This window comes from Saccopteryx bilineata, chromosome 10, assembly GCF_036850765.1.
Source record: "Saccopteryx bilineata isolate mSacBil1 chromosome 10, mSacBil1_pri_phased_curated, whole genome shotgun sequence".
NCBI lineage: Eukaryota > Metazoa > Chordata > Mammalia > Chiroptera > Emballonuridae > Saccopteryx > Saccopteryx bilineata.
The window spans coordinates 75419697-75996412 of record NC_089499.1 but is presented as its reverse complement, the minus strand read 5'-3'; the positions used below and the strand labels follow the sequence as shown (position 1 = coordinate 75996412).

Genomic DNA, 576716 nt, shown 5'->3' with positions numbered 1-576716 from the left:
TCCATTTCCAAGATGGTGTACTCTCTTGGTTGTTGACGGGTGGACTTTATTTTTTACTGGCTATTAACAGGATTATATGGGTCATGGCCTCAATTGACAGGAAGTCTCAGTTTTTTGCCACATGGACCTTTTCATAGAACTACTCAAGTCCTCACAACATGACAGCTGACTACCCCAAAATGAGCTTTCCAAGAGGGAAAGCAAAGAGGATGCTGCCTTGCCCTTTAAGACCTAGTTTAGAAGTGAGCATCACTGCTGCCATCTTCTGTGTGTTTGCCATGATTCATTAAGTCCAACCCATCTTCAGGAGAAATGGAATTAAGGTCCAGCTCTTTCAAGGAGGCTTGTCAAAGAATTTATGGAGATATGTTAAAACTATCACAATCCTGCAGTTTGATGGCTTAAAAATACCGCAATAAGGGGCAGTGTTGTTTCTCTAGGAAATTTAAACCAGCAGAATGAACCCTAAATTTTATTGCATGAAAAGTTTATTCAGATGTCAAATTAGATGGCAGTGTAATAGCCGTTTATTCCTGAGTCAGAGTTGGTTTCTTAAAAAAAGTCTGACAATACTGTAATAAAAACACAGTGATGACTGACATCTGAAGTTTTTGCCTGTCCAAAATTCATTACTTTTTCTCCTAATTTTACCTTGGAAACCTTAATTCACCTCTCTTTGTCAGGGCAAAACTTGTGATTGAATCTACTTCCTTCAGTTCCAGAAATGGGCATGTGTCCAGGCCTGGTCAATCAACATAGTTCATTACTTTGACTACAGTGATTAGTTTTGGGTAAAAAATTACAGGGGTTCAATGAGAATCAATCTCCAAATTTTATTAGGAGAGTTTTTTTTCTGAAGCATTTGCTAGGCTTCTTCTATACTATAGGAAAAGGTTGTTCAAAAATGAAGTCAACACAGAGGAAAAATGGTGCCAAGACATAGATTTAGAAAGAGGGATTCCCAGAAGTGATATCATGATTTGCATCTAGAAAATCCAGTGTGAATCAGGCCAGCTCTATCCCTGATTTTTTAAGCCACAAGCTAATATAACTCCTATTTCAGTTATCTTAGTTGCAATCAAAAAGTCCTAATTTATTATTAGAATTAACATCATTAAAATGTCCATACTACCCAAAGTAATCTATATATTCAATGCCATTACTATTAAAATACCAATGGGATACTTCATAGTTCTAGAACAAATATTTCAAAAATTTATATGGAGCTAAAACAAACAAACAAACAAACAGCAATCTTGAAAACAAAGAACAAAGTAGGAGGTATTACACTTCCTGATATCAAGCTATACTACAAGACCATTTAATTAAAACAGCCTGGTACTGACATAAGAACAGGCATACAGATCAATGGAACAGAACAGAGAACCCAGAAATAAACCCAGGCCTTTATGGTCAATTGATATTTAATGAAGACGGCAAGAGTATGCAATGGAGTAAAGACAATCTGTTTACAAGTGATGTTGGGACCCTTGCCAGATAGCTCAAATAAGTAGAGCATCATTCCTAATTATAGAGGTTGCATGTTCGATCTCTGGTCAGGGCACATATAAGAAGAGATCAATGTTACTGTCTCTCACTTGCTCCCTTTCTCCCTCTAACCTCAATAAAATAAACACTTAAATAATAAATAAATAAACATTAAATAAATAAATAAACGGTGTTGGGAAAATTGGACAGATGCATACAAAAAGAAAAACAATGAAATTAGACCACCAACTTACACCATTCACAAAAATAAACTCAAAATGGATAAGATTTAATCATAAATTACAAAAATCATAAAAATCCTAGAAGAAAACATGGCAGTAGACTCTCAGATCTCTCTCAAAGCAATATTTTTGCTGATATATCTCCTCAGGCAAGTGAAATAAAGGACAAAATAAACAAATGGTAGTATATCAAACTAAAAAGCTTTTGCATAGCAAAAGATACCATTAACAAAATAAGAAGACAACCCATTCAGTGGGAGAATATATTCTCCAATACATCTTATAAGGGGTTAATAACTAAAATGTATAAAGCACTTATAAAACTCAGTACCAGGAAGGTAAACAATCCAATTAAAAAATAGGCAAAGAACCTGAATAGACACTTCTCCAAAGAGGACACACAGATGGCCAATAGGCATATGGAAAAAAGCTCAACATCACTAATCATTAGAGAAATGCAAATTAAAACCACAATAAGATATCACCTCACACCTGCCAGAATGCTTTTCTTTAATAAATCAACAGCCTGACCAGGCAGTGGCGCAGTGAATAAAGCATCGGCCTGGGATGCTGAGGACCCAGGTTCAAAATCCCATGGTCACTGGCTGGAGCAAGGGCTCACCAGCTTGAGCCCTTGGGTTGCCAGTTTGAGCATGAGATCATAGACATGACCACATAGTCACTGGCTTGAGCTCACGGTAGCTGGCTTAAGCAAGGTGTCACTGGGTCTGCTGGAGTCTCCCGCCCCAGTCAAGGCACATATGAGAAACAATCAATGAACAACTAAGGTGCTGCAACAAGTAATTGATACTTCTCATTTCTCTTCCTTCCTGTCTGTCTGTCCCTATCTCTCTCTCTCTCTCTCTCTCTCTCTCTCTCTCTCTCTCTCAGCAAGAAAAAAAGAAAAAGAAAAAAGAAATCAACAAGTGTTGGCAAAGGTATAGAGAAAACGGAACCTTCCTGCACTATTGCTGGAAATGCAGTATCCTGCAGCCACTACGAGAAATAGTATGGCATTTCTTCAAAAAATTAAAAATGGAACTGCCTTATAAACCAGCTCTCCCACTTCTAGGAATATATCCTAATAATCCCAAAAGGCTAATTCAAAAGAAGATATGCACCCCCATGTTCATTGCAGCATTGTTTGCAATAGTCAAGATCTGGAAATAGCCCAAGGGTCTGTCAGTGGATGAGTGGATAAAAAAGCTGTGGTACAATTACACATTTACTGCACAGACATAAAAAAAAAGGAAATCTTACCTTTTGTGACAGCATGGATGGACTTAGCGATTATTATGCTAATTGAAATAAGCTAGGCAGAGAAGACAAATACCATATGATCTCACTTATATTTGGAATCTAATGAACACAATCAACTGAGGAACCAAATACAAACAGAGGCAGGGTCACCGGGAACAGATGGACAGCTCTTAGAGGAAAGGGGGAAGAGGGGACAGGATCAAAGGAGGTGAAGGGATTAGCCAAATTATATATATGTAACACAGAGATATAGACAACAGGGTAGCAATTCCCAGAGGGAAAGAGGGGTGGAGGCAGGAGGTTGAGGGGCACAAAGGGTGAAACGAGGGTGGGAAGAGGCTTTGCCTGGGGCATCGGGAGCACAGTGCAGTGGGTAGAGGGTGAAAGGTCAAAGGGGGTGAAACAGGGGTGGGAAGAGGCTTTGCCTGGGGCATGAGGAGCACAATGCGGTGGGTAGAGGGTGAAAGGTCAAAGGGGGTGAAATGGGGGTGGAAGAGGCTTTGCCTGGGGCATGGGGAGCACGATGCGGTGGGTAGAGGGTGAAAGGTCAAAGGGGGTGAAATGGGGGTGGAAGAGGCTTTGCCTGGGGCATGGGGAGCACAATGCAGTGGGTAGAGTGTGTTATATTGAGTGGGACACTTGAAACCATGTCAACACAATAATTGAAAATAAAATTTTTTTAAAAATTAATTTTTAAAAAAGTTGACGTAGATGAGACAAAACATTAAATGTGTTTAAAGAAAATACATACAAGGTTTGATTTTATAAGTTTGATATTAAAGTTTTCAAAAAGAAAATAAGAAAATAAAGATAATCTAGCAAGAAATATACATAAAATCTTCATGCGGGCCCTGGCCAGTTGGCTCAGCGGTAGAGTGTCGGCCTGGCGTGCAGGAGTTCCGGGTTCGATTCCCGGCCAGGGCACACAGGAGAGGCGCTCATTTGCTTCTCCACCCCTCCCCCTCTCCTTCCTCTCTGTCTCTCTCTTCCCCTCCCGCAGCGAGGCTCCATTGGAGCAAAGATGGCCCAGGCGCTGGGGATGGCTCTGTGGCCTCTACCTCAGGCACTAGAATGGCTCTGGTCGCAACAGAGCGACGCCCTAGAGGGGCAGAGCATCGCCCCCTGATGGGCATGCCGGGTGGATCCCGGTTGGGCGCATGCGGGAGTCTGTCTGCCTCCCCGTTTCCAGCTTCGGAAAAATGAAAAAAAAAAATCTTCATGCAACTAATCATTGAAAGGTAAGGCATTTTCTGATGTTTTTCTGGGCAGCCTGAGGGTGAGCCTTTTAAAAACTTAGGGCATGATGTTTGATGGCTGTGCTTCCAGCATCTTCAATGGGCTGTAATAATCCACAGCAGTCACAGATGGAGACTTTGGAGGTAAAAGTTGTTAAGAACATCACCAGTGTCACTTCCATGTCTGAGGTTAAATGACAAGGCAGCAGGTGTTTCTTGCAAGTTGGTTTTTAATATGGTATTTTTTCCATTCTCTTGAAGAAGAGGCAGCCTAGCAAAATGGCAAAAGGGCTAAAATTTGCAGTTAGACTGACAGGTTTAAATTGTACCCTTACCACTTACATGCTGTGTGACCTGGTGTAAGTTGCACAATCCCCCCCACATCTGTTTTATCATTGACAAAATTGAGCTGCTAAAAACTTCAAGAACACTTAGGAATGTTAAACAAAATAAGGAAGGTAAACAGTTTGGCATGGTGCCTGCCTCCTGGTGAATTCTCCAGAAATGTTAGCTGTTTTGCCATTGCCCATTTCCAATCTGAAAGAAACAAAGCAGCCCAGCATGCCATGTGTCCTGTGAGTGGTGGGCACAGCAAGGTGACTGGAGGCTGAGGTGTAACCAGAGCACCAAGGAGGCTGGGCAAGCCGTGGCTTGGTGGCTGGCAGATCTGGGTGGTGTGGCTGACTCAGTCCTGATGAAAGGCTGGCTCACTCTGCCACTCCTTCCAGACATCTCAAAACCTGTGTTTAAAGAACAGATCACTAGGTGTTTGTGTACAGGAAGTATTCATTAAAACTCATTTGCAGCCCCTGGTGCTAGTTTACTGGAGCACATCTTACTGAAGGCTTTGATGCAGTTAACAGGAGCCACGTGCTCTAGCCAGTTTCTGTAATTTAGTGGGTGGGGCGAGGGCTTTGCAGTCACACAGCCTCAGCTCTAGTCCTGGCTCTGCCACTTTCCAGCTGCCCCTGGTTCTTCTCTTATGGAAGAGAGATAATGTTACCTTCCTCCCTGGGATGTTCTTGGGGAAAGTAAACTTAATGTGTAGGTAAGAGTAAGAGGCTTGAATGTCCCAAAGTGGTCCTTATCATAGTAGGTATGTACTATATTATCAGTACATGTTATTTGGGTTCAGAAAGCTAGCTTCTAGTACTAGATCTATTACAAATTATGACCTTGGGGAAATTTTAAACCAATTCAAAGGTTGTTCGTTCTTCTGTACAAAGAGAATAATAACAAGTGATACATCCATTTTATGGGGCTATTCTGTATGTCAAATGAGACAGTGCTTGTACAAAACAGTCTTACATTTGGAGTCAACCGGAATGTAAATTTCCATGGTTATACAAAAAAGCCATGGTGACTCCATTTTTTCCCTTATTAACCTGCCTCAGCAGATGGTGCATTCGTCTTTGAGTTATGCTAAGGCTGTGAAATTTTAGCACTTGTTATCTTGTTGATGAGACTCCATGGGGTGGACCTCAGAAGGCACAGGGCAAGGAAGTGATGAGAGAATGCAGTCAGCACACAGTGATGCCCTGCCATGTAACAAGCAGGACTGGATTTTTGGATTACAGCAGCAAAGCACAAGTAACATAAAGACCATCAACCTAAGTTACACAAAGACCTGAACTTACAGGGAACTCAGCAAGAATTAAAACCCTATGCACCAGGTGCTAAGCCACTCACTTGTGAACTAATCATTTATTTCATTTTCTAGCAGAGAAAAGTGAGGCCCAGAGAGGCTTAGGAAGCTGTCCAAAATCACGCAGAGAGCAAAGAACAGACCCACTTGGAAATGCTCACCTTCAACACAGCTCCTTCCTTGTTCAATGCAGTTAACTAAGTGTAAGGATGGACTGAGATGGAGGGGAAAATCCATAAAAGAGGAGCTCTGACCAGGCTCAGGGAATTTCCAAAATGATGGCAAACAGAAAACCTGGGTCCACATTGTGGTAGAGAGGTGAAGGCTGAGATGAAGCAGGACAGTAGGCTCAGGAGCAAAATCTTCAAGAAAATGTGAAAACCAAAGCTTGCAAGCCTGACATTAGAAAAAATGTATTGACAAGTATTTGGAGGAGTTATTAGAAGGTGTGGAAAGAGTTCATTGATTATGAAAAACTGAATGATAAAAAAGGATCCAATTTTAATTCTAGATTAAAAAAATAGCATAAGAAATTAAATGTAATAATGGTATATACCACATCACAGCAGTGAGAAATATATAGTGTATTTCCCCATGTATAAGACACACCTTACTTTTGGGGCCTGAAATTGAAAAAATAAATGTATTACATAAAGTTACTGAACTCAAGTTTTATTTATCATAAAATTTATACAACCTATATAAATTCATCACTGTCAAAACTCCTACCCATTAGCTTGTCCTCATCTGTGTCTGATGATAAATCACTGTCTTCATATATTGCCTCATCCTCAGTTCCATCTATGGCATTTGAAATGCCATAACAACTGTATAAGATGCACCCAATTTTTATACCCCAAATTTTTTTAAAAGGGTGCATCTTATAGATGGGGAAGCTGCACTTATGTACAGTTAATAAAAATTGTAATGCCATTATATCAAAAAATGTAGAGGCAAGGAAAATGGAATGTAATAGAATCAAAATCTTCATCTAAAGAGTAAGTGAGTGAACCAGGGTTCCCAAACTTTTTAGACAGGGGGGCAGTTCATTGTCCCTCAGACCACTGGAGGGCCGGACTATAAAAAAAAACTATGAACAAATCCCTATGCACACTGCACATATCTTATTTTAAAGTAAAAAAAAAAAACCCAAGAACAAATACAATATTTAAAATAAAGAACAAGTAAATTTAAGTCAACAAACTGACCAGTATTTCAATGGGAACTATGCTCCTCTCACTGACCACCAATAAAAGAGGTGCCCCTTCCGGAAGTGGGGCGGGAGCAGGATAAATGGCCACAGAGGGCCACATGCAGCCCACTGTCCGTAGTTTGGGGACCCCTGGAGTGGACAATGGCTATATTTGAGAATTCAAGAAAAAGGCAGTTAGGTATATTTTTTAGAAATATAAGGTGATAACCAGAAGAAACACCTAAAGGATTTAGAGTATTTGCCCCTTAGGAAATCACAGATAATAAGTAAATGTCTCTTGTAGTTGTTGTGTTCTGGTGATTTGGGTTTCTGGTTCTGTTTTTTGAGTCCCAGGATTTTTCAGCTGTTATTTCCACTCCATGATCTGCTCACAGTGTTTTCCTATATCAGGAACCAAAAAGGATTCTCTTTCCCTTAATCCACTTTGGATTGGAATGTCATCACAACTAATAGGCTCCGAGCTACTACAGTGATAGGTGTGGGTCTCATTAATGTATGTGTCTTGATGATTCTTTTTAAAAAATTAGTTCTGCCTGACCAGATGGTACAGTGGAGAGAGTGTTGGCCTGGGACACAGAGGCCCCAGGTTTGAAAATCCAAGGTCACCAGCTTGAGTACGGGGTTACTGGTTTGAGTAAAGAATCATAGACGTGACTGCATGGTTGCTGGCTTGAGCTCAAAAGGTCACTGACTTGCAGCCAAAGGTTGCTGGCTTGAGCAAGGGGTCACTGGCTCAGCTGAAACCCTGCCCTCAGACCCAGTCAAGGCACATATGAGAAAGCAACCAATAAACAACTAAGGTGCTGCAACAAAGAATTGATGCTTCTCATCTCTCTCCCTTCCTGTCTATCTGTCCTTTTTTCTTCCCCCCCCTCACTAAAAAGAAAAGAAAAAAAGGAGTCTGATCCATGCCCAATGTACACTCTTCTTCATACACTACATAGACCCAGCTCCTTATCATGACATGAGCCTAACCATATTCTAGTGTCTACCCCAGGCTTACCTCTCATCATTCCCTGTTCCATGTCACACTCTAGTTATATCAACTTCTTTTCAATTCTTTTATGACCCCTACTGTTTCACCTCTACTTATGGGCACATGCTTCTCTGAATGCTTTCTATAACCTCTGCTCTTTTTGCATCTGTATGATTCTTACTTATTCTTCAAAATTCAGCTCAGTTGTTCCCTCCCTCAGCCTTAATATTCTTAGCTGTAGAGCTCAGTGTTAGCACTTAAAATATAATTTTGTGATTCTGCTTTTATATCTTCCTTTAAACAATTACCTTTTTACCCCTACTACTCAGTAGTCATTCAATAAATGTGTATTGAACTGACCACCTTAGCTATGTCTACATGGAGCAAAAATAATGTGATTGTCTTAGTGTTTCAATGATATATTACTGCATAAAACACCCCTAAATATAGTGGTTTAAATCCTGAACTGTTTCTTTTGTTATGATTCTGAAATCTGAACATGGCCAGTGGGTATAGCATGTCACTACTTCATGTGGTGTTGCCTGAGGTCAAACATGTTGTATCATTGAGCTGAGAATTTAGCAAAAAGTGGAACATCTATGGTTCACTCTTGTGTCTTGTGCCTCACTGGAGTAGCAGCAATGGCTGTGGTTGGCTGACTCTCCCTCTCTCCATATGATCTGTTGTCATTTAGCAGCATCACCTGAGGGCCTTCACATGGGAACTAAATCCCAAGAGGACAAAACCAGAAGCAGCTGAAAGTCTTCAGGCCTTGTTCAGAATTCAGAATGCCACTTCTGGTAGATTCTATTTGGCCAAGCAACTAACAGGGCCAGACTAGATTTAAGAGAAGGAAAGTAGGTTTGACCTCTTGGTAGGAATAGGGACATGTGTACCCAAGGATGGGAAGAATTTTTAGTGTTCATTTTACAGATAATTCACACTTGATAATTCGATCATAATGGAAAGCTAAACCAGCTCATTCCATTCTGACATTTTTTATTTAAAATATTTATTTTTGTGAATTATATTATTTTTGGAAGAGTCAAGAAGTGTAAACAAAGAGGGCACCTTGGTTTACATAAGCTGTTTTAATTTCAAAGAAAAAAATGAATGGGTCAATCAATCGTGATATGTGAATAGCTATGCTCACAATATGGTACCAATGTACTTTCCCACAAATTATAAAGGAATAAGTTGTTTTTGCAGAAAGTTAATAGAAAAATAAGAGAGTAGTGTGGCTCTGTGACAGCAGCAACTTTTCATAAAAAATTATTGACATGATATTCTGAAAATATTAACTGTCCTCACACAAAATTTAAAACAATCTTCATGTTTTAAACAATTCATTATGACTTGGGGCATACTTTTCCACATTAATGTTTAGAGAATATGGACCGCTAACAGAATAATAAATATATTATTTATTATTAATATATACTCCTGCTTTTTAGGCATGTCCATTACACTAATTAAAATCTAGTATGTTGCAGCTTTTTAATTACTTCCATCATTGCTGAAGTCCACGAAGCTAGTTTTATTACCCAGTATAATGCCTCCCTTGTAATAAATCTTCATAAAAACTGAAAAGAGTTGCCAGTTATGAAATTCCGGAGACAGGTTATTCTGTCTAGCTTTATTTGGAGTAGAATGCACAGACAAGCCTGATTTGCTTATTAATCTGAAAGATAAACAATGCAAATAAATAAGACAAAATAGATTTATGTCTTTTCCTATCTCTATTTAAATATCTTTTTCTTGGATCTCCATGTATTTCTAATTCTTTGTTGTAACAATTGACCACTTAGGACAGAAACGTCAAGGCATTGAGTGAGGCCTCCTGAAATCTTGGGCTCTGGTTTCTGTTCTGCTTCACACTGACTGTTCTTAAGCCTTAAGCAAGTCCCTTAAACCACCTGAACCTGTTCCTTGTGATGACTGGGAAGGATGAGCTCAGCTTTTCTGCTGTCTTCACAGATGCAGGAAGGACAGGCTTTGCACACCATCAGTCTCTAAACCAGGGTTCTCAAACTCGCGGCCCGCCGAACAATTTTGTGCGGCCCGCAGACTAATCCACGAAGTTCAAAATATTTTGGATAAAATTAAGTAAGCATAGGGGCCTACTTGTATTTTTCATTTCTCTAGCATCCTAGCTAGATATTAGCTTAGTTAACAGCAGTTGTGATGCAAACTACAGTTTCTGGTCGTTTTGTGACACTGAGTAAACTGCATGTACGATTGTGCTTGTTGTACTGATTTTTTGTTTGTTTGTTTTCAACTGCAGTGAGAAAAGTGTTGCATAACAGTTGCCTTTTGTAGACCTAGTGTGGCCCGCCAAAGGGCTGTGATCTTGCTCTGCGGCCCACATGCTGAGTTGAGTTTGTGACCCCTGCTCTAAACGGATGGGGAAAGGGATTGATAAGGCAACACATATGACAGTAAAATTCACAAAGAATCAGAGGTAGAGGCAGGCATTCCTTATTTACAAACTGAGTGTTTGCTGAGTATCTAGTATATGGCAGGCTCTATGCCCAGAGCTGGAGTTTAGTGAAGAGATGATGAGTGCCCTGTTCTTGTGGAGTGTGCAGCCTGACCAGGACAATGTATACTGAGCTAGTAAGCAGCCAGTTAGGATCTTTGTAATAAGTGTCATACAGGAGAAGAATGGGACACTATGAGCAAGAAACAGGGCAAGCTGACTTGATAAACTTTCTTGGCATGGGAAATTAAGCCTGGAGGGTGGTATGGAGTCACGCCAGCAGGTAGAGGGCACACAGACAGGAAGCAACTCCAGGATGGCATGTAAGCCTAAAGGGTCCTAAAGAAGAAGGAGAGGGCAGGTACGTGAGGTAAGGAACATGCAAACCATGAAGGGGTTTGGCTTTGAGTCTAAGAGCCATGGAGAGTAACTGAAGGCTTTTAAGCAGGAAAGTGATGGGATCTGATATTATACTTTATAAAGGCCACCCTTATTGTTGGCTTGTAAAGGTCACAGATAGAAAAAAGGAAGCTAATGTAGAAGGACAGGGTGGCTTGGGTTAGGGGACTAGCAGAGAAATAGTAGTAATTCCATGGATTCAAGTCTACTTTGGAGATGGAACTGGCAGGGTATGTCATAATTATAATTGGGGAGGGGAAAAGGAGATTCTAAGATGTCCGGCTTATGCAATTAAATGGATGCTGCTGCTATTTACAGAAGCGAGGGAGCTGGAACAAATGGTAAGAGATAAAAATATACCATTATGGCATGTTGAAATTCACATCCAAATGGACAAGAGAAGTAGGAAAGTCATAAGTGTGCAGATTCATGCTTCTACATGCCCTCTGGAGCAAATCAGGTGCAACGCCAGGGGCCCCTGCTACTGATCTACTGCCTAGCTCAGTCATGCCATACCTGTGACTGGCTGGGTTAGAGGCTGTCTTTCAGGCCAGCATCAAGTCTTTCCCATTTCCTCCCAAATATCTCCAACCAGGTTGCCCATTCAACTCATACACCATTGAACTGAGGGTGGGACATAGTTTTCAGATGGATGCAGTGTCGCCCTGTTTGTGGAGGAGGCAACTAATGGAACTTTCTTTCTTCATCCCTTCCTCCTTTCCTCCCTTCTTTCCCTTCTTCTATTCCTCCTTTCCTGCTTTTCTTTCTTTCTTTCTTTCTTTCTTTCTTTCTTTCTTTCTTTCTTTCTTTCTTTCTTTCTCTCTCTCTCTCTCTCTTTCTTTCTTTCTTTCTTCTTCTCTTTCCTTCCTTCCTCCTTTCCTTCCTTTCCTTTTCTTTTCTTCCTTTCTTTCTTCCTCCCTCCCTCCCTCCCTCCCTTCCTTCCTCCCTTCCTTCCTTTTTTCCTTCATTCCTTCTTTCCTTCCTTCCTTCTTCCCTCCCTTCCTTCCTTCCTTCCTTCCTTCCTTCCTTCCTTCCTTCCTTCCTTCCTTCCTTCTTTTTTTCTTTCTTCCTTCTTTCTTTTCTCTCTTCAGAACCCAAAAACACTGTGTTAAGAAGTGGTTAAAATAGTGGCTAGTTAGTCAGGGCTGAAGTAAATTTTACTGAACACCTACCTAGCCTAAAGCAGAGACGTGCAACACAGGTTTCAGAAGTGCTTCATCCACTCGACCTGCTGAGTCTACATGCTGGGGGGCAAATCATTATAATTTCAGCAGGTGTCTAGCCACAGGTGGTGCCAGCTGGTGATGATCTGCATTCTTCATTCCCATCTTATTTTATGATTGAGTTAAAGGTAATTGATTTGAATTAGAACACTTTTTTGTTTTCTATATTTATCTTTACCCTGATCTACATAACATTAGTGTTCTCCTTTTATTTGATGCTGCTGATGACTTAGATGATGAAGACTGTGCCTAAGAGGACCCCTGTATGAGCCAGTCTGGATTTGAATCCAAGTGGCAGCACTTACAAGCTCTGTGGCCTTGATGTTTAATTTCTCCTTGTCTTAGTTCTCACATTTGTGAAATGGTGCTAAGCACCTTGTACCAAGTTAATAAAATATGTATATGTATGTATGTATTATATGTGTATACATATAATACATACATACATACATACCCACAGTCTAACAGGATACTTGACACAGTGTTAAGGGTTTGTGGTTGTTTATTACCATTAAATGAAGTCCAAAGCACTGATTAGTTTGGGGGCTGCATATCCCAGGGTCTTTGGAGTTCTGGTGATGAACAAAATGATCAGATTAACAACCATCACTGAGTAATGTGAAAATGGGTTGCTATGATGATGAGAGTAATGCTGACCTGGGCACGCATAGTGAAGAAGGTGGCGATATGCAGAGGTGTCTAGCCTATAGGAACTTTTGTGAAAAGTTTCTCCAATGAACTGAACTTTAGGTGCTGTCAACTCCCAAGAAAGCACTAGGCATCATGAAGTCAGTATTATTTTCTAGAATCTTATAACTTGGATTGTTGTTCAAGTTTACTGTGTTACTCTGGTGACCACATCCAGCAGAGATGAGAATAGCATTGAGGGGAGGGAGAAAAAGAAGTCTTACTACTTGTAGGCTGTAGAAGAAAATGATCCACAAGCAAAGAACTTCTTGTAAACTGTAACACATTGTATTTATAGGCAGTCAAACCCTGCTACAAGTAACTTGCTTTGGATTTTTAATTATGCCTTCCTTTTGTCTAATGATGGTCCATATTTACTGCCCTTCTATTCATATGAGATCTTCAAGCATTTTATAAATATTTAAGGCATACCAATTTTATTCTTGACTCAAAACCTCACCACAGTTCGGCTAGGTAGTTTGGGAAGGTTGGGGAAGCTGAGTCTCAGTGAGGTGACAGGATTTGCTTATCAAGTCAAGCCTGTTCAGTGCTGTTGCGTTGGTGTTACCCTCGTGGCTCTTTCTAATGCCTTTAGGACAAGGAGAAATGGAATATAGCAAACTCTGGGAATTCAAAGTCATTGTTTCTATTTTTGACTATTTGTAAACAACCTGAGGCTCCGTAACTTGTAGCAGATGTGTATGTATTTTAATATCCCTGAAGCGTGAGTCTGAATCTGCTGCAGGCTGCTGTGTGGGAGCCTGACACCTGCTGATTCTGCCCACTGGGCCCTCATCTCCACTCCTCAGTAACAGCCCCGGAGTTTCTCTGGGCTCTGGGCTTCACGGGCAAATGCCGCCTCAGTGGGAACAGGAGTCAAAGAACCCAACCGCCCCTGAAAAGGAATTTCTCTCAAATTCCCTTCTCTTCAAGGAATTGGAATCTTGAAATAAGAGTTGTAAGGATTGAAAGTGATTAGGGAAGATCTAGCCCCACCATGATATCCTGAAAATACTGTCCATTTATTCTCATTATTTTGAGTAGAGATCGTCAAATTTGTTCTGTAAAAGGCCATCAAGTAAGTGTTTTAAGGACTTGTGGGCTTGTCTCAACTACTTGACTGACAGCTTTTCCTTTTTATTCTGTGATCTCCCTACTTATTCTTCTAAGTAAATTTCTCTTACTATTTCATGTTGTCAGAATTAGTTTATGTTGCCTGCCACCAAAGAAATCTATTGATGCCAAGTTAGACAAAAGGAAGGCATGATTAAAAATCTTGGCTAATGAATGAATCTAGTTAACTGCCCAACATCCACATTCCCATGGGCCTTTCTTTTTATTTCTTCTGCAAGCATATGGAATGATCATTGAGAAACAGCTGACAAAAAAAGTGTCTTAGTGAGAAAGCGCGAGGCCTGAGGATAGAGGCAAAGAAGAAGGGAAGAGCCCACCAAGGAGAAGACGGTGCTGAGTCAGATGTTTAGGATAAATAAAAAAAAGAGAATGCTAAACTTTTTAGTGGCTCAATCCAATGGCTTGAATTAGCCCTTCATAAGGAAATGACAAATGGTGGTTTTATTAACTTCGTTTTAGTAAGTGTTCCAAAAAGATTATTTTTTTTAATGATTGAGATTTAAAATGTTTACGCAAATTAAAATATTTTTTAAAAATATTAAGATGCAGTTTACTTGTGATATAGGTTAATTCTAGGAATCCTGAGCTTTCTGTGTTAGAGGATCCTAAATCTATACAAACCTTTTCATATTGTGAACCTGGGTTATGTGAGGAGCCTCAAAGTGGACTGACCACTTTCATCGAGGTCTTTTACTGATTTTATATTTTAGGTGCTTACTGTGTGTGAAATACTCTGCTAGGTGTTTTGCAGACATTATATTTGATTGTTGTAGCAATACTGCACAGTATTATTTCTTCTTTTTTCAGAAAAGGAACCTGGGATTGATTTGTCCAAGAACACCTTAATATTACATTTCAAAATAGAAATTCAAACCAATCTCTAACTAGTCCCTGTGCCCCTACTTACTGAGCATTTTCTGTACCTCTGTCTTTAGGCCTGCAAGCAGAAATGAGTTGAATATTTTTGCTCAATTAAATGAATCCTATTTCAGCCTAGTAATTCAGCCCCTCAAGATTCCCCATAGCTAAATTAACTAGTATTTGGAGCAGAAGTCAGACAACAAATTCCAGTGCACTGTATTGAACACTATAGCTTAGCTGGGTTGGTGGCTGAAAACATAATGTGAGACACATGTATACTAAACAGCAGATCTTGGACAGAAAGTGTGTCATTGAATAATCGAAGCCAGTGAAAGTGGAATGTGGGGTCAAGTCTACACGCTATTTATTAAACTGAGACATGGAGTATTGATGTTTGGTACCAGTACTGAAAGCTTTCTGGTTAATTACATTTCTGGGTGAAGGAAAATATAATATATTTTTCAGGGAACAAAATAATTTTCAGTCATTCACTAGGAAACTGGTTAACTCTCTAGCTCACCTACTGTCTATAAAACCTGGGACAGCATGGTGTTGACTGTGAAACACTGAATTAGTGGTCTTAATATGTCCTAACTATATTACGAATGTATGGAGCACTTGCTATATGCCAGGTAAAATGCCCACGCAGAGCTTGTTGGCTGGGAAGACATAGGGACAACACAGGTAACTTACTGGAATGAGGCCCCATCTCTCCTCCAGCAATCAGTACGTTATACAGCTTCATTTTTTTTCAAAGCATTCATCAGTACTAAAAATTGTATGCTTATTTGACTATTTGCCTACTGTCTTTTTCCCAAAGTAGAATGTAAGCCCCAGGGAAGCAAGGGCTTTGCTTATTGCTCTATTCCCAGGTGCCCAGCATATAATCATGTTAAATGCAGGTGAGGCAACAGAGGTGATCAGATTTGTCCAGGGTGGCTGGGAAAGGCTGCAGAGGGGTCGTTTCAAAAAGTATACACAGGGGTGTGTCTATGCTGGAGTTAGGTAGGAGCATTGCAGGCAAAAGGTAAAGTAGAAACAGATGGAGGGATGCATGAAAATGGATGATGTGTTTGAGCAGTGATGGTGCAAAGGGTAAGTCCCAGGAAATGACTGGACAATATATAGCACGGCCTAGTGATGCTATACATACTGTACAGCTCTGATCCAATGTGTTCCTCTCCGTGCATCTGCCCCCACTGGGCTGGGTCCCGCCAACGTCCCCCACTCCCACTTTAGTTTTCGAGAAAGCCTTCAGCACCCTTTGCTGGGCTCTGACACGTTAACTAAGCATGCAGTTCTCTTTGTCAATCTCCAGTCTAGTCCTGCAAACTGGGACATATTCACTTGCTCCACCCATGACATGATTATATCAAAAGAATTCTTAGTTGATGTTCTGATTTTCAGAGCTGAATTAAATTGTTTTAGATGGTGAAGGCTTTATTAATCTCAGATAACTAGATGTTTGAATAAATACAGAGAAGCATAAGAAATCTCTAAATATGCCACAAACCATAGTGTGGTACTTTTTGGCTTGGACACTTTCTTTTTGCTTTTTCACCAGCACTGCCTTTTGAATGAGTGCCAAGCTGTTTAGAGTTAAAACTCTTAGAGGCAATTAACAGAAAACAACCACAGCTCAAATGGTAGAAGGGGGAATTATTGAGAGAACACTGTGTTATCCCTGGAAACCCAAAGCAGCTGGGCCTCTCTAGTGACTGGAAAGAGAAATCTGAAATTCGGGCAGTTTTTAATTTCTTACCCTCTCTCTCTGTTTTCTGTCTCTCTTCCTGACAAGTGCCCTTTCTGGATTTCTGACTCTGTCTGGCTCTGTTTCTTCCTGTTTCACTTTGTTTCTTTCTCTGTTACTCCCTCCTTCCCTCTTCTCAGTTTCTCCCTCCACAGGCCTGCCTCTCTTTCACTCTCTTTATCATTATCTCCTTCTTTCATGTTCCGTTCAACAGGCTTTCTTTGCTTTTCCATATCTATTGCAAAGTCTTCCCCACTGACTAATTCCCTAAATCTCTCAGATTTCAAAATCCATAGATAGAGATCTTACTGGTCCAGCTTGAGACCAGTTCAGCTTGAGACCCTGGTCTAATAAACAGTGAGCAGGGAACAAGCCACATGACTGAAATATTTGGGCTTAGAGAGTATATGTGTGTGGGGGGGTTACTGCTGTGGAGTATGGGTAGAATTATTTCTTTTTTTTTTTTTTTTTTTTTTTTTTTTTTGTATTTTTCTGAAGCTAGAAACGGGGAGAGACAGTCAGACAGACTCCCGCATGCGCCCGACTGGGATCCACCCGGCACGCCCACCAGGGGCGCCACTCTGCCCACCAGGGGGTGATGCTCTGCCCCTCCGGGGCGTTGCTCTGCTGCGACCAGAGCCACTCTAGTGCCTGGGGCAGAGGCCAAGGAGCCATCCCCAGCGCCCGGGCCATCTTTCCTCCAATGGAGCCTTGGCTGCGGGAGGGGAAGAGAGAGATAGAGAGGAAGGAGGGGGGGGTGGAGAAGCAAATGGGTGCTTCTCCTATGTGCCCTGGCCGGGAATCGAACCCGGGTCCCCCGCACGCCAGGCCGACGCTCTACCACTGAGCCAACCGGCCAGGGCCAGGATTATTTCTTAGAGAAAGAGTATCTGTGAATTGAACATATAAGCTAAAAGCTGTCTACCACCTCCAGGCAGCAGTGTGAATGAATATCGGTAGATGAATTAATATTCTTTTTAAACTAATGCTAGCTGATCAAAAAAGCTTGATGAGAGATACTGTGAGGAAATTCAGCACTTCATGTAGAAAGATTTTCCTTGGAAAAGTCCGTCAGACCATTTTTGTATAAATGCATAGATTTCAAATTCTTTGGTCAACAGCCTCTCAATAGCACCAAAAGCCAGCAAAGGAGCCTAGTGCAACCTGGTGTTATTTTAAGGGGAACAAAAGTACCCACTAACTGATAGGTAAATGTTCATGTTCAACAGTGTGTCTTTGCTGTGTCTTCTTGGAGAAGTGATTTTTTCCTCATCCTTATCTCGCTCACCTGTGAAATGAGAGGATTGGATGTGAACCTCTGAGTTCCCTTTAGTTCTGATTCGCTGTGATTCCCAGCAAAGGCAAAAGATGCCCCTCAAGGTCTGGGCTGCTTGGGGAAGGCCCTGCCTGCTGGGGAACACACAAACTCTGTGCTCCCCAGCGCCTCTGAATTCTCATCAAAGCCAGTGCAGCTACACTTGAGGTCCTATTTTTATTTTCTAGGCACAATAGTCACCCTCTTATCTGTGGTTTTGCTTTTGCACTTTTGGTTACCCATGGTTAACTGAAGTCTGACAATATTCAATGGAAAATTCCAGAAACAAACAATTCAATAAGTAATTTGTAAGTTTTAAATCAGGTACCTTTCTGAGTAGCGTGATGAAATGTTGCACTATTTTGCAGGGGACATGAATCAGCCCTTTGTCCAGAATCTCCACACTGTAGACACCCCCAGCCTGTTCGTCACTTGGTGGCTGTCTGGCTGATCAGATCAACTGTCATTTTCGGATACCTTTGGGAAAACTCTGAAGCAAGGTAATTTCCCCCAGTCAGAAAAATGGATTTTAGGTGCTTTGCAACCAAAAAAAAAGAAAGAAAGAAAGAAAGAAAGAAAGAAAGAAAGAAAGAAAGAAAGAAAGGAAGAAAGAAAGAAAGAAAGAAAGAAAGAAAGAAAGAAAGAAGAAAGAAAGAAAGAAAGAAAGAAAGAAAGAAAGAAAGAAAGAAAGAAAGAAAGGAAGAGAGAAAGAAATGACAAATGTTTACTATACCCCTGTTTCGGGTAATGCTGTGGCCTGCCTACTCCTCCAGACTGCCTTTTCTCTCTGTGTGAACTGAGTCACACCCCTGCAGACACAGACCTGTCGCATGGGAAGCTCACAAACTGCTTCACCCCCACAAACATATTTTGCTTAACTTACATAGTTCTTTTTTCTGTTTGTTCATTTTTTTAAATTTGTGCAGTATTTTTATGTAATATTTTTACATAAAGACCCAAATTTCTCTGTGGCCACATGGCTTTCTGCAGTTTTGGTTACCTTTTTATCTGGCAACAGCTACCTGGAAATGAGCAACAGCTATCTCTTGACTTTTCCACTTCCCTCGTGCCTCTCCATTACGGCCATTCAGTCTGCTGTCACTCCTCTGCAGAGCCGCCTGTCCTGTGCGCACTGGAATGAAACTGCTGCATTATTCATAACATTGTGCAACTTGGTGTTTTTACTTAATAATAGATTTTTACTCTTTCCAAGCCAGAACAAATTAAGCTACTTGACTGTATGATGTGGTTATATAGTGTTCTATAATTTAGTAAACTGAATATTTTAACTTTTTAGAGACATTACACTGAGATCTGAGTGTCTGGAGACCAAAGTTCCAAGGTAGGCTTTTTTGTTACCTACTTATTGGTCCTTAAACACAGAACTTTGCCTCTTTGGACCTACTCTTTCCTCTGTGAGACGGTGTGTTAGAATTAGGTGAACACAAGGACTTCTCTGGTTTTATCAGTCCAATGAGAAATTTTTTTGGTCCCTGAGACCTATAGAGAGGGAATTTACTAAAGAATTGGTTAAATTAATCATGGTATAGCCATATAATGGAAAAGTAGGCAGCCATTCAAAATCATACTATACCTAGCATTAGCAGTGTAGAGAGTACTTTCACTGTCCTAAACAAGATGATAAATATATATTATCAGGCATTTGTCCAAACCCATGGAACGTATAACACTGAGGGTGAGCCCTAATGTAAGGGTGATGATGTGTTAATGGAGGTCCATCTGCTCTAACAAAGGCACTGTTCTGGTGGCAGATGTTAGTAATGGGGAAGGCTATACATGTGTGGGGGCAGGGACTATTTGGAAATCTCTACCTTCTCAATTATGCTACGAACCTAAAAGTGTTCTAAAGATAAAGTCTGTTTTCTAAAAATGATACAGTACTATAAAAATGTAAAAAAACCAAGATATTGTGTAACAATGCTTGTTGATAAAGAAGGTGTTATGAAGGCTTCTTATCCACTGCGCTACCACTGGTCAAGCTAAGTTATTTTTAAAGTTGTAAATCTTGAGATAATTGTATTTTTACATATAGTTATAAGACATAATACAGAGAGGTCCAGTATATCCATTCCCCTGTTTTTGCCAATGGTACCATTTTGTGTAGCTATAGTACAATGTCACAGTCCAGAAATTGACATTGATACAACCCACTAGCTTTACTCAGATTTCTCCATTTTTACATGCACTCCTGTGAGTGTGTGTGTATGTGTGTAATTCTAGGCAATATTATCACATGTGCAGATTTGTGTGACAATCATCATAGTCAAGGCTAGAACAGTTTTATCACAAAGTACTCATAAATTTAAGTTAAAAAATAAAAAACAGTATAATATATATTTTAAAAAACAAACAGAATATTTATTTTGTTTTGTTTTGTTTTGTTTTTTTCTGAAGTTGGAAACGAGGAGGCAGTCAGACAGACTCCCGCATGTGCCTGACCAGGATCCACCCGGCATGCCCACTAGGGGGCAATGCTCTGCCCATCTGGGGTGTTGCTCTGCCACAATCAGAGCCATTCTAGCACCTGAGGCAGAGGCCACAGAGCCATCCTCAGCACCCGGGCCAACTTTGCTCCAATGGAGCCTCGGCTGCAAGAGGGGAAGAGAGAGATGGAGAGGAAGGAGAGGGGGAGGGGTGGAGAAGCAGATGGGTGCTTCTCCTGTGTGCCCTGGTTGGGAATTGAACCCAGGACTCCTGCACGCCAAGCTGATGCTCTACCACTGAGCCAACCAGCCAGGGCCGCAAACAGGATATTTAAACACCAAGAAATTAATCATGTTTAACTCTGAGTAATAGGACAGTAGCTGATTAAAATTTTTCTATTTGCACTTTTATTTATTTTCTGTTTTCTTCATTGCATGTGTGCATGTATGAGATGTTTAATGAGAAAACTGTGACAACTGTTTTTCTTCAGAAATGGAGATACTGCTGTAGAATATTAAATTTCAAAATGTACACATCAACATATGATCTGTGTTATCACTTTACTGGTTTATTTAAATCTATTTTTACATTTAAATCTTTAAGACATTTTCAGTTGATTTTTATGTATGATGTAAGGTAAGGGTTCAATTTCTTTTTTTTTTTAATGTGAATGTATAATTTTTGCAACACCATCTATAGAAAAGACTAACCTTTCCTCATTATGTTGTTGGCACCCTTATTGAAGATCAAGTTTGACTATATAGTCTGGGTTTATTTCTGGGCTTTCTATTCTGTATCATTGGTCTATGGGTCTATTTTTATGGCAATACTACACTGCTTTCTTAAAGTTTATCTGACTTGTTTTTCCCAATTACAGTTTACATTCAAGATTGCTTTGGATTAGTTTCAGGTGTACAGCATAACAGATAATCACATACCTTACAAAGTATTTCTCCCAGTATTTCTAGTACCTAGCTGGCACTGTACATAGTTATTACAATATTGACTATATTCCGTATGCTGTACTTCACATTCCCATCCATGACTATTTTGTAACTACAAAGTTTTACTTTTTAATCTCTTCACCTTTTTTACCCAATTCTAGAACAGCCTCTCCTCTGGCTACCATCATTCTGTTCTTTAGATTCCACATATAACTGAGATCATACGGTATTTTTCTTTCTCTGACTGACTTATTTCACTTGGCAAAATATCCTCTAGCCCACCTATGCTGTTACAAATGGTAAGATTTTATTCTTTTTATGGTCAAGTAATATTCCATTGTGTAAATGTACAACAGCTTTTTTATCCACTTGTTGATGGGCACTTGGTTTGCATCCATATCTTGCCTATTGTAAATAATGCTACAATGAACATAGGAATGCATATATTAGTGTTTTGGATTCCTTCAGATATATACCCAGAAGTGGAATTGCTGGGTTATAACACAATTCAATTTTTAATTATTTTGGGAAAGCTTCATACTATTTTCTGTAGGGGCTGCACCAATCTGCATTTCTTTTTTTTTTTCTTTTTTTTTCTTTTTTTTTTCTTTGTACCCCTCCCCTCCCCCAACCTCTCTCTCCTTCTTCACCCTCTCCCCCCTCCCCCTACTCCCCACCCCTGTTGCCATCACATTCTTGTTCATGTCTCTGAGTCTCATTTTTATGTCCCTTCTATGTATGGAATCATACAGTTCTTAATTTTTTTTCTGATTTACTTATTTCATTCAGTATAATGTTATCAAGGTCCATCCATGTTATTGTAAATGATCCGATGTCATCATTTCTTATGGCTGACTAGTATTTCATAGTATATATGTACCAAAGCTTTTTAATCCACTCGTCCTCTGACGGACACTTGGGCTGTTTCCAGATCTTCACTATTGTGAACAATGCCGCCACAAACATGGGGGTGCATTTCTCCTTTTGGAGCCGTTCTATGGTGTCTTTGGGTATATTCCTAAAAGTGGGATGGCTGGGTCAAAAGGCAGTTCAATTTTCAGTTTTTTGAGGAATCTCCATACTGTTTATCACAGTGGCTGCACCAGTCTGCATTCCCACCAGCAGTGTAAGAGGGTTCCCTTTTCTCCACATCCTCACCAGCACTTATTCTGTGTTGTTTTGTTGATGAGTGCCATTCTGACTGGTGTGAGAAGATATCTCATTGTGGTTTTAATTTGCATTTCTCTGATGATTAGTGATGTTGAGCATTTTTTCATATGCCTATTGGCCACCTGTATGTCCTCTTTGGAGAAGTGTCTATTCATCTCTTTTGCCCATTTTTGGATTGGATTGTTTGTCTTCCTGGTGTTGAGATTTACGAGTTCTTTATAAATTTTGGTTATTAACCCCTTATCAGATGCTATGTCAAATATATTCTCCCATTGTGTAGTTTGTCTTTTTATTCTGTTCTTGTTGTCTTTAGCTGTGCAAAAGCTTTTTAGTTTGATATAGTCCCATTTGTTTATCCTGTCTTTTATTTCACTTCCCCGTGGAGATAAATCAGCAAATATATTGCTCCAAGAGATGTCCGAGAGCTTACTGCCTATGTTTTCTTCTAAGATGCCTATGGTTTCACGGCCTACATTTAAGTCTTTTATCCATTTTGAGTTTAATTTTTGTGAGTGGTGTAAGCTGGTGATCTAGTTTCATTTTTTTGCAGGTAGCTGTCCAATTTTCCCAACACAATTTGTTAAAGAGGCTGTCTTTACTCCATTGTATTTCCTTACCTCCTTTGTCAAATATCAGTTGTCCATAGAACTGTGGGTTTATTTCTGGGTTCTCTGTTCTGTTCCATTGATCTATATGCCTGTTCTTATGCCAGTACCAGGCTGTTTTGAGTACAATGGCCTTGTAGTATAACTTGATATCTGGAAGTGTGATACCTCCCACTTTATTCTTCTTTTTTAAGATTGCTGAGGCTATTTGTGTTCTCTTTTGGTTCCATATAAATTTTTGGAATATGTGTTCTATATCTTTGAAGTATGTCATTGGTATTTTAATTGGTATTGCATTGAATTTATAGATTGCTTTGGGTAATATAGACATTTTAATGATGTTTATTCTTCCTAACCATGAGCACGGTATATGCTTCCACTTGTTTGTATCTTCATTGATTTCTTTTATCAATGCTTTGTAATTTTCTGAGTAAAAGTCTTTAGTCTCCTTGGATAAGTTTATTCCTAGGTACTTTATTTTTTTGGTTAAATAATTGTGAAGGGGATTGTTTCCTTAATTTCTCTTTCTGACTGTTCATTGTTGGTGTATAAAAATGCCTCTGATTTCTGAGTATTGATTTTATATCCTGCCACTTTGCTGAATTCATTTATCAGGTCCAGTAGCTTTTTGACTGAGACTTTACGGTTTTCTATATACAATATCATATCATCTGCAAATAATGATAGTTTTACTTTTTCTTTTCCAACTTGAATGCCTTTTATTTCTTCTTCTTGTCTGATTGCTGTGGCTAGGACTTCCAGGACCATGTTAAATAAGAGTGGTAAAAGGGGGCACCCCTGCCTTGTTCCTGATTTTAAGGGGATTGCTTTTAATTTTTGCCCATTGAGTATGATGTTGGCTGTGGGTTTCTCATGTTGAGATGACTTTTATCATGTTGAGGTATGTTCCCTGTATTCCCACTTTGCTGAGAGTCTTGATCATGAATGGGTGCTGGATTTTATCAAATGCTTTTTCTGCATCTATTGAAATTATCATATGGTTTTTCTCCTTCTTTTTGTTTATGTGATGAATCACATTGATTGATTTACGAATATTGTACCAGCCTTGCCTCCCCAGAATAAATCCCACTTGATCATGTTGTATGATTTTTTCCATATATTGTTGGATCCGGTTTGCTAATATTTTGTTGAGGATTTTACCATCTATATTCATCAGAGATATTGGCCTATAATTTTCTTTCTTTGTGTTGTCTTTGCCTGGTTTTGGAATCAGAATTATGCTCACCTCATAAAAGGAGCTTGGAAGTCTTCCTTCCTCTTGAATTTTTTGAAATAGTTTGAGAAGGATAGGAGTTAGTTCTTCTTTGAATATTTTGTAGAATTCCGTTGTGAAGCCATCGGGCCCTGGACTTTTCTTTGTTGGGAGTTTTTTGATAACTGTTTTGATCTCCTTTGTTGTAATCGGTCTGTTTAGGTTTTCTGATTCTTCCAAATTGATTTTTAGAAGATTGTATGTTTCAAGGAATTTGTCTATTTCATCTAGGTTGTCTAGTTTTTTGGCATACAGTTCTTCATAGTATTTTCTTACAATATTTTGTATTTCTGTTGTGTCAGTTGTTATTTCTCCTCTCTCATTTCTAATTTTATTTATTTGAGTCTTCTCTCTCTTTTTCTTGGTGAGTCTACTTAAAGGTTCATCAACCTTGTTTACCTTTTCAAAGAACCAGCTCCTAGTTTCATTGATCCTCTGTATTGTTTCTTTAGCCTCTATGTCATTTATTTCTGCTCTGACCTTTATTATTTCCTTCCTTCTACTACATTTGGGCTTTACTTGCTGTTCTTTTTCTAATTCTTTTAGATGCAGGGTTAAGTTGTTTATTTGAGCTTTTTCTAGCTTCTAAAAGTGTGCCTGTAGTGCTATGAACTTCCCTTTCAGCACTGCTTTTGCTGTGTCCCATAAATTTTGAGTTGTTGTGTGCTCATTGTTATTCGTTTCTAGGAATTTTTTTATTTCTTCTTTGATCTCATTCTTAATCCATTCATTATTTAACAACCTGCTATTTAGTTTCCATGTGTTTGAGAATTTTTGAGCTTTTCCGTTGTGATTCATTTCTAGTTTCATGCCGTTGTGATCGGAGAAAGTGCTTGATATGATTTCAGTCTTCTTAAATTTGTTGAGAGCACTTTTGTGCCCTAACATGTGGTCTATCCGAGAGAATGTACCATGAGCACTTGAAAAGAATGTATATTCTGCTGCTTTAGGATGAAAGGTTCTGAAGATATCTATTAAATCGAGTTGATTTAGTGTTTCCAATAAGTCTGCTGTTTCTTTGTTGATTTTCTTTCTTGAGGATCTATCTAGTGATGTTAGTGGGGCATTGAAATTCTCTACTATTATAGTATTGCTGTTGATCTCGCCCTTTAAATCCATCAAAGTCTGCTTTATATATTTGGGTGCTCCTATATTAGGTGCATAGATATTTATAATAGTTATATCTTCCTGTTGGATTACTCCCTTTATTATTATGTAGTGGCCTTCCTTATCTCTTACTATATCCTTTGTTTTAAAGTTCAATTTGTCTGATATAAGTATTGCTACCCCAGCTTTTTTTTCATTTCTGTTTGCATGAAATGTTTTTTTCCATCCTTTTACCTTCAATCTATGTGTGTCTTTTGTTCTAAGGTGTTTGTCTTGTAGACAGCATATATATGGGTCTTGTTTTCTTATCCACACAGCTACCCTATTTCTTTTGATTGGATCATTTAATCCATTTACATTTAAGGTTATTATTGATATGTAGTTGTTTATTGCCATTTTCTTCTTTAAAGGCATATTCCTTTTTTAGCTATATTCTTTTCCCACTTTGATCTGTTTACAACAGGCCCCTTAACATTTCCTGCAGCATTGGTTTGGTTGTAATGAATTCCTTGAGTTGTTTTTTGTCTGGGATGCATTTTATTTCTCCTTCGATTTTAAACGATAGCCTTGCTGGATAAAGTAGTCTTGGTTGTAGGTTCTTGTTCTGCATTACTTTGAATATTTCTTGCCATTCCCTTCTGGCCTCAAGTGTTTCTGTTGAGAAGTCAGATGTCATCCTTATGGGGGCTCCTTTGTAGGTGATAACTTTTTTTTTTTCTCTTGCAGCTTTTAATACTTTCTCTTTATCGCTTAGCTTTGGTATTTTAATTATGATGTGTCTTGGTGTAGGTTTCTTTGGGTTTCTCTTTAATGGAGTCCTCTGTGCTTCTTGGACTTGTGAGAGTTTCTCTTGCATTAATTTAGGGAAGTTTTCAGCTATGATATGATTGAACAAAGTCTCTATCCCTTGTTCTTTTTGTTCTTCTTCAGGAACCCCTATGATCCAGATGTTATTTCTCTTCATATTGTCACAGAGCTCTCTAAGAATTTCCTGACTTTTTGAGTCTCTTTTCTCTTTTCTTCTCTGCTTTCATGCCTTCATTCCAGTTGTCCTCTAACTCGCTGATTCGATCCTCTGCTCTATGTATCCTGTTTTTAATTCCTTCCATTGTGGTCTTTATTTCTGATATTGTATTTGTCATCTCTGACTGATTCTTTTTTATGCTTGCTATTTCTTTATTTAGGTTTTCATAATGACCATCTATTGTTGTTCTAAGATCCCTAAGCATCCTTACAATCATTATTTTGAACTCTGCATCTGGAAGTTTGATTATTTCCATATCACTCAGTTCATCTCTCGAAGGTGTCTCTTGTGGTTTCATTTGGATTGCACTCCTTTGTCTTCTCATCATCTGTTTTTTGGTGTTTTATTTGTAGAGTTGGTTGAGTCTAGGCTTGGTGTTGTCTGCCTCCAGTTTTCAGTTGTGTTCCCAATCTGCATTTCTACCAACAGTGCACAATGATTCTTTTTTCTCCACATCTTTGCCAGCACTTGTTTGTTGATTTATTGATGATAACCATTCTGACAGATGTGAGGTGATATCTCATTGTGCTTTTAATTTTTATTTCTCTGATGATTAGTGTTGTTGGAAATCTTTTCATATGTCTGTTTGCCATCTGTATGTCCTCTTTGGAGAGGTGTTTATTCAGGTCCTGTGCTCACTTTTTTAATTGGGGTATTTGTTTTCTTGGTATTGAATTGTATTAGTTCTGCATAAATTTGGGGTATTAACCCTTTATTAGGTGTATCATTGACATATATGTTCTTCCATTCAGTAGTTGTCTTTCTATTTTGTTGATGGTTTCCTTTGCTGAACATTATATCGTTTTAATTATTGTAGCTTTGTAATGTTTTAAAAGCAGGAAGTGTGATGCTTTCAGCATTTTTCTTTTTTAAGATTGCTCTATTTGTTTAAAATCTTTTATGGTTTTATATTAATTTTAGAATTTTTTTTTTAATTTCTGTAAAAAATACCATTGGAATTTTAAAAGAGATTGCATTGAATCTGTAGTTCATTTTGGGCAGTATGGACATTTTAACAAGAGTAAGTCTTATAATCCATGAGCACAGATTTATTTGTATAAGCCATCCATTTATTTGTATCTTCATTAATTTCTTTCATTAGTGTTTTATAGTTTTCATGGTATAAGACTTTCACCTCCTTGGTTAAACTTATTCATAAGAATTTTATTTCTTTATGTTTTTAATATATTTTTCTGATAGTTTGTTGTTAGTAGATAATGCAACTGATTCTTGTATAGTAACTGTGCCTTCTGATTTTACAGAATTCAATTATTAGTTTTAAATTTTTTGGTGGAGCTGTTAATGTTTTGTAAATGTAAGATTATGTCCTCTGTGAACAGAGAAAATTTCACTTCTTTCTTCTTGATTTGTATGCTTTTTTGAGTGTAATTTCCCTGACTAGGATGTCTGGTATTATGTTGAATAGAAGTGGTGAAAATGAGTATCGTTGCCTTGTTTCTGATCTTAGTGGAAAAGCTTTCATATTTCAACATGATACTCTGGGCTTCTCATATATGGCTTTTATTTTGTTGAGATAAAGTCCTTCCATACCTAGTTTGTTGAGAGCTTTTATCATGAAAGGGTTTTGAATTTTGTCAAATGCCTTTTCTGCCTCTACTGAGATGATTATGTGATTTGTATCCTTTATTCTGTGAATGTGGTGTATCACATTAATTGGTTTGTGTATTTGAATCATCCTTGCACTCCAGAGATAAATCCCATTTGGTCATGGTATGTGATTCTATTAATGTGCTTTTAAATTTGGTTTGCTAGTATTTTGTTGAAGAAGAAAATTAATTCCAATATACCTGGTGAAGATGTTGGCATTGGTTTTCTTTCCTGATAGTGTTTTAGTCTGATTTTGCTGTAAGCGTAATGCTGGTCTCATAGAACAAGTTTGAAAGTGTTCTCTCTTTTCATTTTTGGGGGAAGGATTTGGAAGGATTGATGTTCATTCTTCTTTAAATGTTTGGTAGAATTCACCCAATGAAACCATCTGGCACTGGACTTATGTTGTTGGGGGGTTTTGATTACTAATCCAATCTCCTTGTTCATCATTGGTGTACTTATATAGTTTATTTCTTCATGATGTAATCTCGATAGGATGGATGTTTCTAGGCATTTGTCCATTTCTTCTAAGTTAATCAATTTATTAGTGTATAAATGTTCATAATCAATTCTCATAAACCTTTTTTTTTTTTTTGTATTTTTCTGAAGCTGGAAACGGGGAGAGACAGTCAGACAGACTCCCGCATACGCCTGACCGGGATCCACCTGGCACGCCCACCAGGGGACGATGCTCTGCCCACCAGGGGGCGATGCTCTGCCCATCCTGGGTGTCGCTCTTTTGCAACCAGAGCCACTCTAGTGCCTGGGGCAGAGGCCAAGAAGCCATCGGCAGAGCCCGGGCCATCTTTGCTCCAATGGAGCCTTGCTGCAGGAGGGGAAGAGAGAGACAGAGAGGAAGGAGAGGGGGAGAAGTGGAGAAGCAGATGGGCGCTTCTCCTGTGTGCCCTGGCCGGGAATCGAACCCGGGACTTCTGCACGCCAGGCTGACGCTCTACCACTAAGCCAACTGGCCAGGGCCTTATAAACCTTTTTATTTCTTTGGCATCTGTTGTAATGTCTCCTCTTAAATTTTTATTTTTATTTGAATCCTAATTATTCTTAGTTAACTAAATATGTATCAGTTTTATCTTTCAAACACTCCTCCTTTTCTTGATTCTCATTGTTTTTTAATTCTCTATTTTATTTATTTGTGTTCTAATCTTTATTATTTTTTTCTTCTGCTAACTGTGAACTTAATTTCTTCTTCTTTCTCTCATTTCTTCATGTACAAAGTTTTTTATTTCACTTCTTTCTTCTTTCTTGATGTAGGCACTTATCACTATAAACCTGTTAGCACTGCTTTTGCTGTATTCCTAAATTCTAATATATTGTTTTCATTTTAAATAAAATTACTAGAATAAACCACTGGGAAAAGCTTTATGATGATAATTCAGACAATGATTTCTTGAATGTGATGCCAAAAGCATAAACAAGGAAAGAAAACCAGGCAAAAGGGACTACATCAAACTGTAAAGCTCTGCACAGCAAAGGAAACAATCAATGGAGTGAAAACACTACCAATGTAATGGGAGAAAATTTTTCTAGCCACATAGTTGATAGGCATTAATATCCAAAATATAAAAGGAACTCTTATAACTGAACAGCATAAAACAATAACTCAATTTAAAAATAAGCAAGGGTCTTGAACATACATTCTCTAAAGAAGACATACAAATGGCCAACAGGTATTTTAAAAATGTTCACTAATTATTAGAAAAATCTAAATCAAAACCACAATGAGATAGCATCTTATATACCTTTTAGTATTGCAATTATCAAATAAATAAAAGATAAGCATTGGTGATGAAATAAATTAGAACTCTAGTACAGTGTTAGCAAGAAAGTAAAATGGTGTGTTTGCTATCATAGTATAAAAAATTTAAAAAAATAGTACTACCATGTGATCCAGCAAGGTTTCTCCTAGATATATACTGAAAAGAATTGAAATCATGATCTAGAAGAGGTAACACCCCATGTTTCTTAGAGAATTATTCACAATAGCCAATATGTAGAAACAATATAAATGTTCATCAACAGATGAACAGATAAAGACAATGTGATGTATATAATAAAGAAGGACATACTTCTATATGTGACAACATGGATGAATCCGGGGGACACAATCCTAAGTGAAATTAGCAAGTCCAAGAAGGACAAATACTGCATGATTCCACTTACATGAAGTATCTAAAATAGTAACATTGATAGAAACTATGTGAGTAAAATACTGTTTGCCGGAGGCTGTGGGGTAGGTAAATTGTGCATTACTTTTCAATGGTATGAAGTCTTAGCTATATAAGATGAAGCTCTAGAGATTTTCTGTATTACACCATTAACCTTACAGTTAACAATATTGTACTACACCTTTAAAATTGTTAGGACAGTAGAGCTCATGTTAAGGTTCTAATCACAATAAAAATAAATAAATAAAGTAAATCAATTTTCCTCAAGAAAGTAAAAAAAGGATTTATTGTGCCTTTTTATCCACTCTTAGGAATTCGCAGAAGTCAAAGGTCTCACAGAATTATGAATGTTATTCTTCCAAGAAATGAAGGTTTTCTTTTGGGAGACACAGGGCTTACTATCTTTGACATGAAACAAATTTTTCTGCATATTCTATGTGTTTCAAAGGCCCAGGAAGAAGCAACGACCTAAGCTCAGTCTCCTGAGAGGTCTGCTGGTAGTTTTTGAAGACAAGCCAGTGGCCTTACCCCTTTGGCCTGCCTGTCATAGAGCCACTTAACCCTGTGGTATCTTTAGAGTCTGAGTGCTGGATAATCCTTGGGTCTGCTCCAGGCTATTCTCCCAATAGATTGTGTCTTTAGGAAATGCAAAGGCTGCTCAGAAGTTTCCATTGCTTCTGCAAGGTGGTTTGCAAATGGTTTTTTTAGCAGGGAGAGGCATCTGGTTAGAATGGAAGAAGCCCCTGGAGTTAGGAGACCTGGAGCCAACCCTGCTCTGACACTGTAACTGTTGCCAAGTCAACGTAGCCAATCCTAGTTTTAGTCCCTCACCCAGTACGGGAAGTAAAAGTAGCTGATTAGCTCATCTCCTGGGCTTTAAGCATTGTTAGGCTTCAATTTCAAACAGACTTCAGTTTAAATTTTTGCTCCAACACCTATGTGACTTTGGACACCTACTTTACCTGTTTGTGTTTCATTTTTTTAATCTGCAGGATAAAAATCATAATATTAAGTCACAGCATTGATATAAAAATTCCATCTGAACAAATTGTTTTATCTATTTGCTATTGCAGGTTAAGATAGTTGTGCGGATTTTCCATCAAATTTGAAGAAAAATCCAAATTTGATTAAATTTTCAGTCAGATCACATGATCATATGAGTACCTCTACATAGCTACATGGTAAGAAATGTACCTCTACATTTCCAAGGTAAGAAATCACAATGAAGGCAAACAATTACTGCTGTATTATTATGCTCCAGCTACTATACTAACCATTAGCACTGCATGTTAGACCTTGGTTTTTGAGTTTGAATAAGAAAGAATTTAAAGCCAAGAACTCTAACACAAGAGGCTTATTTAGAGAGTCACAGAGGTGAGCCAGCTGGGCTGCATAGAGTCAGGAAACAAGCTATAGAGGCAAAAGAAGTACTCTGGAGCTTAGTATTGGATCCACTGGTACGAGAACAAACGTCGGAGACTTTCAGAAGCTTAGATCGTACTTTATTGGCCAAGTTTAACCTGCACAGGAGCGAACTCCCCAGATGTCCTGAGACACCGTACTCACAGGGAGATGCAAATGGGAGTCGCCCCTGGCGCTTACAGCCAGGTCCTTATATATCCTAAGTAAGCAAGCATTTACAGAAGTAGATGTGGCAGTTACCTATTTGCTAAGGGGTCCGCACGCAGCATAGCAACAGGGGCTGGGTTTAGCCTAGTGGTGAATTTCAAACATAAACTTGTGATAAGGGTCTCTGACCAATGGAATGCAAACGTTTTTCCTCCTTTGTGCTGATCTTCTTTGTTCTCAGCCTCACAGGGGCTCTATCAGCACCTCCTTGTTCTGGCTCCTTTAATAATTACACTCTGGCAATCTCAGCACCCCTTCCTGAATCTAACACTTAGGAGAAAGAAAGCAAATAATATGCACCTAAGGAAAGAAGGGGAAGAAAGATACAGGCATGAGAGAGAGAGGGAGAGAGAGAGAGAGAGAGATCCCTTTCCTTAAGGGTTTTTATCTGTTTTCTAAAGGCATGAATTTTAGGGGAGGTCTTAGAGAAGGATCTCATTAGAATATTCATCAGCTTTCCAGGTGTGTCCTTTCAAGGCTGTGGCTTCTACTGATTGGTTGGTGCCAGGGTAGGGGGTCATTAGTCATTGTATCTGGTCAGCCATGTCATCACTTCACCTGGTTTGCTGCTTTTCTGGGCCTGGAGCTGAGAACCGACACACAACTGAGACCTCTGTGTTATCTCTAGTTTAACCAAAATACTGTCTCCATGGTCAACAGACATAAGGCTTTGTTCCTAAGATTATTTGATGTGGGTCAGAACCTCATTTTTCTGAGGGCTTAACATTTAAGGGAGTGAGTGGTTGTGCAAGGGCTTATATAGGAGTCCTATGAGGCTATTCTTTGGCCTTGTTCCTCCTCTAAGAGAGTCTAAACCATGTGATTAGACGTGCAGATATGCTATAGGAGGAAAGTCATCCTGGGGGTTAGGTCTTAGTCCATAAGTGTTGTTTTCTCTAGTTTGGCCTATTGCTGACACCCAGAACTTTCCCTGGTGATATTCTATACTGGCCTACTGTTCCTGCTCTGCCTATGCCTTTCTAAATGCCTACTCCATCATAAGCACTTGACATGCAATATCTCTTTCATTCTTCATTACTACCATTCATTGCCCACCCTCTACAGAGAAGGAAGTAGCAGCAGAGACTCATTTAATCTTGGAAGGAATAGGCAATAAATTACTATATTTTTCATTCCATAAGGCGCACTTTTTTCCCCCAAAAGTGGAGGAGAAAATGCCCGTGCATCTTATGGAGTGAATGTTCATTTTTTCAGCTGCTGTGGGGCACTGGGCCGGTAAACATATGAAGAATGAGCGCTGGTGGGAGTGAAATCACACCCCCTATGGCAGCGTGTGAACCGGGCATCTGCCTAGTGATCTCCTGGTTCCAGTTTCCACAGTTGCATGCAGTGCAGGAGGGAAGGCGAGTGATGTTCTGTGGGCGCATCATCTGGCCTCATCCAGGGCAGGTGTGAGAGGTGCACTGCAGCATTGGAGGGATGTGTTGCAGCTGCTGCAGCTCTGTGTGAAGTGCTGACGTCATTTGCTGCCCTATTAGTGCTTGACCAGTTTAGAGCACATATTAGTGAAACCACACAAAAAGAAAAACTTTAAAGAAGTGAATACTCATTTAGCTGTAATTCCTGGGGGTCTTACCAGCCAGGTGCAACCTCTCGAAGTTTCCATCAACAAACAGTTTAAAATCTTTATGCGAGAAGAGTGGAACAAATGGATGACTGCTGGCAATCATGATCTGACACCAACTGGACAAATGAAGAGACCCACTATCACTCAAGTTTGTGAGTGGGTGAAAACATCATGGCCATCAGTAAAGAATGAAACTGTGGTATGTTCATTCAAACAATGTGGCATGGCACTGAAGATGGTGTCATATATGAAAATAGCAAAGAAAGTGATACCAGTGATTGTGAGCAACTGAACCTCTTACATTCTGACACTAGCAATGATGAGTTCCTGGGGTTCCCAGACAATTAAAAGATTATTTGAATATTAAAGTCTCTTCTCATTTGTTAATAACAGTGCTAATGGTTGTTAATACTGCTGTTGAGTTTACATTGTTGAAATATTATTGTGGTATATTTTATTAAATATTTTAACATACCATTTGCTCTTATTTTCCTCCTTAAAACCCTAGGTGCATCTTATGGTCAGATGTGTCTTATGGAGCAAAAAATACGGTATGTAGGTCCCTTAGTGCAGTTAAGTTGTGCAAGTCACCAAGCACAGTGCTTAGAAACTGGCAGCAATCATTACTAAAGCTTGTTGGTAAGCAACTTAATCTAATATCATATAAGAAATAAAACAGTAGCTGTCTGTGTAATAGGCGATGTTAGAACTTTGCTTTTGTGCAGATTCAGAGAAGACTTTATAGAAGAAAAGACTTAAGAATAAATGAAGACAAGGGGGTTGAGAAATGCTTGTGTGTGTGGGGGGGTGTTGTAGAAGCAATGACAATGGCAGAAAGAAAGACTCAAGGTGTAGAAGTACAGATGTGTTTGGGGCAACTGCATGTGGTCCCAGGTCACTAGAGCAGAGGACACTGTGACAGAACAGCAAGTGACCAGCCTGGGATGTCAACAGCCCCTCTGGATGGGACGAACTTGAACTTTATCTTGTGAGTCACAGACCTCTAACTGGTAGCCCTCCAACTACATCTGGCTAACATCTGTCTTTTATGTGTGCAACCCAGAGCTATTTTCTTTTAATTTTGAATTAACTACCAACACTTAAAAATATGTTTTCAGCTATATGTTCCATTTTCAGATTCTCTTCGGGGGGGGGGGGAATTGAGAATATTTGGTCATATTGGATCTCCCTGCAATGTGGCAATATTGTCTTGGGCTGAAAAACCCCTGCGCACTTCAGAAACCACTTACAGTGTCCACCTTTTCCCACTGTTGCACTTAGAAATCTTCTTTCCTCTACATTCCTATCCATTTCCTGTAGAAGATGGATGAGCAGGTACGGCTGTGAGCAATGTGGAGTAATTAACAGTTGCCTAAGAATGATTTATTATGTACCCCTTGCTAGAGGCAAAAAAAAAAAAATCATTATTGTTTTCTTTAAAGCACTGTCATTTTAGTATGAGCTGACCAAGATAGTAGCCCCTTGCCACAGGTAGCTATTGAAAATGAAATTAAATAAAATTAAAGTTCATTCCTCAGTTGCACTAGACACATTTCAAGTGTTCAATGGCCATGTGTGACTAGTGTCTATTATACTGGGCTACACAGATACAGAAATGTCCCTCATGGCAATGTTGGGAAGGGGAGAATCTCCCCCCTTTGACACTTTTTTAGTTCTTACAACTGAACTTATTTAAAAATAATAATAATAAAATTTACACAAGACTAGATTAACAAAAGAAAAAAACCAATTTAATACCCAGATACAAAACAATCACAATATGATTCTCAGACCATAAAATGAATCTCAAAGAAATAAATGATCTAGGCAACTTTTTAGACCTTTAGACAAAGAAGCACTAAGTCTGTGAGAAATTGACAGGACAAAGAAGGCAGTGCTCTCCGCAGAGGAATCGAAGCACGATTCAGGTTTAGGTAGTGAAGGAGCACGGGCATCACGAGGTTTGTCTGGACAGGCTTCTTCTACCGTGGGCTTTATAACTTATAATAAGGTTTCTCTCAGCCCTTCAGGAGCAGGGAGGGTACCATCCTGAAGATTAGTTTCCTGCTTACAGGGGAACCGAGTAGAATCAGAGAGCTCCTCCCATTCCTGGTGCTTCTCAAGTGATTTTAATTTGAAATAATCAACATGCCATTGTGGGACCCCTGGGGGCAGCCTGCCTTTGGCCCCAGCAGCAGAAAGCTCCACTGGGTAGCATCGTTCTGGAGAGCTGCCAGGCTGACACCCTCAAAGCAGCGAGAGGGAAATACTAAATAAAATACTGATCAATGGGCTTGGATGGTACTGGAGAGGTTGGGAGGAGGAGGAGAGTCCCACGAACTATAGCAGCAAAGGGAGCTGGATGAGGGAGGTGGAGCAGGGTGGATAGGGTTCTATTAGCAGAGAGACAGGGCAGGTACAACTAAGGATGGAGAGGAATTCTACTTGTTAGGAATACTCTGGCAACAAATTATGGAATAATTTAACAACTTAAAAAATAGTGAGTTTTTTTGCATATCAAGATATCTAATATTGGTTCAGTGACTCAATAATGTCAAGGCCAGTGTCTCTGCCATTCCCATACTCTTCCTGGTTATTAGAAGTTGAACATTTGGAGATATAGCCTTCATGTCATCAATAAAGGTAGAAAAAAGAGGAAAGAGAGTGTGCTAGCCAACGTGCATTTATTTGCCAGAACTGGGCCACATACCATGTCACATGCAAGGGAGCATAGAGGCTTTTACAGCTCTTAGTGCCAATGGCAAAAACAGAGGGTGTTGTTACTGGCCATTTAGCAAAGTCATCTACAGTCTGTCAGAGCTGGGAGACTGGGAGACAGAATGGGGTAAAAGGCAGTGGGCTGAAACCCAGAGAAAGGGTTAAGGTATCACTATCCACTTACTGTGCAAAACTCGGAAAAATCATAATATTTATGAGCCTCCCAAATAGCATCTGTCTGTGCTGTTGAGAGCCCCTTTTGATGTGACTAACACTCCAGGATATAATGAGATCCCTGAGACCATCCTTTCACCCTACAGGGGAACACAAAATAAAAACCAGTTGAGAAAGGATGCTGACCCTGAATCTATTAATCTGGAGTACACTGCACTAGCTTTCCATTGTTCCTGTAACAGATTACCATGCACTCCCTCTCCTAATGCAAATCAAATCTGACACAGAACTCCCTGGGCTATGATCAAGACAGCAGCAGGGCTGCGTTCTTCTCCAGAGATTCAGGGTCTATGATGTGCCACTTGGGTGCATGGCAGCCAGGCTTCGTCCTCAGTTGAGACTTGTTGAGAGATCCATGAAGCCTGACCTGGGTGGCGCAGTGGATAAAGCATCAACCTGGAATGTTGAGGTTGAAGGTTTGAAACCCGAGGCTTGCCTGGTCAAGGCTCATACGGGAGTTGACACTTCCTGCTTCTCTCTCTCCCCTTTTTAAAATTAATAAGTAAATTTTTTTTTTCAAAAAAAAAGTGAAGTGAGCAAATTTTTGTATATTAAGGAAGGCAGATGTGAGATCCTCACACATAGTGGGTAGTGACTATGAGGCCTGCTGAAGCCTTGCTGTCATTTCAGCACTGGTTATTGTGAGAGGTTCTTGTCTTTTTCTCTGTAAACTCTGTTACAAGAGGAGTCAGTTGGAATGTACTTCCATTTGCAGCAGTATATGCCTTAACTGAGACACCCAGCTTTCCCCAAATTGCATTTCCCAGTACGGATGCTCTCTGTAGTGTATACAGGTTTTCTACAGAAAGATATCAACATTGATTTCTTTTTCTCTAAAGTTTCTCTAATAGATGTGCATACACACAGCCATACACAGGAATTTGTATACTATATTATAACAAACAGAGGAACTGGCTTGGGCAGGGTGTGCATTCCTAAGAACAAAAGGAACCTGAGAGGCTGCATCTAATTCATCAACATGTGATGTATTAATCAGTAAATTGATGCTGGAGAGCCTTACCAGCTCACTCTAGAGTGGTAATTATCCTATTGATAATCCCTGGTCTCTGCTATGTACCTTATGCCTTATAATTCTGACATATTTGTGATCTTATTTAATTTTTATTATATATTAAACAAAATAGTCAAATATTAATTTTTTTCTTGCCACAATTAGTTCATCTGCAATATTTTACTTTAATCATATCATTGATTTTAATTCACAAGCATTAATGCTTCAGCAATCCATTGCAATTTCAAAAGGAGTACTATGGTCAAATAATTCTTAAATTATTGGCTACAAATAAGAGGTGTAAAGTTTAAGAAGAATGGTGATATATATGAGCATCATGAAGACATTCTCACAATAACACATTACTAAGGTGCCCAAGCCTAAGCATGGACTGGTCACATGGGCAGCCTCTTCTAAAATATAGATTCTAAGATTCTAGATTAAATCTAATAAATGTGAGTTATCTCTGGAAGGAATCCAGGAACCCGTTTTGTTGGAAATTTGTCTAGATGATTCTTCTGCAGTATGTCCACAGACCTGGTTTATAATTCATGGGCATGTATATTCCATTTTGTTACAATTATACAGGAAATTACTCAAGATGAAAATAAATTGAAGCCTTTACTGGTTTGAAGGGCATTAATTAATGAAGTTTTGCAGGGGAATAAAATGTAGCTCTCTTTGAAATGTACAATAAATATTAATATTACAGCATGTTTAATACTTGTTATTGAATGTACAGCCTATAACACGGGCCTTAATAAAATTTTCTTTAAATTATGCCAGGCAATTGAAACGCACCCATCTCAGCAAGAAAGAATTAATTATAGAATATACTCTGGTTTCTCTTCAGATTGTATAAGTCTTTCATCTTTTTTAGAATATCATCTCAATTGGTTTCATAAATCAGTATAGCCCCTCTGAAAAGTGGTTTGGCTATGCATACCAAGAGCCTTAAAAATGTTTTGTTATCTTTGCACCAATAATTTTCACTGCTGAAAAGTTCCCCAAAGGAGGTAATCACAGAAGCGAACAAATATTTATATTTCATAAAGTGACTTCATTTACAAAATAAAAAAAATGGAAAATAATCAAAGTGTATAACTGCAGGGATTGTTTTAGTAAATGATCATGTATATAGATGACAGCATACTAGCAGCCATTACAATGACATTTAGGAAATGTTTAGTGGCAAGGGAGAAAACATTACATAACCCAATACTGAAACAAAGCTTTAGCATTCAAGGGATGCCTAAGGAGGCTACCAAATATGTGGACATAAGAAAAGAAGTCTAAAAAGGAGGCTGGATTTTGTTTATTTATGTACTAAAAGGGGACAGGAACTAGAGATAAAATGCAAAGAAATTAAAGGAACACAGTGGGAAGTGAGGAATGAAAGGCATTATTGGGTGACAGATGAAGCATGCACAGGGGCCACCCTCCACACCCTTTGCACCACACACAATTAAAAGTCTAGTGCTTGGGTCAGGAACCTATGGCTCATGAGCCAGATGTGGCTCTTTTGATGGCTACATCTGGCTCACAGATAAATCTTTAATAAAAAAATAACGTTAAAAATATAAAACATTCTTATGTATTACAATCCATTCATTTCCTACTGCTCATGTTCATGGTTGCGGGTGGCTGGAGCCAATCACAGCTGTCCTCCGGGACAACACCAAATTTTTACTGGATAATGAGTAAGGTACACGGGTTGTTGTATGGCTCTCATGGAATTACATTTTAAAATATGTGGCATTCATGGCTCTCTCAGCCAAAAAGTTTCCCGACCCCTGGTCTAGTCCTCAACCTTGGCTGCACATTGGAATCATTTTAAAAATCCTGATGCTTCTGCTTTATCAAGCACATCAAATTAGAATCTCTAGGAGTTAGGACCCAACTATGGGTATGTTTTTTAAGCAAACTGGCACTCCTAGGTATTAAACACACGTGTTTAAAAAAAACTTGAATTTGAATCCCTTTAAAATGAGTATATGCAATCTCCATTCTGCAGCTCATCCCATTACAGTCCTCCCTGCAACCTCGAGGCCACTTGAAGCATTTGTGTCACATGCCTGGTCTCAGCAGGACTTGAGTGTTTGAGTCATGACCACTATACTATCTGTTCCTTGGCATTTTAAATTCTGGATGCTCTACAAAGATAGGCATATAACGCTAATCAGTGTGATACAGGCTCCATCCAAGAACCACTTTCTCTATCTTCTTCTTGAAGGGTCCTGGACACAAGCTTGGAGAAACAGTTTTCCAATTCTGCAGAAACTAACCCAAACAAATTGTGGGATTCACCAGGGACAGGGCCTGTAATTTCAGCTGACACCACTTCTTCAGAGCACCAGCTGTCAAGTTCTGTTTTTTGGCCACAGAGAAGCTGGCCAATACATTATCAACCACCATTAGTAATGGGAGGAGTGAAGTGAGAGGCAGCCAGTGTGCTGGTCACCTGCACGGGACACCAGCCTCTCTCAGCAAAACTTCCCCTTTCTTAACAGAGGTCCACAGTGAAAAGTAATAAATCGCCCCTTATTAAAGTGACACAAAAATCTGTTTTTCCTTTGTTCAATAAATAGAATTCAATATAGATATTGATTACAGAGACAACTATCTCCCCACTGGCCCTAGAGCACTAATTCATATATAAAAGGAGTTCAACAAATATTAAGCTGAATGAGTGAGTGAATGAGAACTCTATAGTACCTACCCTCAACTTAGCTTACATACTCAGCAGCATTTTCTCAAGGGAGTGTCTGAAATGTTTCTAGAGTTGCTACAAATAAAATCTATTTAGAGTTTGGAGAAAGAAGATTCCTTTTTATTAGAGGAGGTTAGGAATATTTTTTAGAGAAAGTGATATTTTAGCTGTCCTAGGAAGGATGAGGAGAGTCTCAACAGGAAAGTGTGAAAATCAGCAGGAATGATACTCATTAAAGGGAATCTGCTTAAAGTAGAAACCAAAATTTCATAAGTGATGCAAGAAAGTTTGATTGGAAATTGACCTCAGAAATAAGAATTTACAAACAAAAGTGTAATTTCACAATTTTTGAATTATAATTAAAGAAATATGCTGTCTTAAAACAATGGATCAAGGGTTGTATATGTGTGTTTTAACTTTTGACACAATTGTATGATAATCTGAGCTAACTTCACTTTATACTTGACTTTCACAGATTGGTCATGAAAAGATCATATTGGCAAAAATATTTGAGAGTTTAATTAATTTCTTCTACATCATCTTTATCAACCTCATAAAATGTTTCGTTGTTCATAATGTTTACAATTCCATCTGCAATCAGTTCATACATTGCATTTATCTTGACAGTGTCTGACAATCATTGAGAAACCAAGAGATTGACTCATAGGCCAGAGATGTTAGAGGAGGTCCTAAGATTATAAACGCTCTCTTCATTGGAAAATCTTTTTTCTTGTAGTTGTAACTTCCTTCTGGAATTTCATCACTATGGAGACTCTATTAAATTCTCAGGTAATAAGGATCTCTTGTAGTAGCCTTTGGCCAGAATGTAACATGTACATTGAGAAGTTGTAGGTAATAAGAATGACAAGATTGATTGGGACCTTAAACACTGGAATGAAAATGTGGGGCTTTTTTTATTTTCTTAATGGACAATAAGGAACCATTGATGGTATCTGAGTGAATGCTCTGTCTCTCTCTCTCTCTCTCTCTCTCTCTCTCTCTCTCCCTCTCTCTCTCTTTTACATTAAGTTGGAGCAGGGAGGCAGAGAGACTCCTGCATGCACCTCAATTGATATCTACCTGGCAAGCCCCTATGGGATGATGCGTTGCTGAGTTGCTCAGCAACAGAGCCATTTTTAGCACCTGAGGAAGAGGCCACAGAGCCATCCTCAGTGCCTGGTGCCAACTTGCTTGAGCTAATTGAGCCATGGCTATGGGAGAGTTGGAGAAGCAGATAATCACTTCTTCTGTGTTCCCTGACTGGGAATGAACCCAGGACATCCACATACCACATGCCCAGACAACACTCTACCACTGAGCCAACTGGTCAGGGCCATAAATACTCTCTTTTAAGAAGATTTGTCTAAAAATACTGGGAAGGCTAGCTTGCGGTGGAGTTTACAGTATGTATCCAGTCAGGAGGCTGATTCAATCCATCAACCCTGATATCTGCTTACAAAATGTTATTCTGTGGAGAAAGGCAAAGAGTCCTCGTTTATCAACTCTTTCTGTCCTCCTTTGACTTCCATTGCAACTGATGGTGATGCACACTTTCATTTATCTTTGTAGGATGAGAAACATTTTTCAGAGCCATTTGCATGTTTTAAGCAGCCTACACAGAGACTAATGTGATTGGCAATTTGGAACATATTGTCTTTATTCAGCTTCAGAATCATTCCTGAGGGAAGAAGGGTTAAGTAAGAAGGAAAACAGCTCCCTTTGTATCCTTTCCTACCTCTATGAAACTTGAAATTAATTTTTCATCTTATGTTGTTTACTTTACAAGGTAAAATAAATGAAGGCTGAAACTTTTTTTAGGCTAAATACTCAATATAGTACCTGAGGTGAAAAACAACTGAAGTTATATTTAAAATCTTCTTTCTAAAGCCATGTAGTTACTGTAAGTTATCCTTTTAGAGTCTCAAATGAAGTGACACAGGTGATACAATTTTTCCAGAATGTTGCATAAAAATGTTTTAACTATGGTACTTAAAAAAATCTGACTACATCTGCATTTCCCTTTATTCTTCTTTTCACAGCTCCCTCACCCTTAAACACACACACACACATGCACAAATGCATGCACACATGTACACAGACATGCACGCACACATATGCATGAGCTCACATGCATGTACACATACTAACCAAAGAATATGTTCTTGTAGAAGGTGCATAAATAAATATTTTACAGAAGAAAATTAATGCCATCCAAATAAGGATTTGGGAAGTTAAGCTCTCGTTCATTCAGTTAAAGGTTCTAAAAAATCTGTGATGGGTTTCTCTATTTCTTAAACAAAAGTTAACAATACCAAAAAATGGGGCAGGGGAGAACAGGGTAATTGCCCCCTTGAAAAAAAGAAATGTTTCAATGAGTGTTGTTAGCAGGTCATAGGGTCTTAAGGCTGTTGGTCCACCTCTCACTTTCAGAAACTTCTGGAGCTAAAGAATTTGCCATGTGTTTTGCAACGCCTTGTTGGTTTCCATTGAAAGCTTCTATTAATATCAGCCCTGAATTCTGTGAACCTCCAACCCCGCCCCCAATATCCTAAATTGAACATAAAGATGATTTATCACCTGCTGGCGATACTCTCGCCATCAAAAGGCAGAGACATCCCTGCTTTCTTTCTTGAGAAAGTAGAAAAGACAAAAATGAATGCAATAAACTCCATTACTGTTAAATGCAATGAATTGAGGACAGCAGGAATGTGGCTTGAGGTGGAGTGGAGGGAGCTGCTTCACCCAGGCTTCTAGGGCACATCTCCCTGAGGAGGTGGCAGTTGAGTAGGACTAGGCACACACATTTAGAACTTGAGTACTTACTCGAACTCAAAATCAGGTTGAGCACATTGATCTAGGTTCAGTCTTCCCAAGACTAGGACCCCATTTCAAAAACTGCTATTTAATTTCTGCCATCCCTCAGAGGCACTTCCTTTCCACAGAACGGAGCAGACAGGGAGCTTGTCCATTCACAGATGACTTTGTGGAGTAAGAGACTCTCTTGTAAGTTTTATAGCAAATGTTAAGTAAATGAAAAGTTTTGTGGGGTTGCAGGGTTTATAGCCCCATGTTATGGATAAGGAAATGGAAGTCAGAAAAGTTAAGTGAGGTAACTGCCAAAGCTTACATGCACAAAGGTTGAGGAATCTTGGTAGCTTAGTTCAGGGCTTCTTGAATGTTCATAAGAATTTTTAAATGTTGGTGATGTATTACTTCTCTGTTGCTGTATAATATATTACCTCAAAATTTAGCAGCTTAAAACAGCAAGCATTATCTCACAGTTTACACGAAGCTCAGCCTCTGACTCAGGGTCTCTCACAGGCTGTACTGGGGTGTCAGCTGGGCTAAAGCTACAGGCTTACCTGGAGCAGAACCCACTACCACCATCACTCACGAAGCACTTGACAGGTCTTACCTTCATATGCAATTCACCAGAGATATCCATTCCTCCCAGGTGAGCCTCTCTATAGTGCTATTCATGACATGCAGCTCACTTCCTCCAGATCAAGGAGAGAGAGAGAGAGAGAGAGAGAGAGAGAGAGAGCAGAATCTTTGTAACCTAATCATGGAAGTGCTATCCCATCACTTTTCCCACATTCCATTCATTAGATCTGAGTCACTGAGTCCAGGCCATACCCAAGGGGAAGGGATGGCACAAAGGCATGGGTACAAGGAGGGGTGACTGGGAACCACTTTAGAGGCTGCCTAGAGAAAAAGCTATTTTTAAAGTAGTATATAAGTCAAAATCAATTTTTTATTAGACAGCTATTTAAAAATTTAACATTGTATTTTGAAGTACATAATTAAATTGAATTGTTCATCAAACTAATTATTTGAGAATAAAAATAACTTCATGGTTAAAATGGAAACTAATTACAGAATTGATAATAATGCTAACCTGAAATTGAAAGATTCAAACTGACAAGTTAAACTTTAAACATATATCTTTTCATTTTATCATGCTCAATATCATTAATTTAATTCTAGAAAAAAATAAAAAACACAACAAAATCATTCATCAATTAATGGCAATTCAGATTAACTGGTTGAACATTTTGGCTGCTTATATTTGTTAACTTCATAGCAACTGCACAGGTTCTGTGATTGAACTTATTCTACAACTAAGAGGACTTAGGCAGTGAGACGGAAGGCAAATTGCCCAAGGTCAACAGCAAGTAAAAACTAAAATTTAGTATGGGAAATCTGACTCCAGAGCCTATACTCTTAACAATTTTGGTGCAATTCTGAGAACATAAGGAAAATAAATATGTAAATTAACATAGATTGACAGCTCACTTGTGAATAGATTGCTCCACACTTATTCAGTGCCATGCCCCGGTTGAGAACCAGATTGACTCATTTCTACTTCCATTTCCCTTCAGTCCAATAACATCCACTCTGCACTAGCAAATAATTAAGCTAAGAAAACATCTTAAGAGCATGCTCCTGATTTATCATGCATTCAATCATCCAATTGTCCAACAATCCATTCATCCATCTATCTATCCACTCTTTCAATTTCCTGGTTCATCTGCCCTAAATCCATGTTTCTCAAACTTCAGTCACTAACACTCTAGCTTTAGTGTTTATAGTCATAATTCACACACTGCTTGCCCTATTATAATTTATTAAAAATATTATTGCCAAAGCCTAATAATAAGTCGTGTGTGCTAGCAAAAAGATTTTTTAAAAAGCAGGGCTTGCAGTACAGAAAGGGACTAGTTTATTGAATAAGTTTATGAGAATCAGCCAAACCAAAGATGCGCGACCTTGTGATCTAAAAGCCCAGACTCCTCCATGGCATGTAGGTTACAGATTATATAGGGCATAATCACAGGCACTGTAGTTAGGAGGTTGGGTCCTGTCAGGTGCTGATTGGTCAGAGATAAGGTTAATAAATCATTTCTTCAGGTCTTGAGGACAATACTGGGGTCAGCGCCAGCAGGATTTTTCTAAAAACTACAATTTAAATAAAATCAGAATCTAGGAAGACCCTCAGTTTCAATATCAACTTGACTTTATGACATGTATATGCCTCTTTTGGCTTTACTCTGGTATTTGTGAAATCGAGAGCTTTATGTGCAATTTTATTTTTCTTTAACTACACTTTAAAATAAATTCATGCGAGTTAATTAAAAATAAAAAGAATTTTATCTACCACAGTTATCAAAATTGGGATTTAATTTGTCCCTGTCCTAAAGTGTTTATAAAGAGGTTAGGAACAGGTGTACTCCTTTGTCTTTATTGCAGGACCTTCCCTACCTGATTGGGGGGAAGAAGCTGGGTCCAAGGATCCTCCTCAGCCTAAGACTCTGGGAAGCAAAGGCCTAGGGAAGGGACTGTCCCTTCCCCCACCCTCCCATCCTCAGGCTCTGAGCTATTGCAGTTGACTGGTTTGAAATGAGGTTGTTTTCCTGAACACCTGTGGGGCCACCTTCCGTCAATATTTCATATTCATTAACTAATGAACAGCTGGAGACTGGCAAAGCCTTTCTGGGAAGGCTGCTTTGCCAGCTTGCTGAGTCAACACCGCTCCCTTGATTGTTCTCCCTTAAAGAAGCCGCTTCTGGCTGCTTTTCAGCATTAACTCCCAGACGTGGACATTGTAACCTATGTTGACATTGTTTGACACCATCTTGGGGCCTCTGAAACATGTATATTTGGGCTGTTTGTGTGTTCAGAAATAAAGGGAAGGTTCATGATTCAGATCCATGAAGTGGTTTTGAAGACTCAGCAGCTTTATTTCCAAGCTTGATCCTCCTCCCTCTTCCTCCCTGTTGCTCTGCTGTCTCCTTTCCTCCTCCCACCTTCCTTTCTTTCACCCTGCCCCCACCCCCGTCCTATCTTACCTTCTTTTTATTTTCATCTCTATCCTTTCTCTTTCTTTCCCAATCTCCTTAATTCAGTATAGATTTCTTAAGTAACCTACCAGTTTATTTCAGGTCTGTCATACAGGGAAGACCATTTGGATCAATTGAAAGAGATGCTAGTCACAAGGATTGGAACAGGAGGTCCCTTAGGGCAGTGGTTCTCAAACTTTTTGAAGGTGGGGCGCATTTAAAATCCTACAAATAATTGTAGGCACACTATATGAAAATTTCTGAGAAATATGTTATAATAATTAAGTCAAATATTAAAGAAAAAATATAAAGTCCAAGCATGCTTTTATGGTAATTAAATAAAATAAATATGACAAAATTAAATTTATTCTAACATTAAAAAACATTTTTATGTTACATATTTTGAGTTATGCTTTTTAGAATTTGTAAAAAAGAGGGATTAAAAATTAAAAAACAACAAAAAAGTTATCTTTTTATATGTATATATAGATACATTCTTCGTAAGATTTAGTAAATTTGGCTGGTCCTGGCACGAATGTGTTAAGTTTTTTCATTCTTGTGTTTATAAGTAATATGAGCTTGACCTGTGGTAGTTCAGTGGATAAAGTGTTGACCTGGAATGCTGAGGTTGCCAGTACAAAACCTGCACTTGTCTGGTCAAGGCACATATGGGAGTTGACACTTCCTGCTCCTCCCCCCCTTTCTCTCTCTCTCTCTCTCTCTCTCTCTCTCTCACACACACACACACACACACACACACACACACACTCTCCCTCCTCTCTAAAAAATGTATAAAAAAATAGATAAAGAAACATGAGCCTGATGTGTCCTAGCGATTTCTTCAATGTTTGGGCATATATATTTGAAAGGCAAATTCTCATTTCCTCGTCAATACATTGAAAAATTCCTCTTTTTACTCTTAATTGTGTTGAGGGTAGAAAATCCGAATTCACATAAATAGGATATTGAAAATTGTAGTAGAATGTTCAAAGCTTTTTAAGCTATAGTCGTATATTCCTTTTTTATAGAAATCCAAAAGTCTTCAAGAGACAATTCCTTATGTTTAATCATCAATCCATGATCAGTAGATATAGCTCCCAGTTCTTTTTCTTCTATTAATGTTAAACCAAAATCACTTAAAGCTTCCATGAATGGGTTTCTAATCCAATCGTATTGTTCAGTGTTAAGTGATGGAAAATGCTATAAATTTAATTCTGCCCATCAAGTCCTATTTTATTTACACTTAACTTTTGTTCACTTCCAGAATTGGATTCTTCAATATCATGCTTCTTTTTGAGAAATCTATCCATTTTATTTGGGTGTATTTATCTAAAAATAATATAATGACGTGTTAATAATAAATATAATAATGATGTGTTAACAAAAAGAGTGGTATTTCTATAATGAAATGGTATAATAGAGTAACTATATTTATTTTTATATCTGGGCACATGCCGTGAACCAGTGCAGCTAGTAATTCCAGGTCCTGAGTGAGAACAGTGCAGAATTAAGAAAATATGTGGAATTAGAAAAATACAGGGTCAGGAGGGCCCTGTAATTGCTGCTGGCAAGAACAAAGTGTGCCCCAAAACTGCATCTTGCCTTATTTATGGGGTAAAGTGGGCCATTAGCAAATCAATGAGATCTTTGATCATGTTTCCAAGGCAACCCAAGAATTTTATCAAGTGCAGAAAACCCCCACCATACATATCATCTTAACTTTACACCAAAAAAAGGATAGAAGAAACTTACCTCCAGTCTTTCTGGGGAACATGGGAGATAGTGTAAACAATCCAGCACCACAGCTTAACAGCCTTTTGCAACCTAATCAGGCAAGTTAGGTGGGGGGTTGGGCAGACTGTCAGTTTACAGCCAATTCCTCACACCTCTGTCTCCCAAAAGTCTAAACTCCAAAAACCCTGTTGGTTTTTTGGTCCCCAACAAGCACATATTTCTCTGGAATACCATAAGTTACACACTTTAAGAACCATTGCCTTAGGGACTAGAGATTGGGGGAGGGGTTGTGTACCTTCCTTTTAGTGTTGATATTAAATAATGCTCATAAACATGTTGGGCTTATAGAAATTACTCTACAAAAGTTACTTTTATTATTTTCTTCTCTGAATTACTTTTAATATTAATCAAATAGAAATAATAAATTCTGACCATCCTTTCAAAAAGAACTATTGCGACAATCAAATTAGATGATTATTTAAAAATATAGCATGTTTGACAGGGTAGGGAAGTAGGATGTGCCCTCCCCCAAATATGTCTCTATGGCAGACTGGTTATTTTGAGCTAGTTATTTTTAAAAACCAGCATATTCAGTTGAAGCTCTAAAAACTAACTAACAGTTATCCTTTTGTAGGAGACATGAACATTTATAAGGGAAATCTGCATTGGTAAGGGTATCTCCCTCTCTGTACCAGGAGGAAAAAGAGGACCGACTCTAAATTTCTGGAAACTCTTATCAATGGGAGAGGGCAAGAATTTCAATCTGCCTGGCAACCTGACCCATATTTATTGTGCTTTGTCTGATTACCTACCATTATTGCTCCCCCACCCCGAACATCATCTTTTGTCTTCAGCTACAGGCAGTGTTTAAGGTGATGGCTTGGTCCAGTCCCAGAAGTTACTCAGTTTTCTTGAGTATCTCCTGTGCACACAAAGGCATGCATATTATTAAATTTCTGTTTGATTTTCTTTAGTAATTCTGCTTTTCAATACAGAGAGGAGGGAAATTTTTCCTCTCCCACAACAGATAATAAGTTTTAATATAGGCCTTGCTTTTTCTCAAACACTGACTTAAGCACTCTTGCTCTTTCTACCTCAATCACGTAGCTCCATAGATTAATTGTAAATGCAAAATTGGCCATGTTTTGCTTTCCTATGCTCGAGAGAAATCATTCATTGTAGTATTTAAAAAGTATGTTAGTTACTGATTACCAATACCTAGGTATTCTTAGAGTGCCCTCTTCTGTTTGTTAATGGCAATAGTTCAAATTATTATTTTATTTTAAGCTGAAAGTCTGTGTAAGATTTGTATGAGGTAAGGTAGTGTTAGCATCAACTCTAGCTGGCAGTAGGCCTATAGGATGTTGAAATGGGCAAGATGGTCTACATGGGGTTGTCAGAACATTGTGACAATCTTACTGCTTGTCACATTTTTCTAGCAAGTATCTTTGGCCTTTTCTATAACTTCATAATTTAGCAGGGAAGAAAAGTATTATGATTTCTTATTACAGGTTAGAAGACATTTTTTCCTATTTATGGATCCATAACTAATGACAAAAACCAGTGTGTATGTTGTTTCCTTCCTTCCTTCTTTCCTTCCTTCCTTCCTTCCTTCCTTCCTTCCTTCCTTCCTTCCTTCCTTCCTTTCCTTCCTTCCTTCCTTTCCTTCCTTCCTTCCTTCTTTCCTTCCTTCCTTCCTTCCATCCATCCTTCCTTCCTTTCTTAGGACCCTTTGATTGTGTTAAAGAAAATCAAGTGAGTGAATATGAAGATCTAATTGGCTTTATTAAGTGTTTCATGAATCGGGCAACATTCCATCTAGCAACTAGAAGGGGTTTCCAGGAGCTATATAAAATGGAAGGACTTTTATATGGACAAGGTTGAGGTAAGGGAGCTATTAAGAGAAGAAAATAAAAAATTATTTTAGGACAGGGACATCTTTCCTTTGGGGCAATCATACAGAGTACCTCTTGTTTCTATAGGAGATGAGAGGGTCCACGTGAAAGATTACCTTACTGATGTTAGACCAGAAAATTCCATACTGGATGATTAAAATTATGTTTTTAGGAGACGCTGAAACTCCAACTTAATCAGGTATTAAGTTTGTGGAGTGGGAGAGGCATAAAGAGAAACAAATAAAAGGTGACAGAGGATGATTTGACTTTAGGTGATGAGTATACAATATAATCGACTGTCCAAATGATGTGGAGATGTTTTCTCTAAATCTATGTATGCTAGTTGACCAATGTTACCCAGTCAAATTTAATTGTCTAAATAAAAATAATTAAATTTTTAAAAATCTAAGTTTGTTATGGGCTTTTAGCAAGAGTGATGCCATAATGGGCTTGTGATTATTTTTTTCTTTAACAGCTAAAACTAACAAAATTTAATTTGAGCATATGAGTGAAAAAGGGGTCATATACTAAAACCTGACAAACTCAGGGTTTGGGGCAGCAAGACAGGGCTTGCAAACATGGTGACCAAAAGTAACCCCACAGGATGATCAGAACATAAACATTTCTAACTGAGCAGCCCATGTAGATGGTCGTGTCCCAGTCCTATATCTTCCTTAGCAAAGCTCAATATTTACCTTAAGTGATCCCTGTCCACTGCTCTTCTGCATCTAGAATAACATACCTTTCAAATGAGTAACTTTTAGATCCCTCAAAGATGTAGTAGCCTGCAACAGAGCACAGAACACTGGAGTAGGAGACCAGAGATCCCCTCACTATTGTCTTGCTTCCTGTGGACCACTTGTATTTACTGTAAATGTTCAATGTCAACTATCCTGTGTCTACCAATGTAAAAGAAACATTTCTTCATTTTACTTTTTATCCAATCCTAGAGATTTCCCTGCCATGCTTGCTCCCACCTCCTCAATATACCACCAATAGAGTTCATGTTCCTTCTTGACTTTTTCTTCTTTGATTTTAAAATGCATTAAGAACAATGGCAAAAGTGCCATTCTTTGGAGCATTTTCTCAATCTGTTGAGATTTTGCTTCTGGCATGTCCTCAAATTTTGGCTCAAATAAACTATTGTATAACTTTACTGCAGGCTAGATGTTTTTAAGTCAACAAGCAAGGGAAGGAAATTATTTTAAGGTTCAGGAGTGATTCACAGACACCAAAGACCATAGGCCCTGAGGAAAGACCAGAACCATACAGATGGGTCATCAGGGCCAACATTCCAGTCTCTGCCACTTCTTATTGAGCTTCCATCTGCCCATCCTGCCCTTCTGCTTTCTAGTTTTCCCTGCTGCCTCCAAGTTCCAAGTTCACATGTCTGAGAACCTGGGGCTCTCTGGGACCAACACTCTTTTCCTGTCACTAATCACTGAAAGATAGACAATCACAAGGCTCTCTTTCGAGTCAAGTGTCTGGGCCAGACCCAATGTGCAGGATGACACAGCAGAGACATGGAATTCTCTCTGGCTGGCCATTTCTAAAACGAGTTCCTGGGCATATGGCCGACTATTTCTAAAACCAGTTCCTGGGCATATGATTGATGCCTGAGCTACCTGAAGAGCTGACTGACAGCCAGTGCTGGGTGCAGGAGCCTTCTTCCTCTAGGGGAGAAACTTCTGATGCCAGTGGGCCACCATTCATGTTCCAGACCAGCTGCTGCCCTATCAGTGGGGACACTCATGCTGGGGCCAGAGATGGGGATGTCTTAGCAGCTATAGATCAAATATCTGAGGACACACTCCTAGCACTCTCAGGGGAAAAACAAAAAAAAATGTTTTACATCTGGGAAGGTGGTTGAAGCATTTACTGGCTATTCAAATAGAAAGGTTTGTTTCTGTGGGCTTATCATTTTTTCCCAGATGATGATAAAATAATACTTGAAGATATATCATTCCAAAATCTTTTCCCATGAGTATACAAAATTGTGTAAAAAATCCAGCACGGATATATAATATAGAACTTGAAGTGCAGGAAATATCACATTCTTTTGTTTTTCTGAACTAATTCAGTCACTAGCCAGAGTTGATAAAATGTCTCAGGCATTTTGATGTCGTGTGTGTGTGTGTGTGTGTGTGTGTGTGTGTATGTGTGTGTGTGTGTCAGGGGAGACTTCCTTTTCTACCTTGAAGTCATACAGAAATTTTTGGATTTATTTAATCCAAAAACATGAGGAATAATCCCTGGTCCTCGGTCCACCAAAACACCTTGCCTTGTGGCCTTGTGTTCTCAGACTGATCTCTACACCTTCTGTGCCAAGCTCAGGGACAAAGTTCCCAAAGAGTCTAAGCTCCATGCCCCAGGCCCAAATCCCTGGGGCCTCACTTTATGCAGACTTCCTGTTTCAGAGTTCTGTGACCTATGGGTGGTTCACAGAGAAGGATGCAGTCCCTACCATTCCTAGAACTACTTAATTTTCCAGTTCTTCCAAACTGCAGAGAACTGACTTTCTTCTTCAAAGAGAGACATTTCATATTTCTATACAACCTTACTACCAGCACCACTCCCTTTGGATGACATCTCCAACTTGCCTATGGCTTTTTAAAAGACTGCTTTTGGGGAACCTTCCTACAATACTGGTAAGAATGCACACCATGAAGCTACTGTGAAAAACAGTCTGGTGGCTCCTCAAAAAATTTAAAATGGAACTGCCTTAAACCCAGCTATACCACTTTTAGGAATTCATCCTAAGAATCCCAAAACACTAATTCAGAAGAAGATATGCACCCCCATGTTTATGGCAGCATTGTTTACAATAGCCAAGGTCTGGAAAAAGCCCAAGTGTCCATCCATGGACGAGTGGATAAAAAAGCTGTGGTATATTTACACAACGGAATTCTATGCAGTCACGAAAAAGAAGGAAAGCTTACCTTTTGCAATGGCATAGATGGACCTGGAGATTATTTTACCAAGTGAAATAAACCAGGCAGAGAAAGATAAATAGTATGGGATCTCACTTATATATAGAATCTAATGAACACAATAAACTGAGGCACAAAATAGAAACAGAAGCAGGGTCACAGGGAACAGATGGACAGCTGTCAGAGGGCAGGGGGAAGAGGAGACAGGATCACAGAAGGTGAAGAGATTAGTCAAATTATATATATGTAACACAGAGATACAGACAACAGGGTAGCAATTCCCAGAGGGAAATGGGTGGAAGTAGAGGGAAGGGGTAAAAGGGTGTGAAACGGGTGGGAAGAGGTTTTGCCTGGGGCATGGGGAGCATGATGCAGTGGGTAGAGGGTGAAAGGTCAAAGGGGGTGAAATGGGGGTGGAAGAGGCTTTGCCTGGGGCATTGGGAGCATGATGTGGTAGGTAGAGGGTGAAAGGTCAAAAGGGGTGAAATGGGGGTGGAAGAGGCTTTGCCTGGGGCATGAGGAGCACAATGTGGTGGGTAGAGGGTGAAAGGTCAAAGGGGGTGAAATGGGGATGGAAGAGGCTTTACCTGGGGCATTGGGAGCATGATGTGGTGGGTAGAGGGTGCTATATTGAGTGGGACACTTGAAACTATGCCAACACAGTAAATTAAAATAAAAATTTTAAATTAAAAAAGACTTTGCTTTTAAGAGAATTATAAAGGCAGATAACTAAACTATAATCTGTCTCTTATTCTACCTTGAATTTATTTTTTATATTATGGTCTAATAAATTGACATTTCTTGAATGCCTTGTATAATTACTTAAACCTATAGTTTTATGTTAATTATGGCAACCACTTTTTAAAGTCAACTATGATTCAGATATATTGTTAAATTCTCAACTTTCATTAATTTTTATCTTTACAAGAATTTACAAGTGAGAAAACTGAATTCAGTCATTTACCACGGTTTAGAGAGCTATGCTATTAGATAGAACTATATGCAAGTCACATAGGTAATTAAAATTTTTCTAGAGCCACTATAAAAAGTATAAAAAGAAACAGGTGAAATTAATTTTAAGGTATATTTTATTTAATTCGTTTGATCTAAAATATAACCATTTTAACATAAAAGTCGATATAAAAATTAATGCAATATTTTATATTTTCTTAACTGATTCTTCAAAATATGTGATGTGATTTTTCACAGATAGCACATCTCAATTTTGACTAGCTACTATGAAAGATAAACCCATGCATGTACATAGTTCTGCTTCATGCTTGTGGCAATGGCATTTTCCAGTCTTTAGGGGTTTTTTTGTATGGATTAGGAGAGGGCAAACAACGGCCTTGGCATTCAGGAAAAGGAAGGCTATATAGCGAAAGCAGATACTAATATGTTGAGATAAAATATCACTCTACCTCAAGGTGAGTCCACTTACTTAACATTGATTCCTAATTCATGCACCTGTCAGTGGGAGGCTTTGGCAATTCACCTTTCTCATGTACCTGATCCTTAATTCTGACATTTTTTTTTTTATTCTGGAAAGCTTCCAGCAAAGAGGCTGATCTTTTGAAATAGTTTTTTTCTGCTGAACAAGAGGCATTTGCAAGGCGAAGGCTTGTCAGGGGCCTGGAGGTATGGGTGGTGGTGGGACATTGGTTTCCCCTGCCTGTACTTTTGATATACAAAGACAAAGAGAAGTCTCAGGAAAGAAAGTGCCCAAGAATCTGAACTACTTCACTAACCTGATGGAGCTTGAAAGAAGCGTGTCATGGAGACCAGTTGGGACACGGGCAGTGGGGTAGTCTCATAGAAGGCAGGAAAAAGTCAGCATCTCTGATGGGCAGTTGTTGCTGCCTATCACTGGGGCTCACGGCTGTGCAGGAAGTGGAACACTCTAAGGCCTGGTCCACCAGCAGTTAACTGCAACTCAGTAAGGCCTTGCCTGTTCAGTTCAGTTGCCTCTAGAAAGGGCCTCAGCTATTGATGGCAATGTCTGAGAAGCTGTAGTCCTCCATGGGATTTTGTGAAACACAGCATTATTTTTTTTCTTTTATTTGTATTGAGATATAATTACATACAGTGAAATTCACTCAGTGTAGTGCATGGTTTTACTAGTTTTGATAACCAGTACCACAATCAAGATATATAACATCTCCTCTCCAATTCTCATGCCAGTCTGTGAGTAATCGCTATGCTACCCTGCCACGGACAATCACTGACCAGCCTGTGAGTAATCGCTATGCTACCCCTGCCACGGACAATCACTGACCAGTCTGTGAGTAATCGCTATGCTACCCCTGCCACGGACAATCACTGACCAGTCTGTGAGTAATCGCTATGCTACCCCTGCCACGGACAATCACTGACCAGTCTGTGAGTAATCGCTATGCTACCCCTGCCACGGACAATCACTGACCAGTCTGTGAGTAATCGCTATGCTACCCCTGCCACGGACAATCACTGATCAGCCTGTGAGTAATCGCTATGCTACCCCTGCCACGGACAATCACTGACCAGTCTGTGAGTAATCGCTATGCTACCCCTGCCACGGACAATCACTGACCAGTCTGTGAGTAATCGCTATGCTACCCCTGCCACGGACAATCACTGACCAGTCTGTGAGTAATCACTATGCTACCCCTGCCACGGACAATCACTGATCAGCCTGTGAGTAATCGCTATGCTACCCCTGCCACGGACAATCACTGACCAGCCTGTGAGTAATCGCTATGCTACCCCTGCCACGGACAATCACTGACCAGTCTGTGAGTAATCGCTATGCTACCCCTGCCACGGACAATCACTGACCAGTCTGTGAGTAATCGCTATGCTACCCTTGCCACGGACAATCACTGACCAGTTTTTTGCACCTGAGGTTTTGCTGATTCCAGAAAGTTATGTAAGTAGATTTATAGAGTAAGTAGCCTTTTTATTTTGGCTTCTTTCACTCAGAATAATGCTTTTGAGATTCATCTATGTTGCTGTGTATATTACCAATTTGTTCCTTTTTATTATGGTGTAGTATTCCCTTGTATGAATATGCTAAATTTTGATGATCTATTTATCAGCTGAAAGACACTTGGGTTGTTTCCATCTTTAGTCAATTACAAATAAAACTTCTATGAACACTTGTGTACAAAACCCAGAGGTACTCTAATTTGAATTTTATAAATCCCATAATTTCACAATACTCAGTTACATGCTATGTTGGCCTCTTCAATATTACAAATTATATGCATACACAATACATAACATATAAACACACACACACACACCCATGACCATACTATATTTAAATAACATGAATATCCATATATACCTGTTGCTTTAAGTAATGTGAAATTATTAAAATGTTTCAGCTGTTGATTCCTGAAACATCCAGTCCAGGATCAGCAAGAGCTAACCACTAGAGATTTTGACCTCATTCAGTGTATTCCTCCCTCCCCCACCAATGTTCTTTTCCCAACTGGTATTCACGCAAAGCAGTAATATCATAATTACATTCCTTTGATTTTGTTCCATATCACACTTATCTTTTTTTTTTTTAAACAATTCTTTTTTTTTAATTTTTATTTATTTATTTTTTTAATTTTTATTTTATTTATTCATTTTAGAGAGGAGAGAGAGAGGGAGAGAGAGACAGAGAGAGAGAGAGATAGGGGGGAGGAGCTGGAAGCATCATCTCCCATATGTGCCTTGACCAGGCAAGCCCAGGGTTTCGAACCGGCGACCTCAGCATTTCCAGGTCGATGCTTTATCCACTGCGCCACCACAGATCAGGCTCTTTTTTTTTTTTTTTTTTATCACACTAATCTTATTTGCTAACCTCTGCACTGCTCTGGACTGAGGCTGACATGTCAATCTTTGGTAAAATAATGATTTGAAGTTTCTTTCAATGGTCCCATGAAATAAAGAAAAACTGGAATCCTTCTGAAAATATTATATTTACCCAGAAAACTATTGGTCCATCTTTTGAATTTCACCTTGAATATCTGCTATTTAACACAGAGACCTAGGTTTTTCTGCCTTTTCTAGTTATCTAAAAAAATGGCATTGCAAAGTGCTTTTGTTTCACCCTTGCTGGGCGGCTCAGTTGGTTAGAGCATCATCCCAATATGCCAAGGTTTCCCGTTCCGGTTCAATTTCCAGTCAGGATACATACAGGAATCAACCAATGAATGCATAAATAAGTGGAACAATGAACCGATCTATCTCTCTCTTCCTTCCTTTTTTTCTAAAATAAAAAAGTGCTATTATTTCAGGTTACACGCCATACAATTGTCTTGAATAAAAACAAAAGCATCCCCACTGATTATAAGGCTAAGTATTTTAGCTTTGATCTAGAAGAAAAACTGGCAGTTGAGCTGAAATGGAAAACTCTATAAAATTCACAATTTGTGTGTGATGGCTGTAGAGCATGAACTTCAAGTCACTGTAAATTTCCTGATGCCTAGAAATAGTTCTTAGACTTGTCTGTTCCTAGTGATACCCATTAGAGGAGAATACATCAGAAAGAAGCATTTTCTTCTTTTTAGTTTCTGTACCAAACTTTGGGTTCCTGTTATGCATTTTGGAGCACTTGGAAGACTGAAGTGCTATGATTACAAGTGGATCAGATTTTACCTTGTCTTGAAAAAAGAAAAAAAATGAACAGTAATAATTATACCATTTATTGAATATTTGCTACTTGGCTGATATTGTGCCACTCACTATATATTCATTACAATATTTGCTATTCAAAAAACAACCCTATAAATTAAATATTATGATATCACCCCCTTTTTGCAGTTGAAAAACCTGAAGCTCACAGAGGTTAATATACTTGGCTTAAGACAGCATGTCTAGGTTGTGGCAGAGCTGGTATTGGAATAAAGTTGTATTTGATGCTGCACTTATGCTGTTAGCCACTGCATTTCATAGCCTTCAAGGTCTGTCCTATTCTCTCATGACTCTTATTTGTAGGCAAAAGTGGGATTGATATGATTTATATACTGGTTTAGCCATTTTTACTTTCTTGAGCTCTTATTCATGGAGCCATGACACCATTCTGTGGAGGCCTTTGTGGTCTATTCTATAATTTTTCCACATTGCATTACTTTTGTGGTATTTTATTCAACTCTAGATATTAGACATAGTCTGTATGGGAAATTCTTTTAGGTTAAACTTTGACAAAGAAACTTTTAGGTACACAGTTGGCATGTGATTTCTGAAGCTGCCTTGGGTTGAATGATGAAGTTCAAAGGGAGCAGAGAAAGGCAGGTAGAGGTACAGACTAAAAATTTGATGTGCCAGCAGCCATAAAAGTACTCTGAAAACCTCAGTTGCTTTCCCAATATTTTGAGTAAATATTATGATTTTTATTGTATGGATTAGAAAACACAAGCTCAGAAAGATGAAGAAACTTGCCCAAGGTCCCTCAACAAATTAGTAGTGAGACCATGATTTCTCTTCTCTGTCTTTTTAATTTTTCAGTCTTTCCCTATAGTGAACTGCTGCTTAAATTAGAGACTCTTTCTTGTGGCATTTATTGTCAGGGGAGTGATGCCATTTGGAAGGCATTCTGCAAGATTTATCTGCTTTCTGATATGAGGAAACTTTAGGAATCAGATGTGCTTTTGGTTTGGTTCGAGTAGGATGGTATCAATGTGTTGTCCAACAGAAGCAGCTAAATAGACCAGGTGAAAATTGGCAAATCCAGATGTGTCCAAGGGGGAGCATTTCTGTATAATCCTGATGAAATTACATCCAAAAGTGTATGTATGTTTCATGTGTAAATTTGGTTCTAAAGCTAGCTAGTAAGAAGAAAATTACTTCAAACAAAATGTATCCTTAAGAATTCTTGAGACTGGAGAAATGGGGATTGAGCAACTGTCTGTGGGGCTCACTTAACCTGGTCTTGCTCCAGGATCAGAACAGACTGTTTTATCAGCTGAGTACAAGGTGGAGGATCTGGCTCCTTTGAAGAAACCATGTTGCGTGAGCTCTACTCTGTCAGTGTGCGCGAGACGTGTGCACCAAGAGAAACACTGTGTGCATGGCTCCCAGCCCCGGCTCACTCTGCAGCAGAGCTGTCTGCCCTGTTGGCATCATCCTGCTGCTGTGCACCATCACCTTGTCTGAAGGGCTCTTGGCTCAGGTGCAGACCAATGTCTGTGAAAATCGTGTCTGTGTGCAGCAGCCATGACAGCGCAAACTGAATCTACTGTCATAAAGGCGCTCATAAGGCTGATTGTCCCCCTGAATGTAGAAAGAGTAGAGCTAGCAAAACATGACTCTTCTTTCTTAAGGGGGTGAGACTGACTGTGAGATATCTCTCCAGCTGCAGCCAGAGGCCATGGAAGGAAGGAGAAAGAATTTATAGGTAAAAGAGCCAAAGAAGATATTTTTCAGTCATTTTCTTAACATTTCATTGTTTAAATGAAAAAATACATATATATTTCTCCACCATGAATGGAGAACATAAAATAATATATAAAAGTATCAAAAGGTCTTATTTTGAGTAACTTAAAGGAAGTCATTTATGTAGTACATGAATATCTAAAACATAAACCTTTATGGATTATTATTTTTATTATTCACAAATTTTCCTTTCCTGTTTCATTGATTGGTTAGTTTTACTCTCAGGGCAGGTATGTGCTGTTAAGATTCTTGAATTGGTTAGACTGCCTTTTTGGTGACCTTTTTTTAATATTAGCTATTAATGCCTGGATTCAGAGGCTGTCAGAAGTTTATGTGCAATTTTAAAAAGCCACAGGTAACACATTTCAGTGGAAGGTGGGCTGGAATGAACACTGATCCCGTCTGGCTCTCTTATCCACTATGTGGCTTTGGTACTGTTTCTGGCTATTTTGGTCTTAGTTTATTTAGGATAAAAAAGAACATTTTATACCAAATGACTCCAAGATTCCTTTCCACACATAGCATTCTCTGTCTTAGTAATGATGGCCAACATTTTGAAGTTTGGGGCTATGAGCATGCCATTTGAAAAAGCATTACAAATCCTTTTGCTCAGAAATATTCTTTCCACATTGTGCTTATAGGATTGCATGAAGAAAGATCTCCCACGGGAAACTCAGATGGGGGTAAAAGAAAGGAAGGGGAGAGTTAAGCTTCAAAGATTATAGGCAGCTGTTCCCCCAGGGGGCCAGGAACACAAGAAAGAAAAAAATTTGAGAGCAATATTTAATTTGAGTACTGGGTAGGGTTTCCTGGTTATAAAAGTGGGCTGAGAGTATGAAAAGATTATGTTTTAAAACTTCTCTGCACCTTCAAACACGAAATCCTTAAAATGTTAACAGATACTCCCACCTATTTCTGGTTTCAATGTAACCCAAAGATATTTTATAGTTGAGCACATTTGGGAATTTCTATTAAACTCTCTTTACTGCAGAACTTCCCAGAGACCTCAATATGTTAACACACATTATAACTCTGCAATAAAAAAGAAACTTAGAATTTCCAAAACTAACTTGACCATGCAACATTTTCTAAAATGTTGTTCAGAATTGATATTTCTGCCTGACCAGGCAGTGGTGCAATGGACAGAGCTTCAGATTGGGACACAGAGGACCCAGGTTCAAAACCCTAAGGTTGGCAGCTTGAGCGCGGGTTCATCTGGTTTGAGCATAGTTCACCAGCTTGAACCCAAGGTCGCTGGCTTGAGCAAGGGGTCACTCGGTCTGCTATAGACCCTGGTCAAGGCACATATGAGAAAGCAATCAATGAGCAACTAAGGTGCCACAATGAAGAATTGATGCCTCTTTTCTCTCTCCCTTCCTGTCTGTCTGTTCCTATCAGGACCCCTCTCTGTCTCTGACACAAAAAGCAAAAAACAAACCCAAAAAAGCTGGTATTCCTTGGTATACAGTTGGGAATATTTGTTTCAGCTGCCCAGTATTAATGAGTACAGAATATTTGGTTCCCATATCTAGGATAGTTGGAAAAAAAACTATGATCACACAGGGGAGCTGCTATAAAATCAGTGATTTAGAATGTTGTTACTTTAATTCTTGCCTCCTCCAATTCATTTACTGAATGATCCAAAGACCAAGAAGCAAACCTGAGGACTATCACATGGTACCCAGTTATACTGTCGCATTGCTTTAAAACACTTATTTGGCTTCCATCACTTTTAAGAGAAAGACCTTTAACAATATCTTCAAGGCCATGTGTGGTCTGGCCTACTGTACTTTCCAACTTGGTTTCACACCAGTCTTACTTCTTCCTGGTGCTGTCATAACAAATTACCACACACTATATGGCTTTTTATTCTCTTAGAATTTTGGAAGCTATAACTCTGAAGCCTAAGTGTTGTCAGGGTCATGCTCCCTCCAAAGGCCTAAGAGGAGGATCCTTCCTCACCCCGTCCAGCTTCTGGTGGCTCAGGGTCTTCCTAGCCTCATAGCAGCATCACTCCAACCTCTGCCCCCATCTTTACCTGGCCACCTTCTCTCCATGTGTCAGTATCCTCTTCTTATAAAGACACCAGTCATATGTGTTAAGAGGCCATTGCACTCTGGTATGACCTCATCTTAACCAATTATGTAGGCAATGACTTTATTTTCAAATATGGTCACAGTTTGAAATACTGGGGTTAGAACTTCAACATATATTTTAAGGGACATGGTTCAACACAAAACAATGAACAGCCTTGCTGACTCCTCTCTATCTGGATCCATCACCATTTTTAATTACTCTGATCTCTCTTCTACATCCCTCATTGCGAAGCCTTTATAAAGATTTGATTTATTGATTTTACAGAGTGAGGAGAGGGGGTGAGGAGCAAGAAGTATCAACTCACAGTTGCTTCACTTTAGTTGTTCATTGTTTGCTTGATGTATGTGCTTTGACCAAGCAAGCCCAGGGTTTTAAACTGTTGACATCAGCATTCCAGATTGACACTCCATCCACTGTGCCACCTCAGACCAAGCCCCCATTGCAAGACCTTTACAAATCTTTTCCGTTCTGGGGAATTCCCCCTTCACTCAGTTGCTACTCTTACCTCTCTGTTTCATCATCCTCCGTCCTGTGTGACAGAGTAATTTCCTCACAATATACACTACCTAACAAACAGTGATGTCTGTAGCCCTTGCCACACTTGTAACTTATATTATGTATGTGACTATGTCTTACCATCTGTCTTCCGTGCCTTCCTTTCTCATAGATGGGAGCCATATCAGTTTTGCATTCAGTTATATCCCTAGTACTTTGCATAGTTCCTGGAACAACTTTGTTAAAACTGTGCCTTAGTATCTTTACAATAAGATTTTTGAATAGACAAATGAATCACTAAATGAATCAATGAAATTACGAGCATTTCTGCACAGATATTCCAGGAAAATTCTCCTCTGCCGTCTGATAGTAACACCAAAAGACACGTGGCCTGGTGCCTAAAGTGGGAAAAACACCCTCTTCACACATGGTGGGTGGGCTGTTCCTCTGAAATTTTGGAGTTGCTGTTAAACTCCTGTCATTGTTAAAGTTGACTTTTACAAAACAGAATGAAATGATTGCCACATTGCTGTCTCTAAGTGCAAGCTCATTGATGTTGCCCCTTTGTGGAATGTCTGTATTCTTCCCTTGACAGGTGCTTGAAAAGAGACTCTATCAATTTCAGTCAGCCGTTATCAAAGATCTGAGCTCAGTCTGATTGGGAAGCTGGCTTCCAAATATCACCTGCATGAATAATAGCTGTCTCTATGACCAGCCTGGCAGTTGTAGGTAATGCATTACCTTCTTGATTAGAAAATGTTCTCATCTGAAATGAGTTGTTGCACATGATTTTATGAGAATGACTGGGTATTTCTGGCCACAGATCTCAGGAGAATAATACAAATACAATACTGAAAACCAGTATCACCCCAATAAATTCAACTTTAAAACTCCTCTGGGGAAGTCTGGTTCAGAAATAAGGGTTTGGCAGTTCTCTTGGGGGTCAAGATAGTTTGTAACAAAGAAAGGACTTCCAGAAACAATAAATGACCAGTTTTCTTTCTTTTTTATTAAGTGAGAAGAAGGGAGATAGAGACAGTCTCCCACATGCACCCTGACCAGAATCCACCTGGCAACTCCCATCTGGGGCTGATGCTTGAATCAACAGAGCTATCCCCAGTGCACAGGGCCAAAACTCAGAGCAACAGAGTCACTGCCTGCAAGAGGGGAGGAGAGAGAGAAGGGGGAGAGAGTAGGGAAGAGAATCAGATAGTCACTTCTCATGTGTGCCCTGACTGGGGATCTAACCTGGGATGTCTGCATGCTGAGCTAATGCTCTATCCACTAAGCAACCCGGCCAGGGCCAATGACCAGTTTTCTGATGTTCTTCCTCTATAGACAACCTTTCTCTCACATTCTTAGCCCTGGTTTCTATTTTTTTCCTTTTATTTAATCTTAGACCAATGTTTTTCACACTATGGGTCAATTACAACTGGATCACTTAAAAGAAGTGTGTACATATCTTTATTTCTCCCCAGATTTACTTATATTTTTTGAGGTAGGGCAGAGGAATCCACCTGTTTTACAGAATCTATAGGAGATTCTTTTGTGCCCTAAAATTTAAGAACCACATGCTTAGAATGACCAGTTTAGGATAAAAACTATGGAAAGATTTCTCCAATGAACATTTATAAACATAACCCCAAAGAAAAATTATACAAGCTTTATGTGATTTATTTTAACCATTTAAATTCTGTGAATTTTTTCAGTTTATTATTTCATGCATTTAACACTTAAATAAAAACAATAAAAGAGGTACACAAAACTAGATTATGCTGTAAGAGTTTTAAAATATTAATGAAAAAATATTAAGTAATACCTGACAAAAAAAAACAATAAAACTGTTAAGATATTTCCATATTGCCTCTTTTTAAAAAATAAAACTTTTTTATTAATTTTAATTTATTGTGTTATCATGAATTCAAGTGTCCCACTCAATATAACACCCTCACCCCCTCCCCCATACCCCCATTACACCCTTTTGTTCCCCTCCCCCTAACTCCCTCCCCCCTTCCCTCTGAGATTTGCTGTCCTGTTATCTATATCTCTGTGTTACATATATATAATTTCATTAATCCCTTCACCTTCTCTGATCCCATCCCCTCATCCTCCTTCCCTCTGACAGCTGTCCCTCTGCTCTCTGTGACCCCGCCTCTGCTTTTATTTCATTCCTTAGTTCACTTTGTTCATTAGATTCCACATATAAGAGAGATCATATGATATTTGTCTTTCTCTGCCTGGCTTACTTCACTTAACATAATAATCTCCAGGTCTATCCACACTATCGCAAAAGGTAAGATTTCCTTCTTTTTCATGGCTGAGCCAAAACTTTTTGAATGTAATAAAGAGATGTATTTAAATTTAAATTCAAAAAGGCATAAAAAGAGGAATGGTTGGGCCAATCAGTCTGCATACCATGCCCCTTCTTGTGTGAACAGCAGAACACACAGCCATGGGTCCTGGCCACAGTTGATGGGCCAAATCAAAGTCTTTCTTCTAGAACAGGGGTCAAGAACCTTTTTGGCTGAAAGAGCCATGAACACCACTATTTTAAAATGTAATTCTGTGAGAGCCATACAATATGTTTAACACTAAATACAAGTAAATGTGTGCATTTTATGTAAGACTAACACTTTTAAAGTACAATAAGTCTCTGAATTCTTTTTAATAACGTTGTTATGCTAACCAATGATGAATAAAGTACTTCTTACCATTAATGTGACTTCTGGTGCTGCATGGTTTTGCTGATGGCTTTGTAGTCTGGTTGACACATGGTGAGGTTAAGCTTCATGCAGGCGTTGAGACTTCCATCCATTAAACGTGATCGTAGGTTGGTCTTAATGTTCTTTTGATGTGAGAAAGACTGCTCACATGCATATGTAGAGCCAAACATTGTCAGTATAGCAATACTTATACGCTGCAGTGTGTGGTATGTGATGGGAAGCACATTCCAAGTTTTGATAATCAGCTGGTCTGCGGGTTGAAGTTTTTTCATTTCTCCCCACTTGTGTTTGCTCACCAACTCTGCTTGCTGTCATGCAAGTTTTTCCAAATCTTCATTCAGTGACTTGAATTTATTCACCCACATGTCTGAGGCCTTCAGGTTAGCATCTGGTTGGCTCAGCGGTAGAGCGTCGGCCTGGCGTGTGGGGGACCCGGGTTTGATTCCCAGCCAGGGCACATAGGAGAGGCGCCCATTTGCTTCTCCACCCCCCACTCCTTCCTCTGTGTCTCTCTCTTCCCCTCCCGCAGCCAAGGCTCCATTAGAGCAAAGATGGCCCGGGCGCTGGGGATGGCTCCTTGGCCTCTGCCCCAGGTGCTAGAGTGACTCTGGTCTCGGCAGAGCAACGCCCCGGAGGGGCAGAGCATCGCCCCCTGGTGGGCAGATTGTTGCCCCTGGTGGGCATGCCGGGTGGATCCCAGTCAGGCACATGTCTGACTGTCTCTCCCCGTTTCCAGCTTCAGAGGGATACAAAAAAAATAATAAAAAATAAAAATTAAAAAAAAAACAAACAAAATCTCTGACGGAGATACTGGGGATGTAACTCAGGTCGGCGCTGTCCACTGCACACTTGTGTGGATTGGTGATGAACTTAAAAAGATGTGTGCGCTCACAAAATTCTCCAAAGCACCCTTTGAATGACTGCAGGAGATTAGATGTGAAGTCCGCTAGCTGCTGTAGATCCAGATGTTGAGCAGGGTCACTTGCTGTGCATGCATCTTTAAACTCTCCCAGTTTTTCAAAGTGTAGTAAATGACCTATTTCAATATCAGCTATAAAGAGTTCCAGCTTGTTTTCAAATGCAAACACTGCTTGTTGAAGGGATAAGACTATATTTCCAACATCTTGCATTTTCACATTGAGCTGGTTCAGAAGTTCAGTCATGTCCACAAGAGAGTAGAACTTCAGGAGCCACTCAGTGTTAGCTAACTCAGGATGCTCGACATTTTTCATTTCAAGAAAAGTCCAGGTTTCACTCAGACAAACCGTGAAACAGCTGAGCACCTTCCCTCTTGACAACCAACACACACTACTGTGCAGAAGCAGACCAGGATAATTATTCCAAATTCATCCAGTACTGTTTTAATATTTAAAGATTGGTCTGGCAATCATTTGAAGCTCAGGCAACAATAAAGTTGACCACTCAAATGACCAGCAACATCACCTCACCAAGCTGCTCACCACACATCTGAGCACAAAGCGCCTCCTGATGTAGGATGCAGTGAAAACTTAGGATGGGTCTCTTTTCATGTTCATGAAGAAGCACTACAAATCCCTGTTTTTCCCCACCATGCACGGAGCACCATCAGTACACATCAAGATAAGTTTATCCATCGGTAGATTTTTTTCTTTAGCAAACTCAGTGAAAGACTTGAATAAATCTTCCCCTCTTGTTATCTCTTTCATAGGCAAAACAGCAAGACTTTCCTCATGTAGTGTGTCACTGACAGCATACCTTGCAATCACGCTGAACTGGGATAAATGGCTTATGTCTGTTGACTCATCCAAAGTGAGAGAAAAGAATGGTGCTGCATTTGTGTCCTTCACTTGTGTTGTCTCAATTTGATTTGCCATCATGATGGTACAATCATGAACAGTTCTTGCCAACAGAGGCACATCTTTTATTTGTTTGATTATCTTGTCTTTATCCAAAAAATTGTCAGAAAGTTCATTGGCAACATCAGGCATGAATGTTTTGGCATATTCCCCATCTGTGAATGGCTTTCCATTTCTCACAATTGCTAAAGCATCAGCAAAGCTAGCCAAATTCCAGTCACCTTGTTGGATCCAAACACGGAGTTGCTGCTGACTAGTTTGCACTCCGCACAGTAGCTCTTGACATGCTTTCTTCCTGCTGTCCCCCACTGGATATTTTGATGCAAATGTAGTATGGCGTGTGTCAAAGTGCCACTTTATATTTGACCATTTCATCGATGCAATTTTATCATTGCATATTAGACACACTGCAGAACCTGCTCTCTCCACAAAGGCAAATTCCTCTGTCCTTTCCTGCTGAAAAGTACAATAGTCCTCATCTTTTTTCCTTTTAGCCATCTTCTTCATCAAAAGGGTTTGTGTAGTTAGCTAGCTGACTACTTGATTAAAAGGAGGGAAGTTTACTTCCTGACCTCACAACAACCTGTATACATTAGGCATTATCCAATAAAAATTTGGTGTTGGCCCGGAGGACAGCTGTGATTGGCTCTAGCCACTTGCAATCATGAACATGAGCAATAGGAAATGAATGGATTATAATACATGAGAATGTTTTATATTTTTAACCTTTTTTTTATTAAAGATTTGTCTGTGAGCTAGATGCAGTCATCAAAAGAGCCACATCTGGCTTGTGAGCCATAAGGTTCCTGACCCCTGCTCTAGAACACTGAAACAGGAATTAGGAGACTATGCAGATCTGGGGCTGTAGCTAGAGCTGGAGTTATGGCTGTCTTCTTACTCTAACTGTGTGGAAAGGTAGAGAAAACTGGTCCTCAAAAGGATAAGAAAATGCAGTTGGCAGACATGTGTAAAGAGAAGCATAGGCTTTCCAGGAATAGGGGAAAGATTAGTTCCTGATGTTCCAGGTCCAGGTACCAGTTCCTAATGACAGTGAACAATAGTTTCTGGTAAAGGAATGACATTTATTTTTGTATTCTTGTCATCCTTGTAACCAAGGTTATTGTTAATAAAAGTTCAGAGTTTACTGAGTGTGGGATGACACAGGGAGGATGGAGGCACAGCACAGATCAGTGGGTTTTCACAGTGACACGGGCCAGGCACACGTCAGCATGTCATGTATTAAATGTGTGACTCAACATTAGTTTTGCTCTATAATGTGTCCTGGTCTGGTTTCTTCTTTCATAGTATCTGAAAGTGCTACTTTTCTTAAAAGTAGATTTAAAATCAGGAGCCAGGGCAGGTAGATTTATCTTTAACTTCACTTATTGTTGGCATTGTCACCAAAGGGTCAGTGACTCATAGGAAGCATTTGTCACTAACAATATTAAATAATTGCATAGTAATTCTTGAGTATTTTTTAAGTACCAAGACAGCATCATTGTATGAATTTGTCTAAAATAAGTCATCTTTTGTGTCCTTTTAAACTGCATCACAACACAATACCCACAACTCAATATAATATAAATCATGAGGATCTACAAGAAATAGAATTCTTGAGGAAAAAGAAAAGTTCATCAAAAAGAAAAACTGAGATGCTAGACTTAAAAGACAAGTTGCTGTTCTCTCCAGATCCTGATATAAGCAAATCTCTTGTCTAATTACTATTTGCAGTATTAAAAAAAAATAAAAGAAAAATTTCTATCTAAATCCTAACATCAAACATGATGAATTTAATGAACTTAAAATAATATGAAACCAAAGGCCTTTTCCACTGTTTTACTCCAGCAAATATCCGTTGTTCCCAAGGATCTAGGCATTGCCATTGGTGTCTGTTTTCCCATAAGAGCACTTCCAAGAAGATCTGGTGCTCAAGATGGTCAGAAGATAAAAGAAATTTCTCATTAGTCACACACACACACACACACACAGTCACCAACTTCCAGAGTATACATTTGTTTTCCAAGTGAAGAGATGGATGTATTAATTAGCCTCACAGCCTAGAGTGATACCCTTCTTTGAATTAAAATTGCATCAAAATAGACACCACCACAAGACCCAATGATTGCTTAACTGACATGAGGTTTAAATTGCTTAGAAAAGATGAAGTGATCTGTCTGCAGTCAGTGTGAGGAAAGATGTGGGTTTCTGATACTAATCATGAGAACTCCCTGATGTGGCTGTCAGATCCTGCACAGAAGGAGTTAGCATTTCTCATTCTGTGGCACATATGGTCTTCTAATGCTGCTGCTTTCTCATTATTTTAAAAGGGCATTCTACCACATGTCATCTGCTTTGTCCTCCAGGAAACAAAGTCTTGCCTGGCATTACTAAAACTACATTTTCATAGAACTTAATCTAAGTGTTTTGGAGATGCCTAGTACTGATTCTTCCAGATAGGACTAGCAAGCATTTTTCAAATATTGTCCTATGAGATGCTCTGCTGAAAAGAATACTGTGTTCAAATACGTTTGGAAAGTCCTATAAACTCTTTTTCCCTCTCAGAGGATCACAGCCATATTGCATAGACTGTAAGTTTCATGAAGTCAGGCTCTATGTGTTCTCAGTTACGCTATATCCTTGTGTTTAGTATGAGATTGGCACATGTTTGGTAAGAAAATGGTTAACTAGAATAGTAAAGGCTCTGAGAAATACCTCAGTAAGAAAATCTACTTGCCTTAATTTAACCTACTATTGTCCTCCAAAAGTTTGACCACAGAACTCAAAAGTTTTTAAGGTAACACTATAGCACACCCACACAACATGACTTGTCAAATGGTGGCCTAAATCATTGTCACTCCATTCTCTTCTAAGCCTTATCTTATCCCTTCAATAAAAAGAATTTTAAAAAGCATAAACTCAGCCATTATTTTAAAATATGTGTCTGGTCTGGAAATCATATCATTTTATATTTTGAAGGTCAGGAAAAGGTAAACAATAAGAGAAAATATTTGGAATGGATAAGCCCTTGTACCTCAGAATCAGCTATGATACAAGTTCAAGAAAGACTATGACAATTTTCACATATAATCCAGGGTTTACCACAGAAGCTACTGTGAGCAATTTGAGAGTCTAGCTTACACACAGCAAATCCAGCCATGAACAGCTTCTCATTATCTTGCCGCCTTTGTCACCCTCTTGGACTCCCTGGTGCAACATCTCCCTTTCTGTGGGGTTTTGCCACACTGCCTCCTTTGGGTCTGTCTGCATGTTCTTTCTGACTTTAGGGTTTTCAGTCAAGCTGCCTGAAAAACTGTTCTTCCTTTCCCTATTCACCTAGTTAACTTTTTCTGAGCCTTCATATATGGGTTCAAGCATAATTTATTACCCAGGAAAGAATTCTTGAGTCTCTAACTTCTTAGCATCCTAAATTTCCCTATTGTAGAATTAATCATGATTTTAATCAAATAATTAATTAAGTGATTAGCTGCATACTACCTGTCCCCTCTGAGGATTGGAAGCTGGAGGGGACCTGGATGATGTTGGGTCTCGTTCAGTGCTGCCAAAAACTGGGTGTTGGCTGGATGTTCAATAAATATTTCATGAATGAATGTAGATCTTATTTTGTAATTAAATAGGTTTTACAACCATTATGAAAGAAAGTATGGTAGTTCTCAGAAAACTAAGACTAGAACTACCACATGACCCAGCAATCCTTCTACTGGGTATCTACCCCCAAAACTCAAAAATATTGGTACATAAAGACACATGCACCCCCATGTTCATTGCAGCATTGTTCACAGTGGCCAAGACATGGAAACAACCAAAGTGTCCCTTGACAGAGGATTGGATAAAGAAGACGTGGTACATATATGCAATGGGATACTACTCAGTCATAAGAAATGATGACATAGTGCCATTTATGATAATATGGATGGACCTTGAGAACATTATATTGAGTGAAATAAGTAAATCAGAAAAAGCTAAGAACTGTATAATTTCACACATAAGTGGGATATAAAACTGAGGCTTATGGACTTAGATAAAAGTGAAGTGGTTACCAGGGGGAAGAGAATGTGGGGGAGAAGGAAGGGGATGTAGGGGAATGGGGAAGTGGTGAGGGGAAGGGTGTAAAGAGAGACAAATATAAGGGGACAGAAAATGATTTGACTTTGGGTGATGGGTATACAACATAATCAACAGTGCAAATGCTATAGAAGTGTTCATCTGAAAACTATGTACTCTTATTGATCAATGTCACCCCGTTAATTTTCTAAATAAAAATTTAAAATTTAAAATTTTTTTCACAGCTCCTATATTAGCTAATGACTTTTTCCTCCTGACAGAACACTGTCCTTACTAAGAGAAGCACAGTCTTCATATAATTGTGAACACCATTTGAGCATTTAGTGAAATAATAGTATTAGTTTTGTAGAATCAAAATACAGATTTAGTTCACTTGAAACTCTTATTCACTAATGAAAATGATTCTTTTCCGCACTTATATATCTCTGGCTGGTAAATACTTTAATTCAGCTACAAGGCCTAGTATGTACTGGGTGCTGAGAATAATGAAAAGGCTAATGTTAACATCTCCAATTTCCTCAAGGAGTAAGTAACCTGGCCACAGGCTGGAGTCCTCTTGAAAATTAGGATTGATCAGAGCCTAAAAGAAATTTCATTCAATCTAAGTGAAATAGATTGTGGACAAATGTGGTTTTCTACAAAACCTCTCCTTTTAATTCTCTTTTTTTCTCTTTATCTCAAGATCACCCGAGTTTGTGAGGTTGCTCTAAATCATATTTGCTGCAGGCAGAGTAGATTTGGTTGGCCTGGCTTTCTACAAACCTTATTTTTCATTCTCTTTTCCTTTCCTTTTTAGCCATTTTTGCAAGCAACTCCTGCATTTTGAGTCCTGTGAGGCAACCGAGTAATAGGAGAATGGCTGACGAAAGCAATGAAGAGGAGATAAAACCACTGATGTTAGTAAAAAACTATGCTGCTCATATTGATTTTCTTTAAACTGGTTTAACCTTTCTTTTACCCTCCTTTTTTCTTGTTGCTTCCTTTCTCCCCCCTTTCCTCCCTCCTTCCCTGCCTCCTTTCTTTCCTTTCTCCCTTCCTTTCCTCCCCCTTCCTTTCTTCCTTTCTTTTTTCCTTTCCTCCTTCCTTCCTCTTACTTTCTTTTTCTCCTTGCCCTTTTTTCCTTTCTTTCCATCTTACCATATCCTTCCTTTTGATCCTCTTAGCAAATACCTGAAGTGTGTTTTAGTTGTTGTCTATCTCACCAACAACATTAATATTGTTTTGCAGATTCTCAAGTGCTTGTGTTCCCAAGATGTGTTCCTACTAAGCACTGAACAAGAAAGATGATTATTAAAAAACATTAAATTAGGATCTTCTTTATATGTCATCTGTCAAATCGCATGTGAAATTTTCTCTTTGTTAAAACTGTCTTTTTAATTTCAATCTTCTGCCTTTCAATATTGGAAGCAATAACTAAGTCAGTAGGTCATAGGGAGATTAACAAATGCAGTGGGGAGAAATGGCGCTTCACAGAAGGAGAGCCTTAACTCTAGGAGGCAGCCATTTTTAAGGAAACCTTCGTTTTGCATTGGTTTGTTTTGCATTGGAAACTCTCAATTCCACAGATTCACAATTAGAATCACATAGATTCACAATGGAGAATCCTCATAAATTGCCTAGTACTATGGCTTGTAGTCTTTTTATTTTTTTTATTTTATTATTATTATTTTGCTTTTAGTCTTTTTAAAAGCAGCAAAACCCATTTTTCAGAATCAAAGTCAAAATATTATATTGACAGATTGAGTGGCTTGAGCTGACTGAGGGGTGCAGGACATATGATCTGCCCCCTCTCCTTCTCCTTTGTCCCCTCAATAAACTATAAAGCTCAGAAAAACGTATTTTAAAAATTACTGGTTTAATATTATATTAATTGTATTATGTTTTATAAATACATATTTGACATCTTCATACATGTTTTACTGATAAATTACTGATTTAATATTATATTAATTGTATTATGTTTTATAAATATATATTTGACATCTTCATGCATGTTTCACGGACACTTCAAACTCAGGATGTAACAAATAAACCATTACTGTTTCAGATTAGCCTGTTCCTATGACTCTGCTAACTTAATTAGAGTTATTTTCACAAATTAGGCTGCTGGGAAAGATATTGCCATGTCTTCCTGCAAATCTTCCTTCATCCTGTAGGATGATGGCAGGTATACTACAGCAAGGAGACCCACGGTCATGGTCTTCTGCAACAACAGTTATTTTATTGAATCCCTTTCAGTTCTCACTATCTCTCCATAGGTTAATCTTGCTGTTATTTTGTTATAAACTTGTTTTCTTCTTTAGTTTCCATCTGCCTTGGTAGATGACAAAGACTTTAGAGAGCTCAAGCTGTTTTCAATTTGGAGGAAAAAAAAATTAGCTTGCCATTTAAACCTCCCAGGGTCTGCAATGCAGTCCTGCTGAGAATTCAAGTTGAAGCAAGTAGCTTAGTCCTTTCTTGAGCTGAGGATTTACTAGGACAGGCTCTTTAAAATGTGCTGTGGTTTTGGGAATGTTAAATCAAAATTTCGTTTTAGCTGGGATGGATTTCCCCAACTCTTCCCAAGAGCATGTGTTAAACTGCTCAGTTATGGGAGGCTGCCTAGGAGGAGTTATACATCCACCCCACTCCCCTTTGTGAGAGAAACCTCTGACACTTCCATCCTTATGCCTCCTTTCTTACAACTCTGGTTGCTAATTAGCATACTTTTCTCTAGTTATTTCCTTTGGGTTGGTTGTTTTTTCACAATTAGTTTTAAATTTTTTAAGGGCAGGACCATTTAGTGGAGGACTGAGCAAACAGTGAAGATGAAAAATTATAAATATTGTATATTAGTTACTATAACCCATCCAGGGTTATGTTTACTATATTTCTCCATTATTGTCTGCAGATTGATAGCAATTTATTTCTCTAATAGTTGGACAAGGTGAGTGAGTGAAAACATAGGAGATAATGTTTATTGTGAACCTATGTGCTGCATATTAATGCTTCTTACAGTTATTCATTATCTTCTGCCAACAATCCTAAAATGTCAGAAATTGTAACCTTCATTTTACATGAAGGTGATGAGAGTTAGCATTGAACTCTCTTTACAACTCAAAGACCATACCTGTAGGGTTGCTGCTGAACATGGCCCTTCCCCAGGCCTGGCCCCTGGCATGTGGTACAGATCCTGACCATGGGCCATGAGCTAGAGGGTAGCAGAACTGTAACTAAGGTTTTACTAAGAGTCACCAGATGGGACTGAGTCACTAGATGTCATCAAGGAGAAACATCGCACAGCAACACATTAACTTTCCCTGAATGCCTCCTCACCTGCTCACGCGTTTGCTTGCCTGTGGACAAAGGGTTTTGCTTGAGCAATTGCCTAGGGTTTAGCTATAAAAACCATGGTTCCCTCAATGGAGTGCAAAACTTTCACCAACCTGCCACCATCGATGCTGCCACTGTATGTCAGCAATAAAGGCGATGTCCATTCCATCCGGTCCTCCTTGTGGTCTCTTCGGGATCCCGTAACTACACCAGACTGATTTTCCTGGGCTGGATCTCCTGTGTTATAATACCTTTGCCTCTAACCTTAGATGCCTTTTGGGGTCTCATAAAATGTACCTGGAAATCTCTTGCTTTTTAGCTCTTAAGAGAGTAAAAGTTGACTCTGTGTATCTTCTGCTGGAAGGTGTTTTCCTTGTAGTTAATTTAAACAAGGAGCAAGAGCAGTCCGTGAAAGCCTGTGTTTCCCAATGTGTGTTAAGAGAATACGAGTTTCTTTCGTGCAGAGATGACTGTCCAAGAGCCACATGCCTATGACTGAAATGAACAATCTATTGTTAACCTCTGAGTCGTGTACCAGGGAAAACGTTATTCAGCAGATCACTCAGGAGTAATTCTATTTTTAGCTTTTCATTTCTCAACTGTCCATTTCTTCTTGTTGATTTTTAAGAGCAACAAAAAACGGGGTTATATAAAGACTGCCTGCTAAAATGAACAGAAATGCACTTGTAATTCATGGAAATAAAAGTACAACTATCTTCATACTCATGTTTAAATTCGCCGTTGATTTCCTCCAGGTCAGTGTGTCCGAACAGACAGTCTGATTCAATTTGTGCTTGGAACGAAAATGGTGAGAGGTCTTCTCTTCCCGCCCAGGCACTGCTCCAACACTTTGGTTTAAATGAAATGAATTAAAAAGCATTTCCCTCCCCATTTTTCTTTCTTGCACAGCTGAGAAATCAATTTTGACCTATTTCTTTATTCAAATCATAGTTCTAAAATATTATGTCAAACTCTGAAGAAGTCCTAACAGCTCAGATTGGATTATCTGGTTCTTTCTAAAGACGGCTTGCCTGTGTGCTCTAGAGCCGCTGTGGGCCGTGCTGCTCAGATCCCTCTGCCACCCCGCGGTGCTGAGGCCCACACCTCACTGGCTAATGAAGGACAGCCAACTCATCCTCGGACACCGGAACTACATCTAGGTTCTTGCTCTAAAATACATGACCTTCATCTCCATCTCCGTGCTCAGAGCTGCTGTGTCAGGGTCTGCACAGTGTTGACAGGATACAGATTTGACTGTTACTTGATATATTGTTAAGTCAATTTTCGTTTTAAAAGGGGGATAGACAGTTTATTACTCTTCTTTCTTTGTACTTGTTAAATAGTAGAATGCCAGCATTATTATGAAGTTAATCTGCAGTCCTCAAGAGAAAGCCATGGCCTTGGTTACTAATCCCTGCGGCTCTTTTCCATCCTTCTTGCTGGTACCCTGGAGTCAGGTTGGCATGAAACCACCAACTGCATTCTAGAATCACTGTAGCCATATGTGGTGCCATTTTTTTTTTTTAACAATTATGACAAACTTGGTTTAGTAGGTCAGAGAATTGTCGTAACCAGGGTGCCCGGGGAAAATACTAGCTGTTACATGTGAGAGACCCATCACTTGGATAGTCCTGCATCTCTATAAATGTATAGATCAGGCCAGTAAGGTGATACCAAACACCTCCAGTATTAGTATGCTTGCATAAGCTTTCAGACTAATGGCTTTCTTTGGTATCTAAAATGTAAGCAGAAAATCCCTGCTGAAATACTCCAATTCTTTTATTTAGTGTGAAATAAAATGCCTAATAAGCCAGTGGGATGGATTTGCGAGAACTCATGACGACTCTGTGCTGACACAGATCTTTGGAGCTGACAGAGACATGCAGACCATTTTGATCCATGGGTTGAAGAGTATCATTGTGCTGTGTGCAGTACACAGTGCTGAGTGTGTTTACAGTGATTCCTTCTGCTGCAGGCATAGGTGATGGGTGTGGAGGCACCTGTTAGCTTTCAAGAGCCACAACATGGTTCATTGGTGATTGTCTCTAAGAAGTAACAAGCATACTGCCCATGCCACGTGCCACATAATATTCAAACCAATCAAAGGTTACTCATTGACTATTATTTGCTTATATGTAAATAGGGTTTTTAAATTGGTAACTTTTATATGGTATAGTAACAGTATGTTAATACACATACATATAATGCACACATGCTTTGGGGCCTTCCATAGTACTTTTATATTTGTAAATCAATTTTTGAAGCAATCCCAAGTTTAAGAGAAATATTTTTGTAAATGTAGTGGTTTTGAAAAGCTGAGCAATCCTTCTGCTTATATGTTTTTAAAGCATTTTTGCTTTAAACTTATTATGTAGATGTTTGAAATATGATACTCTGATAGTGCAGATGAGAAGCACGTACCAGGAGAGTAAATCTGGTTCTCCTGCTGTCACACAGCTCGGTGGGCAGGTCAGAGATGACCGAGAAGCCGAGAGAGCCTCCAGGGTTGCAGCAGGTCACCTGGAGCTCGTTGCCTCTCCTGCGCTGTTTACCATGTGGAGCACTCAAGGACGTTCTGAACCTGTTTTGTGTCTACGTTGTACTGTTGATGCCTTCTTGGTATTTTACCCCAAAACTCTGCATAAATTATTTAGTAATGGTCAACTTAATGGTAAGTTTAAAAAAATGTTAAAGGAAGATTTTATCAAGAATCTGAATGTTATTTCATTATATTGTTACAATTTACCACTTATTTTTGGTATCTGTGATTTGGTTCATCTTAAAAATTGTAAGTAGAAAGGTTAAATTTCATCTTAATTATTTTATGTTGTAAACATATTTTTAAAGATAGATTATTTGAATGTTATGACACCTGACTTTTAAAAAAAATACAAAAAGATTAGAGTCATTAAATTGTGTTACCAATATTCAAAAAGAGAGAGAACAAGAGAATATGAGGTCTACATGAAGATTGAGAAGTATTATGGTAAGGATAGTTCTGTGACCAAATAGATTTGAATGTTGTTATATCTAAAGTGACTCCTTGGACCTTTTCATTGATTAGTTCATTCTACAAATATTTATGGAGCTCCCAGCCCTACACTCTCTGTTGGAATAGAAACACAGTCAGATCCCTGCTTTTGTGAAACTGACAGTCTAGTGAGAGAGCCATATGTTCAACAAGGAAATAATCAAATAAGATATTTATTTAAAATTAGAAATTCTCTGAAGGAACTGAAGAGAAAGAAGTGGTAAGCAATTAAAAGGTTAATGAGGTAGGGGCTTCATACATATGTATTAGTCAGAACCTGGCATTGCTATTTTAGCAGACTGACAGTGGCGGGACGGAGACAGGCAGATGAGTTGAAGACCTTCCTAGCTAAAGAAGAGTGAATGTGTGGAGGCCCTGAGCAGAAAAAGATTTTGACATGTCCAAGAAACTGAAATTTGGTCAACAAATCAGAGCCCAGACGAGAGAGAGAAGAGCACTACTGATTTTGGAGAGCTGATAAGTTATCAGATCATACCAGATATTGTACATCATAGAGTTTGGCTTTTGTTCTGTTTGGAAAAGGAGAGCCTTTAAAGGATTTAAAACAGTTACACAATTTAAAGCATTTTTTAATAAGGGAATCTGTGTTGAAGTGAATGACTAAAATTGAAGCTCCACAAGTCTAGGACTTCATCTGTTTTGCTCACTATTGTAAACTCAAGTTTCTGGATCAGTGCGTGGCACATAGTAGGTGCTCAATAAACATTAATTAAATAAATTTGGAAGGGAGCAAAAGTGAAATTTGGAAATCCAGGAAGACAAATATTGCCATAATTCAAGTTAGAGATGATGAAGCTTTGGGTCATGTTTATGATAGGAAAGAAAAAAAATTCGAAATGAAGAACAAAGAGCAATAATAGAAGTTTCTGATAGAATTGATGCTGGAGTTAAACAGAATGAGAAAACTAAGAGTAATTCAGTTATCAAGTGGTTAATAACTGATGGGTTGATAATTGAACATCATCTTCCTGCTTCAAGTCTACTTGAGCAACTCAGCTTTCCCAGTGGCTCCGTGAGTGGCTCTACCAATAAGGGGCACAGTGGACTGATCGGTGGGAAGAGAGGGCGCTTGGTACTCCCTGGTCACTTCTGTGGGTTTTCCGCTCCCACATGAGTCGCCCCAGCCAAGTGAGCTCTTCCCCCCCTCAGCAGAGACCAAATTCAGTTTGCAGTTTTCCAGTGATCACAACGGCAGTGTTGTTGCATTCCTGTCACAGACAGCAGCCTCAGCTGGGCCCCTTCTTAGACCCCGAGTCTCAGCACACCAGGTCCTGCCTGTCCTTTCTGCTTTCAGCTCTACTGAACCCTAAGAGTTCCTTATTCTCTAGGCCAACTGCTGGTGGCTGTTCCTTCAAGTGCTACTTCTGTTATAATTAAGTGTATTTTGGTCTATTAAGAGACCAATTGTGTTCACGAAAAAAATCCAGAAGTAATTAAAGGAGGGTTTTATTCATAATGATCTGCAAATCCAAGAATGTGGCCGTTAGTATGAACCGAAGACACATTCGGAGGTGGGAAGGGGGAGAACAGGATTTTAAAAAAATAATTTATTTTATTTTTCAACTACAATTGACATACAATATTATATTAGTTTCAGGTGCACAACACAGTGATGAGACATTTGTATAATAAGTTACAAAGTGATCCCCATGCTAAATCTAGTACTCATCTGATACTCTAACATAGTTATTACAATATTATTGACTATATTTCTGAGAACAGAGTGTTTTAAAGGCTTAAGTTGCAAGGAACTGATCATTAAAGAGAAGAGTTCGGTTGCTAGGGAAACAAGGTTATAACCTTATATTATTCGTTTTCTGATTGGTGGGGCAACTGGGCTTTCAGTGGTCAGCTGACTCAGCAGTCAAGCAGATAGGATGGTGAGATAAGAACAACAAGTAATATTTGATTAAGCATTTATCAGTGCCCTAGTTTCATCCCAGGCTGCTGTAAAACAAAATGGCTGCTTTTTTAATCGCACAATTACAGCACAGGGAGTATTAGTTATCAGCAATGTAAAGAGCATAGTTTATCGAACTGTTAGCACAGGGGCTGCTTGTTCCAAAAGGGCAAAGCTTATCCTGGCCAGTTGGCTCAGTCGTAGAGTGTTGGCCTGGTGTGTGGGTGTCTCAAGTTCGATTCCCAGTTGGGGCATACAGGGGAAATGCCCATCTGCTTCTCCATCCCTCACCTTTTCACCCCACTCACCTCACTCTCTTCCCCTCCTGCAGCTATAGCTCAATTGGAGTGAGTTGGTCCTGGGTGCTGAGCATGGCTTCATGGCCTCCACTTCAGATGCTAAGAAGAGGTTAGTTGCTGAGCAGTGGAGCGGTACACCAGATGGGCAAAGCATCATCCCCTAGTGAGCTTGCCAGTGGATCCCGGTCCGGGGCATGCAGAAGTCTTTGCCTCCCCTCCTCTCACTGTATAAAAAAAAAGGGGCAGGCGGCAAAGCTATGCCTAGTGAGCAGCAGCGTCAAAGCTGAAACTGCAGAAATCTAAATGTTGGACCACACGTTATGATAGTAAAGGTCTTATACATCTTCACTAGTTAACAACTTCACCTGTAGTTAATAATTCTTTACATTTAAACAATTCATTGTTCAAATAGCTGGTCTGGTTTTTGTCTCCTGATGGGACCCTGATCAATGCTCTAGGGTTTGATTTGATGATAGAAGGATGAAAAGGACTGGGAGAGTCTCAGGCTGAATGCAGAAGGAGGAGAGGAAGTTTGCATGTGAATATCTTGGGTTTGAGATGCCTGTGATAGCTAAAAGTGATGTCAAGCAGACACTTGGGTAACTAAGTTTAATAGGAGAAGGTTAAACTTTAAAAGTTAATTTGGAAATTTAAGAAGTTTGAAGGTATTTGGAGCGACAGGGTTTGATGATTTCACCGAGGGAAAGAATGTAAAGAGATTTCCAGGAGAGAAGAAAGGGGGCCCAGGGATTAAGCAGCTGTTCACTGAGTTTATATTCATTACTGATCAACATTGCTGAGAAGGAATCTAATACGTTTTAGGAAACATTGGTCCAGTCCTGCACTTCTTTGTTTCTGCAAGGGCCTATTCACTATGGTACACACCCAGGCCCTGGAAGGTCCCCCCTGGGTGGCAGAGAACATGCTTCTCCTTAGGGTCCAGGTTGGACCGACAGGCATTCTCAGATCCCAGTGCCGATGGGCAGCCTCTCAGGAAAGGAGAGCAGGAAAAAGAATGGGAATCCTATGTGTCAGCCTGTACTTCTTGCACAGCATGGGGACATAATCAGTGATGTCATAATAGTGACGGCTCATTACTAGACTTGTAGTGATCACTTTATAAGGTATAGTAATGTCAAATCGCTGTGTTGTACACCTGAAACTGATATAACATTGAATGTCAACTCTGATAAAGATTTAAAAGTAAATAAAAAATTAAAAGCAATTTTCAAAAAGAACTGCTCATGGCATGTGTGAAGACGCCCGGCTGACTGTGGAGATGTTACCCTCCATTTGGCCACCCAAGTCCCTTCTGGCAGCCTTCAAGTCTTCTCTGCAGCTTTGCCAACAGCTTAATAAGGCAAAGGTGAGTACCAGGCCCATCAGAGCGTGTCTATAGAAAGGCGAGATTCCTCTTCAGGTCCACTGGATAAAGCCCCAGTGTTAAGGGGTGTCCTGGAGTGAACTTGGCAGCCCAGCAGATCCCCTGTGTACTTGAAGCCTCTCTGGACATGCCGGCTGGCTGCACCCTCCTCCCTGACCCTGACAACACACCAACGGAATGAGAGGGTTAGCCTGGCATCTTCTCAGGCAGAAATGCCATCTGTTAGTCAAAACCTGGCTGGCAGGGAAAACAATTGCAAGAAATTCTTGCAGGAACCATTTAACACTGAAATCAAGGGGAAATTGAACTCTTATGAATTAGCTTTAAAATGCCTTTCTCTTCCCTAACCTAAAGACTTTAGAGTTACTGTTTTTTTATTTAAAATAGATCCTTTCAAACTAAAAACAAACAAACAAATAATAAAACCCACATGTCCTATGCTGTACCACCTATGACAAGACGCTAAGCAGAAGACTAAGCATTCAGGAGATACTCGGACAGGCAGAGGGAGGGACTGTCTCGGGCTTCCTCTGTGACTCTCCTGTTTTCCCAACCGAAAGTCAGCGGAGTTCTGTGGTTAAAACACATGGGTTCTTTAGTCAGCAAAACCAATTTTGAATCCTGCCATTAACACCATCTAACTGTAATTTTAGAAAAGTTCACTTGTTCTGAGTTTTAGTTTCCTTGCTTGTAAAATAGGTATAAGAATTTATACCACAAAATGCTATAGGGATAACCAAATTAAATAATATCTCTAGAGGCTCAGCACAAGGCCAAGCATATAGCTGATGATCAGACAATGGTAGCAGTGGAAGCAGTAATCTAGCAGTAGAAGAATATTTTAGATGCCTCCAAATGAGACCATATCCAGTTGTTTCTTGCAAAGTGCTGAATGGAAACTGGATGTTTAATATTTACATAAAGTTCTTGTTTAATGGTAAGTTATGTGCCAAGCTTCTGCCATTTTAGAGAAGACTCTTTGAACAAAATATTCTTCTTAATGAAGAGAATAGCAATGAACAGCTGTGAGCATGGCTTTGACCTCCTAGAGGTCAACTCATAATGCGGTATACTGCAGTGCTTCCAGATGATTCACGACTCAACCAAACCCGAAAGGAAGGTGATAAATGACAGAACCTAAGAATAAAATAATATCGTGAGAATTTAGAAAGACTGATCTAGAGGAGATAAGAATTGGTGTTATGCCTTGAGCTTTAGTGAAAAAAGAATCTCATAGGTACGCTGCTAATAGAAGACTATTCAACAAAAAGGACTATCTCATCTTCTGTTTCTACAGAATCTTATTTTCTAACTCTGCCACTTTCTTTTATTTCTATGGTAGTATTTCATGCATACGCCGATGCTCCTCCATTAGGCATGAAGTTACATTTCTTGAGAGCACAATTCGTGTGTGCATTAGTTGTTTTGCACACTCCATGATACTTGCCACGGTCTCTTGCCAATGGTAGGTGCTGACCATGTTTTTATTGAGTAGATGAATTTTTTTCCTTCAAAAAATAAATCATAGTCCTTGAACTCCAAGAGTCTGTTAGGGAAGCTAGATATGGAAATAAATTATGGTTTAAACTGAAACAAGTGTCCTTTATTGCAGGGTTGTGGTAGAAGATGTGACTAATTTTTAAAAATTTGTATTTCTTTATTTTTTAATTGAATTTATTTGGGTGATACTGAGTAACATAATTATACAGGATTCAGGTACCCAATTTAAATTGTGACTGGTTTTTATTAGAAGAGAAAGATTAGGAAAAATAAGTTCAATAAATAGATGATAATTAACCAAGTAATATTTTATTAGGAAGAAAACTGGTGGAATAAAGGAATAGCCTGAATTTTAAAATGGAAGCATGAAAGTTTTTTGAAATGTTTAAAAAACTTCAGGTTGTTGCCTGACCAGGCGGCAAAACCAGTTTTGAATCCTGCCACAAAATGCTATAGGGATAACCAAATTAAATAATATCTCTAGAGGCTTTGAATCCTGCCACAAAATGCTATAGGGATAACCAAATTAAATAATATCTCTAGAGGCTTTGAATCCTGCCACAAAATGCTATAGGGATAACCAAATTAAATAATAATGCAGCCCTGGCCAGTTGGCTCAGCGGTAGAGCGTCGGCCTGGCGTGTGGGGGACCCGGGTTCGATTCCCGGCCAGGGCACATAGGAGAAGCGCCCATTTGCTTCCCCATCCCCCACCCCCCCTCTTTCCTCTCTGTCTCTCTTCCCCTCCCGCAGCCAAGGCTCCATTGGAGGAAAGATGGCCCGGGCGCTGGGGATGGCTCCTTGGCCTCTGCCCCAGGCGCTAGAGTGGCTCTGGTCGCGGCAGAGCAACGCCCCGGAGGGGCAGAGCATCACCCCCTGGTGGGCAGAGAGTTGCCCCTGGTGGGCGTGCCGGGTGGATCCCGGTCGGGCGCATGCGGGAGTCTGTCTGACTGTCTCTCCCCGTTTCCAGCTTCAGAAAAATACAAATAAATAAATAAATAAATAAAAATAATAATAATGCAGTGGATAGAGCATCAGACTGGAACACAGAGGACCCAGATTTGAAACCTTGTGGTCACCACCTTGAGCCCAGGCTCATCTGGTTTGAGCAAGGCTCACCAGCTTGAGCCCATGGTCACGGGCTTGAGCAAGGGGTCACTCGGTCTGCTGTAGGCCCTCAGTCAAGGCACATATGAGAAAGCAATCAATGAACAACTAAGGTACCGCAACAAAGAATTGATGCTTCTCTTCTCTCTCCCTTCCTGTCTGTCTGTCCCTATCTGTCTCTCTCTCTGTCTCTGTCACAAAAAATAAAATTAAATAAAAAAATTAAAAAAAAATTTAAAACTTCAGGTTGTCCTGTGTGGCCACAGCAGAGTCTAGTACACTTGGACAGAGCATGTGGCCTGAGATACAATCAGGACAACATATCCACAGCGTGTGGGGTGCGTAAGGGGAAATTGTGAAAGATAGAATCAGAGAGGTAGGATAGTACATAAAATTATTTTGGCAATTTGGAACCAAAACCAGACAACAGTCATTGAACTAAATATAGGTGTTTTGTTTTTTGTGTTTGTTTTTTTCTTTTTATCACGCTAGCAAAAATCTAGTGGTAGTCATTCCAAGATGGCATCACATTCCACACCACGGAATCAAATGCTTTTATCTTTTGTGTCACAGCATGCAGGCTTTATCTTCATGGTCATGAAATAGTCACTCTACTTATGAGTATTACATTTGTATTCAAAGCAGGAAAAGACAGATAAAGTCTGTCCTGCCCTTCTCTTTAAAAAAAATAAATAAATAAAAGCCTTCCAGAAAGACCCCACAAGAAGGATTCTACTGATATTTCATTTGCCAGAATGGATCACGTGGCTACTCCTAGCTCCGAAGGAGTCCAGAAAATTGAAAGTTTGTAACTATGCTTACACCATCACACACAAGACTGGAATTCTGTTCACAATAAAGAAGGAAATGGATATGATATCGGATAGTGACAGCAGGAACAGAGTATATCCTACAGGACCTGGTCACCTGCAGGAAGGAGTTTGGGTTTTATTCTAAATGCAATGAATGTCTGTTGAAGGGTTTTAAGGAGGAGACTGATAAGATTAAATTTATTCAGGCAGTTGGAAGGACTATAGGGAAGAAGAGAGGAAAAGAGAGATGGGGTGGCTTAGATGAGAGAGGTCTAGGGGAGCACGTTGGGTTTATGAAGACTCCACACTGTGACGTGTAACTACCATCATGGCTGACAAATCTATTCTCCTTAGAATTTTTCTGCCATGGGGAGTAAGGAATATCCCAATATGTAAATAAGGCATCAATTGGATTAGTCCCTTTAACAGCTTTGTGACCTTTAGTTTGAGAAACCAGCCTAAGGGACCATGTTGTTCTTAACTGCAGGCAGGTGAGGAATCATTCATTATTTTTATTTTACAGATGAAACAGTTGAAACTGCAAGTCACTAACCATCTTATTGACTTATAAAACTAAGAACAATTAATTGAATTTGTTTCTGAATCTGACAATTGTGAGACTTTGCTGGTATTACAATAATTTTCTTTCTCTATCCAATAGTCTCTAACTTTCTCCTTTATTTACAGGGTGTGGCAAAAGTAAATTTACAGTTGGACTAAAACACAGTTTATTCTTGTATTATTTATTTATTAATTATAGTATTATTTTTCATAAAAACAACTGTAAACCTAATTTTGCCACACCCTCTATTTTCTCACTTAATACACTCTTAAGATTTCCAGATCCTCCACACCAAACTTTTTAGGGTTTAAATCCATACTGAAAATATTTATTAATAGCAAAGAGGAGAGAATTCCCTGGTAGCCTTATATAGAAAAAATATATTTTTGGAAGTTTATTCCTGCATGTAAATAAAAACAGTCTGTGTGGCACCACCAAGTGGCTATTTCAGAAATTGCAAAGTGAAGAAGAAAGTAAAACCTGTTTTTGCTTCCTGTCCACTGGAAGACAATCAGGTAATAACCTGATTCTTGCCATCTTGAAGTGATGTTATTTCATGAGCTTCTCTAAACACTGAAATTCTTTTGTGTATATAGAAGAAGAAGTAGTTTTTACACAACGAAGGAAAGAATCATTGCTTTAAGTATTTCTTTGATTTGATAAATTCTTAACCTCATATATACTGAATCTCAGATAGTTTCCATGACTTATCCAAGGTCCTACAGCAATAAGCATGGAAATTTGCACATGTTCACTTCTTCCTGGCTCTTTGTTCGATGTGTTTACAACTATGAGATTATAAATTACTGTTATATGTAGGCAACAGTAGCCAGAAGAAATGCATCAAGTCAGTCTTTATGATGGGCAACAATAAAGTCTAAAATAGTATTTAGGAATTCACTGACCCTTATTCCTGTATCACTTATTGACATTCTCAAGCAATTATTAACTTTTAGAAGATTGGAATTCATCAAATGTATTTTCAATGAATGGATGAGTAAGCTTTTTTCTTTGCCAATTCTAGTGGCTGAAGTGAAAATAAATCATTGTCCCGAGCTATTCTGTCTAAATGGTTTTCATCTGGGAATCACGTAGATGATCGTGAGCTCAGAGTATCATTTAACTCTGTTCCCACTGGGCTTGTCTCAGGTATTCCTTTGACAGAGAAGAACAGTTAAAGAAACATGCTGGTTCTGTTTGAGTCAAGCCACTAGCCACAGGCTATCTACATCGGCTGAGCCTGCCACGTTGCTGAGTGGCTGGATGGTGCCAATGGATGCTGCAGAGAATATAAGTCCGGATGATCTATAAGTATGGTGACAGCCACTAAAATCCTGTGATTATCCCAGTAGCTTAACTTTTTTATTTTTTTCTTGTGGGAGAGACAGAGAGAGTCAGAGAGAGGGACAGATAGGGACAAACAGACAGGAAGGGAGATGAGAAACATCAATTCTTCATTGTGGCTTTCTAGTTGTTCATTGATTGCTTTCTCATACATTCCTTGATGGAGTGGGGGGGGGGGGCTACAGCAGACCGAGTGACCCTTGCTTGAGCCAGTGACCTTGGGCTCAAGCTGGTGAGCCTTGCTCAAACCAGATGAGCTCGTGCTCAAGCTGGCAACCTCCAGGTCCCAGTCCGACGCTTTATCCACTGCACCACCACCTGGTCAGGCCCCAGTAGCTTAACTTCTGAGAAAACCTTTGTCAGTTGTTGGCAGCTGATGTGGTGATGGGACCTCAGCTGTAAAAATTTAATACATCTCTCAGTCCTGGCCTAATGTTAACAGTGATCCAATGGGTTTTATGTTATTGTATCATCATTTCTTTTAACCTCAGAGCCTTTATTCCAATTAAATAAAATTCTTCTGAACATATACTTACAGCTTTTCTCTTATACCTATTTCTGTTTCGAATTCTCTCTTTTTATTACATCAGAAAACAAGGTAGCACAGTAGAAATAATTGGCACTTTGGAACCAAAGAGTACTGGATTTGAATACTAGTATGGCCACCTATGGATTTGTGGCCTCAGGCAAAACCTCACCCTCCCTGACCTTCAGTTTCATTACCTACAAATTAGGGGCATTCATACATTGTTTCCAGAGACATTGAAGGGTTAGAGAGACACCAAGTGCTGAGCACAGCATTCACGCGCGCTCATACACGCACATGCACACAAATATGCCCGCGCGCGCGCACACACACATAACACACATCCCATACTGTGTGCTAAATAATGAGAGTGAGTCGCATCATCATTACCATTGTTATGCTCACTATATTTTCCATCATAAACAGTTGTCTACAAACCTACTTGTTTGAAACTGGCCTGGCTATGGAAGGCCATTTAGGGGGAGTATGGCTTTTCTGTGTGCAGAAATTCTAGACCAGGGAGGAGATGAAGGGAGGGAGTGTTCCCCTCAGGACTGCTATGTAACAGGAGAACTGATTAGCTTCTCCATTCCTGGTCCCTTGGGCCACCTGCTGTGATGCACACAGTTGCAGTTTTTCCATGGTGTGGACATTTCATCTGTGTTAGTAGAGAAAATCTGCGTGGATGTTTGCCGAAATCTAAAGTATCAGTCGTTGTTATACCTTCGCAATTGTTTTTTGGAAGACGAACATTTAGTTCAACTACCTATACATTTAATAGAGCTTTCACTTGACTTAGTTCAAATTAATAAAGTTTATAATTCATCATGAGAGCATATGTGCTTGGTAAAAGAGTCCTATGTTTACTGGTAAGAGATGTTCATTCAACCCTCAGCTAATGCTTGGCAAGTGTATGGGTTCTCAGATGCTTTGTGATACTTCAAGTTCTTCTAGGGGTTCACTGTTCCCAGAGGAGTCCCTGGTCTGCTTGAAAGCTCTCATTTCATAGTCAAAGCTGCTCTGGGTCGGAGGTATGAAATGGCTTACCCAAGGTCATATGGCTGGTCCATTTCAGAACCAGAAATTGGACTCAAGTGTTCGGAGCCTTTATGATACACTGATTCTGTTATCTGGAAGTTTCCCAAATGCCAATCCTTCTTATATAAACACCTTCGAAATTTGTATATATCTGTTTACCACTATTAATACCATTCCCTTAATACTTTTGTTCAAATCAAATTTAAATTTGCTCATTTCTTAAAACATAGCTTTGCCTTAAGAAATAATATCCGTAAAATCACTGGTTTTAGATGTTAGGTTCCCTCCTACACCCATTAAATTAATATACAACTATTAAAATGCATTCATGTACCTTCTAGAATCATTTCAGATCCCACCAGTTTTACATGGATCACTCAGTTCGCACCCAGCGTGATGCCTCCCTGGAGTAGAAATTCACTGTTTCTTTTCTCTTGTGTACATTTCAGTGATGCTCAGCATAACCATTAAAGATGAAGCTTTAAACTATCATGAATTGAGGCACACACCTTTATGTTTCAGAAACGTAACTTGATATGTATCTGAAATAACATTTGTCTCCAAAGTGAATATGCACAGCATGCCTAGGTTCTGATCCTTATAATGTATTTGCTATTTATTCTTTCTATTTCCAGAGATTCTGAAGGAAAGATTCTGGTCTGAAACAGTAAATAGAGCATGAAAATCAGGTCTGGCTCTAGTTTTATCCTAGACATTAACCCTTTCTTAGCTTTTGTAGGCTTATCCTTGCTAGCTAAGGTATAGGTAAGAATTAACCTTTAGTTTTTCCTTCTAAGAATACCTGAACCTTAAAGATAATATAAGTAAACATCATGTTTCAATTTTCAAAGGGGTTACCCACTAATCATTCCCAGGAAACGTTTCTGTCTGTGTTGCCTTGCTAGGGGCTGTATATCAATTAAGCATGGGATAGCAAAGTGGTTAGGAGCAGGCACTTGTTTTCCCACCACTAGTCTTTTATATTAGCTCCTGATTTGAGTCTCAGTTGCATCATCTGTAAAATGGGGATAAAAATAGCAACTGGCTCCTAACATTGTTATGGGGGATAAAGAAGGGCTTACAGTTAAACCTCTTAGCCCAGTGCATTGCACTTCATAGGAGCTTGGCAAGTTTGGATTTTATTATAACAGTCGGGCTGGTTTGCACCTTGGGAATTTGGAGTTTCATGGCCCATGTCACATATAAGTGGGATGCTTAAGAAATAGATACCATTTTAAAGGGCATGGAATGAATGGTGGTTTCCCATTAAAAAGAGGGAAATGTAAGACTACTGCGTATGACTTTTTCTTATATCCCCATTAAATCAAGTCTTCCAGATCAGGAAAGTACTTCCATCACAAGAAAGAGGTAATACTATTGTTACTTCCTCATAGGAATAAAATACTATTATCGGGCTTGCCGAACATGGCCCTAGATCAAAAGTGGCCAGCATCCTTCCAGGAAAAGGCTGTTTTCCTTTTTTTAGCAGCTCTCCAGGGAGAGAACCAAGCCATGGGAGCACATGGCTTTGCCAGATGCTGAGACGTCTAGTGAAGCAAGTGCCACATGTCAGAGAGAAAAACAGAAAGTTCAACCCATTCATACAATTCTTTTTAATCAAAGCTAAGGTTGCATAAAGTATAAACTGGCTTATTTGCTGCAAACTGATACCTGTTTCTCTTATTTGAACAAGATGAACAAATTAGGCTTATTCTGCTGTTCTCCTCAATCTTAATGTATTTTTTCCTTTTGGGGCAGCTATATAGCTACCATTTAAAAACAACAACAACAAAAACATGAGCACAAGATGAAAGGCAGAAATGAAGGAGTTATAACTCAGAACTAGTATAATCTAGTGGTAAAAAGAACCTGGGAACTTTATCTACAGAGGATATAGCAGATTCTAAAGTCATTATAATGGTTCCTCCACATGGTTCTCAATACTGTTTCTAATAAAAGTTTCAGACCTGCCTGACCAGGGAGTGGCGCAGTGGATAGAGCGTCAGATGGGATGCCGAGGACCCAGGTTCGAGACCCTGAGGTCACCTGCTCGAGTGCGGGCTCATCTGGTTTGAGCAAAGCTCACCAGCTTGGGCCCAAGGTCGCTGGCTTGAGCAATGGGTTACTCAGTCTGCTGAAGGCCCACGGTCAAGGCACATATGAGAAAGCAATCAATGAACAACTAAGGTCTCGCAACTAAAAACTGATGCTTGATGCTTCTTATCTCTCTCCGTTCCTGTCTGTCTGTCCCTGTCTATCCCTCTCTCTGACTCTCTCTCTCTGTCCATGTAAAAAAATAATAAAAGAAAATAAAAAAAAAAAATTTTCAGACCTGGCTTTAATGGGACTGTAGCAAATGGAACTAAGCTTTGATAGTGCAGTATTCCTTTCTTTATCCCCAACTTCACCAAAATTATATAACCTTTTATACAATAACTTATTGGAAATAATGTTAGATTGATGGGTAGGCCACCTGGGATCTAGTCCCGACCTGCTACTAACTGTGAAGACCTTGAGCTGGTTGCCCTTTCGGCTCATGTCCCTCATCTGTAAAACACAGAAGGTGGACTAACGACCTGGTTGCATCACCCAGAATGACAACGTGTTAGCAATTAAGAAAATATTTAAATTTGATATAGGCCCTGGTCAGTTGGCTCAGTGGTAGAACATCAGGCTGGCATGTGGATGTCCCTCATTCAATTGCCAGTCAGGGCACTCAGAAGAAGTGACCATCTGCTTCTCTATGCCTCCCGTTCCCCTTCTCTCTCTCTCTCTCTCTCTCTCTATGCCCCCCATGGCTCAATTGTTTTTAGTGCATCAGCCCTGGGTGCTGAGGATGGCTCCATGGAGCTTCCACCTTAGGCACTAAAAATAGCTTCATTGCGAGCATGGCTCCAGATGGGCAGAGCATCAGCCCCAGATGGAGATTACCAGGTGGATCCCAGTCAGGGCTCATGTGGGAGTCTGTCTCTCTATCTACCCTCCTCTCACTTGGAAAAGAAAAGAAGAAAAAAAAGTAAATCTGATATAGTCATTCAATTAAACAACAAAAAAAGGTAAATACTAGTTTTCCAACAATGTTTAACATCTTCATGTAAAAGAAACTTTACTAAAAATGTTTTATACTCACTGATTTTTTTTAAAAATTACACAATTTAAAGAAGTTTTGTACAAAACTTTAAATATTGATCTGCTACCCTCTAGTGGAGACTAGAACCTACTTTTGCTAATTCCATCTGAAAGTGCATTCAGATCTCTTGTTCTTAGAACAGGAAGGAGTAAGGGAGGTTTTGTTTAAATTGTAATCCTTTATAATTAAGTTTAATTCACACCTGGGCCATTAGATTTATGTGGTTAAACACACAGCTTTCTAGAGCCCACCAAAACCAAATAAACCAGGCTCTGTGAGTGTTGGATCCAGGAATCTGTATAGTTAACAGAGAACACTGCTGTACAGAAATTTTGAAGCTGCTCCTCTGTAGAACTGTTTGATAAGAGAAGTAAACTTTCTAAGCTCCAGAATTTTTTTTTAAAAATATCTGTTCATATGATGGCTTGCTGACTAGAGGGCGACAAGAAGGCAATGGGGTAGGCAGGGCAGATGTTCCAACTTCCACCTCCCAGAACCAAAGTGGATTACAACTTAATTTTAAGAACCATCATCTGGAGAAATAAACTTTGGACTAAACTAAGAGGAATCTTCAACCAAGGAACACCGAAGAAGCCACATTGAGACTGGTAGAAAAAGTAGGAACATGGAGAGGGCTGCCCAGCTCCTGGGAGCGAACAGCAATCAGGAGGGACTCGCATGGCAGGAAGTGAGTTTAGTGGAGAGGGGAGAGTCCTGAGCCACAGGAACAAAGCCCCAGCCTGCAGCTCCAGAGCCTAGAAGAGGTGTATGGACAATACTTAGCTGTGAAACAAGCCAGGATACTGTTTGTGAGAAAGAGACAGATTTCTCAGACCCAGGATTCTTCTTAAAGGGACCATGCAGAAAACCTTTCACAACCACTCACCTGGGGATCTGGAGGGTGGGGAGAAAGGAGAGGACCAGAGTAGCAGGAAGAGAGTATACTATAGGAGGCACAGGGAGAAACACATTGAGGGACAGCCACCTAACTCCTGGGCTGAGTCACCCTCCCAAATGTAAAATAAATATTTCACCTGGAAACAGCAATACCAGCAAAGGGAGGAGGACACCAGTCAAACAAGCTCTCCCCTGGAACTCAGAGCAGAGTCGCTTAGAAGGAGAGATACTTCAGTAATACAGTATTGAGTGTTGAGGTCTGAGCAGCAGCGCCCCCTCCCACACTGCTGAGGGCTCACTGGAGGACCAACAGCTGTGGGATGTGGAAGCACAGTCCCATCAATTGAAGCCAGGCTGGCCATGACTGAGGTCTGGTGTGAGCTCAGCCTCACCCAGCAAAAGCAGAAGGAGTGCACAAAAGTGGTCCAACCCAGCTGTCAGCTGGGTGAGCAAGAGTGGTCCTGCCTGCAATCCTGCCCACAGGGGAAAAGCAAAAGCTGGGGAACAGGCAGAGACCCACAGGCTAAGAATAGGCGTGCAGCCCTGCCTACAATGCCCAGGCTTGCAGTCCCGAGTGGCAAACAGCCCCACACACAAGGTTGGGCCTAAGTCCAAGGCCAGCTGAGGCTTGTAGACCAGGCACGTGAACACAGCCTCACCCATAGAGGAGAGGTAGAAACAACAATGACTGCCACAGCAGGCCAGCACCGGGGACGCCCATACCCAAACGCCCAAAGCTGCAGTAGAGGGGGTGGCAGACCTGCAAACAGACCACACCTAGGGGACACAGAGGCCACACCCATTGCACTCCAGTGGCCACACACTTCTTAAACATAGACAGAATGGGAAGGCAGAGAAATGCAACCCAAATGAATCAAGAGAAATCCCCAGAAAAGGACCCAAATGAGTCAGATATAAACAAATTACTGGATGCAGAGTTGAAAATAATGATTGTTAGGATGCTCAAAGATCTTCAAACAACAATAGATGGACATAAACACCTAAATAAAGAGATAGCAAGTATAATAAAGGATATTGAAATAATAAAAAAGAATCAGTCAGAAATGACAAATACAATATCAGAAATGAAGATCACAATGGAAGGAATTAAAAGCACAGAAGCAGAGCAGCAAAAAGAAAAGAGACTCAATAAGTCTGAGGAAACTCTAAGAGAGCTCTGTGATAACATGAAGAAAAATAACATCCACATCATAGAGGTTCCTGAAGAAGAAGAGAAAGAACAAGGGATACATACTTTGTTCAATCATATCATAGTTAAAAACTTTCCTAAATTAATGCAGGAAAATGACTCACAAGTTCAAGAAGCACAGAGAATTACATTGAAGAGAAACCCAAAGAAATTTACACCAAGACACATCATAATTAAAATACCAAAGCTAAGAGATAAATAAAAATATTAAAAGCTGCTAGAGAAAAAAAGGCTATCACCTACAAAAGAGCACTCATAAGGATGACATCTGACTTCTCAACAGAAACACTTGAGGCCAGAAGGGAAAGGCAAGAAATATTCAAAGTAATGCAGAACAATAGCCTACAACCAAGACTACTTTATCCAGCAAGGTTATTGTTTAAAATTGAAGGAAATATAAAAAGCTTCCCAGACAAAAAAAGAACTCAAGGAAGTCATTATAACCAAACCAATGCTGCAAGAAATGTTAAGGGGCCTGTTGTAAACAGATCAAAGTAGAAAAAGAATATAGCAAAAGAGGAATACAGCTTTAAAGGATAAAATGGCAAGAAATAACCACATATCAATAATAACCTTAAATGTAAATGGATTAAATGATTCAATCAAAATACATAGGATAGCTGCGTGGATAAGAAAACAAGACCCATACATATGCTGTCTACAAGATACACACTTCAAAACAAAAGATGCACATAAACTGAAGGTAAAAGGATAGAAAAAAATATTTCATGCTAATGAAAATGAAAAAAAAGCCTGGGTAGCAACACTTATATGAGACAAAATGGACTTTAAAACAAAGGCTATAGTAAGAGATAAAGAAGACCACTACATAATGATAAAGGGAGCACTCCAACAGGGAGATATAACCATTATAAATATCTACACACCTAATATAGGAGCACCTAAATGTATAAAGCAGACTTTGATAGATATAAAGGGCGATATCAACAGCAATACTACAATAGTAGGGGATTTTAATATCCCACTAACATCACTAGATAGATTCTCAAGAAAGAAAATTAACAAAGAAACAGTAGACTTAAAGGACACACTAGATCAACTGGATTTAATAGATATGTTCAGAACCTTTCACCCTAAAGCAGCAGAAAGTACATTCTTTTCAAGTGCTCATGATACATTCTCAAGGATAGACCACATGATAGGGCACAAAAGTGGCCTCAACAAATTTAAAAAGATTGAAATCATATCAAGCATTTTTTTATCACAATGGCATGAAACTAGAAATCAACCACAACAGGAAACCTGAAAAATACTCAAACACTTGGAAACTAAATAGCACGTTATTAAATAATGGATGGGTTAACAATGAGATCAAAGAAAAAATAAAAGAATTCCTAGAAATGAATGATAATGAGCATACAACAACTCAAAATTTATGGGACATAGCAAAAGCAGTACTGAGAGGGAAGTTCATAGCATTACAGGCATACCTTAAGAAGCAAGAAAAAGCTCAAATAAACAACTTAACCCTGCATCTAAAAGAACTAGGAAAAGAACAGTAAATAAAGCCCAGAGATAATAGAAGGAAGAAAATAATAAAGACCAGAGTGGAAATAAATGACATAGAGGCTAAAAAAAAATACAGAGGATCAATGAAACCATGAGCTGGTTCTTTGAAAATTAAACAAGATCAATGAACTTTTAGCCAGACCCACCAAGAAAAAAAGAAAGAGGACTCAAATAAATAAAATTAGAAATGAGAGTGAAGAAATAACAACTGACACAACAGAAATACAAAGGATTGTAAGAAAATACTATGAAGAACTCTATGCCAAAAAATTAGACAACCTAGATGAAATGGACAACTTTCCTGAAACATGTAATCTTTTAAAAATCAATCAGGAGAAATCAGAAAACCTAAACAGAAAAATTACAACAAATGGGATCAAAACAGTTATCAAAAAACTCCCAATAAACAAAAGTCCTGGGCCAGATGGCTTCACAGGCAAATTCTACCAAATATTCAAAGGAGAACTAACTCCTATCCTTCTCAAGCTATTTCAAAAAATTCAAGAGGAGGGGAGACATCCAAGCTTCTTTTATGAGGTGAGTATTCCAAAACCAAGCAAAGACAACACAAAGAAAGAAAATTATAGGCCAATATCTCTGATGAATAGAGATACTAAAATTCTCAACAAAATATGAGCAATCTGGATCCAGCAATATATGAAAAAAATCATACACCAGGATCAAGTGGGATTTAATCTGGGGAGGCAAGGCTGGTACAATATTCACAAATCAATCCATGTGATTCATCACATAAACAAAAGGAAGGAGAAAAACAAAAGGAAGGAAGAATAATGATAATTTCAATAGATGCAGAAAAAGCATTTGATAAAATCCAGCACCCATTCATGATCAAACTCTCAGCAAAGTGGGGATAGAGAGAACCTACCTCAACTTGATAAAGGCCATCTATGACAAACCCACAGCCAACATTATACTCAATGGGCAAAAATGAAAAGCAATACCCTTAAGATTAGGAACAAGGCAGGAGTGCCCCCTTTCACCACTCTTATTCAACATAGTTCTGGAAGCCTTAGCCACAGCAATCAGAAAACAAGAAATAAAACATATCCAAAATGGAAAAGAAGAAATAAAACTATCATTATTTGCAGATGATATAATATTGTATATAGAAAACCCTAAAGTCTCAGTGAAAAAATTACTGCACTTGATAAATGAATTCAGCAAAGTGACAAGATACAAAATTAATACTCAGAATCAGAGGCATTTTTATACAGCAACAATGAACTGTCAGAAAGAGAAATTAAGGAAACAATCCCCTTCCCTATTGCAACCAAAAAAATAAAGTACCTAGCAGTAAATTTAACCAAGGAGATTAAAGACTTGTACTAGGAAAATTATAAAACATCGATAAAAGAAATCAAGGGAGATACAAACAAGTGGAAGCATATACCATGCTCATGGTTAGGAAATATAAACATCATTAAAATGTCTATATTACCCAAAGCAATCTATTAATTCAATGCAATACCAATTAAAATACTAATGACATACTTCACAGATATAGAACACATATTCCAAAAATTTATATGGCACCAAAAAAGAACACGAATAGCTCTGCAATCTTGAAAAGGAAGAATAAAGCAGGAGGTATCACACTTCCAGATATCAAGTTATACTACAAGGCCATTGTACTCAAAACAGCCTGGTACTGGCATAAGAACAGGCATATAGATCAATGGAACAGAACTGAGAACCCAGAAATAAACCCACACTTTTTTGGACAACCGATACTTGACAAAGGAGGTAAGAGCATACAATGGAGTAAAGACAGGCTCTTCAACAAATGATGTTGGGAAAATTGGAAAGCTACATGCAAAAAAATGAAACTAGACTACCAATTTACACCATTCACAAAAATAAACTCAAAATGAATAAAAGACTTAAATGGAAGCTGTGAAACCATAAGCATCTTAGAAGAAAACATAGGCAGTAAGCTCTCGGACATCTCTCGGAGCAATATATTTGCTAATTTATGTCCACAGGCAAGGGAAATAAAAGACAGGATAAACAAATGGAACTATATCAAACTAAAAAGATTTTGCCCAGCTAAAGACAATAAGAACGGAATAAAAAGACAAACTACACAATGGGAGAACATATTCAAAAATACATCTGATAAGGGGTTAATAACCAAAATTTATTAAAAAAAACTTGTAAAAGTCAATAACAGGAAGACAAACAATCCAATCAAAAAATGGGCACAAGAAATTAATATACACTTCTTTAAAGAGGACACACAGATGACCAATAGGCATATGAAAAATGCTCAACATCACTAATCATTAGAGAAATGTAAATGAAAACCACAATGAGATATCTCCTCACACCTGTCAGAATGGCTCTCATCAACAAAACAACACAGAATAAGTGCTGGAGAGAATGTGGAGCAAAGGGAACCCTCCTCCACTGCTGGTAGGAATGCAGATTGGTGCAGCCACTGTAGAAAACAGTACGGAGATTCCTCAAGAAATTAAAAATTGAACTGCCTTTTGACCCAGCTATCCCACTTTTAGGAATATACCCCAAGAACACCGTAGCACTTTTTGGAAAGAAGAAATGCACCTCCATGTTTATGGCAGCATTGTTCACAATAGCTAAAATCTGGAAACAGCCCTAGTGTTCATCCAGTGGGTGAGTGGATTAAAAAGCTTTGGTACATATATACAATGGAATACTATGGGGCCATGAAAAAGAAGGAAATCTTACCTTTTGTGACAAGATGGATGGATCTGGAAACTATTGTTAAATGAAATAAACCAGGCAGAAAAAAAAATATCATATGAGGCCCTGGCCGGTTGGCTCAGTGGTAGAGCGTCGGCCTGGCGTGCGGAAGTCCCAGGTTTGATTCCCAGCCAGGGCACACAGGAGAAGCGCCCATCTGCTTCTCCACCCCTCCCTCTCTCCTTCCTCTCTGTCTCCCTCTTCCCCTCCCGCAGCCGAGGCTCTTTGGAGCAAAGATGGCCCGGGCGCTGGGGATGGCCCCTTGGCCTCTGCCCCAGGCGCTAGAGTGGCTCTGGTCGCAATGAGCGACGCCCCAGAGGGGCAGAGCATCGCCCCCTGGTGGGCAGAGCATCGCCCCCAGGTGGGCCTGCCGGGTGAATTCCGGTCGGGCGCATGCGGGAATCTGTCTGTCTCTCCCCGTTTCCAGCTTCAGAAAAATACAAAATATATATATATATGTGTGTGTGTGTGTGTGTGTGTGTGTGCGTATATATATATCATATGACCTCACTCATTTGAGGAATCTAGTGAACAATGAGAACTGAGGAAAGGAATTGAGACAGAGGAGAGATCAAAGGGACCAGAGGAAAAGAGGACAGAGGGAAAGGGAATGATAGAATAGGATAAACCTGAAGGGAAGGAAGGAGGGCACTATGAGGAGGGGGGCAAAGAGATGTTGAGGGGAATATATTGGAGAGGGGGGATGCTTTTAGGGCAACACTAGAATCTATGTAAACACAATAAATTAAAATCAATTTAAAAAATGATGACTTGCTTGTTAATAGAACAGAGCCTGTTCTATGGGCCAGTTGGCCTGTGAGCATGTGCTCGGTTCCAGTAAACCATGCTGTCTTGTACATGGTACAAGAGATGGTTAAATGCAGTATTAAAATGGCAATTATTTGTTTTTTGTTTGTTTAATTTTAGTGAAAGAGAGAGAAACAGACACAGACAGACAGCCAGAAAAGGAGAGAAATGAGAAGCATCAACTCATAGTTGCAGCACCTTAGTTGTTCATTGATTGCTTTATCATATGAGTCTTGATTGGGGGGGGCTCAAAGTGAGCTAGTGACCCCTTTTTAAAGCCAGCAATCTGGGGCTCAAGCCAGTGACCATGGGGTCATGTCTATGAGCCCATGCTCAAACCAGTGACCCCACACTCAAGCTAGTGAGCCAGCACTCACTCAAGCCTGTGACCTCAGGGTTTTGAACCTAAGTCCTCAGCATTCCAGGCTGATGTCCTTGTACACTTTGCCTAGTTTCTTTCAATGGACAAAGTTTCCAAACTATAGAATAATATCACAGCCAGGATATTGACATTGATATAGCCCACTGATCTTACTCAGACATCTCCAGGTTCACCTGTACTCATTTTTGTGTTTGTAGATGTGTATGCAGCTAGCTAGTCAATGTTGGCTTGAAAGTGTGTATGCCTGACCTGTGGTGGCGCAGTGGATAAAACATTGACCTGGAACACTGAGGTTGCCAGTTCAAAACCCCAGGCTTGCCTGGTCAAGGCACATATGAGAGTTGATGTTTCCTGCTCCTACTCTTTTTTCTCTCTCTCCTCTCTCTCTAAAACTGAATAAAATATAAAAACAAAATCTAAAAATAAATTTAAAAAGAAAGTGTGTGGATGAAAAACTGACTTTTGTTTCATGTGAAGGTTGCGTCTTTTCCAATGTCAGTTCTGTTCCACAAGCTCTACAAATGGGACCTTCATTTAAGACCATCCATCTATTGAGCCTTTGGTAATGATGGGTATATCCTCCAAAGCTGTGACATCTAGAAGCTAATGGCAAAATGTAAACATAGTTTTTGTTGTGGGCATGCTTTTTTATTTGTATTCTAAGTACCTCATTTAGGCAGACAGAGAAAGTTTATTTATTTGCATTTATTTTGCCCAGAGAGTATTTATGTTTCACATGACTGCTCTGCTTCAAAGAAATAATCAAACTACAAATTGCTTCACTATAAAGACAGGAGCTCAGAAAACCTAGGTTAAGAAAGATAAGTTAGAGCACATTTTAAATGCAAAACAAAGATGTTTTCACCATGGCTATCTTTAATTTATATTTCCAACACAGAGGTACACGGGAATTTTGAGAATTATTTAGTTCATAAAAACTTCATCTTTTTGAAATTTTCTTATTATGATTTTTCTTGAGTCATAGTTATGCAGTAACTGGTAGTCATGTTAACTAACCTTAAAAAAAAACATTTTTAATGAAGATTATGCTATTAATCAAATGAAAGGAGTGTTAATTTTCATTTAAAATATATCATTGCCGCCTGACCAGGTGGTGGCGCAGTGGATAGAGCATCGGATTGGGTCTTAGAGGACTCGGGTTCCAAACTCAAGGTCGCTAGCTTGAGCGTGGGCTCATCTGGCTCAAGCACGAGCTCACTAGCTTGAGTGCAGGGTTGCTGGCTTGCACGTGGGATCATAGACATGACCTCATGGTCACTGGCTTGAAGTCAAGGTTGTTGGCTTGAGCCTAAAGTCGCTGGCTTGAGCAAGGGGTCACTTGCTCTGCTGTAGCCCCTCAGTCAAGGCACATATGAGAAAGCAATCAATGAACAACTAGGATGTCACAATAAAGAACTGATGCTTCTCATCTCTCTCCCTTCCTGTCTGTATGCCCTTATCTGCTCCTTGCTCTGTCGCTCTCTCTCTCTCTGTTTCTGTAAATAAATAAATAAATACATTATTGCTTATAATATTAAATTTTAGATAAAATATATATTTATCTTTTTAAAAAAATTTTCTCTTAGCTTTGCTAAAGATTAGTGGTTTAATGAAATATCAGTGTTAACTCTGATGGGCATTTTTGGTGAGGAAAACACTATTCTTGGTGGTGATGTGAATATTAACTAACCTGTCCAGAACTGAAGTAGATTTTATAAACTGACCCAATTTTAATGTTACATGTATACAATTAGTATCACTTGATTGGTTCTGTAGGAAAGCTTTGCTGTGTGTGTGGGTGTGTCTGTGTGTGTATCTTTATGTATATTTCATAAAGAACATTAGCCCCAACTTTTGGATGGCTTTTGAGGTAGTAATAAAAATATTCTGACAATCTTTTCTCATTTTCTAACAATGAACAGCTTGAATATTTATTAAATTTGATTCTGATTAAAGTAAAACCTCTAAGTAATTTAATTAATCTGCATATTTCAGAAACACGGATAAATGCTTAAGTCAAAACCACTTCCTTGCTAAATGTTACCCACTGGGAATAAGCATTTAGCTTATGAAAAGGAAAAAATGCTGCTTCTACATTTCTCACAGTGAGTCTCCAATGACTCAAATCTATGGAGCTATGCAAGACGGAAGGGAAGGCAGATCGCCCAGGAGAGCAGACGTCTACTTTCTTTCCAGCTGTCAGTGCTGACAAAAACTTTCTGCTGTCAGTACTTTCATATCACCCACTGCCACATCAAACACTTCTTTATTCCACTGGATTTTTTTTTTAAAAATCAGATACCTTTAAAATCAGACTTTCTTGGGCCCTGGAATCAGAAACCTCATCTATTTCTCATAAAGCTTCTTTTCTCTTTGTTTGAAAAATTGTCTGAAGGTTACATAACACAGACTGCCTTCCCCATCCTTAAAACCTTTCAATGGGATTAAACAGAACTAGTCAGAGCACCAAAGGGACAGCAAACTGCCCAGAGGCAGAGTGATATACAGACAGCCTTGGCATTGTTGGCTATGAAGTAACAAGTAGCAGTTTCTGCAAAATCTATTCCAAGAAATGCCACAGCTCATATTAAAAACCTCCTTCTTTTTAACTTAAGGAATATATCAGACCCTTAGAACCTGCTAATGCTGATTTTGCAGCTTATTGCATGCTGACTTTGGGCAAGTGTTTCAACCTCTCTTAGTATCTGCCTGTATTGATAAAATGGCAGTGCTGATAATTACCCAGTAGGGCAGTCTAGCACATAGTACAGTTTCATGACATGATAGCAGTGATCATCAAGATAAAGGGAAAGTATGGTGGTTGTAAGGGGTCACTTGGATTTTAAGCTGCTTTCTAAATGAAAGACAGCACCTTAATTTAGGTAAGATATAGGTAAGTATAAAATAGAAAATAGAAAAAATGGACATGGAGAAGATCTGAAGAAAGAGAAGTCAGGTATTTTAGATGTCACATAATTAAGATGTTAAAAAGTTAATCACGTGGATCCGAGATGACTGTGGGTATGTGGAAGCTACACACATTTCTTTTCCATGCTAATACAGTTTTTAGAGCTTAAGTATATAGCAATCCACCTGAATGACCAACTGAAGGACAGGTGAACAGGATTATTATATCCAAGAATTTACAGAAGAAGCCACAGAGACTGGAAAGAAGGGCAGAGATGCAAGTAGGGCTGGCCTCTGCCCCCAGGTGTAGTGACTGGGAAGTTGAGGATATCTCAGCTGCAAAAGACCCCCTTAGGAGCATGGAGTCTCATTCTCACACTGGGGCCTCCAAACCAGAGCACCAGAGCTGGTGTCATCCCCAATGGAGGGCTGTCTTGATCTATATGCCCAAGTCCCTCTGACCTCATCCTGCTGGGCTCAGATCTGTGTGTCTGGGGTGGGGGGGATGGAGCACAGGTCAGAACTGGGAACTTGGGAGTACAGCTCTGTCAGGTCTCTGATGAAAGTGGCTGCAGAGCTAGGAGGAAGTGTGCAGATCATTCTCCTTCCGTAGGCCAGTGCCACCCCCAGTGAAAGACTGTTTTGATTTGTTTGCCCAAGTCTGGGTGAACCCACTGCTCAGAGCTTGCTCCTGCAGTGGGGACCACTGGTTGCACCCACCTTGAGACTGTGATGTGCTCCTCCTGAGGGAGCTAGAGTTGGAGACTCTAGCAGAAATGAAGTGGTGGGACTCTGGAGTAGGTGTCACATTCTCCCTATTGAGGGCCTAACCATACTGCACACAAGTAGAGGACCCACTAGCCCTGTCCTGTCAATCTGGCCACCCCTCCCTACAGAGCTTGAGCCATGTGCAAGGGCCAGTGGGACACGGCTATTTTGGGTGTACTCTGCAGCTTTTGCTCATAAGACTATGGAGGAAGTTCAAGTAACTTCTTGGGATGGGGGGGGGGTGCCAAGTAGCTGATATGTAGATGCCAACCCCAGGGATCTTTGGACTTCTGTTGATCTGAAACCAGCTCACAGTTGCAGGAAGCCAATCTCTGAGACAACATCAAATGTGACAATATCTACATGATAGAGTTACCAGAAGGAAAAGTGTAAGCAAGGGATTGAGAATCTGTTTAAAGAAATAATGACTGAAAACTTTCCTAATCTAGTGAAGGAATAAGTCACAAAAGGTCAGGAAGCTCAGAGAGTCCCAATCAAGATAAACCCAAAGAGGCCCACACCAAGACACATCATAATTAAAACGTCAAAGGTTAAAGAATAGAAGAGAATCTTAAAAGCAGCAAAGAGAAATAGTTATGCTTGATGTTGTCTCAGAGGTCCCTTAGACTTTTCTCATTTTTTTTTTGACAGAGAGTAACTGCATGGATCTAAAAAATCAAGAAATGTGTATATGCTGTCTACAAGAGACCCACCTCAAAACAAAAGATACACACAGACTAAAAGTGAATGGATGGAAACAAATATTCCATCCAAATGGAAATGAAAGAAACGCTTGGTTATCAATACTTATATCAGACAAAGTAGACTTCAAAACAAAGGACATAGCAAGAGATATAGTAGGATACTACTTAATGATAAAAGGAGCAATCCAACAAGAGGATATAGCACTTATAAACATTTATGTACCCAATATAGGAGTACCCAAATATATAAAACAGATCTTGATGGACATAAAGGAGTGATCCACAGTAATAGTAGGGGATTTTGATAGCCCGTTGCCGTCCATTGAAGATGACTTCCAGATAGAAAATCAACAAGAAAACAGCAGCCTTGAATGACACACTAGATCAACTGGATTTTATTGATATCTTCAGAGCATTTTGCTCCAAGCATCAGAATATATATTCTTTTGAAGTGCACATGGAACATGTTCTAGGATAGACTATATCAGGACAAAACAAAACAAAAAAACAAGTTTCAAGAAATTTAAGAAAATTGTAATTATATAAAATATCTTCTCTGACTATAATGTTATAAAACTAGAAATAAATCACAAGAAAATATACACAAAGACATGAACACTAAATAACATTGTTAAACAATAAATGGGCTAACAATGAGATCAAAGAAGAAATCAAAAACTACCTAGAAACAAATAAAAATGAGAATACAGCAACCCAAAATCCACAGAACGCAGCAAAAGCAGTCCTGAAAGGGGAGTTCATAGCATTACATTACATGTCTATCTCCAAAAATAAGAAATATCTCAAATAAATAGTCTAATCTTACACTTAAAAGAACTAGAAAAAGAACAAGCAAAGCCCAGAGTAAGTAGAAGGAACAAAAGAATTAAGATTAGAACAAAAAATAAATGACATAGAAACTAAAAAACAATACAAAAGATAAATGAGACCAAGAACTGGTTCTTTGAAAAGATAAATAATATTGACAAAACTTTAACCAGACTCAATTAGAAAAAAAGAGAGAAGACCCAAATAAATAAAATCTGAAATAAAAGCAGAGGATTAACAAATAATACTACAGAAATACAAAGAATTCTAAGAAAATACTATGAACTATATGCCAACAAATTTGAAAATCTGGGCTAAATAGATAAAGTCTTAAAAATATACAATCTTCCAAAACTGAATCAGGAAGAATCAGAAAATCTGAATCAATCAAATTACAACTAATGAAATCGAAGAAGTAATTAAAAACCTCCCAGCAAATAAAAGTCCTGGACCAGAAGCCTTCACAAGTGAATTTACTAAACATTCAAAGAAGAACTAACACCTATGCTTCTCAAATATTTTTTAAAAATCCAAGAGGAAGGAAGACTTCTAAGCTTACTTTATAAGGCAGCATTATCCTAATTCCAAAACCAGATAAAGACACCACACACAAAAAAAAAAGATAAAAAGAAAATTGTGGGCTAATATTTATGATGAATGCCAAAATTCTCAACAAAATATTGCAAATTGGATCAAGCAATACATTAAGAAGGTCATACACCATGACCAATTGGGATTTATTCTGGGGATGCAAGATTGGTACATTTGCAAATCAATAAGTGTGATACATCACATAAACAAAATAAATGATAAAAATCACATGATCATAATAATAGATGCAGAAGATGCATATGATAAAATCCAGCACACATTTTAATAAAAAATATGATAAATAGGAATAAAAGGATCATACCTCAACATAATAAAGGCCATATACGGCAAACTGACAGTCAACATCATAGTCAATGGGCAAAACTAAACATCTTTCCTCTAAGATCAGGAATAAGGCAGGGATATCTGTTTTCATCACTTTTATTCAGTGTAGTACTGGAAGTTCTATCCACAGCAATCAGACAAGAACAAATACAAGGCACCCAAATTGGAAAAGACAAAGTAAAACTGTTATCACAGATGACATAATACTGTATATAAAAAACTCTAGTCTGACAGGGTAGTGGCATAGTGGAGAGAACATTGAACTGGGACACAGAGGACCTAGGTTCAAAACCCCAAGGTCACTGGCTCGAGCATGGGCTCATCCGGCATGAGCATAGGGTCACTGGCTTGAGCTTGGGATCATAGATATGACTCCATAGTCACTGACTTGAACCCAAAGGTTGCTGGCTTAAGCCCAAGGTCTCTGGCTTGAGCAAGGGGTTACACATTCTGCTGTAGCCCCCTGGTTAAGGCACATATGAGAAAGCAATGTGCTGCAATGAAGAACTGATGCTTCTCATCTCTCTCCCTTCCTGTCTGTCTGTCCCTATCTGTTCCTCTCTCTGTCTCTGTCACACACAAAAAAAAAACCCTAAAGACTTCACCAGAAAAACTACTAGAACTGATAAAAGAATTCAGTAAAGTAGCAGGATACAAAATTAATATTCAGAAATCAGTGGCATTCTTATATAGTAATAATAAACTATTAGAAAGAAAAATTAAGGAAGCAATCCCATTTATTATTGCAGCAAAAAAGTAAAGTACCTAGAAATAAATTCAACCAAGGAGGTAAAACATCTATACTCAGAAAATTATAGGATACTAAAGAAAGAAATTGAGGAAGATATAAATAAGTGGAAGCATATACCGTGTTTATGGATTGAAAGAATTAACATCATTAAAATGTTCCCAGTATCCAAAGCAATCTATAGATTCAACACAATTCCTCTTAAATTACTAATGGCATATTTCACAGATATAGAACAAATATTGCAAAAATATTTATTGAACCACAAAAGACCCTGAATAGCTTCAGCAATCTTGAAAAAGAAGAACAAAGTTGAAAGCAGCATACTACATGATATCACACTATACTAAAAGGCCACTGTAATAAAAATAGCCTTGTACTGGTGTAAGAACAGGTCTATAGTCAATGAAACAGAACAGAGAGCCCAGAAATAATCCCACACCTTTATGATCAATTAATATTTGGTAAAGAAAGCAAGAACATATAATGGACTAATGACAGTCTCTTTAATAAATGGTGTTGGGAAATTGAACAGGTACATGTGAAATTAAAACTAGACCATCAGCTTATATCATACACAATAATAAACTCAAAATAAATAAAAGACTTATATTTAAGTCTTAAAATGATAAAAATCTTAGAAGGAAACATAGACAGTAAAATCTCAGACATCTCACAGTAGTACTTTTGCCAATATATCTTCTTGGGCAAGGGAAACAAAGGAAAAAATAAACAAATAGGACTACATGAAACTAAAAAGCTTTTGCACAGCAAAAGAAAAAATCATCAACAAAATGAAAAGGCAACTTGCTGCATGAAAGAACATATTCGCCAATGATGCATCTGACAAGGGGTTAATTTTCAAAATATATAAAGAACTTATACAACTCAACACCAAAAAGACAAACAACCCAATTTACTAATGGGCAAGGAAACTGAATAAATACTTCTCCAAAGAGGACATTCAGATGGCCAGCAGACATGAAAAAATGTTCAACATCACTAATCATCAGAGAGATGCAAATTAAAACAGCAATGAGATATAAATTCACCCTCTCAGGATGGTTATCATCAATACATCAACAAAGAAGTGTTGGCAAGGTGAGGAAGAAAAGAAATCCACGTGCGCTGTTGATGGAAATGCAAATTGGTGTAAGCACTGTGGAAAACAGTATGGAATTTCCTCAAAAACTAAAAAGGGAACTGCCTTTTAGAACTCAGCAATCCCAGTTCTAAAATATCTCTGAAAAAGCCAAAACACTGATTTGAAAGAATGTATGCACCCTCTATGTTCACTGCAGTTCTATTTACAATAGCCAAGATATGGAAGCAACCCAAGTGCCCATCAGCAGATGAGAGGATAAAAACCTGTGGTACATTTACACAATGGAAAACTACTGGCTGTGAAAATGAAGAAAATTTTGCCTTTTATGACAGCATGAATGGATGGAAAGTTATTGTGCTAAGTGAAATAAGCTGGTCAGAGAAAGACAATTACCCTATGATTTCACTTATATGTGAAATCTAATCAACAAAATAATTTAACAAACAAAATATAAAGAGAAGTATAGCTACATAGAACAGACTGACAGCCATCAGAGGGGAAGGGGGTTGAGGGTCTGGGTGAACAAGGTGAAGACATTAAGCAAATATATATATATGACACAAAGACATGGACAACAGGGTGGTAATAGTCACAGGGAAAGAGGGATGTGGGGGGTGACCATGGACAAAGGGGGGATAAAAACGAGAACAACAGGAGACTTGACTTTGGGTGGTGAGTGCACAGTGCAGTATTCAGTGATGTTTTATTGAGTTGTACACTTGAAACGTGTATGATTTTATAAAATAATGTCACCTCAATAAATTCAATTTAATAAAAAAAATCAGAGTTGGCAATCAGTCCTTGTTTATTCCTCCTAAAGATCTTTAGTTTCCTTGTTTAGTTTCTCTTTGTGGAATTTCTACTGAGGGCAAATCTGCTGTTGTAGAAACCTTTTGAGGCAGTGACAACATTGGTCATGCAAAATGGATGCTCTGCAACACTTGAATGGAGACCAAAATCCATTGTGCTAATTAGTCATTGAAATCTTTGCATAATTATACATGTTCCAGGGACATCACTGATTTTGTTAGCTGTCTCTCATGTGACATTGGGACAAATGCCATTTTGATGAGAACTAGCTCTGTATTTACAAAGATAGTATAACATTCTTAAAGCATAACTATTAACTCTACATTGGTGACTTAGTTTTTTATCTTCAATTTTTGCTTTGTTCCAAACCCTATATTAAAGTTTCTGTAAAATAGAGACTCAGCTATAGTTGCCTTAAATTCTATATCTTCTGCCTCAAAAAAATGCATAACTTTTGAAAAACATTTTATTTATTTATTTATTTTTATGACAAACAGAGAGAGACATAGGGACAGACAGACAGGAAGAGAGAGATGAGAAGCATCAATTATTTATTGCGGCACCTTAGTTGTTCATTGATATCTTTCTCATATGTGCCTTGACTGGGGGGATAGAGTAGAGTGAGTAAACCCTGCTCAAGCCAGCGACCTTGGACTCAAACCAGTGACCATGGATTCAGATCAAGTCAGCGAACCTGCTCTCAAGCCAGCGACCTCAGGGTTTCAATCCTGGGTCCTCCGCATCCCTGTTCAACACTATATCCACTTTGCCACTGCCTGGTCAGGTTGAAAAAAATTCTATTTAAACAAGTGTTTCTCGACCACTGGTCTGTGGACTGGTTAACTCTTTTAGGGACTGGTGCTTGAAAAATATTGATTTAAACCACTTCATGATTATTTAACACAAACTTTTAATTGATATATGTCATTAGGCAATTTAGGGAACACAAGATGCAAAAGCCTAGAACATCTGTGAGACTATATTTACTCTCTCTTTTAACTAAAGACATGGAAAATCAGAAAACCAAGAAATAATAATGCAGCTATCAGGTTAAGAAAACTTTAAATATGCGATAAAACCCTAGTGAATGAAGCTAATGGAGAAATAGGCACTTCTGTACAAGATTGTGGTAGTAACTATTTTGGAGGTAAAATGTGGTGATATCCATAAATATTTAACACACCCCTGTCCTTACCCTTTGTCCTGGAAATTCCAATGTCTGAGCTCTTCTTGTCAATATTCTTACATAAATTTCTAAGTTATATAAGCCAGGATGTTTTTTGCAGCTTTGTAGTAACAACAAAAATGGAAACAACGTAAATTAATACTTATAAAGAATCATAAGTGAGACATACACATGTGATAATATTTTGTGATATTAGATTTTTTGAGGGGGATGCTGCTAGAATTTCTTATTCACCTGGTATATCACATGCCTTATTTCAGGGGACAAATGGCACAGCAGAATGCAAATGACAAATTAGTAGAGACTGTTTGGCTTTTGAGTTTCAAAAGCCTAGACCCTGATATTTAGAAGCTTGTGCACTGAATGAGAGAAATGTACCTTTCTCTTTCTATTAGATAAAAATGTCTTGTGTTGGGGTAAGGGAAGGATCCATGAGGGTACTGTGCACCTGCACCAAAAAGCAGCCTTGCTTTTAAGGCTGAATCCAGAAATGGGAAGTAACAAACACTACATAATGCATGTTATTTTATTTTGCTGAGTGTAAGAGAAATCTCTTGCTCCTTAGGTAGATGAACGTCAATGACCCTCCCCTCAATTTTTTTTAATAAATAAATTTTTATTAATTTTAATGGGGTGACATCAATAAATCAGGGTACATATATTCAAAGAAAACATGTCCAGGTTATCTTGTCATTCAATTATGTTGCATACCCATCAACCAAAGTCAGATCGTCCTCTGTCACCTTCTATCTAGTTTTCTTTGTGTTCCTCCCCCTCTCGCTCCCCCTCCCCGCCTGTAACCACCACACTCTTGTCCATGTCTCTTAGTTTCATTTTTATGTCCCACCAATGTATGGAATCATGCAGTTCTTGTTTTTTATCTGATTTACTTATTTCACTCTGTATAATGTTATTAAGATCCCACCATTTTGTTGTAAGTGATCCGATGTCATCATTTCTTATGGCTGAATAGTATACCATGGTGTATATGTGCCACATCTTCTTTATACAGTCTTCTATTTTTTTTTACAGTGATTAAAGCTTTTAAGCAAACCCTTGGCCAATACAGGAAGAATCCATAAAAGAATAGTGTCCTTAACATGTTCACCAAGTCCAAGTTGGCACCAACACCATTCCAAATCCCTACGAATGCAACCCAACCACAGTTCAGTCCGTTAGGAGCTGTCACAAGGAGCAGGAGTCCAGGAAAAGTCCACATCCCGGAAAAGTCCGCATGGCACTGGAATTGTTGTCACAATTCTATACTTTGCAGCTCACATCCAAGTCCCAATGACCGCTGCTCCTAGCTGGTAGTGATTCAGGTAGACTTGAAAAGCCATCTATAGCATGTGTGGAAATGGAGCTTCTGTTCTCCTCTGCCTGGAGAGATGAGACCAGGTTGCTTTTCCCTGGAGCTCTGCGACTGTGGCGTGGAAAACAGAACCTTGAGATACACTAAGCTGGGTGGCAGAGGTAAATTCATAATACAAGTTGGCAAAAGGGGGAAAGAGAGCTCTAAATTAGGAGTAGGTCCCAGCCTGAAATATGAGTGGGGCATTGAGGTAGGAGGAATAAAGGAAACACTATATATTAAACAAAGCAGCAGAAAATAGGACTATCAACACCCACAACAGAGATCTTCGAGGGAAGAATAAAAAACCTGACTATTCAGTCAAGTCATAGTTAAGTGGCCCTTGTGCAAATGAGATCAGTTTACCTGCTTCTTGGAAGAAATACCTAGGCTCATCCACAGTGTCGTAGATGCCTCCCCTCAATTTTGCCAGTGCCTGACATAGCACTAAAGGAGTTGAGGAGTAGTAGCTATGAGATGGAATGAAAAATATATAGTACTGAGAGAGCTTATAAGATTTCTCCCAAACCCCCAAACACCATCAAGGCAGGTAATCCCTGTATCTGAGAGCCACATAGATACATCAGGGAAAAACAAAAGACTTGCAGGGGCTGGAGTGGGAGCTCCATGGAGCAGTGACTGAGGACCAGAAGGTTCAAAACACATCTCAGCGCCTGGAAATGTGAAAAGACACCCAAGGACAAGATGCCACACCCAGGCCCCATAACCTCTGTTCTACATAAGCCTCATGGAATTCAGATAAATTCCATGCAGTAAAATCCTGAACTGGAAAAGATTAAGTTTTGACCACCCAAGAAAATAGAATTCTAAGCTGAATTAAGGAAAATAAAATTGATTAAACGTCTTCCTTACCTAAGTTAGCGGAATGGTCTCTCAGCACACATTCCATGGAGTAATATGTATCTATTGAAAGTAATGAGGCAAGTTAGTACACTCCCATGTGAAAGATGTGCAAGACAAAGTTTAAATTAGAAAAGCAAGGGAAATAATCTGAATAGTGTGCCTTCTATTTACATAAGAACGTTATATGTTCTAAATGTTCCAAAGATAGAGAAGAAACATTTAACTATGATTTCCTCCAGAGACAAAGACCTTTTATTTTATATCATTTTAGTAAGATGTATTAAAACAGAGAGCATGTATTAATTCTATAATACATAATAAAATATGCTTTTCATCCTTATGCCATTTAGTGATCCATTACATTGAATTAGAATTACATTTAGGTAGTATTTATTTTGATAATTTTATTATAAAGGATGAAAATGTGTCATGATCTTTTGAGTTTAGCATAAAACTGCCAAAGAGAATTTATTTGGTTTCTTTTCTCACTGACAAAGGGTGTTGCAATGAGCCTTTAAGGAACACTCCCCTCTCCACATCATTTCAGTGAAAGTGGACATATAAATTTTCTCACCACAAAGCTACAAAAAACATTTCTAAAGATTTATTGATAAAATAAGGACATATGATTTGAAGAACTGGACAAAGTCATACATTTTCATATGCCCTAGCATTTGGTCATACATGTAGGTGATGTCACTGAACATGTCCACAGAACTTACATACACAGATAAGAATGGCTCCCTTCAAAGTCATCTTACAGTTATTCTAAGACACTGAAATATGTAGCAAGCAATTTTGAGGGAATTGCTCTCAGAGTTTATACTATATTCTTTTGAATGTCCTAGATGTCAATAATCTTTATTTGAGTGTGAATTTACATTTGAATTGCAGCCGAAGTCCCTTTACAATCAGGTATGGTAAATAAGGCAATTGCTCTATTTAGGTAATAAATTTATAGTAAAAAATGTGATGTAACTATAAAATAACATGATTGTTCTACAAACTCTGAAGGAAACAATGTCTATCTCTCGCAAGTAAACTCTTCACTCTTTTCAAAACTACAGTATCATTTGAACAACTACATTGTCTTCCTAATAGGTACTTTAAAACAATACTTTTATATTTTTGAGATTTTTTTTAATTCAATGAGAGGAGGGGAGGCAGAGACAGACTCCCACATGCACCCTGACTGGGATCTACCTGGCAAGCCCACTGGGAGGCAATGCCCTGCCCATCTGAAGCACTGTTCTGTTGCTCAGCAACTGAGCTCTTCCTAGTGCCTAGGGCAGAGCCATGGAGCCATCCTCAGCATCTAGGACCAACTCACTCCAATTGGGTCATGGCTGCAGGAGGAGGAAAGAGAGAGAGAGAAGAGAGAGAAAAGTAAGAGAAGCTAAAGGGGGAGTGGTGGAGAAGCAGATGAGCTCTTCTCCTGTGTGCCCTGACCGGGAATCAAACCCAGGACATCCACATGCCAGGCCATGCTGAGCCAAAACTCTACCACTGAGCCAACTGGCCAGGGCCTGAAATATAGGGAGTTATGAGAGTTCTTGACAGGGGCAAACAGACACTAAATTAAAATCTCTGTGACAAAACCAGAGGATTATAAGTGTTGAAAAAAATTTTTTTTTCAAAATACAGAGAACACTGGGATAAGAATGACCAATTCTGATTGACATATGGTTTAAGGAGGCAGAAGTCTGGAAGCCTTCCCAAAATAAATGTCATTTAAATTGAGTTCTGAGGGGCACTGCTTTAGGGTACAGTCTAAGGCATTCTAATAAATCCTAAAAAAACCCTCTAAAACATAATGGCATGAGCAAACTCCTACCTTGTGATAGATCAAAGGTCATGTGACTGTCCTCCTCCTGTTGCCACTTTCATTTTTGGGTTCAAGGTCTCTGCTCCTGCTCCTGTCATCACATCTGAATCCCAGCGGCAGGAGCACACTCAGAAACGAGGTCGAGTTGCAGAATGACAAGAAAAAGTAACTGGTAAAATACAAAACGAAAAAAAGCAGGTTGTATAAAAATCTATATGGTATTATGTATTTCATTCCTATAAGAAAAGGAGTATATGCTTTTTGAAATATATAATAATATGCGTGTTATGTTTTGGGGGTATATATGTATACACATATATCTCTGTACAGGAAATTATAAATTCTCCTGATCAATGAAAGTAGGAGATGGAGAAAAAGGAGTTCTACTTTATATAGTTCTACATTATTTGAAATGTTTTATGTGTTTCTCTTATAAATATTTGTAAATAAAGAGAAGAAAGGATTCCAGAATGTTAATGTGCTGATATTTTCTCTTCATAAACTCTGCACAAATACATACAACATGCACATTAAACCAAAAAAAAATTACCTTTAATTTTTATTTACAGATAAGAGCAATACAGAGAAAATTATATTTTTCTCTTGGTTAATTTATAGATTATGCTACAGAAAAAGTAATTTAACATTCATTTTACTAGAGGAACTTCATAAACATATTCCCTTTCTTATTCTACCAGTGAACATAATGAGTCCCTGACTAGGGAAATGATAACACTAAGTAGTGATTAACTTTTTTTTAATTTAAGCATGTCAACATAGGGTTGCTAGATTAATCATTTTTAAACAACACTTTTCTTTTTAGATTATTTTTAGATTCACGGCAAAATTGAGCTGAAGGTACAGAGATCTCCAGTAAGCTCCCTGCCCCAACACATGCATAACTTCCTCCATATCAACGTCCACCACCTCAGTGGTACAAATTACAACTAATGAAGCTATGTTGATATATCATAATTACTCCAAGTCCACAAGTCCATAGTTTACATTATAGTCATTCTTGTGGTTAATATTATATGGGTTTGAACAAATATATAAAGTACAATGGCATGTACCTATTATTATGATATTATACAGAGTATTTCATTGCCTTAAAAATCCTGTGTACCACCTATTCCCCCTTCCTCTACTCTACCCCCTGCAACCACTGCTATTTTCACCATCAGCATTGTTTTGCCATTTCCAGAATGTCATATTGTTGAAATGAAACACTATTAAGCCTTTTAAGACTGGCTTCCAATGTTTAAATATGCATTTAAGTGTCCTCCACGTCTTTTCATGACTTAATGGCTTGATTAAGCAATCTGTTTCCTGTCACCTCATTACTTTTTAATATCCCATAACACTGAGATAAAATAAGATATCCAGTAGATGTCTTGAAAACAAATGAAAAGAGTGCTTTACTTAAGAACAAAAGGTGTTCAGTCAGAATGGTGCTCACTGACAAAACAACACAGAATAAGTGCTGGTGAGGATGTGGATAAAGGGGAACCCTCCTGCACTGCTGGTGGGAATGCAGACTGGTGCAGCCACTGTGGAAAACAGTATGGAGATTCCTCAAAAAATTAGAAATGGAACTGCCCTTTGACCCAGCCATCCCACTTATAGGAATATATTCCAAGGACATCATATCACCGACTTAAAAAAAAGAAATGCACCCCCATGTTTATGGCAGCACTGTTCACAATAGCGAAGATCTGGAAACAGCCCAAGTGTCCGTCAGTGGACGAGCGGATTAAAAAGCAATGGTACATATATACAATGGAATACCATGGGACTATGAAAAAGAAGGAAATATTACCTTTTGCAACAATATGGAGGGACCTGGACACTATTATGTTGAGTGAAATAAACCAGGCAGAGAAAGAAAAATATCATTTGACCTCACTCATATGAGGAATCCAAGGAATAATGAGAACTGAGGAATGAAATTGAGACAGAGGAGGGATCAAAGGGACCAGAGGAAAAGAGGACAGAGGGAAAGGGGATGATAGGATGAGATAAACCTGAAGGGAAGGGGGGAGGGCACTGTAAGGAGGGGGGCAAGGGAGATGTTGAGGGGAATAGGAGGGAGGGGGGATGCATTTGAGGTGACCCTAGAATCTATGTAAACACAATTAATTAAATAAAAATATTTAAAAAAGGAAAAAAAGGGAAAAAAATAAAATACAAAAAAAATTTAAAAAGATGAAAAAAAAGAACAAAAGGTGTTTCAAAAATCATCAGTGGTAAGTCTGAAATTAAAAGGGCATATATTGATGGTAATCTGGATTACTTTGGAATAAATTGAATTAAGGTAAATGTCTTATATTGAGAACTATAAAACATTGATGAAATAAATTAATGGAATCACAAATATGGGTTGGAATATTTAATCATGTTAAAAAATGTCCATAGTACCCAAATCAATAGACTCAATGCAATCTCTTTCAAATTTCCAATAGTGTTTTTTACAGAAACAGAAAAAAATAATCCTAATAGCCACATGGAACCACAAAGACCTAAAAAATCCGAAAGAATCTTGAGAAAGGAAGAGAAAATCTGGAAGAATTACACTTCCTGATTTTAAGTTAAAATAGAGATAGACAAATGGAACACAATTGAGAGCCCAGAAATAAGCCCAGGTGTATATGATCAACTGATCTTTGACAAGATGGATAATAATACACAATGAGGAAAGAATAAGAGCTTCATAAAATGGTGTTGAGAAAACTGGATATTCACGTGTTCTTACCAGACATCCCCCCCCCAAAAAAATCATGCTGTAAAATTTGAATTACATACTTTTATTAGAGATATGGGAGAATTTCATCCTATCTGTCCTATTTTCATCATCTGTTTTTATAGTATATAAACATTTTCCCTAAAATAAGAATAAAATTATTACAGATTGCAAATATTGCCAAGTAATAGTATTTTAAAGAAAATCATAAAAATCCTTGCCATAGCTCTACTTATAAACATCAAAGAAATAAAAAAAACTTTTTATATTGAATTGCATTTTCTTAGGAAGTGTACGTATATCTGGATGCCCTGCTAAAGAATGATGTAATTTTCCAAGGAAAATTCTCAAGATCAGCTGACAGGCTTAGAGTTGAAGGAGAGAGGAGTAAGATAAAAGAATTAGGGGGGGGGGGGGGGGGGAGAATGAGCACTTTGCAAAGAAAGAAGAGAAATAGAAGAAAATACATGATTTTTTAAAAAGTACGTATTATAAGTAGTGTGACAAGACAACCTCTTGAAATACTAAAAACATAGACCATTTCCCTACCATTGTTGTAGGTCATATTTCTTGGCCTTTTAGTAGCTTTCTATATTAGATTCTCTAGTGCCAGATACTCTTCTGGGTGCTTTACTCATGTTAACTCATTAATTCCTTCTTATAAAGTGACGTGGATGGTACAGGTATTATCCCCGTTTTACAGATAGGGAAATTGAGTCAAAAAAGTTTGAGTTGTTCAAGTCACACAACTAGGAAGTGATAGAACCAGGATATGATGAATCCAGTCAACCTGATTCCAGAACTTAGGTTACCACCTCTTAGGCTAGAATTTTCCCTGGGGAAGGAGACTTCAAGCCAGCTGCTTCCATTCCTTGGGCTTCTTTTACCTCATTCAAAAATTTCAGTGGGTGATGTCAGATGAACTTGAAGCTGTTAAAAAGGATGAGCTTTTAGAAACCACAACTAATGATGACAAAGAAAAATATTTAGAATGAGCATTTGGGAAGGGAATGCATTTTGTTAATTATGTTCTAGTATGTTCATGGAGTAGGAGAAGTCGGAGCAGGAGTAGATACTGGTGCCTTTATTTTATTTCTCTAGAAAAATTGTGTTTTAAGTTTCAGCAAGAAAAAATATTTTTGCCTAAAGCCTGTGACATTTTCAAACCTGCAATGGAAACTGTGCACATTATCATTTTTTTCTTGCAAAGTTATCAGGGTAGGAAAAAAATCATGACTCTGCTGTTTACTATCCATAAAAACTTAGCTGAGATCTTAAATTTCTTTGAGCCTTGTTTTCTCATCTGCACAAGGGGAGAAACAGTAGTGCATACAGATGAGGTTGATGTGGGTATTAAATGAGTTATGCATGTTGGAGCACTCAGCATTCTGTCCAGCATCTACTTACTACTCAATACATTGCAAGAATCATTCTTGTAATTACTGTTATGATTGTTATTCCCTAGGGTCAATCGTGAATCTTTTGACATTGGTTTTGGCCTCTAATTTGCATGTACTCAAGCCTGGCCAAATTTACATGGATACCTTTTGTTTAAAACAAAGATGGAAAAATAGAAATAGTAAAAGTATTGTATAATGTGAGTTGGCCATCTACATTTGAATTTTATATCAGTTATGATTGTTAATTAAGAATAATCTTATTTGAATGCTAGGAATCCTACCGGAAGCCTGTGAAATCTTACTTTGTGGTGAAGTTTTATAACAAACACACACACACATGCTTGTATATTTTATGACAGCCATTTAAGTTGAAACACAAGTAAGTAAAGATGGCTTTATTTGATCTTTAGGTTGAGAGACAAATCTAAATTTATTATAGAATGAGAATTAGTGAAAGTATTTCTGCACTATCTCCTGTTCTGTGTATCAGTGGTCCCATGCAAACCAAACAAGCAAACAAATAATTACAAAGACATGCCATTGGCCTCTGCTTGATACTCACTAATTAAGGAAAGATTTAGAAAGCCTAGTTTAACAGCAAGAGCAGAGTTAAATACATAATATTTTGAATGATTTTAATATTTATTTCCAGTATCTTATTTTGTTTTTTTTAAGTATTACTTGTTGATTTTATAGAGAGGAAGGAGAGAGAGATGGGGTTGAGGGAAGAGCAGGAAGCATCACATAGTTGTTGCTTCTCATATGTACTTGACCAGACAAGCCCTAGGTTTTAAACCACCAACCTCAGTGTTCCAGGTTAATGCACCATCCACTGTGCAAACACAGCTCAGGCTATTTCCAGTATTTTAAATAATTAAACATATGAGTAGCATTTCTTCCTGTATTAAGTTTTTACAGATAAAATTTTAACTTAATTTTTTTCTCTTTGCCATAAGAGACAGGATGAAGAAACCCAGATATGTCCCCCCCCCCAAAAAAAAACCATTTAATTTGCCTGAATAACACAAGTCTATCTACTGCAGCTTAGTACTTTGGTTTCTATAGTTTTGATGAAAGATTAACACTCTTTAAGATTCAAAATGGTTGTTTTTGTAACTTGAATATTGTTTATTTGCTCATTTTAATAAATATTGAGCTTGAACAAATTGGTTTTATTACCCCACTGCAATGTAATGTCTGTGAAAGCAGGAATTTTGTAAAGCTGCTTATAGGATCTGGAGCACTAGCAACATATAATAGGCATGCAGTCCTTGTTGAATGAGTAAGTCAGGGTTTCTTAAGCTTGGCACTATTGACACTTTCCAGATGATTCTTTGTTTAGGCAGCTGTCCTCCACATTATAGGAGTTTGAGCAGCATCCCTGGCCTCTCTTCTCTAGATGCCAATAGGGGCCAGAAGCACCAACCCCAGCTGTGACAATTAAAAATGTTTCCTGAGCCTGACCAGGTGGTGGCGCAGTGGATAGAGTGTCGGACTGGGATGCGGAAGGACCCAGGTTCGAGACCCCGAGGTCGCCAGCTTGAGCGCGGGCTCATCTGGCTTGAGCAAAGAGCTCACCAGCTTGGACCCAAGGTCGCTGGCTCCAGCAGGGGGTTACTCAGTCTGCTGAAGGCCCATGGTCAAGGCACATGTGAGAAAGCAATCAATAAACAACTAAGAAGTCGCAACGCGCAACGAGAAACTGATGATTGATGCTTCTCATCTCTCTCCGTTCCTGTCTGTCTGTCCCTGTCTATCTCTGCCTCTGTAAAAAAACAAAACAAAACAAAACAAAAAATAAATAAAAAATAAAAATGTTTCCTGACATTGCCAAATGACTCCTGGTTAAGGGTCGGGCCCTAAACACCATATATGATATTAAGACCAGTGCAGTAAATGACTGGATTGCCTTGGCATGTCAAAGGAACTCTTCATAATTGTAAGTCCCTGGCCAAAAAAGAAAGAAAGAAAGGAAGTAAGAAAGAGAAAATAATAATAATAATAAGGGAAACTATTTAATGTACATAATCAGCAGAGGCCATTAAAATGGATTATTCATACCCCACAAAAGCTATCATGACTGTTGAGTCATTGTAATAGATATGTCATAAGGAGAATCATCTTTTGTCATCTGGGGCAGAAGAGAAAGGGTCACCCCTCAGCCACTAAGCATAACATTGTTGCAGTATTTACATCAGCCCTCCTTCTTATCTCAACTTACTTCTTTCAGAAACCTAGTGTTATTTCCAGGTCTGAATATAAAAGTTATAATCCCGAAGTCTACAAAGTATTTAACATTGCAAATGTGATAAGGAACTCCGGGTTATTTTGGTGATGCAGCTGTTGCAGTCATGCATTTCTGGAACGTGAAGAGCATCTTTTGACAATTTGCAATTGTCTAAGCTATCACATTGCCATTTGTCACAATTCTGGCTTCCTTCACACAGTGTTTGTAGGACTGGAAAAATTTGCCACCATATTAGCAAGGAGGAATGTTGGATGTGAAGACAGACCTGAGGGAATAGTCTCAGCAATCACACTTCCTCTGTGCCAAGTTCGCAGCTCAAACAAAATGCAAATAGGAAATATTTTAGGTAAATCACTCTCTGTCTAAAAAGATACAAATGTCGAGATGACCTTGGGCAAATTACTTTGCCTTTCTGAGTCTTTATATAGTATCCATAAAATGGAGGTGGGTTGTGGCGATGCCTAAATGATGCATGTAAAGCACTTAGCACAATACCTGGCGTGGACTAGAAACTGAACTACTGGTGCTACAATAATTGTCGTCACTATTAAACATGTAGGAGACGCTATTCTCCATAAGGTAGTTGACTATAATGGGAAAAGCAAGGATACAAGGTCAATGAGGTGATATGGATCCAGGGTACAATGTTGATTCAGCTACTTACTAGCTCTTACTAACTGTGCTATAGTAACAAAAAACAAAAATTTCAGTTGCTTAAAAAATAATTAGTTGCTTACAACCCTAAATGCATTTCTTGCTCAGCTCATGTCCATCAAGGTCTAGTTGCTGCTCTTCTCTACATAAACCTTAAGCAGGGATCCAGGTTGTCAGAGTAGCCACTATGTAAGACATTGTATTCAACATGGTAGAAGGAAATAAACAAGAGACCAAATTACAGAGAGATTCTTAAAACTTCTGCCCAGAAATGCCTGTAACACCTTTGTCCACATTTCATTGGCCAAAGCAAGTCACATCTATACAGAAATTGAAGACCACATACTAAGTACTTGATATAAGTTCTCTCCCCCTCCCCTGTAGTTGCATGATGCCTTAATTTTGAAACAACTGTTTCTGATTGTTTCAGACTCTATCTGCATGTAGGAAATGTGGTAGGGATAAAACTGGCTGACTGCAGTTGGTGCAGTGAGCCCTTTGGGTTTCTTACTAAATTTCTAGCTTTTCTCTAACAAAATCCATGGGCAGGGGCATTTACACTGGCCCCATTTTCACCTGCTGCCTCCCCTCCCCAGACTCCAAATGATTAATTTCAATCTTTCTCCCCTACTCATAAATATTAGTTACACATCCTCCTGCACACACACACACACACACACACTCCAAACCTTTTTGGCAAATCTTTGTAGTAAACAGATGGGCTATCTGTGTTGCCAGGAGACCACATCATACACGAAATCAAGTCCAAAGAGAAAGAACAGTAAAGAGACCGTGTATCAGCGACATGGTATAGTAGTAGCTAAGAGCTCTGACTCGCCCCACTTCTCCCCACCCTGACTCTTTCTTGAGTTCAACTTTGGTTTCATTGTCTGCCAGCTGTGCAAATGAACAGACCTCTTCACTTCTATGATCAGCAATTTCCTCAACTCTAAAATGAGAATAGTACTACCCCATGGGGGTTTGTAAGTAGTTAATGAAGTAATGTTTACAAGCCATTAATTAGCACAATATCTGACTCATAGAATTCAAATGTTTTGTTTTTATTTATTATTTTCGGCAAGGTTAGTAGACAAAAGGAAGAAAAAGTGCATTTTGAAGGGAAGACTCCTATTTAAGATGAATTCAGGTGCTTTATTTGGGGTGGTGTCTAAGACAAGGATCTCATGAGAAAGGGCATGAGTTTTAAATAAACTTGAATTCCAGTCCCTGTTTAGCCCCTCATGAGCTGTTTATCTTGGCTAATTCAGCCTCATTAAATCTGCTTTTAAAGTGGGCATAATAATTTGCTCCTGGCCTCACGTAATGGCTATGAGGACTATCTGCCTGGCACGTTGTGCCATAGTCAAGACTGTTCCCTTCTTCCAGGTAGCCCCATTTTGTGTCCTGACCCTCTGTTTCCCCTGGGGGGAAGGGGCAGTGCTCACTCTGTTTTTTGCTGTCTCCTAGCACCTGACTCTGCCTGGCCAACCAGGAGAACACCCCATGAAGGCCTGGGGAATTGGACAAGTCTACACGTTTTTTAGTGTTCAGAAGTCAGCAGAACTCACACAACTCCGCAGGTAAAGTGAGTGCATTTCTCTTAACCTGGAACCTCCTTAGGCAGGGAGCCTGCTTGCTGATGATGCCAGCCTGCCATCCTCCGCCAAAGCCCCCAAATTTCCCCGGAGCTGGAGGGCGCCGGGCGCGCTCGGCGGCGCAGGCACCTTGGTGGCGGTTCCGCCTCGCCCCCTGCGCGCCCGCCCCTCGGAGCTTGCAGCTGGCCAATGGCAGCCGTCCCGGCGGCTGGCTCTCTCCCCGACCCCGCCGCCGCTCCCCACTCGAGCTCTTCCACCCCAGCTCTCCGCGGCTGCGCTCAGCTGCGGCGCGCAGGATTCGCGGAGCGCAGAGCAGCGCCAGCACCGGGAACCCGGCTCTCCCAGGGTTCTGCCTCGTCCTCGCCTCCTCCCGAGAGGGGGCTCTTGGCCCCAAGAACGAAATCTCGGGGTCCCTTGAACTTTCCTTGAAAAGTCGACCCAGCAGAACGAGCTATGGACCCTGTGAGTCAGGTAGGACGTGATCCGACAGGACAGCTGGTGCTGGGGACGTCGCGGCACCAACGTCGCGCCGAAGCACCTGCCTCACGCTGTCCCTTTCTCTCTCTTATATTGTTCGTCCAAAGCTGGCCTCAGCAGGAACCTTCCGGGCGTTGAAGGAGCCCCTTGCTTTCCTGCGAGCCCTGGAACTGGTGAGTAGCGGTGCGTGTGCCGGGAGGGGATCCAGGCGGCCAGCCTTCGGGTGAGGGATGGCCCGGTGGAGCACTCTCTGCTCGGTTTTGCTCAAAGCCCGGGGTTCAACCCCCTACTTCAGTCCTCTCCACTCCCATGTTGCCATTCCGGGATGGCGGGGGCAGTATCGAGGGACCTCTTAGGGGCGGGAGTGTGGACGGATTTTTGAAGGCTCTTAGACGGGATGCCATCTACCCTTAGCGCGGGCAAACGTGCGGGTTCATGAAAGACGCCTCCTCCGGAGGTGGAGATGGGAGAGGCGCAGATGGAGCAGCTGCCGCTGGGTTTGGCTGCTCACCTGGGCTTCCGCGGGAGACGGGGCTGTGCCGAGCGGCTTGGGAGGGCTTGGCCAAGCTTGGAAAGTTGGGCAGAGGAGTGAGGCAAAGAAACACATGCGGCCACAGAGCAATGTTAGTGTTGTTGGGTTGGATGATGGTTATTCAGAGTGAAATCGGCAAGTCACACGTGCCCTCTTGCTAGGAGCACTGAAAGGCACGCGAACACATTTGAACATGAAAGTTCAAAGCCCGTCACGTAGCATTAATCACATGCCAGCCATACCACTGATTCCCTGGGAGATTATGTAAGAAGTGTTGTCCTCCCCTATCTTAACTCCCAGGGCTAGGATCTGGCTCTGGCTGCACAACTGTGGTGCCTGTTTATATGCATCATCAGGATAATCACATTTGCCTTGTTTGCAGACCTGCATCACAGTGCATGACTGTATCAATTTGACATACATCAAGATAGCAATCTGGAAAGCTTGGACTAGAGTTTCTGAGATGGTTATTCTGTTTTCTTTACACGCAAGTTCATCAAGCCAAGCAGTGCTCACAATATAGGAAACTTTCAGTTGGCTTTCTTAGAATTTTGTCCACATGTATTCATTTAGCCACTCAATAAACATTTCTTGTGAAACAATGGTGTTTTTGATCAAAATAATAGCTCCATTGCCAAGTCATTGTTTCTCAAAACAAAATTTAAAGACCTGATATTATTTTCTGACACAATCTTTTATTGTCTCACATTGTTACTTATCTGAAACATTAGTTTTTATTCTCTTCAATCCTGTTGCAACATTATTTCACATTTTAAAGACTGGTAAGCCTGGATGACTTCGTTTAAAATGCAGATTTCTGGACATCAATAAAGAATATTGAAAAGATGGGTTTTTGCCCACAATCTACATTTTAAATAAGTTCCCTGGATAATTCTCATGCACGTTAAAGTTGGAGGACAACCGCCTCAAGCTCCTTTCAAAATTCAAAATACTTTTTACCTTAAAGCTCTTGTTATTTCTGTTCATACTGTGTATAATGCCCTCACACCTCAAACCTAGAAAAAATGTCATCTAACTTCAGATAAAATATCACCCCCTCAATAAAGATTTCTGTCATATTTACTCCTTCCTCTTTCCTCTGCCCCAAACTGAATGATTCACCGTATTCTTTGGGTTTCCATTACAATTCATCCAGCATCCACCCATGAGAATATATCACACTGCATTACAGTTGTTTTGTGTGTGTGTGTGTGCGCGCATGCCCGTGCGTGTGAGAGAAAGGAGGAGGAGGAAGAGGAGGAGGAGGAATGTCATCACATTAAAAATATTTACAGTCCTTCATCTCTCTCTTTTGACCTCTAAGGCTCTAAGAAGGAAGGGCTTTAGCTTTTAAATCAGTTATTAGCCTTTCATTTGAGAAAGAGAACCTAAATAATGGACAAAATAAATAAAAAGTGAGTAAGTTAGTTGATCTACATTTTAAAAGAGCTAAGGTACAGACACGAGAGCAGAGAGATAGCATGTCAGTTGCTGAAAAAGTTGAATGCAGTGGAGAAAAAGAAGAAAATATGTTTTCTGGCATGCAGTGGCATGAGGAGGACTCTCAGATCTTTTTCTGTAGAAAATGCTGCAGTGAGAGAGAGTGTGATCTCCCGGGTGACAGGAAGTTTGTTCTATTTCTCTGTTTCCCACTGGTGCCTTTTATGGTTCTTGGTGATCTGTAAGTGATGGACAAAAAATTTAAATTTGTAATGACAGAACACTAAAAACATCCCAGTTACTCCTGTTCTGTGATAGAGCAGCTTTCAAGTTGGTCATCTTTAAGTCTTTACACTCTTTTCATTTCAGTATTTATGTAGTATAAATTAAAGTTTATGTAAAGATATATGTTCAAGGATATTTACTGCTACATCATTTGTAGAGGAAACAGTGAGTCCATTATTAGGACAATCACAAAAGTATGATTCAAACATATTGTGAAATATTATACTGCCATTATAAAAATGTGTTAAATTAATAAGCATTGACTGGGAGGTCAATATATGTAATTGTGTAAAATGAAGTGCAAAAAAAAGTTTTATTTTTTGTTTTTGCTAAACTTTTTAAATGGAAAAAAGTAATTTTCATTTTTAATCAACATGTGGAAATTTTATTTAATAAAATTTTAAAGTAATGCATAGAATACAATACTATTTTTGTAAAAAACAAACAAAAAGTAGAGTTCTGTGTGTGTGTGTGCACATGTGTTATTTGTATGGGCATAAAGTATAGCTGTATACCAGGAGTCGTTAGAAGTGATTTTCTGAAGTAACTGAAGTGTAGAGGGGAAAGAAGAAGAGAGAGTGAAGGGAAGCAGTGGTGTGCTGGGAGAGTCATAGGCATGTCACTTGTCTGCAATTGTGCATGTAATTCTTAACAATAATTCATATTTTCAATGATTTCTTATGGATTGACCATATGAAGTGACATTACTTCTAAAGGCACACTCCACTTTTGGATTTACAGCCTTAGGAGAAAATGCACTTTATTTATATATTGTTTGCTTAGAAGGAGCTCATGAATACAGCGGCTTTTTTTTTTTAAGTGAGAGGTGGGGAGGCAGAGAGACAGATTCCCGCATGCACCCCAACTGGGATCCACCCGGCATGCTGTGGTATGAGGAGGACTCTCAGATCTTTTTCTATAGGAAATGCTGCAGTGAGAGAGAGTGTGATCTCCCAGGCGACAGGAGATCACCTACCGGGCAATGCTCTGCCAATTGACCTGGGTCACTGCTCCATGCATGGCAACCCAGCTATTTCAGTGCCTGAAACGAAGCCTTGGATCCGTCATCAGCAACCAAAGCCAACTTGCTCAAACCTTTCAAGCCATGCTTCAGGAAAGAGAGAGAAAGAAGAGAAAGAGAGAGAGAAAAGAGAGGTGGAGAAGCAGATGGTCACTTCTCCTGTGTGCCCTGATTAAGAATCAAACCCAGGACTTCTACACCCCTGGTTGATGCTCTACTGCTGAGCCAACTGGCCAAGGCCTACAGTAAAGTCTACATAACATATAAAAATTAAACTTCCATATAGAAGCTTTAGCCAATTTCAGGTGAAACTTCAAAATCTTTTATCTCTACTTAAATAAATAAGATCAGGGGACTTTGCGCTATATTTTAGGTCAAAACCAAAATTCAGAACACAGCACTGCCTCTGGTGGTCTGTGTCATTTATTCCCTGATGATAAAATAGATCCAGCCAATGTCTTAAACCATCATTTGGAAATCATTTTATATATATATATATATATATATATATAATTTATATATTAAACTATATATTATATATTGTTTTTATACATTTATCTAGTATATATTACATGTTTTTATATATTATATATTTAATGAAATAAAATATAATTTGTAAATATATTGATTATATCTTTATTATATGCGGCTTAAGTGTCTGTTTGTCGCCGATAGCTTATTGGTTGCTTGCGTAACTGTACTAGCCAATGGGGTGAAGTTACCATGGCTGAACGCAAATTGAGTGGATCAGGGGGAAGGTGAACATTTGTTTGCATTGGAAATCATCTGCTTTTGAAACAATTTAAGGCTGAACGCAAATTGAGCGTGTCAGGGGGAAGATGAACATTTCTTTGCATTGGCAATCATCTGTTTTACATAAAAACTACGTCTTAACGTAATTTCTTTTAAGAATACCTCCTAGAAAATACAGCACTGAAGAGGAGAGAAAAGGAGCTAAAGCTGCACAAAAACGGCTTTCTCTACAAAAAGAAACCACAGAGCAGAGAAAGATAAGGCTTGCTTCAGTTGCAGAGCAAATGCGTCTTTCTCGGCAAAATGAGACTGATGAGCATAGAGAAACAAAGCTTGCCTCAGATGCAAGACAAAAAAGCCTGTCTCGACAAAATGAGTCCCTTGAACAAAGGCAGAGAAGGGAACGACACGACATATTTAAGTGTTGATTCGGTTGTAGCTGATAATAAAGCGAGTGCAAACAATTTTCCAACGGAATTTTTAAATAGTCTGTCACCTTCTGGCATGCCACCTCACAAATTGAGGTTAAAGATTGGAGCAATTATTATGCTGTTAAGAAATCTTAACACTAGAAGGGGTCTTTGCAATGGTACAAGACTAGAGGTTCTCCAATTGAAAAATAATGTCATAATAGCTAAGTCTTTGGCTCCTCTAAAGGTGAAATACATGTCATACCAAGAATTGATTTGGCTCCATCTCAATCAGGGTTGCCGTTTCAATTGAGACATAGACAATTTCCTGTAAAACTTGCCTTTGCTATGACCATCAATAAGTCTCAGGGCCAAACGCTTATGCATGTTGGCATTTTTTTACCTGAGCCTACATTTGGACACGGTCAACTTTATGTTGCCTGTTCAGAAGTTCGTGAAAGAACAGACGTAAAATTAAAAATAATTGATGGTCCTCTGCAAGGCGAGCTTAAAAATGATGGAAAGATCTACACAAGAAATGTTGTGTACAAAGAGATCTTTGACATGTGAATTAACATTTTATTATTTAAATCACCTTTATTTATTGAGCTAGCGGTGGCTCTTAAGAAATGTACTGCCAGTGGTTTCCTTCATTGCACTCTACTTTAAGCAATTAAGCAAGTAGAAGGGAGAAACCCCATGGGGCACTAAGCAAAGGGGTGTCCTCGCCACCTGCCCTGGGTAATTCAGTTTGAATTAGCAGACACCTTTGCACAAATCATTTTAATTACAATTTATAATATCTATAACAGCGGTCATTTTGCATGACTGCCGGGCTTTCTAGTATATTATATGTCAATATACTATATATATGTAGAATTTTCCCCACTTCTGAGACTTACTCTGAAAAAAAAAAAGGTTGGTATAAATAATCCTGCCTTCCACTGATCATTTTTATTTTGCTACTTGAGTACCTTGCCAGTAGTACTTTGATCTGTGGATTTACCTCCCCTTTTTAAAAATTTTGTTACCACCTTTTTTTTCTCTACTATTTACCAGGCTCTGGATCTTCACTTGGATTTATGTGTAATAGGATGTGGGGGCCCCAACACATCCACATTGTGCATGGACAGAATTGGTGCTGGGGGTTAGGGCATCAAAAGGACTTCAACTATTCAAAGTGGTGTTTGGTAGGCATAGTCCTCCCACACAGTGCTGTAGGTCCAGATTCTGTTGCTATAGAATTAAACTGCTGAGTCAACTTGCCCAATCCCGCTCTCATTCTTGTTGACATCCACCCGCAATTTTGCTGCACCATTTCTGCTGCAACCCCTGGACTTCACATCTCCATCATGCCATTTTCCCCTGCCTTTCCGAGGAAGACCAGCTCCTCTAGAGATGTAGTGTGTTTGATATTTGAGGTATAGGTCTCCTTGACTTAAATGAAGGCACCTGCTTTTCATAATCTTTATTTCTTAATCTAAATTCTGAGCTATTTTCCAAGCAAATATCATATTTCTTACTTGATATTAACAGCATTTGTAATCATGTTTTTGGTAAAGTGAAGCATGATAATATAATCTCATGTTATCTAATCTAATCACAGACAACACTTTAAACCCCTAATGACAGAAGTAACAATAGCTACCTTTGTCATGCAGGCTTCAGATGATGCACTATATTTCAGTGCTTTCCATATATCTTGTTGATTCTGCATGATTCTAACATTCTCCTTTCCCCATGAAGCTCAGGGATGTTAATTAATTCATTGAGGACAATATAGGAGAAAATGACAAAGCCAAGATTTGGGCATTATCTGTATAAGCCATAATTCTCTTACATGCTACACTCTTCTGCTTCCTTCAAGGTGACAGGCACCTGCCATACCTTATCATTGTTCCTCAGAAAAACTTTAAAAGGCAGATACTATCTTATTTTGTAGTGATTATCTCACCCGGTAAGATGTATATTTGAAGCCTTCTCAGGAAATACCAAGCAGGGTTTATATTTAGAGATGAACTCAACAGACAGCAATTGTGTTTTATATTGTTTTATTTTCTGTTGGTTATTAATTAACCGAGGTAGAGCAAGTTCTCATAAAAATACAGTATCTTTTCATGTTAAATATGCATAAAAGACTTTGATTATAAAGCCAATTATTTGATCTTATTTTCTGGTCTTTATTTTTCTATTTTCTTAAAAGAAATCAGTCTGCATGAATCAGAAAACTTTTTTTTTTCTAAGTATAAACAAGATAGAAAATTACAATATACAACTTATTTAAATTATAAACAGCAATATGCTTTGGCGGGTCTGATGAAATTTTAAAGCTATATTAATGTGGATTTAATTATAACTTTCTAGCCTCACAATTAGTGACAAAAATCATATGCAATTGGAATATGAATCAATAAATAACAATTTTCTTAAAAGAACTACTCCCCAGTATGCTAATGGATTCATTACTCAATGCTCTTCTGGGTTTATTAAAATAGTTGATGTTTGACCTCACAAATACAGCCAAAAAAGGAGGGGGAGGAGAAAACTATTTCTTATGGATTTGAATCTTAATTTATTCTTCACTACCTTGTTAACCTTGAGCAAGTTATTTAACTTCACTAGGTTTCATTTTTCTCATCTATAAAGTGGGACTGATAATAGTTCCCACTTCAAAAGGTTGCTATAAATGATCAAATGGATTAATCCAGTAGACAACCTTGCATAGTGCCTGGGCTGCAATTGTTCAACAAAGGACTGTGACAGTGATGATGATGCAGATGATTCTGGTGATGATGAAAAGGAGTAAGCATAAATCAATCAGTGGATAACGTTATGGCTAACCGTTATAAATATCGACACACCTAATATAGGAGCACCTAAATATATAAAGCAGACCTTGATGGATTTAAAGGGCAAGATCAACAGCAATACTATAATAGTAAGGGATTTCAATACTCCACTAACATCACTAGATAGATCCTCAAGAAAGAAAATTAACAAAGAAACAGCTGACTTAAAAGACATACTAGATCAACTCAATTTAATAGATATCTTCAGAACTTTTCACCCTAAAACAGCAGAATATACATTCTTTTCAAAAGCTCATGGTACATTCTGTAGAATAGACCACATGTTAGGGCACAAAAGGGGTCTCAACAAATTTAAGAAGATTGAAATCATATTGAGCACTTTCTCCGATCACGATGGCATGAAACTAGAAATCAACAACAACAGAAAAACTAAAAAATACTTAATACTTGGAAACTAAATAGCATGTTATTAAATAACAAATGGGTAAACAATGAGATCAAAGAAGAAATTTTAAAATTCCTAGAAACAAATGATAGCGAGCATAAATCAACTCAAAATTTATGGGACACAACAAAAGCAGTCCAGAGACGGAAGTTCATAGCATTACAGGCATATCTCAAGAAGCTAGAAAAAGCTCAAATAAACAACTTGACCCTGCATCTTAAAGAACTAGAAAAAGAACAGCAAGTAAAGCCCAAAGATAGTAGAAGGAAGGAAATAATAAAGATCAGAGCAGAAATAAATGACACAGAGGCTAAAGAAACAATACAGAGGATCAATGAAACAAGGAGCTGGTTCTTTGAAAAGGTAAACAAGATTGATGAACCTTTAACCAGAATCACCAAGAAAAAAAGAAAGAGGACTCAAATAAATAAAATTAGAAACGAGAGTGGAGAAATAACAACTGACACAACAGAAATACAAAATACTGTAAGAAAATACTATGAAGAACTGTATGCCAAAAAACTAGACAACCTAGATGAAATGGACAAATTCCTTGAAACATATAATCTTCCAAAAATTAATCTGGAAGAATCAGAAAATCTAAACAGACCAATTACAACAAATGAGATTGAAACAGTTATCAAAAAACTCCCCAAAAAGAAAAGTCCTGGGCCTGATGGCTTCACAAGTGAATTCTACCAAATATTCAAAGAACTAACTCCTATCCTTCTCAAGCTATTTCAAAAAATTCAAGTGGAAGGAAGACTTCCAAGCTCCTTTTATGAGGCGAGCATAAATCTGATTCCAAAATCAGGCAAAGATAACACAAAGAAAGAAAATTATAGGCCAATTTCCCTGATGAATTTAGATGCTAAAATCCTCAACAAAATATTAGCAAACCAGATCCAGCAATATATGAGAAAAAATCATACACCATGACAAAGTGGGATTTATTCTTGGGAGGCAAAGCTGGTATAATATTGGCAAATCAATCAATGTGATTCATCACATAAACAAAAGGAAGGAGAAAAACCACATGATAATTTCAATAGATGCAGAAAAAACATTTGATAAAATCCAGCACCCATTCATGATCCAAACTCTCAGCAAAGTGGGAATACAGGGAACATACCTCAACATGATAAAGGCCATCTATGACAAACCCACAGCCAACATCATATCATACTCAATGGGCAAAAATTAAAAGCAATCCCCTTAAGATCAGGAACAAGGCAAGGGTGTTCACCACTTTCACCACTCTTATTTAACATAGTTCTGGAAGTCCTAGCCACGGCAATCAGAGAAGAAAAAGAAATAAAAGGCATCCAAATTGGAAAAGAAGAAGTAAAACTATCATGATTTGCAGATGATATGATATTGTATCTAGAAAACCCTAAAGTCGCAGTCAAAAAACTATTGGACCTGATAAATAAATTCAGCAAGGTGGCAGGATATAAAATCAATACTCAGAAATCAGAGGCATTTTTATACACTAAAAATTAACTGTCAGAAAGAGAAATTAAGGAATCAATCCCCTTTACCATTGCAACCAAAAAAATAAAGTACCTAGGAATAAATTTAACCAGGGAGATTAAAGACTTGTTCTAGGAAAATTATAAAACAGTGATAAAAGAAATCAGAGAAGATACAAACAAGTGGAAGCATATGCTGTGCTCATGGTTAGGAAGAATAAACATCATTAAAATGTCTATATTACCCAAAGCAATTTATAAATTCAATGCAATACCGATTAAAATACCAATGACTTACTTCAAAGATATAGAACACATATTCCAAAAATTTATATGGAACCAAAAGAGAACACGAATAGCCTCAGCAATCATGAAAAGGAGAAATAAAGTGGGAGGTATCGCACTTCCAGATATCAAGTTATACTACAAGGCCATTGTACTCAAAACAACCTGGTACTGGCATAAGAACAGGCATATAGATCAATGGAATAGAACTGAGAATGCAGAAATAAATCCACAGCTCTATGGACAACTGATATTTGACAAAGGAGTTAAGAGCATTCATTGGAGTAAAGACAGCCTCTTCAACAAATGGTGTTAGGAAAATTGGACAGCTACCTGCAAAAAAATGAAACTAGACCAGCAACTTACACCATTCACAAAAATGAACTCAAAATGGATAAAAGACTTAAATGTAAGTCGTAAAACCATAAGCATCTTAGAAGAAAACATAGGCAGTAAGCTCTCTGACATCTCTCGCAGCAATATATTTGCCTATTCGTCTCCACAGGCAAGTGAAATAAAAGACAGGAAAAACAAATGGTACTATATCAAACTAAAAAGCTTTTGTACAGCTAAAGACAATAAGAACAGAATAAAAAGACAAACTACACAATGGGGGAATATATTTGACAATATATCTGATAAGGGGTTAATAACCAAAATTTATAAAGAACTTGTAAAACTTAATACCAGGAAGACAAACAATCCAATCCAAAAATGGGCAAAAGAAATGAATAGACACTTCTCCAAAGAGGACATACAGATGGCCAATAGGCATATGAAAAAATGCTCAGAATCACTAATCATTAGAGAAATGCAAATTAAAATCACAATGAGATTTCCCCTCACACCAGTCAGAATGGCGCTCATCAACAAAACAACACAGAATAAGTGCTGGCGAGGATGTGGAGGAAAGGGAACTCTCCTGCACTGCTGATGAGAATGCAGACTGGTGCAGCCACTGTGGAAAACAGTATGGAGATTCCTCAAGAAATTAAAAATGGAACTGCCTTTTGACCCAGCTATACCCCTTTTAGGAATATACCCCAAGAACACTATAGCACTGTTTGAAAAGAAGAAATTCACGCCCATTTTTATGGCAGCATTATTCACAATAGCGCAGATCTGGAAACAGCCCAAGTGTCCGTCAGTGGAAGAGTGGATTAAAAAGCTTTGGTACATATATACTATGGAATACTACTCAGCCATAAGAAATGGTGACATTGGATCATTTACAACAACATGGATGAACCTTGTTAACATTATACTGAGCCAAATAAGTAAATCTGAAAAAAACTAAGAAATATTTGATTCCATACATAGGTGGGTCATAAAAATGAGACTCAGAGAAATGGACAACAGTGTTGGGGTTACAGGTTGGGGGGAAGGAGAGGGAGGGTGTTGGGGGAGGGGAGGGGCACAAAGAAAACCAGTTAGAAGGTGATGGAAGACAATTGGACTTAGGGCGATGGGAATGCAGCATGATCAAATGTCAAAATAACCTAGTGCTGTTTTCTCTGAACATATGTACCCTGTTTACCAATGTCACCCCATTAAAATTAATCAAAAAAAGTAAAGGAGAGGTGGCAGTCATAGGCAAACCCACTGCCATGAAAGGAGGAGCCCTTCTACAGATATGGGAAGTATGCAGACTGAAACAGGCCCAGGTTCCATGTGCTGAATTCTAGGCAATGAGTAGAAGAACTCTTTTAATAGAAGTGCTGCCAGGATTGTGGCATGGCCACTGTCCCATGTGCCTTCTTTGAGTGTCCCCTTTCTGCTTCTCATTTAGTTCATTCTTTCTGTGATTCTAAGCTAATGCCCTAAAAGAAGGCATAGGATTGGCTCAGCTAATAACTTTTTTCGGTTCAGACACAACTCTCAGCCCCAGGCCATATCAGGTTATAGATTGACTGCCCATGCATCAGATGCCAACTGCTGGTCCTGTCTCTTGTGACCTGAAAAAAAAGCACCATGAGATTTAAAGCACACTCCTTGGACTGCTCTTCCACCTGGAGTGGTGTGAGGGACAGGTCTTCAAGTCATGGGCACATTAGGCTCAGAAGGCTTTACATGTCTGGTGGAAGAATAAATGATTCTCTCCACTGCATTTCTTCCATTAAGGTAGCCAAGGAGAAGATGTAGCATCTTTGAGATTTGGGGAGCAGCATCCTTGGAATCTCTCTGATCATTGGGGAGTTACACTGATAATGTTATCTTAGGGGCATCTCTTGGGTCATTCAGCACATGGGTATCCACCAGCTTGAGCCCCCTTGTACTGCACTTGAAAAGCCTGTTTCTGAAAGGAGTGGTGGGGCTTTGCCTGGTGATATGGTAGACCATTTGTGAAGGAAGAAATATTTTCCCATACCACACATACCTCATCTTTGTTCAGATATTGCTAGGTTAGTTCAACTCTGGCTGTTCATGTTAGAAGGCCACATTAGAACAGTACATTGGTTGTGTTCTTGTGTTTATGAATGTGGTAAAAAATAGAAAAACATGAATGTGTACAGTTTTTTTTGTTTTAAATTTAATATTCTTATCCCAATTAAATTTTTTTGTCCTGAACATTTACTTATGTAAGAGTCACTGGCTTGCCTGGTGTGATAGGTGCTGTTTATATGAGGAAGGGGGTGGGGGGGGTGAGGAATTGGCTGATGAGCAAGAATCATTGGGAGAAAACTAGAAGATAGGACAAGGCTGGAAGGAGGGGGCTTTGGGAGGCACCTCTCCTGGAACCCTGGCTGTTCTTTCCAGCTGTGCAATATTGAGCAAATTGCAGGATGGGGCTGGTCCTCAGGTCTGCAGTGTCAAATGGAGTCATGTGTGTTGATTGTGCTGAGAGCTCAAGTAAGAGAGTGTGAGAAAAAACCCCAACAGAGTGTCTGGTGACACTCTGTTGGAAGAGTGTGTTCAAGATGATGACGGATATCTACAAATACAATTAAGTGGATTTGTAACATTTCTAGCAGAGTATAAAGTTTGCTCAATATATTATTGTCATGTCATTTTCTTTCTATTATTATCTTTCCATTAGGAGAATATTGGTTGTGAGAGTATCCTACAATGTACACAAGTCGTCTTAACACTAATACACAGAGACAAGCACTTTACTAGATGTTATATGTGCATTATTTTTCTTAATCTCACAGTTACATTTTTTCTTTTAAAGAGAAAGTTTATTTAGAAAGTCACAGAGATAAAGGGAACTGTAGGAGAAATGGACTCAGGAATTAAATTACAGCAAAATAAAGGCCCTTGGAGCCTGGAAGGTGGGGTAGAGAGAGATGCCTGAGGAGAGAAGGGGGTGAGGAAGAGCACAGGCATGCTCCATACAGAGAGCTGTTCACAATTACCTCTGAAGGACCAAATAATAATCCCTTTTACAGGTGAAGAAACTGAGGTCTGGAGAGGTCAAACAACTTGCCTGAACTCATACAGCTAGTATATGATAGAGCCAGAAGTTTAGTCCAGGCAATGGATGCCAGATTCTCTGATCTAAACCATTTTTACAAGTTACCTTTTATTAATAGTGATCACTCATTACCTCTATGTGTTGAAGTAAAATGACTGCCCAGTGAAAACAGCAAGGGTAATTTTTAAAGTCATGTTTTCTCATTCCTAATTCAGGTCCCTGTCTACCATTTCATGGTATCAGAACACAAAGTAAAATTTAAACGCCTCCAAATGACTAAGGATGTACACACCTTCTCAGAGACTTCACTTCTCAAAATACTCTTATTCCCTGAGAAAATTTTTCTGCAATTGTGTATCTTTCCTAAGAAAATCTTTATTCACTTGTTCATTGTATAAAGAAATTCAAGTTCAGGGGTGTGCTGTTAAAACATGCCTATAAAGACTTCTGTAGATTTCAGAAAGGATCTGATATTTATTTAGCAAGATTATGAACATGTACATTCTTTTTGAATGGCTGATAAATTACTCAAGTCATACAGGTTCCATCATGGATGCAGGAGGAGCAAATGAATTTTGTCTTCCATGTGTGTGTGTGCGTGTGTGTGTGTGTGTGTGAGAGAGAGAGAAAGAGAGAGAGAGAGAGAGAGAGAGAGAGAGATGCCACTCTTTAGATTTTTATTTTGAGGGATCTGCATGCCAAATAAAAAGACATATCCTCTTTGGCTTTAACAAGAAGTGCTTGCTTTCTTGCTCCTAAATTCACCCAATGGCTTTGCCTGAACCTGATAGTTGCCATTACCGTGGGATCCTTTTTGAAGCTGAGATGCTGAAAAATTGAGAAGGTAGAAAGTTCAGAATGGAAGAAAGAGTGATGCCAGAAAATTATTGGGAACAAACTCATAGTCTGAGTGAAGAATGGGAATCTTGGGAGATATTTAAATTAGAAAATGCAGTGGCTTGATGAGTCATGTTTATGATTATGACTTGGGATGGGCTGGCTAGAGCCACACGCCTGGGTTCAGTCACAGACCCTGGTTGTGTTCAAGGGCAAATCAACCTACCTGAACATTAAGTTCCACAGGGACTTTACCTATATCAAAGATATGTTTAAACGATGAAAATGAATTAATGACTGAAAAACCCTGAATCTCTTCATTTCCCTGTCTCTCAACTTACTGAAATGGGGATAAGAGGTATAACACAGAGTTGTGGAGTTAAATGAGCTAACGTGTACGAAAGTTCCCTCAGAGGACTCAGAAAGTGTGGCCTGTTCCTGAGTCTAGAACACTGAAACATAGGTGTCTGGGAAGTCTTTCCTATGAGAGCAATGCCTGATGTTCCCTCTATTGTTCATCTACAACTGCAGTTGTTTGAGGAAAGGGAGGAGGCAGGTTTTCATGGTTCAGAATCAACCACTGGAGTTTATCTAAAAAATTTTGTTGTCAGAATCATATCACAGATTCTATTTATGAAGTATTTGAAAGTTAAGTATGATCATTACCTACGTAATTGAAATTTATTTTAAAAGACATGCTCCATTTGCTAAAAAAAACCCAATATGTGTGAAATTGTTAATACCATTAAACTCTAGCTATTCTGGGAGGAAGACTGTGTTTACTACCAACAGTCGGTAAATTTGAAGTGTAGATACTGTATATTGTACTTCCTTTCTCCTTTTTATTGTCTTAAATTTCTGGATGCTTTTGTTTTCTCTTTAATGCTTGGCTTTATGCATTATATTTCCCTTTTTTTGGTAACAGAAAGAATACTTGGGTTTGGCTGTAAACTATGTAATCTTGGACACATTAATTAACCTTGGGCCTTTCATATTTGTAAGAAGGGGAATAATGATAACAACAGGCAGAGTTACTGTGCTCATTAAGTGACATAACATTTGCAAAGAGGTGGCACATAGTAAGCAGTGAATGCATGATTATTTCCTTTCCTTCTTTCCCTGAAAGTATATTTTACTACCAGTGTGCAGAAAAATATATTGGAAAATTCAAGAGTCTTGTTTCTCTACATATTCCTAAATCTTTCTCTCTCTCTCTCTTTCTCTCTCTCTCTCTCTCTCTCTCTCTCTCTCTCTCTCTCTCACACACACACACACACACACACACACACATTCTTTGTTCTAAAGGTTGTAAAGAGCAGGTCTACATGAACCAAATGAATTCGTGGGACAGTAAAACGTGGCAGGTGTGATTGGCAGGGAAGACTGTCTTGATTGGATTGGATTGTCAAGTCCTGGATCAATGTCCCAGGCACCTTGCAGCCTCTGGCTGCTTGCAGGCTTTGGCAAGCTGACCATGAATTTTGAAGTTGTTGTTATGAAGTGAATAACATACTTCTTTATTTTAAAGAAGCACAAAGCTTTCATAAATGGTGGGAGTTCATTATAATAGCTGTAAATTAATGAACTTTTGTTATGTGCCAGGCTGTACCATGTCTGTGCTATCTGCATTGTATTCAAAATTGTATTTATTCCTTACAATGGCCTTTATAAGTTTTGCTGGCCCAAAGTGACAGGTTAATAAGTAATCAAAGCAGGATTTGAAGCCATGTCTCTTTACTCCATGCCTCTTTCATGCCTGCCCTTATTCAAACTTACTGAGTATACTTGTGTTTGGGAGCAGATTCTTTTTTATAACATGCTGTTTAGAGCCATTTTATGCATAAGTGACATGATATTAATTTAAAATCACAAAAATATAAGCAAAACTTATAATTATCCAATGTTATGCTACTGAGATGTAACTAAGGTAAAGTGAAAAAACTTATTTTGGGTATTTTCATACTCATGCAGCTTTCTTTCTTTAAAAAAGGAAATGATATGCTAGATGGTAGGGCTGCCATAACAAAGGACCACAGGCTAGGAGGCTCAGACAACAGACATCTATTGTCCAGTAGTTTTGGCAGCTGGAAGTCCAAGATCAAAGTATGGGCAGGTTTAGTTTCTTCTGAGGGTGTGAGCAGGATGTCCAACGCTTCTCTTCCAGCTTCTGGTGTTTTCTGGAAATCCTTGATGTTCCTTATCTTGTAGACGAAGTGACACCCAGTTTCAGTTTCTGACATCACATGGTGTTCTCCGTGTGTGTGTGTGTGTGTGTGTGTGTGTGTGTATTTATGTTCAAGTTTCCCTCTTTTCATATACCACCATGCATATTAGATTAGGACCCTCCCTACTGCCTTGTAACTTCAGCTTAATTAATTACACTGACAATGACCCTATTCCTAAATAAGGTCACATTCTAGGAGTAAGGACTTGAACATGTGAATCTTGGAAGGACATAATTCAACCCATAACAAATGGGTTCTTTAAATAAGCACAGTTTTGTCACCTGCTTTGTTCTCCTTAATATATATATATATATTATGATTGTATTTTCATGCCATTAGATAAAATAACTACAATATCTTCATAATTTTGATGGCTATATATTATTACACTGTATGCCTGTCTTAACAATTACTTAATTAATCTCTAATTTAATTATATAGTTTCTAAATGTATCTTATTTTTTAAATCTGTGAAGAATGCCCCCTTAATGATAAATGGTTACTGTACCTTTATTATTATTTACTTAGTTTTGAGATGTCCAATTGCTGGTTCAAGAGATTATACATTTTTAGGATATTTGAAACTATTGCCAAATTGCCCTTCAGGCCCTGGCTGGTTGGCTCATCGGTAGAGCATCGGCCTGGCGTGCAGAAGTCCTGGGTTTAATTTCCGGTCAGGGCACACAGGAGAAGTGCCCATCTGCTTCTCCACCCCTCCCCCTCTCCTTTCTTTCTGTCTCTCTCTTCCCCTCCCGCAGCCGAAGCTCCATTGGAGCAAAAGATGGCCCGGGCGCTGGGGATGGCTCTGTGGCCTCTGCCTCAAGCGCTAGAATGGCTCTGGATGCAACAGAGCGACGCCCCAGAGGGGCAGAACATTGCCCCCTGGTGGGCATGCCGGGTGGATCTCGGTCGGGCGCCTGCAAGAGTCTGTCTGACTGCCTCCCCGTTTCCAGCTTCGGAAAAATGGAAAAAAAAAAATTGCCCTTCAGTGAGAAGGTACCAACATAGGCATTATTAGTTAAATGTGTTTTTTTTTTTTAATTTTCACAGATGAAAATAAAATCTTGATTGAATTTGTACTGTTTAAACTTTGCAATGAGATTGTACTTTTTTCCCATAAAATTGTTTATATTCTTATTTTCACCTGTAAATATAACGAACAGAATGGATTTGTAGAGCAATAGCTGAGGCTGCCAAAATCATGCTGCTGTTCCCATGAATTTTTACATAAGCTGCTTCCTTAATCTTTCTAGGTCACTGTACTACTCCACTGCTTGGGAAATTATTTTGTTTACTGCACTTTGACTTGGGAAGCCAAACAGTGAGCCTTTCATTCTCTGAATTATTATATAAGTATTAATAGATTTAGGTAATTTCCAGAATGCCAAAGATAATTACTCCTGTTATAAATATTTTATAATATAAATATGTATATATTTCTAATAATTACCATTTTGCTTGCTGTTTGATTATATTATTATATATTAAATATAATAATCATAAGTAACATTATTTCACTTTAAATGATTCTTATTCATGTTGATCTACATTTACTACCTTTCTGAAATATGAGCCTTGTTCATATGCCTGCAGTGACACATTTGCATAGATTTATACTACACCTGCCTCAGGTGTGATATACTTGGAACTTAAATAATTATTTCTCATGGAAAGCAGAGTGGGTAGGGTTTTCTTGGACCATCTGAGGACTCCAGGGGCTTGTCTGGCTCATGACTCTAGAACACCCTATCAATAAAAGAATAAATTCAGCAGCTGCCCAATGCCAAGGACATTCCCTCTCTTGAATCACATTCTTGACCACACCTGCTACTAACAGAGACAACATTATGGATATACTCTGCCTCTGCTTTACATATGGTGATTTTGGGGCACCTTGGCCTCTCTGTGAATTAAAATCACAGTTGTTAACATTTACTGTATACTTACTGACTCTAGGGCCTGTGAGTGCTTTCGCATGTTATGCTATTTAATTCTAATATCTCTCTTAGAATGTATGCATCAATATCCCCCCTTTTCAGGCAAGAAAACTTTTTATTAAATTAATTTTAATGGGGTGACATTAATAAATAGGGTACATATGGTGAGAGAAAACATCTCTAGGTTATTTTGACATTTGATTATGCTGCATTCCCATCACCCAAAGTCCAATTGTCTTCCGTCACCTTCTAACTGGTTTTCTTTGTGCCCCTCCCCTCCCCCAACCCCCTCCCTATCCTCCTTCCCATCCCGTAACCTCCACACTGTTGTCCATATCTCTGAGTCTCATTTTTATGTCCCACCTATGTATGGAATCATATAGTTCTTACTTTTTTCTGATTTACTTATTTGGCTCAGTATAATGTTATCAAGGTCGATCCATGTTGTTGTAAATGATCCAATGTCACCATTTCTTATGGCTGAGTAGTATTCCATAGTATATATGTACCAAAGCTTTTTTAATCCACTCGTCCACTGACGAACACTTGGGCTGTTTCCAGATCTGCGCTATTGTGAACAATGCTGCCATAAACATGGGGGTGCATTTCTTCTTTTCAAACAGTGCTATGATGTTCTTGGGGTATACTTCTAACAGTGGTATAGCTGGGTCAAAAGGCAGTTCCATTTTTAATTTCTTGAGGAATCTCTATACTGTTTTCCACAGTGGCTGCACCAGTCTGCAATCCCACCAGCAGTGCAGGAGGGTTCCCTTTTCTCCACATCCTCATCAGCACTTATTCTGTGTTGTTTTGTGGATAAGCGCCATTCTGACTGGTGTGAGGGGGTATTTCATTGTGGTTTCAATTTGCATTTCTCTAATGATTAGTGATTTTGAGCATTTTTCCATAAGTCTATTGGCCATCTGTATGTCCTCTTTAGAAAAATGTCTATTTATTTCTTTTACCTATTTTTGACTGGATTGTTTGTCTTCCTGGTATTAAGTTTTACAAGTTCTTTATAAATTTTGGTTATTAACCCCTTATCAGATATATTGTCAAATATATTCCCCCATTGTGTAGTTTGTCTTTTTATTCTGTTCTTATTGTCTTTAGCTGTACAAAAGCTTTTTAGTTTGATATAGTACCATTTGTTTTTCCTGTCTTTTATTTCACTTGCCTGTGGAGACGAATAGACAAATATATTGCTGCGAGAGATGTCAGAGAGCTTACTGCCTATGTTTTCTTCTAAGATGCTTATGGTTTTACGACTTACATTTAAGTCTTTTATCCATTTTGAGTTCATTTTTGTGAATGGTGTAAGTTGCTGGTCTAGTTTCATTTTTTTGCAGGTAGCTGTCCAATTTTCCCAACACCATTTGTGGAAAAGGCTGTCTTTACTCCAATGTATGCTCTTACCTCCTTTGTCAAATATCATCCACAAAAGTGTGGGTTTATTTCTGGGTTCTCAGTTCTGTTCCATTGATCTATATGCCTGTTCTTATGCCAGTACCAGGTTGTTTTGAGTACAATGGCCTTGTAGTATAACTTGATATCTGGAAGTGTGATACCTCCCACTTTATTTCTCCTTTTCATGATTGCTGAGGCTATTCGTGTTCTCTTTTGGTTCCATATAAATTTTTGGAATATGTGTTCTATATCTTTGAAGTAAGTCACTGGTATTTTAATCGGTATTGCATTGAATTTATAAATTGCTTTGGGTAATATAGACATTTTAATGATGTTTATTCTTCCTAACCATGAGCACAGCATATGCTTCCACTTGTTTGTATCTTCTCTGATTTCTTTTATCACTGTTTTATAATTTTCCTAGAACAAGTCTTTAATCTCCCTGGTTAAATTTATTCCTAGGTACTTTATTTTTTTGGTTGCAATGGTAAAGGGGATTGATTCCTTAATTTCTCTTTCTGACAGTTAATTTTTAGTGTATAAAAATGCCTCTGATTTCTGAGTATTGATTTTATATCCTGCCACCTTGCTGAATTTATTTATCAGGTCCAATAGTTTTTTGACTGCGACTTTAGGGTTTTCTAGATACAATATCATATCATCTGCAAATCATGATAGTTTTACTTCTTCTTTTCCAATTTGGATGCCTTTTATTTCTTTTTCTTCTCTGATTGCTGTGGCTAGGACTTCCAGAACTGTGTTAAATAAGAGTGGTGAAAGTGGTGAACACCCTTGCCTTGTTCCTGATCTTAAGGGGATTGCTTTTAATTTTTGCCCATTGAGTATGATATGATGTTGGCTGTGGGTTTGCCATAGATGGCCTTTATCATGTTGAGGTATGTTCCCTGTATTCCCACTTTGCTGAGAGTTTGGATCATGAATGGGTGCTGGATTTTATCAAATGTTTTTTCTGCATCTATTGAAATTATCATGTGGTTTTTCTCCTTCCTGTTGTTTATGTGATGAATCACATTGATTGATTTGCAAATATTATACCAGCTTTGCCTCCCAAGAATAAATCCCACTTGATCATGGTGTATGATTTTTTTCATATATTGCTGGATCTGGTTTGCTAATATTTTGTTGAGGATTTTAGCATTTAAATTCATCAGAAATACTGGCCTATAATTTTCTTTCTTTGTGTTATCTTTGCCTGGTTTTGGGATCAGACTTAAGCTCGCCTCATAAAAGGAGCTTGGAAGTCTTCCTTCTACTTGAATTTTTTGAAATAGCTTGAGAAGGATAGGAGTTAATTCTTCTTTGAATATTTGGTAGAATTCACTTGTGAAGCCATCAGGCCCAGGACTTTTCTTTTTGGGGAGTTTTTTGATAACTGTTTTGATCTCATTTGTTGTAATTGGTCTGTTTAGGTTTTCTGATTCTTCCAGATTAATTTTTGGAAGATTATGTTTCAAGGAATTTGTCCATTTCATCTAGATTGTCTAGTTTTTTGGCATACAGTTCTTCATAGTATTTCTTACAATATTTTGTATTTCTGTTGTGTCAGTTGTTATTTCTCCACACTCATTTCTAAGTTTATGTATTAGTCATTTCTGACTGTTTTTTTTATTATTATTTCAGTGTCCTTTTTTATATTTGCTATCTCTTTATTTAAGTGTTCATAATAATCATCTATTATTGTTCTAATATCTTTGAGCATCCTACCAATTGTTATTTTAAACTCTGCATCCAGTAATTTGGTTATATCTGACTCATTCAGGTTCTTTTATGGGGCTTTCTCTTGATTCATTTGTGTTGCATTTCTCTGCCTTCTCATTTTGTCTGTGTAAAAGAAGGTTTTGGCCACTGTAGTCCACTGGGTATGGCCTCTGTGTTCCGTAGGTGTGGTCTGTGCACAGGCCCACCACCTCCTCTGCTGTTGCTGCCTAGGGTGTTTGGGTATGGGTGTTCCTGGTGCCTGCCCACTGAGGCTGTTGCTGTGGTTTCTGCCTCTCCTTCACGGGAGTGGCTGTGATCATGTGCTTGGGTGTACAAGCCTTGGTAGCCTTGGCTTTCGCCCTGCCCCTGCAGGTAGTATTATACTCGGCCCTGAGGTCATGGGTGAGCACCTTTGCTCAGATGCAGCTCTCCGCCTGAATCTGGGCTTTCACCCCACTCCTGCAGGAGGAGCTTGCTTGTGGTACATTTCCAAGCCTTGGCTCCACAGGCCGGGTGGGACTGCATGCCCACGCTCAATTATGGGACTCCGCCTGTTCTGGGTTTTTGGCTCCAACCTTGCAGGAGGAGCCGGCTCCCAAGACAGGCTACAAGCCTCGGTTCCACGGGCGGGACAAACCTGTGCTCCTACACCCTTGCTCAATGCTGGGTTACCGCCCCTTCCAGGGCTCCTGCCCTCCCCCCGCAGGCTGGATTGCAGGCGGCCTGCAGCTGGGCTTGACCACTTTTGCATGTCCCATCCTCCCCAGCCTGGTAAGACTGAGCTCACACCTGGGCCTCAGTGGTGGCCAGCTGGCTTCCATCCTTGCCGTCTTAACCACGCTTCCACTTCCTGCAGCCGCCTGCCCTCTGGCGAGCCCTCAGCCGTGTGGGTGGGGGCACTGCAGCTCAGACCCGAAGACTCACTACTGTAGTCCTAAAAGCTCCCTCCTTCTAAGCAACTCTGCTCTGAGTGCCACAGGAAAGCTTGTTTGGCTGGTGTCCTGCTTCCCTTTGCTGCTATTGCTGTTTCCAGGGGAAATATTCACTTCAGATTTGGGGAGTGACTCTTCCTAGGGGTTAGGGTGGCTGTCTCCCAAAATGTTTCTCCCTGTGTCTCCTAGATTACACTCTCTTCCTGCTACTCGGGTCCTCTCCTCTCTCCCCATCCACCGGAGCCCCGGGTGAGTGGTTGTGAGAGAGATTTTCTGCGTGGTTCCTTTAAGAAGAATCCTGGGTCTGAGAAATCAGTCTCTTTCTCACAAACAGTATCCTGTCTTGTTTTCAGCTAAATACTGTCCATACGCCTCTTCTAGGCTCTGGGGCTGCAGGCTGGGGCTTTGTTCCTGGGACTCAGGACCCTCCCCTCTCTGCTAATCTCACTTTCCGCCACGCGAATCTCCTGGCTGCCGTTTGCTCCGGGGAGCTGAGCAGCCTTCTCCACGTTTCCACTTCTTCTACCAGTCTCAGTGTGGCTTCTTCAGTGTTCCTTGGTTGAAGAATCCTCTTAGTTTAGTCCAAAGTTGGTTTTTCTAGATGATGGTTCTCAAAATTAGTTTGTAATCCACTTTGGTTCTGGGAGGTGGAAGTTGGTATGTCCACCTACTCCATCACTATCTTGTCTTCTCCCAGGCAAGAAATTTAAGGCTTAGAAAAATAGGTTATGTTTAAGTCAATAATCAAAGAGCTCAGATTTGAACTTAGGTCTACTGTGCTTCAAATGGACTTTATGTACTAAATATAACAGTTATAAAGGAAGCAAAGTTCTAATTCTCTCCCAGAGATCAAATTCCTGAGGAAAGAAGAACCATCCTAGCCAACAGGGTTGCCACACCCATAGCTGGAGGGACAAGTACAACCATTTATCCAGACTTTGGTACCAATCAAGGCAAAATCTACAAATGTGGTGGTTTGACTGAATCTACTTCTTTGTATCAGTTAGGAAGTAAATTCTGTTATAAGTAGGCAGAGCAAAATTCTCTAGTTCTCTTTATAGTTAAAAAGTACTTTTTAAAATAATTTTTTTCTTATGAGTCTATTTAGTAAAACAATAAATGAAAGGATGGTTTTGATTTGATTTGAATAGACATATTTCATTTTTCTGAATCAAAACCACAATTGTTTAGGCAAATGCTGGGAAATATTATACTTAGGAAGAGCCATGGCATTGGATGCTCCTTGCCTTTTCCATGTGTCAGTCATTTCTCTGTCTTCCTTTACCCCATCCACATCTTGTGAAAATGCAAATGTCTTCTTGCTTGTCAATCCTTTGTTTTATTGACTTATTTTGGGAGACACTCAATTGCCTGTTTCATTATTGTTTGCCCACCTCCAAGGAACCTGGGGAGCATGCCCCAGTGCATCCGGCTGGTGCATGTTGGGGCCAGATTGCAATCCGGGGGCAGGCAGATTGGAGGAGAATGCTGGAAGGTGATGGGAGGAATCAGCTGGTGGAACTGGGAGTTCTGCCTCTCAGACAGGCTATTTCTGCTCCAGACAATTGTGGGTGAGCAGGAGCAGAGATCCAGTGTGTCCAGGTAATCCATTTCTTTTGAGAAAACAGAAATAAGATTTTGGTGCTAATCTTGGGAGGTTTTAATGTTGAAAGAATTGTCTTTCATTTTTCAAACATTGTGAGGCCCATCCTTTGCAAAATGAACAAAGCAAGATTGACTTCTAAACACAGCCCAGTCTCCAACTTGTTCCCAGAGCCCCAGCATCCTGGCTTCCGGCGGCTTGGTCTCTGTACCCCTGCAGCCCTGGCCCAGTTCTGAGGCACCATTTATCTGATGGATGAACTTAACCCTAGCTTGGTTTTTGAAATGATAGAATTAGTGAGTCCAACTGTACTTTTTGCCTTCTTTCAGAAAAAAAAATCTTTCACTAGATATCTAGAAACCATAAAAATATAGGGATTATGCCTCCTTGAGGCAAACCTTTAGCAGGAATGAAGGCAAGAGCTCATTTAGCAATGTAGGTAAATTAGTAATCTAGCTCTGGGTACTGGATAACGCTGTGAGAAAAATAGAATTTCTCTATCAGCCAGTATAAGTAACAACAAAGAACTCAGTTTATAAAAAGTGCAATGTAATAATTTGTAGTTTAAAGAATCAATGAAGAAATGAATTCTAGTAGGGGATAATTCTGAATATTTATCTATAGTAGAATGGTTCAATAGAACATTCTGCAATAATGAAAATATTCCGTGTCTTCACTGTGTAATACAGTAATCATTAGCCACATGTGGCTATTGAACACTTAAAATTGAGGAACCAAATTTTAATTTTACTTATTCTTAATTAATTTTAATTTATATAGGAAGTGGTTACCATATTTTACAACACAAGTGCAGAGAATTGGCCCATCTATCTGGTTTGCAAGAGCAACATGCTAAAGTTTAGCAAATGACTTAGGTAGAAACTGAAGAGGTCTATTCCTTAAAATATTCATTTTTACATTTATTTTTCAACACATCACACAAATGTTTAGTTGGTGGCAAAAATTTTTTCAAGCCAACTTCCACAAATTTATTAGACACTGAATTTTCCAAACTTGACCAGTTCTTTAGTTAATACTTTTTATTTGCTTTTATGTATTTCCATCTGTTTATGATATTTTTACATTGAAATGAAAAGATAAGAAAATCAATAACCTTTATCCCCAATACAAAGCAAGTTGATAGTTGTTAAAGTTTACATTAATTTGTTAGCACAAGAATATTTCATAATAGTTATGAGTTTTTAATGAGGATATATATTTTATTTGGGAAGCAGACTAAAAGATTGCTCAATATTATGTGGGATAAAGAAATTACAGTTTTTTCAAGGTTTAGTTATTAAGAAATCATGTTATGACATATTTATTTTATAGTTAGCAAGGTTGTCTGGTCCTGCCATGGCAGTGACCATATGTGCTACAACAGTAGCATGCAAATGTACATTAGAAAGAACAAGAGCATGGTAACCACAGTGAGAATGCAATGGTGGTCCAGGTGCATCACGACTGTGGTAACAGAATGGCAACCTCCAAAACCACACCTGGCAAGGTACACTTGTATGTGTCTCATACCTGCCCTGGATAGGTCACCATAAATAATGTGGAATTTTAGAGATGGCCTGATTGTCCTGTGATACAGTGTGTTAGTTTGGATCCCCTTGATAGCAGCATCTAAATCCCAGGCAGCCTCTGGGAGGGTAGTTTACTGAGAAGTGACCCCAGGGAGCAGGAATGAGGGACCAGTGATGTGAGATGGTCCCTCACATTTGTGGGCAAGGAGCACAAATGGATTAAGGTCAGTTGAGGCCCCGGGTGCAAAAGAAAATATTGGGCCCCTTAAAAAAAAAGAAAGAGAGACAGGGAAAATAAAAATACATGTTAACCATATTTTAAATAAATAAAAAATATTGTGCACTATTAAGGTGACCAATTGTCCTCCTTTAGAGAAGATAGTCCTTCTTTTGTAAGTTCTATCTTCCCTTGAAAAATGTCCTCCTATATGTCCATCTTTTTGATATTGGAAGACTAATCTTTAAATGTTTGTACTCAATCGATGCAGAGTCAATCCACTGTGTGTAATGTGACATATTTGTATTTGACATGATGATTCGTCAAGGATCAGTACAGTGTGGTGAGACGTGATTATGAAACGCATGTGCTCTGCACGGGAGACCTTGAGAGAGTGCGCAATTTACCAAGCGTGCAAATGGCTTTGTGTACTTCTTACTGAAACACAACAAGGCACATACGACATTGTAGACTCACGATTATTTCTTTCTCAGTGAATAATCAATCATAGATAGGTAAGCACAATTCACGTTTTATTAATTTATCTATTTAATAATTTCCAAATACGTGTAAATTTATTTACAAGTATTTTCTTGAAATTTGAGTTTTAAAGTGGAAATCTAAGCTCAAGCTATATCTATTAATAACGCATTTTGATTAAATAGTTGCATAAAACAGATGTTTTTTAATTAGAAAATGATAAATACTCCCGAATATCACTCCAAATTAGTGGTTTTGTTTGATATTTAGTTCTGTTAATTTAGCTTCCTGAAAATTCACTTACAATGATGTAACGTTTTCAGGTCCTAATGTGCTTGCATCATTTGTGTAGCTCTGTATTTTAATTTTAATTTTTAATTTCATTTAAGGGATGGAAAAATCAAAAAAGAGAAAATGCCATTTCAAAAATAAATTGAAAAAGGAATTTCCATTCCTCATATCAAAGAAAGATACCATTGTTTTCTGCAATATTTGTAGTGGTGAATTTTGTATTGCAGTTGGGGGCAGAGCAGCGATAACGAAACATTTGCAACAACACTTCCACCAACAAACATATGCAATTATTAGATGCATCAGCTTCCAGTTGTAAAGTAACAAGTTTTTTTAAAACTTCAAATTATTCTGAAGATGAAAAACAGTTGGCTGCAACGGAGGAAACATTTACATTTCATCCCATAATTCACAGTCAAAATTTTTGTAGTACAGATTGTACAACTAAATTATTTTAAAAGTTTCACAATGCAAAATTTTCATGTGCAAGAACAAAAAGCGAGGCTATTTTGAAATCAGTATTTAAAAATTACTGTGACAAAATACTTACAGAGGACTTGGAAACTGCAGCATTTGTAACAATTTTATCTGATGCATCAAATCATAATGAAATTAAATTGTATCCAATAATAGTAAGATATTTTAATGTTACCATGGGCATTCAAGTAAAAATTTTAAATTTAGACTCCATTGAGGGCAAAACTTCTGAAATTTTGTCAAACCATCTATACTGAGTAATAAATAAAAACAATTTGAAATCCAAAGTTGTTGCGCTAATGGCTGATAATACAAATACAAATTTTGGTGGGCAAACACACAAAGGGGTGAATAATGTGTATGTAAAATTACAAGAGTTACTCCAAAAGAAAATACTAGGAATAGGTTGTAATGCACATATTTTGTCAAATGCAATCAATACAGTGTTATGTGCCATGCCAATTGATGTAGAAGAAATAATAACCTTAATTTATTTGCATTTTAGTCATTTTACCATTCATGTTGCTACTTGAAAACAATTTTGTGAAGAAGCAAATGTTGAATACAAAAACTTTTAGAATATTCAAAAGTTAGATGGCTTGCTCTAACACCTGCTATAGAGCGTGTTCTACAATTATCTGAGCCACTCCATACATATTTTTTAAGTTTAGACAAATGTCTTAAAATCCTGGAATTGTTTTTCAATAATAAAATATAAGAAATATTAATGTATTTTGTACATAGTCAAACTCAATTTTTCACAAAATGATTCAAAAGATTAAAGGTGAACACATTTCAGTTACAGAAGTGTTAGTCTTATTTTGAATAACTTTATCCTTCAATATAAATGTCATTTTTAAGAAAAAAAAATTTTTTTAATTATAAAAAGAAAATTGTCAGACTTAGAGGAATCAAATCCAGGCATAACAGAAAAGTTTATCAAAGAAGTGCAGAATTTTACCAGACATGTTTTTAATATATCGAAGAATGGTCTGAAACAAGCATCATGGAAAATAACAATTTTCAATGGTGTTTTTTTAGTTCATCGCAAGTATATTGGATAGATATTGTATCTTGTCTTGAGTTTTTATCTAAAGAAATGCCAGACATCAAAATAGATGACGACAATTGTCTCTTTGAAGAAATTAGAAGACTGAATGTATATTTAAATTCCAAAAAATTAATACATTGGGAAAATGAACACATCGAAATTGATAAGAAATGAGTGGGAATATTCAGCCATTTCAAAAATGAACATATTTCATGTGAAATTTTATTTATTCTTGTTCAATTTACATTGTGCTGCTGTGGAACTAATGCAGCAATTGAAAGAGTTTTTTCAATTGCTAATGATTTTTGGACAAGTGAGAAATTGAGATTGAATGTTGGTACTCTAGCTGCAGCACTTGCCGTAAAATTCAATATGAAGGATATTTCTTGTTCAGATATTTCCAATATATTGTTACAAGATGATACATTGATAAAAAATATTCATTCAATGGAAAAGTACTCATTTAGATAATATCTAAATGAGTACTTTTTTACAATTATTATTAAAAATTAATAGGCATGTAAGCATAATTGCATATAAAATATTACAAATGTTTTATTATGCATTTATCATATATATTGTATTATTGTTGCAATGAATAAAATTTTTCTTTTATTTACAATATTGTTTTCTTCCATTTATTTTTGTCCTCCTTTTCATTGTAAAAAAGTTGGTCACCTTAGTACTATTAATGTTAAAATTTCACATATCAAACCAAACTTGATGGCATTAGAAAAAAGTGTAAAGTTGGGGTTTTGCAGGGCCCTTCAGAAGTCGGGGCCTAGGGAGAGCGCCTGGTGTGCTCACCATTAAATCCACCTCTGGCAAGGAGGCAGAAACAAGATAAGGGCACATTATGGAGTGGTCATCCCATCCAGAGACCATTACTCAGACTCCTAAGGCTTCTTAAGCAGCCTCATGCAGTGCATCTCAGTGTCTACCTTGGGGACAAAGGATAAAACAGTAACTTTTGGCTCCTGTCCCCCATCAGTGAAGAGTGGCATCATGGAATAATTCTTGTCTTTGTTTGTGTTCCCTCAAAGCAGGTGGGGATCAGTGGTAGTTGATTTGGGTGGTTGCCCCCTGGAAACACTGGTAAGGGATAGAGAAGGGGATGGAATAGAAGGAAGGTAAAAGAGGAGAATACATTATTTAAAATGCTACCATGCCAGGGAGAGGACAAAGTGGGCGGGCGGACAGGAGCAGAGAGGGACAAATATGTAGTTACGGAAAATGATTTGACTTCGGGTGATGGGTATACATCAATAGTTCACAAGCTATAGAAATGTTTACCTGAAACATATATACTCTTATTGATCAATGTCACCCTGTTAAATTTAATTTTCTAAATAATTTTTGTTTATGTGACAGAGAGAGACAGAGAGAGAGAGAGAGACAAACAGGGACTGACAGGAAGGAAGAGAGATGAGAAGCATCCATTCTTCATTGAGGCACTTTAGTTGTTCATTTCTTGCTTTTTCATATGTGCCTTGACCTGGGGGCTATAGCAGAGTGAGTGACCCCTTGCTCCAGTCAATGACGTTGGACTTCAAGCCAGTGATCTTTGTGCTCAAGCCAGCCACCATGGGGTCATGTCTATGATCCCACGCTCAAGTCAGTGACCCTGCGCTCAAACTGGTGAGCCTGCACTCAAGTGGGATGAGCCCATGCTCAAGCTGGTGACCTTAGGGTTTCGAACCTGGGTCCTCTGCATCCCAGTCCAACACTCTATCCACTGCACCACCAAGCTAATAAAAATTTAAAAATATTCTACCATAATTGGCAATGGCAGCTTAATGCCCGTGACTTATGGAAACCAGTATAGAGCCCTCATTGGCTATAATTGTGCCACCTGGCTACTTTATGTGCAAAAGATGCTGGGAAATGTAGTTTGTTGGTGGGCATATTGCTATCCTCAACTGAACTCTTATTAAGGATGAAGGAGAGAGTGGCTCTTGGGGAGAGTTACCAGTCTCTGGCACAAACACAATAAGTTTTCTTCAAAAGTTGCTACATTCTCCACTTTGCTTTGACTAAGCTTATTATTATTTTTTTAAGAATCCATCTGATCCTTCGATGTATCGGGGTAATTAAGTGAAAATCATTTGGTTGCAAAGAACAGTAACCCAACCCATTCAAACTGGCTTTTACTGTAAATATTTTGTTCTGCTTTCTTGTATTCAAACAAGACATTGTCTGCCTCAAGCCCAACTCTAACCTTACAGCTCCAGTGTCCAAAAGGGTTACTTTTGCACAGACTCTACAGAAAGGGAAAGTGGTTGGCTCAGACTTGCCTGTGGCATGGTTCAGGTTGGGTCCTATTGCCAGATTTGGGGAGAGAAGCAGGACACATAGTATAGAGAGGTTAGCTAGTGTTGGGGGGGGAGATTTTTCTAGAAAGGGCAATGGGTGGGAAGAAAATGGCTGCTATCTCTACTTTACTGATAGTAACGTTTTTCAAGTGTGAGAAAATATATAAGGTTTATAAGAAATCAGAGACCAAGCAGTTGGTAATCAATGCTGAATCACAAACTCCCAGGAGAATGGTGGTAGTGGTTTCACAATAATCAAGAAACTTGCACAAATGAGGTCTCCTGGTGGCAGTCATTTAGATGTTGGGGATACTAATTTGCACTCTGTCTCCTATGTGGCAGGATGAGGCATTCTCAGGTTTTGAACATAGCATTATTGAATTCATTAATCATTAGAGGTGCTTGGTATTAAAATTAGCAGCAAATGATGAATGTCGTTGATTGCAGAATTGGAATATATTTCTCATGTGTGGTGCTCAAGAGTGATTTGGATATGTTTTTGATAATTGTTACAAGTTTCCCTGCCAGTTTCAGAAGGATTCTTCACAGAAGAGCTGGGGGGGGGGTACAAAGATGAGGAGAGGGAGAAGGAGGAAATAAGACTTGCTTCCAAATGATGCCTTGCAAACTGTACTTTGGCAATTTGTTACCCAGAGCCCTCTTTTAAAATCTGCCTGTGTTCTGATCTATGAGTATAAATTCCAGAAAGTATTGACACATTGCATCTATGCTCCCTTACTGGAAAAAATGGGAATACTAATCTTTCCTTCACCACCTATTATAAACCTGGCATTTTGTAGACATAGCCTTTCTTTTCAGTAGTGTTAATGTGACAAGTTGGAGAAATATATGTGGATATTTAGTATTTTGGATGACATATAGTTATGAAATTGCTCAGGGGGCCCTCTGCAAGTATTGTGAATTTTGAGCAGTTATATAAAAGTATTTATAATAAAACAGACATGCATTTGTAATGAATAAGTTCTTCCAAGTACACTATAGGAGGCTTGTGCTTAAATACTCATGATTTAATAAGGAGAATTGAAACCTTTTAAAAAAGTCTTTGTAGGGATGATGTCAGAGTAATGGCGGGGTAGGAAGCGATACCAATAAATCTCCCCCAAAACTCAACAAGATCTTCAACCAGAAACAGAAAAACCTATACTTGGAGCCTCCAGATGCTTCGCAATACACCCAAAGGTATGGTCGAGTGAAAAATTGGCTAAATATATAATCAAACCCCGAAGGAAATAGGGAGTAAGAAATGCTCTGCCTTCCTCACTAACCTAAACAGGGCGGCTTTCTCTGGTAACTGTGAATATAGAAACTGAGGCGGGCAAAGGGGGTGAATAGATCCAGGCCGTGGCACAAACGGCCGAACCAGACTGTGGCACGGAGATCCAAGCTGAGGAAAAACTGATCCTGTGGCAACCCGGGCAATACAAGCTAACACTAGCGCCAAACCCAAACAAAGAAAGACAAGCGGGGCAGACATTTTACCCGATCTCCTGGTCGGTGCACAGTTAGTGGGCGAGAGATTTCTTCCTAAGCCCCGGGAGTGGGTGCTCGTGTTACCCCACAGAGAGGCAGAGTGAGAGGCCTTTCTGTGGGCCGAAAGCAGAATCTCTGGGCAGCCCAAGTGCCCTGGGAAAGCCGCGCATGAGAGGGAGCGAGAACTAATTCCAACGGTGGAAATTTTCCGTGCTGGTGGGGGTTTCACTCAGAGGGAAACGCTGCCGGCCTCATATCCTGGTCTGCACGCGCATATAGCGAGAGACTCCTCCGAGTGCCTCGGCAGTGCGCGCCCGTGTTATCGCACAGAGGGGCAGAGTCAGGGGCCTTTGTGTGGGCCAAAGCGGAATCTTGGGCCGCCCCAGTGACTTGCAAAAGCCGCGCACGGGGACGGAGCGAGAGCCAATTCCAACGCTGCAACTTTTCCATGCGGTTGGGGGTTTCACTCAGAGCGTGAGACTGCTGGCCGGATATCCTGGTTTGCGCACGCAGATAGTGACTGAGAGTTTCCTCCAAGCGCCCCGGAAGTGGACGCCCGCCTGTGTTACTGGACAGAGTGGCAGAGCCAGAGGTCTTTGAGTGGGTGGAAAGCCCGCCTGATTATGCTAGCAGCTCTGACTGACTGAGCCTTACCCAGAACCCTGTGCTGAGTGGAAATAGAGTGGGGAGTTGCCAGCTCTTTGAGCCTCTTACTATCCAGGCAGAGGCAGCAGCAACCCCATAGCTGGATTATCAGTCTACTAATTGAGGAAGGAAAGACTAGGAGAAAGGCTCCAGGAACACGAACTCTCTCACTGTCGGAGCCTATAAATGCTAATGAGCCTTGACTGCCAAAGAGATTAAAGCACAATACATGACATTGCCATAGAGACTTATCAACTGCAATCCTCTACCTGAGCGTGCCAAAGGGGCAGAACCCAGGGTACAGAGTCACCGACCAGGAAGAGGGAGAGAAAAGAAAAAGCAAGAAGATAACCTCTCAAAATCAAGAATAATCTGGAGACTTTATAACCTATCCCATTTTATTATATTTGTTCGTTTGTTTCTCTTATCTTCATTCTTGATACTTTTTTTCCTCCTCCAATTTGGCCGATTAACTCTCTGCGGGTCTTACTCTCTCCTCTCCTTGAACTACACTACCCATAAGTGTTACATCTCCCATTATCTTTTCTCTCTTCTTCCTTTCTCTCTATGAGGGTTGCACTCCAAAACCCTTAACACACACTCTCTCTCTCTCTCTCTCCTTTCTTTTTTCTTCTTTTAGTGGTTTCCTCTTTTTTTCTCTCTCTCTTTCTTTTCTCCCTCTATATTAGTTTCTTCCTTTCTCCTTTACATCTCCTCTCATTCAAACCTCAATAACAAACAAATTATCTTATCTGGGACTCAAACTTATGTTTGTGGCATTTTGGGGGGGGGGTTACTTCACCTTTTTAACTCACTAGCAGTGCTCCCATCCCTGGCTCTCCATTTTATCTAGTTCTTGTTCCACTAAATACAATAGTATTTTTTTAATTTGTGCCCCCATTTTTGTGTTTTCCTCTTATTCCTCTCATCATAATTCTTAGACAACCAACACCTAAAAGCAAATCATTTTATTCTTGACCCAAATTTTTTCCTTATTTGCTTTTTGTGGGTCCATACCCCCTTTTTTTTCTTTTTTTTTTTTGCCCCTTTATTATTTTTCCCCAATTCAGGCCCTCCATCACAGGCATTGTTTGTTATAATTCACAGTTCACCACAAGATATTCTCAAGAAAGAGGGGAGAGGAGAGGAGAGGAAAAAAGGAGGGGGGGAATAATTTCCTTTTTAAAAAAATTTTATTTTATTTTTCTTTATTTCATTATTAATTTTTTTTTAAAAAAACAACTCTTTTCGATTTTTTATTTTTTTATTTTTTTTAACTTTTTATTCTTTATTAAATCTCATTAATACTATCAACAAAACCACCCTCAGATGCCATTAAGGAAGAGAAAATCGAATATCATGGATACAAAAAAAAAAGAGAGGTAACACAGCTAGATGAGGAAAAATCTATGGAGAAAAAATTTAATATATTGGAAACCTTGGAGCTAAATGACAGAGAATTCAAGATAGAAATCCTAAAAATCCTCCGAGATATACAAGAAAACACAGAAAGGCAATTTAGGGAGCTCAGAAAACAACTCAATGAACACAAAGAATATATGTCCAAGGAAATTGAAACTATAAAAACAAATCAAACAGAGATGAAAAACTCAATTCACGAGCTGAAAAACGAAGTAACAAGCTTAGCTAATAGAACAGGTCAGATAGAAGAGAGGATTAGTGAAATAGAAGACAAGCAACTTGAGGCACAACAGAGAGAAGAAGAAAGAGACTCAAAAATTTAAAAAAAATGAGATAGCCCTACAAGAATTATCTGACTCCATCAAAAAGAATAACATAAGAATAATAGGTATATCAGAGGGAGAAGAGAGAGAAAATGGAATGGAGAACATACTCAAACAAATAATAGATGAGAACTTCCCAAGCCTGTGGAAAGAAATAAAGCCTCAAGTTCAAGAAGCAAACAGAACTCCGAGTTTTCTTAACCCCAACAAACCTACTCCCCAACAACAAGGCATATCATAATGAAATTGACACAAACCAACAGCAAAGAAAAAATTCTCAAGGCAGCCAGGGAAAAGAAGAATACAACATATAAAGGAAGGCCCATTAGATTATCATCAGATTTCTCAGCAGAAACTCTACAAGCTAGAAGAGAGTGGACCCCAATATTTAAAGTCCTGAAAGAGAGGAACTTTCAGCCACGAATACTATACTCATCAAAGCTATCCTTCAAATACGAAGGAGAAATAAAAACATTCACAGATACAGAAAAGATGAGGGAATTTATCATCAGAAAACCCCCACTCCAGGAATTACTAAAGGGGGTTCTCCAATCAGATACAAAGAACAAAAAAAAACAGAGCCACAAGTAAAAGCTCCAAGAAGAACACAATAAAACCAAATTTAAACTGTGACAACAACAAAAAGAAAGAGGGGGAGAAGATGGAGATTAACAGTAGCAAAGGACGATGGAGTGCAAAAATACTCACAAAATAGTTCGCTACAATGAACAGGGTAGGGACCCTTTTCATTACTCAAAGGTAACCACCACTGAAAAAACCACCACAGAAGCACATGAAATAAAAAAGATAGCAACAGAGGAAAGATGTATGGAATACAACCAAATAAAAACAAAGGATAGAAAACGAAAGAGAAGGGTCAAAAAGACACAAAACTAACAGAAAGCAAGATATAAAATGGCAATAGGGAACTCACAAGTATCAATAATTACACTAAATGTAAACGGATTAAACTCACCAATAAAAAGGCACAGAGTAGCAGAATGGATTAAAAAAGAAAATCCAACTGTATGCTGCCTACAGGAAACTCATCTAAGTAACAAGGATAGAAACAAATTCAAAGTGAAAGGCTGGAAAACAATACTCCAAGCAAATAACATAAAAAAAAAAGCAGGTGTAGCAATACTCATATCGGATAATGCTGACTACAAGACAGGAAAAGTACTCAGAGACAAAAATGGCCATTTCATAATGGCTAAGGGGACACTGAATCAAGAAGACATAACAATTCTTAATATATATGCACCAAACCAAGGAGCACCAAAATATATAAGACAGCTACTTATTGATCTTAAAACAAAAACTGACAAAAATATAATCATACTTGGAGACCTCAATACACCGCTGATGGCTCTAGATCGGTCATCCAAACAGAGAATCAACAAAGACATAGTGGCCTTAAACAAAACACTAGAGCACCTGGATATGATAGACATCTATAGGACATTTCATCCCAAAGTGACTGAGTATACATTTTTCTCCAGTCTACATGGATCATTCTCAAGAATTGACCATATGTTGGGCCACAAAAACAACATCAGCAAATTCAGAAAAATTGAAGTTGTACCAAGCATATTTTCTGATCATAAAACCTTGAAACTAGAATTCAACTGCAAAAAAAGAGGAAAAAAATCCCACAAAAATGTGGAAACTAAACAACATACTTTTAAAAAATGAATGGTCAAAGAAGAAATAAGTGCAGAGATCAAAAGATATATACAGACTAATGAAAATGACAATACAACATATCAGAATCTATGGGATGCAGCAAAAGCAGTGATAAGAGGGAAGTTCATATCACTTCAGGCATATATGAACAAACAAGAGAGAGCCCAAGTGAACCACTTAACTTCCCACCTTAAAGAACTAGAAAAAGAAGAACAAAGACAACCCAAAACCAGCCGAAGAAAGGAGATAATAAAAATCAGAGCAGAAATAAATGAATTAGAGAACAGAAAAACTATAGAAAAAATTAATAGAACAAGGAACTGGTTCTTTGAAAAGATCAACAAAATTGACAAACCCTTGGCAAGACTTACCAAGGAAAAAAGAGAAAGAACTCATATAAACAAAAACCAAAATGAAAGAGGAGAAATCACCACGGACACCGTAGCTATACAAAGAATTATTGTAGAATACTATGAAAAACTTTATGCCACTAAATTCAACAACCTAGAAGAAATGGATAAATTCCTAGAAAAATACAACCTTCCTAGACTGAGTCAAGAAGAAGCAGAAAGCCTAAACAGACCTATCAGGAGAGAAGAAATAGAAAAAACCATTAAAAACCTCCCCAAAAATAAAAGTCCAGGCCCTGACGGCTATACCAGTGAATTTTATCAAACATTCAAAGAAGACTTGGTTCCTATTCTACTCAAAGTCTTCCAAAAAATTGAAGAAGAAGCAATACTTTCAAACACATTTTATGAGGCCAACATAACCCTCATACCAAAACCAGGCAAGGATGGCACAAAAAAAGAAAACTACAGACCAATATCTCTAATGAATACAGATGCTAAAATACTAAACAAAATACTAGCAAATCGAATACAACAACATATTAAAAAAATAATACATCATGATCAAGTGGGATTCATCCCAGAATCTCAAGGATGGTTCAACATACGTAAAACGGTTAACGTAATACACTATATCAACAAAACAAAGAACAAAAACCACATGATCTTATCAATAGATGCAGAAAAGGCTTTCGATAAAATACAACACAATTTTATGTTTAAGACTCTCAACAAAATGGGTATAGAAGGAAAATATCTCAACATGATAAAGGCCATATATGATAAACCATCAGCTAACATCATATTAAATGGCACTAAACTGAAGGCTTTCCCCCTTAAATCAGGAAGAAGACAGGGTTGTACACTCTCTCCACTCTTATTTAATGTGGTACTAGAGGTTCTCGCCAGAGCAATCAGACAAGACAAAGAAATAAAAAGCATCCATATCGGAAAAGAAGAAGTAAAGGTATCACTTTTTGCAGATGATATGATCCTATACATCGAAAACCCCAAAGAATCCACAAAAAGACTACTAGAAACAATAAGCCAATACAGTAAGGTCGCAGGATACAAAATTAACATACAGAAGTCAATAGCCTTTCTATATGCCAACAATGAAACAATTGAGAACGAACTCAAAAGAATAATCCCCTTCACGATTGCAACAAAAAAAATAAAATACTTAGGAATAAACATAACAAAGAATGTAAAGGACTTATATAATGAAAACTATAAACCATTGTTAAGGGAAATTGAAAAAGATATAATGAGATGGAAGAATATACCTTGTTCTTGGCTAGGAAGAATAAATATAATCAAGATGGCTATATTACCCAAAGCAATATACAAATTTAATGCAATTCCCATCAAACTTCCAATGACGTTTTTTAAAGAAATAGAGCAAAAAATCATCAGATTTATATGGAACTATAAAAAACCCCGAATAGCCAAAGCAATCCTAAAGAAAAAGAATGAAGCTGGGGGCATTACAATACCTGACTTCAAACTCTATTATAGGGCCACGACAATCAAAACAGCATGATATTGGCAGAAAAATAGACACTCAGACCAATGGAACAGAATAGAAAGTCCAGAAATAAAACCACATATATATAGTCAAATAATGTTTGATAAAGGGGCCAACAACACACAATGGAGAAAAGAAAGCCTCTTCAATAAATGGTGCTGGGAAAACTGGAAAGCCACATGCAAAAGAATGAAACTGGACTACAGTCTCTCCCCCTGTACAAAAATTAACTCAAAATGGATCAAAGATCTAAACATAAGACCTGAAACAATTAAGTACATAGAAGAAGACATAGGTACTCAACTCATGGACCTGGGTTTTAAAGAGCATTTTATGAATTTGACTCCACAGGCAAGAGAAGTAAAGGCAAAAATTAATGAATGGGACTACATCAGACTAAGAAGTTTTTGCTCAGCAAGAGAAACTGATAACAAAATAAACAGAAAGCCAACTAAATGGGAAATGATGTTTTCAAACAACAGCTCAGATAAGGGCCTAATGTCCAAAATATACAAAGAACTCATAAAACTCAACAACAAACAAACAATCCAATAAAAAAATGGGAAGAGGATATGAACAGACACTTCTCCCAGGAAGAAATACAAATGGCCAACAGATATATGAAAAGATGCTCATCTTCTTTAGTTATTAGAGAAATGCAAATCAAAACGGCAATGAGATACCACCTCACACCTGTTAGATTAGCTATTATTAGCAAGACAGGTAATAGCAAATGTTGGAGAGGCTGTGGAGAAAAAGGAACCCTCATACACTGTTGGTGGGAATGTAAAGTAGTACAACCATTATGGAAGAAAGTATGGTGGTTCCTCAAAAAACTGAAAATAGAACTACCTTATGACCCAGCAATCCCTCTACTGGGTATATACCCCAAAAGCTCAGAAACACTGGTAAGTAAAGACACATGCAGCCCCATGTTTATTGCAGCATTGTTCACAGTGGCCAGGACATGGAAACAACCAAAAATCCCATCAATAGATGACTGGATAAAGAAGATGTGGCACATATACACTATGGAATACTACTCAGCCATAAGAAATGATGACATCGGAACATTTACAGCAAAATGATGGGATCTTGATAACATGATACGAAGCGAAATAAGTAAATCAGAAAAAAACAGGAACTGCATTATTCTATACGTAGGTGGGACATAAAAGTGAAACTAAGAGACATTGATAAGAGTGTGGTGGTTACGGGGGGGAGGGGCGAATGAGAGAGGGAAAGGGAGAGGGGGAGGGGCACAAAGAAAACAAGATAGAAGGTGACAGAGGACAATCTGACTTTGGGTGATGGGTATGCAACATAATTGAACGACAAGATAACCTGGACTTGTTATCTTTGAATATATGTATCCTGATTTATTGATGTCACCCCATTAAAAAAATAAAATTATTATTAAAAAAAAAGTCTTTGTAGAAACTTAGCAGCAACTAGCAGGTAAATGCTTATGACATTAATTTGAGTCACTTCTTGACATGTCTGGTTTTTGTACTGTTTCCATCTTGCCTTCTGCAGCCCACAAAGATTCAAGTGCTCACCTGTTGTCTAATGAACTAATTTCACTTTAATATTGAATATTAACACAAGCTTTGTTTGCTAAAATGAGGATGAGTTGTCTGTCAACTTGACCTCTACAATTGCATTACATAGAGCTCTGCCTGTTTTATGGTAGGCAGCAAAATATTTCCTAAGTAAATGGATATGTGAATAAGTGAATTAGTCATTTTTCCAACCTGTTCAATCATTTTATCCCCTGTTGAAATGTTACCCATCCTTCTAGTATCATCTCAGACCCCCAGATTGCTCCTTCACTTATTTTAACTTTTATAAAGAAAATTTCTTCCTCTGCTTTGGGAGAGTCATGGTTTCCCTCTGTCAAGTTGACAGACAACTCATCCTCATTTTAGGAAAGCTTGTGTTAATATTCAATATTAAAGTAGCACTTGAATCTTTGTGGGCTTCAGAAGGCAAGATGGAAACAGTACAAAAACCAGACATGTCAAGAACAGTGAGTTAGGCTGGTGTTTGCCAACATAAACTGGGCATTCCAACAGGAATCTATTCCTGTTATCATTCAAACAGGTAAGTAGCAAGGAAACAAAACTTTTTTGATTGTTTCCTTCATTCCAGACAATATGTGATGGACTCTGTCTCTACTACCTGTAGAATTGCTGTTATTTTATAGATTAAGAAACTGAGTTTTGGAAAAACTATTATTTCCAAAGCCACATAACTAATAACTTGTACAAAGAGAATTTAAATCTGAACAAGCCTGACTCCCAAGTTAATTTGCTGTCCTCTATACCACTTCATTTCAATGGTTCTGACTCGGTCACTTACTGTTGATTCCTAGGCATACCGTTTCTGTGTATAAGCTTCAGGGTGTTCAAATGTAAAATGAAGACATGAAAACCTGCTCATCCCACTTTCCAGATTTTGTAGGTCAAATAGTATACAAGTCATGTGTGTGAACATGCCTAATTATTAACAACTCATTATATGCACAGAAGGTAATTTATCCTATGGCATCAGACAGATTCATGTTCAAGTTTGAGATCAATTACTTCCAGTGTGGAACAGTTTTTTAATTTTACTTGTGAAGTTGCGATATACAGTCTTACTTCATACATGTCTTGTGATTATGAAATTTTAAAGTGCACATAAAATACTTAGTAGAAGGCTGACTTTCAATAAGTACTTGGTAAAGGGTAGCTACTATGGAGAGTTATAAAAAGCATTGAATGTAGACTTGAGTTTTTTCTATTCCCCAGTTTTAAAAATTTATTATCACTTCACAGACATGATCTCTTTCAGACTCTGCTCACAGTTTTGGTGAAGTTTTTAAAGAAGCTACATCATTGTTCAGTGTTACCTTGCCTTCTCCCATTAAGCAAAATGGTCATTTTGAGTTTTATCAAGAGAAGACTAAGTTTTCTGGAGACACTGCTCATCATGATCTACTGTGAGGGTTAAGGGCCATTGCATTCATGGCCCAAGTCGGTGCCATGAAGTTGATAAAACCCTCCCATTGGGTAATTCTGGGCATTTGAAGAGCAAATATATTGTTGCCAACGGCCATACAATTGATGTAGCATATAAACCTGCTCCAACTTTACTTTGAAACATCACATGCATTCTCCAGTGAGTGTTTTTGGCTTTTCTTTGCATTTTTTTTTAATCTGGACTGTTCAGAAAAGCTGTTCATCTGCAGTTAGTGACAGCATTTAAATGGCAAATTTTCTTAGAAAAACTAACAGCTGGGTAATTTTATATTGTGTTGTAAATGGCTGCTTCCATATTCTTTTCTGCAAGTGGGTTCTCTCATGGGGAAAACATTTGGGAACTGAGGGAGAGGGAAGGGCATCACTGATGCCAGCCCAGCTCCAAAACAGTAAGACCTTTAATCATCTTGAAAATTAAGTAAGTAAAAAATATAAAAATAAAAATAATAAAAAGGTGTGTGTGTAAAGAAATTTTAAATTACTGGTCATCTGGATATAGTTTTACTCTTTAAACAATATCAGAACTGTTAAGAGCAAAGTGAAGAGCAGGCCAGAGAAATGGCATGACTTTAAAGGGAAATGATCCTCTCAATCACAGAGCATGCTACGACCTCTCATTTCTTGTTAAAAGATTTTGTCTTTCTCTCAGAACCTCCCAGTTGGAAATCTATGATTTAAAAATATCACAAGTGAGAATCATAAATCATAAAAAATTCTGAACATGATCTTCCTCTTGGGATTATAAGTATCCCTGTCTTTTTTTTCTTTTTTTTAATAAAAACATCAGAACTAAAAGTGTGGAATATTTGTAAAATCACACACATAAAAAACATTGTATATATCTTTCTGGCACAAAAGCAAAGGATTTAAAGGATTTGTAATGAAGAGTTGGCTTCTCTGGAATTTAAATCTGTTATTTCATTTTATTAATTTTATTTAATAATAATGTTAAGCTTAACATTAAATTGACAAGTCAGTGTCCCAGTAAATATGATTTCATATGATAATTTTATTAGCTACTTTTTGTGAAGAATAGTGTAGTGGTTAAAAGATTTTGCCTAAGTTCAGGGTCAGGAAGATCTTTATTTCAGCCTTGATCCTGCCACAGGAGCTACAGAACAATGGAGAGAGTTGTATTCTTTCCGAGCCTCAGTTTCCAGGTCTAAATAGTGAGTCCAGTTTGGAAATGGCATTATGTACTGGAGCCTCAGTTTCCAGGTCTAAATAGTGAGTCCAGTTTGGGAATGGCATTATGTACTGGAGCCTCAGTTTCCAGGTCTAAATAGTGAGTCCAGTTTGGGAATGGCATTATGTACTAGAGCCTCAGTTTCCAGGTCTAAATAGTGGGACCAGTTTGGGAATAACATTATGTACTGGTTAACTTTGAAGATAGTTCCCATGACCCCACCTCCTGGTAGTCACAATGGTATGCAGTCCTCATCCCTCCCACACTACACTGAGTTGGTCGCCTGGTGGAGAGGCCCAGGTGGCAGGAAATTGATGCCTGCCTCTAACCAACAGACAGGGAAGAAATGAGGTGTGCAAACAAGTGAATGAATGACCTTGAACATGTATTATCTTGCCCTTGATGACTGTAGACCAAGATGAGAGTTGACTGCAGTCTCATGAGACACTCTGGGCAAGATCCATTCAACTAAGTTCCCCTGGATTCCTGACCTTCTAAAGTTATGTGAGATAGGAAAGGTTTGCTGTTTTAAGTGGCCACTTTTTTTAGCTAACTTGTATAATAGGCAAAAGAGTTTATTTCTGATACTCTAAGTAATTGAAATCTTTTTTAATATTTAAGTAGTGAGTATATGAGATTTGTGTTTTACGTGGAGTTTTGTTGTTGTTGTTTTACACAAGCCCTATATTTTCTGCCAGTTTTCAAACTCTATTGGGATTAATAATCATCTGGAGAACCTGTTTAAAACATACACTAAGCCTCACCACCAGAAATTCTGATTTTATAAATCAGTGGTAGTGTCTAGGTATCTTTATATTTTGAACAAACTGGATGTTTGAGATGCAGGTCACCCACCCTTACATCACCTTTCAGGATCCCTTGGTAAACTTGAGCTGTTACTCTCAGAACCAGGTCCAACCTGACTTGCAGATTCTAAAATGACAACTCACCTGGTTGTCCACGGACTTGCTCAGTTCTCACACTGAAGTCCTGTGTCCCAGGAAACCCTGCAGTGGACACACTGGGATCATTGGTTGTTTAGCACTTTTCCATGACAGGTGGGTGTGATGTCATCTTCACCTTCCAGTGTCAAACCCAAAACTGAAGGCCCAGTTCAGCTGCCACTTCTCCATCCCAGACAACTTTTAATGTTTCTCTCTGTTATCCTGAGAGCCTTTGGATTCTCAAAACAACTCACTGTCTTTACAGCATCTTTTAAGAGTAACATTTGTACCTCTTGATCCTTTGTGGATCCCTGGAGGCAAGGACTGCTGTCTTATTCATTTCATGGGTGAATGAATGTCAGGCTCCTTGACTTGAAGTGTCAGTTCAAGTTCAGGTGCACCTTGTTATAGCCTACAGGAGCAAGCCTTTGGGGGGAGAATGCATCTCTCTTCACTAAGGTTTCTCAATATGTTCCCTTTCAGTGTGTTTGAAGTTAGAGCAATCTCGTACTCCTCACTCCTAAAGCATTAAACAGGCTTCCTTTAGAAGTAAGACTGACAGGTTCCTGGGGACTTTCACTTATCCAACCCAACCTCTTCTGTCATTGTTACCAATGATGAAAAGCAATATAGAATTAGTTTGTAGATAATCCATTAAATTTGCCAAAGAGCTTATTATAATGATAAAGATTAAGCTTGCAAGAAACTCAATATGCATAATTATGACTTCAAAATGCAAAGAAAAGCTCTCTCTCCTTCATTTTTGAAAAAGATTGCATTTTCTTTGCCCAGGTCAATTTCATACAAGTGGAAGGCTGCACTTAGGAGACAGGTGATTTTAATTGTGTCTTTTACATTAACCTGGTTTAGAGTTGAGGAATGTAAATTCATTCATTTGCTCTAGGAGAGTTTTCTTTTCAACTGTCATTATTTATACTGTCCTTGTGCTCCTAAATTATAATTTTTACACTCTCCAAGGTGAAGGCAAAATCACTGGAGGGTGCATCTTAATAATATTAATGAGTTGTCATATACGGAATACTCAGTCTGTGTGGGCTGTGTGCTAAGCGGAAGCATCTTTCTGTGAGGTCTCTCAGTGCTCCGGTCCTGCACGTGTACATTCAGTCCCCTTGTGCTTCATCCAGTGTGGGATTTTGCATTATCCAACTCGGTTTTTCCAGTAATACAAAGAGTGAGACATAATTATTGTTTCCATTTTACAGATGAAGAGATAGAGGCTTCAAGGTGAAGTCATTCACAGGGGTCACACACAGCTGCATGAAGGGGCCAGGCTTCAAACCAGGGCAGTCTGACCTGCAATGTCAAGTTTGTAACTACTGTATTACATTCCCTGCCACCCCCACCACGTTTTTAAAGAAGAGATTTCTAGAGAAAGCATTTTTGTTCCTGAAAAATCACTTTAAAAGTAATTACTAATATATTATCAATGCCAAGTTTACTTGAAATTCTTTGTTTCTTATTATATGCTTATTTCTCCAGAAGTTATATAGAATCATGTTTTCTCATTGACTGCCATTATAATTTCTGATGACTCCTCCTCCGCTCTGCCCTTTAATCAGCTTCTAGCTGCCAGTTCTCCCTCTTTCCTCCCCCGACCATCTCCTCATCTCAGCCTTTGTGCCAAATCATCTTTTTATAAATTGAAGGAATTCTTCTTGAAAAATCTTTCCAAATGCAGATAATCAGCCTTCAATTTATAAGTTCTGTACATTTTGATTTTCATATATTAAGCTGTCTTAAAAGAGGTCACATATTGAGATTGAAGTGAGAATCCTGTGTAGATAAGATTCCTAGGGAGAAACCTATTTAGGAACTTCACTTTTAAGACAAAACACATTGATTCTGGTCTAATTGCATTTAGTATTAAGGGACTAATAGAAATCTGATATTAGACTTGAGAAGCACATAGTTCATGACTTTTAATCTTGGTCAAATTAGGAAAAAGTAACAAGTAAGAGTTTTTGCCAAAGTAGAGGACTTTGAAGGACAAAGAGTAATAGAAGATTATCTTCAATAGTATTAGGAAATATTAAGGAAAAGGAAGAAAGAGAGTTTTAGTATTCATTACATATGAGAAATGGTAGAACCAAATTCTTTATTTGCTGCGGCATTTTAGTTAAAAGATAAAAAAGAACCTAACTTTTTGTTTTGTTTTAAAGTATTAGAAATTTCATTGTGGTCTCATCTCATTGTAGTCTGCGAGACATCTTAGGATAGAGACTAAATCTAATCAATGTCGATATTCTCAGTATAGAAGAATAGCAACTACGTAGCAAACATTCCAGGAATATTTCCTTAAAAATATTTGATTTACCTACAAATATTTTATTTCTTTAATACTTTCGTTAAGTATGTAATAAGTCATGAAGCGACCATTTCCAATGCTTATTCCTATGCATAGATCCCCATTTTCATCTGGTATCATTCCCCTTCTGTTTAAAGACTTTCTTTAATATTTTTTAGTGGTACATGTCAGCTGGTGATGTTTTCAGCTTTACTATGTCTGAAAATGTCTTTATGTCACCTTTGTTTTCAAAAGATGTATTTGCTGGATATGAAATTCAATAGGTTGTGTGGGTTTTTGCTTTTAATATTTTAAAGATCCCATCATTTGCTTTGCTTATAACAAGATGTCTTCATTTCTTTTATATAATGTCCTTTTTCCCTGGCTGTCTTTAATATTTCTCTTCATCATGTGTTTTGAGCAATTTAATTGTGATGTACTTTGGTGTATTTTACCTCATGTGTACTGTGCTTGGGGAGCCATTAAGCTTCTTAAATCCATAGTTTTCATCAAATTTGGAAAATTTTCCACTTGGTTCTTCAGTTTTTTCCCTGCTCTGTTCTCCTCTGAGGACTCCAGTCCTATGTTAAGCCTTGTGAAGTGGTCCCGTGGGTCACTCCTGCACCATTCACTTTCAACTGCTTTATTCCATTAATGTTGTCTTTGGATAGTTCCTATGCTATGTCTTCAAGCTTACCAATCTTTTGCTATACAAATTTAACCTACCATTATTCCTATTAAATATACATATTATTTCAGACATTGCAGTTTTCAAAACTTCCATGTCTGTACTCAATTTCTTGAAAGTCTGTAATGCACTTACAGCTGTGTTAATGTCCTTGTCTGGTGATTCTCTGTGTCACATCTAAGTCAGTGTCAATACATTTTACTTTCCCACATTGTGGATTATATTGTCCTATCTGTTTTCATGCTTAGTAATCTTTGATTGGATACCAGATACTTGTGAATTTTGCCTTGTTTGGTGATGGATTTTTTTATTTCTATAAATATTTTAAAGCCTTATTCTGGGAATCATTAAGTTGTTTAGAGACAGTTTCGTTTGGGTCTTGCTTTTAGGGTTTCTCAGGTTGGACTGGACAGGTGTTTAGCTTAGAGCTAATGACTTCCTATTCTGAAGCAAGACCCATCTGATTCTTCTCAATGCTTATGAATGAAAGGTTTTCCATTTTAGCTGGGAGGCCCCCATCCCTGCGTGAACGTGAGGGGCTCTTGTCTCTAACTTCCAGGCGGCCCTCCCTGGGCCCAGACAGCTCCCGCCCGTGCACGCAGTGACCTGTCCTGGGCTGAATACTCCAGGAGCACTCTCTGCAGATTCCCCCGGACTTCTGTCTGTGCTGCCACTTCCTCCCAACATTCTCTCCTGTGAAGTGCAGGGGCTCTGGTCCCCTAGACTCACAGGTGGGTGTGGTCTCTTCTGCCTGAGAGCTTCTTCTTTTGGTTTTCTGTCTGGGATACCATTTCTGTGACAAAAGACTGTATATTAAAGCCGTTATGTGTACCAACTCCCAGCCCTTGACTGGTTTCTTATGTAGGGACCCTGTGTCCAGCTGGATGTAGGGAGTGCTGCTCCCATATTCCACTGCCCGCCTCCAAGCCTGCACCCCATTCCTCCATGCTGCATAGTCCTCCCCGTGGGGGCGCTGAGAAGGAGGCAGTCTCTTCTCACTCTGAGCAGCCTCTCTTATTTTCTTGGCTCTGTTACAGGAAGACCTTGACTTTGAGGAGGAAGATGATCTCTCATTGTTTTGTGAGGTTAAAAAAAGTCATAACTCTGCTTATTTATTGGTTTATGTGACTGAACGTAGGGTTATAACTGGCCTCCAATCAGATACTCAGCTCATAGTCATCAAAATCCTTAGATTGAACTATATGATGTTAAAACTATTTGACATATTTGACTTTCAAAAACAGAAACGTCATCCTTTTAACCCCATACACTTTTTGTCCTGTCTCTCAGCTCTGCTTTCACCTGTCTTGGCTCCATTCTCAAATGCCATTCTCAGCACCTGTTCTCAAGATGGCCACGCAGTCCGCGCCTCTGCCTTCCTAGATGCCTATCCAGTGGAACCAATTCTGCCCCTGGGCTAAGGTCTCAGCGAATGCTTCGTGCTGCCCTATTGGCTCTGACGGAGTCATATGCCCACTGCTGAGACAATCCTGAGGCCACAGTGGGTTGGGGCACTGACACGCTTAGGCCTGGGTTCCAGCTTTTAGGGCAAGCATAAGAGCCCTTCCTAACCACATGGCGCGAGTGTGTGGAGGCCAGGCTTCTCCAAGAGAAAGCAGAAAGGAGCCCACTGGACAAGCTTGGACCACGAGAGTATCTTTTTGGATGCCTTTGGCTAAACATGTTCAGACCAGCATGTTAGAGGGGATACTGATGAGCTGTTTCTTATACTCTTGCCTCGCTAGCTCAAGGCAATCCAGAATACAATACACGTAAATGTCATTTATGCAGGTGTCCTTCCCACATTCTCAAAACTCCTACTTGTGAAGTTGAATGTGCACAAGTGAACAGAAGCCTAGAGAGGGTGGTAGTATTTTTTTCTGTGTTTTATTTAAAAATATCATTGCTTTCTTTGAGTTTTTAATTAACTTCTGTTTTCTCCCTTAACAACTCACTATAAAAAGAAATGAGATTTAATTATATATGAATCTCAGTTGTCAGTTGAAGAAATTATGCTGTGCTCCTGGCAATCACTAACTGACAGTGGGGATGATAGGGGTGGATAATTCACCTAACTGACTTCTCCATGGATGTGCCAGTGTGGTTGGTATCTGTGAAGATGCTGTCTCCTAGATAAAAGTAGATAATGTAGATAATGCAACCTGGACTTAAGTTGTGTGTTTATGTGTACACGTAACTGTTCAAATATAGACACATATATGTATATGCATACCTTGAAATATTGTCATCAAATAGGATTTATTCTTATCTAAAAAGTAACTTTAAAGTGTGTGTTAATGACAGTCTTCTATGCATTATTTTAAATTTACTACTTCATCTGAATTTAGCCCAGGAGAGATCCTTGTGCAGGAGTTAGGAGGCTAAGACACACCCATTTCTGCAGTTAGATCCTTACAAGACTTGAAAGAAAAACTTACTCATTCTGGGCCTCACTTTTCTCCACTTTAAAAGAAGAGGGTAGGGCAAGATGGTCCCTTTCATATCTAAAATTCTGTAAGTCTCCAAATTTCTCCATTGACAATATAAGGAATTCCAGTGATGCACAAATATGAAATAAATCTAACAATGAAATGTTAGATTTTCAACATTTTTCAAACCATAAAGAATACATAAAACTCACTTATTTTCCCTATATGTAGATAGTGTTTGACATGTTGATGGAATTTCTTCGAGAATTTTCTTTGCCTGTATCCCCAAAGATACATGTATATTACATAAACAAGATTGACTATACTTTCTATTCTGTAACCTGCTGGCCAAAGATTTCATTTGCTTTTATTAAAACTGTAAGTTTGCAGCCTACCACCATCTGGCATGTAGGTGTTACCCCATAATCTCTGTTTCCTTAGTCAGTTGTTTCTCTCTCTCTCTCTCTCTCTCTCTCTCTGCTGTTCTTCAGAGGGGCTCTTTAAAACTGGGCCGTGGCTACATCCATCTCTCTCTTCTCTGTTAGTAGATGCACTCATTTCCTACTTCCAAAGAAGAGAAAAGCCATTTTCTTCGACTTCCTGTGGCCAGACCTACTAACATAACTTACCTGTGTTCATACACGTCCTTCCTTTTTCCTTCCTGACATGATGAAAGATGTTCCTTGTCCTGCTCATGCCTGTTTGTCCACTTGTGTCCTGGATCCCTCCCTCTCCCAGAGTAGCATAGCCCCATCCAAATCTGTTACACTGAGTTCCCCAAAGCTCAACCTTCTCCAGGACCACTAGCCTCATCTCAGTTCTTTGAATAGAGCAACCTCTTTCTTATCTTGCACTCTTACTCTTGTCCCTGTTCCTGAAATGATCTTTCCCCATCCTTCCCAAAGGCTGGCCACTTCCCGTCTTTCAGATTCCCATCTACCAGTAGATAACCTTCCTTTACAAGTGCTTTTCTACAGGCTTAGATATTTCTTCACCTTGATAGATTCTATATCAACACCACACTTCTTTCTTTGATAGCACTGATTTAACAGTAGACATTTTTAAATGGTTGGTTTGTTCATTGTTTTGTCTGTCTCACAGACAAATATAGAACTTTATAAGGGCAGACACTTTGTTTTAATCATTAAGGTATCCTCAAGGCCCTGCAGAGTACAAATACTGTTACCATTTATTGATTGAATAAATGAATGAATGGATGAACAAATGAATACCTTCCTAATTTGGTAAACTGTCCCAGTTGGAGAAAAACTGACCTGGTATTTTCTCTGGGCCACTTTGCAAACATTTAGAGATTAAATTTTGTCATATTGCTTCAAAATTCTACTCCGGGTCTTTTTGAGTAGTGTGTGCTGTCTTCTCATAGCCATGGAATTATCACATACAGGTTCACATGAGAACGAAGGTATAAATAAACATTTAAATTTGTTGTATGAATTTAGTCCTTTTTCTTACTTAAGTGTTAAAAAATTAATGTGGAAGAATTTTCTTACGAACTTGCCCTTATTTCATGGACATGATGTAACACTGGAAAATTCCGTTGACTAATGACCTGCAGAGTCGAGACTTGTTGCAGCCTGTTACAAGAGGTTGTGAACATCACATTTTTAGACATGTGCATTTGTGGTTTGGAAAAAAAAGACCTAATTTGTGTAAGGCCATATTATTTCTGTTACCACACTTTACCATTCTTATTTTCCTATCTATTAAGAACAATAATGAAAACTATTTGAAAAATACATTACCCACAAAACATCCCAAGTAAACACTGGCACATAATTAAGTTATTGAACATGGAAAGTATACGTTTCCTTGTAGCTGTTTCTACAGTGGATCTGCTGGAGCACACAGCAGTGCAACCTCATACCAGGCAACTACTGAAGGGATGTTGTCTACTGTTTAGTTGAAGAATTACTAAATGTTAAATGGTTAAGTCAGCTGCATTTCCTGTTAAAATTCTTTAGCTTTTACTAAAATAAATTTTACTATAGAAAGCAAGTTGGCATAATTTTTTTATATAAAGGACAGCTCTTCTTCTGATTACCAAAATGACAATCTTTGTTCAAACTTGGAAAATATAGGGAAGCAAAAAACAGGAAATAGTCATCACTCTTAATTATAATACCCATTGATAATGGCTATTTTTAGAACATACTGTGTATAAATATATTCTATATAATCAGAAGTATGCTATAAATCTTGTTTTATAACTTTTTTCATATTGTGAAAAATTTTCTATTTTATGGGAAAATTTTCTGAAAGTTTACTTATATTAATGGCATAGTACTACAACATATTGTTGTATCATAGTTTATTTTATCAGTTTCTAAATCCAGGGAAATTAGGTTGTTTTTTCACTTTTACTATCTTATAAATAACATTACCATGAACATTCCTAGATATACATCTCTATGCATATTTTAACATTATTTCTTGTTAGTAGCTTCTTTTATTTATGTATTTATTTTCAAGAGTGAGGTAGGGAGAGGGAGAGACAGACAGAAACATTGATCTGTTCCTGCATGTGCCCTGACCGGAAATTGAACCTGCAACCTTTGCGTATTGGGATGACACTCTTACCAGCTGAGCAGTCTTGCCAGGGTGACAGGTAGTTTCTTAAAGTGGAATTAATGAGTCAATAAAAAATCAGCAGAACTTGACTTAGTTCTTTTAAAAGGATGTCAAGGTAAAAATAGAAGGAAAGGGATCTCATTATATGACCATCATATCTTTTTTTTAAAAATTCTTATTCCTTTCAGTTGCTATTTGTAGACTAAGCTGAAGAAAGCTATATTCAATTTTTTAGTTGAGCACTGTAATAAAGGCACACTTTCTTAGAATAGAACAACTTGATAGGGAGAACACTGAGATCCACCAACTTAGTCTGTAGTTCTGTAGCACCAGACTGAGAGGCAGGAGCCAGGCATGCTCCCACTGCATGTCCACAGAATTTAGAAAATTACCTGGCACATAGCAGGAAGTTAGGAGATAGCTAGTGAATGACTGAGTGAGTGAATGAGCCATTATTAACTGATAATGTTCACAGAACTTTTAGATCGCTCATCCATGCATTTTGAGTACTGTGAATCCTAATTTGTTTACTGACTTCCTTGTGGAAATGGCACGACATTGAGGCAGATACAAATTTTAATCTTAGTTTTGTGTTGTACTCTGTGACCTTGCTGTTCTCAGTTCTCCTCTGTAAAATAAAGCTGCAGCACTCAGTTTTCCTCACATTTCTGCTATTTCAAAAACAATTGTAATCCAAAATTAATAGTGCTAGAGAACATGTATCCCAGAAAGTCGGGGAGAACAAGAGGCATTCTGCTTGGACAAGCATGCCAAACAGAGATTGGATTCTTAACTCAGAACAACCTAATTTCTTAGACTGCAATTTTGCAGCCTTTCTCAGATATTTCTTTCAAATATATATATGTGTGTGTGTGTGCATATATATGTGTGTGTGTGTCATACACACACACACACATATATATGCAAAAACCTTACATATTTTGGAAATTATTTTGAGTAGAATATAATTATTTTATCAAAACATCATATTGATAGACTATGACTTCAAGAGGCTTAGGCCATTCTGACTTTCAAATATACTGCTCACAAAAATTAAGGGATATTTTAAATTTAAGGGGTATTTATCACTTCATATTCATTTTGAAATATCCTTTAATTTTTGTGAACAGTACACATTAACATGTTTTTCTTGTTACCTTAGAATAAATGTAAAGCGTATTTAATTGTAGAAAATGTGGGTCCTAGAGAGAGAAAGTGTGTTTTATTCTTTCCCTAATCTTTTGTTGTTGAGAATTGTGGGGTCAAATATTTCTATTAAGAATTTGTTTTTATTTTTTGGAATAGACTAATGTGATTACTGTTATAAAGGTTATGAAAATCGAGCTATACATGGGCACAGATAAAGGAGAAATTAATTTGGAGCCCCTGAAGGATGAGTGGTGTGTACGTGCAAATTCCCTGTGAGTGTGCTGGTTCTTTAAAAACGTGGACTGCGCTTAGCTTCTCTGGTCTGAATAACCAGTCTGAAGCATAGCTGTAGTAAGGGCTTCTTGTTCAGTATCATCTAGGGAAGGGAAATGCTCTCTCTGTTTCTATTTTAGGGAAGAGAGTCTAAATTTCTAGCCTGTGTATATGCCTAAAGGTTCTCTGTACGTTTACACATACCTATTCTCGTGGGTAGCCAATGTGAACATAAAACCAAGTCCCCTTGGATAAAATCAGCTGAAGGCTTCTTTGCATCCACACCAGAAGCTTCTGATGAGCCCTAAAAAGTGTCACTTAAAGAGAGAGCTACAGTGCAGCATGTTGGGCTGGCTGGCCAGAATTAGCAGTTCTTGACTCTGAGAAGGCTAAAGTTGTGGCTGTTTTTCTAGGGTATTTCCAGCTCTCCTGTCACCAAGGGAGTCCACTGTTGTCACTAACTGAATTAGGGCTATTACAACAGTCAGTGAGGAGCCATGTTGCCTTGCAATGTCCCTGCTTGGCAAAGGCAGATTAAGGTTGGTTGAGGCCCTGGGTGCAGAAGAAAAATATTGGGCCCCTTACATTAGAAAAAAGTGTCAAGTTGGGGTTTGGCAGGGTGGGGCCCAGGGGGCACACCCAGTGAGCCTGCTATTAAATCTGACTCTGCTGCTTGGCCAGAATGTTAGAAAAGGCTTCCCAGGAGGGAATTAGTATGAGATCCATTGCAGGCCAGGGAAGTACACTGTGATTCTTTGAATGCATTGCTTGGAGGGTCTCAGATTTTCCTATCATCCACAAACATCTGTCGTGGGCATCCTATTTGTAAAGTACTGTGTAGATGCTGGAGACAGGAACACATGTACACAGAGGAGGTGGACCCACTTAGGAGTGCCACATACAGACTGTGCTAGGCACTTTGCTTTCTCTAACTCAATGATTTCCCATCAGTTTCAGGTCAGGTAGTGGTGTTTTTCCCACTTTACAGAAGAGGAAACAAAGGCTCAGAGAGGTGAAATACTCTCCTGAGGTCACAGTTAAAAGTGGTAAGAGAGGGATTGAATGTATGTTTTCCTGGTCTCATAAGTCTGTGCTTGACCCCTATTCTGTACTGCCTCCACAATGTAAATTTATGGAAGAGTATTACAGAGGCTTTCAAATAGTGATCGTTAGGTCTTTGACCCTCACAATGATTCTATGAGTTCAGTGTCCCTTTTCCCATTTTACAAATGAAAACCTGAAGCTCCAAGAGATCGAGTCACTTGCCCAGGATCACTTCACTCAGCCTTTCAATGTCAGAGCTCAGCTTGGACTAGGCCCAAAGCCAGGTTCTTTCATTTTTTTTTTAATTTTTCTTAAATAAGAAGTAGGAAGGCAGAGAAACAGACTGCTGCATGCACCCCGACCAGGATCTACCTGGCAATCCCCCTATGGGACGATGCTCTGCCCATCTGGGGCCGTTGCCTTGTTGCTCAACAACCAAGCTATTTTTAACACCTGAGGTGAGGCCATGGTGCCATCCTCAGCACCCAGAGCCAACTTGCTCCAACCAAACCATGGCTGCAAAAGGGGAAGAAAGAGATAAAGAGAAAGAAGAGAGAGGAGGAGTGGTGGAGAAGCAGATAGTCACCTTTTTTGTGTGCCCTGACCAAGAATCAAACCCAGGACATTCACATGCTGGCTGATGCTCTACTGCTGAGCTAACTGGCCAGAGCCACCAGGTTCTTTTCACTTAATCCTCATGTCTCCCTATCCTTGAGAAGGTCACTATTGACTTGAATATACACAGACACAAAGAGATTTACATCTAAGATTTATTTGCTCATTAAAAGTGGTATTTTATGGCTACAACTTCATCTAAGGGTTATCTGTGCCACGGGACATTTCTCCTACATAGCCTCCCCTGAAGGGACAGGAAAAGGCTTTCACTGGGAATTAGCCCTGAGAACCCCTCTGGTAAACCTTGCAAAGATAAGAGTGGGAGATAAAACTTTAGACCCCAAAGAGGACTCTCTTGCAAGATTGAGAAAAGGCTCAAACAGTACTAGATTAAGCATCTCAGTAGACGAAGAGTAGAGGGCCTCTAGCAGCAGAATGACAGTGGCATTTGTCAGTTCAGGGCTTTTGACATTTATTTCCTTTGAAGCAACAGCCGAGTCCTTGAATCATCAACAGTGCTTTCTCTTGAGGGCAAAATGGTCAAAACTGGCTTCAGAGGAAATAAGAAAAGGCCAAATGCAATATTAATAGACTAAGCCATGTGAACTGAGAGGTAATGGAGCTTCCGTGGGCTTTCAAAAGATTAGTCTGGAACCAGCATTGGATAGATTATAGATAGATAATAGAACTGAGGGTCCAATATGGGACTGCTATAATGGTTTATGGAAGTGGTCCTATCCAGGTGAGATACCTGTATAGGATCAGTTCAGATGTGTGGTCTTAAAAGCTAAATATAGATCCCAAAAGAGGAGAAAAAGGAACTACATAATAGTGGGTTTGTGAATGATTAGGGTGTTTTTTGGTGCTTTGAAATCTGGATATGTTGCTGGGAGAAAGGCCGCCATAGTGAAATCTGCTAGCAGGCTGCCCCTTGCGCTAGCTATTTAGTATGGACAGAACCTGAAGCTGTGATCACCAGACTCTGGGTTGCAGCTGCAGTCACCCAGAATTAGCCTGGCCAGATGGTGATGGGTGACTGGCTGTTCTCCACGGACCTCAGAGAGCACAGCAAATATTTTAAGTGAATATCACATGGCTTTCCATGTGCAGAGAAGACTTGCTTTGTGAATTCCTGATTCTTTCAAAGTATTTTCTTCTTATGTGTCAGTTACATCAACTCAGGTTGAAAATGGTAAAGAATATTTTGTACAAATCAAAATTTTTTTATGAGACCATCTGGTGAATTGTCTGCATTTATATCTTGATATCCCAAAAGCCCTTCCAGCAGGTTAGAAGATGAAAAATCTCTGTTGGGACAGTATTGGTGGAAACCGTTTATAGCAGGGCAGATAGCCACTGCAATTACAACTTAGTTCTTGGGTGACAACAGACAGAATGTTAATTAGATCTTCCTGGTAATAGCACTGGCCATTTACTTTTACCAGGAACTTTCCCACATGAATTCTCAGTATCATTAACTTGGAGTATACAAGAAACATAATTTTAATAGTTTCTTTAATAAAATAATCTGATCCCACAAGCTACCAAGTGGTCAGAACATCATCTACCCCTTCCAAGGAAAGCTCTGCTCCAGAAATGGGTCAGTCAGTCCAGGTTTGCAATTCAACCACATTCAGAAGCATACCTCCTCCAGTTTATTCCCCCTGTCCACCCAGGAAAGTCTGACTCAGGTGTCAACCTGGTGACAGCAGGGAATGGGTGTCCACTTTTCTCTTTGGATGGCCCTTTGCTGTCCTCCTACACTCAGTGTAAATGTATTCAGTCAGACCTACTGCACTTCTGATCTGCTGATTCTGACTGGTCCCCAGTCGACTCCTGACTAAGATAACTCATGAGGTAAAGTTCAGACTTTCCGTTATTCCCAGTGGCAGCTCTTTACACAGCTGATATCTGACACTTGGCTCCTATGCCCACCAGAAGACTCCACAAGAATGTGTGCCTCTCTCTTCCTCAGCCAACTTCCTCTTCAAACTCAACCACAGGAAGTTGGGGATGTCCCATCCCCACAACACTCTAGGTCATGGAGAGATTTGGGGCTATAGAGGAGGATGTATTTTGTCTTCACACCCTTGTGTGTCTGAGGTGGAACCAGATGCTGATAAATGGTCATTTTTATTCATTGGTCCATTTCTGAAGAATCTGGCTCCATGACAGATGGAGACCCATGTGAAAGGGGATGAGGTGGGAGAATAAAAGGGGAAATTGGTTAACACCTCCCATTATGGTTCTGCCACACACACATCACTTCTAATCTCCACAGCCCCTCATGGTAGCAGGGATGATGACTTTAACAATGAGAAAAATGTGGCTTAGAAACATTAAGGGACATGTTAGAGGTGCCGCTGAAGCCAATGGCAGTGCAGGAGTTTGGACGCATCTGTCTAACTGTAGTGGGGAAGTCTTATCCATTAATTGCAGAGGCTGAGGCTGGCTTATGGGATCTCACTTAAAATTTAGTTCTCAGGGTACATATTTGGTACTGTTTTATGAATCAAAATACTTTGCAATGGGTCTACTTTATTCTCCCATTCCCAGATATAAGGGGCAGTACTGCAGCCTTGTCTGCCTTGTGAAGGTCTCCTTCCTTATAGGTAAGATTATGCTGACATGCCAGTGCACATCACCATTTCTCATAGATTAAAGGAACTCCAGGGGCCACTGGTTGAGACTACACATTGTTTAATCACATCATGGAGTGGTCAGCCTTGTCATAGGTCTAATGTCTTGTCAGGATGAGACTGGAAGGCTGGAGGCCTAGCTTCTGGTTCTTGGTCACCTTCTCACATGATTCCCTGGAACCAGACTCTGTCATCTGTGAGTTTCTCTTTCTGCTAAATAGCACAGGAAAAGGGAGTGTGTGTGATTGTTACTAACTTTGAGGTCTTAGAAGAAAGTAGAAGTTCATGGCAAGAATTGGACTCAATCCAATTGAAAGTAATGGAAGGGTTGTGCTTGTACTGTTTCTGATTAAGTTTGCATTTGGGCTAGTTTTAGGAGGTACAGTATGAAAACATCTTGGATTTAAATAGCTATCAGATTCATTTATCTGCTCCTAAAATTTACCAGAATTAATAGGAATATTTCCTCAATTCATTAGAAGGTTAAATTCTTTATAGAAATAAAATGAATAACTGATACCTTAGTTTCAGCTTTTTTTTCAGTGACTAGATATTAATTACTAGTTATGCTAAAGTGCAATCACTACTGCAAATTAGGAAGGGAAAAATAGTCACTGGCTATGCCAAATGTAGAATGGAGAAAATCAAATACACACATTATAAAAGGAAGTGTGCCCCCACCAAAGTTACTAAAATGACAGAGATAATACCAAGGGATAGCAAGGATATAGAAGAAATGAAACATTTTCACACTACTAATGAGAGTGTAAATGGGTGTAACTTTAGACATCTATTATTATTATTGGTGTGATATATAATTATATAATGTCATATATAATTATATTATAGGTAATGTAATATATACATATATGTATCTCTAAACAATTCTATTTGGTATATGTTTCCCAAAGACACAAATACGTATGTTCATTATAGACTATAAAACCACAAATACCCATCAGCAGTATGATAAACAAGTACATTTGGCGTATTTATACAATCAATTATTTATGGCAAGAAGGAACAAACTGAGTTCACACACATGGATGAATTTACATGCAAAAAATATTGAACCAAAGAAACCAGATACTAAATAAACTATAGCAAATAATTCAATATATTTAAAATAGATTTTAAAAAGTAATATATGGTTGCCTGACCAAGGGTGGCACAGTCAATAGAACATCAACCCAGGACACTAAAGACCCAGGTTCAAAACCATGAGGTCTTCAGTTTGAGTGTGGGCTCATCTGACTTGAGCAGAGGCTCACCAGCTTGAGCATGAGGTCACCAGCATGTGTGTGGGATCATTGGCATGATGCCATTGTCACTAACTTGAGCCCAAGGTCACTTGCTTGAGGAAGAGATCACTGTCTCAACTTCAGCCCACTAGTCAAGGAATGTATGAAAAGCAATCAGTGAACAACTAAAGTGATGCAACTATGAATCGATGCTTTTAATCTCTCTTTCTTTTTGTCTCCCCCACACACACACACACACACTAAAAAAAAAGTAATATATGGTCTTGGAAGTCAGAAAAGTAGCTATCTTTGATGGGAAGCTTTGTAGGAAGGGACTTCTGGGTTCTGATAATATCTTATTTCTTGATCTAGGAACTGAGTAGATAAGTGTGTTTACTCTGAAAACAGTTATCGAGCTGTTTTGCCTTTTCTGTACGTATGTAATATATCAAGAAATTCATGTTAGGAAAGGCACAGATGGAAAAGCATGACAAACTAAATATTGTTAACAAATTAATTAGGCATAAATTATAAAATGTCATTCAAATGTGGAATATCACATGCTAAATCTAAAATAGATTTTAGTGGAAGCATCACTATGTTTTAACATTACTTATCAGAAATTCCACAAATGTCAAATCTTTCACAAGATTAGTTATATAATTCATGATGCTCAGTACTAAGCTATAAAAAAGAAAATACAGCCCACTTTCAGAAAAACCATGATAGAAACAGAAGAGTTTCTCATTCCCCCTTATTACCAGGTTCTAGAAACTCAGAGCCCTCATCTCACTCTTTGGATCTGTCCAGAATCTCTTATTCAGGCTGCACATTTTACTATAATTACATGACCTGTTTAGCATTACTAACCTGAGTCAGCCCATTCTATGTTAAATGAAAACTGGTCTATATTTAAAAGAAAGGATTAATAATGTACCGACATGATCTAGGAGTTTAATCACTGGGTTATAAGAGCTCCAGGCTGCAGTCCCCCTAACATGCCTGTTCTCACTGGCTTTGACTCACAGTCACGTGTTTGTAAAATGGACAAGAGAATGAGCATAACAGCAAAATTGCTGGTGACTAAGAATAGCAGCCAGCCATCCAGGAAGAAGAATCCAGTGCTCCAGGGTTTAGCAGGAAAGTGGAGGAAGCTTGAGGACTGTGGCTGTGTGAACTAAGTGTGGGACTCTTAAATGTGACCCCTGAAGAACTGACTTCCTCAGAGATGTGTCTGTCCCCACCGTGATTAAATGAACTTGCTACATTTGTTAGTGACTTGTGCTTAAACACGAGTATGATATGGCTGAGCAGCAGTGGTGACTTAATTGTTTTTTCTATCTTTTACTTATTATAATGTCCATGAGAAGTCAGGAGCTGTTTTCTCAAATTGACTGCCATATCTCCAACATTTATCTAAAAAAATCTCTTCTAGAGCAATTGCATATAGATAGATAGATGGTAGATAGATAGATAGATAGATAGATAGATAGATAGATAGATAGATAGATGATAGATAGATGTATATATTTTTTATTTATTTATTTTTTTTTTGAGAGAGAGAGAGGTAGGGAAAGAGAGAAAGAAAGGAACATCGAGCTGCTCCTGTATGTGCCCTGACTGGGGAATTGAATTAGCAACCTTGAACTAGCAACCTCTGTGCTTCCGGGACAATACTCCAACAGCCAAGCTATCTGGCCAGGGCTTAATTTGTATTGATTTTTAGAGAGACAGATAGAGGAAGGAACAGAGAGGGGAGGAGGAAAGGAAGCATTTGTTGTTCTTCTCAGTCGTGCATTCCTGGGTTTCTTCCCTTATGTGCCCTGCCCAGGGATCGAACCCAAACCTTGTCATTTCGGTATGATGCTCTTAACCAACTAAGCTAACTGACCAGGACCCACAGGACCCACAATATATATATATAAAATATGTTTTTTGTCTTCTTTTTGAAGTGATAGGAGGAGAGATAGACAGAATTCTGCATGCACTTCAACCGGAATCTACCTGGTGACACCCCTCTGGGACTGATGTTCTGCCCCTTTGGGGCATGCTCGCTACTGAGCTATTTTTACTGCCTGAGGAGGGGGCTCCAAAGAGCCATCATCAGTGCCCAGGGCCAATGTGCTTGAACCAATCTAGTCATGGTTGCAGGAAAAGAAGAGAGAGACACAGAAAGGGGAGGGGGAAAGGTGGAGAAGCAGGTGGTCACTTCTACTGTGTGCCCTGACCAGGAATCGAACCCATGGCATCCACACGCCAGGCCGAAGATCTACCATTGAGCCAACAAGCCAGGGCCTATATTATATTTTTTATTTGAATGATTTGAACACAATCAATAAGTCAAATCCAACCTAAGGTTATATCTGCTATCCCAGTTTCTAAAATAAAGGCAGTCCTCAAGTGCTTAGATAGCACAAAAATAATGATTATCATTAATGAGCCTAGGAAAATCCACTGCCTGTTCAAGTAAATAATTGAAAGACTACTCAGCGAACTGTCTCCAGAGGTCTTCACAATTGAGGGTTATTTAAATACTAAAAATAATAGTTAGTGAAAACTGAGAGTTCACTATGTATACTCACTAAACTTGTCTCTAAACCTACATTATAATTTATCTCAGCCCAATATGGTAGCTAGTCTTCATAGCTCATTTCACAGGTGAGAAAACTGAGGCACAGAGAGGTAAGGTGCTCGAAGTGAAACCCAGCATCTAAAATAAATTAATATGTCTAAAATAGTCTAGTTCTTTAATCAACCTGCTCTGCTAACCTTTCCCAAGTCATCATGACACAGTAATTATGATTGGAGAAAATGAAATTAGTACATTCTTAATTTGAATAGTTTCTTGAATCATATAAAATCTCCAAAATGTAATAAAATATGTTTTTTTAAGGAGAGGATTTTACTCCGTAATATGAAATTGGTCATATAACTTAAGACTGTCTGTTTACACCTGGATGGTGTTGTAAACACCTGGATTCATTAAAGCATCTCTGAATGGTAAATCATATGGTTACTCTTTGAACATATTTGCCTTTGTCAGAAATGTCCAAACTTTCTCAACACAGTTTGGATGTCTAGACCAGATGCTAGATGAAGGGTGAAGCTGATTTCTTCTTCTGACTTGGGACGTTCAGAATCAAGGTCAGGCTGCTTCTTGACTAGAAACGAGCTGTCCAGGCTATTCTGGGTTTTACCCACAAAAGTGTTCCCTGCTGGGCTGAGCAGATACCTCTCTTCCCTGTCCATTATTACAATAGGAAAGTAAAACTCACAGTACAGTTCTCTGAAATCCGGTGGCATGCATGAGGACATGTAACGTCTTGTTCTCAAGACTATCAGTGTCCCTGCAAATATATTAGAGTGAATTTGGGCTGGCTGGTCTGAAAGCAGCCCACAATCAGGCTCAGCCCGCATGCAGGCTCAGCTGTGCCTGGTGTTTTCTGGAAGCTCAGGGACCCTTTCTGGGCTGTGAAGTGCTTCTGAGCCCTCAGGAGCCATTCATCCAACAAATGCTTTCTAAGGAAGAGCAGTCCTAGGGGCTCAATCAGTCCTTGTTGACTGAACTGGTCCATCTCCCCTAAGTCCTTTGGGTGCGTTCTTCTGGAGCACATGACTCAAGGACAGACCTCTACATGGGACTTAAAGGTCCCTTGTGAAATAGTAAGGTCTCTTCTAACTGTGAATGCCAAAAACTTCACTCCAGCTCACAGACAAAACAAACAACCTTTAAATCTAAGTTCAGAATCCTGCTCCAGTTCTGGCAGGACTTCGGATTTTAAATGATGTCATTTGATCTTTCTGTTTCCATCTTTTGGCTGTTCTTCCCTGTATTTGTAAATGAGGGTGTCACCACATGCAGCCATAGTGATCACAACCAGATCCAAACTTTTGTCACTCTCCATGCTGGAAATCTCAAAGAGAGAGGGGCCACTTTTCTTCCAAATTGCATTTCAATTTTTATGTAAAGGTGCTAACCAAACTAGGGATGAGTGAGGAGACAGTGAACACTCAAAAGTATTTTTATGTGCTAGTCAGAGTTTACCATAATATTTTACTTGTGGTAATTCATTTAATCTCTTCATGGGTTCTACAAAAGAATTTTTTTAAAAAAATTATTATTACTATCTCCATTTACAGATAAGGAAAGTTAGGTACAGTGAAATTAAGACAGTTGTTCAAGTCGTGTAGATTGTGACTGATGCTCTGACAGTTGCGCCCAGGGAGCCCAGCGATGGAGCGCGTGTTCTCAGCACCCCACCGTACTGCAGAGGCACGTGCTGTGCCGCCCCATCAGATAAACAAGGAGCAGTTTTCTAAAATGAATCTTTCTTTTCAGAGAAAAAAAATTGACACTAATAGAATTCGACTAATACAGGGTGGGAAAAAGTAGGTTTATAGCTGTTGGTATGGAAAATAGTACAATAATTAATAAAAATACAAGAATAAACTGTGTTTCACATACAACTGTAAACCTACTTTTGCCCGCCCCCCCTATGATCCTCCAGACCTAGGTCACATTAGTCTAGGTCACTGAGCTCTCTGGTCCTTCATCATCGGAAGAAAGGTGCTGGTTTTGATAAGGGACGGAAGTATAGAACACATTCCACAACCACCATTATGCCTGTACTGTTCTCACAGCAGATATTGCTAATCGATCATCACAATAATCTGGATGAAGCCTCGGTACTTTTCTCTACATACTAATCTGGAAAGCCTCACAAATCAGACAGAGTTTATAGGTGAAAATGAACCTCGTTGTTAGCCTAGGACTAAAAGATCTCTACAGACACTTTCAAGGCCAGTATTTCAGCCTTCCTTTATGGCAGCTGAAATGAAAGACTTTTAGATAAAGCAGAATGACAAGAGTTTATTAGATGCTCATAAGCAGGACAGTCCTAAGAATTCTTTAAGAATTCTATAATCTCTTCCTCCAATTCCTCCTGCTGATCTTATTGGCTTATTCTGTCCTTTTTCTCCCTCTTTTTCCAACACTAATGATGTAGTAGTGATAACATACTATAAACCTTTCTTCTTACAGGCTCATATATATTCACACCAGGTCTGTGGAGTGCATTCCATCAGGATCACTGAAACAGACCAGTAGTTTAGAAGGAGCCTGGGGCTCAAATGTAAACTTATTAAATATTTATACCTGGACAGCTTGAAAATGTCTTTATAGGGCCTGAAACTGTTCTCAGCAGCCTTCAGTAGTATACTCTGCAACTTTCTTTATGAGGAAGTTAAAACTTAGAGAAGTTAGAAGACTTGTAAAGTCACACAGCTATAGTACTGGAATTGGGATCTGGACCTCAGGCTACTTGCAACTGATCAACAAATATCTACTGAGCTTTCACAATCCAGGTTCTGTGCAAGAAGCTGAGGGTTGGAAGAGGCTCAAGCCAGTGTGTCTCTTCTGCACCTACTTTTAACTGGCAAGATGGGACACACATAAAACATGGATGAGCTAAAAAGCAGGTGCTCTCTGAATCCTGAGGTTACCTTTAGTGAGTGGGCAGTCTTGAAGGTCATGCTTCTATCTGGCTTGGAGTGTGTTCCCTTTCAAATATGCCTGCCACATAGATCTGGAATAAAAAGCTTCAAAATTGGACATAGGTGAGAAGGTAAGAAGAGGGTGAGTTTTCTAATTGGGCTTCATGAAGTCTCATGCCTCACCTTGCCTCAGAATGTCAGGCTTGTGCTTTCCTGGGCTTGACTTTCTCTCCATATCGCTCTTCACTCACTACTCTGTTTCATCCTTTACATGCAGCTCCAATGCCCCTTCCACAGGAACATATCTGACAGCCATTTCTCACCGCACCCTCAGGATTGGGCCCCTTATTCATGTGTGGCTTCATACAGTTTACCTGTGCTACACTCAGGAAATGAGTGACCATTTACTGACTCTGTTCCATGCTGGGATGTAAACTCCATGAAGACCAGGTATACCCATTACTCCTCCTGTTATACCCCCAGTGCTTTGGTCAGAGTGCCCACTCAGTGTAGTTATTGGAGGCAGAAAGGAGGGAGAGAGGAAGAAAAGAGAGAAGGGTGCATACCTTAGGTCTTAACCTTAATAGTAGTTATGAAGGTGAGAACAATTTACTGAGCCTTCAGGATATCCTGGTTTCCTCTGTCACTTCCAACAGATACTCCACTATTTTATAAATAAGAGATCAAAGCACAGAGAGATTTAGTAACTTGCCCCAAATTAGTCAGCTATTAGATGATACATTGAGGATTTGAATTCAGTTTGTCTGACTCCATGGTTCGTTCTCCAAAAGCAGGGGTCCTCAGTGTTGGCTCTATTAACATTGGGCACCACATAATTTTTTGGTGTGGAGGCCCCTCCATACACTGTAGGATGTTAAGCATCGTCCCTGGCCTCTATTCAGATGCCACTAGCACCTTCCCCCACCACTAACTGTGATAACTGAAAATATTTTCAGATGTGGACAAATGTCTTCTGGGCGACAAAATCATCCCTGGCTGAAAACCACTGCTTTAGAGTAGCAAGCTACATCCTAGAACCAGCAGATTAAAATGCACACTTCCTCAAAACAGTTTTTTTTTTAATCCTTAAGTTTATCTTAACCTTCCTTTGCTGAACTCAATTTAAGGAAACTCTCAAAGCTGGTGAACTCTTCAACAGTTGCACTTTAAGATAGTGGTTCTCAAACTTTTTGAAGTCAGGGCGCATTTAAAATCCTACAAATAATTGTAGGTGCACTATATACAAGTTTCTTAAAAATATGTTATAGTAATTAAGTCAAATATTAAAGAAAAAAATATAAAGTCCAAGCATGCTTTTATGGCAATTAAATGAAATAAATATGACAAAAATAAATTTATTCTTACATTAAAAATATTTTTATGTTACATTTTTTGTTATACTTATTAGAATTTGTATAAAAGAGGGGTTAAAAAATAAAAAAACAACAAAAGAGTTATCTTTTTATATATATAGATACATTCTTAGTAAGATTTAATAAATTCAGCAGGTCCCAGCATGAATGTGTTAAGTTTTTTCATTCTTGTGTTTATGAGAAACATGAGCCTGATATGTTCTAGCGATTTCTTCAATGTCTGGGCATATATTTGAAAGGCAAACTCTCATTTCCTCATCAATACATTGAAGAATTCCTCTCTTTTTACTCTTAATTGTGTTGAGTGCAGAAAACCCCCACCATACATATCATCTTAACTTTACACCAAACAAAGGATAGAAGAAACTTGCCTCCAGTCTTTCTGGGGAACATGGGGGGTAGTGTAAACAATCCAGCACCACAACTTAACAGCCTTTTGCAACCTAATCAGGCAAGTGAGGTGGGGGATTGGGCAGACTGTCATCTTACAGCCAATTTCCCACACCTCTGTCCCCCCAAAAATCTAAACTCCATAAACCTTGTTGGTTTTTGGTCCCCAACAGACACATATTTCTCTGGAATACCATAGGGCACACCTGGAAATCTTCTAGGGCACACCAGTGTGCCCTGGTGCATACTTTGAGAACCACTGCTCTAAGATCTCTTATTAGATTTTTCAGAAACTTGACAATTAATTAGTTCAGTTGCTACTGTTTCCTCCCCAGCCGGGTATTATATTTGAATCTGAAAAGCAAGGAGATGAGCCTTGATTTCAAGGGAAGGTCAGCAAAAAAGTGATCGCTCAGACTTAAGGGGCTATTTCTGATTTGCCAACAGATCATCCTTTTTATGTTCATAGCAGTCATCAGTCCAAAGACAGTTACAGAATTAAATTTGCAACTAAATTGTCTTTTCATTTAATTAATTTTTTATATTCTTATTCTACTTCAATGCAGTAGGATTTTTTTAAAGCTGAAATGTTTCACTAAGAATATTCTAAATAAACTCTATTAAGAATAAAGAGATGGGCCCTGGCCAGTTAACTCAGTGGTAGAGCGTCAGCCTGGTGCGCAGAAGTCCCGGGTTCAATTCCCGGCCAGGGCACACAGGAGAAACATCCATCTGCTTCTCCACCCCTCCCCCTCTCCTTCTTCTCTGTCTCTCTCTTCCCCTCCCACAGCCGAGGCTCCATTGGAGCAAAAGATGGCCCGGGCACTGGGGATGGCTCCATGGCCTCTGCCTCAGGCACTAGAGTGGCTCTGGTCGCAATAGAGCAACGCCCCGGATTACATTTCTCTGTCTTCCCATTTTTTCTGTGTGGTTTGCAGGCTTGTTGGGGTAGGGCAGCTGAGGTTGGTACATGGAATGTGGCTCCTTCTCCAGGGATTAATCCCTCAACCTCTGATGGTTGCTTGGATTTTAATTCTCCCTAACAAGTTGAGCCACAAAAAAGTCTTAATTTCCCTGCTGTTGGTTTGCTGAGCCTAGCAGGGAACTTATGTAATTAGGATGGGGGTAGTGGACGTATCTTGTTCTTTGGCCCCAGATGAAACTCTATCCTGGCCTTTTTTTCTTTTTTTTTTTTTTTGTATGGTAAGTTTACAGGAATGCAATGGATGTGACCTCTGAGAACCATAAGATGTGGTCTGCCCAGGTACTCTCCAGGGGCGGGGCACATTCTCCAACTCAGAAGGGAGAGGTGTAGCTCAGGTCTCCCCGGAAACCGGAGTCACTGCCCCTCCCCTTTACTTCCTCCTTTCCTAGTGGCCTTTCTTGCTGATTGGAGCTGGAGTGCTTTCTGGAGGTGAGTCAGTTGGTTTTACGCTAGGCTTGTGCTGGATGGAGGGAGTGCCACTCCCCCTGCCTATGGCCACATCAGTATTGGAGAATGACTCAGCACAGTTATTCTTCTCCCCATCACCGTTTGTGTCACTGTGCCTCCATCCCCCCACTCTCCTTATGCAAGACCAGTCTTCTCAGCTCTCCTCAGCCCCGGAGCCCCAGGTATGTGGCTTTGGGAGAGATTTTCTGGCCTGGCCCTTTAAGGCAGCTACAACTTCTTCGCAAGCCATTTCCTGCAGACAGAAATCCCACTCTTCTTCCCACTCAATGCTGTCAGTCTGTCTCCTCCAGTTTCTGGGTCTCTAGGCTGTGGCTCTGGTCCTGGGGCTGTGGACTCCCTCCCCTCAGGGTCTCTCTTCCTGCAACAAGAATCCCTCTGAACCCTCAGCTGCCCCTTGCTCCTGGAAGTGGAGGAACCCCCACTGCATCTCTGCACTTTCTACCAGTCTTGGTGTGGTTTCCTCTGTGCTTCTTGGTTTTTGAGTCCTGTTCTTTTAGTGCAAAGTTGGTTTTTCATGATGATTGTTCTTAAATTAACTTGTAATCCAGTTTGGTCCTGGGAGGTGGCAATCTGTATGTCTGCCTACTCTGCTGCCATCTTGGAATCTCTTTGTTCAATTTTTAAGTAAATTTAAAACTGTTCTAAGAATAAAAATCTGGGCCCTGGCTGGTTGGCTCAGCAGTAGAGTGTCGGCCTAGCATGTAGATGTTCTGGGTTCGGTTCCCAGCCAAGGCACACAGGAGAAGCACCCATCTGCTTCTCCACCCTTCCTCCTCTCCTTTCTCTCTCTCTCTTTCCCACCTGTAGCCAAGGCTCCATTGGAGCAAAGTTTGCCCTGGGCACTGAGGATGGCTCCATGGCCTCTGCCTCAGGCACTAGAATGGCTCCAGTTGCAACAGAGCAGCAACCCAGATGAGCAGAGCATCGCCCCCTAGTGGGCTTTCCGGGTGGATCCCAGCTGGGCACATGCAGGAATCTGTCTCTACCTGCTCACTTCTCACTTCAGAAAAATGAAAAAAAAATTAAGAAAAAAAAAGTCTGTTTGGTTTTTTGTTTTATTTTTTTAATCTAAGTTTAATAAAGCCTTTGAAGACTCTTTTCTAATATATTTTTTTGATCAAGGCTAACTAGTTCAGCTTCTTATCTGTCACTGTTCCTTAAGAAATTTCTGTGACATGGCAAGTCATAAATGGTGGAATCTAGATGTCTGTTTCTCTGAAAATATCAAAGGAAATACGTGGGGGGAGGTGTCTGGCTTTCCTTTTCATCTCCTTTCTCATTTTTTGGACATCTTCAAATAATCATGTTGATAGCAATAGAGTTAGCCTCTGAGTGGAAATTTTATTGAGCACCTACTATGTCTCAGGAAACATGAAGAGGACACAACAATGAACAACAGAGGCAAACTTCTTATGGTGCCTGCATTCTAATGCAAAGAAATATTAACAAATTGTGTAGTGAATTTAATTATTTAATTGAACTTTTACTAAGGTAATTGTAGCTAGCTGCACATTGACTTGCAAGAAATAATACAGAGAGATTTCATGTACCCTTTACCTAGTTTCCCAAATAAAAACATCTTGGAAAATTATAGTCTATATTACAACCAGGATAGTAACATTGATACAATTCACCATCTTTTTCAGATTTCCCCAATTGTACTTGTACTTGTGTGTGTATGCATATCTACTTCTATAGAATTATATCACCTGTTCTTTTAGTTCTATATAGGCTCATGTATCCACCACCACAGTCAAGATAGAGAACATTTTATAACCACAAACTTTCTTGTGTTGCCCTTTTATAAACACATTCATTTCTTCCTCCTACCCTGTCCTTAATCCTGGCAACTGGTAATCTGTCCTCTTTTTCTATAATTTTGTCATTTCAAGAATGTTATATAAATAGAATCATATAGTATATAACCTTTGAGGATTGGCTCTTCCCATTCAGGTTTCTTCCCTTTAGAGCAGCGGTTCTCAACCTGTGGGTCACGACCCTGGCGGGGGTTGAATGACCAAAACACATTAAATATGTATTTTCCGATGGCTTTAGGTGACCCCTGTGTTTTGGTTGTTTGATCCCCACCGGGGTCGCAACCCACAGGTTGAGAACCGCTGCTTTAGAGTCATCTAAATTGTGCTATGTATCAATAGTTCAGCCTTTTTTATTGCTGAGAAGTATTTCATGGTGCAGATGGAGACATTTTGTCTAAGAATTTACTTACTGAAAAATATCTAAAGTGTTTTAAGTTTATAGCTGTTATGAATGAAACTTCTATGAACATTTGTATACAGGTTTTGTGTGAAGTACACAACTTCTCTCTGTATATATTTTATTATAAAATGTTTCCAGCATACAACAAATTGAAAATTTTATTTACCATCCATGTAATCACCTAAATTCCACCACTAATTTTTAACTTAATATACTTTATTTTTAAGAGCAGGTTTAAGTTTACAAAAAAGATTGACCAGGTAGTTTAAAGTGTTCCCATATACCCCTTCTCCTCTCTACATGATTTTCTCTATTATTGGCACCTTGTATTGATGTGATGTGCCTCATCATATGGTAGACTAGGTTTAGCTTTTACAAAACCATCCAAGTGTCTTCCAGACTGGCTATATCATTTGCATTTCCACCAGCAACGAGTGAGAGTTCCTGTTGCTCCACATCCTCATCAGCATTTGGTCTTGTCAGTGTTTTGGATTTTAATGACTCTAATAGGTCTGTAGGGGTATTTCATTGTTACTTTAATTCACAATTTTCTAATGACATTTGATATGGATTATCTTTTTATATGTATGTTTGCCATCTGCTTTCTTCTTGGTGAGATGTCCTGCACATTTTTAACTGTTATTTTTCTCTTTATTGTTGAGTTTTAGGAGTTTTTTATATATCTTGAATACAGGTTCTGTATCAAACATGTGTTTTACAAATATTTTCTCCTGTTCTGTGGCATGTCTGTTTTCTTAAGAGTAGTTTTCATAGAGCAGAAGGTTTTTTTTCTTTTTGAAAAATTTTAATGAAGTCAGCTTATCTTTTTTTTTTTAATGAATTGTCTTTTTGGTGTGAGTATCTAAAAAGTCATTACCAAACCCAAGGTTACCTAGATTTTCTCCTATGTTATCTTCTAGAAGTATTATAGTTTTTTATTTAATATTTAGGTGCATGATACATTTAAGTTAACTTTATAAAAGTTATAAGGTCTGTGTTTAGCTCTATTTTTTTCGGTATATGGGTATCTAATTGTTCCAGCACCATTTGTTAAAAACACTACCCTTTCTCTATTGAATTATCTTTGTTCCTTTGTCAAAGACTCAACTGATGCCAGTCTATTTCTGGGGTTCCCATTCTGTTCCATTGATCTAGTTGTCTATTCTTTGCCCTGTGTCATACCACATTAATTACTGTGATGTACTTAGCAAGTCGAAGAATTTTCTCTTTAATTATACTTTGGCTGTTGGATATTGTAAAATGCTTTTTCTTCAATGATTGATGTGATCATATGATTTTATTTGTTCATTTTATTGATGTGGTGAGTTATATTGATCAAATTTTGAATGGTAAAACAAATTTGCATATCTAGAATAAATTCCAGGTACACATTTGGTCATGACCACTGGTCAAGTAATGACCAGTTGTGTACTTAGTCATGGGGTATAATACTTTTTATACTTAGTTTGCCAAAGTTTTGTTGATGATTTTATGCTTCAGTTTATGACAGTTATATAGGTCTGTAGTTTTTAATTTTTGTGATGTCTTTGTGTTAAGGTAATGCTGAACCCTCATAAAATATTCTCTCCTGTTTTCTGGAATTAATTATGTGAAGTTGATGTTATTTTTTAAATGTTTGGTAGAATTTGTAGTAAAACCATCTGGGACTAGAGAGTTTTTTTATCAGAAGCTCTTTAATTACAAGTTCAATTTCTTTAATGGTTATAGTGCTATCCAGACTGTTTATTTCAGGTTAATTGAATTTCAGTAGTTTTTTGCTTTAGAGAAGTTGGTCAATTTGGTCTAAGCTATAGAATTTATGACTATAAAGTTATTTGTAGCATTCCCCAATTTTTCTTCCGCATGTACTTTAAAATAATGTAAGTGCTACAAATAAAATAAATCAAATGATATGGAAAGACCTCTCAGGAGGAGATATGTGAGCTGAGATACAAAGGAGCCTATCATGGAAAAACACTGAAGAAAGAGCATCCACACAGAGGGAGAAGTTACTGCAAAGGCCCAGAGAAGACAAGCATGGCATGTTTGAAAGAAAAAACATCAGCTGAAGATGAAAAAGCTGTAAGAAGAATGGTTGGAGTTGAACCTAGAGAGGATGGCAGAGGCCAGAAAATGTGGTGCCTTTGGTCATGGGAAGGAGCTTGGGGAAGTCAAACAGCATTGGATGGCTTAAAGCAAAAAAAATCCTGCCTACATTTATATTTATAAAAGATTACCATGGTTGCTGAGTGGAGAATGAATTGTAAAAGGGCCAAGAATCAGAAAACAACTGATGAAGACTTTGTAGTCTTTTCTGTAAGATGATGGTGGCTTGGGTTCCAGAGGCAGCAGGGGAGATGGGGAGCAGGAAGCAGTGGGCATGCACTGAGAACAACCACCCTTTGAGCTTCCAGCACACTCACTTCTATTCAGACCATCTAAATCCAGGTGCAGACTATCAAATTCCACCTCCCTGTGGATGTAAAAGGGGCCACATACCAACCCTGACAAGCTCAGAGGAGGCCTACATGGCAGCTTTACAAACTCACAGGCCTAAAATAACAACACAGGATGGTCTGAAATTAAAATTTTCTAACTAAAGGTGAGTCATGGCAGGTAGTCATGTCCTAGGCCTGTATCTTTTATGAAAAATGTCAATCTTTATTGTAACTGAACCTGTCTGTTGTCTTTTTGCATCTACAATAACATACCTTTGGAATGCCAAGGTAATTTCCTTTTCTTTCCCGTGGCTACACTAGAGCAGAGACCGCAAAACCCTTCATTGTTATTGTTATTGTATTCATTGTTAACAGCTAACTGTCCTGTACCCACCTAAGTAAAAGAAGTATGTGTTTATTTGTTTTACTTTTTATCCAATCCCAGAGATTTTCCTTCTCCCACCTCCCTAATGAAAGGCAGAAACCATCACTGAACCAAAAACACGAAGCTAGAGTGTTCCAAAAAGAAAGTTTATTTTAAAACACCTGGATGCAGGTGGGCTTAGATCAGCAAAGGGTGTCAGCCCCAAGCTGCGGGAGAGAGTGTTAGCTATAGGGCTTGCTGCAAGCATTTGCTGGCATGGAGTTGGCACACCTGGACATGCTCAGATCAGCACATGTTGGTTTGTGGTTTTGGTCACTGACTTGATGATGAGCAGGAGGGGGGTGATTCAGCTACAGAATCCCCTCCTCTTCAAGTTCTTCTGATGTAGCACAGGCCTAATCAGGGTCCTATCTGCTGTCCTTGGTAAATCTTGAAGACAGCCAGGAGGTCAGGAATCTCCCAGGATCAGCTGGAACTTTGTGCCTCTGGGCTGTGGCTAGGCTTTCACAAACAACTATTGTGATTTAAACTCTCCAAGTTGTCAGATCCCTCCCCAAAGTAAGCTGACATTCCTGCAAAGGTAAGCTTTTTGCTACATTTCAAAGTAAAGGCCAGGATGCCATTAAGAGAGAATAGCAAGCAAATTACCTACAGCCTCACAGTGGGGGATGGGGATGTTCTGTTTTGAGCCCTTCCTCCTCCTTGGGGCTGCACTGTTCTCAGATGGCAGCTGAGTAGTCATTTTATCTATCACCTAATCTATCACCCATGGTTTTCATGTAACCCCTTATGCCTCCTCCTTTGATTTTAATGTATAAAAGAAGGTGAAAAACTGCCATTCTCTGGAGCATTTTCTCAATCTGTTGATATTTTGCTTCCCAGAAGTTTTTGTCAGTTTGGCTCAAATAAACTCATTAACCTTTTCTACAGGTTGAAACATTTCTTATGTCATCAGTTATATTGTGACTTTTCTTCTTAAACCATGTAGGCTGCTACAACAAAACACCACAGATTGAGTGGCTTAAACAACAGAAGTATGTTTCTCACAGTTCTGGAGACTGGGAAATCCAAAGTCAAGGCCTCAGCAGATTCAGCGTCTGGTGAGAGCCTTCCTCTCAGTCTATAGATGCCATCTTCTTGCCACCTTCTCACAGGGAAGCTCTCTGGACCTCTTTCTCAGAATATCAATTTCATTCATGACATAGTCACCCCCCAATGACTCTACTTCCAAATGCCATTATATCAGGGATTAGGATTTAAGAAGTAAATTTTGGGGTGATGCAAACATTTAGTCTACAACACAGACCATCTAAATCCATGAATTTATCCTGGTTGGGTAGCTCAGTTGGTTAGAGCATCATTCTTTTTTTTTTTCCGAAAGAAAATTGAAATTTTAATTGTAGAATTTATTTGTCCTACAATAGAAGTCAGAAAGTTAATAAACACATATTTATTTCATTACAATGTAAATGTCCATATCACTCGTCATAATTTTCTGCTTTATATAAAAGTTTTGATTAATAAACTAATTCGTCTTGTATTAGTTTTCTATTCGCACCTTTAAATAACACAAATCTATTATTTCAGTTTCTGTAAATTAAAACTCTGGCTCTGGTGTAGCTGTTCTCTGCTCAGAATTTTATGGGCTGAAATCAAGGTGTCAGACATGTGGGCAGAGCATCATTCTAATACACCAAGGTTACAGGTTTTATTCCAGGTCAGGGCACATATAAGAGTGAACCAATCAATGCACAGATTGGTAGAACAAGTTGATGTTTCTCCTCTTTCTCTCTCTCTCTTTCTCTAAAATCAATAAATCAATCAATAAATTTTAAAAAGAATATTTCAAGTTCATAAAGTTTAAATAAATTTCAGACTACAAAAATCATCTCAGCTATATTTTGGCTTTTCTTTTACTGTATAAATTACCCTAGAAGTTTTGGGCAGGCTCATGAATTGCTGCCTAACTTTAGAGTTTCTTGAAAAGGCATCAGACACCTGTTTTGTCAGAGGTTTGAGCCATTGTTCAGCATGTTGAGAGATAACAAGAGTATAGTTTAATGTGCTACAGATGTCTGGCCAGTGACTCAGGCTCCTGGCAGAAACCCAGGCAGGAAACCTGCAGTTGTAACTCACATTCTCTGTGTCTGCCAGAAATGCTCAGCTGTAATTGCCGTTTATAGTGATGTAAATGCAGCCAAATGCCAAGCAAAGCCTCACAGATGCACATCATTAGGGATGCTCCCGGCTTCTCTCCTGAGATGATTCACTTGCAATCAATTTCAGAGACTCTGGACAGGAAGAATGTCTAGTTCACTTTAAAACCTGCCTTCCTGACATTTTGATAAAAGGTAATAACCAAACTTCTTGTGCTCAATAAAATGTACTAGTAATAAAAAAGACTAGTAATAAAAAAACCCAAAGCATCAACAGTCCTTCAGAAATGGAATATACCATTTCAATCTGACCCAATTTTCCAGTTGTTGGTAGCCCCTCCTCTCACCTTCTGTTTCATGATTAGTTAGGAGGTAGACACGAGCTCATAGATCAGAAAGCCCTGCTGAGCACAGGTTTTAGAAACTTTGTGGTTTTTTTCTAATGTAAAAGTAAAGAAAGGTTCTGGTCTACCTAAACATGTGAACTTATAGTAATGTTGACCAAAACTGTCCGGCCTAAGAAAAAGGTCCTATAAGAGTTTACTTGAACCAAACTGATGACACTTGCCAGGAAGCAAAACCTGAACAGATTGAGAAAATGCTTCTGAGAATGGCAGTTTTGCAGCTTATTTTATATATTGGAATCAAAGGAGGAGCTGTAAGAAGGGTTGCATGAATCCATTGGTAGTAGGTTAAGGGGGCAAGAGAAAGCAAAGCAGGGAAATCTCTGGGATTGAATATAAAGTGAAACAGACACATATTTCTCTTACACTGGCGGGTACAGGATGGCTAACAGCTAGCATTTCCAGCACACAGAGCATTCCAGGAACAAGGTAACAATGAGGAATTCTGTGGTGTCTGCTCTGGTGCGTGGTGTACCCTGGGGGCTCTGAAATGGGAGATTACACTGACATTTCAAAGGTATGTTATCTTAGATGCAGAAGGAAAATAGACAGGCTGACTCAGGGTAAACACTGACCTTTGTCAAGGGAGCTGCAGGCTCAGGATGTGACTACCCTCGTGACTGTATTTTAGGGAGAAATTACTTATTTATTTCATTAATTGTGTTTGCATAGATTCTAGGGTCACCTCAAATGCATCCCCCCTCCTCCCTATTCCCCTCAACATCTCCCTTGTCTCCTTCCCTACAGTGCCCTCCCCCCTTCCCTTCAGGTTTATCCCATCCTATCATCCCCTTTCCCTCTGTCATCTTTTCCTCTGGTCCCTTTGATCCCTCCTCTGTCTCAATTCTGTTCCTCAATTCTCATTATTCCTTGGATTCCTCAAATGAGTGAGGTCATATGATATTTTTCTTTCTCTGCCTGGCTTATTTCACTCAACAGTTTCCAGGTCCCTCCATATTATTGCAAAAGGTAATATTTCCTTCTTTTTCATAGCCCCATAGTATTCCATTGTATATATGTACCACAGCTTTTTAATCCACTCATCCACTGACTGACACTTGGGCTGTTTCCAGATCTTTGCTATTGTGAACAGTGCTGCCATAAACATGGCGGTGCATTTCTTTTTTTCAGTTGGTGATATGGTGTCCTTGGGGTATATTCCTATAAGTGGGATGGCTGGGTCAAAAGGCAGTTCGATTTTTAATTTCTTGAGGAATCTCCATACTGTTTTCCACAATGGCTGCAGCAGTCTGCATTCCCAACGACAGTGCAGGAGGATTCCCCTTTCTCCACATCCTCACCAGCACCTATCATGGGACTATATCAAACTAAATAGCTTTTGCACAGCTAAAGACAATATGAACAGAATAAAAAGACAAACCGCACAATGGGAGAACATAATCAACAATACATCTGATAAGGGATTAATAACCAAAATTTATAAAGAACTTGTAAAACTCAACACCAGGAAGACAAACAATCCAATCAAAAAATGGGACAAGAAATGAATAGACACTTCTCCAAAGAGGACATACAGATGGCCAATAGGCATATGAAAAAATGCTCAATATCACTAATCATTAGAGAAATGCAAATTAAAACCACAATGAGATACCTCTTCACACCAGTCAGAGGGAGGAATTTTTATGCTCAGACCATCCTATGTCATTACATTAGGTCTCTCAATTGTAGGGCTCACCATCCTGGCCTTCTCTGAGTTTGTCAGGTTTAGTGTATGGCTCCTTCAGAGTAATATAGAAAAATATTATAATTAATATGTAATTTTTATATTAACTATTTTTTGGGCAAACAAGTGTGTTAGGCTTTCTCGCTTGTACTTTGCCTGATTGGTGCATGAACATGGGGGTTGCGTATAGTCTATGTAGGGCTGTGGCTGCTTGCCCTCAGGGCAGCAGGTGGTAGATTGGGGATTGCCTGCTGCCATTGGGAGGAGCCATTTTTGGCTCATTGTTTGCTGAAGAAGAGGTCTTCCCCACCACTTGTTGCTAGTCAGCCTGGAGAGAGAGAAGCAGTTTTCCCTGCCTGCTTTCTTGTACACCATGGTGAGACTAATAAATGGAATGGTCCAGCATTTTCCATCTCCACAGTTTCTCTACCATCTGCTTGAATTCAATGTGAAATTGGCCTTATATCTGGTGTAGTTGGAAGGAATCAAATTTGATTGGTATGGAGCAGCCAACACCCTTGAAGGCTGGGGATAGAAGAGTGGTCATTGCTCTCCAGTGTATGGTTCCCCATGGTTCTCCTTTTGGGGACGATGGGCTGGCTACTTTTTACAACCCTGCAAGAGGAAACCAAGAGCTCTGTGTGAGAAGCCGCCCAAGGTCAAAAGCTTCAGGGTGAGCTACAGACCATAAAGGCATGAGCTGGAACTGTTGCTGGGGAAAGAGCTGAAGGTTCAAGAACTACAGGTCAGGCTACAGGCTGAGAACCAGTAATAGCTTGAACTGGAGCAAGCATTGGAGAATGAGGCCAACCCCTCTCAAAAGCTGCAGTGTGAGATGCAGGCTGAACACCAATGACACCTGGAACTGGAGTAATCTCTGGAGAAGGAGTTACAGGTTCATGAGTTCCAGTTTGCCCTGGAAATGAAACACTGGCACTGACAGTTGGTGGAGACACACCTGCAGGTTCAAGAGCTCGAGTCTCAGCTTCAGGCCAAGAGCTGGCAGCCACTGGATCCAAAATGGTTGCCAAAGAAGGAACATCCATGCCAGTGGAGTGGCTCTGAGTCACTGAGAGCAGATGTTTCTAACTTCTGAGGAGGAGGAGGCTTGGGCTGAAGCTGCCATCCATAGACTCAGAGCCTGGCTAGTGGTTGCCCAGAAGGTAAAAACTCAGTAGCAAAGAGTCCCTCAGGGGCAGCCACAACCCCCTCTGCAGGTAGTGGAGCACTCTGTGATCCAGACCTATATCCAGTTGGGAGCACAATTCAGGTAGAAATTCACTGAGCCCTTGGTAGCCTGACCAGGCTGTGGCTCAGTAGATAGAGTGTCATTCTGGGACACAGAGGGCCCAGGTTCAAAACCCTGAAGTCACCAGCTTGAGTGTGGGCTCATCCAGCTTGAGCATGCATTTGCTGGCTTGAGTGTGGGATCATAGACAAGACTCCATGGTCACTGGTTTGACCCTAAAGGTCACTAGCTTGAGCAAGGGGGCACCAGTTCTCTTGTTGGATGGACATGCCACTTTTGGACCATATGAAAGACCCTGATGGGGGACCCAGCTCCAGTGGAAGCCCTCCTGCACCAGGAAGCTACTCTCATCCAGTTGCAGAGATGTACCAAGGACACTTTACTATTTCCATGGACACAGCCCTGGATTATACAGGCCCTGCTACCTACCATGGGGAAGGGGCTAGAGATGGGCCTCCAGTTAGCACCTTGGGCAAAGTGCTCAGGGAAACATTGTAAAGGCACCTTTGTAATTATTGTAATTTTATAACTTATGTTGCTGCTATAGTCTGTTTGTTTATGTAATGTACCTCACTCCTCACACAGGGACCATCATGGAAGATACCTATCATGTAGCTTGTGAAGTGAGAAACCCTAAAGGGGTGGAATGTTGGTCATACAACTGTGTTAGGCTTGCTTGCTTATACTTTGCCTGACTGGTGCATGAGCACGGGGAAGCACCATGTGTGTATAGTCTGTGTAAGGCTACAGGTGCTTGCCCTCAGGGTGACAGATTGTAGATTGCTGCCATTGAAAAAGGCCATTTTTGGCTATTGTTTTCCAGAGAAGGCCACTCCCCCACACCCTGCCACCTGATTGCTAGTCAGCCTGGAGAGAGAGAAGTGGTTTTCCCTGCCTGCTTGCTCATCACCATTGTGAGACTCTAGTAAACAGAATAGTCCACCATTTTCAGGCTCCACAGTTTCTCTGCCATCTGTCCAAATCCAATGTGAACCTGCATGGCCATGGTACCTGGTCCCACACTATTATATATTAATATTTAATATTATTTTTTTTAGTGAGAGAGACATACAGACAGAAACAGACAGACAGGAAGGGAGAGAGATGAGAAGCATCAGTTCTTTGTTGTGGCACCTTAGTTGTTTATTGATTGCTTTTGTGGACAAGGCCCACCAGGGGTGAGGATGATGGAGACACAGAGACCTGACTCCAGGGACCAGGTTCAGTGATGCAGATCTGATTTATTCAGGAAGTAAGCTAGCTTATATACACAGGTTGGCCTTTAGGGTGTTACAGCGTGTTTTTCAAAGCCAATGGCTGAAAAGGTGAGGAGGCTGCCTGGATGGTGCTGAATCATTTCCGTATAGCGGGCGAGCTCCCTTCCTGGGTGTGCCCAGGAGGGTTCCAGGAGCTGGAGTATTCTCACAGCATTGTGTCAGCCACAGCTGCTAGGAATGTGCTCTGCGCCCCACCCACATATCCCCTTCTCTTTTCATTAAGGCCAGTTGAACTTGCTTGATAACTGCTTGTTGCTGTTGTAGCTTCTGAATGCTACGCATTATGCAATGGAACCCTAGTAGAACTAAAATAATTACAATACCTATTATACTATATGCTAATAGATTAGCTGGATTAAACAATGAGGCAAGCTTCTGTAATGTTGAACTAGTTAGGAAATAGAACCGGGGTCTTTTTTTTTTTTTTTTTGTATTTTTCTGAAGCTGGAAACGGGGAGAGACAGTCAGACAGACTCCCGCATGTGCCCGATCGGGATCCACCTGGCATGCCCACCAGGGGGCGATGCTCTGCCCCTCCGGGGTGTTGCTCTGTTGCAACCAGAGCCACTCTAGCACCTGGGGCAGAGGCTAAGGAGCCATCCCCAGCGCCCGGGCCATCTTTGCTCCAATGGAGCCTTGGCTGCGGGAGGGGAAGAGAGAGACAGAGAGGAAGGAGAGGGGGGAGGGGTGGGGAAGCAGATGGGCGCTTCTCCTGTGTGCCCTGGCCAGGAATCAAACCCGGGACTTCTGCACGCCAGGCCGACGCTCTACCACTGAGCCAACTGGCCAGGGCTAGAACAGGGGTCTTAAACAGGGGATTCCTCCTAGGGGTCAGGATGTCATTTCCCTCCCATTGTGCTACAGAGACATTCCAGGTGCCATTAAACAGTTCCATTTTCATTGTAAAAAAATGGATGTGGGTCCATGAATGCCCCCTTCCCACAAAGGTCCCAGCATCCAAACACAGAACAAATGGTTTGCTGTGGGCTGCGTACTGCATATGGTTGCATTCCGTCTCTCAGCTTCCGATGCCAAACTCCGAGGTTGATGGTCTGTGCATCCAGGCCAGAGGCAATGCGGCAGTCTCTCCAGGGAATTCCTTCTCTCAGGAGTGTTCTTAGATGTTCGTCATACAGGAACAGGCAAAGAGGCAACCCTGGGAAGGCAAGGTTAGTGGGGCAGGTCCAGCTGTTGGTAGCTAGGGGGAGGAGGGCTTGTAGGCCAAGTACTGAGCCTTGGTTGGTAGTACCATTTTCAGCAAAGTCCCCTGTAGTATGATTTCAAAGGAAGACCCACCCCTCCGAGGGTATGGTGGTATTATTCAGAGTAAACTTAAGTAACATTGGGTCACTGAGGTTAACCCATATAGTGCTGTTGCACTGTTGGGATTCCCGGCCACTATTGTCACAAGGGAGACTAAGGGAGCAGTTACTGGAATATACTGCTGGAAACTGTGGGCTATTAACTTCAACAGGCATAATTATGCCAGTGTGGGGAACAGCTGCCCAGATGTCAGAATCTCCTTGTGTCTGGGAGTTTGCTGTGATAAAGGCACACATGAGGAGGAACAGAGTGCATGGACCTCTGGGTCCGTCAGGGGCCATTCTCTGGGCCCGCCCCACCAAAGCCTCCATATCTCCCCAGGTGATGGGGCATGCACACCAGCCGCGAGGTCTTCTGGAGTGCTGAGGACCTCCTTCCCTCAGGCATAGTCGGTGTGGAGGAGGCCAGGGCTGTGGCTTTGGATGGGTGAAGACTGAACCACTTAGTGGGTGCCCAAGAAACCCTGTCAAGCAGGTTGGGGGGTTCCTGGGATCCAAATTGGCTGAAAAACACAAGCACAACCTCTCCCTTATGTTACAAAAGGGTGTGATCTCTGCCACTGTGCCATGGCTGGGTCCTTCCAGCATCATTTCAGAGAGAGAAGTGGGGGAGAGAGAGAGAGCAAGAGATACAGAAAAATAGACAAGACAGACAGACAAACGAGGGAGGAAAAGGAAAAAGACATGGCGGCATATTGGCTGGCCCATGGGTCTACAGTGGGAACACGTGTTGGAGTTAAAGCTGGGGTAGAAAATGGCATCTGAGAGGCTGGGGTGGGGCATTGAGCCCCAGCAGGGAATGCGAAAGTGTCAACTTCCGCTTCTTCGGGTGGAGGAGCTGATGGTGCAGTTTCTAATGTATCCAGTTTCGTTTCTGCACGCTTGGCTGCAAGTCCATCAAACTCAGTGGCTCAACTGCTTTCCTCCTCAGTGGAGGGGGGCGAATAGGAAGGGAGGGGCTCCTCAGTGCCTCGGTGGGAGATGGCTAGTAGGAAAGGAATGAGGCTGAGAGGGAAGGTTTTTCCCTCATGTACTTCCGCTGAACAGACATGCCGGAGAGCTCAGGCCCAAATATTGGGGTCCCAAAGAGGTGCGTCCTGAAGCCAGGGGTTGAAACCTGAGAGGATTTCCCAGTAGGTACAAAGATCCTTTTCACTTACTTTAACTCGCCTACTCTGCAAAAGGGCATGGAGGGCTCGAGCTTGCGGGGCTCGGGAGTGGGGAAGAAGGTTTCCCATTGTGGAGGGTCATTCACCCGTCCCTTGGATACCGGTTAGGTTCCTGTCTGGGCACCAGAATGTGGACAAGGCCCACTGGGGGTGAGGACAACAGAGACGCAGAGACCCAACTCTGGGGACCAGGTTCAGTGACGCAGATCCGCTTTATTCAGGAAGTAAGCTAGCTTATATACACAGGTTCAGCCTATAGGGTGTTACAGTGTGTTCTTCAAAGCCAATGGCTGAAAAGGTCAGGGGGCTGCCTGGATGGTGCTGAGTCATTTCCATATAGAGGGCAAGCTCCCTTCCTGGGTGTGCCAGGAGGGTTCCAGGAGCTGGAGTGTTCTCACAGCATTGCACCAGCCACAGCTGCCAGGTAAATGCTCTGCACTTTACCTACAGCTTTCTCATATGTGCCTTGATGCAGCTCCAGAAAAGCCAGTGACCCTCAAGCCAGCAACCCCACACACAAGCTGGTGAGCACACACTCAAGTCAGCGACCTCGGGGATTTCAAATCTGGGTGCTCAGCATCCCAGGCCAATACTCTATCCACTACACCACTGCCTGGTCAATTTAATTCTTTATTTACCGTATTTGGATCCCAATGGGAAATATGCAGTCAAACAAGGTTTATTTGCAAAGGAAGCATTAATAAAAAGGGTAGTTGGGTGTGGAGAGACCACAAGGTACACAGTTACCTTGGGGTAAATACCAGCAGAGCATTCTCACCTCCAGACCCATAGGGAAGCAGGACAAAGCACCTGTAGAACCCAGAAGGAGGGGCTGTCATAAGACAGTAGTGACCTCCAGTGAGGTGACTTTGCAATGGAAAGAGATTAAAGAATCAGTACCCTGAACTCACCATTTGCCATCCCCTTATACCCTGATCTGCTGGGTACAACCCAAGCCCGAGCCCAAAGGAGCCCGTGGGTATGGCCCATCCAGCTCACCTCCTGGAAAGAAGGTAGGGGACAGAAAGGTGGAAAGTGGGTATGGAGGAGCAAGATCCTGGTTTTAAAGATGTATATCCTAACATAATTTTGAAATATTGCCTTTGTCTGATGAAGCATTTCCTGAAACTATTTTCTTTGAACTCTTTTCATATATCATTTTGTTTTCATCTCTAGAGCTCTCTTTGAGTCACCTAATACTGTTTTAGGACATCTTTGATTTTTAAATAGAGAAATTTTAAATTTTTCTATGACCTTTATTTTCCCCCATTTTTTTAAATTAAATTTAGTGCAGTGACATTGATAAATCAGGGTATATATGTTGAGAGAAAACATCTCCAGATTATTTTGACATTTGATTATGCTGTATACCCCTCACCCAAAGTCAAATTGTATGACCTTTTTTTTTTTTTTAAGAAAAAGAGACAATGAAAGGGACAGGCAGACAGGAAGGGAGAGAGGTGAGAAGTACCAATTCTTCGTTGCAGCATCTTATTTGTTCATTGTCTGCTTTCTCATATGTGCCTTGACCAGGGGGCTAAAGCAGAGTGAGTGACCCCTTTTTACTTCAGGATGACTTTTGTGGAGGGAAATATTTTTTCTTCAGGCATATATTCTCCTAAAACTGTCTAGACCTCAGTTTCCTCATCTGTGCAATCAGAATAATGCTACTGCTTACCTTGCAGAATTACTGAGAAAAAATAATATAATGCAATTAACACAAAACTGGGGACATAATAAGTGCTCAATTTCATTTAGTTTATGTTAATTAGCTATAAGTTTTCTAAATGGCTCTAAATAATCCATTTCCTTAAAGAACTATCTTCTTAACTGATGATTACTGTTTTCTTACTTAGACTAGTAGGTGATAGATTTAACGGTGTGATTTGGCAATAATGAAATGCAAGCATCTGGTTGAAAAATATTTTCATTTGATTGGTGTGCATAAACTTCAGCATTCCAATTTGGATTTTGGCAGGAGACAGGCTACTTTCTTGACCATTAGAGATACTTTATTAAGACCTGTTTATCCTCTGCTTGAATTCCACATCTGCCTACTTCCTTTTGTAAGTACATTATTGTAGAATTTATTGAAATCTTTTCTGTTGGCTGGCTCAGGAGGTGAAGAAAGCATAGACTGTTCAGCAGTGCCAGTCTTGGGTAGCAAACATTGCTGTTTTTACTTCATTGTAGTATTTGTCATTTAGTAAAATTTTGCTTCCTTTAGTTGTATTTCTCATAAAAGTAAAATGCCAAAAAAATTGAATAATCCATTGGGATTATCAAATAACATTTAAGCTCTTAAATAATTTCAGAGCATTAAGCTCTTGTTAATACTCTGGCATTATATTTCTAACATGCAGGTCTTTGTAGTCACTTCATACTGAAACTGATAAGAAAAGCTAACACATCATGACTACATTTAGGTGTCTTATCTACAGCATTTTAGGGAAGGAATCTTAATTTTCTGAAAATACCCTCTGAATTTACAATTATACTGAGTATTTCCAAAATATTAAGGAGAAGGAAAATTATGTAGGCTTATCTCCTCACATACATGTGCACATGCACACATGCACACTGTGAACTGCTGAGCTGAGAGGGAGCGTCTTCCTTACAACAGGCACTCCAATCACCCTCGCTTTCCCAGCTGGATCCACTACAAACTCTGTGCTTGGGCTGGGAGACAGGACTAAGGGAACCCTGCTTTGTCCATGTCTTTTGACAAGTGGGGACTTCAGAATATATCATGAAAGAGGGAGAAAGAAAATCCATAAAGCTAAAGCAATGTGGGGGGTATGTGTGTGGTGGGGTAACAGCTCAAAGGGATTATTAGGCAAGAGTGTAACATCAAATGCCCAAATGCCTGCAAGGGCCAGGCAAGTCATCTAAACACATGAAGCATACTCGCTATTAGAATCATCAGCATACAAAATGGAAATGACATGTGCACTCGATACATCACACTCAGAAGATCAGAAGTGTGTGCATAAGAGACATAGACCCTGGCAAATCAGAGGGCTGTTGCTTTTCCTGATTAATAATTTAACCAGCAATGTGTGTACCAAACCATGTCTGTAGCTTGAACCTGCTCTAGAGCCCATTGTGATTTTTTTACTTTTCCTCAAGGTGCAGGTTCTGTGGTCACTTCTTAGTGCCTCCTTATTTTTACTAATGAAGAATTTTACGTCCGCTGGAGTTACATTAGGTCACATCCTCACTAGTCACTCACCTTGACTCTGAGCCCCTTCTGAGATACTTGGTGTAAGGTATTTTTCCCCGCCAAGAAGGAATGAAGAAGCCGGAGCCACGAAGTGTGGAATAGTAAAAGGCTTTATTGAATAAAGAGTGCGCATCCCGCCTGACGAGGTTCCCTGGCCCCGAGGAAAGATGGAGGCCAAGGAAGTCACAAGGGGTGACCCATGTGGGAGATATTTAAAGGGTCCCCAGGGTGGTCGAGCTAACATGACGTGGTGAAATCTCACTGGCTGGCAGACGGTCACTTTTTTCCAAAGGACTCCTGGGAAGTTTCTTTTGGTGCACTTGGTTGTGGGTAGTCCTAGCCAAAGTTCGGGGGTCTGGGTTCCCCACGTGACCATCCCTCATTATCCACTGACCTACATTCTGACCTTTTGTGTTAAATAGAAAAGGGGCACTGTTTATTTGTCTGGCTACTTTCTGCTGAATAGGGGTGTCGTGGGGAGGGGGAGATAGGAAGGTGGTGGCTTTGAGGGGAGTCAGGAGGAACATCTGTGTGGCCGTGATGGAGAAACTTCGCAGATGTGGTCCCACTAGTTGCAGCATACACTGGGTTCTCTGAGTCCAGGCCGTGTCCTAGGAGTTCAAGCGATACACCCACCTGGCTGTATTGGCCTTCCATTCAGGCGGCTTGTTCTCCACATAGAGGCACTGAGGAAAAGCCTGTTGCCCAAAGGGGGCAATCGCTCCACCAGTGACTGGGCTGCTTGCAGTCAGGGCAGGGCTCAGTGGGCAGCTGCAGGCAGGGGCCCTGCCGGGACCAATGACCCTGCTTGCCACACTTAAAGCAAGCTGCTGGTGGGGTTTCTCTTTGTGGCTTGAACTTCGGTCAGGCACTTCCTGTGCCTTGCCCCTGTTGCTCTGCCAGCCTCAGGGTTGCCACAAGAGTTTAGGTTTGGAGCATTACCTTCTGCTACATGCAGGCCTGGTGAACAGCCTTGACCTGTTTCTACTAGTTGGGACCGTTAAAAACTTTAAATGCCGTGTTCATTAGGTTCCGGATAGGGGTTTGGGGGATTGGGAATAAGAGGAGGGGGGCTCGTGCAGAGAAGGAAACGCTAGAGCCAGAGGCAGGACAGGGCCAGAACTTCCTGCAAGAAAATTGGGGTTGGGCCTTGGGCTCCTGCAAACTGGTGTAAGAGCCAATAGTAAGTAGAGAATAACCTGATGGATGAGGGGTTTAAAAACACAGTGGAGAAGGGATGGGTCCCTGACCAGCAGGGGTGGAGAAAGAGAGATAGTAGTGGTGAATAAGAAATAGGTTTTTGCAAAGGGAGGGGAGGGGGCTCTCAGAGGGAAGAGACCCAAGCACAAAAGAGGTCCGCAGAGGTCCGAGAGGGGGCACCCCCAGGGGTCAGACAGGAGGGAGAGAGAGTTGGGAGTCTGCAGAGAAGGAAAGATTAGGAGTGGAGGTTTTAGGTGAGGTTTCTCTGGCCAGAAAAAGGCCTGTGCAATGGAACAGGCGGCACAGAGATTAAGGACAGGTGTGCGAATAACTAGAAGCTGTGAATGTAAGAGATCTCCAATCAGTTCCCAGCTTTTTTGGTGATAGTTAAATTGGTGAGGGTGTTAAAACCAAAAGTCCCTTCAGGAGGCTAATCCAGTGGGTTCTGTGGCTTGGCCACAGCAGAGAAAAACAGTTTCCTCTTCTTTAAGGAGGGAGATTCCTGTGCCCCCACGGCCACCCTCAGTCCTCAGAGTGTCAGATTTGAGTATCAGTGTCCCAAAACTCAAGCTCTGGCCACAGACGGCTAAGGTAAAGTGGATGTGTTTGGGAAGTCTCCACAAGCACACACACTCAGAACGGAAAGACTTCCCTGACGTAGCTATGGTTTCGAACAGGGAGTCTCGGCGGAAAGAACTGAGGGGAAGGCTGGAGGCAGGGGACTTACCGCACTGTGCACCGAAGTGGGTGGAAGATCGGAGATGCTGGTTCTTTCTCGGAGGGGAAGGGAAGAGGAGTGGTCCTTACGGACTTCAAACTCCTCCCAGGTTTTCAGCACCAAAATGTAAGGTATTTTTCCCCACCGAGAAGGAAGGAAGGGGCCGGAGCCACAAAGTGTGGAATAACAAAAGGCTTTATTGAGTACACAGCGCATCCCACCCGACAAGGTTCCCTGGCCCCGAGGAAAGATGGAGGCCAAGGAAGTCACAAAGGGTGACCCATGTGGGGGATATTTAAAGGGTCCCCAGGGCGGTCAAGCTGATAGACGTAGTGAAATCTCACTGGCTGGCAGACGGTCGCTTTTTTCCAAAGGACTCCTGGGAAGTTTCTTTTGGTGCACTTGGTTGTGGGTGGTCCTAGCCAAAGTTCGGGGGTCTGGGTTCCCCACGTGACCATCCCCCATAATCCACCGACCTTACACTTGGTTTCCTTCTTGAATACATTTTCCTTTACTTGTCTTATTTGTTTTTTAGATTATCTTAAAGTGACCAGTTATTCCTATTATTTATTGGCCTTATGTACTCAGTGTTTGAAAGGCCAGAATTCTGAGTGACTGGCCTAGTTGGTCTTCGAAAATTTAACTCTCAGAACAGATAGCACCAAGAGTGCTGATTATTTATTTGTTGCGGGTATTGCTCTTTTCGTCTGCTTACTCCATCTGGTTTCTGGGTAACCGGGCATTCCATGCCTAATGCCTTTGACAGTTTGAGTTCAAGCTGCAATATTTCACACTTCCAGTAGAGGGCAAGTGTGCTTTTCAAATCAAATGTGCCTGCGTTGCAGATGGGAAGTAATTTCAGTTGGCTTTCTTCTGGTGCTTGAAGAAATAAGAATTCTTGGTTATTTGTTGCTTTAAGGGAATTTAGGCCAAGTTCTTCTTAGCTGAGAGAATTTAAAGTAGAAAAAATGGCTTGTGTGTGCTTTCAGGCAATAGAGATTAAATCTGGAGGCAACAGGAGTTTCACTGAGGAATATTATCTGTGATGACAAGTCTCTAAAGGTAAATATGACATTTAGTTTTATTAATCCTAGCTGTTTTTAGAGTAATATCACCTGTAGAATAGTGCTCAAAGATTATATAATATTCATAGATTCTGTTTACTCGACAATATAGACTAAGAACTTGCTATGTGATCAAGTTCAAGTTCTAGGCACTGGGAACATTTCAGAGCAGGGCAAGTTCATCCCTGCAGTCATGGAACTTACATTCTAAGGTGGGGAGTGAAACAAGTACCCAAACAGATGGATGATGACCAATTCAGAGAGTGACTGGAAAGGTCCTCGGGTGGAGGCGACAGAAAGAAAGTCCTGAAGCTGGGGTCAGGTGAGGCTGAGAGGAGAGGGGAGGAAATATGCTGAAAGGGTTGGTCACCTTTTTCAGGAGCCAATCAAGACCTGTGGGCTTTGGCGAGGAGCTGCCGTGTCACTTCATAAAATTGTAGAATTTTAATGGTGAAAGGGACCTTGCAAATCATCCCATTTTGTTGTTCTCAAAGCATGCAGAAGAATCTCTTGAGGATTTTGTCAGCTAGGCAGATTCTGCCAGAAATTCAGACTCAGAGGTCAGCCTGAGGCCTGCAGAGCCATGTCTAAGGTTGGCCTATGGATCCTAAGCCTCGGGCTCCATGGGCTGGAGATGTAGGCAGTCTATCGACTATAGTGTGAGAAAATCAAATAGGGTTTGATGGTTGCAAGCAACAGAATTTAACTCCAGCCACTTGAAGTAAACAGAGAACATACTGACAGGTAGCTGGGGAGTTAACAGAACAAAGGAAAAGTTAATCATCAACAGGACCCAAGGTGCAGGCATCCAGGTTTTCATAGACAACTGGGAATCTTTTCAAGGCCCTGGAATCTAGAGATTAACTCCAACCCAGGTCCTCTGCCTCCCAGAGCAGATGGTTTACTCATTGCCACGTGGTTGCCTGGTGTCTGCCAGCTGCCAGTGTGCTGGACTCTGGTGCTGCAGTAATGAAAGAGAGGCCTGATCGTTTTTAGTCTGTATATTCCTTTCTCCACATTTATTAACTCATTTATTGAACAAGCATCTGTGAAACACCTACTGTATACAAGGCCTTGTATGTGAAACAGATATCCACAAAATAGTCTTCATCCCTAGATGAAACGTATAACCTGGTAACAATGGTAGAAATAGAATGTTATTGGATTCAGAGGAGTAGGAACTTGCTGTCAGCATATAAGAACTGAGATGTTTCCCCAAGAATAAGATGGATCATCCTTATTCATCTACCCTGACAGTGAGGGAGCCTTAGTGAGGTGGCCTAGAATTAGGAATGCCATGACCACCTGCTAAATTGGAATCTCTCATTTTGGCCTTGAACCTACTGTGCTTTAAGTAGCACATTCCAGGCTGTTTTTTTTTCCAGTTTCATTGAGAAATAATTGACATACAGTGGGGCTTATCTGACATTCCTGATGGATTATAAAGCCTTTGCCTGTGCAGCCCTAAACTGGAGAATAAGAATTAGCCAGCAGCTGGGTCACTATGTACACAGATCAACTGGATGATTCAGGCTCTGTGCAGTCACACTCCTGCCTGACTCACTGATGGCTCCAATCCTCCTTTACCATGCCTCCACTTAGAAAACTCAAGTGCTACATACACACTCCGAGCTGTTAGCACATCCAGCCAGGTGATTGAGGCAGGCTCCTTAATGCTGGGGGTGGTGATGGATGAGAGTCCATGGATAGGCACTTTCTTAGCATGAAGGTATCTAATTTTGTGTGAATTTTAACACAAAAAATTATAGTGCTGTCAGATCCTCGTTTTCCACTCCTTTGCTCTTCATGCTTTGCGTTACATTTAGAAAGACCAATTGACACTCTGTGAAACATTTGGCTGTTTTATGAGGCTCTGTGTATTAAGGTAAGAACACAGATTCTGAAGTCAGCTCCCTGGATTCTAGTCTCAGCTCTAATCCTTATTAGCCACAAGAACTTGAGCAAGTGCTGGACTTCTCTAAGCTTCAGTTTCTTCATCTGTAAGATGAGCACTGATAATGATGATCATCTTACAGAGTGCATCAGTTAGCAATTGCCACAACAAGGCTGTGTAGTAAGCGACCCTAAAACTCTGAGGTTTAGAACAATGATCCTTTGCTACTGCCTGCATATATAAGGTTGGAGGTCAGAGGATTAAGCGGAGCTTGGTTGGGCTGGTTCTGCTCCATCCTGCAAGTTAGCATTTGCTCCATGTGTCACTCATTCTCTGTGGACCAACCGACCAGCCGACCAGCAGAGGATGCTGTTCTCATGGTGACGGCAAAGGTATGTGGAAGCACATGAGGCCTATTAAGGTAGAAGCTTGGAATTGGCACACCATAATTTCTGCTTTGTTCTATTGACCAAAAGCAAGGCACATGGTCAAACTCAAAGTCAAAATGTTCTCTGTCCCCTTACTGAGAAAAACTGCAAAGACACATCACAAAGGAGTGACTATAGGAGGGAGTGAAGAATAGAGGCAAATAATGAGCATAACACACAAGGTTATTGTGAGAACTAAATATAGTACATTAATCAGTACATACTTGGTTTTATTATTAGTCTTCTCCAAGTCTCTCCTTAGCCCAGGAAATACTGCTGCAATGAGCATTAGCATCCTGAGACAGAATGGAGCCTGCTTCATAAGCTATTGACATGCATGTTTATAATAACCACCACCAATATTTGTGTAGTTCTTGTATATCTATGATCCACTTTGAACTTTACAGAAAAGCAGGAAAGTGGGTAGACTTTGCCTTTGCAGGTAAGGAAGTAGAAACTCACACATACAGAGTGACTCACCCCAAACCACAGGAGAATAGACCATGAATTTCACCCAATGTTTGTCCAAAATAAAAGCCTGCTGCAGCGAGACCAGCATTGACAGCAAACCCTAGGCCCATCTCCCACATTAGTCACATTTCTGGGAGAACTGCCATTGGCAACAGTTTCCCCACTGATTGTCACATGTCTTCACTGGCCTCTTTTCCAGTCCATTCTATGCTTATCAGCCAGGTGATTCTTAAAAAGGCAATTTGAACATACTCCTCTCCTGCATAAAATTCTGAGGAAATCACCACTGCATTCAGAAACCTGATGGTTCTTAGCACATCCTGCAAGGCCCTGGTGGGCCAGGCCCTGCTGTCCTTTCTACCTCTGCCTTCCCACCCTCCCCTCCTCCCAGTGCCCCGGCCTGCCCAGCCCTCTCTCAGTTCCCTCCTCTAACACGGGACCTTGGCAGATACTCCTCCCTCCTCCCAGTGTCCCGGTCTGCCCAGCCCTCTCTCAGTTCCCTCCTCTAACACGGGACCTTGGCAGATACCCTCCCCCTCCTCCTAGTGCCCCGGCCTGCCCAGCCCTCTCTCAGTTCCCTCCTCTAACAGGGGACCTTGGCAGATACCCCTCCCCCTGCGGGGGCTGCTCTCCCCCTGGCTCTCCACCTTGTTAGCTTTGACTTCTCTCCCACTGTTAAGCGGGAACCCCTTGCTCAGAGGAAGCTGCCCTGACCTCCCTGAAGGGCACTTCCTCATCATGCACTCTCTCCTGGTGCTATCCACCTGCCTTATAGCACTGGCCACAGCTCTGACACTGTGGTGGTGACTATATGCTTTTGAGTGTCTTGAAAACTCATCTCTGCTTCAGGGGTCTTAGGACAGGTATGAGGTGGCCCCTCTGCCAGTGACTTCTGCACACCACCAGCCTTGGGGCTCCAGGTCCCTTCCTTCTCAGCCTTGTGTCCGTCTGTACAGGTGTGAGGTGGCCCCTCTGCCTGTGACTTCTGCACACCACCAGCCTTGGGGCTCTGAGTCCCTTCCTTCTCAGCCTTGTGTCCGTCTCCTTGGAGAACGGAACATGGCATTGCCAGTCCTGTGATGTCTCCTCCCTACTCTCGGTGGTACTCTACGTACTGGTAACATTTTTGATCAGTATCCATCTTTTGTGGAAGTCCACAAGTCACATGGACCCCATAGTCTCTGCCATGCCCACGGCTCTCCAGCAGCTGGCACGGGGCCTGGCGAGGAAGCTCGTTAGAACTTGCATAACCACATGGCACCAGAGTCACCAGGCATCAAGACTGCGTTATCAGCCCTGGCTGGCTGGCTCAGCGGTAGAGCATCGGCCTAGCGTGCGGAGGACCCGGGTTCGATTCCCGGCCAGGGCACACAGGAGAAGCGCCCATTTGCTTCTCCACCCCTCCGCCGCGCTTTCCTCTCTGTCTCTCTCTTCCCCTCCCACAGCCGAGGCTCCATTGGAGCAAAAATGGCCCGGGCACTGGGGATGGCTCTGTGGCCTCTGCCCCAGGCGCTAGAGTGGCTCTGGTCGCAACATGGCGACGCCCAGGATGGGCAGAGCATCGCCCCCTGGTGGGCGTGCCGGGTGGATCCCGGTCGGGCGCATGCGGGAGTCTGTCTGACTGTCTCTCCGTTTCCAGCTTCAGAAAAGTGAAAAAAAAAAAAAAAAGACTGCGTTATCCACTCTGCTCTCCTTGGCTCATTTCGATGGTATGTTTTGGAATTTTGTTCAAGTATACAAAAGACATGGCATTTTTATAAAACACTATATGTTAGATACTGTGCTAAATGCTTTACATACATTATCTCATTTAATCCTCAGAAGAACCCTGAGAGGGTTCTGTTGTCCTTACCCCTCTTGCAGATGAAGGAACAAAGCTGAGAGAATCAAGATAAACAATCTGTCCATGGTCCACAGGGAGTGGCGTCTCCCCTGAGTCCCCAAGACTGGGTCAGGGCCCTCCTCATTTTGCTGTGCTCACTGCATCTGTCATCATTACTGTTGCATCTCTCTTCATGAGACTGTGAGAGCCATGTGGTCTCACACGCCTTTCTAACCCACATGTCTATGTTACTGGCACATACTAAATGTTAATGTTCATTGAATATAAAATATATTTGTCTGATATAAACCTATAAGCAGTTTTAGAACTGGAGAAAAAAAGGTTTCCAAATAAATTAAAGCAAATTGAAAGGAACAGAATCAGTCAATGTGAACAAAGCAGAAGTCAGGTGTTAAAACATAGAGCTTAAGTGGGCTGCCTCTAGAACCAAAAAGTCTATGTCCCTATCTTGCCTCCTTCTCCTGTGTGAATGTTGGCAAAACATTTATCCGCTGCATGCCTTAAAGTCCCAATCTGAAAAATGGGAGTAATAATACCATCTATATTCCCATAGAGTTGTTATAACATTGAAATGATTTAACATATAAAAAAATGCTTGTCACATAAAACACAAGCTCTATGATCAGTAATTATCATTATTATAAATCTTTGTGACTTGGCCCAAATGCTAAGCATTAGTGCCCTAGTTTCTCACATCTTTGGAATTGGAGTTGCTTTTCTTGGCTTTGGCAGAGTCCAGACATTGTTTCCTGGCTCTGTCTCCAGGCTGTGTCTGTAGGGTGAGCCACCCTCAGCTTTACTAATAGCCTTGGGACTGCCATACATCCCTGTTTCCTGGCCCCACGGGGAGGTGCTTTCTTACCCGAGACACAAAGATCCCTCCCACTTTTACTTAATTGCCTCCTACCAACCTCTCTGGAATCTCCATTTGTGCCCTGGGGCCTGACACAGCTAGCTTGTGCCTGAGCTAGGGTGGTAACTCAGGCAGTTTGATGGTAGAACCACTGAACAGGCCCTGGCCAGTTGGCTCAGTGGTAGAGTGTTGGCCTGGTGTGTGGACATCCCAAGTCTGATTCCTTGTCAGGGCACACAGAAAAACCAACCTTCTGCTTCTCCACCCCTCTCCCTCTCACTTCTCTCTCTCTCTCTCTCTCTCTCTCTCTCTCTCTTTTCCTCCTTTAGCCATGGTTTGATTGGAGCGAGTTGGCTCTGGTGCTGAGGATGGCTCCATGGCCTCCTCTCAGGTGCCAAAATAGCTCAGTTGCCAAGCAACAGAGCAATGGCCCCAGATGGGCAGAGCATCATCCTGTAGGAAGCTTGCTGGGTGGATCCCAGTCAGGGTGCATGTGGGAGTCTATCTCTCTGCCTCCCCAGTTCTCACTTGAAAAAAGTTATAAAAAAAAAAAGAACCACTGAACAGAAACCCTTTGAAGTCTGCCCTTACTTTCCCAAGAGGCTAAAATAAAATTCCTATACCATTTAATGTTCTTGCATCAACTTTTTATGACACTATAAATTTTAAAGCCTTCTATTTTTATTAAGAAGTTCCAATATTTTCCATGTTCTTACTTAAAATAAACTCAAAGTTCTCATGAGAAACAAGCACTGTGCTGGGCCCTGGGGAGCCCTTGAATGAACACCCCTCCCCTTCTTCTAGGTAACAACCTAATAACCTAAGGAATCTACAAGACCTTATTTTCTGCTTCATCAATAAGTCTTATCAGATTCTCCAGACAAGACAGTACATCAGCCTCTGAGAATTTCAATATGAATATAATTTTTATATTTGGCCATAGAATAATAATGTTCCCCTTCTCATCAGCCCAACTGCTCTACTATTAGAAGAACTCAACCATGAGTTGAGTTTTTTGTACATTGCCATAGAGATTTGGTGTAAAAATCACAGTATGCTACCAAAAAAACCCCAAAAAAAAACCCAAATTCCCTATTGCTTTGAGATGCCTCCTGAAATTCAGGTTGGCAACTGCCAGCTCTCCCAGAGAGATGTCCTTTTTTGTTTGAAGTTAAGCCTCTCTCCTGCCTCTCTTCACGGCTGTGAAGTCACTTTGAATAGCATCTGGATCCCCAGGCTTCTGAAGGCGTCTTGCTAATGAGACCATGCAGGCAGCAGCTGTGTGATGGTCTGGCTTTAGAGTGGTGGTATCTTATAAACACACCTGGTGTTAAATTTCAGCTCTGCCCCTTATTACTTTTGTGATTTTAGTCTAGTTTCTTATTAATCTTTCCAAATTTCAGTCTCCATATTTGTAGAATGGAAATAGCAATAATGTGTATCAGACACTTTGGCTGCAAGCAACAGAAACTTATTTGGAAATACAAGATGTAGAATTTATTTGAAGACTGTGAGGTAATGTGTAGATTCAGTGAAAATATAAAGAAGTGGATTCAGAAAGAAGCAGAATCAAGCAGCCCTTGAAATTTATGAGTTAGGAATGAATAACCACTCTCAACAGATTCTCAAATATACATCCCAGCCCCCTACCCCTTTTCTGAAATCCAGACTCATATATTCAGCTACCTTATGACATCCGCTTGGAGGTAAAATAAGCATCTCAAGATTAATATTTACTAATTAAAACTTAATCATTCCTCCAAATTTTGACAATCCCTATTTTTATAAGTGTCCCCCCTCATCCCATTACTCTAGCCAAAACTCTTGCAGCCATCTTTTAATCACACTCACATCTGGTCAATCAGCAAGTTCTCTCACTTGTGCCTGTGACTTATATCATGATTCCGACCACTTATAACCTTCCCACATGTCACCCACAGACCTGGAAGCACTGCTATCTTTTTTATTTTTAGTAAGAGGGTGGGAGGACAGACAGGAAGTGAGAGAGATGAGAAGCATCAATTCTTCGTTGTGCCACCTTAGTTGTTCATTGATTGCTTTCTCATATGTGCTTTGACATGACCCCTTGCTCAAGCCAGTGACCTTTGGGCTCAGCCAGTGCCCATGGGGTCACATCTATGATCTCATGCTCAAGCTGGCAACTCCGCACTCAAGCCAGATGAGCCCGTGCTCAAGCTGGTGAGCCTGCATTCAAACCACTGACCTCGACATCCCAGGCCAATGCTCTATCCACTACAGCATCACCTGCTCAGGCAGAGCTTTCCTATCTTAACTGGATTGTTTCAATTACCTCTTTTCTCCCAGCTTCACTTTTTGCCCCTTCACTTCTATTCTACACAGGGCAACCGGATTAATTATTTTAGTATTATATATATATATATGATATGATATATATACTATATGATATATATATGAATGATATATAATATATTATTATCATTATTTTTATCTTGAGAGTAAGAAAGGTCTAGAATAGAAGAAGCAACAGGAGGGAGCCTAGGAGGAACTGCCTTGACTCTAGAAACATTATGGGAAAGAAATTAGAGGAGAAAATGGGGTCTTGTAGAAAGGTACAAGGTCTTAGGTGCCATTACCCACTGCTCCCCTAGTTGCAAGTCTTGTGAGGACCCTTAGAGTTTAGGAGATACTGCCTGTGGGGAATGGGAAGAAAGGGGAAGGGGAGGTAGAGGGGAAGAGGAAAGGGAAAGGTGTAGGCATGATCCTGGAAGGGAGAGCACCCAGATTAACTATTTTAGAAACAGAATCAAGACTTGTCAATTCTCCTTGAACTTTCTAATGGCTTTCCATTACATTAAAAGTAAAATCTAATGTCTTGATTTTGACTTACAAGACTCAACATTATCTGGACACTGGCTATGTCTTTAAACGTATGTAGCATTCTCCCCTTGCTTAGCACATTAGCCTCCTAGATAGTCCTTGCACAGAACTAAGCTCACCTCTATCTTGGGGTCTTGGTACTTGCTACCTTCACTTGGCCTGGAACGTCATTTCTCTGATATTCACATGGCTGACCCTTTCACTTCTTTTATGCCCAGAACCACCCTCTTCCAAAGCACTGCTGACTACCCTATGGAAAATAATTCCCTTACTTCCATTGTATTTCCTGCAAACTCCATGAAGGCAGAAAGTACCAGGAAGCAGCCTGGCACTTAATGGGCATTCATTAAATAAATTAGTGAATACATTAGAGTGCCACTGCTGGAGTATACAGCTACACCCATTTTTCATTCTCTCCCTTGGAGGTTTTTAAATCTCTAAGAGTCTTAATGGCCTGTTCTGGGTTGTATGCTCATCCTTTGGTCACAGGAAGACAAGCTTCTGTCACACACCAGCAAGGCTGTGTACAATGAAGGAAATGTGCTTCCCTGAAGGTAAATCGGAGTGGTCTAATCAATAGAAGACAGAAAGGATACCAGGCCTGGGTAGCAGGTGTTCTGTTCACATTACCCCTTGACAGGCTTATTGTGAGGGTTACACAGGATGGTAGCTTTGGTTGCAGTTGTGGTTATAATGGGGTACTATTAACTTGAAACTTCAGCTATATCTTTACATATACATAACAAACTTTATATTGTTTTGTAAAATAAGAAATTGGTGTTTTTATGGGACAACTCAAGAAAAAAGCTAATATTATTAGAATATGCTCAACAATTGTTTGGGAGTAGATGAAATATTATTAATGTTCCCTGATGTAATTCTTTAATATGGCATACATGAGGGATTCTCTCTCTTTTTTTTAGTGAAGTGAGAGGCAGGGAGACAGAGAGACCGACTGCCGTATGCGCCCCAACCAGGACCCACCCAGCAAGCAGGAGGGGAAGAGAAAGAGAGGGAGAGAAACAGAGAAGGGGAGGGGGAGGGTGGAGAAACAGATGGTCACTTCTCCTGTGTGCCCTGACCGGAATTAAACCCGGCACTTTCACGTGCAGGGCTGATGCTCTAACACTGAGCCAACCAGCCAGGGCCTTGAATTCTTTTTATTATCCCTTTAAACTTTGGTGTAGTTCAACAGCCAGTATGGCCAATAAAATGTGAGCAAGCATACTGTGTGTCCCTGTGACAGAAACACGTAAAAGTTCTTCCTGTCTCATCCCCTGCTGCCATAGCTGGAGCTGATTCAGATGGTGGAGCCACCATCAGACTGTGTCCCTGAGTACATGTATGAAGCAGAAACTCCCAACATATGATGGACATATAACATATGTAAAGAATAAACCTTTGTTTTTGGAAACTTACCGGATTTAGTGGTTGTTTGTATTGCATTACAACTAAGTTTACCCTTACCCAAACAGGAAGCTTTACTTTTCTTTTGCTCATATTAGCTTAGCAAACACTAAGCGACAGACACCATGTTAGGAAGCGGGTTTCTCAAGATGAATAGCATAGTTGTTTCTCTATTGTATCTTCATGGATGGATTTATTTAAAAAATAAATAAATTAGGAGCCTACCACTACAAATAGATTTGTGTTTACCTTTAAGGACCTTATAGCTTGGTGGACTTTCACTGAATAATCACGCAAAAATAACTCTGTGATCACAATTGTGATGAATGATATGAGGAGAAATAATAGATTCTGCAGTAAGAGGCAACCTAGCTTTGTTAAAGGGTTGTGACTGTCAAGGAAGGCTTCCATAAGGAGGTGACATTCATGGTGTGACCCAAAGAATGAGCAGAGATTTCTCAGCCTCTAGAATGAAAGACTAATATAATCATTCTACTTTGTAAAATCTGTTTCTTTTTAGCCCATTCATTCTAAAATTGCTCCATACCTTCAGCTTCTCACTAGACAAGAAATAAGACATAATTTTGTAAAGAGACAAAGCTTTATGAGGAAAGTGATTGTCAACACCAGTAGAATTATCCAGATAGTTCTCTGAATATGGCAACTAGATAGCAATAAGAATAGCACAAAAATTTCTATCATAATTATATGCAATGAATCTGCATGGTAGCAAATACAATTTTCAGTTTTTAAATTATTTTTTCTTTTGCACAACATCGATGTTATAGTAGAAATATCAGCCTTTTCACTTTTAGGGATTTAAGCATTTTGTTCTAGAAAAGAAAGATGATGGTAATAATAAAAATAATTGCTCATGTTTAACTACATAGTATTTCCTTTGAATATTAAAACAACCTTTTAAGATAAGCAGGGCCAGCAATATTTATTTTGATGAGAATACTGTGACTGAAAGTTTCTGAGACTTTCCCAGCAGCTATAACTGGTGAGTAACTGAACAGAAAAGCAAACGTGATTCTCTTGATGCCATGGTTGAGAGATAGACAAGGTGCATTCATGATCTGGCAGTTGAAATAGCTTGGAAGTTGTACCAACAGCTTGGGTTGCTAACTCTACACTTACTCTGTGATTTTAGACAGGTCGCTTAGTGGTTCTGAGCTTCATTGTCCTCATCTATAAGGTAGAGTATGACAGCTAACTCATGGGGTATTGTAGGCATTCAGAAAGGTGAGCTGCTCTGTCTCATTTATCACTTATTTACTTATTGATTTAGGTATTAATTGAATCCCACTCAGTCCCAGGAACTGTCTCTAGATACTCAGAATACAGCCCTGGAAATTTTTGTATTTATGGAACATCCAATCTAGCATTTAACAATGAGAGTGCTATACAGCTCACATAATAGTATTTCTTCTGTCCAGGTTCTGTATAACCTCCTACATAGACTCATTGGTGGCACTGAGTATGAAAACTGTGCATAATAATGAGGAGGAACATTAAGTATTTAAAGAAAATTGATAACCACTACCTTACTACTACCATTGCCACAATCATTCCTGAAGATGCAAGTTCCTTGGCTTATAATGATGACAAAATGTTAACAAATAATACTGACTAGTATTAGAGTTACCATCTGCAAAAGTTCATCTCATCTCACACTCATTTCCTGGTTGTTGTTTTTTTTTCATTTCGTCTGTCAAAGAAAGTGACCATCAGTCTAGAAATGTAAAACATACCACTGATAAAGATACTGAAGCTACCTCAAGGTGGGGTGTCAGAAATCTACACAAGTCCATTTGCCTTGTTCTGGATGAATTATACTTTTGTGCAAGGTATTAAAGGAGCTTCTCGATTTGCTTGGACATTAGTGATGCTTTAATTGTTTTTTTCATGTATTGATTTTAGAGAGAGAAGAAGGGAGAAAGAGAGAGAGAGGAGAGAGAAACATCAATTTGTTTCTCTTAAGTTGTGCATTCACTGGTTGCTTCTTGTATGTGCCCTGACTGGGATCAAATCCACAACCTTGGAACATCAGGAAACCCCTCTAACCAACTGAGCTACTTGGCCTGGACCTTAGAGATGCTTTGAAAAAAGGGGTGGGGTCAGTAGATAGTACAACAATTCAAGAGTTTAATGTTGATCCAGTGTCAAGTGGATAGATGGCTTATATGATCATATAAAAGAAAGAAGGCACACTAGAAGCATTAACATCACTGTCTCTCTCTCTCTCTCTTTTTTTTTTTTTTTGTATTTTTCTGAAGCCGGAAACGGGGAGAGACAGTCAGACAGACTCCCGCATGCACCCGACCGGGATCCACCCGGCATGCCCACCAGGGGGCGATGCTCTGCCCCTCCAGGGCGTCGCTCTGTTGCGACCAGAGCCACTCTAGCGCCTGGGGCAGAGGCCGAGGAGCCATCCCCAGCGCCCGGGCCATCTTTGCTCCAGTGGAGCCTCAGCTGCGGGAGGGGAAGAGAGAGACAGAGAGGAAGGAGAGGGGGAGGGGTGGAGAAGCAGATGGGCGCTTCTCCTGTGTGCCCTGGCCGGGAATCGAACCCAGGACTTCCGCACGCCAGGCCTATGCTCTACCAGTGAGCCAACCGGCCAGGGCCACTGTCTCTCTTTTTTTTAAAAAAGAAATAAGGTTAGATCAGAAAAACATTTTAAATAGATATATCTAGATGTAAGTAAGGTTTTTTCAGAAAATCACTCAAGAAATTTTTGTTTTCAGAAATAAATGTCTCACAGCCAAGAGAGAGAAAGAGAGAATTTTTGTTTTCAGCTTGGATAATAGTAATTTAGAAGAGAATTATCAGTGAATTATTAATGGGTTAAACTCAGAGTAAAGTATGGATTAAAATCAACCAAAGTTCAGATGGTCTCTGTCCTTGGTTCTGACCCATTCTCTGTGATAGGTAACATATTAAAACCTCAAGAAATGGTTTCCAAACATTCAATTTATCAGGGGTGCATGGGAGAAACAGAGCAGCTTGGATCTGCTGTCAGAGATCATGATTTACTAGGCATGAGATGGGCCCTGGGATGCTCTTCTTTACGGAAGTTACCTTCATCGGTTTGTAAAGTGACATTAGTTGGAGGATAAATTAATACATTATGTGACTGAATTGTGATATCAGATGACCAGAATAAATGGTAACAAGGACCAAATTTAATAAAATGGCACTTTTAAAAACAGGGATAAAGGTAGAGGTTTATTTTGGAGGGTCTGAAACCATCTGCACAAGCACGTGAAGAGGAGTGATAGCTTCCATCAGTAATTACAGGAATTGTTTAGGGGAAGTTAGCAGACTGGGGTGAGAGATGAACTGTATAGTATGGTTCACCTCACAGATCCACTATCTTTGAAAGTTGTGTTCAATAACCAGAAAGTCATAGAAAATTAGAATTTACAGCTTAGAATGCTCTCACCCCTAGTCCATCTAGTCCAGAGGTATCCAGACAGGGTTCCATAGATCCCCAGGGTTCCACAGTGAGTCTCCCTGCCTGGGAGGGGGAAGAGGCTGGGGCGCTGAGTGGAGCTCAGCACTCTCACCTACCAGAAACTCCAACCCAGCAGCTCTGCCAACTGTCCATTTTATATCTTAGGTGTCCACATAGAGGTTCATACAGATAATTTAGTTTTAAATTTGGTTGATTAAAATTTAACATTTGGAAACGAAGCTGAAAAATTACTGAAAAGTGTATCAGCCTTACAATTTGCCAAAAATATCATTAGAGTATATTTCCTCAAAAAGATACTGGAAGAGGAAAGAATGTATCAGTGCTCTTTTCATTAATTTGAGGAAAAACTATAACCAAGGGCAAAAAGGACCTGTGTTTATTCAAAGGAGACTTTATATGTTTATATACTTAGAGAAACAAAACAATTCTTTCTTTTACAGCTATAATCACCATCTGCGTATTGTACTGTGTGTTCACCACCATCACCATATTCCCTTTATACCTTCCTCCACCCCCTCACCACCTCCTTACCCTCCAACAGTCACCAGCATGGAAAATATCCTTTTATTACATTTTCTGTGCAGCTCAGAAGCAACGCATACATTTTGACCTTGGTGCCACTTCAGTGTGATGAGTATATTAATAGGAACACATTTTATATTCTAATATTCTAATTATTTCTCACATAAAGGCAGTGAGTAAGTGACCTGTGGGAAGTTATTGATGTATTTTTTAATTTTCTTTGTTGCAACAGTAGCTCTTTGCTGTTTTAAATAACACTGAACGTTGTCTGTACAATTTATAAATATTTGCATTTAGTCCTTATATTAATAAAAGACTTAATTATGTTGAATCCATTTTATTTTTAGCAAAAGAAACAAAATCTTAATTAGCTTTACTTCTGGACTCATTAACCCCTATATCATCTCTGGTTATGTATTAAATTCAAGTAGACTTTAAATCTTTTTAAGATTTTCCTGGGATAAAATTCAGATTTCTTTTTTTATAGATTTATTTTCCTTCTAAAATGCTAATTTTATGAGAGGTGAGAAAAGGAATATTTATGGTATTAGATAAATTGTGACAATGGCTAGTACTATAATTACAGAGCTAGAAGACAATAACTCTTCTGTGCTATGAAAGGACAGGCTAAGTCTGATGTAAAGCAAAGAAGAAAGGCCACTCTCAGACACCATCTGGATCACGACTTCAAGTACAGCGGTCGAACCTTTATAGATAACAGTGTTACATGGTAGTCCATTCATTGCATTCACTGAGCAAACGTTCATTCTGTTTTCTTTCTTTCCTTCCTTCTTTCCTTCCTTCCTTCTTTTCTTCTTTTTTTCCTTCCTTCCTTCCTTCCTTCCTTCCTTCCTTCCTTCCTTCCTTCCTTCCTTCCTTCCTCCCTCCCTCCCTCTCTCTCTTCTTTCTCTCTTTCTTTCCTTCCCTCTCTCCCTCTCTCCCTCCTTCTTTCTCTCTCCCTTCCTTCCTTCCTCCCTTTCTTTCTTTCTTTCTTTCTTTCTTTCTTTCTTTCTTTCTTTCTTTCTTTCGCTCCTGTTAGGAAAACAGGATAAATACAAGACAGAATTCCTTATCCTTAGAAGGTCGTCAATTTATATTAAGAAATAGGAAATGGATATCCTTGCAATAGATTTAATTTTCCAGTGTCTATCTAGAAGCTACAATGAGGATGCAGAGTAAGAGTCACAGTACCATTAATGAGAGCTTTCTCTGTGCCAGGTGCTGTAATTTGCATGTATTATCACAGTCACTCCTCACAACACCCATTTTGAAAACTGAAAACAAAAAATGAGCCATAGAGTGATTAAGAAACTCATCCCAAGGTCACACAGCTAGTATAGAGTGGGGATTAAATGAGCTACTGAATAGTCAGCAGTAACGACAGTTCTGGCATCTGAGTGCTTCATAAACATTAGCTTGTAGATCAGGTGGCAGCAGAGGTGGTAATACCAGTGTGTGTCAGTGTCCTTTATCACAGCCCCATGAGCACGTCGCCAGTTTTAATCCTACTATTTCCATTGAGGAACAGATTCCGAAAGTGTAAATAACTTGCTTGGGGACAGCAAACATTGAAGTGACAAAGCAGGAATTCAAATCTATAATTTTCTTCCAGTCTTGCCAACTCTGGAGTTTAGATTTTATTTATTAGAGAGCCAGTATACTCACTAAAAAATTTCTGCAGGGAGTGACATGTGACAGCACTGGCAGTTAAGGACTAGGGCTGCAGTGATGTTCAGGAGAGATGAGATTGTAAGGGTCAAGGAAGGGAGAGGTTGGGAGCATAGTATCAGTTTCAGCTTGGTGGTTATTTTATCAGTCCAAGTGGGATAAAATCAATGTAATGAGAAACAAGATACGGTTTTGACACAGAGAATAAGCGAGAGAGAAGGATTTATGGGGTTTAGTGACAGGCTATAGGACATGAAAGGAGGAGTTCATCTGAACCAAGAGCAATTGCAAAGTTAAGACTCTCTTTTTCATTCACCTGGTAGCTGTATTGCTTAGCTCAGCGTGTGCCTCCCAGCGGGGCCTCTATAAACACTGTATAATACATTAATCAGTGACTATAGATAATGCCAGGTTTAGAGCCTGTGTCCTGCACTGAAGCAAAGAAACCACAGGAAAGAGCTCTAATTTAAGAGAAAAAGTAATATGGTTTTGCATATGATGAATTTGAGCTGCCAATTTGCGAATGAAGAACCTGGAATTGAATGTAAGAGACCCAGTTCTCAGGCAGTTTGGGACAGGCAGTTCAGCTGCCTGGGCGGGAAGAGATGGGAATCAGTCCAAAGGGAAGAGTTTTCTTGAGGAAAGTGAACAAAACAGAACAGAAGAGTGAGCCTGGACCCTAGAGACAGGAGTGAAAATAGAAGGGGACCAGGAACGGGTAACAGGGAGGAGCCCATTGGCATGTGAAGTCGTGGCTGCCAAGGAAGCAGTGCATATCCAAAAGGAGGCAGGGTAACAGTGTCCAGTGCTGCATACCGCACCAGGGAAACGGGAACGGAGAGACAGTCCTTGAATTGGCCAAAGGACTTTACCTACAGATTCAGAAAGCTTTTTTTGTTTATATGGTGTTGCTTCAAGTCAGATTGCAAAGAGTTGATGCAGTGATTGCTGTGAGAAAATGAAGACCACTTGTTGCTAGATGTTCAAATTAGACCTGAGCCAGAGGCTTCTTAGAGTTGAAGTGAAGTGTTACATGAAGATGCTATTATTCCCAGCATTATGAAAACAAATCATCCATGCTTACGGTCTGTGTTAGGGGCTCAATTGTGTCCCACCAGAATCCATGTGATATCCCAACCCCAGTAATTCAGAATGTAAATATATTTGGAAACAAGTTGTTTAAAGAAGTAATTAAATTAAAATGAGCCATTGAGATGGGTACCAAATCCAATGATATGATAGGGTCCTTATAAGAACAGAAAGAGACACTAGTGGTGTGTGTGCACAGAAAGTGGCCATGCAAAGAGGCAGCAAGAGGACAGTCATCTGCAGGCCAGTGAGCGTGGCCTCGGGAAACCAAGCCAGCCGACACCTTGACCTTGGACTGCTAGTCCCCAAAATTCTGAGAAAGTAAATGTCTATTGTTGAAGCCCCCAGTCTGTCGTGTTTTGTTCTGGCAGCCAGAGCTTTGGAAGGCAGTCTGTGAGACAGGGGTGGGGGTAAGGGGGAAAAAGGGGTAGACAGTCTGGGGGGGATGGGACTCAGAGTATACATGGTCACACATAAACAATTTAGTCAGTTAAGAAATTAAAACAATTAAGTGCTTTATGCCACGTAAACTAACCTAGGTGATATTTCTTGCTCATTTTTGTTTCTTAAACCATTTCAATATTTGCCCTTTCCCACTGAACATACCAGCTCAGTCCTTTGAAATCTAAAACCTAGTCTTCAAGCCTTCAAGCCTCCTAAAGTGTAATCCTCTCCCATTTCCCTGCCCCCGCCCCACTGCCTTGTTGTGGTCATTGTTTATTTAATAAATTACTTTCTACTACTGTGAAGGTGAAGGACAGAGATGGCCTTCTGTTTTATCATAATTGGGATATTGGTCATCGGTCATCTAATACCATATCTTACTATTTGCTTTAAAGCAGTTCTGGACACCATTCTTGTTCCTTGACCACTGTACGGAATTCTGAGATTGATCTGGGCTAGCAAACAATGAGCATTTCCTTCCCCATCTGTGGAATCTAAAGATTCAGAAATGCAGAGTTTCTCTAAGTCCCTTTCTTGTCCCATGACCATTCTGTGAAAGGATCATGAATGAACTGTTCAACTTAACTCATTTGAACATTAATACCTAAGGCAGAGAATAAAAAGCAGTTTATGTGGCTCCATCCTTGTGGATTAGGCACATTATTTCTGAATTTTCAAAGTCCAAATAATCTGCAAGTGTATAGATAGATGGAGATGTGTGAGTGAAGCCCTGGCTGGTTGGCTTAGCGGAAGAACATCAGGCTGGTGTGTGGAAGTCCCGGGTTTGATTCCCAGTCAGGGCTCCCAAGAGAAGTGCCCATCTGCTTCTCCACCCTTCCCCCTCTCCTTCCTCTCTGTCTCTCTCTTCCCCTTCCACAGCCAAGGCTTTATTGGAGCAAAGTTGGCCCAGGTACTGAGGATGGCTTCATGGCCTTTGCCTCAGGTGCTAGAATGGCTCCGGCCACAATGGAGCAATGCCCCAGATGGGCAGAGCATCACCCCCTGGTGGGCATGCTGGGTGGATCCCAGTCGGACACATGCAGGAGTCTGACTGCCTCCCTGCTTCTAACTTCAGGGAAAATAAATAAATAAATAATAAAAAAGAGATGTGTAAGTGAGTGATGCTTTTGTAGATTTCCACAGGGAGTGGGTATGTTAATTCTCCTTTATACTCTCAGTTCCCCTCCCTATGGAAGAAGATTTTCCAAAATCTAGCCCAGGATGAGAACAGCGATGTTTTAAAATACTGGACAAGATTGCATTTAGAAAACCAGCCCCTGGAGAGTGTTCTGAGAAGCTTGACTTGGCCTCTGTCTGAAATTTCTTTAATGCTTTGATCATCCTTGAAGTTTAAAAAAAACATATTGACAAGATTTCTAGTATGCCAATAAATAACCTATTGGATACTTTCTTTTAATAGAACTTGAAAATTCCTCTTTTGTAGAGGTCTGAAAATGCAATCTGTGCCCTCCAAAACAATTTCCTGGAACTTCAGTGTGACCAGTGCATGGTGGGATAATTAAAATGGACCAACACCACATGGTCTTTTGTATATGATTTGTGGGTTTAGTTGGAAGTTTCTAGGCCAGAGGCAAAACTTCAGGATGGGTCACTGTTGGGCCACTGTGTTAGGCTGGCTCGCGGGGTTACTGGCTGCAAGCACTTTGCCTGATTGGTGCATGAGTGTGTGGCTGCGCCACGTGTGTGTGGCCTGTGTAAGGCTGTGGGTGCTTGCGCTTGAGGGAGATTGGGAGATTGCAGATGGTGGACTGCCTGCCTGCCACTGAGGGACCATTCTTGCTGTTTGTTTGCCTGAGAGGCGGCTTCCCCTGCCTGTGTGCTTGTCCGCTGTCGTGAAACTTTATTAAACAGAATGACCCAACCCTTTCCAGCTTCGCAGTTTTTCTACCATCTGCTCAAACCCAATGTGGACCTGCCTGGCCTCAGCCACCGGCATGACAGTCACAAAGTACATTAAGGTTCAAAGTAAATACATCTTCTACTCTACAGCAATCAGAGATTGCTTGGATTTTATTCAGGCCCATTAGGGAAGATGAGGAATTTTATATTTCATACTCTCAGGTTAAGCATTGAATTCATGAGTGAATACCTTATAAAATTTTATAGTGCTGAGTTAGAGAAAGACTCTAATATAAACAAATTTCATTCAGAAGCTCAGAAAGTATCTTCCAAGCCCCATTGTTTTTAATTGAATTCATTGTGGTGACACTGGTTAACATAATTAACATAGGTTTCAGATGCCCAATTCTATAACTCATCTCTGTACATGGTATTGTGTGTTCACCACTTCCAGTCCAGTCTTTGTTCATCACCATTTTTGCCCCCTATACCCTGCTCCACCTCTCTGCCTGCCCCACCCCACAATCACCACCTTGTTGTCTGTCTCCATGAATTTTATCTTTATTTTCCTTTTGTCCTTTTTTTACTCTATCCCCCCACCTCCCTCACCTAGCACTTGCCCCCCACCCCCAACAGCGCTCAGCCTGCTCTCTATGCATGAATCTGTTTCTATTTTCCTTATTAGTTCATTTTGTTCATTAGATTCCACACACGAGTGAGATCATATGGTACTTGTCTTTCTCTGACTGGCCTATTTCACTTCGTGTAATGATCTCTATGTCCATCCATGCCAACATAGATGATTAGGTTTCTTTCTTTTTTGTGGCCACATAGTATTCCATTGTGTAAATGTACTACAGCTTTTTTATCCACTCATCTACTGTGTAATGCTGGTGGCTGCGGCTGGGCAGGTCCACACTGAGTTCCGGCAGATGGTAGAAAAACTGTGGAGCCGGAAAAGGTTGGGCCATTCTGTTTAATAAAGTCTCACAATGGCAGATGAACACACAGGCTGGGAAACCGCCTCTCAGGCAAACTAACAGCAAAATGGCCCCTCACAGTGGCGGGCAGGCAGTCTGCGCATCTGCAATCCCCAATCTCTCTCTCTTGAGGGCAAGCACCCACAGCCTTTTATAGGTTATGCACACATGCCTCTGCCAGGTGCTCACGCACTAATCAAGCAAAGTACTTGTGCTGGTGCACCAGCGAGCTGCCCCACATACTGATAGACACTTGGGCTATTTCCAGAACTTGGCTATTATAAATAATGCTGCAATGAACATAGGAGTGCGTATGTTCTTTTGAATTAATGTTTTGGAATTCTTAGGAAAAAATCCCACAAGTAAATCCCACAAGTGGGATTGCTGGGTTATAAGGCAGTTTTATTTTTAATTTTTTGAGGATTCTCCATACTGTTTTCCACAGTGGCTGCACCAGTCTGCATTTCCACCAGCAGTGCAGAATTTCCTTTACTCCACATCCTCGCCAGCACTTCTTTTTTGTTAATTTATTGATGATAGCCATTTTATCAGGTGTTGGGTGATATCTCATTGTGATTTTAATTTGCATTTCCCTGATGATTAGTGATATTGAGCATCTTTTCATATGTCTATTGGCCATCTGTATGTCCTCTTTAGACAAGTGTCTATTTAGATGTTTTGCCCATTTTTAATTGGATTGTTTGTTTTGGGAGGATTGAGTTTTATAAGGTCTTTATAATTTTGGATATTAGTTCTTCATCAGATGTACTGGTAAATATGTTCTCCCATTTAGTGGGTTGTCTTTTTATTGTGTTGATGGTTTCCTTTGCTGTGCAAAAACTGTTTAGTTTGATATAGTTCCATTTGTTTTCTTCTCTCATTTCCCTGCCCACGTAGATATCTGAAAAAATATTGCTATGAGAAATGTCTGAGATTTTACTGTGTATGTCTTCTAGGGTTTTTATAGTTTCATATCTAATATTTAAGTTTTTAATCCATTTTTTATTAAATTTAATGCAGTGACATTGATAAATCAGAGTACATATGTTGAGAGAAAACATCTCCAGATTATTTTGACATTTGATTGTGCTGTATACCCCTCGCCCAAAGTCAAATTGTCTTCTGTCACCTTCTATCTGGTTTTCTTTGTGTCCCTCCCCTCCCCCACTCCCTCTCTCCTTCCTCACCCCATCCCCCATCCCCCCACCTCCCCACCCCCATTGCCATCACATTCTTGTTCATGTCTCTGAGTCTCATTTTTATGTCCCATCTATATATGGATTCATATAGTTCTTAGTCTTTTCTGATTTATTTGCCTGGTCAAGGCACATATGGGAGTTGATGCTTCCAGCTCCTCCCCCCGTCTCTCTCTCCTCTCTCTCTGTCTCTCTCTCTCCCTCTCTTTCTTCTCTAAAAATGAATAAATAAAATTTAAAAAAATCACTGAACTTCAGGGCATTTCAGGGTTTGAATTTAATCCATTTTTAGTTTATTCTTGTGTATGGTGTAAGAAGTGGTTCTAGTGTCATTTTTTTGCACGTATCTGTCCAATTTTACCAACACCATTTATTGAATAGGCTGACTTTACTCCACTGTATGTTCTTGCCTCCTTTGCCAAATATTAATTGACCATATAGCGGGGTTAATTTCTGGTCTCTCTATTATGTTCCATTGATTTATGTGTCTATTTTTATACCAGTACCATGCTGTTTTTGGTTTCTATAGCCTTGTAATATAGACTTCAATCTTCTTAAATTTATTGAGACTTATTTTGTGCCCTAACATGTGGTCTATCCTAGAAGATGTTCATGTGCACTTGAAAAGAATTTTTATTCTGCGCTTTTGAGTGAAATGCTCTAAAAGTACCAATTAAATTCAGCTGATCTAATATGTCATTTAAGGCCACTGTTTCCTTGTTGATTTTCTGTCTGGAAGATCTATCCATGGATGTCAGTGGAGTATTAAAATCCCCTATTATGACTGTACTACTGTTGATCTCTTCCGTTCTGTCCATCAAGATTTGTTTTTACATATTTAGGTGCTCTTATTTTGGGTATGTAAATGTTTACAAGGATTATATTCTGTTGTTGGATTGCTCCGTTTATCATTATGTAGTGTCTTTCTTTATCTCTTAGTATTTCTTTGTTTTAAAGTCTATTTTGACAGATATAAGTATTGCTACTGCAGCTTTTTTTTTTAAGTCTCTGTTGGGCAGATAAAATATATTATGCTCACTTTGTTAAAGAGGCCGTTGCCCAGGTGATATTAATGTGTGTTGAGAATTATTGTAGCCTGAGGCTTGGTTTTGGGATTAAGCCTGTCCCACCCTTTTTGGTGTGAGATGGTACAATCCTATCATGCCTCAGAGAAGTGACTTTGTATTAGAGACTTCCCTATTATGTATATTGGATTAAGGGTTTGGACTTCTACACTATAAAATGGAGGCAGAACGGGACTTGGTGTTTGGTTCCTGAGATTATCATTAGAAGAGAGAGCAGAGGAGAGCAGAGAAAGGCCACGTGGAGGAGGCCAGGAGAAGCAGCCAAGGTGGTGGAGTGCTGAGTGAGATGCCAGTTTGTGTAGAGTTTGTATTTGGGATAAGGAAGGAGATGGGGAACTGAGGAGAATAAGTCTGGTGAGCTAGAAACCTTTGATTCTAGGAAACTCGGATAAGTCAGTGGCTTTGTGAGCACGAGTGTGACTGGGTTTTGGAGCCCAGTGTGTATTTTTACTTGCCCGCCGGGTGCAAGGTAGGATTAAAGGCTATGGCCCACCAGTTTTTGGCTCCATGGTTTCTTTACCGACTGTCCGAATCCAATGCGAACCTGCATGGGCCAGGAGGCTGTGATGGTGGCCCTGGCCGTGCCTCCTGGCTCTACAGTCTCATTTGCATGAAATGTTTTTTTTCTATTCTTTTAATCTGTGTGTATCTTTCTTTCTGAGGTGGGTCACTGCAAACAGCATATATTTGGGTACTGCTTTCTTATCTAGTCAGCTACACTATGTCTTTTGATTGGAGCATTTAAACCATTTACATTTAAAATGATCATTAATAAGTATGTATTTATTGCCATTTTATTCTCTTAATTATGTTCCTGTTTTTTTGTCCTTCTTCTTCTCCTCCTCCCCCTTCCTTTCTTATCTCCCTATCCCTCTTCTTCTCTTTCTTCTTCTCCCTCTTCCTCTTCCTCCCCTCCCCCTTTCCTTCTTCTTTCTAAAGCAGATCCCTTAACATTTTTTATAATACAGGTTTGGTGGTAACATATTCCTTTAGCTTTTTTGTCTGGGAAGCTCTTTATTTCTCCTTCAATTTTAAAGGATAGTCTTGCTGGGTAAAGTAGTCTTGGTTGTGGGTCATTTCTTTTTATCACTTTGAATATTTTGTGTCAATCTCTCTGGCTTAAAATGTTTCTTTTGAGAAAGTAGCTGACAGTCTTATGGGCACTCCCTTGTAGATAACACACTACTTTTTTCTTGCTGATTTTAAGATTGTCTTTTTGTCTTTAACCTTTGCCATTTTAATTATCATGTGTCTTGGTGTGAGCATCTTTGTGTCCATCTTGTTTGGGGCTCTTTGCACTTCCTAGACTTCTATGTCTTTTTTCTTCACTGGGCTAGGAAAAATTTTGGTCACTATTTTGTCAAACAGGTTCTCAATTTCTTGCTTATATTCTTCTCCCTCTGGTACCCCTATGATACGAATGTTATTATGTTTCATACTGTCCCAAAGGTCCCTTAAACTATCTCATTCTTTTTAACTTTTTTCTTCTTGTTGCTCTGATTCGGTGTTTTTTTCTACCTTGTTTTGTAAATTGCTGATTTAATCTTCTGCTTAATCCAAACTACTGTTTATTCCTTCCAGTGTGTTCTTGATGTCGGATATTGTATTCTTCACTTCTGACTGGTTCCTTTTTATGTACTGTGTCCCTTTTCGATGCTTGCTATCTCTTTGTTAAAGTTCTTACTTTGTGTCCTGAGCATTTGTTTAACCAGTACTCAGAATCTATATCTGATAAATTAATTATCTCCATTTCAGGTAGCTCTTTTCCTGGAGATTTCTACTGTTCTGTCATTTGGGCCTGTTTCTTTTCCTCACCATTTTGACAGCCTCTCTGTGTTTGTTTCTATGTATTAAGTAGATCTGTAATGATTCCCAGTCTTTGTGGGGTATACTTTTGTAGTAGGTGTTCTGTTGGGCCCAGTGATGCAGACTCCCTGATCACCTGAGCTATGTGCTCCAGGAATGTCCCCATGTGGGTTATGTGTGTCGTTCAGTTGTAATTGAGTCTTGATTGCTATTGGACTGATATGCATTTGATTGACCCTCAGGCTGGATGACTGTGAGGCTCTACTTTGACTCATGCCTGTGAGCTGCTATGCAGGTGCTGACCATTGGAAGCAGATTTGCTTCAGTTAGGTTTGGTGCCTGATGAGATCTTCCTTTGCATTTTATTTATTTATTTATTTATTTATTTATTTATTTATTTATTTTTACAGGGACAGAGAGAGATTCAGAGAGAGGGATAGATAGGGACAGACAGAAACAGAGAGAGATGAGAAGTATCAATCATCAGTTTTTCATTGCAACATCTTAGTTGTTCATTGATTGCTTTCTCATATGTGCCTTCACCATGGGCCTTCGGCAGACTGAGTAACCCCTTGCTCGAGCCAATGACCTTGGGTCCAAGCTGGTGAGCTTTTTTTTTTTGTTCAAGCCAGATGAGCCCGTGCTCAAGCTGGCATACTTGGGGTCTCAAACCTGGGTCCTTCTGCATCCCAGTCTGACGCTCTATCCACTGCGCCACCACCTGGTCAGGCTCTTCCTTTGTATTTGCTGCTTATAAAGCTAATTGGATCCTGCTTTGATGTTATCTGAAGCTGATCACTGGATATGTTGGTTCTGGGTCTCTTGGGAGGGACTCTGGTGCAGGACAATGTATGATACATCCTGTAACTGGCCCTCAGTCACCTGTTTGGAGCTACAAGTGATCCACAGTTTGTGGTTGCCTCTGCTGGGTATAGGTGACATGGGAAGGGCCAAGCTGCACAAATCCAGCTTTCACCAGCACCTGGCTCAGAGGCAGGTCAGCAAAAGTCCAAAGGCACCCCAAAATCTGCCTCTAGCTACCTCTGCCTGCTGGCCACCTGTTAGGCTCTGTCACTAAAAGAACCACTAGTGGAGTTAAGATGATGGGGCTACTGGATGTCCCTTGAGGGGGGAAGTGCCAGTGAGGCTTCCCCCTGGTACATGTGACTTCTACTCCAGAGTCACAGGTCTCACTCTGTCCTGGACTTTGCCCCGACCTCAACAGGGTAGAGCTAGTAGGAGTTTGGCAGGTGTGGTCTTGGAGCCAGGAGTGTGGCTTTCCCTGCAGCCAGTAGGGTAGTTCCATTGAGTCTCCCATCAGGGGAGCTGCTAGTCAGATTCACAGGAAAATGGGCAGAATGGCTCCTGCCTCAACGCCAGACAACTGAGTCACTGCCACTCCCTGAGTCTGTCCAGACTACTCTCAGCCAAGGCCACTGACCCCTCATTAGGACCTAATTACCACAGGGTGGGGTAAGTTTATTTCCCCCAGGCTGATGCTGCACTGAAGGGAGTGCTCTGCCCAGGAATGATGGCGACTGTGGTGTGGGAGAAGGACTAAGCACAGGGGTTTTGGTAGTTGTCCCTATATCTCTCCCCAGAGCCACAGACCGCAGACTCTCCCCACGTGAGTCTAAGTCTGCTCAGCCCTCTCTCCGCCAGAGCCCAGGGCAAGTGGCTGCAAATGAGGATTTTGTGCTGGCTTTTTAAGAGGGTGCCTGAGTCTCTTCAGACCAGAATCTTTTTCTGAAAGACCAAAACCTCGCTGCTTTTCACAGCCGGATTCTGTGTAGGCACCTCTTCCCAACTCTGCTGTTCTGGGCTGGGAGCTTCACTTGGGGTTTAGGCCCCTCACTTCTCAGGGGAAATTCCCCCACAGCTGAGATATCCCTCTGTGACTTCAGCCATGTCTCCTGGGAGCAGGGCAAGCCCTTCTTTGTGTCTCAACCCTTGCTACCAGTCTTGATGTGCCTTCTGTGAATCCTTGGTTATAAGACTCCTCTTCATTTAGTCTTAAGTTGGTTTTTCAAGATGACTGTTTTTAAATTTAGGTGTAACTCCAGTTTGGTCTTGGGAGGAGGTGGGTGTATCATCAATCTACTCTGCCACCATCTTGGATCTCTCCAAGCCCCACTGTTGAATTAAAATAATCCCATTTTAATTGTGTGATTAAAGTACTTATAGATCTGCATTCTTCAATTCCTTTAGGGTTTCCAGATATATATATATATATATATATTTAATTTTACTTATTTTTTATGGAAGTATAGTTGACAACTTATATAGTATTTTGATTATAGTTTATGAAAATGGAAAAGCCTACCATGAGTTTTTCTGAGGCCTTGGGTTTATAGTTACATTCCTGCACAGGCTCCCTGAAATATTTAGTGTTAGTATAGTTATTTCATTTAGTACTACTTAAAAAATATATTATCCTAGATATCAATGTGTCCCAAATTCCTATCTCCAGCCCTGATCTGTTTTTTAAACTACAGACTAAATTCTTCCACCAAACATTTCAAAAGGCATCTAAAAATTAACATGTCCAAAAAGAAGCTCTTGGTTTTTACCTTAAAACCTGCCCCTCCAGGATTTGTTTGTCAGAAAAAATAGCATCACAAACCACCCAACAAAAACAAGCCAAAAATCTAAGAGAAAACCTTGGTTTCTCTTCTCTTCTTTCCCTTCCTTTCCAAATTTATCAGCAGTTGCTATTAATAGCATTTTTGAACATATTTAAAATCACCCACATCTCTTTGTCTTTCCTACTCCAACCCTAGTCTATTCTAGGCCATCACCATTTTTCAGCAAGCTTCCTGCATAGTCTTCTACCTTAAACCTTCTTCTAGTCTTGTCCCTCTAAAATTCATTCTCCAGACAGCCGCAAGAACAGTCTTGCTGCAGTTTTAATCAGTTCACATCTGATGGCTCTCCTTACACTTAGAATAAAATACAAAATTTTTATCATGGCCTGCAAAGTCCTACATGATATGATCAACCTCTCTTTGTGTTAGTTGCTATTCTCCCACCATCCTGAGCTGTTTGCTGTTTCTGTAAAGGGGCAAAACTTTCCACCACAGTGCCTTTGTACTTCCTGATCTCTCAGCCCCTCATAAGGCCCTGCCTGCCATTCCTTCTTCTCCCAGAACTTCTTATGGTTGGGTCTTTTCCCATTCAGACTTTAGGTCAAGTGCCAACTTATAAGAGTGACCTTTCTTGATCATCTCATCTAAAGTAGCCACACATATCACCTTATGTTTCCATTACTTCTCCTTTGCTTGATTTATGGTACTAGTTACTGCCTGAAATGATTTATTTACTTACTTGTTTATTGACTCTCTCCTCCATTACAATGTAAGCTTTACAATAACAAGGAACTAACCTGTGTTGTTTACTAGTATAATTCTAGTGCACAGAACAGCTCCTGTTGCATAATAAGTGCTTTAATGAAGAGTCACATTAGTATTGCATTCTTATTATAGTGTTTTTCATGAAGTCATGCCTTAGACTGATTTCCATCCTTAATATTTTCTCTTAAACATATCACTTTACTAAGTACAAGTGACATAGCTCTGTATAAGTTGATGTAATGGCTTCATGTTTAAGCTGACAACATAAAAGTTAAAAGAAAAATGAGGACAACAATAATGTTGATCAATTTGATAGATTCTGTTGCTATATATTCTTATACTTTTATTAAGGTAGCATTTATGAAACACATCTGCTATTAATGGAGTTAACTTTTATTTATCAAGGAGCACATGATAAAATATTCAATTTATTTACAAACAGCAGAAAAAAATGTTTTATATTGAAATATCTCAACAAGATGTGGCATTTTATTACCAGCTTTTCAGCCAGTGCTTTGCTAGTCTCCAGAGGCATAAACAGACCAACTTCACAATTTTAGGTTTGAAAAGCAACTTGCTCTTATATTAGAAGTCACTTTCAGGTAGGCAAATAAATCTTATTTTATGAGAATAATTATCAGGTTTAAGTGAAACTGACAGCCTGGAAAGGTACTGTGAAATAGCTTCAGGACAACAGCCAATCTGAGTGAGGAAATGCCAAGCTATCAACTTTAATGAAATCACATACGTTGAGTTAATGTCTTGTTCTTATTGTAGTATAAAGCAAAAGGTGAAAAATAATTTTAAGGAATCAAATAGCAAACCAACTGAGATATATTTTAGATGCTTAAAGATCCTTGTTCACAAAGACACCATGCTCCAGAAAATTGGAATCTGTGTTATTAAACGAAAGCATTAATTACATGGTTTTATACTTAGCAGAGCACTGGAAAGCTATTATACATAATATTCTGTTTTGTTATTTGTTTCTCTTACTTCCAAGTTGAATTTTTTTTAATTAAGAGAGAGGTGGGGGGTGGGCAGAGAGACAGACTTCTACATGTACCCTGACCAGGATCTACCCAGCAAGCCTTTTATTGAACAATGCTCTGCCCATCTGGGGCTGCTGCTCTGATGCTCAGCAATTGAGCTATTTTAGCACCTGAGGTGAGGCCATAGAGGTATCCTTACTGCCTAGGGCCAACTTGCTTGAACTAATCAAGCCATAGCTGCAGGAGGGGGAAAAAGAGAAAGAGAAAAAAAAGGGGAGGGGGAAGAGTAGAGAAGCAGATGGTGGCTTCTCCTGTGTGCCCTGAATGGGACTCAAACCTGGGACTTCCACATGTTAGGCTGACACTCTACCACTGAGCCAACTGGCCAGGGCTGAATCTTTAATAAAACACATACAACGAAATCAGAGGAACATAAAAAACTTGGACTATCAGAATAAATAGCCACAAAATATTAGATCGGCTTCACTAAGATGTCTCATCAGTATTAGGTCAGAAAGTAAAGAGTAAAAAGTTCAAGCTATGATTTTTTTGAGTTGACCTGTGGGTCCCTATTGCATTTACTATAAGAACATAAAATCAAATATTTTAGAAAGAAATACTATATAACATAGTAAAATATTCGCAACACAAAAATAACTTTCTATGTATTTTGGTATGTAATAAATTATAGATATTTTGAGTATTATGACTGGATGGATGCTTATAGTTTATCTAATACAATATTTTATAATGTGGCTTTAAGTTGTACAAAGTCATTGCATTAAATAACATTAAGACATATAGTGGAAAAGTATTCAATTTCAATTAATGTCTTTAAAATTAACAGAATTTTTCAAGCACATACAGAAGAGAGAAGAACAAATCACCAAATACTGATCACCCAGTTTGTCTCTTGCTAAATTTTGAAAATTTTCACCCCCAATTTTTTTTAACACTTTTTTAGCTCTTTTGTATTCTCTCCTTCTGGGACTTCTAGGACATAAAATATTAGCTCTTTGGTTTCAACTCATCAGTAATATTAAGAAGCATGTCTTGGCTTAATATCTACCTTTCTATAATAGTTTAATAGATAGCTGGCACTAAGATTTTACTAAACTTTAGAAAAATGTTTGTTTTACAAGTGACTTCTACTTATGTCATAAGATGCCAATTTTTAATTGTGGCAATGATATAGGAATTCTTTTGAAAAATAAGTTTATTGAAATAAAAACATGAAACTATTTTTTATGCTAAAAACATGAGTTGATGAATGTATTAAGTAGGTTGATTAGGTGTGCAGTAGGCACGGTAGCCAAGGCCACCATCACAGCCTCCGGCCCATGCAGGTTGGCATTGGATTCGGACAGTCGGTAAAGAAAGAATAAAGCCAAAACTGGTAGGCCATCATCTTTAATCCTAGCTTGCACCTGGCAGGCAAGTAAAAACACACACTGGGCTCCAAAACCCATTCATTCAGTGTTCACAAAGCTACTGACTTATCCGAGTTTCCTAGAATCAAAGGTTTCTAGCTCACCAGCCTTATTCACCTCTGTTTCCTGTCTCCTTCTCTCTACACAAACTGCACAAACTGGCTTTTCCCTCAGCACTCCACCATCCTGGCTGCTTCTCCTGGTCTCCACATGGCCTTTCTCTGCTCTCCTCTCTAATGCTAATCTCAGGAACCGAGAGAGAGCAAGCTCCTGGTCTGCCCCACTTTATAGTGTAGAAATCAAAACCTTTAATTTAATATACAAACAAGGAAGTCTCTGATACAAAGTCACTTATCTGAGGCATAATGGGATTCCTCATGAGAGTGTACCACCCCACATCAAAAAGGGTGGGAAAGGCTTAGTCCTAAAACCAAGCCCCAGGCTACAAGGATCCTGCCTGCTCACAACCCACACCCAACACACATTAATATAATCATGCCCATCCCAAGCAAGAAGGGCAACCAATACCATCACCTGGGGGGTGGGCTTCCACATGAGCAGCGCCATCTTTAACAAAGTGAGCATAATATATTTTATCTGCTCAACATTAGGTTAATCATTTTACTATGGATGCATATATCAAATTATTAAATACCATTAATCAAATTATTGTATACCAAAAATACACACAATTTTTTTTGTCAGTTATATCTCAATAAACTGGTGGGAAAAAGAACACCAACACAGAGGATTAAGGAATTTTCCCAAGATTACACAGTTCTTAAACAGTGAGTATTATATACCAGTTCTCTCTTTTTTTATTTTAGTTTTTAGTTTAACATGAAATAATTTAAAGAATAAAACAGTAAAGGATAGTCTGATGGAATATAAATATGACAACAATCATAATTATAAATGCTTGATATTTGGGAAACCCTGATTGAACATCTAATGATGTGTCACTGTGGACATGCAGAGAGGCAGATGCTGTCCCAAAGCATCACACCACTTGAGGGCAATCAGTGCTGGGACTGAAATTTAGTTACCTAGTGCCTTATGTGGTTGCTCCTTTTGAGCTATGTTTTTTTCTGAACAAGTACTGGGAAGATTGTGTGACCTCAGAGCCAGAGTCCTGGAACATTTGATTGCAACCCTTTGAAGGTAAGACCTGGTCTCTCTAAAATATTGCTATATCCAGCACCTAGTGAAGAGTGTAGTAGAGTTAGTGCCTAATAAACTTTCTTAAAATCTATTGAATACTGTTGGTCAAATAAGTTTTTAAATATGATATATATGTTTGCTCATTTATAGTTTTCATTGTGTGTGGAGGACAGGCTCTAAGCAGGCAGGGTGGGTATAGCCTAAGGCAGGGGTCCCCAAACTACGGCCCGCGGGCCGCATGTGGCCCCCTGAGGCCATTTATCTGGCCCCCACTGCACTTCTGGAAGAAGCACCTCTTTCATTGGTGGTCAGTGAGAGGAGCACATTGACCACCTCATTAGCCAAAAGCAAACCCATAGTTCCCATTGAAATACTGGTCAGTTTGTTGATTGAAATTTACTTGTTCTTTATTTTAAATATTGTATTTGTTCCCGTTTTGTTTTTTTACTTTAAAATAAGATATGTGCAGTGTGCATAGGGATTTGTTCATAGTTTTTTTTATAGTCTGGCCCTCCAATGGTCTGAGGGACAGTGAACTGGCCCCCTGTGTAAAAAGTTTGGGGACCCCTGGCCTAAGGCTTAGTTTTAAGACTAAGCTTCTCCCCACACCCTTGACTGATTGCATGATGTGGGTGGTGCACTCTCATGAGGAATCCCATTATGCCTCAGATAAGTCACTTTGTATCAGAGACTTCCTTGTTTATATATTGGATTAAAGGTTTTAATTTCTACACTATAAAATGGGGGCAGACCGAGCTTGCTCTCTCTGTTCCTGAGATTAGCATTAGAGGAGAGAGCAGAGAAAGGAGAGCAGATGAAGGCTACATGGAGGAGAAGAGAAGCAGCCAAAATGGTGGAGTGCTAAAGGAGAAGCCAGTTTGTGCAGAGTTTGTGCAGAGAGGAGGAGATGGGGAACAGAGGCTAGTGAGCTAGAAACCTTTGATTCTAGAAAACTCGAATAAGTCAGTAGCTCTATGAGCACTGAATGAGTGGGTTTTAGAGCCCAGTGTGTGTTTTTACTTGCCCACCAAGTGCAAGCTAGGATTAAAGCTAATGGCCCACCAGTTATTGGCTCCGTTGTTTCATTACTAACTGTCCGAATCAAATGCAAACCTGCATGGGCCAGGTTGCAGAGATGGTGGCCATGACTACTGGCTTTACAGATACTAATACTTAACTGTTAATCCAAATTCGGAGGGACCTGAAATATGGAAGACAGGAACAAGGTCCATCGTTTACACATTAAAACTTTATTGTCTAGCTTGGCCAAGCGGCGGGAACTCCGACAGAAATCTGACGGAGAGCGCGCCAGCGCTTTGTTCTACTTAGTTTTTATAGTTTTGTAAGTGGGAAGTACAGAAGCAAAAATTGCAATTAGGAGCCCCTTACTGCTATTGGTTATAGTCATATGTCCTTTAACATGATAGGACCACGTTCAATTTGCAAGCCATACATCATTTTGGAGAAAACAAAATTTATAAGTCAACACAATGGTAGAAAGATATCTCTTTACATATTAAAAGGCCTTCGTATATTTTCTAGTGTTCATCTGCCATCTCTCTGTCCAGAGTCAGACGTATTAACCACATTCATTTACATAAGAGAGGTAGTTTCCGTGGGGACAAATGCCCGCAAATGGCTCATAGTTATAAGAAAAGGTTTATTTTGGCTTTTCTCTCCCTGCACCTGGCTAGCCATTCACTCCTTTCCCCACAGGTGTGGTGGAATGTCAGGAAATCCATGCTTTCCTTCCCTTTTCATTTACAATATAATGGCAAGAGCCATCCTGGTTATGCCAATCACACAGTACAGAGACTATGTCTCACAATTTCTCTGCACACCTTAACCCAAATTAATAAAATGTTTTCCAAGCCTCCTAAAATATTAATATTAATTCTGTAGCCTTTGGTACTTTACAACACCTGAGGGTGAAATGGCTCAGTGGCTCCTCATAACCTTTAATATATTGTCTTTTACTTTTAAATAGAGCATCCTTTGTTGTGATTAAATTAATTTCTTCTCTTTCCACCTTCTCCAAAGTCTGTCTATTTATAACAATAACTTTGCCTGACCAAATGTGTGATTTCAGGTTTCCTGTATCTCAACTAGTATGTCTAAGGAGCAAGCCTTATAATTCCCTAACCATGGTTAGAGTTTGTCCTAGAAAGGAAATGAAGAACATGTCCTAAGATAGACCAGTTTCAGGTATTAAAAACAGCCAACTCAGTATAATGCTAGAATGTTTAAGCATTTAGCGGAATTCTGATTTTAAGCCCTTTAATAAATTTTTTTTTCAGTTTACTGAGTCTTTTGTAAAGTACCCAATCCACAATTCCAAGGGTTTTCATAGAGGCACATAGTCCAAATAAATTTTTGAAAAGTTTTATTAAAGGAGGAAATTTATTAAATATGCTGGCTACATATATCTTACATGGGGTCCCAGTCCCAAATTGTGTGTCTCATTAATATTCTAGGGGTTGGTTATATACTGTTAATTATACATGGGTGGGGAAATAACCTGACATCATGGTGTAAGCCTATACCTTTTGTTTTCTCCTATACAGGTTTGGGGAAAGGATAAAAGGAGGGGGATGGGACACAGTTCATTAGCAAGTTTATAACATCTGTCTATAGGATTCATAAAAAAACACTTCTACATTAAAACTTACAAGGCAACACAATGATAAAAGTGTCACTTTACATACTAAAAGACATTCCTATAATTTCTAGTGTTTATTTGCTATTCCTTTGTCCAGAGATACATACATTAACTATATGCTTTCAGGTTGGGAGAGGTAGTTTCCATGGGGACAAATGCCTGTAAATGGTCTGTTAGTATAAGAAAAGGTTTAATTTAGTCTTTTCTCTCCCTACACCTGGCTAGCTATTCACCCATTTCCCCACAGGTATGGGGGAAGGTCAGAGAATCCAAGTCTCCTTTCTCTTTCTGCATTCCAACACAATGTCATCAGCCATCTTGGTTTTATGCTAATCATACAAGTATAGAGATCATTTATAAAATCTCTCTCTATGCCTAGCTCAAATTAATAAAATATTTCTTAAGCTTCCTAAAATATTAATATTAATTCTGTAGCCTTTTGTACCTTACAAGTCATAATTGTATATATTTATGTTTTACATGTAATTTTTCAAGTATACAATGTGATAATTTAATATACATATATAGTGAAATGATTACCACAGTTAAACACGACCATTACTTCAAATAGTTGCTTTTTATAAGCAAATTTCAAGTATACAATGTGGTATTATTAACTATAGTCAGCATGCTATATATTCAATCCCCAGAATTTATACACCTTATAACTAGAAGTTTGTATCCTTTGACCAACTTCTCCCCATGGCCTCAGTTATCAAGCTCCTGGAAACTACCATTTTGTTCTCTGGTTCTGAGTTCAATTTTTGATATTCTGTATCTGAGATTATACGGTATTTGCCTATCTGTGTCTGGTTTGTTTCATTTAGCATAATGTCCTCCAGGTTCATCTACATTTATTGCAAATGGCAAGATTTCCTTCTTTTTTATGAAAGAGCAGTATTTCTATCTATCTATCTATCTATCTATCTATCTATCTATTTATCTATCTATCACAATTTCTTTACCCATCTCTGCTGATGGACACTTTGGATGTTTATATATCTTGGCTATTATGAATAATGTGGCTGTTGTAAAGTACCCAATCCACAATTCCATGGTGTTCGTAGAAGCACGTAGTCCAAATAAGTTTTTGAAAAGTTTTTATTAAAGGAGGGAATTTATTAAATATGCCAGCCACATATGGCTGACATGGGGCAACAGACCCAAATTTTGCAGACCCCAAAAATAGTTCAGGGGCTGTTTATATACTCTTAATTATACATGGGAGGTTAAAAAACCTGACATCATGGCATAAGTTTATACCTTTTATTTAGAGATACATACATTAAGTACATGGTCTCAGGAGGGGAGGGGTAGTTTTCATAGGGACAAATGCCTATAAATGGTTCATCAGTATAAGAAAAGATTTTAACTTAGTCTTTTTCTTCCTGTACCTGGCTATTCACCCTTCCCCCATAGGTATGGGGGAAGGTCAGAGAATCCAAGACTCCTTCCTCTTCTGCATTTACAACACAGTGCCATCGGCCATCTTGGTTTTATGCTAATTACATGAGTGCAGAGATTATTTACAAAATCTCTCTGTACTTCTAGCCCAAATCAATAAAATGTTCTTTAAAATTCCTAAAATATTAATATTAATTCTGTAGCTTTGGGCACCTTACAACATGGCAATGAATATAGGAGTGAAAATATCTCTTTGAGACACAGATTTTATTTCTTTAAATATGCACCCAAAAGTAAAATTCCTGATCATAGGGTAGTTATATTTTTAATTTTGCAAGGAACCCCCACACTGTTTTCCATAGTGGCTGCACCAATTTACAATCCCATCCACAATGTACAAGGGTTCCTTTTTCTAGACACCCTACCTAGCACTTATTATCTCTATTTGTTTGATAATAGCCCTTGTACAAATATAAGGTGATATCTCATTGTTGTTTTGATTTGCATTTCCCTGATGATTAGTGATTTTGACACCTTTTCATGTACCTGTTGGCTATTTGTATGTCTTCTTTGAAAAAATATCTATTCAGTTTCTTTTCCCATTTTTAAAGTAGGTTATTTGTTTTTATGCTATTGAGTTGTAGGCATTTTGACTTAATTTTTGAGATTGGTGTCAGATCAGAATCCAGTTTCAATTTTTTGCATGTGGATATCCAGTTATTCCAACACCATTTATTGAAGAAACTATCTTTCCCTCATTGCCTGTTCTTAGCACCCCTGTAAAGATTAATTGACCACATTATGCAGGGGCTTATTTCTGAGCCTTTGATTCTGTTTTATTAGTCTATGCATGTATTTTTATGCCTGACTATACTGTTTTGATTACTATATTTTTTTTAATATAGTTTGAAATAATTGTGATGTCTCTAGCTTTGTAATCAATATTTTAAGCAGACATTTATGGAGCTCCTATGTTCATGGGGCCATGTTAAATGCTGGATATTGATTTTTTTTTATTGACACACTATACCAATCCAATGAGTTAGGGGCTATTATGATTTTCTTTTCTAAAAGATGGAGACTGTGGGCTAGAGATGTTAAGTAACTGGTAGAATAAAGCACAGTAAGTGGTATTGAAGGTGGATTCAATTTCAGATCTTCCTAACTAAATAGGAGAGCTCTTATCCTCTACTTAAATTATCTTCAAAATGATTTAATAATTTAAGAGGTACTCTTGAGGTAGAAAGAGCAGAAGCTGTGGAGTTCAGAGGACCCCTTGGCACTAGCTTTTACATTTGCAACTGCATGTCCTGACATGAATTGTGAATGTGCACTTCGGTCTTTTCAAACCACTTCCTCAGTTTTTGTATTATACTGGTACCTCCTATATGTTTACTTAATACGTACTTGATACCTCTCTTTCTTTTTTATTTTTTTTTGTTTTTTTTGTTTTTATTTTTCTGAAGCTGGAAACAGGGAGAAACAGTCAGACTCCTGCATGCCCCCGACCGGGATCCACCCGGCACGCCCACCAGGGGCGACGCTCTGCCCACCAGGGGGCGATGCTCTGCCCATCCTGGGCGTCGCCATGTTGCGACCAGAGCCACTCTAGCACCTGGGGCAGAGGCCACAGAGCCATCCCCAGCGCCCGGGCCATCTTTGCTCCAATGGAGCCTTGGCTGCGGGAGGGGAAGAGAGAGACAGAGAGGAAAGCGCGGCGGAGGGGTGGAGAAGCAAATGGGCGCTTCTCCTGTGTACCCTGGCCTGGAATCGAACCCGGGTCCTCCGCACGCTAGGCCGACGATACTTCTCTTTAAGTAGGTAACAATGAAGAAGAATACAGCAAAGAAAATACTATTGCTGAGTTCTTCTTCAATACTGCAAAATGCTTTGAAGGTGACAATTATGTGCTGACCCCACCACACCACTGACTTTTCTTCCTCCCTCTCTCCCTTCTTTCCTCACTTTCTTTCTCTCTCAAAGGTTTTTAGCAAGTGTTATGGAATTGTTAAGGAAGTGCTAGTGCCCAGTTGAGAATTTTCCTCGATGTAATAAGAAATACTGAGAAATAATTGAAAAGGGAGTAATCTTTAGATGGTGTGATTCAATGTCACTTAATATTGTATATTACCTAATATCATCTCTCATTATAAGAATGTGCCCCACAATTTGAGAATCACTGGCTTAAACTCAGAATTTTTGTGAAAATTGAATGGAGGAATAAATATGAAATCACTCATAAAATGAAAAGTTCTATATCTCTTCCCTTCGGAGTAAAGAAACAAACTCATTTGGCTGTACCATTCATATAACTCATCTCCTTGCTACTTCTAATCTATATTTTTCCAAAAACCATCTAGAAAATCTTTTCAAATTATTAAGTGGCTGAGGACTGGAAGTATATGGTTAGACTTTACATGAGACCAAGTAAAAGAAAACCTCTGTAAGGTATTTTTCCCCACCGAGAAGGAAGGAAGGGGCATAGCCACCAAGTGTGGAATAGTAAAGGCTTTATTCAGTACAGAGCGTTTCTCAGAGGAGATTCACTGGTCCGGAAGTTGGAGATTGGGAAAATTGCGCATGGAGAGACCGTGTGGGCAAATTTAAAGGTGTCCTCTAGGGAAGTTGGGCCAATATGACGAAGCAAAATCTCACTGGCTGACAGTCGCTTTTTTCCCAAGGACTCCTGGGAAGTTTCTTTTGGCGTGCTTGGTTGTGGGCTGTCCTAGCCAAAGTTCCCGGGTTCCTCACGTGACCTTCCCCCATTATTCACCAATCTTACATTCCAATTTTTTTGTGTTAATTAGGGGTGCTGCTTATTCATCTGGCTACTTCCTGCTGATTAGGGGTGTCGTGGGGAGGGGGAGATCGGAAGGTGATGGTTTTGAGGGGTGTCAGGAGGAACATCCTTTTGGCCATGATTTGAGAAACTTTGCTGGTGCGGTTCTGTAAGAATTTAAAAAAGAGAGGGGCAAATATGAGTTATACACTGACAATTAGAAGGAGATTTAGGTAAGATAGGGGCAGCCCAGGTCAAAATAGGTGGCTGCCAGTAGGAGTTAAGCAGGTTGTAAAAGAAGAGATTTTTGCTTAATTTTTCTTGCAGACAGTTGAGGAGATTGAAGCTTCTTTTATCAGGCCAGTCTTACTGAACAGCATTGCTCCCTGCTTCAGCTCACTCTGGTGGCAGGTTCCTGGTGGGAGGGACAGGAGCAACTGGAGGGTCTGCATGGCCCAATTTTTTGGTGAGCTGCAGACGAGTAAGGCTCAGTGGTTCTGACTCCCAGCAATCCTGTATGGGAGCAAGTTTGAGGCGAGAGACATGGTACCCAGATGTTTGCCCTAGGAGCTTGGCTGCAATAGGAGTAGTCAGTATTACCGTATGGGGTCCCGTCCATCTGGGCTGCAGGGAGCCAGGCTGGAGCTCCCTTAGAAGAACGCTGTCTCCTGGTTGGAGGGGGACTGCTGGCTGTGCTTCATCTGGACCCCCTATGGGAGGAAGGGTCTGGTCCGCGTGTTCCCTGAGAAGATGGCGAAGTAAAGACAGAAAGGGGAGGTACGTGGCAAGAGGAGGGGGGTTGACAGGTAAGCTGTGATTGATTAGGAATGGTCTACTGTTCACCAGCTCAAAGGGGCTAAGTCCAGTGGGGTTTTGTGGGGTTGCCCTGATTCTGGTGAGTGCCAGGGGGAGGAGGTTTGGCCAGGAGAGTCTGGTCTCGATGGAAAGTTTGGTTAGCTGACTCTTTAGGATGCCATGGGCCCTTTCCACCTTACCCAACGATTGAGGGTGACAGGGTATGTGGAGCTTCCAGGTGATGTGGCGAGAGGTGGCGACCTGCTGGACTATTTGGGCAGTGAAGGTCGGGTCGTTGTTTGACTGAATGGATAGTAGGCAGTTCAAACCGCGGGATGATGTTTTCAACGAGAATGGAGGCAACAGTGTCTGCCGTCTCTCAAGATGTGGGAAAGGCTTCTATCCATCCTGAAAAGGTATCAAAAAAGTTAAGAGATAATGGAGTTTTTGTGAGGGGGCACATGAGTGAAGTCAATCTGCCAATCCTGGCCTGGCACGTGCCCCCTCAGCTGATGAGTAGGGAAGTGGGGACGGAGTCCCCCTTGTGTGGAGGCTTTGGAACAGACAGCACATGCTGTGTGTACCTTTTCAATAGTCTGCTGGAGGCCTGGGAAGAAAAAGAGTGGTTGTAAGATCCGATAGAGAGCTTTTGGCCCTATTGTAAGGAACAGTGGATATCAGACAGGAGAGTTTCAGCCTGTCCTTGTGGTAAGGCAGTTCTATCTCCGAGAAATATCCATCCCTGGTTGCACACGTCTCCACCCTTTATGAGGAGGGTCTGTTCTTCCTCAGGAGTGTAGGGAGGTTTCAAGGAGGTGGAGAGAAACATGAGAGGAGAGGGGGAGGCTCCCAGGGTGAGGTTTCCAGCTGTCGCGTCGGCCCGAGCATTTCTCAAGGCCACCGGGTCCTGAGAGGTTTGATGGCCCCTACAATGTACCACAGCCACCTCAGCAGGAAGCTGTAATGCCTGCAAAAGTTTAGAAATGAGGGTAGCATTGATTATGAGGGAGCCCCTGGTAGTGAGGAAGCCCCTTTCCTTCCAGAGGGCAGAGTGGCTGTGGGTGATAAGAAAAGCATATTTAGAGTCAGTATATACATATATATATATAGTTACACGTTTTCCCTGGGCCAGAGTGAGTGCCTGCGTGAGGGCAATCAGCTCTGCTTTCTGGGAGGTGGTGCCCTCTGGCAGCTGTTGAGCTTCTAGGGTGGAGGAGGTGGTGACCACCATGTAGGCTGCCCGTCGTTGTCCGTCGGGTCCCTGTACAGAGACATCTACAAAGGGTATTAGATCTGGATCTTTTAAAGGAGAATCTGATAATCCATCTCAGGGTCTGTTGAGGAAATCTATTAGCTCCATACAAGAGTGGGTGGGTTCTGGAAGTGTCTCTAGAGCTGGCAGTGGAGTGGCTGGGTTGAGTCGGGGAGAGGGCAAAAGAGTGACTGAAGGGTTTTCGATGAACAGGAGGTGAAATTCTTGTAGGCGGGAAGGACTCAATAGAGAAAGAGATTTGTGTGAAAGGAGGCCGGTGAGCCTGTGGGAGGAGAAGACAGTGATGAGTTTGGAAAGGGCGAGCTTAGTAGCCTCCTGGGTGAGTTCAGCTGCTGCGCCCAGTGCCCAGAGGCAGGGCTGCCAGCCTTTGACTGTGGTGTCCAGTTGTTTAGAGAGGTATGCCACGGGGCGGTATGTAGGCCCCACAGGTTGAGTTAACACGCCAACAGCATTACCGTGCTTTTCATCAGTGAAAAGGTGGAAGGGGCGTCTGGAGTCGGGTAAAGCGAGAGGGGGAGAGGAGATGAGGGCATCTCGAAGGGTAGAGAAAGCCCTTTTGACGGTGTTGGGGGATATGAGAGGTCCCGTGGGAGTCTCTTTTGCAGCCTCATAGAGGGGTTTGGCTAAGAGAGCAAAATTGGGAATCCAGTGCCTAAAAAAGCCTATTAGACCAAGGAAAGAAAGAATCTGATCAGCGGTGGTAGGTGGTTGGAAACTGCGGAGGGACTGAGTTCAATCTAGGGTGAGACTTCAGGTGCTGGGAGTCAAGGCGATGCCCAGATAGACTACAGACTGAGAGTGAAGTTGAGCCTTAGTAGGGGAGACATGATATCCCTTCATGGCAAGAAAGTTAAGAAGGGTGGCTGTGTGTTTTCCTGAGGCGGACAGGGAGGGGCTGCAGAGGAGTAGATCATCTACATATTGTAAGAGAGTACTAGTCTCAAGATCACATGTAGCTAAATCCCAAGCCAGTGCCTGTCCAAACAGGTGTGGGCTGTTTCTGAACCCCTGGGGCAGGATGGTCCACGTAAGCTGCTGGGCTGCATTAGTGTCCGGATCAGTCCAAGGAAAGGCAAACAGAAAGTAAGAGTCAGGGTGTAGAGGAATGGTAAAGAAGGCATCCTTGAGGTCTAGGACCGTTAAGTGAGTGGTGTCTGACGGAATGTGTGACAGTAATGTGTAAGGATTAGGGACTCCTGGATGGAGGGTAACTACTGCCTCATTGATTAGGCGTAAGTCTTGTACGAGGCCATAAGCCCCTGAAGGTTTTCGAACAGGAAAGATGGAGGTGTTGCAGGGAGAGTCCATGGGGATGAGTAAGCCTTGGTTTAAAAGGAGGGTAATTATTGGTTTAAGGCCCTGGCAGTGACTTGCTGAAATAGGGAATTGGGACCTAGATGGGAATTGGGAGGGATTCTTTAAGCAGATGTATACAGGTGGGTGGTGGGTTGCTACCACAGGGGTAGAAGTGTCCCAGACCTGAGGGTTGACAACATCTGGTGGAATAGGAGGTGTGACTGGGTTAGAATGACCTGTGGTAGTGGGAGAGTCTTTAGTCAGGAGTGGTAGGAGTAGGTGGGAAGATGCTGTCAGCTGGATAGTGGCTCTGAGACTGTGTAGAATGTCTCCAATGCTGGCATTGGAGGTAGGGTCTAAATGAGTGTGGGGGACCATAGCGTCAGGGAGGCAATTTAAGAAGAGAGCCAGATTTTCCTCAGGTCCTTGAGTAATTTCCCTTAACTTGTCATAGTTAACTACCTTTTGTGCTGCATCCTGCATGCCAGCTATGAGACATTCAATCATTTGGTCTTGTCATCTCCTACCTGTTTGTTCCACCTGGTAATTCCAGTTGGGGTCCGTCTCAGGGACCGCCTCTGGGCCCACCGGCATTTGAGGGTTTGAGGCGTGGACCTTATCTGCATGAGCTCGCACCACCATCCAGATTCGGTCCCGATCGTCGGGGGTAAGGGTAGAAGACGTAATAACACAGAGATCATGCCAAGTGAGGTCATATGCCTGAGTGAGATATTGGAATTCCTTGGTATAGTTGGTAGGATTAGAAGAGTGAGACCCCAAGCACTTTTCGATTGCAGACAGATCAGAGAGGGAGAAAGGCACATGAACCCAAACAACTCCTTCTGCTTCAGCCACCTCGTGGAGAGGGCATAGGAGGTTGGCTCCCTCTTGAGGCCTGGAGTGAGATCGGGTGTGAGCACTGACTGGAGAGGAGACAGAGAAACCAGCATTTGCAGGTGGGGTAACAGGATATAGTGAAGAGGGGGCAGGAGTCCGATGGGACCGAGGGAGCCGAGGGAGTCTTGCAGGAGGGAAAGAGAGTTCCTCGGGGGAGTCGGCAAAGGAGGAGACATCTGGAACGGAGGGTTTAGCTGAGGTTTTTCTGGCCAAGAGGACCTGCGTTGTAGAGCAGCTGGCACAGAGTTTAGGATGAGAACGCAGATGCCAAAAGCCCTGAATATAAGAGATCTCTGACTACTTTCCAGGCTCCTGGCAATAATTCTGTAAATCAGCAAGGATGTTAAAATCCAAAGTCCCTTCCTGAGGCCACCTGGTCTGGTTATCCAGCGGGTATTGTGGCCAGACTACGCTGCAGAAGAAAATTAGTTTCTTCTTTTTTAGGTAACAATCAATGTTTGAGAGATTCCGGATTAGGCACCCCAGGGGTGTTTTAGAGTCAGGTTTGGATTTCTTTGCCCCCATGGTCACCCTCAGTTCTTGGAGTGGTCAGAGATGAGTAACAGTGTCCCAAAACTCAAGCTCTAGTCACAGACAGATAACGTAAAGTGGGTGTGCTCGGGATGTCTCCACAGGCTCACACTCACTTAGAACAAAAAGTAGTCCCTGACGCAGCTGCAATTTCAGACAGGGATTCTTGGAGGAAAAAACTGAGGTAGGTGAGAACTTACCACACCGTGTGCCGAAGTGGGTGGAAGGTCGGAGATCCTGGTTCTTTCTTGGAGGGAAAAGGGAGGGGAGCGGTCCTTGCGGACTTCAAACTCCTCCTGGGTTTCGGCACCAAAATGTAAGGTATTTTTCCATGCCGAGAAGGAAGGAAGGGGCGTAGCCACCAAGTGTAAAATAGTAAAGGATTTATTCAGTACAGAGCGTTTCTCGGACGAGATTCACTGGCCTGGAAGATGGAGGTCAGGAAAATCGTGCATGGAGAGACCATATGGATAAATTTAAATTAGTCCTCTAGGGAAGTTGGGCTAATATGACATAGCGAAATCTCATATCTGACAGTCGCTTTTTTTCCAAGGACTCCTGGGAAGCTTCTTTTGGCATGCTTGGTTGTGGGCAGTCCTAGCCAAAGTTCCCGGGTTCCTCACGTGACCTTCCCCAATTATCCACTGACCTTACAACCTCCTATTGCAAATTTGGTGGAACATATGTGATATGACCTTTACTCTTTTAATGATGGAGTCAGTCAACAGCTGTTTTGAGGGATATGCTGAGTGACTCAAGACCAAATGTCAGCCCTATCAAGACCTTGCTGGAGAGATGCTGAATATCTTGGGAATTGTAAGTAGCTAGAAGTCCCTTCACCTTATTTTATTTCATCTGATCCCAACTGGGCCCCTATAAATTTATCAGACCTGTGGTCAGTACTAATTATTTTGGTAGCACATAGCTAACATATGCAGAGTACTGACTGCAAATGAAGCTCCATGCTGTACAGCTTTGCACATTTCCCAGAACGTCTGTTATTAATCTTTATTTATAGATAGGAAACGGGTCCAGGGGGTTCATAGGATAAGTAGCGGAGTGTGATTTGAACCTAGTTTTAATTGACCTCAGAGCTTCTCTCTTAGCTACTAAGCTTGATTATCTCACCCCAAAAATAGAGAAATAAATGCCCTCCACTCTGTGGGAGTCCACAGTTCCACTGCGCCTGCCTCTTAGAAGGCACAAGGCAGTGCCAAGTTCTGGAGTAATGACAAGGTGTCCTCTTTCCTACTTAACAAGCTTTGTTTGAATCATTTAGATGGCATTCTCAATGTTCCTGAAATCTGCTTTGTGTTTGTTTAATTATAATTTAGTCTGGCACTTTGACATTAAATTTTCTTGTTTGGTTGTAATTATCTTCTATGAGAATAAGAGCAGAGTTGGATTATATTTACTTTCTTTCTTCCTTTCTTTTTTCTTTTCCTAAACATACAAATCTGACTGTGACTCACTGTGTTTAGATGAGTCTCCTTTCTGGGTGACTTGCCTGAGACCAGCCTTCCAGGATGCGGTTGCACTGCCCGCTGGGCCCACCTGGTGGGAGCGAGGCTGGTCCGCAGATCCCGGGGCTGCTGCCCGGTCGGCACGTTGGGTCAGGCATTGGGTCAGGTCGTACCTCACAGTCCCCTGTCGGCCTCAGTGCTGATGGTGCATCTCCGGCCATAGGAGACCTCGATAATACAGCAGGGACCCTGCCTAGTGACCTCTGCTATTTTTTCCTAATAATTAGGATTTTTCAAAACAAATGGCCTTGTCCTTCAAGAATCCCATTTCTCTGGTGTTAGGTTTTATTTCGCTCGATAAACTTCTTAAGAAAATTACGATCTCTTTAAATCAGACCTATCCTTCATGAAGTGTTTCCTAGAGTGAAATAAATGTCTTACACACACATTCACACAGCTTTGTGCTTGTATAGTAATCTAACCTGTTCCCCACAGCACTGCATAAGAAATGGCTGCCTGTTAGTCATCTGCAAACCACTTTTGCAATTTCTACCATGTCCATGTACCTTCTACCTTAACATATGACTTCATATTTCTCTTTTAAGCACTCTATTTTTTTAAATAAATGTCATTTTTTCTTACCATACAATTATGTTAGAACTCCAGAATATTTAGAAGGGAGGGTACAAATCTGTAATTTTCCTCATAGATGAGCTTTACATCTCTCAACCTTTAGTTTTTCATTGACATTTTCAACTTACTGATTCTCCAAGTGCCACCAGCAATGGCAGCCTCCACCTTGGTCTGTCCTGAAGTCTGCTGCTACATAAACAGAACCTTAGAATCACTGTGATCTATGTTGATAATTTTCAACCTTTTTCACTTCACGGCTTAAATTAAATACTAAAATTCTACAGTACACCAAAAAATATTTTTTTTTTGCCAATGTGTCAAATAGGTATAATTTTGATTCATTTACAGTGTACAGCTGTTGTGTTGGCTGTTGTCTTTTTTTTTTTTTTTTCATTTGACAATCTAAAGGAAAAGAACTCAGAGCCCCTGACTAAACAGTCAGGTATTGCATGTTTTAGAAATTCTTGTGGTGCACCAGTGTGCCTGCCATGGCACAGAAATTAAAAATCACTGCTCTGCCTTGGCCTGTTGGTTCAGCGGATAGAGTTGGCCCGGTGTGCAGAAGTTCCAGGTTCGATCCCTGATCAGGATACACATTGGAAGTGACCACCTGCTTCTTTTTCCTTCCCTCTGCCCCTTCCTTCTCTCTTCCCCTCCCTCAGCCAGTGGCTTGGTTGGTCCAAGTATCAGTCTCAGATGGGGGTTGCCAAGTGGATCCCATTCTGGGAGCAAGCAGGAGTCTCTCTATTTCCCTTCCTCTCACTTAAAAAAAAGAATGAAAATTTCTGGTCTATGTGACTGAAACCAGTTTGAATGTACCTCCTAAGTGTTCCTCATCCCTCCAGCCAGCCAAAGAGTCCCCCTTAACAGTTTCAGACCTTGGACAGTGGGCAAAGAGGGAGCAGGGAAGAAGATAGGAACAGAATCATAGAGTCTAAGTTTGTCAAAGAGTTGGGCCAGAGGAAGGGTGAGGGACACAGGAAGAAATGCTTACTGGGTGGGGGTTATTGAGTCATGCTGGGGCAGGAAGTGGGGGCTTCCGAAGCACCTGGGGTATGGGAGGTGGAAGGGAGGGAAAAGTTTTGGGTCTGAATGGCTGTGTGTTAAAGGTTGGCTTTCCCAGGAAGCTGGCCCTGAGTCAGAAACTAGTCTCAGGACATTTATCAGCCAGGGTTTTGGTTGACACCCAGGGAAGGGAAGCAGAATTGGGCCAAGGAAGAAGGTGAGCTACAGTGTAGTCACAAGGAAAACTTCTGGTGAGTCTATAGAGAGTGTTGAAGCCAGGATGACTCTTCAGAGCTGTCCTCAGTTGAGACAAGGGGCCCAGAACTTTGTGCCCATGATCAGTCAGTAAATGTGGGTTGTCCCAAGAAGAGGGCTAACAGCCAAGCTGCTGGCTGCATAATCCGCAGTGCAACTTAGGTGACATGTTCTTTACTCCTGGAGGGGCATCCAGGTGGCATGTCACAGCAACCCCAACACTGCACTATAAACTGAAATCCAGTGCACTCAAGTGAAACTTGGAGTTACTTTTTAAGCAATACAAATACATATTTGAATGGTGCATTTAAAGTGTGACTATAGGAACTATGCCCCATGAGGTCCCAGGAGTTATTAGATTTATACCCAGAAACTTGATATTAGATTGTTGAAGTTATCAATTGACACCTGCTTGCACAACACAAATTTCCATGAATAGAAAAAAAAAGTAGGGAGAAGTGGTTTGATTATATTTAATAAAACAGTTGTTTCTAACCTCCAAAATTAGATCTTCTTGGTCTTTGCATGAGGAGGTTAGGAATTTGGGGTACATCTAGGCTTTTATGTTAATCAAAATTATCAACATCAGGAGTAAGAATGGTGATCTCTTTGGAGCTGCTGCCAGAGAAATCAGAAATAAAAGAATATGTCATATTGCACCCCCCACCTGCCCCCCACCCCTGCACATAGTGCATTGTGAAACAGTGTATGAAGTGGAAGGAGTGTGCTTGGGCTCCTGTTTTAGAGAAGTATTTTTGGTTTCAAATAACTAAAATATACCTTAAGTATAAAAAAGAGGGAAGGAGGGAATTGTTAGACTAGGACACATGCCTAGGACATAGTCCAAATGATATCAGGTTGTCTTTATTCTCAGGCAGGCTCTTTCATGATGGCTCTTGGTAACCCTGGGTTTACATCATCCCATTTTAAGTACTGAGCAGAAAGAATGTCTTTCCAACTAACAGTTCTATGCAACCCAGTGGGACTGATGCGCTTTGGTTCTGATTGGCTCACTTAGGTCATGTGACCCATCCCTGAACCAATCACTGTATAGGGGGTAGGATATCTTCATTGGGTGTTATGTGGGAAGCCATGACATCCTCTGAGCTCCTTTGGAGATGTGTGGTTTGAGAACGTAGCAGGGGTGATTCCCTGAAGGAGAATCAACATGCTCTCATCAACAACAAGAGCAAACCAGGTATATGAGTGCCAGACAAAAGCATGTGGCATCTAATGTCCTTTCAGACCAAAGTGAAATTTCTGCCTCTGCTGCTTACATTTCACGAGTTACTTTTGTTTACTTTTTCTCACTGCTCATAAAATGGGGCTGATAATTCTAACTTGGTGGGCTTGTTGCAAGGATAGTTGTTAATATGTTAGTACATAAATGCTCTGAAACATAGGAGGTGCTCCCTAATTAAAAACTATTGTTCTGATTAATAGCAAGCACACTCTGAGCTCTATACTAGCACTTCTGCAAGTATTATCTCACTTTCAGTTAGAAACTTATAAAAGCCTTTAAATTGGACCAAGTACTAATGACTTTCACCTTTTCACAGGATATTTAATATTGTCCTAGGCATGAAGAGAAAAACATAGTATCTCAGCATTTTTCACAATGAACACTAATTGGCAACAGGGAAATTGTTCTCTCTAAAGATCATGATAAACAAATATGTTTTGTAGCCTAATTTTGCATTTTAATCCAAAGATTGAGCAAAGTAGATAGAATTCCAGCGAGGTCTTTCTCTTGAGGGTACATTTAGCAAATCAAAAAAAGCAAGAATACATCCTCCAAATGGCACCCAGGTGGCTGGCTGTTAAATACATCAAAGGCAGGAAACTCAAAAGAATGAATAACTATGACATTCAAATGTGATGAGTTTTGATGTAAGTAAATGAAGGGTTAGAGATAAAGGAGCCTGTATACCTAAAAGAAAGGAATTTAAGCTGATACCTGAAAGAGGATATGGTGTCATTGCTGATCACTTTGAGTGGACATTTGCCATTGTGGGAATGCAAGGTCAAAAGCACCATGTGAGAGGAAATGGAGCAGCCTATGATCAGACAAACAGGCATGCATCCTGTTTGGGGGCAAAAAGTTTTAATGCCCTCGACCACAGATTCCTTATCCCTTCACCATTTACTCTTTGTGGAGCCTAATTATAGCTTTTAACTCCTAAAAATGTACCCCTTCCTAGGGCTTTCTTTCAAAATGTTTCCTCTGCCTGGAATGTTCATCTCTAACTTCTCCTGGATACTCAGCCACGAACTTTTCTTCTTGAAAATTCTCTCTGTTCTCCTGGGTTTCATCAGTGCCCCTACAGCTCATTGTACTCCTCCAGAGCCCCCTGCCCTCTTTTTTGTGTGTCTCCCCTTAGACCAGGCATGGCCAACATATGGCCCAGCCCACGTAATGAGTTTATGCAGCCCATGATTAAATTTTTAATATTCTTTGCTACTTTAAAATCTCAGCTACTCAGAGGCGGAAGTGTCTTTGATTATTGGAAATCAAGATATTTAAGAAGATAGTGATACGCAGAAAAGAATTCCACATGTGACTAGTCTAGGGTTAACTTCCAATAATTGGTCAAATGGATTCGCAATACTTCTTTATTTTTTTAAAAACTTTCATTATAAAGATTTACAACTTTTGTACTCGTCTGTACTTGATATGAACTGTTTGACATTTAGCGGTGATGTGAAACCCACATTCTTTTAGGCGGAGTTTGCCAGTGTGCACCCAAGGTCAAACAATTCGTTATTTTTGTGGTCAAGTGTGCTGAATCAAGTGGCATTGTAGCACAGACAATAGCTGCAGTTGATAACTGAAAACGTGTCCAGGCTATTTGTAAAATGAAATAATTGTTTTATTTGCAATATAACACCTTCAAGCTCATTCTATTATAATTAAATATTGTTTGATTGATTGTGATACAGTTTGGATATTTATATGGTATGTAATTATATTTTTATTAAAATATATTTTTATTGGCCTGACCTGTGGTGGCGCAGTGGATAAAGCATCAACCTGGAAATACTGAGGTTGCCGGTTCAAAACCCTGGGCTTGCCTGGTCAAGGCACATATGGGAGTTGATGCTTCCTGCTCCTTCCCCCTTCTCTCTCTCACTCTTTTCCCTCTCTATAATGAATAAAAATATATATATATTTTTTTTACTAAAATAATATTGTATATTAAAATTTTTTCACTCACATTTATTCATAAACAAATTACATAATAAATTTTTGTTTACTTAAATGAATCATTTTTGTATTTAACATTTTTTAATTTTAATATTTCGTCTGGCCCGTGAAAAAAGTTTTCTTTCTAATCTGGCCTGGGGCAAAAACTGTTGGCCATGCCTGCCTTAGATTGTCAACCCCATGAAACTGGTGGTCATATCTACTATGCTCCCTGCCATGTTCCCAGTGCCAAGAACAGTGCTGGGCCATAGTCCTTACCATCTTTTGAATGAATTCTATTAGTGTTTCTCAACCACTGGTCTATAGACTGGTGCTGGTCTGTGTGCTGATGCCAGTCTGCTAGAAGTTTCATGCTGGTCCATGAAAGCATCAGTCACCTTGATATTGTATGAAGATTATAGACCCAATGATTTTAGTCAAATTCACTTATGCTTAGGGTGATTGCTACTTATCAGCTTGTGTCTTTGATGAAAATACTGTTGAGGTTGTCTTAGATATTTTTTGGAACTTGTAGGCTCATTCGAACAGCCTTTTTCACCATGTAGAGCATTTATGAATCCTGAGCAATAGACAAAAAACATTCAGACACACTTATGTGGTATTCAATGCATCCTACAGTGGAGCTTGTACCATGCTGCACTGTTATGTGCAGTAAGATAAAACTTTATTTGTTGTGTGTTTCTGTTACTGGTCAGCTGAGTCACTGTTCCTCAAGTGAAAAAAGGTTGAAAACACTGGATTATATCATTAAAATGAGATATACTAGATTTCATCACAAGCCACCTGCTTCTGATAACAAACTTTTGGCTTACTTATGGGGAAAAACATTGAGATGCTTCTTGCTAGAAATTTCTTCATCTCTATTCAGACCTCTAGCCAGGATTGAAAATGGTCTGATGGAGCTCCATGCATCTTCTCAGTCCCTCCCTAGAAGTTATCAATAGCATCATTAGCATCCATTTATTGAGTACTTACTCAATTTACTGAGTACTAGGTTAAGGCAATACTAGTTGCTAACATGAGAATTTATGTGTGAGCACACGCACATACATACTACTATATATCTATCCTCATTTAATTCTTTCACCAACCTATAGAGCAGCACAATTATCTCTCATACACGTGAGGAAAGTGAGGCAAAGAAAGGTTAAGTAGCTTGCTCATGATCATATAGGAAGATAGTGGTAGACCTGAGATATGAACCAAGATGAGTGAATTTAAAGTCAGTTTTTTTAACCCTATGCTCACATCATTTTACAGATGAAGAAACTGAAACTTACAGAAGTAATTGTTCATACCTAAAATCTTGCAGAGAGTAAATATTGGAGACAAAATGATAATTCAGGTGTGCCCGACTCAAGCACTTTGGTCCTTGATGACCATAGCCATTGCCCTTTTCTAAGCTATGCTGCCTCTTATCAGTCATGAGCAGTGAGCAGAGCCTTCTAAGTATGAGCTCATATCATATGTAAGCTCTGACTCCCTTAGGACTAGCAACTCTATTGCCCAAATAAAATTCACTGTTAATAATTAATATTTGAATAATGATGAACTTACCATGGAGAAAAGAAGACATGAGAATCAGTCCCAGAAATGGTACCACATGTCCTCCCTTTTTCAAGGGCTTGCATCAATATACTCAAAGTAGAATATTAGATTGCTTAATTACAGGCAGTAAGAGTCAAGTTTTCAGAAATGATATTGCTCTCTGGTTTCAGAGGCAAAAATTGAATAGATTCTCAGGTTACATCATTTATTGCACACAAAGTCTCAATATTACCATTTTCCTTTCCACATTTGCCAACCAGAAGGACGATTGTGTACACAAAAGGACCCCTAAAATAGGCTATGTGTGATCCTAGAGAAAATGTCATTTTTGTGTATGTGTATGCCTGTTTGTGGAATCTTGGTGATCTGCAATATTTTCTGTGCTCTTGAGCCTCAGCTAGGGACCAGTGCTGCCTTCTCATAAGGCTGTTGTGAGAATCCAGGGAAATAATGTGTGAGAAAAGTACTCAGAAAACTGCAAAGTGCTGAACAAATGGAAAACGGTATTATCATTATTGTCCCAGGAATCCAGTTATATCTCAGGTGCCTGATGGTTCAGTTGTAACATCCAACCAAGGTGGAAACTCATCTTTTTTGGGGAGTGCAATGAACTAGATCTCCATTTTCTTATTGGGAATGCTGTCTCTCAGTAGACAGCACTTTCTTTTTATTAGCTTTTATTTATACAAGTAATTTATAAATAACTTTATATGCCTGAAATTCCACTTTTTATTACATGGAATATTTGTCATTTTTTCATTTATGTGGGGGAAAAAAACTGTGCTAAAAAATGTCACAGGTAAATCTCCAGTTTTTCTCAACTCATACACCAATTTCCTTCCTCGAAGACAAACATTGTAATGAGTATATTGTGATTCTTCTATATATTTTTTATACTTTTCTATAAATTCAGATGGATTTTTTTTTTAGAAAACTAAATGATATGGTTGGCAGTCCTTAGCATAAATGATATTATTCTATGTTCATCATTTTGTAACTTGGACTCAACCATAAATTACTAAAAAATATGTCTGGGATATTTATTTATTGGTTGTATACAGACCTATGTCACTCATTGAGAACATGTGTTATATTGAACAGGATGACATACACCAATGTATATTTTGTCTACCTTCCTAATGATAAATATCTGGGTTCTTTTCTTTCTTTTCCTGCATTACAGATAAAGCTAAAATAAACAGTGTCACATATATCTTCTTGTTCATGTTTCTGAGTGTTTTATAAGATGAACTACTAAAAAATATAATTATTGGGTCACAGAATGTATGAGTCTCCAAAGTGGCTGCACATTCTATATTACTCCTTTTACTAGTTTTAGAGAATAGCTGTTTCGCCACATTATCATGTAGCTATTGCCAAACTTCTTCATGTTTGCTAATTTAATGAATAATACATGTTATTCTGTTGTTTTCTTGATGATAAAGAGACATTTTGTTAATAACCATTGTTTATTTGTCTACTGAACTTTTTTCATATTGATTTTAGATGTTCTTTACATATTATAGCTAATAACATTTTTGTCTGATGCATATATGTGTATGTATATATATGTAACTTTTTCTAAGCAATTATAATTTTAATGCCTATCTAAATGTATATATAAAATATTTGGGGAAATATATAGTGTAGCTAATTTCTTTTCATTCTTTATGTCCTAACATAAATATCTCTTCCTTAGGGAGGTCTTTGACTTTCCAGGTCAGATGAGATCCCTTGTTTTACCACTTCAAGTCACAGTGTGCTTTTCCTGTATTGCATCTGGCATAATGCTAAGTAATTAATTGGCTAATAATTATTCTTATATCTATTCCTCATGTCTGAATGTAATCTCCTCAAGGTCAGGATTGGGTTTACCCTTAGCCAATATTTTTATCCCAATCATAGCACTAACATACAGTAGGTACAAAATAAATATTTACTCAGCAATTGTATAAACTTTGAGATAAGACTGACCTGAATTCAAATCTTAGCTCTTCTCCTTTCCCAGCTATGTGACTTTGAACAAATCTCTTAAAACTCTCAGCCTAAATTTTCTTAACTATAACACATTTTGTAAATCTTTTTTCTCTTCGTTCTTCATTTTTTAAAAATTTGATGTTGATGTCTAGCATTAACTCTATTCATTCTAACCCAGAACTTGGTGTAAATAAAATCCTGTTTTGACTCTGTTATTAAATCTATTGTAGATTATTTCTAGAAAAACAATGTTCATACAGAGCAGGGATCGGGAAACTTTTTGGCTGAGAGAGCCATGAATACCACATATTTTAAAATGTAATTCCATGAGAGCCATACAACAACCTTTGTACGTTATGCATTATCCAATAAAAATTTGGTGTTGTCCTGGAGGGCAGCTGTGATTGGCTCCAGCCACCCGCAACCATAAACATGAGCAGTAGGAAATGAATGGATTGTAATACATGAGAATGTTTTATATTTTTAACATTATTATTATTTTTATTAAATATTTGTCTGCAAGCCAAATTCAGCCATCAAAATAACCACATCTGGCTCGCGAGCCATAGGTTCCCGACCCCTGATATAGAGGATCTCCTGGTTTGGTTCCTGAATGAGATTCTAAGTGTACTTAACTTTTTATTCTTGCTTTATTAAAAATTGGGCAATTGCATTTACAATTTTTCTTTATCATGGCATAGTCTCTTATCTTTAAAGCAAATCATTCTCAACCTTTCTGGATCAAAGAAGTCATGCCGCTTTCTTCCACAGAAAAAATGCTCCCAGATTTCCCTGGGCGGTAAGTATGTTAAATTGCTATGGGCCACACTGCCAAGATATAACCAAATAAGCTGAAACACCAAGTCCCATTCTGTTCAGAATCACTTCTCCAGAATTTTAGCTCTCAGAGAATAGAAATATGTCTAAAGAAGCAAAAATGCCTAAGTAATTATGCTTTAAACAATTGTTACTCAAAAGCCTATATTAACCACTGAAGCTATTCTGAATATTATCATCAGATAAAGTTTGCAATTATCTCCTATTTATGGGAAAAATTTATCTAATAAAAGCCATCAATTTAAATAGGCATATCCATCAAAATATGGATCTACTAATCTGTCACACTATATGAGAAGCATTGCACTATTATTATCCATGCATGGTGGATAATAATAGATTTAAAAGCTCTAACTTGACTCACTTTAGGGCCTGACCACTAATTATCAAACAGTTTCGATGCTTGAGGGGGAAATCACACTGGGTGCTGGTTTCTGATTTTAGTTTTCATGTTATTCAGAGAATTAGCTGATAGATGACCATCCTTCTTTGCCTAAACCACAGGATTATTGGAAAAAATGCTGCCAAAGAAAATTTGCTCTTTGCTTCTTGACTAGAACTATTTCCTTATAATAAATGTCCAAACATGTATATAAGCCTCTTTGTGATTTCTAATATATGAATTGATTCTAGTGTTTTTCTGCAGAAGGAGGCATACATGTTCAGTGCTCCTGGCAAAATATGTGCAGTGCTAAAACTGTTTGTTGAGTGCTTACTGTGTGCCAGGCATGATGCTAAGCCATTACACACATTATCTCATGTGACCCACACAACAGCCCTGTGCCGTAGGCACACTGATTATGTCTGTTTCCAGATGGAAATTATGAGATTCAGAGAATCAGAGAGACTAAGCAAGTTACCTGAGTTTACCCAGCTCATGAATGTTGCCTTTCCATTACATGCGAAGTAAAAATAGCAATGACAGATAACACATATTGCATGTTTAATGTTTACCAAATATTGTATGCATACACATTTTATTATATAGCATATATACGTTAACTCTTTCAGTGTTTATTACTATAACTTTAGCTACATTGGGTTTTGTATGTCAAATTTTCTCTTTATCTTTTTTTTTTCTTATTTAGTGGGTACATAATCATCCATTTGGATCAAAAAAAAATTTTTGTGTTAATTGTGAAGATGAACATCTTTTCTGTTTTACAACTTGAATTAAAATCCTAGCAGTTCATTGCATCTATGCAAAGCCCAGTTTTCTGTCTTACTTAATCTCTCTTTACCTCAATTTTCTAATCTCTTGTGAGGATTAAATGCTTAGAGAAACACATAAAACATGTAGAGCAGTTCCTGGCCCATACTAAGCAGCCCCAAATGGTCAGCCATCACCTAATAAATAATAACAATCGTTTATGTTTTAACTCCTGTTTAGACATGACCAGCTCTTGCTGGTCATGTCCTTACCTACTTGGAGTGATCACACTTGCACACTGGACAGTCCCCTGCATGACGTCAGTTGCACACTAATTAAATCTGAAGCTGGCATGCACAATGAAAGGGCTCTCGAATTGCCCTTCAATTCAGTGATTAATCATATGGTAAGGCTCCTCAAGATCTTTTTTCTAAAAAAAGCTATTTTCCAAAAAAAGAAACTTTGAGAGCTCTCTTGCTGACAAAACAAGCTTAATAGAAGTAAAACTTAAGGAAGAAAATTATAAAACCAATTCTGGGCAAGTCAGTATCCCAAGCCTAGAGGGATAGAGGCTGGTAGAAGTTTTCGATCACTCCTTCCCAAGACATCCTAAATCAGCATCTCTTTCAGAAACTCTGAAGTTCAACTATCTCCTTCTTTTCAGCCAACATCTTCTGTTCCCAGATTGACATCATCCTTTGTTTTCAACAACTCAAGAATACTCCTGGGTATGTCATTTGGCCTTCAGGTCTTTAGTTTGAAAGGAGGGCTGAGTTCTTCCTCCAGCTCAGGGACCATCAATGCTCAAAATCTGACAAAAAGGCAAGCAGTAAAATTTAAATATTTCATACCTTTTTTTATTTTGTTTTACTTCCTGTGGGAACTCTTTGCTATGATTTCAGGCTTCCCTAGAACTAGAATAAGGGGGACAGTCTGAAGCTTTAAGGACATTGGCATTGATCATATGGTAGGGTGGGAAGCTCTGAATGGCTTTAAAGCAGAGAGGGAAGAGGAAGGACCCTCCTGGGTGACCAGGCAGCTGGTGTAGTGGTGTTGGCACTATTACTTACTGAGACCTGGAGCCCACTGCCTAACCTGTCTCCAGAACCATAGGTCTAGAAAATGAGTTCATTCAAATTGCTAGTTTTTCAACTTTTTAATGCATTAGAGCCCTTTAAAATGTCGTATTTGGAACTCTGATGTATAAAATAGATAGCAATTGAGCTACTCTGGTTAAAATAGAACTGAGGGGCCCAAAGCACTAGCTACTTGGCCTTCATTTCACTTATTTCTTCCCTTCCATTTCTCCCTTCTATTCCTCCCCTCCATCCCCTTCCCAATTCTCCTCTTTCTAGCAGCTCTGAGGCCTTTGAAGAACTCTTGGGCCCTAAGGATTGCAGTTTCAAAGTCACTGGTTTCAGCCATTCCTTACTAGTTCCAAAGATCTATGGTATCAGAAGCTGGGTGAGTGTTTCTAGCATGTCATAGAATAGAAGACTGTCACCTGGGGATTAGGCAGACTTAGTTTTCAACCCAAGCTCTGCCACTGACTAGGTGCATGACTTCAGACAAGTCAGTAACCTTTTTACAAATTTTTTTTGTTATCTGAGGAAGATGACAGCTTCCTATAAATATGATAATAGCTCATGAGCAATGTTCAAGAGATATTAACTCCATTCTGTGTCCCAATAATTGCCTTTGAAGAAAATAAAAAGTGATATTGAGACAGACATTCAGGTAGCTTCAGCAAAGAAAGTATTTGGGGGTAAGATGCCCAGAACAGAATGGAAAACAGCATTTCCAATTATTCTTAGAGATGGGCAGAGGAGGGAGGAGCTTTTCACTGTCCCGAGAGGGTGTGATGAAGAGAGGTCAGGTTTTCTTAAAAAAACCTAGGGGGGGAAATAACCAAGTGACTAATATGCTTTTGGAAATGTGACTCACCCCAAATGTGATTGCTCTTCTTCACCCTGTGTAAATGAATTCAACGCCCACATAAAGAGGGACCCTGAAGTTCAAAAGATGACAAAGTGACAGCATCAATGATGTCTGGGGGAAGTGTCTTAGGAGAAGTGCCTTAAAAAATGATTTTGAATGAGTAGTAAAGTCAATGGAATCTTAGACTCCATTAGCAGAAGCCTGTTCTCTGTGACAAAGAGGTAGGCTCTCTTTCCTCTCTGGTACTTTAAGCATGCCTGAAAATGGATTTGAATCTGATCACTTTAGAGTGTGCTTTCAGAGGACTCTATCAGATAATAGCTACCAAGTGATAAGAAAATTAAAACCACATTCTGTGAGGAATGTTTGAAGGGACTGGAGACCCAAGCAGGAAGCAAGGGATAAACTAAAGCCCTTTCAGGGCTGGGAAGCAAACCTGACCTCTCCATGGCAGAAAAAGTTTCATCAGGACCTACAGCCAGAATGAGATACAAAATGTTGGAAAAAGTTTCTTCAAACTTGCACCATTCAGCTTGAGATTCAGGGCCCTGGAGAAGACATCTGAATCGATCTGCTTGGTGAATGGTGCCTGCTGCACTGAGGAGCAGAAGGACCCTGCTGTGGTGGCTTAGATTCCATCCAAACCTTCACCAGCCCCCATGGAGCGCAGTGATGCATCCACAGCTCTCGTCATATGACTCTGTAGTACCTCTCACTAAAGTTTACATTTTTGCATCTTGGTTTTGTATTCAACTATGTAACTTGCTTTGGCCAATTCAGGTAGAAGTGAAAATATGTCAGTTCTTAGTCTAGGCCCTAAAAGATTTCCCATGTTTTTGTTCATTCCTTTGTGCTCCTGCCATTTTCATAAAAAGAATATACTTAAGCCACCTTTTGTTTAGTGGAAATGAGTAACACAAAGTGAACCATATAGCTGAGCCAACCCCAACTCACTTCTGTAGAGGAATGAGTGAGTTCTTCCAGGATCATCAGAGCTGTCCCAGCTGACCAGTAGATGTATGAGGGAAAGAATGTTAATATATATATATGCTTGTTTTCTTAGTGAGATACAGTGTATCAATGATCTATTGCTGCATGACAAATCACCCCCAAACTTAAAGGCTTAAACAAATAGTAAATACAGGGTAGGGCAAAAGTCGGTTTACAGTTGTGAGTACGCAGAACACAGGGTTTATTCTTGTATTATAATTTATTAATTATTGTGTTCTTTTCCATAGGAACAATTATATACCTTTGTTTGCCCACCTGTATACTTTATGTCACATAGTCTTTGTGGGCAGGAACCCAGAAGCAGCTTAGCTGAAAGGGTCTGCCATGGGGTTTCCATACGACACCACAGTCGAGATGTCAGCCAAGGCTGCTAGTACCTGAAGGGCTGGATGACTCAGTTCCAAGTGACTTACTCACATGGATGACAAGTAGGAGCTGTCTCTTGGCTCAATGCCTCATTTCCTTGCCATGTGGACTTCACCATAAGGCTGCTTGGTGTCCTCACGACATGGCAGCTGGCGTCCCCCACAGCCAAGAGTTTTCCTAAGAGAGAGGTCAAGGAAGGAGCTGGCGTGCCTTTTATGGGACAGCCTGGGGAGTCACGTGCCATCATGGTCTCAGCGTTCTATTCATTTGAAGAGAGTCACTATGTTTAGCCCACACTTAGGGGAGGAGAATAAGGGTCTCCCATTCACAAGTAGGAATGTCAAAGAATTTGTAGACATATTGTAAAACTACCACAGTCAGGGACTAGATCAAGTGATCATTGATTTGAACAAAATGAGGAAGAGGTAGTTTCTCAAAATAAAATAGTTTTTTATTATTGGAGGTAATTCCCCCAATAACATATTTGAGTAATTTCCCTAAATAAAATGCTGTAGGAAGTGGAAGTGAAAGCAGAATAATCAAAAAATTAAAATTAAATACATACAAAAGGAGGAACTATCCAGTTGCAATGTCATGTAAAGAGGGCTTAGACTCATTAGTATGACCCAAGGGAAAGGGCTGGGGCCAGTGTGTGTTAGAGCTAGAGCGAGGAGGGGCTGGGAGGGTAAATGGTAATGGCACACAGTATGGCGTAGAGAAGTGTGTTGTAGAATCGGGCAACTGCAACCTGTACAATTATGTTAACCAGTGCTTCCCTAATAAAATGCATTTAAAAAAAAAGACAGAATGACTTGATACATGTGATGGAAGACCCTCTGAGACTGTTCAGAAGGAAAACAAAATTGGCTGTAGAGCGACCAATGGCAGAGACAAGATGAGGTACAGGAAGTAGATGTAAAACTCACAAAAGGTTTAATGACGATGCTGCCTAAAAGGGCTCCCATTTGAGAAGCAGAGGGTTATAAAACCTATCGTGCTTTGAAACCTATAATGCAGGTGGATAAAGGAAGAGAGAGATGGAATTCGTGTACTCAGAAAGGTATTATGATTAAATCTGTGGAAGGAGCTACAAGCAAAATAGCAAGGCAAGCACGAAAGGAGATAATTGGATTTCTGATGAGTGTCCTGCAGGTGTGTACTCAACCGACTGGCCACGGATCAAATAAATGCTTGATGAGAGCCATTCACTTAAGAGCCTGCAATCGTCACTGTCAATGAGAACTAAGAAGAAAAGGATGGTGATGCTCATTATGCTGACTGCCAAGTAGAACTGTATCATGGTGAGGCCAGGAAACTCTACCCCAATCACCAGCTTTGGGTGGTCAGACCTTTCTACCACCCACCATGTTACAGGTGCACTGACTTAAGGACAAAGAGCAAGAGGGTAGGGAGAAAACGCAATGAAGTATTGTTATCTGAGCACTGTCTTAGCCAGCTTGTCTGTGCAAAGTGTATCAACTGCAGACTTTTAGAGAGTCATGCATCTAGCTCAGAGGAGAAGACAAACTGGGGATCAAGCTAATGACAGAACTAAAGATATTCTATCACAAAAGGGAGCACCTACCTGGTGCTGTGCCTTTGTCCCTGTGGACATCACTAGTTGACTACACTTTCTTGCGAAGTCTGAATGTAGCCCTGGGAATCTTGATGGGAATTAAAATGGTGTCCAAACATTTGCTACCAGAGGGTCAGAGCTGTACTGCAGGGGAAGCCCAATTTGCCCTTCCTGGGGTCAGTCTGAGAATTGCAGAATTCTTGGCCAGCAGGAGATGAAGGAAAGCAGTGTCCTTTGTAAAAGGACACCTGGAGAATAAAGTATTCTCCAGTCCACTGATCCTCAGAGACACACATTGGTCCTTAGAAACAAAGAGATTCCTGCTTTTCACCCTTAACTTCATGTATTCAAGCTTATCTTCCCACAAAAGAAGAGCACTGTTGCAGAAGAAGGACCTGCCTGTCCCCGTTGAAGATGGAGTTAGAAGCAAGGAGACTGTTGGAAGAGTACACTACCTAGATCAAGTGATCTTGGCAGTTAGGGCTGGATGGGTCTTTGTTATAGGGGCTATCCCATGCATTGTGGGATATTTAGAAACATTGTACTCTTTAAATGCCAGATTTCTGTGACAATAAAGTGTCTCCAAACATTTTCAAATTAGAACCACTGCTCTGAATGATAAAAATAACAGAGTAGAAATCCAACATAAATTCTAGTTTCTTTCTAAAAATAAGGATGTATTTTATGACTCAGTGCTCATGATGATAAGAACTCTGAATGTTTCTATAAATTCTATTCATTTACCATTTTATGTGTAGTTACACCCCTCCTTATGGCAAAACCTAACAAGAGAAAGGGCTAGCCTATTTGTGGGGCTAGCTGAGGAGACACCTTCAAGTTGTAACTGTGAGACAGCGGAAGCAGGTGGAAGTGTGGATTGTGCGCTCTCTGGAACAAGAGGAACAAATGGGACTGCAGGCTTAGGTCGGTCCAATCCTCAAGTCTGTTCCAGTCATTCCCTTTGCCTAGAGCTGCCTTCCCTCAGATTGGGGTATGGCTACTTGTTGTTGTTTTTTGTTTTAATCAAACAAGGCTCAGGTCAAATGTCACTATATCAGAGACCACTCAAGTGAAGATAGTGTGTCCCTCCATCACGCTTATTCTGTTATACTGTTACACTTTCTTTACAATAATTAATCTATGAATTTATTTTCTTTTCTTTTTTTTAAATCTTTTCAATCTTTTTTTTTTTTAATTTTTTTTTTAATTCATTTTTAGAGAGGAGAAAGAGAGAGACAGAGAGAGAGAAGAGAGAGACAGGGGGGAGGAGCTGGAAGCATCAACTCCCATATGTGCCTTGACCAGGCAAGCCCAGGGTTTCAAACCAGCGACCTCAGCATTTCCAGGTCGACGCTTTATCCACTGCGCCACCACAGGTCAGGCGAATTTATTTTCTTAATTTGAGCACATGTTTATTTTATATCTCCAAACACTCACCAGAGTATGAGCCCAACTGGCACAAGGATCTAATCTTTTGCATTCATTGCTGAATCCCCCCATGCCTGGTACTCAGTGGCAGCTCATGGAATGTTTGTTGCACAAATGAATAAGGCATGGTATACTTGACAATCATTATAATGTGACAGTAACACAAATGTTGCGGTATGGGGGCTATGGGTGCACTCAGCACAGAGACCCAAACTGTCCCGGAACATAAAGGAAGCTTTTCTAGAGAAAAACAACGTCGAACATGAGACCAGTCTATGGCCATACCACCCTGAACATGCCTACTCTCATCTGACCCCAGAAGCTAAGCAGGGTCGGATCTGGATGGGAGATGGCCTGTGAATACCAAATATGAGGTCAGAAGTTTCTGGCTAGGAGAAGAGACCAGAACAGTAAATATACTTTATCAATGTGTATATTAACACATTTAGTCCTCACAATAACCCCAGGAAGTGGGTCCATTTGTTTGATCACCATTTAACAAAACAGAAAACACAAAAGCCCTGAGGCTAAGCTAACTTGCTCAAGGTCATACCATGCATAGTATGGAGAGCCCAGGTACGAAATGGGATGTTCTAGTAGCAGAGCTCACACCTCTAATCATTTCACTAATAAAGAAAGACAGAAGTAGCTTGGTTAATGCCCCAGAGGAAGAGAGGACCTGAGGTTGGGCAGCTGGGAGGAGCCTGGAATGTATTATACCAGGGGTCGGGAACCTTTTTGGCTGAGAGAGCAATGAAAGCCACATATTTTAAAATGTAATTCTGTGAGAGCCATACAACGACCCGTGTACGTTATGCATTATCCAATAAAAATTTGGTGTTGTCCCAGAGGACAGCTGTGGTTGGCTCCAGCCACCCGCATCCATGAACATGAGCGATAGAAAATGATAAAGATTTGTCTGTGAGCCAGATGCAGCCATCAAAAGAGCCACATCTGGCTCGAGAGCCATAGGTTCCCAACCCCTGTATTATACAGAAAGAACAAAGAAGAGGGTGGGGCAAGTGATGACTAACACCATAGAAAGAAGCCAGTTCAGGGAAGAGCTCATCAGAATACCTTGCATGAGCAGGCTCTGGGACTGATCCTCAATTGACCACAGTTCTTTCATTGGAGATTAACCAATGTGATCCCGTAAACCATAGGCTGAATTTAATTTCTTGTGGCCAGGTCCAATTTATCAGTTGGTAATATTTAGAAAAGTGTTCACAGAAACTCTACCTCCACTCACTTTTTTCAGGGAGAACAAAAACACTGAGTCCAAGTGTTTAGCATCCTGGTTTGTTTTATTTTTGAAGAAAAGGCAACATAGAATTAGGTTTTTTTTTTCTGGAATAGATGGTTTGTCCAGCTGTAGAGTCTGTAGAAAGAAAGCAGAATGTTAATTAGATGTCAACAGTAATTATTGTGATTATGTTTTTTCAATAGCTATTGGGAATAGCTGGATTCACATCTAGAATGTGATGTGAATGACATTTTAATAATTTTTAAAAGAAAAAAAACAGCAGCCTGTTACTAAGGAACTGGTAGTGAATAAAATTATAGTAAAATAGATTTCTTAACAAAGACTATAACAATAATAATAATCACACTGAATATATAGTATATATTGAAGAAAATCATGAAAAAAAGTTTTTGAGAAAGAGTCCCCTTATTTCAAAGAAAAACAACTGTCTTAAATCGAGGTTTTATTGGAATATTTTAGGATGTAAATATCTTTCTGATTTTTCTTAGAATTGAGTCAGATAACATTTTTTATAAACCTATGATTTTAATTATATTTCAAGTACAGGCTTTTTATCTATTACAGGGATTCTGGTACTGTAATAACTTGTATGATCATGCACTTCATGAGACATTTTTATTGAATTTATTTATTTTCAAATAAGAATCGCAATTTGGATTATCAATATCGAAGGCAGGCATTTATCTTATTTTTATACTGAAGGGAGAGGCATTACACAAATTACAAGCCAGGAGTGTACATGAATATACTAGCATTTATTTAATCATTCATTCAACAAGTATTTGTTAAGCACCTCCTGTGTGTCACATATGAGATAAGTGGGCAGTAATCCACACCATTATATTTGGTGACCTTCCTAAGGAAAAGGACATATTTCCACCAGTGTTAGGGCCTCCCTACCTCAACTGCAGCAGCCCAGGTGGTCTCTGTCCCACTCCCCTCCCAGCTGAGAAATGTAATTGCGATACAATGATGAACAAGATAGGCTAAGTCCTCTTCACAGCGTTCTTTGGAAGGTCTTCCATGTTCAATGGGCACATAGTAAACAATGTAATGGATCATCTAATGGAAGAAATACATGAAGCTGTGAGATCACATTCACTAGGGAAGCATGCAACACCACTTAAGAAAATGTGCTCAGAAGAAACGTCTTATAATTGGATACGAAGGTAGTACCAAATGCAGAGGAAAGGCACAAGTGAACAGCAAATGCCGAGTGCTGAAGGCGAAAGAGTGCATCACACATACAAGGGAGGGAGAAGGGCTCTGGATGTGGGTCAGAAAGGCTGGAGGAGGCTATGTGTAATGTTGAGATTATAGAGAGGGTTAGTGTTGAATCCAGATCAGTTCAGGGCCTGAGGACCATGTAAAAGATAAGACTTTATCTTAAGAGCAATCAGAAGCAGATAAAGAGTGTTGAACAAGAGAGTGACATGATTAAATTAAACTTTGAGAAGGATCTTGCAGGGCGCCCTGTGGAAAGTGGTTGGCAAAACCAGTGCTGACCACAGAGAGAGTGGTTGGCAGTCTACCTGCTGCGAAAGTCAAGGGAAGAGATGGGTATGGCTGTGCTAGGACGTAGAAAACAATAAGTGGCATTGAACAAGAGATGAAGTCATAGAATCTACCAAACTTTGTTTTTGTTTTTGTGGTCTGAATTCTGTGTTAGTGGAGAACACTTCAATGTGCAGGTTTTAACAACAGTGAGATAATAACAGCAAAGTATTTCAATATAATACTTTTTGGGTGCTTACTCTATGAGAGGCACTGGAGCACCTCTCGTTTCATCTTTGCAGCACCACCAAGAATTAGACACAGGCATATTATTTATTCTTCTGCCCTACAGAAAAAAAACTGGGAATCAGTGATGTTGAATTTCTTGGCCAGGATCACACTGATAGTAGGAGGCAGAGCTAGATATGGGCAAGCCAACCCTAGAGCCCACGTTCCTGCTATAAATGAATGCTGGAGAACAATACTGAGATCCAGATAAAATCCAAATGTTGAGGTATGTGGGGGAAGAGTAGCTTTTTACCACCAGCATATTGTGTACTTGTCAGGGCCAGCAGCCATGTGTTTTCAGTAATATTTGTTCCTTTTGCTGTAGAGAAAACATAGGTTTGGGGTAAGAAAGAGAAAGAAGGGGAAGAAATCAAATAATTAACAGAAAATCGTGGAGTAAGTATCCTGTACCTTCTCCATACCAGGCACTCTCCTAGGTGCTTTATTTTTATTCCTTATTGAGCTGCATGCAGGAGATGTATTATTTTTAATTTCTCAAGCATCTAGGAAGCAGGTGGTACAGTTCCATTTGATGAATTCAGAACCTGAGATGGAGAGAGGTTTAGCTTTATGCCCAAGGTCATCCATTAAGACAAGGCAGAGCCCTACCTGACTCCTACTTATCTGAGATCACATTGCTGCCTCTCGCTGAGAAGAGGAAGACAGAGATGCCGGAGCCAGGTACACATTCATGCACACACATGCACACACACACACACACACACACACACACGGATTCCAAAAGGGGGAAAGAAAAAGGAATACTTTGTTGAGTGTAGAATTTGGAGCTGGGCAACCTTGTAAGCAGATCTCATTAGAATAGGAGGAGTCTCCTCCCTTCACATTGCATCAAGTTCTTTGATAGTGGGAGTGTGTTCGATTAACTTTAGTGCCCCATTTTGAACTCCACAACAATTACAGGTCAGGACCAGATTATAAACTCCAATCTATATATTCTTACTGTTGGTAGAAATGATTTGGTGCTCTTTGGATTGCCACAGATCACTCCATGCTGAGTAATTGAGAGTTCATGGAATATTAGTTTGTGTCTGACTTTTCTTGAAATAGATGATACCTTGGACTCACAGTCCATCAGTCCTAGTCCCAGTACCATGTAATTGGAGGACTGAAAATATCTAACAGGTAACAGAGCAGAGGCAGTTTAAATGATTTAGTTACTTACCTAGAGACCCGTGTGTACCTGGTGGTGAAGTTTACAGAGTTATTTCCACAGCACCTTGATTTTTCATGGAGAAATCACAGGAACAGTTTAGGACTGTGGCAGTAATGTGTCTTTGCAGCATAGACGAGGAGTGGTTCCAGAGTGGCAATGCTTTGTCCAGTTAGCTTCTTTATCCTTGTGATTAACTAGTACCTAATTTATAGTAAACTTGCAAAAAAAAATCTTAAACAAATGAATAGCAAGAGTTACAAGTAATTGATTTGTATATAGTAAAGGGGCAGTGTGTATAGTGGTCAAGCCTGTGAATGTTGAGCTCAGTGTGTCTGAGTGCAAATCATCCTAACTATATGTTTGACATTTAGTTCTCTTGGCTTTAATTTTTTCACATATAAAATGGAGATAATACTGTTGTAAGATATTTTACTTAAAGTGCTTGATACAAGCCAATGTATAGTAAGTGCTCAATAAGTGTTAGCTATTACTTATCTATTAACATTAATAACCTACAAACAAAGTGCCTTACTTTGTAATCTTACATCATTTTCCAAAGATATCTTTGCTCCAGAAATAAAAAGGAATACATATCCAAAAATCATTGCTTTGAGAGGTGGATTCAGAGGTGCAATCCAGTCTTGTTGGGAGAAAGACAAATAGTGGAGTAAGTAGAAAGGATACTCAGAAGTCAGACTGTAACCCAGAGTGGGTGTCTCTATATTCTCGCCAAAGTAATAGGGTTTTCCTTTTGACACAACCAAGTTGACATCAATGACCAATCTTCTGGAAGGTTAGAGTACCCAGATAGATTTGAGGGGGTGAGAATGCCCACTTGGGTGAGGCTCAACAAAATTACTAGACATACTAGAACCATCTTTCTATTGATTAATTCAAAGATGTTTTTAGAAAACTGACTAACATGGCTCCTAAGCATTTCAACATGTAACGCTCACTCGAAGGGCAACAGAAGTCCTCAGACTTGGGCATGGCTTCCCTGTTGCTGCTCACAGAGAGCCTTCATAGTCCATAGTCATACCAACTCTGCCCCATGCCTCTTCATCAGGTCTCTCCTCTCTGACCCAACCAGCCTTCCCAAGATTTTCACCCTCCCCCATTCTCTTCCTGCTTTATCTACCCACAGAGCCAGGAGACTCTTGTCTTTTCTCTCTATAGATTGATCAGCTCACAGCTTTCTTTCTTCTTGATGTCATATGGTCATAGCACAAGCCTTAATCTATTATATATTTCTCAGGGCCTTTCATTTCAGTTCTTAAAAGCCCTTTGTTCTCTTGATAGGACTCCTGATACATCAAATGCCATTGCTATGAAAGCCATTGTTTCTGATGTGGGCTTCAACAATATATTTTAGAAACCAGAAAAACTAAACATTGATTTGTTTTGTTCTTACATTTCTGCTATAACACATCAGTTCTCCTTGAGGCAAGGTGGTGCTTCTGACTAACAGGAGGCAGAGTCATAATCAAGGAGGGAATAGAAGCACAAAGGTCGATGCCTCCAGATCATATCTTGCTGTATCACAGCCATTCATTGTGAATGCCCTCTCGAGTTTCGGCAAGCTGGCTTCTATCTTGGACTCCTTGAAGACACTGATCTCTGGGCTTTCCATCCTGCCCCATGAAAATGTATAGTGAAGACTGCTGGTAAGGTTCTACTGAAATCCACACCTGTTCTTCATGTCAAAGAGCTTTGTATAAATTTTCCAGTGTTTAAATATTGTTCCTAAGATATGTATTGCTTACTATGTGTGTCTCACTTAGTCTCCACAATGACCCTCTGAAGTAGATGCTATTACTGTCTTTATTTTACAGAAGAGGAAACTGAGGTTCAGAAAAGTGGAGGCTATCATTTTTGCTATTTATCATGTAATTCTAGCCCCCTCCCCCACCATTGATGCCTCCTTGGAGTTAAGTATACCCGTATAATTTGCTTTGGTAAATATAAATAGAAGTGATACATGTCACTTCTGGGTAGAAGTTCTAAGAGCCAATGTACAATTCACCCAGTTATCTTTCCCTGTGTCTCAATGATGTCCCAGATCCTGAAAACTCCATTGTCTTGCATCCCAAAACAAGGGTGACATAGAACAGAGCTCTGTCCATCCCTTAGTGGACGTGGAGCAACATGCAAGAAATAAAACTTTGTTGTTTTAAGCCACCACCTTTGGGGGTTGTTAGCACAGCTTAACCTTGCTCACTCCAATAAATACAGAAGTCACTCATTCATGCAATGACTTATCCACCTATTTATTCAATAAATTATTATTATTATTTTGTATTTTTCTGAAGTGAGAAGTGGGGAGACAGAGACAGACTCCCACAATCGCCAGACCTGGATTCACCCAGCAAGCCCACTAGGGGGTGATGCTCCACTCATCTGGGGCATTGTTCCATTGCAACCGGAGCCATTCTAGTGCTTGAGGCCGAGGCCATGGAGCCATCCTCAGCGCCCGGGCCAACTTTGCTCCAATGGAGCCTTGGCTGCAGGAGGGGAAAATAGAGACAGAAGGAAAGGAAAGAGGGAGAGGTGGAGAAGCAGATAGGCACTTCTCCTGTGTGCCATGGCCAGGAATCAAACCACTGAGCCACTGGCCAGGGCCTCAACAAATAATTATTGAGTATCTGCTATGTGCCAGATGTGTGCTAAGTACTACAAAAGCAAATCATTTTACCTGTCTTTTTAACTTCTTGTAACCTGTCCACCAAAGCCAGGCATGGAAGTAAATGGTGGAGTCGGGTTTTAAACTTAGACCATTTGTGCGCTGAAATGTGCATTCTATGATCTGAAATAGATTTCTAGACTAGTTTAAATTGGTTTTAAAAATCTTTCAGGCTCTGGGTCTGGTTTGCTGCAGACAGAATAGCAGACTAAGTTCCTTATGAGTTGTCAGTTCACTTGGCTGAGCCTCATCACCAAAAAGAGGTTGAACAAAATGCCAAAATGCTGACAATGATTTACAGGGTGGACATTGTTCCTGTTTCCTGAGTGCTCAGTTTTTTAAAATACCTTGTTATGTTTTCAGGGTTTTTTCACTTGATGGGCCCCCTTCTTCAATGTGGGAGCCTGAAAACTCTCTTCCATTCTCTTTTGCAACTAAACACAGGCAAGTGAGTATTCTCCACTGATCAAATTCAGTCTAGATTTCAGTTTATAAATGAGCAATCTGAGGAGAAAGGCTTATTGTTGAGTGCTGTTAGCTGGTGGGGGAAGCAGATGCCCTTGGCTCTAAGGAGGACAGGGATGGCAGAGCTGAGTGCCTGGCATACATGTGGCACCTGTACTGAGCCTGTTGTGTTAAAAGGAGCTTGTTCAATAGGACCAGTGCTGGGAGGGAGTGGAATTCTTCACAGCAGGAAGAAATATGATTTTGGGATTATTTCTGGAAATTTGGCATAAAACCCAGTTCTCTAAACTTCCCAGTAGTTATGCGAGCTGCCCACTACCCTTTAATTAATGTGTTTTCTGTTTACCCACCCACTGTCAGTTCTGCTTCTTGCAAGTAGGAACCCCAACTGATGAAATGTGGAGTCTGAGTCAGAAAAGTTTTGAGCCAAATCTTGGGAAAATAGAACAGCAAATATCTAATCTAAAGATGTGTGGGTGGGTAGAGAATTGAAGTCTGGGAAATCTGGGATCAAAGGTGGTAAAGGTTGAAAAGAGGTGAGCTTCAGGTTCACTTTGGACAAATTAGTGTGCGCAGCATCCATCTCAGACTCTTGCCCTGTTAGATCTGTTCACTCAGTCATTAATAGTTATTTACAGAGTGCCTACAGCTAGCCTGGCCCCAGGCTAGGTAATGGGGATATAGTGATGAATAAACTGGGCATAATCCCAGTAGTTTTGTTGTGATGGAAAATCTTATCATAATCAAATCATCACAGTAAAGAACAAGTACATAATTATGAATTGAAAATAAAAGAAAGTTAGATTCTAAGTACATATAATAGAATGACATGACCAAGTGTGGAAGATCAGGAAGCCTTCTTAAGGAAGTGGTTTGGGAGCTGACATCTAAAGGATAAGGAGAGCATGGGTGGGAGAAAGCGGAAGGGCATTCCAGGAGATGTGAACAGCATGAGCAAAGACGGGAGAGTGAACAAGGCACATTTGAAGAACTGTAATGCTGATGAGATTGAAGTGAGTATAGAGTGAGATAAGTACTTGTAGGAAGTCAGGAAAGCTCATGCAGAGCTTGGGAATTCTATTAAGGATTTTGTGGGGGGTTTTCCTTGAAATTAATAAAAGGCCATTGAAGAATTTTCAGCCTGGCAATTACACTGTTAGATCTGCATTCTGAAATGCCATTCTGACTACAATAGGAGCAGTGGAGAGTAGGAGAGTGGGATGCTTACAAGTGGATTAGGAGGTTGCTGCAACAGTGTAGGCAGAAGTGGGTGGCGGGGGAGCCTGGCGCATTGACAGGAGAGATGAAGGGGGGTGGTGAGGAAAGAGATGGAGAGGAGGAAAACCAATGAACTTCACAAGTGAGCTATGTCACGTGTGGTGATACTAACTTTTCTCACTTGAGCAACCTGTGCAAGGGCCATTGATTGCAAATAGATTGGGGATAATGTCTTCAGTCTTGTACATACTGAGATTGGGGTGTCTCTGTAACATTTAAGAGATGACAAAAAGTAGACATTTGGATATGAAAGTCTGATGCTCCATTGAGAATTTTGCACTAGAGATGTCTCTCTATTGATTTTTAAAATATATCTTCTAAAGCTGGGATCTGACTAAATCCAGACTGAGAAACCCAAGTTTGGTACATTCATTCATTTATTCAATGTGGTTCTTTCAAATATATACCTTGCACCAAGCATTGAGGATACAGAGTCAAGAAGGGATACTGACCAGGAAAAGCCTATAGTGTAGTTGAGGAATACATAAACATAATAAATTGCAAGTAATGGACCTATGTATGGGATTCTTTTTAAAGGCACATTTTGCAGGATTTATTTTAGGGTTGAAGTATGGATATGAATTGTGTTCTAGGAAGGAGGGACAGTAGTGCCAAGGCTTAGGGACATTATAGAACAGTGCATTGTTCATAAGAAATTGCCAATAGTAAATATGGCTGAAGCCCAGGAATTGGGGACTGGGCAGTAGTTGACGAGGCTACAGATTTAGGTATAAGGCTAATATCAGCAATTCTGTAAGTATTTTGAATTTTAACCTAAAAATACCAGAAATATTTTGTGCCACTCCTTCTGGCCTGCAAAGATTCTAGTGAGAAATCAGCTGACAGTCAAGCTCCCTTGTCAGGAACTAACTGGATTTAATTATGATGTGTCTTGGTGTGGGCCTCTTTGAATTCATCTTCTTTGGGACTCCCTGTGCTTCCTGGACTTGTATGTCTATTTCCTCACCAGGTTTGGTATGTTTTCTGTTATTATTTCTTCAGGTTTTCAGTCCCTTGTTCTCTCTCTTCTCTTTCTGGTACCCCTATGATGTAAAGTATAGCATAGAGAATATAGTCAGTAATATTGTGATAACTGTGTATGGTGATAGTGGGTATTAGACTTCTCAGGGAATCTCTTTGTAAATTGTATAAATGTCTGAAATTAACATAATATTAATGTCAATTGTAATAGAAAAATTAATTAATTAAAGAAAAAGCATTACCAGGAGTCCCTGAAACATTTTATGGAACAAGAGAATGGAATCAGACTTTATGCAGCTAGATAACTCTGCTTGAGTCATGGTGGAAGGCTTTAATGAGAGATCAATATTGAATAACCAAACTTGCTATCTGCATATCTTTACTGGGTGGATTTTACATTTTTTAGTGCCTTTCGGGTTCCAAGTGTTCATGTCATTATCTTATCTCATTTGAAGCACGGTACTGGAAAAAGATACAAATCAATGTACTATTATACTTTATCCTTTTCATGGTTAAATTAGACAATGATCCCCAAGCAGCACTGATTTGCTCACTTGTTGGAAGCCCTAAAATAACCTTCTTCATTAAAGAACCATTTTCCTATCACAAGGCAAATTTGAAACAGATACAGTATGTCTTTAATCTCTCTTTAATTGATACACATTGCCTTCACTAATATTCCATGACTCACCGTATCTAACTATAGGTGACTTAAACTAAAATAGTCTCTTACCTTTCTGCCACAAATGCCAAATGCTCAGAAGATAACTATCGTTGAGGATGTTGAGGCAATAGTTTTGGTTTGTTTGGTCTTAATTCAAATAATGAGTAAATAATTGAGAAAGAATTCTAAGAAGGTGTCCCTGAGGGCTTCTTTAATGGCTTATTTGGTCCACAAATAAAGCAAGATAGAAAATTAAGTTTTGTTAGTGAGACTAAAGCCGTTTTATTTTCCTTCATTAACAAATATGGTGAGGACAAATATCATAAGACCCTTGGAACAAATAGAGCCCTAAGTACCACTTCAGCAGAGAACAGTTATCATAAGCTAGAACTTTAAATTGCAGTGCTACAGATGCTTTTGGCTTACCCCATTCAAACTCACTATGAGTTATTGTCTGTTATGTGTTAAGTTGCTGGCAGCTGCTGCTGATGGTGATAGCTGCTTAGGGAAGAGGGACTGGGAAGAAAAATCCCCCACCAACTGTGTTTTCAATGCTTCCCAGATGCTAAAGTTTCCATTGCTGTAGAGGAATATAATAAGGGAGTTGAACATTAACAAAAGAAATGATCTAAAGACTAGGAGCTGAGGTGTCATCAAATAAAAAGCTTTTCTCCATTTATTTTCTTAGTAACAGTAGAGGTGAGACTAAGGAACCCAAGAGGAATATATATACATATATATATAACTGAAACATAAAAAAGACTCTTGGTTGTTTTTTAAACTTCTTTCACTAGGCAGCAACTTGGGTGTCTTGATTGACAACCTCAATTGTAAAGCCAATACTGTAAATAAAATAATAATTCTTATGTGGGAAGAACAGCAAAGAAGACTTACAGTGGTTTAATAATAGCTTTCTGCTGTCTAGATAACTGAAAACTTAAAATATGGCTGACAGCAATTAGTTTTGTGTTTCTTTTTTCTTAGAAACATAAAACATTAAACATCTTTTTTAAAAACCCATACTGAGTAGAGACCCATTTGATAAGTTTCTTATTTTTTGGAGGTTTATTAGGCTGTGAGTGTTTCACCTTACCCTAAATTCCAAGTCTGTTGAATTGGGAGAAATGTAAACAGAGACTTTGCATAGCAAATCTGGCTGAGAGCCTTCTCCATGGGAACAATGAGAGGGAGATGTCAACAATGCCACAAAAAGAAACTATCCCTGTCTTTTCATTACTGCAATTCAAAAATGTTAGGTATATTCAAATTGATTACAAAAACATTCAAAACCAAACTGCACTAATGAAAAGACTGGAAAATTTACCCACTAAATATTTTGACACAAGATCTAACCCACCTGCTGCTGAGTTTATTTTTCTTGAAGTCAAAAGAAAATTTATTTGAGGGTGGAGAATACATGAGTCTGATTGTAGACTGACTACATAAACTGCAATTTTTCAGCTTCGATATACCCTAATTACAACCAATATCATTTGCATTGCATATACAATGAAGTTAATTAGCTAATATGTTCTTGCCTACGTCCTCCCCTCAGGTATAGGTGCATATTCTGAAATGTACCACTTTCAAACTCACAGTATGGTAGTGAAGTACTTTCCCTTTGTCTCCAGGCAGAAGCAAGTTCTCAAGCTCAGTGAGAACTTACACTGCAGGGGGCTTATCCTGGCTCACTGGAACCAGTTGTTACATTTTTGAATATTTTGTGAGCTGGTTATTAAATATGGCCACTATTTAAAAATAAAGCATATAACCTTACAATGGAATAAGTTATATTTTAAAAGAATGATAAGTACTTAAAATTTACCATCTTCTGATTATTTTCCTACATCTTACTATTACCTTTGTCCCTGAGGGTGTTTGGGTGTGTTGTATCTGTCTGGGGAGAACACTCTATGATGGAATGCCGGTGCACATTCTTCCCAGAGGTGTTCGACAATGCATGGTGGTAGCTTGAAGTCATTCAGTGTTTAAACCATGCCAACAGGCAAATGCTAGACATCAGAGTTTGATATGTTGTTTTCTTGATTGTCTAGACCAGAGATTGGCAAACTGTGTCCTAAAAGACAAATTCTATTCCAGAGAATTAAGAACATTTTATACATTTTTAAAGAGTTGTTTTTTAAAAAAGGATATACAGACCATAAGCAGCAAAGTTTTTCAGTAAAGAGCTGGTGGTAGGCTTTGTGGGCCAGTGAGTCTGTGTCAGTCAAGGCAGCCACGGGCAACATGTAAACAAAGGGACCTGGCTGTGTTCCAACAAAAATGTATGCACAAAAACTGTGTGTGGCCTGACCTGTGGTGGCGCAGTGGGCTAAAGCATCGACCTGGAACACTGAGGTCGCCGGTTCGAAACCCTGGGCTTGCCTGGTCAAGGCACATATGGGAGTTGATGCTTCCTGCTCCTCCCCTTTCCTCTCTCTCTCTCTCTCCCTTCTCTCTAAAAATCAATAAATAAAATATTTTAAAAAAACCAAAAACTGTGTGTGGTCCTGATTCGATCCACAGACCACAGCTTTGCAACCACTGGTGTAGTTCTAAACAGGAATAATTAAGTCTGTGTTCCGCAAGTGTCCTTATGATCAACAAATAATAACTGTGATAACAGACAAATAATAACTGAATCTAGGCAATGCCCTTAAGGATTGAAGTAGCAATGACCTTTTGCTGCAGCAAGTTGCAACACAGTTAATTTGATTCACTTTACAGTTCCATTAAAGGAAAATTCCATCTCTGAAAGCTTGTTGGTCAATTAGGTGATGACAGTTGTGAAATGAAGCTTTGTGGTTTTAAAGCCCTTTAAATTCGCCAGATTCACTAAGCACCACAGGGAACGCTCAAGAAGCAATGGAAGTTTACAGGGAAGACACAGACACTTACTCAACCCACTGATGTAGTAAGTGATCTGAAGCCAAATGTTTGGGGGATGCACTTAACTTTACTGAGCCTCTTTCTTGTTGAATCATTGAACATTACATTTCAGTTCCCATGGTTGTCACAGCAGGAATGCTGGCCTTCTAAATAATGACATTTTATTCTAGTTGATATGAGTGTGCTTATGTGCAGCCACATATACATACCTATACACAAGATCTGTGTCAAACATGCCCAAAGCACAGCTGTTATCACTATGCTCAATCTCTCCCAATAATCTGGAAAGTCTTGTTACAATTGCCCAGATTTTAGGAACATGATCCATTAAGAATTAATAAAATATAGACATGTACAGCTTAAAAAATATGAGGAGACTATATTAGAGAAATGCATAGTTAAGTGATTTTTTCGTGTGCTCATCACAGAGTACATTTACACAAACTTAGAAGGTCTACCCATTATACACCTAGGCTAAATGGTACAGCCTGTTGCCCCTAAGCTACAAGCCTGTAATAATCAGCATGAGATTAAATCAAGCACAAGAGAAAATTATGTAATCCAAAGACTCAGTGAGTACTCCATGAGGCTCCTGCCCATGGAACACCACCTCTATTTTATAGCAAACTTGTTTTTTAAGTAGTAAGAGTACACTCTAAAATAATAATTAAAAGTATAGTACAGACATAAATGAGTATCATAGTCATTTATTATTTCTAGTATTATGTCCTGAACGTAATTGGATGTGTTGTACTTTTACATGACTGGCAGCCCAGTAGGTTTGTTGACACCAGCATCACCTGTTAGGGACTTTACAGCTTCACCACTGTAGAATATTTGGTCTCTCATTGACCAAAATGTGTTTTCTTTTTTATTATTCAGTGAAAGGAGGGGAGGCAAAGACAGATTCCCACATGTGCCCTGACCAGGATCCACCCAGCAAGCCCACTAAGAGGCAATGCTTTACTCATCTGGGGTGTTGCTCCATTGCTCAGCAACTGAGCTCTTCTTAGTGCCTGGGGCAGAGGCCATGGAGCCATTCTCAGCGCTCAGGGCCAACTCACTCCAATCAAGCCATGGCTGCAGGAGGGGAAGAAAGTGAGAGAGAAGCAAGAGGGGTAGGGAAGGAGAAGCAGATAGGTGCTTCTCCTGTGTGCCCTGACTGAGAATCAAACCCAGGCCATCCACACTCCAGGCTGATGCTCTACCACTGAGCCAACCAGCCAGGGCCTGACCAACATATCTTTATGAGTGCATACTGTGGTTTGTTTAATGGAAACTTAAGAGTTTGTATGCATTTTAGTTTTCTTTTGGAGGGCAACATTTATGTAGCTATATACATTCTTTCCGCATGCATCCTAAAAAGGAACAGTACCTCAATAGTATCTCACCTGTCAGATTCCATTTATTTCAGGCCTTGTGGAAAGGATTACAGCCTGTCACCCAAAGGCTTTGTAACTGATCAGACAATGTGCATAATGGTAAAACTTCTGGACATAAACTCAGTGCACCTGAGTTTCGGGACTGGCCTTGTTTCTGGGTCATTGTATCAACCTGTGCTTGCTGCTTCCCTGAATCACCCTCAAAATTGCCACAACCACCAAAACTGAATTAGAATTAGGCTAACTCTTACATCCCTTAAAGGTCACGTTTTGTGATACCAAGTACTTAGCCCTAGGAAGTATGTCCCAGGCACATGATTACTGTACTGCGCACTCGCATGGGCTGAAGGAGTGTGGTGTGAGGGCAGAACCCGACCTGTTGGTCTCGTGGGAACAGATGACCCTGAACATTGAGCACTGACGGCCCTCGGGGGTCAGATCTCAGGTCTGTTTAGTATGACCCAAAAAATGTTAGCTTTTGAAAGTTATTTCTTAATATTGAAAAGAAAGAAAATGTTGTATAAAATTTGACTTGTCAGCTTTTCTTGAGAACGTGAAAGATATAGCAGTCTTGGTCCCCACATGTTCTCATTGAGATGACCTGAGGCTGAGTAGCTGCCATCCACGTTAACCCGTCAGAGAGGTGGTACAATATCTGTCCCTTGACTACAGACTAGTTAGTGAAGGTGGCTTTCCAGGAAAGGCATGTGAAACTCTCCTGTGAGGGATCTCAGTGAGCTCTGCTTTATAATCACAGAAGATAAAATATCACTGTCGACATCAGCTCATAATAGGTAGCTTTATTTTTTCTTGTTGAAAGTAGTCCACCTAGTGAGATTCCAGTTTCTTCACATTCTAGTTTTCTTAGGGAGACAGCTATAACAGTTTGCATAAATTTTAAGACCATATTTACTTAGGAATATTTACTTCCATTTAACAAAGGAAGTGCAAGATCTTTTTGAGAAAAAATTGCAAAATATTATAAGATATCTAAAAGAAGACAAGGAAAATGGGTTAGATATGATATGCTTGTAGATGAGAAGACTCAGTATTGTAAAGATGAAAATTATTTTTTTCCAATTAAGCTATAAATTTAGTGCAATTCTAATTTAAAAATGCATTCAAAAATTTCAGGTGAATTTTCTCTCAACTTTATCTAAAGGAGTAAAAGCTAGGAAAGGCCAAAATAATTCTGAAAGAGAAGACAAAAGGAGATATCATAACATATATGAGGCTTATTGCAAGGATATTATAATTACAACAGTATGGCATTGGCTCAGCAATGATCAAATACACCAGGGCATCAGAGTAGAAGCTGAAAAACAGGTCCATGCATCTATGGCTACTGCTGTACCCGACACTGAAAATCAACGGAGTAGGATGAATTATTTGGTTTGGAGAGTTAAGAAAACTGGCTTTCTTTAAAAAACATATAACTGTGTTGCTACTTCCATGCAAAAGTAAACTCCAGAAGTATAAAAGACTTAAATGTGCAAAACAAAACACTAAAACTATGATAAAAAATAAGAAAACACCTTTATAATCTCAGGTCTTTTTTTTTTTTATATATATTTTTTAATTTATTTTATTTTATTTATTCATTTATAGAAAGAAGAGAGAGGGAGAGGAGAGAGAGACAGAGAGAGAGAAGGGGGGAGGAGCTGGAAGCATCAACTCCCATATGTGCCTTGACCAGGCAAGCCCAGGGTTTCGAACCGGCGACCTCAGCATTTCCAGGTCGACACTTTATCCACTGCGCCACCACAGGTCAGGCCTATAATCTCAGGTCTTTAATTGGCTTTTGTGTGTGTGTGTGACAGAGAGGAATGGAGATAGTGAGGAAGATTCCCACATGTGCCCCAACCGAGATCCACCCAGCAAACCCATCTGGGGCCAGTGCTCCAATAACAAGCTATTTTTAGCACCTGAGGCTGATGCACTCCAACAAAGCTATCCTCAGCACCTAGGGTGACATTCGAACCAATTGAACCACTGGCTGTGGGAGGGAAAGACAGAGAGAAGGGGGAGATGGGGAGAAGTAGATGGTTACTTCTCCTGTGTGCCCTGACCAGGAATCAAACCTGGCACTTTCACACACCTAGCCAACACTCTCCTGCTAAACCAACTGGCCAGGGCCTTGGAGTGGCTTTTTAAAGCAAGTAATAAAAAACAAACATTTTTAAAAAGACAAATTATACAGACTTTATTAAAATTTAAATTTTTACATGACAAAACATATCTTAAAGTTAAAAAGCAATAACATACAAAGAACTTGTATTCAGAATATATAAAGAACTATACATTCAGTGAAGGAAAATATATACAAATAGCCCAATAGAAAAATGGGCAGAAGATACTAAGAAACAATTCACAGGAGAGGATAGCCCAAGCAGGCAATAAAATATGAAATATTCAGTATCATGATTGTGGTACTGGTTTCATAGGTCTATACATTTCTCAAAATTCATCAACTTGAACCTATTAAATATGTGAAAATTATTATATATCTGTTATGTCTCAATAAATTTGTAAATTAAGAAAAAAAATTCATTCATCAGATTGGCAAATTATTGAAAATCTACAAGTAACAATATAAGCAATAATGTGGCATAATTGCCACACAGTGCTGGGCAGGAGGCTGTTAAATGGAGAGGAATTTGGTTACACCTAGAAAAAAAGATGGATATGACCATATTTTAAGACCCAGCAATTCTCCTGTTAGATAGGCACTGTAAAGCAATTCACCTATCTCCTCCAAGAATAAAATAAGATTGTTCACTGTACATTGTTTTAATATTAAAAATGGAAAATAACCTGTGCCAGTCATCAGAAAAAAATAGGTAAATATAACATATTCATAAAATGAAGCATCATGCAGGAGTTTTTATAAATGAATGAATTAAGTCTGTATATATCAAGATAAATCTCAAAAGTCTAATGTTTAAAGAAAGCAAGTTGTAGAATGATTGTTTATTATAGTAACATCTATAAAAAAGACATTAGATTAAAAACTAAGGAAATTGCAATAAAGTATGCTCTTTAGTAATAATATATCAGAAATTGTCCATTAGTTTTGACAAATGTACCCTAGTGATGTCAACAATAGGAAAAAACAAATACAAGGTGTACAGAACTCCCTAAAGTATTCTTGCAACTTTTTTGTAAATCTAAAATGATTATAAAGTAAAATGTTGTTGTTCTCTTAAGTATCACATATATCACCTATAGCACAAAAAATAAAAACAGCTCAGGGTGGGGGTATTGCTGGAGATGTAGAAGAATGCTGCTCTGGAATTCTGCACTGGAACCCTGGCTCTGCCACCAACTGGCCTTGCCTGTGACTGACCTATTATATGACTACTCCTAGCTTTCATTTTCTCTTTCACAGAATGTAAACAATCTCCGCCTTCTAGCTTTATTGAGACATTATTCAATGAGACAATTTTGTATAGCATTTAGAACATAGTCATGGCTCAGTAACAATTGCTTATTACTACCATTTTATTATAATTATTATATTACTGTGACATAGGATAGCTTTGTGTGACATAGGTGTGACATAGGAAGCACACCATGGTATCCAGAGTCTATATATATATTTATTTTTTGAAAAGCAAGTTTGAATTATCTGATTTTTTTTTTTTTTTTTGTATTTTTCTGAAGCTAGAAACGGGGAGAGACAAACAGACTCCCGCATGCGCCCGACCGGGATCCACCCGGCACGCCCACCAGGGGGCGACGCTCTGCCCACCAGGGGGCGATGCTCTGCCCCTCCAGGGCGTCGTTCTGCCACGACCAGAACCACTCCAGCGCCTGGGGCAGAGGCCAAGGAGCCATCCCCAGCGCCCGGGCCATCTTTGCTCCAATGGAGCCTCAGGTGCGGGAGGGGAAGAGAGAGACAGAGAGGAAGGAGAGGGGGAGGGGTGAAGAAGCAGATGGGTGCTTCCGTGTGTGCCCTGGCCGGGAATCGAACCTGGGACTTCCGCACGCCAGGCCGACGCTCTACCACTGAGCCAACCGGCCAGGGCTGAATTATCTGATTTTAACATATCAGTGCCCCAGGACAGGTTTATAATTACTCTATTAACAAACATTTAAAAATGTAAATAATATTAACAGTCTGACAATATGACAATATGAGTCATATTAATAAGTTATAATAAACATTATGGTTAGGTAGGAGAATTTTTTTCTCCACTTTTCATAAGTAAGTCCTAACCAAAATCTCATTACATCACTTTCTGTCCAATTAAAAGAGAGAACAAAAAGAACAAGTATATATAACGATGGTCTTCTTCCTCTTTCAGCCAAATTAAGGGAGGGGGCCAAAGAGAAAGGAAGACCCCTGTGTGTAAATTTTAGCCCAGTAATCCTTACTATGTATGTACCTCGTCCCAATCACATTAGATTCATTCTCTTAGGGAGGAGGAAGGGAAAAGGGTAGGTTCTGCCTATAGTTTATGCATAATTTATAAATGAAATGTTGTGCTGACCTGTAAGAATCCTGTTTTCACACTAGTACATGGAATGGGGAAATGCTTATGATACAGTCACCAGTGGGAAAAGGCAGGATTAAACCCTATTTGTAGAATAATTCACATTCTGTTCAGGGGTGGGGGGATGAACAAATGCTCATTTGCATCAAGAAAAGACTTGAAGAATATACTCTTCAACAAGAGTGGCCATCTGAATGGTAGAATTCAGTAAACTTTGTTCTTTATACTTTTCTTTAATTTTCATACCACAGTTGACATTAATTAAAAGAGTACAAAAGGAGATGAACCAGGTATAATTTAACTGACTGTTATGGGGTTATCCTTGAGGTAGCATTCAAGGCAAATGATAGTTTAAAGGTAGCTTCCAGACCCAGCAGAGAACGCCTCACATGAGAATGTGCCTCAAGGCACTTCTCTGCCAAAAAATGATCTTAGAACCACCATTTTTGAGCTTTCACTATTTCCAAACATATTTCCAAGCACTTGTTAGAGAATATTTTATTTAATCCTTAAAGCAACTACATAAAGATCTATATATTCTAGCCTGACCGGTGGTGGCACAGTGGATAGAGCGTCAGACTGGGATGCGGAAGACCCAGGTTCAAGACCCCGAGGTCGCCAGCTTGAGCAAGGGCTCATCTGGTTTGAGCAAAAGCTCACCAGCTTGAGCCCAAGGTTGCTGGCTCGAGCAAGGGGTTACTCAGTCTGCTGAAGGCCCGCAGTCAAGGCACGTATGAGAAAGCAATCAATGAACAATTAAGGTGTTGCAATGCGCAACAAAAAACTAATGATTGATGCTTCTCATCTCTCCATTCCTGTCTTTCTGTCCCTGTCTATCCCTCTCTCTGACTCTCTCTCTGTCTCTGGAAAAAAAAACCTCTCCTTACAAATAAAAAGATGTATATATTCTAGCCTAGTTGCTACAAGCTTAGGTTCTGGGATCAGCCTGCTTTGGTTCAAATTCAGGCTTTATCTCTTCCTACCTATGTGACCTGGTTAAGTTATTTAACCTCTCTGACCCTTAGTATGTGTGTTTGTAGAATGAAGTTATTTAAGCACTAAATGAAATAATGGAAATAGTCAAAGTATCTAGATAGGTAGTAATGCTCAATGCTCAACAAAATTGTGTTATAATTATCCCCACTGCGTGAATGAAGATATTAAGTCTTAGAGATGAAGATGTTTTTGTCTAAGATCACATGCCTATAACTGGAAAGCATTCAAACCCCTGTCTTTTCAAGTGTCAAGCTGTTAACTATTATACCAGGAATTTTACTGCTAAGCCACATGCAGCTTAACACTTGGATTGAGCTGAAATTTTTCTTTTGTTTCTATATATATATAAAAATTAAGTTGCTTTGAGTTTGACTTCAACTTCCAAATTTATTTAAAATAATTTTTAATACTCCAACACCTTAACAAGCCTTCTAGGTCTACCAAAATAAATATACCTGTTAAGTGTGTCTATATATATAGATGACATCATTTCTTTAAAAAAATGTGTGACAGCTTGACCTGTGGTGGCGCAGTGGGATAAAGCGTCGACCTGGAACACTGAGGTTGCTGGTTCGAAACCTTGGGCTTGCCTGGTCAAGGCACATATGGGAGTTGATGCTTCCTGCTCCTCCCCCTTCTCTCTCTCTCTCTGTCTCTCTCTCACACTCCTCTCTCTCTAAAATATCAATAAATAAAATATTTTTTTAAAAAAAATGTGTGACAAAAGAGTGTCTTCCCAAACCTTGAATTGAGAAAACAAAAAATGTTCCATGCTCTTGGTTTGAAGGATGAATTATATAGAGTAGTAAGCTCTTTATCTTTAAAAATATATTGCAAAGTCCCAATGAAGCAATACAATTTAAAAGAATCTATTACCTTGATTTTATTTACTTTCTTCCTTTTTAAAAAAAAAAAACTAACATTGATCTTGACACTTGAGAGGATAAGGGTTTGAATGCTTTCCAGTTATAGGCATGTGATCTTAGACAATATATTTATATTAATATATAAGATAAACCATTTCTTGGTATATTCAACTTGTCTGAAAGTCAGTGAATTTGGTTACAGTTCAAAGGACATGTTCTCAGTGAAAAAATAAAAGATGTAGTCACATTAGTCATTTCCCCAGGACATAAATTGTGTATCAACTAGGAGGAGGTAAAGGCCAGCCTTGGGAAGGAAAGTAAGTACTTAGAACAAAAGTCCTAGTATGTCTCTGCCCTTGGATGAATTCAGCATAACTCTTCCAGCTGGAAGCCAGAAGGAGCCATGTCTCAGAAATCCAAGCATTGGGTTCTAATCCCAGCTCAGCCACTGATTGACCCCTGAAGAGCTTTGAACTTCTTATTTAATCCATCTCGGTCTTGATCTTCCACCTAAAAAATGGGGGCAGTGGTTCCCCAAACTGATTATGTCAGACTCTCCTAGGGGAAATTTTAAAACTTACAGATTCTTGGGCCCAACTCCAGATCTACTGAATCAGAATCCCTGGCTCTGGGACTTGAGAGTCTGTCCATTAAAAATGTTCACTAGCTCATTCCTGTAGACACACTTAACTCTTGCCCAGCACTGGCGTGTGGTAACAACCAGACTGATGACTTCTGACATTTAAGGTCTACTCTAAGCCAGTTCTTATGTTGTAGGACACTGATTCTTCCAGTGCCCCCACCTCTGGACATGGAAACTGAATAAATCCATAATTCCCTCTAGGCACTAGCTCCGTAAGATCTATTGTTGTCTGTCAGCATATTTATATATAGCCTATGAGACTGTGATATCACAAGAAATCTATATGTCCTCTTCATCCCCACTTCCTTATACAGAGACCCAAAAACCTTGTAAATTCCTGAATGATGAGGCTGACAGGAACATTTTACACAGAGCTCCCAAGTCCCTTAAGTTTCCTGGGTGGTAAGCATAGCTTTTGTTCTTATGAGGCAAGTCTTAGCAGGCGCGGAGCTAGGTTCAGGATGGCGTCAGGTTCTGGTCACCAGAGAGACCAAACCTGGATTAGAAGCTTGGAATTTCTGCTCACTCCCCACCTCTAGGGATGGAAAGGCCCTGGAGATTGAGTGACTAATTCATCATGCCTGAGTGACGATATCTTCATAAAACTCTTAAATGGTGGGTTCAAGGACCTTCTGGGTTATGAACGTATCTACATGTTGGGAGAGTGTCACAATTCCACAGGGATAGAAGCTCCTGGGCTCAGGACCCTTCCAACTTCACCCTATGTTAACTCTTTGTTTGAATTCTTTATAACATTCTCTATAGTAAACCAGTAATAGCAAGTAGAAGAGTTCTGTGAGTCATTAGGGCAAATTAGAAGACCAATAACTTGTGCTTGCTGCATTGCATCATTGTTTCTCCTAATAATTGTAAGCAATTTAAATATTTAACAATAGAGGGAACATTTAAATAAATATGTACACTATATTGCATATCAGATAGCCATTAAACAGCATGATTTATAACATGAGTTCCACTAGGTCAACTAAATACATGCATATTGTGTCAGCTATTGCTGCAAGGAGTGCAGAAGTAGACTCTTCTTGCGTAAGAAGAGCTGCAGAGTCACACTGAATGAGGGTGGATACAGGAAAAGTAATAGGGTAATTTTTTTGTAATTAATGTACCACATAGATGAACAAGAATTGGAAAGCATATAAAAATGCAAAGAATTGACATGTTGACAAGGTTAGGGGCATTAGGGTTATAGGTATATTTTTCTTTCTCCATTTTACCTTTATTATTTCACGTAGGTAGGTATAATATTGTTGGTTCAATAAACAAGGATTTAAAGGAAAAAAAATCAAAACAAAACCAAACAAACAATAAAGGAAGCCATGGTGAGAATATGATTAATAACTTCATTACTCACTATACTGAAATAAGTGTATCAATAATTTGTGTGTTATAAAACAACCTATCCTTTGTTCTATAGTGCATACAGGCGGATAACGATGGAAAGATCCTCAGATTACTAAGGTTGTAGTTCTCTAAGAGATATCCAGTGTCCTTGGATCTCAAGTGGGATTTAACCAAGAGATACTCAATAATTCTTAGCACTTCTGCTCACTCTGCATATTACCAGGGCTGGCACCATCTCAGGGCTGCAACACTTCCGTGGTCTCTGGAACCCCTAGGGAACAATTCTTACTTAATAGCCATGACTTTTGATAGTTTAAATTGCCCATTGAAGAACCAAATATTTTAATTGTTTTTCTTTTTAAAATAGTATTGTGCCTGATCAGGTGGTGGCGCAGTGGATAGAGCATTGGACTGGGATGCGGAGGACCCAAGTTTGAGACCCTGAGGTTGCCAGCTTGAGTGCGGGCTCATCTGGTTTGAGCAAGGCTCACCAGCTTGAACCCAAGGTTGCTGGCTCGAGCAAGGGGTTACTTGGTCTGCTGAAGGCCCATGGTCAAGGCACATATGAGAAAGCAATCACTGAACAACTAAAGTGTCACAACGAAAAACTGATGATCGATGCTTCTCATCTCTCTCCGTTCCTGTCTGTCTGTCCGTATCTATCCCTCTCACTGACTCTCTCTCTCTGTGTCTCTGTTAAAAAAAAAAAGGTTTGTTTAAAAAATAAATAAACAAATAAAAAGGATTGTACCTATTTTGAGAAGTCACTCTTTGAAAGTAAAAGTAATTTAAGTAATTTGTGTTCTGTGTTTTAATATTAATAGAGCTGACAGAAAACACTTTAATCATTTTTGACAATATCATTCTTTGCCATAATGCAATGACCATCTCAGAGCCCAGGGAACAAAGTAGGTTTTTTCCCCCTATATTAAATTTTCTGGGCATGGTATTCTTTCAAGTTCTTATGTATGTCCTTTCTGTTGTTTCTGTGCTCTCTCTTCTCCCATGGGCTCTGAGTGTGTCTGCCTCTGTAGTCTGTTCCATTTTACTTGGCTTCTTCTCGTATATTTTCATCTCAGAAAAACCAACTGTATTAAGGTTATTTGTAAAGTAAGAGTAATTATTAATTATGTTCTGAGTAAGGGTCTAGGAGCCTCTAAGTTACGCACATAACGTTAGTGAATGGAAGCTTGTGATACATCCTTTGTCTAATTATTTCCTGATTCTTGCCAGTATCCAAGACAGAGAAGAGCTGAAGTGTTGAGAATTCAAAGTCTGGTGTCAAGGAGGTAAAGATATTAATGACCTGAATTAATAACTAGAATAAATATCTCCTAGATGGGCTAACTGTATTCAGGACATTAAGCATCTCATAACCTTACTTTACTAAAGGTTAGTTTATCAAATATATTATGGACTTTTTCAAAGTACTGACTTATTTTTACATTATATTTTAGGATGCAGGGTGGATTTGTTTGTTCATACATTTACTCACACTGTAGATACACGTTCATCCATACAAACACATACACAGTGATAGACACCTTGTCTGCATGGAAATTATATTCATGTTTGGAAGACAGACATATAAGCACATAGTTCTGAAATATGAACACATATACTATAACGGATATGTCAGCCATTATGGAAGAATAGAAAATGGAGGCAGAAAAAGACTACTCTCAAGACCTCCCTGTTCTTATAAAATGTGGTTTATTTTAATCTAGTAACAGGTTTATTGTAAGGATTTATTAGGACCCTGAGTAATGACATATATACTTTTTGAAAAGTTTATTATATGAAGAATTTTATGTAAGGACTGGCAGGAAGTATGTGCACTCTGCTGTCTGAGAGACTTGGATTCAAATCTTAATTTCATTCCCTGTTAGCTAGGTTCTTACTTCGTTCCACTGTCCTGAAAAGTGATCTGAGGTTGTTCCTGCCTTGCAGTCTTGCTGGGGAGAAAAAATAACAAAGCACAATGAGAGTGCCTCACACAGCACCTGCAAGAGTAGGTGCTCCAAGATGTCAGTTTCTGCCTCTTTACAGAGGGTTTTGGAGGATGAGTAGAAGTTCAAAAACCAAATAATAAATCCCTACCAGGAAAAGAGGCTTCTTTAACACAGGAAATGTGGAGATTTGCTGCCAAAAATGGAAGATGATTTGTGAAGCTGTTGACCCTGCCCAGAAGAGTCAATAAAACTTCTCTCTTTGTCTTCAGTATTGCTAGTTCCTAGTGGACTTGTCAGCTCACCCTCACTGCCTCACTAATAAAATAGATTTGAGCCCTCACTACAATCGGACCATAATATGACACTTAATGAAGAAGAGAAAAACACTAGAAATCAATAATACTGAATGAATTAATAGAATTTTTAAAATGTACAGGGAAGAACAAGATTTACCTTCCACAGCTGTACACACAGGGTTTGAAGAATCCTATGGAAGAAGCATGGCATCTCTATAGTAACCCCCATTACCCACCTTTTTAAGATGCCCAGAGGATGCCTGAAACCACAGATAGCACCAAACTCTATATATACTGTTTTTTCCATACATACATATCTATGATACAGTTTAACTTATACATACATTAGGCACATTAAGAAATTAACAAAATAACTAATAGTAAAATGGAACAATTATAAAAATGTACTGTTATAAAAGTTATGTGAATATGGCCTTTCTCTGAAAATAATGTACTATACTCACCTTTTTAATAACAGGAAGCACTTTATGGCTTCTCTTTGGCATATACAAGTCGCCAATCTCACTATATCTTGCACTTTGGGACCATTACTAAGTAAAATAAGGGTGACTTGGACAGAAGCACTGTGATACCATGACAGTCAATCTGATGACAGTCAGCTACTAAGTGACTAATGGGCAGGTGGCACGTACAACATGGAGATGCTGGACAAAGGGAGGGTTTGCATCCTGGGCGAGATGGAGCAGGACTCACAGATTTCATCATGCTACTTAGAATAGCGTAAGGTTTAAATTTTATGAATTGTTTATTTCTGGAATTTTCCATTTAACATTTTAGACCAGGGTTGACCATGGCTAACTGAAACTGCAGAAAGTGAAATTGTGAATAAGAAGAAACTGCTATATTTAGAAGTGGTCCATCTATTTACTGAGTATCTATCACTTGCAAAATATTGGGCTAAAGAAGGGAACGAACATGAAGATAGCTAACTTTACCCAGAGAGAAGGAATAGGGTTAGCACAAGAAAACACTAAAATGGATGGCAGTGACAATATACTTGGTCTTTGAAGAGCCAGTAGGGTCATAATTGCCCAGAAGAAAGTGAAGGCAATTCTCCTGGAGGGAACAGCACAGACAAAGGGGCCAAGGCCCCAAAGCAAATGGCTGGAGAAAAGCTAGACCTGTTATATGCATCACCAAGCCCATTAAAAACAAAACAAGCATGAATTAAAAATCGCACAGGAGAAGCAGTGTCAGAACTAACATTTTTTCTAAAAAGTCATGGTTGAAATAATGTCATGGTTTCCTTCTTCCCTTTTTTCCTTCCCTGATGTGATTTTAGATCTTTCAAAGGTACCAGTAGGCATTGCAGTATTTACTGCCAAGGGTGAAGCTTACAGGCAGGAAATGAAGAGGATTTAATGCTTGCAGGAGTCAAAACGGGAAGGGAGTTGGGAGATAAATGCACCAGCTTCCCACACCTCACGGTAACCTGCTCATTCATACATTTTCCATTAGCTCCCTTCACTTCCCTGCCCTAATCCCCCACTTCCATTCCTGGAATCACCTTCCAAATAAACTACTGGCACTTATATCCTCATCTCAAGTGAAACCTTATTGGGTAGGACCACCCAAGCCAGCATTGCCTAGGCTACTGCTGGGACCCAGAGTGGCAAAGTGGATGAGCTGACTTGGGAAGAGTTGGAGTTAGTTTGAGACAAGAGAGCAGAATCCAAGCTGATTCTAGAAAATGGTTCAAGGTGCTTTCAGTTGGTCTTTGGACTTTGATTTTTTAGTTAGTTTTATTTTAAGAAGGAGGAAATGAGTTAATTCATACAAAGTGTTTAGACAAGAGCCTGGCACATAAATATCAGCATGGTCATTGCTGATAGTATATTATATTGGTGTCTCCTCTTGTGCTTGTGACTGAGCGTGCTTACTAGAAGAGAAAGACCTAAGACATACCAGAGGCACAAGAAGGAAAGACGGGCTCGTGAGCTCATTATCATCTTCTACCTCCAGAGCAGGGTCCGGAGGGCAGCCTTTCTCCCTTTAGATGAGGTTCTTCTATTCAGAGCCTTTGTTGAATATGGCACTCACCTTGTGTGACAAGCCATTATGCCTTGTTGACTAAAACTTAATCTGAGCACTGGCCTCATACACTGTGCAGAGATTTCCTAACATTTGTGCTTTGTCTGATTCACAGTTGGAAGAGGGAGTTGGGGACCTTCCTGGCCAATCATTCAGGTGGTCCATGTTTGGAACTGGCACTTCAGGGTTTTAATAAGCTGAGCAGGTGATTTGGATGTGCTGTCAGCTTTGAGAAACATCTTGCCAAACAACTTTGATTTCTGGAATTTGCAGCCAGGTTTGAGAACTATGCTGCTAAGTGGCTTTGCTCCACAGAACGTTTTTTGTGATATTATAACAGAAAGAGTGGACTTTTTTCCCCTCTAAAGAGAATCTAAGGCTCACTTCCCTTAGACTATAACTAATGTCAGAACAAGTTGTGTTTTAGCCTTTTATAGGGAGTTTCTGTCTCCACACTTTCAGTGCGATGAGAGGATAAGGCTTGCTCTTGGCGTTGAGATAAGTGACATTTCACAAATATCAGAATGTCCTGTTCTTCAGATTCACTCTCTTAATTTGTATCATTTAACAAGTCGGGAATGGTTTAAGAGGAACTAACATTTAAGAAAGACAGTGGTAAAGGACTCTATTTTAAAAATAGATGCACAGCTGAGTGAGAAGCCTGGCTTTGCCTGTGTGAGTGCATGTGGCATTTTGAACTGTTCATAGCGGGCCTGAAGTAATAAGTAATCCACTATTGGAGCAAGAATGACGGTGTCTTATGTTTATGGACGGAGACACTGCACACAGAAACTGACAAGAACTCTATGGAGTGTTGCAAACTTCACCTCTCAAAGAACTCCAGCAAGAGCTGTCTTGCTGGCACCATGGCTGCCCTGTGAGAGAACCAAGGCTGCAGCCTCTCTCCCTGTAGCCCTGAATCCAGGGGTTTGCGGGAAATGCAGCTTAAGAATGCAGGAAGCATTCCACAGATATGAGAGATTTTTTTTGGTTAGTAAAATTGTAGACATTTTATTAGAGAAATAGATTGGCTGAATGGATTTCATTGGCCAACAAAGATGTATTTGCTTTAAGCAAAATGGCCAAATCCCTTATCATAGGGATCCCGAAACAGCTCTGGCATATAACATACTCAGGCGAAAAAGAGGTTTCTCAAAGATTTCATAAACCCTTAAATTAAAATAATGCCCCAGGTCCTTTTGACCGACTACATTCTCTTGGGGCACACCATTGCCACCATACACATCCCTAGGGCTGGGCTGGGAGCCAAGTGGGCAGAATGATTTCAGATGGAATTATAGCCAAACAGGCCAGGACTAGAGAGAGTTCTTGGAGAGCCACAAAAACACTCGAATGTTATAAAAATGCTACAGTTTGTAAACTACATGGGAGGAAACAGACTTTCACTCTCTTTTTCACCTGCATCCTGTTTTATTAAGAATCATAATTTGGTCTGGATTTTGAAGGCATGCTTATGTAACAGAGGGATTTTAACACTATTTGTTGGGGAAAAAAGGCAAACCAGAAAGCTATTTTGCAAGCTTTTGATTCTTAAATCTAACTTGTCTTGGGTGTTAGTGGCAAGAGAGAATTTCTGCATGTCATTTGTGTTGTTACAATTACCATCAGGCTACTGTGTGCTTTTTATAAATTCAGCATTATCATTCCCATGTTACAAGTGAAGAAACTGAAGTTTATAAAAGCTAAAAGGGTTGTGTAAGTACATATAGTTGGATATGACACCTTCCTTCATGGGGTAATAATCAATTGGAAAAATGTCATATAGCTCTTGATCTAATTTACCATTCATTTCTCAGTGTACTGGGCAAGATTATTAAAAATGTTCTCTGTTTCCCTTCTCTCACTCTCTTTACAGTATTAATTTAACAAGATTCATATAAAAATAGATCTTAGGGATTCTTTTTGATGTAAAGTCTTCATCCTTAATGATAATGACAAGCATTCATCTCGGATTTTACACCAGTCTTCAAGAAAGACATGTGCCAGAAGCAGTCAGACTTACAAGCGGTCTACTTGCTGATGGAGCTCTCTCTGGTATAAAAAATGATAGGAGGAGAACAAAGAGCTGAGCCTGACCAGGTGGTGACACAGTGGATAGAGTGTCAATCTGGGACGCTGAGGACCCAGGTTCAAAACCCCAAGGTTGCTGGCTTGAGCGCAGGCTCACCACCTTGAGTGTGGAGTCGCCTGCTTGAGCATGGGATCATAGGCATTACCCCATGGTTGCTGCTTAAGCCCAAGGCCACTAGCTTGAGCAAGTGGTCACTGGGTTAGCTGGAGTGCCCCGGACAAGGCACATATGAGAAAGTACTCAATGAACAACTAAAGTGTCACAACTACAAGTTGACGCTTCTCATCTCTCTCCCTTCCTGTCTGGCTCTCTCTTTCTCTCAAAAACAAACAAACAAAACAAAAGCAAAAAACAAAATACCAAACCAAAAAACAACCAACCAAACAAAAAAACCAGAGAGCTGTGTCTTTGTTATTTTTTATTAAAATTATGAATGTGGGCTAATAAGGTCACTCATTTTCTCTTCTTTAATTATTTAGCAGACATATTTAGTACATACTACATGCAAAGCATTATTGAGTACTATGCAAGATAGTGGGAATAATGATTCTACTGCTCAGAGGCTAATGGTGGGACCACTTTTAACCCCCTACACCAGAACAGCAGATGTAATCACCAAAAATTACAGAATTGAAATACATCATGGCTTTTGCTTTCCAGTAACCAGAAGATCAGTGAGGGAGGCAATATCCATCTGGCTTCTGGGTAAATGCTAAATTTGTACATGATAACAGCCAGTAATATGGAAATTTACAGCCTGGACTCTGGAGTCAGACAACCTAGGTTCAAACCCTAACTCTAACTCTTTGTAGCTGTGCAATTTGGGCAACTTACAAAACTGCACTAAACATTTGCTTACTCATTTGTACAATGAAGATAACAATAGATTCTAGGTAACTAGGTTGAATAATAATCAAATGAGATAATGCATGAACAGAGCTTACATTAATAATACCCAGAAATAATTATTTCCGCCGTTATTGGCATCAGAAAGATCTTCTACAGGAAATGACAGATGCCATATTACTCTGTTAGATCGATGGATCTCTACTATTTTTCACAAAACCTGGGTTCAAGTGAAAACGTGTACGGAAGCCTGGGCTATAGGGTAGCAAACAGCAGAGTGAGTGAGTGCTGTGAAGCAGAGAAGCTTGTGGGCTCCCAGCACCACCTCCCACCTCCTGTGTGTGTCAAGGAGCATTTCCATAGACTTCCTGGTGTTCAGCTTAAGTTATAAGATATTAAAGGTCACTTTTAATATTTATATTGTATTGAGACTTGAGATGATTGGTCATTTAAATGTGCCATCTATATTTTGGTACGTATGGGTATAAGAATCTTACCCAAATATTTATTTGTTGGTCATATTTTACATTTTAAAAATTGTGAGTTATAATATGTTCACATGTTTGCCTTTATAATTAAGAAACACATCATAGTAATTCAGCATTCAAGAATTCGACAAATATGTAATGAGCATTATTTATGCACCAGACACTGGTAAGTTCCTGCCTTATGCAAACAAATCAGGAATATTCTAAGACTCTTTTGGACAGGGACCATGCTTATCTTTTTCTCTGCTGTACCCACAGAATTTAGCACATGCCTGGCATATAGTGCACACTCCCTAAACAATTGTTAAACTGAAATGTTAGGCTCAGCAATAATTGTCCTGTCCTGTAGAAAATTGACAAAGTTCTCATGGATTTGAGAACTGTTCTTTCTTATTGAGAACATGGGTCCTCAAGCAGGCTTAAATTTTGAGTCTCCTCTCAGTCAAAATCTTTCTGGGATACTGAGGGAGTTCCTAAAGGCATTCAGTGATCTAAAGAACTCAGAACTGGTTTGCGGTGTTTAGTTAGAGCGGGAATGAAGGCAGAATGTTAAGAGCACTTAACAGTTTTGGATTTCTTGCCTGAGGTTCAGGGGATCCTGGATGGACATCCAAGAACCCACATACTGCCCTCACCACATGTCAGAAAGAAGCAACTTTTCAGACCTTGCTCTGAGAGGATCAACCAGTGTACTATGAAGATTCAGAAATGCCAGCACTCAAAACCATTTTCAACAAATATTTGCTTTAAGTCATGTGCCTCAATGTCTTTTCTATACTCCCTTATATTCCAGTGGCGGAACTGTTATATTTTTCTGAACAGGACATGGATTTTCCTTTCCTTTCTAAAATATGACAAGCTCCTCCCTCTGGAGGAGTAAGAGAACCATGTGTTATCTCTACAAAGCAGACAAGTTGACAAAGAGTACTGCTATAAGATTAGAATTATCACTGTTATTATTACATGTCAGATGTTTACTGTGAATTTGTAATCTGTATGAATTACTTTGCAAGTACCCAATTTTTTAGGTAAAGGCATATGACAAGAACCTAAGTCATAAGGGATAGAAGTGGGACTCGAACTCACCTGTTTGGATATTCAGATAGGAAAGAGCTGGCACATTTAAACTCAAATAATTGAGGGATTATAAAAAGGGGCAGGGTTTAAGTATAGCACAAAGTTGTGGTGCATGTTCAGTACCTTGGGGAAAGTAACTAGAGAAACTGTTATCACCCCAGCCCTGAAGGGTCAAGCTGAAGGAGAGAGAGAGACAGAGAAACTGTATGGAGAAGGCAAGTTCACAGCACTTGTGATCTTTGCAAGAGGGATATAACCAATTTACAGACCCTTTAGGAGGTACAAAGAGATCAAATACCCAGACCTCAGTCCCCTCCTACCCTCTGGACCTCCTAGCAGAGTAATTACCACTGCCTGCACCTCCCATTGCGATCCTCCTCAGGGAAGGTGAATCATTGACGTGGTCTGTGGTCCATGGTCCGATGTGGTTCATAGTTCTGCCTATTGGGACACAGAGTGGGTGGGAAAGGGGGCCTAGAAGGACAAACAAGAGTTGTCCAGCACCATGTCCACCTAAAAGGGAGTGCCTTCAACCATTCATATTCTGCCTCCAAATGTTTTCATCTATTCCTCATTCAGCAAGTCCTCTTTGCTGGCTGCTCTGTGCACAATAGGAAGCACTTTGCTCAGGGCTGAGGAATGAAATGAATGAAATATTATCCTGTGCTTGAAGAGCTTAGACTCATGGTCTCCACTGAATGTGTCTTGACATTTTGATTTCCTATTTTAACAAACATTTTGTATCCTTTTTCCTCACAGGTGCAGCTAGCTACATTTCCACTCAAAATTTCTAACACTCCTCAAATCTCATTGCACAGTATTTCTTAGCTTCTCCTGTCTCCAAAAGTGTCTTCTCTATGTTTAGCTTCTTTCAGCCAGCCTTGAATTCTACTGAGCAAGCTAATGATCTAATAAATATTCAAACGATACTGATATTGTTCTATCTCTTGAGGTATTTAAAAAGGCAAAGAAACAGGGTTAGAGAAAAACATTCCTTTTTCCATGAGAGATATATAAGACAAGAGGTCTAGAAACTTCTATCCTGACTCTATATATCCTACTTACTCAAATCAAAATAAACTGTATTTTGCTCCGGCTAGGAACTGTACTCAGGGCAAGGAAGGCACCATTAAAGACTTTAGGCTTGCTCTATAAGTGCATTGAATGTAAGTGCTCTCAGTGTTATACCTTGAAAAGGCTGAAATTGTTTTTGCAGCAAAATGGAAAAACCTTAGCTAACCCCACTGGTAATTTATTAGTGTGACCAGAGTAGTCTTCCTTGTCTTCAATTACTTCCCTTCCCCACATTACGGAAAGATCCTCATGGTGCTGAAATTTTTCTCTCAGTCTTTGCGAAATGCTCAGAGAGCTAAGCCCCCTACTGTTGAACCTCTGAGAAGACAAACCTAAGAGTACCCCTTGTGAGAAGCTACATGTTTAGGAATAGAAGCTGTAAGGGAAAGAAACTATGGGATTTACCAGGAGGAGGTGTGTCCACTAAAGGGGAGAAGAGCTTTACAGTTCAGAGGAAAAAAATTTGTTTGAAGTTGTCTGAAGACCATGCCCAGTTGAAAAAGCATAGTTGAAGATCTGACCATATTATAAATTAGCATTGCTAATGAGGTTTTCATAGACTCACAGATTATTTTAATCTACTTAATCTTTTCTATAAATACTCAACTTAAAGAGCACTGTACTTCTATTTTTAATAGTCTAATAATGAACAAATGTTATTTTTAAGGCTTAAGGCTAATATCATTTTTAAAACAAGAACCATCAAATAATGGCATATTACTTTATTTCTGTCAGTTCCAATGGTCTGTGGGAGAGCAGCAGCCACCTGTCTGACTGTCCGGCAGTTCGGAGGATAGAGCAGTTTAAGTAGTGAGCTGACAAGACCATTTCCTTTGCAATGACAAATATACGATCAGGTATTCAAGTATCAAATCTTCTACATGGGCCTACGTGAACTGAACCCTGGGAACCCAAGCTCCTACAAAATATTTGGTCAGTATGATTTACAACAGGAGCTCTCCACTATCTTTGACATGTCCTGCACTTAAATCAATATGATGCAACTTTTCAAGACTGTTCCCTGAACAAGGAAGTGAAAGCAGTCTGTGTCGATTAATATGAACGAATCAGTCACCCTTGCTCACTTGCTCCACATTTCAAGGCTAAGCTCCTTTGATCAACTTAGGTTTCTTTGCCTCTGTTTCAAGCTTAACTTGTTTTCTGTTGATTGATTCTTTCACTCATGAGATGTTAAGCCAAGTGTCCTCTTGAACCCTGAAGATAATGGTGTTATGCAAAACAAACAAGAATTCTACTTTCCTAGAGGTTCTCTCCTAGTGAAGGAAGATAAGCAATAATTAAATAAATACATGAATAAGCAAGAATGTATCAGGCAATAAGAAGTACAAAAACTGCCTGACCAGGAGGTGGCGCAGTGGATAGAGCGTCGGACTGGGATGTGAAGACCCAGGTTTGAGACCCCAAGGTCGTCAGCTTGAGTGCAGGTTTGAGCAAAACTCACCAGCTTGGTTTGAGCAAAACTCACCAGCTTGGACCCAAGGTCGCTGGCTTGAGCAAGGGGTTACTCGGTCTGCTGAAGGCCCACGGTCAAGGCACATATGAGAAATCAATCAATGAACAACAAAGGTGCCGCAACAAAGAATTGATGCTTCTCATCTCTCTCTTGTCTGTCTGTCCCTATCTGTCTCTCTCTCTCTCTGTGTGTCACAAAAAAAAGAAGAAGTACAAAAACCATATATCTCACACAATCACCACCAACAACAACTAAACACAAGGTAGTGGGGAAGGGAGTGACTGAACGGGAAAGGGGTTTTGGAGGTCAGGTGGCCTGGGAAGAGCAGACAGTAGCACTGAGAATTGAATGACAAAAAAAGAGACTGTAGGCAATGATCAAGGAAAGCAATGTTCTAGGAAGAAAGAAAAGCAAGTGTAAAGGCATAGAAGCTAGTGTGGCTGAGGAGAAGGGAGGCAGAGGGCTGGAATTCAATAAAAACAAAAAGGTAGGTGGGAGTCAGCTCATGTCAGCTTGAAGGTGTGGTAAAGAGTTTATACTTTTACCAGCTCAATTTGGGGAAACATAGAGAATGATTTCTAGAGATAAGAGTAGATGCAGGGAGACCTATTAGGGTCAACTGCAAGGTTCCCATGGGAGATGATGGCGGTGGGTGACAGCAGGAACAACATAGAGTATGCTAACGTGTTATCAGGAACCCAATGTGAAGCAGAGATATCTACCCCAACCAGTGTATGCGAATCGAACTAGTCTTAGAACCTTATTTAATCTTTAGAGGTCATTCAGTGGAAACTCTTTCATTTAAATAAACATGGTGAAAATTAAGACATGGCTCAGCGCCACTGAGCAGACCACTGGCAGTCTAAGACTGAACCTCACAGGGTATTAAATGGGGTGCCCAAGCCCATAAGGAATGCAGTGGAGCCTGGGCACGGGCCTTGTCAGCCTGGCAGCCCCTCTGTCTCCCCCACAGCTCCCAGGCTCTGTGTGTGGATCTGCACAGTGGCAGCCCCTCTGTCTCCCCCACAGCTCCCAGGCTCTGTGTGTGGATCTGCACAGTGGCAGCCCCTCTGTCTCCCCACAGCTCCCAGGCTCTGTGTGTGGATCTGCACAGTGGCAGCCCCTCTGTCTCCCCCACAGCTCCCAGGCTCTGTGTGTGGATCTGCACAGTGGCAGCCCCTCTGTCTCCCCCACAGCTCCCAGGCTCTGTGTGTGGATCTGCACAGTGGCAGCCCCTCTGTCTCCCCCACAGCTCCCAGGCTCTGTGTGTGGATCTGCACAGTGGGAAGAGCTGTCAAGTTATGGCAGGGACTGTGTGTCTATTGGAGATAACTCATGTGACATCTTGAGCAGAGTGGGCAACAGCTTGGAGCCTGGCATCCAGCTAAGTTCAAGTCTTGGTTTTTCCCATTATGTACAAGGTACCTTTGGACAAGTTTCTTCACTCTTTAGGTCTTGGTTACATTGTTTTAGTTTTGTGAGACCCAAGTAAGGTAGTTCACTTAAACAAACAAACAAACAAAAACCCCACTTAGAATAGTACCTGGCATGGAGCAAGTATTCAAGAAATGTTCTCTATTATTATGTGGAAGACAAGACTTTTTTTCTTTTACTTGAAATGGGGCTCTTAATATTCAAGACTGATGAGAATGACTCACTCTTCGCCCGGAAGAAACTATTAATATGGTTCTGTGCTCTGGGTGCGGGGCTGGGACAGTGACCTCTTCAACTCTGCCCTGACATGGCTCCTGATCCTTACCAGCCACTGGGCAAGAACTGTGGCCTTCTGCAAGGGGGTATCAGTCAGTCCTTCATTCATTTATTCAACCAATGCTTACTGAGTTCAACTAGGTGCCTGGTGATCTAAGCCTTTTCCCCCCTGCTTTAACTGTGTTTGTTCACTTGCTTAATTTACTCCCTTGAGTAACTTCTCTCACTGAAATGCAGTGATTTTTCAAGTGGCAGGTGAGGGTGGCAGTAGGGGTAGTTGGAATAAGGTTCCTATCAGAATTTTCTTAAGGCCACAGGGTATAAACGGTTGGAAGCTTTCATAAGGACCCTGAGGGTTATGTGTGAGGAACAAGCAGATTAGAGGAGGAGGGAAGGGGGAGGAGGAAGGGCAGGAGGGGCAGCTGAGGAGGGAGCCCAGGTTGCTGTGTGTAGTGTGTCATTGAAAGCACTGCCTAGTCATCTGTGTTTTGTTCCCCACACCTCCCCACCAACAGCTCTAAGAGATGTTAGTATGCTCATTTTACAGAGGACAAACTAAGGTTCAGAGACCTTAAGGGATTTTGCAAGTCACATGGCTACTAAGTGAAGAGCCACGTGGGACCCCAGGTTGTCTGACTCATCATGTTTTATTTGTTTGGTCCACTGACCTCCCACGCCCTTCAGCTCCATTGAGTCATTACTATATGGATGAAGATGGATGAAAGGGATAAGGGAGATGATGGTGATGAGAATGGTTGGTGCGGTGTGTGTGTGTGCATGTTAGAGACAGAGATAGGGACCCAAAAACAGACTCAGGGCCGATTCTGAATTAATAATTACAAATAAAGAATCATGGCCAGCCGAGGTGAACTTTCAGCTGGGCCCTAACAGCTGCCCAGGGGACAGAACAGACGCCCCGAACCCACCCAACACTACAGTGTGTCCGTAAGGTCATGTGCACTTCTGACCGGTCACAGGAGAGCAACAAAAGAGGATAGAAATGTGAAATCTGCACCAAATAAAAGGAAAATTCTCCCAGTTTCCTACCTATTCAGTGCAGTTTGATGTGGGCTCATGCACAGATTTTTTAGGGCTCGTTAGGTAGCTATCCTGTATAGCCTTTACAGACTCCTCACTGACTGATGGCCTATCAGAACGGGGTTTCTCCACCAAACTGCCAGTTTCCTTCAACTGCTTATCCCACCGAGTAATGTTATTCCATTGTGGTGGCACTTCGTTATAAATGCGCCAATATTCACGTTGCACTTTGGTCACGGATTCGAATTTAGCGAGACACAGAACACACTGAACTTTCCTCTGTACCATCCACATCTCGACTGGCATGGCCGTGGGCTGCTCCGCTGTATACACGGTGTTATGTCATCATCTGTGCATGTGCACATGCTGCCACATCATCCTACAGAAACTGGGAGGGTTTTCCTTTTATTTGGTGCAGATTTCACATTTCTATCGTCTTTTGTTGCTTTCCTGTGACCGGTCAAAAGTGTACCATGACTTTACGGACACACTGTATTCCTGCTCCCGGAAGTCTTGAAGAGGGGCCCTGGGGGAAAAAGGCACACAGTTTCCTCCCAGCTTTGCTGTGATACAAGGAGCTGAGAAACCACCCCCAGGAAGCCAGTGCGAGGAGAGCACTAGCCTGTAGGCAGCTTCTCCAGGAATTTGGTATCAATGCCTCAAAAACAGGTGGCCTCCAGATGCCACGATTTCAACTCCTTCCTGAGGAGGCCCGTTTGCAGCAGACCCAGGTCCCATGAAACCCTTGAAATCTTTTTAATGTTAAGATTTTGCAAGAGCAGACGTTAAGTAACACTCCTGCAGCAAATGAGCAAGCAAGTTATAATTTGCACTTTCCACAATTGCCAGAACCCCAATCACCCATCTTCCCTTAAATCACTCTAATGATTATGTATAGCTTCTCACAGATTTCCCAAATGGGGATCAGGCAGAACACCCAGGCATCTCCATAAGCACAAGGGCAATTATTTTAACAAATATATCAACATTTACCTAATCTATGCAAATCTATGCCTAAGGATTCAGTAAATCCATCACTTCCCACCCACACTTCCGACACACAGAACGTTGGCTCCTTTTTTTCTCTCCCAGTTTGTTTTTAAGTACTGTGTTTGAGGGAGGAAGGGGCTCAGGAGTAACAGGGGAGCTGGGCTTTCTTCCTGACGCAGCCTGCTGTGCAGAGCAGTCCCCACGGTGAGCAGAGAGCCCAGGGTGGGTGCTCCAGGGACGGCAAGCAGGCAGCGTGTCCCCAGAGGGAGGTGTCAGGTTGCTGCACTTGGGCTGCGGGTTGTCACTGTCTAATAATATGACCGCTCTGCCATCTCTCTGCAAATAAGGCAGAAGCTGCTACCTGATTGGTATAACATCTCACTTTCCCTCCTCATTGATTTTCCTGTTCCCCTCCTTTGCTTCATAAAAAAGAAGGACAAGTGGCTGGTGCTGTGGACAGAGAAGGTTTATTTTTAGTATGAGACAACCTCTATCTTCTTTCAGGAGAGGGAAGTTGGATTATCAATTCTTTTGTAAATGTGTATGGTGATATTTGCTCCGGTAAGTTCTTATCTCTCTTGGTTTACAGTTGGCTGTGTGTGTGTGTGTGTGCATGTCTGTGTTTGTGTGTGTCTCATAGATACAGTGACTTTTCTTCCCAATATCATTTTTGAATCTTTGCTGATATCTTTTGTTTACTTTGCTTTCTTTTATTCATTTGCTTAAACTGAAGAGGCTTGTGCTGTGTGATGGTGTGATGCTTGCCTTAGTTGTTGAAGAATGTGATGGTTTTCTTTTAATATAGTAAGGAAACTAAGCAAACTTATATTTGGCTTTATAAAAATTTACTGTCATTTTATAACACCTTCCTTTGGAGAGTTTAATGACCAGAGTATATTCATTGTGCTACATCCTGCTTACTGTTTTAATTAAAGTTTCTTCATCAGTGTCAGAGCAAGAATTTCTTAAACTCTATAGGCAGCTATCAAGTATTGTGTGCAGTGCCGACAGGGGTGTGCTAATTTCTTAAGGTCTCATCCCAAGGGAGGGTGGATGAGATGGGTCTTCTCTAAGATTGGGTGCATGCACCTTTAAAAGAACTGAATTTATGAACAGTGTTCAGATCATTAAAGTCAATCTCTAGCATTTCGTGAAAAGATGTATTCAGAAGTGGCTGTTGCCTCTCTTTTGTATTTCTTTGTATTTGTGCCTCCCTCTGTCATATGCCCAGCCCTGGCTCTAGTGTTTCTGTATTGGAAGCTAATTAAGAGAAAAGTTGCTGTTAGTAAATGCAAAATAGTGCAAAAGGACTATATAGTCATATTTACTAGTAATGACTTTTAAATGCATTACCTGGTTAACTGCTTTTTGTTCTTTTTTTTTCTAGACAGTATTAGAGTGTCTGAGTTCTTTGTTGTTAATCCAGATGTCTGGGGAAAAATCTATTAATAAAATTATCCTAAACAGGGATGATATGATGATTAAGTAATTGTTCTAATGGAAACAAACTGGTACTTAATCTTCTCTTTTTGTTGTTACAACATCAACAAATCTGCCTAGTCTTTTTCATGGTGAAATAAACTAGAGAATGTATATTATATATTTATTTATCAGAAAAGTTGAAGGCTTCATTGAATGAGAAGCAGGAGGCCTGACTATACTTTTTCAGACATTTTGAAAGGAAAGTTGGGAGTATCACACATGCCCAGACCTCCCAGGCACAGAACCCTTTCCAGAACAGCAGTGTCAGCTCTGAGTGCTGCAACGCTCCGTTGGTCCTGCCGTCCACACCCCTTCGGGCATCCCGCCTTCACGCATTCCCTGCACGCTGGAATGAAACTTTTCATTCTGACAAACAGAATTTTGAATTTTGATTAATCTATTTCAGCCTCAAAAATAGACAAATCCTCCAAAGCCACATGAACTTATTATATTGCCCCATTCTGGTCACAATACGCATGTTTCTAATAACAGCCTTAGATGTCATAAACCCTCCCAGGCACAAAGAGTTCCTTAGCAGATAGTTTGTTAAGGAAAAAAGAACAACAAATAAAACTTTTATCATTTAGCTGTTGGCAATTACTTCAGAATAAACTCAACAGCACTAAAGCATCCCTCTCCCTCCCCAACATCCCTTGATGTTTTTGTCATGATTCTTCTCTCATGACCCTTGTAACAGGTTGTGTTCAGAATCCCTAGGGCGTTTATGATCATCTGAAATTCTTCAGTAACATAAATTAATGAAGATGTGAGGAGGATGACATCGTGCGGGTGGCAGCATCGTCTCTCCCCTCCAGGTAGCCTACTTACAAGAGTGTTCAGGCTCCAAGTGTGTTCAGACCGAGTGACACAGGAAGCACAATGGGACATTTGTATCTTAAAAAGGTTAGGATGTTTAGTTTGACTTAGACTGAGTGTGCACGGCAGTCTTTAAAAGTGTCACTTTGGAAAAGTCCAGAACACCATAACCAAAAAACTGTTATAATCTATTCCAAGGAGTAAAATTCTGTGCCGTTTTGGGCAGAATAATAAAGGGAATTTTTATTTCATGATGAAATCATTCATTATTTTTAGCAAATGAACACAGCAATGGTGTTATTCATATAGAAAGGACCAACTATGTGGATGGCACCGTTTTAAGCATTTGACATGGCTTACTTCCTTTAGTCTTCACAACCATTCCATGAGGGAGAAGATGTTACCTCCCCAGTTTACAGCTGAGAAAATGGAGACCTAGGGCAAGTCTGTAACATGCTTGTACACTGTAACAGACCACACAGTGATGTCAGGGGAACTCCTCCAGACAGGCTCCTTCCAGAGCCATGCCTTCTACATCTCCCCTCTGTCAGAGAGTAAGTCCCGCGGTGCAGTACAACCAACTCCCAGACTGCATTGGTACCAGGGCCTGGCAATAACACCCAGAATGTCATTAGTTTACCTCCCTTCTGATACAACATAACCTCCTTCTTCTCACACTGTGCTTTCATGACACCAAGCTAATTATGTGTTTGAAAGTGGAGAATGCATATTTTATTTCCACTCAATTTGTGCAGCTACAAAGATATGTATATGACCAAAGGGAGCAGCTGGGGACAGACATGCAGAAGTGGCTAAGTGAAGGTAACTTCTTCAGGTGATGAAAAGAAATCCATCCCTTTAACTTCCAATGGTTTGAACATAGAGTAAAAATAAGAGGTGACAATAACTTAGAAATATCTCTGTCTCAAGATATCCAGTTTGTCATTTGCTATAAAATAGAAAAAGTAGTTGCAACTAAATTGATGTATTTGTGGCAAACTATAGAATTTCTATCTTTCTTTTACTCCCCCCAGCCTGATTTCTTCCCCTCTCTGACTAGCTGGAAAGGGCTGAGGTGCCACTGCAGGTAGAACGATGGGAACACCTACACCACCTGGGTAATTAAAAAATGAGCACAGCTGCCAATGTGCATGCTGAGAAGCATGACAAAGTGAAAATTCAGAGTCCCCAAATGCATTCTTCTGCACCTGAGCTCCGAGCTCCCCATCTGAAATCCATTTAAGGGAATAAAATTCAGATGAGTCTTATGGAGGGAAAATGCAACTGAAATAGAATCAATATGTTTGAAATTTCTCACAGTTATGAAGTGAGAGAGAAAGGATTGTGAGTGATAAAAATGTTGCTGGAATCTAGCTCAGGACACCCTTGCTCCATATCACTAAACACCAGAGGGAATTAAAAGAACAAATGAACAAACAAACAAAAACAGCCCCCCACAAATTGGGAGCATTAAGAGGCAAGTTTAGAAGTGTTTACACAGTACTGATTTATTGCTGTGATCCTTTCTGTCCAGTAAGCAATAGCTTTTGAGCCTACCTGGGATAGACATCAGTTAATTCAGAAAAGTTCAAAGCACACTACACAATGACATGTTTCCAAAATGGTAGTCATGTTTGTCTGAGTCAAGACTGATAACTTACTAATTCTCTGTTACCTGTTTTGTTCTTGCTCTTAAAAAAATAATTGGGTGATTTAATCAGAAAGTATGATAATAGAGCTAGTCAGGATAAGAGAATTTAAATCAATTTGCTTTTTCCATCAACATTTTATGAGATTTCTAAAGCTATTGAGTCATAAAATAAACACTTTGACTTTAATGAAATATGTTGTGCTCAGTCAGCCATAGTGCTCATCAAATACAGGCTATCCCTTAAAACTTAAGTTAGAGACAATTTTATAAAGGATATCATATTTCAGTCTCCACCTACAAGATACAAGTTTCTTCAGAGAGGCGACTAGATCCAAAATAAGTAGCAGTAGAGATTGTACTTCATCTTACCTATGTTTCCTTCTGCCTCTTCTTTGGCTGTGGCTGTGGATATTTAAACATGTACTAAGTATGAAGAAAGCAGCTGGTGTTAAGACATAATGCGTGTTGGAATAGTCTTGAATCTGTTAGCAAACATTCTCAGCTGGCACACAAATGGAGCCGGTGGTCCTGTTTTTTAGACTTGTATAAGAAAATGGAATCAGTGAGGATTTGAGTCTGGAATGGGCACATGAAGTATCAACTCCTCTATAAAAGGCTCTTGGTCATTGGTGTGTCTTTAAATGTTTAAAGATAAGGGATGAGTTGAAAATGGAAACACCCCAGTCTCTCTACTCTGTAGACAAATGGATCTGCATAATTAATTCATTTTACAGTGATCTTTTTTTTAACACAGATTTAGCCAAAAGAGCTAGTGGAAAATTGTTTTGGAGCCACTTCAAACACATTCCACCGCAGCTTCTGTAAGGCAACATCTGTGTGTAGTCACATCATTACGGTCCTTTGGGGACTGATGTATTGAGCATAGAGAGACTCCCATTGATAGTCCCCCTGTGACTTCTTTAGTCCTGTTTACAGAATCTTTAATTCCATCCAAATTATCTATCATACATTGTCTCAGTGTAAAGTTTCTGACAAAGATATGGCAAATATGTTAGACATTTTATTTCTGGTAAAATGGGACATTTAAGAATGTTGTATAGAATATAAATTGTTACTGCAGGACTTTAATTTACTATACTTACATCTACCTCCCAATGATGAACCCCTATGTCTTTATCTGACTTTGGATCTCCATAAGGGAAGAAAATGTATATAGTTTTTCAAAACTTTTGGCATTCAAATTGCCTTCTTATGAAATTGAATGGTTGATACAAAAAAACATTTTATTGGAGCTACATTTGAGAAAAGGATTAGAGCATTGACTTCACCAAGTTATCCTTTTATTCATCAAATATTTAAAGATGTCTACCACATGCTTGGCACCATGCTAGGCATGGGAGCTGTAGTGATGAAGAGATAATATCTGCACTCCTAGAACTAAGTGCCTTCATATTACATTTTCTCACCTAAACCAGTTTCTATTTCATAGCTGGGGATGTGTCTTTGTAAAAACATAACTGAACTGCTCTCATAAGACACTTTCAGGAAATCTGTGCTTTTGGTCTTACCTGTTCATGCTCAGTGAGGGAATAAGAGTAAACCCATTTATTTGCTGTGATTACTGTCTGGCTGAAATAGAGTAGTTTGAAGAGGAGGTACTGCAAGAGATCTTGTAGTGCTTGTGTCTTATAAGCATTATTTGTTGCTCCTAGACATTCTCAGATTTGATAGGCTAATCTCATTCTTGCTGGATATTGGATGAAGAAAGAAAGGAAAGATGTTTCAACCGAAAGAAAAGAGGATAGAAGAGTAAACTGATAGGACTTCAGATTTTCACTGGCAGTCTGAATTCACTCCAGCTCACATTATCTGATTCTTCATGGGCATTCATTCATTCACTCTTCCATTTATTTAACAAACATATATGTTGGGTGTCTACTTTACTGTAAGTATAGTTTTAAATGCTAGGACACAAGAATACACAAAATATACCAGTTTCTGAACTCATGGAACTTCTAATAGCCCAGAAACTTTCAACTTTGACACTATTACAATGTTGGGCCAGATTAATTCATTGACATAGGGGACTATTTTATGCGCAGAGGATGTTTAGCAGCATACCTGCCTCTACCCACTAGATGTCAGTAGCAATCTCCCCCCAAGTTGTTAAAACCCAAATTCTCTCCACACAATGCCAGATAATGCCTAGATTAGAACTACTGTGAGAAATATAGTAATATTCCAAGGAGCAGAAATAAAGCAAACTTGAGAGGCACTCCGTAAGAAGAGTTGATCATTGGGAATTGCTTTCCCATACTGCATTTTTTATTACAGTTGCTCTTGGAAATTACAGTTGGAAATGAAGGCAGGGTAGCAGTGGATGGAGACCAAGGCATAGGAAGTCCACAGACTAGACTCTTTCGTCAGTATATATTAGCTGGATGATTTTGGACAGTCCTCTTACACTGTTAGATTTTCCTCAATAGTTCAGGGAATATATAACAATACATTGCCCTGGAGATGAGTCTAGTAGAGTGGCTAGAGCACAGGTTTTTATGTCAGCCTCTCAGCAGAAAACAGAAGACACACTCAAACTGTATGATCTCTTGCTGGTGTCTATAAAACATTAAAACTTAATTTCCATAATTCAGAAAATTGAAGCCCTGGGAGATGAGTTGAGTTTCCTTGTGGGGAATTCAATATAGAAGGAAGACAAAAGCGGGGCTCAACGTTCTTCCAGCCCCACAAGCTGAGTAATTACTTCAAATGGAGGAAGGCCAACTTATAGATATAGCATATATCAGAAATGTACATGTTCTGGGCTATTACCAGGTGTGCAGGTGCCTAAAATAGGTCGCTTCTTAATTGGGTACATGTAAGAATTTTTGGTGTTAGTTTAACCAAATTTCAGTCTCATTAGAAGCTACAGGGACACAAGGTTCCCTGATGGCTATTGGAAGAGTGGTAGACATGAAGAACATGTCAGAGGCAGGTGGGTGCTCATGACACAGGCCTCTAGCTTGGATCGATGCAGGGCTTTCCTGGGAGAGAGGCTCACACTGTACTCCCCATGGTCTCCTGGTGATCGGATAAAAGCTGCATGCAACTATTTCAACCCTTGGTGCATTTGCCAAAATAAAGGCCTTCCAAGCATATTGCTCTGGCAGAATGCCCACTGGACACTGTCTGTATTGTCTTGGAGAACTGAGACAAATTCTTGGAGAATGAGAGAAAATAGGTCCAAACCCTGGCTCTGCCACTTACAAGTAAAAAATAAACAATCGTTTGCCTTCTCTCAGTCTCAGTCTCTTAACCTGTGAAATGGAAACAAAAAGTCCCTATCCCAGAATTGCAGAAAGGGTTGCTGTCATTGCCAAGAGGGAAAACCTCCTAGAAACCATGTGGATGTAGACAACAGTATCCTTATCTCCTTCCCTCTGGGGTCAAAGTCCATTCAGCTATCAGTCTTTATCCTGTGCACTTGATGAGGCCATGAGGTTAGAAGAAATGTTTTCCCATCTACCAGGAAAATGACTGTCGTCATGAGATGGGTCTAAAGTAATCTGGAAATGCTTTGATGGGTAATTCCATCTCAAGGGGAATTTAGTCAGTATTATAAATTTCAGAGACAGAGTATCATCACTGAAGAGCAACTGTAATAAAAAATGCAGTATGGAAAAGCAATTCCCTATGATCAATTCATCTTACGGAGTGCCCCTCAAGTTTGCTGTATTTCTGCTCCTTGGAACACTTCCCTCCCCATCTGCCCAGGCACAATCGATTTGCTGTGGTGGGGGCTGGGATGGGGCGTTAACATGACTTCTGACCTCAGCCAATCAAGTTCTAAAACTGTGTGACCTTAACCTTCTCCTCTCTCCTGCACGATCCAGGAAGCTCCCCAGAGGTATTGAAAAAGGGTGATTTTCCCCTCCCTGAGGACTGCAGCTTGGGAAGAGCCCCTCTCCGCCTGCCCTGAACCATCATTAGCCTGGTGCAGGAAATTCACAGGTTTCTGGTTTCCCATGTTTTATTTACCTCCAAACATTTCCTGACACATCTGTTCAGAGACTGGGTTAGTGCATGTTTTTCTCAAGACCATTATCAGCTGGGAGTCCTCTGCAGCGTCAGCTCTCCACTTCTCTCTGATGGTATTTACAAATCCTATCCTCTGAGGAATTTGGGAGATGACCCCTCGAACTCCTCTTAGACCTGATAGTTTCCCGACATAATTTTTACTCCCTCTCACTGACTCAACTCTCTAAGAGAGTGTTTCTCCAACATTTTTTCCCTAAAGATCTCTTTATAAGGCAGGAATGTTTTCTCATTCGGTTAGTCATTGATTTGTTCATATGTTCATTCATCCATACTTTCTACTGTGTTATTGAGCAGCAGCAAGATCCCAGGCCCTGTGTAATGATTTGGCATAGACATGCGTCTGAAACAGAGACCATCTCTGCTTTCATAAGATTTGCAGTCTAATAGGAGAACTGCCAATGTAAAAATCCCTCAAAAGTGATTTAATTATCACTGTAGTAAGTGCTAAAAATAAAAACTAAGCCATCTTGTATACTAATTATGTGACAGGCACTGTTCCAAGTGTTTGAATCATATTAATTCATTTAATCCTAACAACCCTTTAAGGGAATTAAAAGAAGAAAGAATTGAGCTAATAAAATCCTGTAGGGCATCGGATCTTTTAATAAATCTAGAAATACTGAAAGGAGGGTCAGTCACATTACCGGACAAAATGCTGGGCACTCCGGTAGCTGACACTTACGCGGCACTGTTGGCCAGGCCCCGTGGTTTGCACCTCACCAGCTCTGCACTTGCACAGTAGCCCCACGAGCTGCCACATTAGTATTTTAAGGATGGGGGAAAGAAGAGGTAGAGAGTCTGAACCACTCACCCACGGTCACACATTTTGTAAGTTGTGATTCTGGGACTAGCATTGGTGTCCCAGGCTCTTACACTCAGTTTACCTGTGAAAAGTTTAGCAGAACACTTCTTATTTGGTTTAGTTCCTGGAAAATACTAGTAGCATGGAGGAAAAGAGGATTTTAATGTGTATCTGAGTGAAATCTACAATGATCCTTATTGGAGTAAAGGGAACACTGGGGACCAGGAGTGCTGAAACTTTAACCTTCAAACATTTCAAGGGAGGCAACCAGCTCCTTCCACAGCTTTGCAGTCCGAGTGGACTGAGGGCCAGCAGCCTGGGAGTCACCTGGGAGCTCGCTAGAGGCCTAGAATCTGTAGTCCACCCCAGACCTACCGAATGTCCAAACCTATGTGTGGGTGATCTCCAGCTGATTCACAGTCACAGTTATGTTTTAGTTGCTCAGCTTGGGAACAACTTAAAAGATTGGACTTTCAGCTCTGGTTGTAACGCTAATTGGTAGGTTGTTCTTTGACCTCCCAAGATTTTCTCTGCTCTGCTTCTTCAGTGGGGATGACCTCAACTCTCCTCCTGGATGCAAGCAAGGGTCCCCTCCTGCAGAAGAGCCTGGAGCTGTCGGGAAGGGTTCTGTAGAAGCTCTGAGTCTCTCTGCTACCTCCAGAAACAGTTCCCTAGTGCGGCCCACGGACCATCGACATCAGAAATCACCTGGGGAATTTATTTAAAATGATTTTTAGATTAAAATCAGACTTCTTTCAATACCACTAAAAGCCAAAATATAGTGTAATAATGTTTTCAAACATTAAGAGAAATGACTATCAAACTAAAATTGAATATTTCTCCTAAAGTATTTATCCAGAACAAAGATGCAATAAAAATATTATTAAATTTATTATTAAATATTATTAAAATTTATTGATGTCACCCCATTAAAATAAAAATTTATTTATAAAAAAATAAAGAAAAAATATTATTAGACAAATATTAAATCATGTTTAATTTTTACATTTAACTAATCCCTTTCAAGGAAGGACTATCACTGTGAAATTTGGATCCATCAGGTTCAAATTTTGGCTTCCATTCCCCACTCCATGTGTGACTTTCAATTCAGTGATTTACATTTGAACCCTAATTTTCTTATCTGCTATAGAGGAAAGAATTCTCACTATTGAGGGGAGGGTGAATCTGTTGTAAGGTTCTCAATAGTGTATATAAGTATAAGGCACACAGTATTTTGCTAAATCAATCATAACATTATTATTGATTATTAAACAGAATGAAATTTCACAAATCATTACTCTCAAATTATCACTAGCATAATATAATCATGATATTATAGATCAGTTGTTATAAATAGAAACCTACTTTTAATATTTTAGATATGATTTTTAATTTAGCATATAGATCTTGTCAATTCATTCACTCATTCATTTATTCATTCATTCAACCAATGTTTATTAAGATTTTACTAACTGCTAGCAACTTTCCGGGGCACTAGGAATACAGCAGTCTTATATGTTACTCAGAAGGGTGGAGATGGGGACAATAAAAAAAGTTTTATATGTTAGTGGTAATAGCTACGGAGAAATGTAATTGAGTGGGGGAGGGTCGGCCATGCTTCCAAACTCTTATTTTTATAAATTAAACTAAACAGCAAATTTATTAAAGAAAACCTACCAAAAGATTTGGAAGTGTTTAACAAGTATTTTTCATCTCTTATTTTTAGGATTTTCTCTTTAGGTTATCTTTAAAACAAAGAGTCACCCTAACTGAAAAATTCAGATTGATTCAAAGCTTCATAGCTGATACTACCTTTTCATCTTTCTACAGAATGAATGTTTGACAATTACAGGTTCATGGATTATTCCATGTAATACAGAAACAGATTAATCGTATATTGAGTTTTCCATAAAGGGAGAACAATTGGCTGAGAAAAGCCATTTGTAATGGATCAGAGAGTTACCTCTGGTAAGTGGTGATGTGAAAACTCAAACTCAGGTCTTCACTCCCCAAGTTCAATATAGACTCTACCCTGGAACCTCTCCTTTTTGACACTCTCTAAAAAGCCTTGTAAAAGAAAGGCCAGGGATCCAGGATAGAGAATGTTACTGCTTTCACTGTAGAGACTTGTTAGGTTATTTTAGGCTTAAGCTATACCATTGTCTAAATATCATAGTGCTGAAAATAAAAACAGAATAAATAATGGCAAATGGAATTTATAAGGTATAAAATATCGCCTTCAAAACAATTGTATGTATATGTAAGAAGAAAGGAAAAGAAAAAAAAGAAAAGAACTGTTAGGCTATTATGGAATTCTCCAAAGCAACTTTACATTAAGTGTTAGAACAGGGTTTTTAAACATTTTTTATTTTAAATATCATTCTTTAATACCTTCTGATTTTATTTTAAGAAAAATTTTATTTTTACTGGCTCAAAATTGGAATTATACCCTAGTGAAATCTATCATTTAAAGGTCTAGATGTACCTTGAAGATGTAACATTTCTCTTTATTCTTTTGCTAGTCCACAAACACTAGAATCTAATAATGAAAATATCAGAGGTAATATATTAAGAGAAAAATATCAGTACTGCATTCCAATTATTATGGTAATTCTTTCAGCACAATTTAAACACAACTGGGCTCCAAGGGAGCTATGTCCACCCCTGGACTCTAGAAAAGACTCATTCATTTTCCCATCTTGTAACATGGATGTTGAAATTCATATTACACTGTTTGGGTTCCATTTGTAATTATGCTTAAATAAAATTTTCTACTATCCTAATTGGCCATGCCATTGTTCCACACGCACACATGATGCTGCATTTCCCCCTACTATATTTGGAATAGAAAAATCTGTAAACAATAAGAACCCCAGGATGTTCAGCCATTTTTTCTGGTATGGCACGAACAGCTGAAGATGTAGTACAAATGTGTTTCTAACGTACAGGGCCCTAGAATCCTGTCAGGGCAGATATTTATACAGAAATAAGTCAATTTCAGTATAATTTAAAATTGTCAGTTAAAAAGAAATTAGTTCATGAATAATACAGTAGATTGAAGGACAATCTCCCATTAATCATAAATTTTAAAGTAATAACATTCTGAAAGCATCTTTCTTTAGCCTCATTCTTTCAGGTTCTCAAAGCTAAGAGCTATATAGTTCATCATGGTACACATGGGTTGGAGCTAGAAATAAGAACATATCAAGAGTAGAAGGGCCTGGGCGTAAAGTTTCAGTCAAGCAAGGTGAACAAGCTATAGAGCTTCTCTGTATAAGACGGTACTCACAGTAAACAACAGTAGAGTGTACACTTAAGATTTTGTTAATTGAGTAGACCTCCAATTAACAGCTCTTTCCCCAATTAAAAAAAGTGTAGATGATGCTAGGAAATAATGATACTATTTTATTAATTGCAAACACAATTGAAGCTCTTTATAAAACCTTAACGCATTGTATTTGTTGGGTTAATCACTGTTCTTTCGTCTCTATTAAAAAAATTTTTGTCAATACCCACAGCATACTGAATACTCATGAAAAGTTGTTAAAGCCAGATCCCACTGAAGCTACCAGCTGAGTATATTTCCTCATATACTGTTAGTTCTATTAAACCTCAAAAGCATACCCCCGTTACACTCACATTTTGCTTTTTTTGTATGTGCGTGCATCTCCAGTGCCAAATATCAATTGTTTTATCCTGTTCCCTTTAAATTGTTGACTCTGAAACAGACCTTACATATCAAGGCCCTCCTCTTTTTTCTGTCCCTCCCCCGTGTCTAACACATAGTGCTTGGCATAGAGAGACCCTCAGTAAATGTTTGTTGAATGAATAAATGACAATCACATAGAATTTGCTTTTATAGCAGAGGCATTCTGTTAAGTCGGCCTCTTTCAGCCTCCCCAGGCCAACCTGCCAGGTGAAGAGTCAATAGTTTCATGAAATCTATCAGAAGGATAGATTGTGAAAATTAGAGCTCCCATTTTTTTTCTAGCCCTTGTTGTGGACCAGGCAGGAGGCAGAATATGTTAGATGCATTTAATCATCAAATTCTCACAACAGTCTGGTAAGGTGGGGGATTTCACTCTTACTTTACAGAGGAGAAAATGTAAGGCTTGACAGGTTTGGGAATTCATTCAGGACAAAGAACTAGGAAGCAGTAATATGAACCTTACTTGCAGGCTGGCCTGAGTGAAGGCTTGCTCTTAGGCCCTGCACAGGCTGCTGGGGAAGAAGCGGGTCTCATTCACCAGCCTAGCTCTTCCCCTAAGGGCTTGCTGCTTGCTGGTCCCCATCTGCCTGCTGTGCCTACTCTTCATCTGACTAATGCCTTTTTGGGTTTTTTGCTCACTTGTTTTTTCCTTGCCTTGAAGTCCTTTTCCTCAAGTCCATCTTAGGATCCCTCTGAGCTTTTATAAAGATTGGAGTCACCCACCTCAAATGAAGACCAAACATCAATACCAACAAAAACTGCTTTTTATTTTCTGCCAGAAGCAGTAGACCCCAGGAAGCTCCCCTCTTTGCTGAGTGGCCCCCTCAACAATACCCTCTCCCAGACTTTCTTGCCAGGGCAGCTCAACTAAGTGCTAATGGGGGCACTGCTCATAGCCCTGGGCCTCCCCTTGTTTCTCCTTCGTGTAGTCATCACTTACCAAGCTAAGAACACCTTCTCTAGTTGCCTCCAGGTACCACTCCGGGAGTTATCTGAGGCTCTGACACGTGCTTCGAGCCCTCTTGTGTTCCCTCTCCTGAGGTAAGAACTGAGATCTTGGCAAAAATTAATAAAAATACAAAAGTTAAAAAAAAAAAAAAAGATCTTGGCAAACTCAGTGCTATTTTTTAAGTAAACTCTGACTTCCCAAAGATAGTTTTTAGTTCCAATTAGTTATGTTTTCATTCTATTGAATTGGTATTTCCACTTACAATGGTCCTTTTAATTATTTTATTTTTCTTCCTTAAGGTTCTAACAGGTCATCCCCCCCCCCCCCGAATTTAAGGACATCTAAGAACTTACCAATAGGCGTAACATGAGAAGCACAGACAAACATTTTGAGCTCTTCGGTGATGTTCCTTACTTCTGCTGAAACAAATTAGGTCAAAGCAAGATTGAGGAGAGTTCAAGTGCTTCAACATCTAACGAACTGACTTGATTAGCCAGGAAACAGGAAGAAGTGAGTAAACACTGCAGAGAAGGAAAGTCCTTACACTCCTATGCTTAATAAAGGTTCAAAATTTCAGTGGCGCGAATTCTACTTTGAATTACCTAAGAAAGAGGGGATAGGTCCCCTGAAGAACTACACTGACCCACAGAGCTCAAACCTTATCAGGGACACATTGAGTATTTGGCAAGCTCTGGTCCAGTAATGCAGAACCCTCCATAGCCTGGACTGCGTTTGTGTTGGCACAGGGAAGGTTATGTAATTACCTCACTCCTAGACCATGCCACGGGCACTACTAATAACATTAGACACGATGTATTTGGTATTGACTTTGTCCTCTTGCCTTTGTTCACTCTATGGTGAAATTTTCAACCTACTTCTTATGAATCATTTTCTCCTTTCAAGAACCTCAATTTTTTTTTCTTACATGTCTCCTCCTAATTTTAGTTATGCATGTACCATTTGTGAAAATCAGAGTGCTTGGGGCACTAAAACTTGTTTGCTTTTGATATATGATAAGGTAATTTAATTGCATCAAGTCTAGCAAAATCTACTAACTAGGTTAATTCTTTCTTGAATTTATATGATTTATTTAGCACTGCCCTCTGTCACCAAATCTCTTTCACTGATTTCGATTTTGACCTATCTAGCTCCCTCTTTTAAGGACCCTTGTGATTGTGTTGTGTCCACCCAGATAATCCAAAATAATCTCTCCATCTCAAGGTCTTTAATTACTTCTGCCAGGTCCTGTTATACCAATATAATGTGCTTACCTGGAAGGAGATTAGTATGTGGGCATCTTTGGGCAGGTCATTACGTATTCTGTCAGTTACAAAGGAGTGATGTAAGAATAGTTGTATAAAGAAAGTGACAGTTGAACTGAGTCATAAAACACAAAGATGGAGAAGGTATTCCATAAAAAGACAGCAGCGTGTGGGAGGGCAATAGGCAGAGAATGGCCAAGATTGTTTGGGGGAGTAGAGGGTTGTAAGTGATTTGCTGTTTACTGAAGACAATGAGAGATGAGACTAGAGAAGGAAGCAAGGGACTGCAGACAGGAGGCCTTGCCCGCCATGCTAAGGTAGTTAAACTTTATCTGGTAGACAATGCAGGGTTATTGAATGGTGATAAGGGAGGCAGCACAGTCAAACTTGCATTCTAGAAATATCACCCTTGCAGCAGAATGGAGCCTGGATGTTTTTGGACAAGGCTGCAGGCATGTACATCTGATGGGAGACCAAAATGTTACTCTGGGCAAGTGATGATTGTGGTCTGGACCAAGGCAGTAACAAGTGAAGAGAGAAGGAAATACCGTATTATCAAATTAAGAGTGCAGCATGAGCAAAGTGAGGGACTGTTTGAATGAAGGAGATGAGACAAAAAAGAATGTAGAGTGGCTCTCTGCTTTTTTACTTTGGTGATGGGCAGAGGAGGTATCAGAGGACAGAGGAGGGATGAGACTGAGCACATCTCAAATGTGGCTATTCCTGCGGGTTCTAAGAGTCACCCTAAAAAGAAAATAACCTTTAGATGCTTATTAAGCCCAGTGTCCTAATGTTATTATTGTTTTATTTCTAATGTTTTACTGGGCTTGCAGCATTAAGAAATAAGAACATTATAATAATCATAATCATTAATGAGATCTGCTTCCTATGAAGCAAGTTTTACATTACCAGCTCTTTCTACTTCCCTCTGGCATTTGTCACAGGTTCTTCCCGGAGAACATGAACACATCAACCGATTAAAGAAGTGCAGCAACTAGCTCCTTTCTTTGAGCAAGTCTCCGCTTTCTTGCATCTTTGTTCTGCTCTTTTCCTGGACTTGTGGTAAAACATCGCTTCTAATCCTCTGTCCACATACCTCTGGTTCTGCTAGGTTTTTGGATTCTATCCTAGCATCTGCCAAATGTGATGGTGAGGCTGAGTGAGATCAAAATGAGCCCAGGTCTCTGTAAGTCTCATCTAAAGGCAAGTTCTACTAGTCTTCGAATGCTTCAAGGTCTGGATGGAATTCAAGAAAAGAAGGTGCCTCAGGATATGGTTAAGTACTCAAGTCCAACAGTCTACAAAAATATGACTCACTTGCTGTGTGACATTGGAGAAATTACACATTATAAGCCTCAGTTTCCACAATGCAGAAGCAGGGACACCTATCTTGCAGGCCTGTTCAGAAAATCACTTGAGAGAATGCCTGTAGCGCTCTTTATTCAGGTCTGGCATTAGTAAATGCTCCCTAACCATCGTGTAGTCCTTTGATTATTAACCAATACTATAATGTGACTCATAAATAAATTACAAACAGATTTCATGTGGTCAATCCAGGCTCCTCCTGAGGACCTGCCTGGTCTTGCCTCCAGCCTTATCACAATTTACTCCGTGCCCCCCCCCCCCCCCCCCCCCGCAGCAGCAAAGCCATTTCCTGAAACAGGCCAAGCTCTTGTCCTCCTCAGAATCTGCATCCATCTCTCATTGTTCCCAGGCTAGCTCCTTTTCAGTCTTTGGGCCTGAATGTCCCTCCTCAAAGAAGTCTTCCTTATTCACCTTACCTATGAAGACCCACCTGTTATTCTCTACCACAGTATCTGCTTGTCTTATAATTTTCTTTATTATAGTTTTATATTTATTAATGTATTGCTTATTGCTCCCACTATAGTTTAAGCTACAAGAAAGCATCTAGCTAGCTAGCTAGCTAGCATCTCTAGCACCTATAATCCTGGCAGATAATGAATATTTATATTTACAAGATGTTTATTTTTTTTAAGGAAATGTCCACATACCCCTGATAAAATTTCATTTGGTGAAAAGACTTTTCCAGGAAGAATCATATGTCAAATAAAACCTTGAATTCAGTGGTATAGATTTATACTCATTAACCTTTAATTTAGGTCAGTGACTTACACTTTAGTCCCAGAACATGGGATACCAGCTTCCTGGAGTCATTGATCACAGAGGTCACAGAAGGTGCACTTCCTAAATTGTGTGTTGTTATACAATGAGCTTTAAAATGATGGTATCTTCTCACATCTATTATGAGCGGAAAGAAATAGAAATATTAGACTGAGAAGTTTATCTCTGCATACTTCAGTGTGCATCCATTAAAATATGCATTTCCAACCAACTCTGCTAAGAAAGTCAAAACACCATAAAGTTTCTGATGCTCTCAAATTGGCCCCTGGGACTTGGCTTTTGGTTTCCTGTAAGAAGTGCCCTGGTGTATGGCATCCAGCCCCAGGACCATCAGAGCAACAAGTGGAGGCTGGGCTTCATGGTTCCTGCCAAGCTCCTCTGCTCTGCAGATGCACGGTTCAGCTTCCTGGGCTGCTGCTAGCCACATCTCTCAGAGACCAGAGATTCCATCAGAAATCAGGTCAATGCCACACGTAGTTATCTAGGTCTCCCATGTGCCAGTAGGTTTCACAGAAGCATCTGCCACTTTCTTCTAGAGTTGAAAGAACAGATAAAGTCATTGGCTTTTACTTTACTGTGGACCATTTTAAGGAAATTTTCCTCTTTCTTTTAAATTTTTATTGACTTGAGACAAAGAGAAAGTGGGGGAGAGAGAGAAACATTGATTTGTTGTTCCACATATTTTGCATTCATTAGTTGATTCTTGTATGTGCCCTTGTTATAAAGTACTATAATCCACAGGTTACATAGAGGCAGGTTACAGAAGGAATTTGAGGAGTTTATTAATTAGCCGGCTAGCAAGCTACATGGGGCATGGTCCCAAATCATGTAGGCCTTCTTACTGTTCTGAACCTTCTTTTAAACAAGATCAAGTACTGGTTGGGTGGGTAAAGGAGCGGGAGCATGGCACAAGAGTCAGTTACTAACAAGCTTACAACATCTATCATAGGATCTTTTAAAAGGAAAAAGCATTCTTACACATCAAGACCACAGATAACACAGTAATGATAATTGTTTCTCATACCCAGCAAAGACATTCCCAAATCTTCTAGATTGTCTACCACTCATCCCTGTCGCCACAATGAAATGCTTAGCTTAGGATAAGGAGAGAAACTAAATAAAATTACCTTTGCTAAAAGTGTTGGGGCTAGCTTATTAGGTTTCCTAATAAGCTAGTCCCTGCTTGTTTAGCTTACAAGTTTTATACATATAAAGAATTTCAAAAGGGATGATTATTAGAAAGTATATAAAATGTTACAGAATAAAGGTTTTTCAAGCAAGAGGAGTGAGCTCATGATCCCTTTGTCTAGAGCAGGGGTCCCCAAACTTTTTACACAGAGGGCCAGTTCACTGTCCCTCAGACCGTTGGAGGGCCGGACTATAAAAAAAAACAAACTATGAACAAATCCCTATGCACACTGCACATATCTTATTTTAAAGTAAAAAAAACAAAACAGGAACAAATACAATATTTAAAATAAAGAACAAGTAAATTTAAATGAACAAACTGACCAGTATTTCAATGGGTACTATGCTCCTCTCACTGACCACCAATGAAAGAAGTGCTCCTTCTGGAAGTGCGGCAGGGGCTGGATAAATGGCCTCAGGGGGCCACATGTGGCCCGCGGGGCCGTAGTTTGGGGACCCCTGGTCTAGAGGTATAAGTCACTCTCAGGACTCCAGGAGGGGAGGAAGAGTTAGGATCAGTGTAGGAATTTTTAATTAAGATATGTAAACATTGTTTCCTAAAGGCTCTTAAGGAAGGGTAAGAGGAAGTTTCTAGGTAAGTTTTACCTTCTTTGCTATCTAGCAAGTAGAGGCCTCAGTCCTTCCAGAGAACTATAGTTAAACTATGATTAGTTACTAACTTTTGCCCCTTCAATCTCTTTTTTTAGGATTTTTTTTTCCTCTTCAGAAAGGAGGGGTAAGGGGGCCTGACTTTTCCTTTTAAAATACTAATGTTAACCATTTTTGCAATTCCTTGGCACCTTATCACACCCTAACTTTGGCATATCAAATCGATGCTCTAACCAACAAACTAATTGGCCAGGGCTGTAAAACATTTTATAGTTTAACTTTTCACTTAAGTGATTTTTGTTCAGGCAGCCACTTATAAGAATTAGTAGGATTAAAAAAATACAGGGCCTGACCTGTGGTGGCACAGTGGGATAAAGCGTCGACCTGGAAGTGCTGAGGTCACCGGTTCAAAACCCTGGGCTTGCCTGGTCAAGGCACATATGAGAGTCGATGCTTCCTGCTCCTCCTCCCCTTCTCTCTCTCTGTCTCTCCTCTCTCTGTCTCTCTGTCTCTCCCTCTCCTCTCTAAAATGAATAAATAAATAAATAAATTTTTAAAAAATCTTACAACAAATGTTTAAAAAAAAATACAGGTCCTGGATTTCATATAAGACAGAGTTTTGGTGCACATAGAAATGACAAAAGAAAGAATTATTAGATAGTGCCCTAATTGTGAAGGAAGTGATTTATGGTAAATACTGAGAAAACTGGAAGGACTGGAATCAGAAACCTTAGTGAGAGTTAGGGAAAATGTCTTGGAAATAACAGTTGCCTGAAAAAATACCTCTTGAATGAATGTGAGGGCTGGTCTAAGTAAGGAGGCACGGTTTCTCTCCAGCTGTGAGACCTCACAAGCTGTGCTCCCCTTGAAGGGCAGTGACTCTTAGCCTGAGGCCCCTGAACCACTGAGTGTGGTCTATGAGAGAACCTTAAGGGGTCTCAATCCTTCAAATCTATATGACAATTTTAAAATATATATGGAGTTGAGAATTTTTCTATTGAGTAAGTCCATACCTTCAGTAGCTCCCTGTTAGTCAAATAAGTTTGTAAATATGAGGTATATGTTTGCTCGCTTTCAGTGGGGGAGACAGGCTGTAAGCTGGCAAAGTCATTATAGCCTAAGGCTGAGTTTTAAGAGTAAGCCTTTCCTTTCCTTCTAATTCTAAGGTCTTCTCAAAACTAAGCTTTTCCCACACCCTTGACTGTTGCATGATGTGGGGTGGTGCACTCTCATGAGGAATCCCATTTATACCTCAGATAAGTGGCTTTGTATCAGAGACTTCCTTATTTGTGTATTGGCTTAAAGGCTTTAATTTTCTACACTATAAAATGAAGCAGATCAGGGGCTTTCACTCTTTCTTGGTTCCTGCTATCAGCATTGCAGGGGCCTCCCTGATCCCTTGCCCTCCATGGGAAAAGCAGGTTTTCTGCTTTTCCCTTGTCTTCTCTTGTGGCTTGCCTGTCTTGGAGAGACACCAATAAACAGAATGGCCCACCATCCTCCGACTCCACCATTTCTTTACCATCTGCCCGAATTCAACGAGAACTTGCATGTGAATGGCCACGATGGCGGCCCCTGGCCATACACTCCCTGAAGGATAAACTGAAGTAAAACACCAGCCTCAGATATTCCCCACCTCATTCCATAATGTTTCTCTAGGTGACTGCTATCAAACTGCCCCCAAGACACATTTATCTTATTCCAATTTACAGGGTAATCTCACACCTCGGAATGTTGCCATTCAATTATAATGCTCACCAAAAATAGGGGATATTTTATCACTTCATATTCATTTTGAAATATGCCCTATTTTTTGTGAGCAGTATATTCAACTCTTATTAACCTATTTTTGTCACTGTTTCTACCTTCTTTCCCTTATGTGACTTTAAATTTTTTGTCAGTGCTTTTCTTATAACTTCTAATTTGACCTATTTCCTTCTAGACTCTTACTTGAACCACTTATGGTGGAACGCCCTCAGTATTTTGATATAAACTTGTGGGTTCTACCCTGTTTGGAGGGTGATGAGAGATATAGCCCCATTAGTTCAACAAAGCAGTATCAAATGCCCAATAGGAGCTAAGCATTGTGTTTACTCTAATGACAGTTCTGTCTTTTGGTCTGTATTTATGTTCATCAAAGAACTTTTTCTCAAATATTTCCTCCCGCTTCCTAAGTTGCCTGAGAGATTTGCTCTGGCTGAGTTCACACTCACTGAGGAGATTACTAATTACAGACAGGACAGGAGCTCTCTTGCAGCAAGGAGATGAGGAGATAACCAAACGTCATGGCATCATCCCTTGAAATTCTTTCTTCTTCTTCTTCTTTTTTTTTGTGACAGAGAAAGAAAAACAGAGAGACAGATAGACAGGAAGGGAGAGAGATGAGAAGCATCAAAACATCAGTTCTTTGTTGTGACACCTTAGTTATACTTTGATTACTTTCTCATATGTGCCTTGACCAGGGGACTACAGCAGAGCAAGTGACCCCTTGCTCAAGTCAGTGACCTTGGGCTCAAGCCAGCGACCCTGTGCTTCAAACCAGCAACCTTTGGGCTCAAGCCAGCAACCATGGGGTCATATCTATGATCCCACGCTCAAGCCAGCTACCCTGCGCTCAAGCCAGATGAGCCTGCACTCAAGCCGGCTACCTTTGGGTTTTGAACCTGGGTTCTCCGCATCTCAGTCCAAACACTCTATCCACTGTGCCACTACCTGGTCAAGCATGCCTTGAAATTCTTAATGGTTTCATCTGTAGTTAATTTTGTCCCACCTCCTCAGTAGGTATTTCAACTTTTTTCTAGTTCTTCAAATTCCTAAGCTGCTTCTTCACTTCAGTTATTATTTGTTCTTACTTTTTCATTCGCTAAGAAAATTAAGACCCTTGCACATAAGACCCCTCAATTTTCCTCATTTCCAACTCAACATAACTCCCCAGAGCCCCATCAAGTACTTCCTTTTTGTCTCTTAGAGGAAGAATTGTCCCTTATTAAACACGTATTTTGTCGATCAACTATTTGCAAGTCATTTCCCACTTACATTTTTCTTCCTGCACCGTCTGATTGTCTCCAGCTCAGGCAAATGCCTTCTTTTAGAAGGATGCCACTATTTCTTGCATAATTGTCTCTGATTCCCATGAACAAATAAAGTGACTTTGATAGTATTTCAACCTTGCTAGATGTGTTAGAGTGGTATAAATTTAATGTGAGAACCAGAAGCTAGAAGGTTTTTTAAAGGACACTCTGTTTTAGTTACAAATCACTAGATGGCTTCATATTTTTGGTCTCATTTGCAGTGCTGGAGTTGATGGTATCATATTTATGTCCAACGTTTATCTGTACAGGGTAGGTGCACTTCACTTGACACATTATGCTCAGAAACTAAAAACAATATATTAAATATTAAGTAATTTGACACATTTTATCATTATACATTATATCTATAGAGAGATATTATCGAATAATTGGGATTTTTGTCTTATTGTCTAGAAAATAACATCCTTTTACATGGAATAAATAGTCTTTTAGACTATAGTAATCTTTCATTTCATTAAAACTAATGAGAAAAAGCTTCTCTCTCATAATGAGGCAGAACTAAATGGATTCTTAGAACAATCAATAAAATATTATTAAGAAAATTTTTTTATTAAACAAAAGACTATATTTTCTTCTAAGTCCTACAGTATTATAATAAAAGAAGGAAATGAGAATTTCTCACTTCAAAAAGTGTTTCTCTCCAGAATTTTAAGATATTTATAGTAACTTTTTAAACAACTATTTATATACTTATTAAATTAAAAACTTTAATATATACATATACACTCATATCTGATTGGTTTATAATGTGACTTCAATTTTTAAAAATCTTTAATATTGGAAAAATTCAAACATATAGAAAGAAACACTGAATAATACAAACCTCTGTTTCTTATTTCCTAGCTCCAACAATAACTCATAGCCAACGTTATTCCTTTTATCTTCCATCTTTATCCTCTCTCCAGGCATTATGTCATTTCTCCCATAAATAAACTAGGATGTATTTTTCAAAGGTATTGAAATAAAAAAACAGTACGACAGTTTATTACACATCCTAAAAATTAGCAATAATTCAGTGTTATCAAATATTTACAAATTTTTGAATGTTTCATTTTTTTGGTTTCCTTAAATCTGAATTTTTTAAAAATCTATCATAAAATTGATACATCTTAGGGGCTGTGGTGGCTGTGTGGTTAAGACAGAACCTTTTAATCTGTAAACTCTTATCTTTCAATCTCTCTTTATTCTCTCTCACCCTTTCATATATTTTTGTAGTTTGTTACTGTTCTTGAGTAAACGAGATGTTTTCCCTGGAGTGTTTCTCGTGGTCTGGATATTAGTAATTTGTTCCCTGTGGTGTCATTTCACATGGTCCTCTTTCTTCTGTATTTTTTGTAAATTGGCAGTTGGACACATAAACTTGATCAAATTTAAAAAAAAAGATTGTTTTTTTCTTTTGGCCAAGAATACTTAAAATTTTGTTTGGTTTTCTTTCCTTAGCACAGGGGTCTCAAACTCGTGGCCCGCGGGCCGCATGCGGCCCGCCGAACAATTTTGTGCGGCCCGCAGACTAATCCACGAAGTTCAAAATATTTTGGATAAAATTAAGTAAGCCTAGGGGCCTACTTGTATTTTTCATTTCTCTAGCATCCTAGCTAGATATTAGCTTAGTTAACAGCAGTTGTGATGCGAACTACAGTTTCTGGTCGTTTTGTGACACTGAGTAAACTGCATGTACAATTGTGCTTGTTGTACTGATTTTTTTTTGTTTTCAACTGCAGTGAGAAAAGTGTTGCATAACAGTTGCCTTTTGTAGACCTAGTGCGGCCCGCCGAACTTCTGTGATCTTGCTCTGCGGTCCACATGCTGAATTGAGTTTGAGACCCCTGCCTTAGAAGCATACTCTCTGGTTGACTCTCTTCTATTGGTGTCAGTCATCAGCATTTAAATTGAGGATTGTGTCTTAGTCAGTTCCGGCTTCCATTACCACTGGCTCAGTGGCATACACAACAGAAATTTATTTTTCACAGTATGGAGTCTGAGATGTTCAAGTTCAAGGTGTCAGCAATTTCATTCTCAGGCTTGTAGGGACTGCTACCTTGATGTGTACTCACATGGCCTTTTCTTAGTAAGTGCACGGAGGGGTGAGGAAGGAAGGGATAGAGAGAGAGAGAGCTTTCTGCTCTTTCTTCCTATGAGAAAACTAATGTTATAGGTTCAGGGACCTATCCTTACACTCTCACTCAACCTGAATTATTTCCTTAGAGGCAACATCTCCAAATCAGCCACGTTGGGGTTGGGGGTAGGTGGAGGAAGGTTAGGGCCTCACGTGTGAATGAGGGGAGGAAACAAACATTTAGTCCATAACAGGTTCCAATTCTATAACAAGTTCCAATTCTATAATTTTATCTTTATTATTAGGTGAGCAGTTCTAGAAAGGGACACTTCCTCTCCTCTACTATTAGGTCACTTACTGGTAGTACTCTTAAAGAAAAGGCAAGATGAATGATTGACTCTTTTTATTTTCTAATTTTTAAAACAGTGAGTTTGTTCAACAGTATCTTCTAACAGTGACCGATAGATTTTTATGTTTAGTGTTCCTTTTAGTATAGTCATGAACTCATGGATTCAAACTATCATTTCTTGACATGGCAATGATTATGGTCCTTAGCTCATAGAGTGATGAGATTTCAAAGAGGTGGTATCTGTAGAACACCTACTACATTGTGAAACACAGGTAGAATCTCAGTAAATAACAGCAACCGTTGTGTTATTATGATTAGAATTATAAATAAAATATTACTTTAGAATATACTTAAAGCTGTTTCTGTAGAACTTCCATTAATATTTTGAGTATTTTTCCATATGAATAACTGTCAGTAACTGCCTGTTTTAGGTGTGCTTCTATTTTATTATATAATCAAATAAAGTATGATAGCTAGTTCCCTGTGATCATAGAGGTGATTTGATGACCATGAATTGTGTTTGAGAGATTGAGGCATTGATTTTTAGATCAAGAATCAGAATAATTAAAATAAGACCTTGAGCATATTGAAGTATGAGCAGCAGAGAGACTCACCTTGCCAATGCAGTGTTCAAAGGAAGTAGAATAGGGAAAAGGCTTCACCTCTCTATACATGGCTATTGCATGTTTTAAAATTCTCCTGAAAATAAATAGTTTTGACTAATTCCTACTTTTTTTTTTCATAGGATCTTGTGTTTGTGCTTCATTAAGAAAATGCTAAATTTAAAACAAAAAAAAATTTTTTTTAATGGAGAATGAGAGAAACTTTTCTGTTTAATGACCATGTCTACAGGAAAGACATTTATTGAATGTGGCCAATTGGTTATTAATCAATTTTTTTTCCTAAAGTAATCTTATGTTATTCTAATTGCTTTATAGATATAAATACAACTTTAGTTCATAAAATATTTAAATCTTAAAGACTATATGACAAATACACTGAATTCAATCAAAATAGAATCCAAATTTGATGTTGTTTTTTCCTATTTAGAGAACTCTGTATGTGATTATCTGAGGTCTACTCTTAAAAAAAAATGTGGTTTAAGGGTTGCAAATTAGGCCCTGGCCCATTGGCTTAGTGGCAGAGCATCAGCCTGGCTGTCCTGGGTTTGATTGCTGAGCAAGGCCGACAGGAGAGGTGTCCATCTGCTTCTTCACTCTGCCCCTTCTCACTTCCCTCTCTCTCTTCCCCTCCTGTAGTCATGGCTCAATTTTAGCAAGTTGGCCTCGGGCACTGTCAATAGCTCCATGGCTTCCACCTCATGCACCAAGAAGAGCTTGGTTGCTGAGCAGTAGAGCAATGCCCCAGACAGGCAGAGCATTGGCCCCTAGTGGGCATGCCAGGTAGATTCCCATCAGGGTGTGTGCTGGAGTGTGTCTCTCCTGCCTCCCCTCTCTCACTGCATAAAAAAGGGGAGAGGGCTGCAAATTAGCTTCAGGTAAAAAAATTTAATCATTCTACATTATCGTGAAAACAGTGCTTATAGCAAAAAATAATTCTTGCCAGCATATTCCACGTGTGTTACTGAACTACAGAACAGTGGCTCTGTCTCAGGGGCTTATCTCGCTTTCACTTTTCTTTTAAGCAGAAGTATGTCATTAAGATATTTATCATCAGTGACTTTCTTCAAATGCTCTAAGAGATGGTTATGACACATAGAAAAAGTCAGAAAATCCTTGTCATAAGTTTGCCCTGAAAAAATGTCAAGTTCAAAAACAGAGTGATAGGCCAGAAATTAATTCACAAGACCCTCTAATCAGGTATCAGAGAAATGGTGTCAGTTCTAGGTGAGAAGCCCTGTTAAATTTTTATTTATTTTTTCTTGTTATTCCATTATGAAAAATATGAGAGAATTGGAGCTGACTTCTTTAAAAATAATTAGTCACTGAATATGATGAAATAACTCATATTTTATACATAGCTTATTATTGACATATGTTCCTATGGCATATTTGGAAATTTTTTTATCTTGATTCTAAAGAGTGACTTTGCCAAAATATTTTAATAAATAAACAGAGAAAAAATAATACTCTGTTTACATTCTCAACAAATATAAATAACTCAAAGGTACTATTGAAGATAATTCTGGAAAGGAGTGGGTCTTCTTTGATTTTACATTTTTTATTCAAATGAAAAGTTATAAACAGCACAGCCATCTATTGACAAGCTTGAATTTACTTTGCTCAAGTCACTCAGATGTCTAAATTTGTATTTTTAAGAAACTCTCTTTTGAGTTACACAAGTTATACATGCTTATTGGAAGGAATTGAAATAATATAAAAACAATTACAGACTGAGATTCTGCCTACAAAGTCCATTCTTCTATGGTAATAACTGATAATACTTCAATATTGCTTCTGTAGACTTTTTTCAAGTTCATTCAAATATATATGTACAAATATTTTCTTCTACGGAAATGCAATGCGTGTATGTTACACTGGGAAATTTTCTTTTTTGCTTTATAAGAGATTATAACTTTTTATATTGCTATTTATTTATTTATTTATTGCTATTTATTTTTTAACTGTTGCATAATATCCCACTGGTTGCCTCAGAAATTATTTCATAACTCTATATGTTTTATAGACATGGATATTGTTTCTAATTTAGTTTTACTATTTCAACTATGCATTTTACTTCAAAGATTTGTGTCAGACTTTATGTTGGAAAATAAAGTTTGAGCAGAAATTTACATTTCAAGTTTGGGCAAGGTTAAATTTAGCCTATTGCATCAAAAGGCATGACTATAATAACCAAAGAGATGCTGGTCTAGTCATCATCAGTACCAGCAACCATCTGGTTCTGGACTTCTTGATATGTATGAAAAACAAGCCATTTATTCAAGCCACTATATGTCAAGCTTTCTGTTATTTATGACCAAGTACTTTACTGATCCAGTCTCCACGGTGCAGGCTTAAGAAATAAAAATTGGAATTTCTTTTGTTATGTATATTATATGGAGTTATTTTTCTGCAATGGTGGTCTAGAATTTCTCAGGTGATGGTGTGAGGTACCAATTTGGTGAAACTGCTATGTCTGAGAAGATGTCACACAAATCACAAAGCAGCTGGAAGAGCACATAGCCAAGTTTTCACAGATAGTGTGGCATGGAATGCAGTGTGGAAGGTACTGGAGCTAGTTAAGCACACAGATCATTATATATAATGACAGGAAAAACCTATGGCTCTATAGGGGAAAGCTTTATAACCATGGTTTTCGTGCGTCCAAATCAGATACAATTATATTGTCTTCCAGGGACAACTTGCAGTTTTTAATCTTCATATGAAGGTCCTACAGCAGGTTACACAGAATTGTTCACAAAAGCATTCAGGGCAGAGTGTTGCAATAACCATAAACTGGTGGCCAAGAAGTTTGGTGCTTGGTCAATTTCCTTGGAAAAATCCATTTATCAGCAGGAGCAAAAGCAATAAAAGAGAGAAGAATTGGACAAAGAAGAGTAGAAATGGAACATTAAGTTTTAGAGGTGTTCATCAGTTAGCTGGGGGACTCATAGGTAGCGGGTAGAGTATGAAGAAAGCTACAGTTAATCAAAAACTCTTTTGGCACCAGAAAATATCCTGACAGGAGGTATTTCTCACTTTTCCAGGGCTACTGTTGAGGTAATCAGCTTCTGTAAACAACTGTGTTTCCAGAAAAGCTCTTTGGAGATGCTGAGAACAAGTGGTTCATCAGCCCCAGACAAAGGATAAAAGGAGAAGAGACAAGAGGGAATCACAGTGGGTAGACGGACAGAAATTGGGTCACTCTAACCTGAGAACTGTTGAATGTTTAAGATGTATGAAAGTGAGAAGGCCACCCCCATCTCCTACTGTGAGTGTCTGACAAGAGAACAGACTTATCAAATGGAATTCGCATAACTAACTTACACCAGGTTTTTTTCAATTTTCCTGTCTTGTCAGGCCCTAGCTGCTTTCCCCCAGTGGCCTGTGATGCTGCAGGTGAAGGCTTGTATTGCTGAAGCACAGTACAAGAGCTGCCACTGACATCCAGTTAGATGATCAGGGCTTTGTCTTACAGAGGCTTCACTGAGTGCTCAATGGTTTTCTGAGCATTGGTGTGGCAGAGAAAGCCTTCACAAGCCCACAACCGACATTTCTGCACTGGTCTTTCCATAAGGTGCTCCAGCCTAGAGAGAGCCCTTCACAGCCCTGGGAGAGCTGGGAAGAAGGAAGATAAACTTTAGAGAAAAGCAGATTGGAGTTAAAACTGTAATTATTTCATCTACCAATAAACCCTGTTACCTTGGCATGCTGCTTAACCTCAGCTTCCTCATTTGTAAAATGAGGGGATATACCTCTATTTTAAGAGTGCTGAGAAGATTAAATGAGCTCATATAAATAATATACCTACTGAAGAGACTGGTACAGAAAACCAAATGTGGTTGTTTTATTATTACTATCATCATCATCATCATCATCATCATCATCATCATCATCATCAGAATCACAATGTTTAGCCATCTGTCCTCCAGCGCCAGAATACACTTTCCCAAGCAACCCGTCCTCTCATCTTGTCTTCCTTGCCCATTCATTCATATGCAGGGTGAGGCAGTTATGAGTACAAACAACATAGAGTTTATGTGTATTATTATTTATTAATTATTGTATTATTTTCCATATGAATGCCTGTAAACTACTTTTGCCCCACCTGTGTTCATTCACTTGATTAAAATTTGTGAATCACCAATGATATTTTGGCACACAAAGGGGCACAAAGATGATTGAGGTGTGGTCCTGTTGACAAAGGGTATACAGACCATCTGGGGAAGTTAGACACTTGGTCATCTTTCAGCATCTAGCCCACCCCCCTCAGTCCACTCCCCACTGCAACCCATGTGGCCTTTCTGAAATGTAAATTTGGTCTCTTTCCTACTCTGCTGAAAATTCAATGCTCCCATGAGACCCAGGGTTTTTCACATTGATGAACTTATAGATAGTAACTATGTTAGGCTTTGTGTCTCGTAGGGTTTCTACTGTCTGTATTCAAATCTGCCATGTAGTAAGAAAACAGCCATAGACTATTGGATGTGGCTGGATATGGCACACAGGCCACAGTTTAGGAATCCTGCTGGACCATACCTGACAAATACCTGTGTGCCTCTGAACCAGAGTCACTTCCTTCTTCTTACTTTACAAATGTCTGCCTCAGTCATACCAAATGTGTTGTCCAAATGTGCTTTACTGGCTTACTTGACTTGTTGCTCTCTCTGCTTAAAGTACTCTTCTTTTTTTTTTTTCTTTTTTTTTTATTCATACCATTTTTATTTATTTATTTATTTTTTTTAATAAATTTTTATTAATGGTAATGGGATGACATTAATAATTCAGGGTACATATATTCAAAGAAAACATGTCTAGGTTATTTTGTCATCAAATTATGTTGCAAACCCCTCGCCCAAAGTCAGATTGTCCTCCGCCACCCTCTATCTAGTTCTCTGTGCCCCTCCCCCTCCCCCTAACTCTCTCCCTCCCTCCCTCCCATGTCCTCTCTCCCCCCCCACCCTTGGTAACCACCACACTCTTGTCCATGTCTCTTAGTCTCATTTTTATGTTCCACCAATGTATGGAATCATGTAGTTCTTGTTTTTTTCTGATTTACTTATTTCACTCCTTATAATGTTATCAAGATCCCACCATTTTGCTGTAAATGATCTGATGTCATCATTTCTTATGGCTGAGTAGTATTCCATAGTGTATATGTGCCACATCTTCTTTATCCAGTCTTCTATTGAAGGGCTTTTTGGTTGTTTCCATGTCTTGGCCACTGTGAACAGTGCTGCAATGAACATGGGGCTACATGTGTCTTCACGTATCAATGTTTCTGAGGTTTTGGGGTATATACCCAGTAGAGGGATTGCTGGGTCATAAGGTAGTTCTATTTGCAGTTTTTTGAGGAACCACCATACTTTCCTCCATAATGGTTGTACTACTTTACAATCCCACCAACAGTGAATGAGGGTTCCTTTTTCTCCACAGCCTCTCCAACATTTGCTATTACCCGTCTTGTTGATAATAGCTAATCTAACAGGAGTGAGGTGGTATCTCATTGTAGTTTTGATTTGCATTTCTCTAATAACTAATGAAGCTGAGCATCTTTTCATATATCTGTTGGCCATTTGTATCTCTTCCTGGGAGAAGTGTCTGTTCATGTCCTCTTCCCATTTTTTAATTGGATTGTTTGTTTGTTTGTTGTTGAGTTTTATGAGTTCTTTGTAAATTTTGGATATTAGGCCCTTATCTGAGCTGTCGTTTGAAAATATCAGTTCCCATATAGTTGGCTGTCTGTTTATTTTGATATCAGTTTCTCTTGCTGAGCAAAAACTTTTAATTCTGATGTAGTCCCATTCATTTATCTTTGCCTTCACTTCTCTTGCCATTGGAGTCAAGTTCATAAAATGTTCTTTAAAACCCAGGTCCATGATTTTAGTACCTATGTCTTCTTCTATGTACTTTATTGTTTCAGGTCTTATATTTAGGTCTTTGATCCATTTTGAATTAATTTTAGTACACGGGGACAGGCTGTAGTCGAGTTTCATTCTTTTGCATGTGGCTTTCCAGTTTTCCCAACACCATTTGTTGAAGAGGCTTTCTTTTCTCCATTGTGTGTTGTTGGCCCCTTTATCAAAGATTATTTGACCATATATATGTGGTTTTATTTCTGGGCTTTCTATTCTGTTCCATTGGTCTGAGTGTCTATTTTTCTGCCAATACCATGCTGTTTTGATTATCGTGGCCCTATAATATAGTTTAAAGTCAGGTATTGTAATGCCCCCAGCTTCATTCTTTTTCCTTAGGATTGTTTTGGCTATTCGGGTTTTTTTATAGTTCCATATAAATCTGATGATTTTTTGTTCCATTTCTTTAAAAAATCTCATAGGGATTTTGATGGGAATTGCATTAAATTTGTATATTGCTTTGGGTAATATGGCCATTTTGATTATATTTATTCTTCCTATCCAAGAACAAGGAATATTTTTCCATCTCATTGTATCTTTTTCGATTTCCCTTAACAATGCTTTGTAATTTTCATTATATAGGTCCTTTACGTTCTTTGTTATGTTTATTCCTAGGTATTTTATTTTTTTTGTTGCAATCGTGAAGGGGATTATTTTTTTGAGTTCGTTTTCTAATATTTCATTGTTGGCATATAGAAAGGCTATGGACTTTTGTATGTTAATTTTGTATCCTGCGACCTTACTGTATTGGTTTATTGTTTCTAATAATCTTTTTGTGGAGTCCTTCGGGTTTTCGATGTATAGGATCATATCATCAGCAAAAAGTGATAGCTTTACTTCTTCTTTTCCAATATGGATGCCTTTTATTTCTTTGTCTTGTCTGATTGCTCTGGCCAGAACTTCTAGCACCACGTTGAATAAGAGTGGAGAGAGTGGACAACCCTGTCTTGTTCCTGATTTAAGGTAGAAAGTCCTCAGTTTTATGCCGTTTAATAGGATGTTGGCTGATGGTTTATCATATATGGCCTTTATCATGTTGAGATATTTTCCTTCTATACCCATTTTGTTGAGAGTCTTAAACATAAAATTGTGTTGTATTTTATCAAAAGCCTTTTCTGCATCTATTGATAAGATCATGTGGTTTTTGTTCTTTGTTTTGTTGATATGGTGTATTACGTTAACCGTTTTGCGTATGTTGAACCATCCTTGAGATTCTGGGATGAATCCCACTTGATCATGATGTATTATTTTTTTAATATGTTGTTGTATTCGGTTTGCCAGTATTTTGTTTAGTATTTTAGCATCTGTATTCATTAGAGATATTGGTCTGTAGTTTTCTTTCTTTGTGCCATCCTTGCCAGGTTTTGGTATGAGGGTTATGTTGGCCTCATAAAATGTGTTTGGAAGTATTGCTTCTTCTTCAATTTTTTGGAAGACTTTGAGTAGAATAGGAACCAAGTCTTCTTTGAATGTTTGATAGAATTCACTAGTATAACCGTCTGGGCCTGGACTTTTATTTTTGGGGAGATTTTTAATAGTTTTTTCTATTTCCTCCCTGCTGATTGGTCTGTTTAGGCTTTCTGCTTCTTCATGACTCAGTCTAGGAAGGTTGTATTGTTCTAGGAATTTATCCATTTCTTCTAGATTGTTGTATTTGGTGGCATATAATTTTTCATAGTATTCTACAATAATTCTTTGTATTTCTATGATGTCTGTGGTGATCTCTCCTCTTTCATTTTGGATTTTATTTATTTGAGTCCTGTGTCTTTTTTCCTTGGTGAGTCTTGCCAAGGGTTTGTCAATTTTGTTGATCTTTTCAAAGAACCAGCTCCTTGTTTTATTGATTTTTTCTATAGTTTTTCTGTTCTCTATTTCATTTATTTCTGCTCTGATTTTTATTATCTCCTTTCTTCGGCTGGTTTTGGGTTGTCTTTGTTCTTCTTTTTCTAGTTCCTTAAGATGTGAAGTTAAGTGGTTTACTTCGGCTCTCTCTTGTTTGTTCATATAGGCCTGAAGTGATATGAACTTTCCTCTTATTACTGCTTTTGCTGCATCCCAGAGATTCTGATATGTCGTATTTTCATTTTCATTTGTCCGTATATATCTTTTGATTTCTGCGCTTATTTCTTCTTTGACCCATTCATTTTTTAGAAGTATGTTGTTTAGTTTCCACATTTTTGTGGGTTTTTCCCCCTCTTTTTTGCAGTTGAATTCTAGTTTCAAGGCTTTATGATCAGAAAATATGCTTGGTACAATTTCAATTTTTCTAAATTTGCTGATATTGTCTTTGTGGCCCAACATATGGTCAATTCTTGAGAATGTTCCATGTACACTAGAGAAAAATGTATACTCTGTCGCTTTGGGATGAAGTGTCCTGTAGATGTCTATCATATCCAGGTGTTCTAGTATTTCGTTTAAGGCCACTATATCTTTATTGATTCTCTGTTTGGATGACCGATCTAGAGCCGTCAGCGGTGTATTGAGGTCTCCAAGTATGATTGTATTTTTGTTAGTTTTTGTTTTAAGGTCAATAAGTAGCTGTCTTATATATTTTGGTGCTCCTTGGTTTGGTGCATATATATTAAGGATTGTTATGTCTTCTTGATTCAACTTCCCCTTAATCATTATGAAATGACCATTTTTGTCTCTGAGTACTTTTTCTGTCTTGTAGTCAGCATTATTAGATATGAGTATTGCTACGCCTGCTTTTTTTTGGGTGTTGTTTGCTTGGAGTATTGTTTTCCAGCCTTTCACTTTGAATTTGTTTTTATCCTTGTTGCTTAGATGTGTTTCTTGTAGGCAGCATATAGTTGGATTTTCTTTTTTAATCCATTCTGCTACTCTGTGTCTTTTTATTGGTAAGTTTAATCCATTTACATTTAGTGTAATTATTGACACTTGTGGGTTCCCTACTGCCATTTTATAAATTGCTTTCTGTTAGTTTTGTATCTAGTTTGATTCTTCTCTTTTGTTTTTCTATCATTTGTTTTTGTTTGTTTGTGTTCCATACTTCTTTCCTCTGTTGCTACCTTTTTTAAGTCAAGTGTTTTTGTGGTGGTTTTTTTAAGGGTGGTTACCATTAAGTAATGAAAAGGGTACCTACCATATTCATTGTAGTACCCTATCTTATAAGTATTTCTGCACTTCATCATCCTTTGCTACTGTTAATCTCCATCCTCTCCCCCCTTTTTTTCCTTTGTTGTCACAGTTTAAGTTTGGTTTTATTGTGTTCTTGGTGGAGCTGTTACTTGTGGTGTTGTTTTCTTTTGTTCTTTGAATCTGGTTGGAAAACCCCCCTTAGTATTTCCTGGAGTGGGGGCTTTCTGTTGATAAATTCTCTCATCTTTTCTGTATTTGTGAATGTTTTTATATCTCCTTCATACTTGAAGGATAGCTTTGATGGGTATAGTATTCTTGGCTGAAAGTTCCTCTCTTTCAGGGCTTTAAATATTGGGGTCCACTCTCTTCTAGCTTGTAGAGTTTCTGCTGAGAAATCTGATGATAATCTAATAGGCCTTCCTTTATATGTTGTACTCTTCCCTGGCTGCCTTGAGAATTTTTTCTTTGTCATTGGTTTGTGTCATCTTTATTATGATGTGCCTTGGAGTGGGTTTGTTGGGGTTAAGAAAACTTGGTGTTCTGTTTGCTTCTTGAATTTGAGGCTTTAGTTCCTTCCACAGGCTTGGGAAGTTCTCGTCTATTATTTGTTTGAGTATATTCTCCGTTCCATTTTCTTTCTCTTCTCCCTCTGATATACCTATTATTCTTATGTTATTCTTTCTGATGGAGTCAGACAATTCCTGTAGGGCTTTCTCGTTTTTTATTATTTTTGAGTCTCTTTCTTCTTCTCTCTGTTGTGCCTCAAGTTGTTTGTCTTCTATTTCACTAATCCTATCTTCAATCTGGGCTGTTCTGTTAGCTAAGCTTGTTACCTCGTTTTTCAGCTCGTGAATTGAGTTTTTCATTTCTGTTTGATTTGTTTTTATAGTTTCAATTTCCTTGGTAATATATTCTTTGTGTTCATTGAGTTGTTTTCTGATCTCCCTATATTGCCTTTCTTTGTTTTCTTGTATCTCTCTGAGTATTTTTAAGATTTCTATTTTAAATTCTCCGTCATTTAGCTCCAAGGCTTCCAATATGTTAAGTCTTTTCTCCATAGATTTTTCCACATCTATTTGTGTTACCTCTCTTTCTTTTGTATCCATAATATTTGATTTCCTCTTTCTTATCGGCATCTGAGGGTGGTCTTATTGATAGCACTAATTAGAATTAATAAAGAGTAAAAAGTAAAAAAAAAAAAAAAAAAAAGGTAAAACACCCCACAAAAAAAAACCAGTAATAATTTATTATTTCCCCCTTTTTTTCTCTCTTCTCTTTCCCTCCTCTCCCCTCCTCAGGGAAATATCGTGCCTATAATGGAGGGCCTGATTTGGGGTGAAGAGTTCAAGGGGCAAAAAAAAGGAAGTAGGGGCCTACTAAATGCAAAAAAAAAAAAAAAAGGAAGAAAATCTTAGACAAGCATAAGATGATTTGCTTGTAAGTGATAGTCAACTAAGAGATATAATGAGAGGGATAAGAGGGAACCAGAAAAAAGGACCAAAAAAGAATAATAAAGAAGAAAAAATAAAAATAATAAGTAAAAATCTGTTGTATTAAGTGGAGCGAAGACTAAATACAATGGAGACCTTGGGTTGGGAGGACCCAAAATGCCACAAAAATAAACAAACAAGAGAAAAAAAAATAAAAACAAAAGCAAAAAAGAGAAATAAAGCCCAAAAAAAGCCTTGAGTCCAAATTAACTTATTTGTTCGTGATTGAGGATTATATGGGATGAAAGTAAAATGAGAAAAGAAAAAACGAATAGAAAGGAAAAAATAAGAAAAAGAGAACAACGAAGGAAGAAATAAAATAGGAAGAGAAAAAAACAAAATAAAGCAAGACAAAAAACAAAAACAAAAGAGGAGAGAGTGAGAGTTAAGTGTTTTGGAGTATAACCTTAAAGGAGGGTGAGGATGAAGAAGAAAAATAAAATGCAACACTCATGGGTAGTGTAGTTCAAGAAAGGGGAAGCATGAGATGGGCAGAGAATAGAAGGACTGAGGCGGAGGATATAAAGGCTAAAAGATAGAAGAAACAAACAACAACAACAACAACAAAAAATTAGTGGATCAATTTGTAAAGTCTGTGGGTTTTTCTTGATTTTGAGAGGTTAACTTCTTCCTTTTTCTTTTCTCTCCCTCTTCCTGGTCGGTGACTCTGTACCCCAGGCTCTGCCCCTGTGTCACTCTTAGGTAGGGATTTGCAGTTGATGGGATTCTATGGCAATGTCATATAATTGGTTTTAGTCTTGCTGGAAGTAAAGGCTTGTTGGCGTTTGCAGGGTCCAACGATGAGAGAGTTTGCTTTCCTGGATTCTCTCTCCTAGTCCCCCCTTTCTGAATTAGCAGCCTGGTGATCCAGCTATAAGGCTGCAACTGCTTCTGCCTGGGGAGTAAGAGGCTCAAAGAGCTGGGAAATCCCCACTCTATCCCCACTCAGTGCAAGGCTTTGGGAAAGGCTCTGACAGTCAGGGCCTCCAGTGTAATCAGGCGGGGGTGGGAGTCAATTGTTGTCAAGGTGACTGTTCAGCGCCTATCATTTAGTTGGACCTCTCAACCCAGGCTTTCCACACTTTGTAGCCTGTTTTTGCAGGGAAGAAGAGGCACTAGTCTCTGCTTACGACTAGTGTAGTATAGACCTTATTATCTGCCAAGTCCTTCTTGTTAGCGTTTATCCCTGAATATGGAGGCTCTATCAATCAGAAGTTGCCCCCGCCCCTTTAGCGAGAGGCACTAAAAAATATCACGCCTCTTGTCTTGGATCGCTGAACTGAGAGAGATCTTATCAAATAGAACTGAGGGTGCGCAGATTTCATGGGTTAAGCTAATTTCAGTGATTGGGACGCAGCTGTGCTTCCGAAGGTATTTTAGGCTGCCTGCGCGCGCCCCTCCCCCAACGCTTGATTGTTAGCTTGAATGGCTGGGTGAGGTGCCCCGCCCACGGAGAGAATCTCCCAAGCCTCTCCCTCTCGCCCCGCCGCTGGCGGCTGGACCGCACCAGGCGCAGGATAATGGAGCCCCCTGGGTGTGCGGGCCAGCAGGGCGCCCTGGGCGCGTGGAATGCCCAAGGCACGCGCGCGAATGGGGCGCTCCGGGCACCGGTGGCCGGCGACCCCCACTCGCAGTGTGCGGGCCGCTGGGAACGTCAGCGGTGCTCAACCGGACCGGGCGCGCGTGCGGCTGCTCGCGGCGGCAGCTCCTGGCGGCCGCTCGTGGCAGCAGTTCGCGGCGGCCGCTCGCGGCGGCGGCTCACGGGGGCTCGCGGCAGCTCGCGGTGGCGGCTCGCGTCGGCCGCTCGCGGCAGCTCGCGGTTCCCAAGTATATGGGCTGACTCACCACAGGCGCACTTCCTTGCGGTTTGAAAGAACGTCCCTGTGGTAGATTCCTCCACACCCTCGTCTCTCAGATTCAAGTGATAACAGTCCTTTCGCTATCAGTTTGTGTGGAACTCCGGAATGCTCCGAGGATAAATTTTTCTGTTTCTAGTTGATAAATTTGTTGTGATTTAGGGGAGAGCTGTCGGACACGCTGCTCATGGCGCCATTTCCGTTAAAGTACTCTTCTTTTTCCTCTTATCTGGATAGAGCTTGCAAGCTTTCTTGGTTTCTGCCTAGCTTTTCATTCAAACAGACAGCTATTCCACATGTCCCCTCTAGTCTTCTCCAAGAAAGTACCATGTTTCCCCCTAACATGCTCCAAGTGTGGCCACCTCTGTAAAACACTGTCACAAAGCCTGTTCATTCATTTGTCTGTATCTCCAAATAGACAGCAAGGTCCCTGGAGGTGTGGAGAGGATATATTTATTTATTTAGTCAACAAGTATTGATATTTAGGAAATGCCTACTTCACACCAACTACTGTGCATAATGGCAGAGTCAACAATAAACAAAGACAAGTGTATTACCTTTCTTTGGAAAAGTCAAACAAAACAGGTGAATAAATCATGCCGAACAAATACAGATATTAAAAAGTCTGCTCATATAACCTGACCAGGCGGTGGCGCAGTGGGTAGAGCATCGGACTAGGATGCAGAGGACCCAGGTTCGAAACCCTGAGGTCTCCAGCTTGAGCGTGAGCTTATCTGGTTTGAGCAAGGCTCACCAGCTTGAGCCCAAGGTCGCTGGCTTGAGCAAGGGGTCACTCGGTCTGCTATAGCCCCCCAATCAAGGCACATATGAAAAAGCAATCAATGAACAACTAAGGTGCCACAATGACAAAATGATGCTTCTCATCTCTCTCCCTTCCTGTTTGTATGTCCCTATTTGTCCTTCTCTCTCTGTCTCTATCATAAAAAAATAAAATAAAAATAAAAAGAATCTGCTCATGTGAAAAACAACAACGAAACAACAACAGGAAATAATGGGCCAGGGTGGAGGGAAGACTGGAGTCAGAAAGTCTACTCTGGTCAATGAAGCCAACGAAGACTTTCTGTTTACAAAGAAATTTAGTTTATCTAGAAAGAGCTGGAGAGATGGGAGTGTGATAAGATAGATGCTGAGACACATGAGATAAGAGAACACCAATTCCTTGGAGCCCACTGCAGTGCCTGGAAAGCAACAGGTGGATTTTCATTGTTCAGTAATTGTCTCTTAGTTTTATTTCCCAAAGGATATTCTGATGTGAAAATTTTGGCTCTAGAGGTTTATTGGAGACACGATTCCAGGAAACATGATGATGAGTCGGGAAATAGAAAAAGAAGGGAAGGAGCCAGGGGTGTGTGAATGAGCAGATGCTGCTGCAGGCATCTGTATTGCACACCTGAAAATGTCCCCACAAAGGTGCAAGGACACTAGAATTTTACTCACTTATTTTCATCCCACATTGGTTGGAAGTCACCATGGAGTACTGGAGAGCTGAGTTACAGGCTGAGTACATTTCTGCTGCCCAAGAAAGCCCTCAGCAGAGACACTCAGTTGTTTGAGGGGTGTGTACAAGGACTGTCCCCTTAAAGCTACAGGTGGCCACTAGAATAGGCTAAGGGGATCTGAGCAAGACATTAACAACCTCAGCTACAATAAATAAGTAAATGACAAATTGAGTGGGTAAATCAATCAAAGAATGAATAAATGGACCCGATGGAAGATGAGTGACACAATGAAACCAGCCAGAGTTCCTGCCCCAGGGGAGAGTCAGGAAAAGTCCCTTGCTGGCAGTGGTCTGTTGGAGCTCAGCTGATTGTGCAGCTCTCTGCTCAATCAAGGTTGAAAGGTATTATGTTGGTAGTTGGAAATTAGCCATGATGGGTGTATTTACACCATGGAAATTGCCAAATGTTATAAATGAAAGCTTTGTCCTTTGGAGATCTGATTGTCAACACACACAACTTGGTGGTTGTTGGTCAAATAAGTTTGTAAATATGATATATATGTCTGCTCGCTTATAGTTTGCATTGTGCATGTGGGACAGGCTGTAAGCAGGCAGGGTTGTTATAGCTGAAGGCTTAGTTTTAAGACTAGCTTTTCCCCACACCCTTGACTGTTGCATGATGTGGGGTGGTGCACTCTCATGAGGAATCCCATTATGTCTCAGATAAGTGACTTTGTATCAGAGACTTCCTTGTTTGTATATTGGATTAAAGGTTTTGATTTCTACACTATAAAATGGAGCAGACCAAGACCTTGCTCTCTCGGTTCCTGAGATTAGCATTAGAGGAGAGAGCAGAGAAAGGAGAGCAGACAAAGGCCACATGGAGGAAAGGAGAAGCAGCCAAGATGACGGAGTGCTGAAGGAGAAGCCAGTTTGTGCAGAGAGAAGGAGATGGGGAACAGAGGTGAATAAGGCTAGTGAGGTAGAAAACTTTGATTCAAGGAAACTCAGATAAGACAGTTGCTTTTGGGAGCCCTGAATGAAAAGGGAAATGTTTTCCCACTGTGTGTATTTCTACCCACTGGGTGCAAGCTAGGATTAAGCTAATGGCCTGCCAGTTATTGGCTCCATTGTTTCATTACCGTCTGTCCAAATCAAATGGTTACCTGCACAGGCCAGGCAGCTGTGATGGTGGCCATGGCTACTGGCTTTACAGTGGTAATATGAGTACCAGTACTTGCTCCCAATCTCCCATACCTTTCCTACCAGTCTCCTTACTCTCACCTCTTCCAAGGCATATTCCATGTGTGAAGTTGTATATATTAGGCCTTGAAAGATAGCCTGACCAGGCAGTGGCGCAGTGGATAGAACATTGGGCTGGGATGCAGAGGACCCAGGTTCAAAACCCCGAGGTCACCAGCTTGAGCGTGGGCTCATCTGGTTTGAGCAAGGCTCACCAGCTTGAGCCCAAGGTCACTGGCTTGAGCAAGGGGTCACTTGCTCTGCTGTAGCCCTGGTCAAGGCACATATGAGAAAGCAATCAATGAACAACTAAGTGCCACAACAGAGAATTGATGCTTCTCATCTCTCTCACTTCCTGTCTGTCTCTCCCCAACTGTCCTTCTCTCTATCTCTCTCTGTCTCTGTCACAAAAAAAAGAAAGATATCCCCTACCTGACATCACTGCAGACCTCAGATTCCTGAGAGTAATTAATCAGATCAATTTCCTGTCCTCTTCCAACTCATTGCTTTCAACTATGCCTTGCAAATTAACCAGAAGGATTAATAGCAGCTTACACTGATCTTCCTGTGTAGTTCAATCAGTTACAAGGAGAGAGCTACTTGCCCTCTTTCCAGGGGAAAACCTTTGGTTTCATTAACTACAAAATTAACTATGAATGAAGTGGCAATTTCATTAAGTACAAAAATATTCCTACTATAAATGATTTTGGCTTATGGATGCTTATTAAGCCAGAAAATGCAAGGCATCTTCTTCTGTTCTAATTCACCTGAATATATTTCTAATCGGGCTGCATGCAAGGGAATCTCCACTGGCCAATTTTGTCCATTTAAAGAGTAAATTTTTGTTGTTAGAAATGAAGCCATAGATTATTCATGACAGTAGTAAAATGAGAGTTTATTGCAGGAGATATTTCAGTTTCCTGAACTCAAGGGAAGTGAATGATTGGGCCGGTGGTTATGGTATTGAGATCTCAGAATGTGCTAGAGGTGAGGCATCTGCTTTGTTTGAAGACAGTTGGGAGCTTTAGGAAATATGGGAACACAGAGGTTTTACAATTTCACTTTATTGAGCAAATGGACTTTCGCCCCTGGGTTCTACCCTCGATGTCTATGAAGGTGAGTGAGGACATGGCATTACCAGAAAGAAGGCACAGAGTTGGCTGAGGACAAACACATGGAACCTAGAGTTTAGAGAAAATAGCACAATGTGCTCATGCACACACAACACTGTATATTTATGTGACTCATCAAGTTGTACTCAGCCTCAGATGGCAATCTCTCTCCCAGGCCATCTATTCATCTTCCTCAAGCCCTCAGACTCCTCCCTCCATGCCTCCCAGGACCCAAGCCCACTGGTTGCATGACAAAGCATTCCCATCTCTTCCATCTACCACAGTGGTAGTCAGTCTGGTCCCTATCACCAACTAGTGGGCATTCCAGCTTTCATGGTGGGTGGTAGCGGAGTAACCAAAGTATAAATAAAAAGATAGATTTAACTATAGTAAGTTGTTTTATAAAGATTTATTCTGCCAAACTTAGTGAAAATCTGACATAAAGTACTTGGTAAGTAATTATTATTATATGCTTTAACTTGCTGTAACTCTGCTTTATAAATTTTATAAAGTAAAGCTACTTCCCTACTTTATAAATCACCATTACTGTGGAACCAGTGGGCAGTTAGAAAATCTTACACTAACAGAGATACAAAAGTGGTCGGTAGGTATAAAAAGGTTGACTACCTTTGCTTTTGGAAGCCCTGAATGGAAAGGGAAGTGTTTTCCTACTGTGTATTTCCCCCGATCTACCAGAAAGGGCAACTGTCTGTTTCAGGAAAAGCATTAGAGTTGCAGAACCAAACATCTACAGGACACAAAAACCTTCCTTTTGCTAATAATAACATTCTCTCAGAACAACAATTGTCAAACTAAGGAAGTTTCTTTTGGCAACATCTTCCAAGATCCTTTCTTGAATCCTTTCAACCTGCATCAAAGGTGAAAAGAGTAAAGAAGAAAATAAAGAAGGGAGGAAGGAAGGAAGGAAGGAAGGCAGGAAGGAAGGAAGGAAGGAAGGAAGGAAGGAAGGAAGGAAGGAAGGAAGGAAGGAAGGAAGGAAGGAGAGGGGAGGGGAGGGGAAGGGAGGGGAGGAAGGAAAGAAGGAAGGAAAGAAGGAAATAAATAAATAAATAAATAAATAAATGGAGGGCGAAATGACCACTCTGGCTGGTGAGCTCACAGGTGTGTGTTTGTGAGACACCCAAGATAAACATGGGGAGCCTTGGGCCATAGAAGCACCATGGTGTGTTTCTGGGCAATGAAAGCTGGGCCATTTGCCATGCCTTCAGCCCACATAGGCAGTCATTATTATTCTTTCTCTTATTCTAGAGCTAATTAGAAGAATGCTGACTCAGGAAGTCTAAAGACAGAGATCTAGTTCCAATAGTGTTCTAGTTGAGCTGGAGCAAGTGAATTTTCCTCTCCAGTTCCCAGTTTCTTCAATAGTGTAGTAGCAGTTTTAAGGCTTATGGAAAGCTATGAACCTACTGCAATACATGTGTTCTCTCAGCTAATGGACACAAACACATGTGAAGTATATATTACTATTTTCCACTTCTTTCACCATCCATTTGCCACGTTGACCTTCCACTGGCTCTTAGAACTTGTTGAGCTTTTCTTCCCCGGGCTTCCACCCTCACTGTTTCCTCTGCCCAGAGCACTTTCCTCCACCCCTAACCCCTTTTTGCATGACTTCCTCTCAGTCATCCTCAAGGTCTTAGCTTAAATGTGACATCCTGTGGTAAAATTTTTGTTTAGGAGAGCTTCCCCTCAAAATATGTATCACAATTTGTTATTACTTTATTTGTATGTTCTTTTAGGTTCTGTCTCCTGCATCCAGCTCCATAGTAGGCAGGGATCTTCTTTGTCTTTTCCCTGTGATGTTTCTGTTGCCTCTCAGCTGGCACCTAGTAAATGCCCATTAAACATATGCTGAATGAACCGTGAATGGGTCCTGATTTGGTAAGTGTATGAACTGAGGTTTGGAGACATTAAAGAACTTGCTCAATGTCAGATAGCTAGGAACTGGATACAAGCTCAGATCTGCCTGATTCTAGACTGTTCCACTTACTACCTAGAGTAGGGTGGTTGGGCAGACATCTGGGAGGAAAATTGGTAGAAGGATTTCCAACGTTTCCTCCTACTCCATATTTCCCTACACCAAGAGAATTTTGACCCTCCCCTCTCATTACTTGTCTTGATGTACTCTAACTATAGGATGAGGCCCTTGGCTAATACATTCTGAAGGAGTTGATTTCACTCTCCAAAATATGGAATCTACCATTCCAGTAATATGTTATTCACTCAGCAAAACCCAACTCTGCCAGTGTTATACAGATATTATCTTTTAATCCTTACCTCATCATATTATTGATTTGATATCGGTCACACAGTGTGATTTCCCTTTAATCAGTGAGGACTGTGGGGAAATCAGAAAGTTAACCAGAAAGCCCAAGGGCATCATATTTAACTCTTGTACAATGTGGTGTTTTAAGAATTCAGTAGAAGTTAAAACAATATTGAATTGCATAGTTTCAATAGTCTGAGGCCTTTTTTCTGTGCATCTAACATTTGAACTGTTAAATACATAACTATTCCATCTTAACTTCCCTCCATGGTAGTATTATTAATATCTTACTCTATATAAAGTACTTTAAAATAAGGTAAAATACCAAAGGTAATTTCTCTGTAGCCACTAAGTGCTGGAATTGTCAGGATTTCTTTTTGCATCCTCTAACTCATTACACTTAATGTTTCAAGGATTTTTTTTACATGAACCTGTTGGAAGGCATTATGCTATTCTGCCCCATCTTAAAAAGAGGAATATAATGCTACCAGAGAAGTGTGTGTGTGTACATAACACGCAAACCTGCGAGAATTGAGAGGGGTTGCCACAAATATACTTCATCTCGTTTCAGTCTCTCATTGACTCAGGAGTTTTCTCTGTCCTCCAGGTGTGTGAGCTTGAACAGGGAAGGAGCTACCTCCATAGACCACAGGGCTTTGAGTTCCATTACTCCATTCCTTCTCTTGGGAGAAGACTTGCCAAAATGCCACTATGACATGGCATAGAGGGCTGAGGCATCCAGTATTACATGATGAAATCTAGAGTGAGATACTGAACAATTCAAATCACTTTCTCTTTATTCCTACTGATAAAAAGAGCTGGCAGAAAGAGTATTTTGTCCTGAGAAGTAAGCAAATTCATGCCAGAGGAATAAAGATCATACTCCCCTCAGCCCTGACATGCTGCGTGCACCATCCCCAGACTGCAGAGTGGGGTGGAGTAGCTTCTGAATGCCTCCTCAAGTCCCTGTTGGTGAGTCAAACAAGGAATAAAAGCAGACAAAGAAAATATGATCAGCTTTTTCTGCACTGTGTGGATGTTAGTTCACTGGGGCCGATGGTCTTATAGATTTGAGTTAGTGGCTAAGTCTGAATGTCTGATTTTATATCCTGTAACATCTTACCTAGAAGCCATCCACATCTATTTACAGTAATAACATTCAATAACCTGTACTGAGTGCTTATTCTGTGCCAGGATGTGTTCTAAATGTATTGCAAACATTAAGACATATAAACCCAGTTTGCCCTTACATATCTGCTGTATGTATACTGTATTTTTCATTCCATAAGACGCACCTGACCTAAAATGCACCTAGGGTTTTAAGGAGAAAAATAAGAAAAAAAATATTCTGAACCAAACGGTGTTTTAAAATATTTAATAAAATATACCACAATAATATTTCAACAATGTTAACTCAACAGCAATATTAACAACCATTAGCACTGTTATTAACAAATGAGAAGAGACTTTAATGTTCAAATACTCTTCTAGTTGTCCAGGAACCTGCAGCAGCTAAAAAAAATGAACATTCACTCCGTAAGATGCATGAGCATTTTCCCCTCTGCTTTTGGGAGAAAAAGGTGTGTCTTATGGAGCAAAAAATATGAGATATATATATATATATATATATATATATATATATATATATATATATATATATATATATATATCAGACAGAGAGAGAGACAGAGAGAGGACAGATAGGAACAGACAGACAGGAAGAGAGAGAGATGAGAAGCATCAATTCTTTGTTGCAGCACCTTAGTTGTTCATTGATTGCTTTCTCATATGTGCCTTGATGCAGGGTGCGGGTGCTACAGCAGAGCAAGTGACCCCTTGCTCAAGCCAGCAACCTTGGGCTCAAGCCAGCAACCATGAGGTCATATCTATAATCCCACGCTCAAACCAGCAACCCTGTGCCCAAGCTGGTGAGCTGGCGACCTCTGGGTTTTGAAGCTGGGTCCTCCATGTCCCAGTCCAATGCTCTATCCACTGCACCACTGCCTGGTCAGGCTCTGCTATATTTTTTTGCACAAATTATTTTTATTGTTTTTTTATATAATAATTTTATTTTTTTAATGGGGTGACATCAATAAATCAGGATACATATATTCAAAGATAACAAGTCCAGGTTATCTTGTCATTCAATTATGTTGCATACCCATCACCCAAAGTCAGATTGTCCTCTGTCACCTTCTATCTTGTTTTCTTTATGCCCCTCCCCCTCCCTATTTTTATTGTTAAAACACTGATTTTAAAAACTAAAAACTTTAAACAGCCATGTACACAAAAAGGATTCACAAAATATTATTTTTGCCATGAAGGTTTTATCATTAACCAGTCTTTTCCTATTAAAGTTAAATGGTCACTGCCTGACCTGTGGTGGCACAGTGGATAAAGTGTTGACCTGGAAACACTGAGGTTACCAGCTTTAAACCCTGGACCTGCCTGGTCAAGGCACATATGGGAGTTGATGCTTCCTGCTCCTCCCTCCTCCTCTCTCTTTCTCTCTCTCTCTCCCCTTCTCTCTCTCCTCTCTAAAATGAATAAATAAATAAAATTATTTAAAGTTAAATGGTCACTTGGGACAAACAGTTCTGAGCAGTGATGGGATTCAAATAATTTAACAACCAGTTCTCTGCCCTAATATCTGTTTTAAGTATAAGAAAACGATACCAAAAAGTAGTTTATTATTTCATGCAGTTCATACTTAAATAAGAACAATAAAAGAAGTACACAAAACTAGGTTATGTTAGAAGAGTTTTAAAATATTAATGAAAAAATATTAAATAATACCTGACAAAAAATAAAACTGTTATTCAAGATATTTCCATATTGCTTCTTGATTGGCAACCTCACTTGCAATTTTTTCCAACTATGGACAGAATGAACATGACTACAGGCACGCACTTAGAATACTCTGTTGCGCAGATGAACGTTTAAAAAGAGTAAGGAATGTAAATTTTTAATTTCCACATTAGGCAGCTGCCCAACTGCCTACCTTAGAGAGAACCTTGATTACCATTTTAACAACTGGTTCACTGAACTCAATGAAAAATCAGGTATCGGTTCTGCTGAACTGGCGTGAACCGAATGGATCGCCCCACCGCTTCTCGGGCTCTTCTTGACGTATTAGGTGTTATGAATAATATTTATTTTGCCTTCTGAACTTTTGGTACAGACCTGGTGACATTGCCAGCTCCAGAAGCCTTCTTGTTTACAGTAACTGTCAAACTCACGTCATGACAGCAAAACAACCCAGGGGACATTTTATCAATGCTATTTTATTGATGAGAAAACCAAGGCATGAGAAAATTAAGCACCAATGCCAAGGTCACATTTCAGAGCCTGCATGCTTATAGTTATTATGAGGAAGCAATAACTCCTCCAGCTATGTAAAGTGAGCTTGGGTTCCTGACAGGGACCCAAAGCTACTGCAAGAAGCTGAATTTAAAAAGTGAAAAGAAAATAGAGATATTACAGCGTGGGTCAGTGTTAAGTGCAGTTAATTGACTTTCTTTGAAAATAACAAGGAAATTCTTTTTTTTTTTTTTAGATTTTATTTATTCATTTTTAGAGAGAGAGAGAGAGTAGAGAGAGAGAGAGAGAGAGAGGAGAGGGGGAGGAGCAGGAAGCATCAACTCCCATATGTGCCTTGAACAAGCAAGCCCAGGGTTTTGAACCAGCAACCTCAGCATTTCAGATTGATGCTTTATCCACTGCACCACCACAGGTCAGGCGGGAATTCTTTTGAATTTAGCTACACTAAGTGGACAAATTTAGCATTTTCTTATATGCCATCTATGGCTGTGCCCACCCTCCCAGAGGCATCTTCTTTCTTGAAAACACTTTTGAGCTTCTGCTTCTAATTGTCAGTGCCTGATTCCCACAGATCCATGTTCTATACCAGGCTAGCCCATGAAATTAATTGGTAACCAGTTGAACCTTTTAATAGTTGACTTAGAAAGATGATCTCACACAGAGAGGTCACCATCAACGGTGGCTTGAGGCTCATATACACTGAGATCTTGTGCTCTGAATTGGCACCTCTCAGATACTTACCTTCTCATCCTCAGCCCTTTAGGTCTAAAATTCTCTGATCACACCTTCTTAGTAATCTATTTATTTCAAAAGACAAACATCTTTATTGCAGAAAAATCCAGATAAACAGAAAGAAGAAAGCAAGGAGACACCCCAAATTCTTCCCACCTGGAGATAGTTATCATGAAGCTCACATGCATGTAGCCTCCAGAGCCTTTGATGTGAGATTACATCTCTGTCTTCTGAGGTGTGACAGCTCTTTACATACTCATGCACAGACACTTTGTTGCTGTCTTTACTCTATCTCAAAGCAAAATGAGTCCAGCTTGCCAGGTTATTTTTTAGACCCCATTCCCCATCCTCTGCCTTCCAACCTGAACCAAACATGGCACTGCGCTTTAGAAGAGCCATACCTCTCTCAATCCACCTCTAAGCTCTTATTGACATTCCTTGCTTGATCAGCATCACTCTAACATTTCTCTCTCTCTCTCTCTCTCTCTCTCTCTTTCTCTCTCCCTCTCTTCATTCATCACAGCTTTTTGCAATCTTTGCTTTTGCAACATGCGGTGGTTATTCCGGTGGCCTGCGGCTGAGTGTGGACTGCGTCAACAAGACGGACAGTAACCTGAGTGTTGACATAGCGTTTGCCTACCCATTCCGGTAAGTATAGCGGCTCGTGCTTGCTGGCCCCACAGAGGGGGCACTATCTTCCTTCTATCACTTCTCAAAACCTAATGTCATCTCCCGGGGACTTTTAGATAAACAGCAAGAATTCTGCCTGAGATCCCCAAATACTCAAACAAGTAAAAGGCCCACCTACCCCTTTCTGGGAAGATATGTAAGTTGTATCTTCAAACTAGAATGTACTGTCCTCCAATAAAATGATACAAGTGGCCCAGTATTGGGGACTATCAACATGGAGACCTTAGTTGCACCCATGTTTCTAATCTTAAGGTCTCCCAACTTCCAAATAGGACTAGTGCCACTTCTAATTTCATATTGACTATGAAATTTGGGTTGATAATATATTTAACAATATTAATATCTAATATTATTTTCATTTGCCAGACACTTTACTTGCTGTTTACTTGTCTCACTTAGTCCTCACAATGAGTTTGAGAGGCACACAATTACCATCACCATTTAAAAATGAGGAAACTGAGATACAGATATGTTTGTTCACATTCCCTTGGCCAGTAAATGGCAGAGTTAGGGTTTGAGCTCACTGGGTTGAGACCAAAACTCATGTATCTATTGCTATACTTCATTTGCTCAAGGTAATTCTTTCAATATCTTTTAAATTCAGTCTAAAAGATAATACCTTATCTATAAAATAGTACCAGGGCTTGTCCCCAGTCAGACATGTTGTGATTTTGATCCACATCCAATGTGGATTAATTAAATTTTGAAATAATTTATTTCTGTTAAACTCCCAAATTATTGACACCCGATAACTGGTATGATTTTTAAAAACAACTTTCAATACAATTGTGTCATCTTATTAATACACTCTCTTGTTTACGACAAATTTACAATCATGTATTGAGTGATCACCTGTGCCAGACACAGTACTGACTCTGGAATTACAGAGAAAATAGAAATTGACAGGTAAATGCAGTGTCTCCCAAAATCTTTCTCATGGAGCCCTAGATATTTAATGTTTCTAAAAAGAAAGGAAGGAAGAAAAGAGGAGGGAGGACAAGGGGAAAAAGGAAGAATTTAAAAATTATATAATCAAGTAAGTTTAAGAAAAACTTCTTAGCATTCCACCCTTCTAATGCATACTTGGAATCACTGAGAAAAGCACAATGTTTCCAAAATATGTCTGGCCACAGAAATCCTTTCTCACTCAGCATCTCAGAGGAATGTGTGCATCAAGAAACACACCCTTAATATACTGATCTACTGAACTTTTCCTAACCCCAAACAGAAGTGCCTCAGTTCCTAGGCAGTGAATCCAGGGAAGTGACATTTATACTAAATAGATTGTACATAACAGTTTTTAAGAGTAAAACTGATAAAAGTTGCAAACACCTCTGCTCAAGTACATACTCTCCTAACTAATAAGAGAATCCAGAGTTCAGATTAATTAGTTAATGAAGCAAATTAAAATAAATTAAACAAATATTAAAGAACTCCTGGTAATTTGGTAAGAGGAGTTCTCTGTGCTGCTGGAGGTGGAGGTGGGTCTTGACACTTCTGCAGTTCTGAATGAACTCCTTGGCTTCCTCAGAGAATGGTCAAGCCAATACAGGCTCACTGATTAACATACAGGATCTAGGGTGGGATATAAGAATTGCTAATATCTGAGCTCTAGGATCGGAGATAAGAAATGCCAGTGTCTGGGCAGCAGAGATGGGGTGCTTAGCAACATTACTCATGGAATTATGAGGTCTGCATTGCCTTCTACAGGGATTTCCCTTCAAGTGATGTGATAGGAGCAGATGGCTTGAAAGTCAAACCCTTAAAATATAGAGTTAAACATGGAGCTCAGGTCTCTGTCTGTCTCTCAAACTGCAAGAGACCAATTGAGTGACCTGTCAAAGTAGGAGACCAGTGTCTGGGCTGGGTTCGATGGAGAGCAGGGTAATACAGGTATTTGATTTCATGCAGTCTTTGAAATTAAATATTTGAATTTAATTTGAAAAAACCGTTCAATAAAAAAACACTTTCTAGCACTGACCTTCTTTATTTTTTTCCTAGGACATGTTACTGGCCCAATTAAAGGCAACTAATAAGTTATATGAAAATATTTATTACCATCCATAAGTATAGTGGCCCATTCATTTGAAAGAATTTTACTTGGGTTCTGAAACAGAGATTTCAAACATTATCTTGCTCAGAAGATCTGTATAGAAAACAGGTATGAGTCATTGAGAAAATTGGAGCAGGGGAAGAAAGGGACTTGAAGCATCCAGCTGGTCTTTCTCAGCCCTTTCCCTGACACACGCATTGCCCCCCCCCATATGTCCCCTCACCTCCACCCCACCCCACTGCACTGCTCCTATAAAATCTCCTCAGAACCCTAGGGTCTCCTGGAAGCTATTTAAAACCACTGTTCCAGAAGAAAGCAAGAAAGATTTGCAACAGTGCTTACTACATCTGCACAACAGTTACTGTCTCCTATTCAGGGGCTGCCTACTCACCCCCAGAGTGCCTTGCAGTTTAGTCCCATTCCTGCCCGTCTGGGAGATACACATACTATTCCAAGAGGCTCAGTTGTACTGGAGTCGCAATTTCAATTATACATTTGGATGTTTTAAAATGTTGTGCCATTATCTTCTTAAGGAAGATTTGAGTAGTAAACAACATCTAGAATTTATACAGATTATTTTGAAGTCATTAGTTTCAGAAGAAGTTGGGTTAACAAAATGCTGGTGGTGTAAATCATTAAAAAGTTACTTTCTCCCAAAACTTCACAAGCCAATGCCAATGACTGGATTATAATCTTAGAAATAAAATAAAAGCATTCAGCAGCTTCTAACTAATCAGTTTATTGCAAACACAAGGAAAACAGCAAACTAATTGCAAGTTATTTGAACAGAAACAATTACAATAGCTCCCCCTTATCCTCAGGGAATATGTCCCAAGACCCTCAGTAGATTCATGAAAGTTCAGATACTATCAGACCCTGTAAATATTGTGCTTTTCTATACATACATTAGCTAGATATAAAATAGGATAATTATAACAATGTACTGTAATAAAAGTTACATGAGTTACACTGTGCTCCCCCTTCTTGTGAGGTGTGGCGATAAAATGCCCATGTGAGAAGGTGAAGTGAGATGAGTGAGACATTAGTAAGTAAAGTGAGGGTGATTTGAATGCAAGCACTGCAATACCACTACAGTTGGTCTATCAACCAAGTCGGCTACTAAGTAGCTGGGAGCACTGACGGCGTGGAGATGCTGGACAAAGTAGTGATTTGCACATTGGGAAGGACAGAAATGATGAGATTTCATCATGCTACCTAGAGCAGCACACAATTAAAAAACTTATGAATTATTTATTTCTAGAATTTTCCATTTAATATTTTCAGACCTTGGTTGGCTACAAGTAACTGAAGTGTGAAAAGCAGAACTTCAGATAAGTGGAAACTACTGTGATCTGTAAATGACATCAAAAGAAGCTACTTAACTTTTTTTTTTATCAGATTACCAGATGTAGAATAATGTCAATTTAGAGAATGCTAGATAATTTTACAAAATATTGATGTGCTGCTTCTAATATGCCAAAGTATGTAACTCCTTCACACCATGACATGTACATAATTTTTACTCATATCAAAAGAAATTTTCATTCAGCAATGTATCATTTAACTACGGGAGTGAATCAATCATCTGTCACCTGATCTTCCTTTTGATTTATGTTTAAAATGAACAAGTAATACTTAGCTGTTTTCTCTACTAGAATGTACAAATTTTGTAAAAACTTTTTCAGAATGGAGGGAGTGAGCTCTGGATTCAGTATTTTTAAGGTGACCAACTTTTTTACAATGAAAAGGAGGACAAAAATAAATAAAAGAAAACAGTATTGTAAATAAAAGAAACATTTTATTCATTGAAACAATAATATACTATAATATGATAAATGCATAATAAAACATTTTTGATATTTTATATTGTACTTACGCTTACATGCCTATTAATTTTTAATAATAATTGTAAGAAAAAAGTACTCATTTAGACAATATTATCTAAATGAGTACTTTTCCATTGAATGAATATTTTTGTCAATGTATCATCTTATAACAATATATTAGAAATATCTGAACAAGAAATATCCTTTATATTGAACTTTACATGAATTGTGCTTACCTGTCTATGAATATTCACTGAGAAAGAAATAATCGTGAGTCTACAATGTCGTATGTACCATGTCGTGTTTCAGTAAGAAGTACATAAAGCCAGTTGTGCGCTCAGGATATCACATGCTCTCTCAAGGTCTCCCATGCGGAGCACATGTGTCTCATAATCGCATCTTGCCACACTGCACTGACCCTTGGCGAATTGGCATGTCAAATACAAATATGTCACATCACACGCAATGGATCAACTCTGCATAGATTGAATATGGACATTTACAGATTAGTCTTTCAATATCAAAAAGGAGGACATGTAGGAGGATACTTTTTGAGGGAGGACAGAAGTTACAATAGAAGGACTGTCCTCCCTAAAGGAGGACAATTGGTCACTTTAATATTTTTAGCACTTCCTTTATACACAGAAGTCTGGAGTAGAGTTTCTTTTTTAAAAATGTCTATTGATTTTAGAGAGAACATGTGGGGGGGACGGGACATTGATCTGTTCCTGTATATGCCCTGACTGAGGATCGAACCAGCATCCTCTGCACTTCAGGACAATGCTCTAACTCAGTGGTCCCCAAACCCCAGGCCGCAGACCAGTACCGGTCCGTGGGCCATTTGGTACCTATCTACAGAGAAAGAATAAATAACTTATTCAATACATTATTTCTGTTTTATTTATATTTAAGTCTGAATGATGTTTTATTTTTAAAAAATGACTAGATTCCCTCTGTTACATCTGTCTAAGACTCACTCTTGACACTTGTCTTGGTCACGTGATACATTTATCCATCCCACCCTAAAGGCCTGTCCATGAAATATTTTCTGACATTAAACTGGTCCGTGGCCCAAAAAAGGTTGGGAACCACCGCTCTAACCTACTGAATAGAGTTTCTTATTTTAAGAAATTTAATATATTTAGAGAAAGCCTACTTATAAAGTGCCAACAAACAGTTTGCATTAATACCTGATCCATGAAAGATGTGAAAGACAGAGGAGGTTAGAGCAGAGAGTGCTGGGACCATGGGAACAAAGTTTTCATGGCACATTTTAGTTTTGAAGCATCATAGTGATGAATGAATGAATAGTTATGCAAAAACTTATTGTGAGACTGTAATGTGCCAAACACATTATGTTCCCATTATACCACCTCTGTGAAAGGGATTGCTATTATTCTGATTGAGATGACTACGCTGAGAGAAATTTGGTCAACATCACATAGAAAATCAAATCCAAACTTCTGGATTTCCTATATTCTAGTAATTTGAATAAAAACAGAAGAAACCCATGTACAGTCTGTTGGAAGCATGTTGAGTGAAGCAAAAAAATATAATGGAGAAAGGTGATAAAGCGGGATAGGTAGTTTTTTGGCAAGATTTTAGAAAACTAGGAATTTCAAAGTGTTGACTAGGGAGAAAGAGTTACAGATTACAAAAAGAGAATAATAAGGAAAACTGTTTTGAAATAGAGAGTACACATTTGGATGTCATCATGTAGAGTTTGAGGTGTTTCCCGTCAGGAAGTTTTATTGTCACATCATATAAGAAGAGAGCGGTGAAAATGAATGGAGCTCTGAGAGTCCACTCCACGCTCCAAAACGGAAGCCTGGGACAGGCAACATCACTCAGATGAAAGAGCTGGAGGGGGCACAGGCCTAAGCTCTAAGGGCACCTCCACTTAGGAGAAGTGAAGAAGAGGAGATACTCAGGGGGTCAAAGATAGCCAAATGAACAAGAGTGGGACAACCTGGGAAGTAAAGGCTCCACCGAAGGTTAGAAATCTTCACTAGTGATACCTCTCAGCACTTCAAAGAAGTAAAGGAGTAAAAACTAGGACAAGGCCACTGGATGGATTTAATGGTGGCTATTAAGGACTTTTATAAGATATTTCAGTAGGACAAAAAGCATGCCAGACTACTGAATGGGAAATAGAATTAGGTATGTTTTCCCTCAAACAAGCAAAATGCAAAATTCTATGGACTCTAACCATTTTCCATTAAGCCTGTGTGAGATGATGTTTGTGGAGAAAGAGCCCAAGTCTCTTCATGACCCTTTTATAGGGAGGGTGTTCCCCTCTTGCTTCCTAAAAGTAATTTGATGACATGGTGATAAACCTGTTACCTTGGCTAGACAGAAATAAGGGTTTTCATTGTGTAACAGTCTTCCATACTTTGAGAACTAAACATAAAGAATAACAAGATTCATGATGAAAAGGTATTATTATGTCACTTCCCTGTCTTGAGACCTCATCAGGACAAAAAATATTAAGTTTGCTGTCAATTTCAAGTATTCTTAGAGATATGGGCTTAGTAATCATGGCTTTAGTTAATTATCAAATTGTATTTAATTTATCCTAAAGAAATAAAGCAGTGTGTATAAAGATATTTATTATTGGATTATTTTAAATCCTGCAAAATTACAAACAAATTATTCTCCCACACTAAGGAATCAGTTAAGTAAATTGTATTTTATCTATAAAATGAAATGCTAGGCCAACCACTGAAAGTCATTTTCTTACATAACATTCAAATATAAGTAAAGTGTTCCTGGCATTGCATTAGGTGAGAAAGCAAAATATAAAACTCTATGTATATATGTAATAAGTCCGACTTTGTTCCTAGCTGGCTGAAGCTACTACTGCCATTGCTACTCATCCCTTCTAGTCCCTCATCATTTATTTCTACACCTTTAACTACAAACCCTTATGACAGTTCAAGTGCTGTCTATAGCCATAGGAACTTCCTTGGTCATTATGCATGGCAGGCCAGAAATGCTGGGGAGTTCATTTATCCTGGAGCAGCCCTCATCCGATGATAAATGAGTTGCATGATAAATATTCTAAATTCTCCATCCCTCATGGGTACAACCCTAAGTCAAATTCCATATCATTTTCCAGAGTTATCCCGCAGGATAACACTGCTCTCAATGGAAACTGGGTCATTAACACACTTTTTATGACCTTTTCTTCCTTTCCTGCCTCAATTCTCCACTGCCATATTGGTATTTCCAGGAACAAATCCTCTGAAAACAAGTTGCACTCAAATTTTGTTGCCAAGGTTTGCTTCTGGGAAATTCAACCTAAGATACAAGCATTGTTTGAATTACCAGCATTAAAGAAAATGGATAGAGGAATGGGTGGGAGTGTAGGCAGATGGATGGATGGATGGATGGATGGATGGATGGATGGATGGATGGATGGATGGTTGGATGGATGGATGGATGGATGAATAGATAGATAGATAGATAGATAGATAGATAGATAGATGATAGATAGATCAAATGTTCACTCAAGCCTGACCAGATAGATAGATAGATGATAGATACTAAACAACAAGAACTAAACCATATTTATAGATATTATAACATGATCATTGCAGCAAATGTTAACTTATTCCTAGATGGTAAGATTATGAGTGACTCAAATATTCTTACACTTCTCTTATTTTTCCGATTTCATACAATAAGCTTTTTAGATTTTTTTACACTGTTAATGTACTGAGGTAACATAGTATAGTTTGAACTCTAGAGACAAAGTACCTGAGTTCAAATCCCCACAGTGCTACTACTTACTAGCTTAGCTGTATGATGCTGAGAAAATTGCTTACCATTTCTGTTCCTTATCTAAAAAGCAGAAAAAAATGTTATCTATTTCATAATAGTGTTGTATTAAAAAAGCAATATATGGAAAATGCTTAACCAAAGGTCTAGCATTTAGTAAATTCTCTTTTAGTATATTATGTTTACTTTTATAATAAAGAAAGGGTAATTAAAATCAGACTTATATAGCAAAATTACTGTCAAAACAACAGAAATAACCCCTTTATTGTTACAATTTTTTCCTCAGAATGGGAGCTTCCCCACTCTTTCTGTCCCAATATGCAAACATTAAAAGGTGTGTACATATTTAACTGTCTTATATTTATTAACTTGCTTCAACTCTTATCTTAAATGCTTATTTGGGTTGGCCTTGAAGGTATTATCAGGTTTATTGCTTTTGTTTTTTCTCATTAAACTAATGAAAAGATGAAAACCTCCAAAATGACAGGACGGAGAACATTCGGTGGCAGCAGTGTGAGTCTCCCGTGGTTGATTGAGATGAGGAGGACTGGAGACTGGAACTCTGAGTCTGGTCCTTGGGATCCTGGAAACAGGCAATTTGAAGAATGGGCTTCTGGGTGAGGAAGGCGAGCTGGGCTGCACATCCGGGTGCTGCTGCACCGAGTTCTTCTCCTTATGGCTGGAGCGCTGGCCCCGCATCAGTCCCCTCTGCTGGTTTGGAATGTGGGACAGGTGGAGGTCGACGCCAGGGTAGCATTTAGGCCATTACCATATAATGCTGGCTCCGGTAGGGGGAAGCGTTTTTCCTCAGATCCATGCTCTACAGCAGTGATGATGATAAACAGGCTTTTATTTTTTATTTTACCATAAGGGCCAATCAGGGAAAAATAAAAATGTTAAAGGCTGCAATTTTTATATCTTTCATTCAGGAAATGCTCCATTTGCATTTACTTTTAAGCATTTGTTTTTTGTTTCTCATAACCAAATGACTTCACTCTTTTTGGCTAAAATCTTAGAAACTTCATTACTGCAATAACTTATTTTAATGTTCTGCCTTAAAATAAATTTTGTGTGTGATGAGACTTGGTTATTCTATGGGCAGAGAGCTTGGGACATTTTATGGTGGTGGAGCCAAAATTCTAATGGTGGAACTCGAGCCAAACCTCTGGCTTCAAATCCAAGCTCTACCCCCTAGTAGACGAGCAAATTATAACCTCCCTGGGGTTAGCTTTCCTTATTGTAAGAAGGAAATAACAGCACTTTTCTCAATTATGGTTGTGACTGTTCAAGTAAGTTATGTAAGTTAGTTGTGTAACACAGTCTGGCATACATCAAATGTTCACTCAAGCCTGACCAGGCAGTGGCACAGTGGATAGAGTGTCGGACTGGTATGAAAAGGACCCATGTTCGAAACCCTGAGGTCGCCAGCTTGAGCGCAGGCTCACATGGTTTGAGCAAGGCTCACCAGCTTGAGCCTAAGGTTGCTGGCTTTAGCAAGGGGTCACTTGGTCTGCTATAGCCCCCCAATCAAGGCACATGTGAGAAAGCAATCAATGAACAACTAAGGTGCCACAACAAAGAATTGATGCTTCTCATCTCTCTCTCTTCCTGTCTGTCTGTCCTTATCTGTCCCTCTCTCTGTCTCTTTCACACAAAAAAAAGAAAAAAAATCCACAAATGTTCACTCAGCTGTATTATACTGATTATTGATACTATTAATAGAATCTAGTGCCAGGAGCGGGCACTAGAGTTCAACTGTAGACCAAAGACAAGACAGCCCTATTTGGAGATTATTGCAGTGGAAGGAGGAGTTATCATGTGTAGGGAATGTCTGCAGAGATCACAAAAAAATGAAACAAAATATCTGATGGTGTGGAATGGGTTAAATGGAAAAAAAAATTCTGTTCTCCACCCAACCTATGTAACTGCTAGTTTGGAACACTTTTGTTGCAATACTTCCCCAAAAGAAGAATGGTGGCGGAGAATTAGGAATTAGATTGAAAGATATCTTGGCTTGGGTTCTCCAGGAGGCACATTCTGAGATAAACATTTGTAATTTTCTTGGCAGGTAATCCCTGGAAGCACCTGTTAGGTGTGGGGAGTAAGACAGGGAAGGGAAGAAAGCCAATAAAGAATAGATTAATGGGCAGGTACCACTGTGGACAAGAGAAGCAACTGAGACATCTCAAAACTGTGGGAACCTTGCTTCAGAGTAATTCTGTTAGGCAAGTGACAAAGCTGGGTTAACTATCTACCTATTCTTGCTGGCCATTGCTCAAAAGCTGCTTCTACAAGCATTAACTCCTTGCCGTGGAATGCAGACCACACATACACAAGCTGCCCAAGAAAGCCTTAGGGCAGAGGTCTTAGATCCTTATATTAAAAGACCTTCATTGTAAACAAAAATGGTGAGGGCCAGAGAGATATAGGTGGTCAAATAATGGCCTGTAATACAATGGAAAGACTCTTTAATCATCTTTCCTACATCAGTGAATGACCCATATTGGATCATTTATTCATTCTCTCAACAAATATTTATTGGGCACCTACACTGTATAAGGCCTGAACTATGTAAGCACTTGGTTTATGTTGGTTGGTAAAGTGGTCATGGCCCCTTGCCTTGTGATATTTCATATGGGGATGGGAAGAAGACAGTAAAGACCCAGGCACACACACTCACAAGGAGTGGTCATTTCTAAGAAGAGGGTGAACATTGTTCAGAGATGGAAAGTAAGTGTTGGTGGGGATGGTGAGGGTTAAAGGACACCCAGTTATATAAAGTGCTCCAGCAGGGCCTCCTTGAGGAGATGACATGTCAGCCAGTCAAAAGAGGGGAGGACAGAATATGCTGAGCAAAGGGAATGGCAGAGGCAAGGCTGAGAGGACAGGAGGAAAATCAAGGGACCGGCAGGAAAAGCCCATTTTAGATCAGCTGGCTGGGAAATCTCCTAATAGAGTGACATTGCAGTGCAGACCTGAAAGAAATGAGAGAGAGAGAGAGAGAGAGAGAGAGAGAGAGATGGCACCTCAGAGATACCAGAGTGGTATATTCCAGGAGAGGAGAGAGCAGATGCGGAGGCCTGATGTCCAAGTTTGGGGACATAAACAAGTCATGTCTGTGTTGGCCAGGGTCCATTTAGGAAAAGAGAGTTCATGATAGGTGGCTTAATTTTTAAAAGGAATATAGGGAAGGAACTAGGTAGACAGAGCTTTGATGAGCAGCAAGGAGACCAAGAGGCAATCCAAAGGTTAGCGCCTGTCAGAAGCCACCACCACCCTGAAGGCTAAGAGCAGGGCTTGAGCCAAATTCAGCCAGCCCACTGCCTATGATTTTATATCATTCACAAGCTAACAATCTTTAAATGATTATATTTTAAGTATTATATAATTACCTACAAAATATCCTTTGTCAGTTGATTGTTAAAGCCTAAAGTTTTTACTACCCAGCCCTTAAAAAAATAAGTTTACTGAACTCTGCACAAAAGGCATAAAGGGAGGAGGTAGTCATATGAGATCAAAAGCTGGGGCCTCGCCTGACCAGGCGGTGGTGCAGTGGATAGAGCGTCGGACTGGGATGTGGAAGGACCCAGGTTCGAGACCCCGAGGTCACCAGCTTGAGCATGGGCTCATCTGGCTTGAGCAAAGAGCTCACCAGCATGGACCCAAGGTCGCTGGCTCCAGCAGGGGGTTACTCGGTCTGCTGAAGGCCCGCGGTCAAGGCACATGTGAGAAAGCAATCAATGAACAACTAAGAAGTCGCAACGCGCAACGAGAAACTGATGATTGATGCTTCTCATCTCTCTTCGTTCCTGTCTGTCTGTCCCTGTCTATCTCTGCCTCTGTTAAAAAAAAAAAAAAAAAAAAAAAAAAGCTGGGGCCTGTGTGGTAGAAGCTGGTACCACAGGTAAAGGAGGTTTCTACAATAGTAGGAGCAGGAAACAAGAAAAAGCTGCAGCCACTTGGAGAGGCAGCCCCAGCAGCAGGAGAAAGAGAGGAACATGGCCTGGCTTCTCCCTGCTCCTGCTCTTGTCTCCCACCAGAGCTTCCATCAGGCAAACCTAACTAGAAAGCCGTTGTTGAAGGAATCAGGCCCCAGAGATGCCGAGCAGAGCAGGAGGGGAGCAGAGCATGGACCTGACAACAAACAAGCAGTGACCAGCACGGAGTTCCTCTCTGACCCTCAGTGTCCTCATAGCGAACTGAGAAAACTGCGTTGAAGCCTTCTTAAGAATTAGACCTCTAATTATATGAAAATAGAAATACACAGATTTCCTTTTCAGGGGGACAGTCGTACTGGACCTTGGACGGAAAGGCTGCCAGTGTTCTCGTCACTGCTGCTTCAGAGAGAACAGAAGGAAACGTAAAAATTCAACAGAAACACTTTATACAGCTCTCTTTCTTTCAACTTCACAGGGCTTGTTCTAATATTTGTTCCATTTAAGTAAAATCTTACCAGGCTTTAAAGACCAGCATTGGGGCGCTTACTGAAAGTAATGGTAGGTTATGTAACCAATGCTGTTGTTTCTGCGGAGCTCCCACAAGGAGGCGGCGGCGGCAGAGACTGAATCAGGGTATGCTCAGTGAGCCGGGGATGGCGTTCTCCGTCACACTGTGTGTGATTTTACAGAGCAGGCGTGGGCGAGTGTGGCGGGCAGAACCTCATTATCTGAAAGAAACAACGCCCTGAATGCAACCATTGCTTTTTTCAAAGTTATAAAAACTCATTTTTCTTTACATCTGTTTGCATTTCTAAAATGGGGGTAGGTGAGAGAGAGCGAGAGAAAAAAAGGGACTTTTTGAGAAAAGAACAAAGGGATTCGGCTGTATTGACAGCCCCAGAACGCCTGGAGGAAGTCTCCTGCTCATATCTCTACACATATCTTGTCCCTGGAAACTGTTAACTGCCTGATCCTCAGTCTTATTAACCCTACCTCTGTTTCCTTCTCTTATGGAACCAGAGAAATGTTGGAACATTCTTTGTGTCCCCTGGAACCATCGAGAAGATGGCCAGAAGACCCATGATAGGCCATGCAGGTTTAAGCTGGTGTCAGCTGCGGGGTAGAGATCTGCGTTCCCTCTGCTTCCCCACCCCCACCCACTCCTGAGAGAATGGCGTTTGGTCAGCCAGGAGATGAATCTAATTCTCCTGGGGCCACAGGTCAAACAAAAAGGAGGCAAGACTCCGGCCGCTGGCAGGAGTCACAGTCTTCATTCCGGTTCTGGCCGCTGCGGCCACTCAGAGGCCGCATGCGCCAGCCGCCAGCCGGGACTTGGGCTCTCTCCCAGTGTGCTCCTGCCTGCATTTGTATCGCATTAAGAAGCTTGTTAAAAATGGAGATGCCAAGAAATTCCAGACCTACCCAGTTAGCATCACTGCCCTAGGGCCGGGATTTGCATTTACTAAAGTCCCCGAATGATTTTTAGACACATGGAAATTGGAGAGCTGCTGACCTAAGGAGAAATAAGTAGAATTTCAACCTGCAATTGTCTAATATTGTGTGTGTGTGTGTGTGTGTGTGTGTGTGTTTTAATTGAATTTATTGGGCTAACATTGGTTCGCAAAACCATACAGGTTTCAAGTGCTCAACTTAACAAAACGTCATCTGTACACTGCTTCATTCACCCTCCGCCCTAGCAACACCTCACTCTGCTCCTGCTCCCTGCTTTGTCCACCTCCACCTAATGCCCACCGCCTTTCGCCCTGGTTATCTCCACTCTTGTTGACTGTGGCTATGTGTTACCTATGTATGTTTTTTGTCTGAATGAAAGACAGTAAAGTAATATTTTGTTTTAATATTGATGGATTTTTAGGAAGTATTTGGGATTATACTTTGTTTTAAGCAAACATTTGTCTTATTATGCTTAACATGATAAAATAAAAAAGACTAGTATATGGCCTAACCAGGCAGTGGTGCAATGGATAGAGCATTGGACTGGGATGCAGAAGACCCAGGTTCGAGACCCCAATCCAGCTTGAGCACGGGCACATCTGGTTTGAACAAAGCTCACCAGCTTGGACCCAAGGTCGCTGGCTTGAGCAAAGGGTTACTCAGTCTGCTGTAGCCCCACAGTCAAGGCACATATGAGAAAGCAATCAATGAACAACTAAGGTGTTACAACGAAAAACTAATGATTGATGCTTCTCATCTCTCAGTTCCTGTCTGTCTGACTCTGTCTCTGTTAAAAAAAAAAAAAAAAACTAGTATGTGAATAGCAAATGGATGTTTCTATTATCTGATATTCCCAAATTCTGACTTGGAGCATATATTAATCTTAGAATGAAAAACAATATATGGCAAAAAAGCAAATGGCAATTTAAATTTGGTAGTAACGGGAAATGTACAGCAATTCCACTACCCTATACCAACTCATATTGTGCTTTTTGAGCATGTCCGCACAAAAGGTGGGCTGGGAGTGGTAGTTGCCTTCCCCCAAGGCCAAGCATAAATGAGGGTAGAAATTAGAAAGTGGGATGGTTATGTTAATTCCTTCAGTGTGTGTGATGATTGACAATTATTGATATGATCATTATCCTCTTGTCACAACAACACCATAACAAGCAGAACCAGAGTACTTTTATTTCCCTCTATACAGATCAGCACTGAAACTTAAATGTTACTTAAGGCTGTACAGTAAATTCCAAACCTGGAGATCTATCCAAATCTTCTGACTTCCATGGGTGTCTCAATGTTGTTTACTATCACCCCTAACTCTCTTTTAACATTGATGATAATGGTGATGACGGTTGTGGTGATGGTGATTATCATCATCTCCAAATAAACGCCACTATTTATTGATAATATTACCATGTAAGAAGAATTATACAAAGCATATCACACATTATTAATACCATAACTAATTCCTCAGAGACAACATCCCTATGAAATAGCTTATCTGAACTCTACTTGACAGGTGAGACAACTAAGGCTCATGGAGGTTGAATGACTTGCCCAAGGTCATGCATCTGACAAGTGGTAAGGCTGGACCTTGATTATCTGTGCTTGGCTAAGACCAAGCTCTTCACTACCACACTGCAAACAGCAGCGATGTCTTTGAGTTGACAACCTCTCACAATTGCAGAGACTACTCCCACTGCTCCTAGATTTATAGCCTGCTTCTACAAACAGGCAAGCTGGGCGAGCAAGGGGGATTTGGGAATGATTCTCAGGGACATTGTGTTCTTCAGAATTGCTTTTCCAGTTGATTTCCCAAGTCCAGCAACAAACCATGAGGGAAAAATCATTCCAATCTGATCTATTACGATCACCTTTTTATTTTTGCAGCTGGCAACAATTTGGAATAAATAAGCTGTTGCTGATACAGTTGGTAGAACTCTTTTTATTTTGAAAGATCCTGTGCCAAAGTAGCAGCTGTCACTTGGAGGCTGAGTGTTAAGGATTCCCATAAATGACAAGGTTTGCTAAGAATATAGTTATTCTGAAGTGTTTAGTGCTACAGCAGGGTCTCGTTTCCCTGACAAAGAGCTGGACTACAGGCAGAGTGGGAGTTGAGGAGACGAGAGGTTTCAGGAACTAATCAGGAGACTTGAACGTCTTTAATGACAATGAAGAATCTTTAGTTAAAATGCTCAAGTCTAGCACTGAGATACCACAAAAAGGGGGACAGTGCACGGAACCACTTTATCTAATTGTCGAGTTGGGGCTTTACTCAATTAGCCCTTGGACTCTTTAGAAACTAGCTGAGAATTAAGCTTAACAACCCACCTTTATGTTTTATTTTAGCATACATTCTAAGGGATTCACTTTCCATCTTTTTTTTTTTACCACCTTACATCCCCTCATCTAAATCAGTTGCACTTTTTAAAATACATTTTTACTAGAAAAAAGAACACATATTTGTTCTAAAGATCCCATGCAGGAAATAATAAAATTAAATATCAGAAACACCCCAGTATAACTTTTCAGTGATAATTGCTATCAAAAGTTTTTATGTATACCAGGGGCAGTCGACCTTTTTATACCTACCGCCCACTGTTGTATCTCTGTTAGTAGTAAAATTTTCTAACCACCCACCAGTTCCACAGTAATGGTGATTTATAAAGTAGGGAAGTAACTTTACTTTATAAAATTTATAAAGCAGAGGTACAGCAAGTTAAAGCATATAATAATAATTACTTACCAAGTACTTTATGTCGGATTTTCACTAAGTTTGGCAGAATAAATCTTTATAAAACAACTTACTATATTTAAATCTATCTTTTTATTTATACTTTGGTTGCTCTGCTACCACCCACCATGAAAGCTAGAACGCCCACTAGTGGGCAGTAGGGACTAGGTTGACCAGCACTGATGTAAACCATTTCAGATTTTGTCTTTCTATGTACTCATTTCTTATACAAACTGATTCTGGCATTAAACACTACTTTGTAAATTATTTCTTAATTCTTACAAAATTACAGATTATCTTTCCATGTCAGCCTTATGGATCTACCACATTTTTGTGGCCGCATCGCTAAGCTATAATTTAGTACATAGCTAGATCATAATTTATTAAGCCAATCACCTATTGATGGACATTTAGGTTGTTTCAGTTTTTTGTTATTACAAACAATGCTACAACTAACATAGCCTCATAACTTCATTTGCAAGGTAAGTTCCTGAAGCAAAAGGTATATACACCTTAAATTTTTATAGATTTTTGCCAAATTCCTCCCAAAAAGAACTTATATGCCCACCAGGAGGTTATAAAGGTGCCTAATTCTCCATATTCTTCCCTAAATAGAATACTGTAAGTACACTTATTTGCTTTTTAGTGAGGATGAACATGCTATATAATTATTAGATTCCTGTCAAAAAAAATTAGAAAAACAGTATGCTATTTTTCTTTATATCTGATCCTTGGAATAGAAACTTCTCCCAACCAAGTTGCTTTATTAAATCAGCATTATTCAAAGCATTCTCATAAGATTTACTCATTTATACAACAAGCATTCAATACAGTGCCAAGTACTGTGCCTGACAATGACAGAAATTTAAAAATAAAAAGAGAACAGGTTCTCAGGCCCTGGCTGATTTTCTCAGCGATAAAGCATTGGCCCAGCATGTAGAGATCCCAGGTTCGATTTCTGGTCAGGGCACACAGGAGAAGCGACCATCTGCTTCTCCAACCCTCCCTCCTTTCTGTCTCTGTCTCTGTCTGTCTCTCTCTCTCTCTCCCACTCTCTAGCAGCCATAGCTCAAATGGTTTGAGCAAGTTGGCTCTGGGTGCTGAGAATGGCTCCATGGCTTCTCCTCAAGCACTGAAATAGCTCAGTTGCTGAGTAACTGAGCAGTGGCCCTAGATGGGCAGAGCATCACCTTGTAAGGTACTTACAGGTTGGATCCTGGTCAGGGCACATGTGGGAGTCTGTCTCTCTGCCTCCCTGCCTCTCGCTTAATAAAAAAAAGAGAGAGAGAATAGGTTTTCTTTCTGTGGAGCTTAGTCTTTTAAAAGAATACCAAACCCTGATGAACTTGAGACAAAGAGGTTCCATGGCTCATCCAGAATACACAGCATGTCCTCTATTATGCAAGAATTTCTACTAATGTCCTTGAAATCCTTCTCTGATATGACCATCACAGAGTTACAGAGCAGATAATTAGAATGAAGACATATTAATCTCTGCTAATGAAAAGAAGGCCTATAATAAATTGCCTAAATTCACAAATTAATATTTACACCATGTGACAGCACATTTTAAAAATTCATATACCAAATTAATTTGCATTATGGTGCTTACTTAACAAGCCCTCAATAAATGTTGACATTGCAAACAGTTTGCCCAAGAGTGGTTGCAAAGAGAAGTTGTTTGCTACCCCATGTTTCCTCACAGATACAAAATGTCATGAAATAGTTTGTCTTTGGGTTAATTTTCAATAATTTATTCTTATTTATCTCTGTGTTTAGTTTATTTCTCAGCCAAATGAGAATGGACTGCTTTCTTCAATCTTTTTGCAAGTCATCAAAAGTAATTGTTAGGAGTAAATGCTACAGATAATGTACCATTAAATTGATTTTTTGCTGTCATCTTAGACTGCCATAAACTTTACCATTTTCAAACCTGAAATTACTACTCTGATTACCATGGTCTTTTGAGGTGGAATTTGGTTCTTCAGCAGAGTGAATGTTAACTAAAGAATGATAGAGTTTAATGTTCCCTTTATGCAGATAAAATATGTGAAGCATAAATATGAAAGAATAAGTGCCATAGAAGAAAGTGAGCATAAATGCCTTACGTTGTGCTGACTAAATGGAAACAGAATGTGAGTTACTTTCTAGCTCAGATTCATCTCTAGTGCCTAGATGACTGTGTTTTTATATTTTTAAAAATCACTTCAATTCTCAACTAAATGACTTTAACCAAATAAACAGTGTGTCTGTAGCACACATTTCTGTGATGCTTTCTGGAAGAGAAATACAGACAGTAGGGAAAATGGCAAAGCACTCTCAGATCTATTTTCAGAGTCTCACTGTACATCACCAAGAGTCCTCAGAGACTTGTTGAACTTTTGAACTTAATCACTTACTCGTTTGATCAATAGATGTGCCAAGCATGTAACCAGATAAGAGTAGGGAGCTTGCCCTCCACTACATATCCAGCCATGTTTGGGTGCTAGAGACCCCACCCACCTGAATTAATTGGACCAAATTATTAGTTGGTCAACAATTTATGAATGGTTGATGGGATGAAGAAATACTCATTTATTTAGCACATTTTTTTAGAATACCTACTCTGTGCAAGGAACTGTTCTTGGTGTTGGGAACCCCAGAGAAGACAACATGCATTGGTGGTTACAAGGAAAGGGAGAAGAGAAAAGAAAAAAAGCAAACAAGCAAAAGACCAAGAGCATGTTAGTAAACAGCATGGCAATGACAAAAATTAAATAGTGATGTGATTGAGAATAATTGGGAAAGCTGTAGGCAAAGAAATCCCCTTTAGGAAGGGACATTTGAGCTGAGATCTGCATGACAAGAAAGACAAACCATGCAAACCATGGGAAGACATTTGTGCAGAAAGAACAGCAGCTGCAGAGACCAGGAGGGACTGGGTGTGGTAAAGGAATAAGTGGAGGAATAGTGCAACAAGACCACAGGATAAGGAAAAGAGTAGAGTGCAGCAAGGCAGGCAACTGTATCAAATAGGACCTTATGAACCATGTAAGACATTTGAGTTTTATTCTAGATGTAATGGAAATTACTTGCTTAAATCTAAGAGCTCTGATTTATATTTTTAAGAATTATTTTAGCTGCTCTATGAAAAATATATTTTCTTAGTGTGACAAGGAAAACAGTTAAATGACTATGAGCTAATCTAGGCACAAGATGATGATGCCTTAAATTAGGATTTAGTGGTTGAAAGGGAGAAACTGGAAAGATTTAGGATTACATAAAAGTATGGTCTGTAGAATTGGCTGATAGAAAAAGTATATGGAGAGAAAGTAAAACAAATTAAGATTTGGTGAGACATGGATCAACTGGACATGTAAAGTTGAGATACATAATAGATGTATTAGTTGTTTAATTTTTTAAACAAATGTGTGTCACCTGTTGCAGAAAGCTGGAAGGAACCAATGACAATGTCTATTGGGGGAGGTGGCACTAAGAAGCTGGAGAAAGAGGGAGTTGCAGAAGGAGATCACAGATGAGATACAGTGAAAACCAGAGAGGCTATGCAGTGCTTTCTATGAGCCAAAATTAAAAGCAAGCAGAAAACCTGAATTAAAAGAGAAGCCAGTTAAAGGAAGGAGAGTATTAGAGGGAGAGAAATAAAGATAGCTCAAGAAGCCCTCAGGGTCTATGTCCCTTGAAGAAGGTGGAGGCAAGTTATTGTTCCATAGAGCTTGCTCTAGTTTTCTTACTTTCTAGTGCTGTCCATACGTGTCTTTTCTAAAATATGCTCTTTTCTTGATGTAACTGAAATGAGTCTCTATTTCTTTCTAATACACTAACCTAATTGAAATAAATACCTCAGCATACTGAAGATCACAAAGATGAGGAAGGTAGAGTCATTGTCCTCAAGGAATCCACAACCCAGTGAAGAAAAGATAACAATACAAAGAATTGTTATGTAAAGTCCAAATAGAATGATAAGGGTGATAAAACAATATTTATTTGCCATTGGTATTACGTGCTCTTTTGTAGTCAAACAAAAAAATTAAAAGTACAAGTTGTTCATTGAAATCTGCATCAAATAATAGAAATTACAAGTGGCAATTTCTTTTAGGAAATATACTTCGTTACATAAGGTGGAGTTTCCCACGTTTTGACTATAATTTGTACTGTTTGTGCATTCCACCTGGACTATTATTTAATTAATATTGTCATGTGATTAAACTTGCTTTCATAACTTAAATACTACTGTAATCTCATCCTAAGCAGTAAAGCCCTTAAATAATAGGTTGTTTACTTTTTATGTATTTTTCTAATTTCCATACAAATAAATACCAACTATGAAAATGAAGAGCAGTCAGTCCAGCACACAGCTAAAATCAGGTCACGATCACTAGGGCTACGCATACCAGATTTTTGCAAACACTGACATAGGCAGAAAAATGCTAGATTTACTGGATCTGACCTTGACTCAGGTCCTTCACCAGGGAGCTACTACGGCATCCTGGGTGAGGGAATGTCATTTTCTTTCAGCAATAAAATGAGTTTATATCGTCCCTGCCCACCTTATAAGAAGATTGTTAAGATCAGGGAAACCAGAGTATATAACCAATGCTTAGAAAAAGAAAAGGTGCCCAACAGATGGCAGTGCTTATTATGAATGTAGTTGCGGACTATAATGATTAAGTGGTACCTTGAGATACGAACAGACCAACATATGACTTTTTAAGATACGAGCTGCAACTCAGTCCACAGTTCAAGATCCGAGCAAAATTCCGAGATACGAGTCATGATTCCGGAAGCTGCCGCTAGTTGGCGCGTTGGCGCATGGGTCCAGTATCGGCAGTTTGATATACGAGTTGACTGACTTACGAGCTCGGTTACAGAACAAATTAAATTCGTATTTCAAGGTACCACTGTACATATGTGAGTTCTTAATATGAGTGCCATTGGGCAATGCTGGCAATTTAAAAATCTAAAGGAAATTATTTCCTCCTCTCAGCTGTGCTTCTTCTCCTCTTAATCTTCTCTACACTTGTCTTCAGTTCTGATCAGAAAACACGCAATCTGAACTGTGCTCAGAATAATTTCCAATTATTTGTGGCAAGCAAGCTTCATCTTTCCTAAGTGTATAATGAAATCTCCAGAGAAGTCACCTTCTTTTATTGAATGTGTTCATTACAAAATAGACTATACATTTATAATAAATAGTGTGGCATTAGCAACAATTAGTTTTGTCTAAGATAAGTAAACTTTCTGCATCTATTTCTTAATTTGGAAAATAGACTTAATAATTTCTATTTTGTAAGGTTTTGTGAAATTTAGTGAATTAATGACAATTAACTGCTTATCATAGTGTCTGACATAAACCAATAATGTTACAATTCTGTAAATAATCTTAAAGGGGAGTCAGCAGCTTATATTAGGTGATGAGTCTGAAAACAGTCATAGGTGTTTAGACAGCAATAGTATTTTGATTAATTTATATGAATAGACTATTGCATTCAGTAATTCCAGTATGCCCAATAATAATATAGCTTGTCAGTTACTGTATCCTACATAATATTCCATTCTAATTTGTGAACCCAGTGAATTTTTATTGAAAACAATTTTATTCGACATGCACTTTACCAACCTCTATCAAGCAGATGGCATACATTACAAGGTGACCTTTAGTAGTTACTTTTGTTCAAAAATATTTTGGCCTGACCTGTGGTGGCGCAGTGGATAAAGCGTCAACCTGGAAATGCTGAGGTCGCCGGTTTGAAACCCTGGGCTTGCCTGGTCAAGGCACATACAGGAGTTGATGCTTCCAGCTCCTCCCCTTTCTCTCTCTCTGTTTCTCTATCTCCTCTTCTCTCTAAAAATGAATAAATAAAAATTTAAAAAAATGTGTTAAAAATACATTTTTGCGGCCCTGGCCGGCTGGCTCAGTGGTAGAGCTTCGGCCTGGCATGTGGGAGTCATGTTCCCGGCCAGGGCACACAGGAGAAGCGCCCATCTGCTTCTCCACCACTGCCCCTCTCCTTCCTCTCTGTCTCTCTCTTCCCCTCCCGCAGCCAAGGCTCCATTGGAGCAAAGTTGGCCTGGGTGCTGAGGAAGGCTCTGTGGCCTCTGCCTCAGGCACTAGAATGGCTCTGATTGCAGCAGAGAGAAGCCCCAGATGGGCAGAGCATCACCCCCTAGTGGGCATGCCGGGTGGATCCCGGTCGGGCGCATGTGGGAGTCTGTCTGACTGCCGCCCCATTTCCAACCTCAGAAAAATTAAAAAATATATATTTTGCAAAATAATGTGTTGGTAATGTTTTAAATCTTACAAGCACGCATGTATTTTGGCCATGCGGAGGTCTGAGTATTCAGGATTTTGAAAAACTAATAAAATGAAGAGCACTTGTCAGGTACAAGTATAAAGAAACTACTTTGCTTCGTGGAAACCTTGCCAACAACAGTCCAGAAACTTCCTGAAGCACCCCAAAGAACTTCCTGTAAAGAGATACTCAACACCAACTTGCTTCAGCTCAGAATTTATAATTTCCAAGATGAATCATTTTTGTTTCTGTGATCCATCACCTGTATCTTCCTCTTGTTCCACAGGTTTTTAACAACCTGCCCTCCTAGAAATTCAGAAAGAATTTGCTTTCCCAAAGCTCATTTTCCCACTGAAGTGTAAACAGCGTTAGGTTCCAAGACTAGCCCACTAAAGGTCCATGTACTGCTAAAATGGTATACGGTTAAAATGAAAAACACAGATGCAAGATTATTAATTATGATTGCTACAAAACTGAATCTAATCTTTAAAATGTGTCTTGAATATCAATGCTCAAAGAAAAGCAGTTTTTAATTAGCAACTGAAACTAGGGTGGGAGAGACTTCTGTGAGCATCCTGAGAGCTGTTTGGGAACTTTCAAGGACCATAAAAGTTAGCGGCAAAGGTTCGGTATAGCGTCTCACACTATTTCTGAATGTTTGTCTTTTCATTGACAGCACTGCGTTCTCCCCGGTACTCTCCCAGTCAACCTCCATGTGGGCCTTTGAGGCTCATGGAGACGGAAGTGTGTGTGTGGTGGGGGGACAGAAAGAGAGCAGGACAGCAGAGAAAGATTTCTGAGATAACTGAGAAAGAGGTGAAAAATGGAAAGGGAGGTTATTGAAGAGACTGAGGGTGATTGAAAGACAATAATGAACTGGGAACAGAAAGAAGAGGAGGATATATGGGACATGCTCCAAGGGACCAGAACTAACAGCTCCCATTTACTGAGCCCCACCCTGTACCAGGACAGTGACAAATGTTTTACACACATGATATTTTTACAATCAAAGGCACTATTAGTCCCATTTAGAAATGAGAAAAACAAGGCTCAGAAGTGTAGGTCAAACCATATGAAATTGTCACTTTTATTTATCAAAATTAGATAAATTTGACCATTTTGCATGGTTCAAACAAATATCCTGCCCAAGGATGTAGAACAAGTAAATTTTAAAATGAGGTTTCAAAAGCTCCAAAACTCTGTCTTTCTCCCACTTTCCACACTTGTCACAACAATACTGCAGGGAAGAAAAGAAAACAAAAAAAGTGTTGTGTGGCAAAGGCTTGCTTCAGACAGGCCCCCATTATTATAGTTATGACAACGGCCCACATGGAAAGAATGCTGGATAGCTTTGCAGAGCAAGGTAGAGATTGGGGCACAGAGCAAGACTAATCATTTGAATCCATAGGTTTTTTTTACATGTCTGTTATTTGTAACTTGAAAGTTGTCTACATTATACCTTATGTATATAAAAAATGTTAAACCATAGAGTGAAGGCCATTTTTACAATAGCATAAATATATAGTGTAATGTGATTTAGATACAAGGTAGACATTTAATCTCCCCTCACCATATAAAAGCATGGTTTAATCCATTGTCAATAGCTAGTGTCTATTACTCCATTCCAGTCAGCTCTGTGTTTCCGTCCACTGCAATCTAATAGCAAGATGAATTCAATCAATGACATTACTCTCTTGTAAAGGGCTTCTGTAGATCCTATTCTAAGTGTTTATATTTTCATGTCCCTGAAGATTTTTGTTTCTGAGCTGGAACTTCTCACCAGCAAACATACCTCCATCTGTTGTTCTGGATTTATTGTCTTTCTTCCTGGGTATTCAGGCAACATAAACACTATTTCTGTATGCATTATTGCCCTCAATTTTAGACCATTTTTTCTTTCTTCATTATTTTTTTTCTCCCTTCCTTCCCTTCTTCTTTCATTCCTTTCTCCCTGCCCCCCCCCCTTCCTGATACAGCCTTGTAGAGCAAATCTGTGAGAGGAATTGTTGATGGAACAGGGCTTTACCACCATCAGTGCATGGGCAGGCCTGGGGCTGCTAATGGAGGAGACATGCTTTCTTCAAGTTTGCAAGTTTGCACTTCCTGTTTCTCAGCAGTGTACTACCAACAGAATTTATCAACTACATGCTGTAAAATTTCCCAATGTTCTTTTTCAAAGAGTTTGAGGAAAACTCTTTTGTCCCCATTAGGTGGATAAGTTAAGACAGCGATCCCCAAAATTGTTTTTGAGAAACACTGGTCCTATAAAATGTTTTCTTTATTTTTATTTTTTATTTAATTTTATTTATTAAAATTTCTTTTTGTTGAATTTACTGGGGTTCAATTGTTTAATAAAAGTTTATAGGTTTTAAGTGTACAATTCTATAATGCATCATCTGTATATTGTATTGTGTATTCACCACCCAAGGTCTAGTCTTTTTCTGTTAACATTTAACACCCTTTTACCCACTTCTACTTGCCCTCACTCTTCGCCTTTCCCTCTGGTTTGAAAGTATTCACCCTGTCTCAAAGATATACCTGCACTACTATGTTATTGCAGCATTATTCCCATTAACCAAGATATTGACAGATGAATGAATAAAGAAAACGTGTGTGATGGAATATTATTTAGCCATAAAAAAGAAGACAGTCTTACCATTTGCAACAACATGGATGGACTTTGAAGGCATTATGAAAAGTAAAATAAGTCAGATAAAGAATGTAATCTGTATGATCTCATTTTTACATGGAATCTTAAGAAGTGGACTTAACAGAAGCAGAGTAGATTGGTGCTTGGGGTCTGGAACAAATTGGGAGATATTGATCAAAAGGTACAAAATTTCAGTTGTACGATTCATCTTGTACGATGAATAAGTCCTGGGGACCTAATGTACAGCTTGGTGATTACAGTGATTATAGTCAACAATACTGTATTGTATACTTCAAAGTTACTAAGAAAATAGACCTTAAATATTATCACCATCCACACAAAAAGGTACTTACCTGAGATAATAGAGGTATTAAGTAACTTAATTGTGGTAATCACTTTATAATATATTAAATCATCATGTTATACATCTTAAACTTAACAGTGTTATATATCAATTGTATCTCAATAAAGCTGAAAAAATAAATAAATTCTAATGAGAGACTAAAAAAAGAAGGATTGAAATATTGTTGAGAAATATCATGTACTGGCCACTTTCACAATGTACATTATAATTGTAAAGGGTCTGAGCAGTCCACATAGGTACATAAATCTGTTTATCTCTGTTACCTTAGCATTTCCTGAAGTCATTGATCATAGACTTTTCCTTAAAAATCTAACATTTACTAACATCACATAAGTAGTCTTCCTTAGAACACATTTTGGAAATGTTGAATTAGACACTGGCAAATTTTCACTCTGACTGCAAAAGAAGAGCTATATCTCTTTAAAGGATCATATAAAAGTAAAGATTAAAAGCTCTCATGCTTGTTTCAACACATTTTTTTCCAATTTATGGATTATCTTTCATGGGAATAGAAATAATGTTTTCTGTGTTAACACATAACATGTATTATGTTCATTCATCAGTCAATACATACCTACTGACCACTATGATATCTTGACTTGACAATTGAATAAAAACCTAAGAGCTAGGGTTTAAGAGATAGAGGTGTTGATCATATGAAAATGGAGAGGAAAGGGTCAAGAATGACTTCTGTTATTTTTTTGGGTGACAGGAATTAGCAGATTGTAAATTGGATGTATATCTTAAGCATGCTCCATTTTTCTTCACTGTAAATAGATCATGACAAAAATCTGCAACTCAAGAACTCCCATTCTCAAGAAGTGATTGACATAAACAAGAGCTATAGTAAATAAGTAAATTATACACTAAGTAGGAAATGGTATGTGGTGTGGGGGTGGGATGGGACACAGAGCTTGGTAAAATGACTTAGGTACGCTGGGGGTAAGAAAGCTAAAGGAGGCGGGAACTTAATTCAAGCCTTGACCACTTGTGGCTTCATTCTGATTCTTTCCAGTCTTTAGTTTCAACAGAGCCTTTTGGATGAAAAGTACAATGGAAAAGTAAGAACAATGCTCTGCTTTTACTTATTTAGTACTTAATAAGGTCAAGTTCAGTTGTTATAGATTTGACTGCTGTTTTTAATGTCTGGCTTAAAAGAGGTGGTAGCATTCTGAACGGCCAGCCCTTCAGCTAAACAAAGCAGAAGAATTAGTTACCTTGTGAGGACAAGGCCATCATAACAGAAAACAAAGCATCTGGAGTTTATACAGCTACTGCAGTTTCTTGACGAGTTCAAAGAGGTTTGATCAATACAGTTTGACTTTTTTTTCTTTCCCTGAGATATGAATAATTATCTACAGCCCAGTGAATTCAACATATTTTAAAAATTGATAACTTCTCTCTAAAGAATTATGAGTTTTATTTACTATTCTTGTAATAGAGTACAAGTTTTCTTATTTTTTTTTAAACTTCTGGTCAATAATAGCTTCACATTGAAATACCTCCCAATTCCAGTTCCTTATACTCTGATAAATGATAAGAGAATGGCAACTAGAAATATGTGTAGGAATCCTGCACCTCTGCTCTTTGGAGTCTGAGACACCTTATCCAAGTTAAAACAGCAGGTGTGTGTGTGTCCTGCATCTAATTATGATAGATACTTCTTGGAATGCAGATTCCTGGGCCAAGCCCCAATTCTCTGGGGTCAGGTGGATCCTGAGAATCTGGGACATTAATAAGGTTCCTGGGTGATGCTTATGCTCCTCGGGTAGCAAGAACCATTGACCCTGGCACCCAACAGGCCCAGATTTGAGTCTTGTTGCCTCCACTGCCTGGGCTGCTCAGAGGGTCTCTCCTAGTAAGTGACACGGAGCTGCCACCTGAGAGTTGGTGGGTTCTCTGTCTATCTGGCCTTGTAACAAGGAGAAAACTAGGGAATTCTGGTCAGCCTACTGCATCCCGCTGTGATGAGCCTGGCAGGGGGTTCTTCAGAGCTCTTAATTGTGACATTTTAACAAAGTGTTCTGCCCCTGTTTTTTAATGCAGCTGGAGTCAGAGCTGCTTTTATCTTTTTGTTTTGCTAAGGAAAATGCAAGCATGTGTTTCTGTTACTTTTCTCTTTACTTGGATTCTTATGATGTGTATATTTTTAGTCCAACGAGGAGAGAAAGAGGCTGGGACCAACTTGTGCTGTCAAGGTCTTGCTGACAAGGACAACTGCCAGCAAGTGCTTTGTCCCTCTGCACACAGGCCTTTTATCATCTGGCATCCCATCTAAATAGCTCTTCTTACAGGATAAAGACTGTTACAAAGGCCTAAGAAGCAACTTGTAATTAGGAACTCTCAAGCAGGCTCATGTACTGTTTAAAAATACTAAATTAAATCTATGCAATTTTGCCACTTAAACTAGACCTTGGAGCTCTAGATAAACTTATTTTTTATGCTATGGTTTTATTTTTTCTTTATTTTCAAATTACAAAGTAATACATGCCATTGTACAATATTCACATAATGCAATTAAGTAAAAAATGAAAGCTACTCCATACCAGTCACTCTAATCCTATTCCCTGCTATTCTTTCTATATTTTTCTAGACATATATAAACACACATACACACAAATAATTAGGACTCTTTAAATTGTAAATGAGAGAAACACAACTGAGAAATGTTTTAAACAAATGAGAGGAGTCACTTGGCTTCCATCATTTTTCTGAAGTGAGGCACCTTAGCTCCAGGAGTTGCTGAATCCGGGGGCTCCAACCAAGTACCTTCTCTTTCCCTCAGTGCCCCATCTCTCAGCACTGCCTCACTCCCCTCCTTGGTGGGCTTTCCCATGTGCTAGAGAGGATGGCTATTGGCAGGCCTGGATTTACCCCAGACTCAGGACAGAATCATGCCTACCTCCCAAATGTTTACATTGTAATCCTCAGAACCTATAAATCAGTTGCCTGACATGGAAAGTTATGATTGCAGATGGAATATAAAATTGTTAATCAACTGACCTTGAAGTAGGGATACTATCCTAGATATCTGGGTGGGCCCAAAATAATCATAAAAGGTCCTTAACAGTGCAGAGAATAGGTAGAAGAGTTAGAGTCAGAAAGAGATGTGATGATGGAAGCAAGGTCAAGGAGAAAGCTTAAACTGCCATGACTGAATTTGAAGATGGAGGAAGGGGCCACAAGCCAAGGGATGTGTGTAGCCCCTGGAAGCTGGAAAAGGCAAGAAAATGGATTCCCCCCTAGAGGCTCTAGCACCTCAAGATATGCCACATTTCTGATGTGCAGAACAATAAGATAATAAATTTGTGTTCTTTTAAGCCACCAAGTTTCAGATCATTTGTTCTAACAGCCTTAGAAAACTAGTTAGAGCTTAAAAGGCAAGAGACCTGTCTCCTAAAAATTCAAATTTTAAAAATTCCTGAAATACTTCTGACTACCCTGACCTGGTTTTCAACTCAATCTCATGTTGACAGTACCAGTACCATGGTTGACAGAATAGGCCAACCATCCCTGTCTAGATCTGAATAGTACACAGCAGGGAAAGGGAGTCAGGAGACTGTGATTGGCCATCCCTTCCTCAGAATCACATAGCTGTCATGGGAGCAGAGGAATTCCCCAAAGGAAGAGTGTTGGTTATATTGTTCATAATTTGTTTTTTTAATGGGCTTGTAACATATATTTTGTTGTATAATTTGCTTAACTCTCTTTACAACTTATTTTGAAGATATTTTCATTTCAATTTATATAGCTTTTACATTTTAGTAACTGCTTGGTATTCTATTATGTAGATGAGTCAAATTAATTTAAACAAGTGTCTTATAAACAAACATTAAGGATATTTTTAATCTTTGCTTATAACAGGGGTAGTCAACCTTTTTATACCTACCGCCCACTGTTGTATCTCTGTTAATAGTAAAATTTGTAACCACTCACCGGTTCCACAGTAATGGTGATTTATAAAGTAGGGAAGTAACTTTACTTTATAAAATTTATAAAGCAGAGTTACAGCAAGTTAAAGCATATAATAATAATTACTTACCAAGTAATTATTTACTTATGTCGGATTACTTACTTATGTCGGATTTTTGCTAAGTTTGGCAGAATAAATCTTTATAAAACAACTTACTATAGTTAAATCTATCTTTTTATTTATACTTTGGTTGCTCCACTACCACCCACCATGAAAGCTGGAGTGCCCCCTAGTGGGTGGCAGGGACCAGGTTGACTACCTCTGGTTTATAAGAAAGATCATGTCCTTCAATATATTTTTTTGCATGTTATAGTGCTTATTTTCTTATTTTTTCCTCAACAGTGATAATATGAGGGAGAATAGAGCAAGGAAGGACCAGTGTAGTTAATAACTCTCCTCCCCCCGCCAAAATATGTTCAGTCCTAATCCCTGGTACCTGTGAATGTGACTTATTTGGAAATCGGGTCTTTGCAGATGTAGTTAAGAGTCTTGAAGAGATAATCTTGAATTTAGGATGAGTACTAACTCCAGTAAGGAATGTCCTTATCAGATACAGAAAAGAAGAACATACAGAGACACAGGGGAAGACTGTAGGGACAATAGCAGAGACTGGAATGAGCCACTACAAACCAAGGAATGCTGAGAATTCCCGGCAGCCATCAGAAACTAGGGGAGAGGCATGGAATGGATTCTCATAGCCTCCATAAGGAATCAACCCTGCTGACACCTTGATTTCTGGCCTCCAGAATTGTGATAGAATAAATTTATGTTGTTCTAAGCTGCCCAGTTTATAGTAATTTATATGGTAGCTCTAGGAAACTAATACAACAGTTTTTGCAAACATCTGGTTCTCCTGTACTCCTTTGTTTGGCAGTAGCCAACTCCTAAACACTTGGGAAGACAAAAACATGGTGAGTCAGGTCATGTAAAGCCATGTAGCATACGGGAGTCATTGCCAATTGACTTCTGAGTGTGCTTTGTGGTTTTTATTTTCTAGTGCCATTTTACTTAAACAAATGACAAAATAAGTTGTTCACACTTCAGGGCAGCTCCCAGTGGATATATGGAAGAGAGGCAGACCAAGTGTAGTGAAAGTTTAATGGACTATTCCCCTCCAGCGATTCACAGCTCAAAGATCTTTAGTGTTTGCATATTAAAAGAATGAGTAAATAAACAAACCAAAGAGAGAGGGAAGGAGGACAGATAAAATAGACTGTGATTATGATAAATGAGGAAACTTTGAATGCCTAGTAGACCATGGTGTTAAAATAAAGCCCTTTCTATTTAATTTATAAACATGACTGAAAATGCTCATTAATGTGCTTGGTGTCAACTACAACAACCCAAGCTGCTCATCTCCCCACCCTTACCAATTCCACCACAAGCGACATATCAGAAATGTAGTGAGCAATATTCCAAGCAGACACTAGGAATCTGGTTCTTTTTTATCAGTAAAACACACACACACACATACACATACACACACACACAAAGGCAAAAAGGCATACAGGTATGTTGGGCAGGTAAAATATATTATGCTCACTTTGTTAAAGATGGCACTGCCCACGTGGAAGCCCATCACCCAGGTGAAGGTATTGGTTGCCCTTCTTGCTTGGGATATGCGTGATTATATTAATGTATGTTGGGGGCGGGCTGTGGGCAGGCAGGATCTTTGTAGCCTGGGACTTGGTTTTGGAACTAAGCCTTTCTCACCCTTTTTGATGTGCGGTTGTGCAGTCTCATGAGGAATCCCATTATGCCTCAGATAAGTGACATTGTATCAGAGACTTCCTTGTTTGTATATTGGATTAAAGGTTTTGGTTTCTACACTATAAAGTGGGGCAGACCGGTTACTGAGATTAGCATTAGAGGAGAGAGCAGAGAAAGGAGAGCAGAGAAAGGCCACATAGAGGAGGCCAGAAGAAGCAGCCAAGATGGCAGAATGCTGAAGGAGAAGCCAGTTTGTGCAGAAAGGAGATGGGGAACAGAGGTGAATAAGGCTGGTGAGCTAGAAACCTTTGATCCTAGGAAAACTCGGATAAGTCAGTAGCTCTGTGAGCACTGAATGAGTGGGTTTTGGAGCCCAGTGTGTGTTTTTACTTTCCCACAGGTGCAAGCTAGAATTAAAGCTAATGGCCCACCAGTTATTGGCTCCATTGTTTCATTACCATCTGTCCGAATCCAATGCGAACCTGCATGGGCCAGGTGGCTGTGATTGTGGCCGCGTATAGGTGTATTGACTGAACTGGACGTTTTCTCATGTGACTACTGACACATGTGAATCACTATTGGGCCAGGAAGCGCATGCTTGATAATTGGCAGCTGTATTTTCACTTCAGGTTTGACTATTTCAGAAAAAAAAAAGAAAAGAAAAGAACAGATGTTGAGTTGTTTGTTTTCAGGATGTGTCACTGCACATCTTATACCTGCTGAAGGAGACAAAGCAAGGCAAGGGAAGTCAGGAAAAGTGGAGCAACTCTAAGAAGTCTTTGCGTGTTGCACCTGCCGGAGCCTAAGAGCCCAGTATAAAGCCTGTGTTTGGCTTTCAGCTTTCCATAGATGGCCTTGGCTCCTGCCGCTCCCTCTCCTGGATTCTCTGCCTCATCAAGGTCATTGACAACGCCACCTCTCCTCTTTCTACCCTGGGAAGATCTTCAGTGAAACAAATCACAGATCTGACTAAATTGGGATACTAAATATGTATTGTAGGATGAGGACAATTGGGGCCAATAATTGAGTGAAGTAGACCAGTGTTAACAAGTATTGGATCAACAAAGAGCAGCAGGTCCCCAAATTAACATTTTTTAAAAAAATTTTAGCATTTCCTCTGAGCTTCTGATGAATAACCTTCCACTCTCAGGATGGCTGTGGCTAACTCTTTTGATGACCTGTTATGAGCCTGTGTTCTCAGTGCACTGAAATGTGATTGCAGGGCAGAAGCAGGCAGTCCTCCAAGGCCTCCCCTAAGAAACTGCATCTACGATGGATGTTTAATATTTTCACTCTGTTACAGAGATAATTTGTCAGTAATTCCAACCAGCAGGCTCAATGTTTAAGGCTTTGGAATTATGTGCATCCCAGAGTCACAGGAATTGTTCTATATTCTAATATTTACAATGTAGAATTAAATGGGATAGTGATATGGGTTCTAGAGACAATACGGCTTTTTAAATCCTCCACCAGCTTACCCTTCCTTCATTTCTACTAGTTTCATCATTATTTTCCCCTGTCTCTGTTTTTTCAGTTTATAATTTTTGCTTTCAGCCCTCAAAACCTCTGTGAGCTTATTATATCTGAGGCGTTGCCCCAGGTTTCTCCTCTGGCTGCTCTGGTTTCTGTCCAGCTGTTGTTTTTATCTTCTCAGTATCTAAAGGCTTCTTATGCTTCTTAGATTAGACCTCCCACTCTTGTCATTGTCCTCCTCACTTTGCTTAATTAGATAATATCTGAGACAGCTTTCACTAGTGCTGAATAGGATTGTTATAATTATTTTAAAGCCTCACATCACTATAATCAGCCTTTTCTCTCTTATTCTTTCCTCTCTCCTAGTTGACTGGATCTGAATAATGAAAGCAGTCTTTCCTTAAATGCAAAATAGAAACATAGCTGAGTTCTTTCTCCCATGCTGCCTGTTAATGGAAACTGAGGCATACCCATGTGCTTTAGGCCTGGGAAAAGGCACGGGGAACATGAAAATATGAAAATGTGTATTGTGAATGACTTCTGTTTTTATTACCAAACCAATACAAAATTGCTGTCAAGAATTTGGATAATTCAGAAAATTACACAGATAAAAAGATATATCATATGTGCTTTCACCTTCCAAATTTTATGGATGTGTGTGTGTGTGTGTGTGTATTGTATTTATATTAATCTAATCTCAACTTGAACATATTTTTTAACTTACAACTTAAACGTAATACACTGTGGACATGACATTTAAATTAAATGTTCTTCACATTATCATGACTACAGAGCTCCTCTTACACAGGTGGACCACAACTTATTTACCCAGTTCCATATAGTTGAAAAATAATCCATTGGTCCAACAATTAATTGGACTAATAATATAAGCAACACTCTAATCAACATTCTTTGCACATAGCTATTATAGTTTTTTTTAATTACTTCAACAAAAATTTCTGAAGTTGGATTTGCTGTTCAAAGATGTTAATTTTTTTTTTTTTTTGGTGGGCCATTAACTTTAATCCTAGCTCACACTTGGCGGGCAAAAAATACACACAGTGGGAAAACAGTTTCCTTTCCATTCAGGGCTCCCAAAGCCACTGACTTATCCAAGTTTCCTAGAATCAAAGGTTTGGACCTCACCAGCCTTATTCACCTCTGTTCCCTATCTCCTTCTCTCTGCACAAACTGGCTTCTCCTTCAGCACTTCGCCATCTTGGCTGCAATGCTAATGGCAGGAACAGAGAGAGAGAGAGAGAGAGAGAGAGAGAGAGAGGTCAAAGATGTTAAATTTTAGTGAGTATCTATCTCCAGGTATCCAGAAAGACACAGAAGCTTGGATTAACTTGTGCCGCCATCTTGGTTTGGATTTGAAGGGGGCACCGCATGCCAGTGAAGCTTTTTCCCTGTCTTTGCTCATCTCGGACAACACTGGATTCATCTTCTTTCTGTCAGAACATGTCTTGGAAATGCCAGCTAGTTTCTCAAAGTGATTCTACAGGATTTTCAGGGCTCCTTGTGACTCCTCAGCAGGGTCTTGTATTGCTGGGACATCAGTTTTTATCAAGATCAAGTTCTTCCTATTAAAAGAACTGCCCACTGGAAACAGTTACTCTGGTTTTATGCCAAATTAGAAGAGAAATTCTTAAAAAAGAAATCAAGAATATTAATGCTTATTAACCACCAAAATTGCTGACATTCTCTTTTCTTGACAATCTTGTAAAAATGTGAAGCCTCACTTTCATTTAAATTGAGCTGGATTTAAATCCAGGTCTATTGGATGCCAAAGACCTTGGCCTTTCAATTCCTCTGGAGCTCAGCTTTGGGGTTTAACTTCTCAGAGCTGAGTTCTAAGAGCTATGCTACATCTGTGTCTGCATTTCACTTAGCTCTATTTATCTTCTGTCAACTTTTTCTTCCTTTTTAAATTTCAATTTGATATGCATTTGCCTTTTAAAGTATCAGAAAGCAATTTCTCTTGTTTTACATGTTCATGTTTTCATTAGAATCCTTGATGTATTATTCTCTCTTTACCTAAAATTGTAATATATATCCATAAAGCCTTTGAATAATGTTGTATACAGAAAGTCATTTAACCTGCTTTGCAAATTGTGTTTATAAAAATAAGACTTGCTTGTTCAGAGATATGAACATCCTGACTTAAAGAGAATATAACCTGTGGGCCTCAGAGTGATCTGTCCACATGTGGCATCAACTAAATAATTAAGAATCCTGATATCTCTAGATGCAGATGTGTTACAAACCAAACAATGGATTGGACAAGCTGGAGACTCTAGCAAAGAAGAACACAGTATATCACAGACAGACAGCTTTAGAGCAAATCATACTTCTAAGTCTGTTTCCTTTTCTGTATGATGAGAAGATACTCATGCTGATTCAGAGAATCACTATGACAGCTAAAGGAGCTAATGTACATTCAAGTGCTTAGCAGGTGCATGACACATGAGTTCGATCTCAGTGGATGATCATAGATGAAAAGATATTTTAAGAAACAGAAAGATGTATCTGGTTGGTCATCAGAGTAATAGCAACGTGAGAGATGCTCCTGATCTCTCCCCTTGAAATTTCAACAAACTGGACAATATAACACAGTGAAGAAAACCCAGCTGGGCTCGCAGGCATGCCTGAAAGATCCACGCACCAAATGAACGAAAGTTGGGATGGAGTGAAAAGGAGGGGGAGATAAAATGCACTCACAGTGGCTCTGGGAAGGAGACAAACCTGGAGTGACTGGTTTTGGATTTTTTTTTCTCTCTGCTGAACTCTGGGGAGGAGAAAACCTCAGGCTGTTTGGATTTTGAGGAGAGGCAAGGTGCCATCTTTGCTGACACTGCTCCCCTCCCTGTTTGCTCTCAGAGTGAGGGTGACTTGCAGACTTGAAGGCACAGGGATAGCCAGGTACAGAACAATAAGACATAGTCTGGAAGGCAGAAGTAATATATGTCTCTTCATTCCTTGAAGAGTTAAGGCGTGTCTACTCTGTGCCAGGCACTATCCAAAAGGGTTCACAGTTTGGGGAAACAGCCAGCATGGTTGGCATTGTACCCTTTGGATTCTCTGAAATGCAACCGTTTCTTGGAGAAAAGACTGCTTGACTGCAGGGTTTGGTCGTGAATCAAGTAATACATTCTAATTAGAAGACCAAAGAAGACTTTCCTCAAATCTTCACTTAACCAATGGTGATATTTCCTCAAGTACAATAGCGCATTCTAGAATGGCATCCCTTTTAGAATACAAGAGGCATTGCCTTAATCCATGAGCCTTTACATGATGTTGATCTTGCTTCTAACTCTGACTTCAGTTCCTAGCACTCCACTCTTCCCTCAGCACACTCCAGCTGCACTTGCCTTCCTACAGGTCTGGAGGTATCACCAAGAGCAAGTCCCATCTCTGGGCTCTGAGACCTGCCACTCCCTGAGCCTGTGAACTCTGCCTCCAGATGATCACACGATTTGCTCTTCAGGCCTCTGCTCAAATATTACCTCCTGAGAGAGGCCCTCCTGACCTCTTTTTATAAATACTATTGTAATTCTTCTCCATCTATTTGCCTTGTTTCATTTGCTTGATAGCATTTATCATATACCTATTATTTAACTGTTTGTTTTCCATTTTCCATAACAGAGCATGAATGTGGCTTGTGTCCTTGTTCATTGCTATGGCCCCAGCACCCAGTACAATGCCTGGTGCATAATAGGTGCCACATAAATATTTGTTAAATTAATGAATTTAATAAGATTTTATTCTCATATTTGTGTGTGTATTTATTTTCTATTAAGAGCAAGTGATACTACACTTCTTTTTTTTTCTTTCTTTCTTTTTTATTTGTTTTGCACCTCCCCTCCCCCAAACCTCCCTCTCCTCCCCCCTACCCTGCAACCCCAACACTGTTGTTCATGACTCTGAGTCTCATTTTTATGTCCCACCTATGTATGGAATCATATAGTTCTTAGTTTTTTTCTGATTTACTTATTTCGCTCAGTATAATGTTATCAAGGTCCATCCATGTTGTTGTAAAAGATCCGATGTCATCATTTCTTATGGCTGAGTAGTATTCCATAGTATATATGTACCAAAGCTTCTTAATACACTCGTCCTCTGATGGACACTTGGACTGTTTCCAGATCTTTGCTATTGTGAACAATGCTGCCATAAACATGGGGGTGCTTTTCTTCTTTTCAAACAATGCTATGGTGTTCTTGGGGTATATTCCTAACAGTGGTATAGTTGGGTCAAAAGGCAGTTCGATTTTTAATTTCTTGAGGAATCTCCATACTGTTTTCCACAGTGGCTGCACTAGTCTGCATTCCCACCAGCAGTGCAGGAGGGTTCCCTTTACTCCACATCCTCACCAGCACTTATTCTGTGTTGTTTTGTTGATGAGCGCCATTCTGACTGGTGTGAAGTGATATCTCATTGTGGTTTTAATTTGCATTTCTCTAATGATTAGTGATGTTGAGCATTTTTTCATATGCCTATTGGCCATCTGTGTGGCCTCTTTGGAGAAGTGTCTATTCATTTCTTCTGCCCATTTTTGGATTGGATTGTTTGTCTTCCTGGTATTAAGTTTTACAAGTTCTTTATAAATTTTGGATATTAACCCCTTATCAGATATATTGTCAAATATATTCCCCTATTGTGTAGTTTGTCTTTTTATTCTGTTCTTATTGTCTTTAGCTGTGCAAAAGCTTTTTAGTTTGATATAGTACCATTTGTTTATCCTGTCTTTTATTTCACTTGCCTGTGGAGACGAATAGGTAAATATATTGCTGCGAGAGATGTCAGAGAGCTTACTGCCTATGTTTTCTTCTAAGATGCTTATGGTTTTACAGCTTACATGTAAATCTTTTATCCATTTTGAGTTTATTTTTGTGAATGGTGTAAGTTGCTGGTCTAGTTTCATTTTTTTGCGGGTAGCTGTCCAATTTTCCCAACACTATTTGTTGAAGAGCCTGTCTTTACTCCAATGTATGCTCTTAACTCCTTTGTCAAGTATCAGTTGTCCATAAAAGTGTGGGTTTATTTCTGGGTTCTCTGTTCTGTTCCATTGATCTATATGCCTGTTCTTATGCCAGTATCAGGCTGTTTTCAGTACAATGGACTTGTAGTATAACTTGATATCCGGAAGTGTGATACTTCCCACTTTATTCTTCCTTTTCAAGATTGCTGAGGCTATTTGTGTTCTTTGGTTCCATATAAATTTTTGGAATATGTGTTCTATATCTTTGAAGTAAGTCATTGGTATTTTAATCGGTATTGCATTGAATTTATAAATTGCTTTGGGTAATATAGACATTTTAATAATGTTTATTCTTCCTAACCATGAGCACAGTATATGCCTCCACTTGTTCATATCTTCCCTGATTTCTTTTATCAATGTTTTATAATTTTCCATGTACAAGTCTTTCATCTCCCTGGTTAAATTTATTCCTAGGTACTTTATTTTTTTGGTTGCAATGGTAAAGGGGATTGTTTCCTTAATTTCTCTTTCTGACAGCTCATTGTTAGTGTATAAAAATGCCTCTGATTTCTGAGTATTGATTTTATATCCTGCCACCTTGCTGAATTCATTTATCAGATCTAGTAGTTTTTTAACTCCGACTTTAGAGTTTTCTAGATACAATATCATGTCATCTGCAAATAATGGTAGTTTTACTTCTTCTTTTCCAATTTGGATGCCTTTTATTTCTTTTTCTTGTCTAATTGCTGTGGCTAGGACTTCTAGAACTAAGTTGAATAAGAGTGGTGAAAGGGGGCACCCCTGCCTTGTTCCTGATCTTAAGGGTATTGCTTTTAATTTTTGCCCATTGAGTATGATATTGGCTGTGGTTTGTCATAGATGGCCTTTATCATGTTGAGGTATATTCCCTGCATTCCTACTTTGCTGAGAGTTTTGATCATGAATGGGTGCTGGATTTTATCAAATGCTTTTTCTGCATCTATTGAAATTATCATGTGGTTTTTCTCCTTTCTTTTGTTTATGTGATGAATCACATTGATTGATTTGCGAATATTGTACCAGCCTGCCTCCCAAGAATAAATCCCAAGCGTCTACAGCCATACCACCCTGAACGCGCCCGATCTCGTCTGATCTCGGAAGCTAAGCAGGGTCGGGCCTGGTTAGTACTTGGATGGGAGACCAAGAATAAATCCCACTTGATCATGGGGTATGATTTTTTTCATATACTGCTGGATCTGGTTTGCTAATATTTTGTTGAGGATTTTTGCATCTAAATTCATCAAGGATATTGGCCTATAATTTTTTTTGTGTGTGTTGTTTTTGCCTGGTTTTGGAATCAGAATTATGCTTGCCTCATAAAAGGAGCTTGGAAGTCTTCCTTCCTCTTGAAATTTTTGAAATAGCTTGAGAAGGACTGGAGTTAATTCTTCTTTGAATATTTGGTAGAATTCACTTATGAAGCCATCAGGCCCAGGACTTTTTTTTTGGGGGGGGGGGAGTTTTTTGATAGCTGTTTCAATCTCATTTGTTGTAATTGGTCTATTTAGGTTTTCTGATGCTTCCAGATTAATTTTTGGAAGATTGTATGTTTCAAAGAATTTGTCCATTTTATCTAGGTTGTCTAGTTTTTTGGCGTACTGTTCTTCATAGTATTTTCTTACAATATTTTGTATTTCTGTTGTGTCAGTTGTTATTTCTCCACTCTCGTTTCTAATTTTATTTATTTGAGTCCTCTCTCTTTTTTGCTTGGTGAGTCTGGTTAAAGATTCATCAATCTTGTTTACCTTTTCAAAGAACCAGCTCCTGGTTTTATTGATCCTCTGTATTGTTTCTTTAGCCACTATGTCATTTATTTCTGCTCTGATCTTTATTATTTCCTTCCTTCTACTAGCTCTGGGCTTTACTTGCTGTTCTTTTTCTAGTTCTTTTAGATGTAGGGTCAAGTTGTTTATTTGAGCTTTTTCTAGCTTCTTGAGGTATGCCTGTAATGCTATAAACTTCCCTCTCAGGACTGGTTTTGCTGTGTTTCATAAATTTTGAGTGGATGTATGCTCATTACCGTTTGTTTCTAGGAATTTTTTTTTTGTTATTTTTTTTTATTAAATTTAATACAGTGACATTGATAAATCAGGGTACATATGTTGAGAGAAAATATCTCTAGATCATTTTGACATTTGATTGTGCTGTATACACCTCCCGCAAAGTTAAATTGTCTTCTGTCACCTTCTATCTGGTTTTCTTTGTGCCCCTCCCCTCCCCTAACCCCTCTCTCCTTCTTTACCCCATCCCCCCTCCCCCAACCCCCCGCCCCTGTTGCCATCACATTCTTGTTCATGTCTCTGAGTCTCATTTTTATGTCCCTTCTATGTATGGATTCATCTTAGTTTTTTTTCTCATTTACTTATTTAACTCCATATAATGTTGTCAAGGTCCATCCATGTTATTGTAAATGATCCGATGTCATCATTTCTTATGGCTGAATAGTATTCCATAGTATATATGTACCAAAGTTTTTTAATCCACTCGTCATCTGACGGACACTTGGGCTGTTTCCAGATCTTCGCTATTGTGAACAATGCTGCCACAAACATGCGGGTGCATTTCTCCTTTTCCAGCCGTTCTATGGTGTCCTTGGGCTATATTCCTAAAAGTGGGATAGCTGGTTCAAAAGGCAGTTCGATTTTCAGTTTTTTGAGGAATCTCCATACTGTTTTCCACAGTGGCTGCACTAATCTGCATTCCCACCAGCAGTGCTGGAGGGTTCCCTTTTCTCCACATCCTCGCCAGCACTTATTCTGTGTTGTTTTGTTGATGAGAGTCATTCTGACTGGTGTGAGGTGATATCTCATTGTGGTTTTAATTTGCATTTCTCTAATGATTAGTGATGTTGAGCATTTTTTCATATGCCTATTGGCCATCTGTGTGGCCTCTTTGGAGAAGTGTCTATTCATCTCTTTTGCCCATTTTTGGATTGGGTTGTTTGTCTTCCTGGTGTTGAGTTTTACAAGTTCTTTATAAATTTTGGTTATTAAACCCTTATCAGACGTATTGTCAAATATGTTCTCCCATTGTGTAGTTTGTCTTTTTATTCTGTTCTTGTTGTCTTTAGCTGTGCAAAAGCTTTTTAGTTTGATATAGTACCATTTGTTTATCCTGTCTTTTATTTCACTTCCCCGTGGAGATAAATCAGTAAATATATTGCTCCGAGAGATGTCGGAGAGCTTACTGCCTATGTTTTCTTCTAAGATGCTTATGGTTTCATGGCCTACATTCAGGTCTTTTATCCATTTTGAGTTTATTTTTGTGAGTGGTGTAAGCTGGTGATCTAGTTTCATTTTTTTGCAGTTAGCTGTCCAATTTTCCCAACACAATTTGTTAAAGAGGCTGTCTTTACTCCATTGTATTTCCTTACCTCCTTTGTCAAATATCAGTTGTCCATAGAACTGTGGGTTTATTTCTGGGTTCTCTGTTCTGTTCCATTGATCTATATGCCTGTTCTTATGCCAGTACCAGGCTGTTTTGAGTACAATGGCCTTGTTGTATAACTTAATATCAGAAAGTGTGATACCTCCCACTTTATTCTTCTTTTTTAAGATTGCTGAGGCTATTCGTGTCCTCTTTTGGTTGCATATAAATTTTTGGAATATGTGTTCTATATCTTTGAAGTATGTCATTGGTATTTTAATTGGTATTGCATTGAATTTATAAATTGCTTTGGGTAATATAGACATTTTAATGATGTTTATTCTTCCTAACCATGAGCACAGTATATGCTTCCACTTGTTTGTATCCTCCTTGATTTCTTTTATCAATGTTTTGTAATTTTCTGAGTACAAGTCTTTAGTCTCCTTGGTTAAGTTTACTCCTAGGTACTTTATTTTTTTGGTTGTAATTGTGAAGGGGATTGTTTCCTTAATTTCTCTTTCTGACTATTCATTGTTGGTGTATAAAAATGCTTCTGATTTCTGAGTATTTATTTTATATCCTGCCACTTTGCTGAATTTATTTATCAAGTCCGGTAGTTTTTTGACTGACACTTTAGGGTTTTCTATATACAATATCATATCATCTGCAAATAATGATAGTTTTACTTCTTCTTTTCCAACTTGAATGCCTTTTATTTCTTCTTCTTGTCTGATTGCTGTGGCTAGGACTTCCAGGACTATGTTAAATAAAAGTGGTGAAAGGGGGCACCCCTGCCTTGTTCCTGATCTTAAGGGTATTGCTTTTAATTTTTTCCCATTGAGTATGATGTTGGCTGTGGGTTTCTCATAGATGGCTTTTATCATGTTGAGGTATGTTCCCTGTATTCCCACTTTGCTGAGAGTTTTGATCATGAATGGGTGCTGGATTTTATCAAATGCTTTTTCTGCATCTATTGAAATTATCATATGGTTTTTCTCCTTTCTTTTGTTTATGTGATGAATCACATTGATTGATTTACGAATATTGTACCAGCCTTGCCTCCCCAGAATAAATCCCACTTGATCATGGTGTATGATTTTTTCCATATATTGTTTGATCCAGTTTGCTAATATTTTGTTGAATATTTTAGCATCTATATTCATCAGAGATATTGGCCTATAATTTTCTTTCTTTGTGTTGTCTTGCCTGGTTTTGGAATCAGAATTATGCTCGCCTCATAAAAGGAGCTTGGAAGTCTTCCTTCCTCTTAAATTTTTTGAAATAGTTTGAGAAGGATAGGAGTTAGTTCTTCTTTGAATATTTGGTAGAATTCCGTTGTGAAGCCATCGGGCCCTGGACTTTTCTTTGTTGGGAGTTTTTTGATAACTGTTTCGATCTCCTTTGTTGTAATCGGTCTGTTTAGGTTTTCTGATTCTTCCAGATTGATTTTTGGAAGATTGTATGTTTCAAGGAATTTGTCCATTTCATCTAGGTTGTCTAGTTTTTTGGCATACAGTTCTTCATAGTATTTTCTTACAATATTTTGTATTTCTGTTGTGTCAGTTGTTATTTCTCCTCTCTCATTTCTAATTTTATTTATTTGAGTCCTCTCTCTCTTTTTCTTGGTGAGTCTACTTAAAGGTTCATCAATCTTGTTTACCTTTTCAAAGAACCAACTCCTAGTTTCATTGATCCTCTGTATTGTTTCTTTAGCCACTATGTCATTTATTTCTGCTCTGATCTTTATTATTTCCTTCCTTCTACTACATTTGGGCTTTACTTGCTGTTCTTTTTCTAATTCTTTTAGATGCAGGATTAAGTTGTTTATTTGAGCTTTTTCTAGCTTCTGATAGTGTGCCTGTAGTGCTATGAACTTCCCTCTCAGCACTGTTTTCACTGTGTCCCATAAATTTTGAGTTGTATGCTCATTGTCATTCGTTTCTAGGAATTTTTTAATTTCTTCTTTGATCTCATTCTTAATCCATTCATTATTTAACAACCTGCTATTTAGTTTCCATGTGTTTGAGAATTTTTGAGCTTTTCTGCTGTGATTCATTTCTAGTTTCATGCCATTGTGATCGGAGAAAGTGCTTGATATGATTTCAGTCTTCTTAAATTTGTTGAGAGCTCTTTTGTGCCCTAACATGTGGTCTATCCTAGAGAATGTACCATGAGCACTTGAAAAGAATGTATATTCTGCTGCTTTAGGGTGAAAGGTTCTGAAGATATCTACTAAATCAAGTTGATCTAGTGTTTCCAATAAGTCTGCTTTTCTTTGTTAATTTTCTTTCTTGAGGATCTATCTAGTGATGTTAGTGGGGTATTGAAATCCCCTACTATTATAGTATTGCTGTTGATCTCGCCCTTTAAATCCATCAAAGTCTGTTTTATATATTTGGGTGCTCCTATATTAGGTGCATAGATATTTATAATAGTTATATCTTCCTGTTGGATTACTCCCTTTATCATTATGTAGTGGCCTTCTTTATCTCTTACTATATCCTTTGTTTTAAAGTCTAATTTGTCTGATATAAGTATTGCTACCCAGCTTTTTTTTTCATTTCCGTTTGCATGAAACATTTTTTTCTATCCATTTACCTTCAATCTATGTGTGTCTTTTGTTCTAAGGTGTGTCTCTTGTAGACAACATATGTATGGGTCCTGTTTTCTTATCCACGCAGCTACCCTATGTCTTTTGATCAGATCATTTAATCCATTTACATTTAAGGTTATTATTGATATGTAGTTGTTTATTGCCATTTTCTTCTTTAAAGGTGTATTCCTTTTTTTTTTTTTTTTTTTCTGTATTCTTTTCCCACTTTGATCTGTTTACACCAGGTCCCTTAATATTTCCTGCAGCATTGGTTTGGTTGTAATGAATTCCTTGAGTTGTTTTTTGTCTGGGAAGCTTTTTATTTCTTTTTCGATTTTAAATGATAGCCTTGCTGGATAAAGTAGTCTTGGTTGTAGGTTCTTGTTCTGCATTACTTTGAATATTTCTTGCCATTCCCTTCTGGCCTCAAGTGTTTCTGTTGAGAAGTCAGATGTCACCTTATGGGGGCTCCTTTGTAGGTGATAACTTTTTTTTCTCTTGCAGCTTTTAATATTTTCTCTTTATCACTTAGCTTTGGTATTTTAATTATGATGTGTCTTGGTGTAGGTTTCTTTGGGTTTCTCTTTAATGGAGTTCTCTGTGCTTCTTGGATTTGTGAGAGTTTCTCTTGCATTAATTTAGGGAAGTTTTCAGCTATGATATGATTGAACAAAGTTTCTATCCCTTGTTCTTTTTCTTCTTCTTCAGGAACCCCTATGATGCGGATGTTATTTCTCTTCATGTTATCACAGAGCTCTCTAAGAGTTTCCTCTGACTTTTTGAATCTTTTTTCTCTTTTCTTCTCTGCTTTCATGCCTTCATTCCAGTTGTCCTCTAACTCGCTAATTCGATCCTCTGCTCTATCTATCCTGTTTTTAATTCCTTCCATTGTGGTCTTTATTTCTGATATTGTATTTGTCGTCTCCAACTGATTCTTTTTTATACTTGCTATTTCTTTATTTAGGTTTTTAAACTGCCCCTCCATTGTTGTTCTAAGATCCCTAAGCATCCTTACAATCATTATTTTGAACTCCGCATCTGGAAGTTTGATTATTTCCATATCACTCAGTTCATCTCTCGAAGGTGTCTCTTGTGGTTTCATTTGGATTGCACTCCTTTGTCTTCTCATCTTCTTTTTTTTTTTATTTGTAGAGTTGGTTGAGTCTAGCCTTGGTGTTGTCTGCCTCCAGTTTTCAGTTGTGTTATTTCTAGGTCTTCTTGGGTTAGTATCAGCTATTATTTGTAATCCACTTTTCGATTTGGGCAGCTTTGAAGTCTTGATTTGTTTGTTTTCTTAACAGGTGATAGTCTTGTTAACTGATCTCAGCAGGGGGCTTCCTTGAAACTGTAACCAGGAATGCTGTGGGTGTAACCTGAGACGCTGAAGGTCTCTTCCACCAACTAATCTCACTGGGGGCAGGGTTTTTTCTCAGCTTCAGTGGGGGGAGGTGTATCTCAGATCTCCATGGAGACCTGAGTTACTGCCCCTCCTCCCCACTTCTTGTTTTCAGCTGTGTCTTGTTGCGCTGATTGGAGCTGGATAGATGTCCAGAGATCTCTGATCCTGAAGCACTTCAGCTCTGTTTTGTGAAAGGTTCAGTCCTTCCCCCAGCTATGGCTGCCTCCAGCATGAATGAGTCAGCTTTTTTATTTCGTTTCTTGCATACCTTAGCCCCTCACAGTCTGTCCCTCTCCCTGTCCTTTCCACTTGGGAGATAAGCTGGTCTTTTCAACCCACCTTGCTCCCTGGTCGCCAGATAAGTGGCTTTGAGCAGTAGTTTCTGCTCTTTTTCCTCTGTGAAATCCTCTCTGGGCTCTCAGCCTCACCCCCCCCTTCCGTTCCTGTAAGCAGAGGAGATTCAGGCACTCCTTACCAGGATTATTGTGGCTTCCTCTTTGCTCCTTGGTTTTTGAGAGCTGTTCTTGCAGTTCAGTGTTGGTTTTTCATGCTGATTTTTTCTAAATTGATTTGTATTCCAGTTTGGTGTTAAGAGCTGGGCGTCTGTGTGTCAGCCTACTCCGCTGCCATCTTCTGAATTTTTTCTAGGAATTTTTTAATTTCTTCTTTGATCTCATTGTTAACCCATTTGTTATTTAATAACATGCTATTTAGTTTCCAAGTGTTTGAGTGTTTTTCAGATTTTCTGTTGTGGTTGATTTCTAGTTTAATGCCATTGTGATCAGAGAAAGTGCTTGATATGATTTCAATCCTCTTAAATTTGTTGAGACCCCTTTTGTGCCCTAACATGTGGTCTATTCTAGAGAATGTACCATGAGCTCTTGAAAAGAATGTATATTCTGCTGTTTTAGGATGAAAGGTTCTGAAGATATCTATTAAATCGAGTTGATCTTATATGTCCTTTAAGTCTGCTGTTTCTTTGTTAATTTTCTTTCTTGAGGATCTATCTAATGATGTTAATGGGGTATTGAAAGCTCCTACTATTATAGTATTGCTGTTGATCTCACCCTTTAAGTCCATCAAAGTCTGCTTTATATATTTAGGTGCTCTTATATTAGGTGCGTAGATATTTATAATGGTTATATCTTCCTTTTGGATTGCTCCCTTTATCATTATGTAGTGACCTTCTTTATCTCTAACTATAGTCCTTGTTTTAAAGTCTATTTTGTCTGATATAAGTATTGCTACCCCAGCTTTTTTTTCATTTCTATTTGCATGAAATATTTTTTTCCATCCTTTTATCTTTAGTCTGTGTGCATCTTTTGATTTAAGGTGTGTCTCTTGTAGACAGCCTATGTATGGATCCTGTTTTCTTATCCACGCAGCTACCCTATGTCTTTTGATCAGATCATTTAATCCATTTACATTTAACGTTATTATTGATATGTAATTGTTTATTGCCATTTTATTCTTTAAAACTGTATTCCTCTTTTGCTATATTCTTTTTCTTCTTTGATCTGTTTACAACAGGTAAACAGATTTTAGCATTTCTTGCAGCCTTGGTCTGGTTGTAGTGAATTTCTTGAGTTTTTTTTTATCTGTAAAGCTTTTTATTTCTCCTTCAATTTTAAACGATAGCCTTGCTGAATAAAGTAGTCTTGGTTGTAGGCTCTTGTTCTGCATTACTTTGAATATTTCTTGCCATTCCCTTCTGGTCTCAAGTATTTCTATTGAATAGTCAGAAGTCGTCCTTAAGGGGGCTCCTTTGTAGGTGATAGTCTTTTTTTGTCTAGCAGCTTTTAATATTTTCTCTTTATAACTTAGCTTTGGTAATTTAATTATGATGTGTCTTGGTGATGATTTCTTTGGGTTTCTCCTTAATGGAGTTCTCTGTGCTTCCTGAACATGTGAGATGTTTTCCTGCCTTAATTGAGGGAAGTTTTCAGCTATGATATGTTTGAACAAAGTCTCTATCCCTTGTCCTTTCTCTTCTTCTTCAGGAACCCCTATGATGCGTATGTTATTTCTCTTCATGTTGTCACAGAGCTCTCTTAGAGTTTCTTCTGACTTTTTGAGTCTCTTTTCTTTTTCTGCTCTGCGTCTATGCCTTTATTTATCGTGTCCTCTAACTCGCTGATTTGATTCTCCGCTTCATCCATCCTGCTTTTAATTCCTTCCATTATGTTCTTTATTTCAGATACTGTATTTGTCATTTCTGACTGATTCTTTTTTATTATTTCAATGTCCTTTTTTATATTTTTTATCTCTTTATTTAGGTGATTGTAATGACCATCTATTGTTGTTTTAATATCTTTGAGCATCCTAACAATCGTTATTTTAAACTCTGCATCTGGTAATTTGGTTATATCTGATTCATTTAGGTCCTTTTCTGGGGATTTCTCTTGGTTCATTTGTGTTGCATTTCTCTGCCTCTGCATTTTCTTTTCATGGGAGTGGCTGTGATCACGTGCTCAGGTGCACAAGCCTTGGTGGCCTTGGCCTTTGCCCCGCCCCCGTTGGTGGCGTTATGCTCGGTCCTGAGGGCACTGGCGAGCACCTTAGCTCAGCTGCGGGTCTCTGCCTATTTCCAGGCTTTCACCCCACCCTTGCAGGAGGAGCCCACTGCTGGAACAGCTGCTAGCCTTGGCTCTACCCACCAGGCAGGACCGCATGCCCACGCTCAGCTCAGTAGTGGAACTCTGCCTGTTCTGGGCTTTTGGCTCCACCCCCGCGAGAGCAGCCAGCTCTCAAGTCAGGCCACAAGCCTTGGTTCCACAGGTGAGGCAGGGCTATGTTCCTGCGCCCTTGCTTAAGGTCTGGTCTCCACCCCTTCCTGGGTTCCCGCCCTTCTCCCGCAGGCTGGATTACAGGCTGCTGTCAGCTGGGCTTGACCACTTTTGCACACCTACTCCTCCCCAGCTGGGCAAGACTGAGCTCACACGTGAACCCAGTGGTGGCCAGCAGGCTTCCGCCGCCCCTACCAACTGAACCAACTTCCTTGTACCCCACTGCCCGCCCTCTGGTGAGCCCTCAGCCATGTGGATGGGGGCACTGCAGCTCAGTCCCTAACACTCACTACTGTCGCCCCGAAAGCTCCCTCCTTCTAAGCAACTCTGCTCTGAGTGCCGCGGGGGAGCTTGTTTGGCTTCTCTCCTGCTTCCATTTGCTGGTATTGCTGTTTCTGGGCAAAATATTCCTTTCAGATTTGGGGAGTGACTTGTCCCAGGGGTTAGGGTGGCTGTCTCCCAAAATGTTTCTCCCTGTGCCTCCTAGATTACACTCTCTTCCCACTGCTCCAGTCCTCTCCTCTCTCCCTCTCTCCCCATCCCCAGGAGCCCCGGGTAAGTGGTTGTGAGAGAGGTGTTCTGCACAGTCCCTTTAAAAAGAATCCTGGGTCTGAGAAATCAGACTCTTTCTCACAAACAGTATCCTGACTTGTTTTCAGCTAAATACTGTCCTTACACCTTTTCTAGGCTCTGGGGCTGCAGGTTGGGGCTTTGTTCTTGGGGCTCAGGACCCTTCCCTCTCTGCTAAACTCACTTCCCGCCATGCGAGTCTCTCCTGGCTGCCGTTCGCTCTGGGGAGCTGGGCAGCCCTCTCTGTGTTTCTGCTTTTCCTACCAGTCTCAGTGTGGCTTCTTCAGTGTTCCTTGTTTGAAGAGTCCTCTTAGTTTAGTCCAAAGTTGGTTTTTCCAGGTGATAGTTCTTAAAATTAGTTTGTAATCCACTTTGGTTCTGGGAGGTGGATGTTGATACGTCCGCCTACTCCAGCACCATCTTGTCTTCCTAAGAAGACATTCTTGAGAAATTATTGTTTTAGCTGAAGTGGATTAGGTATACTGATCACTACACTTCTAACTATAGGTAAATGGTCTACTTTCTCAATGAGTTAGTATAAGGAAACCCATTTAAAAATATTAAGAGAAGCATAAGTGTACATAATAATAATTATGAAAATAACTGGCATTTGGGAAACTCTGGTTTAAAAGTAGGTCATGGACCTGCCCAATTGGCTCAGTGGATAGTGTTTGCCTGGTGTTTAGATGTCCCCAGTTCAATCTCCAGTCAGGGCACACATGAGAAGTGACCATCTGCTTCTCTTCCCTTGTCTCTTCCCCTTCTCTTTCTCTCTCTTCCCCTCCCACAGCCAAGGTCTTGATTGGTCAAAGCATTAGCTTGAGGTGCTGAAGACGGCACAGTTGGTGCAAGCATCAGCCCTAGGGCTAACAGGAGTTTCTGGGTGGATCCTGGTTGGGGTATGTGCAGGAGTCTGTCTCACTATATCCCCTCCTCTCACAAACACAAAACAAAAATCAGGTCATGAAACAAAGACAGTAGAACAGAACTGGAAGTAAGTAGAATGCCATCTACTCATCTAATTCAGGTTCTGAGTGATGAACTCTGCTTGTTTTTAATCACAGGCCTTTACAAAGTTGAGATATAATTCAGCTGACTTTTACTGAACTTCCGCTCAGGTAGTGGGGGTGGTGGGTGATGAAGGTGATGAGATAGTGATTCAGAATCCCATCCCACATTGAGGGTAAACCTCAGAGATAGCTATGGACATCATAATAGCAGAAGTCAAAATGTGATCAGTGCTGTAACAAAGCCCAACAAGGCTACAGAAGAGCGGCTTTTGTGTCTCTGGAGGCTATTGAGAAACCTTTCTCACAAGAAAGGTTTGAACAAGGCCTTGAAAAATGGGTAAGATTTTGATAGGCAGAAATGGGGACCACGGCGTTCCAGACAAAGGGGACAACTGGAGCAGAGCAGCAGATAATTTGGGGAAACATGATCACATGGCACTGTGGAAAAATTATATGGACTTTAGTAGAAAGCTCATGCTGCATTTCGTATCTGCCTGCTTTTCCCTCTTCATAGAATTTCACTTTTATCATCTGAAGGCATTTCAGATGATTGTATCCATGTCCTCACTGAGTTTCAAGGAGGTCTCTCTGCTTCCAAAAAAACAAACAACCTCAAATCCTCTTTTATCTCTCTGTAAAGAAAACATCTGGAAAGCCCCATCCTGTCATTTCTAATGTAAGCAAGCAGGCAGCAATCCACTGTTGTTCTAAATTTGCATTAAAGGGGTGCCAAACCTAGATAAAAACTTGGGAGAATGGTGGCATTGCTTGCCAGTGCCCTGATTAGTTCTGTGGACGGAGCACTCAACCCCATCAGCACCAGGAATCCAAATAAATCTGCCCTCAGAACTATCAAGATTTCAGCCCAAGCAAAAAAAAAAAAAAAATTCTTAATGAAGTTCATCCCAATAGGGAAAAAAAATCCTTGAAAAGAGATTTCCCCTGATAGCCAAGTATTTAAGCCTCTCTGCTCCCTTTCCTCAGCAGCCCCCCAATGGGTAATTAATGTCCTTTGCATGGCTTTATCCTGCTATTTTGCAATATCGTGCCCCCATGTGTCAAGCTTATTACTTCAGTGTTCATTTATTAAAAGTTAGTATGATTTAATGGGCACTTTATCTTCCCAATGAACTTCAGAGTTAACGTCCTACTTAGTTTTATCACAGGCCTTGGTCTTGAGTTACAGCATGGAACAGAAGGCTCTAGGGAGGTCCTAATGATATTTAATAATGCAGAGAGAAATGAACCACTCTTTCCAGTGGTTCAGAAGCTCCTGCTGGACCCGAGTCCCTTCCCACATTCTAATCTCTGATTTTGAGAAAACATCCACTTGGAAGATAACTACAGGAGAGACAATCAATCCCTTTCTCTGTCCAACTCCCCACCTCCTTTACCAATCAAAAAATAGTCCATGAAGTGAGTCTCCCTCTTGATCTTCCTTTGTCATTAACATCTCATTTTCAACCAAAGCGTGTTCTACAGAATATTAATGACTGTTATGCAACCTCAATTTGGAGTCAAATAAGCATTAGGAAAAACTGAGTTAAACAAAGCTGAGTAGGCATATTACAGAAGTTGTGTGTGAGGCCTTTACTAATGAGTGGCTCCACATGTTACTGTTCAAGAGGGTGGTGTCATTTGCAGCCTTTTCCAAATTAAGTGTTTTCAGGGAGCCCTATTTTGACATGGTATATGGAGAGACATGGGTTTGTCAACTAGTATTAGAATAGCAAAAAAAAAATTGTTTTTCAAATGCCCCCTTGAAATTGCAGCTTTTAGGGAGTTCCCATTGCAGCCTGAACAACCACTGGGTAAGCCAGTATCAGACCAGCCATAGTTGTGTCCAATAGGGAGGTGGAGTAGAAGGATTCCCTGCATTTTTCCATCTACCTGCTTTCCAGTTTCTCATCTGCATAATGTGAAGCAATAATTTCTACCTCACAGAATTGTTCATAGAAGCACGGAGGTGACTAATTTCAAATAACATAAGTAAAAATGCTCAGCAAAACAGCAGAAGCAAAGCATGCTTTCAATCAACAGGGGCTGGTACGTCAAGGTCCTTAAGGGATGCTTCTAAAATTTCACTGCGTGTAGAGTCCCATGGGAGCTTATTTGTTACAGTCTGATTCAGAAGGTCTGGGATGGGGACTGAGATTCTGTGACCTTATGCTCCTAATTTAAGAGCTATCCTTTGAGAAGCAAACCTCACAAGGGCACAAAACGAACAAAACACAGTCTGCACTTTTAAAGAGTGCCAGTGTGTGAAGCGAAAGTACACATGCAGTTAGCTGGCTCAATGGCAAGCACGGTGCTGGCACAAACAAAGCACTTTGGGAGACAAAGACATTCTCACTCACCCAGGCCTATGGGAGAGCTCTCACTTTGAATGATAAGTAGACTTTAGCAGTCTGGAATCCAGAGTTCTGGCTATGCCAGCAGGGAAACACATTCATGGAAGTGAGAAAGGAGATGGGAAACTTAGGCAATGCTCAAAGTCCTGGGGAGCCCAGAGCCCCAGATATGGTGAAGAGGAGGAGGTAGGTGTAAAGTGGACCATCGACTTGTATATCTGTGTCGATATACAACAAAGCAGTTTAGGATAGTTTTAAGCAAATATATTAGTTTCCCAGGGCTACCACAAGCTACCATAACAAACTACCACAAACTGGGTGGATTAAAACAACAGAACTTTATTGTCTCACAGTTTTGGAGGCCAGCAGTCTGAGTTCAGAGTGTTAGCAGGGCCATGCTCCCTCTGAGAAGTGTAGGGCAGTCATAGCTTGCTTCTTTCTCACTTCTGGTGGAGTGCCAAGAATCCTTGGCCTTCGTTGACTTGTAACTGCATAACTCCAATCTTTGCCTTTATCTTCACAGGCAAAGACTCTGTGTGTGTGTCTGTTTTCACACAGCCCCCTTCCCCCCCCCCCCGTGGTTTTTTTGTTTGTTTTTTGGGGGGGTTTTTTTGTATTTTTCTGAAGTTGGAAATGGGGAGGCAGTCAGACAGACTTCTGCATGCACCCAATCGGGATCCACCCGGCATGCCCACCAGGGGGCGATGCTCTGCCCATCTGGGGCGTTGTTCTGTTGCATCCAGAGCCACTCTAGCACCTGAGGCAGAGGCCATACAGCCATCCTCAGCGCCTGGGCAACTTTGCTCCAATGGAGCCTTGGCTGCAGGAGAAGAAGAGAGAAACAGAGAGGAAGGAGAGGGGGAGGGGTGGAGAAGCAGATGGGCACTTCTCCTGTGTGCCCTGGCCGGGAATTGAACCCAGGACTCCTGCACGCCAGGCCAACGCTCTACCACTGAGCCAACCAGCCAGGGTGCAGCCCTCTTCTTATAAGGGCACCAGTCATGTTGGGTTGGGGCCCACTCTACTTCAGAATGACCTCATCTTAACTCTTCACATCTCTAATGACCCTATTTCCAAATAAGGTCACATTCTGAGGAAACAGGTGTTAGGACTTTAGCACATCTTTTTTGCAGAACACAATGCAACCCACAACAGCAAATCTGCAAGCACTCATTGGATCCAAGCCACCTCCTGTGCCCTATCTGATAAACTTTAGAACTGGCCTTTTCCTAAAGAACACTGAGAACAAATGAAGGGGCATAGGTGTGAAGACCCTCTGCTTTCTCTATATTCACCTCTTTCCAAATATGGAAGGGTCTTTAGGACATCCTGGGGACATGGAGCTGAGTTGGACATGGAGGACACTGAAATTGGGACAATCAGGGCAGCATAAGAATTCCCACTGAGCCCTTCTTTCCTCTTCTACCTACTTCTATAGGGACAGTATGTTATTGCCCAAAGCTTCTGGGAATGTGAGCCCGACATCTCCTCCCTTACATATCCACACAGCAGCATTCAATAAAATCATAACTTATAGGTCTTCCTTCCCAGACTCTAAGAGGCCATAGCCTCCCATTTTGTTCTTTGTTCTAGTCCAGTGAAGACTAGTGAAAACACTATCCAAGATGTGAATTTTGTAGGTGGTGGAGGAGAGCACTGTGCTACTTATTTTATCAAATTAAACTATCCTCTTGAAAAAAATGAAACTTTTAAAAAATAAATGACTTTCTCTTTTTCAATTATATGCTCTCTGGATAGACAGATGAATTCATTGTCACCTAGGTACACAACATATTCTGTTCCAAATAACAGTGCTTCTTAATGTCTTAGAGATTACGGGCATGGAAAGAAAATTTCATATAAACTCCCTACAAGGATGGCTGTGAGCAATAATAAGGTTTTCAAGCCCATTCTGTTCGACTGATTGTCCATCCCAGATTGATTCAGAGCATCCTTCGTTCTGCTAAATTGAAGTAAGTTGGTTTCACTATGTGGACAGAAAAATGTAAAGATGTGGAAATAAAAGAATGAAAAATGAGTGTATTTTCAAGGTAGCTAAGAACCAGCCATAGGCTCTGTCCAAGCTGTTGTCTCTAGTTGAACAAAATAAGCCCAAGGAGCTAGTTGGAGCTGGTAGTTAATTTTAAATTATATTTAAAGACTGTTAAGAAACACAATGGTCCCAGTCGAGGCCCAGCTGTCTCTTAGTTCCACTGACTAAAAAGATGCAAACCACAGGCTCCAGACATATTAGCCACCAACGAGCAAGGTTCAAGATCTTTTTTTCTCAGTTCTTTCCTAAACAATTTAGTACATTGCCCAAGAAGGCAGAAACCTTAGAAATTGAAATATACCATGCTAACAGAAAATAAACTAGTCTTTACAGGTCAGGCTTAATTTTGCAAACTTTATTTCCTAGAGATAATTGGCCCCTGGGCACTTATAGGATAATTAGTCTTCTTGAAGTTTCATCTCCTCCCCCAAAATCTTCCCCAGTCCTTCCAGTCAGAATTAATCTCCCCTCCTTTGTGCTCCTATAGCACTTGATCTGAACCTCAATTATAGCTCTTATCACAGTCTTAGTGGCATTGCCATCATTTCTGTGTCTTATCTCCCCTACTAGATGCCAGGCTCTCTAAGGAACAAGACTCTGTCCTTGTTATTTTTTGTATTTCTAGAATCTAGGACAGCACATGGTATGCTCTCAATAGATATTTACTGAGAACTGAAGGATGGAAGTGAAAGAAGGATTTTGTGGCTTTCTCTATCATAAGCAAATGCTGCTTCCTCCTATCACACATGGTCTCAATCAAATTGTTTGAAGGAGTTCTGAAACACATAAGAAATTCTGAAACTCAAAAGGAATAAGAAATTTTGAGTAAACTTTTTGGGAGATAAAATGAGTCAAACATATACATATGGAAAATTCACTTTATGTAGCCCTGCCTTTTTTGGAGGGTCCGGGAATGGGCAGGATGTAGGCTAACTCTGTGTCACCAGGAATTCTTGATGTTACAAGTAACAAAAGTTCAGTACTTCAGTGGGAAAATACAGGGAAGTTTACATACTAAAAAGGACGCTGAAGAACTGAGCTCCTAAAAATACAGAAAATGAGGTAGCTCAAGACACACATGGAGTAGAAACTAAGAAATGGCTTTAATTCATAATTAAATTTATGCATTGCAATAGGAGTGAATAAACTCAACCCTTCATCTCATCCTTACATCATGCTAATCAAGGTCCAAAAGCCAGAAAACTAATCTAGCTGGTCTAAGTTGGGTCACATATCTACCTCTAGGCTCAAGAATGTCCATTCCATACAAGGGGTGCAATTTCCCAAGGGATGCAATTTCCCAACAGAAATTTAAAAAAATGAAGAATGAGTGCTTGGCAATAAAGACACAGATAATGTCTATTACAGTCTTTTTTTGGAAAATAGACAAATTAGAAAATCATTCTTATAGCTAATGGGAAAGATGAAACACTAAAAAATTATTTATTAAGTAGAAGACTTGAAATTTAAGTACAGCACATTTGGGCAAGTGCTGTCAAATAGTTTAGCCACCATTAATATTGCCCACATATAGCAGGATTTTTTATCCTGTTAAATTGTTTAAAACACCATTTTTTAAAATAAAAAGATGAAAGTACAAATCTTAGAAGATATCATCAAATAAAACTAAATTATAAATTAGAATTAATGAGAACACTAAGGTAACTGAATTTATGTCAGTCCTTTTCTACTTTCTCATGTGGGTATGGAACCTCTGATTATAACTAGAAGGGAAAATGAACAAACTGGGTTTATTTAGTGAAATAGAACTCTAAAAATTACACTATTGCCCATTTCCAGTGTCTCACTTTAATTAACCTGTGAAAATTATATAATGTTAATAGATACTCATTGCACATCTCCTTCTAATAGGCTAAGCTTTTTAGGTACTCCTGTGTATCAAATGCTCTACTAAGATTTTTACATGCATTTTTTAAAATAGTTATAAAAATTCAATGAGAGTAGATACTCTTGGTATTAGAAAACTGTGAGTCAGAGAACTTAATGAACTTGCCCAAGGTTGCACAGCCAGTAAGTGGCAGAACTGAAGCAGAATATGGAAACTGCTAATGTAGAAATGAATATAGCACACATATCACACATACAACTACAGGCATGGCAGAACTAAAGCAGAATATGGAAACTGCTAATGAAGAAAATGAATACAGTACACATATATCACACATACAACTACAGGCATGGTTATTAACTTTAGAAATTACTTTCTGTAACATTTAGATTATCAATTCTTACAAAAGTCAAGTTCTCAATTCATGTACTTAAAGACAGGACCTCATAATGTGATTCTAAAAATATGGCTCTCAGGAAATTTTTGTGGGTAGGAAAAAGGCCCATCAGCATAAAAGGGCTTTTGTATGTAGAATATGACTTGTTATTCCTACTACTAACTCTGAAAATGGTTTTCAGTTGTTATGTTAGGAGTAAGTACTGAGGAAAGAATAATTGATTAAATTTCTTTTGACACTGGGGTCTGTTTGTCTCTTGAATAATTTATTGAAGTCAGTGGTAGAGTGTATTTTTTCTGACACAAAAATAAATCAGTGCAATCAAGAGAATGTGATATTGGCATAAAGATAGACATATCGACCAAGAAATAGAATTCAAAGTCCAGAAATAAACTTTTACATTTATGGTCAACTGATTTTCAACAAAGGTTCCAGGCACATTAATAGGGAAAGGATACTTTATTCAACAAATGATGCAAAGAAAACTGAACATTCAGTGGCAAATAAAAGAAAGTTGGACCCTTACTTCATACCATACGCCAAAATTAGCTCAAAATGGATCATAGAACATGTAAAAGCTAAAACTATAAAACTCTTAGAAGAAAACATAAGAGTATAGGCTATAGCTTTTTAAATATGATGCAAAACAGAAGAGAAAAATAGATACATTGGATTTCATCAAAATTGGAAAAAAACTTTGTGTTTCAAAGAACACTATAAAGAAACTGAAAAGACAACTCATAGAATGGGAGAAAAATATTGAAAATCATACATTTTAAAATAGACTTGTATCCAAAATATTTAAAGAGTTCTAACAACTTAATAATAAAAAGATAACTCAGTTTTAAATTAGGCAAATATTTGAATAAACATTTATCCAAAGAAGACATACAAATAGCCAATAAGCACAGGGAAATATGCTCAACCTCACTAATCATTAGAAAAATGGAAATCAAAACTATACTGAGATACCAGTTCAACCCCATTAGGATGGCTAAAATAAAAAAAGACAGACAAAACAAGTGTTGACAAACGTGGAAAAATTAAATCATTCCTACATTGCTAATGGGATTGTAAATGGTGCAACTACTTTAGAAAACAGTTTGGCAGCTTTGCCAATATTAAACACTTGATTATGTTATTGTGAAACCATATGATCCAGCAGTTCTACTCCTATATATATACCCTAAAGAAATGAAAATATGTGTCTACACAAAAACATATATATGAATGTTTCTAACAGCATTATTCACAATAGACCCAAATTGGAAACAACCCAAATGTCCATCAATTGATGAATTGATAATTAAAATGTGGTACAGCCTGACCAGCTCATGGCACAGTGAACAGCGCATCATCCTGGGATGCCGAGGACCCAGGTTGGAAACCCAGAGGTCACTGGCTTCAGTGCAGGCTCATCCGGCTAGAGCATGGGCTCACCAGCTTGAGCACGAGGTCGCTGGCTTGAGTGTGGGATCATAGACATGACCCCAGGGTCACTGGCTTGAGTAAGGGGTCAGTAGGTTGGCTGGAACCCCAGGTCAAGGCACATATGAGAAAACAATCAACAAACAACTAAGGTGCCACAACTACATCTTGATACTTCTCATTTCTCTCCCTTCCTGTCTGTCTGTCCCTGTCTGTCCTCCCCACCTCTCTCTCGCAAAAAAAAATAAATAAATAAAATGTGGTACATTCACACAACAGAATATAGTATTTGGCGATATATAAGTAATGACATGCTGAGACATTTAACAACATGATAAACCTTGAAGATATTATGCTATTTAATAGAAGCCAGTCACAAAAGGCCACAGATTATATGATGCCATTTATATAAAATATCTAGAACAAGCAAATTTGTAGAAATAAAGTAAGTTAGTAGTTTTGATGATAGGGAAACAGTGTGACTGCTAATGGGTATGAGACTTTTTTTGGCGGTAATAAAAAAATGTTCTGAAATTAGATAGTCGTGTAGATTGCTCTGTGAATATACTAAACTCTGTAAGTACACTAAAACACACTGAGTTGTGTACTTTTAAAGGATGAATTTTATGGTATTATAGTATGGTTAATTATATTTTAATAAAGCTGTTGCTTAACTATGAAAACCAGTCATTCACTCTTTATCTAAGATGGTAAATTTGTGGGATGACTGGTAGCTCCCTTCACTTGCTGTTTTCATACATTTCAATAACAGTTTACATGCTTTATCATTTATCTACAAACTTCTACCCATTTACTCATTCCCACTCTCACCCTTTTTCTGCTTTGTGAATATTTTACTCTACCTTTATGAATTGAACCAAACTTCATCTCTACTAGGAAATCTCCCTGAATCCTTAGTGAGCTGCATTTATCTGCAGATTCAGGTAAACCGTATAGACATGCTCCTTCTAACACAGACCATACTGTGCGGTAATTATATGTCTATGTGTCTGTTTCACCACTAATATATAAGCTCCTCGAAGCATTTCTTTTTGGGTTTTGAGGTATGGTACAGTGTCTGGCACACAGTGGGTACTTAGAAATGTTTACTGAATGAAGAAATGAATGAATTAATGAAAAAAATCAATGAATGAATGAATGCTTCAAGACAGAAAACTAAAGAGTATCTTCCATCAGGGATTTTATGATGTGAAGATATTTTCTGATCACAGAAAGTGTCTTGGATTTAAATCTTAAATATATTTCACGTGTGGAATTCAAATTACCTGAGGAAATCAATACCACAATGAATAAATAATTGTCTTCTTAATGTGAGATGTTAGCTCAGTCCTCAAGTGTCCAAGGATAAGCTGAGCTTCCTAAGAGGAACATATAATTCTTCTTGTCAATGTGGACTTTCTTTGGTTGATGGATGGTGGGCAGAAGTGATAGTGCATCATTTCTCAGAGGACTTTACTGGGCATGGCTGTTCCTGCTTGCCTTCCTGCACCTCTGCCATCAATGAGAAAAGACCTCATCCATGTAGATCTGCCCCCTTCATCCTAAACCCCAGCGTAAACATGCATAAAACAGAGTTACTCAGACCAACCTACAGACACAAGTGCAAGACCAGATGGCAGCTGTTTCAAGCCACCAAGTTTGGAGGTTGTTTATTGTTACTTTATTGTGACAATAGTTAACTGATAGTTTTCAATACTAATCTTACACAGTATTTGTGTACCTTTCTATTTTTCACTTTTTTTAAAATTTATTTATTCATTTTTTTAGAGAGGAGAGGGAGAGACAGAGTGAGAGAGAGACAGAGAGAGAGAAGGGGGTAGGAGCTGGAAGCATCAACTCCCATATGTGCCTTGACCAGGCAAGCCCAGGGTTTTGAACCGGCGACCTCAGCATTTCCAGGTCGACGCTTTATCCACTGCGCCACCACAGGTCAGGCTATTTTTCTCTTTTTAAACATTATTTTTCTGTTCATACAATCTCCAGTTGCCAAATCACTTCTGGAAATAGCAGGTTGGTTGTTAATCATCAATAAAACAAACATGAGTCTACCTATCTGTATTTGGAAATAATAAATCTCATCTCAATGAATTCCTGATTGGTTCTAGCCACTTTTTTAGTTAAAGGAAAGCAAAACCCCTTTCTCTCTTCCCCACTTCTCTTTCCACTTCCATACCAGGACATCTGTTCTTTCAGTTCCACAGTTTGAAGTTTTTGCATTACTGAAAAAAAACAAAAACACAACTCTAGCTTGTAGTTTGACATCTTTGTGTGTCAATGCGAGTCATTCAATAGATGTGTGACTCTTCAACAAAGTGAAGTCCAGCAAGTGAAGTATGAAGGGTTTTTTTTTATAAATAAACCCAATTTATGGCTTTTCACTAGTTCTCGTTCCTAGGTTATGTTTTCCAACAGGAGTTCAGGCTTTTATACATGCCCATTCCAAACCTGAACCTTTTAGGGATGCATATAGAAAATTAATCTCATTAGCAGTAGTGGGAAATGTCATAGTACTTCCTTCTCTTGAATCTAAATACTAAAAATTTTCTCAAAATATACCATTTATTCAGCAAGTAATTACTGGGTATCAGTCTGAAAAATATACCAAGCAATACAGAGCTACTAAAATTGGGCATGAGACTTGTCCTAAGTGAGTGTATCCTGAGGAATGACTCAAACAACTGAAACTAATGGGACCTGTCTTAATTTGGGGTTCCCCCAAAGCAGACCTTAAGACAAAGACCTGGGCACAGGGAGTTTATGTGTGAAGTGACCCCATGAGGCACAAGCAAAGAAGTGGAGGACCTGAAACAGAACAGGGAGAGAAGCCAATTAAGTTTTCAGAATGAGAAGTCATCACTAGGGTCAACTGGCAGCCGGCTCTGCTGAGGCCCCGCTGAGGGGCTGTGGAAGATGCCCTGACCTTTAGACCTGAGGGCAGAAAGGCTCAGCATTAACCCACTGACTGCCAGCTCCAGTGTTCAAAGGCTGCACTCAAGAGGATCAACACCCCACACTTCTAGCTGGGTCTTCTTGCAGCAGAGCAAGCTTCCTTGGACAGAGGAAGATCTTCAGCCAGAGAAGGGAGTGGAAGATGGGACTACGTCAACATTTACAGCACCTGATGTACACAGATGGGCCAAGGAAACATGGTGCTGGGCATCATCTATGTCTGCAACAAGAACACAACTCCTTAGCCCATTAGGTATAACAAGAACCAATATTTACTGAGCACTTACTCTGTACCAGACACAATGCTACACTTTTTGCAGATACCATATTTTTTAATCCTTATAACAACTCTAAGAGGTAGATACTGTTATTATCATCCTCTGCAGACAGGAAATTAAGTAGTTGAAGGTGACAAAGCAAGTAAATGATTGAGATTTGGATGTGACTCTAGAGCCATGGTCTAAGCAACACTTTACTTATCAAGGGGTAAATGCAAAAAACAATTGCATCAGTAACTCAAAGATGGGAAAATAATGAGGCATGTCATGCTCAGGGAAGCCTTCATGGGAAAATTATACTTGAATAGTACTTTCACATTCATTGTGTGGACAAGTGCAGGGAAAGAAATAAGCCTGTGCATGATAGAGATGGGGAGGGGAGGGTGGGTGGAGGCTGTACCAGAACACACATAAATTCATCAAAATATCCACATTAGACAACACACAGAGTTGGTCCTTGTACAGAGTAAGGCAAATATAAAATTGCTGGTATCTCAATGTTAATTCAATAAATATGTATCTACTTCATACTCAGATTTAAGGTACAGAGAGTTTTTATAAACCCAATCATGATCTCTGAGGGAAGAGACTCTAGTGTAGCTATGTGTGGTTTTTGTTTTCTGATGCTGAAAGTGTTTCTTTCAGTGAAGAATTCATTCACTTAAGGCCATGTGGAGATCTACCTCCTCCTACCCTTACACACACACACACACACACACATTGTCTCACATGCACACATGCACATACACATGCACATACACATACATACCCATACTCTCTCTCACATACACACTGGACACCTGTTCAGAATCTGTCTACCTGTTCACACTCACACACTGGACACCTGTTCAGATCTGTCTACCTGTTCACACTCACACACTGGACACCTGTTCAGATCTGTCTACCTGTTCACACTCACACACTGGACACCTGTTCAGATCTGTCTACCTGTTCACACTCACACACTGGACACCTGTTCAGAATCTGTCTACCTGTTCACACTCACACACTGGACACCTGTTCAGAATCTGTCTACCTGTTCACACTCACACACTGGACACCTATTCAGATCTGTCTACCTGTTCACACTCACACACTGGATACCTGTTCAGAATCTGTCTACCTGTTCACACTCACACATTGGACATCTGTTCAGAATCTGTCTACCTGTTCACACTCACACACTGGACACCTGTTCAGAACTTGGCCAATTAGCACACCGAGTCCTTTGGCTTCAGTGATTGTTTTAGAGATGGACACATGATCTAATTTGTATTTTTCTACTGGAGTTGGGAGGGCAGTTGGCCACTGATGATCATGGCTACTAGCTGATTAGATATGGGTGTGAGCTGCCATCTTGCCCTCCACATAGAGAAATAGTAAAGGCAAGCAGAGGCAACAGATTTGAGAAATGGAAATTCAGTGTCCTGACATTTTTTTTTCTTTAAGCTTCTTGTCAGCAAACAGGAGATAAAATCTTACCTTAACTTTCTGAGAAGAAACCCCTTTAGTTGCTAATGGAAGGAAGAAAGCTTGGTTAGGTAAGCTTTCCTGAACATGGTTTTCTATAAAACTAAACCAACCAAAGAGGCTGACTTACAGTTTACTGGCCTGGTCGGGCTGCAGGACACTGGAACACACTGGTTCTTTCTACTGACCTGAGTCACCACAGACCATCACAACCATATTTATGTAGGTGGGATTCTGGAATAGTTGTGTAGATATGGATATATTATAATCTGAACTTTAGGTTAATTTTTTTCTTGATTGAAGGAGCCAAATCTACTGAGTACAACATCCTGCTATTTATAACCCTCCTTTTATGAATCTGTCTCATTTACTCTCCTAATCCATGTGAGTTCATGTTCCTTGGCTTGATATCTAGACTGTGAATGTTGGCATAGATTGTCCACATGTAAAATTTTTTCACAAGATTGAGGAGCCAAAGACGCTAAAATAGAAGTGCAAAACTAAAAATATACTTAAGGAAAGAATGCTTTTGAATCAGGCAACATATTCAGTGTCTTAATATAAGGCAACTACCTTCTCAAGAGGGTGCTTGGAGTGAAAATAAAAGAAGTGGTACAAAGTAGCACCAATGAGAGAGGAGGATAAATAGAAAAGGGAGGAGGAAATGGATTTTCTCAAACTTTGAGGTTCCAGTGGGGATTTTTGCAGGGATGCCCATTTGAGATAAGGGATTAAATAAGCCTCTATTTTTACCTGAGATGGTCCAATCATTTGTAAAGAAGTGAGCTTCAAGTAGGTTGAATCAATAAGTGTTTCTGAGCGTCTGCTATGTGTCAGGCACTATACTGGATGCTAGGGACACAACAAGAAACTGGAATCTCTTTTCTTTCTCTTTTCTCACATGTCATCTTCTGTACTGGCCTCGTTATCCTGGAATAGGAGCCAATATTCCTGTCTTAGATTTTTAAGCCTAAGGATGAAACATGACAACTGATTAGATCTAGATCTAATGTTCAAAACTGAAATCAAGGAAATGTTCAGAAAAAGACTAGGTTCCAGGTACACAAAAACAATGGATGTCCATCGCATGGGATGCTAAGACTGAGAACACTGGTTCTCATTTTGCAAATGTCCTCATCTTTCGGTTTCAGTGTGTGACTCCCTTGCAGGGATGAGATAAAGGGTAGAGTGTTAATGAGTACATTAGATAATCACAATAATGGAACATCTAAGGCTGATTAATCTCGTTTCCTACCTCTAGCCTGAGAAATCTTGAGAAGTGACATGTCGAAGACCAAGGAGCATTCACCAACTGATATAAAGGTTTATTTAGCCTTTCTGGGCAAGATGACAATCAGCGGGAGAGAGAATATTTATAGTTCAGATACAAGAGCCTTTGATTCAGTATTGGCCAAGGACAAGGAGCTTATACAAACTCTGGTGACAATAAAAACTACTGCTTAGTGTGATTACTTGCATGTAATGAGTACTAAATAAGCATCTGTCAAATGAAAAGAAAGTCTGTATAAAATGGTGAATCGACCCTTGTATACTCTTATTGCTTGAATTACTAAAAAGGGACATAATAAAATGAAATAATTTGGGGGAAGGAAATAGGAAATCATCATCTAGATAACAGCAGTTTTCAAATCTTAAGTTCCAAGACCCCTCCATATTCTTAAAAGATGATTGAGGACCACAAGAACTTTTTATTTACATGGATTATGCCTATAAATATTTACCACATCAAAAATCAAAACTGAAAAAATGTGCAAAATATAAGAATAGGCAAGTATATACCCATCAGCCATCAGCTAATGGCTTCATCCCACAACACATATCTCTGAAAATCTTGACTGTGCCCTTGTGAGATAATGAAAGTGAAAATAACAAATAACACATTAGCATTATTATGCAACTATTTTTGATGAATTATACCTCCTGTAAGGATTTTCCATACAGTCAGAAGTCTCTGAACTTTAGTTTAAGGAACTCTGATATAAAGTTTTCAGAAACATGAAGTATTTTTAGGAAGCTAAAAAAATTATTGAAGGCCCTGGCCAGTTGGCTCAGCGGTAGAGCGTCGGCCTGGCGTGCGGGAGACCCGGGTTCGATTCCCGGCCAGGGCACATAGGAGAAGTGCCCATTTGCTTCTCCACCCCCTCCCCCTCCTTCCTCTCTGTCTCTCTCTTCCCCTCCCACAGCCAAGGCTCCATTGGAGCAGGGATGGCCCGGGCACTGGGGATGGCTCCTTGGCCTCTGCCCCAGGCGTTAGAGTGGCTCTGGTCACGGCGGAGCGACCCCCCCCCCTGAGGGGCAGAGCATCGCCCCCTGGTGGGCAGAGCGTCGCCCCTGGTGGGCGCACCGGGTGGATCCCGGTCGGGCGCATGTGGGAGTCTGTCTGACTGTCTCTCCCCGTTTCCAGAAAAAACAAAACAAAACAAAAAAAATTGTTGAATATAAAATTACTTGCAAGGCTTATTTGTAGCTTATGTTCACATGGTTTGTACTTTGATTTTTAATTATCAAGAGAGGAAGCTGAATTTAGTTTCTGTTCTTTTGGGAATCTAGAGGGAAAAAAATCATGGAGGCATGTTTTGTTTTATTCGAATCTTTCCAAAGATTAAGTACCATTTTCCTTTCTAAGATTTTTTTTTTATTCTTCTATGAATAGGTTTGTGTCATTAGCCTCCCTAAAAAAATGCAAAGTCTTCCCAATCAAATCCTTGGTAGGCATTGTATAAAACTGTCTTTTGTTGAGAATTGGTTCAAACTGGGATGATTTATTTGGAGACAGTTCAGGAGGCTGGCTTGCACAGGAAGGAGTTGTTTGAACTGAACATATGGACTGTGCCTGAGACCTCCAACATGTATGTAGACTAGAACGGGTGAGGACAGCAGCCATCTCATTCCTTGAAGGGCAAAGTCTCATTCTCAATGCTAGCTTCACCTCTACTGGAAAGAGGAAGATGACTCTGGTTCCATAAGCCCCAAATCGTTCCCCTCTCCAGGGGCAGTGTGGGTGACCTGGGACCGCTAGGGTAATGCCCACCAAAACTAAACATTCGGGAAAGCCATTTCCTTCAAGGTGATTTTCCAAATAACCATTTTGTTGAAAGAAAAGTTTTCTCTCCTAAAATATTTCTAATATATTAACTGTACTGGGCCAAAATCTGTACAACACCCCCAATACCTCCAACACCCCAACACACACTCTCCCACACACACATGCACACATCTACCTTCTTACTGGCCTTCAAAATTGAAGAGCAACTTTAACCTTAGAAATGGTGGCAAAACTGCTATACTATTATTCTCCTTGGCAGTTTCAGATTAATTGATCTTTTGGCAAGTTGAGTTTTTAGTCAATTAATTTTTACCAAGCTAGTCCCTCCTGTATCAACCATTCTGAAAATGTGCACTGCTCCTCCCCTCTGGCTTCTGTGTGCAGTAAGAATAGCTAAGGACACATCCAGTCTGCGGGAGAAGCATAAGCAGGCATAGGGGAGGCCAACGGAGGGGAACTCCACTGTGCAACTCTAGACACACGAGCTGTGTTAGACTAGAATGAGTGAGAGTGGGAAGCCATCTCATTCTCTTATAAGCCTATGTCCAACTTCTGTCTGCCCATCTGTAGAATAACAATAATAGTAATTATACCTCTCAGGCTCTGGTGAACAGTAAAGGAAATATGGCATGTAGAGCACAAAGTCAGGGATCAATACCTACTAGCTATTATTGTTGTTATCATCATTGTTAATGACATTATTGAAATTATTACTAAATATTACTAATGACAATATTGAAATTATTATGGCAATCTTTTTTCTACTTTAAAAAAAACAGTTCCTCAAATTCCACACTGTCTCCCCTTTAGGCGTGGAGCCCTCCTCCCCTTCCTTCTCCAACTTTCTTCACCCCCCAGACCTCATTTAAGCATCCCACGCACAGGAAGCCTTCTTTGGCCCCCTGGACTAGCTTAGGGCCGCTGTATATCTTGGACTTAACCCTCATTGCTATTTGCTGAAAGAAGTTGTTCAGTTGTCTGCCTTTTATGAAAGCGAAGGTTCTGAGAGCAGAGACCACCTCCACGTCTCTTCCTCTGCTCTCCATAAGCCTTAGGACAGTGCTTGGCGAGCAGGAGATGGCTGGATGCCTGAAGAAGTGAGGTCCAGGCTGGTGGGGGCTGTCCTGAAGCCTGGCCCTGGCCCTCGGCCAAAGCCAGCCCGGAGAGGCACAGGATGACTTGGAGACATGGGTCTCTGAGAAGCACCTGCTTGGGAAGCTGCTGGGCAGGTGGGTGGGTGGGGCTCTTTGTCGAACTTCTCCAGCATGCCCAGAGGGAATGGCTTCCATTACTGCCTCCCTGTCCCTTTGGCCCCTCCAGCTTCCAGGCATGGCCTCTCTGGGCTACCAGAGAGTTTCTTCATCACAGGAATTACAGAGCATTGGAAGATCCCCTGCTCTAGGAGCAGAAGGCTTGATTTGTGATTCCTGTACTATATGGCTTTGATCAAGTGCCTTTATCTCTCTCAGTCTGGTTTCCTCTGACAGAACAGGTGTGGCATCTCTTTATTCAATTCTATGAGGTAAGAGCAGGCTCAGCTTCCAGACAAATATCTAGGAATTCACTGAGATATAGCCATTCACTATCCTTTTTTTCATTACTCCTTCCCTTCTTTCTTTTTTCATTCAACAAATATGTATTGGGTATTTTCTATGATCCAGATTTGATCTGGTGCTCAGTAATAGTGTTGTAAAATACCCAATCCACAATTCCGTGGGTTTTCGTAGAGGCACATAGTCCAAATACGTTTTTGAAAAGTTTTATTAGAGGAGGAAATTTATTAAATATGCCAGCCGCACATAGCATATATGGGGTCAGTTCCAAATCGTGTGTGTCTCATTAATATTCTAGGGGTTGGTTAAATACCGTTAATTATACATGAGTGGGGAAATAACCTGACATCATGGTGTGAGCCTATACTTTTTGTTTTCTCCTATACAGGTTTGGGGAAAGGATCAAGGGAGGGGAATGGGACACAATTCATTAGCAAGTTTATAACATTTGTCTATAGCAGAGGTAGTCAACCTTTTTATACCTACCACCCACTTTTGTATCTCTGTTAGAAGTAAAATTTTCTAACCGCCCACCAGTTCCACAGTAATGGTGATTTATAAAGTAGGAAAGTAACTTTACTTTATAAAATTTATAAAGCAGAGTTACAGCAAGTTAAAGTATATAATAATAATTACTTACCAAGTACTTTATGTTAGATTTTCACTAAGTTTGGCAGAATAAATCTTTATCAAACAACTTACTATAGTTAAATTTATCTTTTTATTTATACTTTGGTTGCTCAGTGTAAAGCCAGTAGCCAGGGCCACCATCACAGCCGCCTCCTGGCCAATGCAGGTTCGCATTGGATTCAGACAGTCGGTAAAGAAACAACGGAGCCAAAAACTGATGGGCCATCATCTTTAATCCTAGCTTGCACCTGGCGGGCAAGTAAAAACACACACTGGGCTCCAAAACCCACTCACATTCAGTGCTCAAAAAGCTACTGACTTATCCAAGTTTCCTAGAATCAAAGGTTTCTAGCTCACCAGACTTATTCACCTCTGGTTCCCCATCTCCTTCCCTTTCCCTGCACAAACTCTGCACAAACTGGCTTCTCACTCAGCAATCTGCCATCTTGGCTGCTTCTCCAGGCCTCCTCCACATGGCCTTTCTCTGCCCCTGCTCTCTGCTCTCTCCTCTAATATTAATCTCAGGAACCAAGAGCACAAGCTCCTGTTCTGCCCCCATTTTATAGTGTAGAAATCCAAACCTTTAATCCAATATACAAAATAGGGAAGTCTCTAATACAAAGTTACTTATCTGGGGCATGATGGGATTGCACCACCCCACATCAAAAAGGGTGGGAAAGGCTTAGTCCTAAAACCAAGCCCCAGGCTACAAGGATCCTGCCTGCCCACAGCCCACCCCCAACACAAATTAATATCACCTGGGCAACGGCCTCCATGTGGGCAGCGCCATCTTTAACAAAGTGAGCATAATATATTTTATCTGCCCAACACTCAGCTACTGCCCACCATGACAGCTGGAATGCCCACTAGTGGGCGGTAGGGACCAGGTTGACTACCACTGGTCTATAGGATTCATAAAAGAACACTTCTACATTAAAACTTACAAGGCAACATAATGGTAAAAATGTCACTTTACATACTAAAAGACATTCCTATAATTTTCTAGTGTTCATTTGCTATTCCTTTGCCTAGAGATACATACATTAACTATATGCTTTCAGGAGGGGAGAAGTAGTTTCCATGGGGACAAATGCCTATAAATGGTCCATTAGTATAAGAAAAGGTTTAATTTAATCTTTTCTCTTTCTACACCTGGCTAGCTATTCACCCATTTCCCCACAGGTATGGGGGAAGGTCAGAGAATCCAAGTCTCCTTTCTCTTTCTGCATTTACAACACAATGTCATCGGCCATCTTGGTTTTATGCTAATCATACAAGTACAGAGATCATTTACAAAATCTCTCTGTATGCCTAGCCCAAACTAACAAAATGTCCTTTAAGCTTCCTAAAATATTAATATTAATTCTGTAGCCTTTTGTACCTTACAACAATACAAAGGTAGACAAAATATACAGTATCCCTGCCTTCCTCCTACTCAGTGGGCAAAGCATAGGTTCACGAATAAACAGAGTAACTTCAGACAGGCAATAAGAATAATAAATCAAATAAATTAAAGCATAAATGACTAGGTCTGGGACATGCCTTTTAGATTAGTTGGTCAAGGGAGGCCTCTCAGAAGTGGTCACATTTGAACTGAGACCCAATGAAAAGCTGAAGCTGACCATGGGGGCAGGGGAAAGTTGTGTTCTGGGAAGAGGAAGCATCAAGTGAGTATGATAACAATAAACACTGGGGCAAGATCCAGGTGGTGTCAGTCCATGTGGACCATGGCCAGGCGTTTAATTACGGATAGCCCTGAGTGCTGAGGGAAACACTGGGAGGAAATTGTAGGCAAGGGAGTGACATGCTCTGATTTAGGTTTGTAAGAGATTTTTGGTTGTTGTGTGGAAAATGAATTCTTACATTTAAGTTCCAAATACAACTTGAAGATCATGGGATTAATCTCCTAGTTGCAGAAAATCATTGGAAACAAAGGTGACATTATATTTGCTGACAATAAAGGCCATTTTTTCCATCCTGAGCTAATAAATATGTTGAAGAAACTACTCCTGGTTAGCTAAAATGTACAATGTTTTCTTTTGTCTTAGATACCTTTTTACAAAAAGAATTTGTGTATTTATTATGATATTAATAACTAAAAAGTTTAAAAATTTATAATTTCGTAGCCACTTGACAAGGTAACAGGTTTTAGTGGTACAGAGGAGATTGCATTTTGTTCTATGGGTATAGCAATTATTGCTTCTTTCATTATAATCGCATATATTGAAATTCAGAGAAATTGAATTTCCTACCAGCAAAAGTTCTGTTAGGTGTACTATACTAAATATTCAACAAGGCCAGTTATTATGTGAAGAATGCATTGACAGCATGCTGCAACAGAAAACGACCAGATAACTGCTTATAGGGTGGCTTTTTGACAGAGCAATATAGTAATAAAATATGCCATGTTTCCAGGTCTTTGAAAACTACTTTTTGAAAGCTGGAGTCTTCTCTCATTTCTTACTGGCTATCTCCCAGGCCTGTTCTCAGTCCCCATCTTGTCCCCATCTTCCATATTTTTCAGTCAAATAGAATCTAACCTGAGGCTCTGTGAAGTCAAATTCTCCCCAGAGTTTGACTATAGTATAAAAATATGTCTTATGAGGTGTGGGTGGCATACGGGAAAGCCTAGTTCTAACCAATGTGTGTCGTTAGAACCACTTTGAAATCACCCATGAGCCAGAGGGTCAATGAAGCAAATGGGCACAGTCTCCATACTGTCATCACACATCAATTGTCCTATTGAAAATGCCTGAAAGTGGCACGTGAACCAACTGCCAGAGAGTCATCAGAAAAGCCAGTCGTGGTGTAAGAAGTCAGTGAAAGTGTGATGGGTAAGCAAATAAATAAATAAATAAATGATGGACTTCAGAAGTTAATTGATAGGCTAGGAAAGGAGGATCTCAGACTTGAGCCACTGGAAGGACTTGCTGATGGGAATGCTGAATCTCATATCATGCTTGTGCAGTATGAGATATTGGTGATAGAAGGGGACTTGCTCTGAAACGCTGAATGGGGAGCACTTCCTTCCAAAGATGATGTTTGCATACTTCTGTATAGAAATCTTCAAATGAATCTCACTTTGTGATTTATGAGCTCTGGGAGGAGAATAGTGTATGGGGCAGTCACCTTCTAACCAATGAGAGCATAACATTCCACAAAGTAATGGGGATTTCTTGGAAATTCTGGAACTTCCACCAAGTAGGCTAGCTCCGCATGGTGGACCCTGACCAACAGCTTGATATTCCTAGATATTTTCTTTATGGTTTCAAGTATTTAATGTAATTACTCTAAGATATGTGCTCCTCTGAAAGTTTTCTATACCTTTACCTTTGATGAGACTTTTAGCTCAATTTTCAGAGTTTACTTTTAGTCTCAATATTTGCTGCTGTTTTGCTATATTATAACCTAAAACCCTTTAGTCAAAAAATCCTAATATGTGAAAAATATGTGCACAAAGAGGAACAAGATTGTGACAATGATATTGTTATGATAAATTAATATTTAAAGAGGGGGAAATTTTTTTATATGAGAGCTTTGGGGTCTATCTCTGTCAAAGCTCTTCCTTCAACAAGTCACTTAACTGCTCTGCTCCTCACTTTCCTTGTTCTTAAGATAAAGGTAATACTAACAATGCCTTGATCAAGTTTAAAAATCTAAGTGAGATAATATGTAAAAACATGTAGCACGCTGTCTGGCCTCTGATGTGCCCAGGAACCATCCGGTGGTGACTGGGATTCGGTAACAGAAGTGGAATCACTATTATTATTCTAAATAGTATCACCAAATGTCCTGCTTCCGGTATAGTAAGAAAGCCGGAGGAAATGATAGACAGAAGGGGCTTATCCTTTTCAGTCTTCCGGATAACTTTTATTTCTATTTCTCACAATCCATTGCCTTTCAGATTTGCTTCTCTGATGACTGGCACATGGGGTCAGTAAATCCCTCTTGAATGAATGGAGTACTTGAGCACCACGCAGTTTGGTGGTCTGAAAAACTAAGAAATGGAATTTGGATCATAAGTAAAAATCTTACAGCTGAGTATTAGAAAGCTTGGGTTCTAAGTTTGCTTCTTCTCTGTGCCAGCTGGGTGACTGGTGCTGATTCTATCAACATGACTGAGCTCCAACTTCCTCATCTATAAAATGGGAAGGTTGCTGGAGAGAAAAAGAAAATGCACTGTCTGAAGGTGTTTATAAACTCCCAGGATTTTGTAGTGATTTGTGTATGTTGTGAATCATATAGGCTGAGCAAATAGGAGTGGGAGTATGAATGTGTAAATGCACACATACACACATTTATTATACAGAACACCTACAGCTAGCAAAAGAAAAGATGATCTAAAACCAGACAAACACCAATATTTCATATTAGGAAGAGAGAAAGAAAAATGGAGCAAGAGGATTAAAGTCACTATTGGTGGTAGGAAGGATTAAACAGGGGCTGTAGAAAGTAATCAAGTAAAGAGAAACATGCTCAGCACCACAGTCTGCCCTCTGCTCTTCCCTTGGCCACTTCAACTCTGGCTGTTAGGGTTCAGAGACAGCAAGTTGCTCCCTACCCTCTGGGTGGTCTCCACATTTGTTCCTGGTCAGGATTACCCCCTGAGACATGTCCTTACTGTTTTGCACTTAGCCTCCCCCAGACGTGGCAGCTTTAGTCCTGATTTCTTTCACATCTGGAGAACGATATTGTCAGTAATTTCAAAAGTCTTATTACCAGATGCCTCATGGTACGGTGCTACCCAAAGAGGATCTGTGCTTTTCTTTACCCAAGAATCTCACTTGCTATAAAGAACCACAGACATTCCAATGATCACAATAGCAGTACATGCAGCAGTCAAGTTCATTTGCCCTCTGCTTCCTTCTGAGACATATGTTACAGTAACCCAGGACAAAATTTGGAAACCAGGAAGTTTTTAATGACTTCCTATTGGTTGGTCTACAGGGATTCAACTCTGTCACTCCTGGGTACCTGTTGGGCAGATAAAATGTATTATGCTCACTTTGTTAAAGATGGAGACCGTCGCCCAGGTGATATTAATGTGTGTTGAGAATCCTTGTAGCCTGGGGCTTGGTTTTGGGATTAAGCCTTTCCCACCCTTTTTGATGTGGGGTGGTATAATCCAATCATGCCTCAGAGAAGTGACTTTGTATTAGAGACTTCCCTATTGTGAAGCTACAATATAAAATGGGGACGGAGTGGGAGCTTGCACTCTTGGTTCCTGGGATGATTAGAGGAGAGAGCAGAGCAGAGAGCAGAAGGAGGCCATGTGGAGGAGGCCAGGAGAAGCAGCCAAGATGGCGGAGTGCTGAGTAAGATGCCAGTTTGTGTAGAGTTTGTATCTGGGATAAGGAAGGAGATGGGGAACAGAGGTGAATAAGTCTGGTGAGCTAGAAACCTTTGATTCTAGGAAACTCGGATAAGTCAGTAGCTTTGTGAGCACTGAATGTGACTGGGTTTTGGAGACCAGTGTGTATTTTTACTTGCCTGCCGGGTGCAAGCTAGAATTAAAGAAAATGGCCTATCAGTTTTTGGCTCTGTTGTTTCTTTACCGACTGTCCGAATCCAATGCGAACCTGCAAGAGCCAGGCTGCTGTGATAGTGGCCCTGGCTGCTGGCTTTACAGTACCCTATAAAATGCCCAGTGTGCATCCTTCAAGGTGGAAGTGGAATGAACGTTGGTTTAGAATCCTTGTCAGTATAAACAGCCAGTCTACTCTTAGATTAGATGGCATAGGAAATCTGGCTTGCTCGTGTTTATACACACATTCAGCTGGAAATCTAAGGATGCTGTAACTTTTGAAACTAAGGCAGAAATGTGCAGTGGTTCCTAGTGTAGGCTCCTCCTAAACCTGCTTGCATTTGAGACTCATCTCTGTCCTCCACTAGTCACTTGACCTCAGTAAGTTCACTACTCACTCTAAGCCTCAGTTTCCTTATCTGTGTAATGGTGATAGTAATAACATCTACCTAAAAACAGTTGTGTGAGCATTAAGTGAGAAACAGTCAGTAAAGAACCTAGCACAATGCCTGGAGGTTGAAAAATAAGGGCCATTGTCCTCATAAATATTTTTATTAATAAAACAACATGTTTGTGGCAGCATTGTTCACAATAGCGAAGATCTGGAAACAACCCAAGTGTCCGTCAGAGGACGAGTGGATTAAAAAGCTTTGGTACATATATACTATGGAGTACTACTCAGCCATAAGAAATGATGACATCGGATCCTTTACAATAACATGGATGGACCTTGATAACATTATACGGAGTGAAATAAGTAAATTGGGAAAAAAACTAAGAACTACTTGAATCCATACATAGAAGGGACATAAAAATGAGACTCAGAGACATGAACAAGAATATGATGGCAACAGGGGTGGGGGGTGGGGGGTGGGCAGAGGGGGGATGGGGGGAAGAAGGAGAGAGGGGTTGGGGGAGGGGAGGGGCACAAAGAAAACCAGATAGAAGGTGACAGAAGACAATTTAACTTTGGGGGGGGTTATACAGCACAATCAAATGTCAAAATAATCTAGAGATGTTTTCTCTCAACATATGTACCTTGATTTATCAATGTCACTGCATTAAATTTAATAAATAAATTTAAATAAATAAATAAATAAATAAAACACGAAGTTACTTAATAGCCGTACAAACAGAACTAAGAACTGTGAGGCATTAAGCAGTTCCTTTAGTTTAAATGAAGTAGCAGTGAAGTGTTTAAAGGGCTTGTGTTTAAGCACTAGTAAAAAGTTTAAAAAAACCCTATAACATGGAGGCTTTTCATTGATGGATGTAATGCAATAAAACCCAACGACATTCAATTACTCCTTGATTGAGTCAGGCCAACCAAGAAGGAAATTATGGATTTGAAATCAACAAATTAGATTTGGCCTCTTTCATGGGCTCAGCAATTGCTCCCTGACTAGTTCCTCACAAGATTAGAGGTGGCCCTGTTGGCTTCCAGCTTCCATCAACTAGCATGCTCTATCTGTACAGAACAGTTTTTTACTTGTTTAGGTTCTAAATGCATGATATTTGCTTCCAAAGTTATTACAGCTGCTAAACATATGCTGGCTATAAAATCTCTCCCTTTAAAATAAGACATATGTGTTTATCCATATATATATATTTAACTGTTGCTTAAAGGCACCTTTCTGTTATATATACATGTTTAGTAATATATACCTTTATACAACATTCAAAATATACAGTGATATGGATTATTACACTCAGACTATTTTGAGCCGACATGCCCTTTCTTTATAAATGATCTCTTCTTCCTTTCACACGATAGGCACTAACTTAGAACTTCACTCTTATTTCCCTTCTTTCTACTGATTTCACCCCAGTGTCGCTTGTGGGTCAAATACCAAACCTAGATTGTTGGTATTAACAAGCCCAGCAGATTTGTTAATGATTTTTTCTTTTTTCCTGTAGAGGCACAATAAACATGTACTGTAAATTAACAGTTAGTTAGCAACAGGGAAAATGTTGATATTCAGCAGATTGCATAGGAAAAACCCAATTATTTTATTCTCCTGCTCCATGCTGCCCCACCACACACACAACTGCCGAGCTGGTCTGCAGTGTTAGCTGAGGGAGCTGGAGGCATGTGTGATGCTTACGTGTTCTAGCACCTGGAAAGTGGCTGCATATGCAGCAAAATGGTTGTGGCAGATGACACTGCTCTGCCTATTTTTGTTTCACATGTTATTTATTATAAATAAATCTTTCCAGTGTTTGTCTTAAGATAAAGATTGAAATCTACAAGCTGGCCCACAGGACGACACAGCAGGGACTTCTGGCTACTTCTCCATCTCATCCTGTACCTCCCCCTTCCCTGGATATTCCAGTCTTACAGCCCCTAGTTCATCACCTCCCTTGTGCTCTGCAACTGGCCTGTGCAGGATCGTGGCACATACCATTTCCTACCTATTTTTTAACAGCTTTACTGAGATGTAATTCACATGCCATACAATTCCTTCATTTAAATTGTACAATTTGGTGGCTTTAAGTATATTTGTGGAGTTGTGCATCTGTCACCACAATCAATTCTAGGACATTTTCATCACCCCAAAGAAAATCCTCTACACTTCGCCATCATCCCCAATCCTCCCACTCTCCCCAATCCTCAGCACTAAACTACACTTATCTCCATAAATTTGCCTCTTCTGGACACTTCCTATGCATAAAATCACACAAAGGGTCCTTTGTGTCTGGCTTCTTTCACTTAGCTTAACAATAACAATTTCAATTGATAACCTTTTAGAATACAGCCACCCTAGTGGGTGTGAAGTCACATTTCAATGTGCTTTCCACCCCCAATGTCTGGATAATTTATACTCAGTCTTCAAGCTGAAGCTTAATAACTTACATAGAGAAATTTGTCTTGACTGTCCCACACCCAGCTACCCAAGGGCTCCTCTCAGAAAACCTTTCTTTTCCTTCTAAACTGGAATTTCAACACAGGCAGGACCCGCCCCATCTCATCTTTGTTTTCCATTCTATCCCCAGCATCTAGCCACTGGGTGAACTACAGACCTGCTTGTTAAAAATTTGTTAAATGGATGAGAAAAAGGTGTACGTTATCTGAAAATCACTTATATCAGAATAACTGGCATGATTACTTTTTCAATCAATTTCATTTTTCAACCTTCCCACAGACCAAATTGTTGAGAAATATTTTAATATCTTTGGCAAGGGCAGAATTCTACAGTAAAGCCATGGTGAATGCTTCTATTTTCCTGATGTTTACTGAAGGTGCACACCTTTCTGTCTGCTAAGAATCAGGAGGACAGAATCAAGTGGACTGTGTAAATGGTCTCTCTTGAGTCAAGTGGTAAATAAAAGAGTAGGTTTCTGAGATGTAAGGAACTTGCGGAGTTGGACTCTTCTGCTTTGGCTGTTAACTAGGCTACACCCCTAGAGAGTGCAATTCAGTGGATCTGAGACAAATCCCTGGAATATATATTTTTAACAAGGTCCCTACTACACTTGATGCTAGTGGTCTGGGGGCTTCACTTTGAAAAAAGCATTCATCTTAGTTAATATTCTCAGTATTTAAGAGAAACAGGTTAATGCAGAAGTTAAAAAATCAAGCTCTGGAGTCTGACACAAATGTTAATCTCTGGCCAGATTTACTAGCCATGTGATTTAGGACAAATTACTTAATCTTTCTAAGCCTATTTCTTTATCTGTGAAGGGGAAGGGGCAATAAACTACCTGCATTATACAGTTGCTATGGAAATTAAATAAAAGTAAATAATACATATAAAACAATAACTGACACGTGAAAGGCTCCAATGTTATTTGCTATTGTTATTAATATTTTATCATTATATTATTTCTAAACTGTAAGACAATGTGCACAATAAATCTTTTTTAAAGGGCTCAAATTTTGCGTAGTAAGAAAAATACTTCCTAAGCATAAGCTCAGAATTTTAAACATTCATCAATGACTTTACCATCATTGTTACTTTTGTAGATAATTTTTTCCAAGTGCTACTTACTGTACGAATATTGTTAAATCTTATTTATGCCTATTTCTGAGTGTCCCCTAAACCTCAAGGAATGATTAGGTCACTTCTACAGAAGCAGAATTCAGGGTCCTGTATTAAATTACAGTTTGCCACCTTGTTCATTTGTGAGCTAATGTACCGATTAGAACATATCTTCATTAGGTGTCATTTATTGACCAGGAAGTATTGCCCCCCACAGAATAAATCTTACTTTTTTCTATTACCTGCTGCATTGAGCCTGGATGCTGTCTTGATAGAACTTATTATGTGAAATAGAAGTTCTAAAAGTTCAGTCAAATTAGGATCTATCCGTTATCTTACAGGACCAACAATGTTCATTTACTTTTCCAAGTCTTAATTAGTGAGTGGCCAATAATGGTCAGGACTTTGGATATACAGAAAAGAAGAACATTAAGATCTCCATGATCATGGAGACGGCAATGGAGACAGAAAAAAATGAGTAATTAAGTATGTTACCAAGATAGTGTGGCAGATAGATGATGAGTGCTATACATTAAATAGGGTGAGGTGATAGAAATGTTCAAAAGAAAGGAGCTATTTGAAATTAATAGGCCAGAAAAGGCTATCCCAGGAGAAGGCATTTGAGCTCACACCTGAGCAAGGCAGCCATAGGAAATATTAGGGCACAGAAAGATTTAGAAAAAGGGAACAGTCAGGCCAAAGACCCTAAGCCAGGACCGTGATGTAAAACCTGGTGGGTCACGTTTAGGAATCAGGTTTTGAGTCCAAGATAAGATGAGAAAGCCCTGCAGAATTTAATCAGGAGGATGTCATAGTCTAATTTATCATCATTTCAGGTGTCCCACTCCTTCCCTCCTCCCCTCTCTCTAGTGACAGCTATTGTGAAGCTCAAAGGTAAGTGTTTAACCTCAGTATTTACTTCCATATTTGCTGTTATAATATCGGTCATATTGTTAACGAACTTGTCTCATAGGCATGCCACTAAAGTCCCGAGTCACTCTGCAGTGGAGCATGTGGGCGTGGCTTCCAGTTGAGTCCCCATAGCATTCACAGCGTCTCCTTAACTCTGGCCCTTCAGGTTGCACCAGGTGACGTTTGAGGTGCCCACCTGCGAGGGAAAGGAGCGGGAGAAGCTGGCCCTGATCGGCGACTCCTCCTCTTCAGCAGAATTCTTTGTTACCGTCGCTGTCTTTGCCTTCCTCTACTCCTTGGCCGCCACTGTCGTTTACATTTTCTTCCAGAACAAGTATCGGGAAAACAACCGGGGTCCGCTCATTGTAAGTTTGCTTTCTGCAATAACTTTTTTTCTGTCTCTTCTAATTTCTTTTTCCAATGCTTGAAGGGCTGTGGAGTTACTTGAGCCTTCAGGAAAGCTATTTCAAGTGATATCACATTCTTTTTCACCCAAATCTCTTAGATTTAAAACTAAAACAAGATGTCAGTCATTCTTTTGTGCTCTCGTGTTGGAAAAGTATTACAGGACTTGCTGAAAGTTCCTCTGAAATAAATGATTGGGAATCTTGTGAGAGCAAGAAAAGAATAGTGAGGCTTGCTGCAGATTTATTTGTAATTCCAGCATTATGAAGGTAGCAAACCACTTTTCTCATTGGTTATTTAGACAGTGTGATATCTGCTTATTTGAATTGCATATTCCCTTAATATATGACAGGTGCATAGAGCAGTTTAGTTTGAAAATGGAGTTCTCCATTGTGAATCTCTCTCACTATTTTTCTCTCTCTCTCTTTCTCTCCCTACCACCAAACCTTTTCTATTTGCATTTTTCTAATACAACAGTGCCAGAACTCATATGGGCAAAACCAATGTAGGAACACCACAACTGTCAGAGGCGTACATGGATAATTTTAAGGAAATAAAATATAAATTTCTCAAACTTCACATATACATTTGTCTAAAATTTATTTTACTGAGAATACCCTACATTAAAAAATATTTTTCTGTCTTCTTTTTTAATGACCTATTCCCATTTTATGAAAGAAAAGCATCTTTCTTTTTTTATCCCAAATATTACTATGCAGTACATGGCTAGGGTACAAAACCTTTGAGATACTAAAAAAAAAAGGACCATTTGAAATATCAGGTTGGTGTTGACAAAAGTGAGTGATTCTAATGCCTGGGTAATGTACTGTTTTCCATATAAGGAGAATTTCAATTTTCTCCTTTCAATAAAAATGACAGTCCCAATCTACTCTTCAACTGATAGATCTTTAAAAATAATTTTTGGTGATCTAAGGCATATAACTCAGATGTAATTCAAAGAAATCAATGACATTGCTATAACAATATTTCATTCATTCTCATCTCCTCATTTATGTGAGCAAGCATTCTCAACACATTTATAAAATGAAAAATGAGAATAGACTGGAGTGGTGAACACACAATGCAAAATACAAATGATGTAGTATAGAATTGTACACCTGAAACCTGTATAATTTCATTAACCAATGTCACCCCAATAAATTCAATAAAATATTTTTTAAAAATAAAAATGCAAATAGAATTTATAACAAATCATGTCCCATTCTAGACATAGATAATGTTCATCCCCAGGCCCTGGCTCAGTGAACAGAGTGTTGGATCAGCATATGGATGTCTTGGGTTCAATTCCCAGTCAGGGCACACAGAAGAAGCAACTATCTGCTTCTCCTCCCTTATTCTCCCCATTCTCTCCCTCTTCCCCACCTGCAGCCAGTGTCTCCATTGTTTAAAGCAAGTGTTGGCCAGGCACTGAGAATAGCTGGATTGATTCGAGCATCAGCCTTAGATAGGGGTTGCCAGGTGGATCCTGGTTGGGGCACATGTGGGAGTCTGTCTCACTATCTCCACTTAAAATAATAATAATAATAATAATAATAATAATAATAATAAATATTTATCCCCACAAAATATAAACTAATTGAAGTAAAGTTAGCCCTATATATTTCAAATAATAAATATTTAACTTTTTAAATTTAAAATTATTTATTAATGTTTATAATGCATTTATGTTGTTTTGGACAAGAGGACACTCATAATATTTACAATGATCAGCCACCCCAAAACAAAATTTTGATACTTAACCAAAAAAATGACAGTCCCAATCTACTCTTCAACTGATAGATCTGATAAATTTATAAACATTTTTTTTGTTTTGTTTTTTTTAAGATTTTATTTATTCATTTTAGGGGAGAGAGAGAAAGAGAGAAAGTGGTAGAGAGAGAGAGAGAGAGAGAGAAGAGAGGAGCAGGAAGCATCAACTCCCATATGTGCCTTGACCAGGCAAGCCCAGGGTTTCGAACCAGTAACCTCAGCATTCCAGGTCGACGCTTTAACCACTGTGCCACCACAGGTCAGGCTATAAACATATTTTTGTTATAAAAAATATAACAAGGTGACTGATAAAATACCTTCCCATATAAAAAATATTATATTAAGCTAAAACTGTGTGAGGGAAGGATAATGGAAATACAAATTCAAAGAGAACACAAAGAACATGTAAAATTTCCAACTGTTCAAAAGGAACTTGTTCGTTAATTTTTTCATAGATGATAGAGAATACCAAGTAATTATTACATTAGATTCATTTTTAAATGAATGCAATGAGTATATTTTAAAATATCAATACTTATAATGTGCCAGAAATTATATTTTTGCAACTATCTCAAGTTATAATGAAAACAAAACTAGATGTCAACTTTTTTCAAATAGGAACACAGTTTTTAAAATTTCTTTTAGGGAGTATGTGAATTAAATTTTACAGATCTCTATCTTAATGTATGTATTATAGAGACCTGAACCTTAAAAGAAACACATTTTGAAGGGTAACTGGGAGAAATCTCAGTTTGTAAACTTTGGGTTTCAGTTGGAAGGGACCAGAATCAGATTTGTAGTGTTTTAACATGTTATCCTGGCAAAGAAAGAACAGTGTAGCAGAACTTAACCCTTTGGACATGAGTTCTTCTTTTTAATTTTCAAATTGCATCCAATAAATAGTCTAAAAGGTTTTTAAATACCTTCAACAGGGTCATATATCTTTGGCTCATCCCTCCCATATTGTGCAGATGGACACACAAACACATTGATGTATATGTAGATGTATATATAGATACAAATTTATAGAGAGAGATACCATAAAGCCACCATACTTGCATCCATTTCTGGAGATTTGTAGTCACTCTCACAGAATTCTGAAGTCTTCCAGAGTTACAAAGTTGACTCAGCCTAACCTGTGATGGTGCAGTGAATAAAGCATTGACCTGGAACGCTGAGGTCCCCAGTTTGAAACCCGAGTCTTGCCTGATCAAGGCACATACAGGAAGCAGCTATGAGTTGATGCTTCCTGCTTCTCCCTTTACTTTTTCTTTCTCTCTTTCTTTCCCCAAATCAATAAATAAAATCTTTAAAAAAAAAGTTACAAAAAAGAAGTCAACTCAGCTAATTTTCCCAGAAAGTGGGAAAAGATCCATTTTGTTATGTAAAACTACATTCTATAGCCTGACCTGTGGTGGCATAGTGGATAAAGCATCGACCTGGAAACACTGAGGTTGCTGGTTCAAACCCTAGGCTTGCCTGGTCAAGGCACATATGGGAGTTGATGCTTCCTGCTCCTCCCCCCTTCTTTCTCTCTCTTCTCTAAAAATAAATAAATAAAAAATATTAAAAAAAAACTACATTCTACGAAGGAATCATACAAAAGAATCTTGCAAAGTTCATTTACTTCATCTCCGTGTAGTCCTCTCATTAAGCAGGTTATAATGAAATCCTGAATTGTGTACTACATTGAGCAGGTTTTGTTTATTATCACATTGTAGAAGAAGGGGAAGGTGAGGGAGGTAATTCTAGTTATAAAAAAGGACAGGCTGGCCCTGGCCAGTTGGCTCAGTAGTAGAGTGTCGACCTGGCACGTGGAAATCCCGGGTTCAATTCCCAGCCAGGGCACACAAGAGAAGCACCCATCTGCTTCTCCCCCCCCCCTTTCCTTTCTCTCTTTCTTCCCCTCCTGCAGCCAAGGCTCCATTGGAGCAAAGTTGGCCCGGGCGCTGAAGACAGCTCCATGGCCTCCACTTCAGGCGCTAGAATGTCTCTGCAGTGGAGCAATGCCCCAGATAGGCCAAGTATTGCCCCCTTGTGGGCATGGCAGGTGGATCCTGTTCAGGTACATGTGGGAGTCTGACTGCCTCCCCCACTTCTAACTACAGAAAAATACAAAAATAAATAAATAAATAAAATTTTAAAAAAGGACAGGCTGTTTGATGAAACTTACTTAGCAGATAGAAGTAAATTTCAAAATGACCCTGAGTCCTGAGTGTTATCAAGGTAAAATGAATATGGAGAGTCAGAATGATGCCTGATCAATTGTAATCCCACTCTGGTGAGACCATGATTGGGAGAGGAAGGCTGGGCTATTATTTCCACTTTTAATTATGAGTTAGCAGGTTAAGGCAAATCCAGAGTGTAAGCAAGATTTCAAGAAGGTGGTTCAAACTTAAAAAAACTCTTAAAAACTAGAAAAGTGTTGATTCATATGTTAACAATACGAACCAATCCTATTTCTTCAGAAAGATGGCTACTGATCACTACATGAGCATCTCTGTTCTTGTTACCATCTATTGTTTTTTGTTGTTTTTGCTTTGTTTTTAACAAAAAACCTATCATTTGGGATTCTCCAAATCAAACAAACTTAGTTTGAAACAACAAAGTTACCATGTGATGTGGACATTAACTCATGCAGTTAAAAGAAGTCAAGTTCAGTATCCTTTAAGCTAAAATTTAATATCTCACCTGGCTCTGTAATCCTCTAGAACAGCAGTTCTCAACCTGTGGGTCGCGAACCCGGTGGGGTCGCCTAAAGCCATCGGAAAATACATAATGCATATCAAGTATTTACATTCTGAATCATAACTGTAGCAAAATTACAGTTATGAAGTAGCCACCAAAATTATTTTTTGGTTTGGGGTCACCGCAACATGAGGAAGTGTATTGCGGGGTCACGGCATTAGAAAGGTTGAGAACCACTGCTCTAGGACATGACATTATAGATCATACACAAATAAGATAATGTGTAAGTAAGTGATGAGGATGGTCATGGTGCTGCTAGAACAATAATAATATCAATCGGTACTGATTGAGTTTCTGCTATGTGTTGAGCTATTTAATACTTAAAATTGTAGCTTATACGTATTATTACTCACATTTACAGATTAGGAGGAGCTCGAAAGGTTACCCAAGTCTCCCAGGTCACATCCATCACTAATAGTCAGAGGGTAAAGAGTTAGAACTCAGGTCCCTCTAAACCCAGGGCCCAAATTTATAACCAACATGCAAGTGGGTCCAAAATCCTGATAAGCAATGTGCTATGAAGTTAGCAAGTTAGAGGTAGGTGAGACAAGCTGGTTTCTATACCTGGGCAGCTCCTGGACTCTGTAACTCTGGATATAGAGAAATCAAGCCCTGTACCCCTCAGACTTTCCTTCACATCTGACAGTCATAGAGGGGTTTTTACTTGCCTTCAAAATCCATGTGGTGTTAGGGACGATACGAGGATAACTAGCACTTCTCGCTTGTGCTACCCCTCATCTCTGTGGCATAGGGAATAAGTCCATGATAGAAAAACTTAAAAATTGCCCAGGACAGTTGTGTATTATAAGTCAGAAATTATGAACACTTTATCCTGTGTATTTGCCAGCAGTTGTGAGCAATTGCAGATATGACTATTTTTTAAAATATCTTTTTTCTATTGAATATACTTGACAAGATTGCATGCCCTGAAGTAAAAACCTGAATGTTATTAGAAGTCACTTAATGTTAATGATGCCGATTAACACACTGAGAATATCAGGCCAAATGAATCAGCCAGCCACTGTACGTGACTGCGTGGGTGCCTTCTTATACAGGTACTACATGTCCGCTCTCAGGGAGCAAAAAGGCCGTATTTATGGTGCATGGTTGTGGAACTGAAATGTTGCATCTGGTTACATAATTTTGTCATGTTCCTTGCTTAGAGTACAGTTTCAAAGTCAATCTCCTGCCTAGATTACTTGTGAAAAGATGTTCTAAGCCGTTTGCAGATCTCATGACAAATAGTGCCACTGCGAGGCTTTACTTTTTTCATATCAATGTAAAGCAGATTTTAAAAACTGTCTTACAGGGCTGACAGAATGCTCCAAGAATGAGTATTTAATAAACAATATCCCACATTTTGGTGAATACTTGTCATGACAGGTTTGGTTTAAAGTAACTACTCTAAGAGTTCAAGAGAATCAATAATTACCTTGCGGTACTGTGGAAAAGGAGAGAGCTGTGTTCTTCAAACTCTGCCTTTCCCATCAAGAAGAGCAGGCTGAGCAAAGGCACTTTACGGACCCGGAAGTATTTGTCCATGCAGACATGGTGTGTGGTGACACGTTTGCTTCATGCCTTTCAAATATTTTCATGTTTCCCGCCGAGCCTGAAAACCATCCTGAGAGAGCAGGAGAGCACTTAGAAACAGCCCCACTCTGCAGGCTCCACTCCATCCCCTTTACTGAGCCCAGAGCATGGAAAACGAGGCCCTGGGAGATGAGACGGCTCGCCTGGGGTCAGAGAAGAAGTGGAGGCAGGGTGCAAGCTCAGACTCTCAGGCTAATGATCTCAAGGGCAGTGGCTAAGCTCTGAGCCCTGATTTTAATTTCCCTGTAAGACCTACTCTGTAACAGTTGGAAGCATGTCACTGCATCTGTAGAATGAAGTTAATAATAATATGCACATCACAGGGCTTCGGAAAACAAAGGAGTTATTGCCGCAAAGCAGTTTGCACAGGGAAAGGCACAGGAAGTGACAAATTAACGGACTCTAGTGGTAATACTATTGTCATTAATTTTAATTATCCTCCTGCCCCTTACTAGGTAGTGTCTTAGCCCCTAGGGAAAACTGCAGCCAGCCTCCTCTAACTGCAGCTTTCCCAGCTCTGCTTGCCTCTAGTCCCCCAGCCCAGGCACCCTCTTCCCAGCCCCCCCGGAGAGAGCTCCGCACTGCACGACTGCTGGGGTCCCAGTTGTTAGGTTGAGCACACGACTGCTGGGGTCCCAGTTGTTAGGTTGAGCACACGACTGCTGGGATCTCAGTTGTTAGGTTGAGCACACGACTGCTGGGGTCTCAGTTGTTAGGTTGAGCACACAACTGCTGGGGTCCCAGTTGTTAGGTTGAGCACACGACTGCTGGGGTCCCAGTTGTTGGGTTGAGCACACGACTGCTGGGGTCCCAGTTGTTGGGTTGAGCACACGACTGCTGGGGTCCCAGTTGTTAGGTTGAGCACACGACTGCTAGGGTCCCAGTTGTTAGGTTGAGCACACGACTGCTGGGGTCCCAGTTGTTAGGTTGAGCACACGACTGCTGGGGTCCCAGTTGTTAGGTTGAGCACACGACTGCTGGGGTCCCAGTTGTTAGGTTGAGCACACGACTGCTGGGGTCTCAGTTGTTAGGTTGAGCACACGACTGCTGGGGTCCCAGTTGTTAGGTTGAGCACACGACTGCTGGGGTCCCAGTTGTTAGGTTGAGCACACGACTGCTGGGGTCCCAGTTGTTAGGTTGAGCACACGACTGCTGGGGTCCCAGTTGTTAGGTTGAGCACACGACTGCTGGGGTCCCAGTTGTTAGGTTGAGCACACGACTGCTGGGGTCCCAGTTGTTAGGTTGAGCACACGACTGCTGGGGTCCCAGTTGTTAGGTTGAGCACACGACTGCTGGGATCTCAGTTGTTAGGTTGAGCACACGACTGCTGGGGTCCCAGTTGTTAGGTTGAGCACACGACTGCTGGGGTCTCAGTTGTTAGGTTGAGCACACGACTGCTGGGGTCTCAGTTGTTAGGTTGAGCACACGACTGCTGGGGTCCCAGTTGTTAGGTTGAGCACACGACTGCTGGGGTCCCAGTTGTTAGGTTGAGCACACGACTGCTGGGGTCCCAGTTGTTAGGTTGAGCACACGACTGCTGGGGTCCCAGTTGTTAGGTTGAGCACACGACTGCTGGGGTCCCAGTTGTTAGGTTGAGCACACGACTGCTGGGGTCTCAGTTGTTAGGTTGAGCACACGACTGCTGGGGTCCCAGTTGTTAGGTTGAGCACACGACTGCTGGGGTCTCAGTTGTTAGGTTGAGCACACGACTGCTGGGGTCCCAGTTGTTAGGTTGAGCACACGACTGCTGGGATCTCAGTTGTTAGGTTGAGCACACGACTGCTGGGGTCCCAGTTGTTAGGTTGAGCACACGACTGCTGGGGTCCCAGTTGTTAGGTTGAGCACACGACTGCTGGGGTCCCAGTTGTTAGGTTGAGCACACGACTGCTGGGGTCCCAGTTGTTAGGTTGAGCACACGACTGCTGGGGTCCCAGTTGTTAGGTTGAGCACACGACTGCTGGGGTCCCAGTTGTTAGGTTGAGCACACGACTGCTGGGATCTCAGTTGTTAGGTTGAGCATCCAATGAAACTTTCTGTTCCTGGAGCTCCACTCCACTCGATCACTGGAAGATGGATTTTTAACTCCCCAAAACAAAGTAAGGTTCCTCGCTCTCAAGTCCAGGCTAAGCGTGTCAGTAAGGAAGAAAAAGAGGAGGCTGCACGGAGATAGATGTGCAAAATCAAATGCTAATTTCTATCCAGTGCATCTTCGCTTGGCTGTAATCAGAGGTGGAAATCAGATTTTGCGGTCTCTGAGCTTTTCATAAATTTCTGATGAAGCTCGCCCTTTTCTCTCCTTTTCCCTCTTCCTCTCAACTCTTCCCCTCCTCTCTCTGCTCTTTCCTCCTCTTTCTTCTCTCTCTCCCTCTCTCTGTCTCTGTCCCATTATGTCAATTTTACTTCACATCTAAGTGTATTTTATTTTAATAGGTAATAAGTATTTTTCCACTAGCCATGCAATGTATAGATAATGGTAAATTAAAATTATGGGTGCTGCAAAGGACCTGCTAGCAGTATGTAGACGGGCTTCAGTAACCTAGAGGGGGAGCATGCACTGCTGGAGTGGGGGTGCTTCTTCCCCAGGCCCCAGAGAGGGCCGGATACTGGAGACAGTTCCAGAGCGCAGAGGACTGCCCGGAGGGTGAGCGGAAGCCACTGGGTTTGGAGTTCTGCCCAGGTACAGTGTAACTGACACTAAAAATAAGAACATAATTTGAAGACCTCAAAGTATATATCTTGTTATTCATAGGCACGCCTGTCAGAATCTGATACTCCAACATGTGATGTGGCATGACGTGATGTGGCATGATGTGATGTGGCGTGTGTGTGTGTGTGTGTGTGTGAGTTTCCACGTCCTCACTCTTTAAAACAAGAACTGCTGACATTACAAAAGGCTATGGACTAAACATTAACTGAATTCTTAATCTAAAGTACTATACACTTTGCATCAACAAATATATTTTTTCCAGAATTGACACCACTAATGAAGGCAAATAAATTAATTCATTTAAAGTGTTCCCAGTACACCATCTACATGTTTTATCAGATTTTACATCCTCAGCCCTTTCCAGCTTCTTTATGATTAGCAGATTCTTAATTACAATTTAAATGAGGGTTAATTCCCACTCCATTTAGCATCATGTTTCTCCAAGTAACTAACGAGTTAAACAGAGATGTGCCGCGGGGCAACCGCATTAATGAAGTGGTGAGTGACCAGTGAGCTTCGCGTGCGTCCTCAGGAGCCAGCGCTCTTCTGGTCCTGAGTGGGAGCCAGGGCTCAGGGGCTTAAGCCCATGGCCCATCCGTTCTGTTGACATTTTATTCCAGGGAAATTCATCATTCAGTTAGAAAAATCCAGACCTACTGGAAACTTGGAAAAGCCCCAAGTGTGTCTTTCCTGTGTGCTTCTCTTTTCATTTAAAGCACTGGAAGTGCCTATTTTATGGCTCAGCACACCCAGGAGAAGCTGCGCGCCCTTTCCAGCACAGACCAGTGTCTCTCAACTGGTGGTGGTGACACATGGCAGGCAATGTCTGGGACATCTGAGATGGTCACTACTGGACAGACGTTGCTGGTATCTAGTGGGTAGAGGCAGGGGTGTGGCTAAGCCTTCCACAGAGACCAGGAGCACCCACCATGACAAAGAATTATCCAGCCCCAAATGCCAACAGTACTGAGAATGAGAAACCCTGCTTTACAGCAACACACAGAGGTTACTGAGTATCTACTGTATGCAGGTACTTTTACATGTCTTCTCTTTGAATCCTTAAGCTAACCTCTTGAATTTGGTATTTTAACTTCCATTCTTGAGACAAAGAAATTAAGGATGACCTTTAAGAGACTTGCCTCAGGTTACCTGCCCCACAGTCACTCAGGTCTATCTAGCCACACCTCAGAAATTGTTTCACTTTTTTTTCTGAATTCTTCTCCCACAGGGTTAACTCTGTACCCCTTTCTGTGTTCATTTTTCTTGGTCTATTAACCTCACATCTGAGTCTTGGCTACCCATCCCATGTTCTCCGCACACACATACACTTGAAACCTCTCCATTTCACAGCCTTTGTTCCAAAGCTCTGCCTTCTGACCTAGCTGACATTCTGAGAGAGAAATGGGGCCAACCCCAATTTTGTAATCACTTATAGATGTTAACCTTGAGAGAACTCTTGTATTTTCCCAGAAGACATTGAGAACTTCTATACTCCTCCTGACTCCAACTTCAATAATAAAATTTGAGCCAATATTAATATTTCCAAGCAATTCAAGGAACTAATTTAAACTCAAGGCTACAAGTCACTTCAGCCAGACTCCTAAAATGGTGTCAAGTTGGGAAGGAAGTGTGCAAAGATATTTCCTTATTCAATTAATAGCTGTCTATAATTTTTTAAAATTTGTCTTACATTGTTTTATATAGTACCTTCAGACATTATTGGTTTTTAGTTTTTGGTTTCCAATCAAACAAGTTTTGGGGTGCTTCCTTTCTGACACAAGACAAAGCTTTTCCTTGAATTCAAGTGTGGCAATTATGACAGCTTAGGCCCCATGGTCTCAGGCCTGTGCTGGGCACCAAGGACATAGCAAGGTAAGACTTGGGTCCTGGCCTCATGACACCTCTTTTATTCTTATATTCTTGAAGGCAAAATCTGCCATGGAGAGACAATAGGGACCAGTGGTTAAGAGTTCAGGTTCTATGGCTGGATCCAAATCTGACGACCTCCATATATCATCTGTGTGACCTTGAGCAGGCTATAGTAATTCTCTGCACTTCCATTTTTGGGGGGTGGGAGGTTTCCTGTGAAATAGAGAGAACAATGTTTACTAGCTTATGAAGTTCTTGGTCAGATTAAATGAGTTATTGCACCTAAAGCAGTTAGAACAATGCCAGGTAAGCAGCAAGTGCCCATTAATTTGAGCTATTATTTTCATCACCCTAATATTATTATCTACCTTGGTGTCCATACTGTACTTTTTATGAAGCTGGTATTTATTCATCTCAATGAACTGACTGGCTGAAAAAAGTGGGTAAGTACAAACTGACCTGACTTTCTCATCTTGAGAAATGCTTCAGAAGGCTTCTCATTGCACAGTTAACATCACTCTTTCTTATTTTTATTCTTTGAGACTCCAAATTCAGCATAAACTGCTGTCATTACTCACAAATGCAGTCAGCCCCACAATGTCCTCTCAGATTGTCCCCATCACTCAGTTCCCTCCGTTCAGCTCCCCCGTCTCCATCCTGGCACTCAGATCTCAAACTTCAGGGAAGGAGGGGACTGAACACAGCTTCATTAAATTAACCAGGCTCCAGAGAAAGAAACTTGAGTCCCTTACCAACTGGCAAATCTGAAAATAGCAGGAAAGTGTGAAGAGAACAATTGTGTAACAGGAAGAAACTGGAAAATATGATTGTTTGGAGGCATCCAACTGAGAAACTGGTCCAGGCACTCACTCTCCTCCTATCAGTGTTTGAAAGTGGTAGGATATTTCCCACTCTGCCCCCCTCCCACGAGGGCAAAAATACCCTTGCTATTTGCTAAGTCCATGTCCTTGATTCCAGAGCTAGCCGACACGCACACAGGCTGCTGTAGATTTGCTGGGGCCCTCTGCAGTTTAAGGATGTCTTGCTCTAAGACCTATGGAAAGAGCAACTTTCCAATAATTGGGACAAAGTCCAGAGCATGGGTTTTTCACAGCTCTCTTAGCCCTTCCTTTCAACTGGGCATTTTTGTTTACAACTGCTTATCAGCAGGGCCCAAATTAAAGCTCCAGGTAACATGGAGGAAGTGATGCTAATAAAACTGGATCCCTTAAGAAAGAAATGGTTTTTGGAAATATCTGAGTGCTTGGCCAAGATGTGATCTCACCTTCTCTCATCCACCTTCCTTTGAGACCTGCAGCTCTGTGTCTACCTCCACGCTGTTCTGAAATGTCTAAGAAACATCTGATCGATTCATATACCATCTCAAGAAATAAACAGCTAAGACTATACTTTTGGGGATCGTTTCTATAGTTCATTACTAGAGAAGTTTCTCTAATCGTGTAGAGCACCCAAACCATGAGGAGGAGTTGCAGTGTTCCCTCCTGAGTGTGAAGCCAGCTTTCGGTGTTGCTTGTGCAACTGCCTTTTGCCACTGATGATCGTTCTTCCCTTCCTTTGGGAGAGTAAGAGGGAGAGGACACAGTCTGAGTGGTATGAGGAAAAAAAAAAAAGAAATAAACAGCTAAGCCTGAATTGCCCTGGGTTTTATTTGAGACCTTATGGTCCACTGCCAAATTGACTAGCCACACCTATGGGCAGAAAAGTATGCAGATATTAACAACCTAGAAAGTAAAAGACTAAAAGGAATACTACAGTGGGAAAGAAAGTTGGGAAAATAGCAGTGGAGGCTAGGGGACAGAGGGCTGAAAGGCCATTGTTTCAGCTGCTCTTACTCTTCAGTACTTCCACAGGCCAGACATGAAATAAGATAGAAGTCATTTTATTTAATTCTCCAAAAACCTTTGAGGCAGGTATTCCTGTGCCCATTTGACAGATGTTGAATCAGGTTTACAGAGATCAAGTAACTTGTCCAGTGATGCACAGTGAGTGAGCATCCAGAGACGGCTCCTCCCACTCTGCTGTGCTGCCCCATCTTTACTGGAAGGAGGAAAATGAAAATCCAAGAATGTCACGCTGGAGCTGAGAGTCAAGTCAATAGACAAGGCAAAGACCTAACAGGCTATAAAAGTGCAAAAGAAGTGTGTTTATTATTGCTGGTAATAGAGACATCATGTAGGAGTCAACAAGAAGGAGTCTATGTTACTGGATTGTGTTGTGTGATCAAAGAAAGTTTATGGAATTCATCAGACTTGACAAATACTAGAAACCAGCTGGATGGAAAGGAGAGCTTTTTGACTGGTGGAATGTCTTAAGCAAGAATGAGGGGTGTGGGAAAAACACCTGCTGGCTTCCTTCTCTGGAATAGCCAGCCCTCTCCCTCTCATCTTGTCCTGCTGGACTGTCAATCCATGGTGCCTTACTCAGTAGCATAAGAGGCCAAGTGATTCAAGACAGGTGATCAAAGTCTCTCTGGCGTTTATCTATGGAGTGAAGTTCTATCTCTGAAATTGCTAGGCCAGGAAGATGTGAGTCTAGTTGGTGGCCACAGTGTGCATGATGTGATGTGTAAATAATAAAGCTGAGCACAGATAAACAGTTCCTAGATATGGAGAGAAACAAAAGTAGAGAGAAAGAAACAAGCAAACAAAAATCCCAGACAAAAAAAACAAGAATCTGGACATGGCCATACCTGAAGACACACACACAGACCTTCCGGTTACATGAGCTATTGAATTGCTTTGGGCTTGCTTGTTTAACTGGGGTTTGTAATACTAGCCAAATGAAATGATCTTCATCTGTGCATAACGTCTACCTCTTCTGTAAAATGTTCTAAGAGCCCATATATCATAAGATAATTATTAAGATCAAATAACAAATCTGTAGTATAATTGTTAGGCACTAAGCACATAGTAGATACTTAATAACAGTTCATTTATTTAATCATAACGACAAGAAAGAATAATATGGAATGACTCTGGTAGTACTTTTGTATTCATTATTATTTAACTCTAGTTTTTTTTCCTTTTTAATTAATTTATTGGGTGACATTAGTTAATAAAATTATATACGTGTCAGGTGTACGGTTCTATGATATGTTGTATTGTGTGTTCACCACCCCAAGTCAAGTCTTCTGCAATCACCACTTACCCCCCTTTACACTCACTTTTACTGGTAATCAGCATATCTTGTCTGTCTATGAGTTTGTTTTTGTTTTTTCTTAATCCCTTACCTCTATTGTTTTCCATTTTTAATGGCTGAGTAATATAACATTATAGTGAGATAACATGAATCATCTAGTCAATCTCTTACTGTCAGACTGAATTTTTCATAGCTTTGAATTATTCTTTCTTATAAACAAGGTTGTGATCAGCCTTGCACTTCAATCTTGACACATATTTTAAACCATGTCTTTGGGATAAAAACCCAGAAATTGATTGTCTTCCTGGTTTTTAAGGCAGAGATTTCTACTTTTAAATCTATATAATCCCTAGCAGATAACCCCTAAGCTGAGTAAAAAATTTAGAATTCAACTTTTTTGACTCTACCCTAGATCATGCAATCTTGTGCTGTTGGAGAAGACATCTTTCAAAAAAAGATCTACAGAGAATTTTCTTCCCAGAGAGGAAAAATAATTTTCCAAAAACTTGTTATAAGAAGGCTACCATAGAAATATTTGCTTTGGAACTTGTGATACTAAGGGTACATAAAAAATTCAATCAAGCCACATTTAAGTATGCAGCAGCTCAGGCTTTAATTATCAAAACTTCCCAAGACAGGCATTAATCCTTGTGGCAGCGAGAGCTTAGCCCCAGTGCTGGGCTCTGCACACCCTTAGATTTGACAGTATTTTTTCTCACTGAGGCTCAGTAACTGAAGTTCAAGACCATTAACTGCTCCTCTGGCCACAAACAGAAGAAGAAAACAAATGTACAAAATTTCCATGTGATATTTTTAAAAATAATGGACTGCCTGTAAATCCATCCTGGGTGTCTCCAATGCCTGTCTGTAGGTGGCAAGCCAACAGGTGGTCAGGGAGCAGCAGTGGTCCATAAGGATCTTTGCCTTACCCTGCCTGTTGCAGTCAGCCTCCCAAGACCTTCTGAATAAATCTGGTAGCTCCTTTCCAACCCCAGTTAAGCTACATCCCACAGCCTTCCCTAGCCTTTTTTTTTCTTTTTGTCATGTTCTGTAAATTGTTGATTCGGGTTTGAAACAACCAAGACCAAACTACATGGGATTAATATCCCTCATTAGAAGATCTAACTCCTACTTGGGCCCCATTCTGGGTTTTAGGACACCCTCATGCCTTTAGGATTGACAAAGTTATAGGGAACAGCCTGGGTGAGGGGCTGTGGAGAGAACTGATTTATATTCAGGCAGATTTATGGAGACTCTCAATAGAATGGTCTACTATGTCCTATGTTCCATTTTTTCATCATCATAAATACAGCTGAATTTATGCCATTGGCCAGCTCTGATTTATAGAAGACTCACTCCTCACTCTAGTATTCAAAGCCCTCCTAAACCATGACCCTTCACCTACTCTCCAGAGCCATCTTTGACCATTTCCTACATCCCATGCATGTTTCAGCCAAACTGGACTACTTAGCATTCCCTAAATATGCTGCTGCATACATCCCTGCTTCTGCATAGCTATTCAGCACTAGCTACCAGAAATGTCTTCCTTCCCTCCCCCAGCTCAACCTATCGTAATCTGACTCAACCTCAAAGACCCATCTCTATCTGTTCCATGAAGAGTTTCTTTACTGTCCACATCCTTACTTATGAATATATATGAATTCTCTCTCCTCAAACCTCCATAGCTCTGCGTGGAAGTCTTTATATGAAAAACATTTCTACACTGTACTTTAATTAAATGTGGTTTTTGTCTGATTCCACCATTAAATATTCATTATCTAAAAGGTAAGTACTATTTCTAACACAGCTATAGTTCCCTAAAGTCAGTATTAAAAGTGAAATCAATGACCTTCTAAGCTGGTTATCAAGGATACAATGTGTATAATCATTCATTGAACACATGCTTGTTGAGTTCTTACTGTGTGCCAGGAGCTGTGGTTAGCACTGGCTGTATATAGTAAATGTATATTCCAAAAGAAACACAGGATGAGCTCCCAAAAGTATAGAATATGCACTATCTAGATCTGGGTGTAAGGTATTTTTCCCCGCCGAGAAGGAAGGAAGAGGGCCGGAGCTGCAAAGTGTGGAATAATAAACGGCTTTATTGAATACAGAGCGCACATCCCACCCGGCAAGGTTCCCTGGCCCTGAGGAAAGAAAGATGGAGGAAATGGAGGCTAGGGAAGTTGCATGGATTAAACCGCGTGGGAGATATTTAAAGGGTCCCTCTAGGGAAGTGGAGCTAACATGACGTGGTGAAATTTCACTGGCTGGCAGATGATCGCTTCTTTCCAAATGGTTCCTGGGAAGCTTCCTTTGGCAGGCTTGATTGTGGGCGGTCCTAGCCAAAGTGGGCGAGTCTGAGTTCCCCACGTGACCATCCCTCTATTCACCGACCTTACATTCTGACCTTTTGTGTTAAATAGAAAAAGGGGCGCCGTTTATTCATCTGGCTACTTCCTGCTGAATAGGGGTGTCGTGGGGAGGGGGAAATCAGAAGGTGGTGGCTTTGGGGGTGTCAGGAGGAACATCTGTGTGGCCGTGATTGGAGAAACTTCACAGAAGCGGTCCTGTAAGGATTTAAAAAAAAAAGAGAGAGGAGTAATAGGGGAATTTGCAGGGTCCAGCCATTTGGTGAGCTGGAGATGGATGGAGTCCAGTGGTTCCGACTGCCAGTGGTCCTGTAAGGAGGCAAGTTGAGGCAGAACTGCATGTCAGGAGTGGCGTAAAAAGGGGAAAGAAAGGGGTCCCATCCATTTCCATAACCAAAACCTGTGAGGGAACTAGAGGTTCAGAGTATGAAGGTAAACAGGGAAGGCAGCCCCAGTGTCCACAAGAAATGAGATGGACTGACTTACCCACTTGTTGCAGCATACCCTGGTTCTCCGAGTCCAGGCCGTGTCCTAGGAGTTCGAGCGATGCACCCACCTGGCTGAATTGGCCTTCCCATTCGGGCGGCTTGTCCTCCACGTAGAGGCGCTGAGGAAAAAACCTGTTGCCCAAAGGGGCAATCACTTCACCAGTGACCAGGCTGCTTGCAGTCAGGGCAGGGCTCAGTGGGCAGCCGCTGGCAGGGGCCCTGCCGGGACCAGTGGTCCTGCTTGCCACACTTAAAGCAAGCTGCTGGTGGCTCTGCTGGTCTCAGGGTTGCCACAAGAGTCGGGGTTTAGAGCGTTACCTTCTGCTGCATGCAGGCCTGGCGAACAGGCCTGTTTCTACTAGTTGGGACCATTAAAAACTTTAAATGCCATGTTCACAGGTTCCGGGTAGGGGTTTGGGGGATTGGGAATAAGAGGAGGGGGGCTCGTGCAGAGCCCGGCACCCAGATCTTGCAGGAAATGCTGGAGCCAAAGAAAGGACAGGGCAGGAACTTCCTGCAAGAAAATTGGGGTTGGACGTCCTGAAAACCGGTGTAAGAGCCAATGTCAGGCTGAGAAAGGCCTGACGGAGGCGGGACTAGAGAACACAGTGAAGGGAGGGGCCCCTGGCCAGCAGGGGAGGAGAAGGAGAAGGTAGTAGATGGCGAATAAGAAACAGGTTTTTGCGAAGGGAGGGGAGAGAGAGTTTGGAGTCCGCGGAGAAGGAAAGATTAGGAGTGGAGGTTTTAGGTGAGGTTTCTCTGGCCAGAAAAAGGCCTGTGCAGTGGAACAGGCAGCACAGAGATTAAGGACAGGTGCGCAAATAATTAGGAGCCGTGTATGTAAGAGATTTCCAATCAGTTCCCAGCTTTTTTGGCGATAGTTAAATTGGTGAGGGTGTTAATGTAGCATCCACCGGGTATGAGAACAAATGTCGGAGACTTTCAGGAGTTAAGATGTTACTTTATTGGCCAGTTTAACCTGCGCAGGGGCGAACTCCCGAGATGTCCGGAGACACCGTGCCCACAAGGAGCTGCAAACGGGAGCCGCTCCTGGAGCTTACAGCCAGGCCCTTATATATCCTAAGTGAGCAAGCATAGACAGAAGCAGATGTGGCAGTTTAGCTATTGGCTAGGGAGGTCACACGCAGCATAGCAACAGGGGCCGGCATAGCAACAGGGGCCGGTTTTAGCTTAGTGGCGAATTTCAAACCTAAACTTCTGATAAGGGTCTCTGACCTTCTTTGTTCCCAGCCTCACAGGAGCCATATCAGCACTTACTGTTCCTTCAATAGTTTCACTCTTTGGCAGCCCCAGTACTCCCTGAATCTAACATTAACACCGAAAGTCCCTTCAGGAGGCAAATTCAGTGGGTTCTGTGGCCTGGCCACAGTGGAGAAGAACAGTTTCTTCTTCCTTAGGAAGGGAGACTCCCGTGCCCCAACAGCCGCTGGTTTTGTTATTTCTGAAGAATCAATGCTAAGTAGGAAATAGCAGGGAATCAGTAAGTGCTCATTGAAGGAATGGACTCAGCTCCAACATGCATGTACATGGTGCTTTAGCTAGCTAGCATTCTGAGTTTTAGTTTAAGCTAATCATTTATATATCTGAGAGACCTCCAAGCTACTTAGGTCCACTTCCAGTTGTAATTCAACTTAAAATCTTTCCAATTGATTCTTTCTATTCACTCAACCAAATTGTTCTAACAGGCCTTCATTTTCATCAAAATTCCACTTCTATCAATGCTTTTTTTTTTTTCTTTTGGTATATCGTCTTAACTACCACTTTAGCTGTGAAGTTATTCAAACTCTCCTCTCCTATCTTAAGCATTGTTCTTGCAACAAAGCTTGATGCCTGCTGACGTTGAGTAAGGCATAGTCAGGTAAGCCTGGGTCTCTCCATGCTTTTTTTGCTCTCTCCTTTAATAGTCTGTCTCTCCAAAACAGAACTACTTCCTTCCCCCAATGCTCTTGAATTAGGGGGAAAGGTAAAAAATTAAGTGTTACCTAATCACTTTTGTTTTGAAATATGGATCCTTACCGATTTGTGAAAGTGGAAAATAGGAACCCATTTTCCCCATCTAAAACTGAACAGTAGCGCAGTAGAAGTGGAGAAATAGACTTAAATTGGAAAGGCTATATTAAGTCAGCCCAAATCAAAGCTGATTTCTCTGCAGGAGCTGTATGCCTGAAAAGGTGTAATTATAAAAACTTGATTTCCTGCTGCTTTTATGCATATTCACTTTATGGACTTAGACCTCTAGAAGCCTCCCAGGACTGCTTCCCCGTTTTTAATAACAATGAGGCACTTCCTGAAGGAATTAAGTGAGGGAGGAGATTTTTTTAAGCTTAGCAGCAACATCAAAACAAAGAAGTAGCTATTCTGTTGGGTTTTGTGTGTGCTTTAAGAGTGCTATAAATTGGCCTGACCTGTGGTGGCGCAGTGGGATAAAGCGTCGACCTGGAACACTGAGGTCGCTGGTTCAAAACCCTGGGCTTGCCTGGTCAAGGCACATATGGGAGTTGATGCTTCCTGCTCCTCCCCCTTCTCTCTCTCTCTCTCTGTCTCTCTCTAAAAAATCAATAAATAAAATATTTTTTAAAAAAAGAGTGCTACAAATTAAATGCACCTCTGGGGAGTCAGCAAAGACATTATGGTTTAGCGATTAGGGGGCTATTACATCAGGGGAAAATAATCTTATTTTGGGGGGTGTCTTTTTCATTAAATTTATTGGGGTGATCCTGGTTAACAAAATGATACAGATTTCAGGTACACAATTTTACAGCACATTATCTGTACTCTCCTGTGTGCTCACCACCGCAGGTCAGGTCTCCGCCGGCCCCACTGACCCCTCGTGCCCTTCTCCACCTCGCCTCACCTCCTCCCTCGAGCAGTCACCACACTGGTGTCTATGTCCATGAGAAAATACTCTTATTATTAATTCAACTTCTAAGTAACATCACTGGGTCTCTCTGTGCAGTTATTGGGAATACTTACCTTGGGAAAAGTAAGGGGTTTCAGAGAATTGTCAGAAGATTCCGTAACCCAGAGTCTGAAGCTACCAGCTGGATCATGTTCCACTTGATAAGTTGCTATAATGGTCAACACAAAACCAGGCTGGTGAGGGGAGAGCTGGGGACTAGCTCAGACTGAGCAACTCATCATACCTGTTCATCCCACGTGGCAGCCAGCCTCCGAACTCGGCTCTGCAAGGCTTAAGCTCACTTTAGGGACTCTGTTAAAGAAGGAATTCTGACTGCTGAGAGACTAATTTTTGAATGCCACTTCCCCACCCCCAGAATAAAACTTAATGCTGTGAACCCCTCAATTCTATGACTCTTTAAGGATGTAAAACTACAGATAATATTATGAGTGTTGTGAGCAGCTTTAGAATCACGACTTTTCTCACCCTCCATCTTACCAATGAAGGCTCAGAGAAGTAGTCACTTGCTTGTTCCAGAAAGCTCCACTATCACCCAGTAACATCCAAGCCCATGAAGAAAGGGCAAGGAGTGGACCAGGCTCATGCTGCCACCCTTCCGCCCGCTTGTCCCATGTCAGTCTGGTTTAGGGCAGAGGTTGGCTAAAAGGAATGTATGGGTTGTGCTGTGTTATCTTGTCCTCATTTACACCAAAACAATAGCTGACAGAGGGCCAGGATGCCTCCACCAAAGCTGGGCTGGATTTAACTCTATTTTGCAAAGAACATTTACTTCCAACATGCAGTAGGTTTCAAGCTCCCAGGTGGGAGCATCAGTTGGTGAAGCCATTAGTTGAATGTCAGGGCTATTTTTCTTTCCCTCTTAGGATCTGGGCTCTCTTCTTTTCCTGCTGTGGATGATTGCATCTAAAATATTTATGTGGCTTTATAATAACTATTCAACATTTAATGCACCTGATATTTGCCAAAGTACTTGACAGTGTTTATTAACATGAAAATAATTGCTAGGAAATCTGAACTGTGACATTTCAAGGCCAAGTCGTTTTGGGGCTGCATAGGTTGTTTTGGGAAACTATGTTGGTGCCAGTGATGCCAAGTGAAATTTATTGGCCAAATTCTGCCCAGGGCCTCATACTTAAATGTTTTTCTAGTTTATTAGGATTTGTTCCAAGAATCCTAAAGGACAGCATGATATTTGCATTCCATTCCCTCGTCTAGCACTTACTAAGGATCAACTAGGGGTTAAGGAGGAAGAATTCACAAGGCTTTGCCCAAATCTAAGTTTGGTGTTCCTGCCATGATGCCTTGAGTCTTCCTTTAACTAGAACTGATATTTGTCCACGGCAGGGACCAGAGGGGCAGGATGAGGGTAGGGTGTGAATCTGCCCATGTCTGGAGACATTTTTCATCGTTAGTACTGGAGGGGTACTACTGGCAGGCGGTGGTAGAGGCCTGGAATGTTGCTAAACATCCTAGGGTCCCAGGACACCACAGCGGGCAGCAAACTCACTAATCCACAGAGCCAAATATCAACAGTACAACAACTGAAATTCTTTTGAGATTCAAATTTTTTATTTATTTTTTATTTTATTTTATTTTTTTACTTTTTTTTTTTTTAATAAATTTTTATTAATGGTAATGGGATGACATTAATAAATCAGGGTACATATATTCAAAGAAAACATATCTAGGTTATTTTGTCATTAAATTATGTTGCAAACCCCTCGCCCAAAGTCAGATTGTCCTCCGCCACCCTCTATCTAGTTCTCTGTGCCCCTCCCCCTCCCCCTAACTCTCTCCCTCCCTCCCTCCCATGTCCTCCCTCCCCCCCCACCCTTGGTAACCACCACACTCTTGTCCATGTCTCTTAGTCTCATTTTTATGTTCCACCAATGTATGGAATCATGTAGTTCTTGTTTTTTTCTGATTTGCTTATTTCACTCCTTATAATGTTATCAAGATCCCACCATTTTGCTTTAAATGATCTGATGTCATCATTTCTTATGGCTGAGTAGTATTCCATAGTGTATATGTGCCACATCTTCTTTATCCAGTCTTCTATTGAAGGGCTTTTTGGTTGTTTCCATGTCTTGGCCACTGTGAACAGTGCTGCAATGAACATGGGGCTACATGTGTCTTCACATATCAATGTTTCTGAGGTTTTGGGGTATATACCCAGTAGAGGGATTGCTGGGTCATAAGGTAGTTCTATTTGCAGTTTTTTGAGGAACCACCATACTTTCCTCCATAATGGTTGTACTACTTTACAGTCCCACCAACAGTGAATGAGGGTTCCTTTTTCTCCACAGCCTCTCCAACATTTGCTATTACCCGTCTTGTTGATAATAGCTAATCTAACAGGAGTGAGGTGGTATCTCATTGTAGTTTTGATTTGCATTTCTCTAATAACTAATGAAGCTGAGCATCTTTTCATATATCTGTTGGCCATTTGTATCTCTTCCTGGGAGAAGTGTCTATTCATGTCCTCTTCCCATTTTTTTATTGGATTGTTTTTTTGTTTGTTGTTGAGTTTTATGAGTTCTTTGTAAATTTTGGATATTAGGCCCTTATCTGAGCTGTCGTTTGAAAATATCAGTTCCCATATAGTTGGCTGTCTGTTTATTTTGATATCAGTTTCTCTTGCTGAGCAAAAACTTTTAATTCTGATGTAGTCCCATTCATTTATCTTTGCCTTCACTTCTCTTGCCATTGGAGTCAAGTTCATAAAATGTTCTTTAAAACCCAGGTCCATGATTTTAGTACCTATGTCTTCTTCTATGTACTTTATTGTTTCAGGTCTTATATTTAGGTCTTTGATCCATTTTGAATTAATTTTAGTACACGGGGACAGGCTGTAGTCGAGTTTCATTCTTTTGCATGTGGCTTTCCAGTTTTCCCAACACCATTTGTTGAAGAGGCTTTCTTTTCTCCATTGTGTGTTGTTGGCCCCTTTATCAAAGATTATTTGACCATATATATGTGGTTTTATTTCTGGGCTTTCTATTCTGTTCCATTGGTCTGAGTGTCTATTTTTTTGCCAATACCATGCTGTTTTGATTATCGTGGCCCTATAATATAGTTTAAAGTCAGGTATTGTAATGCCCCCAGCTTCATTCTTTTTCCTTAGGATTGTTTTGGCTATTCGGGGCTTTTTATAGTTCCATATAAATCTGATGATTTTTTGTTCCATTTCTTTAAAAAATCTCATAGGAATTTTGATGGGAATTGCATTAAATTTGTATATTGCTTTGGGTAATATGGCCATTTTGATTATATTTATTCTTCCTATCCAAGAACAAGGAATATTTTCCCATCTCATTGTATCTTTTTCGATTTCCCTTAACAATGCTTTGTAATTTTTATTATATAGGTCCTTTACGTTCTTTGTTATGTTTATTCCTAAGTATTTTATTTTTTTTGTTGCAATCGTGAAGGGGATTATTTTTTTGAGTTCGTTTTCTAATATTTCATTGTTGGCATATAGAAAGGCTATGGACTTTTGTATGTTAATTTTGTATCCTGCGACCTTACTGTATTGGTTTATTGTTTCTAATAATCTTTTTGTGGAGTCCTTCGGGTTTTCGATGTATAGGATCATATCATCAGCAAAAAGTGATAGCTTTACTTCTTCTTTTCCGATATGGATGCCTTTCATTTCTTTGTCTTGTCTGATTGCTCTGGCCAGAACTTCTAGCACCACGTTGAATAAGAGTGGAGAGAGTGGACAACCCTGTCTTGTTCCTGATTTAAGGTAGAAAGTCCTCAGTTTTATGCCGTTTAATAGGATGTTGGCTGATGGTTTATCATATATGGCCTTTATCATGTTGAGATATTTTCCTTCTATACCCATTTTGTTGAGAGTCTTAAACATAAAATTGTGTTGTATTTTATCAAAAGCCTTTTCTGCATCTATTGATAAGATCATGTGGTTTTTGTTCTTTGTTTTGTTGATATGGTGTATTACGTTAACCGTTTTGCGTATGTTGAACCATCCTTGAGATTCTGGGATGAATCCCACTTGATCATGATGTATTATTTTTTTAATATGTTGTTGTATTCGGTTTGCCAGTATTTTGTTTAGTATTTTAGCATCTGTATTCATTAGAGATATTGGTCTGTAGTTTTCTTTCTTTGTGCCATCCTTGCCAGGTTTTGATATGAGGGTTATGTTGGCCTCATAGAATGTGTTTGGAAGTATTGCTTCTTCTTCAATTTTTTGGAAGACTTTGAGTAGAATAGGAACCAAGTCTTCTTTGAATGTTTGATAGAATTCACTAGTATAACCGTCTGGGCCTGGACTTTTATTTTTGGGGATATTTTTAATAGTTTTTTCTATTTCCTCCCTGCTGATTGGTCTGTTTAGGCTTTCTGCTTCTTCATGACTCAGTCTAGGAAGGTTGTATTGTTCTAGGAATTTATCCATTTCTTCTAGATTGTTGTATTTGGTGGCATATAATTTTTCATAGTATTCTACAATAATTCTTTGTATTTCTATGATGTCTGTGGTGATCTCTCCTCTTTCATTTTGGATTTTATTTATTTGAGTCCTGTGTCTTTTTTCCTTGGTGAGTCTTGCCAAGGGTTTGTCAATTTTGTTGATCTTTTCAAAGAACCAGCTCCTTGTTTTATTGATTTTTTTCTATAGTTTTTCTGTTCTCTATTTCATTTATTTCTGCTCTGATTTTTATTATCTCCTTTCTTCGGCTGCTTTTGGGTTGTCTTTGTTCTTCTTTTTCTAGTTCCTTAAGGTGTGAAGTTAAGTGGTTTACTTCGGCTCTCTCTTGTTTGTTCATATAGGCCTGAAGTGATATGAACTTTCCTGTTATTACTGCTTTTGCTGCATCCCAGAGATTCTGATATGTCATATTTTCATTTTCATTTGTCTGTATATATCTTTTGATCTCTGCGCTTATTTCTTCTTTGACCCATTCATTTTTTAGAAGTATGTTGTTTAGTTTCCACATTTTTGTGGGTTTTTCCCCCTCTTTTTTGCAGTTGAATTCTAGTTTCAAGGCTTTATGATCAGAAAATATGCTTGGTACAATTTCAATTTTTCTAAATTTGCTGATATTGTCTTTGTGGCCCAACATATGGTCAATTCTTGAGAATGTTCCATGTACACTAGAGAAAAATGTATACTCTGTCGCTTTGGGATGAAGTGTCCTGTAGATGTCTATCATATCCAGGTGTTCTAGTATTTCGTTTAAGGCCACTATATCTTTATTGATTCTCTGTTTGGATGACCGATCTAGAGCCGTCAGCGGTGTATTGAGGTCTCCAAGTATGATTGTATTTTTGTTAGTTTTTGTTTTAAGGTCAATAAGTAGCTGTCTTATATATTTTGGTGCTCCTTGGTTTGGTGCATATATATTAAAGATTGTTATGTCTTCTTGATTCAACTTCCCCTTAATCATTATGAAATGACCATTTTTGTCTCTGAGTACTTTTTCTGTCTTGTAGTCAGCATTATTAGATATGAGTATTGCTACACCTGCTTTTTTTTGGGTGTTGTTTGCTTGGAGTATTGTTTTCCAGCCTTTCACTTTGAATTTGTTTTTATCCTTGTTGCTTAGATGTGTTTCTTGTAGGCAGCATATAGTTGGATTTTCTTTTTTAATCCATTCTGCTACTCTGTGTCTTTTTATTGGTAAGTTTAATCCATTTACATTTAGTGTAATTATTGACACTTGTGGGTTCCCTACTGCCATTTTATAAATTGCTTTCTGTTAGTTTTGTATCTAGTTTGATTCTTCTCTTTTGTTTCTCTATCATTTGTTTTTGTTTGTTTGTGTTCCATACTTCTTTCCTCTGTTGCTACCATTTTTAAGTCAAGTGTTTTTGTGGTGGTTTTTTTAAGGGTGGTTACCATTAAGTAATGAAAAGGGTACCTACCATATTCATTGTAGTACCCTATCTTATAAGTATTTCTGCACTTCATCATCCTTTGCTACTGTTAATCTCCATCCTCTCCCCCCTTTTTTTCCTTTGTTGTCACAGTTTAAGTTTGGTTTTATTGTGTTCTTGGTGGAGCTGTTACTTGTGGTGTTGTTTTCTTTTGTTCTTTGAATCTGGTTGGAAAACTCCCCTTAGTATTTCCTGGAGTGGGGGCTTTCTGTTGATAAATTCTCTCATCTTTTCTGTATTTGTGAATGTTTTTATATCTCCTTCATACTTGAAGGATAGCTTTGATGGGTATAGTATTCTTGGCTGAAAGTTCCTCTCTTTCAGGGCTTTAAATATTGGGGTCCACTCTCTTCTAGCTTGTAGAGTTTCTGCTGAGAAATCTGATGTTAATCTAATAGGCCTTCCTTTATATGTTGTACTCTTCTTTTCCCTGGCTGCCTTGAGAATTTTTTCTTTGTCATTGGTTTGTGTCATCTTTATTATGATGTGCCTTGGAGTGGGTTTGTTGGGGTTAAGAAAACTTGGTGTTCTGTTTGCTTCTTGAATTTGAGGCTTTAGTTCCTTCCACAGGCTTGGGAAGTTCTCGTCTATTATTTGTTTGAGTATATTCTCCATTCCATTTTCTTTCTCTTCTCCCTCTGATATACCTATTATTCTTATGTTATTCTTTCTGATGGAGTCAGACAATTCCTGTAGGGCTTTCTCATTTTTTATTATTTTTGAGTCTCTTTCTTCTTCTCTCTGTTGTGCCTCAAGTTGTTTGTCTTCTATTTCACTAATCCTATCTTCAATCTGGGCTGTTCTGTTAGCTAAGCTTGTTACCTCGTTTTTCAGCTCGTGAATTGAGTTTTTCATTTCTGTTTGATTTGTTTTTATAGTTTCAATTTCCTTGGTAATATATTCTTTGTGTTCATTGAGTTGTTTTCTGATCTCCCTATATTGCCTTTCTGTGTTTTCTTGTATATCTCTGAGTATTTTTAAGATTTCTATTTTAAATTCTCTGTCATTTAGCTCCAAGGCTTCCAATATGTTAAGTCTTTTCTCCATAGATTTTTCCACATCTATTTGTGTTACCTCTCTTTCTTTTGTATCCATAATATTCTATTTCCTCTTTCTTATCGGCATCTGAGGGTGGTCTTATTGATAGCACTAATTAGAATTAATAAAGAGTAAAAAGAAAAAAAAAAAAGGGGTAAAACACCCCACAAAAAAAAACAGTAATAATTTATTATTTCCCCCTTTTTTTCTCTCTTCTCTTTCCCTCCTCTCCCCTCCTCAGGGAAATATCGTGCCTATAATGGAGGGCCTGATTTGGGGTGAAGAGTTCAAGGGGCAAAATAAAGGGAGTAGGGACCTACTAAATGCAAAAAAGAAAAAAAAAGGAAGAAAATCTTAGACAAGCATAAGATGATTTGCTTGTAAGTGATGGTCAACTAAGAGATATAATGAGAGGGATAAGAGGGAATCAGAAAAAAGGACCAAAAAAGAATAATAAAGAAGAAAAAATAAAAATAATAAGTAAAAATCTGTTGTATTAAGTGGAGCGAAGACTAAATACAATGGAGACCTTGGGTTGGGAGGACCCAAAATGCCACAAAAATAAACAAACAAGAGAAAAAAAAATAAAAACAAAAGCAAAAAAGAGAAATAAAGCCAAAAAAAAGCCTTGAGTCCCAAATTAACTAATTTGTTCGTGATTGAGGATTATATGGGAGGAAAGTAAAATGAGAAAAGAAAAAACGAATAGAAAGGAAAAAATAAGAAAAAGAGAAAAACGAAGGAAGAAATAAAATAGGAGGAGAAAAAAAACAAAATAAAGCAAGACAAAAAAAAAACAAAAAAAAACAAAAGAGGAGAGAGTGAGAGTTAAGTGTTTTGGAGTATAACCTTAAAGGAGGGTGAGGATGAAGAAGAAAAATAAAATGCAACACTCATGGGTAGTGTAGTTCAAGAAAGGGGAAGCATAAGATGGGCAGAGAATAGAAGGACCGAGGTGGAGGAAATAAAGGCAAAAAGATAGAAGAAACAAACAACAACAACAACAAAAAAAAATTAGTGGATCAAGTTGTAAAGTCTGTGGATTTTTTTTGATTTTGAGAGGTTAACTTCTTCCTTTTTCTTTTCTCTCCCTCTTCCTAGTCGGTGACTCTGTACCCCAGGCTCTGCCCCTGTGTCACTCTTAGGTAGGGATTTGCAGTTGATGGGATTCTATGGCAATGTCATATAATTGGCTTTAGTCTTGCTGGAAGTAAAGGCTTGTTGGCGTTTGCAGGGTCCAACGATGAGAGAGTTTGCTTTCCTGGATTCTCTCTCCTAGTCCCCCCTTTCTGAATTAGCAGCCTGGTGATCCAGCTATAAGGCTGCAACTGCTTCTGCCTGGGGAGTAAGAGGCTCAAAGAGCTGGGAAATCCCCACTCTATCCCCACTCAGTGCAAGGCTTTGGGAAAGGCTCTGAGAGTCAGGGCCTCCAGTGTAATCAGGCGGGGGTGGGAGTCAATTGTTGTCAAGGTGACTGTTCAGCGCCTATCATTTAGTTGGACCTCTCAACCCAGGCTTTCCACACTTTGTAGCCTGTTTTTTCAGGGAAGAAGAGGCACTAGTCTCTGCTTGCGACTAGTGTAGTATAGACCTTATTATCTGCCAAGTCCTTCTTGTTAGCATTTATCCCTGAATATGGAGGCTCTATCAATCAGAAGTTGCCCCCGCCCCTTTAGCGAGAGGCACTTAAAAAATATCACGCCTCTTGTCTTGGATCGCTGAACTGAGAGAGATCTTATCAATTAGAACCGAGGGTGCGCAGATTTTATGGGTTAAGCTAATTTCAGTGATTGGGTCGCAGCTGTGCTTCCGAAGGTATTTTAGGCTGCCTGCGCGCGCCCCTCCCCCAACGCTTGATTGTTAGCTTGAATGGCTGTGTGAGGTGCCCCGCCCATGGAGAGAATCTCCCAAGCCTCTCCCGCTCGCCCTGCCGCTGGCGGCTGGACCGCACCAGGCGCAGGATAATGGAGCCCCCTGGGTGTGCGGGCCAGCAGGGCGCCCTGGGCGCGTGGAATGCCCAAGGCACGCGCGCGAATGGGGCGCTCCGGGCACCGGTGGCCGGCGACCCCCACTCGCAGTGTGCGGGCTGCTGGGAACGTCAGCGGTGCCCAACCGGACCGGGCGCGCGCGGCTGCTCTCGGCGGCTCGCGGCGGCGGCTCGTGGCGGCTGCTTGCGGCGGCGGTTCGCGGCGCGGCGGCTCGCGGGGGCTCGCGTCGGCCGCTCGTGGCGGCTCGCGGTTCCCAAGTATATGGGCTGACTCACTGCAGGCGCACTCCCTCGCGGCTTGAATGAGCGTCGCTGTGGTAGCTTCCTCCACACCCTCGTCTCTCAGATTCAAGTGATAACAGTCCTTTTGCTTTCAGTTTGTGTGGAACTCCGGAATGCTCCGAGGATAAATTTTTCTGTTTCTAGTTGATCAATTTGTTGTGATTTAGGGGAGAGCTGTCGGACGCGCTTCTCACGGCGCCATTTCCGTGACGTCACTCGAGATTCAAATTTTTTAAACTTAAACTAAATAGGTAGGTACATTTCTTATCGAGGTGGCGCCTGCACGTGGTGTTTTGTGGAAGAGCCACACTCAAGGGGCCAAAGAGCCGCATGTGGCTCGTGAGTCGCGGTTTGCCTACCAGGGCTAGCACAACAAAGAATTTTCCATTCCAGAATATCAATAGTGAGGGGGTGGAGAAACCCTGCTGTAAGCCTTATTTCTCTGGTTTATAATTGCCTGCTTATACATCATTTGTAAGACCTGTGAGTGAGGAGACCATGTCTTGGTTTTTGCTGTTTCCTAGAACCTGACACATAAAACACGGAACTCAGTGCACAGCATTAAATGAGTTTATGAGGACGGTGTGATTTCAGGAGTGAAGCTCGGTAAACAGGTGATTCAGGGATAAAATATGTCTGATCTTCAAAGTACAATCACATGAAAACTTTTATGTGGCCTTATAATTTACCATTGAAATAGATCCACTTTTGAAAATGTAAGTGAGCACTTTAAAATAATTAAGGCAGGGCAACAGGTAAAACGCGGCACAGGCTTGTCTTACACAAATTAGGACACATGTCTGGGACACGCTGGCTACAGCCCACACATTCCTGAACACCCACCCTAACCAAGTGCCAATGCTTCATGGAACGCAACACCACACCAATGAACTAGGTATTAGAAATCTAGAAGATTCCACTGGGAGCTGGTGAATTATGCACATGGCATATTGGGATATATACAGTTAATAAGAATAAATAAATGAAACCTTGTTAGAGGTTTGTTCTTCATGCCTAGCCTCCATTCCATGCCCACCGTCTGCTAAGCGCTCTGAGGTCAGCAATGTTCTCTACTGCTTCTCCAGCCCCCTAGACTTTCTTTCTCCTGTGATCTCCCTCTCCCTTGTCTTTATCACAAAGATGCAGTGCTATTGCACATCCACCCGCATTAGCTTTGCTCAGCCACCAAGGAGGCCTCCCTGCATAGAAGCAGTTAGAGATTGTAAACAAAACAATTTTCCCAGGCGTGGTTCTTACAGTGCCAACCTATACCTGTGGGCTCTGCTGGGCTGTGGCTTCAGACAGAAGACAAGGTTCAGTCTACCTGGGTTGGGGGAAAGCAAATAATATTCAAACAGATGCCAGTTTACTCAAAAGAAGTTAACCAGCCCATAGAAACACCACAGAAGGTCTGGGCCTCGTGTTTTTTAGATGGGTAGAGTTATCTTAATTCAGCAGCAAGCATACTTAGTTAGGAAAATCTTGTGTAAAAACTTGCTAAAGAGAGAAGTAAAGACTGGGAGTGTGGTTATGAGTTCTCTAAGCCTAGACTTTGAAAGAAAGACATGGAGGCTTCAAGTTAACGTTCTTTTCCTTTTGTACTAAACTTTCAGGAAAACCAATGGTTTATCATCTTTAGGGCCATTATTGTGAAAATAAGTGCCCACTTCTTTAGGTTTCAAAGTGTCATGATTTTCTTAGGAGCAAATATTGGTGACAATTAAGTCACTATCTTTAATCTTAGGTAAAATAACTTTCTTTATTCTGTGGTCCCATCTGACACACTCCTGCCAAAGAGAAGTCCCCAGCTGACTGTAACAGACATCTCCTCCCAGACTGGGGGACACTTCTCCCCAGCTGACTGTAACATACATCCCTTCCCAGACTAGGGGACACTTCTTCCCAACACAGGATCAATGGTATCCACCACCTCTATCTAGATTTAGAGTTCACAACTTTATGAGTTCGATACCAAGTGAACCTATCAGAATGAAATATTGCTAGTATTTGATATATGCACTCTATTCCAGTTGGCTTTCTGTGAATGTGTTAAAAGAAACACCAGATGGTAATTTGTCTAAGAATAAGAGAACTGGTGCTAATTTTAAAGAATTCTTGGCCATTTCCCTCACCCAAAGTTAGGAAGGGGACTCTCAGTTGGAATGACTTTCCAAGTTTTAAGAAGTAGCTGTTGGATCTCCTAATAACTGTGTCATCATTCTGTGTAACAGTATGTCAGCCAGACTACAGTATTCTGTGCAGAGAAAATGTATTATCTACATCTATCCAGTCATGAGGAAACATACTTATCAGGACAAAAGGTAGACCTCAGAAACCTGTGAACCATTGACAGTCCACTTCTACATTTACTCCACCCCTAAATGCTACCATTTTCGAGTCGTCAAACTGGTTGAGCCCAGTTTTAAATCTCTGGTCTAAACTGTCAGGTGGCATATATCACCAAAAAGGCTCACAGATGAGAATGAAATGTAAGGTGTGGTGATGCAAAGCCTGGGACATTCGGGCCTGCTGGCTCCCTGTGAGACAGATGGCCATGCAGACACAGCTCGCACACTCTGCTGTAAGGTAAACTGTGAGCCCAGGAGCAGGTGGCTGCGTAAACACCATTCTTCCACGCTGTCTGCGTGTTTACTTTTGGATCTTAGAGACTGAAATCTTCCTAATTGAATTCAACAAACCCAAATTGAGAAATCATCTTGTGAAAATGCTGTGATAGGCAGAGGCCCAGAGAAAGCTGGATGATAGAGAGCCCGAGCTATAGGGTGATGTGATTCACTGCACCAAGGGCCAGAATGTGGGAAAAGCAAATAGTTGTAAAGAAGAAAGAAGTGACAAGGGATTGATTTCAACCTAAGGATTTGAGAGGTTTCTTTGTCTGGTTGGTTTTGGGTTTTCTTGAGGAACAGATGGTCAAATGTGAGAACTAAAGTTGGACTTCTATAGGCAAGTACTCTGGGAAGCTTCCTTCAAGAGGAAACAAGTCAAATAAGGGACCGAACACAAAAGAGGACAGAGGGAGTGTGTGTGTGCACATGTGTGGAAGTGAGGGTGGGGTGAGTGTGCAGTGAGGGTGTGACTGTGTGACGGTAAGTGTAACTAAGGGTGAAGAATCTATGAGATGAGACTATTAAACGTGGGAAGAGGCTAATTGTGAATTATAGATTTACATGCTATAAAAGATTTCTTGACACTTGTTTCCTCCTAAAAAATAATAATAATAATTTCAAACTAGGAAGAATACTAAACCACGTATTTGTTCAATTGGAGAGGGGTATTAGTAAATCTGTGTTTCAAAAGGTTTAAGCTGGTGTTTAACAAGTGCTTCGCATACATCCTATCATTAAAGCTAACAAAAATTCTATGAGCTAAGTATTTTTATTCCCATTTCAAATGAGGCCAAGTTCAGGAACATGGCTGGCAAGTAGCTGAGCCAGAAGTGAAAGCAGGTCTGCCTGATCCAGGGCCTGGGCTGGTGCTGGCCCCTCCTACTCTCCCACGAGGAAGTCTGGCGGGGGGAGATCTGATGGAGCTTAAGCAGGCTCCAGGTGGAACCTGGACTTCGTTCCAGGTAAGCTGATCCTGCATAAGCAGGGGTGGTGGTAGAGGGGGAAGGGGAAGTTCTTTTCAAACTAGTTAAACTGGAGGAGTGGAGGACAGGCATGCGTGCAAGGCTAGTAGCAAAGAGGAGGGTATGGAGCTACAATTTAAATGAGATCATGAGATGGATGAGAATGAGAGAGGAGGGAAGAGGGAAAGAGAAGTTATGACTTCATCAACTCCCATATTTGTGGGGAGGGGGACAGGAAAGAGGCTCTCCAAGAGAACTCTGAAAAATTTAAGGTGATAGTATTGACCTTTGGCGCTTCTTTTCATGTGTATGATTTTAATGGGGTAAATAGACCCCAGGATTGTATATTTTAAAAAATATATTTATTTAGTTAGTTATTTAGTTATTTAACTTGAGAGAGAGTGAGACAGAAAAGGTGAGAGGAGGTGAGAAGCATCAACTTGTAGTTGCTTTCGCTTTAGTTGTATATTGAACTCCTCCTATGTACCATGACCAAGGCGTGCCAGTGTCCCCTTGCTGAAGCCAGTGACCTTAGGCTTTTCATGCCAGAGATCTCTGGGCTCAAGCTGTCAAGCTTTAGGGATCGTGTGGATGATGCCGCACTCAATCCAGTGACTTCGCGGCCCACACTCAGATCCAGTGACCTTGGGTTTTGAACCTGTGGCCTTAGTATTCCTGGTTAATGCTTTAGCTGTTGTGCCACCACTGGTCAGGCTCCAGGACTGTATCTTGATAAAATAACCACCCAGGAGCCTGAGCTCCTTGTGCCCTGAATGTCCTGAGTTCATTAGAGCAGGTGCACCAAGCCAGAAGCTGAATTGAAGACTGTAGCTGATAGCCACCCCAGAACTATAGATTCTTGGGGTTGAGGTCCCTGTAAATGGAACTATCATCTTCTCAGCTAGAAACCTGGGTGTTTTCTGTGAAATTTTCTCCATAGCTTTAGATTAAATTCCTCACTAAACTCCATTTAATCCATCTCCTGATTATCTCCTCCTTGAATCCAGCTGCCACATCCGTAATCCAGACCACTGTCACTCCTTGTTGAAGGTGAGCCCACAGTCTCCTACTTCTGTCCTCGTCTTTCCTGCAACCCGGCCCCCTGGAGCTGGATAAGTGTATTTGTAACCACATCCTATAAGGGCCACTGACCCTCAAATGTAAAGAATTTCAAGCAAATTTATTAAACTTTTATTTTTCTAGGTTGATAAACCCACCAGGCTTTCTCCCAACTCCGAGCTCTTGTGTGGACTTTTCCCTCTGACTGGGAGGCTCTACTCAGATAGCCATGTGACAGGTTCTTTATTTTCTTCAGGTCTTTAATCAAAACCTACTTTCTAATAAAGTTTCCCTGGCCACCTGGAATTTCAGCACCCATTGCCGCATTATATCAGTTCCTATTCCTTCCTGTGTTATTTTTTTCCTCCATAACTCTTAGCACTAGCCAAACCACTATATAAGTCACTTGTCTAGTTCCTTCAATTTTCCACAGAAGTTTATTCTTCAAGGGCAAGGATTTTTGTCTGATTTCACTCATGACTATATCCCCAGTGTCTAGCAACTCACTTGACACATGGTGGGAAGTAATATATGTTCAATGGTGTATTCTGATTTATTTTTATTTCTTTTGGTGTTTCTTATCATCCTGGATTATCTAGCTAGTTTTTGTAGTTCTCACTTGAAGCGCATAAGTAACTTCACATTCTTTTTGAGGTTGGTTCCTCATATCTGGCTACAAAAGCAAATAACCAAACAAAAAAAAACTTAGCTGTCATTTTAAGGGAGAACACTCGCTATTTCACTTTAGTTTTGAATGCCAAGTATGGCGGGGTGGGGTGGGTGGAGGACAGTTCCACTTTCAAACTATTAAAAATGAATTATGAATTTTCATTTGAAAGGTTTTCCCATTCACGCTTATAAATAGCTATTATATGACCCAGCTGAGCTGGGAACTCTCTCGTGGCTAAGATGAAATTAGTCCTCATATCCATTTTATATTCAGAAACAAAGAAGTCAATGAATATGAGAAAAACAAAGCTCTCTGTTTTATTACCTTTTTTATAACTAAAGTTCATCAAAACTGCTTTAGAACTCAGTTTTGAGAAAGTTCCCCTTGTACTGAGGAAAACATATGTGTTTTTATATAATGCTGGTGCTGTAGCAAATACAACAGTATTTGTGGGAAAGTGCATTTCTTTGCCAAAATGCATGGAATTAAGTGCCCTGGGGCAACTAAAAATATGATTCAGAAAAATACTTTAATAACTATTCTTTGCTTATAGCAACACAAATCCTAAGTCAGGCGTGGCCCGGGTGTTAAATGGCAGCGTAGCTGCAGAATACTGTGGAAGGAAGAGACCGCAGACTCCAGCACACAGTGAGCACAGCACAAAAGCCTCCAAGCGAGGAGCTCAGCTCCACAGCAGCTGCTGGCTTCCAAGAAACCAAAGCATGAACCTACTGCAAATGTCAGCCTTCACTAACACGGTATCAAAGCTAGTTAGATCTAGTTACCTCTCTTGGTAGTCTCTGGTACTGAAATCCAGTGTTGTTCTCCTAGATCTGCTTTGGAAATTCACTCCTGACAGTTAAGTCTCATTGTCAATTCTGTTCTGTATCTAGCACACCCGGAAACAATAATGCTAACAGTTCATATTTATTGAGTATTTGCCATATGCCAGGCATGTAATGAGTGTTTGTATATTACATCTCATTTAATTCTCAGAACAATTTTATTGAGACAGTTATTATCCCCATTTTACAGTTAGGGGAAACTGAGGTTGAGAGCGTTTAGGGATCTTGGCTAACGCCACACAATTAGTCAGCAATGAAGAATCCAGAATTGACTTCAGAACTGTGGCAATGACCCCTGTGCTCTGTCCTTCTAATGCATGAAAACCAAGCAGATGGGACAGTGGTAAAGAAGGGAACTTCACGGGCTGTTTCTACGACTGTCCTGAGTACAGTCAGAAGAGCTGCATGCTAGATCAGAAAAAGGCTCATCTAGTCCAAACTGATGCTTCATAAATTGCTTCAGCAGAGCACTATGGTGAGAACCATTCTGATGAAACCTTCGGGTAAGGTGGGCTGGGAGGTTGTTACTAAAACAAAACCAAACAAAAAACCCTGTGGACGTTCCAAGCCAACAGCATAGCACTGGGTGTGCATTTGACGTATGATCATTCCACGATATGTTTATAAAAAAAAAAAAAAAAGGCAAAACGAACAGACACACAAAATATGTAGAGAAAAAAGGAAACCAAACATCCCCAATGTGCAGGCGACCTGTCTGCCTGCCCAGGGACAAGCCTCGGCACAGCTGCCGGCCCCCAGCCAGCTGGTCCCTAGCGCTCCCTTGCAGTGAGAACATCTCCCTGAGCTGAAACAAGTCCAGGGTGCAGAGAGCCGCAGTTTTTATCCATGGCCCCTAACACAAGCCCGCGCTTGATGTGTGCACAAAAGCAAGGACAGGCTCACTGTGGGACACTTGGAAAGTTTATCAGTTATTTGGACTTGTGGCAACTTTCTCATGACAAAAGAATTTTAGAATTTAATGCTCAGATTTCCAACACATTTTGGAAGATTCTGTGATGGCAATGTGCATTTCTTTCTAATTTGAGCTATTCATGATTACCTTCACAGGTAGCATAATTTGGCCATTACATTCTTTCAAAAGCACCCAAACAAAGTACTTGCAGCATGTTTATTTCCCAGGTGCTTTTCAACAGTCAGTAAGTACTGTTTGCCATGGGCCATGGTGAGATACAGAATGGGGCTGGCCCCTGAGACGTGGGCCAGGTATAGCAGACTCACCTCCAGATCAGGTGCTGCTTTCTTTCTGCTCTAAAAATAAAAAATAAAATAAAAATTAAAAATAAATAAATAAAGCTTTCTATTTAGTTTCATTTAGGTGATATTGAAAATAATTTTTTTAAAAAGAAATGATACTATAAGCAGCATCAGCAAGAGCAGCTCTGTGCACTGGTACAAGGTTGTTACACCTTTAGCTAATTTCTGCTAGTTTGTGTGGAATCAGGGTCCTCATGATTAAGAATATCTTATGTAGAACCTTTACTTTTTTAATAGTTAATTTCTTTCTCTCATGAACAGGATACAATATGAATTATAATGAGATCTCATTATAACAGATTGTAATATAACATAGGTCAAATGATACCCACATAGCAGAACTACTCATGGCCAGATTCTAATAATATGCTGTTTAGCAAAGTGCATATTATTAGACATTTGTCTGATACTATTATTCTTAATCTTCAAATACTCAGTGCTACAGGTTTTATTAAACAACCAGTTCAGAATATTTAAAAATTTTAAAAAGGGAAAGATAAAAAGAGCATATCAGCCTGACCAGGCAGTGGCGCAGTGGTTAGAGCATCGGACTGGGATGCAGAGGACCCAGGTCCGAGATCCCAAGGTCACCAGTTTAAGCGCAGGCTCATTTGGTTTGAGCAAAAAGCTCACCAGCTTGGACTCAAAGTCACTGACTCGAGTAAGGGGTTACTCAGTCTGCTGAAGGCCCACAGTCAGGCACATATGAGAAATAAATCAATGAACAACTAAAGTGTTGCAACGAAAAACTAATGATTGATGCTTCTCATCTCTCTCCATTCCTGTCTGTTTGTCCCTATCTATCCCTCTCTCTGACTCTCTCGCTGTCTCTGAAAAAAAAAAAGAGCATATCTGTGTTTCTTCTTTATTTGTATAAGCAGTTGTGCTCTATCTGCTTAGCTGTGTTAGATATAATACAGGAATAGATATTGCAAGAGCTAAAAAAACACACTGCACATCATCTCAGGAAGGCATAATCTTAGCAAGATCTGAGTGATTGAGGGCCCAGACTCTGGAGTCAAACTGTGTTTGTGTCTTGGTTCTACCACTGCTAGCTGGGTGACCTTGGACAACCTACTTAACTTCTCTGTGCCTCCATAGCCTCCCCTATTAATTGATGATAGTAACAGTACCTACCTTATCACTGCGAATTAAATGAAGATAACACTTAGCTGTGTCTGGTATATAGAAATTTCTCAATAAATGTTAGAAGAGAGAAAGTGACAGGAACCAATGTAAAAACTGAATTGGAAAGACCTGACCTGCAGCGGATAAAGCGTCGACCTGGAAATGCTGAGGTCGCCGGTTCGAAACCCTGGGCTTGCCTGGTCAAGGCACATATGGGAGTTGATGCTTCCAGCTCCTCCCCCCCTTCTCTCTCTCTGTCTCTCCTCTCTCTCTCTCTCTCTCTCTGTCTCTCCCTTTCCTCTCTAAAAAAAAATGAATAAATAAATTTTTAAAAAAAAGAGCCTCCTTAAAACTGAATTGGGAAAATGAGACTGACCCATATGAACATGAAGCAGAATGGCAATGCATGATCAGTGGTGTGGGGAAGCCCTCTGACCATGGGCCGTGGAGAGCAGCGGGTGCTGGAGAAGACTGGGATGTTTTGATGGAGGAAGTTTCCTCATAGACTAGGATCTTGTTTCTCAAAGTTTGTCCCTGGGCCAGCAGCCCTGGCATCCCTCGGAGGCTTTGTAGAAACCAGGCTCTCAGACCCACTCCAGACCTACCGAATCAGATCTCTGCTTTTCAACAGGATGTCAGGAGACTCAGGACACAGAAAGTTGAGACGCCCTGCTCTGGACGCATCTTGCTTAAAACTCTCACGCCTGCAACTGCCTCTTAGCATAGACATGGGCACTTATAGCACTGAGAAGAGGGAGGCTATACTCCCAAAAACACCCACTGTGAAAAACTGTGAATATTAAATTCTAACAGTTATGCCTTGGAAATAGGACAGAGCTGACAAAGCTAAATGGAATCAGCTAAATAAAGCATGAAACATGTTAGGATTCAACTAATATTTCTGCCTAAACAGGGTAAAAATCACAAATATTTATTTCATCCAGACTGAAAACAGAAACCAACAAAAGAGATGATTGCTCTCTGGGCGATTTGGGCAGAAGTCCCCAGTACCACCAGAAGGCCCCAGTACCACCAGGCTTATAAACAGGAACACCGCCCCTCCCACACCCCTTCAGAATGTAATGACATTTCAGTTTCGTGTTTCTGCCCATCCATCCTTCTCACACACACACACACACTAAACAACCACACAACATTTTGGTGAGTTACACTGTGTACACAATACACCTTGCAGAAAGACATACACCCCCCAGTTATATCCACACCTTGCCACTTTTCCACGTCTGCTTTCCTTCTGTCCTACGTACCTGCCCAAATCTTGCCGCCAGAGACATAGAATTGTTTTGTTTTTTCTTAGGTGAGAGGAGGGGAGATGCTGAGGCAGGCTCCCACATGGACCCTGTTGGGCAAATGAGTTTGTAAAATTTTATTTTCTGGTTTTGCTCACTTTTATTGTTAAAAATGGCACTGCCCACATGAATGGCCACTGCCAGGTGATAATATTAATTACCTTCCTTCTTGGGAAGGGGCTTGGTTATGCTAATGTGTGCTGGAGGAGGGGTTGTCCAGGCCATTTTGGGAGGAGAGACCACATTGCTGGAGAGGAGACCACGTTGTTGCAGGGCAGAGAGACCACGTGGTGGCAGAGGAGGCAGCCAAGACGTAGGCCTGTAAAGAGAAGGAGATGGGGAGTAAGACTGGTGGGGCCTTTGACTCTAGGAAAACCAGAAAGATTCTCCTGGTTGTGGAACCAGAGGAACATGTGAGTAGGTTTTGGTGCCCCGTGCGTTTGTTTTTTACTCATTGGCCGGTACAAGTCTAGAATAAAAGGATAATCCACCAGTTCTTAGCTCCTTTGTTTGATTACAATCTATCTGAATTAAATGGGAACCTGCACGGACCAGGCAGCCATGATGGTGGCCGCGGCTACTGGCCATACAGGCCCCAACTGATCTACTTGGCAACCCCATCTGGGGAAGATACTCAAATACCAAGCTGTTTTTAGTGCCTGAGGCTGATGCTATCCAACAGAGCTATCCTCAGCGCCCAGGGCCATGCTCAAACTAATCAAACCACTGGCTGCCAGAGGGAGAGCGGGAGAGCAGGAGGAGAGGGAGTGGGGGAGAAGCAGATGGTCGGCTTTCCTGTGTCTTGACCAGGAATAGAACCCAGGATGTCCATGCACCAGGCCGATGGTCTATCAACTGAGCCACTAGCCAGGGCCTAGAATTTTTGATGTGGAATAAACCTAAGAAAGGGGATAAAAACAGAAAGAAAAATTGATAGTGAAAATAATCTCTGTCATTTATCATGTGCCTAGTTGTTTGTGTAAGATATTATCCCACAAATTATCCATTTTTTTCATTCTTTCAATAACTCTTTAAGTCAAGCTATTAATTCTCTCTTATTTCAAAAGACAAATTTAAGGCCTACAAGGTCAAATAGATTGTCAAAGGCCATGCTGCCAAGGAAGAGCATCAGTGAGACTCGAACCCAGGTCTATCTTCTCTCCAACTGACAGAGTAAAGCCAATATCTGGGACTCCAATAGTTACCTTTTTGAAGAATGGCTTCTCATTTGTAATTCAAATGTAATAGTTTTCTCATTTTCACTTTGTATGATGAGGGGAAAAGTGGCAAAGGAATGTTCTAAAGTCAGACTGAGTTTAATCTGTGGACGGTGAAGTGCAGAATAATTTCCACTTTGGTATTTTAGAAGTTCTTCATTTTAACCATCTGTTGCAGGCTGACAGATGGGTTGATAAATGACAGAATAATGGGTCTTCAATTCTGGAAGGCATGAAGAATGCTTAAAAAATAGCAGCTCTTTTCATAAACCTAACTGAGCTAACACCTCTTGCTCACTTGCAAAAAAAAATGTTTGTGGGAGGGAAGTGTAAAATATAATAACTATTCCCTTAAATAGAAGATTTCTCACAATGGCCAAAGGTCAAATCTAGAAAAATATGCCTATTCTAAAATTATGCTGAAGTTTTCAAGTTCAGCCATTTTAAAAGGTATTTATTGGGGAAAGGTATACATGAAGAAAAATAATAAAAATAAACTCCCAAAGCCTTCTTCAATCCCTGTCTTCCACCTTTTTTATTTTTGTAAGCAGCCAGTGTTAGTAGTTTCTTATATATTTGAGATAATTTAGGAAACAGGAAAATTTTTGAAATCCAAATGGTTTTCCCTCTAAGTGACTCAACCAAATGTGAAGTCTCTCTTCTTGCATTCTGGGGATATATATGAGAACCTGTATATATAGAAGATATTTGGCAAGACACTAAGGACACAAGTGCCTAAAACTGTCCCATCCACATGAAATTACAGTCCAGTGAATGAGACCAACTTGTGAACAGAATTGAAATAGCACATACTATGTGCTTTCTGAATGTAATGATGATCAAGGCATTTGTTGATCATAACAGTGGCTCATTCTCCAAGGCAGAACTTCTTCAAAAGGCCTTATGTGTCTTAGCACAGTCACCCCATTCTTTTCCAATCACGTACTGCAACCAGATGAAATATTCACACACATGCACACACAGGCATGCATGTACACACGCCTGGTTGTTACAAAGTAGATTTGAGACTCTACCCACAAACAACCACTGGCTCAAAATTCAGACTATATTAGAAAATTTTTAGCCATGTGAATTTAACCTAAACAGATGAATCTGTTTTCAGAGAACATCAGAATACAGTTTTAAAAAAAAAAAATAATTCAAGTCATTATAGCTGCACTTACAGCCAAACATCAATGACCAGGAGAAAATCAAGCCATACTCCTTGAAGATGACATCATCTTCACCACCATCAATCACCCCAACCATTAATTCAATACTTGCAATATTCCAGTCTTCATGCTTAAAATGTTTATTTAAGTTTAATTTTCACAACAATCCTGCAAACGAGGCAGTCCTGTTTCAGGTTACAGATGTGAACCATGAAGCCCAAAGAATTTTAAAATTCATGACTAATTTTGTTTTATTGCAGTATTTCCAGTCATGCATTTCACTTTTCCCTGTCCTATCTGGGAGATAATCAGTAGTGTGAATAGTAAATTAACAGGATTATGTTTTTGAAGGAGTGTTTGACAGCCTGGATTTATCTGGCAGTTCCTTCCCACTCTGCGATCGTGTAATTCTGGAGGAGGAAGACTTGCATTTCTTTTCCAGTCTCAGGAGAAGATAATGGCAACAGAACAGAGAGCAGGCTTTAGAAAGTGGGGCACCTGAAACTTTTGCCAGCATTTTTTGAGTCAAACTTTCTCAGGGTAGCTTATTTGAAATGATTTTCTATAAAATACAGCCATTTTTAAATAGAGGTTTATGGTAGGGGTAACTTAAAAATATTTAGACAAATTAAGAAATAACTGAATTATTTGATATCTTAATTATCTATGACTTTACTCTTTGCCATTGCATGGAGAAGAAAGGTAGCTGTGTTATCTTTTTCTGAAAGTGTGTGTGTGTGCAATGTCACATATACATCTGAATCTCAAGTTTTATCTATATATATTACTCTGATGGAGCAGTTTTGTTCACACACTGAGAGAACATTGCCACCCAGAGCATATGTTAAAGGTGAGTTCAGGTCTGGCTGCTTTTGACTTGGAGCCTCTTGCCATGTCCCCTGGATAGCACACTTCGTCCAGTTGTTTCTTTCATCTGTGCCCTGCCTGGCAGCTGGTGTTATTCAGCTGTGTTTACAATGCCCAGATGTCTCATGTCAGGTAGACAAAGCTGGTGGTTATTGCTTCCATTTTAGCATTTTCATCTAGTTGGTTCAATGGCAGCCCACAAAATATTTTGAAGGAGCTGAAAATACATAAAACTGAAAAAGGTTGATAAGATGTTCAAGAAACATCTCCAAATTTCCAGATTCATCCTTGACTCACTCTATAAATGTGATTTCTTTCAGTTATTTCTAAGACATTCAACAGCTGCCTCACCTCCAGTCTATGTCTTGGGTATCTAACTTGTTTTTGTAATTATTGGTAGATGTGTCAAAACCAATAACCAACTGCTTGGAAACAATGCTGTTTTCTGTATAAATTAGCAATTTACCCCAAATCACTGAACAACCTTAGTTTTTTGTCTAGACTTACAAACTTCTAGAGTACAAGGGTTCAGAAAGACAAGAATATTTTTCTGCTAACATTTAAATATGTAAACAGATCCACCCAGACCTCTTTACACCTGGGTCCACTTTGTTTTTTGCTTGGTTTTTTAAGAGGAAGAAAGCTGCAGATGAACAAGTTAAGGAAGCCAACAGCCTCAGTAGCCACACAAGCCACCAGAATTCCCAATAAACAAGCAGTCTTTTCCTCCATTCTCTTAAACCTTCCTTCTGCTAGCAGCAGAAGGCCCAGTAAACCTTCTGGATCCTGAACAATGTCAACAAAACATTCTTCTTGAGCATGGAGTAGGCAGATAGTAGAGAGAAGCCCTCTAGATGCCAATTCATAGGTTTCCCAGAGAAGCCATTTATGGGAGACTTATTATTGAACATGAATCTGCTATGAAAACCACTCAAGGGACAAGCCCAAAAAGATGCTGGATGGCACCGGATCCTATGCAGCTTCCCTGTCCCCCTAGATTGGCCAGTGACCCACATGCATTTTTTTGCTTGTTTTCAAAACAACAAACTCTCCTCCTGCAAAGCCATTATCACCATTTTCAGTTACACATTTTTCTGTGATTATTTGAATAAGGCCTCTCTCCTTCATCAGAATGAAAAACAGACTATGTCTGTTTTTATTAATTACTATTTCCTAAGACCTAGAACCTAACTGGTTTTTACTAGAGGTTTGAATAAATGAATGAACTCACCAGGCTTGTTTAGCCATCAAAATCCACTGAATAATACCAATATATGTTGGTTGTATATTCAATTTTTCTATATAGAAGTGTGTGTGTGGAAATTTTATGTGTCAGATGAAGCATTTCATTAAATTAACTCCTTGGAAAAAAAAACCTGTGAAAACATGTCATTATCACCCCTTTTTACAAATAGGAAAACTGAGGCTTAATAGGGATCAAGAGCTACTTAATAGGAGTTGAGATGTGAACCCCAGGCTACCTGATTCCGAAGACTGTAGACTTCATCATGTGATACCTTCTCTCCTAAAAATCTATGTACAATAAAACCTGCCTCACAAAGTCTTGATGAAGATTGAGTGGAACAATATATGTAAAGGTCTTAGCACAGTGTAATAACAGCCATTATCAGTGATACTGCTACTATTGCTATTAAATTACTTTGATGAGTTTTTAGTTAATTTCCTAATATTATCATGATACTGTTTTAAAGGTTTGTGCTATTTGTAGTGAAAAGTTTAGGCAGGATCCATTGGAAATAAAATCCTGTTTTAATGAATGTTTTTTGCATATAATTTACAATAGCACTGCAGCAAGCTAATGAAGAGTGCATTCATCCTGAGATGGCCAAACAGCCAAGAATACCTCCCTCTTGTAGCAAGATTGTGAAATCCATTGTCTAGCACTGAGCTAAAAGGAGAGATGCAGAGGATCATTCTAAAATTCCTTATTTTTTTCATAAGAAAAGATAAAAACAAGAAACCAGAAGCCTCAGTTCCACAGCTAACCAACTACAAATCTATTGATAAAGTTTTCTGGGAACAGACTCGGTAAGAACAAAATGCATCATAACCAGATTCTTCAAGATGCTAAGTATCGGACAGATGACTGGGAAAGAAACAGACTGATGGATAAATAAACAAAGCAATGAGATTTGTAGTCAAACAGATCTGAGTTTGGTACCCAATTTCTCTAATTACTTAACTTCTCTAAGCAACTTAGTGGCTCTGAGAACTCTAGCAAGTCACTTAATCTTTCTGAACCTTGATTTTCTTATTTATAAAGTAGAGTCAATAATAGTCACCTCAAATTGTTATTATGAAAAGTAAGTGAATAACCTATAGCACATACAATATCTGGTACATAATAACTGCTCCATAAGTGATAGCCATAAATATTAATATTGCAACTTAATTTTTATTATACGCCAATAAAACATGGGCTTCTAAAGCTTTTACAATAGATTAAGAACACAGATTCTGGAGCCAAACTCCCTGGGTCCAAATCCTGGCTCTGCATCTTTCAAGCTGGAGTTAAGTATTTACTTCATCTATAAAATGGACTGCATATTCCATCCTATTTGACCAGCCAACCATGCTAGCACATATCCTGAGAATAGAGAGGTCAAGTCCGACTTTCATGCTACAACTAGCCGAAAATGCAGCTCCCAGTGTGTGGGACTGTCTCTGAGGCCCATTGCTTGCTTTGGGAGAAACCCCCAAGCATCCCTTTGGTCAGTCACTCTGACCTACCTGCCTTCAGACCTCCCATGTGCAATGCATTGGGCTAGCACATCAGCCAAAGTTTGGCACCCTGCAGGCCAGGAGGATGGGAGAAGCATGCTAGCCTTGTAAAAGCTAAGCTGAAGGATGATTGATTATCAGGGCCACCTTGGACTCAAGTGCTAAGACAAATTCTGACATCAAATACCCCAAATAGAAGGGCATTCCTGCCCTTGACCTTGAATATAAATATGCTTCCATGTGTTAATTGTGGATTAGAGCCGCACTGTCCAATAGGGTAGCAATAGTGGCCTATGGTTCTTGAACACTTGAAACATGGCTGATACAAATTACAGTGTGCTGCAGGTGTAAAATACACACCAGATTTCCAAGACTGGTCCAAAACAGGAAGTAACTAATTAATCATTATATACTGATTATAACAAATGACAAATTTTGGGGGTAGTAGTAAAGAAACATTTATTTATTGTTGATGGGACATAAATTAATACAAACTCTATGGAGAGCACCTTGGAAATAAAAACAAAATGCCAAAATGCACAAACTCATGGTACAACAATTTCACTTCTGAGCATATAGTCAAAAGAATGAAAAGTAGAATATCAGAGAGATATTGGTATACCATGTCCATAGCAGCATTTTTAATTTTTTTAGTTTTTCAATTGGATTTATTGGGGTGACATTGGTTAACAAAATTATACAGGTGTCAGGTATACAATTCAATAATACATTATCCATATACTGCATTGTGTGTCACCACCCCAATAAATGATAATATTTTATACATTGGGTTTTATTATAGAAATACATTAATGTATTAATATAATAAATTGTACCAGTTTCTTTTTCCTTTTTTTTTTTTTAATGTTGCTATCATAAAACTGAAGTTACGTATGTGAGTCACACTCTGCCCTGCATTCTGTCCAGACGGCTCGTGCCTCCTACCTCGTGGGAAGAGTGCAGGCCTTTCCAAACTGCAGGCGTTCTCTGCCCCTCTCTGCCTCCTGGACCATGAGCTATTTACTATTGCTCTCTAAATTAAGTTGTTTTCTTAAACTTCAATAAAGTATATGTTTGAAGAAAACCCTGCACCACTACTGGCTATAGAAATCCAGCATTATTTGATATAATTAGAACAAAAACACAGAAATGAATCAATGGAAAATAAAGATTACTGTATTCTAGGCAGACTCTGAACCTGGGGCTTTTTGAAATTTTTTTACATTTTGGTAAGTAGATGTTAAATATTTGTGAAATAGGTGTTAGAGACAGATTAGCACCCTGCCGGGATTTCTCTCCTTTGCTCTTAGATTAAAAGGGGATTATGTAGAGTAATGCCTTTCTTCCTGTGTAAATCAGTGTTATTTATTGCTATGTCTGTGTGCCCACAATGGTAGGGGACCCAAACTTCAGAAAGCCAAGGCAGCCTGACCTGTGGTGGCACAGTGGATAAAGCGTCAACCTGGAAACACTGAGGTTGCCGGTTCAAAACCCTGGCTTGCCTGGTCAAGGTACATATGGGAGTTGATGCTTCCTGCTCCTCCACCCTTCTCTCTCTCTCTCTCCCCCCTCCTCTCTAAAATTAAAAAAAAAAAAAATAGCCTCAGCTTGCCTGACCTGTGGTGGCGCAGTGGATAAAGCGTCAACCTGGAAACACTGAGGTTGCCGGTTCAAAACCCTGGCTTGCCTGGTCAAGGTACATATGGGAGTTGATGCTTCCTGCTCCTCCCCCCTTCTCTCTCTCTGTCTCTCCTCTCTCTCTCTCTCTGTCTCTCCCTCTCCTCTCTAAAATGAATAAATAAAAAAAAAAAAAAAAGAAAGCCAAGGCATAATGGAAAACCACTTACTAAACATGGAGCCCAATTTCCTGAATTAAAACCTCAGTTACTTGTGACAACTTGGACATCTTTCTTAACTTCCCTGAAGCTGTAAAATGAGTATCATTATCTTCACCATGACATAGTTCTTGTGAAAATCAAATAATTTTCTGTGATCGCATGTTGAAAACTATAGACATTCTTCAGAAGTCAGATGTCATTATTTTTGGTTCTTCAAATGACATAACCTTGTGAGTGGACAGAAAGTTATCCCAACCAGCCACTGCTGAACTCCACTCTCTTCCAAAGCAAGTCCAAAGCTCTGCCCTGAGCGGAGCTTCTGTCTTGTGGTTGGATGTCTGTGTTTCCTGATTCATACTTCATCCTGGGATTCCTGAAAGCTGACTTAGCAGAGGGACACCAGTCACACTGAGGGTGAGGGTGACTGGTTGGACTGCCTAGTTTTTGGTCTAGGGTGTCAGTGTAGGTTTTAGCTGCAGAAATAAGGGCAAAACCATCAGGTAGGCAAAGCATAATAAAGCCACTGGATTGAAATGTTGGGAATATTTGTTAACAGAAATGAGGAATTGCCTGTGTTCACCAATACCCAGTGCAACTGCCATGTGCCACTATTGGGCAGAGATAGACACAGGTTTACTTGATTCTAAAATATTAAGTTTTCTGTCACCAAAGGTGACTCCTTTTAAATGCCTCAGAGTGATCAAGGACTGGCTTCTTTGCTATATTAAATTACGTTCTAGTAAAAATGAGTTTGCCAATGGTAAATTAGGAGAAGTGGGGACAACAAAACACTCCCAATAGATGAAATGGAAATAAACCACCCAGCCAGCCATCAGCCAGGCTGCTCCTTCTGTGGAGGAAGCTGTTTTCTTGGATTGCTGAACAGATACTTAAAGCATCCAGCAGAAACACAACTAGATAGCATGTCAATCTTCCTTTGGTCCATAGTGAAACCAATAGTTCAGAGGGTATTTTATAAGCCACTTAATGAGCCATAGGCGATTACTTAGCTCACTTGGCCTCAGTTTCTTTATCTGTGATATGGGGCTAATAAGGCCTCCTCTGGCTACTTCTTAGGCTTTTATGTGAACCACTTAGATTCTGGCTGTGAGAGGTTTTTTTGGAAGCACCTTCTAAATGGCAGCCTTTCCACTCTGTGGGAGTAAATAATACAAGTAAAGCTCACAGAAGTTATCTTCAAAGAGTTCGTATAAGCACTGTGAATACGAAGCAATAAATGTTACAAATTAATGTCTTGAGTTTCTTCCATGCACAGCCCATCCCTGTAAGATGGATAAGGGAGAGTATTTATAAACAAATGGACTTTTGCCTGCACCAAGAGTCACTTCTCAAATACAAGGCATTTACCTCTCCTGATACACAGGAGAATTTTAGGGGGACCATTAACATGGCATTAAATAACACAAGTGAGAAAGTTATTTTGAACGTAATTTAACTTCAAGCTTTCTGATTAGGTCAGTATTCCTCTAATAACTCCATAAAACTCTTTTTTAATTTTTTCAAAAGTATTTTTCAATTACAGTTTATATTCAATATATTGTGTTATCAATAGTTTCAAGTGTACAGTATACTGGTTAGACAATCATATACTTTATGAAGTGCCTCTAACACTCCATAATCTCCCTTTTAAGAAAGATCATCAGGCCCTGACTGGTTGGCTCAGCAGTAGAGCGTCAGCCCAATGCGTGAAAGTCCTGGGTTCAATTCCTGCTCAGGGCACACAGGAGAAGGAACCCTCTGCTTCCCCACCCCTCCCCCTCCCCCTTCCCCTTCTCTCTCTCTCTCTCTCTCTCTCTCTCTCTCTCTCTCTATCTCCCTCTCTTTCTCTCTCTCTCTTCTCCACCCACAGCCATGGCTCAAATGGTTCCAGCAAAGTTGGCCCCAGGCATTGAGTATGGCTCCATGGCCTTGCCTCAGGTGCTAAAATAGCTTGGTTGCCGAGCAATGGAGGAGCGGCCTAGTCAGGCAGAGCATCACCAGGTATGGGGTTTGCAGGGTGGATACCAGGGGCACATGTGGGAGTCTGTCTCGGCCTCCCTTGCTGTCACTTAATAATAAAAACAAAGAAGCAAAACAAAACAAAAAAACAAAGATCATCAGCCCCAAAGCCAGGTGCAAACATCCCCAGCTAGAATTCTAGAATTTAAGGGATTTTGTTTTCACTGTATAACACTTATGTTTGTAGTTTTCTTCTACCTCTGGCAAGTTGTATGATTTAGCATTTGTAGTACATGTATAATTTCATTCTGAGATAACTTTATTTATATATCTTTTAAAAAGAGTAATTTGCTTTAAATTAAATATTAATGATAACAAGAAGTATGTGGATTAAATCAAAACCAACTGAAACTTAGAAAACATCAACTGAGATAATTATCCACCAAAAAGCATCTTTTTCCCCAATTATTCATAAAGCTCATGAGCCCAATAGTCAAGCCAGACATTAATAATAAGTAAAGCGTTTGCCCTGACTATGCTTTGATTTCCTCCTAAGGAAAGCAAGGCTGACTAAGTCCCTGTGCCGCGAGCTTAATGATGCTGCAAGTGTGAGCAGAGTGCCTGGAGTGGAGGAGTGCTCAGTACATGTGGTGACGGCAGCTGTTGCTGCTTCCCCTAAGACAGACATTAAACTGCTAGTTCAGGACAGCTGCTGATGGACACTCTGCCCCTCTCCACTATGCTCTGTGCCTAGGAGGTGACCAGGGTGGATCACACTACTGGGCACTGGGAAGCCTCCTCAGGAGATAAAGGATGGGAGGGAATTGAGGTCAGGGCTTGCTCCTGCCTCACTGTCTCACTCCTTACAAGTAGCCTCAGACTCAGGCTGACATCCAAAGCAGAAAACCAAAAAAGTTCTGGATAATATGCACTTTAGCTAGAACTTTTGACATAGTCTCTCCATCTTCACACTTTGCTTTTTAAAGAAAATTTGGCTTGAGACTACTTTCTGAAACCATTCAGTGTAAAACTCTCAATTTTTAAAATTTATTTTTGACAGAGACAGAAAGAGTCAGAGAGAGGGACAGATAGGAACAGACAGACAGGAAGGGAGAGAGATGAGAAGCATCAGTTCTTCATTGTGGCACCTTAGTTGTTCATTGATTGCTTTCCCATATGTGCCCTGACCGGGGAGCTGCAGGAGAGCAAGTGACTGACCCCTTGCTCAAGCCAGCAGCCTTGGGCTTCAAGCCAGCAACCTTTGGGCTCAAGCCTGTGAACATGGGGTCATGTCTATGGTCCCATGCTCAAGCCATTGACCTGCACTCAAGCCGGCAACCTCCGGGTTTTGAACCTGGGTCCTCTGCTCCCAGTCTGATACTCTATCCACTGTGCCACTGCCTGGTCAGGGAAAACTCTCAATCCTAATGGCATGTATCATTTGGTCTACTTATAAATCCTGATGCTGATGTAAGGACAAATAGGGAAATATCTGTCTGGGAGAGGCATTGATATAATCAATCAGTGTCCTTATCACATTGCTATATTGTTTTTATTTGGTCTAATTATAAAATATGTTCAAAAATACACAAGCCTATATAAAATAAAATAAAAAAGTCACCTCTTATCCTACCAATACTAGTTGATAAGCTCTTATACAATGTTATTTACATAAATACAAATATTTTAACAAAATTGGGACCATTTTCTTTCACTCATCCTCTCACTCAGCAAATGTTGCTGGCTCTTCCTCCTCCAAGACCCAGCAATGAGAAAAGTAGACAAAGCACTTGCCCTCATGGGGTTGACATCTTATTAGAAAAAAGAGGCAAACAAACATAGCTTCACTCCTCACAACCACCCAATGAAAAAGACACTGCTATTATCCCAGTTTACAGAGAGCTAAACTGAAGCTTCAAGTAGTGGAGCAAACTGCCTAAGAACACACAGCTAGTAAGTAGCAGAGTAAGGATTCAACCCCAAATCTACCTGATACAAAGCTGAACTTTTAACTCACATGAGAATTAATTTAGCATTATACACTGATCTTTCTTTACAAAATGGTACTAGGCGAGAGAAGGTTGAATTAGCCCCCAAAATAACATATTTACTCCAATATATAATATATTTTGTTGAGCACTGGGAGGTTGTCATGAGGTTTATGTACAGAAAATAATTCATTCCTATTTTGTCATATTTAAATTAAGTAGAACCTCAAGTGCAACAATTTACCTTTTTCAGTGCACTTGATTTAAATGAGATCAGTATCCCTTACAGCTGACATGAATGGCAGTAGGGAACAGTCAAGCCCGCAGGTCTGGAAACAGACAGCCAGTTTCTGACTTACAATTCTGAGCAATTTTATTTAACCCCATCACGCCTCAGTTTCCTCAATTGTAAAGTGAGGACAGGATTAACATTAATTTCACAGTGCAATTGCTGTCAGGATTAATTGAATTAATACATGCATAATCAGAATAATACATGCTCAAGAAATGTTAGATATTATTACTATTATTATTTTACCTAGTAAAGCAAACAGTTTTAATATTATTTTCTCCAATTTTATTTTTTAATGTTTATTTTATTGATTTTAGAGATCAAGGAAGGAAGAGAGAGAGACAGGAACATCAATCTATTCCTGTATGTGCCCTGACCAGGGATTGAATCAGCAACCTCTGCATTTCAGGATGACACTCTAACCCAGTGGTCCCCAACCCCCGGGCCGCGGACTGGTACCGGTCCGTGGGCCATTTGGTACTGGTCCGCAGAGAAAGAATAAATAACTTACATTATTTTTGCTTTATTTATATTTAAGTCTGGATGATGTTTTATTTTTTAAAAATGACCAGATTCCCTCTGTTACATCCATCTAAGACTCACTCTTGATGTTTGTCTCATAAGTTCGACAATTATATTTTAAAATACCACAGTTTTTACGCCGGTCGCATAATTTTATTTTGTGCATTTATCTGTCCCACCCTAAAGGCCGGTCCATGAAAATATTTTCTGACATTAAACCGGTCCATGGCCCAAAAAAGGTTGGGGACCACTGGTCTAACCAATTGAGCTATCTAGCCAGGGATAATCCAATTTTCAATTGAGAGGTTTTCACATGAGTTTTTTCTCTTAAAGGTTTCCACTCCTCATGGGCTTTTAACAGGCCTATTTCTAAGTATGAGAATATGTAATGACAGCTTCTATCTCATAGTCAAATTATAGGGTGTCTATGGCTCCTAACAAATATGTAATATCAAGAAAGCAGAGTCCATATGTTGATTTTTTTTTTTAGATTTAAACACTTTTTATTCAGATTTTTGAAAGCAATAGAAGGGTAGATAAATACCTATCTCTCCAAGTTAAGACCTAAAATTGTTTCTAAAACTTCAAATAAGAAACTCCTGCAGTACACAAGGATAATCTGTATCACCTTAAACCAGTGATAAAAAAAAAGTAAAATATAAATTTTTATTTAGAATTAAAGCAAATACTTCAGTATCACAAACACAATATTAAACTTCAAGAAATATACTGCTAATTTGGAGTGAGGATTTATTTGCACAATTACAACATGCGGACAAACCCAGAAGAGGGGAGCAGGCCTGGCATTTGCACCCCAGTGCAGAAACTGGTCACACCACCCCCACAAAGCGAGACACAAAAAGGGGTACTGTCTATGATCTGTCAGTGGTGGCAAAGGTGAGGAGCGTAGGCGGCGCAGCTGCTATTCGTCCTCATCAGAAGATTCTCTCTCAAACATGTAGGCCATGAAGCAAGCGTCGGGTCTCTTGGGGACAAGGGGATGCCCCGGTCTCACAATCTCAAAGCCCATAAAGCTGAAGGTACGGAGCAAAGCGGCTCTGTCATCCCGGTTCTTGTGGAAGCAAATGAAGACATGGTCAGCATGCAGCTGCTCCTCAGCAAACTAGAGGAGAACTGCACAGCTGTCTCTGCTCCCCTCTGGCAGAGCGCCGCCTGGGATCTCAATGTAGAGGCAGCTGCTGCTCAGCACCGCTCTCCAGTTAACGTGTTTGGCATCTGTGAGCCTGGTCTGGACGTTGAGAATTCTCGTCTTGTTATTAGACGTTAGTTCCTCTGTTACATTCAGCCTATTATCAGAGTAAAATAAATTAGCTGAGAGATTGGGATCCCTCTGACTATTCCCTCGCCCACCTGGGATCTTCAGGGGTGGGTGAGGGACATCAGGAGCACCAGTGAGGCCCTGGACCCAGGTTACAGCAGCAGTTGAAGGAGACCCTGGAACTCTCGCTGCTGTGACCGCTGTGGCTGTGCAGGCTGAGGAGCGGCATGGTGCAGCTGGCATAGATGGGCGCTGGGTTTATTCCCCTCCTTCTCTCTGGCGGAGCAGCGGCTGTTGAGGATCCGCTGCAGGGAGGATTTCACCATCGGCCGCTGGGGTCCGAAACCAGCAAAACCTCCACTGCACCTCTCCCTGCCGCTGCTCGCCGTTCGCATATGTTGAATTTTTTAAATTACTCATTTGACCTTGCTCAATATGTAGCATAGTACTCAAAAAGTACTTCTTACATAAAAGAATGAAATAGATACCAGATTGAACATTAACAGAATATTGCATTTGCCACAGTCAACCTGGCTCATTTATTTGTGCCCGTTCCTTCTATTTCTAACTCATACTCAAACATCTGAGTCTCTTCATTCCAAATGTTCTTACTGATATTGAAACAGCTGTAGTTTTTGTATTTGTTTGCTTGTTTGTTTATTCCTCCATATTATTCCAGAAATTACTTAAGACAGCTCACAAGGAAATATGAAACTCAAAATAGAATTAAAAATAAGAAGGAAAGATTAAGGAAAAAGAGGATAGGCATATAAAAGAAAGTTAGGAATAAAGTTAAAGTACTCATGCAGGCCCTGGCTGGTTGGCTGAGTGGTAGATCATCGGCCTGGCATGTGGATGTCCTGGGTTTGTCCCTGACCTGATTTCTGGTCAGGGCACACAGGAGAAGAGATCATCTCTCCACCCCTCTCCCTCCCCTCCCCCTTCCCCTTCTCTCTCCCTCTCTCTCTCTTGCCCTCCTGCATCCATGGCTCAGGGTACTGAGGATGGCTCTGTAGAGCCTCTGCCTGAGGTGTTAAAAAAATAGCTTGGTTGCGAGCATGGCCCCAGGTGGGCCCTAAATGGGGGTTGCTGGGTGGATCCTGGTGGGGCCCCATGTGGAAGTCTGTCTCTCTCTCTCTCCTCCTCACTTGGAAAAGGAAGAAAAAAATACTCATGCAATAAAAACTCTATGACTGTATCATAGATTGACCCTAAATTTTCTAAAGCCAGCATAAAAACATCAACCAGTAAATTACATAATTTGAAGCAGACCCTGGATGAAGAGACAATTGCTCAGAAGATTCAGCCAGTGTTAGTCATGTACACTTTAGGACATTCTCTATAAAAGTTGCACCTAATAAATATCACCAATGGCATCTTTACAGTGTGAGTCCCTTGGCTCTCAGTGTAAATCATGGATCTTGATGAAGAGTCATTCAGTCTCAGCATGGGCGAAGGCAGACCAGAGCAGGTCAGATGTGGCATGCCCTTAGGCAGGGAAGAAACGCACGCAAGTTTCTCTTGAGGGGCTTATCATTTAGAAAAAAAAGAAGTCTACTTCTGTTAGTGCATGAAATTTACTATTATCCTTTCCAAGTTGCTGATTTTAATATTCTTGTAAATGATATAAAACATTTTTAAAGTAGTCAAATATAAATACAGTAAATATGAAAAATTGGCCTATTTAGAACATGGTCTGCTTAATTCTTGGACAGTGACTTCCACCTGCTGTCACCTCTGGGTCATGAGGGAGGACATGAGAAGTAGCTCCCTCTCTCATCATCAGAAGCTTGGAGATGTATCTTTAAAGTACTCATTCCCTTACATCACAGTGATTGTGTTTGCTATGAGTGAAGAACCACATCAGATGATTTTCTAAGTCAGACAGATTTGGATTTAAATTCTGGCTTCGCTCATTTCCCTGTGTTATCTGATATCTCTGGACTTCAGTTCCCTCATCTTTAAAATGGGTATTAAAAATGTTGTTGAACGTGATATTTTTAAAAATAATTTCATATAAAGCCTCTCTCCCATAAAAAAGCACTCAAAGCATTATAGCTATTATTGTCTCCCACTTAGCATGCTGTAGATAATGCATAGGCTGGTTAAATGAACAAAAGAAATAAAAAAGGAAGGAAGGAAGGAAGGAAGGAAGGAAGGAAGGAAGGAAGGAAGGAAGGGAGGGAGGGAGGGAGGGAGGGAGGAAGGAAAGAAAGAAAGAAAGAAAGAAAGAAAGAAAGAAAGAAAGAAAGAAAGAGAGAGAGAAAGATTATTACCATTGAAAAGTCTTCACTAATTAGCAAATCTCTAAATATTTGAAATCATCATAACATGATGGTTAAGAACATGGGCTCAGGTGTAAAGTTGCCTGGGTTTGAATCCTGACATCATCACTAATCATCTGTGGAGATCTCAGATCAACTGTTCACCCATTCTGTTTGACTTTCACCATGTGCAAATGGGACAATGATTCCAACCTCCTTACAGGGCTCTTGCAGGAACAATTAGATGAGAGTTATAAGTATTTAACATCATTCCCGGGATATATTAAGCATTTAAAAAATATTACTATTAGTATTTATTTTATAGAAATATAAATACAATATCACAAAACTTTTTTTATTTGTTTTTTTTAATTTTCCTAGCTTCAATGCTATGGGATCTTGGAATTTTTCAAACGAAAAACCAAATCATTGTATAAACTAAATGATTTGTTTCTAGAATTCACATTTCTTTCACTGCTTTCTCTTTCTATTTGTTTCTATAGGACTTTATCATCACTGTAGTCTTTTCGTTCTTGTGGTTGGTGGGTTCATCAGCTTGGGCGAAAGGACTGTCTGATGTCAAGGTTGCTACGGATCCCAAAGAAGTATTGTTACTGATGTCAGCTTGCAAACAGCCATCCAACAAATGTATGGCTGTCCACAGCCCTGTAATGTCCAGCTTAAACACTTCTGTGGTACGTTTTCATCTATCTTTGTTTGCCAGTCAAGTGAATAAAACATCTCAGAAGTCATCTTGGAAATTTCTGCCTCCAAAACTAGGTCAACCTGACAAGTGATATAGCTCCCCATGTGTAAGATGATCTTTTGGTCTTGAAATCTCTATTGTCAGAAACTATACATTTCAACGCTGCCAATTACAAACTTCTCAGTAAGAACCCAGCAGGTATTGGCAGCTGTTGCTTGGATGACAGTCAAGTCAAAATTCTAAGCCCAAAGCAGATATAAAATGCAAACTTTAAGGCTGAAGCCTGCCAGAAGTTAAAAGTGAATATTTGATGGCACAAAGAGAAAACATTGTTCAAACCACACATTGTTAGAATATACCCAAGTGACTGTCTGAAGACTGCACAGACCTAGGAAGGGACAGAAAGAAACTCACTGTATGAGAGAGCACTTACCATTGTTAGGGTCATTTCTTATTTTCTCCATGCTCCAGTTTGGCTGCTTGATAACTTTAGAAAAGCTGAACTCTATTAGTTGAATAAAGTCAAATGTTATCACTAAGTGAATCACCCTTTCAGGAAGACAGAAAATCTGACAGATCGCAGGGTTGCTAAATTGGATTGTTATAATATGAGCACAAGAATTTGTATTATTCCAAAATAGAAAAACTATGTCTGAGAAAGACAGAAGCTATAATGGCAGCAAAAAAAAAAAAAAAAAGTAAACATGGAAATAGACTATATATTAGTGTTTTCCAGTCATTTTTATTCATTGTTGGCCACACCTGTGGATGAACACTTTATAGATTAAAATATATTTCACTGCTTCTGTAGGTTGTTCATAGGCAGAGCTTGATAAGAGTTAAATAACCATGATCTCAAAATTTAAAAGAACAAAGTTAAAATCATTTGATGAATTTTTTAGTTTAATGAATAATCTTCTATGTAAGTTATGACAGCCTGCTTAGTCCATTTAATTTCACCTCTGATGTCTAAGGAGTTTTAGACTAAGAGATAGGAATTTTGAATGAGACATGATGTGATGTATTCTCTTAAAACTAAAACTGAGGCTGGATGAAAACCAAATAGCATTGGGTTTGAAAGGACAGAACTGGTTCTTTCCTAGTTATGGGTTTATAGCAGCTAAGGGTCTTCTAGTTCCTGGTAATGGGAAAATGTTTAACTGGCTAATGCAAAGCAATGCCCATTTCCCTACAGCCTGTTTTTTGCACACCCACTTTTAGTACCAGCATCTCTATGCATTAGAATGCTTGGCTTGCAAGTAACAGAAACTGTCTCTAACTTCATCTGGAAAAAAAAAATCACATAGCTCAGAAAATTGATGAGACCTGAAGAAACAAGCTCTAGAAAAGCAGAGTCTAGAGCAGGACCAAAGTTTTAGATGTCAGACACCAAAGAATTGTCTCATGAAGTTGCTATCAACAGCAAGTTATATCTAACCTTGTATGATTCTGCTCAAAATGCAAAGTTCCAGGGAAGAGCTCAAGTCACTGGACTGCATCTTGACTCTGCAAAGTAAATCAAGTTTCTATTACCAAAAGCCAAGAAAAAGAAAATTTGTCTGCCAAAACATACCATTTCTTTTTCATTACAGACTCATTTGGCTTCAAATCATATTGAGCTAGTTTTTGACAAGAAGTGAAAATAACTGAAAAAGCATTAAAAATGTGTCTTCCTAGGGCAGAAGCCAGGGCAAGGACACTGGACAGGTCTCACCCTCCCTCCACCATCTCTGAACCTGTAGGCCTGTCTGCTACTCCATTCCCTCTTAGCAGATGGGTTTTTTTTCTGCTCACACAAGAGAGGATAGCCTACCCTACAGTTTTTGAGTTTATATTTCTTTTTAAAGAAATACCTTGGACCAAAAAAAAATCACTCAGTTCTAATCCCCAATTTCTGGTAGAATCTTATTAGCCCAGCTTGGGCCAGGTATCCCCCTTGGTCTCATCAGTTATGTCTGGGGGATCATAGGAGTCATGTAATATGGACACTTAACTCACAGAACCCCCTCCTACTAGGCAAGTGTAAGGTTTGGAGATGGAGCCAAGACACACCCTAAAGATGACCTCTATAAGTTGATGGTTCAAATAATATCTATGATATTTTCTACCTGGGTAATAGTTTACTTTCTTCAAAACATTTAGGCATCTGTACTTTCACAATAACACTAATAGGTAGGTGAACTGTCCAAATATTTCAAAGTCAAGGAGCTGAGGTGAAGAGATTTGTATAAGGTTTCCCAAGTAGTTGCAGCCACACCAGACCAGAGCCAAGTTCCCTGAAAGCTGTCAGCACCCAGATATTAAGGGGCTCGCTTTGCAGTTAACCTGCTGGGTTTGAATTCCGGGTCCTCTACTCAATAACTGGCGCTTACAGACAAATTAATTATGCTTTCTAAACTTAGTTTTACCATCTATAAAATATACAGTCTTTTCATCATCTATAAAATGGGATTATTATAAAAGAACCCTCACAAGACTGTTGAAAGGCTTTGAGCAATAATACAGAAGTACTTGGCTTAGCACAATGACCAAAATAGAGCAATGTTCAATATGTTTCCAAGAAAAGCTGCTACAAAAGAAAATGTATGTATTTCCTTCAATTTCATGTAGTGTTAGAGCTGCACAAGGGAAGGAAAAGAATGTTTTATATTCTCTTAGCTTTTCTTTCAAAGGTTTATGTCCTCTATCCACAGTTTCCAGTTCTGTTTCTCAAGCTTCACCAAAGGCGATCTTGACAGACCTCAGGTCCCCCAGGTTCTGTCTCCCCCTTTCTTCTCCTGCTCCATGGAGTCTTGCTTTCTGCTGTCCTCACATCTGAGCTTGAATAAAAATCCTTACTCCAATTTCAAATGTAACAAAATGGCAAGAAAACATTCAAGACCTATGTGCCCCTAAAATGTGCTATCCATGAGATCTGATATTTCTGTGACAAAAATAGAATGAGACATCCCTGTTCCTTAAATATGCACAAGGGAAAGCCTTGTTTACATTCTTAATTTAAGTTGTATTTCCCTGACTGCCAGGTTCTTCTGAAGCATCCCTTTTTTTGGAAACCAGGTAGCATCAGGGAAAAAAAAGAAACCAAGGAATATAGAAAACAGATGAAATTACAGCCCTGGCTAAGCCATCTTTTCATATCTGAAAAGATTCCTTGATAATTGTTTCTACTCATATATTGACATATACTTAAAGAGGTACAATGTAATGACAATCTCCCCTTTGGTGGAAAGTATCCTAGTTATTGTACACATAGTTAAAAGGTCCTATATATAAATTAGAGTTATGTCAGTAATTACCCAATTCATTTTGATAATGCAACTATTGCACTGGTATAAGTGCCTTATTTATGATTTTCATCTCTCTCAGCAAGGATCCTAGAGCATAGCGCATTTTAAATAAGTGTCAGTTAATACTAAAGCACGGAAAGAGGATAGAATAGGAGAAATGAGGGAGGGAGGTCTGGATAAACCAGTCTTCAGTTATATAAATTAGGGACCTAGATACTCACTTTTGGCTCTTGACAGCCTCGAAAGTATGGCCCCACAGTCAAACTCTGATTCAATTTAGGCCGCACCAGAGAGCCAGCTGAAAACAATTTGTGAAAATCTTTTAGAAAGTGATTCAGAGCATCACTTAGCAATTGGCATTCACCGATATGCCTACACCATCCAGCTGCTTTATGTGCACCCTTCCTCCGAGGTAGGGGTCATTGCTTTCACTTCGTATGAGGAGAAAATGCTGAGGCTCAGAGGCTTATAGCCTTGTCCAAGGTCATAGAGCAGAAAATCAGAGCCCAGGTCACACTGATTCCAAAGCCTGTGGGGACAGCTCCAAGGTTGATAATCGGTTGTTCTGTCTGACCCACCTGCTGATAAAATACTGAAATACATTGGTAAGTAGTTCCTGCTCCAAGCTCCCAAGACCACTCATCTTGACCATACTAGATCCCCACTCCATCCCAAGGGCTCTGGACCACCCCACCATTCAGTAACTGAGGGATAAATCTTGACCTAGTGCAACTTCCATCACCCTACTCCAGAGCTAGGACTCAAGCCCATTTTGATTGGTCAGTATTGTGCTGGAGTGGTCACTAAATGTATTTTAATGTCATCACAGCTTTGGATGGTACCTGTCTCCAATGGAGGTCGTTAAAACGGACTGCCTGAGGTTAGTTCGCAGGTCAGCCAGGCCGCATGCCTTGGGGAAAGTTCGCAGAACCACTGTTGTGTCGGGGCCTCTGGCTGCTGTGAACACTCTTGCACTTTTGCATCCATTGAACATTTAATACCTGCTTCTCTGACTCACCCAACAACACACTTCTGGAGAATAATAGAAATTTTTCTAGTCTTACACCCGGTTCTTGAAAAACACTTCACGCCTCTCCTAAACCTGCACTTCATTTCCAGTCTGGTTTCAATTCCGTTCTGAATGTGAGAAGCACATAAAGCACAATAATTTAGAGGCTACTTCTCTGCACACAATCATGCATGTGATTGTCTGCATAGGCCCGTTCTACTGTTTATTCCATACTTTTTATTAAGTGGACTCATTTTTTTATATCATTACAACAAAGGAAAAGTAGAATCTCTAGCCATAAACTAAGGAAACCTTATAAATTAATGAACCATCATTAAAATGAAAATAACCCTATACCCTTTGGAGATATCTTACCATGAGGATTGCTTCATTTGGGGTATATTAGGTAAAAAGTCTTGGCTATGGAACCAGAGAGAGCAGGGCTTTGAAACTGAGGTCTACTAATTAACATGTCATATGACCTTGAACAAGATTCTTAATCTTGCTTAACTTCAGTTTAACTCTTTAATATGGGTATTATAATAGCACCTTCTTCTTAGACTAGCTGAACACATTAAGCCCCGTCATGCAGTGCCTAAGCTAACATGTAGTAAGCACTCAGCAACAGTCAGATAGCATCAATATTGAAGTGAAAAATGACCTTTTATGGTTGTGAAGAATTTTTCTGAAATTGAAGTTTTTCTCGCATTTCCGTCCATTCTTTTAACTCATTTATTTTGATTCTCCCATAGGTCTTTGGATTCTTGAACTTCATTCTCTGGGCTGGAAACATCTGGTTTGTTTTCAAGGAGACTGGCTGGCATTCCTCAGGACAGAGATATCTTTCAGACCCAATGGAGAAGCACTCGAGCAGCTATAGCCAAGGCAGGTACAACGAAGACAGCTATGGGTCCGGAGGGGGGTATAGCCAGCCGGCAAGTTTGGAGCCCTCCTCCGATGAGTTTGGCCAACAGTCCAGTGGCCCTGCCTCCTTTACCAATCCAATTTAACAGCGCAATCTTTGCGTTCTTCTGGAAATAGCTTTTCCACCTTCCAGTAGCAGAAGAATTTTTTAAGAGTTTCAATCACTTGTTAATGCAGAGAGTGTTGAATGTAAGGCAGAGATCTGTACTCCTCATTGAGGCAGAAAGGCTGTGTCATGACAAACAGTACTTCGAGATGAGATGACATATGTTATTCATTGTAGATGGCTAATTGGATAGTGTACCCTGTTATATAGTTAGATACTTTCATGGTCGTTTTGTATGTGTGTTAAACTAGTAGAAACATTTTGTGGTTTGAAGTCTGTAGTGTGTAATATGCATAAGGTAAATTAAATAACACTGAGTTTTCCTATGCATTTTGATGCAAAAGACATTTTAATGATTTCTATAAGACAATTTGGTATATCACAATGTGCATGTGTTACTTTCTTGTTGTTGTAGGCCATGTAGGATTGTGAGTCTCTCAATATTTGTTTTAGACAGTTACTCTGTGATTTTTTTTTTACTTGATGAATCAATGCTCATATGATTTAGTGCATGAATAGGCATTTTCTCACAACACAAACATTTCAATGGTATTTATGAAAATATGAAAATTTTCCAGTTTGCACCATGAATTTGTTATAGGGATGCTTTAAAAATATGTATTCACACTTTGTATACTTGCAAATTTGTCTCTCTGCCTTCACCAATTCTGAATGCATTATAACTAAGGTTTGGGGTTTTTTTTCTCTGTTAATAGATATTCACTGTTAATATATGGAAATTGTCCAATATTTATTCTATTTACTTAGCTAAATATTTACATTCTTATAACTTTCTATGATATTTTGTGGATCTTATCTTATGGACCAAGAACAAAAACCCAATAACTGTGTTTATACAGTGCTATTGTGTTGACATACTAATTTATAAAGAATATTCTGTAGAACCTAGACTAACAGCTAAATTCTTAAATCTTATTTATTTATAAAGTTAACATGTTCTTCAATTCAATTATTCAAAATTCTCACATCTCTTCTCAATTTACTAATTACTAATTCTAATTTGAATGCTACCCATAAATTAAAAATTACTTCCTCGAGCCACTCCATATCCCAAAGAGTGTTCTCATGAAATATCCCCCAGATACCAAGAAAATGCCAATTTTTGCTTTTTTGTTTTAACTCAATTGAAACAACAGGCCCCAAAATAGTGAGAGAAAACTAATCATCTGTATGTCTAGATAAAAGTTGGTATCAATATATAAACTCGTTGAGTGATCTGTGATGTTGGGAACATTTGAGCACAAAACAGCCTTAGATAATATCTGTAACTAGTTTCTGGATCCTATTGGATAAATCTATATTGTGCTATCTATTTGACCTTAATAAAGTTATTGTATGCAGCCCTGGCTGGATAATGTATGCATTATCAAGAAACTGCCAATCTTTGCCTCTTCATTTTAACTTAGTTGAAAAACCAGGTCCCACCCACAGTGAGGGAAAACTGATCATCTGTATGTCTAGATAAAAATTGGTATCAATGTATAAACTCATTGTGTGATCTGTGATGTTGGGAATATTTGAGCACAAAACAGTCTTAGATGATATCTGTAACCAGTTTCTGGATCCTGTTGGATAAATCTGTATTGTGATATCTATTAGACCTTAATAAAGTTATTGCACACAATGCTGGCTGGGTAATGAAGAATCACAACAATAGAACCTTTCATTGTTTCTCTTAAACAATAAAAGAACAAAAGGTAAATGCACAGTGTTCCCAATCTCTTGCCCTTTCTTGTTTCAATGAACACAATAGTATTCATTTATTCATTCCAGTGGTCTAGAACCTTCTATTTATCTATCACTGTGCAAGGCACTGGCGACAGGACAGAGAACAAAACCAGAAACGTGTGCTACCTTAAGAAACACCTGTTCAGAGAGACAGACGTTTAAATACTCATGCCCCAATTATGCTCCAGTTTGCTTCAGGCCTGAGGACTGTACAAGGTTCCGTAAGAACTAGTGATGAGGGAGTAGGGGAGAGACAGTACCCAAGGCAGAGCAGCCTCCCAAACTCTCAGCCCGCGGGAGCCAGGATGAATAGCAGGGTCGCCAGAGTGCAGAGAACAAGGGGCTCTGTGAGGGGATGGCTGCTGATTAGTGCACAGGCGATATCCGGTTTGTAAGTCAAGATCCAGACCCCTGTCTTTATCTTAAAGAAGCTAAGTGAGAGCATTAGAGGATTTAAGCAGAGGAAGAACAAGACACATTCTGGAAAGATCTCAGGAGTTGCAGGGAGGGAGCAGACTGAGGAAGGGCAAGAATAAAGGACGTCCAGAGGAAAGGAAACAAGCCTTACCTCTCCTGGGCAACGGGCTGGGACTCGGAGGAGACTAAATGGTTGCGTTCTCCCCCATCCACCTCTCATTTCCTGGGGCAGGCTCTGGATTTGACTGCTTCCTTCAGTGCTTTCCAGCCTCTGCTTCCTACCCTGTCATGAACTCTCCAAAGCAGAAAATCACTCCTAACCAACAGTTCTCTTGGCCAACTGTAGCAGTTCCAAGTATCAGGGCTCTTATAACGAAGATCTCTACCTGCCTCAGTGGAGACAGACACACAGAGAGATGCTCCACAGGACGTTGCAGAGTCACATGCTGCCACAGCCCAGCAGAGGGTTTGCTAAGATGCTTTTATTCTTTCTGGGCTCAACAAAAGAGCAGATGATCAGGCCTCTTAAGAAGGAGAGTAAGCCGTGCAGCAGAGGCGCCTGGGTCCATGTGTCCTGTAAACCTAATTTAGAATCACAGCTTCCCTGCTCATGAGCTGTACTTCAGCTATGACTTCACCCTCCTGAGCCCTCCACCTTCAAAGAGGTAAAGCAGACAAGAAAGAAGGGTGAGCTCTGAGATCTGACTGGCCAAGCTCTGGGCTCTTCCAAAGCCACCGCCTGAAAGCAAGTGCAAGCTGGAAATGTGGGGGACTTGACACCCCAGGAGCACCCACAGTCACTGGGGGATGAGGGCAGGTCAGTAATGACTTTGAAGCTCAACTCCTCACTCAGTCAGAAATATACACAAGGCAGGACCGATGTCAGGACGGAACCAAGGTAAGCTGCGTAAAGGCGTGAGAACGCGTCTGGCTCACGGTAGCACTGAGTTTGGGTTTCCCTGAAAGCAAGGGAAGGTTCCAGGAAGCAGGAGTGAGGGAGGGGGAGAGTGAGACAGGGAGGAGGAAAAACTGATAAAAGGTTGCATCAGTGGGGTTGCTAGTGGAGGCTGTAGGAGTTCCACTCTGTCGGGGTCTGAGCAGTGTTCAAAATGGCTCCAGTGATTTTCCATCAAGGGGCGGGAGCTGAAGTATTTACCTACCAACCCCCAGCCCATGTTGACTGTGAATTCCCACAAGGCTGGTAACGTTCCCATATTTGTAGGTCGCACCTGCCTATAGACTGAACAGGCTCCTGCAGTGTCAGAGAAATAAGCCTTGAGCCCTGACAACTGTTAGGCAGTGGCCTGGAGTAAAAGGGGAGCTGTCACCACCCCTCCCTCATTCCTCATTCAGACACTGTGGCCCAACAAGGAGCCCTGGACAACGCACACATGAAGAGTTCACCTACTACCCACGTGAGCAGGAACTGTCCTTCATGACTGTGTCTGAGATCGAGGCTGGCCCAGGGAAAGACACAGGGCCTCGAGGTCACAGAGATCAGTGAGCATTACTGCTATCACTTTTTCTATAAAATGAGCACAGAAAACCCACCTGATAGGGTAGTTACAAGAATTGACTTAGTCACGTGTAAAAAGGCTGATGGACGTTACAGCTTTCTACAAATCTTAATTGGTTATTGGATGTTGCACATAAGCCTGAGTTTTTATAAGTCAGACTTCTAGGTGAGCAAACTACAGCTAATCTAGACACCTTGGAGTTTACCCTCAAAATTGAAGAGACTCAGATTACGGACAAGTAAGCAGAACAAATGTGTAAGAATAAATTTAGATTACTGCTATGAAGAAGAGCAGTGAGACACAATGGTGGAGAAGAGTGGAGCGGTGGGAGGGGAGGTCGGCGAAGCCTCTCTGAGACCTGCAGAATGAGGAGGCAGTCAAAGCCTCTCTGAGACCTGCAGAATGAGGAGGCAGTCACAGGAGACTTCGGGCAGAGAGGACAGCACACCCAGGCAACTGGGGACCACCATGTGCCCTTGGAGGATTGACAAGAGCAAAACTAATAGGACTGGGACACGACACATAAGGGAAGAATCAGGAAAATGCTCAGATCATGAAGGGCCTTGTAGGGCACAGGAAGCATTATTCAGAGTGAAGTAGGAAGCCACTAGGCAGGTGAATAGGACAATGACATGATTTAATTATCAGTTAGAAAAGATCCTGCTATCAAGATCCTGGTTTAGACATACTCTAGTTATAGAAGTTGTCAACACAGGGAGTGACCGAGTGAAGCATTCATGAGACTCTATGTACTATGTTTACCATTTCCTGTAAATGGGGATGCTGAGAATAGATTAATTAATTCATCAATTCCTTCAACTGCTACATACTGAGTACCTACTCTGGGCCAGGCTCTGTGCTAGGTGATAGGGGATATAGATTTGGAAAAGACAGACATTTCTGTGCTTCCGGAGGTGTTAAAGTATGAGATAAATTCAGATAGTGGTAAATGCTTACGAGAAAATACAACAGGATGACCTGAAAGAGAGGCATAGGATTGGAGGAGGAGGGACACGGCATGAAATGCCAGGAGCCTGGACCAAGGAAAGACAGCCGGAATTAGGATGGGGCTCCATCAGTTTAGGCTGCTTCTTAAGTTCTTAAATGTCGGTGTGGGGAAATCTTCAATTTTGGCAGAAGAATACGTCTTCACTAAGAATAGAGAGAGAGCGGGGAGAAAGAATGGGGGAGGAGCAGGAAGCTTCAACTCCCATATGTGCCTTTGTAGTGCTCCAGCCCACCAGGAACTACCAGTGTCGCGTGGAAAAAACCGACTCAAGACACAAACTTTTATGTCAAGAGGAAGAGAGAGGGAGCCCTGCCAAGGGAGGCAAAGAGGACCTTCTTAATCTCCTGTAGCACCTGTAGTTTGGTGTTTGGTCATATATAACACTTATGCTTTTATTTTATCTACTCAATAACTTAGTGAAAACGTAGATGTCATTGTCCTCTTCTGAAACTGAGCTCCCCCAGAAGTAGACTCTGAGACAAGAATTTGAGTACAAGGAGGGGTTGGGGAGGTGTGCCAAGGAAGGGAAGTGAGCCAATATATCTTGCACTATGGCGAAGGTGACAGCTGTGGGCAGTTGGGGCTCAAGTCCCTGTTGAACATGAGACACAGAGCAGAACACCTCTCACAGTTAGCTCCAGCAAGGGCAAAGGACCTGTGGTATTCATTCATGAACTCTGGTCCTCATTGAGGCTGCTTTGGGGAAGTAACTATTCAGACCACCCACCCTGTGCCTGGGCCACATGGCTGTGCAGACAGATGGCTTCAGGACATGGGGCAAGTACTGGAAGTTGAAAGTCATCAGATCAACCTGCAAAGATGAATTCAGAGGATATATATGGGCCACTGATAGTGTTGGCACACTGAGACTTGGCTATAGTAACTAGCTCCAGCAACTTGATCCCAATACAAAGACTAGAACGTAATTAAGTCCCTTTTCTTTTATTCCTAACAGATTTTTTTCATTAACTCCCAGTCAACCTAGCATATAAATATAACTTGACCTTTATATGCCATGCAATTTTCTCTTGTCCAAAAATAGCAATTTTTCATAACAACTCTAAAGTGATAACTAACATTTATTGAACATTTACAATGTGCCTGCTGCTGAGCTAAGTACTTTGCAATTAATCACAACAGAAATATGGAATAGGTGCTAGTATTATTCTTTTTTTTTTTTTTTCATGGAGATATCCAGGTTTTATTTTGTTTTCTTTCAGAAACCGCATAAGCACTATGTTAACCTTATAAATATGCTATTAGCCTTAAGAAGAACTAATATTTTTTATTTTTTTTATTTTTTTATTTTTATTTTTTATAATAAATTTTTATTAATGGTAATGGGATGACATTAATAAATCAGGGTACATATATTCAAAGAAAACATGTCTAGGTTATTTTGTCATTAAATTATGTTGCAAACCCCTCGCCCAAAGTCAGATTGTCCTCCGCCACCCTCTATCTAGTTCTCTGTGCCCCTCCCCCTCCCCCTAACTCTCTCCCTCCCTCCCTCCCATGTCCTCCCTCCCCCCACCCTTGGTAACCACCACACTCTTGTCCATGTCTCTTAGTCTCATTTTTATGTTCCACCAATGTATGGAATCATGTAGTTCTTGTTTTTTTCTGATTTGCTTATTTCACTCCTTATAATGTTATCAAGATCCCACCATTTTGCTGTAAATGATCTGATGTCATCATTTCTTATGGCTGAGTAGTATTCTCTAGTGTATATGTGCCACATCTTCTTTATCCAGTCTTCTATTGAAGGGCTTTTTGGTTGTTTCCATGTCTTGGCCACTGTGAACAGTGCTGCAATGAACATGGGGCTACATGTGTCTTCACGTATCAATGTTTCTGAGGTTTTGGGGTATATACCCAGTAGAGGGATTGCTGGGTCATAAGGTAGTTCTATTTGCAGTTTTTTGAGGAACCACCATACTTTCCTCCATAATGGTTGTACTACTTTACAGTCCCACCAACAGTGAATGAGGGTTCCTTTTTCTCCACAGCCTCTCCAACATTTGCTATTACCCGTCTTGTAGATAATAGCTAATCTAACAGGGGTGAGGTGGTATCTCATTGTAGTTTTGATTTGCATTTCTCTAATAACTAATGAAGCTGAGCATCTTTTCATATATCTGTTGGCCATTTGTATCTCTTCCTGGGAGAAGTGTCTGTTCATGTCCTCTTCCCATTTTTTAATTGGATTGTTTGTTTGTTTGTTGTTGAGTTTTATGAGTTCTTTGTAAATTTTGGATATTAGGCCCTTATCAGAGCTGTTGTTTGAAAATATCATTTCCCATTTAGTTGGCTGTCTGTTTATTTTGATATCAGTTTCTCTTGCTGAGCAAAAACTTTTTATTCTGATGTAGTCCCATTCATTTATCTTTGCCTTCACTTCTCTTGCCATTGGAGTCAAGTTCATAAAATGTTCTTTAAAACCCAGGTCCATGATTTTAGTACCTATGTCTTCTTCTATGTACTTTATTGTTTCAGGTCTTATATTTAGGTCTTTGATCCATTTTGAATTAATTTTAGTACACGGGGACAGGCTGTAGTCGAGTTTCATTCTTTTGCATGTGGCTTTCCAGTTTTCCCAACACCATTTGTTGAAGAGGCTTTCTTTTCTTCATTGTGTGTTGTTGGCCCCTTTATCAAAGATTATTTGACCATATATATGTGGTTTTATTTCTGGGCTTTCTATTCTGTTCCATTGGTCTGAGTGTCTATTTTTCTGCCAATACCATACTGTTTTGATTATCGTGGCCCTATAATATAGTTTGAAGTCAGGTATTGTAATGCCCCCAGCTTCATTCTTTTTCCTTAGGATTGTTTTGGCTATTCGGGGTTTTTTATAGTTCCATATAAATCTGATGATTTTTTGTTCCATTTCTTTAAAAAATCTCATAGGGATTTTGATGGGAATTGCATTAAATTTGTATATTGCTTTGGGTAATATGGCCATTTTGATTATATTTATTCTTCCTATCCAAGAACAAGGAATATTTTCCCATCTCATTGTATCTTTTTCGATTTCCCTTAACAATGCTTTGTAATTTTCATTATATAGGTCCTTTACGTTCTTTGTTATGTTTATTCCTAGGTATTTTTTTGTTGTTGTTGCAATCGTGAAGGGGATTATTTTTTTGAGTTCGTTTTCTAATATTTCATTGTTGGCATATAGAAAGGCTATGGACTTTTGTATGTTAATTTTGTATCCTGCGACCTTACTGTATTGGTTTATTGTTTCTAATAATCTTTTTGTGGAGTCCTTCGGGTTTTCGATGTATAGGATCATATCATCAGCAAAAAGTGATACCTTTACTTCTTCTTTTCCGATATGGATGCCTTTTATTTCTTTGTCTTGTCTGATTACTCTGGCCAGAACTTCTAGCACCACGTTGAATAAGAGTGGAGAGAGTGGACAACCCTGTCTTGTTCCTGATTTAAGGTAGAAAGTCCTCAGTTTTATGCCGTTTAATAGGATGTTGGCTGATGGTTTATCATATATGGCCTTTATCATGTTGAGATATTTTCCTTCTATACCCATTTTGTTGAGAGTCTTAAACATAAAATTGTGTTGTATTTTATCAAAAGCCTTTTCTGCATCTATTGATAAGATCATGTGGTTTTTGTTCTTTGTTTTGTTGATATGGTGTATTACGTTAACCGTTTTTGCGTATGTTGAACCATCCTTGAGATTCTGGGATGAATCCCACTTGATCATGATGTATTATTTTTTTAATATGTTGTTGTATTCAGTTTGCCAGTATTTTGTTTAGTATTTTAGCATCTGTATTCATTAGAGATATTGGTCTGTAGTTTTCTTTCTTTGTGCTATCCTTGCCAGGTTTTGATATGAGGGTTATGTTGGCCTCATAGAATGTGTTTGGAAGTATTGCTTCTTCTTCAATTTTTTGGAAGACTTTGAGTAGAATAGGAACCAAGTCTTCTTTGAATGTTTGATAGAATTCATTAGTATAACCGTCTGGGCCTGGACTTTTATTTTTGGGGAGGTTTTTAATAGTTTTTTCTATTTCCTCCCTGCTGATTGGTCTGTTTAGGCTTTCTGCCTCTTCATGACTCAGTCTAGGAAGGTTGTATTGTTCTAGGAATTTATCCATTTCTTCTAGATTATTGTATTTGGTGGCATATAATTTTTCATAGTATTCTACAATAATTCTTTGTATATCTATGATGTCTGTGGTGATCTCTCCTCTTTCATTTTGGATTTTATTTATTTGAGTCCTGTGTCTTTTTTCCTTGGTGAGTCTTGCCAAGGGTTTGTCAATTTTGTTGATCTTTTCAAAGAACCAGCTCCTTGTTTTATTGATTTTTTCTATAGTTTTTCTGTTCTCTATTTCATTTATTTCTGCTCTGATTTTTATTATCTCCTTTCTTCGGCTGGTTTTGGGTTGTCTTTGTTCTTCTTTTTCTAGTTCCTTAAGGTGTGAAGTTAAGTGGTTTACTTCGGCTCTCTCTTGTTTGTTCATATAGGCCTGAAGTGATATGAGCTTTCCTCTTATTACTGCTTTTGCTGCATCCCAGAGATTCTGATATGTTGTATTTTCATTTTCATTTGTCTGTATATATCTTTTGATCTCTGTGCTTATTTCTTCTTTGACCCATTCATTTTTTAGAAGTATGTTGTTTAGTTTCCACATTTTTGTGGGTTTTTCCCCCTCTTTTTTGCAGTTGAATTCTAGTTTCAAGGCTTTATGATCAGAAAATATGCTTGGTACAATTTCAATTTTTCTAAATTTGCTGATATTGTCTTTGTGGCCCAACATATGGTCAATTCTTGAGAATGTTCCATGTACACTAGAGAAAAATGTATACTCTGTCGCTTTGGGATGAAGTGTCCTGTAGATGTCTATCATATCCAGGTGTTCTAGTATTTTGTTTAAGGCCACTATGTCTTTGTTGATTCTCTGTTTGGATGACCGATCTAGAGCCGTCAGCGGTGTATTGAGGTCTCCAAGTATGATTGTATTTTTGTTAGTTTTTGTTTTAAGGTCAATAAGTAGCTGTCTTATATATTTTGGTGCTCCTTGGTTTGGTGCATATATATTAAGGATTGTTATGTCTTCTTGATTCAACTTCCCCTTAATCATTATGAAATGACCATTTTTGTCTCTGAGTACTTTTTCTGTCTTGTAGTCAGCATTATTAGATATGAGAATTGCTACACCTGCCTTTTTTTGGGTGTTGTTTGCTTGGAGTATTGTTTTCCAGCCTTTCACTTTGAATTTGTTTTTATCCTTGTTGCTTAGATGTGTTTCTTGTAGTCAGCATATAGTTGGATTTTCTTTTTTAATCCATTCTGCTACTCTGTGTCTTTTTATTGGTAAGTTTAATCCATTTACATTTAGTGTAATTATTGACACTTGTGGGTTCCCTACTGCCATTTTATAAATTGCTTTCTGTTAGTTTTGTATCTAGTTTGATTCTTCTCTTTTGTTTTTCTATCATTTGTTTTTGTTTGTTTGTGTTCCATACTTCTTTCCTCTGTTGCTACCTTTTTTAAGTCAAGTGTTTTTGTGGTGGTTTTTTCAAGGGTGGTTACCATTAAGTAATGAAAAGGGTACCTACCATATTCATTGTAGTACCCTATCTTATAAGTATTTCTGCACTTCATCATCCTTTGCTACTGTTAATCTCCATCCTCTCCCCCCTTTTTTTCCTTTGTTGTCACAGTTTAAGTTTGGTTTTATTGTGTTCTTGGTGGAGCTGTTACTTGTGGTGTTGTTTTCTTTTGTTCTTTGAATCTGGTTGGGAAACCCCCTTTAATATTTCCTGGAGTGGGGACTTTCTGTTGATAAATTCTCTCATCTTTTCTGTATTTGTGAATGTTTTTATATCTCCTTCATACTTGAAGGATAGCTTTGATGGGTATAGTATTCTTGGCTGAAAGTTCCTCTCTTTCAGGGCTTTAAATATTGGGGTCCACTCTCTTCTAGCTTGTAGAGTTTCTGCTGAGAAATCTGATGATAATCTAATAGGCCTTCCTTTATATGTTGTACTCTTCTTTTCCCTGGCTGCCTTGAGAATTTTTTCTTTGTCATTGGTTTGTGTCATCTTTATTATGATGTGCCTTGGAGTGGGTTTGTTGGGGTTAAGAAAACTCGGTGTTCTGTTTGCTTCTTGAATTTGAGGCTTTAGTTCTTTCCACAGGCTTGGGAAGTTTTCGTCTATTATTTGTTTGAGTATATTCTCCATTCCATTTTCTTTCTCTTCTCCCTCTGATATACCTATTATTCTTATGTTATTCTTTCTGATGGAGTCAGACAATTCCTGTAGGGCTTTCTCGTTTTTTATTATTTTTGAGTCTCTTTCTTCTTCTCTCTGTTGTGTCTCAAGTTGTTTGTCTTCTATTTCACTAATCCTATCTTCAATCTGGGCTGTTCTGTTAGCTAAGCTTGTTACCTCGTTTTTCAGCTCGTGAATTGAGTTTTTCATTTCTGTTTGATTTGTTTTTATAGTTTCAATTTCCTTGGTAATATATTCTTTGTGTTCATTGAGTTGTTTTCTGATCTCCCTATATTGCCTTTCTGTGTTTTCTTGTATATTTCTGAGTATTTTTAAGATTTCTATTTTAAATTCTCTGTCATTTAGCTCCAAGGCTTCCAATATGTTAAATCTTTTCTCCATAGATTTTTCCACATCTATTTGTGTTACCTCTCTTTCTTTTGTATCCATAATATTTTATTTCCTCTTTCTTATCGGCATCTGAGGGTGGTCTTGTTGATAGCACTAATTAGAATTAATAATGAGTAAAAAGTAAAAAAAAATAAAAATAAAAAAAAAATAAAAAAAAGGTAAAACGCCCCCCCAAAAAAACAGTAATAATTTATTATTTCCCCCTTTTTTCTTTCTTCTCTTTCCCTCCTCTTCCCTCCTCAGGGAAATATCGTGCCTATAATGGAGGGTCTGATTTGGGGTGAAGAGTTCAAGGGGCAAAAAAAGGGAGTAGGGACCTACTAAATGCAAAAAAAAAAGAAAAAAAAGGAAGAAAATCTTAGACAAGCATAAGATGATTTGCTTGTAAGTGATGGTCAACTAAGAGAAATAATGAGAGGGATAAGAGGGAACCAGAAAAAAGGAACAAAAAAGAATAATAAAGAAGAAAAAAATAAAAATAATAAGTAAAAATCTGTTGTATTAAGTGGAGCGAAGATTAAATACAATGGAGACCTTGGGTTGGGAGGACCCAAAATGCCATAAAAATAAACAAACAAGAAAAAAAATACAAACAAAAGCAAAAAAGAGAAAGAAAGCCAAAAAAAAGCCTTGAGTCCCAAATTAACTAATTTGTTCGTGATTGAGGATTATATGGGAGGAAAGTAAAATGAGAAAAGAAAAAACGAATAGAAAGGAAAAAATAAGAAAAAGAGAAAAACGAAGGAAGAAATAAAATAGGAAGAGAAAAAAAAATAAAGCAAGACAAACAAACAAACAAACAAAAAAAAACAAAAGAGGAGAGAGTGAGAGTTAAGTGTTTTGGAGTATAACCTTAAAGGAGGGTGAGGATGAAGAAGAGAAATAAAATGCAACACTCATGGGTAGTGTAGTTCAAGAAAGGGGAAGCATAAGATGGGCAGAGAATAGAAGGACCGATGTGGAGGAAATAAAGGCAGTAAGACAGAAGAAACAAACAACAACAAAAAAAAAATTAGTGGATCAAGTTGTAAAGTCTGTGGATTTTTCTTGATTTTGAGAGGTTAACTTCTTCCTTTTTCTTTTCTCTCCCTCTTCCTGGTCGGTGACTCTGTACCCCAGGCTCTGCCCCTGTGTCACACTTAGGTAGGGATTGCAGTTGATGGGATTCTATGGCAATGTCATATAATTGGCTTTAGTCTTGCTGGTAGTCACGGCTTGTTGGCGTTTGTAGGGTCCAATGATGAGAGAGTTTGCTTTCCTGGATTCTCTCTCCTAGTCCCCCCTTTCTGAATTAGCAGCCTGGTGATCCAGCTATAAGGCTGCAACTGCTTCTGCCTGGGGAGTAAGAGGCTCAAAGAGCTGGGAAATCCCCACTCTATCCCCACTCAGTGCAAGGCTTTGGGAAAGGCTCTGAGAGTCAGGGCCTCCAGTGTAATCAGGCGGGGGTGGGAGTCAATTGTTGTCAAGGTGACTGTTCAGCGCCTATCATTTAGTTGGACCTCTCAACCCAGGCTTTCCACACTTTGTAACCTGTTTTTGCAGGGAAGAAGAGGCACTAGTCTCTGCTTGCAACTAGTGTAGTATAGATCTTATTATCTGCCAAGTCCTTCTTGTTAGTGTTTATCCCTGAATATGGAGGCTCTATCAATCAGAAGTTGCCCCCGCCCCTTTAGCGAGAGGCACTAAAAAATATCACGCCTCTTGTCTTGGATCGCTGAACTGAGAGAGATCTTATCCATTAGAACCGAGGGTGCGCAGATTTCATGGGTTAAGCTAATTTCAGTGATTGGGTCGCAGCTGTGCTTCCGAAGGTATTTTAGGCTGCCTGTGCGCGCCCCTCCCCCAACGCTTGATTGTTAGCTTGAATGGCTGGGTGAGGTGCCCCGCCCATGGAGAGAATCTCCCAAGCCTCTCCCGCTCGCCCTGCCGCTGGCGGCTGGATCGCACCAGGCGCAGGATAATGGAGCACCTGGGTGTGCGGGCCAGTAGGGCGCTCTGGGCGCATGGAATGCCCAGGGCACGCGCGCGAATGGGGTGCTCCGGGCACCGGTGGCTGGCGACTCTCACTCGCTGTGTGCGGGCCGCTGGGAACGTTAGCGGTGCCCAACCGGACCGGGCGCGCGCGCGGCGGCTCACGGCTCCCAAATGTGGGCTGACTCACCACAGGCGCACTTCCTCGAGGCTTGAATGAACGTCGCTGCGGTATATTCCTCCACACCCTCATCTCTCAGATTCAAGTGATAACAGTCCTTTCGCTATCAGTTTGTGTGGAACTCCGGAATGCTCCGAGGATAAATTTTTCTGTTTCTAGTTGATAAATTTGTTGTGATTTAGGGGAGAGCTGTCGGACGCGCTGCTCACGGCGCCATTTCCGTGACGTCACTCTAGTATTATTCTTTAATAAAAGGTTAGTTGCCTGGCCTGCGAAAGCGCAGTAGATAAAACATTGACCGGTTTGAAACCCCAGGCTTGGCTGGTCAAGGCAGGTAGGGAATCACCCATTTAACCTTGAACCCTCTATGACTTGGATTGGGGAACTTCAGGTAAAAGCCCCAAGTGAATGTCTGTTGGATCCAAACACCAAAAAAGTGTGAGTGGGTGACCTTTGTTCAGACACAAAGGAATGCATGTGAACAGGCTTTAGAAAATTAGCCTAGAGGTTCTGGATTGCCCCTTCCTTTGTGCTTGTTAATTAGCAAAAGGAAAGGAATGTACTCCCTTTCTCCATGTCAGCAAAACAGCCATTAATCATTCTTCCCCTTGTCACCTGACCTCCCTCCCCTGTAATCCTGTTACCTCAGTTCTGCTTCTGATAATAAAAGCTGAGGGAGAAGGAAATTCAGGAGGTCTTCTTTGCCTCCCTTGGCAGGTGTTGGGCAGATAAAATATATTATGCTCACTTTGTTAAAAATGGTGCTGCCCATGTGGAGGCTGTTGCCCAGGTGATATTAATGTGTGTTGGGGGTTGGCTGTGGGCAGGCAGAATCCTTGTAGCCTGGGGCTTGGTTTTGGGATTAAGCCTTTCTCACCCTTTTTGATGTGGGGTGGTACAATCCCACCATGCCCCAGATAAGTGACTTTGTATTAGAGACTTCCCTATTTTGTATATTGGATTAAAGGTTTGGATTTCTACACTATAAAATAGGGGCAGAACAGGAGCTTGCGCTCTTGGTTCCTAAGATTAGCATTAGAAGAGAGAGGAGAGAGGAGAGTAGAGTAAGGCCATGTGGAGAAGGCCAGGAGAAGCAACCAAGATGGCGGAGTGCTGAGTGAGAAGCCAGTTTGTGTAGTCTTTGTATCTGGGATAAGGAAGGAGATGGGGAACAGAGGTGAATAAGTCTGGTGAGCTAGAAACCTTTGATTCTAGGAAACTCAGATAAGTCAGTAGCTTTTTGAGCACTGAATGTGAGTGGGTTTTGGAGCCCAGTGTGTGTTTTTGCTTGCCCGCCGGGTGCAAGCTAGGATTAAAGACTATGGCCCACCAGTTTTTGGCTCCGTTGTTTCTTTGCCGACTGTCCGAATGCAATGTGGACCTGCTTTGATAGTGGCAGCCCTGGCTGTGCCTTCTGGCTTTACAGCAGGCCTCCCCCTCTTCCTCTTGACCTCAGCTTGTGTCTTTGAGTAGGTTTTTTCCACGTGACACTGGTAGTTCCTGATGGGCTGGAGCACTACAAAGGCACAAATGGAAGTTGATGCTTCCTGCTCCTCCCCCATTTCCCCCCCCCCATCTCTCTCTCACCTCTGTAAAATGAATAAATAAATGTTTTTTAAAAAATGGTTAGAGCCTGACCTGTGGTGGCGCAGTGGATAAAGCATGGACCTGGAACACTGAGGTTGCTGGTTCAAAACCCTGCACTTGTCTGGTCAAGGCAGGGAGTTGATGCTTCCTCCTCCTCCTCCTCCTCCTCTCTCTCTCTCTCTCTTACTTTCTCACTCTATCTCCTCTCTAAAATTAATAAATAAATTTTTTTAAAAAGGTTAGAAAACCAAAGTTCAGAGAAGTTAGATCACAACAAAATCTTTGTGATCACCTCCACATGTAACAAAATCTACTGTATCCCAGATTCTGCAAAGTACCATACCTCACTTCAGCAGATTTACATAGAGACACCAAGTCCAGATGAATTTTGAAAGGTTTTATTAAAGGAGGAGATTTATTAAATATGCTGGCCACATATGGCTGACATGGGGCATTTGCAGACCCAAATCATGCACGCCAAGTATATTTCAAAGGCTGGTTATATAACCTTTGACTACATACAGGTTTGGGGCATGACAGCATGACACAATCATTAACAAGATTATAACATTTGTCTATCTAGGGGATTTACAAAGAACGTTAAAACTTTCAAGGTAATAGAATCAAAGACATTCTCAAATCCTTTTAGTATCTATCTCTCCTCCTTTGCCTAGAGGTACATGTTAATCTCAAATTCCAGGAAGGGAGAGAGAGCTAAAATCAGTGTAGGGTGGTATGATAATTTTGTCTTTTATTAAAGGAGAAAGGGAGTTCTTCAGATAACCTTAATCCCTTCAGAGAACTTAAAACCAAATGACTCTAGTCGTCCTTGTAAGTCAGGAGACTTCTACATTCCTTTTCCTCCATTTTCCAAAGAAAAAACAGGAAAGCCTGACCTTTTCCTCCTAGAATATCAATATTAATTTTGCAGCTTTTTGGTACCTTACAACACACTAATAAAAATAGTTCTAAATGGTTACCGTCTACCAAGCATCTACTCTGCACAGAAAATGGTGCTGTATGGTTTTATCCACTTTACTATTCAATACTCACAGGAAATGCTAGATAAAATATTGTTTTTATCCACTGAACAAATGAGAAAACTGAGATTTATAAGGGTTAGGTAATCTGTTTGCTCAAGATTCCTGAGCTGAAAATGGGCCAACCCCAAATTCAAATCCAGGTCTTTCTGTGTGTAAAGCCAGTAGCCAGGGCCACCATCACAGCCGCCTGGCCCATGCAGGTTTGCATTGGATTCGGACAGTCGGTAAAGAAACAACGGAGCCAAAAACTGATGGGCCATCATCTTTAATCCTAGCTTGCACCCAGCGGGCAAGCAAAAACACACACTGGGCTCCAAAACCCACTCACATTCATTGCTCACAAAGCTACTGACTTATCCGAGTTTCCTAGAATCAAAGGTTTCTAGCTCACCAGACTTATTCACCTCTGTTCCCCATCTCCTTCCTTCTCCCTGCATAAACTCTGCACTAACTGGCTACTCACTCAACACTCCGCCATCTTGGCTACCTCTCCTGGCCTCTTCCACATGGCCTTTCTCTGTTCTCTGCTGTGCTCTCTCTGCTCTCTCATGCTAATCTCAGGAACCAAGAGAGTAAACTCCCGTTCTGCCTCCATTTTATAGTGTAGAAATCCAAACCTTTAATCCAATATACAAAATAGGGAAGTCTCTAATACAAAGTCATTTATCTGGGGCATGATGGGATTGTACCACCCCACATTAAAAAGGGTGAGAAAGGCTTAATCCCAAAACCAAGCCCCAGGCTACAAGAATTCTGCCTGCCCACAGCCCACAGAGACAAACATTAATATCACCTGGGCAACGGCCTCCATGTGGGCAGCGCCATCTTTAACAAAGTGAGCATAATACATTTTATCTGCCCAACACTGTGCCCAAAGCTCCTTCCTCTAACCACTTTGCTGAAACGTCAACATGCTACCTGACCACTGTTGGGCAGATAAAATATATTATGCTCACTTTGTTAAAGATGGCACTGCCCACGTGGAAGCCGTTGCCCAGGTGATATTAATGTGTGTTGGGGGCGGGCTGTGGGCAGGCAGGATCCTTGTAGCCTGGGGCTTGGTTTTAGGACTAAGCCTTTCCCACCCTTTTTGATGTGGGGTGGTGCAATCCCATCATGTCTCTGATAAGTGACTTTGTATTAGAGACTTCCCTATTTTGTATATTGGATTAAAGGTTTGGATTTCTACACTATAAAATGGGGGCAGAACGGGAGCTTGTTCTCTCTTGGTTCCTGAGATTAACATTAGAAGGGAGAGCAGAGAGGAGAGCAGAGAAAGGCCACATGGAGGAGGCCAGGAGAAGCAGCCAACTAAAGGTTCAGTTGAGATAAGACTGATTTATTAAGATGCTTGACTTGCCCTGGCCGGTTGGCTCAGTGGTAGAGTGTCGGCCTGGCGTGCAGGAGTCCCAGGTTCGATTCCCGGCCAGGGCACACAGGAGAAGCGCCCATCTGCTTCTCCACCCCTCCCCCTCTCCTTCCTCTCTGTCTCTCTCTTCCCCTCCCGCAGCCAAGGCTCCATTGAAGCAAAGTTGGCCCGGGCGCTGAGGATGGCTCATGGCCTCTGCCTCAGGCACTAAAATGGCTCTGGTTGCAACAGAGCAATGCACCAGAGGGGAAGAGCATCGCCCCCTGGTGGGCATGCCGGGTGGATCCGGTCGGGCACATGTGGGAGTGTCTGACTGCCTCCCCATTTCCAACTTCAGAAAAATACAAAAAAAAAAAAGATGCTTGACTTGGAGTCTGAGGGTTCACTGGGTTTGGGGCTTAACTGAATGAATGCTCTTCAAAGCCTGTTGGCTGACAGCAAGTAATTCCAAAAATGACCCTGAGTTCTTCAATCTCCTGGAACTCACTTTCATGAATAATGTTCACTGGACATAAAAAGCTAAGATGAGAATACAAGAGGACTTCCTGGGGGTCCTGTGTTTCTGTGAAAAATATTCTAAGTCTAACTGAGTATTTCCACTTAATGGGCAGTGTAAAGCCAGTAGCCACAGCCACCATCACAGCCACCTGGCTAATGCAGGTTTGCATTAGATTCAGACAGACAGTAATGAAACAATGGAGCCAGGTACTGGTGGGCCATTAGCTTTAATCCTAGCTTTCACCTAGAGGGCAAGTAAAAACACACACTGGGCTCCAAAACTCACTCATTTAGTGCTCACAAAGCTACTGACTTGTCCGAATTTCCTAGAATCAAAGTTTCTAGCTCACCAGCCCCATTCACCTCTGTTTCCCATCTCCTTCAACACTCCGCTATCTTGGCTGCTTTTCCTGGCCTCCTCCACGTGGCCTCTCTCTGCTCTCCTCTCTAATGCTAATCTCAGGAACCGGGAGAGCAAGTTCCTGGTCTGCCCCACTTTATAGTGTACAAATCAAAACCTTTAATCCAATATACAAATAAGGAAGTCTCTGATACAAAGTCACTTATCTGAGGCATAATGGGATTCCTCATCAGAGTGCACCACCCCACATCAAAAAGGGTAGAAAAGGCTTAGTCCTAAAACCAAGACCCAGGCTACAAGGATCCTGCCTGCCCACAGCCTACCCCAAGACACATTAATATAATCACGCCCATCCCAAGCAAGAAGGGCAACCAATACCATCACCTGGGCAACGGGCTTCCACATGGGCAATGCCATCTTTAACAAAGTGAGCATAATATATTTTATCTGCCCAACAGGCAGGTTCCCACTATCTGTACCCTGGTTTATTGAATCAGATACTTGAAAAAAGTCATAATGAGTCATAATGAGGTTTCTGGGTGACTAAGAAAGGGTTTGTCTTTGAGCCTATGTTTTTTTATTCATATTTTGATTACCTGAATTCTTGTGGCTTAAAAGGGTCAAATTGACTTGTTCTGTGAATTCACTGGCTCATATGAACTTAAAGTCATCTGCCTATTTACTAGAAACAATTCCATGTGCCATGTTACCTGCTTTTATGACTCTTTGGTTAACACAAGAAAAGCAAAATACGAAGTCAAAAGTTTTCTTATTTCAATTATTTTCCTCTCTTTCCTGTGAACTGGCATTTTTCGTGGCTATTTTCTCCTCCAGTTTTTTCAGACATTCAGGATTATTCTGACTAATTCCCACTGTCATATTACTGCTAGAATTTGGTATATTCTGTAGCTGACACATTGCTCTAAGTGTGACTGCCTGTTGGTCAAATAAGTTTTTAAATATGATATATGTTTGCTCACTTATAGTTTGCACTGGGTGTGGGGGACAAGCTGTAAGCAGTCAGGGTGGTTATAGCCCAAGGCTTAGTTTTAAGACTAAGTTTGGGCCCTGGCCCGTTAGCTCAGTGGTAGAGCGTCGGCCTGGAGTGTGGGAGTCCCGGGTTTGATTCCCGGCCAGGGCACACAGGAGAAGCGCCCATCTGCTTCTCCAACCCTCCCCCTCTCCTTCCTCTCTGTCTCCCTTTTCCCCTCCCTCAGCCAAGGCTCCATTGGAGCAAAGTTTGCCCAGGCGCTGAGGATGGCTCCGTGGCCTCTGCCTCAGGCGCTAGAATGGCTCTGATTGTGGCAGAGCGATGCCCCAGATGGGCAGAGCATTGCCTCCTGGTGGGCATGCCGGGTGGATCCCGGTTGGGCACATGCGGGAGTCTGTCTGACTGCCTCCCCGTTTCCAACTTCAGAAAAATACAAAAACAAACAAACAAAAAAAGACTAAACTTTTCCTAAGCTTTTCCTCACACCATTGACTGATTGCATGATGTGAGGTGGTGCACTCTCATGAGGAACCCCATTATGCCTCAGATAAGTGACTTTGTATCAGAGACTTCCTTGTTTGTATATTGGATTAAAGGTTTTGATTTCAATAATATAAAGTGGGACAGATCGGGAGCTTGCTCTCTCTCAGTTCCTGAGATTAGCATTAGAGAGGAGAGCAGAGAAAGGCCACATGGAAGAGGTCAGGAGAGGCAGCCAAGATGGTGGAGTGCTGAGGGAGAAGCCAGTGAGTGCAGAGTTTGTGCAGAGAGAAGGAAATGGAGAACAAAGGAGAATGAGGCTGGTGAGCTAGAAACCTTTGATTCTAGGAAACTCGGACAAGTCAGTGGCTTTGTGAGCACTGAATGAGTGGGTTTTGGAGCCCAGAGTGTGTTTTTATTTGTCCGTCAGGTGCAAGCTAGGATTAAAGCTAATACCCCATCAGTTCTTGGCTCCATTGTTTCATTACCGATGTCCAAATCCAATGGAACCTGCATGTGAATGGTCACGATGGCAGTTATTGGCATTACACTGCCCTTTTTAGAAGGCCTTTGTTAATCTGCTCTCTTGAAGCTCCTAGATCTTCTATTAAATTTCACAGTGAGTAATGATGCATGCTTCCACAGAAGTTGGCAGCACAGTGCCACATGCACTCATAAGGATCACATTTTTCAGCAGAGACAATTGCTTCAGATGAGATCTGAGGTCCACATCTATGTCTTGAGAGTTGAGATCTTGGTGGCATTGTTAGGCATCAGTAGATGCTGTCATTAGCTTTATCAATGTAAATTGATCATGTAAATTCCTAGCAAAAGAGTGTAAACATCAGCCTATATGTAGTCAGATAGACCTGAATTCAAATCTTGATTTCATCATTGGAACCAAGCTGTGTGATTCTGAGACTGTTCCTCTGAGACTCAGACTCCTTGACCACATAATGGGAGATAATGATATCTACCTCCACTAGTTTTCTCTCACTGAAAAAAATAATTATGACACAGTGGCTTAACCAACATAAACTTATTATCATACAGTTCTGTAGGGTGGAAAGTCAACATAAGTCTTACTGGGCTAAAATTCAGGGTTTGGCCAGGCTAGCTCTCTTCTGAAGGTTCCAAAAAGAATCCATTTCCTTGTCATTTCCAACTGCTAGAAACCACCTGTATTCCTTGGCTTGTGGTCCTCTTTCTCCATCTTCAAAGCCTGTAATAGCAGCTCAGGTTCTCCTCACATTGCATCACTCCAACCTCCCCTCCTCTCTCCCTCTTCTACTTTTAAGGACCTTTGTGATTACATTGGGCCAGCCTGGATAATCCAGGATAATCTGACTTTCAGGTTAGCAACCTTCTTTTTTCCTACCAGCATTCTTAGTTCCCCTTTGCCATGTAACCTAACATTGCCATATGTTTGGGGGTTAGAATGTGGTCATCTTCAGGCAGAAAGTTGGGAGAGGGGGACATTATTCTGCCTGCCACACTGTCCCCTCAGGAAAGGATAAAATGATATAATGTAAGTAAATTTCTTGGCATATTTGCCTTGTCAGAGTGTTCAGTAGCTGAAAATGACAATCAAAACTGATAATTGTTCTAGTCTATAGTATTAACTGTTCTGTTAGGAAATGATGCAGTCTATAGCACTAAAATGTGGCAATTGATTGGGCGTATATTGGGATGTCAACTTTGACAATGCTATCATCAGTAATTTCTCACATTCCCTGTTAAAGTGCTCTAGCAAATTAAAGTGCATTGTTTACAGATGGTACCTTGAAGCACCAAACGTTCATGCAGTCCAGCACTTGGCTGGAGAAGCAGCAGGGTAAACACACTGTTGTCTCCATGTCCTCACATTCAATGGATGAGAGCACATAAAGACCTGATATTACATTGTGAATTCATCTGCTTGTCCTTTAGATCTCTCCCACTTGAGTATAATTCCATGTAGGGCCATAACTTTACTACATTGTACACACCTGTGTCCCCAGGACCTGGGATGTACTAGGTACTCAATAAATATCTGTTGACCAAATACAATGTGATATATTATATAAGCTATTATATTGCAGATTGTTCATAAAATATACAAATTATAATATAGACGATGTAACATATTAACTAGCCAAAGAGGAAAAAGAATCTTAACTCATTTTTGGAGAGTTTCCAGAATGTTACCAAATAGCTTCCAGTGTGCCCACCCAGAAAAAGCTTCCTGCACTGTGGGGCCCACACCTCTTGGCCCTTACTGATTCGTTTCCAGTAGTCTTTCTTGTTACCCTATTTGCAGACTACACCATCCCCAAGTCATAATACAAGCATTACCTAAAGTTCAGACCTGTGCATCACAGTAAGGTGCACTCAAAGTACTTACCCTCCCCTTTTGCACCCCTCCCCCCAATAAGTAACACATAGCTAATTTCAGATACTGATAATCTACTGTAGCTATAGAAAGTAGTGGTGGAGTAGAGGATACCTAGGGGAGTGAGCACTACACAGAAGCTGCAGGCAATCACATGAGGCCCAGAAAAAGTGCTGGGCTCATCTCTTTGCCAGGCATCCTACATACCCATAAGTTCTGGGGCTTGTGAGCACTAACACTGGGTACACTTCGAATGCGCCTGAACACACATAGAGGACTGACTCAAAGTTCCACAAGTCTTCCCTTTACCACATGGGAAGCACTCTTTTCTACCAGATTTAATCCTGTGCCATCCCATTGAACTGGATTGCCTTTTTAACGCTGGTCTTCACTCTCTCACTTGATTCACATGCATCAAGGGGTCACTAATGGCTGCTCTGAATCATTATGGGGCCCAGCTCTCCATGATGCACACTTGGGGTTTGACACTAGATCAGAGGTGGGGTTCAGAGAACACAAGTAAAGCTTAGACTCTAGAGGATTCTTCCTCTGGTCCTAACCACCTCTGTACCCTCACCCCCACCCCCACCCCAGCATACGCACTGCTGCATGTAGCCAAGTCATCATTAGTTAAGAAATAAAGCTTAAATGGGCAGCATGTTTTGAGTGCAATGACCTGAAAGGGGATTTCCAGGTCCCAGGGGAGACAAAGACAAGGCGAGGTACATCCTAACAGGGACTAATGAACTCACTAACAGTTGCTTTCTTTCTTCCAATTTGGAGTTGTTTGTGGGAAACAAAGAATCCGGCAGGCCTCCTGTGTGGAAAAGGGAGCAGAACAAGCCACCCTCCTCCAGACACAAGAGCTGGTAGTACCCTCAGCAGGGTCTCGGAGGCCCAATTCCTGCTTGGAACTGGAACCAGAACTGCAGCCAGCCTGCACAAATCAGGGGGCTCAGCAGATGGCTCTCATGGGGCCTCTCCCTTTGTCACAGCATGGTTATTTGTTTTGGTAACTCAAGGGCCTTTCTTCATTCTCTCCTTATTTTTTTTGTAGAAAGTAATATAATCGGAGGCCTCTCACATCTGACTCTCCCAGACTGTATCCCCAGAAGCAACCATTGTTTTCAATTTCTTATAGAACCTTCCAGAGACAGTCCATGAAGATGTCAATGCACAAAATCCATTCATTCTCAACAGAGTAGTATTACCTCAGATAGGTGAAAATTGGTTTAGGGGAGGAGGAGGGCAGAAAAAGTCTTATTTTTTTTATTTATAAAGCACAGATAATACATTACATAAACAGGTGCACTCTATATCTGTGATATTAAATTTTCATGGGGGGGCATTAGAGAAAAAAATGTCTAAAAGGCTTTCCTAGAGGAGATAGTAATAAAAAATAAGTTGAGAAACACCAATAGAATTCCACTCTTTCGTATACATAAATGTTCTGGTCTTTTCGCACAATATTCTGGTCCTTTGTCCTAAGAGGCAGCTTGTGGCAGCGTGAGAGCTTGGCCTTCGAGTTCAAACTGTGGTTTGAACCCTGACTCTGCACTTATTAGTTGTGGGGAGTGGACCAAGTTGCTTAATATGCCCTGCCTGAGTTTTCTCATCAGTGAAATGGGCTAATAGTAGTAACTGTCTGATAGGTATATTAATGGGTTAATGTGGAGAAAGCATATAGGGTTGTGCCTGGCAGCTGGTAGACACTCTGTAGTACTTGCTGCATCATAATTTATCCACTTAGTTGTCTTAGAGATTGTTCTATATTCGTTTTCATGGATTTAGAGCATTTCCCTTCATGGACATACCATGATTTTTTATTTAGACCAGAAGTGAACAAATGATAGCATACAGGTAAATCGCAAGTCAGCCATTGGTTGTTTGTAAGTCTAGTTTTTATTGGAGCACAGCCCTGGCCATTCATTTATATATTGACTATGGCTGTTTTCACTGTACAGGGCCAGTGACCCTGTGGCCTGCAAACCCTAAAATTGATAAAGTTTACTAATGGCTTTAGTTTACTGAAGGACATATAGACTGTTGGAGCAATTTTCTGCTATGACACATTGCAGCAATGTATATTCCTAAACACACATCTTACATTATATAAGCAAATAAATCTAAAAGATAAATTCCTGGGAATGGGTTCTTGGGTTAAGTGATATACATTAATTCTTAATTTTCATAGCTATTGCACCTGCTCCCTCAGAGGTCTATCAATGTTCCCCCTGCCAGAAGAGGGCTGACTGTTCAGTACTGCAAACACCCAAGTACAGAACCATGGTCCCCAGGCCTAAGCATGTCTTCACTTTCTTGGTCAGTATTGTTTAGAAATTCTGGAACATGAAGCCATTCAGAGTAAGGACTGCCAAGGAAACATGAAAACTATTCGATCCCTCAATGTTTCAGATCATTGCCATCTGAAATAATGTAGACAGTACAGAATTTGTTTCTAGAAAGACACATATAAGAATATTTTTTAATGTTTTGTTTCTGCACTGCCTCAGCTTATTTTTTTTATTTTTTTAAGACTTTTTTAAAATTTTTTTTAATTCATTTTAGAGAGGAGAGAGAAAGGGAGAGAGACAGACAGACAGAGATGGAGAGAGAGAAGAGAGGATACAGAGAGAGAAGGTGAGGAGGAGCTGGAAGCATCAACTCCCATATGTGCCTTGACCAGGCAGCCCAGGGTTTCGAACCGGCGACCTCAGCATTTCCAGGTCGACGTTTTACCCACTGCGCCACCACAGGGCAGACTCAGCTTATTTTTTAATGAAGCTGGCTGTCTTCACAGGACAGCATCTCAGCCATTAAACAATCAATCAGTCCATGTTTATTGAGACTTGTGTGCCTGATACCCAAAATACAGCAATGACACATTCTCCATTCATATAGAATTTAAAGTCTATTGTGGCACTGTCCAATGGAAATTTCTACAATAATTAAGGCATCTAATATCAGTACTGGCCAATATGGTCATCAAAAGCCACTGGTGTCTACTAAGCACTTAAAATGTGACCAGTATGACCAAGAAATTGAATTTTTACTTTTAGTAAATTTTAGCTCGTATTGGGGAAAATTCTTTGTGAAATATATGATTGCCTAACCACTATGTTGTACACCTGAAACTAATACAAAATAACATCAAATGTAAGCTGTTATTAAAAAATAAAATCTAAAGTTCTTTTCAAAATAATAAATAGCCACATATGGTTAGTGGTCACCATATTGGGGCAATGCAGCTCTAATGAGTCCAATAAAATTTTGTGTACATTTTCAAGAGTTGAAAAAGAACACCACAAGTACACAGTAGGTATTCACTTAACACCTCAGGAAATAAATTGCTGGGCTCTGATGCCCCTGAAAGAGTTACCAGATAGCCCAGTAGCTTGGATCATTGAATATAACCAGCCTGTAAGGAGCCCTACACCATCCAGCTGCAAGAAACCAAAGATAAATTTCTGGAAATGGGTTCTTGAGATCCAGCTGAAAGGAACCAAAGCAACCCCTTTACAGATAGTGTGTCGGCTGTCGATCATCAGCCCATAGTCTCATCCAGCTCACAGAAGTGTTTCACCTGGCCCTCACATTGTTTTTGAATGGTTTTGAATTAATAGTTAACATTAAAATTCAAGGGATTTTACATTTCAGACCTCTTTAGAACCTTCAGAATCCCTGACAACATTTCTCCCTGGCAGTAGTTGGCTAGAACTGGGAAGGTTCTGTTCTCTTTGGAAGGGGTCTTCACTCTCCAGGTTGCCGATGTCTCCACCATTCCCTATTGTGCCTGCCCCACCTCAGCTCCCTTCACTCATTCACCCACTGCCTGCTTGATGCCAGGAGCCATGTTATCTTATAATAGCTACTCTAGGCTTTTGGATCATCTCCAGTCATTTCCCTAGGACTGGCCCCAATGTATGTTCTTGTACACATGCACATATGTGTGCACACGTGTGTGTGCGCGTGCACACACACACACCTATAGTTTATCCACATGGCTCCACTCCAATCACGCCTTATACTTCCATACCTCTGTGTCTTAGCAAATATTGTTCCTCTTTAGAAAGCCTTTGTCTGTCTGGTTAACCCTTTTTCTAGATTCCTCTTTTGAGATCCAGCTGAAAGCAGTCCTCCTCCACAAAGCCCCCTAGACTACCCCAGGCAGAGTGAACTTGCCCTTTGAGTGAACTTGTACACCCCACACACCATGCCATCATTTATTTCCCTCAGCCTCTGCTCCACACAAGAAGAGTTTCTTGAAGAAAGGACTCGTGCCTTATTCTCCTTAGAATTCCTGAACCCCCAGCATGAGGACTAGTGAAGGAATTTTGAGTTAATGAATGAATGAGTTCTAAAGCCTGTCTCCAGCCCAGGCTTCCTACATGGATCAGGACAAAACTGTCAAAGGGTGTTTAGTCTCCCCCTCCTGGTGTCCCCATGAGAGACCCGAGGCCCTTCAGCCTAACGTGCCCACCCTCCTTCTCCCCTTCACAGTCCACATCTGTCACACTCTGCCTGGTACTCCTCCTGCTTCCTCTGCTTCCAGAAATGGCAGAGACCCTCCAACAATTCCATAGCTAGCCAAGCCAACAACCTGGGGGCATTTTAGTCACTTCTTCTGAAGAGTCATCCCCACATTTTATAGGATTTCTCTAGAGGGTATAAGATTCATTCCCTTGTCCCCCCTCCCCACTCTTCCATAATCCCTGGTACTGTTTTATTTCTGGTTCTCACAGGTAAACTCTTTCAACAGTCTCCAACCTAACCTGTTCTCACACCAGCCTCATCCATTTTTCACCATGATCCATCCTCTACTGTCTGATACTTGTCCATAGCTTTCTAGTGCCCTCAGAATAAGCCTCAACTCCCCATTGTGGCAGTTAAGGCTATCTTTCAGCTTCTAGGTCAAATGCCCCAGCTCCCAAGACTTCCTTTCCACACCACCCACGCTTCCCTCTGCCTGCAAAGCTCTTCCTCCAGCACTTCACAGGATTGTGAAAGACTCTTTAATCATTTAGGAGTCAGCTCAAATGTCATCAGCGAGGCCAGTCCCGATCCTTCAGCCTCAAAATGCCCCCAATTAAACTTGTCAATCCATGTGACTCTATAATGATGTGTCAGATATCCTTATCACAGTCAAGGGTTTCCATGTTTATCTATTGTCAGTTTCCCCAGCTAAAATGTAAGTACCATGAGGATAGAGACTCTATCTGTAGCCTTTGACACAGTGCCTGATACATAGTTGGCACACAGTCAGCATTGATTACACGGGGGAACAATTTTTTTTCCATTTTCTGTTGCATGAGGTTTTAGAACTGTTTCTATATATTTTTGCATCACTGATACCAAATCTGAAATCTGGGTTTTTTTGGTGCATGCTCTAGTTTTTATGCAATTTTAATTTCTTTTTGTTACAGTTAATGGCATGCATTGGTTTTTAAATTGGAGTTAAAGGGCAACGACTCTTGGATTGAACATAACCACAAGACAATTAATGTTTTACAAACATCACTTTTACATAATTGTAGTTGTTTTTAAATGTAAAAAAATTATTATCTGATAAAAACACCCTCTTATTTTGTTTTAAGATTGAATCATGGCTTCTTCGAGTAGGTATAAATGTAAGAATAGTCCTGACACCTTCTGTTATATATGTGGCTGTTACACACTTCAACATCAAAGGTGCAATATTTCATCATTTGTGACACGTGCATATATTGCCTATTTTCAAGTTCCCTTTGGTGACCAAGACAAGGATTGGGCTCCTCATATTGTGTGTCATAATTGTGAGGAAATGCTTCATGACTGGACAAAAGGAAAACGCAAAGGAATGCCTTTTGGTATTCCCATGGTTTGGCGTGAACCTAAGGACCACAGCAGTGACTGTTATTTCTGTCTGATCCATACAAAGGGCATCGGCAAGAAAAAATGGCATATGATTGCATATCCTAATATTCCTTCAGCAATACAACCTATCCCACACTCTGAGACACTCCTGGTTCCAGTTTTCAATTGTTTTATTTCCTCTAAGGTCGAAGAAAGTGAACATGGTGATCAAGTGTATTTTGATAAGATGCATGAGGAAATGGTTGTAGAATCTGAAGGGTCTTCTTCTGATGCCAAGCAGTCATTAACCCCTCAGCAGTTTAGCCAACCTGAATTGAATGATTTAGTAAGAGATTTGGGCCTATCAAAGAAAGCAGCTGAGTTGTTAGCCTCCAGGGTTCAAGAAAAGAATGTACTTCACCGGTCAGCTAAAGTATCCCATTTTAGGAAGCATGCACAAATTTTTGTCACGCCTCTTTAATCATATTTGATGAAGATGGGCATTATTGCTTAATTTCTTCACCCTGTGGGCATTAAAATTCTAAATTAGAAACCCATGGGTTAACCAAAGAGATTCCAGACTTTCTTAGTGAGTGGTGGATTACAATAACAAAGCCTACAATCTTGTTTAATTTTCTGTGTTATTTGACGAGATAATAAACACCAATTCTACATATACTTGTATGTTGGCTTGTTTACTGCAATTATATGGCGTGTTTTGTTCACAAAGGAGGCCCCAGACGGCTCCTGTGAGCCCCAGAACCAGTTTCTCCCTCTCAAATAAACATCAGAGAGGTCTCCACAGACAGCACCAATGGAAAATTTAAGGATATCTCTTTCTATCCCATTGCATTGTAGGATAATTAAAGCCCAAGCCAACAAAATGTATAACTTTCTTAAATTTAATTTTTGCTACATCAGACAGGCAGTTAAATGCCACCTGCTGGCAATTTCACTGTGTGGGGCCATGACAAAGATTCAGTTTTTCTAGTGACTTTGCCAGTACCCAACCTAAGAGAGAAGAAAGACTGAATTGTCACAGGCTTGGGCCCCACTGTCTACTGGCTTCTGGGCAACAAATCCACAAGACCTGTTGATTAAAAGCTGACCCCCAAAAAGATATTGTGTAAAATATGTAACATCAGAGGGTCAAATTCTGCTATGATTTATTTATATATTTATTTTCTGTACTTTTTGTCTCAATGTGGCTTCTTTTGTATGTCCGTAGATGTAGAAATTTTGTTCAGCTAGACTATGGACAGTTCTTAATGATGATTTTTCTGTAATTTAGTTGTAATTTTGACATGACTGTGGGAGTATTTACCTATTCTGCCGTCTAAACCCGAAGCCATATTGCAGGTATTTATATATATAAGCTATTTTTCTAAAATGAAACAGGAACCAGAAGGATGACACCATTTCCAGAAGGATGGAGTAGACATATTTTCTCTAATTCTGCTGTGAAGTACAGCTGAAAATTCTGAACATTGTACATAAAACAAACGTAAGTCTAAAAGAAAAAATAAGTCAGATTGCAAGGGACCTCAAGACTAGAGCAGCCGGATAGTGAGGTCCCTAGAGCTTCCCTTTGCCACGTATATCCCAGACAGAGTGCCACCCACCTGGAACACCAAGGGGCACAGACATGATAACCTGCTCTCTCTAGTCAAAGGGGCAGCCTATCAGGACAGAAAACGTAGGAAACAGCTACTCTACTGCAGCTAAACACCATCACAAACAACTGTGCCCACCCCACCCACATCAGCAGAAGAGCAAGTGATGAGCTGAGACCCCACCCTCTCCAGACAGTAACGAAGGGCCCCCACCACTGCAGGAGGGCAGCGTCACAGACAGCTGATAAAGAAGTCAGGATTTCCGTTCTCCAAGGATGATAATGAGTCCTCCTACCTGCCACGTTGTTGGCCAAGACCATGTGGGGAGCCTGGTCTCCCAGTGGTAATGAGTTACTCTTCTTGACCCTGCTAAGAGAATCTGTGGCCAGCAGATCCACTCTTTCCAAAGTGGTTAAAGGAATCCCTGTAAACCTAATGCATTCTGTATTTGATGTCCATATTTATTGTGTGTCCTCCTCCTAGAATATGTGTTGTAAGAGGGCAAGGATCTTTATCAGTTTTTTTCTCACTGTTGTGTCCTCATTGCTTTTAATAGTGTCAGACTCAGAGCAAGTGCTCAATGAAAATTTGTGTAGGGAATGAATTGTAGGTCAATTTCTCTATGCGTATTACAGGGTCCTCACCTATAAAGTTGACTTAATGATACTTCTATTCCATATTAATATGAAAATTAAATTAGGTAATGTTAAGAAATATAATTTGGCCTGACCTGTGGTGATACAGTGCATAAAGCGTCCACCTGGAATGCTGAGGTCACCAGTTTGAAACCCTGGGCTTGCCTGGCCAAAGCACATAGGTAAGGTGACCAATCGTCCTCCTTTAGGGAGGACAGTCTTTCTTTTGTAAGTTCCATCCTCCCTCAAAAAGTGTCCTCCTACATGTCCTCCTTTTTGATATTGGAAGACTAATCTGTAAATGTCCATATTCGGTCGATGCAGAATTAATCCATTGCGTGTGATGCGACGTATTTGTATCTAAATGAGTACTTTTTTTTACAATTATTATTAAAAATTAATAGGCATGTAAGCATAATTACAGTATAAATTATTACAAATGTTTTTATTATGCATTTATCATATTATAGTGTATTATCGTTGCAATAAATAAAATGTTTCTTTTATTTACGATATTGTTTTCTTCAATTTATTTTGTCCTCTTTTTCAATTTAAAAAAGTTGGTCACCTTAACATAGGGGAAGCAACTACTACAAATTGATGTTTCCTGCTTCTCCTTTCTCTCTCTCTCTTTCTCTCTCTCTTTCTTTCTCTCCCACTCTCTTCTCTCTATCTTAAAAAAAATCAGTAAATAAAATAAATTTAAAAAAAGAAACACAACTCTCCTAGGATATAAAAAGAGTTCCCACAATAAAAATAATCTTTATTTAAAAATGAGCAAAGAACTGGAATAAACATTTCTCTGAAGAAGATACATAAATATACAAATTACTAAGAGACACACAAAGAGCATGAAGAGATGGTCCATGTCAGTCATCATTAGGGAAGTGCAAATCCAAACAGCAATGAGGTACCACCTCAGTAGAATTGCTAACTATCTAAAAAGAAAAGAAAAGAAGTATAAGCAAGAATGTGAGAAATAGAAACTCTTATGCACTGTAGGTGAAAATGTAAAATGATACAGCTGCTATGGAAAACATTATGGTGTCTCCTCAAAAAAATCAAAAATAGAATTACCATATGCTCCCAAAATCTCACTTCTGGCTGTATACCCAAAAGAGCTGAAAGCAAGGATTCAAATACCTATTTGTGTACCATGTCTATAGCAGCATTGTTCACAACAGCCAAAAGGTGGAAGCACACCACGTGTCCCATCAATGACTGAATGGATAAACAAACGATGGTATATACACACCCGATGGGGAGAAGGGGAGGTAAGCCATTATTGTCTAAAAGGCACAGACTTTCAGTTCCCAAGATGAAAAGAGCTCTGGAGGCGGATGGTAGTGATGGGTGCACAACAGTGTGCGTGTACTTACTGCCACTAAACAGTTCACTTAAAAATGATTAATTGGGTTAATTTTATGTTTCATTATCTTATAATACTTTTGAATTAAAAAAACTTGAACCCTATCAACAACATTGCAGAGACTAATCATTAAATGGTAAATTACTGGATTGGAGTATAAAATCTATATCAGACAACCTAGTGTTTCTTGTCTATAATTATGCCTAGGAAAAGAGGGTCCAGCTATCTAAGTAGGTCTCATTCCTTTGCACCATCTTGGCAAGATCAACCAAGAAGAAAGTGAGTGGCAGAGACGGGCCAGTGTCAGCAGCTGCAGCAATGCAACCATCTGAAGTTAGATTGCCAGTGGCCTGTCTCAGCAGGAAAGAAAGTTTCTGAAATTCTTTTACTGCAGAAAAAGAACAGAGCTGGCTATAGAATAACAATTAAATTAAGTCTTGAAAAAAAATCAATATAAGTTATCCCAATGCCCGGAGCTCAATTCTGTAATTTATTCAACAGAGTTTGTGGCAACAAAATTGAGGAAGAGCTCAGGAAACTAATTATTCTATCAAGTTCCCATTGGAGAAGGAGGGAGCATCTTTACTAATAGAATTGAAGACCTACTGAGTTGGAGAAGTAAGTTCTTGCCTAGCTAAAGAAAGTACTCTGAGATCAGATCAGAACACTAGTAGGTCACTGAGTGAATAGTATTTTTTCTCCTAGCTGAGAGACCACAGTGGTGTTTGGTGGGAGTGGGGGTGTGCAATCAATGCCTTCCTTCCTAGTGGCCTCAAACCGAGGTGATCCAAGATTTCTGAACTTCATTCTTCAAGTGAATTCATTTGGCAAATGTTTTAATAATCTTTGTTGAAGTAAACTTGCTTATGTATGTATACACCCATGTAACTACTTCTAAGATGAAGGTATAAAACATTTTCATTACCCCCAAAAGTGCCCCTCATGCTGCTTCAGTCACTGTCCCTACAAGAGGGTAACCTCTATTTTAACTTCTGTTACCATAAATTCATTTTTCTTGTTCTTGAACTTCATATACATGGAATCATACAGCGCATACATTCTTTTTTCTGTCTGGCTTTTTTATTCAACATATTGGTTTTGCAGTTTATTCATGTTTTTTGTGAGGAGAAAAGACAAATCATAACTAACTATGACTACAAAACAGATGATCGGAGGTATTAATATAGATGTGAAATGTACTTTGAGGAAATGGAGAAAAGAAGTTAATTTGGGCTAGAAAATGCTGGTAAGATTGTTCACAGAACTTACAGAGTTGGAGCTGCTGAGCTTCCAGAGCCCCCAGTGAGAAACTTAGCAGCAGAAGAAAGCACAACACAACTTATCAAAGGGCAGAACTTCCCTATTACCTGCTATTTTATTTTGGCTGAGGAAGAAATAGGGCAGTGAACCAAAATGTGAGAGCAAACCGGTGGAGGTAATCTTCTGTGATTACATTATTTTTTACATCAAACATTTCATCAAACTTCAAGCACCATTAACACTGCATTAATCTTGTATAACCTCAGGCTGTTGAGCCAGCATACAGGAGCCCCTCTGAGCAGGTGTCCTGTGTGCTTGTCAGTCATTTGTCAGGCCCCAGCTTGCCGTCTACAGTTATTCTTTCCCCAAACTGACGCCCCTCTCAGAACACTCAAGTGCCACTCTCCTATTGCCAAAGGACCAGATCGACTAAGGAATTTTTGTTTTCTTTTATTTTTTTTCCAGATGGCTTGACACTGTGTTTAAATAGCCTAAATGTTTCATAATTCTGTGAGATTTTGGTATAGGGAAAAATTATATATTACCATCAAACTGTCTGTGAATATTACTTCTTAGAATGCTGGCTTTGATTCAATCTTGACAAAAAAAAGGTTATCAAATAAACCTGATTCCCAATATTTTGCTTCCATCATCATCATCAAGTAGTTTTCTGCCAGTTGTTCACCACTCATCCCATTCTCTGTCCCTGTTTATATCCCAGGAAGCTGATCCCTACATATTCCACCACAGGGCTCCCTTCTTGCTGTGTCCTGATTGGTTTAGTTGGCTCTTCCTCCCTCTCTCCACCCCTGCTTTGCCTGATTGCTAGCCATGGCAGCCTCCCTTCAACTACAGCTCTATCAACTAGCCTCTGCTCCAAGAATCTGGCTCTCACCTGGCTCTATCACACAATTTCCTCTCACTGCCCCTTCAGGACAAAGGGTGGTGGTCAGTCCACCAGTGCTGCTATCCTCTGGGTGTCTCAACCTCCATGTTTGGTTTCCTAACCCTGCCCACTGAGTAAACCTTTCATGGATATCCCTGGTGCCATTTGAATTAGCGTCTGTGTCCTGCAGGACCATGATTACAGTCATCTCTGACATCATCTTCTCTGGGACTATTGTACACTGATTGCCCCTCACATGTCAGACACTGAGTGCTGCCCCAAAATTAACATCCAGCCTTCACAATAACTCCATGAGGAATGTATCATTTTACAGAGGAGCAAGAAGACATGGGAGTTTTAAAGATCTTATCCCAGGTGACACAACTAGCCCATGGCAGAGCCAAAATGCAAACTCAGATCTTCCTACTGCAGAGCCTCTTTCTATTCTACCCACAGTTCTCCTTTCTGTGTCAGAATACTGGAGTGTTTGCTACAAATCCAGAGTCTGGGAAGCCTACCGCAAGCCCTCTGCTGAGGAAACCACTGCATGTTTTCACTTGAGCAGTCAGGTTGGCTCAAGGTCATCATCTGATCCAAGGGAGATATGCATCAGTGAGCTGACAACTGATCACGTGGGCGGGCACTGTAACTCTGATCAGTGTGGCAACAGTAAGTTAGTGGGGCAAATGGAACTCTCTCTCCCAAGTTTAAATTTAAAAAAAGAAAGAAAAGAAAAAAAAAGGCTAAGGAAATTGGTCAGGAAGTAGAAGGAGGAGAAAAAGGACAACCCAGAAAGAGAACCTAGCAACGAGAGTGTTGGGCAGATAAAATGTATTATGCTCACTTTGTTAAAGATAACACGAGGAGGCCGTCGCCCAGGTGATATTAATGTGTGTTGGGGTGGGCTAAAGGCAGGCGGAATCCTTGTAGCCTGGGGCTTGGTTTTGGGATTGAGCCTTTCCTACCCTTTTTGCTGTAGGGTGGTACAATCCAATCATGCCTCAGAAGTGACTTTGTATTAGAGACTACCCTATTTTGTATATTGGATTAAAGGTTGTGAAGCTACACTATAAAATGGGGGCAGAACGGGACTTGGCTCTCTTGGTTCCTGGGATGATTAGCATGAGAGAGTAGAGCCAGCAGCGGAAGGAGGCCATGTGGAGGAGGCCAGGAGAAGCAGCTAAGATGGCGGAGTGCTGAGTGAGATGCCAGTTTGTGTAGAGTTTGTATCTGGGATAAGGAAGGAGATGGGGAACTGAGGAGAATAAGTCTGGTGAGCTAGAAACCTTTGATTCTAGGAAACTCGGATAAGTCAGTGGCTTTGTGAGCACTGAGTGTGACTGGGTTTTGGAGCCCAGTGTGTATTTTTACTTGCCTGCCGGGTGCAAGGTAGGATTAAAGGCTATGGCCCACCAGTTTGTGGCTCCGTTGTTTCTTTACCGACTGTCCGAATCCAATGCGAACCTGCATAGGCTGGGCTGCTTTGATGGTGGCCATGGCTTCTGGCTTTACAGAGAGAGTGACATGGCCATATGGTGGGACAGTGACCAGTGATGCAGTAATAAGATGACACATCCCTGGAGCCAACTTGCAGCCTGAACAATGACTAATCTTAGCTTCTCTTGAGATCTATCCTCACCCGCCATCCCACCAGTGATCTAAATAATCACTGCTCATGTCTTCCCTGACCCAAACTAATTTGAGCTGACACATTCTCAGTTTATACAGAAAGCTCTAAGCTAACACAAGTGAAACAGCCTCCCTGGTCTTGCTGTGTTTACTCTGGTTACCTCTCTAAACCATTGTTCACATCGAAGCTGAAGTGACTTTTCCAAAATGTCCATCTCGCCTGACCAGGTGGTGGCGCAGTGGATAGAGCATCGGACTGGGATGCGGAGGACCCAGGTTCGAGACCCCGAAGTCACCAGCTTGAGCGCAGGCTCATCTGGCTTAAGCAAAAAGCTCACCAGCTTGGACCCAGGGTCGCTGGCTCGAGCAAGGGATTACTCGGTCCGCTGATGGCCCACAGTCAAGGCGCATATGAGAAAGCAATCAATGAACAACTAAGGTGTTGCAACAAAAAACTGATGATTGATGCTTCTCATCTCTCTCCATTCCTGTCTGTCCCTGTCTATCCCTCTCTCTGACTCTCTCTGTGTCCCTGAAAGAAAAAGAAAAAATCCATCTCTTTCTCCAGGGTGCAGCCACACTCTACTTCCTTTGGCTCTTCAATCACACCATCTAACTTTATTAATCTCCTTGCTTAACATTCACAAATGGTTTTCCATTCTTTTGATGTAGAGTGAAAATTCCTTATGGTGGCCCACAAGTTCCTGCATTGTCAAGCCTCCACACATCCTGTTTACCCTCAGCTGGAGCCTCAGTCTCACTCGTTCCTCTGGTCTAGCCACACTGGCATTCTAGTCTCCCCTGTTCTTCACACTCCTTCCTGCCACTGGGCTTAGACCAGGCTCCTCCATCTGCCTGCAGTGTGGATCCCTGCCCTTTCACCTGCCTCATCAAACATCACTTCCCCAGGGATGTGTCTCTGACCTCCATGATTGACACCAACCCAATTGGCTGGTATTATTCACGGGTGTTACTGTTTGTGTGAGTACTTGATTCATTTTTGTTTTTCCCCCTAAGCTCTCTGAGATCAAGGCCTGTATCTGATTTTACCTCATTATTCTGTCCCCAGTACCTTATGAGGTGCCTGGCTCACAGTGGACACTCAAATATTTGTTGAATGGATAAATGGCTTAATGTCTACATACGATAACAGTGGGTAAATCTCTTCTAACAGTGCCATGTATACTTGTTACGGAAGAATTGACAATAGTAACAGTGGGCAAGTGACCGTTGCTTAGGAAGCGCCAGCACACAACAGGAGCCCAGGGTATGTGTGGCTGCATGCACAGCACCCAGGACCAAGCTCTCCACTTGGAAGGGGAGCCCAATCCCTCTGCAGTTCCAACATCCACTTTAGCACCTAAGAAAATGCCCAAAAGGTCAGTGACACTTGGATCTCCTTTGCTAAGTTTTATTTAAGCTTGCAGGTGTAATTCTAAAGAGTTCACGTCAATAATTTAAAAACCGAGATATTGCAAGTTTGGTACCTATTACCCACCCCAATCCAGCTTTAAATTTAATTGGAAAAAGTAAAGAGAGCAAATTTGCATATTTAGTTGCAAATTGAAAAGATGATACAATTACCTCAAATATCTTTGCTGACTCTTGAGAAACATTTGTAAATCAAAATTGGTAGTGATATTAACTATATAGCATATTTTTAAAATTATCTATGACAGAGGAAATTGCTCCATGTCATTCAAATCTGATCCCTTCCTCCCCAGAGCCCTTTATAAGGCTCAGCATGCTCTGGCTCTGCCCTAGGCTGCAGCCTCCCCTTCCACCACTCTCTTCTTCTTTCTCCAGGGTGCAGCCCCACTCTGCTTCCTTTGGCTCTTCGATCACACCATGCTTTCTCCCACATCAGGGTCTCAGCACACACTGTTTCTTCTACTTGGGACACTCTTCCTCCTTCTTCCCCTCCTGATTTATGAGGCTCAGAGAAAATGCCATTACCCTGACCTGTAGACTGTGTTAGTCTTTCTTTGCCCTCTGAACATGCTCTGTTGTTACTCTTTGTTGAGCTATCTGTTTTGTATCTATCTTCTGCACCATACTCTAAGCCTTGAAATGTGCAGGTTCCTGTTTCCACCATTCACTGATGCATCTTCACTCCCCAGTACAATACCTAGGCTTTTAGTTTGGTAGGCTGAGCTGTCAGAATAAATAAACTTCAAATTTTCAGCATTTTACAGAAGTTATTTCCTTTTTCATGTGAGAGTCCAGAGTGGGGCATCAGGTCAGTGGCAGTTTTATTCCATCCAGCCATATAGGGACACCAGGCTGATGTGGTTTGAACATGTGGCTTCCAAAGTATCCCCAATAATTTCTATGTTAAGCAGCTGGAAATGAGAAATAGCATGATAAAGCTCTTTCTTGGGGGGTGATTGCTTCTCTTCTACTCCTTTTCCATTAGGAGGAATTTAGTCACATGGTCACATAAATACACAAAAGACTAGGATCTGTGGGCCAGCCATTGTCAAGCAATTCTTTCCCTAAATGTGTCAAGGAAAGAAAAACTTTTAAAAGACAGATGGATGCTCTATCAGAATGTTCAGTGAAGACTCACTGAACATAAACATAACTAATCTTTAAGCCAATACAACTCTACTTTAGATGCTCATATCAATGCCTAAACTCCTAGAATCATTATGTTTCTTTCATTTTGTTGGCAGCATTCCAATATCTAAACAACTGGCTTCAATAAAAGGTAAGTTGTGGGGTAACTGAGAGGTATGTGTTTCTTCTCTACTATGACAACTTGCCAAGAGTTAAATATAATAGGACATCAGAGAATGTGAGGAAACTTGTGGATAAATCATTAAACATCTGTGTTCTTTTTAAAGATTTGGGAACTGAGCCTGACCTGTGGTGGCGCAGTGGATAAAGCGTCGACCTGGAAATGCTGAGGTCGCCAGTTCAAAACCCTGGGCTTGCCTGGTCAAGGCATATATGGGAGTTGATGCTTCCAGCTCCTCCCCCCTTCTCTCTCTGTCTCTCTCTCTCCCTCTCTCTCTCCTCTCTAAAAATTAATAAATAAATAAAATTAAAAAAAAAAAAGATTTGGGAACTGAGATCTAGTAATAAGAATGAGTTTACCCAAAATTAGCCCATTAAAGGCCAAGTTCTAATGGGTCCATGACTCCTCATTCAGCAAGGTTCCCGCCTGGATCCAGATGTCTGTCTGTTGTTGGCATCCTCAGTAAGTCCAGAGCAAGAGCATCAACACCTAATTTGTGAATGTCTCGTGGAACTCAAGATGCAATCAACCTCTAACTGCCTCTGTTGAGTGAAAACAGTGTGACCAACTCCCAAAGTATAAATATTTGCTCTTAGAATTCCATTTTTATAGGTATATAGCTTTAGACCTACCACTATTGCCATAGAAATAACAATATAAAAAAAACACTCATATACTTGGATCATTATCTTATTCCAAAGTGTGTGACTTAAAATGTTTATAGAGAAAGAGCTAGAGATGGATATTACAACATTGCAATTATTTTTCCTTCAAGATGGTTAGCCAATATTGCCAAAGGGGACTCTTTTATTTCTATTTAAATAAATCTTCAACTTGATGAAAATACTATTTTTATACTATCACATGAGAGACCCATGATTTCTGTTTTATAATTTACACAATTTCAGGTATTTTTGATAATTTCTATAACAATGTTATGCCCATGACATGATGAATATCGATGACATTTCTAATACTTCCTCCTTCCGGAAGACTGAGGGGGACTGTAATTTTATCATTTCCACCACCCTTCCACACACACGCACACACACACACCATCCCTAGCACCAGACTCTTCACATTTGTGCCACATTAATTCCCACATCTTAAGAAAACATAGGATCATCAGGGCTCACCTTCCCAGAATGCATTTTACTCAATTGTAGTAATTTAAAATATGATTCATTGATATCACAGATGGGTAGATCATTAAATAGAAGTCATTTGAATCCACATTTTTCTAGCAACTTGGGTTTATGCGCTTGATTTCTTAGAGGGTGAGAACAAAAGATAAGGACATATTTGCCTTGAGCATCCAAAGTCATTTTAGAGTGGAAAAGTTTAAGAATTAATTACTTGAGTATAGGAGAAATTATTGATCTAGCAAGAAAAAGGCAGAGATCTAGTCTTTACTTCTGACATACACTACCCATGTAACTTAGACTTTTCTCCTGTAGGTCTTCATTTCCAAAAAGAACAAATATTAGGAAAAGTCTAAAATGAAGTAATTATGACAGCTTGCCATACTAAGAGTTGTATTTCTGTTACACTCAAGTGTCAGGAACTTATTAAATCAAATGCTAATGTTTAGTGTTCCATGTTCCAGGGCAGGTGAGGAGAAAGAGGCAGAGAATTGTTTAGAAGTTCAAGTCAGCTCAGTTCAGCACACACACCCCAAGGCTTACAGCACAGCAGGGCCTGGGAATGAGTGCAGAGATGAACAAGATGCAGTGACTGTTTTTAGGGTGCAACAGTCTAGAACTCTACCATCCAACCTGGTCACCACCAGCCACGGGCAGATATTGAACACCTAAACCGGGGTTAGTTTGAGTTGACATGTGCTATAAGTATAAAATATATGTCTAAAATAGGAGACATTAAAAAAAAACATAATGTATTTCTATCGTTTGTTTTGACCATATGTTAAAATGATATTTTTGATAATTTAACTTTCTTTTTACTTTTTTGAGGTAGCTACTAGAAAATTTTTAATTATTACTATGGCTTATATTACATTTTTTTGGACAGCACTGCTTTAGAAGGTAATTCATACAGATAAACAAAGTGTATTAGTGGAAGATTGTGATAAGTTCATGTTCGAGCGAATAGAAGCACAAAGGAAGGACATGTAGCCCAATGTTAGGGTTTGGGAAAGAGTCTTATGGAATACACCCCAAAAAACAGTATCTAGAGGCAATATGCATCATGATGCATTGGGAGCAAGCTTCTCAGCCTCTCTGTGCTGCCACTTTCTCCTCTGTAACATGGGGAGGCTGCTGAAAGCTCCCTCAGAGAGCTGGCTGGGGTCTACATGAGCTGACTCATGTACATTGCCTGGCAGAGAAGAGCATGCGCTCCATCTCATTCATTCCCACTGACACCAGAACCCCACTCCAGGAAGTCAAGGATTTTTCTCTTGACATTGCTTACTGCTCTATCCCCACCACTAGGATGGCCCTTGGCAATAAATACCTGCCAATAAATTCTTGTTGGAAAAAAGAGTGTTTAAGTAACTACACAGTTCCCTGTTATTAAAGCACAAAAAAATGAGGCGGGAAATAGCAGGAGTGGTGGATATGAAGCAGCCTGTTTTATTTATTGACTTATTTGCTTTTTTTTTTTAAAGATGGGAAAAAATACTCTTTTTAAAAAAATTTTTTTTCCACTGATTGAGAAAGAGAGAGAGGATGGAGGGAAAGAGAGGAGAGAGAGAGAGAGAGAAAGAGAGAAGCATCAACTTGCTATTCCACCCAGTTGTTCCATCCAGTTGTGCACTCATTGACTGCCTTCATATGTGCCTTGACCAGGGATTGAACCCACAACTTCAGTATTCCAGGACAATGTTTTAGCCACTGAACAACCTAACCAAGGCCAGCCTGTTTTAACACTCTCTCCACACTCCCATTCCAGAGGCAAGAGAGCCAGTAAACGTTGCCTAAAGAGAAACATCAACGCTCTGCATGTTGATAGCACTCAGCCCTTTACAATATGCTTCACATATTTGCTCACAACTCTGTGAAGCAGACGGGGCGGAACCAGGAGGCAACATGCTGGGTTTACTAAGTGAAGAACCTGACCATAAAACAGGAAACCAAAATGCCTCTCCAAGTAACATTAGTGTGGGTAGGATAACTAGAGCTCCTCATTCACTTTTATTTTTAATATTTTTCAGTTCTGTTTTTACCATGAGCATATGCTATTTTATAGTCAGGAGGGGAAATGCATGTTGTGATGCAAAGGATGGAGGAGAAGGAAGAGCAGCTGGCTCTTCCTAGGAGTCCCCATGTAGACAGTAATCAGACCTGAACTTCTGCAGAAGGCCGGAAACAGCCTGGACTCCACACACTCCGTGGGGATGCCCTTTCAAGGGCACAATCCAAAGTGGTAGATCTCTCTATGGGCTCTGAAATAAGACAGATTTTCAAATCTTTTCTCTGTCACTTCTGAGCAACATGGTCTTGAAATTCTTAATCTCTCCATGTGTCAGTTTCCAGTGTGTAAAACTAAGACACAAATAATGCCTACATCTCTGGGTGTTGCTAAGCATTAAATAAGATTATGTTTGGAAGGCACCTGACACCTGGAAGCAAGGAAGGTGTAAAGCCAATATCCATGGCTAGGGCCACTATCACAGCAGCCTTCTGGCCTATGCAGCTTCGCATTGGATTCGGACAGTCGGTAAAGAAACAGCGGAGCCAAAAACTGATGGGCCATAGTCTTTAATCCTAGCTTGCATCCGGCGGGCAAGTAAAAATACACACTGGGCTCCAAAACCCACTCACATTCAGTGCTCACAAAGCTACTGACTTATCCGAGTTTCCTAGAATCAAAAGTTTCTAGCTCACCAGCTTTATTCTCCTCAGTTCCCCATCTCCTTCCTTATCCCAGATACAAAGACTACACAAACTGGCATCTCACTCAGCACTCCGCCATCTTGGCTGCTTCTCCTGGCCACATGGCCTCTTTCTGCTCTCTGCTCTGCTCCCTCTGCTCTCTCATGCTAATCATCCCAGGAACCAAGAGCGCAAGCTCTCTTTCTGCCCCCATTTTATATTGTAACTTCACAACCTCTAATCCAATATACAAAATAGGGAAGTCTCTAACAAAGTCACTTCTCTGAGGCATGATTGGATTGTACCACCCCACATCAAAAAGGGTGGGAAAGGCTTAATCCCAAAACCAAGCCCCAGACTACAAGGATTCTCAACACACATTAATATCACCTGGGCGATGGCCTCACGTGGGCAGCGCCATTTAACAAAGTGAGCATAATATATTCTATCTGCCCAACAGAAGGTGTCTGTCATTATTTGCAAGCCCACTCACAGCTTGCAAATTCACCCTGTTCTCACCAAAGAACACAGCCAGGACAAGAGACCACTGCCCCCCACCACCCACGAGAACTCTCAGACCCATTAAAGCAGCTTATACTAAGCCCTCCCTAATTATTCTTGGTCATTAATTACAGAAGAAATATTTACCTCTTAAGGAATTAAGGTGTTTCCGCTGAGCAATTTGCTTTTTAAAGACAGTAAGTACTATTTATAAACAGAACTTAACTTTAGCAATTCAAACTCAAAGTTGTCACCATACAGTGCTCTACAACCTCAAATACATACACTCAGGAAACTAAAACAAAATATGCTCATTGTTGGGACCCATGGGAGTCTGAAAGACCAGAGTAACAGGCTTTATTGAAAAGAAGAAAGGAACCCTGCTGGGCACTTCTCCCGGGGAGAAGAGCACCAGTACAAGCTAAGGGGACAAATTATATGGGGTCAGGAAGAATTTTGAGCATGTGGGTGTTGAATCAAAAGTCCTGGTGTGTCCGGAGCCCCTCCTTGGGGCAGGTTGTCAACTTTTTGGAATTCCTTTGTCTCAGGGGCGATAGTCCAGTAAGGGCGAGGTCTGACAGATAAGCGGAACATCAAGTTTGGAATTCACATATCTATCATTTCTCAACTCTGTGGTTACATATAAAAGAAAGGCAGTTATTAATTTTATAATATACAGTGAGGGGTGATGAGGAGAAAAAGGAGAAAAAATTGGAAAATTATTGCTTCTTTTGGAGAGAATTCAAGAAGGGAACCTTGCCAAGCCAAGTCCCTCATCCAGTTAAGGAGGTCGTCAATTTCCATGCTGTGAGGTCTGAACCAGGCGATGTCCTCGAAAACCTGAGTGAGGAAGTAAAAAAATTTTGCGAGGTAATAATTGTGAATTGCTTGCTGCGAGTACTGAGTGGACAGAGTGATATGGTGATACATGGTCTCCTGGATGAGTCTCATGAGACATGCTGGTCTGGTTCCTCTCGAATGGGAGGACATATGGAGATTTTTAGAGACACAGAACCTGTTGGTGTAAGTTTTAGAAGGACTGAATATGTGTGGTTTAAAAGGAAGAGGGTTTGGAGAACATTCAGGAGGGAGCTTCTCGGGCTGAGGGGCGGCTTCTTCCTGCTGTCATCCTTACCTATTTGATATTTCCCTCGTGAAGTTCTCCTTGGGGTATTGGGGAATAGGAGTGTAGGAGCATTTGATTGTAGGTAATCCTAGAGATTTCTCTCATCTGGGCCTGTAGGAACTTGATAAAGAAGCGGGCAAGTATATGGAGATTAGGAATGCAGAGATAAGGAGAGTTGTATAGCGGGGATGGAAGTCCTTCCATGGTAAAGTTAGAGATATTCTTTCCTGGCAGCCCTGGAGAGAGCAGTTAGCTTGAGCTAAAAAGAAATGTTTCATGTCCATTTGTAGGCTCTTCTTCAGCCAAGAAGACCCAGTGATCTTGTCTCCCTACTATGTAAAGGGTAAAAAGTCTGAAAAGCGTTAAGAGATGAATGCTATTCATTCTCCTAGTTCTTCAGGGATACGGAAGAGCTTTAGGGTTAGGGGACTAGTAGGGGTTGAAAGATAGGATTTAGGAGATTTGCTGATATAGGGTTTCAGATTTTTCTGTTTTGTGAGGGCAGATTTCAGGGTTGGTGTGTAGAGTTAGGTAGATTGTTCCAACTTTCTGATCAGTGAAGGTCTGCATGAAGTTCTGTAAGAAATTAGTGAACAAAGGTAAGAAGCAGGGTTCAAAAGTTAGAAAAATAAATAGAGTGAGTGGACCAATGACAGGCAATAGTCAAGACACCCAGTTTGTGTGAAACCACTGATTCCATGACTCAGTTTGTTTTTTATGAATTCACTGGGCTTCAGAGATAGAGTGAGTAGGAATAAGACAGGGCAGTGGCCACTCCTCCTGCCCCTAGACCTATTTTTATAGAAAATTTTAAAGCAACAAGAAGAGAAATTACCTGTATAGCTCGTTTGGTCTTTAGATTGATGGACAGTGTACTAGGAATTAAAAGAAGCTCATGGGATAAAAATTAGATTGATACTTGGGATGAGATAGATTAGGGTACAGGTTTTTGTCCAATTAGTAGGGAGACACATATGGGTGCTGGTCCCATACGAGTAGAAAGCCCCTGATTGGGTGAGGCAGGCTGAGAAGTGAATAGAGAATAGAAGGACAAGGGGTCAGTTTCGTTTCTCTGTTTCTGAGCTCCAGATGGTCAGGGTGGAGGAAAGAGTAGTCCTAATAAGTGAGGAGAATAAAGGATTGTTAGTTAGGGTGACTAATTAAACATTCTTTGAAAACCAGTTTTCTGACTGTTCAAATTCTTTTTTCTCAGTACAGACCTATCCAGAAATAACTGCCCTTCATAACAACTTGATTTTCAAAACCATACAATTCTTTTCTAGTCAGAACTCTTGATTTAAAAATCTTTAACTTTTAGTGACAGTTGACTTTCTTTTTACCCTAGTTTCCTTTTTCCCAAGGTCTGATTAAAAGAGTCCTTAGTTTTTCATATATTCGCCATACATAGACCAACCAGCTTCAGGTTTATGGTTGGAGTAAGGCATGCCATTTTTCTATTTTAGCAGCAGTGGGAGTTGTCAGGATCACAGTGTGTGGACCTGTCCACGTGAAAGTCAGTCCTTGGGTGATGTAATGCTGGAAGTGCCTCTTGGACAGTCTTTGAACAGTTTGCTGAGTAACTTGTAAATCCTGTAAGGGCTTAGGGAAAGGGTGGTTACATTTCTACACTTTGCAGTTAGAGTTTAAGTCCTAGTGACCACTGCTTCCAGCTGGAATTAGCTGCAGGTCCCAGCCTACAATAGGCATGGTCCATTGAGATGAGGAATAAAAGAGATACTATACATTAAATAAAGTAACAAAATCAGACTGTCAATACCCACAGTAGAGATCTTCTAGGGATAAATAAAATTCAAATATTCAGGCAAGGTATAGTAGATCTCCCTTGTGTTTACAAGAAATGAGATGCTACTTGGAAGAAATACCTTAGGCTCGTGAACGATGTCCTTGGGCCTTCAGTGGCAATTCCCAGCATGCTGGGCAAGGTCAGGTCACAGGTAGCTGGAGCAGGGCTAGAAGAGACTGAACCCTCCCTCCATGGAGCAAGGGGGCAGCTTACTTTCTCGTATCCTTCTTTTTACAGCAATGATGTGTCCCTTGATGGGGCCGGGAAGCCTGGCAGGCTTCAGTTCAATGACCTTTCTTTCCACTCTTAAGCAGGGCCTGGATGGAATCCTATGAAGCCCTTTAGGGCGCTGGAGCCAAAAACTGGTATTTCCTGGCTTTTTAGGGGCCCTATTTGCCTTTTCTGTTACTTGGCCATTGTAGACCTTAAAAGCCATGCTCAGAAGATCTCACTAAGGGGCTTAACTAAGAGAGCAAAATTGGGAATCCAGTGTCTAAAGAACCCTATTAGACTGAGGAAAGAAAGGATTTGATTTGCGGTGGTAGGTGGTTGGAGACTGCAGAGGGTCTGAGTTTGATTTAGGGTGAGACCTCAGGTGGTGGGGGTTAAGGCGATGCCTAGATGCCTAAATAGACTACGAACTGAGAGTGAAGTTGAGCCTTAGTAGAAAAGACATGATATTTCTTCACAGTGAGAAAGTTAAGAAGGGTGGTGGTGTGTCTCCTTGAGGCAGGCAGGAAGGGGCTGCAGAGGAGTAGGTAATCTACATATTGTAAGAGAGTACTAGTTTTGAGATTGTATGCTGCTAACTCCTGAGCTAGTGCCTGCCCAAATAGGTGTGAGTTGTTTCTGAACCCCTGGGGTAAGACAGTTCATGTAAGTTACTGGGCTACATTAGTGTCCGGATTAGTTTAAATAAAGGTAAACAGAAAGTAAGAGTCAGGGTGTAGAGGAATGGTAAAGAAGGCATTCTTGATGTTTAGGACCCTGAAGTGAGTGGTGTCTGAGGGAATGTGTGACAGTAATGTGTAGGGCTTAGGGACTACTGGATGGAGGGGAACTACTGCCTCATTGATTAGGTGTAAGTCTTGTACAAGGCAATAAGTCCCTGAAGGTTTTTGAACAGAATGTATGGGGGTATTGCAGGGAGAGTCCGTGGGGATGAGTAAGTCTTGATTTAAGAGGTGGATAATTATTGGCTTAAGGCCTTAGAAATATACACAGTTACACATTAAACCAAGATTTTACAAATTATGAATTAAGGAATTTAAATGAGTGAAATTACTTATTTCAATTAAAATTATACTACAGGTATTTTCTGACAGAACAAAGAGACAAGACAGATTACTTATTCACACAGCTCAATAGACAACTCTGCTTTTTTAAGTTTTTTTGAGATGGCACGGAGTTGCCAGCATAGAGGGGAGGAAGAGAGAAAGCAGATGGATGGACAGTGTGAACAGCTGGATGGAAAGAAGGAGGGTCAGAATCTGCAGGAGGAGGAGGAGGAGGTTAAAGTATTAGTGTGGCACCACGTGGTCAGAGGAGTCAAAAGGATTTAGAGCTCTAAGGAGAGGGGAGAGGATGAGGGGTAGTGGAAGGCACAGTCAGTCTCTGAAGAGGGGGAAGGATGGGTCAAAGCAAAAAAGAGACAGAGCCACCCATCTGTAAGGAGGGAGGAGGGGTTTAAGAACACAGTGGAGAAGGGAGGGGCCCCTGGCCAGCAGGGGAAGAGAAAGAGAGACTAGATTTGCAAGTGAATGAGAAACAGGATTTTGTGAAGGGAGGGGGCTCTTGGAGGGAAAAGACTCGAGCAAAAGAGATTTGCAGAGGGACCAAAGAGGGGTCCTGAGAGGTGGTGCCCCCTGGGGGTCAGGCAGGAAGGGGAGAGAGTTGAGAGATCACAAAGAAAGAAAGATTAGGAACAAAGGTTTTAGGTGAGGTTTCTTTGGCCAAAAAATGGCCTACATGTAGAACAAGTGGCACAGAAATTAAGGACAGGAGCAAAGGGAGAAGAAAGCTTGCACATAAGGGATTTCTGATGCCCTCCCCGTCCAGTGGCAGAAATTGTCAAGATCTCTTAGGATATTGTAATCAAAGGTTCCATTCTCTGGCCAGAGGGAGTCGTTGTCTAATTTATATTGAGGCCAGGCTGTATTACAGAGGAAGGTGAGTTTTTTTTTGGTTTAAGGTCAGACAGGCCAAGTTTGGTGAGAGTTTTGAGGACGCAGCCAAAGGGAGTCTGGCTGGACGATTTGGATTGGGAGAAGTCCACAGAAGAGGAGACTGGTGAGAGAAGGGGGCATTCCCACCTTCAGTCACAGTTCCAAGAGGAGAAAATCTCTGTAGAGAGAGAGTCTCAGACAAGAGGTCGTCACCTCAAGGCTGAGATCCCAGGACATAGGAGAGGGGCCTGGCTAGGCGTGCCTAGACTTTCATAGAAGTCCAGTAGAGGAGTCGAGGCAGATCACTCGTAGATATGGGGTCTGAAGTCAAAACCGTCCAACCAAGAAGGGGTGTTTTTAGAGAGAAATTTGGAGGCCAACTGGGGAAGGGGAGGGAGAAACTCCTTACCTTTCTGGTCCAGCAGGGGTTCAGGACAGGGTTAGACTGCCGGCCAATCGACCTAGAATTACACGCCCAAACAGAATCAGGGAGTAAGCCTGGGATGAGTTGCCACTGCTCATTGCTTCCCTGGTTGTAAGTTTGGATGGCAAAGAGGGATCATCCAGGCAGTTAGTACCCTGTCCCAGGTTTTGGTGCCAAATGTTGGAATCCATGGGAGTCCAAAAAAACCAGAGTAACAGGCTTTATTGAAAGGAAGAAAGAAACCTTGCCAGGCACTGATCCAAACTCAAGCTCTGCCACTTACTGGCAGTGTGTGCTTGGAATGATCATCTCCTCTTTTTGTTGATCAAATGGTCTGATGTTGGAGACACACACTGTGTTCCTGAACTGGAACTGTCAGTGTAGTAAAGACATCAGTTCTCCCCAGATTGCTTCCTAGTCTCAGTGCACTTCCTATCAAAATGTAAGGTTTTCTTTCAAAAACAGTTAAGCTTATTCTAAACTTTATATGGAAAGAAAAGGGTCTAGAATAGCCAAAATAATTTTGAAAAACAATAAAGTGTCGGGAATCACTTTCTCCACTATTAAGACTTACTATAGAGCTATAGGAATCAGAACACTGTGATAAAGGGTTAGACACACAGATGAATGGAACAGAAGAGAGGACACAGAAATGACTGACACAAACATGCTCCACAGATTTTTGACAAGGAGGTAAAAGCATGCAATGGAGGAAGGATAGAGTTTTCAACAGCTGGTACCAGAGAAACTGATCAACTGGTAATCCACTAGTAAAAAAAATGAACCTCAACCTAACTGTCATATCTTATACAGAAATTAACTCATATGGATCACCAATTAAATTGTAAAACATGAAATCATAAAATTTTTAATTATCCATAGGAAAAATCTCTCATAAGAGGATAAACCAATAAGTTGGGTTTTATAAAAATTAAAAACATTTCCTCCACAAAAGACCCCATTGAGAAGATAAAAAGGCAATGGATAAAGTAAGAGGACTCTTCAACCAAAGAACACTGAAGAAGCCACACTGAGACTGGTAGAAAAAGCAGAAATGCGGACAGGGCTGCCCAGCTCCCCGGAGTGAATGGCACCTGGGAGAGACTCGCGTGGCAGGAAGTGAGTTTAGCAGAGAGGGGAGGGTCCTGAGTCCCAGGAACAAAGCCCCAGCCTGCAGCCCCAGAGCCTAGAAGAGGCATATGGACAGTATTTAGCTGAAAACAAGACAGGATACTGTTTGTGAGAAAGAGACTGATTTCTCAGACCCAGAATTCTTCGTAAAAAGACAGCGCGGAAAACCTCTCTCACAACCACTCACCCAGGGCTCCAGGGGATGGGGAGAGAGGAGAGGACTAGAGTAGCGGGGAGAGAGGAGAGGACTAGAGTAGCAGGAAGAGAGTGTAATCTAGGAGGCACAAGGAGAAACACTTTGAGGGACAGCCACCCTAACACCCCTGGGACAAGTCACTCCCCAAATCTGAAGTGAATATTTCCCCTGGAAACAGCAATACCAGCAAAGGGAAGCAGGACACCAGCCAAACAAGCTCTCCCGCCGCACTCAGAACAGAGTCACTTAGAAGGAGGGAGCTTTCAGGACTACAGTAGTGAGTCTTAGGGTCTGAGCTGCAGCGCCCACGCCCACACAGCTGAGGGCTCACCCAAGGGCGGGCGGTGGCGGGAGGCGGAAGCGCGGTTCTGTTGGCAAGGGCAGAAGCTAGCTGGCCACCACAGAGGCCCAGGTGTGAGCTCAGTCTTTCCCAGCTGGGGAAGAGGGGACGTGCAAAAGTGGTCAAGCCCAGCTGCGGGCCACCTGCAATCCAGCCTGTGGTGGAAGGGCACAAGCCCTGGAAAGGGCAGAGACCCGCTTTTGAGCAAGGGCAAAAGAGCACAGCCTTACTCCACCTGTGGAACCAAAGCTTGTGGCCTGACTTGGTAGCCGGCTCCTCCTGTGGGGGTGGAGCAAAAAGCCTAGAAGAGGCAGAGTCCCGCTACTGAGCATAGGCATGAAGTCCCACCCGACCTGCGGAGCCTAGATTTGCAGCCGTCCCATGAGCAGGCTCCTCCTGCAGGGGTGGGGCAAAAGTTCGGAATTAGGCGGAGACCCGCAGCTGAGCAAAGGTGCTCACCCTTACCCTCAGAGCCAAGCATAACGCTGCACGTGGGGTTGGGGTGAAGGCCGAGGTCATTGAGGCTTGTGCACCTGAGCATGTGATCACTGCCACTCCCGTGAAGGAGAGGCGGAAACCACAGCAACAGCCACAATGGGCAGGCACCAGCAACGCCCATACCCGAACACCCTAGGCAGCAACAGCATAGGGGGTGGTGGGCCTGCCGACCGACCACACCTAGAAAACACAGAGGCCACACCCAGTAGACTTCAGTGGCCAAAACCTTCTTTTACACAGACAAAATGAGAAGGCGGAGAAATGCAACACAAATGAATCAACAGAAATCCCCAGAAAAGGACCTGAATGAGTCAGATATAACCAAATTACCAGATGCAGAGTTTAAAATAACAATTGTAAGGATGCTGAAAGATATAACAACAACAATAGATGGTCATTATGAACACCTAAATAAAGAGATAGCAAATATAAAAAAGGACATTGAAATAATAAAAAAGAATCAGTCAGAAATGACAAATACAATATCAGAAATGAAGAACACAATGGAAGGAATTAAAAGCAGATTGGATAAAGCTGAGAATAGAATCAGCGAGTTAGAGGACAAGATAAATGAAGTCACGGAAGCAGAGCAGAAAAAGAAAAGAGATTCAAAAAGTCTAAGAAAAATCTAAGAGAGGTCTGTGACAACATAAAAAGAAATAACATACGCATCCTAGGGGTTCCTGAAGAAGAAGAGAAAGAACAAGAGATAGAGACTTTGTTCAAACATTGTCTGAAATTTCCCTCAATTAAGGAAGGAAAGAAGCACAGAGTACTCCATTAAAGAGAAACCCAAAGAAATCAACACCAAGACACATCATAATTAAAATACCAAAGCTAAGTGATAAAGAAAATATATTAAAAGCAGCTAGAGAAAAAAAGACTATCACCTACAAAAGAGCTCCCATAAGGATGACTTCTGATTTCTCAACAGAAACACTTGAGGCCAGAAGGGAATAGCAAGAAATATTCAAAGTAACGCAGAACAAGAGCCTACAACCAAGACTACTTTATCCAGCAAGGCTATCATTTAAAATTGAAGGAGAAATAAAAAGCTTTACAGACAAAAAAAAAAAACTCAAGGAATTCACTACGACCAAACCAATGCTGCAAGAAATGCTAAAGGGCCTGTTGTAAACAGATCAAAGGATAAAAAGAATATATAGCAAAGGAGGAATACAGTTTTAAAGAATAAAATGACAATAAATAACTACATATCAATAATAACCTTAAATGTAAATGAATTAAATGATCTGATCAAAAGACATAGGGTAGCTGCGTGGATAAGAAAACAGGACCCATACATATGCTGTCTACAAGAGACACACCTTAAAACAAAAGATGCACATAGACTGAAGATAAAAGGATGGAAAAAAATATTTCACAAATGGAAATGAAAAGAAAGCTGGGGTAGCAATACTTATATCAGACAAAATGGACTTTAAAATGAAGGCTATAGTAAGAGATAAAGAAGGTCACTACATAATGATAAAGGGAGCAATCCAAAAGGAAGATATAACTGTTATAAATATCTACGCACCTAATATAGGAGCACCTAAATATATAAAGCAGACTTTGATGGATTTAAAGGGCAAGATCAATAGCAATACTATAATAGTAGGAAATTTCAATATCCCCCTAACATCACTAGATAGATCCTCAAGAAAGAAAACTAACAAAGAAACAGCAGACTTAAAGGATATACTAGATCAACTCGATTTAACAGATGTCTTCAGAACCTTTCACCCTAAAGCAGCAGAACAAACATTCTTTTCAAGTGCTCATGGTACATTCTCTAGGACTGACCACATATTAGGGCACAAAAGTGGTCTCAAGAAATTTAAGAAGATTGAAATCATATCAAGCACTTTCTCTGATCACAATGGCATGAAACTAGAAATCAACCACAACAGAAAAACTGAAAAATACTCAAACACTTGGAAACTAAATAGCATGTTATTAAATAATGACTGGGTTAACAATGAGATCAAAGAATGAATAAAAAAATTCCTAGAAATGAATGATAACGAGTATACATTAACTCAAAATTTATGGGACGCAGCAAAAGTAGTCCTGAAAGAGAAGTTCATAGCATTACAGGCATAGCTTAAGAAGCTAGAAAAAGCTCAAATAAACAATTTGACCCTGCATCTAAAAGAACTAGAAAAAGAACAGCAAGTAAAGCCCAGAGATAGTAGAAGGAAGAAAATAATAAACATCAGAGCAAAAATAAATGACACATGAAGAAGCAAAAAGCCTAAACAGACCAATCAGCAGGGAGGAAATAGAAAAAACTATTAAAAACCTCCCCAAAAATAAAAGTCCAGGCCCAGACGGTTATACTAGTGAATTCTATCAAACATTCAAAGAAGACTTGGTTCCTATTCTACTCAAAGTCTTCCAAAAAATTGAAAAAGAAGCAATACTTCCAAACACATTTTATGAGGCCAACATAACCCTCATACCAAAACCTGGCAAGGATGGCACAAAGAAAGAAAACTACAGACCAATATCTCTAATGAATACAGATGCTAAAATACTAAACAAAATACTAGCAAACCGAATACAACAACATATTAAAAAAATAATACATCATGATCAAGTGGGATTCATCCCAGAATCTCAAGGATGGTTCAACATATGCAAAACGGTTAACGTAATACACCATATCAACAAAACAAAGAACAAAAACTACATGATCTTATCAATAGATGCAGAAAAGGCTTTTGATAAAATACAACACAATTTTATGTTTAAGACTCTCAACAAAATGGGTATAGAAGGAAAATATCTCAACATGATAAAGGTCATATATGATATTTATTCATTTTAGAGAGGAGAGAGAAAGGGAGAGAGAGAGACAGAGAGAGAAGGTGGGGAGGAGCTGGAAGCATCAACTCCCATATGTTCCTTGACCAGGCAAGCCCAGGGTTTCGAACCGGCAACCTCAGCATTTCCAGGTCGACACTTCATCCACTGTGCCACCACAGGTCAGGCGGCCATATATGATAAACCATCAGCCAACATCATATTAAACGGCATAAAACTGAGGACTTTCTACCTTAAATCAGGAACAAGACAGGGTTGTCCACTCTCTCCACTCTTATTTAACATGGTGCTAAAAGTTCTGGCCAGAGCAATCAGACAAGACAAAGAAATAAAAGGCATCCATATCGGAAAAGAAGAAGTAAAGGTATCACTTTTTGCTGATGATATGATCCTATACATCGAAAACCCGAAGGACTCCACAAAAAGATTATTAGAAACAGTAACCAATACAGTAAGGTCGCAGGATACAAAATTAACATACAAAAGTCCATAGCCTTTCTATATGCCAACAATGAAATATTAGAAAACGAACTCAAAAAAATAATCCCCTTCACGATTGCAACAAAAAAAATAAAATACCTAGGAATAAACATAACAAAGAATGTAAAGGACCTATATAATGAAAATTACAAAGCATTGTTAAGGGAAATCGAAAAAGATACAATAAGATGGAAAAATATTTCTTGTTCTTGGATAGGAAGAATAAATATAATCAAAATGGCCATATTACCCAAAGCAATATACAAATTTAATGCAATTCCCATCAAAATTCCTATGAGATTTTTTAAAGAAATGGAACAAAAAATCATCAGATTTATATGGAACTATAAAAAACCCTGAATAGCCAAAACAATCCTAAGGAAAAAGAATGAAGCTGGGGGCATTACAATACCTGACTTTAAACTATATTATAGGGCCATGATAATCAAAACAGCATGGTATTGGCAGAAAAATAGACACTCAGACCAATGGAACAGAATAGAAAGCCCAGAAATAAAACCACATATATATGGTCAAATAATCTTTGATAAAGGGGCCAACAACACACAATGGAGAAAAGAAAGCCTCTTCAATAAATGGTGTTGGGAAAACTGGAAAGCCACATGCAAAAAAATGAAACTCGACTACAGCCTGTCCCCGTGTACTAAAATTAATTCAAAATGGATCAAAGACCTAAATATAAGACCTGAAACAATAAAGTACATAGAAGAAGACATAGGTACTAAAATCATGGACCTGGGTTTTAAAGAACATTTTATGAACTTGACTCCAATGGCAAGAGAAGTGAAGGCAAAGATAAATGAATGGGACTACATCAGAATAAAAAGTTTTTGCTCAGCAAGAGAAACTGATATAAAAATAAACAGACAGCCAACTAAATGGGAAATGATATTTTCAAACAACAGCTCAGATAAGGGCCTAATATCCAAAATTTACAAAGAACTCATAAAACTCAACAACAAACAAACAAACAATCCAATAAAAAAAATGGGAAGAGGACATGAACAGACACTTCTCCCAGGAAGAGATACAAATGGCCAACAGATATATGAAAAGATGCTCAGCTTCATTAGTTATTAGAGAAATGCAAATCAAAACTACAATGAGATACCACCTCACCCCTGTTAGATTAGCTATTATCTACAAGACGGGTAATAGCAAATGTTGGAGAGGCTGCGGAGAAAAGGGAACTCTCATCCACTGTTGGTGGGACTGTAAAGTAGTACAACCATTATGGAGGAAAATATGGTGGTTCCTCAAAAAACTGCAAATAGAACTACCTTATGACCCAGCAATCCCTCTACTGGGTATATACCCCAAAACCTCAGAAACATTGATACGTGAAGACACATGTAGCCCCATGTTCATTGCAGCACTGTTCACAGTGGCCAAGACATGGAAACAACCAAAAAGCCCTTCAATAGAAGACTGGATAAAGAAGATGTGGCACATATACACTATGGAATACTACTCAGCCATAAGAAATGATGACATCAGATCATTTACAGCAAAATGGTGGGATCTTGATAACATTATACGGAGTGAAATAAGTAAATCAGAAAAAAACAAAAAACTACATAATTCCATACATTGGTGGAACATAAAAACGAGACTAAGAGACATGGACAAGAGTGTGTTGGTTACCAGGGGTGGGGGGAGAGAGGACATGGGAGGGAGGGAGGGAGAGAGTTAGGGGGAGGGGGAGGGGCACAGAGAACTAGATAGAGGGTGGCGGAGGACAATCTGACTTTGGGCGAGGGGTATGCAACATAATTTAATGACAAAATAACCTAGACATGTTTTCTTTGAATATATGTACACTGATTTATTAATGTCATCCCATTACCATTAATAAAAATTTATTAAAAATAAATAAATAAATGACACAGAGGCTAAAGAAACAATACAGAGGATCAATGAAACCAGGAGCTGGTTCTTTGAAAAGGTAAACAAGATCGATGAACCTTTAACCAGACTCACCAAGAAAAAAAGAGAGAGGACACAAATAAAAAAATTAGAAATGAGAGTGGAGAAATAACAACTGACACAACAGAAATACAAAATATTGTAAGAAAATACTATGAAGAACTGTATGCCAAAAAACTAGACAACCTAGATGAAATGGAAAAATTCCTTGAAACATATAATCTTCTAAAAAATTAATTTGGAAGAATCATAAAACCTAAACAGACCGATTACAACAAATGAGATCGACACAGTTATCAAAAAACTCCCAAAAAAGAAAAGTTCTGGGCCTGATGGCTTCACAAGTGAATTCTACAAAATATTCAAAGAAGAACTAACTTCTGTCCTTCTCAAGCTATTTCAAAAAATTCAAGAGGAAGGAAGATTTCCAAACTCCTTTTATGAGGTGAGTATAATTCTGATTCCAAAACCAGGCAAAGACAACACAAAGAAAGAAAAGTATAGGCCAATACCCCTGATGAATATAAATTATAAAATCCTCAAAAAAATATTAGCAAACCAGATCCAGCAATATATGAAAAATATCATACACCATGATCAAGTGGGATTTATTTTGGGGAGGCAAGGCTGGTACAATATTTGCAAATCAATCAATGTGATTCATCACATAAACTAAAGGAAGGAGAAACATCACATAATAATTTTAATAGATGCAGAAAAAGCATTTGATAAAATCCAGCACCCACTCATGATCAAAACTCTCAGCAAAGTGAGAATACAGAGAACATACCTCAGCATGATAAAGGCCATCTATGACAAACCCACAGCCAACATCATACTCAATGGGCAAAAATTAAAAGCAATCACCTTAAGATCAAGAACAAGGCAGGGGTGCACCCTTTGACCACTCTTATTCAACATAGTTCTGGATGTCCAAGTCACAGCAATCAGACAAGAACAAGAAATAAAAAGCATCAAAATTGAAAAAGAAGTAAAACTATCATTATTTACAGATGATATGATATTGTATATAGAAAACCCTAAAGTCTCAATAAAAAAACTACTAGACCTGATAAATGAATTCAGCAAGGTGGCAGGATATAAAATCAATACTCAGAAATTAGAGGCATTTTTATATACTAACAATGAGCTGTCAGAAAGAGCAATTAAGGAAGCAATCCCCTTCACCATTGCAACCAAAAAAATAAAGTACCTAGAAATAAATTTAACCAGGGAGATTAGACTTGCACTTAGAAAATTATAAAACATTCATAAAAGAAATCAGAGAAGATACAAACAAGTGGAGGCATATACCATGCTCATGGTTAGGAAGAATAAACATCATTAAAATGTCTATATTACCCAAAGCAATGTATAAATTCAACGCAACACCGATTAAAATACTAATGACTTACTTCAAAGATATAGAACACATCAAGAAAGAAAATTAACAAAGAAACAGCAGACTTAAAGAACATATTACATCAACTCGATTTAATAGATATCTTCAGAACCTTTCACCCTAAAACAGCAGAATATACATTCTTTTCAAGCACTCATGGTACATTCTCTAGAATAGACCACATGATAGGGCATAAAAGGGGTCTCAACGAATTTGAGAAGATTGAAATCATATCGAACACTTTCTCTGATCACAATAGAATGAAACTAGAAATCAAACACAACAGAAAAACTGAAAAATACTCAAACACTTGGAAACTAAATAGCATGTTATTAAATAATGAATGGGTTAACAATGAGATCAAAGAGAAATATAAATTTTCTAGAAACAAACGATAATGAGCATACATCAACCAATTTATGGGACACAGCAAAAGTAGTCCTGAGAGGGAAGTTTATAGCATTACAAGCTTACCTCAAGAAGCTAGAAAAAGCTCAAATAAACTACTTGGCCCTACATCTAAAAGAACTAGAAAAAGAACAGCAAGTAAAGCCCAGAGATAGTAGAAGGAAGGAAATAATAAATATCAGAGCAGAAATAAATGACATAGAGGCTAAAGAAACAATACAGAGGATCAATGAAACCAGGAGCTGGTTCTTTGAATAGATAAACAAGATCGATGAACCTTTAACTAGACTCACCAAGAAAAAAAGAGAGAGGACTCAAATAAAAAAATTAGAAATGAGAGTGGAGAAGTAACAACTGACACAACAGAAATACAAAATATTGTAAGAAAATACTATGAAGAACTGTATGCCAAAAAACTAGACAACCTAGATGAAATGGAAAAATTCCTTGAAACATATAATCTTCCAAAAATTAATCTGGAAGAATCAGAAAACCTAAACAGACCAATTACAACAAATGAGATCGAAACAGTTATCAAAAAACTCCCAGAAAAGAAAAGTCCTGGGCCTGATGGCTTCACAAGTGAATTCTACCAAATATTCAAAGAAGAATTAACTCCTATCCTTCTCAAGCTATTTCAAAAAATTCAAGAGGAAGGAAGACTTCCAAACTCCTTTTATGAGGCAAGCATAATACTGATTCCAAAACCAGGCAAAGACAACACCAAAAAAGAAAATTATAGGCCAATATCCCTGATAAATTTAGATGCTAAAATTCTCAACAAAATATTAGCAAACCGGATCGAGCAATATATGCAAAAAATCATACACCATGATCAAGTGGGATTTATTCTTGGGAGGCAAGGCTGGTACAATATTCACAAATCAATCAATGTGATTCATCATATAAACAAAAAGAATGAGAAAAACCACATGATAATTTCAATAGATGCAGAAAAAGCATTTGATAAAATCCAGCACCCATTCATGATCAAAACTCTCAGCAAAGTCAAATACAGGGAAGATACCTCAAGATGATAAAGGCCATCTATGACAAACCACAGCCAATATCATACTCAATGGGCAAAAATTAAAAGCAACCCCTTAAGATCAGGAACAAGGCAGGGGTGCCCCTTTCACCACTCTTATTCAACAGAGTTCTGGAAGTCCTAGCCACAGAAATCAGACAAGAAAAAAAAAAAGGCATACTAATTGGAAAAGAAGAAGTAAAGCTATCATTATTTGCAGATGATATGATATTGTATATAGAAAACCCTAAAGTTGCAGTCAAAAAACTACTAGACCTGATAAATGAATTCAGCAAGGTGGCAGGATATAAAATCAATACTCAGAAATCAGAGGCATTTTTATACACTAACAATGAGATGGCAGAAAGAGAAATTAAGAAAACAATCCCCTTTACCATTGCAACCAAAAAAATAAAGTACCTAGGAATAAATTTAACCAGGGAGATTAAAGACTTGTACTTAGAAAATTATAAAACATTGATAAAAGAAATCAGAGAAGATACAAACAAGTGGAGGCATATACCGTGCTCATGGTTAGGAAGAATAAACATCATTAAAATGTCTATATTACCCAAAGCAATTTATAAATTCAATGCAATACTGATTAAAATACTAATGACTTACTTCAAAGATATAAAACACATATTCCAAAAAGTTATATGGAACCAAAAGAGAGCACGAATAGCCTCAGCAATCTTGAAAAGGAAGAATAAAGTGGGAGGTATCACACTTTCAGATATCAAGTTATATTATGAGGCCATTGTACTCAATACAGCCTGATACTGGCATAAGAACAGGCATATAGATCAATGGAACAGAACTGAGAACCCAGAAATAAACCCACACTTTTATGGACAACTGATATTTGACAAAGGAGGTAAGAGCATACATTGGAGTAAAGACAGCCTCTTCAACAAATGGTGTTGGGAAAATTGGACAGCTACCTGCAAAAAAATGAAGCTAGACCAGCAACTTACACCATTCACAAAAATAAACTCGAAATGGATAAAAGACTTAAATGTAAGCCGTAAAACCATAAGCATTTTAGAAGAAAACATAGGCAGTAAGCTCTCTGACATCTCTCGCAGCAATATATTTGCCGATTTATCTCCACGGGCAAGTAAAATAAAAGACAGGATAAACAAATGGGACTTTATCAAACTAAAAAGCTTTTGCACAGCTAAAGACAATAAGAACAGAATAAAAAGACAAACTACACAATGGGAGAATATATTTGACAACGCATCTGATAAGGGGTTAATAACCAAAATTTATAAAGAACTTGTAAAACTCAATACCAGGAAGACCAACAATCCAATCCAAAAATGGGAAAAAGTAATGAATAGACACTTCTCCAAAGAGGACATACAGATGGCCAATAGGCATTTGAAAAAATGCTCAACATCACTAATCATTAGAGTAATGCAAATTAAAACCACAATGAGATATCATCTCACACCAGTCAGAATGGCACTCATCAACAAAACAACACAGAATAAGTGCTGGCAAAGATGTGGAGAAAAGGGAACCCTCCCGCACTGCTGGTGGGAATGCAGACTAGTGCAGCCACTGTGGAAAACAGTATGGAGATTCCTCAAAAAAGTAAAAATCAAACTGCCTTTTTACCTAGCTATACCACTGTTAGGAATATACCCCGAGAACACCATAGCACTGTTTGAAAAGAAGAAATGCACTCCCATGTTTATGGCAGCATTGTTCACAATAGCGAAGATCTGGAAACAGCCCAAGTGTCCGTCAGTGGACGAGTGGATTAAAAAGCTTTGGTACATATATACTATGGAATACTACTCAGCCATAAGAAATGATGACATTGGATCTTTTACAACAACATGGATGGACCTTGATAACATTATACTGAGCGAAATAAGTAAATCAGAAAAAACTAAGAACTATATGATTCCATACATAGGTGGGACATAAAAATGAGACTCAGAGACATGGACAAGAGTGTGGGGGTTAAGGGTTGGGGGGCAGGAGAGGGAGGGGGTTGGGGGAGGGCAGGGGCACAAAGAAAATCAGTTAGAAGGTGACGGAAGACAATTGGACTTTGGGTGATGGGGATGCAGCATAAGCAAATGTCAAAATAACCTAGAGATGTTTTCTTTGAACATATGTACCCTGATTTATCAATGTCACCCCATTAAAATTAATTTAAAAAAAAAACAAAACTAAGCCTTAGGCTATAACGACCCTGCCTGCTTATAGCCTGCTCCCCACACCCAATGCAAACTGTAAGAGAGCAAACATATATATTATATTTACAAACTTATTTGACCAACAGCCCACAACATACTTCTTCCTCCATCTGTTCCAATGTTGTCAAGTACTGCACCTCAATCCGCGGGTTATACAGAGACACCAGGTTTAAATGAATTTTTGGAGAGTTTATTAATTAGCTGCCTAGCTACACAGGGCACACCCAAATCATGTAGAAAGTCCCTACCATTCTGTGGCTGAATTTATAGACCAAATTACATATTGGTTGTGGCAGGTAAGGAGGGGCATGTGATCCCTTTGCCTACAGGTATAGGTTACTCTCATGACTTCAGGGTGGGAGGGTAAGTCCGAGTGTAGGAATTCTTAATTAAGGTACATAAACATTCTTTTCTAAAGGCTTTTAAGAGAAGTGAAGAGATTCTCAGATAAGCTCTATTTTCCTTGCTCTATAGTTAAATTATGACTTCTCTGACCCTGTTGCCCATTCTTCTCCCTCTATTCTCCACAGAAAGGAGGGGGCAAGAAGCCTGACCTTTCCTCTTTAAAATGGCACCACCAATACTAAGTTTTATTGTTCTTTGGTACCGCACCCCAGATTCTGAAAGGCACTGTACCACATTTCATGGAGTTCACATAGAGACACCCAGTCCAGATAAATTTTGAAGAGTTTTATTAGAGGAGGAGATTTATTAAATATGCTGGCCACATATGGCTGACACAGGGCATCTGCAGGCCCAAATCCTGCAGTCCCAAAAATAGTTCAGGGGCTGTTTATATACCCTTGATCACACGCAGGCAGGCGAGAGCATGACATCATGGTACGAGCTGGCAACATTTGTTTAGGGGATACACAGAGACATTAAAATTCTCAAGGTAACACAATCAAAGACATTTACAATCTTTCAGGGTTCCTCTTTCCTCACTAGCCTAGAGGTATTTTACCTTCATGATTCCAGGAAGGGGGAGGAACTACAGTCAATGCAAGGTGGTATATAAATTCTGCCTCCTATTGAAAGAATAGTTTCTAGGTTAACCTTTATTTTAGATTTAAAACTGAATGACCTATTGTTCTTGCAAGCCAGAAACTTCTACATTCTTCTCTCTCCAGGACAGGAAAGCCTGACCTTTCCTCCCAGAATATCAATATCAATTTTCAGCTTTTAGTACCTTACAACAATCACACCTCTTATCTCTTGTTCTTCCCTTTCACTTTTTTTTTTTTTTTTAAAGAAGATGCCTAAAACCTTTCAATGTCTTTTCTTTACACCTTAAAGGAAATCCTGGTTCCTTTCCAGGGCCTAGGGGCAACGTGTTCTAGCACTGCTGACCTTTCCCAGTCAGACACCTTCCAGCTCCTGCGCTCCAGCCACAGCTGCCTCCTGTCAGCTGCTCCAGCTGATCTGAGCTTCCTTCTAATCTGCCACACTAAGCATGACTCTGGCCTGAGCCTTTGCTTATATTGCTTCCTGAGCCTGGACCACTCCACACAACCATAACCACAACCTGATCTCACAAGACAGGATCCTTCTCAGCCTGTGTGTCTTAGCTTAAATATTAATATACTTACAGAGGCTTCCAAGTCCACCTCTCTAGTAGCTTTCCTCCCAGACCTACTCAGTAGTTTTCTATTTTCTCCTAAGGAAAAAAAATTTATAACCCAAGAACAAGGCCAGGTTGACATACATTTTCTAACCCTGGTCCCATAGAAGACATAGCCCGTGTCTGGGGGAAAATTATTACTAACTGAGGCTACATCATGCATGTCTTCTCCCACAGCTCTGAAGAAGGGCTCAGATCTGGAAAAAGCCATTGCCACTGCTGCTCTGATTTTCAGAAATTCTTCTGACCCTGGTGGTAAACTTGAAAAAGTGACTGCCAAAAATCTGCTACAAACTGAATTTAGGAATTTCACAGAGGTAAGAGAATTAACAGGCACCAAGATACAGGGCAACACCATAATGGCTGGTCCCAGAGCCTACAACTCCAACTCAAAGGCTCCATCCTGTTCTTTCATTCACCAAATATTGAATAGCTGCTATATTTCAGGAGATGAGTTGAATCCTGGAGTTAATACAGTGAAAAGCTATCAATTCAGTTGAGCAGAGAAATATGCTGAGAACAATGAGAAGTATTCAAAGGATGATGAAATAGCTGAGCAGGCAGTAAAGGAGTAAAATGGAGGGACCCTCTTGAGGGGGTCAAAAAAAGGGCTCCTGGAAAATGAAGGAGTAACTGAGATCTGCAGAATGAGCGAGAGTTAGCAATCAAGGGGTGGGGTGCAGAAGGTAGCATTCCAAGCAGAGGGAATGGCAGATGCAATGGCCTTAGAACATTAGAACTCTAAGAGCTGTGAGTGCTAGCAAGTAGTTGCTGAGAAAGGGGAAGAAGGAAGCTGTGAGTGATGAGGCTGGGGAGGTGGAGAGAGGCCACACCTCACAGAGGCATGGCCAGAGAGCAGCAGGAAGCCAGGAATGGTTTCCCAGTAGGAAAAAGAAATTAGACCAGCTGCAGTCCAGATTGGGATAGGGGTGAGGGTGGGACAGAAAAGAATGGAGTGATGTGGGGAAGCAATCCAAAGGGAAACCGATATGATGGTTTGGACAAGGGTAGTGAATACGAGAAGCATTTGGAAAGTGTAAAGAACAGGATTTGATCACTGATTGGCTGTGAGGGCTGAAGGACAGGAGGAGCAAATTATACACTGCTCACAAAAATTAGGGGATATTTCAAAATAAATATGAAGCAATAAAAAAAGAAACATTTGATATGTCACTTGCTACTCAATCACAATAATCGAGTTTGCATCTCATTTGCATAATCAAACAACTTTCTTTGACTTGTTTGCTTTTCTGATGTTCTTGTTTAATAAAAAAATCAAATGCTTCTTTTTTTTATCGCTTCATATTAATTTTGAAATATCTCCTAATTTTTGTGAGCAGTATATAACCCCTCAGTTCTGATTTTGGGAAAAAATGGGTGGTGGTCCCATTTCCGAAGAGAAAGGCTGAAGAATCGGCAGCTTTGAAGTGAGGTGGGGGTGGGAAGAGGTGCTGAAGTCCATCAGAATGTGTCAGTTTTACCCTGTCCATGAAACAAACAGGCAAAACTCAGCAACAGGATGTATGAGTTAGGGGTCAGAATAGAGATCTGTGTTCAAAATATAGAAGTGAGAATTAGCAGTGTGCCAGGGGTCACTGACCTGAAGGGGAGTGGACTGATTCACCTGAAAGCATATCTCTCAAACTGATTACTATCTTCAATATCTTTCTCATATTTGCCAATAGCCTGTATTATAATTTACTTAGAACTGTTTTTCTTAAGTTATCAATCTACTTAAATATATTTATTTTTTAAGGACACTTTATCACTATTCTAAATGTAAATTCAGTGAATAAAAGAAAAAGGTAGTAAAAAAAATAGTTTACTAATAATTCTTATTTAATTTTTATTTTAGCATCGCCTAAAATGACATTCCATTATACCAGCAGTGTGCATTCAGACCTTGAGAAATATTGGCCTAGGGAAAATGAGTAAGAATTATAAGTGGTTTAAAAGATAAGTATAGGCCTGACCTGTGGTGGCGCAGTGGATAAAGCGTCGACCTGGAAATGCTGAGGTCGCCGGTTCGAAACCCTGGGCTTGCCTGATCAAGGCACATATGGGAGTTGATGCTTCTAGCTCTTCCCCCCCTTCTCTCCCTCTGTCTCTCCTCTCTCTCTCTCCCTCTGTCTCTCCCTCTCCTCTCTAAAATGAATAATAAAAAAATATTAAAAAAAATAAAAGATAAGTATAAAAGATTTGAAAGATGAGTATTATAATCCCCTTAAAATATAGAGTGATGGAATTATCATTCACTGGGGAGCTGGGCCACAGGTGTTTCCTGTAAATCTATAGTTACTTCAAAAATGCATGTGTAAAATTAGCTTTTTTAAAAATAAATCCCACACATAAATGATTTTTTTAAAGGCCTATTTCAGTGGTAGTCAACCTGGTTTCTACCGCCCACTAGTGGGCATTCCAGCTTTCATGGTGGGCGGTAGCAGAGCAACCAAAGTATAAATAAAAAGATAGATTTAACTATAGTAAGTTGTTTTATAAAGATTTATTCTGCCAAACTTAGAGAAAATCCGACATAAAGTACTTGGTAAGTAATTATTATTATATGCTTTAACTTGCTGTACCTATGCTTTATAAATTTTATAAAGTAAAGTTACTTCCCTACTTTATAAATCACCATTACTGTGGAACCAGTGGGCAGTTAGAAAATTTTACTACTAACAGGGGTACCAAAGTGGGCAGTAGGTATAGAAAGATTGACTACCCCTGGCCTATTTGATAGAAACAAAGAATAGAAGAGTGGTTGCCAGAGTTTGTGGACAGAAGGTGGTGGGGTGAGAGAATCAAAGGTAAACGTTTTCAATTCTAAGAAGAACAAGTTCTGAAGATGCATTGTGAGCATGGTAACTGTAGTTAAAGCACAGAATTGTGGACTTGAAACTTGCTGAGAGCAGATCTTAAGCATTCTCACCACACAGAAAACTCACCACTATGTGAGGTGATAGATACATTAATTCTCTGGATTTTGGTAGTCATTCCCATAATGTATATGCATGTCAAATTATCACATCATATACTTCAATTATGTTTAAGGAAAGTGTGTATGTGTGTGGGTGTGGGTGTGCTTGTGGGAGGGACAGAGACAGAGAGAGACTTCATTCAATGTGATACACAGAAAAATTATTGGAAAGAAATGTTAACAGCCTGACCTGTGGTGGTGCAGTGGAGAGAGCCTCGACCAGGAACACTGAGGTCGCTGGTTCGAAACCCCAAGCTTGCCTGGTCAAGGCACATACGGGAAGCAACTACAAGTTGGTGCTTCTTGTTCCTTCCTGACTTCCTCTCTCTGTCTCCTCTCTCTAAAATCAGTAAATAAAATCTTTAAAAGAGAGAGAAAAGAAATGTTAATTACAGCTATTTTGTGGTAATGGGGTAAAAATTTATTTTTCATTTTCATTTTGAAAAATATTTTTCTAAATATTCAATGTTAAACGTATTATTTTTGAAATAATTTTTTAAAGAAAAGCTATTTTTTTTCAGCTAGAAATATCAGGCAGAATTTGACAAAAGATAAAATATTCTAGGGGATCTTTAAAGAGAGGGTGGGTGAAAAAATCCTACAGCATTAGCCTGCCTCAGAGGCCAAAAGAAATGGCGAGTCCCAGGGAGAAAAAGGATCTGTAAGCTGCCTGGCGTATCCTCAGGGAGCTTCTGACAAGGCTTCCAATGAGAACCTAGTGGTGCAGCACCCCGTGAAACCCACCACTTCTCTGAGAACAGCAGGGTAGATGACTCACCAAATCATCAGGAAGACCCTCCAGCCTTGTGGCCCTCGCACGGCCCGCCGTGAGAAAGACAGCCAGTGTCTGGCTCCAGCTGCAAACACACCCAGGCCTCCATGCATCCTGCCCGCTGCCTGGGCTGATGGGCCTAGAGGGCAGAAGTCATAGGTCAGGGCATCCCCGGGGACAGCTCATCCTGAAGCAGCCTCAGTATCAATGGTGGCAGCTTGATTTCACTGAGCAAGCACTTGGGTAATGTCAGAATGCTGCCTGGAACTAATCACACTCCCTGTGAGATTCCCTAAGACGGATACTGACCACTAGTCAAGGCAAAGGCCACAGAGACTCCTTCATTACTGACCGCTTTCTTCTAAATCCCCAGGTGAAGTTCTCCAGGAAACTGAACTGGACCTTGTGGCTGAGACCTGCGTTTGGAGAGGAACATCTTCTTTCCCTTATGCCTAAACATAATTTGGGGGAATTTTATTCTATAGCCAGGCAGATATAAGAAAATTGAACACATAAAACCACTGTGAAGAACTTACAAAGCAAACATGGCTGGTCAGGCCCTACATCCCCGTACCTCAGTCAGCCCCATGTTCAACAACACTGTGTGGGAAAGACCTACTGCCATCTCTGACCTTTGAGCGAGGTGCTCCTGTCTCTGATTTGGAATCTAACCCTTTTACCATAGGCTTCAGCTCTCTGGTAGGAGCTGGGAGAGCTCCTTTGGCCTTACTGACAGGGGTGACCTCTTGAGAATTAGCCTAAATGGAACAGTAATGCTCCACAGCTGCAGAGGAATGTGTCCCCGTCCCTAACATTGCCTCAATCCTGGCTGGGGTGGATTTTACAGCTAGCACACATTTGGGATTGAACTAGATGTCAACATAGCTCAGTAACTTTCAATCAAATGACCTTAACCTTTTTATATCATTTGAAAGCTGTTTCACAAGCTGTGACCGGAAACTGGAAAGCCTCTTCATTTCTGTACTAGTCACATGATTTCCTTCAATCCATCTATGGGAACTATGAATTTGGATTTGATTTGTGATCAAACTAAATGTTGAACAATCTTCCAAGGCACATAATTTCTTTGAGTATATTTTATTCCATAATTCTGGATAATCTAATTGTTCAGTGGAACACATGCTATATAACCCCCATAACAAACAGATTACCATATTTCCCCATGTATAAGATGCTCCCATGTATAAAATGCACCTTAATTTGGGGGCCTGAAATTTGAAACAATATAACAAGCACAAAAAACATGAAATTCAAGTAAGAAAATCTACAACAATAAGTGCAAAAACAAGCATGAAAACGCAGGAAATGGAAGTAAAAAAAAAATCTACAACCACTGTATAAGATGCACCCAGTTTTTAGACCCTAAATTTTTCAGAAAAAAAATTGTGTCTTATACATGAGGAAATACGGTATGTTTTGAAAAATGTGAAAACATAATACTATGTGTGTTTGTAGAGAGGTGGGATGGCTTAGCAGTTAGGAGTGGGCTAGGTAGTTCAGATTACTAATCTACCTCCAAACCAGTAGCTGCCTAGCTTGTGACAAATTACTTAAATATCACTGAGTCTCTGCTATCCCATCTGTAGAGTGGGGTGGTAACAGTATACAATTCAATAAGGTCACTGGGAGGATCCAATGAGAAGCCCATGCGAAGACTTCACACAGTACATGACTGTATGAATGGTAGCAACTCGACATGTTATTAGAGTTAATAACAAGTTCGCTATTGCTTATTATCTGTAAAACTCAGGTGACACAATAAATCAGGGTTGTACTTTTTTCTTTATTCTGACAGGGACAAGAAACCAAACCAAAATACAAAGACCTCCTTTCTGAACTTGACCAGCATATGGAAAATAAGCTTGATTTTGAAGATTTCATGATCTTACTGTTAAGTATCACCGTGATGTCAGATTTGCTACAAAGTATATGGAATGTAAAAGTGATGAAATAAACCGTTTTCACTGACTAGTGAGACAAAATAATAACAAAAGAGTGTTACATGATCAAAGACTGCTTCCCTTTTTCTTTTTCTTTTTTAATTAATTGGCATCCTGGGGATAGCCTGGATGGTTCTGATTGCTAATATTCAGATCCAATTTAACTTCAAGCTCCATGCATAATCTTCAAGAATGTCTGAATAATAGGGTCTCTGGGTGCTTTACAACATGATATATTTATGCCACTGAATATCACAGTGCTCTTGTTGAGTCAATAGTGACAGAGCACTTTCCTTATAGTCAGCGAGTCACACATCATTTGTCCATTAAGTGACATGTGCTGAGCATCTACCCCATGGTACTGCTGGGGATGTAGTAATGAACCAGCCAGACCATCCCTGCTCTCACACATGCCTGGGGAAGTCTAGCAGAAGAGACGGGCACTGAGTAATGCCTTATTCAATCGCATTACAGTGTAACTATAATTGTGATAGGGCTGTAGTATGCTAAAATTGCTCTTATCATCTGACCTTGGCTTAAAGGTCAAAGAAGCTTTACTGACATTCTGCAAAAAATAAAATTATAGGAAAAAATGAATCTGGTTGCCAGGGCCATGGGTAGTAAGTGGAGTTGTCTACAAATGGGTATGATAAAATTTGAAGGGGGATGGAAATGGTCTGTATATCAACTGTGATGGTGTTTTCATGACTGCATGCATTTGTCATACTCTAAGAACTATACTCTAAAAATATTGTATGCAAATTATTCTTAAATAAACATAACTTAAAAACAAGCAAACAAATGCCACAATATCCTTGTAATCCATGGCCATGGTTTCACCAAAAACGCCTTGAAATTATGATCTAAAAGTGATTGTGTCCTAAGGATCTATGGTCATGCCTGTATTCCTGAATTTAAATTATATACATACATACATACATATATATATATATAAATTTACATACACACACATAGGTCAATGCCTGAACATTTGAGACTGACTTTCACAAAGACTTTTATTTATTGTAAAATTATTATAAGTCTTCTACCCTATTTCCCCTTTTCCTCCCTGCCCAGCACTGTAAGCCTCACATGTATATGTTAAGAACACTCTTTCAGGAGGAGACCTTCACCCTTGGTCTCGTGAAGCATTCATTTCATTGGGTAGTGCCCCAAATCCACCAAGACCCAATTCCTTGGCCCTTCCCACTTTCCAAACCTCAGACATTAAGTCCACACATTTCCATACCATGCAAGAGAAAACCCCAGACTTGCTCTCTTTCACCATTTTAACAGGAGGTACTTGGGTTTAATGGGGCTCATACTACATACCAGGCACTATCTTAGGGGCTCTATAAATATTAACTCACTGACTCCCCTTAGTAACCCTAAGTAAGTATTATTATCATTTTTCAGATGAGGAAACTAAAGCACTGAGTGTTGATTGTCCCAAAGTCATGCCACTGGCAGGTTTGAAAGTTCTCTGCCCTTGCTGTAGGTATTGCTAATTTTGTTAATATTAGATTTTGTGTAAGCAATAATATTATAACTCAACAAAAATAGATGTGCACATTTCAGGCACTGTGCAAGAGAGAGTGCTACCAGCTGGGTCTCAGAGAGCCATTTGGCATTCTCCAAATAGAAGTCTGTGGGCTGGTCTCCCTCAAAGTCACATGTAGCTGAATTTGGCAACCTTGGTGACCAATGAAAAGGTCAAATTCACATCTTTTGGAGAAGGAAAAAAGAGACCCTGGCCAATAGACTGATGGGAAATCTTGGAGCCATTCTAACTGTCTGCGCTCCCTGTAAGAAATTTTGGAAAATCCATCCCAGATGGAAAATCACCCTCCTCTGGGGAGGATATCAATTATAGATTCTATTTTTGCCTCATGCAAAGAATGAAAACAACAAATACATGTGAACATGTTAGAGCATAGGTGACAAATAGATCAATTAGCACGATTAAAAACCCTAGATCAAAGAAGGCTCACTCCTTGGCTCTAGGATATAAGCTCAGTGGTGGGATTCAAATAATTTAACAACCGGTTCTCTGCCCTAATGACCAATTTAAGTGTAAAAACACAATATACCAAAAGGTAGTTCATTATTTGATGCACTTAATACTTAAATAAGAACAATAAAAGAGGTATACAAACCTAGATTATGTTTTAAGAAAGAGTTTTAAAATATTAATGAACATATTAAATATTTGACAAAAAACAATAAAACTGTTAAAGATATTTCCATATTGCTTCTTGATTGGCGTCCTCACTTGCAGTTTTCTTCACTTTTATCTGAGCATCATTGGCTGTGTGATTTATTCTTCACCATCTTTTCACCGTAGGAGTAGGATCCCATTCCTTTAGAGGTAGGCCGATTAGACTAACAGTCATTGTGTTTGATATATTTGAAACAGGTGACTTCTCTTCTCTGAACATATTATGTTTATCTTTGAAAAACCCCTTTCCACTTCTGCTGAATTTACAGCATTGTTCTGACAATATTTTTAGTTCCTTGAACACTTTCAGGAATTGCATAGTTCTGGGAATTTTTTTTTTTTTAATTCTCTAAGGTACCCACTTTAGAGAGAACCCTGATTACAAGTGCCATTTTAACAACCAGTTCGCCGAACTCAACAAAAAATTAGGTATCAGTTCTGCTGAACCAGTGCAAACCGGCTAAATCTCACCACTGCATAAGCTCTACTATTGAACCAAAATGCCATCTTGAAAACATTACTTGTCGGAAGCTGATCAACAACTGCTGGTTGACAAGGTCACAGCAGAGAAGACCAACGGCTGCCGGTTGACAAGGTCACAGCAGAGAAGACCAACGGCTGCCGGTTGACAAGGTCACAGCAGAGAAGACCAACGGCTGCTGGTTGACAAGGTCACAGCAGAAAAGACCAACGGCTGCTGGATGACAAAGTCACAGCAGAGAAAAGGCACAACGATACTTCCCCCTTTGACCTTTTGAATTAATTTGGCCTTTTCTCCCCCCTTTCTGGGTGTGTGTGCTATCATTTATGGCACAGGGATAATAGCACCGTGCTTTCCCTGTAGATTCATAGTAATTTCTTTGGAAATGAGGCAGAGGGTGTGAGTTCCACAGAAAAGCCTGTAAGCCCCTTTGCCTGGGCTCATAGACATAAGAGGCTGGCTATGACATCCCTCGAAAAGGGTTAAGTTTGTAGGAGAATTCCTTCTTATTAATCATGTTAGAAAAAATAGAATATAACTTATGAATAGGTAGGAAACAGTAACTATACACAGAAGCACCTTTCAGCATTCACTTAATTCATTACTTTCCCTCCCTAGCCTTTCCATGTGGTAGAGTAGAGAAGCTTTCCTTTCTTCTTGTATACCTGACCTGCAGATGGTGGAACACTCTGAGAAAAATAAGTTAGAACTTAACTAGTGTATGAAATTAGTAAATAAATAAAATTTGACTAGACAATAGGACATTAGGTAAGATAGAATTATTAATCAGTACTGATCTTTTAGAAGTTTGTCCCAATATTGTTATTGCTGTTCAAGTTATTGTATAACTGTACATTGTATGACTTACCACCTGATTTATAGCTTATAGAAATGAATTAACTGTTACTTAGAAATATGTAACCACAGTGAAACAAAAACAATTATTAATTAATGTATTCTGAATACCATGTGATTGTAACTTAGTGTGTGTGTATAAAAATAAAGCTAGACCAGCATTTGGGAGAGATGCCTGGCAGTAAATGCTAAGGAGAAAAAAGAATTCGGCTCTCACTCGATTTGCGCCGACACCGTCTCTTCCTGTGGGACCCCTGGATTCCCCCTGGGGCTGGACCCCGGCAATTACTGGTCATCATAGGTGAAATTATAGATGCAAATCTGGCTTGGTATTCCTGTTTGCAAGGAACAAAACCCACTCAAATCACAGCCATCCACGTGCACATACATACACATACAAAGGAAGCAAAGGAAGAGTTATATATACAGCAATGTACAGGGCATACTATGAAATGAAAGAGCAGAAAATGCACTTAACATCCTCGAAGTACTGTAAGCATTAATAGAAAGCAAAACCAAGGTTTTGTTCTTAGTCTCTTTTCAATTGGTTTGTCTCTGCTTCTAACTACATGTAGTTGTTATTCTACATTCTCTCTTATTTCTCTTTTTCATTAATTTTGTGTATTTTTTTCACTTATTTCTTTGTTTTATCTGATTGGTTTAAACATATTTTCATCTTGCTTGATTTTTTCCGCAGCTAAATTTATAGTTTTTCTCCTTTAAAATTACAATGTTCTCATAAATTGCCCTCTCTGATTTTTTTTGTCAGCCTGTTCTAGGAAATTCATGTGTCCAATATACTTGCTTGTAATTTGGCCCCTAACAAATGGTTGTGTAATCCATATATATATCTGAGCAGCAAACTGAGCTGATCCTTCTGGAGAAAGTATGGTTGAACAGCTAAAACCACTGGATAACTGAAGAGAAGACCACACATTCTGAATTTCCCAGTCTGGAGTGAGGGAAGGGCAGCTGATAACTGGGATACAGTGTTAGCAGACATCACTGGTCCTAAAGCATCACTTCTGCCTGCCTTTGCCACATATCCAGCAGGAATGCCATTCCCTTTATATCCTCTCTAATTCTCAGAGTTTTATCTGGTCCTGGATGGGCAGAGGTTACCCAAAGTTCACATAGAATGCCAAAATTGCCACAACCCTTCCTGAATTTTTTACAGTGACTGAGATCAGAGGTTGAGCGCTTCAATACTACAACCCTGAATTGCCTTTCTGGTTTCAGAAGCAACTCCACTCTTCCTGCAACCCACCTGGGGCCCTTCAGGAGCTGCATTCTTGTGGAGGGCACAATAAGATGGTCTGTCTTTCTGTTGGCTTTGATCTCCTCATGGGCAAAGTCTTTAGGAATTATTATCAATAATATCAAAAGGAACAATTTTTTTGTGTGATGACATGAACACCAAATTCAATCTTCATATCAACCAATGCACAGTCCTGAGGCAACTAGGATTTCTCCAGCATTTCAAAAATAGCCTGTGTAGCGTGACTCATGGCATCCACTTCAGTATGGCCTATAAGTCCATAAAGGAAATTTGCAGCAATTAGCAGCTCCTCAGACCACTGTGGATCAATTGGCATCACCCTTAAAAATAGCTCCACTATAGGAGGGTAAAACGTGTATCCTTCCTTGACACTAGGTTTTCTTTTGAGATAAGAACCAGTTGCTATTCTTCCACAAACCCATTCTTAGACTCATTTCACACTTAGGTGCAATGGAAACAGTCTTCCTACATTTTCTGGTGAAAGTTGTTTTGATGCCTACTTTCAGTAGCAACTGAAAAATACACCTGGTAATTTTGAGATTGTAGCTTTTCTTTCCAGGTGATTCTTTTTGGCTGCATTTCCTGCTGTATTCTGGTTCTCAGAATGCAAGAAAACTTTTCTTGGACTAGCTAACAATTTGTAGACTTCTTTTGTTTCCCTCTTATAGAGTTTGGTTTTTTTGGGGGGGGGTTGTTTTTTAATGAGAGGAGAGGAGGCATTGACAGACTCCCACATATGCCCCAACAGGGTTCTACCCAGAAAGCCCACTAGGGGCGATGTACTGCCCATCTGGGGCCTTGGCTCTGTTTCAATCAGAGCCTTTTTTTTAATCACCTGAGGTGGAGACCAGGGAGCCATTCGCAGTGCCCAGGATCAACTTGCTCCATTGAGCCATGGCTATAGGAGGGGAAGAGAAGAGAGACATAATGGGAGAAGGGGGGAGGGAGAGACAGAGAGAGAGAGAGAGAAGAGGGGGAGGGGTGAAAAAGCAGATGGGTGCCTCTTTGTGTACTGGCCGGGAATCAAACCCAGGACATTCACACGCCAGACCAATGCTCCAACACTGAGCCAACCAGCCAGAAACTGTTTGTTTGTTTTTTTTTGTTGTTGTTGTTTTTAAACTAATGTTGTCACCATTATCCTGGGTAGACTAAAAGCCTCTTTCTTATTTCTAACTCTACCTCTATATCTCTTTTTATCTTTCTTAGTCAGTTCTTTCTGCTTCTTGGCACAAAAGCAAACACCAGGACCCATTGCTGACTTTACTTTTCTCTTTAAATGCTCAACAGATACTATATAGAATCTCCAAAGCACAAATCCAGTCCCCAAGAGAGAGAATCTGATTGGCTGAACTTGACTAGGGATTACAACTGACCTACTCGTTTGTGGTCAAGGCAACAAGTCACATGCCCAATCAACAGGGATTGTGAAAACTAACTCTTTGCAAAGTATATGACCAGGTTCTCAAAGAAAGAAGGGAGGAGCTGGGAAAGACATGGTTGACAGAGGCAATTATAACAATTTCTAAAACAAAATCCATAATATGGACAAGAAGTACAGTTACTTGCTTCTCAGGTATGGTCTCAGCAAAAGTATCTTGATGGAATAATCTCATTTGTTATTCCAAGTGAAACCTTTCTTGCTCTCTCCCTGGATAAAAATAGCTAACCTGAGCTTCTCTGGGAAGTTTTATTTGACCCACAGAATAACAGTCTTGATGGGGCTTGACTGGATAACCTGTTGGGGAAAAATAGCCTGCAGTTTATTTCTTTCTGCTCCTGACTTTTGGCTCACACGCTACAAGAGTCATGTAACTGTAACCTGACTACCCCTTTCTATGTGCTGGGAGAAGCTGAGATAGGGCTCTGCCCAAAGAGACACCTGGTTTGGGGGACCAATTCTATTGCTCAGCACCCCATTGTGTAGATGCTGTTGTACCAGTCAAGGCCCCCGGCATGACAGCTGACACCCAAACAACTGAGGAGATATCAGTCAAATAAGTTTGTAAATATGATGTATATGTTTGCTCGCTTATAGTTTGCACTGGGTGTGGGGGACAGGCAGGGTTGTTATACCCTAAGGCTTAGTCTTAAGACTAAACCTTTCCCGCCCTTTTAATACTAAGATTTTTTTCAAAACTAAGCTTTTCCCACACCTTTGACTGTTGCATGATGTGGGGTGATGCACTCTTATGAGGAATCCCATTTATGCCTCAGATAAGTGATTTTGTATCAGAGACTTCCTTATTTGTATATTGGCTTGAAGGTTTTGATTTCTACACTATAAAATGGGGCAGACCGGGGGCTCTCTCTCTATTATACACTTTGGTTCCTGAAATTAGCGTTGCATAGGAGAAGCAGTCAAGATGTCAGAGTGCTGAAGGAGAAGCCAGTTTGTGCAGAGTTTGTGCAGAGAGGAGATGGGGAACAGAGGTGAATAAGGCTGGTGAGCTAGAAACCTTTGATCCTAGGAAACTCGAATAAGTCAGTAGCTTTGTGAGCACTGAATGGAAAGAGAAGTGTTTTCCCACTGTGAGTATTTCTTGCTCTCCGGGTGCAAGCTAGGATTAAAGCTAATGGCCCACCAGTTCTTGGCTCCATTGTTTATTACCTTCTGTCCAAATCAAATGCGAACCTGCATAGGCCAGGTGGCTGTGATGGTGGCCGTGGCTACTGGCTTTACAGGAGACATTAACAAAGGGACCGTTTACAACAATGTGAACAGGGTAAGAGAAACCAACAAGGGGTGATGTAGCACCTCAGACCTCGTGAAAGTGGGAGCTGTCATAAGTGTCTAAAATTTACAGGTGAGAAAACCAAACTTCACTCTACTACCCATGTGGTCCTGGGAGGCTCAAGAAAACCTAAGACACCAGGAAAACGGAAGCTCTCTGAACCCCTACCGCACCGTCCCCCCCCCTCGCCCCCTGGCCTTCTCCCTCGGCAAATGCTTCCCTCTTGCTTTCTGTCTGCAGTTTTTCAAACAAAAGATGCTTAGGCCTCCATGGATTTAGACAGGGTCCCCTCATTTGAAGGCTTTCACCAGCCTCATTCTCGACAATCCAGGAGCATACATTAGTTGTACTTGCTTACCTAGTGTCCATCCCCCCTCTCATGACCACACCTCTTTTCCTTTGGAAAGTGGACTAAGTGGTCCGCCATACCAGGTGGGCATACCACACTCCAGGGTCAGAGGTGAGTCCATAATCACAGGGATTGGTGCAGGGATGGGCTTGCATCCCAATCAGGCCGAAGAGTCAATGCTGAAAGAGTTGCTGTCACTTTTTAGCAAAAGTGTTTCAGTAAGGGTTCTTAGGCCTGTAGAATGTCACCTGGAGAAAGCTATCACAGAATACAAGTGACACAGTAGGAGCCAGAGCAGAGCACTGTAGAGGGACGGGTTCATGGCCATGCTGTGCGAGCACCTGACTCCAGCCGTGCAGGGGAGCGGCAAGCCAGGAAGCCGGCTCTGCCTGCGCCTCTCGGAGGTGAGCGCCAGGAAGCCGGCTCTGCCTGCGCCTCTCGGAGGCGAGCGCCAGGAAGCCGGCTCTGCCTGCGCCTCTCGGAGGCGAGCGCCAGGAAGCCGGCTCTGCCTGCGCCTCTCGGAGGTGAGCGCCAGGAAGCCCCCGTCTGGCCTGAGCCAGTTGAAGCTTTCATCACTTGCACTGCCACTCCTAGTTCTCACCGCCCCCGGATCACTCCCTGCAGCGGTATCTGTCACTCTATAGTCTGATGTCTTCGGTGGATCTCCCACTAGACACTAAGTTCTTCCTTTTCCTTCTTTGCTCAGGGACTGACACATTAGTAAGTGATTAATAAATGTGAAAAAAAATACAAAAAGTCAGGGTTCCAGGATAAAGTAGCTCAGTACTCCTGGCTCTTTAATAATAGTAATAATCCTGGCAGGATAACTCAATTAGTAAAAGCATCATCCCAATATGCAAAGATTGCCAGTTCTATCCCTGGTCAGGGCACATACAGGAACAGATTGATGTTTCTGTCTGTCTCTCTAAAATCAATAAGTAAAATTTAAAATCATTATCATCATCATTGCTACCATTTATTAAGCACTGTGCCTTTGATGATTTTATAAGCATTATTATATTAGGTTATCAGAACCATTACAATATGCAGTTCTGTTAAATTATATTGCTTATAAGAAAGCAAAAGCTCAGAGATTTTAAATAACTTGTCCAAAGCCACACAGCTAGAAGTGGCAGGTATAAGATACCCACTGACCTTCAGTTCCGAAGCCCATGCCCTTGTCTGTGCTCTTGGGGGTGAACAACCCTCAAGCCTTTCTTTTCACTTCTCTTCTTCCCTGAAGGAAGCCACCTATCCCGACTTACCCCTCTTGACCCTGCCCTTCTTAAACTCTAGCAGAACAGGGAAATAGGACTAACGTATTTCCCTCTCCTGCCTTCCAGTGCCAGGCCTTGCACTTCATCAACCTCATGGTTTCATGCCAGGCTGGGCAGAGAAGCATCTTCTCCAGTCCAGAAGCACTTTGGGGGCTAAAAAGTATGGTGGCACCTGGATCATGAAGTTCAAACTCAAAAGTTTAGTAAAGATCAGAAACCGGGCCCTGGCCGGTTGGCTCAGCGGTAGAGCGTGGGCCTAGCGTGCGGAGGACCCGGGTTCGATTCCCGGCCAGGGCACACAGGAGAAGCGCCCATTTGCTTCTCCACCCCCGCCCCCCCTCCTTCCTCTCTGTCTCTCTCTTCCCCTCCCGCAGCCAAGGCTCCATTGGAGCAAAGATGGCCCGGGCGCTGGGGATGGCTCTGTGGCCTCTGCCTCAGGCGCTAGAGTGGCTCTGGTCGTCCCCTGGTGGGCAGAGCATCGCCCCATGGTGGGCGTGCCGGGTGGATCCCGGTCGGGTGCATGCGGGAGTCTGTCTGACTGTCTCTCCCTGTTTCCAGCTTCAGAAAAATGCAAAAAAAAAAAAAAAAAAAAAAAAAAAAAAAAAAAATCAGAAACCTGACACCCACTGCTACAAACATTGAAGCTGCCTCCTCAGACCGCCCAGTTCTCCTTAGGAGCCCCTGCCAGTAAAAACAGCATCTGAGCGTACAGCCTTCAAAGACAAACCCACCTGAGTTTGAATTCTTGTTCTTTTGCAACATGAATAACCTTGAGCAAACTATATTAACTCTCTCAATCTTAGTTACCTCATCTTAAAATGAGAGCACCTACATCAGAAAAATGTGGGAATAACTATAATTATCTAAATCTTATCTTTTTCACATAACTGAGAAATTAAAAGCTTCCAGACCCTGGAGAGGGGGAGGTATATTTCCCCAAGACTCCACACCTTACTGCCTATTGTTCCAGATACACACATTCATATGTCTACACCTTTGCACAGGTGCTTCTTCTCCAGGAAGCCTTCCAATCCTCCTTCCTCCAGTGGTGTTAAGAGTTGCCAGATTTAGCAAATAGAAATACAGCACAACCTCTAACAACGAAAAGACCAGGACCAAAAAGTTTCACTGGTTAATTCTTCTACCAACGTTTTGCAGAAGAACAACACCAGTCATTCTCAAACTCTTCCAAAAAATTGAAGAGGGAACCTTCCAAAGTCATTTCATGAGGCCAACATTGCTCTGATATCAAAGCCAGACAAAGATGCCACAACAAAAGTAAACTACAAGCCAATATATAAAAACATAGATTACATGTACACATAAATTCTCAACAAAATCCTAGCAAACCAAATTCAACAGCACATTAAAAGGATCACACACTATGACCAAGTGGGATTTATCCCTTAAATACAAGGATTATTTAACATATGAAAATCAGTTAATGTGATACACCACATTAAGAAGATAAAAAATAATCACATAATCATCTCAGTAGATGTAAAAAAAAAAAAAGAGCATGGTAAAATGCAATACTCTCTCATGATAAAAACTCTGAACAAACTAGAATAGAGGGAAATTAACTCAATATAATAAAGGCCGTATATGAAAAGCCCACAGCAAACATCTTATGGCAAAGTGAAAAACTGAAAGCTTCTCTTCTAAGATCAAGAACAAGGGGAGGTTGTCCATTCTCACGACTTCTAGTCAGCATAGTACTGGAAGCCCTACTCCTTCAACCAAAAGGCCCGTACTGAGGTCTCCGGTGGTTCTAATGAAGTTCGGTGGGAGAGTGACCCAAAGCTCACAGTGGCTGAGGAGCTGCCTCTCCATCCACGGTCTGCTGGAGAGGTCGGCTCTGCGCGCAGCGGCGGCGGGGGACTCCCCGTCCACTGCACAGAGGTCGGCTCTGCGCGCAGCGGCGGCGGGGGACTCCCCGTCCACTGCAGCTCCAAGGAGAGGAATGACCTCCCTTTTCATTTAACTCTTAGACCTCATGTTTTCATATTTACAGTGTGTTAACTCCCAGTCTCCCTGCAGAGTTCCTGTTTGAGGTTTCCAAGATTGAAGGGAAGGTCTGATGTGGGGCGAGGGGCTGGCCCTGCCTGTCCTGCCAAGTGCAGTCAGCAGGAAAGGAGAAAGTGTAGAGGGCAGTCCCTTCTGGAAGCTTCACCTCGGCAGCGACCTGGCTCCGAGGGGTTGTTGACTTTTTCCTAATATCTTTATGATTTTTGTGGGTGGAGGGGAAGATATGTGCTCATTACTTTAAAGATTCAAGCAAAACCAAAAAGCTCAGAAATACATTAACAAGCATCCCAAAGTCCACCATGCAGAAGTTAATTATTATTAGCATTCAGAGATGAAGAGTTTAGGGCTCCTAAGAGGAAGTGGCTGATTTTAGGGCAGGGCCAAGGAAGGTGCCAGATGAAACTGGAGCATCTTATTCTAGAAAAGAAAAAAAATGCTCAATAAATAAATAAATAATGTGGGACATTTCACAAGGACACTAGCATCTTATTCTAGAAAAGAAAAAAAATGCTCAATAAATAAATAAATAATGTGGGACATTTCACAAGGACATTTCACTGGAGCTGGCTAGAGCGAGCTCCAGTGGCCAAATGTAAGTCAATTTAGGCATCAAAATCATTCAGGCTAGTAGTGAGTTATAAACAATTAAAAATAGGAATGCTTGAGCCTATAATAAAAATAAACTGATAAAAAGTAATGATGGGAAGAAGGGAGAGCTGTTGCTTACAGGAAAATCCCCAGCGCCGACAAACACGAAGGGAGCGCTGCAGCTGAGAAACTCTCAGATTGCTGATAAATTGCAAGGGATAAAAATAGTGAGTATATAGTGAAGAAACGAGACAACACATTGACTTAGTGCTCAGAAGTAATTTCACCAGTGAAGGGCAGTAGACACTGTGTGCCTCCAGATATGATACCTGTAAACATACAACGTCACTTGCATAGGATTCCATCTGGGAACATAACCTAAACCCAATCATGAGGAAACACCATGGCTCAAAACAAGGAATAGCCTATTTTAAATGGGGTTGTGCTGTACTTAAAATTGTCAATGTCATAAAAGGCAAAAAAAAAAAAAGGGGGGGTGGTGGTTGTAAAAATGTTCCAAATTAAAAGAGAAGAAAAAGATAACTAAATGTAACACCTGCCAGAACCTAGACTGGACCCCGTATTGGGGAAAACTAATATAAAGGACATAAATGGATCAAAAACTTTTATGGGTTACATAAAAGTTTATCAATTTAAAATTGGTTGAAATTTTAGCTTTATTGTAATTTTTGGAAAAGAGTATTTTAAAGATGTATTTAGGGATAAAGAGATGATATATACAATTATTCTCATGGTTCATAAAAATATCATAGAGCAAATAAAGCATTTGCAGTAAAATGTTAGCAGTTGAGGATTCTGAGTATAGGGTAGGAAAGAGTTCTTTTTACTATTGCTGAAATTTTTCTATAAAATTAAAATTATTTCAAATAAAAAGTTGAAAACATTTTGAAGAGATGAGGAGAAACATACAAAGACCTAAAATGTGGTGGGAGAAATGACAGTTCATTGATTGACACATTCATTCTCCCATTCACTCATCCATCCATCCATCCATCCATCCCATGAATATTAGCTGAACATGCCTTAGTGCCTGGTACTAGTGTTACAGATGTGAATTAGACAGGCCTGTACTCAACGAGCATATTTTTTAAATTTTTATTTAGACAATTAAATTTAAAGTGGTGACATTAATCAATAGGAGTATACATAGATTTCAGGTGAATGTTTCTATAACATTTGAACTGTTGATTATGTTGTATAATCATCACCCAAAGTCAAATCATTTTCTGTCACTGTATATTTGTCCCTCTTTACTTCCTCCACACTCCCCTTCCCCAGTAACCACTTCACTTTTATATATGTTCATGAGTCTCAATTTTATTTCCCACCTATGTGTGAACTCATACAGTTCTTAGCTTTTTCTGATTTACTTATTTCATTCAGTATAATATTCTCAAGGTCCATACATGTTGCCATAAATGGCAATATGTCATCATTTCTTATGGCTAAGTAGTATTCTATTGTATTTATGTACTACATTTTCTTTATCCAATCCTCTATTGAAGGACACTTTGGTTGTTTCCATGTCTTAGCCACTATGAATAATGCTGTGAAGAACATGGAGGTGCATGTGTCTTTACACACCAATGTTTTTGAGTTTTTTGGGTAGATACCCAGCAGAGGGATTGCTGGGTCATATGGTAATTTTATTATTAATTTTTTGAGGAACGACAATTCTTTCTTCTATAATGGCTATACAAGTTTAGAACTGGAATCCACCAGTAGTGAGTGAGGGTTTCTTTTTCTTTACAGCCTCTCCAACACTTGTTATTACCTGCCTTGTTAATAGTAGCTCATCTAACAGGTGTGAAGTGATATCTCATTGTAGTTTTGATTTGTATTTCTCTAATAGCTAGTGAAGATGAGCATATTCTCATGTATCTGTTGGCTATTTATGTCTTCTTAGGAAAAATGTTTGTTCAGGTCCTCTCCTCATTTTTTAATTGGATTGTTTGCTTGTTTATTGTTAAGCTTTGTGAGTTCTTTATATATTTTTGGATATTAATCCCCTATCAAAGCTATTGTTCGCAAATATCTTCCATTTGGTTGGCTGTCTTTTTACTTTATTGTCAGCTTCTTTTGCTGTGCAGAAGCAGTTTAGTTTGATGTAGTCCCATTCATTTATTTTTGCCTTCACTTCCCTTGCTTTCGGGGTCAAATTCATAAATTGTTCTTTATGGCCAAGGTCCATGAGTTTAGCACCTATGTTTTTTCCTATGTAATTTATTGTTTTCAAATCTTATATTTAGGTCTTTGATCCATTTTGAATTAATTTTTGTTCAGGGAGACAGACTGTAGTCAAGTCTTATTCTTTTACATGTGACTTTCCAATTTTCCCAGCACCATTTCTTGAAGAGGCTTGGGGCACGAGTGGTATAATGGTGAGCATAGCTGCCTTTTAAGGGCCATATATATAAGAAGGAAAAAATGTCATTTGAAATTGGTTAAATCAGAGAAGAGTAACACTTTTTGCATGGTCCTGTATTTTCTGCACATTGCTATTCAAAGCATTGTTCTTGCAACTTCCTGTGACCCAAAAAGTCACATTTATTGATCAAGAGACTTGGAAATGTTCATAATCCCATCATATTATAAGGAAAGAAACAGAGACCCAGTGATTTAACACAAGTGGTAAGATTATCTTCTCTAGGTGGTTCATCTCTGAGTATCTCAATGGATGCTTCTGTGAGTTCCCAAAACTTCTTTATAAATACAGGTCAGGGACCAAAGACTCAGATTTTATCAGCTTTTCTAAGCTCCAGGAGCAGCCCTCTCTGCTTAAACTAGTCCAGTGGTTCTTAGTTGGGGCAATTCTCTACCCCATTCCCACCAGGGAACATTTGGAATGTCCATAGATATTTTTGGTTACCACAACTCAGGGGAGCAGCAACTACTGGCATTTAGTAGGTAGAGGCCAAGGATGCTGCTAAACATCCTACCATGCCCAGCACAACCCCACAACAAAGAATTGTCTACCCAAAATGTCAATAGTGCACAAATTGACAAATCCTGAACTAGTCTAAAAACTCAAAGCAGTTCAGTTAGAGGAGAAAGATGGAAAGGAGAAGTATGGGAAGAGTATATAAGTTAAGAATAGGTTCATCTGCAAGAAAGAGAAAACCCAAAATCAAATGGTGTAAACAGAACATGCTTATTTCTCTTTTTCCTAGAGAAGCACACTGATGCAGTCCAGGGCTGGCTTGAGCCGGACTCTGCCCAAATACTTCCCTCTCCTCATCCAAGCTGGTGACTTGACCTTCAGTCATCATGTCCTCATTCCTGCCAACAGGAAGAAGGAACACAGGCACCTCCCTTGAAGAACACGTCATAAAAGCCACACCCAGGATATTTTCTCATATCCATGGGACAGAGCTTACGCACAGGCACACTGAATTACCAAAGAGAATGGAAAATGCAATCTTTATTCCAGGAAGCTGTGAGCTCAATTAGAAGTCAGAGGTTCTCTTACTAAAGTACACAGGATGAATAAATGCTGGGAGATAGCTCACACAGCTGCACACAAATGCACAAACTAGATACTTGCTTTGGGGATTTTTGGTGTTGTCTTTTCATTCACCTATTTTTCTATATTCTCCTTCTGTACTTGATGTTTGTAATTGTTAAAGCAACAAGTGCCATTATATAAAACTGCAAATTATGTAATAACTAAGAGACAAAAATCTTTAGGGAAAGGTGACAGGGAGGACTTGCATTGTTCCCAAGCAGAAAACATTCAAACTCTTAATAAGAATGTAAAGATTGTACAGAAATATAAGAAAAAACAAGACCCCAAAAAGTATATATATACAGGTATGTATATATTCTCAACTAAATGCTTCCGCTAATAACGACTTTCCATAAAATCTATACCACTTTGTGTAGGCTTATCTCTTATGTCACAAAAATATTCAGCAAAT

General features: G+C 40.0%; 2 protein-coding genes, 1 non-coding gene and 2 pseudogenes across 7 annotated transcripts; 3 read left to right on the top strand and 2 right to left on the bottom strand.

Annotated features, from left to right (window-relative positions):
* Window positions 1–120646: 120646 nt before the first annotated feature.
* Window positions 120647–494915, top strand: SYNPR (synaptoporin). 4 transcript variants are annotated; one of them, XM_066244520.1, is made up of 6 exons: window positions 120647–120867; window positions 120981–121046; window positions 354219–354343; window positions 432004–432202; window positions 487614–487805; window positions 492865–494915. In XM_066244520.1, exons 1-6 carry the CDS (start codon window positions 120850–120852, stop codon window positions 493120–493122), a joined length of 858 nt encoding a protein of 285 aa, XP_066100617.1. In that variant the 5' UTR covers window positions 120647–120849; the 3' UTR covers window positions 493123–494915. The 4 variants fall into 4 exon arrangements, with proteins under 4 accessions (XP_066100617.1, XP_066100621.1, XP_066100620.1 ...); XM_066244524.1 differs by lacking the exons at window positions 120647–120867; window positions 120981–121046 and adding exons at window positions 306520–306603; window positions 306904–306960; XM_066244523.1 differs by lacking the exons at window positions 120647–120867; window positions 120981–121046 and adding an exon at window positions 306627–306960.
* Window positions 444327–444539, top strand: LOC136314775 (small nucleolar RNA U3). The gene has a single exon (XR_010727366.1). It is a non-coding gene; the product is annotated as a small nucleolar RNA U3 (small nucleolar RNA).
* Window positions 484214–485221, bottom strand: LOC136314152 (ornithine decarboxylase antizyme 1 pseudogene; annotated as a pseudogene).
* A 34924-nt stretch (window positions 494916–529839) lies between the features above and the next one.
* SNTN (sentan, cilia apical structure protein) lies at window positions 529840–561818 on the top strand. 2 transcript variants are annotated; one of them, XM_066245202.1, is made up of 4 exons: window positions 529840–529949; window positions 531246–531280; window positions 555436–555575; window positions 560824–561818. In XM_066245202.1, exons 1-4 carry the CDS (start codon window positions 529840–529842, stop codon window positions 560980–560982), a joined length of 444 nt encoding a protein of 147 aa, XP_066101299.1. In that variant the 3' UTR covers window positions 560983–561818. The 2 variants fall into 2 exon arrangements, with proteins under 2 accessions (XP_066101299.1, XP_066101300.1); XM_066245203.1 differs by lacking the exon at window positions 560824–561818 and adding an exon at window positions 559381–559563.
* Window positions 561819–565258: 3440 nt separating this feature from the next.
* On the bottom strand, window positions 565259–566537 carry LOC136314029 (bifunctional phosphoribosylaminoimidazole carboxylase/phosphoribosylaminoimidazole succinocarboxamide synthetase pseudogene; annotated as a pseudogene).
* Window positions 566538–576716: the final 10179 nt, after the last annotated feature.

Coding starts and splice junctions, on each gene's coding strand:
- SYNPR (XM_066244520.1), top strand. Junction 121,047..354,218: donor TCCTGCGAGCCCTGGAACTG/GTGAGTAGCGGT, acceptor CATTCATCACAG/CTTTTTGCAATCTTTGCTTT. Junction 354,344..432,003: donor GCGTTTGCCTACCCATTCCG/GTAAGTATAGCG, acceptor CTGGCCCTTCAG/GTTGCACCAGGTGACGTTTG.
- SNTN (XM_066245202.1), top strand. CDS start 529,840: ATGTGTGGCTGCATGCACAGCACCCAGGACCAAGCTCTCCACTTGGAA. Junction 529,950..531,245: donor CCTAAGAAAATGCCCAAAAG/GTCAGTGACACT, acceptor TTTTGTTGGCAG/CATTCCAATATCTAAACAAC. Junction 531,281..555,435: donor ACAACTGGCTTCAATAAAAG/GTAAGTTGTGGG, acceptor CTTCTCCCACAG/CTCTGAAGAAGGGCTCAGAT.